The sequence below is a fragment of the Eulemur rufifrons genome, chromosome 2, assembly GCF_041146395.1.
Source record: "Eulemur rufifrons isolate Redbay chromosome 2, OSU_ERuf_1, whole genome shotgun sequence".
NCBI lineage: Eukaryota > Metazoa > Chordata > Mammalia > Primates > Lemuridae > Eulemur > Eulemur rufifrons.
This window is the reverse complement of record NC_090984.1, coordinates 65,333,680-65,910,395: the sequence shown is the minus strand read 5'-3', so window position 1 is coordinate 65,910,395 and position 576,716 is coordinate 65,333,680. Positions and strand designations below refer to the sequence as shown.

Genomic DNA, 576,716 nt, shown 5'->3' with positions numbered 1-576,716 from the left:
AGGGCTGTGGTTTCACCTGAAGTCTTGACTGGGTGAGAATCTGCTTCCTAGCTCACATGGTTCTTAGCAGGATTCAGTTCTTCATGGACTATTGCACTGAGGAACTCAGTTCCTCTCTGGTAGTTGGCCAGAAGCCTCTTTCAGTTCTTTGCCACGTGAGCCTCTCTATAACACAATTCATGACATGGCAGCTGGCTTCTCTCAAGCAAATAAAGGGGAAGCACAAGATGGAAGCCACATCTCTTTATAACCAAACCGCAAATGTGACATCCCTTTACTTTTGCCGTATTGTATTCACTAGAAGCAAGTTCCTGTGTTCAGCCCACACTCAAGAAGAGGTAATTATAGGTAGATGTGAACCAAGAGGCAGGAATCATTGCAGATTATCTTAGACAGTGCTTACCACACCTATCTCATAGGTTTGTTGTTTGGGTCGAGTTAATATATGTAAGAGATCTTAGAACAATGCCTGAGAGATATTAATAATTAGTCCTATGTAAGTGTTAGCTGTAACTAATACCATATTCAGTTTATTGTAATGCTTAGTAAGCATGTAATGTAAGTCTTAGTAAATAAGACTGAATATTTACTTTCAAGAAAATGGAAGTCTAAGATAGTATATGTCAGGAAGTGAAATGTATCATGATGAAGGCAAAAATAAACAGCTATGGATATCGCCAGGAAAAGAATGATTACAAAGATCATTGATCAGAAGTGATCAGTGATTATTGAAAGATCAGAAAAGGTTTGATTAATGACATGATATTTGAGTTGAGGCCCCAAAATATGGGTAAAGCTTTGACAAGACTGAGTGAGGGGTGGAAGGTTGGGGGGAGAGTATACAGGGAGCTGTTGTTGAAGGCAGCAAAGCAGGGCACTGCTCAGCCTGTCTAAGGTAGCTGGTATTATCCAGGAGATCTTGAGTAATCCAGGTTAACTGGAGTATCCAAAATGCAGGACTAAACTGGAAAATAAGAATGAAAGGAAGGATTGACACCTGGTTATTGAGAATATTGAAGAAAAGTCTGATGTATTTGGACTTAATTCAGTCAGGACTGGGAATCATTGAAGGTTATGAGTGCATGTGAAGCTGAACTGCAAGAAGTTTGGCAGGTAAAAGTAAGAATGGATTGGAGAAAGGAAATCCTGGAGAAGAGCCCAGTTAAATCATCATTATAACAGTTAAGGTGATGAGACATGAAGATCTCTGTGAACTAGGGCAGTATCAGATGGGATGATGAAGAGGGGAATGAATTTGAAGGAGGAACAACCTCAGTAAAAGTTTTGACATCTCTAATTAAAATTTAGTGTTAGGCTTATTGGCTTTGAGGATAGACATAGGGACAAATTCCGGCTCTAACAACTGTTAGCTGCATCACCTCAGACAAATTCTTATTACACAAACTCTCTGAACCTTAATTTCTTTGTGCCAAGAGAATTAAATGAGCTTATGTATATAAATATATGTAAAGGGACTAGCGTAGTAATGCTATAAAATAAATTACTAAAATAAATTCTTGTTTCCTTACTCTGAAATGATTATTATTCATAAATAGAATTGTGAATAGAATTCTAGGTCATTATTTTATAATTAGCCCTATTTGTAATGGGTTTGACTTTATATAATACACTAGAAACAACAGCTAACTTTTAATTATTAATTTATGCCCAGCACTGCACTGAGTACTATGCATGCATCACCTCATTTAGTCCTACCATCAACCAGATGAAATATGTGTTTTTATCATCCACATTTTATAGTTCAGAAAACTGAAGCTTAGAGAAATTAACTTTCTTAAAGCCCAATTACTGGTAAGTGGCAAAGCCCATGTTTGAACAGGTTCTTGCTGATCCCAAAGCCTTGCTCTTCATTGTTTAACTGCCTTTTTAAAATATAAATGAGTACACATAAATATTCCTCTTTCTATATATATCTCACCTGTTATGCCATTTGTATAGCAGGAGTTGGTAAATCAATACATGCTCGTTGATGAAGACTCATCACTCATGTTCCAATTGAGATGATGTGGCTGCCATTTTTCTGGCTTCAGACTCGCCTGGCACTTCACCTCTTGAGTGATGAATGTGGTTTTACTCCTTACTATTTTGGCACTGCTCAAGTGTTTTAAAAATGTTCCCTTCCTGACTTCAAGAGGTGATTTACCAAAATGTCAGTCAGAATTAATTTGAGTGATATTCATTGCAGTTCCCCAAGGCCTACAGTTACTGGCATGTTGTTTTTGGATGTCATATTTTGATGGGAGATAACATTTTAACTGGAGTGGGAAGGGCATGATTTTGGATGAGTCAAGCAGTAAGTCACTAGGGACTGTATTCAAAACTGTAATACTGTTCTGCTTTTACAGGAGTTGTCTAATCACAATGATTCCAAGGCATTTAAAAGTTCCAGAATCCAATCTTTTATTTCATCTTGCAAAAATCCTTCTTAAATTACTATATGCCATGATTTTCATAAAGAATTTTGAAATTTAGTTTACTTTGATAACTTTTGCAAAATTATGCTAAAACCAGTGAGATAATTAGAGTCATTCCAGGAGACTGTTATACTAGGATTTGGAATTGTTGGTACCATAATCCCAAATCTCAGCTCTTTTTATTTAGATAAACTTGGAGAATCTGAAGTTCCTTCTTCCTTTTTTTTGTTGGTATTGCAGTGGAGGGGAGATTATTTCTAGGTTCAAAAGCAGGATAACAGTGTTTGCTTTCTTCTGGGCTCATTGAAAGCAAGATCTCAGTCTCATTTAATGTGACAGTTGCAAAAGATTTTAGAAATCATCCAACATGCCTTGTCTTACAGGAACAAGAAAATTAAGATTCAGCATGGAGAGGTAAATCATCCAAGGTCACACAACTGCTTAGTGATGGAAATAGAAGTGGAATTCAGGACACTTGGCACCCAACCCAAAATCAAATTAAATGAGTCTAGCAGGTGCTTTGCTCTTCAGAGGTGCCTTGTCTAGGTTTTAAATAAAAAGATGAAGTAGTTTAGGCATAATCCTTGAGAATCCATTACTGTTTATTAATGAAGATAATATCTACCTCCTTACATATCATCTTATGAATTATTGCTAATTAAATTAACTAGCAACTGTATTTTGACTTTTGCACAAAATGTTGCCATATTTGTTTCCGTAGTGCTTTTTAGAAATACATTGATTAAAAGGATAATTCCATCAAACCAAATGATTTTCCTGAAGTATTTTTGAAATAGAAACAAAATCTGCTAGCACTACCATTGGACAGTATTTACTAGACATCTGTCTCTACTTGATAAAGGTTAGGCATTATATAGAGTAAGACAAACAAATGCATTCTGATTTTTGTACTTCTATAGTATGGCTTTTGAAGGAAATGGAGTTGATAGAATGACATCCTGTAAATTTAATTAAATAAATAACATGAAGACACATGTACAAAGGGGTTATGTTGCAAAGATAACAAAGAAGGGTCAGATCAGTTGTTTATATTGGTGCTTTCTAGACTTTTGAATTTAAAAGACTAGAGAAGTTTCATTTTATTGTTTTATTTTTTTTCTAATTTTCTTCCTCCCGAGACTAGAGAAGTTTCTCCCCCGAATTTTGAAAATGAAATAAGGTGAAGCCCTGCTTGTAAACAAATTTTGAGGATAGCCAAATATTATTTTGACAAATAATGAAAATTCTTAGAGAATGGTAGAGAAATTTTTATCTATCATTGCCATTATTATCTGAGAAACAGGATACTTCAATGTTTTGAAAGTATGAGAGCATAATTTCTAAATAAAGGCTAAGCTTTCCCATGAAAAGCTGGTTATAGCTGGTACCTTTGTACCAGTAGAGGGGGTATGTGTGTGTATGTGCACACCTTATGTTTCCCACTTTGTTACAAATGGTACAAACTCTGTAACAACATTGGTCCAAGGACCATATTTAGGAATGATTAGTTTTTGTTCTATGGAACCAGTAGATGCTTACTTTCTGTCCCAAAGCTATGGAAAGATTAAAGGAAAAGGTAAAAATGCAGGGGTGTTTAAAAAAATAAGATACCAGAAATGAAACACAAGTACATTTTCAAGTATAGGTATATCTTAGAAAAAGTCTTAGACAGAAATGTAATTCAATGAAGAAAGCATTTGGCAACTACATCTGAGAAAAAAATAAAACCTGCATAGAGAATGAGATGGAAAAGAAGAGGTTGAGGAAAACCTTTGGGGAATCTAATTAATTTAAATTTATGGGGTTTATTACTTTCCTTCTAAGTTTTAATCATAGGGTAATAATGAACATTGATTGAGGAAGAGAAGAGAAAAATATTGATAGAATAGCTTTTTTAAATAGGTAACTAGAAATTTTTCTCTTTGAAAATCCTCTCCTTGAAATAAATACATACCTGTCCAGCTTCAGTGTAAATGCAGTAACTCTTTTTTATAGGAGTTTGTCCTTTAAAGATATGTCTTTCCTGCTAAGGAAATGTAATTTAAAAATCCATAATACAGAAAACAGCAAACAGTTGTTACAAACTTATCCTGGAACACCTTGCCTGGGAATAGCAAGGCCATGTTATGCTAGGAACAGAGATCCTCCCTTTAAGATAGCAAAAAAGTATTTCCAAATAACCTTTCTTCCAAAGTATGGCTGTTGGGATCTTAGAAAGGTTTTTCTTCTTTTCACGTGGCTGATAGCTGCTGTAATTTGGAGGATGGGGCTTTGGAAAACTGCAATTGGAGATTGAGTTCCTTCTTGCTGAGCAGCCATCACTTTCTTCAGTGATAACCATGAAACAACGGTGTTACCTGTGATTGGAATCCAAATTAGAATTTGGGAATCCATTTTCCATCAAAAAACAATGTTATTAATGATAGTTATATCCTAGGACAGAATATAAGAATCGTCTAACTCCTTATATAACCTCAGTGCCAGCTCTAATTATTTATTCAGCACCTACCAGGTGCCAATCACAATCTTAATCAATGATGGATCTTCCCTAACTGTATTTTCACTATGTGAATGTGACTTGTGATTATTTGTTCTAATTGGCTATGGCCTGTTTTATATTCTACATTAAGATACCCCTAAGTAGCCTCATTTATACTCATATAAATGAGTGTAACCAGTTAGTCACATTTCTGTTTATAAAATAATAATTACTAATAAAAACAAATATTTCATAGACCATTGTCAGATCATAGGAGACTCCATATTCAACAGAATTTAACTTTTTTCTCTAGTTATGTCTTACAATGTTACCTATAAACAATTAAAGGACCTCTTTTTTCTTTATATCATGTAATGAAACTAGGGACTTACACTAGACCCCAAGACACAGTTCAAAGAAAATAATTATACTGCTACTATTACTATTGTGATAATGCATATGCTCTAATTAATGAATACAGAAAAAGTTGCCCTGGCCAAATATTCCCTCCTTCGCAGTAGAAGGTCTTTTGTAGCATGACTGATTCCTGCTCTAAAGAGATCACTGAAGGGGCAGTTGGGGAACATTTGGGGAGACACAAGGCAGAGGAGAGGCATATACTCTTCTGTTATAGAAGGCACCTTTAACCTCCTCTCTTTTCATAACTTCTTTCCAATTTTAAAGAGATATTTTGTTGTAATTTAGTGTAAAGTAACAAGTAAAGGAGGCAGTGAAGTGAAATGGCAAAGCAAGGGTTGAGAGGTTACAAGTGAGATGTGGAGTGTGGCCAATAAATTGGATCTCTCTGTACAGCATGGAAGTTGAGTCCTCAGACTCTGGGCCATACTTTCTGGCCTTGTATCCCAGCTCTACCACTTCCTAGTTGTGTGACCTTAGCAAATCACTCAACTCTTTCAAGCTTCAGATCCTTTCTTTGTAAACTGGAGATAATAATAATACCCCCTATAGGGTTATAATGAGTATTAAATTAATTAATATATCTAGAACTCTTAGAATGGGACCTGGCACAATAAGTGTTTGCTATTAATATTATTATGGAGCAGTGTTCTCCAAAGTAGAGTGTACTCCTCAGAGACTGGAAAGCCAAACATGTATGTTTATTTTTTATCTTAGCCTTTTAAGTTTCCTATTTTGTTTACATGTTCTAACATACATAATATTTATGAGTATGTATATGTTTATATTTCGTAAATATTATATATACATATATTGGAGGTGCACAGTTTTTTTCTGCTGATATGGTGGTCTCCTAATTTTGCTTTAAAATCTAGTTTTAATTGGCTTTTCTTAGGAATCTTTTTTTTTTTTTTTTTTGTTGAGACAGAGTCTCACTTTGTTGCCCAGGCTAGAGTGAGTGCCATGGCGTCAGCTTAGCTCACAGCAACCTCAGACTCCTCGGCTTAAGCGATCCTACTGCCTCAGCCTCCCGAGTAGCTGGGACTACAGGCATGCGCCACTATGCCCGGCTAATTTTTTCTATATAGATTTTTAGTTGTCCATATAATGTCTTTCTATTTTTAGAATCTTTATGACAAATTATATTTTGTTATGAGGCAAACTCATCAGAGTAGGATATACTGTTTTTGTGACTAAACTAATTAATAACACTGCTAGATTTACTCAATGTTTCCTTGTTTTTTAAAATAATTTCATTGGAATGTTCCCCACTGGGGCATAATTATTAAATTTTTGTGAAAGTTCAAATAGTATATATTGCTGCATTTCTTGAAGACAAGAAATCATTCTAAATTTCATGCATAGATGTAGAGAGACCTCATTTGGGGATTTGTAAACTACTCTTAACTCCTTTCTACCTCCCTTTTATTTACGTTTTCTTCTGTGCATTGATATACTAATTTCCTGAATTATCTCTTAAAAATTTAAGGATAAGAATATAAAAGAATCATTAGCTAGGTGAATGTTTTTCTTTGAAAGTTGGATATCTAAAAAATCTAATTCAAAATGTATATCTCTTTATGGCCCAAACCATTTTATTGCAACTGAAGAACAAACTTATAGCATCAAATTTAGACCCCAAATTAGCAGGAGGCTTTTTGAAAACACTACTATAGCTATACAACAAATATATGAAATAATTATCATCTTCAAAAAGTTCTAGAGAGGCTTGCTTCCACAAGATGTCATTATAAAAACGATCTTTGGAGGGCCTCAGAGCTCATGATAAAATTACCAAATTGCTTATTAGGAGGCAAACAACAGCTCTGCTGAGATAAGTGTAATAGGCTTAGAAAAGCACATCCATGGTGCAGTCCACCTACACAAATTCAGCTCCTACAGGAACACATAAAACACTTTGGAATTCATTAGCATGCAATATTTACTCAAAAGCTGCAAAAAAACATTGTATTTGCATAATTTTATCAATTGTCAATAGCACTGCTTGCCAACATTCATATCTTTATTGAGATGCAAAATTAAGAGCAGGAAGAAAGTTTGTATCAATATTAATACTGAACTCACTTGAAAGGATGACATTTATTAATAATGCATCTGGCTCAACGTTCACAATGGTATTTAAAGGCCAAACACAGTCCTTGTGCAAGAAATATTTTTTAGCAAATCTTGTTCATCAGCCACCTTATAGTTTTGAGATATGTAAACTATTTTTTCCATTTCACAAATGGCTACTTCCCAAAATTTCTGTTGAAATTTGGGATGGGCTGGATGTAGTTAGAACAAGAGCAGTAATAAGACAAAGATTACAATGCATTAAACATTTGATGGAGAATTGTGTTGGTGCAAAGCATATTAGTTTTAAAAACTCTATGTTTAGAGAACAGCTGGTGTGGGCTGAACATGAAAACAACTGTTGTAAAACAAATGTTAAGGAATTGCTGTAAACAAGACTCCATTTATTTACAGTATGTTTCAATTCTCTTTCCTCTTTCTTCTCTTTCTCACTTTTTTATCTGTGTCCATCCTGACCAATACAATAAGAATAATGAAAGATTCTAGGTGTGTAGGGGGTGTGTGTTTGTGTACGTGTGTGTGTGATGAGAATGTAGATATGCATGTGTACATATGTGTATTCTATATGTCATATGAAATATATCAGTGTATTTATGCATATACATATTTCCAGTTTTTATAATTCTTTATATTTGATTTATTGAATTGATCTTTTGTGCTCAAAAACTGTAAAAATGCTATAGTTATGATATTATGGCTATGATATAAGTTGTTAAAGAGAAAAAAGTTACTAGTTTACCCATATTCTTCATGACCAGACATTATCCCTTTTTTTTTTCTGAACTTTGACTTTTAATGTATTATGAATACATAGTCACAGTGATGTTTTGTTGCTCAAAACCAGCTAAATTTCACATGTGACCTAAGGCCATTTTGAACTTTTGAATTGAGGAGGATGTGGAACACTGGAACTTGAATAGGTACCTTGGGCTCCACTATTTTCTTTAGAGTTGCCCCACATGAATTTCTAGCAACATCCAGAACCTAACATCTTGTCCTATTTTCCGTTTGTTTCCAGCGCACTCCTGTTCAGCTATTTGGTGTAAAAGAAACTTGTGTATCAGTCTCATTTTTTTTTTCATTTTTTTATGTTGTTGCCCATGTGGAGTTCCCCAAATGATTATGATTATGCAATTTAATTGAAAGAAAAAGGATTACTGGTAAAATAATTTAACAGAAAGCTTCTTATGCAGTAATTTCTTAGCATATAAACTTCTGGAGCTCAAGAGGATATTTTAAGTGCCATTTATTTTCTCCTTCATAACAGGCTCCAGTAAACTGTTTCCTAAAAGACACTGGCATTACCATGTCTTGATTCTTGTTAACATTCTACGTCTCTCACAAGCATAGGGATTATTTTGGCCTAATGAGCAATGGTTGTCTGGTGTAGACACTTTTTCAAACTTAAATTTTATCAGTCAAGGAACTAGGTGTTTCATATTTGTATGATGTATTTTACCTGAGTTTGAAACAAAATATGAAGTTTTAAAATAATTTATGTCCCCATTCTCTCTTTTAAAACTTAATATGTGTAATTGTAGTTGAGATATCTGTCACAACTGCTACTTTCTTATCTTTTTTTTGTATTCTTAAAAATTTTTAAATTTATGGCCGGGCACAGTGGCTCACACCTTTAATCCTAGCACTCTGGGAGGCCAAGGCGGGTGGATCGTTTGAGCTCAGGAGTTCAAGACCAGCCTGAGCAAGAGTGAGACCCTGTCTCTCCTTTTAAAAAAAAAAAAATAGAAAGAAAGTAGCTGGACAACTAAAAATATACAAAAAAAAAATTAACCAGGCTTGGTGGTGGCACATGCTTGTAGTCCTAGCTACTTGAGAGGCTGAGGCAGTAAGATTGCTTGAGCCCAGGAGCTTGAGGTTGCTGTGAGCTAGGCCTACGCCACGGCACTCTAGCCCGGGCAACAGAGTAAGATTCTGTATCAGAAAAAAAAAATTTTTTTTTAAATTTGCAATACTGGGAAAAATGGAACAATGAGCAAAGAAATAGTACACACCAAATTTACTTCTCTTTTTTTTATTTACACACCAGTTCCAATCCATTGGGAATCCTAAATAGATAATGCCATGTTCAAAGTCCTATAATGGTTTTCTAGTTCTAAAGATTAAGAAAATACTGGTTTTGTTTTAATTTTGATGACAAAATGCTGTTAAGGAGAGAATACTGGTTCTCAGAGAAGTGTGGTTTTTGTTCCACTCATTTCCTTGCTGTATGATTTCAAGGCAGATCATCAGTATTGTTCTTCTTATGAAACGAGAATGACTGATATTTAGGAACTGACTATGTTTCCTGATTTGTAGCCCATTATTTATCAGACTTCCCCATATATATTGTGAAATGTGATGAGTCCTGAATTTTTAATTTTCAATTTTCAGGAAGAAAAAAACAATAAAAACTATGAAGATTACTTTTATTATTATAATAGAAAAAAGCCTATCTATTAACCTATCACATTGACTTTGATTGATGTAATTCATTTATTTTCTCTATTGTTTCAACAAATGACATTGGGTACCTGCTATTTGAAAAGTGATACATGGTTGAATATTCCTGGTCATCAAGGAGCTTATAATTTAATAGGGCAGAAGAAAAGTCTCCCCAAAAGTGTGGAAAATTTTATGTATTTCATAAAAGGAAAAAAAAAGGAAGATAATATTTATTGTGCTACACTACTTGCGTAATAATCTCATTCAGTCATGGCAACCATCTTGGTATGCTGCTAAGGAAACTGAGATTCTGAGAAGATAAACAGTTAACCAAATGTCTTAAGGCCAGGTAGGGGGAATAAGGGAATTTGGTGTCATTCCAAAGGCCCCATTCCTTTTATCATAGTGAAAGTATGTTTAGAATTCAGAAAAACAGGGTTAGGAGAAGGTATCAAAGTGGTGGTGGGGGGGGTGGTAATAGATCAGGAAAGATTTTAGAAGGATTGCTCATTATTGAGAAAATTTTATGTCATAAAAATAAGTATTTTCAAATGATAATTTTTAGCTGGTTAACTTGTCTTGTCTGCTTTTCAATTAAACTAATCCAGAAACTTGCAACAAGTTTGGAAGGGAATTTTTGATTCAATGTTAACTCATTATACTTCTGCATGTGGCTATCCGGTTTTCCCAGAACCATTTATTGAATAGAGCTTCTTTATTCCATATTCCTCACCATACACAAAAATTAATTCAGGATGGATAAAAGACTTAAATGTAAGGCATGAAACCATAAGAATTCAAGAAGAAAATGTAGGAAAAACTCTTCTAGATATTGGCCTATGCAAAGAATTTATGACTAAGACCCCAATGGCAATTACAGCAACAATAAAAGTAAATAAATGGGACTCAATTAGCTTAAAAAACTTCTACACAGCTAAGGAAATAATCAGCAGAGCAAATAGACAACCTACAGAATGGGAGAAAATATTCACAAACTATAAGTCTGATAAAGGGATAATAACCAGAATCTACAAAGAACTCAAGGAAGTCAGCAGGGAAAAACCAAACAACTCCATTAAAAAGTGGACAAAAGATAAGAACAGAAGCTTTTCAAAAGAAGGTAGACAAATATCCAATCAACATGTGAAAAAAATGCTCAATGTCACTAATCATTAGGGAAATGCAAAGTAAACCTCAGTGAGATATCACCTTAGCCCTGTTAGAATGGCTTTTATGAAAAAGTCCAAAACCAATATTGTGGTGTGGATGTAGAGAGAAGGGAACACTTACACACTGTTGGTGGGACTGCCAATTAGTACAACTTCTATGGAAAACAATATGGAGACTCCTCAGAGAACTAAATGTAGACCTACCATTTGATCCAGCAATTCCACTTCTGGGTATTTACCCAAAGGAAAAAAAGACATTCTATAAAAAAGACATCTGCACTCAGATATTCGTAGCAGCACAATTCACAATTGCAAAGATGTGGAATCAACCCAAGTGCCCATCAATTCATTAGTGGATTAACAAAATATGATATATGTATTCTATGGAATACAACTCAACCATAAAAAAAGATAAATGAATGCCTATTGCAGCAATTTGGATGGAACTGGAGACCATTATCTTAAGTGAAGTATATAAAGAATGGAAAAACAAGCTCCACATGTACCTGTTATTAAATTGGAACTAACTAATGAGCACACATGTGCACAGAGGGAAGTAAAACTCAGTGGAAATCAAGCAGGAGGGAGATGCAAAGAGGGGATGGGTAAAAACTTATCTAATGGGTACAATGAATACTATTTGGGTAAGGGGCACATTTATAACCCTGACTCAAGCATTATATAAGTGATCCATGTAATCAAAAACATTTGTACCCCCTTAATAGGTTGAAATAAAAATAACTAAATGAATAAATAAGACTGAAAAAAAGTTAAACCTATAAAATTACCACACAATAAAAACCTATGCTTTGAAAAAAAAGTTAAATCATAAATAACTATTGATATTTCTTATTCTGAATATAAATGTATGCATAAATGTCTTCAAAATTCATAATAAACACCAAGCTACCTATATTACAATGTAGTATGTTAGGGATTTATTTATTACTGCTCGACTGACTGTTGCTCATCTGAGCATCTTGCTTGGGTGCTGTAGAGGGGACCTCAGAGCTCTGATGGAGACCTACAAAGAATTGAAGCCTTCAGAATAGCTCTTGCTCACTGCTTTAATGACTTCTAGCTGTCAACTTGGAAGATTATGCCCAGAAGAATGCAGAAAAAATTTTAAAAGAATAAAGGGGGACCTGCAGAAAACTTCTAACTAGCATGCATAGTGTTTTTGTGACCAATCTACACTCACCAACAAATTTTACAGCAATCAACATACATTTGTCTGGATTGAAAATTTAAAAAGCGGTGTAGAACTACAATTCTCCCAAGTGATGACACATTTCCAATACTCAAGTATATGCAGAGTTGGTGGGGGGGGAGGGGGAGTTTTATTTTAAAGTATGCACAAAAATGAGGAGGAGCCCAAGCAAATGGGTTTGATGGTCTTCAGTGTATCAGAATTTCATATAAAAGTCATAGATAGATGCTTGTTTTTAATTATCAATTTAAAAATAGTTAAAATTTATTTATTAAGGAATTTAAAAATCTTTTAAGTTTGTAATTATGGGTACATAATACTAATGTATCTTTGTAGGGTACATGTGCTGTTTTGATACAGGCATACAAAATGAATTAATCAAATCAGAGTGATTGAAGTATCCAACACTTCAGGCATTTATCATTTATTTGTGTTAGAAACATTCCAATTCCACTCTCTTAGTTATTTTAAAGTATATAATCAACAATAAGAAACTTAAATTATTGAACAGCTCTTTGAAATACTACCACAGAACGCTATTGTTCTAAGATACAGAATTTGTAGAGTGCTGATTTAAAGCATAATTTTAATTTTCCTCCTGGAAATTCTCTAAAACTATTGAATATAGAGGTAAACACTTCATTTTACCCTAAGCAAACAGGGGTCATTCTTGCCTGTTCAACTGCTCTTTCCAAAGAAGGATTCCAAATGAATCCTTCACAGGATTCCTGCTGCTTTTGTTGACATTGTAATAGCTCACTGGGAAAGAAATTTTGTGGAGAGAAATTTTGTGGAGTCAAATATTTCTGTGTAAAAATTGGAAGAAAATGTCCAGAGGGGATTATATGTGAGTAAACAAGGTGCTCTTGAATGATTTAAAATACAAAATTGCATTATTTTTTTTTTTTTTCATTTTTAAACTCAACTACTCCAAAACCGTTTTGGCTATAGCAGAAAGGATTACAATAAAAATGTATTATAATATATTCTAGTACCTCTGATGATATCATTGACAGTCAAAAGTTATTCCATTCATATAGGTGATAATTTAGCCATACACATCTACATTTCTATGAATTTCATTTTAAGATAAAAGAATAAAATTTGGATTATCCTAATGAAAATCCAAAGATAAGAAGCAACAGTTGCTCCAGATGGAAAGGAATCAGCAAAAGAACTCTGGAAGTATGAAGAACCAAACAGAAAGCACACCCCCAAAGGGGGGAGCACTATCTCTCTAGCAATGGATATCAACCAAATTCAGAATACTAAAATGATAGAAGAATTTCTAATGTGGATTGTAAGAAAACTCAATGATATGCAAGAGCAAATGGATACCCAACACAAAGGAACCACAAAAAAATCCAGGACTTGGAAGAAAAATGGACAGAGGTGGAGGGTGGGGGGAGGATGGGTGTATATCTACATGATGAGTGCGATGTGCACTGTCTGGGGAATGGACACGCTGGAAGCTCTGACTTGGGGAGTTGGGGGTGGCATGGGCAATATATATAACCTGAACTTTTGTACCCCCATAATAAGCTGAAATAAAAAAAAATAAATAAAAACAAACAAACGAAAAAAAGAAATTGAAATATTAAAGAAAAATCAAACAGAACTTCTGGAAATGAAGAATTTATTCAAGGAATTACCAAAGACAGTGGAAAGCCTCAAGAATAGGATAGATCAAACAGAAGAAAGTATCTCAGGGATTGAAGATAACAGCTTTCAATTAAACAAGTCAGTCTCAGAGATAGAGAAGAGAAATAAGAGAAAATAGCAAAGCCTACAAGAAATGTAGAATTATGTGAAGAGGCCTAACATGAGATTCAAGGCATCCCTGAGGGTGAAGAAGAAAATACACAAGGGCTGGATAAACTATTTGAGAATATAATGGAGGAAAAGTTCCCTGGCCATGCTAGAAGTCTAGATATTCAGGTACAAGAAGCTCAAAGAATTCCTAGGAGATTCATTGTAAACAGGAAGGCACCATGACACATAGTCATCACAATGGCCAAAATAAACACCAAAGAGGCTCTCCTACGAGCTGTAAGGTGAAAGCAGCAGGTAACCTACAAAGGAAAACCCATAACACTAACTGCAGATTTCTCAACTGAGACCTAACAAGCCAGAAGAGACTAGGGCCCCATTCTCACTCTTCTCAAACAGAATAATGCCCAGCCTAGAATCTTGTATCCTGCAAAACTAAGTTTCTTATATGAAGGAGAAATAAAGACCTTCTCAGACAAGCAAAGACAGGGAATTCATCAGGACAAGAGTGGCCCTCCAGGAAGTACTCAAAACAGTGTTACACATGGATGAGCACAATAAACACTCAGGAATGTAAAATCATCCAAAAGCTGAAGGTCGAAGGCCAGATACCACAATGGCTCAAGAGAGAAAACAAAGCAACAAAGTTCAACTCAACAGGATGAACAGAAAAATCTGTCCCACTTATCAGTTTTTTCAATAAATATGAATGGCTTGACCTACCCACTAAAGAGACACAGGCTGGCCAAATGTATGAATAGACATAAGCCAAGTATCTGCTGTCTCCAGGAAACACATCTAACCCACACGGATGCATTCAGACTCAAGGAGAAGGATTGGAAAACAATATTCCATGCAAATTAAAGCCAAAAGAATGCTGGTGTAGCAGTTCTGCTTTCAGATAACTTAGTCTTCAAATCAACAAAAGTAATGAAAGACAAATATGGTCACTATATAATGATGAAGGGTACAATTCAACAGGAAGACATAACAATTCTAAATATTTATGCACCTAACTCAGGTGCACCCAGATTCATAAAGCAAATCCTACTTGATCTAAACAAAATGATAAACAGTAACACGGTAATAGCCAGGGATTTTAACACCTCTCTGACAGAACAGGACAGATCCTCCAAACAGAAAATAAACAAAGAAACAATGGACTTAAACAGAACTCTAGAACAATGGGCTTGACTGACATTTACAGAACATTCTACCCAAAAACCACTGAATATACATTTTTCTCAACTCAGGGACATTCTCTAAGACTTACCATATCCTAGACCACAAAGCATGCCTCAATAAATTAAAAAAAAATAGATATTATACTGTGCATCTTCTCAGACCACAGTGGAATAAACTTAGAAGTCAACTCCAACAGAAACTCTCATCTCTACACAAAGTAATGGAAACTAAACAACTTTCTGCTGAATAATTATTGGGTTAAGGATAAGTTATCAAAATCTGTAGGACACAGCTAAAACAGTTCTGAGAGGAAAATTTATACCCATAAATGCCTACATCCAAAAGGCAGATCACAAATCAACAATCTAATAAATCCTCTCAAAGAACTAGAAAAGGATGAGAAAACCAATCCCAAATCCAGCAGAAGAAAAGAAATAACAAAGATGAGAGCAGAACTAAATGAAATTGATAACAAAAAAAAAACTATATGGAAGATTAATAAAACAAAGTGTTGGTTCTTTGAAAAAATAAACAAAATTGACACGTCTCTTGCTAGATTAATGAGAAGCAGAAAAGAAAGGGCTCTAATAAGCTCCATCAGGAATGAAAAAGGAGAAATTACAACTGATACCATGGAAATAGAAAATATCATCTATGAATACTATAAAAACCTGTATACATATAAACTTGAAAATATGGAGGATATCAACAAATTCTTAGAAACACACAGCCTCCCTAGGCTCAATCAGGAAGAAATAGAATTTCTGAACAGACCAATATCAAGCACTGAAATTGAAGCAGCACTAAAAAGCCTTCCTAAAAAGAAAAGTCCCAGACCTACAAAGAAGAACTGGTGCCTATCCTGCAGAATTATTCCACAACATGAAGAAGGAAGGAATCCTCCCCAACACGTTTTATGAAGCTAACATCACCCTGATACCAAAACCAGGAAAAGACACAACAACAACAACAAAAAAAAACTACAGATCAATATCCCTTATGAATATGGATGCAAAATTCTCAAAAAAAATCCTAGCATAATGAATTAAGGTGCTTATCAAAAAAAATACTCCATCGTGACCAAGTTAGTTAGTTTCATCCCAGAGATGCAGTCATGGTTCAACATATACAAATCTATAAATGTAATTCAACACATAAATAGAAGTAAAAACAAAGACCATATGATCCTCTCAGTAGATGCAGGAAAAGTATTTGACTAAATTCAGCACCTTTTTATGATAAGATCGCTTCGCAAAATAGTCATAGGCAGAACCTACCTAAAAATGATGAAGGCCATATATGACAAACCCACAGCTAACTTTGTACCAAATGGGGAAAAATTGAAAGCATTCCTGCTTAGAACTGGAACCAGACAAGGTTGCCCTCTATCACCACTTCTATTCAACATTGTTCTGGAAGTCCTAGCCAGAGCAATCAGACAAGAGAAGGAAATCAAGGGGATCCAAATGGGGGAGAAGAGGTCAAACTGTCGCTCTTTCCTGATGATATGATCTTATATCTAGAAAACCCCGAAAATTGATAAGCAAATTCAGCAAAGTCTCAGGTTACAAAATCAATGTACAGAAATCAGTAGCATTCCTATGCACCAACAATAGTCAAACTGAGAACCAAATCAAACCCTCAATACCCTTCACAATAGCAGCAAAGAAAATAAAATACCTAGGAATGTATTTAACTAAGGAGGTAAAAGACTTCTACGGGGAGAACTATGAAACACTGAGGAAGGAAATAGCAGAGAATGTATACAGGTGGAAAACCATACCCTGCTCATGGGTTGGTAGAATCAACATTGCTAAAATGTCTATACTATCCAAAGTGATCTACAGATCCAATGCAATCCCTATAAGAATACCAACATCATTTTTCACAGATCTAGAAAAAATAATTCTCTTCGTATGCAATCAGAGAAGACCCCGTGTAGCAAAAGCAATCGTAAGCAAAAAGAACAAATTGGCAGGCATCAATTTACCAGACTTCAAGGTATACTGCAAGGCTATAGTAACTAAAAGAGCATGATACTGGCATAAGAACAGAGACATGGACCAATGGAACAGAACTGAGAACCCAAATATAAAACCATCCTCGTATAGCCATCTGATCTTTGACAAAGCAGACAAAAAAATACACTGGGGAAAAGAATACTTATTCAATGAATGGTGCTGGGAAAATTGTATATCCACATGTAGAAGACTGAAACCTGATCCGCACCTTTCAACTCTCATAAAAATCAACTCACGGTGGATAACAGACTTAAACCTAAGGCAGGAAACTGTAAGAATTCTAGAAGAAAATGTGGAAAAAACTCTTATAGACATTGGCCTAGGCAAAGAATTTATGAACAATACTCCCAAAGGCAATCACAGCAATAACAAAAATAAATAAGTGGGATCTGATCAAATTAAAATGGTTCTGCACAGCCAAGGAAACTATCATGAGAGCAAACAGACAACCTACAGAATGGGAGAAAATATCCACATGCTACACATCCAATAAAGGGCTGGTAACTAGAATTTATATAGAACTCAGGAAAATGAACAAGAAAAAAATCAAACAACCCCCCAAAAAAGTGGGCAAAGGACATGAACAGAAACTTTTCAATAGAAGACAGAATAATGTTCAACATACATATGAAAAAATGCTCAATATCTCTAATCATCAGGGAAATGCAAATCAAAACCACAATGAGATATCACTTAACCCTAGTGAAAATGGTCTTTATCAAAAAGTCCCCAAACTATAAATGTTTGCATGGATGCAGCATGATAGGAACACTCGTGCACTACTGGGGGAACTGCAAACTAGTACAACCTCCCTGAAAAGTAATATGGAGATACCTCAAAGAGCTACAAGTAGAACTACCATTTGATCCAGCAATCCCATTGCTGGGCATCTACCCAAAGGAAAAAAGGACATTCTATTAAAAAGACATCTGCACTAGAATGTTTATAGCAGCATAATTCACAATTGCAAAGATAAAGTCCTCCCTCCAATCATGGATTTTCTTTCTTTATCCATGGATCACCTCAATTCTGGCAGTTATCCTGGGTCTTAATTATTATCGTCAGGTGTGATTATCATTTGGTGCCATATAGGATTTTTGGCCTGATAATGCCTAGGAGATTTGGACATGAGGTCTCAATGTCTTATTTTATATGTTTGCCTCCCTACTAGTGTTGAATTTTGAAAAATTAATTTTAATTTCAGCGTAATAACACTCTAATTATAGTACATTACCCTTATTTTTAACAATAACTTATGTTTTGAAGATGTCTGACAAAGAAAAAAGCACAAGAACATTTTCTGTTCAAACTCTTACAACAGAGGACCACATGGAAGAGACATTTCTGAAATAATTCCATTGGTCTCTCAGAGTTCCACAAAGACATGCTGACTGGCAGATGCATATCTGAGAACCTCAATTTTAAGTGCTCTTTTGTTCTTATCTTCTTTGTGAGGTATAGGGATACTTATCAGCTTCACAGATGCATCTTAATTTAGAAGTACAGCACAGTCTCTGGATCTTACTGCCTGGCTCTGTTCATTACTATGTGATCTTGACCAAGTCACTTAGCCTCTCTATGTACTTTGCTTATCTGTAAAATGGGAATAATATTACTATTTACCTAATAGGGCTGTTGTGAAAATAAAATGAGTTGATTCTTAGAATAGTGCTTAATATATAGTTAGTGCTAACTGTATATTTTAAAATAAGTTCAATTTAACATTGCCCTCAAACCCTATAACATAATCAATGAGGTTATGTTTTTGGTTGGGCTCATTGTCCTTGCATACCCACCAACCAAACCTATGCCATATGTATGTTAAAGTTTTCTTTTAGTTCCATGACAAACTGCTCTTTTTAATGATATATCTTACTCAATTCTTATAGGCAATAGGAATTGCATTTTTAAGTTGTCCCCTTTTTTTATTCAGTAACTGTTCTATTATAGTTGAGTCCATTTGCTCTGATTGTTCTCCATGACCCTTGCCCCTAGTATCAATTGTTGTTGTTCTCCATCACTCTTCACTTTCTTCTGATCCCAATGTTCTCCTCCCTTGATAACCTTGCCTATCTGATGGGGTGTACCAATTAGAGTGCACCCCTTTTTCACAGGCTGACCTTATTCTAGGACTCCATCATTCTGGCCACTATGACTGGCGTAGTCATGGAGTCACAAGTTGGACCACTCAGAATTCTCCCTTGGGCTTTTTACAAGCTGGCAGGAAATCTCCCTGGCTTCTCTGGTTGGAAAGTGTTTGAGTTCAGAGTAACCAGCAACTATGATCCTTGCCATGAGGATAAGATCCCTATTCAGTAGGAGAGAATGAGGCCAATATACTCTTATAAGCAGAGAAAATCCATGGGGAGATTTCTGTTGCTATTCCAAATTTCTCATTCCAGTTATCACTAAGACCAGTTTCATCTTTGCATATTTTGCTTGCTTAAGCCTCTAAATTCCATACTGTTCTCCCCTTTTTTATTATTTTTGCTTAAGCTAATTCAAATTGATGTTTTTTACAACAGAATATCCCAACTTACATAATACCTCTCTTTCAAGCAGCCACTTTTCTTTATTTGTTTGGAGATTTTAAAATGTTTGTTTATGTTTATAAATGATTGTATAGAAGTCATCCTCACTAATTTCATAAGGACATCAGCCATTTCTGTCTTCTTATTCATTGCATCCAGAATGTTTAGCATAGTGTCTTATGCCATAAGTAAGATAAGGTGGTTGAGCTTCTCCTCCAGTGAACTAGACAGAAGCTGCTTGTCCCAATGCATTAACTGAGGGGTTACCAGTTGGTTTTCTTATGGGTGCAGTAGACAGGACCAAGGTTACAGGTATCTATCAAGTGTGCTAGATACAAGGGGGCCAGTGGTGCTCTAGTGATTAATAATGAATTCTCTCCATTTGGCTGTAAGCTATTGATGATAGGACCCCTCTATAATTATCTATAGTGGAACAGATACACATATTTAGTACTTGGCTATAGGCATTTCTCACCTCACTGAGAAATTTGGAGACAGATAGATTAGGTATCATATTGGTTCTAAAGACCAATAAATATAATTTACAACTGCTAATATCAAAAATATTTTCAGTTGTAAGAAATTTAAATACACTAGGCTATCCCATTCTGCAACTTTCATTTATTATGATTCCTATTGTATGTTTATCTCTTGTATTTTTAATCAATAATCTGTAAAAATCATTAACCTAAATCAAAAATCATTAAACATTAAATATCAGCTAGCTAAAGGAAATGCCATATGTAACATATTATATGTATATATTTACATTCTAAAATTCATCTTTTGTCTTTTTTCAATAGAGAAATAAATGTGAAAAAAATAACTTTTTAAAACAAGAATAGAAATTGAATAACGTGTTTTTGAATTCCTGGTGTTGAATCATATTTTTAAAGCAAGAGTCAGATATTAAACCACCAAATAAGATCCACTTCAAAGATTATTTTCTAATTCTGGATAATGAAGTAATTTTTTTCAAGGAAAGCAACCAAAATAAGAGAAACTCCCCTTTGCATGATTCTGCAGAAGCTGAATTTGTTACTAAATGAAGTCTCCAGGTACTGTATGGCTAACTAAGCTAAGAATGTGTGCACACTCAGTGGAGTGGCTTGACCCTGAAAAACAAGGGTCTCCAGTTAGATCGTAATGAGAAGAGAATTCTTAGACAGAAAAATAAAGAAAACCATAAAGAGACTTGACTGCACTTTCAAACATTTAGGAGAAAAACCCAAGGTTTTGTGCTAGGATGATAATAGCCACAATTGGCATAAAATATGATTGTACCTGTTGTTTCAGACCGGCTAGCAGTTCTCATCCCTGTCTGGCACCTAAATGCAAATTAAAGCTGCCTTCGTTAGAAGTTATGGATACTAGTACTTGTTCTCCAAATTCTTTCTCTTTCAGTCTCAAAATTCAATTCAAACACCATTTATGCTTTCTTTCTATAACCAATCTTTCTGCTTTCACTTCTGCTATCAACTATAGCTTCTTGTGTATTGCAACTTTGGGATTGCATTAAAGCTATCTTTTGATTATACTCAAAGGGAAGGCAAAATATACTGAATAATGAATGGAAAGCATAAAAGAATTTACATAAAAATGGGCTCTTTCAAGAAGTTAAACTGGATCTTCTTCAATAAGACTTGACAGACTTAAGAAATTAGATTTTTTTCAAAAAAATTATATTGGTCATTATCCGGATGTTCTGTGAAAGATAGACATACACTGTGTCTGATTAAATACAAACTCCTGGGCTCTCAGCTGGGCCTGTAGCATAAAAGGGAGTTGAACAATAGCTTATGAATTCATTAGAAATGACAGCAATGTTTCTATCAAACATCTCATCTGTTGTATTGATGAGTCACATCAGTAGAATGAAAACTTTCACCACTTTGTATACAAAACTTAGGAAAGCAACATATAACAGCAATTCATAACATGTACGCACTCATCATCTGGTTTGTAAACCATTAGGTTTGGGCCTGAATATACTGTTTGACAGATGCTTCCAGCCTCTTAGATTTTAAACAACAATTTTCCCTTGCCAAAATTCTCACTTGATTATTATAAACATAAAATGATGTGGTAGCAGCTGCCTCAGGTAAGCTAGCAATTCTCATCCACACTTAGCAAATCCTAAATTACAAGTCATTTTCTCAGAAGGGTAGAAATACTTAGACTGGTGCTTTGAAGTCCTTTTCTGGTTTTGATTTGAAAATATTATTGTAACATCATTCTTAAATTCCCAAACAATCCAACTACAGAAATACCCAGATTCAAGCAACTTACAAATTGTTAATTTTGCTACCCTGTTTTACAGAATCAAAAGATGTCAAAGAATACCCAAAAGAATCTATTTAACTATGATGGTGTGTCTGGAGTTAAGGGCAAAGACAGGAAAACCAAGGACCTAAAACCTATGGAAAGGGGCACACAGTACCAGGAATGGAGTAGAAATCCCACCTGAAATCTGGTATGCTGGGCAGTCTAGGGAATACAAGACAAAAAGGTGTCCTCTGATGTATTGCCTGCCCTTCCCTTAAGCCAAATTATCAAAGAAAACTTGGCTCAGAAAAATAAGAGAAGCATGTACTCCCCCCCCCCCCCCCCAGGATGTTAGAATTGGCCTTGGAGAAAGATAGCTGATCACGGTCTGCTCAAAACAAATTATAAGGCAAAATTATCCAAAAAGTATGCTAAAGAAGATAGACAATTAGAATTGAGGGATTCATAATTGGAATTTCAAATATGATAAGTGTTGGGGCCTGATATTGGTAGGTTTATCTGTTAGACAAGACTCATATTTTTTTCATTTCTACTTTCTCTCCGACAGACTTTCTCTTTTTGCATTGTAGAACAAAATAGAAACAAGACTTATGCTTCATAGTGTATGCAGCTAATTTCATCTGCTAAAGTGTTGATGTTTAGTGTCTTCCTGATGTCTACAATGTTTTATTTACCTCTGAGAAGGACTCATGGGGTCATGAAATAATGTGGAAGCCAGCATATTCATGCTGCCCTGAACTTATGTCCTCATGATGCTACATTTTCCTTATTAGATTAAAACCTTTTTGTCTGTTTGTGTGATTGGTTGTTTTTTCTTTTCACCTGTAGATTTGGTAAAGGACTTATGGGCATGGCAGTGGGTAAATGAATCACAAATGTAATGACAACCTTAAGTCTTCAATATATGAAAAATTACAAATATGGTTGAGGTTCCTTTTAACCATATCTCCCTACATCATACTTTCAAACACAAGAAAAATGCAATTGTTCTTACAGGTATATATGCTTTAGATTTTCCCAGTGTTATTAATGGACCTCTCCCAGTTGAATTACTAACTCAAATTGTGCACATTCATTTTCTAATCTCTTGTTCTTCATCACACCTGTGCAATTTTTGGGGGGCCTGGTTATTTGTAGAATACAGATAGAAAACAGTAGAATACAGTGCTATTTTTCCTACCCCAAAGGTATCCAAGTCCCAATCCATTTAAGGAATTATAAAAATAAATGCTATGCATGAAATATATTCAGATTATGTGAAAAAAATTATTATAACAGTATATGTTTTTATTATCTCCATAGATAATTTGCTTATAGTGTTAGGTTAACTTAATGAACATACTTCTATGATTAAGGCCATTTGTGATGCGCAGGGCAATAAGTCTATAGGTTGTATTTCTTTCTGTTCATCTATATTTATTAATGGGAAATGATCACCTAAGCAGCACCACGAGCAACTGTTTATGATCTAATTTTCATAATCATTCTTTCTCTTGCCTGTGTCTTTCATTACACAGAAAGTTTGTCATCTAGGCCAGAGCATTCAGATTTTTAAGTAATGAGCTATTCAATTAGACATTACATGTACTTAGGTTATAAGGATTTTTAAAATTTATAAAAATATAAATTATAGCCTATTCTTTATTAAAATATCTAGTTTGAAAGTCTTGTAAAAGTGATTTTATCACAGATGACACAAACAAGTGGAAAAACATCCCATGTTCATGGATTGGAAGAATTAATATCATTAAAGTGCCCATACTGCCTAAAGTAATCTACAGATTCAATGCAATTCCCATCAAGATGCCAATGTCATTTTTCGTGGAATTAAAAAAACAAAAAAAACCCATATTTCACATGGAATGAGAAAAGAACCTAAATAGCCAAAGCAATCCTAATTAAAAAGAACAAATCTGAAGGTATCACATTACCTGACTTCAAATTATACTACAAGGCCATAGTAACCAACACAGGATTGTATAAAAGTGGACACGTAGGTGAATGGAATAGAATAGAGAACCCAGAAATAAAACCATATAGCTAAAACCGACTGATTTTTGACAAAGCAGATAATAATATACATTGGGGAAAGGATGCCCTATTCAATAAATGGCACTGGGAAAATTGGATAGCCAGATGAAGGAAAGTGAAACTGGACTCCTGTCTTTCACCGTATATAAAAATTATCTCAAGTGATGTTGAGCATTTTTTCATATGCTTATTGGACATTAGTCTATCTTCTTTTGAAAAGCTTCTGTTCACGTCTTTTACCCACTTTTTAATGGGGTTGTTTGCTTTTTTCCTTGCTGATTTGCTTGAGTTCATTGTAGATTCTGGTTATTAGCCCTTTCTTGGATGTACAGCATGCAAATATTTTCTCTCATTCTGTAGGTTGTCTGTTTGCTCTAATGATTGTTTCCTTGGCTATACAGAAGCTTTTTAATTTAATCAAGTCCTGTTTGTTAATTTCTGTTGTTGTGATTGCCCTTGGGGTCTTCTTTATAGATTGTTTGCCTAGGCTAATATCTACAAGAGTTTTTCCAACATTTTCTTCTAGAATTCTTGTGGTTTCATGTCTTAGATTTAAGTCTGTTATCCATCTTGAATTAATTTTTGTGACTGGTGAGAGATATGGATCCTGTTTCAGTCTTCTACATGTGGCTATCCAATTTTCCCAGCACGATTTTTTGAATAGGGATTCTTTTCCCCAGTGTATATTGTTGTCTACTTTGTCAAAGATCAGATGGCAATATGTGGATGGTTTTATATCTGGGTTCTCTGTTCTGTTCCATTGGTCTATATCTCTGTTTTTGTGCCATTATGAGAAATGTAAATCAAAACCACAATGAGAGATCACCTAACTCCATCAAGAATGGCTTTTATCAAAAAGTCCCAAAGTGATAGATCCTGGCATGGATGCAGAGAGAAAGGAACACTTATACATGGTGAAACTGCAAACTGGTGCAATTTCTATGGAAAATAGTGTGGAGATTCCTCGGAGAACGAGAAGTAGACCTACCATTTGATCCAGCAATCCCACTAATGGGTATTTAGCCATAGGAAAATAAAGTCATTTTTATCAAAAAACCATCTGCACTTGAATGTTTATTGCAGCACAATTCACAATTGCAAAGATGTGGAATCAACCCAAGTGCCCCTCAATTCATGAATGGGTTAATAAAATGTGATATATGTATACCATGGTTTACTACTCAACCATAAAAAAATGAATACCTTTTGCAGCAATCTGGATGGAGACCATGCTCCTAAGTAAAGTATCACAAGAATGGAACAACAAACATCACATGTACTCTGTCAAATTGGAACTGACTGATCAGCACTTATGTCCACAGATAGAAGTAAAAGTAAATGTAAATCATACAGGTGGGAGGGGAGAAGTGGGAATGGGTGAAATCATACCTAACAGGTACAATATACACATCTGGGTGATAGGCACACTTATAACTTTGACTCAAGGAGTACAAAAGCAATCCATGTAACTAAAACATTTTTACCCCCATAATTTCTGAAATAAAAAAAAAATTAAGTCAAGGTGGATTAAAGATTTAAATGTAAGATTTGAAACCATACAAATTCTAGAAGAAAATGTAAGAAAAACTCTTCTGCACATTGGGCTAGGAAAAGAATTTATGGATTTATGGCCAAGACTCCCCAAAGCAAATTATAGCAACAACAAAAATAAATAAATGGGACTTAATTAAACTAAAAAGATTCTGCACAGCAAAGGAAATATTCAATATAGAAAATAGACAACCTACAGAATGGGAGAAAATATTCACAAACTATACATCTGACAAAGTGCTAAACTAATATCCAGAATCTACAAAAGCTCAAATCAGCAAGAAAAAAACAACCCCATCAAAAAGTGGGCAAACGACATGAACAGATTTTTCTCAAAAGAAAAATTCAACAAACAGAAGAAAACAAATGTCCAACAAACATAAGAAAAAATGTGCAACATCACTAATCATCAGGGAAATGCAAATTAAAACCACAGTGAGATAACACTTTACCTCTGTCAGAATGGCCATTATTAAAAGGTCAAAAAACAATAGATGTTGGCACAGATGCAATGAAAAGGGAATGCTTATAGATGGTTGTAACTGTAATTAAATGTAGTTAAATATAATTTAATACAACCACTATGGAAAACAGTATGGAGATTCCTCAAAGAACTAAAAGTAGATGTATCATTTACGCAGAAATCCCACTACTGAGTGTCTACCCAAAGGAAAAGAAATCATTTTATCAAAAAGATACTTGCACCCAAATGTTTATTGCTGCACAATTCACAATTGCAAAGATATGGAATCAACCTAAGTGCCCATAAACTAAGGAGTGGATAAAGGAAAACATCGAATACTACTCAGCCATAAAAAAGAATGCAATAATGTCTTTTGCAAAAACTTGAATGGAACTGGAGACCTTCATCCTAAGTGGAGTATTTCAGGAATGGAAAAACAAATAGCACACGTTCTTATAAGTGAGAGCTAAATGATGGGTATGTATGGCCATAAAGGGGTATAAAGGACATTGGAAACTAAGAAAAGGTGAGGGTAAGAGAGAAGTGAGGGATCAGAAATTACTTATCAGGAACAATGTACAGGATTCTGGTGATGGGTACACTAAAAGCCCTGACTTCACCATTATACAATTCATCTACATAACAAAAAACGATTGTACCCCCTACATCTACTGAAACAAGAAAAAGTGATTTTAAGGTTTTAATTGATTTTTTCATGTAAAAATCACACTATTAAAGGCATATTGCTGGTCATTGATCATTTCTTAGCAAATCAGTGACAATACTGCTTAATAGATTTTCATTTCAACAGCTGTGGGATATTTTTTAGTCAAGACATGTCATACTGATTCCAAATTTTTGTCACTAGTGGTAACTTCCACTTCTGAATTTGTGGTTTCATGAAAAAAAATACACTTTCACAAAGCCAAGTAAAATCAAATAGAAACCATATTTTTGCTATATAGCCAGAAATTAAAGGACAGTTTTGAGACTCATACATTCATTTTCAAATTTTAGGGAAACTGTGTATTTTCTGTAATTCTCTCAGCTCAGTAAGTTCCTTGTCAAAGTTAGCAGCTGCTTTTCTTCAAACTTATTGGGAATTTTTTCCTTTGTGAACCTCCAGTAGAGAAACTGAAATCATGATAAATATTTATCAATCTGTAAATCACTTCTTAAATAGTGATTTCGATTGGCCTCTTGGAAGTTTAGCTACAGGATTAATTTTTCTTCCCTGATGGGTAGTGAGAGAATTACTAGAGAGCTTGGGACAAGATTCAGGGTTCATGTTGTTTATTATCTGTAGCAGAGGTTCATAAGACCGTGAGAAAATGAGAAAGATATTATCTGGAATTGAAGTCCAGGTCAAAGCCAAAAACAACTCATTTAAAACAGGCTGTAAATCCAGATGAATAAAAAGAAGCCATGGAAAGAGAGAAGCCTGGGAAAGGGAGAAAGCTCAAGAGCAACTCAGTGGTACCAATACTTGGGAAAGGCTTGTAGAATATTCCTACATAGATTTGTGTTTACCAGTTGAGTTCTTTAAGAGGTCAAGGTTTCACTTGCCCTTAGCTCAATCTACTTAGGCAATTTGAGTTTCTTCTAACTAACCCATAAATTGGCACAAGCATAAAGAGATAGGTAGTCATAATCTAGTCTTCTGGTCACATTATCCAAAAAACCCTGACTCTGATGTTAACAGTATATGCTTTTCCATGATACAACAACTTCCATTTTGAACTGAATAAATTGCTAAAGCTTTTCTTCTTTTTCATTTTACCTGCCTTATCTGAGATAAGTGAACTCAGTGTTTTCAAGCTTAGATTGAATTTTTCAATTTTTTGAATTTTTCAATTCTTTACTAGCAGGGAGTCAGTTAGGACTTCTGGTTTGTGCTTGCTAACTAAATTAGCCTAATATTTTTAGTTTACTTAGTTAGGTTTAGCTTCAATTTAGTTTTGTTGTCCTATTAAAATTCTTGAGTTTCAGGTAGCTTTTATTTGGCACCTGGGCTAAATGTGGATCTTCTTTAGAGTCAGAAAGAAGTGTAGTACTCAAGAAGCCATTTAAAATGGTCTTAACTAGTTGATGCTGCTGGAATGTAAATCCCCAAAAGTGAAGATTTCAAGTAGCATTTTGCCTAAAAAAGTCATCAAATTACAGTTGACCATTGAACAATGTGGGAGTTAGGGGCACCAGCCTCCCTAACCCCTCCATAGTTGAAAATTTATATATAACTTTGACTTCCCCAAAATGTAACTACTCATAGCCTACTTGTTGACAGAAGCCAATAATAACCAATACCAGTAACATAAACAGTAGATTAATGCATATTTTGTATGTTATATGTATTATATACTGCATTCTTATAATAAAGTAAACTAGAGAAAGGAAAATGTTATTAAGAAAATCATTAAGAGGAGAAAATACATAAACTATCTGTTAAATGGATCATCATAAAGGTCTTCATCCTTGTCTTCACGTAAAATAGGCTGAAGAGGAGAAAAAAGAGGAGGGGTTGGTCTTGCTATCACAGGGGTGGCAGAGAAGGAAGAATATCTGCATATAAGTGTACTCACACAGTTCAAACCTGTGTTGTTCAAGGGTCAACTGTATATGACTTTTGAGGAGAATAATGTTTTAGATGAATTAGAGGTAGTCTTTAAAAAATTAAAAAAAAAATTTAATCTATTCCTGAGTTAGTGATTTGCAGGGAGCTTTTCTGCTCTTGCAGATTCAAGCTTTATTAGTTTAATTTTTTGTTAAATTATTTCCTCCTATCCTGTCTGTTTCTCTCTCATTTGTGGTTTCTATCGTTCTAGTATTTATTACATACAGATTGGATGATTAGAATTCTTCTTTCATAGAATTCATCTTTTCTAAAATAATTTTCATCTTTTATCCTTCACCTCTAGATAAATTCTGAAACTTTTCATCTGTTTCACTAAAGTGAATTTTCTGCAGTATCTAGTCTGCTGTTCATTGCTCCTCTTCAAGTTTTAGTGGAATAATTTTATTTTTTACCTTCATGAAATTTGACTTTTCTTAACTTCTTTCGATATTTGACATATATTTTTGAGAATCCAAATTAGACCCTTTATAAAATGAGCTTTTCTTCTTGCAGTAAATCTATTTTAGGGAAGGCATTTCCTCTGCTTTCTCCAGATGGTCTCCTTTTGACTTACAGTATCTTTTCCATGTCTTTCAGAGGAAGCCCCACTCTGCCAACTCTGTTCGTTGGGGCCATCTGCTTCAGACGAAAGCTCATCCACACACATTTTCTGTTTGCTGTGGTTGTCTGTTCTATATCCTGCCCTCATTCCTCTTAGTTATAGGGTATTAGTGGCTTTTTTTCAAGATATTCTGTATCTACTTCCTAGGTACCTGACAATATGGAAAGTCACAAATTAACCTTCCATCAATACAATAGAAATTCCTAAGTATCTGATATGTGAGAGTCAGTTTTCCTCATTTCCAGTGCTAATACTGGCATATTAGTCTGATATTCTATATTTTCATGGCAGCTGGGAGTGGAAGTGAGGTAATTGTACTCCTGGATTTTCTTTTTCCTCTTCAAACCACTACTTTTAGGTTCCGTGAAGTACTATCTCCAGCTATGGGCACCATTGAGAGTCTAGTCTCTCAAATCTTTTCCTTATTGCTGGCCCCTTCTTACCTCTCCTTCTGATTTTGAACTCTCTGGTGTTCTACCCATACTAAGCAATCCTCTTCTTTCATGCATTCTCTATATTCCTTCCAAACAACAATAGCGCTATTCTTCTGCCGTCAATCTTTATCTCTTTTGTTAAATGCTCAAGATTAATATTATAGTGTTACATCATTGTGAATGTAATCGTCAAGATGTTTGACTGCATCAAACGTGTTAAGAAGGCAATGCAGTGAGGAGGGATCTTCCTTACTCATTGAGAAAACAGGGAGTGCCTGACATGATAAAGAATAGTTCTTCACATGGATATAATCTGATTTTAATCTGTTCTATTTGATTGAATAAACTATGCTGTCAGGACATTTATTCTACTTCCTTTTGTAACTCTAAAGTGACTGAAGGGCTGAGAATCTAAGGACATAGAAATCTTTAGAGTTTGAAGCCATTTTGTTATAAAACCAATTTTTTAAGTCTCTTTTCCTTTTGGTGCTTTATTATTTCACATATGTTTGATGATTCTGGGATTGCATGAAGCATTATTTTAAAAACTTGTTCCTAACAACAACAAAAAAAAAATTCGAGAAGAAATCAGGCTTTAATTTATTCTGTGATTACCCAGTTGCTCTTCTTATGTTTGCATCTTGGCCTCCTGAGAACTTCCTTAGCCTCTTAGATTATTTAAAATTTAGCCCCAAAGGCTAGGAATCTGAGTGTTTAAATATGCTTTGTTGTGGGCATATCTTTCTCTTAAAACAATAACAAAGCTTAGCAAAATCTCAGCCAGTGAAAGGATGCTTGACAAAGAGAAGCAGGTAGCCTAATGAGGACCAAGTGGATGGGATTCTAAATGCAGCACGTTTGAAGGAAAAATGCCTGTGCCAGGTCATGGCCCAGCCTAGTACCCTGATAAGAAAAGTTGATGATGTAGGAAGAAGGTAACTGGACACAGTAAGAATTTCCTGATGTGCTAATAAGGGAGCCTTGAGGGCTGAGGCCCCTTTCAGCCTCTAGCTGAAAGTATTAAGAGGAAGAGAGCCTGAGATTCCAGCTCTTATGGCTGGATGATTTCCTTATGGAATGTCAGAATCAGTGAGGTTACAGGTAAAGCCAATCGTGTTCTATCCTATTTCCTTTATAATCCACTCACTTGCACCTCCACCCCCTTTATAGTTTTTGTCATGCCTGTTTGCTGGTTTAATGGTAAACTAAAGTGAAAAGAACCTTAGCAGAATCTGAATCAGTATTCTCAAAAATCTTTGAACCTGCATGAGCTTGTGTGATCTGGTCTGCCATACAGACAAGGTCAGTTTTTAATGATAGCGTTTCATCTTGATTACTCCACTAGTAATTTTATGAAAAAGGTTTGAGGGCAAAATTAACAACTTTACCAATGTATTAGATTCATCTTTCAAATGTAAACACTATTCATGATCTGAGACTGACAAGCTTACGTCTGTAAAGCCCTAAAGATTGTCATTTTGGAGTAGAAATCTCTCATTAATCAGAATGTTAAACAATCTACAGTACTTATATAATGTGTTATTATTTATCAGTGCTCAGCAGCTCTATTTCCAAAGAGAGAAACAAAATAATTTCAACTAAGTGAACATAATATTAATGACAGCAGCATTATAAATAAATTTAAAATGATGCCAGAAAGCATGTAACAACAAGGAAAAAAAAACCCTAATTCTCTATTATTTTTCCCTTTCAATGTGTGAAACATGCTGCTCTACTTCTATCCACAGACTTTGTTTGAAAATTCCTCAAGACACAAGCCAGCCCCATGTCAACAAAGGATGGGTGTACTTGGTTTGATGTAACTAAAAGATTTTTACTACTTCTATAATGGAAATCTCCAGGAAACTAAGAAAACTGGCAGCACATCAAACAATTCAATTGAAGGGAAGAAACGGGGTATATAGATAAAACATTGAAAAGGGTACTATCATTTTCTGTGATATTAACATAGTAGTGATATTAGGGCCCCATGAACGTGAATTTCAGGCTCCCTTTCATAAGCTTCCTTGGGATTAACAGTTATCCCAATATGATATGAATACCCCTTTACATCTCCCTCTCCCAAATTTTCAGTTGGAGCCTATGTCCCTAAACAGCTATGTTGTCATTCTTCAAATAGGACAAACAGACAGGAACACTACAAGGAACAGTGGCTGTCTTTGTGATACCACTCAATCAGAGAGAATCATGTTTCCAGTTTGAGGTTTGCTATTTTGACACAAGTAAGCAGAGTATGCTGTTAGGATGAGTTACCTTTTTCTACCTAATTATTTTGACTCTGAAGGCCTGTTCAGCTGATTTGCACTCCTGAAAGCTCAGTTGTGATTTATGATGAGACTTGCCATTGGAATGTATTGGGCCAAGACATGGGTTTGTAATCTCAGTATTTTCTTCAATACTTTATCCAATGGGTACTATTTTAAGAGAGATGTTATATAACTATCAATGCCAAGTTCCAAAGGGGCATGTTAGCTCATGTGCATTGATTCTATGATGCTGATTTTTTTTTTTAATGATGCTTCTTGATTTTTAGTTGTGCTTTGCACAAGTTTCTTTATGTCCTAAAAATTATATAGATTTAACACAATTCCAATCAAAATCCCAACAGTATCTTTTTGGAGAAATTAACAAGCTGATTCTAAATTTCATATGGAAAGCCAAAGGAACTAGAATACTGAAACATTTCTTGAAAAAGAACAAGTTGGAGGACTCACAAAATCTGATTTAAGACTTACTATAAAGCCATTGTAACCAAAGCAGTGTGGTATTGGTGAAGGGTTAGATACATAGATCAACAGAACAGAATTGAGAGTCAGAAGTAGACCCACACTTACTTGACCAATTGATTTTTGGAAAAGGTGCAAAGTCAATTTAATGGGGAAAGTATAGCATTTTTGTCAAGTTATGTTAAAAGAATGGAACATCTATATAAAAAAAGAATTTTGACCTATACCTTATACATTATACAAACATTAACTCAAAATGGATCATAGACTTAAATGTAAAATCTAAAACTATCAAATTCCTAAAACAAAAAGATAGGAAAATCATTGTTCTTTGGGCCAGGCAGATTTCTTAGATATAACACCAAATGAACCAAAAAACAACAACAAAAAACTGATTAATTGGATTTCATCAAAATGAAAACCTGCTTTGTAAAAGACACTGCTATGAGAATGAAAAACTGCAGACTTCACAGAAATATTTGCAAAACATATACTTAACAATAAAGTTTTCTCCAGAATATATAAACAACTCTCAAAACTCAGTAAAAACAAAGAATCCAGTTTTTTAATGGGCAAAATAAAAAAAATGTACAAATTAATCACCAAAGAAGATACATAGATCAAAAATAAGCACATGAAATGATGTTTGACATCGTAAGTTGTTAAAGAAATGCAAATTAAAGCCATAAATATTGCTACAGATTATTAGAGTGGATAAAGTAAAAAAAGAAGTGACAATACTAAGTGTGAATGAGCGTACTGAGCACATGGAACACTTGTATGCTGCTTGTGGAATACAGTATGGGATAGCCACCACGGAAGACAGTTTGCCAGTTTCTTTGAAAGTTAAATATAAACTTACCATATGACCCAATGTTCTCACTGCTAGGTATTTACCCAAAAGAAATAAAAGTTTGTGTTACAAAAAAAACCTGTACACAAATATTTTTAATGATTTTATTCATAATCACCAAAAACTGGATTCTACCCAGATGTCCTTCAACTGGTGGAGGGATAAACAAACTGTGGTACACCTATACAATGAATTCTATTTGACAATAAAAAGGAATGCAGTATAAATTCATTTAACAATATGAATAAATCTTAATTGCACTTTGCTAAATGAAAGAAACCAGACCCAAAATACTACATACTGTATGATTCAATTTATATGACATTGTGGGAAAGGCAAAACTCTGGAGACAAAAAACAAATAAGTGGTTGCCAAGGTTTAGGGTTGGGAGCAGGATTTGGCTACAAAGGGACTTGGGGAAATGATTTGGGGATCTATTCCATATCTTGATTGTGGGGGTAGTTACAAAACTATATGCATTTGTCAAACTCACAGAACTATACACAAAAAAGAATGAATTTTACTGTATGTAAATTTTTCTAAACTAAATAAGAAAAAACGATACTTAGGAGTTAAAAGAAATCATATTGCTCCTTGAGGATAAGGACTCCAACTTCTTTTTCATCCTAGTCCTATATAGTGAATGTGTTGTTTAGTTTTTGTTTAAAGTGCATTTTCTCTGTATCAGGTCATAGTAAGAATTCTGTAGTCAGAACACTTCTACATTTCTGAGGACAACTAGATTTATTTTTATCAGAGATTTTTTTTTGGAAATTCATATAGGAAAAGAAATAAATAAAAGAGATCATTCATTAAAGCATCCCCAAGGGATTCCCCAGAATTGTTTTGTCTTAAATTATAAAGGAAGATTTTATTTTATGATGTGTCTGCATAAATAAGAGATTTTGCCCCAAATGAACCAAAGATGTCTTTTTTTCACAAAAGCAGAAATAACAAGAGAAATACATATAAGCCATTAAAATGTTTTTCTTTCCCCCTTCATTTGAAAATGTGACACCCCCTCGCCCTTGCCTGCAGCACCTCAGCTGCACAGCCAGGATGTGGAAGGATTATTAACGAGAGCGCTCTCATTCTGTTTTCAAACCCACATAATACCAGTTGAAAAAATAGCCTTGCTGAAAGAATATTATACATCTTTCACACCATACTTGGAGATTTCTGACAGCCAGATCCAAAAAAGTACAACACTCTGGAGTCTATGTCAACCAGAATGACTCCTCCTTACATAGAATCAAGAAGCAATGCCCCATTTCCCCCAGAGATTCTCCCAGCCTAATATTCCCCCAAGTCAGATGTGTCAGGGGAAACTACATCTTGCTGTGGGATTCAGTTATATTTAATATAAAGAAATGTTACTGTTCTGTTGTTGCTGTACTTACGGTGATGACAATCTAAAAAGTTCTCATGACAGCAGAAATGACACTTTTGACATGCTATATATAGAGACAGAAGTGTACAATTTAGAATCTGCAATGGATCGTGACTCAGTCTGCTTGTTCTCACACTTTGTATTGTTTCTTGGCACCACTGTGTGTCTTAAAGCACACACCAGTTCTGCCAGTAACAGACCTCCTTAGCTGATCCTCATTATCACCATGGCACAGAATCAAACCCCCATTCAGTTCTCTCTGCTTTTAAGAAAAGTATCTTTTAAGCTTTACATCATGTCTTGTCAGAGAACTAGGGAGCTCCTTGCGTGGGGGATTTGCCCTAGGGCAGCACTCTTCAACCTTTTCTACACCAGGGACCAGTTTCATGGAAGACAATTTTTCCACGGACTGGGGTGGGGTGGGGTCATGGGGAGGGGCAGCAGAACTCTGTGGCCCAGTCCCTAACAGGCCACGGACTGGTCTGTGGCCTGGTGGTTGGATACCACAGCCTAGTGAGTAGAAAACAAGTAAACCAATAAGCCAAAGCATGTGCAGCAACAGAGGAAAGCCCCTAACCGTAACATCTATCCCACCAGGTTAACCAACATCAGAGAAAAAAATCTTCTGCCTTTGGGGCAATAACCTTCACTAAATCAGTAACATTGACGTTTTCCATCCTTTTCTAGAACATTTAGTCTCCAACATGAGAGAATGGAAGGAAACTCTTCCAACTTCACTCTCATCTGAAAGGCCATGTATATTCTGTTTGCCATCCTGACTGCTTTTATAATAATGGAAAAGTTTCTGAGTAATGGAAAATATCCTGAGGCCATAATGGTTCCTTAGAGTAAAATAAGCAGAGAATAAGATGGAAGAGAGGGTCAAAAGAAGGACAGAGATGCGGCAGGAAACGAAGAGAAGCTGAGAGGAGCCAGAGAAGAACGGTTCAGTATCTGGGCAGACTGCAGAACACTAACTTTCAGAATTTCATCAGGGCCTCAAAACTTTTATGTAAATGCTATTCTCTGCTCAAGCAGCTATCTTACCTCCAAGGCATTTTCCATAAACAGAACATTTGTTCTTAATTTTCTATCCCACATTATATGGTACCACAACTTCCCTACTGCCACCAAGAATCTTCTTTCACTTGTCTCAGAGTTGCAACATATAAGCACCCACGTACCCCCGCACAAAAACACAGACTGAGCAATCTTATCTGTCCATTCCTGTATCCCATATTTCTAAAAAACTATTAGCTTGTAAAAGAGCTGGTAAAATTTAGGTGTGTCTTGTGTTTTCTATCTGTCCATTAATGAAGCTGGTTTGTATTGAGCATGGTGTATAATTTGTTTTGTTCTAAAGTTTTTTTTTTCTCAAAGAAAGGAAATTTAATTATTAAAGTTAAAAACATGAACATACTCATTTAAAAAATCAGCAGAAACAAAATAAATTTCTGTCATTCTGTTTTATAAAAACAAATTTGTTACCTTTTTGTATATTATATCCCTGAAACTTGTTTCATTTAATATGTCATAAATCTTTTAGAATGTGTATTAGGCTTGGCTAATTTATTCTGTAGCTCAAAAATCTCAAATTCTAAATGGTTTAATATCACAAAAATTTATTTCTTGCTCATGTTACGTATCCTAAACAGGATAATGGAGGCCTCTGTATCACACGTTCTACTCAGAGACCTAGACTGCTGGAAGCTCCATCATCTTGTAACTGCCATGTTTGGAATGCCCTGCTTCCTCAATTTCTAAGGGAGGAGATGGGAAAATCTTTCAATGGCCTTTAATTGCCTCAGTCTGGAAGTGGCACATCTTACTTCTGCATTTCATTGGCCAGAATAAGTTACATATGTTCGCCTAACTGTGAAGGGGACAGGAAATGAAAGGAGCAAGTGAAACATTTAGTGTAGGCATGGTGGTCTCTGCCACATCATGTCAATAAATATAGATTTAACTCACAATTTTTATTGGCTAAAGAATTTTTTAAATGGATATACCATAATATGTTAATCAGCTGTAGTTGAGCATTTAGGATTGTTTTGGTTTTTCACTACTCTGACTATGACAAACATCTTTCTATCTATAGCTTTGAGTACTTTCCCGATTGATTTCTTAGGATAAACCTTTATAAGTTGCATTGCTAGATCAAGACGTTTACACAATTTAAGGTTTTTATAAATAATGTCAAAATACCCTCCAGAATGAATGTCTGAATTTATATTTTCACAGCTATAATGAATATGTTCATTTCTTCATAGCTTCACCAACAATATTATTCATTTTGTACTCTTGCCAGTAAGGTGGGGATAGGGAGTAAAAGGAACTTCAATGTTTTAATTTTTTATTTCTTTGATTCTTTGATCTATGCTTTAAAATGATCCATTGTTCTGGAAGAAATGACTCAGGACAATTTAGGAGTTTAAGTAGGCAAATATAACAATTTATATAAAATGAGAAAATTAAGTAATTTCCATATAAATTGTTATGACAAAAATATTATCATTTAAAAGTATGTATTAAATAATTAATCTACTGAAAGCTAAAAAGCAAATTTGATTTCTTCAAATTCTGAAGCAGCTATTTTATAATCTTGGATGTTTTGCCGGATTTCTTTACAAAAAGAAAGTAAAATACTGCCAATTCAAAGGGTACGAATTTGTAGTTATTTAAGATGAGTAAATGCAGAGAGCTAATGTACAGCATGAGGACTATAGTTAATAATACCGTATTGTATACTAGAAATTTGCTAAGAGAGTAGATTTTACGTGCTTGTACCACACACACACAAAAGATAACTAAGTGAGGTGAGAGATATATTAATTTGCTTGACTGTAGTAATCAATTCACTATATGTATATCAAAGCATCATACTGTACACCTTAAATATATATGATGAAAACATATTAAAAGAAAACATGGAAATCATTCCAAACGATATTATTAGAATTTTAAAAAATGGGTTGGATATAGACGAATTCAGTGTTTTGGAGGCTCCATAATATACTATAGTCCAGAGGTCTGTGAATCAATTGTCTGAATTAAAGTATATTGAAATATTTATAACTCAGGCTTTGATAAAACTAAAAAAGATTATCTGATGAAAGAAAAGTTCAGATGTCTATTGAAACTTCAAAAAATATATGATGTGCAGAAAAAATGATATTGAACACAATGAGCAAAGTAAACACATTGTGTCAGAATCTTCAATAAATGAATCTAAATAAGTGTTACTAAATTAGTAAGCACATTATTTGAAGAGAGAGAGAAGGTTTAGGTCCCATCTCATTTCCCTCTGTTTTCCTTCTTCTCATATTCAATTTTCTTGTTAACTTTATGGGGTGATGTCATCATGATTATAAACTGAGGAGAAGAATCTACTACATTTCATTGTTTCTGTGGTAGTTTTTTATTCACATTTTAACATTTCTGAAATCAGAATGCATTTCGCAGTTGCTGTTAATATTAGCTAGGCAGCAGTCATGACTTACAGTCACTGTCAGCACATGCATGTCAAAGCTTAGAGGGTGGGTGAAGCATTTGGAAGAAAGTCTTAGAGAAAACAGGGGAGCACTTTTAAGAAATGGTATGTCACCAGCACTATTCATATCATAGAGGACAATATTGTGTGGAAAAATAACATTAGCAATCCTGAGTATGTGAGAAATCAGGCTATAAATGCAAAGTTTTAGGAATACCTTACCCAATTTATTTGCTTATATTTTCCTCTACATGCAGGCTCAACAGTGATATGTGATGAAAATCTTTGTATCTGAGTGATAAAATATTCTAGTAGAATGGCAATATTTTTCTTTTTTACAGTTAATAGTATCTTATAGTCAATAAAATAGAGTTATAGGGAATAAAAGAGGATGAAAGATTAAAGACTTGAAAGAGGGGGAAGTTCCTGGAAGAAGTGAAAGTGGGTAAGATAATGGACACAGGTAGAGAAGTCACCTTGGGAAAGAAAGTGAAATTCTTCCTCTGTTGGAAGGAAAGGAAAAGGTAAATTTTTTTCCATTAATATCTCATTATTCTTTACACCCACCTCCCACTCATGCTGGAGCAGACATTCAAGTTAGTCTTCCAAGAGGAAGTGAATTTGAATAATAAAAATAATCTGCATAATAAAAGTTGGCATTTATTGAACACATGCTATATGCTAAGCATTTTACTGGAAACTTTACATATAGATCAGAAGAAAAAATTTGAAAGTACATCCCTTTGAGGGTCTTAACTTATTTGCAAAGTTTAGGTTAAGATGTGAGGTTTCCCAAGAGTGTTTTTAAAGAGGATGAGGAAGACAAAGAGAAGAAGGCAAAGACAAAGTCAAAGGCCTATAGGTAATGAGATGACAATTTAATAGATAATTCGTAGATGCTATGGCTCTTGTATTCTACAGATGATATTGGGGCATACTAATATAAGTTCATCTGTGGGAACATATTCAAGTTTGGAGTAAAGTTGAAAATTTTAGAATAGTCTTTATGGGAAATAAAAATAAATGACATCTATAGAGTATGTCTATCCTGGACAGTAAGTAGGCCAAGTGTTTACATTCATTCTTTCATTTACTTACAAGAAAGAAATTATCGGGAGCCAGTACAGTGAAGTGCTATAGAGCATGGGTTGTGGAAGTGTAAATCCTGGCTCTGCTGTGTGTTAACTATGTGGCCTTGATTAAGTTAGTTATCCTTTTGGTCTCTTAGTTTCCTCATCTGTAAAATGGAGATGAGGAAGATGGAGATAATAATAGTACCTCCTTCATCATGTTGTAAATATGTCTGAGTGCTGCTGACTAAAATAGTTTAGTGAGGATCAAATAAGAGTATAATTAATTTTCATCTTTTTATGCATGAGAAGATCAAGAATGCATAGAGGAATCTGTGTGATACAATAAAAGCCACATTTCAGGTAAGAAAACTGAGGCATGGAGAGGTTATGGTCATATACTTAGTAAGTAGCAGGACCAGCCTTGCACTTAAGTCTCTCTAATGCCAAATGTTATACTGCCTTCTTAATATGGTAGGCAAATTTGAGATGAGAAACAATTGCTAAGCAACAGAGTAGACCCGTTGAATAGCATGGATTTTTGATGCTCAATAGGTTTGGTAACTTAAGCTTCTGTAGACTGTTAGAGAAAGTGACAAATATGTGGGTAATGTTTGTGTGTGTATAAATTTACATATTTTTATATATTTTACAGATGTATGTTCATATATAATTGCAGTATAGTATATTTTAGACAAAGCACAAAAATCATAATTTATTAAGAAAAAATTAATAGATCAGTATTGAAAATGTCTAACAGATTACAACAAAGTTATAAGACAGACAGACATCATACAGAGAGAAGATATTTGCAAACATGAGACATAGTGGTAGTATTCAGAATATATAAAGAACTTCAAATAATTGTGACATAAAGACAAACATCTCAAAAGAAAATTGTATAAAATACATAAAAAGACAATTTACAAAATAGGAAACCAATTATGAAAAGATCTTCAAGCTTGGTAATCATTAAGGAAATCTAAGTCAAAGTAAAGAGATTTTATTTTTTACCCACCAGACTGCAAAAAGGCTGACAATATAAAGTGTTGGTGAGCATACAAAGAGAGAGGAACTGTCAAACATTGCTGATGGCAATGTACATTCATATAATTCCTTTAGAGAACCAATTGGTGCTATGTAGTAAAGATGAAAGTACTCATAACCTACAACCCAGCAATTCTGCTTGGAGATATGAATCACCCATAGAGAGTTCTTGCAAAGATTTGATTGGAACTGGAGAACATTATCCTAAGTGAAGTATCTAAAGAATGGACAAACACCACATGTACTCACTATTAAATTGGAACTAACTGATGAACACATATGTGCATAGAGGGAAGTAAATCTCAAAGGAAATCAAGCAAGGGGGAGGGGGAAGGAGGGGATGGGCAAAAGCCTACCTAACGGGTATAACAAACACTGTCTGGGTGATGGGAACACTTTTAACCTTGACTTGAGCATTACAAAAGTGATCCATGTAACTAAAAACTTTTGTACCCCTATAATACTTTGAAATAAAAAAAGAAATATCAAAAAACCGAAAGATTTATACAGTAGTGCATAAAACAGTGAAAAATTGGAAATATCTAATAGGGAATAGAGAAATAAATTATAGTATTGGCAGTTATATAATGAAATTTTACATAGCAGTTAAAGTGAACAAACTAGTTATATATTTATATGGGCAATCTAAAACACAATGTTGAGTGATAAAAATCAAGTTGAAGAATATGTACAATGTGAGTGTATTAGGAATAATTAAAAGAACACACAAAACAATACCATATATTATTCATAACTAGATGGATATATAAAATGATCAAGAAGGATACAACTCAGATAATGATTGCCTCTGGAGAGTGTGAGAGGAAGGGAAATGGGGTGTGGAAGAGTAACAGTTGCGGTTTCAAATTTACCTGAAATAGATTATTTTAAAAAATAATCTGAACCAGAGTGACAAACCATAAGCATTTGTTAATTATGAAAAGTGAATAAATAGTACATGGATGGTTGGGGGAGGGGGCATGTACTTGTGTTTTTAGAAGTTTCCTCCAAAATATTTAATGGAAGACAGAATTTTTGGAAGATCAGTGCAATGGGGAAGTGGTGGTCAGTGAACAATATGTGCTTCAAAAGGAGAGTGACTTGCTCTCAAATGTTTCCCTCAATTCTGCTAACCTGTTAGACTTGTTAGACTACTGTCTTTTCTTTATAAATTCTTTCACAATGAAATGAAATGTTAATTTGAGACATTAACACCTTGATCCAGTGGCATAATAAAATGGATTAACGTTCCAGATAAGCAGAAACCACTGTCTGTCTTTAAGGAATGGGCTAGGGCACAATTAATTATTTTAGTCATCAGTACTCAGATTGTGATAATCCTCATCAGCTTCTGTGTGGATACTGTTCACAATTTGTAAACTGTAAGATTTAAAAGTAAAAGCCCAGAATTTAGGTTGTTGGGGTTGAGGGTTGGGACCCAGGGTCCCAACATCATCAGGGTAAGTGTGTGAGGAGTGGCTCCAGCAGTGGGATGACTTTGTGTGGGTGGCACAGAGGAGGAGAGAGCTGCAACCTGAAGAAGCTGGTGACAGACCATGCACTTGAACCAGAGCCCATCCTGCTGCCCGACATCTGACCTCCACTAGGCTTCCTGAACCACTTGATTTTCCCGTTGGTTTAAGTGCTGAGTTTTCGATTAGCTAATTAGTCAATATTTATTGATGCCCCCTCATTATTCATGGAACACTGTACTCAGTAGAGTGGACACAAAAGTAGAAATATAAGCCACTTAGAAGAAGCATAGTGTTACTATATTAAAAATCCCTTCTGTAACAGAATTAAGAAAAGATTTCTGATCATCCATATATACTTTTCTAGACCATCACAACTCATAAATCAACAAATAAAATTCCTTTGGAACAGAACATTTCTGGTGAGCTATTCTGGGGCTTAGATTTTGTGGGTAAATCGGATTTTTTCTTTCTTCTTTCTGTTCTTTCTCAACATTGATCTCATTTCTGGTATGTGGTGACTTTTGCCTGAATTCCCCTTGACTTTATATATTTCCCATAAAAATCTGACTAAGAAATACTTCCAGTGTCTGAATTTCCTTTTTTTTTTTTTTTTTAACTTTTATTTTTCCCTCAGAGGAATACATTTCCACAATGACACATAAATGCTACTTGGGCTCATCTGATCCATCGCTCAGAAAACCTTTCTAAACCTTAATAACATTTTCACTTCTGTTTGCTATTGTGGTATATGGTGCTGACACGCTTAGAGAGTTTGTGGTCTTTCCCAGCACCTGCTTTTTTCAGATATGCAATTGAATTTTTCACAGTTGAACTCTAACATTTCTCTCCTAACTGAGTGAAGTTTCACAACACATTTGAAATATTTCTGAGGCTGGGCATATGTTCCTGTTTATCCAACACAAAGCTGAGGCCTCTTTGAACTTTCATCTCCTGATAATGTGCTTCTTGTATTTTAACATCATAACACTCTAAGATTGGAACTGTTTGTAGGCTTTTGTGCTTTCCAAAGTATTTTCTCTCTTTTCTCTCAGTTTTTCTCCTCCCTCATTTTAAACGGCAAAGGGCTTCAATAGAAGAATGTATTGGTGGCCAAGATGGACAATGCTAATAAACCTTTGATATGTGCCCTCTATTTCCTCAGTGGGGACTTTTCTAAAATCGTTATTCTATACATATTAAAAATCCTACAAGACATTCTTATGAGTTCTAATACACCACTGCAGCATCAGCAGCCCAATCTATGTATTTCCAGCCCGCTCTCCCTTCTATTTCTGACTGATGTTGTTTCTCATAGATCATGAGAGGCTAGCATTAGTACAGCCTTATCCCCATTAGGAACTGGAATGATGTGATTATAGGTTGAATGCTCTAAAATATTAAAACTCTTCTGGAATCCTGTCAGGTTTGACTTTATTGTGTGTGTGTGTGTGTGTGTGTGTGTGTGCGCGCGCGCGTGTGTTTCTTTATCTGGCTCAGAGAAACCTGAAAATGACTTATCTTTGGCTCTTTAACACCTTCTTCACACACCACAAGAATATTATCCAGAATGCATTTGGCCCCCTATCTGTCAAGAAATCTTGGTGAGATATTTCTCTGGAGTTCCTCCAAAATGAAAGGAGCCCACATGGCATCCTTTTACACCTCTAGGGAAGAAAGGAGGTATTCAAACTACATCATTTGCTGGCTGTTTTCTTGGTTGGCTCCAAATACCAGCTTTACTTGAGCATTGACATACTAGGAAAATATTACCTTCTCAGTCCCTTTTTTTAGATAGACTTTGATCTACCTTCTTCCCTTCTTTTTGTCTCTTCTTACCTATTCCTATGAAAAACTATAATAAGATTCTCCCATGGGTTCTAACATAATGGATAAAGTGATAAAGTGTTCTAAGATATAGTAATAATTTGGGTCACACAAAAGCAAAACTTTAATATAGTTGTCCAAAAGATCAGAACTTTCAATTTTAACATAATTCACAATTGTAGCACATCACGTAAACTGATTTTCTTTAGATGTAATGTCTACATTATTAATTACTTTTGAGTTCTTCATGAAAAATACAATTTCTAAATTCAAGATGGCATCATAATTATGCTTATCCCTTCCTGGAAATTTACTCAAGTGATTGGGCAAAAATGAACTTTTCAGTGATTTTGTTTCTTTATCTGTGTTTAAAAGTTTAATTTTTTGTATGTCTTTTGTCTATGATTGTTCTTGCAAGCAAGAGAATAATAATTAATTTGTTTAGTGTAGACATATTAACTAAATAATTGAGCCTTCTGGAATCTACTCTGAGGCCTAAAATACATGTCTGAACTGTCTCTACTGGCATCATTACCTGGATTACTAGATAAGCGTTCATGAAAAAATTAGAAAGAAGACATAGTCAATATTTATTTCCCAAGTGTCTTATAAAATTTGGGCTGCTATAAAAAACTACTATAGACTATTTTATAAAAAATAGAAATGTACTTCGCACAGTTCTGGAGACTGGGAAGGCCAAGATCAAGGTGCCAGCAAATTCAGTGTCTGGTGAGGTCTGTTTTCTGGTTCATAGATGGGCATCTTTTCACTGTTCTCACATAGCAGAAGGTGATAGGGAGCTCTCTTAGGCTTCTTTTATAAAGGCATTAATCCCATTCATGAAGACTCCACCCACATGATCTAATCACCTCCCAAAGGCACCCACCTCCTAATACCATCACCTTGGGGGTTAAATTTCAACATACAAATTTTGAGAGGAGACAAATATCCAGTCCATAGCACTGAGAGATCAATTATAGCAGGAAAATATAGTCCTAAGGAAGTTTTGGCTTTAGTTTGGTAGTCTAAAATAATTAAATGTTCCTAATAAAGACTCATTTCAACTCACGTAACTCAAAACCTACAAAAACAATTTCTCCAGATGTGTGGTCAGTGGTCATGTTAGGCAGGGAAATCTGTTTACTTTCTTTAGTTTTCAGTATATCCTGGATTTCTCATAAGTTTTTGATAGAATGAGTTATGTTTTAAATCAAGAATTTTAGAAAGACTTATTAAAAATGGATCAAGGTTCACATTTCCATTATCTGCATTATCATTTATGGACTATTACCTAATTGGTTTCCTTTCTTCGGATTTTTTTTCTAATGCATTTATCACACATTTATCATGAACTTATTTATTCATTGAACTATTAATTATCTCTGATAAGCCTAAAAATTCCAAGATAAAATAGTCTTTTAAATATCTCCCAAGCTCAAAGGACTTGACTAGACATTTCTTAAAAGAAGACAAACAAATGGCCAATAGTTATATGAAAAAATGCTCAACATCATTTAGCATCAGGAAAATGCAAATTAAAACCACAATGAAATATTACCTCACATCTTTTAGAATGGCTGTTATCAAAAACACAAAGGATAACAAGTGTTGGCAAAGATATGGAGAAAAGAGAACCCTTATATACTGATGGTGGGAATGTAAATTAGTATAGTCATTATGGAAAACCTCATGGAGATTCCTCAAAAAATTAAAAATAGAACTACCATGTGATCCAGCCATTCTACTACTGGGTATATATCCAAAGGATATCCAATGGATATGAAATCAGTATGTCAAAGAGATATGTTCATTGCAGCATTATTCATAATATCAAAGATATGGACTCAATCTAAGAGTTCATCAACAGATGAATGGATAAAGGAAATAACCAATGGGATAATATTCAATCTTTAAAAAAAAATTAAAAAGAAATCCTGTCATTTACAACAATCTAGATCAACCTGGAGGACATTATGTTAAGTGAAATAAATCACACACAGACAAATATATCATGATCTCACTTATATGTGGAATTGTAAAAAGTTGAACTCAGAGTTTTAGAAGGAGAAAGGGCAATGATGTTTACCAGAGGCTGCGGGGACCAGTGGTTGGGGAGGTGTTTGTCAAGGGACACAAAATTTTAGTTAGGAGAAATAAGTTCAAGAGATCTATTGTATATCATGTTGACTATAGTTAACAACAATAACAATATATTATGTGCTTGAAAATTGCAAAAAAGTATAGATTTTAAGTCTTCTCATCACAAATAAATAAGTAGATAAGATAATCCATATGTTAAATTAGCTCAATTTATTCATTCCACAGTGTATACATATATCAAACATCATGCTGTATACCATGAATATATACAATTTTAATTTGTCAATTAAAGATAAATTTTATATATAAAATATAAATTCTATTGAATTATTTTGATTCAATAGAAGAATATTTACCCTTACCTTTTCCTGTGAGTCACATAACCTGTGTATCACTGGTATCTTCAAAGAGCTTTTCATTATGGTAAAATAATTGTGCTGTAAAACCACTATTTGTACCATATTGTAGTGCACAAAATTAAGAATTCTTTGGAGGAGGGGTAGAGCAAGATGGTGGAGTAGAACTTTCCAGGGGTCATCTTTCCACAGAAACATCAATTTGAGCACTATCCATGCCTGAAAAAACCTTCATAAGATTTCAGAAAACCAGGTGAGTGATCAAAGTACCTGGTTTTAGCATAACAGTAAGAAAAGATGCATTGAAGAAGTTAGGAAGGACAGTTTTATATTACCTGTGTCACCCCTTCTTCAAACCCAAGCAGCCCAATATGGAGAGAGACACAGTCCGCTTGAGGGAAGGAGAGGGAAGTAAGTATAGGACTATGCCTTGCAACATAGTACTGGACTACCACATTAAAACCCATGGGCATAACCTCTTGGCCCCGACACCAGGCCAATACCCATGGAAAGAGCTTCTAGACCTACCCTGATGCCATGAGGCAACCCACAGCCATGGTGGATGGACTCCTATTCTGGCCCACATCATCGTCGGTTGATTGAAGTAGCCTTAGGCAGCAAATAAACCTCAGTGGCAAACAGGCTGTAGCACCTGCAGGCCTTAGCTGCACCCTGGCTGTGTTGGTCTCAGTGGTAGTGTGCTTTGGGTGCAACCCCATGTTGTGTCAGCCTCAGCAGCCATGGGATTGTTTACATCACTGCCCCACCCCAACCCCATGCAGTACAGTATGGAAGGAGACACTGTTCACTGGTAGAAGGAGAGGGAAGTAAGTGTAGGCCTTTGCCTTGCAATCCAACACAAGGCCCACATCAGTGAAATGTAGCACAAAGCAGAAGCCCTCAGCCCCTGACACAGGTTGGTACCTGGGAGTGGAGCCTCTAGACCTGCTCTGGCATCAGACAGGAACTGGTGGCCCCAGCAAGATGGACTTAATATCTGACCCACCTCACTGCTGGCCAACTATAGTGGCCACAGACCCTGAATAAACCTCAGCAGCAAGCAGGTCCCAGTGTAGGCCCTAGGTGTGCCCCAGCACTGCATCAGTCTCAGGGGACAAAGGATTTTGGATGCAGTAGTCCTGAGTTTAGGGTGCCCCTAGGCACTACAATAGCTGAAGTAGTCATGGGGTTAGAGTCCTCATCAGCCAACATGTGTGGAATCACTAGACAGGCTTACTACTGAAAGAAGCTTCCAAACAAAGCCAGATGGCTTAAGCAGTTACCTCAGTACACAGACATTGATGCACAACTACAAGGATCAAGATCAATCTGGGAAGTATGCCATCACCAGTGGACAAAATTAGGTGCCAGTGGCTGGCCCTAAAGAGATGGAATTGGAAGAACTGCTTGGCAAATAATTAAAAATAACTGTTTTAAGGAAGCTTGGTGATCATTGATCATGGGTATATGGCTTTATTTCTGGGTTCTCTACTCCATTCCAGTGATCTATATGCCTATTTTTATACCAGTACTATGCTGGTTTGGTTTCTATAGCCTTGCAATATAATTTGAAGTGAGGTAATGTGATGCCTTCACCTTTGTTTTTTTTGCTTAGGATTGCTTTGGCTATTTGGGTTCTTTTCTTATTCCATGTGAAATTTAGGGTTTTTTCTAATTCTATGAAAAATGATGTTGGTATTTTGACAGGAATTGTATTGCATCTGTAGATTGCTTTGGGCAATATGGTCATTTTAACAATATTGATTCTTCCAATCCATGAGCATGGGATGTTTTTCCATTTGTGTTATCTACAATTCTTTTGTCAGTGTCTTGCAGTTTTCCTTGTAGAGATCTTTCACATCCTTGGTTAAATGTATTCCTAGGTATTTTACTTTATTTGTAGCTGTTGTACATGGGATTGAGTTCTTGATTTGGTTCCCAGCTTGGTTGTTATTGGTGTATAGTAATGGTACTGATTTTTGTTTCCTGAAACTTTACTGAATTCATTTATCATATCTAGGAGTCTTTTGGAGAAGTCTTTAGGGTTTTCTAGATATAAGATCATGTCATCAGCAAATAGAGATAATTTGACTTTCTCTTTTCCAATTTGGATGCCTTTTATTCCTTTCTCTTGCCTGATTGCTCTAGCTAGGACTTTCACTACTGTGTTGAATAGAAGTGGTGAAAGCAGGAATCCTTGTCTTGTTCCAGTTTTTAAGGGATTGCTTTCAATTTTTCCCTGTTCAGCATGATGTTGACTGTGGGTTTGTATTATATATGGGTTTTATGATTTTGAGATATATTCCTTCTATATTTAGTTTGTTGAGGGTTTTTATTATGAAGGGATGCTAAATTTTATTAAATACTTTTTCTGCATCTATTGAGATGATCATATGGTTTTTGTTTTTAATCATATTTATGTGGTAAAACATATTTATTTATTTATGAATGTTGAATCATCCTTGCATCCCTGGATTAAAATTAACTTGATCATGGTAAATAACAGATTTTCAATGGAGACAAAACAGCCTTATATTGGAAGAAGATGCCATATAGAAATTTGATAGCTAGGGAGGAGAAGTCAATGCCTGGCTTCAAAGCCTCAAATGACAGACTGACACTTTTGTTAGAGGCTAATGCAGCTAGTGACTTTAAGTTGAAGCCAATGCTCATTGACCATTCCAAAATCCTAGGACCCTTAAGAATTATGCTAAATCTGCTTGTGCTCTATAAATGGAACAACAATCCTTTGATAAAATATCTGTTCACAGCATGGTTTACTGAATATTTTAAGCCCACTGTTGAGACCTACCACTCAGAAAAAAAAGATACCTTTCAAATTATTAGTGCTTAGTGACAATGTACCTTGGTCATACAAGAGCTTTAATGGAGATGTACAAGGAGACTGATGTTTGCTTTCATGCCTGCTAACACCACATCCATCCTGCAGCCCATGGATCAAGAAGTAATTTTGACTTTTAAGTGTTATTATTTAAGAAATACATTTTGTAAGGCTATAACTGCCATAGATAGTGATGTCTCTGATGGATCTGGGCAAAATAAATTAAAAACCTTCTGCAAAGGATTCACCATTCTGGATGCCACTAAGAACATTCATGATTCAGAGGAGAAGGTCAAAATATCAACATTAACAGGAGTTTGGAAGAAGTTAATTCCAGCTCTCATGGATAGCTTTGAGGGGTTCACGACTTCAGTGGAGGAAGTAACTGCAGATGTGATGGAAATAGTAAGATAACTAACATTAGAAGTGAAGCCTGAAGATGAGACTGAATTGCTGAAATCTTATGATTAAACTTGAATGATTAAGGAGTTGCTTTTTTGGATGAGCAAGGAAAGTGGTTTCTTGAGATGGAATCTACTCCTGGGGAAGGTGCTGTAAACATTGTTGAAATGGCATATCAAAGGATTTAGAATAGTGTATTAACTTAGTTGATATAGCAATGGTAGGGCTTGAAGGATTAACTCCAATTTTGAAAGAATTTCTACTGTGAGTAAAATGCTACAAAACAGTATTACATGCCACAGAGAAATCTCTTGTGAGAGGAAGAGTCAAATGATGCAGGAAACTTCATTATTGTCTTGTTTTAAGAAATTGCTATAGGCACTCCAACCTTCCGCAACCACTACTCTAATCAGTGAGCAGTCATCAAGCTTGAGGCAAGGCCCTCCACCTACAAAAATATTATGATTTTCTAAAGTCTCATACAATAGTATTTTTAGCAATAAAGTATTTTTTAATTAAGGAAGGTATATTTTTCTGGGAGATAAGGCAATTGCACACTTAATAGACTGCAGTATATTGTAAGCATAACCTTTTTTATGCACTGGTAAACCAAAAAATTTGTGTGATGCAGTTTATTGTGATATTCAGTTTATTGTGGTAATCTGGAATCTAACCCACAATATATCCAAGGTATGCCTCTAAAAGCTACAGTAATGAAAACAGCATGGTACTAGCATAAAAATAGACATGTAAACCAATAGAACAGAATGGAGAACACAGAAATAAATTCATGCACTTATAGCCACCTTTTTACCTAGGTTCCTTGAATACATATTGGGGAAAGAACAGTCTCTTCATTAAACGGTACTGGGAAAACAAGATAGCCATATGTAAAATACTGAAGCTAAACCCTTATCCCTCACTGTATTGAAAAATCAACTCAAAATAGATTAAAGACTTAAGTGTCAGACTCAAAATGATAGAACTACTAGAAGAAAACATAGGGGATATACTTCATGATGTTGGTCTAGGAAAAGATATTTTGGATCAGACCTTAAAAGCACAGGCAAAAAATACAGAGAGAGACAGAAGGGATTATATCCAATTGAAAAGCTTTTACATAGCAAACGAAACAATCAGCAAAGAGACAAGCTACATAATTGGAGAAAATATTGCAAACAATGTATATGACAAGGGATTAATACCCAGTAAATATAAGGAACTCAAACAATTCAATAGCCAAAAAAAAAAAAAAAAACAAAACCAAAACAAACAAACAAAACCCCCAAAACCAAATTATCCATTAAAAATTGCTCAAAAGACCTTAATGTACATTTCTCAAAAGAAGACATACAAATGGCCAAATAGGTATTTGGAAAAAATGCTCAACATTACTAATCATCACAGAAATGCAAATCAAAACCACAATGAGGTATCACCCCACCCAATTAGAATAGCTATTATCAAAAAGGCAAAATATAACAAATGCTGGTGTGAATGTGGAGTAAGTGGAACACTTATACAGTGTTGGTAGGAATATAAATTAGTACAGCCATTATGAAAAGTAGTATGGAAGTACCTCAAAAAATTGAAAGCAGAACTACCATATGATCCAGCAATTCCATTATTGGGTATATATCCAAAGGAAATGAAATCAGTATCTGTACTGCCATAATTATTGCAACATTGTTCACATTAGCCAAGAAGTGGAATCAACTTAAATGTCCATTAATGGATGAATGGATAAAGAAAATGTGGTGTATATATATATATATATATATGTGTGTGTGTGTGTGTGTGTGTGTATACACACACACACACACTGGAATACTTCCCAGCCATAAAAAAATAATAATCTGCTCATTTGTGACAACATGGGTGAACCTGGAGGACATTATGTATATTAAGTGAAATACACCAGGCACAGAAAGATCTCACTCATATGTGGAATCTAAAGAAGTTTATCTCATGGAAGTACATAGAATTGTGTTTACCAGAGTCTGGGTAGAGTAGGAGGGAGGGAGCAGGGAAAGATTGGTCAACAGGGACAAAGTCAGATAGGAGGCATAACTTATGGTACAAATTTGTAGTCAGTAGGAATAAGTTCTGATGTTCTATATTGCACAGTAGGGTGACTATGGTTAACATTATTGCATTATTAACATATATTTCAAAATAGCTAAATGAGGATTTTGAATATTTTCACCACAAAGAAATGATAAATGTATGAGATGATAGATATGCTAAATACCATGATTTGATGATTACACAGTATATACATATATTGAAACATCACACTGTACCCCATAAATATGTACAATTATGTGTGTATATTAAAAAAGAGTATTTGAAAGAGAGAAAGTCTATTCAAATAGTCTTTCTGAAAAAAGTTGCTTGAAAAAGAAATACATAAAAACTGAGAAAGGAATCAAAATTAAGAATTGAGGAACGATGTAGCCCTGTGGTAACTTGGCTTTTGATGATCGTTGTATTCATTTAAACATGGAGTGGTCCAAAAATTTATTGTAATTATAATTATAATGCATAATACAAATGTGAAAGTGATTTTTAGGAGAAAATACTAAAAGTTCAAACTAATATTTTAATATTGAGTAAGTGAAACTAAACATTTAAATTATATAATAAATGTGATGGAGGCAATAGGGTGAGTGTTGAAAGAAGTAAGCATCTGCTAAATTGCATGTCTTAAATAAAGAAGGATTCAAAAGATGAGTTCATTGTTTATTTTTAGTTTTTTTTACTATTATTTTTCAAGTTGTAAGAGTAGTTTTTTATTATAGATCATTTAAAAAAGAGCTTGTATTGACTGGTATAAAATTTTTTCTCTTTATATATTTTTTGTTTTTCTAGTATTTCTGAGATGAGCCAGTTATATACACTGATTTCAGATATTACTTGGATATATTCTGCAAAAGGAAATTCTGATAGTGCTTTCTCTAAGTATATAAAACCTTGGATTTTTATTCAATCGGGATTCAATGTTGAAAACCAAAACCAAAATTTAATTTGTTTTTCTTTCCTAGAGACTCTTTTGTTGAAACTGCTAATTGCAGGTAAAATGGCCAAAAATATTAATAAATCAAGAAGGAAAGAGAAATGGTTTATAGATCAAAGATGATTGTATATGTCAGATTGTATATGTCATAATTCTATGATATTATTGATACTTTAAGAACATGGGGAAATGGATCTCTCTGGGATGCAAAGTTATCATTACATCAGAGGAAGGAGAAAAAAGCCTGACTAATTCCTACAGAAAGATTCAGTCGAGCTATATGTGGGAGGAGAGGTGAAAGAGTGGCAAAGAATGAGTCACCAGCTACCTATATTCCTGTTATAGGCCTACCATGTCTTTTAGAGATTGTCCTAATTCCCCTAGATTCAGTTTATGTGCTTTTAAATTAGTCAGCTTTCTCTTGTCCACATACAGAAATTGTAAATGACTGCTGAGCCAGGCAATAAGCTACAGGAGCTGCTTTTGACTCATTCTCTTACTAATGACAGGAAGGAAATAAATGCTGCCTAGGAAAGTACAAAATGAACATAATGGAAAGCAATAATTGGCCTCTTACTAAAGCAATAACTGCATAAGGATTTGAGAGAATATTACAAAATCCTTGGAGAAAAAACACAGGTTTCAAGAATCTTAAGTAAGCTAGCAATTCCACATGCATATTGCTATATTATCTTCAAAGAGACAAAAAAGGAGAAACTGACTTTTCGGATATGTGAGTCAATTGGATTCTCAGTAAAACTCATGTAAAAACTTACCTTTATTTACAAGTATAATATTGGGAACTATAATGAAATACTTAAAGATGGAGTGTTTTAAAATGGGTTGAGAAATAATCTTCACATATTTGAGGCTGCCTAATCACATTTTTGAAATACTTTGAAATAATAGTGTAGGCAACTTAAAAATGAACATCTTCATTTTTTTGTTGAAAAACTATATCAAAAACATTTTGAAAGAACATTCCTTCCTATTTGAGAATTCCTAGCATTTTATTAGAAGACAAAAATATGGAAGAAAACACATTAGCTCCAATTTATTGACTGATGCCATAATGCAATAATATTTTTTCTTCATTGATTATATTAGATGCTGAGGTTCATAGTCTCTGCCCTCATGAAGCTGGCACAACAACAACTATAATAAAACAATCCCCAAAAGTAAAAAATCCACTGTAATAAGAAATTATCCAAAACATTGCACTCTGCTTGGGTTATCAGGTTATCGGTGATCTTTTCCCTTTCCTCTGTTTTCTCAGTTTCGTATAATATGGATATTACCCTTTAAAGTACTCTTAAATTTCTACTGATTGGGAGCACTGTGCCAAGGGCTTTATAAACATTGTCTCATTAATTTTAATGATTAATAATAATCTCTAGAAACCAAGACTTAAAAAAATTAAAAATCATACCTGAGGCACTTATAAAGTATTATAATTTGAAACCTGGTTAGTTTCACTTTGAATGCTCATGGCCACTATGAAACATTAGCGAATCACAGAACTTTTAAAATTACCTTCATTCCTCAAGAATATGACAGGATATGTCAAAAGACAAAGTAAAATAAAATTTTCCTGGAATTTAACTTTGTATAATACTTTTTGCAAGAAATAATAGCAATTCTTTATTTTTTTTAGAATCAGCTCAGTTTCCAACTGTTCCCCTTTCCACTGGGCTGTGGAGCAACATTATCTGTCATTCTTGAAGCTCTTCCAGTCCAAGGCTGCACTGGGAATCCAGTAATATAAACAAGTTTCAAGGCATTCTGGAAATCCTGTGGACGCTGGTGATCTGCCTCCCCTGGTTATTACTGAAATGTCCATTATCCAAGCCACATAGTCCATTCAGGTCATAGTACCTCTATAACTTTTTTGATCATACTTTAGGGCATGAGCCCTGGAGCTATCTGGTGAGCAGGAAAATTGTGGTAATTCCTCTTTAGAGTCTTAGAATCTCCTTGAAACATTGTCAAAGAATAGGGAGTAGGTCCCATGACCCCCCAAAACAGCTGTAACATTTAAAACCCCTGTTCATGTTTTGTGAGAGTACCATTTCCCCTATACCTTTATTAACCCTTGTAAGAGGTAAAGGTTAACTTGTCCAAGACTAATCCCCTGGCGCCTGGTTTCCTAAAGAGAGAGCTGGATTCCTGTAAACCTCCATGGAAGCTGGCTATGTGATCTATGTTTGGGACAATCAATACTTGTCTCAATGCTTAGACCTCATGCCCTCAGTTCCTCAGCCCATCATGACATTTTAGAGGTCAGTGTTTCCTCATGAAGGTAGATGGGGCAAATTCTTTGCTGACTTGCCATACCATGCAGCTATGAGTGTAAGCCTTAGACCTCACCTACCTAACTCCCAAGAAAGGGGATGACATTCTTCCCATCCATGAACACCAAACTGGGAGCTTAAAGCTGTGACAAAAGTTCTGCATATCATGTTGCTATTGAATACTGGCTTTTAATCCCACCCACCCTGGGAAGAAGTTGGCATTTCTCCAATCCTGCAGCATAAAAGCATTGCAGCCCAAAGATCTGTGTCCCTTTTGCAGACATGGGAGTTAGGTTCTACCAGATTGCTGTGTGGTGCCCCACAGCACCTGCTACTGCTCCTGCCCCCTTACGTATTTCCCAGGAAATGCTACTCAAGCAAGCCTAGCATGAGTGACATATGGCCGCTTGACCTCATTTGCATGGTATTTTGACATTATCAAATTAAATTGTGTTCTGCTAACCTGAAAGATATAAAATGCTTTTGGTATCCATTCTCTTGGCCATTAATGGGCTGAGCATCTTTTCATATGTTTATTGTTTATTTTTGTTTCCATCTCTGTGAAGTTCCTATATAATAGCCTTTGCCTTTTTCTTATTAATTTGTAGAAGTTTACTGAAAACTAATCCTCTGGCTTTTATATGCGCTGTAAACTTTTTTTTCCAGTGTTTATCCTCTAACTTTATTTATGGTATCTGTGTTGAAAAAAATCTACATTTTTATTCCTGCCTTTCACCCAAACTTCAATCTGTATTTTTTTTTCTTTTTAAAAAAGAAAAACATCTGATCTTATTTATTTATTACTCTTAGAAAATCTTATTTTTGACTGGATTCAGACTCAGGGTAGAAACTCTCAGAAAGGATAGCCTCTGTCTCTTGGAAATCTGTTCCTGGCATTTCTCTTTGGTCTCCCATTCTCTTGGTCAAAAGTTTAGCATATTCTGCAGCCTCTTACTAATTTTTCTTAGCAATCTGTTTCTTCAGAGCAATATGCCGATGTTTTATGTTGCAGAGCATATGGAATAACAGGACGCTAAATCTTGGGCAGTTTGGTCATGAATTTCTTACCTTCTTTGTTTAGGGACTTTCTTACAACATATGGTTGCTATCATCTTTTTAGAAAGATTTGAAAACTTTGAAGATTCTGCTAGCTCTTTTGGGCCCTACATGATGAGGCACAATATTATCAGTCAGTCCAAGAATTTTCTTCTTCCCCCACTTTTTTTTTTAACAATAACCAAGTTAAAACCATTCAAATTAACATCCACAATGCAACCCCAAACAGATTTATACTTACTTTCTCTTGTTCTCCTTGGTATATCACAGGAACACCCCTTAGTCAATAACAAGTGAACACGGCCATGGATCAAGACACTGTGCTTCATGGGGAAACCTTGTTTGTGGTTTTCATCACTGTTATAGACCATATGAACTTTATACTCTTGACCCAGAGCATCAGCAGCAACTTCTGTGGCCATATGCTTCTCATAAAAGGTATGATGTTTATGTTCATCATCCATATCAGTGCATTTCTGACAGCTAGTAGCTGAGAAGGAAAAATACATCTTCGTCTTGAAGCAGCGCTTGCCTCTGAGATGCCATGAGAAAAGTGAGCTAATCCTATATTTCTAACTATGTATTGGGCATTTTTACTTGCATATACAAAATAAACACATTTTACCATTCTCTTACAAACCCTTCTTTTACAATATTCCTTTCTTCTTGCTTTGGTCCCAAAGTACTGCTGGACACGTTGACTTTGAAACACTTATGGTCAATTTTGACTTTTTTTTTTTTAATCTTTAGGCTCTTTCCAGAGACAATATAAATTTGATGCCAGATAAATACACTGTGAAATTATTTCTTGGCTTTTTTCAAAGTTGATAGAGAAAATATTACATTGTCATTTTTCTTGCAGAGTACTACCTTGAGTTCTGAGTTTGCAGTTGGAGAAAAGAAAATGTTTATGCAAATAAACTATCAGGTGCCATTGGAAGCTATACTATAAAATGTTTTGACATTTATCTAATATACAAGTCAACTCCTTTATTTACCTTTCCATGAAAAAGTTCTTGGCAAGCCTTTTTCTTGACCTCTTAATAGAACATAAATTTGTGAATATGTAGAAGCTCTGGAGGGGGCCAGCACTTGTAGCTGTTCCTCTCAGCCACCTATTCTCCTACAGGGTCACCTCCAGTCTCATCTATAGGAATTTCTGTACAGGTTTACTACATGTTGTCTTTTTACATGAGCCATATGACCACTGAAATTTTATTTCTCAGCAGCTAGCTAGGTAGAAAAGAAAATGAACTGTGATTGTAATTTTAATGAAGCAGAATTTACATTGTTTCCAGGCTGTCTGCCAATTTGCTATTTAGGAAAGTTAACCCAGATGCAGCTTAATCAGCCTTTTTTTTTAATCACCAAAAATTCTCTTGTCAAGATGAGATGAAGGGTAATATTATACTCTTAATGGTTTTGCACACCAGACAAGTCAGTCCCTAACTTCAGTGAACAGGAACTAACCGGCATTTCCCAAAGACCTTAAAAGTCCCTTCCCTACTCTTGTCCACCATCTGCTCTAGTTATACACTCTCTTTTCTCCTGTTCAACTTGTTTCTGTTGGCTTCAGCAAATACATTAGTGGCTAAGGTGCGGCCTCTTGACTGAAATAGCTTACAAAGCAAATTGTAATAAGTCTTTCATCCAGCCATGAAGATTTGCATGATATTAAAAGTGTCTTGATAAATAGGTTTGAATTTTACACTCTCATAGAATATTGGATTGCAATTTATGTTTTACAATTTTCATAGTTGATTCCTGTAGCTATCATATTTTATTTTCTATCATGTTTCTATTATTTGAAGTGCGTGTGTGTGTGTGTGTGTGTGTGTATACACACCATTAGAACTTTGTGATATACCAGGATAACAAAAGCTTGTGATAAAACAGATTGATTGTGGCCCCTGCCCCCAGGTGTCCACCTAAAAGTAACATTATAGTAGCATTGATAAATCTACTATGTAATATAAAACCAAGAGGCAGAATAGCTCATCTCAGTCCCAAATATGTTGATTATTCTCTTGTAAAAGAATAAATGAAACTTAAGGGTTTATTTCTTTTTTTTTTTTTCCGATATATTTTATTTTATTTTTTTGTTTTTCAGCTCATTATGGGGGTACAAAAGTTCAGGCTATATACATTGCCCATGCCTCCCCATCCCCCCGAGTCTGAGCTTCAATTGTGTCCCTTCCCTAGACAGTGCACATCACACTCATCATGTAGGTGTGCACTTAAGGGTTTATTTCAAGTCTTCTACCAACATGTAAATGGCTAGACTCATTCCATGTTCCCTTTCTTCAGCACCAGCCCGCCCCTACTCCCTTGTACCTTCTCTATTGTAGTAGATGATTACCTGATAAGAGCCTCCTGGACCTCTTTGCTCTTGCATACTTTCCCTGCCTTTCCCTGCTCTGCTTTGTATCAAGGGGCACTAATCATTGCAACTGTGGTTCCCATGCTTAGTGGCTTTAGACTGGATTGTGGAAGAGGTGGTGGGGAGGAAGAAGCTAGGGCATGTCTCTTCTTCCCTCCCTGCCAGCAGCTTCATAAATCCAGTTCTTGGCAGGCAGGCCAGCTATGGTTCCAGCTTCCACTAGTGCTGGTAACACTCCCTTCGCTCCTTATTCTTCCGTCATGGCTGGAGTGGCTTCCTGCTGTTACGAATCTTTGGTCTGGCCTGCTGTCCAATGTTTGGTTTCTCAGCTCTTTCATCACCCAGGGACTTAATTTTCTGTATTAAAGACTTTTTAATTACTCAGATGGTTTCTGTTTCTTGGCTAGACTCTTATGATACATAATTTCCTCAATACATATGAAATAAACTTTTACACTTTTGTGTTTTTTTTTAAGAGAAACCAGTATATTCATTTTAATTTTTAGATAGATTTCTTTACAAATCAAGAGATTGGATTAAAAATGAAATGACCAGCCAGGTGGAAAGTATGTTTTCTGGAACTGAATGTGAAATTACTTGTGAGCAATTGCTTTGGTTTTTTTTTATTCTTTTTTTTTTAATTCTTATTTCAGCATATTGTGGGGTATAAAAGTTTAGGTTACGTACATTGCCCTTGCCCCCCATCCCCCTGAGTCAGAGCTTCAAACATGTCCATCTCCTAGACAGTGTGCATCGCACTCATTATGTATGTATACACCCATCCCCTCCCCCCCACATCTGCCCGACACCCGATCAATGTTATTCCTAAATGTGCTCTTAGGTGATGATCAGTGAAACCAATTTGATGGTGAGTACATGTGGTGCTTATTTTTCCATTCGTGAGATACTTCACTTAGTAGAATGGGTTCCAACTCTTTCCAGGAAAATACAAGAGGTGCTATATCACCATTGTTTCTTATAACTGAGTAGTACTCCATGGTATATAAATGCCACATTTTATTAATCCACTCATGTATTGATGGGCACTTGGGTTGTTTCCACATCTTCGCAATTGTGAATTGTGCTGCTATAAACATTCGGGTGCAGGTATCTTTGTGTTTTTTTAAAAAAAATCTCTGTAAAGACTAGAAATTATTCCATCACTCACAGAGGACAAAGCCAAAAAATATAACTGCCAGAGGGGAAGCCCAAGAATGCGCAACTTTTTAATTCACTCTGATATATCTGTTATCTTCCTCTATGTAAGATGTAATATATTTATTTAAAATAGGTATTTCCCCATCAAAGATGGTTGTAATTAAAGAAACTGTGCTTTAATAAAGCTCAAGAAGATGAAATGCTGCTTTTTGCTTAATCCTTTCTCTGGTTAGACTTAACTAATTGTTAAAATTTTTAAAAATATTTTTTAAAAACTTTTACAAAGAATTATTTTAGTAATTTGTGCAGAAGGAAAAATCAAGCAACATAAACATTTCACAATATTTTTCTCTGGTTAACTAATACAAAATATGAAACTAGTAACAATAAAAGTAGCTCCCAAGGTTTCACACTTCATTTTAAATGAATCAATGTCTTAGGGTAGAGCCCTTTGAACTTTGCTTTATTTGACATTAAATATTGACTTTCAATACATTGTCTTTTGATGTTCTTCATCTGTCTGTTTTACAATGCAAGGTGTCAGAAATTTTAGAAAGTAATGAAGAAAATGGGGAGGGGTGTCATACTTTCTCTTTCATGCTCTATATTCTCCCTGAAATAAATGGTGAAGAGTTCCAAGGAGAAACACTGATGAGGAAGGCTTAGATACTGATGAGGAAGCCTTAGATATGACATTGAAATAATATGCAGAATTTGAAATAGCTTTTATAACTATTAAAATTTACATTTCCTTTCCTTTGTTTATTTCTAAATGGAAAACTCTAAGCTTAGTTGTTGTTGTTTTTTATTGCCACATTGCTCTTATCAGTAATGAATGTATATTCCATTTACCAAATGCCTATCATGGGCTATATATTTTACCTGCCTATTTCTAATCTTTAATTTGTCAAATTAGACATTGGTATTCTTCTTCTACAGATGGGAAAACTGAAATTGAGATATAAATTAATTGTTCAACATTATACAGCATTTAAGAGGTAAAGCCAGGGTTCAAGACAAGGCAGTGCTCTTTTTATCTCACTGAATTACTTCTCTATTAAAAAGAAAAGCAAATGAAAAACATATATTGAGTCATTTTTTTGTGCTTAGGACTCTGTTAGGATTTTTTTGAAGAACTTAAAGTAGAAAACACTGACCCTACTCAAAGGAGCTTAAAATTTAATATGAGCAATAAAGTATCCCAGATCATAAACAGTAACAGGATAAATGACAATTCAAACTATGATTATGGATGTGTCAGAATGGCATGGATTATAGAAATAAGCTCTGGAGTAGTGGATTATTGTTAATTAAGGATGTTTTCTTTGAATAATTAAATTATGAAAGATCCAAAAGATAACAGGAGACAGGGGATGCTGAAAGAGAGAGAGGTCATTGGTTGATTGAACTAGAGAAATAGATAATGAGTAAAAGAGAAATGGGTAGAATATAGATATTAATAGGTTTTTAAAACTAAGCAGACCTAGCCAGGGCAATTAGGTAAAAATAAATAAATAAATAAAGTAAATGGTATCCAGATTAAAAAGAATAAAATACTTTGGAACGAAATTACTTAAAGAAGTACAAAACTTACCTTTGAAAACTATAAAACATTATTGAAAGAAATTTAAATGGAAAGACATCTCATGTTCATGGATCAGAAGACAATATTGTTAGGATAGCAATACTCCTAAAATTCATGTACAAACTCAATGCAATCCCTATCAAAATTTAGCTGGCTTCTTTACAGAAATTGACATACTGATCAAAAATTTATGAGAAATTCAAGTTACCCAGAATAAGCAAAATAATCTCGATAAAAAAAAAAAGGTGGAGGATGCACATTTACTGATTTCAAAACTTACTATGAAGCTATAATACAAGACAGTGTGGTACTAACATAAAGATAGATATATAGATCAATGGGAGAGAACTGGTACATCAGAAATAAACCTTCACATTTATTGTCAATTGATTTTGTGTGTGTATGTGTGTGCACACACGACAGAGAGAGAGTGTGTCACACACTGTGGAGAGAGAGAGAGAGAAGGAGCGAGGGAGAAAGAGAGAGAGAGAGTCAGTCAGTCACATACTGTCACCCAGGCTGGAGTGTAGTGCCATCATCACAGCTCACTGCAACCTCCAATTCCCAAGCTTAAGTGATATTCCTGGCTCAGCCTCCCAAGTAGCTAGGACTCCAGGCACATGCCACCATGCCTAGCTAATTATTTTTATTTTTTGTAGAGCTGCATTGCCCAGGCTGGTCTTGAACTCCTGGGTTCAAACCATTCTCTAGCCTTGGGCTCCCAAAATACTGAGATTACAGGTGTGGGCCACTGCACCAGGACTTAGCTGATTTTTAATAAGGCACCAAGACAACTCAATGAGAGAAGAGTAATCTTTCAACAAATGGTACTGGGTCAGCTGGACACAAACCACATGACTCTTTTCCTCGTAGTTGGGTTCGCACATTTCTTATACCTACCTTGTGCCTGAAAGCATTTATTTTTCAAATTTGATCTAGTCCAACCCATCACTCAATACTTGAATTCGTCCTACCATTTCCCTGCTAAAAAGGTTTGAGCATATGCTTGCATATGTCTTATGGCAGGGATCTCCCTTGCATTGAACATGATTACTTAAACCAGCAATTAGTCCTTTACAGAAAGAATTTTTTTTATATCAATTGAAGGATGATGTTGTTATTAATATTTAGAAAGTGAGGATGTGCACAGATGCTAGATGTCCTGTGATACATGTGTCAGTTTTGCACAATACAGAATTATGGTGCATGACTTTCAAATATTCCATCAACATTCGTATAGGGAAAAAAACGGTTTACAATTATTTGAGAGTCTAGAAAATAATTTTACATATCACAACAAAGATTTTTCTTTCCTTCATAGTTATAAATTACAATTTTCAGAAATTCAATACTGTTTAAATCAAAGAAATACTGCATTATGTTTTCTGAGAGTTGTTCACCATTTCAGAAAATCACATAAGTAAAACAATGCCATTCATTACAATTAAGTCACCAATATAACATAACAGTGCTAGTTGGCACATTAAGCTGCCACATGCAGGTAGATAACAAAGGAAATCTGAGACATTTTTAACAGACTTAGAAATAATATTATTAAATTAGTGAAGATATATATACAAGATACAGGGATCTTATTGAATTTTATTAATTAAGATTGTTTTTATATTTCATATTCTTGCCATCACACATATTTTAAAATTTTTGTGAATAAGAAACCTGGATTATATAAGTTACATATTGAAACTACCTATTTATTTTGGGGGTTGTTTTTTTTTTTTCCAGTGTTACATAGATCCTGCCTCTGTCACAGTTTTACTGTGGTTTCTTGTATTACTGCTTCTGCTGGCAGTACAACCTCCAAAGCCCCATAGCTTATCAAAAGATATGGTCTCCTGGGTCTTTCTAAGTGCCAGAGACTGATCGTGAGCCTCAACATGTGGAGGAATTTTAAAGCAAGAGATATGTTTTCAGATATATTTTGTCACTATCCCGTCATAACACTGGAAATTATTTTGACACTGCACTTATAAATAAGGCCCAGCTCGTTTGTGCTAATATCATACTTCATCATTTTCTCTGTTTCCAAAGTCTGTAATTTGTCTTGGCATGTTATCCTTATTTCAATTAAGATTTTTTTCTTCTTTTTCTTATAGTCAAATAAGTCTGGTCGGTTAGGACTTATTTTAATTTAGTGACCACCTATATATCTACTCTTTCATATTCATGAATTTCTTGTATTGAAGGGTTTCTGATCTTAACTCTCTTCAAGGCAGATGTATTAATCATCAGTAGGTACAGGTATCTGTCTACATCATCAAGTCTCCTTGGATAGCCTTGCCTGAGCATTTACATATGGAAATGCATATTTTATTATAAACTACTCTTTTTATTCCAGTAATAGTGTGGTGCTGAACCATGGTGGAGCTGAGGGTTCTTTTCATTACGTATTATCAGCTTCTAAACTGAGCAGATATATAGCACAAGCATTCTAGAGCTCTATCCATGTCTTCCTTCTATTCCACCTTGAAGCCCCGAGCAGCCTCTGAAATCTGGCCTAGCTCAATGGCCACGAGGGTCTGCTCCTTGGTTTTCTCTTCAGCATGGTAAAATTCTCAGTTCCTTTGACCATTACTTTACATGACGTAGTCTCAATATCAGATGTTTTCAACTCTATCTCCACAATGATTTTGGAATAAACCCCCTAATACTCTCTGTTATTATCCTAATGTTTCACTGGAGTTATTTCAATAACTTGAGTTATTTCAATAATGCTCTAATTCGTGTTTTCACCTTCTGTTTCTCCTCCTTCCAGTTCTTCTTCCACAGAAGCCAAGTTAACCCCTGAAGCACATATGTGATCATGTGACCCTCCTACTGAAAGACCTGTAATATTAATATATAAGTCCAAATTCCTTAGCCTTTTGTTCATGACTTTCTTAACACTGATCTCAAATAACTTCCTCAATATCTTTTCCTTCAGTCTGGGCCAATATTCTCCTGCCATAATCACACCAGGGCCAGTTACCAGGCAACTCAGGACAGCCCCCACACCCCAGAGCCTAATGAAATTATTCTAACTAGCCAACCCTAAGTCTGCTTATCCTGCCTCATTTGTTTCTTCCCAATGTAATCACAATAAACTCTCTTGCCCACATTTTCCTCCCACTGTCTTTGCCTCCTGACTAACCCTGGTGCCGCCCCCCCTCCCCGCCCCGCCCCCGGCCCCGCATTGCATAGCATATTCTCTCCTCTTGAGAACTGTGAATAACAAACTATCTTTTCAATGGCAGCAGTCTTCTGATCTCTTGCCCTTACTATACCTGTATAATCATAAAACCTAAACATTAAAACATAGGGCATATTGGGAAGGTCAAGTGGGTTAACATTTGTAAGGCACATAGGTCAATGTCTGGCACATAATGTTACATGAACTTTAGCCATTATTGGGGGCAGTGGTAATGCATAAAGCATCTTTGTGTTTTTCCACAATGTCTTATCTATAGTAAATTCTCAATAAATATTTGACTAATGAATGCAGCTCTTCAAATAACTGCTATTTTCTCCAAGAAATCATTCATAAAGAGTAGAAGTTTAAGTTCATAAAGGAATTAGAAAATAGGATAATTAAGAGGAAAACAAGACAATAACTGAAGGGAAACATTAGCATTGATAATTTGAAGGGAAATCTGAGAGAGAGTAGTGGAGCTAAATAAAGCTAAAATCAGAGAAGTTGACTGCTGTAAAGAAAAGAGATGAGTTAACAGAATATTATGATCTAAGGGGATGTGGAACATTAGAGGGGGACTCAAAGGGGGAAATTCAAGGACTAGGCAAATCAAATCCAATGCTCGTATTATAATTAAAAACTCTCTACTCAGGATGTTCAGGTGTGACTTACCCATCTATAGACTTTGATACTGACAGAAGCAAAGAGTAAAGAGGAGAGCTACTCAGTGCATGTGTTTAGGGCCAAAGTAAGAACTGCATGAAATGATTCCATTTTCACTACATGAATTTTCACTTATGAAAAATAAGACTTTTGCAGAAACTATGAATTTGATGAGGGCTAAAACTGTGTCATTTCTACCACAGAACAGTAGGTTGTCATAGCACAGAAAATAAATACAAGTGGCAAAATTCCATGTCAATAATGCATCCAGAAATCACTAATAGTGCCCCTGGCAAAAAATGTGCTGAGCTATTTAATGTTAAAAGAAAAAGAACTCTTTAGGAAAAATGTCAGACTTTCACCTGTGAGAAGTCACTTGTCATGGCAGAGGGAAAGAACAATTTAGAAACTTCCAGAAAAAAAAAAAATGCAAGTTGATTTTGTTAGGCAAATATCACATCTTTCTCACCCATAGTGAGATTTTTTTTTTTTCTCACAGTTCTAGAAGAGAAAGCAAAGCTGAACTCAGCCAAAGTGTCCTGTATGAACAGCAACAACAAAAAAATTGTGTCCATAAGCCTGGAAAAGCATGATGTTTCATTTTTAATTTTTTTAGGAACTATGACAAATACAAAAACAGAACAGATGTTATGTCTCCAAGCAACATCATCTTTGACACATCTTGAAATTTTGTGAAACCTGCTCTATTTTATTTCTAACTTTTTATATCATAAAGGAAGAAAGACCAAAATGTTTAGTTTTTATGTTCCCTTGGGTTGTTAGTTAATGCTTTGCTCTTTTTCTACGCTACCACAAGCAAATACTTGCTCTTAGGCTTTCTCAATCTATAATCAAAGGACATATAAGTGTAGTTACTCATTTTATTTAATTTAACTATGTAGCATAATTATTATTTACAGATTGTGAAGAAATATCTAAAGAAAACTACACCAGTACTAAGAGTATTATGGTACATTGTAAATGTATCATTTTGTCACCTCTGCAACCCTTTAGGCAAAATTACTGTTTATTTTCAAAAATAAATTTATGAATCACAAAAAGAAAATATACACAGGAAATTTGAGTCCGTTACCTGGCACAACAAATCAATGCTACAGTAAATAGCTTTGTTCTTTATTTATTAAGATCTAACATACACCAATGAAATTATTAGACAAAGTAATGAGTCTCCATCAATCTGTCTTTTGTTTTATAAAACTGGGTTTTACTCTGTCAGCCTTGTCAGTGCTATTGAATATTAATGGGAATAAAGTTAATTGCTGGGTGGAAAAAGGTCTTACTCGAAGTGAAAAGGAAGCACCTAGCTGAAGTCTGTCATTTTTGACAAGCCATAATTTATTTCTACTTAGTGATATGTACTGACAAGTTTCAAATCTCACTCCTATCTTTACCACAAATTCGAATTACTTTCATTTGAGATGTTGGTGGATCCTAAGCCTCTGACCACTTTCATCATTTGCAAATAAATTATTTCATAAAATGAGGTTACACATTCTGAATGGAAGGGATTTTGCTTAGAGTATAGAGAAGCAACTGCCTTCTGTGACTTCTAAAACATATACAAATGTATTTATTGTATCTCGATAGCCAAGGAGAGAAAAGCAATGACTTTCAGAGAAAGAAAGGATTATATGTGAGCATAATAACTTTCTAGCTTCTAGTTAAACAATTTCATTCAAAAAAAACTAATAATCACTTAAGGCTCATTCTGATTATTGTCACCCAATTGGAAATACGGCAGTCAGTTTTATTAAGAATTTTAAGAAGTTTCCATTAAACTTTAAGCAGTTTTAACTTTAAAACCATATATTTGTACTTTGAGCTAGTAGCTTATCAAATACAGTACCATTCTTCACTAGGTAGTGTTTAGGAAATAAATTAAGCCTGAAAATAATCACTGGCCAGTTTATAAGGTTCTTTTTACAAAGGACCGAATTAAGGTAAGGTAGTAAGATTAAAATACATTCAGTATTTTAATTTTCCCCTTCATATATCCTTATAGTTAATTTTTTTATGAGAATCTGCATTTGTTGTTGGAGACTTTGAATGGCATATTATTAGTGAAAGGTTCATTGTTGTCCTTAAGCAAACAATAGGGAAAGCACTAGAAAGAAAAGTGATAGCTAGGAGGAAGAGGGATTTCTTAATGGGATCAACACAGGATTTTGTTTTTAGAAATTAGAATTTGTGGCCTAATGATTTGATGATGCCTTAATAAATGGAATCTACCTGTCCTCACACCCTGGTCTCTGATAGTTGGCTACAGATTATTCATTATATTCAGCACCTACTTCTAATAACATTTCAGGAGCCTGCTTTTTCCCCTTGGCTGAAAGTAAGTGCCACATGTGACCGGCCAGCAGATTGGGTGGCGTTTATGTTGTGGTTCTTAGTCATCCCAATTTCTCTCCACCACATCCCAGTCACAATGGGGAAAAATGAAAAGCAGCTGCTAACAGCCTCACAACAGTTCTGTAATTACTTTCCTGGGCTGGCATTATATGATTTGACAATGGCCTGGGGATGTAACAAATAAGAAAAACCTTGTCATTCAATTTAAAAGGCTTCCTACCAGGGCAACACACTCCCCACTTCATCAGAATGACAGTACTCAACTCTGACACAGCCAGCATGTTTAGTGCTGAGTGATGTAACTGCAGCCGGGTGGTGCCAAGCACAAACACCCAACTTGCTTTCCTATTGACACTGCTATTGAAAGATGAATCCTACCTTTGGCCAGAGATTCACATCTCAGGTACAAAAAGCACTAACCTATTTAGTTCAAAGAAGAAATGCTAATATATTGGGGTATTTTTGTTAAAAAAAATTTTTAGAGATGGCAATCCACTGAGCCAAAGATTTCAAGTCTCCTTAATACCTAATATATGCCATTTCCATAGTTTTGCATAATCAGCCTCCATTCTACTCTTCCAAGATGATATTAGGAACTGGCTTTATTTGTTAAGGTAAGCTAGCTATCATAACAGTCAACCTAAATCATCAATGAATTAAAACTGTAAAGATTTTGGTCTTCATTCATTTCATTGTCCAATAAGTGTTTGGTGAGTGATCTTCCAACTTGTGACTCAGAGACCCAGCCTCCTTGCATCTAGAGACTGCAGCATCTTCTAGGACCTCTGAATCCTCCGCTTTATTCTCGCCATCCAATCAAGGGACAGGGGAAGAAAGCAAAATCAGAAGGGGAATTTAATGAATCACCCTAGGAAGTGTATCACATTGTTTCTACCCACATTCTACTGTCCAGAACTACTCTCATATCCTTACCTAAGATGCAAGGGGCTGAGAAATTGGGTCCAACACTATATCAAGGAAGAAATAGTATCAGTCTCTGCCATGTTACCTTCCACAATAAAGTTAAGGGCCATTAATGATTGCAGATTACCACCACTTAAAAGTAACCTACCTAAGACTATTAAATTATCATGTCCCCTAGCATACTGAACAGCTCTTCCAAATTAGTATCAGTGATGAGGTACCTTTTTTGAAGGCAGTTTTTAGTGTTATACTAGTTGCAATATATTTCAATAAGTGATGTTATTAGAGGAAAAAAGAAAAACTTTAAAAACCTAAACAAAGCATTCATTTACTCAACAAATATTTGTTAACTGCTATGTATCAGGCATTGTTCTTGGTGCCTGAAATGCATCAGTGAACAGACAGACAAAAATCCCTGCCTTCAAGAACCATGCATTCTGGAGGAGAAAGACAGTAAGAAGTAGACATAATAAATAAGGACATTATATGATATAAATAAGATGTTAGGCACAAAATAATAAGTACTTAGAAGAGGTATTGGTGATGGTTAGGTAAGCCTCATTGAGAAAGTAATTATTACTCAGATTTGAAGGGGGTGAAAAATTAAAAATGAACCTATCTGGGTGAAAAGTATTTTAAGCAGAAGGAAAAGCCATTGCAAGTGTCTTAAGGCACAGGAAAATCTGCCATGTTTTTGATGAATGGCAAGGGGCCAATGTAGCTGGTGTGGAGTGCTATAGCGCTAGAATAAATAGAGTAAGAGAAGGTCAATGATTGTATGGGGCCAGTTTATGTAGGGCCTTATGAGCTACTGCAAAGACTTTGGTTTTTACTCTGCATGAAGTGGGAAGCCATTGAAGGGTTTTGAGAAGAAGAGAGATGTTATATGAATTAAGTTTTTAAAACTTCACTCTGGCTGCTATGATGAGAATAGAAAGTTAGGGATAGGATTTAGATAAGAGCATATATAATATATCTATGATAGCTGTCAAAAATTGGAAAATGTGGGAGAATGTGGGAAAGTGTGGAAATTCTCAGCAAAGTAGGCAGAAGAAACAAAAGCATCAAAGAATGAGCAAGCAAAACTCAACATCATTGAAGAGTTCTAGAGAAGATGCCATCGTTGGAGAGTTCTAGAAGAGATACTTCTAATACTAAGTATTTCTATAGGCTATTTGGGAAAGATGCCTTTGGAATTGATTAATATGGTGTTGCATCTGCACTTTGAATATTTTTGACCCAGGTCTCATGAACCCCATTCTCATGCTCACCCTTATTTTTCCATAGTACATGTCCTCTATTCCTGTCAGGCTGATTTCCTAATAAGATTGTTGTGGATTGAGTTGTGTCTCTCAGGAAGATTTGTTGAAGTCCTAATGCTTGGTACCTGTGAATATGACCTTATTTGGAAATAGCATCTTTACAAATGTGTGCATGAAGTCATAATGGATTAGGGTGAGCCTTAAATTCATTGACTAGTATCCTTACAAGAAGAAAGATATTTGAACAGATACACAGACACGCAGAGGGAAGACAGCATGTGAAGATAGAGGCAGACATTGGAGTGATACAGCTTCAAGCCAAGGAATGCCAAGGATTGCTGACAACCACCAAAAGCTAGGAAAGGGCAAGGAATGATTCTTCTATAGAGCCTTCCAAAAGAGCATGGCCCTGCCAACACTTTACTTTTTGACTTTTAGCCTCCAGAACTGTGAGACAATAAATTTCTATTCTTTTAAGCCATCCAGTTTATGGTCATTTATTATAGCAGCCAGAGAAAACTAATACATCAACCATGATCATTTCAGCCCCCATAATTTTACTGTGCTCTTTCCCTCACATGAAATATCTTCTTTTCTCTATTTAATTTTTCACATGTATTTGTAGACATTAATTAAAAATTATATATTGCAAGCACTTAACGTTAAATGGCTTGTAACCAAAAATTGAGATCCATAACAAAGTAGAGAATAAAAAGTAAGCTATGACAAGTTGAAAATAAAATAATGCATAGTATTTGCTATAAAAATAATTTTTAGAACTAATTCCAGGAAAATTCTGCTTGAATGGATCGACCTCAGAAGAAATCCAACAAAGTTTTTAATTTTAGAGAAAATCAATTTGAATAAACTAATTATGGTATAGATATCAGTAATTATTCTCATTCCTAGTCTATTCCCCTTCCTAAGAAAATCTTCTCCACCCAAAGTCCCTGCTAAAAGGATGACCATAGAAAATCATATTTGCTCCAGTAACCCCCAACCCATTGGCTATAGATGATTGAACCAAAATGGATGAATCAGATTCTGTCTTTTGAGAATTGTAAAGCAAGCACTGAGTGACCAAGTCAGTTGTGTGAGAAGAGCTGGTGTGTCTCTAAAAACAGATAAAAATCAGTTCATGTCAAGCCACAGCCACATGACATTTGATGGGAACAAAGACAATGGGCAAACGAAAACTGGCTTATAAAGAAAAGTAGGAGACCAAATACGATAAGCTGTGAGAAGCAGAAATCTACTAGCATGAACCACCATTAAAGCCAGAGTGAATAGCCTTGGTCCTAACCTTTCAGATTCTATCCCATTTGTCCTGGTGTTATTTTGTTTTCCATTCTGGGATTCTTATGAGATTATCTATTGAACCCTTAAACCAAACTCCTCTATTAAGCCTACTTTAAGTCAAACACCTAAACATTCCTGCAGAAAACAGGCATGCTGCATTTATGAAGGAGATTTGTTTCTAGAGGTAGACATGAAACTGAATTAAAACTGTACTGGGATGAAGATGTGTTCCCAACATTGAGCACTAGCAATAATTCTTCCTTTCTCTTAAAATCTTTGAAATCAAGAGATTTTTCTGTTTATTATATCTTTTACCTACAATGTCATAAAATTATTGGTCAGTGCTTCTAGGTTGCCATAATGTTATGGTGCCTTTCCTAATATTCATAATAAGGTTATTGCTGAATTTCAATTAGTAATAACCTGACTGCTTTCTAAGATTTGCCCTCCTTTCTAGACCATTTATTAGTGTCATAGACCACTAGTAAGGTGCTTAAACAATTATAAAACTTGCATTTTAAAATCTAGCATGATTTTCTTCCTTTGTTACTTGGGACAGGTTCAACTCTGTCTCTTCTACCACCTTAGACATTATGGGTCAAAATTGTTCCCAGAACACAAACTAAATGGCAAAAAAAGAGGCCACCATAGAATAAGGAATGTATGATCAGGAGTTAGGACATTGGATGATGGTCGAAGGAAGGGATACACAAATCCTATGCTCAAAAACCAACTACAACACTGGACAAAATTGTCAAAGAAAATCTCCAAGCATTTCAGAGCTCTAGAAATCAAACAACGGCAAACAATAAAGACAGTTCCATTTATTTATGAAAAGCTGATATAATTTTGGATAAAAATAGTGGGAGACAGTGGCCTTTTTGCCTTGGGCTGCTTCCATCTCTTCTACCCCCAGCTTGATTAGCACAATAATTAGAGAAGGTAGAGCTGGCTGTGAAAACCATCAGCTTTGCTACTAGAGGAAGTAGACTTGTTTTGGAACTAAGAGCAAAAGCCCATGCCTGGCAGTGTTTTCAGTAAAAGTAGTAAACTCAGTAAGAAATGAATGAGGCTTTGTGGCTTTCCTAGCCTAAAGTTGCAGTCCTGATTGGGATGAGTAGCAGGCTGACAAACCAATCAGAAATTTAACAGGGAGATCTTGGAAATGAGAGAGCCATAGAGGGGCTGTGTAAGTTCTCCACACATCCCAACTGACTGGGGACTGTGTGCACACACAGAGTAACCTACAAGGGCTGAGAAGAAAATAAAAATCTAAGCACATATGAAAACTGTCTAAGTTTTGAATGTTCTCTTTATTTTTTTTATTTTATTTTATCTTGTTATGGGGGATACAGAATTGCAGGTTACATATGTTGCTCCTGTACGCCTTTCCCCCCAAGTCAGAGCTCCAGGCGTGTCTGTTCCCCAGGTCGTGTGCATTACACCCATCATGAGGTTCTCTTTAAATCACACACAGATCCATTGGCAGAATTAGGTTCAAGGTGTTTAAGCACAATCCCTGAACAGTCATTGGCCGATCACTATGCTATCAGGTGATCCCTAGGAAGCTGAGCTAAAAAATAAAAATAAGAATTTTAAAAATCTTAACAGAGACATTAGTGGCAGCACATTGCAGAGGAGTCAACTTCTACAAAATAAGTCCAATTGAGTTATAACAAGAGAAAGGAAGAAGAAAAGGAAGAAAGAAAAAGAGAGAAAAGGGAGGGAGGAAGGAAAGAAGGAAAGAGACAAAATAGAAGGAGAAAAAGACAGAGGGAGATAGAAAGGAAGGCTGGGAGAAGAAAATTCTCAACTGGGAAAGTCAGAAAAACCAGAGTCCAGAGTTGCTGCAGTATAACATCTAAAATACCCAGTGTTTAACAAAAGTGGAAGACATGCAAAGGAACAGGAAAATGTTACCCAGACTTGAGGGGATAAAAGCAGTAAATAGAAACTGACTTTTAGAGGACTTATACTTTGGTTTTATTAAATAAAGACTTCAAAGAAGCTATTCTAAATATAATTAAAGATTGAAGGAAACTGTGCACATATAATGTAAATATAAGTGGTTAAAAGAAAATATAATAACAGTGGCAATCAGGAATCTCAATAAAGAAACAGAAACCATAAGAAAGAAATAAGCAGAAATTCTAGAGTTGGAAAGTATAATAATCAAAATAAAAAATACTAACGGGGCTCATTAGCAGATTTCTGATGGCAGAAGAAATAATCAGTGAACATAAGATACATCTATAGAAAATAACTATTCTGAAGAACAGAATCTTGAAAAAGATTCAAGAAAAATGGACAGAGCCTGAGGGATGTTTGGGACAACACAAAGCATACCAACATATGTGTAATGATAGTCCCAACAGAAGAGAGAAAGAAAGGGAGAAAAAAACACTTGAAGTAGTGGCCAAAATATCCCACATTTGATGAAAAATTGAATTAGTCTACAGATCTAAGAAGCTCAAAAACTCCCCAAATAGGACAAAAACAAAGAGATGTGCACGTAGGCACATCATAGGCAAACTGCTGAAAGCCAAATAAACAGAGAAATGTTTTGAAATAAGCAAAAGAAAAAAAATGATTTTTTTTTTTTTTTTTGAGACAGAGTTTCACTCTGTTGCCCAGGCTAGCGTGCCGTGGCATCAGCCTCGCTCACAGCAACCTCAAACTCCTGGGCTCAAGCAATTCTCCTGCCTCAGCCTCCCGAGTAGCTGGGACTACAGGCATGTGCCACCATGCCTGACTAATTTTTTCTATATTTTTAGTTGTCCTGTTAATTTCTTTCTATTTTTTAGTAGAGACGGGGTCTTGCTCTTACTCAGGCTGGTCTCGAACTCCTGACCTCGAGCGATCCTTCCGCCTTGGCCTCCCAGAGTGCTAGGATTACAGGCATGAACCACCATGCCTGGCCATGATTCTTTATATACTAGAGAACAATATGACTAATGGCTGACTTACCAGAAACATAGAGGACAGAAGATAAAGGACTGACATACTCAAAGTGCTGAAAGAAATAAACTAATGTCGCCCAAGAATTCTATGTCCAAAAATGTTCTAAAATTGATTGTGATGATGGCTGCATAACTCCGACTACACTAAAAATCATTCAAATGTAGACTTTAAATGGATGAAGTATCACAATAAAGCTGTTAAAAACAAATGAAAATTCTACATACAGCAAAATTATACTTCAAAAATGAAAGCAAAATATCATATATATTAGGAAATACCTGATAAACAAAGACTGGAAGAATTTATTGCTAGCGTATCTTTCTTAGAGGAAATAGTAAAGGTAGTCATTCAGGCTGAAAGGAAATGACACCAGACAGTAACTTGAATCGTAGGAAGAAATGAAGAGCACTAGAAATGGTAAATATGTGGTTAAATATAAAAGACTATATCAATATTTCTTCTTTTTTTCCTCTTATTTTCCTTAAAAGACATAAAATTGCATATAAAGCAAAAACAAATGATTCCAAACACAGTTTCAAAGAGCACAGACAGAAAGCAGTCGAAGCATAGTGTGCTGTATGCCCATTGCCTGAAAGCTTACATTACAGCTTGCCTCATAACACTCAATAACTAAGAAAAAACAACACTCAGAAAATAGGAAAACATATGTATTACCAATGTTCTATCATTGTTTATATCTGTATGTATGTATTTGATATGTATATAATTGTTTTATATGTTTATATGTATATATGTTTACAAAAAAATTTCAGGGATAAATAGATTTAAAATAATCAGCTTCACTTGTTGCTCAACACTCTTAGAAGCACTAGGAATTACAATTACATTATTTTTCACCTAGAGTTTGATAGAAATGATGATGAAAACCTGCAAAGATGGTTAAGTTTTCACATCTAAGTCCTTTGCAGTGCTGTAAATGTAGCTCCATTTTGCTATTGATGCCACTTCTCACGCCTCTGGGATTTGAAACAATGTCATGAGTACATGGCAGATTGAGTTTGAGATAGTCCCCTAGTAGTCAAAGTGAATGTGTTTTTTTTTTTTTTTTACCTTAATCATCTTTGTTAGTTTCTACTTTCAAAATGGTACCTGCTTCAAAATCTTTTAGCCCATTGTTAAACCAAGATACAGCAACATTTTTCATCAGTTATCTCTTCAGTTCAAACAACCTCAATGACCCTTTACTGAGATTTTTTAGTGAAGATACTCTATGATCTGAATTTAACTGTGTTTTCATTTCACTCTTCAGACATACTTACAAATGAGTCTGTTTAAAGTAGAGTGCTATAAGCAAGAAAATTATAGTCAAAGACAGAGGAAAAGCAGGCAAGAAAGGCAAGAAGAGGCAAAGACACAAAGAAGGTTGAAATAGGCAAAAACAAATAACAACAGAAAAAAAACAGAAACACAGAAAGAAATATAGTGTTGATGGGAAGAAGAACTGATAAATTTTGATATTCTTGGGCACTTTATTCTTTGAAACCTTTTATTATAATGACAGTAAGACAAACACAGCAACCAGAACAAACAGAGGCTTGAATGCTAAGAATTGGAGAACCCCACCAAAAATATCTCTCCTACTGCCCTAATTTGTGTTCAAGAAATACATCTTAGTCCAGTTAAAGATTATATCATTTTAGAAAATATCAGCAAAAGACTTGGTTTGGAATATGTTTCATTAGGGAAAATGTGATGTAATTAATTAAACTCTCCTGAATTCCTGATATATGTTAGGATCGAAGGGACATAATTAGTACTTTTCCTGACATTGGGTGACATGGTCAGAGGAGAAGATAGATATATGCCACTGTCCATTTATTGTGATCCTTTCCACTGTTTGCTATGGAGTTATGAATGATTCAGTGGGGAGGAGACTCAACCCTTTTTATTAGAAGTCTTAAGAGGAAGCCTTCTTTCTGGATTATTCTCATTCTTTTGGCTTTAAACATTTAAAGCTGCTTAAATCTGTAGGACCAATTTTACAGTGTGGCATTACCTCATCTCTCAAACTCATGGATGGGCCTTGCTTTATTTTCACTCTCTAAAACTGACAACTAATGCTACTATATCTATACCTATATCTATGTATCTGTATCTATCTGTCTATATATATGTATATATATCACTACTAGTTGGCAACTGGATAGCTATAACATTTTCTACTTATTATCTTTTAATCTTGACTTTATTATAGAAGTATTTGTACTAAAGATTCTGGGTCCAAATTCTTAGTTCTTAGCCTGAAAGCACAGAGGAAATATCTTACTTGCTTTTATAAATATAGCTAGCCAACCCACCTTCAGGAATTGGCTTATCTGATTGATTTATCATCAGTCATTATCACACAGCATGGTTATGAGGGAATGGGAACCCAGAGGGGAAAATGTTGATGGCAGAAAGAAGTGGGAAGTTACTGAGTTACTGCCAGAGCCCTCAAAATCTTATGTATGATGATGGAAATGTTCAAGGTAATGATGATGGTGGTGATGGTAGTAGAGGCTAGGGTGTAGCAGAATATAATGAGATGGGGGCCATAAAAGCTGTAGGAGTCTTCTGAAAGAAGGATAAGTCAAAGAAAAACTTGTCATATTTTATAGTTTTCCCAAGAGATGACCTTATCTATAAAGTTTGATAACTATAATGGTAGTAGGCAGGTGAGTAAACAGTAATTGTAAGCTCAGGTGGGGAGTTGCAATACCTTTTGCCCCTCATGAAAAGGTTCTTGTGCTTTTTTTCCCCCTCTGTGAAGTCAGTAAAATTGACCTATTCAGGGCTTTTCTAATTTTAACAAGTATGATTTAGTCACACTGTTCTGAATTCTTATTCCTTTCCATACATCACACACCTCCTTGGGGTGAAGAAAAGAATGGAACAGTTAAATGGGAAAGGGTTTATCCTTAACTACTGCTTCTATTCTTCTCTCATCATCAAAGAACTACATACCTTCCTGCCAAACACCAGGAACAAAATGAAGCAAATATGTACCTCTCTGAGCCTTTCTGTATACTGAGAGATGGATTGAGCAGATAATTTTGTAGCAGTTATTTGCCTTTGTTTCTGGGTTTATGTGTTTGTTTACATAAAAGCTTTGTTTTCCCCTCTGCAAGGAGAGTATCCTACTAGCAGACATTAAAAATATCTCCATACTAAACAAATACCTCACTAATGGGTCCTTTCCTTGTACCACACTTTACTTTCCTATCCCTAAGGCAGATATGAAGTGACCTACCAAAGGGGAGAAGACTGGAAGACTGCCCTGGTGAGGAGCAGTACTTTATCACCAACATAATTTAGAATTGCATGGTAATAAGAAAAAGTAAGCTGATTTTCATTGGTTTTATTATTGTTTTTAAATTCTCTAACAGTGTGCCTCCTTGCAACCTATATCTGGGACAAACCATACCCCTGCACCACCCTCACCTTGGTATGCCACTGGCACTTAGGGAAATTGACAAGACATGCATATTGAGCCCTAAGAAAATAAGACACTTAATATGTTCCTAAGTATGAATGAATACACATGCAAACATAAAAAGGTAGTTTTATTAATATGGGAGCTAGAGCTGTATGTCTATATAAATGAATTTTTATATAATTATGACTTTCTAGTTCTGCATCTGAGAAAACATATAATGGGTAAACAAGAAGAATAATTGTTAACTGTGGACTAAACCATGAATGTGTATAGGGTTACAAACATAAGGTATATATTTATCTATAGCTATATATAAATTAAGAAGATAAGTAGAAAGATATCAGTCAGATCAACAAATCCCAGTTCTTCATATAGAAACAGTGTGATTTTAACCTCTCTGTGTTTCGTTGTCCTCAATGGTAAGCTGAGGATTATAATAGTGCCTACTCATGGAGCTACTGTGGAGATTGAGGGAAATGATGCACAGAAGGTGCTTATTCTAGTATAAGCCCATATCCAGTTATCATTAGCTATTATTAATATTTGAAATATCCTTGTACTACTCTGAATTGGTTATGTTTTTATGTGGTCCATCTATCTTTTGCCAAATTTCATCACACTTGCAAGTTCATAAGGCAGAGTGGAAATACAGGTACAAATGTCCCTTAATACCATCAAACTTAAATAGATATGTACTTGCCAACCCAGGGCATACTTTAATAGTATGGTACAACACTGCTACTGATATAAGATGATCTTTCTGTAGGCCACACACTGTTCTAAGTGTTTCACAAATACCAACTAATTCCGTTCTCTCGACAAGCTTATGAGGATGAGGAAACAGATAAGGAAACTAAAATATAGGCAGAAGCATTTTACTGAAAAGCACCCAAGTAAGTGCCAGAGGAGGGAAGTTTGGCCACAGCACTGGAAGTTTTAACCAGCTTTCTACACTGCCTCTTACACTCCCAAGCATACACATGTAGCACATGGGGACCTGGCTGTTCTCCTGGAATGTGGATGCTTACTCCAAGACACTAATTAAGTCAAGCTAGATAGTTTTGAAGATAAGTTGGTTTCATAAAGTGGGTATCTCTGTCCTGTTGTCACTTGTGTTATAAGTTCCTACTTCTGGTTGTGAGGACTGCTGATTCCTTATCTACCAGTAGAGGGGGGAAAAAAAAAAACAATTCACATTTCATCATTCCCAGGTATAAGAAGCACCATTATTGTATCAGAAATATGAGACATTATTTCATTGACTAGATTCTCCCCTCTTTGTCTTAAAACAGGCTGTCATTTTTCTAGTCATCACTAGGCCTTTTTCTGAGCCTTTCTTTGGCAAGAATTCCTCCAGATTATATCCCTCTCCTCCACTCCCCTAGGGAGAAAAACAAAATAAGAACAAAACCCTCTTTAGTATTATAAAATAAACTTCAAAAGAAAATCCATCCCCAGAGAGTACAGTAATACAGTAATATCTTACTTTGGGGATCTATTTTCCCTCTGTAGGACAGAGCTCTCCTAACATTTCAGTTCAGAGTACATTGCTCCCCTTTATATTACCACCTGCACAGCTCCCTGCACTTTTAGTGCCAAGAAGCATGAGACGATTTTATAACAAGAGTAATTGTAATAAGATTTAATCATGTTGTCGGCAGCAAAGGGCCAGCAACCTTAATGATAATGTTACAATAGAGAGCCCTGGAAATGGTATAAGTAGGTAAAAACTGTAAATTGAAGGTGCCCTATGCCTGTAATACACACTTTAATAGCCATTCAAAGCCAGGCACCATAAAAATACATCCAGCATCTGTAAGGCACTAAACATTAAGTAAGCCTCTGAAAAAAATCCAAAACCTTAAAGGATGCCATCATTTTACAATCCGGTCTGTTAGAAAATTGAATTATGCTACATCGGGATCATTTTAAGAAATCAACAATGAAACATAAGAAAGGATAACAATTTATAATTAACTAGATGTAAATTTTGAACAGATGAAACTTCACAATACATTATTTCCCCTTTCTAAATGGTATTGGTAGAATGGAACCCAGAGTTTGGATGGTAAAATAGATAAAGGTGCATAATCTTTTGCCAAATGCTTAGGGTGACTAAGAGTCTGGTATGAGCCTAGTATCAAATTGATCAGGAAGCTATCATTTGTTTGTAGATTTTCTGCATGTTCTTCAGGGATGAATCTGTGCATTAAATAATATTGACCCTGTTTATTCTAAGCCATTCTAAAGAATATTGCAAATGTTAATTCACCAGCTTCCATAATACTCTTTTAGAATAACATGAAAAATAATATTAATAACACTTTGGGCTTATATAATGTTTTTTATTTGAAAATCCCTGAAGGCATCATAAACATTAATAACATGAACAAAAGTCCTAATAATAATACTAGCTGGCTCTCAAATAGAAAAGATTACTAACCTCATTTTGTAGATGCCAAAATTTAGTCACAAATAGGCTAGGAAAATTGCCTCAGACTACAGAAGCAGTCACCAGCCGAGCCAGCAACAGAAATCAATGCTTTTTGATTCTCACATCCCCATTCCAGACACTATACTATATTTTATAGAAGCAAGAGGCATTCAATCTTTACTTTTGAACGCAGTATTTTGCCTTCACAAAACTATCTAAAACTATCTAGAACTCTCCTCTTTACATACATCAGTTATCTTCAGCACCTTTTTTTTTTGCCTTTTATCTAAAAACAGTTGAAAGAATTAACTTTATTAGAACAAGAAAAAAAAAAGCCTGCCTTAAAATGGAGTGCGATCTTCAGCAGCTTTCCAAACTTAGAATCAGATACAAAAGTCACATTTCAGCCTGTTGCGGTGGCTCATGCCTGTAATGCTAGCACTCTAGGAGGCTAAGGTGTGAGGATTGCTTGAGGTAAATAAGGAGTTCAAGACCAGCCTAGCAAGGGCAAGACTCCATCTCTACCAAAACCAGAAAAATTAGCCAGGAACAGTGGTGTGCACCTGTAGTCCCAGCTACTCTGGGAGTCTGAGGCAGGAGGATTGCTTGAGCCCAGGAGTTTGACGTTGCAGTGAGCTGTGATGATGCCACCGCACTCCAGCCTGGTGCGACAGAGTGAGACTGTCTCAATAAAAAAAAGGTGTATTTCACTTCATGTTAGGGTCTTTCTGTTAATCTAGACTGACAACATATATTTTTAGAAATTTTATTCAATTTAGAACAGTCATATAGATACTCAAAATCTGCTTTGGAGATATCATTTTATTACCCTACATCTACAGTCTCCAACTCCCAGTCTTATGGGCTGGTACCTGTCTGGGGCCTGTTAGGAACCAGGCCCAACAGCAGGAGGTAAGCGCCAGGGTGAGCCAACAAAGCTTCACCTATGTTTACAGCCACACCCTATCGCTTGCATCACCACACAAGCTCTGCCTCCTGTCAGATCAGCGATGGCGTTAAGAGTCTCACAGGAGCACAAACCCTACTGTAGACTGTGCATGCAAGGGATTTAGGTCGCACTCCTTATGAGAATCTAATTCCTGATGATCTGATATGGAGCTGAGGTGGTGATGCTAGCACCGGGAAGAGGCTGCAGATACAGGTTATCATTAGCAGAGAGGTTTGAGGGCACAATAAATGTAATGTGCTTGAATTATCCCAAAGCCATCCTCTCCCTGCCTCATGGAAAATTTGTCTTCCATGAAACCAGTCTCTGGTGCCCAAAAGGTTGGGGACCGCTGCCCTACATGAAGTATAAAATTCCATTCTGGGCTTAAGTATCAGGAACTGCTCAGAGATTCATTTCAGGTATCTATTTTAGGTATAGATACAAATTTATTAATGGCTACATTTTGTGTTCCCAAAGCTACAGTGTGCCTGTGCTAGATCATCTAAACACTCTATCAAGACTACACCTAGACTTGGAGATTTATTGAATTTAAAACTTGCTAAACTAACTGACAAGAAATAAGTTCAATTCATTAGATGATGTCATTAAATAAAAATTTTTTTCCTACAAACTGTCAGTAAATATTTACCTTAAGCTTAATTTGTGTTAAATTCAACATGTACTGAGTATCTAATCTTTTTAAAGCAGATAAAAAATCTCAAAGCCAACTAACTAGTTTCTCTTCAGTTATAGATCTTGAAGATTTTTAGTATTTCTCCCTTGGAACTGCTTTTATGAAATGATGGGGATCTTTTCAGCTTTACCTTTGAAGGAAGGTGATGCTTTGCTTCCCTTTCATATTTGTCTAAAAGGACTTTCACTAGCCAGCCAGCATCTGTGCCTCATGTGGACTTTTCTACAGAATCTCTTAAACAAGGTGAAAAAAAAAATCATTAGTAGTCCAGATTTCAATCTTCTGCACAGCTCAGGTAACAATAAATGAGTAATTTGCCGCCCTTCGCTTTGGCAAGCTGATGCCTAATGATTACTCAGGGATAGGATAATGGTACCATAGTGATTACACTATGTTTTTCTAACCACTTTCAAGGCCTTTGCTTTCAGACCTGCCCTAATGAAAAGAAAGCTCTGAAATTGGGTCAGGTCTTTATTAAAAATGTTCTGACAGGCTCTGCTTAGATAAAATGTATTCACTTCTCAGATTTGAATCTTCTTCAGAATTAGAAGGCCTGGGCTCGAGAGTAGATCTGATTGCCTGAACATTTTCCTAATGAGGAAATGAGGTGTTGGTTAATTCCATGAGGGACTGGAAAGATTTATTTAAAGATGTGATGATGAGCCAGCATGGTGGCTCATACCTGTAATCCCAGAGACTGGCGGGGCTGAGATGGGAGGATCGCTTGAGGCCAGGAGTTCAAGACCAGCTTAGGCAACATAGCGAGACCCTCTCTCAAAATTTTTTTAAAAACTTAGCTGGGCATGGTGGTGCATGCCTGTAGTCCTGGGTCCTCCAGAGGCTGAGGCAGGAGGATTTCTTAAGCCCACTGTACTCTAGCTGGGTAACAAAGTGAGACCCTGTCCCAAAAAAAAAAAAAAAAAAAAAAAAAGATAGATATAGATATGATAATCTATCTCTAGACAGTGAGCTGGCTCAGGGAGAACTAGGCAAGGCAAGGAAACAGAAAATCTTAAGAATCTGATCTTCACTGATGTTGCTGAGTTACTATGTGACCTTATGAAAGTCAGGTAATATTCCCGAGTTTCTAGGTCACTGCAGGCAGAGTCACACAGATGTCAGTCATTTTTTAGGTAGAAGAGATGATGGGTGATAATGATAGATAAATAGGAATATAAATAGAGTTACTATTGATAGGAGCCACTATCTGTACACACAGTTGTGGCTGTAACTACTGCCTTTTAAAATTTTAAATGCAAGAAAACATGTTGGCAGCATTTAATCAGTCTCTAGTCCATTCTGTACAGTGCTGCCAGAGCTATCTTTTTGAAACATAATATTATACAACATCACTATTGTAACGCTTCCCCAATATCCAGTGTTTATCTGGGGATGATATTCTTGATAGTCACCTGGGAAGCTTTAAAAATTCAGGTTATTCCCTCTCCCCTTCTGATTCTATGTGTGGTGGGTGGAGTATGAGATAGGTGCATAGATAACAAATTTATATTTTTCAGTAATCTTCCTCAGGCTATCTGAGTCCAATCAGGTTTGGAAACCACTGACAATAGCGTACATCCCACACTCTTCGGAGAAATAAAGATCCTTTACTGGAGGAAGGTAGAAAACTGTGGTAAGAGACCAGACTGTGGTAGAAAAATACAGAGATGTGAAAATGCAGGGGATAAAGCAGATGGGGGGGGGGTCTGGATAGTACAACCAAGATAGGGGATATGAAATGAAGTAGAGATATATTTGAGGAGTAAAGTGAAAGGTACATATATGGGAAAAGTGATGAATTTAACGTGTTCTGAGTTTGGGGTACATACAAAAGAAGAAGATGGTAATAACTAGTAGGCAGTTGGAATTAGAGATCTGGAGCTCAGAGAAAGGCTCTGGATAAGAGAGATTGTGTTGAGAGTTGGCAATCATAGATATGGGTAAGAACAAGTAAGGAGCGTACTCGAAACCTGAACCTTGGGGAACGCCAACATTAAGAGTGAGCAGGAGGTGGGAAGCAGAGGAAGAGATGACTGAAAAGAAGTGGTCAGAGAGTTAAAAAACTAAAAAAAAATTGAATGGGGGGTTGACAATGTCCCATCTTCCAGGGGGCTCAAGGAGGGTAAGAACTGAAAGACAACGGTAGGTTTGATAGAAGCCAATTTATTAACGTGCATTGATGGATGTGTTGTTGCAGTGCACTGGGAGAGAATGTGGATGCAGGGTATTTACATTTGAATCTATTCTTTAAAGCAGCTTTTTCACGAGGCAAAGAAAAGAGATAATAGGAGTAGATACAATACAAAATACAATAGGAATAGATTCAGCATTGTTGTTTTCAAGGAGTATGGTAGAACAATAAGATAGGACTAGAAGGATGGTAAGGAGGCACTTGGAGATTATGATTCTGAGCATTAGACTGGGAGTGTAAGGCTTATTGAGGTAGAACACAAGCGAAAGACCTCCGAGTTTAAGAGTTAAAGGAATTGAGAAGAGTTGGTATGGTATAAGGCCATATTAAGGTCAATATTATGTGCTGACTTAACATGGCAAAATCAGGAGGGCCTCAAATGTCCTAACCGCTCCCCTACCCACTCTGCTCTCTCATAAAAAAGATCCCCTAGCCAAAACGCCCTCCTCATGGGGACAAGGCAGAGTTCCTATTTATTACTGAATAGTGGGTTTCAGTTCCCTTCAGCCAATCACGTCCTCCCATAAGAACCAGGAGACGGACACCTTACCTTCTTTATACTAAAAAGTCTACCCCTAATGGCTTTGGTGGTTTACTCTGTTCCCAAGTGCAACTTCATGTGACCCTACATGGTGTTTGGTGCTCTCTTCCCCTGAGCTAAGAGTGTATGTGATTAATGAACTGCTTTCTCTCTCGTTTTTTCAGTATTGGTTGTCATGTGTTTAGCTATCCTCATAACCTTAGAGTGGGAGTCCTCCCAGCCCACTGACAAGGTGAACAAGAGGTGATTAAAACAGATGAATGTGTTGGTCACTTGGACATTGGTGTTGCCTAGCATGATATCATGACTTGGGTAAGAGGGAGATTGAGAATCAAGGGCTAAAGTTTTAATATGGGAAGTAGTTTTCTGGCTGGTAGAGTCTTAAAGATAAGAGCAGGTAGAAGGCAAATAGCCAGGTGACGTGAGCCATGTGCCCAGGGTCTAAGATTATCAGAAACTGCTGACCTTTAAAATATTCAAACTGAGACATATGGGAGAGTTGTAGGAAGCTAGGGAAAAAAGGACCCATGTCTTGAGTGATAAATCTATGTCAGATGTTATACTGGACACTAGTCATGATACTTCATTTAATTATTCTCAAACAAAACAAGATAGGTATTATTATCTCCTTTTTTCAGATGTAGGAGCCAAGGCTCGAAGAGATAAAGAAACAACAGAAGCTAGATTAGAATGCACATCTCCTAAATTCCACTTCTATACCACTATGATTCCTTGATTTCTGTAACTAAACATTTTATTTTGAGATTATTTATGTTCAGAACTCCATTTTAGATATTGAAGATACTGGACATCAGTGGATACAAGAGGTCCTTGCCCTCAGAGAGCCTACAATATCATGGGATATATTATCTTAGTCATTCCTCCAGGAGAAGCAATAACTTATGCTGAAAGAAATTTTAAAAATCGGTGATGTGGGGTCTGTCTTTACTGTTTACTGGGTTATAAGTTATTTTCAAGCCTAGTGTAATCCTTTTGCCAAACATGAGAAGAGGGATCACTTTTACCAGTGAACACAGAAGCATCTATATTTAGTCACCCTTTTGTTTTTAGATCTTCTACCAGCCCATACAACTTAAAGCTGTGTGTTTTTCTGTAATAAGCAGTCTAGCTACAGGCATTGTATGTGGTTCTTTAAGAGCCTTATGATTTTTTATTATCCCTTTGTGACAGCTTTCTCAGAGTTATGCAAATGGTATGCCAAGTGTAGTAGACTGAAATTTCTTCCATTTTATCTCTGTCCAAATAGAAGTTGCCTCATCTGCATATAACAGTTCCCTTTGCAACTCGGTTGTAGTAGAAAATTGGAAGTCGTTTGTATTTGCATTTCCTGGGGATACAGACAAGAGCAGATGCCAATAATGGATGTCATAATTTGCTGCCTTCTCTTTGCTGCCTATAAATCTTTGAATATTTTTCCTACAATAGCAAGTAAAGAGATTCAGCAAGCATAATGGGAAGAGAGGAGATGTAAATCTCAGCAGTGGTGGTGGATTCCAGCTATGAATATTTCAGAAACAAGACACTCCCTTTAAATGAAACACTAATGGTTGTTAAGATGCTGCTAGGCCTGATGTGCTTTTGATTTCATTTAATAACCCATAACTCCTGACTGCACAACACTAGATCCTGGTTGGTAGATTCTAAAGAAAGTCTTTTCTTCTCTTCTAATTTCAAATGCTGGCCTTATTGTGGTGTCAATTCTTGATTACCTACACACTACACCAGAGATACACAGACATGCACAATTTAAAATTTAAATAATTTATATTTTGTTTTGAAATGAACACATTCAGATACAAAAAATCTCCCTCCCTCCCTCTCTCTTTCTCTCTCTCTTTCACACACACACACAAACACACACGTGTACATACATGTGCATACAGTGCACACACATGCACACATGCATGCATATAAATATGCACAGTCACCCAAACTCACCCTCAAATACCCAGCCTTGAGTCCTTCCTTCCCTGAACATATTTTAGTAGGTTGTGATTCAACTCAGCAAGGATGATCTGAACATCAGTATGAAAACATTTTTACTAAAATTATAAGAGTCTTCAATATAGAGGTTTCAAAATGGAATGCTATAGGTCAAGTGTCATTTTACATTTTTTCTCATATCTTATCTCCTACAAATAATAAATTGGGTAAATTCAAAATTATCCAGATTTCTCTTTTTCTAACTGACTTTGACCATTTTCTATTTTACTTTAAACTTAAACATTTCTGTGCCACATTGTTTCAGAAATTTTTGAGCCCATAGCAAGACTACCTTGCTTACACAGTTTTGTTGTTGTTTTTAATCTACCAAAATATACAGCCTTTCTATAAGGTGTCTATTATTATTATTCTAGTGAGATGTGTAAATATCTCAATTGATATAAATGTTGTAAACTAACCCCAGTATACCTCATTAACTAGCTATATTCAGTGATACTACTGCCAGGAAGAATTGGCAGGCTATTAGCTTAAAGAAAATAATCCAAAAAGGAAAAAAAAAAAAGAAAGAAAAGAAAAGAAACTAAATAAAAACACTTAGTAGATGAGCTTGCATTGCACTGAGAATTCTAAAGTCAGGTGTATTTGATTCTGAATACAAATCCCCTCCAAATTTGAACTCAATGAACTTGTTGCCTGAATACCTTGGCTACCCCATTCTCAACCTAATTACTCTTTTTCTCTTCCTTACAAGACAAGTGTCATCTTTATGACAAAATCTTTTCTAATTATTCTACGAAGAGTTTCTCATTCTTCCTGTAGTAGAGTTGTTGGTGCCCTGCCCAGATCCCTTTTAGCATGCCAGAGTACCTAATCCTCAGCTGTTGCAAGTGTTGGCTGCTAACAGCTCACATACAGCTGCACTATTTACCTGAGGATTGCTCCTGACCAACAAAAGCCCAGGAGCCCCTTCACCAGAAATAGCTGAAATGTTTTCTCTTCTGGGAGCTGGCTGATACAGGGATACAAAAAGTCACCCTCTTGCCTCAAGGTGGGACAACTCAGTGCACCATCTATATTTTTGAGCTCAACATGGGATCAGGCTGAAACTAGACTTCTGCTACATTTTTGCAGGAGATGCTCTATCCCCTGCCCTATCCTGCTTTCCTCACTAACTTAAGAGAACTCCCTCATTAAATCATTTGCACAAGAATCCCTCTTTCTAGCTCTGCTTTTGGGAAACCCGACCTAAGACAGTTGGTACCGGGAATGATTCTAGAAAGTAGTCTTTACTAATGAGATTCTGGAGTTAGATCATTCACCAGCCAGACAGTGATAGAGACTCCATTATGGGTAGTGGATAGAGTATTGATCACTCCTGACATGCTGTAGTAATACAAATGCTGAGACTTTCACCTCTAGAGATCTTGGATGGGCTGTAGATGAATGCAGGTTGTGTAATGTTCCTGATGCTTAAGAGTTTCAGGGTAAATAACATGGACTGTGGAATTTGGTAGCTGTCACTAGATGCCATTAATGGATTTAAGAGAGAAAACGACAGGTTCAGACTCAGTCACTAATCTAAAGTAAACCATGCTGCTTTGGCCACAATTAAAGCAACCCACAATTCTTGTTGCCAAAATATAAACACAGCAGACAAATGGGCACAGATTCACTGAGGCTATGAATTCGGCTTCCTGCGAATTCCTGCCACTGTTACAATTAAGTGCCAGGCCTGGTTGTTTATCAAAACTGGGATAGACTATGCTTTAATTATTTTTACCTTAATTAGGAAAAAAGTTTAAGAGGGTTGAAAGGAAAGATGGCAGACTAGAAGCAGCCTGCATATGCTGCTCTTAAGGAGAGGACTGAAAGTTGCAGGTGGATGCCCACCTACAAATGGATGGACCTTCTTGGAGAGAGCATTGTGACTCATTGGAGAGTGAAGGAGAAGGTGATAGGGTAATCCACTCAGCCAGATAGGAAGGTACCTGGGGGAAGTATCCACATATGGGGAAGGACGGGAGGAGAGAACCCTGGGACTCCATGCTTCCCCTGTAGACACTGCAGCTCAAGCCATGAGGGGGCACCCACCATGACTGCAGACCTTTGGACTGATCAGACAGCTGCTTGGAGTTTTTGTGCAGTAACATTGCACCAGAGAATGGGCACAGCAAGTATCCAGTGACCTCCATTCCCAGGTCACTGCAGCTGACACCATTCTGAGCTCTCAGGTCCAGAGTGCCTTGTCTACACAGGGCTTGCTTTTGCTGCAGCCACCTCTGTATCACCCCAGCCAGGCTGGAGGGAGACCAGAGGGAGTGGATGCTCTCATGCATCCATGACTGGGAGCCAAGCACCCCTCCCTTTTATGGGGAAGTCAAGCAGAATGGACACCACAGACGCCACCTGAAAAACCCTGTAGCAACTGCCTTGGTGGGTTCTGGGCAGAGGGTGAGCCCTGGCCAGCCAGCAGCCTGGTCCCATGCCTCTGCCTCTGAGGATCCTGTTGCTGCAGGCCCCATGGCCCTGTCCCCAAGTCTCCCACCCACTGCCTGGTGGGAACTGACCTCACGGTCTAACATTCTGCCAGGTACCTACTAGCTGCAAGCCATCATCACACCCAGACCCCGGTGGAGCGAATGCCTGCAGCCTTGATACCCACAACCACTGCCTAGATAGCTCTACCCAGCTGCCACTGCCACTGTCAAGGGAAGACCCAAGCAGAGCAATCTCCTACAAGGCTAGCCTCTGTGAAGAGGGACTTGCCCAGCTCCCTGCCCAGGTTTTCAACAGCAGCCTGGGGAACAATCCACCACTCACTCCTCATGGAGATCATCCAGCAACAGCTTGGACTGTGACAATCAAAGGGGATTGGGACCACACACAACAGCTGCATCATAGGCTCTCAGTACATCTGCCTGTCTCCTGCCAAGTCAATGTTCCAGAATAGATCACAAAAGCACCTTTTAGGTACCTCTCCTTGTTCTCAATGAATAGGAGAGTTCCTAGCAAGGGAGAACAGGTGCACTGCAAACCTATCTGTCCTGAGCTGGGAAAAGAGGTTTCAGATGAGAAAAAATCAGCAAACGAACTCTGGTAACATGAAAAAACAAGCTAGTTCAACACCCCCAAAGCATCATAATAGATCTACAGCAATGGACTCAAACTAAAATGAAATTGTTGAAATGTCAAAAATGGAATCCAGAATATTGATGGCAAATAAGACAAATGACATTGAAGAGAAAATTGAAAACAACACAATAGACAAACTACTACGGCTATAACAGAAATTTAAAATTAATACTCCCCATATTCCTTATATAAAATAATAGGTAAAAGAATGAGGGAAAATTTTGTTGATATATAGTATATGTTAAAACAAGCAAAGAGTAACATACCTTTAGATGCACAGTGCTCTTTCTGCAATTGGCCATAAGACCATAGATGATATTTACAACTTCCTTCTTCTTCTACCTGTTCCATGTTCCCTTTGTCCTGAGCTAGCATTTCAGTTGGTTGGGGGTTCTTTATCTGTTTGGCTGACCCAAACTTTCATTCCTGAAAAACCAAGGGTTTTTTCTCACCCTCTATTTACCATGTTTTTCTACACATCATTCTCTTTCTCCTTTTCCACTTCCTTCTTGTCGATTGAGGTTTTGTTATTCCCCGGCCATTCTCTACTTGCAGGATGTTATATGTTCTCTTTCTATTCTTTAAGTAGCTATTTCAAAATTTTTAACATGTCGCTTGACATAATGATGTCTAAATGAAATTAATATTTTTACTAGACTCTCCCTAAATAAAATGCCTTAGAATCACTTATAGCAATCACCGTTACCCCAACTTACTTAAATGTTATTTTTGTTCAATATTTAAGTTTCCACATTTTCTCCTTTCCAATTAATCATTGTTATCACTGTTGTTTTATGCAGTCAGTGTTTGTATAGATTTATCTACTATTTATCAATTTATTTGCTCACCAATCTTTTATCTCAATCATTCTTCACTGAATGATTCTTCTTCACAAAGAGTATTCATTAGAAATTCCTTCAGTGAGGGCCTATTGATGGTAAATGCAATCCATTTGTATTTGTACAAATGTCTATATTTTGATTCCATTCTTAAATGATATTAAATGAGCACAAAATACTTGTTTTATGAGAATTTGATTTTTTTCTCAGCTCATTAAGGAGGATAATTCACTGTCTTCCCTTTTTAAATTACTGCTACTGAGAAATCAGCCATGTGTCTAACTGTTGATGGTAGTCTGTCTCTTTTCTTGTCTTGCTTTTAAGGTTATTTATATGCTTTGGCTGCTCTACTGGCTAATTGGGATTTATGGAACTTTTTGAAACAGACTGTTTTATCACTTCTAGAAAATTCTCAGCCATTATTTTAACAGGGTCTCCACCATTTTCTATTTTCCTGAAACTTCTTTAGGATGTATGTAGTACTTTCTCATTTTACCTCCAAGTCTTTTAACCTCTTTTTCATATTTTTCTATTTTCTGGTCTCTCTCTGTTTCTGTGAAGTTTCTTCAATCTTCAAACTTATCTTTCTGTTTACTAATTCTCTCTTCATCCATATCTATTATTTTTTTAACTTCAATGACTGGATTTTTTATTTCTACAAGTTATTTTTATTCTTTTTTCAAATTTGCCTGCTCCAATTTTTTTCACTAGTAATCAGATGATGCTTTTGTACCTAGCTTTTTTTAAAATAACAATAAATTTTGAAGATCTTTACCTATCAGATATATAGATCTAACTCAACTTTTTTTAATTGCTGCAAAGTATTATGTGCATTTCAATAGTATTGTATTATTAATAATTTCTTAGACTTGGTTTCTTCCTCTATTTATTTTAATCAGTTTAAACTGTTTTAAAAGTATGTTTTAATCCTATTATTTGAAGCTCCTAGAGTCTAATTTTGCTGTTTGCTGTTTCTGTGGATGCAAATTTTTGGTGTATGTAGCCTTTTCTTTCCAATTCAGATCCCAGGTCAAGTTAACAAAGTTCCTCTCGTTTCACTTTGCCAGTAGCAGATTTTTTTCCCTATTTACCCTTTCACCAAGTCCATATCCTTTTTTATGTCCTGGCTTTTTGAGTATGTCTGTATGGTGACAGTTTGCCAGTCCAATTCCCCAACTGAAGCAATTCCAAGGCCTTGTCTTTTGGTCCATCAGATTCATTAAATTCCCTTAAATAGCAAGACTCATTAATATCTCCTCCTTCCTCAAGCTGTGAAAATGTCAGCATCAGTTCACTACCCTTTTTTGTTTTTCAATTTTTTCCTTGCCTTTAGCTTCTGGGAATTTTGCATATTTCTTTAGGAGTTTGGCTATGCATTTTAAATGATGTTTTTGTCCTATACATACAGGTGTTTTGAGGTGAAGGATTTTCCAGTTCTGTAATCTGTCATGTTGCCAGACACAGAAGTCCTACTTTTTCATCACTTAGCCTTAGAAGTGTCTGGGGTGCCACTGGTCTTTGTAACTATCTCCCTATCCTCTGACATTCTTTGTCTCCATGTGTTCTCTTTGGTATGCTTAAGTAATGAGAGGGCTAATTTAAGTCTAAAATTTTGACATGCGAGTGATCTCCTTGTTTGAATTTCAAAGAATGCTAAGGACACTTCCGGCAAATATCTTTATACTTCCTCACCTAGCTTATCTTTTCTTACATGACAGTAGCTCAAGGGCATTCTTATTTTAATTTCAAACCCAATGTATATTTTACAATTACATTTGAGGCAAGCAAAGTAGTAGAAATAGTAGTGACTAGAGTAAAACAATCTGAATTATAGTTCAAGCCCTACTATAAAATTGTATGACCTTGAGTTAAATTATTCTACTTCTTATTGACATCTTTATCTTTATGAAACCCTCAAGCTCTGTGTATGATCGTGTAATTCTAGAACTTGTTACTTCTAAGAATTTTGTCCAACCACCAAAAGTACAGAATGATTAAAAGCTGGAAGGTTTTATATTTTTAAATCATTATTTTTAAAGACATTCATAAAAACTGAATTAAATAGTAACTCTCAATATTTTTTTTTTGGCCTTAACACAGGGGAAAAGAGAGTCATTAGATAAACATATTAAAATTACTTCAGGTAGGAAAATGGACTGACATGATTTGAATAGGAAAAGTTTAGGAAACTGGACATGTATGTGTCTAGGTTACATGAAGTTCTGGAGCTAACTATTCTGACCCAGAGCATAGATGAAGGAATTAAATATAGTCACAAAGCATGTAATTAAAGAACTAACTATGGTGTTTCATCCTTTGCAGTACTTCAACATTTCAGCTAGTCTCTGCTTATCCTGTCTTCTCCCACATTTACACTTACCCTTATTTGCACGACCCAGATAAGCTCAGAAATGTTAAACAGAAATCACTAAAGAAGATCTCAGAATCCTGGCTGCCCTAGATACTAAGAGCTACTTGCAATAGTTACGATTTACACACATGTATTTCCATGGCTAGAGCACTTCCTTTAATACAAATGCTGGAAAGGACATTTGTTGGTCTTTTTGCTCGTAGCCTTTTAGTAACTTCAACATTTCAAAGGTGAATCACTCCTTCTATTTTGCCTACTCAAATTCAAATGGATCCATTTTGTACTTTCACCAGTGATTAATGAGATTATTTTATCTTTAATTTTCTGTAACAGCAGTGAAGGACCTCAAAGCCTATAATATAATTTCTTCCAAAAGCACTGATAGGGTTTTCTAGGCTCACTCTCTGGAGGACTTGAATTGCTAGGAGGGAAATGTACCTCCCATAGACTTCCAGTAGATGGCAGGTACAGCACTTCAAACCTCTTATAACATGAAAAAAATGCAACAGCTCAATATGTAAAAATAGATTGTTACCATGTTTTAAATCTCAGGTGCAATGGAAAAGAGGGAGTAAAATTTTTGTTTATGGATTTAGCATCATATTACCATATAAGTATCTTCTTATTTTTGTCTTCTATTAAAAATACAAATGCAACAAATGAAAATATGTCTTTCTCAGGGAATGCCTGCAATTCTAGGTTGCAAATTAAGCATTTAAATGTTGAATAATATAATCACCATGTTATAGATGTTAATTAAAGTGCTTAGTGAACAAAGATACATTTAGCAATTTTTAAATATAAATTTTGGAGTCTGAGAAACTATTGTTTTATAGCAATTATTGTTTAATAGACTACAATTTACATTTTATATATTCTTTTTTTACAGATTCATAGAGGGCAGAAGTACAAATATAGATATATAGATATATACATGCATACAATGATAATTTTCTCAATCCATTCTTTTGTTTTCTTGGAATAATTAATCCCATAATTGTTTCTTACAATTTGCCATAGAAATAAATTTTTACAGTGGATTTGGAAAGAAACTTCCCTCTGTGATCTATGGTAAGAAACAAAGAGGAATGTGTGGGCAGACCTCTTACAGATAACAAATAAGCTCTCAGTCAGACTGTACATCTCTTGAATAGTAAGACAGATGTTTATTCTGAGATGAATGACTATAAAAGCTGTAAAATATTCCATTACACATTCTTATGCACACACTCATTAAAAATATATCCAGTTGTGATGACACATCTAAGGTATCTAGGACTTTTAGAAATATCTTTATTAACTCAGTGAAATACTTTTGAGAATTTAAAAATAGTTTTAAATTCAATATATATTTTGCCTTGTAAATTTGTTATATTTGTGTTATGCAGAAGATGTTCAATGTGGCTTGTATGACTGAAACTCAGCCAAAATTGTAGCTATGTGACTTTGGTCTATTTACTTAGTTTTCCCAAGTTTAATATTATACATTTGACTTATTTTGTTTATTATCTGTCGTTTCCCTTAAATTATGAGCAGAGTTTTTTTTTATAACGATTTTATTCATTACTAAATCCACAATACTTAGAATAATGTCTGGCACTTAGTGTTGACTCACTAAGTGTTGACTAAGTGAATGAATGAATTTACTTTATAAGGCTGAGTCTCATGATAAAATATAATAAGGAACAGTAATCACTGAATAAATGTTTGTTTGATTCAGTTCCCCTTTCTTCTCTCTTATGTCCACTCTAACACACTAGAAACCTTAGGGCCATCTTTGACTTATTTTTCTTCATTATGCCTGATTAGATCATCATTTTCAAATCTTGGCTCTTCAAAGTGTAGGCCACAGACTGGCAGCATAGTTATTACCTGGGAGATTGTTAGAAATTCAGAATTGCTGGCCTCAGCCCAGAACTACTGAATAAGAATTTGCATTTGGAGAAAATTCTCAGGTGACTCATGCATACAGTAAATTTTGAGAAGCACTGATCTAAGTTACTATGTTTCTCCATCTACCTCACTCTAATCACTGTAAGAGATAATTAGTCTACTTGCCCCTAAACTATACAGCATACCATAACTAGATTTAACTTTTTAAACAATGATTTGGTCACTTTACATTGTTGCTTAAGTATGTACAACTCTTCTTTTTACCTGGTTACAGAAAGTGCAAATAACACCTCATTCTGGAATTCAAGCCTCTTTATCATCTGACTCAACCCTCCTAACCCAATCTCATCTTTTATCTCAAAATTATTCATTAGTTGGATTCTTGCAAATTCGACTTCATTCTTGGCTACTTTGTCTCTTAATCTGGAACACATTTCACTTTTTATTTAACTAAATCCTACTCATCATTCAATGTTTAGCACAAAAGATTATTCCTCCAAACTCTTCCCTCACTGCCAGAGCCCACATGGATTTTTCCATTTTCTACTGCACATAATTTCAAAACACTCATTATGGAGCATTCTGCATTGTTTTACAGAGTTTTGTTATAAGTAAAGGTCTTGTTTTCCCAATAAGATTTTAAGTTAATCAAAAGCAGAATTTTATCTTTTTATTTCTTTGGTATCTCTCATAAGTCATTCAGAAATTTAAGTAAATACTTAGGTTTCATTTTGAACTAATCTACTTTTAGGACTCTGTAGGTTTCCAGCAACATAAAACAAAGTTAGCTACCTTAAGTATAAAGGAATGTCTTGTAGAATTAAAGATCAGAAGTATGGTGGGACTTCAGAGGTACAAGATCTACAGCATGGAAGCTGTCTGGAATTATTGCATACTCAGACTGTTATACTTTTTGACTGGCCTGTTAATTTTCATGTATTTGTTTCATTCTTTTCTCTTTCTCTCTGCATATTAGCTGTTTGCTTCCCTGATCCACACGAAAGGCAGACCATACATGCTCAACAGAGTCTTTGAGCCTACGTATTTGAGGACTAGCTTCTCAGAGAAATTGAGTCAGGCTCTTCTCACCCTGATTTCAAATTCCTGATCAGTACAGCTTAGATCCATCAAGTCAACTGCTGACAGAGAGAGAAATGATCTGCCAGGGTTTCTGTGTTTTTGTGATAAACGGTTAATAATGGGGAGAGGGAAATCATAGGTTAGGGAATTATTTCCAAGTATGTACATTATAACCAGCTAAAATACAATCTTAGCCCATGTATATTTAGGTAAGTAGGGATTAAATCTTCCCCCCACCTCAGCAAGTACAGAAAGTATAATTAATCTAACAGTTTCGCTTCTTTTCTTTCTTAAATCTTCAATTATGGCTTTAGTCACATGATCAGTAAGAAGTTTCACTCTCCACTTCATCATGGCCCTGTCAAGAGTTCTGGGAATCATCTTGTCACCTTGCTTTCATTTAGGAAAGGTTGCATTTTCAAAAAGCTTTCTAGCCATAAAAACCCTTCAGCTTCAGTTAAGAATCTGTAATACAATTCCAGTAACGCTAAATATATACTTTTGCTACTTAAAAGAACAAGGGTGACAGAAGTAGTTTATTAATAAAACTGCTGTAGGAGGATTTTTATATTGATTAGGACTTTGAAATAAGTGCACTCTGTTCTTTCTGTCTGTTAACACAAACACAATCATACAGAGAAACTGAGAACATTGCATCCATGTGAAAAAGAAATGGGGTAAACCTTAAAATGCAGAGTTCCTCATTAATTAAAAAATATAATTATTATTTGAAACTGGGGTCAAAATAAATGATAAAGGATATTAAAAACCAAATTTAAAGAAATGTAAAGCAATAAGCACAATGTTGTTTGTATCAATATTTGCACACCAAAGCATCACTTAGTCTGTGCAACTCATAATTTTGATAATGTTTTAGAATTATAAGTAAAATTGTTTAGTTTGTTTTAGGTTATTAAATATTTGAGTATAAGGTGAATTACTAAAGTCCAATGATGTAGGAAAGTTATAGCTGTGTCATGATGAATGGTATACATGAAGCAATATTTCCAGCAAATGTTTGGTAGTTTTCATTAAGGTTGGATAAAGCCAACCTTAAGGTGGAGGAGCAGTAGGCTCTTACCATTAGGATACTCACTTAAAGGTTGAATATCAGGGAACATTGAGCTAATTACAAAAATAAGCTTTTGAGGAAGAATCTTATGTAGGGCTTTTTTGTGTGACTTATCTGGGATAAGCAGCTGCCTTGAGTACTGTTGATTGATTATTCAATTCTTCATCTCGCTTTTCTTACACAGTCTCAACTTTCAGGAATCAGTGCTCGTAGACTAAGCTAAAAAGACCTTAACATTGCCACTTGCTTAATGCTTCAGCGAAGCTCTAACAAGACTGTTACACTGGGTCTCTCTCTGGATCATTAAACAAATCATACAACCTCTAATTCCAGTTATCAGTGTAGGCAAATGAAAAATCTTGCACATAAATGTAAAAGCGGGAAAAAATGTCACTCACTGTCTTGCAAAGTGCCTTTTTAGGCTACAGTATAGTTGTGCCTTGTTCTTATACCATCTTCTTCAACTCTGTAAACTGTTTTCCTATTTTCCCATTGTCCATTAGAGACAATCCTGGTTTTAGTAATTTCATAGTCTGTCTAATAGCATAACCCCAAATTGTCACCCACTCCTGCTTTCTCAATATGTTCCTCTACATTTTTCTTCCTTCCTCCATCTTCTGTGGAGCAAATCATATTTACTGTATGCCACAACTTATATTTCTACTTTATCAATGATTTCTATGATCCATGATATCTGTCTTGATTTATTCTTGCGCTCGCCAACCCCCATCCCTGCTTACTATAAGAGCAAAATTCCTCTGTGATCAGGGAAAAATGTGATGCTTATAATCACTTATTCAAATACTGTATTTATTGAGCTCTTACTATGTGTCTAGACTAGTGCTTAAGATACAAAGGTAAATTGCATAATCCTTAACCTCAAGAGTTCACAGTTTAATAGGATAGATATAATCAGATAAATAAAATATAATGAAAATATGTGCTAGGCATTATAGGAGCTCAAAGAAAGAGGAATTAACTAGCTTATGCCAGAATAGAGGTGGGGCTGAGGGTCAGAAAAGATATATCAAAGGAACTAATGCCTGAGTTGAGTCTTTTCTCCCCCAATTTTTTATTATGAAAATTTTCAAACATACAGGAAAATTGAAAAACTTTAGCAAAGTTAAAAGATAGCTTCTACCATGAACACGTTACTATACTTGCTTTTTCATGTCTATCCATACGTTCACCCCTCTATACATCATCAATTCATTTTATTTTATTTATTTATTTTTATTTCAGGATATTATGAGGGTACAAATGTTTTGGTTACATTTTATGTCTTTGCCTCACCCAAGCGAGGATTAGAGGCATGCCCTTCCCCTCTATAATGCTCACTGTGTCCATTAGTTGTGAGTTTGCCCCCCCCAAACCCCCTAATCCCTGGAGAATATTACTGCCGTGTGAGCACCATAGTGAAAGTATGTTTCAACATGCATATCATTAATCAGAGTTTAATATTTGTATCTAATGTGTTTTATATAAAATACATATACAATAAAACACACTGTGACATTTGCTCAGTTTTGACCAATATATGCACAACTATGTAAATAATTCCCTGTCAAGATATAGAACATTACCATCACTTCAGAGAGATCCCTTATGTCACTTTTGTCAATCCTCACCCATATCCACTGTCCCCAGAGACAACCATTGTTTTGATTTTCTTCACCAAAGATTAATTTTTCTCTAAAAGCTTGTAGAAATAAAATCATACAATATATTCTCTTTTGTGAAGGAAGAGTTGTGTCTTAAAAGATGAAAAAGGGCAAGTGAGGGATTTCTGTGAGGAAGAGGAAAAGTTTGGTCTGATTGTATCACTCACTGCAGCTAATTTATAATCACCTTGGTTAATTGCACAGACTCTAGACCCTGCTTTCCTATGAAACCCTGACTTTCCTAGATATGAAGAATCAGTAGTTACAATTTTTTGATTTACGATGATTTTTAAATTTTACCTCTTCCGACCCACAGGATAATTTTGCCACTAGAGTCTTGATGTAACAATCTGGAATCAAACTGCTTTAGTGTGAGTCTGTTTGAGTGTGAGTTGATATGAGTATTGATAGTGTATCCTAGAATGGGAGTCCGAAGCTCATGTCTGTTCAACCACCTACCAAGAACACTATTCATGCATTGCGGCTCCTGGCTCCCAATGCCATGATTCTCTATATTCTCCTTATGCTTTTAAGTGAAAAATTACAGCTAAATACTTCTTGTCCTTATGTACTGCTTGTGAAAAAGCATACAATCCCAAAAGATGGGAATGTTACCATGTAAGAAAATTCCTTAATCAGCTAAAAGAGCTTAGCATTCACACCTATCCAAAGCAACTAATTAGACATTTTATTCTTTGAAAAAACAAGTGGTAAAAAGTCAAAACACTACTTCCAAGAACTGTATAAGAATTAAAATATTAACAAATATCCTTCCAAATTTGGAATAAATGATTACTATAGTGCAAATACATAATGGTGTTTAAGTAATAGTAAAACAGTTTTTAATTCAATTGTATGGGTTTTGGGTATACAAAAATCACATACATGTAGTTGTATAGGCATTTAAGTAATCTCTTTTATCTGTCCTTGTTATCATTTGCAAATGCATTCCTCGTACTAGCCCGTTCAAGACTTTATTGCCCATCACAATATTCAATGATCTTCAAAAGTATAAGCATGATATTCAGGTAATTTGGGGGAGATTCTCCTTTTTCATTCAGGTAACTATTCTAGGCTTCCAACCTGGTAGCAAGATTCCCTCACCCTCTGACTACTCATCTTTAATACTACAACCCAGCAGCCAAGATTGCCCCAGACAGACTTACTCTATCATTGTGAAAAGGAAAATGCCCAAGGCTGCAGGAATCACTGCAATTATAACAACCATCAAAGAAATCAAGCTGTATTTCTGCTGTTACAAGCTGTGTGATGTTGGATATTCCAATACATTTCTTTGGGCCTATGGTTTCTTCTAAAATGAAGAACAAAGTGGCTCAACCATAAATAAAAATGTCAACTAAAAAAATAATCAGAGGGGAGGCCAAGATGGTGTACTAGAAGCAGCCTACACAAGCTGCTGTCATGGAGAAGATTGAAAGTGGCAAGTGGATATTCACCTTCAGATCGATCACCTAGGGGAGAGCATTGGGAATCAACAGAGAGGTGACAGGGGGCTCCCAGATTGAAGGAGAGAGAGGAGGGGTGACCTCCTTGGCAGGAGGTACATGGGGAAGTTGCCCACATATGGGGAAGGGACAAAGGAGAGAACCCTGGCTCCACACTTCCCCCATGGACACTGCAATCAGAGTTTGGGGGGCCCCTCCACCACAGCAGGGTACTGGACTTACACAAGGAGCTGACTGGAGACTGTGCAGAGGCATTGCTCCAGAGAAAAGGCACAGCAGGGTCTCACTGGCTTATGAACTCTCGGCACTTCAGCTGGTGCCACTTTGAAATCCTAGCCCCAGAGTGCTGCATCTACCTAGGGTACAGAGCCATTGTTGCCACCTCCCTATCAGCCCTGCTGGACCAGGGAGGGAGCAGGGAGGCTGGCACTGTCACACATCCCTTAGATTGAGTGCTGCACTCCCTCATTGCTGCTAGGGGACCTGGGTGGGGTGACACTTGGGCCACTGTGCACAGATTCCTGCCACTGCCACCTGGGCAGGGCAGCTCTAAAGGTGCTGTGGGATGACAAATGCTGTTGCCACCATCCTATAGGCATGTACCACACTCCCTCACTGCTACCGGGGGATCTGGGAGGGGCGATTGCTCATGCTGCAGCATGCCGACTGCCTGAGAACCACAGAGGAATGGGGAAACACAGGAGAGCAGCAGTGTTAAAGGCTCACAGTGCATCTGCCCCTCTCCTGCCCATCAACCTTCTGGAGTAGTACGCAAGTGTGCCACCTAGGGACCTCTCCCTCTCTTCACTGAGCAACAGCTTTCCTGGAAGAGAACAGGTGTAGTGCAAAGCTATCTGTCTTCAGCTGAAAGAAGAGGTATCAGATGAGAAGGAACCAGCATAAGAGGTCTGGTGGCATGAAAAGAGGGTCTATTTTGAAATCCCCAAAAGATCACAATAGTTCTCCAGCACAGACTCCAACCAAAAGGAAATTGTTGAAATGACAGATAGGAAATTCAGAATATGGATGGCAAGTAAGATCAATGGGATTGATGAAAAAGTTGAAAACCAAAGCAAAGAAACCAAAAAAAATAATTCAGGACTTGAATGAAAAACTCACTAAAGAGAGAGATAACATAAGAAAAGATACGACAGAACTCAACAAAATTAAGGAATCATTTAGGGAATTTCAGTATATAGTGGAAAGTTTTTTTTTTTTTTTTCAATTTAATTTTACAGAATCAAAGAGTCTAACAGTATATCTTGTTAGATACAGTATGTCCTCATAATGTATACATTATTTCTTGTACAATGATATGAAATAATATGGGAAATATTCATGATGAATTATTAAGTGAACAGTGCAAGTTAAAAACAACAGTTTCATATTTTTTTCCCCACCCCCCCTTTCCCGAGTCAGCACCTTCAAGTGTTACCACTCCCCAAACGGTGCGCAATGCACTCATTGTGTAGGTAGTGGAAAGTTTTAACAACAAACTAGACCAAGTAGAAGAAAGAATTTCAGAGATTAAAGACAAGGCTTTCAAATTAACCTAGTCAGTCAAAAATGTAGAAAAGAGAATCAAGAAGAATGAATGAGCTCTCCAAGAAATATGGAACAATGTAAAAATGAACAAATATAAGAATCATAGGTATCCTTGAGGGAGAAGAAGAAAAATAAAAAACCAATTTGAAGGAATAATAGAGGGAAAGTTCCCTAGTATCACTAGTGATTTTGACATCCAGATACAAAAAGGCCATGGAACACCTGGAAAATTCATTGCAAATAGGATATCACCAAGGCACAGAGTTATCAGTCTGGCCATAGTCAAAGTGAAGAAGAAAATCCTATAAGCTGTGAGATGAAAGCAACAAGTAACTTCCAAAGGAAAACCCATCAGACTAATGGCAGACTTCTCAGCAGAAATCCTATAAGCCAGAAGGGATTGGGGACCTGTTTTTAGTCATCTTAGGCAAAATAACTGCCAGCCAAGAATTTTGTATCCTGCAAAACTAAATTTCATAAATGAAGGAGAAAGAAAGTTTTTCCCAGACAAGCAAATATTAAGGAAATTTGTCACCACTAGACCTACCTGTCAGGAAATGCTTAAAAGTGCTCTATACATGTAATAGAACAATAAATAACCACCACTGTAAAAACATCTGAAAGTTAAAACTCAAAGTTCTTATAAAACCATAACACAGGAAGAGAACAAAACAACTGGCTAACAATGAACTTAATGAACAGAAGAGTATTTCACATATCAATACTAACATCGAATGTAAAGAGTCTTGCTGCTCCACTTAAAAGATATAGATTGACTGAATGAATGGAAAAAAATACGACCTTAATATATGCTGTCTCCAAGAAACTCATTTAACTCACGGGAATACTCAGAGACTCAAGGTAAAGGAGTGGAAAAAATACATCAAGCAAATGGAAACTGAAAGCGAGTAGGAGTAGCTATTCTTATATCCGATAAAATAGACTTTAAATCAGCAATGCTTAAATTAGCAATGCTAAAAAAGGGCAAAGATGGTCATTTTATAACAATAAGGGGAACAAGTCACAAAAAGATATAACACTCCTACATAGACATGGACCTAACGCAGGAGCTCCCAGATTTATAAAACAAGTTTTACTAGATTTAAGTGAAGCACTTTAACACTCCATTGACAGAACTAGATAGATCATCAAGGCAGAAAATAAAACAAAGAAACTCTAGACTTAAATGGGACTCTAGAACAAATGGACCTAACAGACAATGGAACACTCAACCCTAAAACTGCAGAATATACATTCTTTTCATCAGCACATGCATGGAACATTTTCTATGATAGATTATATGTTAGGCCATTTAAAAAAAGCCTCAGCAAATTCAGAAATATCAAAATTATACCATGTGTCTTCTCAGGCCACAGTAGAATAAAACTGGAAATCAATTCCAAGAGGAACTCTCAAAACTACACAAAAACATGGAAATTAAACAACCTGATGTTGAATGATATTAAGATGGAAATAAAAGGTTTTTCAAATTGTATGACAGAGATGACACAAGCTTCCAAAATATCTGAGCTACAGAAAAAGCAGTGCTAAGAGGGAAGTTTATAGCCTTAAATGCATACATCAAAACTACAGAAAGATCACTAATTAACAACTGAATGTCACACCTCAAGGAACTAGAGAAAGAAGAATAAACCAAACCCAACGCTAGCAGAAAAAATAAATAACAAAGCTCAGAGCAGAACTAAGAGAAATGGAAACAAACAAACAAAAAATAATACAAAAGGTCAGCAAAACAAAAACTTGGTTCTTTGAAAAGATAAACAAAATCAATAGACCTTTAGCTAGGATAATCAGAAATAGCACAGAAAGGACTCAGTTAAGTTTTATCAGAAATGAAAAAGGAAACATTATGACTAATATCACAAAAATACAAAATATCATCTGTGAATACTACGTAAACCTCTTTGCACACAAACTAGAAAATCTAGAGGAAATAGATTTTTGGACACACATAACCTCCCAAGCTTGAATCAGGAAGAAATAGAAATCCTGAATAACATCATTAAAATGTCCATACTGCCCAAAGTGATTTAAAGAGTCAATACAATTCCCATCAGAATACCAGCATCATTTTTCACAAACGTAGAAAAAATAATTCTAAACTTCATATGGGACCAAATAAGAGCCGGAAAGCCAAAGCAGTCCTAGGCAAAAGAACAAATCAGAAGGTAGTATATTACCTGGCATCAAATTATACTACAAAGCTGTAGTAACCAAAACAGCATGGTTCTGGTATAAAAGTAGAGATATAGACCAATGGAACAAAATAGAGAACCCAGAAATAAAGCCATATGGCTATGACCAACTGATTTTCAACAAAGCAGACAAAAACATACACTAGGGAAAAGATGCCATATTCAGTAAATAGTGCTGAGAAAAACAAGATAGCCACATGCAGAAGAATAAAACTGGATCTCTATCTCTCACCATATACAAAAATTAAATCAAGATGGATTAAAGACTTAAATGTAAGACCTGAAACCATAAAAATTCTGAAAGAAATCATACGAAAAAATCTTCTGGACATTGGCCTAGGCAAAGAATTTATGGCTAAGACCTCAATGGGAAATATAGCAACAACAAAAATGCATACATGGTACTTAATTAAATTAAAAATCTTCTGCACAGCAAAGGAAATAATCAACCGAGTAAACAGGCAACCTACAGAATGGGAGAAAATATTCACAAACTATACATATGTTCAACCTTAGTAATAGTGTGAAGCAGTTTTCCAAAATGGTTACACCAATTTATAATACTATCTACAGTGTAATGAGAATTTTTATGGCTTTACATTCTTAGAGACACTTGATATATTCAGTCTTTTAGTCATTTTAGCAGTATATAGTATTCTCTCATTGGTTTTTAAAATATTGTTATTTTGAGATAATTGTAGATATACATGCAGTCATAAGAAATGATCCAGAGAGAGATCCTGTGTATCCTTTGTCTGGTTTCTCTTGATGGTAACATCTTCCAAAACTATTAATACAATGCAGTATCACAATCAGGGTATTGACATTGATACAGTCAAGAGAAAGAACATCTTCATCACCACAAACATCCCTCATTTTGCCCTTTGATAGCCACATCTACTTCCTTCCTACCTCATTCCTCCTTAATCCCTTATAACCACTAATCTCTTCTCTATTTCTATAATTTCATCATTTCAGGAATGTTCTATAAATAGAATCACACAATATGTAATCTTTGGGGATTGGCTTTTTTTACTCAACGTAAGTCTCTGGAGATTCATCCAGATTGCTGCGTGTATCAATAGTTTTCTTCTTATTATTGATAAGTAGTATTTCAGGGTGTGAATGTAAAACAATTTGTTTAACCTTTTACCTAGTGAAGGACATTTAGATTGTTCTCCATTTTTTTTCTATTATAAATAAACCTGCTGTAAACATTCATGTACAGGTTTTTGTGTGAGCATAATTTTTTTTTTTTATTTCTCTGGGATAAATGCCTAGGAGTGCAACTGTGTGGCCCTATAATAGTTACATGTTTAGTTTTTTAAGAAATTGCCAAATTTTTATCTAGAGTAGCTATACCATTTTACATTCCCAAGAGCAATGTATGAGTGACTCAGTTTCTCCACTCCTTCACCAGCATTTCTTGTTACTATGTCACTATTTTTTAAAATTTTAGTCATTCTGATTAGTGTGTAGTGATATCTCATTGTGGTTTTAATTTGCATATCCTCAATGTTTAATGATGTTGAACATCTTTTTATGTGCTCGTTTACCATCTGAATATCCTCTTCAGTGACATATCTCTTCAAATCTTTTGCCTGTTTTCTAATTGGATTGTTTGTTTTTTATGGTTGAGATTTTAATATATTCTAGATTCTATCCCTTTGTCAGATATGTAGTTTGCAAATATATTTCCCCAGTCTGTTGCTTGTCTTTTTATATTTTAATGGGGTCTTTGGCAAAGAAGAAGTTTTAAATTTTGATGAAGTCCAATTTATTGTGGATTGCACATTTGGTGTCAAGTCTAAGAGCTCTTTGCCTATCCTTAGAAAATCTTTGTGGGTTTTTCTTGTATAAGTTTTATAGTTTACACTTTTAATTTAAGTCCATGATCAATTATGAGTATATTTTTGTGTAAGATATGAGATTTATGTCAACGTTCTTTTTTTTTTTAATCTATGAAAGTCCAATTACTCCAGTATTATTTGTTGAAAAGTCTTCCTTTCCCCCATTGAATTGCTTTTGTACTGTTGTCAAAAATCACCTGGGAAAATTGGTATTTCTGAGTTCTTCATTCTGTTCCAGTGATCTATGTTTTTATTTCTGCTAGTAGCATGCAGTCTTGATTATTATAGCTATATATTAAATTTTGAAATTGAGTAAACTGATTTCTCCTACTATATTCTTCATTTTTATATTGTTTTAGCTATTCTAAGTTGTTTGTCTTTTCATATAAATTTCGGAATAATTTTGTTCATACCTACAAAAAATATTTCTGGAATTTTGATATCTGTTGTGTGAAACCAAAGTGTGTATATGAATTTGGAAAAAGAAAAATATATTAGCAAATAGAATCCAGAAATATATAGAAATGACTATACACAGTATATAAACACTAAGTAGGTATAAAAGTATATATATACTAAGTAGGATTTCTCTCATTGTGGTTTTAATGTGTATTATTCTGAAGACTAAGATTTAAGAGGCTTCTCATATATTTATATGTCCTTTTTTGTAAAATGTCTGTTCAAATATTTTGCCCATTTTTCTATTGTAGTGTCTTTCATTTGCTTACTGATTTGTAGGAATTCCTTGTATGCTCTAGATACAGCTCTTTACCAGTTATTAATACAAGTGTTACAAATATTTTCTTTTTTGTGGCCCACCATATCCCTCTCTTAATGGTTTATTTTGTAGAACAGAAGTGCTTGATTTTAGTGTTGCATAGTTTGTTAATCATTTCCTTTGTGGCCTGTGTTTTGTTGTTGTTCTATTTAAGAACCGTTCCCTATTATGAAGATATGCTCTTTTAGTACCTTCTAGAAATTTTATCACTTTACTTTTCATATTCAATTTGCAATTCCTTGATCTTTTACATGGTTTGAAATAGAAATTATTTCATTATTTTTTTCCAAACGAATGTCTTATTGATCTAGCACAATGTATTGAGTAGACTATACCATGTGTGCATCCATTTCTAGATTCTCTACTGTATTGCACTAGTCTGTTAGTCTATCCTTGTAGTAACACCACCAAGTCCTCTATTTTTTTTCCTTTTTCTTAAAAATGGTTTATTATCTTTAGTTCTTGGCATTACCATATGAATTATAGGATTATCCTGTCAACTTCCACAAAAACCAAAATGAGCTGTTAGTTGGAGTTGCATTTAATCTATGGATCAGTTTTTAATATAATCCATTAACATGTTCTATCTCTTCATTTATTTAGGTCTCTTAATTTTCCTAACAGAACTTTATAATTTTATGTGTCTGAAGGTTTTTCATGTCATTCAATTTATTCCTCAGTTGAGTCAGGTTGGAGAACTGCTCTTCACCTCCAGTCCTTTGCTTCACTTCCCTATCAATTATGTGAAGCCTGCCAAAGGTTTATCACAATCAAGGACCATTCCACCTGCAACTATAGCTGAGCTGGCGGGGGAGCAGAACTGAGGCCCTCCTGAGGGAACATGTAATGACCCACAGACAAAGGAGATAAGATATTTATCCTATAGTGAGGCTTCCCTACTTCACACTTGGTGAAAGTTCACCACACAGCCAGCCACTGCTATTAGAGTAGGAGTTATAGTCCACAAAAATCCTTTTTGGGACAGGGGCACATGTCTCATACTCTTGAGATGGGAGTAGAGAGTATCATCTGGGTGAAAAGTAAAAGTTCTTTGCAGAAAAACAAAGAATTTCTACAAGAATATGTCAAGATAATATTTTTTCTGATATTAACTTATACTTCCTGCCCTAGTAATTCCTCCTTTCCATCCACCACCCCCCGATTAAGACAAATAAAAGATAGTCTTTATAATCTCAGGGAAGGGATGTTAAAAGATTTAGAGAGTAGATGAATTATCTAGAACAGAAACACAGGGGAGAAAAATGCCCAGAGAGTAGAAAAAGTTCTGTTGGATTGGAGGAATGGGAGGAGAAAATGGGGCTGCTTTGAGCAACTTTCTAAGATTATGACTGAAGACAGATAAGACCTTGAGTAGCATCCACCAGATTCTAAGAGTGGCATAGAAGCTAAAGGGTTTCCTTGGAACTTACAGGCCTTGCTGACTGAATCAATGAACATCTCAGCAGTAGCCTGTGTGTCCCTCTTCTCTGCCTTGTTACCAGGTCATCTCTCTGGTACATAACACAACCCTGGAAGGGATTGATGCTAGGATTTCCAAACAAAGCCCAGTGTGACAGAACTTGCAGAGAAAGAGTAGTTTTATTTTTTTGATTTCTGAGTTTATTGTCTGAGGTACATAACTAGTATATTTTATCCTACCATACCTCGTATGACTAAATATAGTATTTCCCAAAATGTTTTTAGGGTGAAAATGGGGGTTCCTCAGTTAAACAGCTCTGTAGTCCAAACTGTTAACAGTGATTAATTTTTATGGTTCACGAAGCAAGGTATTGTTAGGTGATCAGTGCTGGAATTGGTCTGCGGTCCACAGCAGAAAAACAAAGGCACTAAAAGCCGACACTCTTGAGTTGGGGCCAGCCATCTTTCTGAAAGGCATACTGAGAGGTGGCATTCAGCAGAACCAGGTGAATTGGGCTAGGACTTCCTCTTCTCCAAATTACCAATTCCCATAGAAAATTTAAACTCAAGAGTTGGCCTTAGGAGGTAGATGGGATTAGGGCTTTAGCCTTGCAGGGAATTGTCACAACAGCACGAGAAGCATATGCTTTAAAGGAATGCAATGTGATATTGCCAGCTACCAGGCAGCAAAAAGATCTAGCTGAGTTTCTCATGGCCCACCCAAACCAGGGGCTGCTAGAAGTGAATCTCTGAACAAAGTTGATCCAAATATACTAAAAAAAAAAAGCTCTAGCCACTTGGCAAGGCAGTCTCTTAAATAGACATTAGTATTTTCCTTCTCTCTTCTGCCCCATCAGCAGAGGAACAAACATTGTGATGAGGAATAAAAATAGAAAGTGTATAAAGACAGACTCTATCTCTCTTTTATTTTTTAAATTTCATGGTTAAAGACATTTTGGAGACATATTAAACAAAGCTAAATACATTTCTTTACAGTACTGCTTCTTGGAACATTTATTAATAATAATATGAAATCCTGAGAAAGGGAGTATTATGTACTGTGTATCCCAAACTCACTTAAGCTACATAATCCTTTTTTTAAAGAACATGGTATAAAGGTCTAGTGTACTGCTGAATATCTTTTGAGACATGCTAGACTATTTGTCTGTATACAGTCAGCAACAGGGGTGGGGTTCTCAGAATACAAGGGAAATATCCAAGTTCATTCCAACCTAGTGGTTAAACAACATGCATATTTCTTTTAAAAATATAATTAGGCAAGTATTCTTCTCTTCACAGCTGAAATGGTAGTAAATATCAAAAGGTTGAAAGTCCTTTCATCTGTGTATAGGCTACAAATGTTTTGAGGCTTCAGCAGGTTATCAAGTGTTTTAATGACCCTGTTTTCCAGAACAAAACATCCTGGAGAAGATATTTCTTTCTGAGCCTTTGGCTGCTGTAGAACAAGATAAACAGGTTTTATTGAAAGAGAAAAAAGGTAACTTTCACTTCAAGGAAGTAAACATGTTATTCAAAAAAATAAGTACATTTATCATCAAAAATGTCTAATTGTATTCTGAACTTCAACTTTACAAATGTATTCACATTTCTATTTATTTCCCATTGGCTTCTCCACTTTCTCCCTGAAACATATTCCATTTTTAAAGATTAAATTTTTTCTTGCATACTCAGCCATCCCCCAGTACACACACACACACACACACACATACTCTTTTTATCTTTTGCTAAAATACATACAAGGTCATTTCTTACCATCAAATACTTCCCTCATAGAAATCAGTTGTGTTCAGTTTTGTTCTAGATTGGGCAAACATGGAATTAAAAATGAGTATTTATTACTGATTGAATTCCTGACAGGGAAGAGTTAAACTGTGTAAAGCCTTCTTTTATTATGTCTTTGTTTAATTTACATAAACTAGAATTAAGACACGCCAGGTACAACCTTGTTGAAAAAAACCTGAAATCAAGCTACAACAATTAATTTGTTCTCATTTGAATTTCAGCAATTGAATGAAAATGAAATTCTGTATGTAAAGCACACTTTTCAATTATTTGCGTTTATCTCCTTGTCCCAACAAAATACACAAAACTCTTCTCAAAGAAAGGAATTATTGTTGGCTGGACAAATATGATGGTACCTAAAGTCAAATTAGTTTTTATCAGTGAGTGACATGTAACTAAAAAATATCAGGATAATTTTAGTAAGTAGGATTAAGAATCTTAACAGTTGCCAAGAATAATAGACCATAAGACATACTGAGCATGTTCACCTCTGATTTTCAGGTAAAAACGTAAGAGAATAAGGTGAAAGAATGTGCAATGCAATGTATAATTGTCAAGTTTCTCATTTTGTCTTGTGACAGCCTTCAACTCCTTCCCTGTTTAGAACCTCTATGCCTCCAGATAGTCTCAGCGTCTAAGCCATCCTCCTGCATTCAACACACGGGAAAGGGCAGGATTTCGCACCTGGGGACTGCCTTCCCACTGTCCGTCACACCACAAACACACACAAGGCCTGATCCAGGGATGTGAATAAAGATGGAAATATGTTTTACATCTCGTTTATCAAACTTGTTGTTTCTTGTGCTTTTTAAAATTTGTCCTCTGATCTTTATAATTTCTTATAATAACTACTCAACTTATTTTGATGGTCAAAAAAATAAGACACCGAGTGGGCTCTGCGGCGGGCTGTGGGCTCCTGGCTGCCCCTGGGAGGAGCTGTGGGCCTGCGGCCCCAGCACTGCAAGGCGACGGGAAATTCTGAAAGAATGCAAGCAGGGAACAGAAATTAAACCAGGCCCGAGGAGTGATACGACAGGCATGATGGCAGTCAAGTCCCCCTACTCAGACTTCATCTCCTGTTACCGGATAGCCCATCTGAACGCTGTCCTTGACGTCCAGGGAGACTCGTAGGCTGTGAGCGTGAGGAACCTGCCCGGAGACATGGGCGAGCTGGCACTGGATGGGGCAGAAGGACAATCTGGCAACCAGCCCCAGAGCAGCGATGGCACCACCTCGTCTTGAGTTGGGCCTTGTCCTAGGAAGCTGGAAGAAAGACATGCTGTCCTCTCCTGGAAGGGGAACCCTGGCACTAGGCTGGCAGCCTCTTCTCTGAACTCCACATCCCAGGCAAGCCAGGCCCGTCTGAGATGATCCCTCCCCGGAGATGCCTCTGTGGCCCCTGCTCTGGGAAAGCCCTCTGCCCACACCCACAGTCTCCACATTCCCATCACCTTCTCGCCATGCCCAGGTACACTTTCAAGACACTGTAACACGGGATGTTATTCATTCAGCTGGTGCAGGGACTCAAGGGCTGGGCCCTGCCAACCAGGATAAGCAGCCCATGCAGGAACACACCTCTTGGAGGTGGCCCGGACAGGGACTATGTCCCAACACTGACCCCTGGTCTCCAGCCCCAACATTGTGGGTCAAGACGTTCTTATCCCTTTTTTAAAAATCATTGTTAAACTTTTTAAATTTTTAGTCCTTTTTTTTTTAAGCAGAGAGGGAGAGAGTTGACAATCAATTTACATTTTTTAAGTCATTTTAAGCTAAATTCTCCCCGTCTATATGGCAGCTCTGAGGTTCTCTCATGGAGCTTTATAGATCCCTTTTTAGGAAAGGGATTTTGGCTCAAAACTATCTGACCATCTCTTTGCCCTTTCTACCAAGATAAGTCATACCAAGGGCCCAGGAAATAAATGCTGATGATCTGTGAAAAAATAAATTAATAAGACAGCATTGGAAAGATGAAACACTAAAAAAAAATTATTATCCAAACTGGCTTGTTTTCCCAGCAATGCTGGATTTTTATGATATTTTTAAAGAGCAATAATGAAAAAAGCAAAATGGCATGTAACAACCTGGCATATTGAACAAGTCCAATAATATGCTGACCATATGAAATTGTAGAGATTTGACCATTTTGGGCACACAAACTGGCTGTTTCATATGGTTTAATCTAGTAACAAAGCACACAAACCTTATCTACACTGACTTGCTGCTGCGTCTCCAGACCCTGAAGGTGAAGATCCCACGTGTAAACTAAGGAGTTCCTCTAATCCTGTGGTCCCCAACTCCTGACCAGACTGGTACCAGTCCATGGCCTGTTAGGAACTAGGCACAGCAGGAGGTGAGCGGCGGAACTAGACAACAAAGCTTCATCTGTATTTACACCCACACCCCATAGCTGGCATCACCACACAAGGTCTGCCTCCTGTCAGATCAGCGGGGGCATTACATTCTCATAGGAGCACAAACCCTACTGTAAACTGCACATGGATTGGAACTAGGTTGCACGCTCCTTATGAGAATCTAATGCCTGATAATCCAAGGTGGATCTGAGGTGGTGATGCTAACACTGGGGAGCAGCTGCAAATACAGGTTATCATTAGCAGAGAGGTTTGACTGCACGATAAATGTAATGTGTTTGAATCATCTCGAAACCATCCCTTTTTGCCCCCGTGGAAAAATTGTCTTCCATGAAACTGGTCCCTGGTGCCAAAAAGGTTGGGGACCGCTGGCCTTATCTATGTGAGTCTGACATGGTAATAATGGTAGCTGCTATTAATGCTTATGAAGTGCCTATTATATACAAGGAATTTTATATTATTTATCTTATTTAATCATTACAAACAAAATATTAGTAAAAGACAAAAGATTTATGGGATCTGAAGAAGAATGGTAAAAATGGTAAATTATATATGTATATTTTGCCTAAATAAAAAAATTTTACAAAGCATGCTTACATTTGCCTTTTTAAAAAAAATATATATATATGTTGATATATCCATTTTGCAAATAAAGACATGGAAACTCAAGGAGGTTAAGTAACTTGCCAAATTCATGCAATGAAGAGATAGTAATGCTATCCTTTGAACTTAGTTTTGTCTTACTCTGAAGTAGGCACATCACATCCACTCCCACTAATTATATAAGTTCATTATTGTTTAATTCAGTTTTGCTTGAAACCATTTGTTTTATTATGTTTTCAAGGTGTCAACTGGAATTAAAATAATTACTTTTTCATTCACTGCTATTAATATTACTAGGAAAAACAAACCATAGTTGAAATACATAAGTTCAAAATGAGACTAATAGTTGTAAAACTTAGTTAATCTAACTAAAAAGTAATAAAAAGTACAGAACAGTTTAAATTTCCTCTTCACTGCCTGGTTTCCTCTAACCCTGGTTAGACTGTCACTTGCAGTTCTTCAAATGGCAGGTAATGGAGACCAGCCTAAATAACCTTCATTTTTTAAAAAGTACTTTTTGTACAGACTCTGACAAATCTAACAGAGCTTAATGGTTTTTTAAAAATGAAAACCTTCTAGGTGTCAAGTGTAGCCAGGTGAATGTACCTTTGAGGTTTGCCCTTTTTTTAGATCCAATATTTTATAGAAGCAGCCAGGGTGCTTCCATGCATCCTGCTGCCTGGCCCAAGTGTGATCTGTCAAAGAAAGTACATATCACACTCCTGTGAGAGCACCTAAAGAGGGAAATACAGATAGCCTTGGTACACATTTCTGTCAAATGTACATACATTTTACTAACAAATTTACATAAGGAATCTTACTAAAATATTATAGCACATAGTTGAAGAAGCATATGTTTGAAATGTTCATTATCAGTGGTTGCTTTATAATTTTTTTTTTTCCTAGTTCTTGGCACACCAAACTATCTTTATTTTTTTTTATCATTAATAACAATTTAATTTTACAGAATCAAAGAGTCTAACAGTATATCTTGTTAGATACAGTATGTCCTCATAATGTATACATTATTTCTTGTACAATGATATGAAATAATATGGGAAATATTCATGATAAAATATTAAGTGAACAATGCAAGTTAAAAACAACAGTTTCATATTTTTTTCCCCACTCCCCCTTTCCCGAGTCAGCACCTTCAAGTGTTACCACTCCCCAAACGGTGCGCAATGCACTCATTGTGTAGGCATACCCCCATCCCCTCCCCCACCCCCCACCTCAGTCTGATGTCCAATTGGTGTCGTTCCCAGATTTGTATTTAGGTGATGATCAGGGAAACCAATTTTCTGGTGAGTACATGTGATGCTTGTTTTTCCATTCTTGGGATACTTCACTTAATATAATGGGTTCCAACTCTCTCCAGGAGAACCATAGAGATGTCGTATCTTCATCATTCCTTATAGCTGAGTAATATTCCATGGTATACATATACCACAGCTTACTAATCCAATCATGTATTGATGGGCATTTGGGTTGTTTCCACATCTTTGCTATTGTGAATTGTGCTGCTATAAACATTCGGGTACATGTGTCTTTGTTACAGAATGACCTTTTTTCCTTTGGGTATATGCCCAGTAATGGGATTGCTGGGTCAAATGGCAGGTCTACTTGAATCTGTTTAAGATACCTCCATAATGCTTTCCACAGGGGTTGCACTAGTTTGCAGTCCCACCAGCAGTGTATGAGTGTTCCTGTCTCTCCACACCCACGCCAACATGTGTTGTTTTGTGTTTTTTTGATAAAGGCCATTCTCATGCAGGACATATCTGTTTCCTGTGAAATGACAATGAAACTTAATTTAATTTGAATCTTTACCATCCCTGTGCTGCCTATTATTTTTAAAGTCATCATTCCCATAGTTTATCAATTCTACAGCACACTTTTCCTCTCATTTTAGCATCTCTGAAATCAGGATATATCTTACAACTGATGGTATCTTGCAATTGTTTTTGGCCCAGAACACAGTTGTAATATAGTTTTCATTGCAGCTACATGTATGAATGTCTTAATTAATCCTGTTTGATATAGCTAGACAATGGCAATTCCTTGATATTTCAGTCAGGAAAAATTTTAAGACTAACTTGAAGTCATATAAATCCCAGCCATTGTCTAAAAGCCTTCCTTTGACACCTTCTTGTAAGTCAACAAAGTGCCAACATCAAAGCATACAGAGTCAAAGAAAGTATCAGAAACAATAGTTGAGAATTCTTGTTGGCACTGAGAACAATAATATATAGAACAATATGTATTTTGATAATTCTGAGTATAAGAATTAGATTTATAAGAATTTGATTTTGAATGTGAAAATGTTTTAGAAATGCTTTGATTTATTTTGCTTACAGTTTCCTTTTCACAGAAGTGAAATATGATTTCTACAACCTCTGCCTAAATAAATCTAAAATGACTCTTTTAGTTGGTTCAAAATAAAAATTCTAAGTGATAAAATATTATGTCATAGTTTAATAGAGTTTTTTTTCTTTCTTGGTGATACATAAAATGATGGTACATTTTACAATCATGGGTATCTTAGATTGGTAATAACCTAAGCTAAAAATAATCAGAGGCTTCTACAACATCTTCTTTACTCTCTGTACTCAATTAATTACAAGGTCTTGTCAATTTTACTTCCAGAATATAATTTTAATCTGACCATCTTTCTCCATTACCACTGTTTCTTCTCTAATTATAGTCCTCATAATTTCTTCCCAGATTGTTACAATAGTCTTTTGTAGATCTCTTTGCCATTGGTCTCTTCGCAGCCCAGTACATCCTTCTCAGTGATTGAGTGAACTCCATGAAATGTGGTTACATTCAGGTCACTACTGGTTAAAAGCCCTCAATAGCTTCCCATTTCTTAAAGTATAGTTGGTGCATGAATTATAAGCATGTCCTCTCCCTACATGCCAATGGCTAATCAATTAAAGTTCTTTCTCTCCTTTCATTTGTATGCTCAATCAGAGCAGAATTTGTGTCTACCTTGTCATTCTAAGTCCTTTTCATAGTACTGGCACATAATGTGGTTTCAAAAAAGTTTGGTGAATGGACAAATGAGTCCAATATGCACAATCCATATAAACACCAAACTCCAGGCAACAACTACCTATCTTTCAGAGTAGTCATTCAAGATTAAGCATGCCTAACCTACAGGATGAAGCCCTAAACTTTTTTTTTATTTCATCTTATTGTTATGGGGGCTACAGAATTGCAGGTTACATACGTTGCCCATGTACCGCCTTTCCCCCCAAGTCAGAGCTCCAGGCGTGTCTGTTCCCCAGGTAGTGCACGTTGCACCCATCATGTAGGTATATATCCCTCCCTTCCCCACCCCCCCTTCCCGAGTCAGCACCTTCAAGTGTTACCATTCCCCAAACGGTGCGCAATGCACTCATTGTGTAGGCATACCCCCATCCCCTCCCCCACCCCCCACCTCAGTCTGATATCCAATTGGTGTCATTCCCAGATGTGTATTTAGGTGATGTTCAGGGAAACCAATTTTCTGGTGAGTACATGTGATGCTTGTTTTTCCATTCTTGGGATACTTCACTTAATATAATGGGTTCCAACTCTCTCCAGGAGAACCATAGAGATGTCGTATCTTCATCATTCCTTATAGCTGAGTAATATTCCATGGTATACATATACCACAGCTTACTAATCCAATCATGTATTGATGGGCATTTGGGTTGTTTCCACATCTTTGCTATTGTGAATTGTGCTGCTATAAACATTCGGGTACATGTGTCTTTGTTACAGAATGACCTTTTTTCCTTTGGGTATATGCCCAATAATGGGATTGCTGGGTCAAATGGCAGGTCTACTTGAATCTGTTTAAGATACCTCCATAATGCTTTCCACAGGGGTTGCACTAGTTTGCAGTCCCACCAGCATTGTATGAGTGTTCCTGTCTCTCCACATCCACGCCAACATGTGTTGTTTTGGGTTTTTTTGATAAAGGCCATTATCACTGGGGTTAAGTGATATCTCATTGTGGTTTTGATTTGCATTTCTCTGATAATTAGGGATGTTGAGCATTTTTTCATATGTTAGCCATTCTTATATCTTCTTTCGAGAAGTTTCTATTCATGTCATTTGCCCACTTTTTGATAGGGTTTCTTGATTTTTTCTTGCTGACTTTCCTGAGTTCTAAATAGATTCTTGTTATCAGTCCTTTATCTGATGTGTAGTATGCAAATATTTTTTCCCATTCTGTAGGTGGTCTGTTTATTCTCGTGACTGTTTCTTTGGCTGTGCAGAAGCTTTTTAATTTAATCATGTCCCATTCATTTATTTTTGTTGCTGCTGTGATTGCCTTGGGGGTCTTCTTCATAAATTCTTTGCCTAGGCCAATGTCTGTAAGAGTCTTTCCTACATTTTCTTCTAGAATTCTGATTGTATCACGCCTAAGGTTTCAGTCTGTTATCCACCGTGATTTGATTTTTGTGAGAGGTGAAAGCTGTGGGTCCTGTTTCAGTCTTCTACAAGTGGCTAACCAATTCTCCCAGCACCATTTATTGAATAGGGATTCTTGTCCCCAGAGTATATTCTTTCCTGCTTTGTCAAAAATTAGGTGACTATATGAGGATGGTTTTATATTTGGATTTTCTGTTGTGTTCCACTGGTCTGTGTCCCTGTACTTGTGCCAATACCAGGCTGTTTTAAGAACCACGCCCTATAGTATAGTTTGAGGTCTGGCAAATTAATACCTCCCATTTTGTTTTTGTTGCTTAAAATTGCTTTTGCTATACGGGGTCTTCTCTGATTCCATACAAAGTGTATAATTATTTTCTCTACATCTGTAAAGAATGATGTTGGTAATTTAATAGGGATTGCATTGAATCTGTAGATCACTTTGGGTAGTATAGACATTTTAACAATGTTGTTTCTTCCAATCCACGAGCATGGTATATTTTTCCATCTATTTGCAAGTTCTGCTATTTCTTTTCTCAGTGTTTCATAGTTTTCCTTATAGAGGTCCTTTACCTCTTTCATTAGGTATATACCTAGATATTTTATTTTCTTTGTTGCTATTTTGAAGGGTATTGAGTCTTTAATTTTGTTTTCCAATTGACTGTTATTAGCATATATAAATGCCTCTGATTTGTGTATATTAATTTTGTAGCCTGAGACTTTGCTATATTCGTTAATCAATTCCAAGGGTCTCATGGTTGAATCCTGGGGGTTTTCCAGATATAACATCATATCATCAGCAAAAAGTGAGAGTTTGATCTCTTCCTTCCCTATTTGGACTCCCTTGATTTTGCTCTCTTGCCTGATAGCTCTCGCAAAGACTTCCAATACTATGTTGAAAAGTAATGAGCACAGTGGGCAGCCCTGTCTGGTTCCAGTTCTAAGTGATGCTACAGAATACAAGATATCATCTATGAATTCTACAAAAATCTTTATGCACACAAACTGGAGAATGCGGAGGAAATGGACAAATTTTTAGAAACACATAGTCTTCCCAGGCTCAACCAGGAAGAAATAGAGTACCTGAACAGACCAATATCAAGAACTGAAATCGAAACAGCAATAAAAAACCTTCCCAGAAAGAAAAGCCCTGGTCCAGATGGGTTCACACCTGAATTTTACCATACATACAAAGAAGAACTGGTGCCCATCCTACATAAACTATTCTCCAATATTGAGAAGGATGGAATTCTCCCCAACACGTTCTAACAAGCCAATATAACATTGATACCAAAACCAGGAAAGGACGCAACAAAAATAGAGAACTACAGAGCAATTTCTCTCATGAATATAGTTGCAAAATTTTTCAATAAAATACTAGCAAATCGAATCCAAGTACTTATCAAAAAAATAATCCACCATGACCAAGTGGGCTTCATCCCAGAGATGCAGGGGTGGTTCAACATACGTAAATCTATAAATGTAATTCGCCACATAAATAGAAGCAAAAACAAAAACCATATGATACTCTCATTAGATGCAGAAAAAGCATTTGACAAAATTCAACACCCTTTTGTGATAAAAACGCTTAACAAAATAGGCGTCGATGGAACCTACCTAAAAATGATACAAGCCATATATGACAAACCCACAGCCAACATCATTCTGAATGGGGAAAAATTGAAAGCACTCCCTAAACTTTTTGAATAGTAATCAGTGTCATTCAAAGTCTTTCCCCTGCATTCTTTTACAGTCTCATCTCTTATCCCTCTCTGTCGTGTCCCCTTGTACTCCAACTACATCAGACCACTTGACATTTCCTGAATAATCTTGCCAAAATTCCTCACTTCTTTCTCTGTGCTCTCCTTACACTTAGTTAATTGTATATGTCTGTTTGCCCTCTAGAAAGTGAGCTCTTGGTACAATTATGCCATAGTCATTTCTTATGCCCTGAATGCCTCTAGCACAGAAAATGTGTTGAAGTAAAATGTTTATGGATGATTGTATTAGTTTCCCAGAGCTACCATAATAAATTACCACAAACTTGGCAGCTTAAAACAACAGACATTTATTCTCTCACAGTTCTGGAGGCCAGAAATCTGAAATCAATGTGTCATTAGGACTGCTCTCCCTCCAAAGGGTAAGGAGAGAATCATCTCTTGTCGTTTCCAGCTTCTCTTAGCTCCAGGTATTTCTTGATGTCCATCTTCACATAGCTTTCTCCATTTCTCTGTATGTGTCCTTCCTCTTTGTGTCTCTTATAAGGACACTTGTCATTGCATTTAGGGCCCACTTGAATAATCCAAGATAATCTTATATTGAGATCATTAGCTTAACTAAACATGCAAAAAAAACCCATCTACCAAATAAGTTCACATTCACGGATTCTGGGATTTGGACATATCCTTTTTGGGACCCACCATTCAACACACTAAATAACTTTCTAGCACACACATTTTCCTCACAAATAACTGTATGAGTATAAAAGCTGTAAAATGTAAAAGTAGATCTCAGAGACCCCCCACACACACACCCCCCCCACACAAAACCTACACATTTTAAATAAAGCGAATACACACTCATGTTGCTTTAACTTCAGGCTAATGTTGCCATTTTGCATTACTGCATTTTTACTGATGTTAGAATTATGACCTTTCTATGGCATATCATTAAAATGCAAATAAGTAATTCTATTACAGAATATAAAATATGATCTCATCTCTCTACATTCAAAGTAAGCATGTATTTTATTCATATACTTTCCAAAGGCAAGTCAACTATATATATATATATATATATATATATATATATATATAAATAAAAGATTATAGGAGCTACTATCAACTTCCTGCTGTTGCTAGCCCAAAAGAGCTTTGCCTTCCTTTATTGGTTCCTCTTAACCCTGTCCACAAATTTGTAAATAGTCCCTTCCTTAATTTCCCTTTAATCTCCTATGTCTACTGTAACATGTTTCCTTCTGTGATCATGAAAACAGTAATCATCATCAGGAGTGACCCCAGGGAAGAAATCTTTAAAATGGGATTCTGTAATTGAGTTGCTAACACATTTGAGGACAATGCAGATAAGCTCCTTGCCATAGGGAAATATGACAAGTAATCTGTGGCATGTAGTGGCATCACTATTACTTTATCATCTATGGTGGCATGGAATAGAGAGTAGGTGGAATGTAAAATATTGGAAGATCAAATGACTGTAATACTTGGGCACTTTGGGGACAATGGTGATTAAAAGATTGTGACTTGGACTAGTTATTTCTGACTATTCTAGAGAGTGCATAAAGAGAAGAGGACAAATTGAAAACCTTGAATGCCAAAGTCAATGCTTCAGGGAAAAAAGAAAGTCTTTATGGTTGTTCCAAAGCAATCCTTTATCCCTTATAGATGTAGAGTAGATATGGTTGATAACCAAGCCAGGCCTGACTCTTACTGTTGGAAAGCTATAGTAATAAGTAAATGTGCAGCCTTGTCAGGTTTCTTAGGTTAATTTGATCTGATAACAGAAGTAGCGAGCACCCCAAATGCCTTCCTAAAACACATGAATACCAAAGGATAGGAGGTAAACATCACAAAAGTAATGGGGCCTTCAGTGAAGATTCTAGGCATTTGTATAGTCTGGAGCTTGTGGTGATACCCCTTCTAAAACGAGAGACACATTTATTTGCCACAAAGAAAGAGGCATAATTTGGTGGGTTTCTTTGGATATTGGAAGCTGTGTATATCAAGGTTGGGCATGTTGCTCCAATTTATTTGTTGGTAATCCATAGAGCAGTTTTGAATGGTGTCAAGAGCATTGAAGCATTCTATAGCAGGTACAGCTGCAGAGTAAATTGCCTTGCCACCTAGGCCTTAGGACCCAGAAGACCCATTTTTATTTAGAGTCTGTGGCAGAAAGAGAGGATTTATGGAATATCTGGCAAACCTCTAGGGTTTTAGAGTAAGATTATGTCCTCCTGGCTTAACCAATTTCCACTTGAAAATGAGCTCCTGTCTTGCTTCAATAGAGAGACTGAAGCTCTGACCAATGGACTTTGAGTGCAATCTGAACTTCCCACGTAATGATCCACTGAATTATTAAATCGTATATGCACAGTGACGTTTCAATGTTAAATGAAAACGGAATGTATGAGATTGAGATTTAGCAGATCCCAAAGGTCTACTGAATTGAATGGACAGGTGCACCTGCTCAGAATCCCATGGTGTCTGCTCCCACTGCTTTGCCACTTCTTTCTTAACTTGTATCCATGGCTCAGCACTGTACGCTGACCCATGCCAGAAAGTGGATAACTCCTGCATTCCAACTCCACTCACACGTGGCCTTGAAAGACAGTGGCTGAGGAAAATCCCCCCCCAGAAACAAAACATATAGGTGTCTACTTAGTAGGGACATGTACAAATCTATGTTGATTCATGAGAACCACTAACAATTTTATTAGTTGGTCAGGGACATGGAAAGTATAATATTGGAAGAATGGTAACAAGGAGGAATGGGGAGGGACGTGTGGATGAATTTGAGATGGACATATGTTCCATGTAATTGTCCACCAGAGGGCATCCGCTGTGGAGAAAGATTTTAATAAATCCATAAGTAAGATGATCTGACCCATGGATATTGTCATTTTTAATTCCAGCTACTCTTAATGCTTATTGAATGGGCCAATGAACAAAGTGCCGCTAGGGCAGGGATGAGGGCCTTGCATGGGCTCAACAATATGGACTTTGCCTCTAGAGCTGAACACTGGCTACCCCATTCCTACCCACTCCCACACAGTCTCTTCAGTTTGCCCCTGAACTTCACATCATCCCTGGGAGAAAGACACTACAGGTAGGAAAAGGTGAAGCAATGAAGACTGGTGCTTGAAAGACAGATTTTACCCACTTTACATTTGTGCCCAGCATCTTTCCCCTTTCACAGCTACTTCCTTAAGGTGATGTACAGATTATTGCTATTTGGGATTGGTTTTCTACTCATTTCACACTTTACATAGATGAGAATTTAAGTCTTTTTTAGAAGAGAGGCATTATAGAGGAAACTACAACTTTCTGCCAATTTATTTTTAAAATTTTATTTGACTTGCTGCTATAAATACCTGAAAAATTCATCAAGTTGCTGAATGCAAATCTCTACTGATTTGGGCCTTGAAGGTGCTCCAAGTATTCCTCTTAGCTTTCCAAAGCCCATACTCTGACCCATCATTTATGTAAATTTGAATACGTTTATTAGGAAAATTTAGAAAAGTTTAGACTTGGAAACACCCCTTTGAAGTAGGTTTCATTTACAAACAGGGAACTTGAATCTCAGTCAGATACACTGTTTGATGAAGGTCACACAGACTTCAGAATTGGGTCTTAGACCCATTCGTCTGACTCAGGGTACTCAGGGTAATTTAGGGAGGAATGTTTCCCTGGCATCCCTAGAACATACTCCCCTATCTTTGTAAACAGACCAACAAATGCAGTTAGTTAATAAAGAAAATAATAATGAGCAGGAAGCACCAGACCCTCATTTGGAGATGTGAGAATCCAGTTTCACATGGTCACTGAACACATCAGAGGATCTTTGTTCTTTCCATTAGCATATAGTGTGTGTTGATGTTAGAGTCTGCTGTGACATCTGCCAGCAACTTGGTCCCTTCAGAATTCAATTTTTCTCAAATCAACAGAGCTATCCTTGAAATATACTGATAGATGGCAGTTCATTCATTCCTTTACAAGGAAAGAGAGTTTGACGGGAGGTGGGTGAGACAAGTAATCACTGTCATTTTTGTCTGAGTTCAAAATATATGGTTATGCTAGCATTGCATATTTTCTTTGGTCTTCTGGTTAAAATTCAAAGTCTTATAAACCAACAAAAGAAGAAGAAAATTTACGTGTATTTATTTATTTATATAGATGTATATGTATATATGTGTACATACCTATGTGTGTATATATGTTTTTTATTTATATATAATTTTTTAATCCAGCAGCAAAAATTGTAGACCAATTTCCTCTCTTTGAGCCATAATTCATTGGTCCCATAACTTCTTCAGTTTCAATTTCCTTATTTAGGTTTCTACAAATTAGTCATCATTTAGAGTCTGCATTTTCATTTTGTAAGAAAGTCCTATGATCCCTTTAAATTTAGGCTGTTTGAGCTGTGAAAATGCTTGTAAAAATAAACATGCTTTGTCTAATCTGTTCTGGTTGTCAAAAAACTGCACCTGATTCATGCTTTTGTTCATTGTCTTTGCCTTTGTTTATTTTTCTGATAGATTAAAGCTTAAGAATTTCAGGTCTAAATTTTTTATAATAATTATATAATCATTTTAACTTATTTCCTTTGTAATCTGTGTCTCTCTTATGTACCTCACAAAGGATCTTTTAGGATATTTAGGGACGAAAAGCTAAAGATTAAGTAGGGATTTAATTTTGGTTCTTGAATTTATTGACAAAATATCATATCTGTAGCTATATTATTCTCTATTTCACTATGTCCCAGTCAAATAATTTTAAAGTTTAAAGTTGTTAGTTATGTCCACTTGAACAATAAAACTTATTTTGTATACCTTTTAATAAATCTATTTATCTTAATTCCTGGTTAAAGTGAATATATTGAATGAATTCATCAAATCACATTTGTTTATTTTTTCACATTAGCATCAGTAATACAAACCAGTTTCCAGGACTGCTACTACCTGGTAGTGCCAGATAACCTCTTAAATACTGTTAAATTTAGTCTAAAGCTGCCTTCTTACATGTTTTAAGTTCAGCTTAGAAGTTTCTGTGTACATAATGAATTGTAACCTAACTGGATATGTGAACAGCCTGTAACCTACTTTTGTGCCAATCACTGAGTTGAGGCCAACTGCCCAAACCATGTTCAAGTAAGGCAAATGCTGAGCTATAACCAGTCTGGCTGTTTCTGTACCTCGCTTCTGTTTTCTATACTTCACTTTCCTTTCTCTGTTCATAAATCTTGTTCTTTGCTCAATTAAACTTTGTTAAATTTAATTTGCCTAAGATTTTTCTTTTAACAATACAAATGGAAAAGCTCTCCTGATTTGGTCAGAAAATTTGCTTTTAATGATTTTATGTCCATTTAAATTGAAAACTCAGTACTATTTATGGTTTTGGAAGTAATTGAGAATGATTTCCTCTAAGACCATAATGGCTTCAATTCCATCTTCTATTTCAAATGCACTAAACTATTAACACTTATTTAAAACAATTGTTAAAAGAGTAATTTCTTTTAACTTAGCTTTCAAATCAATTATTAAAAATGCATAATAATTCGAATATTAGCATATGCAAATTTGAAAATGTTGCAGTATTTAAAAAGTTATTTAATCCAACATTTGGGGGTGATGCAGGTAAGACAGGTGCTTCATTCTAATTTGACTGATATCAGGCTCATAGTCTATGCATTTTTATTTTTAATATTGACATGTATAAACAACAGGTGCTCAGCCTATACACATTCAATAAATGTTTTTTCATTACACTATTATGTTCATTATAGGAAAAGAGTTGTATCTGCCTACATAAACACATGCACATACACCAACAGTTAAAGAAAGTTATTTTAAGCCACCTAAAACACACAGATGAAGAAATGCTTTAGTTTAAAAGGACCTGAGATTAACAAAAAATAAGCATATTAAAGGAAAAGTATTCTACTAATCTGCTGTGGCACAATTGTTCATTTGAATTTTTCCTTTCTTTTTTTTTTACAAATAAATATACAACTATGAATAAAAAATGCTTTTTTAGTCTTTGTTAGTATAATCGTAATTTTCTTTAATTATCTTTAAAACTCAGAGGCCAAAGTATGTGCCATAGAATATGTCAGGATCAGCCCTTATGTTTATGGTTAAAAACCAGTAAAATTATTAAACTACTCAAAAATTAGTGGGCAAACAGCATATTTATCCTCATTATCAAATTTTAGGCTTTTTAAAAATCCCTTTGGGAAAGACTGAGTAAAAAAATGTAGAACCTACTCTGAATTTAGAAATTCTGAGAGATGGTGTTTGTCTGTTGACTTTTGCGGAAAAAAAATCTCAGCATCTCAAAGCATATATTTGGAAATTGTATACTGCCCCTGTTGTAGACTGAATGTTCATGTCCCCACAAAATTCTTATGTTGAAATCTTAACCGCAAGTTGGCAGTATTAGGAGATGGGGAATTTGGTAGGTGATTAAGGCATGAGTGCAAAGCCCTCATGAATGGGATTAGTGTCCTTATCAGAGAGACTCTAGAGAGATCTGTCACCCCTTCCACCATGTGAGGACACAGTGAGAAGATGGTTGTCTATGAACCAGGAAGCGGGCATTCAACAGACACTAAATCTGCCAGTGCCCTGATCTTGGACTTTCCAGCCTCCAAAACTGTGAGAAATAAATTTCAATTGTTTATAAGCCACCGAGTATTCTGTTATAGCAGCCCAGATGTACTAAGACAGATCCTAAACTCTTTGGTGCTCTCTGGGATATTACCTCATACATTAATCCCCATTCTTGGACATTTTCAACATATTCTGCTCCACAAGCTCCTTTCTCACATCCTTCAGCCATGCACAGGTCTCCCCCATTAAGACGATACCATCTCTCAACAAGTGTCCTCCTGTAAGTTACCACTGCTCCTCTCTCATTCCCTTCACTGCCAGCCATCTTGAAACAGTAGTCTATATTGGTTGAATTCATTTGCTCAAGAATTTATTCTCTCCTAGTCCCTTTATAATCTGGGTTCTGCTTCTAGCACTGTACTGAAAACTGCTCTAAGGTCATCAGTAAGATGCTTCAAGGGGTTGGGAGGGCTCACAGTGTTAAATGCTGTCAGATAGGACAGCAATTCAATCTAGACCTCTACGTGGGGCAGTTAGGGGAAAGGCATCCTAGGCTTCCCTGATGTGTATCTAGATGTCATGAGTCTGTATTTCCAAAAATGTGGAGATACTTAATAATATCCCCAAATATATGCCCTCTGATTGAGAGAGGTTAAAACTTAAGAATATTACCCAGTCCAATTAAGACAGCACCAGGACATTCTGAGATAATCAAGAAATCTAAAAATATAAAAATAACATTTTTAAAGGGAAAAGCTACCCAAAAATGTACATAGTTCAATTGAGAAATGAAGCAAAATTAATAGCTCTAGAATAAGGGACTTGTAAGATGATAAGTGATGAAATAAGACAAAATTATATCTAAATAATTCAAAATTTCAATATAAAACTAACACCAAAGAAGCATTTTGCAAAAGGAACTATACAATATAAAAATCGTATTTTAGGTTTGGTGTGGTGGCACCTGTAATCCCAGTGCATTGACCAGGAGTTCAAGATAAGGCTGGGTAACATAGCAAGACCCCATCTCAGGAAAAAAAATTTAAATTATCAACGTTTGGAGGGTGCCAACTGCACAAGCAGTGGAAAAATCTGTGTATAACTTTTGACTCCCCCAAAACTTAACTACTAACTGCATACTGTTGACCAATAGCCTACCAATAATATAAACAGTCTATTAACACATATTGTATATGTGTATCATATACTGTATTACAATAAGCTACAAAAGTTATTTAAAAAATTATAAGGAAAATATATTTATTATTTAATTAAGTGGAAATGGATTATCACAAAGGCCTTCATCCTTATCATCTTCACATTAAGTAGGCTGAGGAAGAGGAAGATAGGTTGGTCTTGCTATCTCAGGGCTGGCAGAGGCAGAAGAAAATTCATTGTTAGGTTGACTCAGACAGTTCAAAGCTATGTTGTTCAAGGGTCAACCGTACATAAGAAAGGGCACATGATCTAATCCTGTACTTGCTCTGGTAAATAATGAACAAACGAAATTTACTAAATAAGAGTATTACTAAAACATTTAAAGTAGTAAAATGTCTCTTAAATGTTTATTATTTAAGTCTTTGTTGTTCAAGAGCAAGTAGAAATGATAAAAATAATCTTTTAAATAATTTGATCATTTATTAACAATTGTACTTCCTTTATATTATTTAACTTTGTTCTAAGTTAGCACATTCTAAAACAGCTGCAAGATTCTGTGTTCTCAGAGATTTTGTTAGAGTCTTTGGTAAGCTTTTTAAAGTAGAAAGAAAGCTGACCTTGAAGTGTAGTAATTTGTTACTAAGGGTTCTCTGTAGAATAAGCTTTAAAATGAAGACTTATCTTCAGACACCTGTCAGGAGATAAGTTAATATTTCTGCCTAAAGACTTCAGAAGAGAAAGCATTGACCTTATTCTGGTTGCTTTTATATGGTATTTAATTTACAGAAGGACTAAGTGAAATATGATGCTTGTCATATCGGAGTTTATTTTGCAACCTCAAACACTGCAGGTGGAGCATGACTTTTTAAATTTTTTATAAGATTAAAAGATGATCATGGGGCTGGGTGCAGTGGCTCCTGCCTTTAATCCTAGCACTTTGGGAGGCTGAGGCAGGAGGATAGCTTGAAACCAGGAGTTCAAGACCAGCCTGAGCAGGGACGAGACCCTCTCTCTACAAAAAATACAAAAATTAGTCAGGCATGGTGGTATGCACCTGTAGTCCCAACTGCATGGGAGGCTGAGGCAGGAAGATCACTTGAGCCCAGGAGCTTGAGGTTGCAGTGAACTATGATGACACCACTGCACTCTAGCCTGGGCGACAGAGTGAGAACTTGTCTTAAAACGAAACCAAAAAAAGACGACTATAAGGTTTATTCTTCCTCTCTATCCTTCCAGAGGCTGTTCTGGTCAGAAAAATTATTCTAATGGAAACTCTAATCTGCTAAATCCCTGTTTCTCAATGTTCTTCTTTAAACATCTCCAGAGACAATAATCCCCCAAATAAGTCCTTTGACTTCCCTGGTCATGTTTCAAAGACTTCACTGGAGGCAGGATAGGGCACCATGGACAGAGGCCCAGCCAGATGAAAAGGAAATTGATTTTGATAATGGTGGGTTGTATACCTTTGTACAAGTTTACTTCTTTATCTGAAAAGGGAAGAGGAGGCTGTCTTTGGCCAATAGCTTAACATGCTGGCTCTTGATTTTGTTCATTTAACATTTATCTACATAATGCCCCCATAACATTATCTAATTGTTTCAGCATATTAAGAACTAGGGTTGGCCGGGTGCGGTGGCTCATGCCTGTAATCCTAGCACTCTGGGAGGCTGAGGCAGGTGGATCGCTCAAGGTCAGGAGTTCGAGACCAGCCTGAGCAAGAGCGAGACCCCATCTCTACTAAAAATAGAAAGAAATTATCTAAAATATATATAGAAAAAATTAGCCGGGCATGGTGGCGCATGCCTGTAGTCCCAGCTACTCGGGAGGCTGAGGCTGTAGGATCGCTTAAGCCCAGGAGTTTGAGGTTGCTGTGAGCTAGGCTGATGCCACGGCACTCACTCTAGCCCAGGCAACAAAGCGAGACTCTGTCTCAAAAAAAAAAAAAAAAGAACTAGGGTCCATGACATATATTTGTTTTGTATTTCTCACAGTTCTATCATGGGCCTAAGAACTATGGTATGGTACTGTGATGGGTGATCGGACGTGTTAACTTGACTGTGCCACAGGATGCCCAGATATCTGCGTAAACATTTCTGGGTGTGCCATTGGGAGTATTTCCTGAAGAAATTAACATTTGAATTGGTGAAAAGAATAAAGAATATTGCCCTCCCCAATGTAGGTGGGCATCATTCAATCTGATGAGGGCTGGAATAGAACAAAAAGGCAGAGGAAGGCAGAGGAACTTTGAATTGAGTTGAAACATCTGTCTTCTCGTGCCCCTGGACTGGGACTTACTCCATTGCCATGCCCGGTTCTCAGGCTTTTGAGTTTGAACTGAAATGTATGCTGCCAGTTTTCCTGGGTCTCTAACTTGCAGACAGCAAATCATGGGACTTCTTACCTTCCATAATTGTGTGACCCAATTCCTTATAATAAATTTCATATACAAATGCATATATTTATATAATTTATATTCCATTTGTTCTATTTATCTATGTATCTATTGTGTGTGTGTGTGTTTTCTATTTCTCTGGAGAATGCCGACAAATACAGTACCTCATACTTCTGCGAAGTGTCACAAATTTGGAATAGAATGAGAATCATCACTCCACATTACCATGTTTTAATACTTTTAAAAGTCTGAGTTGATAAGCAAATATAAGATTCATTACTATTTTTACTCTTATAAGAATGGTCAGAAATTTACCATATCTTATGTCTTTCTCTGTTCTTTTGTTGATCTTATATAGTCCAAAGGTATGAGAGTTCAATCCCATCATAGTAAACTCTTAGGGGCAATCTAAATTATATTCTTGCCTTAAATTTTTTGTTGTATTTCGTAACGCTTCAAAGTCAGCTAGAGGCTGTAAATAATTGTTATATATGTAATTTTAGAAATTTTTGATAGAAATAATTTTAGATTTTTTTCAAAATAATAATTATCAGTCACTAAATTAATCCTCAGCTTATTTTTAAAATTGTCAAAAATATTTTTTGTTAACTTAGATCTTAAGTTCAATAGGTTTTTTTCCCCCAGGTGAAAGTATATTCTCTTATAGACATCAGATATCTTGAGCCACAATCAGTTTATTACAGATCAATAATCCTTTGTGAACATTTGTAAAATTTAAGAAGCTCTTTAAACTGAAAACTTTTCATGACTCACTTAGTGCTAGAATCAGAGCCACTTTGAACATTTTGCCCAGATGGAGTTGTTAAGAAATACATAGTATATATTACTTTCTGAATTTCAAAAATATATTTAATTCCCAAACACATCTGGAATTGTTGGCCAGCATTTGTATTTTCATTCACAGTAAGATTTTTATCAGGTCAGGAAAGATCACAGTGCTTAATTTTAGGGTTAGCCTTTCCAGGAAACTCTTTACCTCTTGATGTCTGGTTGTTTATTTTTTTGCTTTAAGTCCTCTGGTTGTGAACCTCATGATTCATTCTACCATTACCACCATCCTCTGCTCAGTGCTCTCTTGGACTAAATGCCATGCTTGCTATGCCTCTGAATCATCACTGGCACTCTTCCTTGGTTGACCCTCTGGAAAAACAGTCTACAAATCACTTAAAGTAACCCTTTGACTTGTTCTTTTCCTAACTTTCTCCTTTTCCAAATTCTAAATTTCTCTCCGTATTCACCTTTTTTCATTATAACTTATTATCAACTTCTGTGGCTTTTAAAACATTTTTGGCCATTGTAAAATGGGAAATTGCAACCTAGTCTAAGAGAAACTTATTCCAGTATGCTTTAAGCCCAGAAACTGTTATACAAAATACTATTCAACATATATAAATTAAAGAAGATGGTATGGTGTTCAGATTATCTACTGCTGGCAACAAACTACTCCAAAACTTGGTGGCTGAAAAACAACAACAATTTATCATCATTTTATGTCATGATGCCGTGGATCAGGATTTTGGACAGGCACAGAGGGGATGGCTTCCCTCTCTTCCACAACATCTAAGGCCTAATCTTAGATGACTCTAAAGGCTGGGGCTAGAATAGAATCTCTTGTCTCTCTCTCCTCCTCTCTCTTCCCTCCTTCTTTCCCTCCCTCCCTCTCTCTCTCTCTTCCTCTCTATCAATCTCCCACCTCTTTGTGTGACTATTTTGGTCTTCCTCATAGCATGATGGCCTCAGGTAGTCATATTTCTTACATAGTAGTAGCTCAAGGCTCCAAAAGATAGGGGACTGGAAATAAAGGGTCCTCTTAAAGGCTCAGCTCAGATCTGGCATAGCATCACTTCCATCATATTTATTGGTGAAAGCAATGAGAGGATTATCAAAGGATTTGTGGCTACTTTTAATCTGCCATGGTGGGTCAGTCATCATTCTCTGTTCTCTAAAGCACTTCTCTTTCCATTTATTTTTTATATTCTATAATATTCTGACCTGATCAACTTCCAGAAGTTTTCATAAGTTGTTATTTTAAAAATCCAATTTGTTTACATTTTCTGCACTGTTTTGGCTTGTATTCTTTTTACCTAATGCTCCAAGAAGGCTAAAGGAGGTGATGATTGCCCTAATGATGCCTTCAAATTACAGTCTAATATTTATTTGGAAATACAAGCAAAGGTCAAGAAGAGCAAGAATATTCTCATCTTATTTTTCCTTCAAAAAAAGCTCATAGTCAGAAAGTTGTAGACATCTCTGAAATCTCATTATTGTTCTTTTATATAAGTTTAGCAATTAGAGATATGAATTTAGAGAGTGTTATAGAAATATAAAACAAAGGAAATGTTTCAGAAGTCCTTGATTTCTCCACTGTAGTACATTATCATATTGGCTCACTGTGTATAGTACCATATTTTTCTGAGTGATTGTTCATTCTTCTTTGTTATTTTTTCTGGATCTTTGACTGATTGGGTTAGCTTGAAAGCCTTGTCTTCAAGCTCTGAGATTCTTTCTTCTGCTTGGTTTAGCCTGTTGTTGAAGCTTTTTGCTTTATTTTGAAATTCCAATTCCTTAAATGATTGTTTCATTTCTTTAAGTTATAGCTTTTCTTATGTTTTCTCTTTAGTGACGTTTTCGTTTTCTTTAAGTGATGTCCTGAAATTTTTTTTTGTTTCTAATTTTATTTATTTATTTATTTATCTTATTGCAGCATATTGTGGGGGTACAAAAGTTTAGGTTACATATATTGCCCTTGTCCCCCCACCCCCCTGAGTCAGAGCTTCAAACGTGTCCATCCCCTATACAGTGCGCATCACACTCATTGTGTATATATACACCCATCCCCTCCCCCACCCACATCTGCCCGACACCTGATCAATGTTATTCCTAAATGTGCTCTTAGGTGATGATCAGTGAAACCAATTTGATGGTGAGTACATGTGGTGCTTATTTTTCCATTCTTGGGATACTTCACTTAGTAGAATGGGTTCCAACTCTTTCCGGGAAAATACAAGAGGTGCTATATCACCATTGTTTCTTATAGCTGAATAGGACTCCATGGTATACGTATACCACATTTTATTAATCCACTCATGTATTGATGGACACTTGGCTTGTTTCCACATCTTCGCAATTGTGAATTGTGCTGCTGTAAACATTCAGGTGCAGGTATCTTTGTCATAGAATGTCTTTTGTTCTTTTGGGTAGATGCCCAATAATGGGATTGCTGAATCAAATGGTAGGTCTACTTGTATCTGTTTAAGGTATCTCCATATTGCTTTCCACAGAGGTTGGACTAGTTTGCAGTCCCACCAGCAGTGTATGAGTGTTCTTGTCTCTCTGCATCCACGCCAACATTTGTTGTTATGGGACTTTTTGATAAAGCCCATTCTCACAGGAGTTAAGTGATAGCTCACTGTGGTTTTGATTTGCATTTCCCTGATGGTTAGAGATGTTGAGCATTTTTTCATATGTTTGTTGGCCATTCTTCTGTCTTCTTTTGAAACATTTCTGTTGATGTCCTTTGCCCACTTTTTCATAGGGTTGTTTGATTTTTTCTTGCTGATTTTCCTGAGTTCTAAGTAGATTCTAGTTATCAGTCCTTTATTGGATGTGTAGCATGCAAAACTTTTTTCCCATTCTGTGGGTTGTCTATTTACTCTCATGACAGTTTCTTTGGCTGTGCAGAAGCTTTTTAATTTAATCATGTCCCATTCATTTATTTTTGTTGTTGCTGTGATTGCCTTTGGGGTCTTCTTCATAAATTCTTTGCCTAGGCCAATATCTATAAGAGTCTTTCCCACATTTTCTTCTAGAATTCTAATAGTTTCACTCCTAAGGTTTAAGTCTGTTATCCACCATGATTTGATTTTTGTGAGAGGTGAAAGAAGCATTCATATATGCCAATAACAGTCAAACTGAGAACCAAATCAAAGACTCAATACCCTTCATGATAGCAACAAAGAAAATAAAGTACCTAGGAATACATTTAACTAAGGAGGTAAAAGACCTCTACAGGAAGAACTATGAAACACTGAGGAAGGAAATCGCACAAACATGTAAACAGGTGGAAGAATCAATATTGTTAAAATGTCTATACTACCCAAAGTGATCTACAGATTCAATGCAATCCCTATTAAATTACCAACATCATTTTTCACAGATATAGAAAAAATAATTCTCACTTCATATGGAACCAGAGAAGACCCCGTTTAGCAAAAGCAATTTTAAGCAATAAGAATAAAATGGGAGGTATTAATTTACCAGACTTCAAACTATACTACAAGGCTGTGGTTATTAAAACAGCTTGGTATTGGCACAAGAACAGGGACACAGACCAGTGGAACGGAATTGAGTATCCAGATATAAAACCATCCTCATATAGCCATCCTGAAATATTTTATTGGTTTTTTTGTGTTGGTTTCAACTGTTTCTTCAATCCCATTCATCTTATTTCCCATCCATTTTCTGAATTCTGTTTCTTACATTTCAACAATTTCCTTTAGATTGAGGTCCACTGCTGGAGACCTATTGTGATCCTTTAGGGGTATGGAAACAGCTTGTTTTTTTCATGTTGCCAGAGTTCTTATGCTGTTTTTTCCTCATCTGAAACCTCTTCTCTCAGTTCAAGAGAGAGAAGTTTGCAGTGCGCCTGTTCTCCTGTGCTAGAAACTGTCCTACACAGTGAAAAGAAGGAGAGGTCCCTGGATGGCACACTTGTGTCCTACTCTAGAGGATTGACCTGATGGGAAGTGTACTGAGAGCCTGTAACACAGCTGTCTTCCTGCATCATCTTGTTTTTCTGTGGTAGTCATAGTCTGAACGGGTCAGTACTAGGGGATATTTATATGGAGTGGTGGTGGGTTGGTCCCCATGCCACTGCTGTAAGCTTGGGCAGACAGCTGGGTGAGTTCCTCTCCACAGAGAAAGGTTGACATAGGAGTTTGCTCTGCTTGGGCCTCCCTGCAGTGGTGGTAGTGGCAGCTGTGTGAGGCTATTTATGCAGTGGCCCCAGTTATCAGGGCTGTGTCCAATATAATATTATGTGACTATCAGTTACAATTGAAAGACTCTTACTGTTTTCCTAATAGAAATACCCAAATTCTCTTCAATTACTTTAGCAAGCTCTATATCTGATATCTGAATTATGTTCATTTCTCCTCTGATGTATTCACAATTCTGTCTTGATATTTTTCTAACCTATGGACTAAAATATAATAAATATTAGAAAAGATAGGCATACAAAATGTTAATATATAAATATATACATGATCACAAAGTAATAAAAAGATGGTGTTTATAGGTGTTATGGTTTGAATGTCCCCTCCAAAACTCATGTTGAAATTTAATTACTATTGTGACAGTATTAAAAGGTGGTACCTTAAGAGGTGATCAGGTAATGACAGCTCTGTGTTTGTAAGTGGATTAATGCCATTATCATGGGAGTGGGCTAGTTATTGTGGGAGTGCTTCCTAATAAAAAGGATGAGTTCAGTCCAATTTCTTCTCCCTGTCTTGTGCACATGCTTGTTCACTATATCATGCCTTCTGCCATATTATGATGGAGCGAGAAGGCCCTGACAAGATGTAGCCTCCTGATTTTGAACTTCCTAGCCTCCAGAACCATGAGCCTAAATTTCTATTATTTATAAATTGTCCAGTCTTTTGTACTTTGCTATCCGGCAGAAAATAAATTAAGACAATAGGTGTCCTCCTTTTTTGCAATTAATCATATAATTGTAGTAGGTATTTACAACTTTTTCCCTTCAATACACATTCCCAAGTTCCCTTTGCCCTCAGCCAAAATCTTAATTGGGTATGATTATTCACCTTGTAGGTGACCCAAACCTTGTTTTTGAGGAGCTCTACCTTTTGTAGTCTTGCTTGTGTAGGATTAATGTAATCTCCCATTAACTTTTACTCCTGGACAAAGTTGTCTTATAGGGGCCCTAAGTCTTCTCTAGATTTCTGAAATAGTTCCCCCATCTTCTCTGCAAAGAAGCAAACTGTTTTCTACCCAATTGTAAGATCAATTACCCATGGCCAACATGTTATGTTCTTTTATGTCTCATTGACACAGAAAGTCCAAAATTTCTCATACCAACTTCCAAAGTAATGGAATAATTTTTGTGTTCCCTTGTAGAAGCATTTATTCATTAGATATAAGGTCTTGATACAGCAGAATCCACTGTTGCAAGGATAGGAAACAAACATTTTATAAGTGCATGGGTCGGTATAATAGTGAAAGGTACCAATGCCACTTATACCCTGTTGTTCCTAAACACATGTATCCTGGCTATAGGAGAAATACAACCATTTATCGGTAGCTATTCCAAGCATATAAAAACCTATAGAACAGCATTTCAACCTAGCAAGATGTTGATACCCAACTGAACCTATAAATAAATCTTCAGGAGGCTAGTCTACCATTTTACAAGGCCCATGAATTCTGAGTCAAACAGTACATCATGACACTAGTGCATCACATAAATGGGTTTCTTTGTTAGAAACAACCTAGTATGGGTCCCTAAAATATAAATGTGGGATACTGTGAAAGTGAACAAGGCATTCAGTGAGTTCACAGATGATGTTGCTGCAGAAACATGATGGGCAGGGAATGCAATTCCAGTGCAGAATAAGTATTCCAGTGAGGATAAATCACTGCTTCCTTTACAATAAAACTAATCTGGCTGGCTCCCTGTGTATCCAATTTTGTTAATTTATCAGAGGCTAAATGTTGAGTCTTTCAGCAAGTTGAGTACACAGAAGTGGCATTAAATAAGTCAATCTTGGTAAGGATATCTATTGCCCAGGCTATACATAATCTCCATAACTTCCAGCATTGATTTTGGGAAAAAGGCACTTAACATCCCCAAAACAGGTCAGCTTGACCATTTAATTATTAAAAACCTTTCTTAGAGTATGTTAGTAAGTATTCACCTGAGGTGGAATTATTTTCCCCCCAACAATCTGGATTCCTTCTGAGAGGTCTTCCACGTACATATTCCCCACACTTCTGTGCTGTTTATTCTTTAACCTTCTTCTTTGTTAACTTCCTAAAATTCTGTCCAGCTACTCACTGTCCATAAATCAATATAGAGCCATAACTCAGGCCTTCTCTTCTTTCAGGGAAAGTGGATCACAAAGCATTCCATTTGAAATTTTGCCCATTTGGAAGATATGCCTTTTCTGCTGCTTTTCAAATCACCCTTGAGTAGCTATAGAATACACTTTTACCTGTGCCAATACTTACTGTAAAGTCAAAGTATACCAGGCTCAATTTTTACCCTTATCAGTCAACTGGCCAAAAGGAATTCCATATTTGCAGGTTGATAGATAAAGAGCAATGTGGCAGGATAAGCACCATGTATACATGAAACTTACTTGTGCCTGCAGTTTCATGTACACATGGTATATCACTTTGAATTATCCATCAATTCCATTTGGGGTAGAAGTGCTCCTATATATGCCTCAATTACTAAGCTGGTGTTTCATGTAACACCCATGGGCATCTCAGTTGGCATGGATAAAAACTATAGAGTCCAGACATCAGCAAGATGGAGGAATAGGACTTTACAGCACTTCTCTCTCCATAGAAACATCAATTTGAACAACTACACACACAGATACCTTCACGAGAGCTAAGAGAACAAAGTGAGAAATTACAGTTTCTGGGTATAGCACAGAAATAAGCAAAGATGCATTGAAGAGGGTAGAAAGTGCAGATTTACAATACCCATGCCACTCCTCTCCCAACTCCAGGCAGCACAGTGTGGAGAGAGCCATCTTCCGCTTAGAGGAAGGAGAGGGAAGTGAGCACCAGACTTTGCTTCAGACCTAAACATTGAGTCTTTCCCAGTAAAACCCAGCGTTGAGCAGGCCCCCAATCCCCCAGACTCCATGTCAGTACCCACAGACTGAGCCTCCATGGTTCACCCCAGCACCAGGCCAGCCTCCACAGAATCAAGCTCCAGGCCCGCCCTAAAGACTCAATCTCTAAGCCCACCCCAAGGCCAGATTATCCCCAGCAGCCATGAGCTCCAGACCACTCCAGCACTGGGTTGGCCTCCACAGTCCCAGGCTTCAGGCCCACCCAGCACCATAGCCCCCATAGCCCTAGTCATCAAGCTGGCACCAACAAATTGGATAATCTAGAATAAATGGATAAATTCCTAAACACAGACAACTATCAAGACTGAATCATGAAAGACTAGAAAATCTGACCTGAGCAATAATAAGTAAGAAGATTATTAACTCAGTAATAAAAATTCTCCCATTAAGTAAAAGCACAGGACCTGATGGCTTCAGTGCTAAATTCTACGAAACAATTGAAGAACTATAGCAGTTCTTCTTAAACTCTTCTGAAAGACTGAAGAAGAGGGACTATTTCCAAACTCATTTTATGAGGCCATTGTTACCCTGATACCAAAGCTGGGTAGGAACACCACAATAAAATAAAATCACAAGCCAATATACCTGCTGAACACAGACGCAAACACCACATTAGCAGAATGAAGAATAAAAAACATAAGATCATCTCAATAGATGCAGGAAAAGCATTGGATAAAATTCAACATCCTCTCATTATAGAAACTCTTAATAAATTAGGTGTAGAAGGAATGTATTTCACATGATAAAGGCCATGTATGACAAACTCACAGCTAATGTTATACTCAATGGTAAAATGTTAAAAGCTTTTCCTCTAACCAGAAACAAGACAAAGAAGCCCACTCTCTCCACTTCTAGTCAAATAGTACTGAAAGTCCTAGCCAGAGCAATTAGGCAAGAGAAAGAAATAAAAGGCATACAAATTGGAAAGGAGGAAGTTAAACGGCCCATTTGCAGATAGTATAATCTTATATATAGAAAATCTTAAGGACTCCACTAAAAAACTGTTAGAACTAATTAATGAATCTAGTTAAGTTGTAGGTTATAAAATGAACAAAAAAAAAAAAATCAGCACCATTTCTAGGTTCTAACAATGAACTCTCCAAAGAAGAAATCAAGAAAACAACCCCATTTACAATAACTACAAAAATGAAAATAATATACTTAGGAATAAATTTAAAAAAGGAGTTGAAAGTACCTGTACACTGAAAACTATAAAACACTGGTGAAAGAAATTGAAGAAGACACAAATGAAATGATATTATATGTTTATGGACCGAAAGAATTAATATTGTTAAAATGTCTATACCACCTAAAGTGATCTATAGATTCAATGCAATCCTTATTAAAATTTCCATGACATTTTTTAACAGAAATAGAAAAAATTTCTAAATTTGTATGGAAACACAAAAGACGCCAAATAACCAAAGCAATCTTAAGAAAAACACAAAGAAACAAAAACCCAAAGCTGAAGGCATCATACTACCTGATTTCAAAATATACTACAAATCTATGGTAATCAAAAAAGCAAAGCACTGGCATAAAAACAGAGATATAGACCAATGGAACAGAGTAAAGATCCCCAAAATAAATCCAGACAATTATAGTCGATTGATTTTTGACAGAAGTGCCAAAACACATAATAAGAAAAGGACAATCTCTTTAACAAATGGTGTTGAGAAAACTGGATAACCACCAACTGTAAACTCTGAAGGATGAAAGAAATATAACTAAACTTCAATTACTTTTGTTGAATCTATACATGTGGGGATATTCTTTACAATACATCTTGAATCTAGATATTTGTAGTAAAACTGTGGCTATGGTTACTTTGCTAAAAGTATGATCCTACTTTTTAAAGAACCATTTCTATGTTACTAATATATGAGATAAAAGCAGGTATGGCTATTGAAATATTTTCACAAAAAGTTTTATGAAATATTTAAAGCACAGTAGCCACATATAGTATACATTTGTCATTTTTGACTGCACATCTTGTGAAAACCCACCTGCATTTTGGTATTTACTACAAGATGACTTCTGTTTTCCCAAGATATAATTTAGAAACTGCATTTTCCAGCTTTCTTTGTGCCTAGAATTACAGGCAGGGAATGAGATTCTAACAATCATTTCCATCCACATGTGTCTTCAATTTGAAAATGATCAAGTAAGGAAAGGCTCTGGCAGAGCATGCATTTTCTTCTGGCGGCTGTGGAGTTGGCAGTGCCGCAGGTAGCTTCTCCCTGGAGACTGTTTTTGAAGCAATTCGGTAGTGGGCAATAGATTATGGGTATTGTTCTGGTAAGCTTAGCCTGTTTCTTCCCCTAGCACTCTCAATGAATATATAAACTTTCTAGTATCTTTAATAAATACCTTTCTCTGCTTAATATAGGCAGAATGAATGTTGCTACTAGCAACTAAGGTTCTTAACAATAAAATAATTTGTATCAGAAGTGCAAGGAACTCTCAAGAAAATGGGTTTCTGGGAGTCATGGTTTTTGGCAGGTTGAGTTTGAAAGCTCTGAGGGTATAGTCTTACAGAAAAGAGCACTGGTACCCAGAGCATAATGAAATGAAACAGTTGTTTATTTTTATCATCTGTATTCTTAGTCACCTGGAATAAAGTGACCATTGAAGGCAAGAACGTGAGGGAGTGCATGGTTGCTGCCTCAGAACAGTATAATAGGCATGAAGAATGTAAGAGCTATTGGGTGACTTGGCTACTTCTGACTGTGCTGAAGCTTTGAAAGAAAGGAAACAAGAGGCTTAAAGTTTTAAAGTCTCAGCTTAAGATCGTAAAAAAGCCAGGGTGATAAAATGATTACCCTAAAATTAGCTCTCCTCTCTACAGGGCTGATGAAACTGAAAATTAAATGCACAGTCTAATCCTGTGGTTTCTGAATTACGTCAGTTGAATTCAAATGGTATCATGACTCTTATTGAAAGTTAAGACGTTTGAATGGAATTGTAATTGAGACAAATGGGAAAACCCTGAAAACTTAGAATATTTTGAACACTCAAATCCACTAAATATCCCTTTACTAGAAGAAATAGCTTTTTCTCCAGTGTTTGATGAGCTGTTCCTGCCTTCCTTGAAAACTGTGTAAGCAAATTGCCTGAGGCAATTACCTCATGAGGTGGTATAATTTTCCTCCCAACCTATTCCTCACAGCCTTCAATGCCTTAGACTCATAACTAGTGTCAAAGTCCAGCATGCTCCAAGAAGCTATTACAAAATTAAACCCAGAAAGAAAAGGCTAACCTACAAAAAAAAAAAAAAAAAAAAAAAAAGCAATATTTTGCCAAGTTATATTGGCAAAAACCTGCAGGAATATATGTGGAAAGTATTCTGAGGTCCTAAATCAGAACAAATGAAATATCTATACTGAAGTAAACTTTTAAATATAGGTCCTGAAAAAGGAAAATATGTGATTTTAAAAACTCATAAAACAGATGCAAGCATCTTTGAAAAGTATGCAACGTCTACTCTGCAGGCTGAAAACAAAGGTGGGAAATGCCGTCATTAATATAAGCCTCATTAGCAGCACTTAGCCCACATAGCGATAATCAGAGTGGTTTGACACACAACACCTTGACTTGCTGATTGATTAGGGAGCCCCTGGGTCTGAAAAGGTTGTGTACCCGCTAAGGTCCCACTTGATCTATATAAGCAACACAAAACAAATAAACAAACAAACAAACAAACAAACAATAGCAGCAACCACAACTCAGCCTGGAAAACAGATTCCAGCATTGTGCCTCCATGCAGTGGTTCTCTGAAATTCACAGTGCTGAGTTTCTTGAATGAAGAGTAGGCTGAGAATTCTTGAGGAAGAACCTTATGATAATATTGTCTTAGATTGGGTTTCTTCAGAAGTGGATGCTAATGTGAGGATTCCTATGCAAGTGACATATTTGAAAAGGGCTCCCAAGAGTAACCGATGATGGAGTGGAGAAACTGGATGGGAAAGAGGAAAAAGCCAAACTGAAGTGCAATTTTAGGCAAAGTCCTAGTCTCAGGCTGACTCTTTAAGGATTTCTGGAGCATAAACTGGACCTCAGAGTTTGTCCCAACTCAAGGAAAGGGGGCAATGAAATAGGGCTTTCGTAGTTTTGCATCCACAAATATTGGCTAAAGGCCACCCTAAGGCATCAAGTATATCCTGCCAGGTACTTGGAGCTACAGAGCGATATGGGCTGCAGGTTTTGTGGCAAAGGACACAGAGTGATGGTGGTGGCACCATTGGAGGTGGATGCAAAGGACACAGCCAGTCTTGCTGGGAGATTGGTTATATTGAAAAGAAAAGTAAACTAATTGAGCAAATAATTTAAAATATGGAGGATTATGGGAACCAAGTTTCTCATGTTGAAGAATATATTAACAAACTCAGAAAAAGGGAAGTCTAGAAAACCCTGACATGTTGGATTATGATTGGAAATTATCAATATAAACTACTTGTTTTATGTTTTTACAATTGTATATAAAAATAGAAGTATGGATGTGTGTATGTTTATGTATAAGTGTGTTATGTACATATATTGCTTAGCTTTGTCTTCTGAGAGGGACTAGAAGGAATGACTAGCAATAACAATGAGCACTACCAGGCAAAGCCCTGATCTTGGGTTCTGGTAACTACCTTTCACTGCAAGGAGTTAGAGTCTTTTGGGGGAAATGGCTGATTCCAATGCTGGGGCTAGAGGACAGAATGAGCCTAGAATATCTTTTTGTGTCAGAAAGTGAAGATACTCAATGATTACAACACATCAAAAGAACAGAGGAATCAGCTGGAAAGAGCTCACTGGCCAAATACAGAAAAATTTGAGCATCCAAAGAAATAAAAACAACACAAGGTTTCAATACATTAAATAAATATATGAAACCACACATAAATTTTTAAAACAAACAAATAAATAAATAAAGCATCTTCTCCAAAAGGAGAACATAACAGCTAAGAGCGAGCTTTATTAACCCGTAGGGGAAACCTCCATGTCCATAAGAGGACATGGGCCCATAAAAACTTGTGAAAAATGATGTCCTGATGTCTCCAAATCTGAGATAAACCAGAATAATGTGACAAATACCTTCATTTTTTTATTCTTTGATATAAAGTAATTACTAATATTTTGGATCAAAAGTTTCAGCAAGTTAATTTCTGGGTTTCCTTAGATTGTTGACATTGACCAGACTGCCTGCTCTAACTCATAACCCATCCCCTGCCCTCTTTCCCCATTATGACCAATGCCAAAGCTAACAGATAATTATCTACATCTCTGATCTTTCTGCATTCCTTAAGAGCTATCACTACTCTTTCCATTTACCAAAGGTTTTAGACAAAAGGAGATCAGCTTCAGACATAGACCCATTCACTGTAGTTTATTAATAGATACCAAGTCCTCTTACATTTGAAACTACTTCTCATAAATCCTGGAGACATGCCATCATTCTACATTTATACCCAAATTATAAGATAATATTTAATAAAAGAAACTCTGAAAGTTATCAACTCTATCAGGAAGGAAAGAAATAGTGAAAAATCTATAGAGACCATTAATGTTATTTTTGTTTTGTTTTGTGTTGTTGGCGAGGCCCCTCTTATGTCCTAGCCTCATACAGATATGCTTCCAGAGATTTTTTTTTTACTATACTCTTATCTACTATAAAGAAGTTCCTTCTTTAACTTATTACTTCTATAGCTTCCAAGAAACAGCTTTTGAAGCTTAAGTCAATTTCTGCCATTGCAACCCACTGTCTCGGCAAGTAATATGAGGAGAGGGCTTAGAAAATTACTGTCAATCCTTTTAGCATTTCTTATATCCTAGGGATTCACACAAAACATATGTAAGATTCAAGCACTAGTTTTTCAGTGAGTATATGCACAAGGGAATGAGAAAGACAATAAAAATAAAAAAGAAATTATCAAAATATCTATTTTAATCAATTTTAAATAGATTTATTTATTGCAAGTTTTTATTTTGAAATAATTATAGATTCACAGAGAATTGCAAAAATTGTACAGAGATGTCCCATATACCTTTCATACAGTTTTCCTCAAAGGTTATATCTTATGTAACTATAGTACACTATCAAAACCAGGAAGTGATATTGAAACAATGTGTGTATATAGTTTTGAGCCATTTTATCACGACTGTAAATTGGTGTAACCACCACTGCAGTCAAGATACAAATGTGTTGTGCCACAACAAAGATCTCCCTTACTTATTCCACCCTTTTATAGTTACACACCATTTCTAACCCTGGAAACTACTAATCTGTTCTCAATTGCTATAGTTTTATCATTTTGAGAATTCACATTCTCAATTATAAATGGAGTCATACCGTTTGTGACCTTTTGATACTAGCTTTTTTTCATTCAGCACAATGTCCCTGAGATCTATCCAATTTATTGCATATATCAATAGCTTGCTCCTTTTTATTAATGAATAGTGTTCCATAATATGGATTTACCAGAGTTTGTTTCACTATCCACTTATTGAAGGAAGTTTGGGTTGTTTTCAATTTTTGACTATTGCAAATAAAGTTGCTATGGACATTCACATACAGGTTTTAATTTGGGGGAGATAAGTGTCCAGGCATCAGGTTATTAGGTTGTATGATAAATGTATATTGAGTTTTTTAAGATACTACCAAATTATTTTCCAGAGTGGTGTGCCATTTTACATTCCCACCAACACCATATGAAAGATCCAGTTTCTCTGCATCCTCACCAACATTTAATATTGTCACTATTTTTTTTTTTCATTATGGCTATTCTGATAGGCATGCAGTGATATCTCACTGTGTTCTTTTTTGCATTTTCTAATGGCTAGTGATGTTGAAACATCTTTCATGTGTTTATTTGCCTCTTGTATATTCTCTTTTGTAAAATGTTTCTTAATATCTTTTGCCCATTTTCTTATTGGATTTATTATTTACTGTTGAGTTTGAGCGTTTTTATCATACAAAAATTATATTGTAGATTTGAATGTTTTATAACATATGTGGTTTGTGAATATTTTCTCCCAGTCTCTAGTTTGTCTTTTCATCCTCTTAAGAGGGTTTTTTTCTTTAATAGCACTTTTAATTTTGATGAAGTTGTATTTAATGATTTTTTCTATTATGGATCATACTTTTGGTGTCATGTCTAAAATCTTTTTAAAACTGTGGATTTTATTTCCTTAGAGTTATTCAATTATCTATTTCATATTGGATGAGTTGTAGTAATTTGTGCTTTTTAAGATATTGCTCATTTCACCTATGTTGTCAAATTTATGTGTGTAGAGTTCTTTATGGTATTTCCTTATTATTTTGATATCTCCAGAGTCTGTAGTGATATCCTTGGCCTCATTCCTGATGTCAAAAATTTATATCTTTTCTCTTTTTCTTTGTTACTCTTGCTAGAGTCACAAACAAAGGTCAATTTTATTGACCTTCTTAAAGAAGCAACTTTTTATTTCATTGATTTTCTCTATTTATTTGTTTTCAACTTCATTAATTTCTGCTCTTTGTTATTTCCTTCCTTTTGCTTGCTTTGGGTTTATTTTCTTCTTCTTTTTCTAGCTTTTTGAGCTGGGAGTTTAGATTTGAGATTTTCCTCTTCTCTACTGTATGCCTTTAGTGCTATAAATTTCCCTCTCAGCATTGCTTTAGGTGCATTCTATAATTTTTATATGTTGCATTTTATTTTCATTTAGTTGGATATAATATATTTTTGATTTCCTTCAAGACTTCCTCTTTGGCAGGAGTGTGTTGTTTAGCTTCTAAGTGTTTTAAGATTTTCCTTTTATTGTTCTGTAATTGATTTGCAGTTTAATTTCCTTGTGTCAGAGAACACATGGTCTGACAAAACTCAGCTCATAATAACCACATTCATCATTCTGCCATTAAAAAATAAATTCTGTGTTTTTGAGATTAGGCTCAGAGGGCTGTTTTATAAAGCCCCTAGCTTTAGTTTTACCATACAAGTATGTAAGTGTGTATATGTTAGACATATTTGTTCGAAAGAAGCTATCCTGCAGGTCGTTTTAAGGCTGTGGGCTGCCAAAGTGCTCCATAGATATGCAATTTAATAGTACCTAAGAACATGGATTGGTTAGATATCATACTGACATAATTTGGAGATTAAGCAAATTTTATAGGCCAAATAGAATTGTGTTGCTTAACTACTTTTTAAAACTACATTTATTTAGAAAACTAGTTTATTTTATCAATTTTGTTATTACTCAATAATCTATGACTTTATAAGTTTGAAAACCAGGTTCGGTTTGTTAAAATGGAAATTTTTGTTTTAACATAATTTTACTAGGTTTTGAGAATCAATTTTAAACATCCTTTATCCATCTGCTTTTGAACCATATAATTTTTAAAGTACTATACTTTAGCATTAAAAGATGAGATTGGCACTTACATTTCTAGCTAATTAATAAAGGATTAGAAAAATGTATGACTAGTAGGAAAATGGAAAGCAGCAAAGCAAATACTTTACAATTTCACTTGACAGTGATATTTCATCAAGTTAATTAATTTCTGTCATAATAAAATACAGTAAAAATATATATATAATATATTCCATCACTTACTTTCCAGATATAGCATACATCACTGTTTTGATTTCTGACAGCGGAACTGATGTTCTCCTGAGGTGTCAAATTAGATTTGAATATTCAATTTTTAAAAATCTACAAAATGTCTTGCTAATTAAAAAATAATTTTTAAGATTTTTGTCATTTTAATGTTTTTCACCATTATGTATTCTTTGAAACTTCTCATATCTTTAAATGATTCTATTTTGAAAGCCTTGAGATAGAATCCTTGCCAGCAGAGCCAATCCCTTCCACAATTTATCAGTCTTAAGTTATATTTTTTCCTGCAACTGATTTCCTGAATCTGTATTTCAATTTATGAGTATATTTTCTGACCAAGTAATAGTGCCATCACTGACATTTTTTAAAGTGTGCTAGCAAAAACAGAATAATAAAGTACATGTTCAACCATAGGGAGTCACAAACTATATTCTAGAACCCTCTGCAGTCAGCCCAAATGATGTTTTTCTGAAGAATATGTAATGACTTTGGAAAATGTTTTGTTACATTAAGTTTAAAAATCATATTACAAAATAATGCTTTCAATATGATCCAACATATACATGCACATAGAAAAAAGAGACAGTTAATATTAATGCTGAGTTAGGAGATAATAGGTAATTTTCATTTTTTAATTTAGACTTGATTTTCTTCAAATTGCCTAAATTAACATGTATTAGTTTTATAAGCAGAAAGAGAACAATACATGTTACTCCAAAAGTAAAACGACAGCAGAAACAATTGATTTTTTTTGGAAGCTAGCCCTTTAAGTGAAGTTGTCCATTGTGTGGAGGCATTTTTGAGCCCAAATCATTAACTCATTCACTAAAGAATTATTGAACTATTACCTATGGTGGATATAATACTTGGTTCTGGACACAGAAGGGGTAAACCGGGGTATGAGATGATTACAAAATGGTCCCCTCAGGTATAGAATACAAGTAAAATCAATACTATATGATAGGTGTTGGAGCAATAGCCCTAAGAAAGTGCTGTAAGCATATCAGGACAGGGAAGCTAATGATGTCAGCCAGGCATCCTGAGTCAGACTAAATCACAATAATAGAACTTACTGGAACCTCATCAACTTAGTCCCAACTGTCTGATTTACAGTTGGTTTCTCTGGCCTGAGCTTTTGAGCAGGATGGATGTGAAAGACTGCCATCTTGAAAAAAAGGCAAATTATTAATCTTTGCATTTTATTCAGTTTTATTCAAAAAGCACATTAATGAACATTTGCTTTATTCTGGTGCCAAAGGATACAAAGGTGAGTAAAATAAGAGTCTCGTTCTTAGGAAGCCCAGAGTCTAAGTAAAATGTTTGTCTGTATCTTGTGTAGTATGAATACCTGTGATGATTTAATGTACATTTTTTGTTTAAAATCAGACAATGAGAAATAGAAAACAATTGTTTCTTTCTCTTGTTTTGGCTGTGAGGAAGCTGAGAACTAAATGTTACATCAGTAATCATGCATATTATTCCAGATATTTGTGCTACTTATTTATTTTGATAAAAAAATTTCTATTCAAGAAAGTGGCTTTATTGTCTTGAAAAGAACACAGATAATAAATCATAAATTTAAACCACATAAATGCATTTATCATTTAATTATGAAGTATTTATAATTCTGTATAAAAGCAAAGAAAATATGTTTGGTAGAAGAAATAAATGTTAAAATGAATCTTATTCATTGGTAACTTAAATTGTTTTATTTGTCCTAAGCAAGTAAAACTTATTTCAATATGTGATTTTTTTAAAAGTTTAATTTGGAAGGTCAGATCCAGATGAACATGTATTGTAAAAAAATAATGAAAAGGCAAAAATGTGCTGAGCATTGATAGAACTGTTATTGCATAGATAAACTAAAAAGCACTCAAATCCCATTATCTATACTTGTCGACTGGCATTCAACCAGGGCAGCAAAGTGCAAAGGTTAAGGTACCCTAGAATGTTCTTCTTCATTTAAAACAGTAAGAAAAGTACATAGTCCTTTTCTTGAATACATTCTGAAACAAATCTAAAATTTAATGCTTTTTTCTTTTTTCAATTTATGAGGTCTTAAGTTTTCCTGGATACTCTGGATGACTAATTAAACAAAACAATATGTTTATAAAAATGTATTATATTAAATAAATATAGAAAGACTTTATGTAGTTGAAATAAATATAAAATTAATATTTAATTTCATAAGTAAATATTCTACTTATTGGGTAGAGATTTTTAGCTTAAATGTATATGAGAACAAATATGTAAACAGTTAGATTTTGAAATAGTAAAGTATTACAAAGGTTTACTGCACTTACAACCTTATTCTTTTTTAGGGTTGTATGTTTGAAAATAAGAATTAGTAAAGAAAATGCAGATGATGATTAAATAAAATATGGTTTCAATTCCATGTGAATGACCTCATTATAATTATAGAGGCTTTTATCCCAGTGGAATATGCATTTTACAGTAATAAGTGAGTTTTGGAAATAATTCCATTTCAAATTCTTCTAAGCCAAGAAAAGCAAATTATTTTTTCTTAAGCCATTAAAAATTATTTTTCCTGGTTATGTCACTAAGAAATAAATCTGCCAGATTCTTTCCCCTCAAAAATTTCATTTTCCAAATCAAGCATCAGAAACCACACACAAAAAATTTTAGTTCACGAATTTATTTTTCCAGGAAGGAACCCAAAAAGTAACCTTGGATTAATTGTATCTCTTTCATTATTTCTTTTTAATTTTTCAAAACTTACTCATTGTTTTATACAATGTACTGCAAAAATGCATGTAAAGTCTAACCAAATGACAGGTATTAAAGAGAATAAATGAGGTTACAGAATATTATCAACTAATGGGATGTGTTAATATTCATAATGGAAAATATTTGGCTTTGACACTGACCCGATGAGAATGGAGGAAACATTTGCATCCCTAGAACCAGTGGACTTTGAAAATAGAATTAGAAGAATTGTATCTTTATAAAAAATAAATGTCCTGCTGTTAATGGTTTTTGAATTTAAATGTTGGATTGACTTAATAAAAGCCAATGCGCACAATTAGAGTTGGCTACTCTAAGCAATAGCCTTTTGAGTATACTGAAGTTGAAGGAAAAAAATGTAAAAGTAGTGATTTCATTCTGTTTTCTACAGGGAACCTGAGCAACTTTTATGATACCTTGGAGGCAGCAAATTTTAGTTCTTACAATAACAGCAGAGTTTTTACTGTCCAGGATGGAATTCTGTTTAGGGAATCATGTCTAACAAAAAAACATGATATAATATAGAAATATAAATGTAGGTATTTTGCATGTGAGCAAAAAGTATACAGTTAAAATCTTCAACATTTTGGATGAAAAATTTTAAAGTTTATTCATGCTTTTAAAAATTAGAGAAATATAGGTTAACGAATGCTTGTAGGAACCTAAAGCTAAACACTACTAGCTGGATATACTCCTTCATCCTATTGATGAATATAAAAGCAAATCAAATGTCTTCCAATAGCAGAGACAATCAGTTCAATTTTGGTTGAAATCCAGATAAACCAAATGTCTATTATGTTTTCCTCCAATCTGAAGTTAAGAAAGCAAAAAGTATAGCAATATTTGTTTTAGTGAACTCATGCCTCCTTTTAAAAATTACCCCTTTTAATTCATAATTCTTCATAAACCATTTGTTTAATAATTCTATCTAGAATTTTGATGATTATTGATGCTAAACTCACTGGTCTGTATATTTAGGAATCTTTTTGAAAACTGGGGCATTTGTCTTTCTCCAGTTGTCTAGTATCTCTGTTGTTCTCCAAGAGTACTTTAAGATATTAGTAATATATTCAACAGTGTAGTCTTGGAAACTAATTATCTGAACGCACATCCCTTATTTAGATAGTTTCTCAAAATATTCTCATTCATTTTGAGATTCAATTTCCTTTTAACCATCTTTTTACATCCTTTTTCCTTGCTGGAGAAACCAAGCAAAATGGAGTTAGGCTTGATTTCTCTGTGAACTTCACAGTAAGTGGTGTGGCTGGCAGATATGATGTCTGGTCTAATATGGTTTATGATAGCTATTATTTTGGGGATGATTAATGTGTGGCAGGCACTGTATTATGTATTTTTATACACACTAAATCATTTAATGCTCACAATAACTCTTGAGTACTGTAATTTTTGATTTTACAAATGGGGTGACTGAGGCTACAGCCACAGTTAGTGGAAATGCCAATGTGTGACTCCGGCCATCTCTCCTCAGAGCCACAACATTAATATTAAAATAAGTGGCAGATCCAGCTTCAAACCTAGATCAGCCTTTTCCCCAAAGCTCATTTGCATTCTACCACACTAAAGGATTTCAGATTTGTCAGCAATGGGCACTTTTATTTTTAAACAAATCTGTGGGACCCTGATATATCAGCAAATGAAAGAAGAGCTACTTGGTTGAAAGTGAGGCAGGATGTCTGGAATCCTACCCATTAGGACCTAGGGGGAACCCTAAATTCTTCATAAAAAGCAGTTCATAAACCCTTGTGTATAACATGCCATGTCCCAAGGGCACCATTAATATATAAAATAGACCTATAAAAGCCAGTTGATTGTCTGTAGCTTACAATAACCTTTATTTTTATTTACTCTTGCTCATATACCTCTGTCTGTTTCCGTTCATTTTCTTTGCATATCTGTACTTATCTAAAACTGGAAGTACAGTCACACTAGTTTATGAGTGTATTCCTCACCTGGCTCATTTGTGATTTTATAATTGAAAGCTTTTCTTCAAGGGCCTCCTGTCCTTTTGGGGGGACTCTGACTATAGGATCATACTTGTCTTTTCTTTGACTTTTATGGAATCTGCTTTCCTAAAGAACATATCAGTTTTTCTTCTGGTGAAAATTAAGTTTACAAGTTTACTTTTTCCTTATTATTTTCCATGAAATTGTCAGCAAGATAAGGCAGCATTTTGTCACATGATAAGGTTTTAGCAGAAGATTTTTGGCAGATGTCTATGGTTGATGTCTGCATTTGAATCTTATTTTTCTTTTGTGTCAGTTTTGTGCCATTATCCTTATTTAATCTGGTCTGACAATTATATGTGAACACCCTGAAACAAGCAAACAATAACAATGTTCAACATATATATTAATCTTATCTATCCATTCATCCATCCATCCATCTTTATCCTCATGCATGTAACTTTCAGTGCTCAACAGTATAAAAAGAAGAGATATCCTGGAATCATACTTTCTCCTTCAAATTTCTGATTTCCACACTGGTATATAATTTCTCTAATCCTCAGTTTCTTAAGCTGCGAAATGTTTGGACTAGGGAATATGATCCTTTCAGCCATCGAATTGCATGTTTTTCACTCCCTTTCCTTTCTTTGCTGTCCATTTCATTTGGACAAAGCATATACTGACTCCCGTTCAAATCAGGTTATTCTCAACCCCTCTTTCTGATTATTTATTGTGAATTACTGGTACTTGCAAAATTACTGGCACATACACCCCTCTTTTGAAGAACACCTGACAGGATTAGCATTCATCTTTGATCATAAAGGATAAGTACCTCAGCATACCCTTGCATACACAAATCACTTTCATATGAAGTCTTGGTTAGGGCATGGAATCTTCTTTATAAAATGGTGTTCCCAGTCATTGCCAGAAGTCCATTATTCCTGTTATGTTAGCCATGATTAAGAAAATGAAAGCACATTTCATGAATATAATTTATATGAGCAGATATTCACTTTCTATATCTTCTTTCCTTTTCCAAAGTTAACATTCAGATAGTCTCCCAAATCCTTCAAGTTTTTTAGGTACAATTTTGAAGTCACCAGAGGTATATACTAGGTTTCTTTCAGGTATTATCCATTTGTTCATTCCTTTGTCATTTAGCAAAAATGGTTAGCAGTGGGCAAACTGTTAGATCTCAGGTGCCTACTCTAGAAATTACAATGACCAACTTCATGGAATTTTCTGCTTGCTATGGGGAGCTCCAGTGGATATAAAATTTTTTTTTTATTCTGTTTCACTCTTGCATTCAGTAATATTTCAGCTTCTTCAAAGTAATTTTAATTCGCCAGGCTTCTTAAGAATTCCTTTCTCTGCTTCCTTCTTAAATTATTTTCAATACCCTACAAGAATCATTCATACTATTGATAAATCACAGTATAAGAAGGAGCTACTCACATAGGTTTTTTTTCTAAGAAGGACATTTAAGTTTTTGTAAGTCTCATATAACTAACTGATGTATGCCTTAAGCTCTCTCGCTCTAGAAGTCTCATCTAATCTCACTTTGAAATGCCTTCTCTACACCTATGATTTCCAAATGTATTTCTGGTCCTCTTCTCTTTCCTGAACGCTGGACTCAAATGTCCAGCTCGAGATGTTATTTCTACCTGAATACCTAGTGTCATATCAAACTCAACATGGTCAAAGCAGAAATCTTATTTCTCCCTAAACCTGCTTTCTCTCTGTCTCTGTCTCAATTATTAGCACCACCATCAGGCCAATTGTTGAGTCTTTCATGACACCCCTGTTCTTTCATTTCTTGTAAATCTCTGATTTATCAGCAAGACTTTTAGTTATTCTGCCAACTAAAATGCATCGTTCCATGCATCCTCTACTACTGCCATAGTAGTCTCACCCATGTCTCTAGACTGGACAACAAGAAGTCTCTGACCTACTGTCTCTTTTCTCTTATAATCTACACAGCAGCCAGAGAGTAATCTTTAAAAGATGTTAATTAAAGCTTATTGCTCCCTGGTTTAAAACCCTCCAATGGTTTGGCAGTGCACTGAGATAAAATAAAAACTCTTTACCATGGCTTTGAAGACCCTTGGTGTTCTGGCTTCTATCAGATCTCTGACTTTATTTCATGCACTTGCCCCTCTTTCCTGTACTTTGAAAGCCAAGTACATTTCTCTGTTAGGGTCTTTGCACTACCTGTTACCTATACCTAGAATGTTATTCCCCTAGATCTTAAGGCTGCCCCATTTCTATCATCCAGGCTTTGGCTCAAATGTAAACTTCTCAGTGAAATCTTCTCTCATCCCCAGTCCAAAGTAGTACCCCTTTCTTAACTCCTTCCCCTCAAGTCACTCTCTTTACCATTGCATTTTTAAAATCCACTGTAATTATGAATATAGAGATAATCTTATTTATTGTTTTGCTTCCCACCCTACCCCACCCCCTTTTCAGTGTGATCTGTTAGGGTAAGGACCTTGCCTTTGCAACTGCACAACTAGTGCCAGTACAGTGCCTGGAACAGAGAAGTCCTCAACATATAGTTGTGATACCTATAAAACATGCCATCTCCAGTCTCCTGAATTTCAAGTGAAATTAGCTTTCTGTAAGTCTCTTGTAAGGTGACCAGCAAATGTCTTTTTCTGGAAATAGGAAATTGTGGAATGTTGCGTTTATTCCAATTTTGAAAGAAAAGGAAATATATTTTCTGACATGTAAAAGAAAAAACCTCCTAGGTAATTCAGAAGGACATTTCATCAAGGAAAACACCATTCTCCTAGCTTAGCTGAATCTGTCCACCTCACAAGTATCTAAGCAGGGAAAACATAAACACCTATGTATACCTTATCAAGTCATTAAATCCAGAAAGTAAATTTGCATCTCTTCTAAAGCAGTGACACAATGTAGTTGTGGAGCCTTGTAGTGTCAGGCTCCACTACTGATCCTGGGAACATGGCTCTAAAGGAAACTACCTTGCAATTTTCTGGGCCAGAACCAAAGTCAAGACAACAACAACAAACAACCCAAAACCAACAAAACAAAACAAAAAATATATTGACAAAGGAAAACATACCCAACGGTTTGTTTAGGTATGTTTGTGTATGTGCTTGTGCAGGGTAAGGGGAGGAACTGCAGAAGTGAAATGAGAGGCAGACTGGCTACATACCCTGCTTGGCCTATTGTAAAATGAAAATGTGAGGATCCTAGCTCAAAAATTATTAAGAATTGCAAAGCAGTGACAGCAGATTATTGTTGCATAGCATTAAACTGAACAAGGCCCTTCTGAGTTGCGGGAGTCTCTGCAACTGGACAGTCACACACCCTTGAAAACCACCCTGGTGGGAGGGGAGGATTAGAATTCTCCTCCAAGGACTGGGAAGCAACCACAGCCTCCCCTCCCCCGCGGAAACAACAATAGCAAAAAGAAACAACTATCAACGTTAGAGCAGGTTGTGCCCAATCTTGATGGTGGTGCTTGTGGTGGAATCGAGCTGGGAGCAGCACTCACATAAAGGGGACTTTGGATTGATAGAGGAGGTAAGAAAACAGTTTCTGAGGCTCCAAAGTAGAAGCTCCAGGGGCAAAAAGAATAAGGTAAAAGGAAAGAGGCCGAATCAGACTTTCCTTCTGCCCTTATGCAGACAATGCCTTTTCTTTCAAAAGAGCCCATCTCCTGAATTCAACTACTGTTGTGTATTTGGTGCTTTAGAAGCCGTGGTGAAATAGGTGGGGTTGGTTACAAGGGTGTGTCAGACAAAAAAAGGGTAGAGACAGGTTTAAATCCATTTTTGTGGACTGGCTTCTGACCCTCTTTGGCAACAAACCCGAGGGCTCCCGGAGGGAGCCTGGATGTTGATGGGTTCCGGACAACCGCTATTTTATCCTCCCTTGACGTTTCAAAGGTAAGACCCAAGGGGAACCGCTGTGAGCCACATTCTTGGGTTCATCAAAAGTCACCTCACTTGTATAAGTGCGTAGTCCTGGAGCATTTGGAAGAAGTGGCAGGGACTGTGGTGACCAGGAAGCTCGCGGCCCTGGGAAGCCGGTCGGAGGAGGTGCGTCCAGTCCCCTCTGTCCGCAGTCGGGGCAGCGGGTCCAGCGGGAGTCCCCGCGGGAGGAACAGACGGGCTCTGAGCCCCGCCACTCGGTCCTATCCCGGCTCGAGGAGACTCAGGCCCCCGGAACCGCGGGCAGAGGGGGCGGCGACCGGGCACCCTGCGGCCACTGCGGCCGCGGCTCCAGCTGCTCCGGCGCCCGCCGGGTGGTGGCTCTGCAGTGCCCGCCCCCTGCTCCCCTTCCCCGCCCCTCGCGCCCCCTTCCCCGCCCCCCGCCCGGCGGCCGGGCCGCACTGACCCGCCGTCCCGTCCCTCAGAGAGCGCCGCGGCGGCAGCTTCTCGGCGGCGGCGCCTCCCCTGCGCGGCGGCCGCTCTCCCAGCGGCTGAGTCCTCCCGCCTCGGCCATTTTCCCTCCTTCCCCTCCCCTCCCGTTCCTCATCCCCTCGCCCTCCCCCCGCGGGGACTTTTCCGGAAAGTTTTTATTTTCCATCTCGGCTCTCGGAGAAAGAAGCTCCCGGTTCGGCAGCTGCAAAACTTTTCGGCTGCCGCGCCGCCGGCCCCCGCCCTCGGCTGCCGGGCCCGCGGCCCGCGGCGCGCCCCGCCGAGCGATGAGCGCCCCTCCGGTCCTGCGGCCGCCCAGCCCGCTGCTGCCCGTGGCGGCGGCTGCGGCGGCGGCTGCCGCCGCGCTGGTCCCGGGGTCGGGGCCCGGGCCCACGCCGTTCCTAGCTCCCGTCGCGGCCCCTGCCGGGGGCATCTCGTTCCATCTGCAGATCGGCCTGAGCCGCGAGCCGGTGCTGCTGCTGCAGGACTCGTCCGGGGACTACAGCCTGGCGCACGTCCGCGAGATGGCTTGCTCCATCGTCGACCAGAAGGTAAGGCGCCGCACGGCTGCAAGCCCGGCGCCTCCCGGCCGCGCAAGGGGCGCTGCCCGCCCGGCCAGCCCTCGCCGCGCCAACTTTCCGGCTCCGGGGGCTCGGCCCGGACCCAGCCTCGCCAGCCCTCTGGAAGGGTTTGGCACCGGCGGGGGTTGGACCCCGGCACCCCGAGGCACTGCGCTCGCTGTGGCTCAGTACTCCCCTCGCCCCCTATTATAGTCAGCGGTTTCTCTCTAGTCTGCATGCTCTTCACCCATTTCCATCCTTCTCATGGCATTTCCAGGTATCTTGCCCTTTTCTCGTCGCGCCCCTCCTCATCCTTGAGACTTCCCGGCCTTTCCCCAGTCTTCCCTCCGGCCCCTGGACCGGCTCATTCCTGGCGCCGGAATCCTCCTTCCTGCAGCAGAGTTTCCCCCGGGACACGCTCAGCACGATTTCAGCACCACTCCCTTCCCCTCCGGACCCCTCTCCCAGCGCAGGTTGTAGTGAAGTCCCTGCAATGACCGGGAGATGAGGAATTTCTCACCTGTCAAATACGCTTTTAAGAGAGGGTGATTGACTTGGCCAGCTGTGAAAACAACTGACCAGACCACAACTACTCAAGTCCGTCCCGTCCTTTAGTCCCATCTCTTTATGAGCGTGGAAACAAATTTTCCAACGGTAAAACCTGAAAGTTGCAGCCTTCCTGTTTTTCATTACCGGGACACTGATAATGGGACACTGAAGTGATGGGGGTGATGTCCAGAAACATTCTGAGGCTTGTTGTGCCCTCAAGTTTGAGGCTCTGGGACTCTGGACAGCGGCCACCAAAGGCAGGTTGGAAAATGGGCCATTATTCTGGGCCAAACTACCCCGGAAGGAGAGTCAGCTCGCCCACCACAGTCTCCAGTGCAATTTTGATTTTCAGGTTGTCTCAGTAGCCGTCCAGAGGGATGTTGCATGGAAGGGGGCGCTAAGGGTGTAAGGGAGGGGGCCATGGCGCCAGTCTTCTTAGTATAAACAGCCAAGAGTTTGGGGTGGAGACAGGGGTTTCTAAAGGTGCTGAATTTCAGACCTGGAGGCCTAGCTAGTACTCGCCTTGCCTTATGATGGTCACTTGAATAATCATGAATTGCATTGCGTTCTTTAAACAATTCCTAACAGAGTTCACTACACCTTGAGGGTTGTGAATTGTGGCACTGAGCACAGGGACATTAGGAAAAAGCCCCAGGGAAAAATCACTAATCTGGGAAGTTGTAAAAGTTCTAGACTAAAGCAACAATGAGTGCCAGAAATTTTTGTTTATTGAAAGAAGTGACATTTTCTATTACCTGTAGCTCTCAATTGTTTGCAACTTCCATGAAAATAACAAATTTTGTCTAATGCCAATATCAGTCATACCATGCCCCTCCTCCTCATCCATATTATGGAACTACTATTGTGGCTGGACAGAAGCACTATCCTGGCACTGAAAGCCTTACAGTGATGGAGACTGTAGTTTACAACAGTCTCCATTAGAATGCAAACCAGTCAATTAACAAGAAGTGTTGCATAAGCATATACATAAGGTAAAATAAAATTTCTCAAAAAGCTAATGCAATTCTGTAGAATTTTAACTTACCTAAATTTCAAAACAAGTGATACAGTGACAGAGAATATTAAAATTGGGTGAAATTAATATGGACAGACTTTGTTTCGACCATCTTTAACACACACACACACACACACAAACACACACCCTCCCTGATATAAGTTAGGATGGGGAGAAACATGCATGGTTTGGGATTTCGATATTGAATGGACAGTGAATTCTAGTTGTCTCAGAAGCTACCAAGAGGGGTGTTATACGGAGAGTGATGCGAGTGCAGAGGGGCCGGGGCAAGAAGCATCTGTGGAACACAGCAGGCCTGAGGGTAGTGACTAGGATATTTAAGGAAAGTACAATTATGAAAAGGCCTTGAAATTAAAATAAACTCAAATTACTAGAAGCTTCAGTAATTTTTTCATAGAGATATCATACCAAGGACATCTGAAAGATGGATTTGCTATGTGAAGGATGTTTTAGAATGCCAAAAAATGTTATGGCAGAAAGAACACTGGAGTTCAGTCATGAGCTCCTTAGAACCTGAGCCAAGACTCTGGGGGAGAGACCTGGAGAAATACTGGAAAGGGAAAATCATCAGCCCTGGTGACTGATTTATAAAGGGAGTCCTTCTCTTTTGTATTTATTCTAGTAGTTCTTCTGTCACTCAAAGAAAAGTTTGAAAAGTTTCTGTTTGGAATAGTCATAGGGTAATGATCTTGCTTACTTTGATTTTTTTAAAAGATTATAACAAAGATGGGGTTAGATTTAGAGATGAGAGTCAGGGAATTATCTTTGTATAGAATACTGTGAATAAATAGATAGTAGATAGTGAATCTAGACAGAGGACCTTTTATTTCTATCAATTTATCTTCTGTAATCCATTTCAGAATACATTATTACCCCAGGCAAAAACAAGATTAAGAGGGCTGAAGTTCCCTCATTGGGTAATAGGAATCTGCTTGCTTTGTGGCAGTAGGTATGGCATAGAGTGTTATTGTGGAGTTAAGGAAGTAGGAGGTGGTTCTTTTGTCCTTTATTTCAGATTTTCTTGAAGTACCTTGTGATGACATCAACTGTGAGGGAGGATGACAGAGGTGGGAGTGGCGGATGGATGTTTCAGGAGAAGGCTGAGAATTTGAAATCGTTTACAATTTACTATGTAGGCTGGAGACGTGCATGTGGAGTTTACAGCAGGAGGTTCTCCTGATTTTCTGAGTCCTCCGTAGTTATTGTTTTAAAATGTGTTAAGGGGTTTTTCATCTACGTTGTTCAAGAGCTCCCTAAATATTAACACAGATTATGCTAGCTTAAATCTTTAGAAATATTAGCTGACAAGTTCAGTTGATTTCAGCAACATTCATGGGACATTTTCTGTGGGGTGAGCAATGGAGGTATACAGGGCTGAATTAAGAAAACTGCTATCCTTGAGAAACGCTTCTTTAAATCATTATCATTTAGAATTTAGAATATAGTTTTTGTTTAATTATACAGCTTTAAAAAGTAACAGATGTGATTATACTTAAAAATTTGATAAGTCAACAAAAATACTTTTATTTTAAGATAATGTACCCTAAATGTTACTGAATTATATAACTAAAGAATTATTTCGTCCATCTTTTAGTTTAGATCTTGCTTTTTTTGTAACAATGTATGAATATAGGAGACGTTATTAATTGCATTTTTTGAAGTATTGATCTAAGATTTTATTTATATTATGTTTATTTAATTTTCAAGCATGTAACATTGAAGGCTGGTTGTATGTAAACATATATGTTCTGTTAGTATACATGATTATTGTTTTCGGGAGGGTAAAAACATAACAATATTTGACTTCAGTTTGAAACACTGTTACTTTCTACTATCAAAGGAACCTTGAATGTATAGACTGAGAAGGAATTCCAAAGGAAGAATTAGTTTGGTTTCATAGTACATTATCTGTCTATTAACACACACACACATACACACCCACACCCCCCACACATACACACTTTTTTTTAAACAAGCAATATTAATTTAGGGATGTGTGATGCAGTTAATACGACTATCTGTCTATTCATTCTTTGCTGTTATCTTATTGGAAAGACAACTACTATTTTACTATTGAATTTACTTAATTGGAGTAGAGCATCTGTAGACTGCTGGCATATAATTTCACTTTGCACAATCATCTTTCTGGCCAAAGAAATTGAAGAGTGAGACATTATATAGAAGATAGCTCCCTTAAAGGAGTAACAAAGGTTAGTGCCTTGGTTTGAAAGTAGCATTACTTTGCTTGTATTTGTTTCACTGTCTTAATTGTACATTGTTTTCTTAACAGTAGTGGTGTCATTTTCCTTTTAATTGTTAATTTTAGCTACTCTACTTCTATATAGATTGAGAAAGCTAGAAGTAATTAGGTGCTCCGAAACAACAAACTTCTTTAAGCTAATGACGGTCTTTGGGTCTTAGTTGTATATTTTTTATTCTAGTTTTATATTTGGCCATCTTTGTGTGTCTACTGATTTCTGATTTACTGATGAAGGACGGGATTTGTCATTTCATTATGTGATTCTTAAGTAATATAATTTTAATACTGCATTTTTAAAATTGAAAGTTCCTTTCAAGTTTAATAGTGTAATATTTTGGCGTTAAATACTATATACAAATATATGTACTATATGTGTAATATATACATATATGTAATATATTATCTGTGTCTAAGTGTTGTTTTAAATGTATTTTTAAGAGCCTCGGCCGGGCGCGGTGGCTCACGCCTGTAATCCTAGCACTCTGGGAGGCCGAGGCGGGTGGATCGCTCGAGGTCAGGAGTTCGAGACCAGCCTGAGCAAGAGTGAGACCCCGTCTCTACTAAAAATAGAAAGAAATTATATGGACAACTAAAATATATATATACAAAAAATTAGCTGGGCATGATGGTGCATGCCTGTAGTCCCAGCTACTCGGGAGGCTGAGGCAGGAGGATCGCTTGAGCCCAGGAGTTTGAGGTTGCTGTGAGCTAGGCTGACGCCACGGCACTCACTCTAGCCCGGGCAACAGAGTGAGACTCTGTCTCAAAAAAAAAAAAAAAAAAAAAAATAAGAGCCTCATTGTCCACATATGGCCTCTAGATGCCGAAGTATTGGTTTATATTTTGTACTGCAGGCTGCAAAAAGTGTGGCCTCATTGTATATCTCAAAACCCAAAAGAGAAACTCTGCTTTGTATTTTTCTATCAATGCACAGATTTGAAAACCTATTTTTATAGGTATATATTACTTAATAATTTTTGCAAGCATGTCCTTTGACATTTTGAAGTTAAAGGCATTAAGCCTTACAATCCTTGGGCTGGTAGTAGTTGGATGATTGGATGTTTTGACAAATACATGAATAAATTTGGGGTTTTAGATTCAGAATTGAGATAAATTTGAAAGAATGAAACTGCAATGTGTATCGTGGTGGTGGTAGTGAGGACTGGAACATTATTAATAAAGTTTAAAAACTTCCTCCGTAAGACCATACTTGATGACTGTGCTGTTCAGTTTCACCAGACTCCTGTCATAACTATTAAGGGAGATTTATAACTTGATTTTGCCAATTATTATTATTATTTTTGTGAGATGATTGTATATAGGTCTTCATCAATTTATGCATGAATGGCTATTAATGATTTTACTAGAGAATACAAAAAATTTTATTATAAGTCTATGAATGTATGGTTGTGACTAATTTAAGATTACTTTGAGGTTTAAGGATAATATATGTGAAGTACTAAACATACCATCTGGTAAATATGTACATACTAAATGATATTATTGATCATCTAAAGCTCTATAGACTAGCATACTGTCCTGTTAACAAAAGAAATATACATTTATTATCTTATCTCAATATATAATTAAAATTATAATATTAAAAATCAATATAGCTGTAAGACCCAGGTGACATTATCTTTTTTCTGCCCTCATTTCAGGGCATATCTTAGAAGTGGTTATGTTTTAAAATGGCCTCTGAAATCTCAGCCTCTCACAATTCCTTAAGAACTAATCTGATTATTACTAAGTCAAAAACCATTTGCTGATAAAAGTAAAGCATATTTTCATTGCTTGTTATTTTTGACAGGAAATTGATTTAACTTTTTTCAATTGCAAGTAGCAAGTGCAATTCCAATGATATTTCATTTGATTTTAAAAAAAGAGAAATTAAGTAGATAATAGTGCAATGTTTGGTAACATAATGATTCTAAATTCTGGTCCTTAAGACCAAAATTAAAAGTTCATTTGCAAATCAGCCCTTGATATGAGGAGGAGGGCACTTGGAACTGACTTATGGAAATCACATTTTGCTGTCATTCTAGAATCTAGAGGTTGTTTGCTAAATTGTTACATCTGATGGGTAACGAATATATCATAGTTGGTTGTGCTTAGGCTGAAGTGTTATATTGGGATGAGAAGGCACATGTACTGGGAAACAATTGAGTTATCAGTTTGGCTAAGCCAAACACAAGTTTCTTCCAGATCTTTCTACCAACGACCATTTATCTCTCATGGCAGCACCTGTCCCGTTATAAAACCTTTAGAAAACATGGCCGGGCGCGGTGGCTCACGCCTGTAATCCTAGCACTCTGGGAGGCCGAGGTGGGCGGATCCTTTGAGCTCAGGAGTTCGAGACCAGCCTGAGCAAGAGCGAGACCCCACCTCTACTAAAAATAGAAAGAAATTGTATGGACAGCTAAAAATATATATAGAAAAAATTAGCCGGGCATGGTGGCACATGCCTGTAGTCCCAGCTACTCGGGAGGCTGAGACAGGAGGATCACTTGAGCTCAGGAGTTTGAGGTTGCTGTGAGCTAGGCTGACGCCACGGCACTCACTCTAGCCTGGGCAACAGAGTGAGACTCTGTCTCAAAAAAAAAAAAAAAAAAAAAAAAAAAAACAAAACCTTTAGAAAACAGCAATCAGTAATTGTTTATCTCTTAAAGAAGAGGGTAATGGATAATTATATGAAACTTTTGTGTGTCTACGTGTGTGTGTGTGTGTGTGTGTGTGTGTGTGTATTGGACTGTAATCATTGAATAAGCTCTCAAACTATACCAAGGAGCCAGTATAATGATCAAGATAGCAACGCTGGACTGGATTAGAAGTGGGTAAAATGCAGTCCTATAGCAGTTGATAGTATGAGGTTTCTTTGTTTTGTTTTTATGTTTGTTTACTTTGGTTTTATGTGTTTGGGATAATTAATCTTTTTGACCTCTGACCTTTCACTGTCACCTTGGTTAATGTGAAAGATCTAAGCCCAAATGTGAAAATAGAGGTAAAAATATATGATGCTTTTAAAGATAGTACTCACCTGTCAGTTTCCCCAGTATTACTCTAGAGCGGTTTTGAAAATGAGATTTCAGTCTCTTGAATCTTTCCTTAATGTTGGAATACGTTGGAACAAAGCAAAACAAAAAGAAAAGAGTGCATCATTTTCCTTTTTTGTTGATAAAATTAGATACAAAGAAAGTGATTATTTTGATCACATATATTCAAAATGCTTCTTATCTATAAGAATATCAGAAATTCCCCCAGGAATTCTGATACTGTCAACCAAATAGTTTTGTACCATTAAAAACCAATAATGATAGTACCTCTTGAAGTTATTTGGCAGCAGAGAAAACCACGTTATTCTGTTGCTTACTTTCTGGTCTCATACAGAAAACATATAATTAAATATATGAAGTATTTAATTATATGGCCACTGTGGCCATTATGGAATATCCTGTATTTAGATAGTTATAAAGGTGAGAATTGGTGTAAAAACTTGACATATTCAGGCTACTGTGCCTGTCCAAATTTACAATTTCCTGTACAGAAGTTTCTTCCAAAGTTGCAAAAGGTTTTATTTGTCTTAAGCCAGATGGTTGATACAGCAGTTTAGCAATGTTGGCAAATATGAAACTTAGATTTATAAATATGCAATCATACAGGAATTTTGTTCAACTTATTTTGAATAGGAAAAAAAAATTATGTACCTTCCACTGGTTCATTGGCATGTATTCTGACTAAGCCACTGATTGATGGGGAACCAAGGGGATTTGATTTACTGCTTATATTTAGGCACAATTTCAAGAATGCTTCTCTCCTTAATTGTTAGCAGTCACTTTTTTCACATGTCTTAAAATGAATGAAAAATATTAATGTGGTAATGAAAATATGAGCAAAAAGTATGAATGTGCATAATAAATGGTGTTGTTGATAATCTCAAGCTCTGTAGATTAGTACATTATATTGTTTACAAAGAAATATATACTTTATTAGCTGGAATTTTGTCTAATTTATTTTGTAAAAAAAGAAAATTTTTATGTATACCCTTCCCTGGTTCAGATAGTTGGAGGGACTATGGCATATGTATGATGTGTTAAACCTGGAGACCATTGAGGCTTGCTTCAATATGTAAAGTTATTAAAGTTTAGTTTGATTTTTTTTTTCCTGTACTCAGTGTCCCTACAATCAGGTGATTCTCTCAACTTGAGAAATTTCTCAGTTTATTGTGAACAGAGTAAAGAGATTGCCTGTTTGCAGTGATGTAAATATCTGTAGTCATCATGGACTTTTAAATTTTTCAGTTGTATTTGTTTGGTACCATATCAATTCTGCTTAGGAATGGCATGTTATACAGGTTTTTGAGACATTATTTCACATGATACCTTCACACAGTCAGTGAGATGGGGGAGGGGCAGGACTGAAGGGACAATTAAAAAGTAGAAATAAAGAGTCCAGTCATAAATTGAAAAGGCCAGAAAAATGGAACGTTAGGGAACGAAGGGTCACCACTTCTTATTAAAGCAAGTATTTCAGCCACTGTGAGCAGCTGAGCATTAGGACGTAATGGTTAGCACCATCTGAAAAGACATTTAGTGGCTTCTTAATCAAATTGTACATATGGTACATATTCTTGGATTCATTGGGATTATACTAAGTGGTTTTGTACACATCTGTAAATTAGCATTTGATATTTACATACCTCTGACTTTGAAATAACCTTTCTTACATTGAGTTCCCTATTTATCACCATAGTAACAGGTGATCCTATAAGGTTCTTCTGCCCTCCCAGCTTTATTAAGGTAAAATCGACAAATAAAAATTATATATATTATGGTGTACAATGTGATGTTTTGATCTATGTATACATTATGAAATGATTAATGAAAGCTAATTAACATATTTGTCACTTCACATACCATTTTTCTTTTTGTGGGAGAACATTTTAAGTTCTCTCTTAGCAATTTTCAAATATACAATACATTATTATTAATTGTAGTGACCATGCTGGATACCCAGAACTTACTCATCTTGTCTCACTGAAACTTTGTACCCTTTGGTCAACCTCTACCCATTCCCATGCCTCCCCCACCTCTAGCCTCTGGCAACCACCATTCTACCTTCTGCTTCTAGGAGTTCAACTTTTGTAGATTCTACATGTAAGTGAGATCATGTTATCTTTCTGTGCCTGGCTTATTTCACTTAGCATAATGTCCTCCAGGTGTATCCATGCTGTCGAAAATGACAGGATTACCTTCTTTTTTAAGAATGAATAGTATTCTGTTGTATATATGCATGTAACACATTTCTTTATCCTTTCATCCGTTGATGGACACTTAGGTAGATTCCATATCTTGGCTGTTGTGAATAATGCTGCGGTGGACAGGGGAGTATAGCTATCTCTTTGACATGCTGATTTCATTTCCTTTGTGTATATATGCCCAAAAGTGGAATTGCTGGATCATATGGTAGTTCTATTTTTAATTTTTTGAGGAACCTCTATACTTTTTTCCATAATGGCTATACTAATTTACATTCCCACCAACAGTGTACAAGGTTTCCCTTTTCTCTACCTCCTTGCCAACACTTACTATCTTTTGTCTTTTTATAATAGCTATTCTAACAAGTGTGTGTTTCCGTAATGCTTAATGATATTGAGTATTTTTTCTTATACCTGTTGGTCATTTGTTTGTCTTCTTTTGAGAAATGTCTATTCAGGTCTTTTGCCCATTTTTTAATCAGGTAATTTGTTTTCTTGCTATTGAGTCATCTGAATTCCTTGTATGTTTTGTATATTAACCCATTATCGGGGGAGTCCACTGTGATAAATTATTAGATATTTGACTTATTTTTTCAGCCATGTGATCTGGCTCTCAGTAACCTCATTATCCTCTGGCTCAATTTTTCAGTATCACTCTTAAAAATATAGGGAGAAACTATCATTTAAATTGCTATCTCAGTTGTACCACAGTAGGACTAATCCATGTAAAAGTCTTAAAATCACAGGATTTGGGAAGGAAGCTATCTTAGGTTTCATTGTTGGCTTTGCCTCTTTCTTTTTGTTAACTTAGCTTCCTATCCAGCCTTCAGGTTCCCTTTCCATAAAATGAGGACAGAATCTATTTCAAAAGGCTACTAGCACTTGTCTCAAAAAGGATGAAATAATATGTGAATACAAAGCACTTAACATTTATCGAGAGTTTAGTATGTCAGGCAGTATATTCTTTCTTTAAAAAAATCCCATTTTTTTACATTAAAAAATAATTATAGGTGTGTAGTTTGCTATAATCATGCTCTTCAGTTCATGACACACTTTTCCATCAGTGTATGTAAGGTCTCTGTTGTGTTTTGTTTTATTATTTCGTTTAACTGGGTATTGGAGGAACTGTGGTATATGTATGAAGTGCCATACCTTAACAATTGAAACTTGCTTCAGTATACAAAGATGAACACAAAATAATAGATGGTTAAGATCCAATTAAACAAGTATGCACCATTTTAAGTAAAAATCTTTGTCTCTTTCCTTTCATATTTTATCTGTTTCCTTTTTCATAAACAATGGAATAAAAAGAATCTGAATATGATCAAAGCCCGATTTACTAGGATATATCACAAACAAAAACATATTTGTACTTCAAATAATATAGCAATTTGTTCAAATATGAAATCCATGCACCACCAAATGAGCTTGCTTCTTTTTTGTAAATGGTTTAAGTCAACTTTAGAGGAAGAATTTTTTTTGCTTGAAATTTATTCAGCTACATTTATGTTGATATAAATTTCAAATATTCTTAAGAATCAAAACATTTTTCATTAATCATTAAGAAAGTTTAATCCATTAGGTTACAGTATTAATGAAGATTTTTAAAGTGTCAGTGTTGGACATGCCAAAACATCAAAGCCTTTTTCTAGGTCATCTGAGTCAGTCATATTATGATATAGTAACTACTGGATGATTATGAAACTATTTATTTGCTTTGAGCGGATACCTATAGCCAGAGAGAGACCAGAGATTCAGTTCTATTTCAGGTTCTCAAGTTCCAGAGAACTTGATTGATTGAATTAGGTCATCTATTTGGTCAGATATTTATTTAAGATACTTTTTCTGAAGCTTTTTATCAACCAAAGGTGAACATTCTCCTCCCTTCTTTTAACTCCTCACAGAGATTATTGAGAAATGATAGGTTTGTGGTCTGGGAGTACCTCTTGAGTGGGACCGGGGAGTAATTATCATAACTAAATGTGGCTACGTTCTTCTCGGAGTGCTAGAAGATCATGGATACACTTCAGGGAGGGACAAATGTAAAGGAGCATTTGGCATGGGGACTAGGAGGAATTTGGAAACACCCAAGTGTGATTTCTTTGCCACAGAAAGCAAATTATTAGGGTAGGATATGAGAATATTCCTCAATTTACAGAAAGGTGAAGTCTGTTGTCCATTCTGAGCCATCTATATAGTTCTGTGGTGCAGAATTGGTAGAGTCTTTGTATTTGTAATAGTGTCCTTGAAAGGTTTGGTCTATGTCCCTGACGTGGAAAGCTGCAACTAAGAACATGTGTGACCAACAGAGCTATAATTATTTAGAGATTGGTTAGTCCAGTTAGACCCTCAGAACAGACCACTTGACCAAACAGGTGTAGCTTTTCCATGTTCCTGAAAAGCAGGAAAGAGCTGGGGAATGATGTCAGTTAAGCTTTTGTGATAACTTTGAATCAGTGGTGGTGAATAGACTTGAGCAGGCTACAACAGGCAAAGCCTATGGGATTATGAGATTAGTGGCATCTGAGGGCAGAAAGGAACAGTGACAGCAAAGCTCTGACCTTCCTGTGAATTGAGTCAGAAAGAATAGTTCCACTACATAACTTAAGCATAGCAGCAGGAGAGATCTCAGAGGTGGCTTTTTACAAGCAGAGTAGTCCTTTTTGGAACTTTCATGAGTGTCACAGATGAGAGCTGTAATGAGCAACTTCATGATGACTGCCTGTGAAAGTTTTAGAAAGAGCTTCTCCCAGGAGCATTGGGTCATGGTGGACAAGGTTCCAGGGCCTTTTCTGGAATATTCCATGAGTGGCAAAGGACCTTAAGCTGGCAGCTTTTCTTATGGTACAATGGCCAGCAGAGGGAAGCCTCTAGGAACAAAACCTTCCTGACATTTACTATGTGTACTAGTCTTTATCTCAGCTTTTCATTTGTCATTTCTGATTCTCACAGCAGTCCATTGCAGTAGTCATCTTATTTCCATCTTAAGGAAGAGGAAACTAAAGGTCAGGGAGGTTAAATCATTTACCCCAGATCACATAACTACTGAGTAAAAAGCACCCCCCCATACTTTATTCACTTGCTAGAATGGCCATAGATTTGTACAAAGAGTTTGGAATTATCAGATTGTGTGTGTGTGTGTGGGGGGGGGGGCGGATTTTAATCTTCCTATTATTTGGGCTGAAATTTACTTAAAAACACTTCAGCCTTGACAGTGTGGTATTATTCACTTGTTAGTTTAAATAATTCCTTAGTCTGGAAGGCTTCCCTCATCTGGAATTCACAGTACCAGTTAGTGGACAGCTAGAATTCTAGTCACTTTGGAAACCACCTCTACAAGGATTCTCTTATTTGTGGCAAGATTCCTCCCTCCCCCCATCAATTCTGGCATTGATAATTAATGTAATGAACCTTAGAAATGAACTCTCATTGGTGATACTAGGGCTACTAGACAGATATGACACTCACTTCTCACCCTTGAGGAGTCATATGATCCATAATATGTCTAATTGTTAATATAGTTTTAAAAAATTTAAAAAAGTTAATTACGTTGTGTAATTCAATTGGGCCTGAGTTGGCTCAAAATAGTTCCTTCTGTCAAGATGTAGACACAAGTGTTTTGGAAGAAGAGGTTATGATAAGACCATATATAGATCATTGTGGCTCAAAATTAGTGGATATCGAGAATTTTAGCTACCAGTGTAAATCAATATATCATTCTTGAATAGTATACTGATTCTGAGCAGATTCTGAGAAACTTAACTAAGGGTCCTTAAGAAAAGTACCTTTCAGTGGTTGCTTTCATTTGAGAAGAAGTTGTCCTTTTGCTAAGGATCAAGCTTCGCAAATACATATGTGTATTCTTTTTATAAATTTTATTTGTGTGATTATTTTTTGTCGGTTATGAATGAACCCACCCTAAGGTAAATTTACTCCCACTTGCTGTCCATGTGATCACAAGCCAGGTTGAGGCTTTCTTTCCACCCTGTTAGTGCTAGTCAGTTTGAATTGTGAATTGCCTTGCATTACTTTGTATTGTCTGTGTGCAGGGCTTAGGACAACACTTCCCTGGTAGACTAATTATGCTGTCCTCAGGCTACATAAAAATGTAGTTATGTAGAAGAAAATATTTGCAAACTATCCATTGGACAGGTGATTAATAACCAGAATACATAAGGAGCTCAAACAACTCAAAAGCAAAGAAATAAATAATCTGATTAAAAAATGGACAAAAAATCTGAAGAGACATTTCACAAAAGAAGACATACAAATGGCTAACAGGTGTATGAAAAAATACTCAACATCACTAATCAGCAGAGAAATGCCACTCAGAACCACAGTGTGATATCATTTCACCCTAGTTAAAATGGCTTGTATCAAAATGACAGGTAATAACAGGTGCTGGCGAGGATGTGGAGAAAGAAGAACTCTCATACTGTGTTGATGGGAATGTAAATTACTACAGCCACTGCCATGGAACAGTATTGAGGTTCCTCAAAAAACTAAAAATAGAATTTCCCTATGATTCAGTGATTCCACTACCTGGTATATATCCAAAAGAAAGGAAATCAGGATATCAAAGAGTTATCTGCATTCCCATGTTTACTGAAGCACTGTTCACAATAGCCAAATATGGAATCAATCTAAGTGCCCATCAATGAATAAAGAAAATGTGGTATATATAAGCAATGGAATATTATCTGTCCATAAAACCAATGAAATTCTGTCATTTGCAGTAACATGGGTGGAACTGGAAGACATTATGTTGAGTGAAATAAGGCAAGCACAGAAAGACAAATAATGCGTTATCTCACTCACACGTGGAAGCTAGAAGTGGATCTCAGGAAAATGGAGACTAGATTGATGGTTACCAGGAAGTTGGGGAGGAAGGGAGATAGGAAGGGCCCAAACAACAAAAAAAAAGTATGTATTTAACATATTATCATTGATCTGTACTCTTAAAAAGGTAAAGGTGGTAAGTTATACATGCATGTTTTACCTCAATAAAAAGTGTAGTTTTATATATATAGGTAGACATGCTTTGACATAAGGTACATCCATAATTCAGTTCAATTCTAAGGATTCCTGCCCTGAATGTCTGCCACACAGCATATAATAAAGTACTTATTCCTAATGGACTAGAAAGGTACCTGAAATATTGACTTTCTCTGATATATTTGGAACTTTTGAAGCTTTATTGTGTAGAGAATTATCTTTTGACATGACTTACTGGTAGTCTTTTGCTAACAAAAAGACAGCAGACTTGTCCAGCTATACTAGAAATCTAAATTTACTGGATGTCTACTAGTCAAGTACTTTGCCCTTCTAAGCCTTACCTTGAGATAACATTTTTAGCTAGTAGGACGCAGGAGCTTTTCTTTAACAAATTATCAGTGCTGATAAATAATTGATTAGCTTCAGAACAGCCTTTGTGACATGTTATTTTCATCTACTAATGTGGAATGTCACCCAGGATGTGGATCTTTAGAATATTTACATAAATCCAACAGCTTGCATAGATTTTCAAAGAATGAAAAGCTGGATCTCGCATGATCTTTGCTTTTTCTCATTTCTTTGGGAAGAACAGGGAGCAAAAGTGAACATAGAGTCAGGATGGACTAATAGAGATGACTTGATATAATACACTGAGTCACGTTGGGTGACCATGTGCCCAGCTTATCCAGGACAGTATCAGTTTATGCCTATTGTCCTGAAATTCTTTTAAATTGTATGTTCACTGATAAAAACTATGGAGTTTTAAGGTAAAAATAAACAATGCACAAAACAAGAAGGAAAAACCTTACTTAGGGCAGACATTTTATTACCTTTTGGCCAACAGTTCTGTACATTTAAAGATAAAAGTAAAAGTTACAGAATTTATTTCATAGAAATAGTCATCAGATTTCATATATTAACCATGTTATTTTGAGTAACATTTCTAAATGGTTTAAGCTAAAAACAAAAACAGATAAAAACCTTACTTAGCTTAGAATGTTATCCTCTTTGACCACAAGTTTCTGTATAACTTAAAGATGAAAAGACAACCAACATTTAGAATAGATTTCATAAACCAGTTGGTTAGCTCTCGCTTTAAATGTAGTATCTAAAGTAATTTTAGCTCTGTTTTCTAACCAATCAATGTAAATCAAGATACCACAATAGGTGTGTACATGTTTGTATCAAAAAGCAAATAACTGACTATTCTGATAGTTCATACTACCTTTATTAATTCAAGTAAGTAAACAGAATGGCATGCCTTGAAGCTTCAGCACCCCTGGGAACTATCATAAAGGCAAAATACTCTCACTTAGATGCAGAAGGATAACACTATCATAGTTTCAAGTTGTACTTTATTGTATTCTCTGGAGAAAATATGGTTAGCAAAAAAAGAGAGCAACTATAAACAAATGCCCTTCATTATTTAGACAACCTGTTTTTTATTTAAAAAAATAAGTAGGCAAACAAGAGAAAATTTTGCAAATTATATTGTCCCAAAATAGTAGTGTATATGCTGTAGCTCATATTTTCTTGGCATAGCCTGGATGAAGCAAATAAATGTTATACTTATTATTCTATACTTGGTTTCTGTTGATGAATACACTGTCAAAGTAATGTTAAGAAATAGGTTTGGAAATCATAATATTGCGTGTTCTGGCTCCTGAAAAATAATGTAAGTCAGTGGTCTAAAGCCATTTGAAAAGGAACTTGATTTTGTGTAATCATTTCTGTGTAGAATTTTCCATGTATGGAAAATTATAATTTTTATACTTCAATTAATTGTTTTTCTATTGTGAAAATTACAAAATTGCACTATGTGGTAGGATGAATAATGACGCTCAAAGATGTCCACATCCTAATTCCTGGAACCTGTGAATGCTGCCCTGTAGGACAAAAGGGACTTTGCAGATGTGATTAAATTCACAATTTTGAGATAGGGAGATTGTCCTGGAATTATCAGGGCAGGCCTAAGCCAATGGCATGAGTCCTTAGAAGTGGACAGTCTTCCCAGCTAAGCCAGACAGATGAGATTGGAAAGCAGATAAGATTTGAAGAATGAGAGGGAGTCCATTCCCTACTTTGCAGGTGGAGGAAACATTATATGCTGAAGTCCTCGTAAGAGGAAAAATAGGAGTTAGAGCCCTAGTAGTAAGAGATGTGACAACAGAAATAAAAGGTTGGAGTGTCTGGAGAATAGGGTCATGAGCCAAAACTAGTAGCTGACAAAGGCTAGGAAAGGTTTCTTCCGTAGAATTTCTAGAAGGAACTATGCCTTGACTTTAGCTTAGACAACTGATTTTAGACTTCTGAGCTCCATAACTGTAGGGGAATAAATTTTTGTTTTTTAAATCCATTAAGTTTGTAGTAATTTGTTATAGCAACAATGGGAAACTAAGATGTTACATTCACTGCAGAAAAGGTGAGAAAGTCAGATAAGCCCCCAAATGGATCATAACATTCAGACTTAAACACAGATAACATTTTGGTGAATATCTTATCAGATTTTTTTTCTTTACGTAAATATGCTCATCCTAACTGCAATATGCTTCTATTTATTCTTTTCATGTGAGACTATGCCATTCCACGTCAGTTTTTAAATATAAAATGTTCAGTGCCTATGGGGATAGTTTTACTGTGAAGAAGAGACTTCAGAGATTTATTTTGGTTCTAGATTTAATATTCAAGTTATTAAAGTTTAGATGTTCTTAATTTTTCTAGTAGAACTTAAAAATATATATTTTTAATAAGTCTGGCAGATTTTAACAACCACATTTAAGAGCCTTTGAAGAATTATGGTATCCTTTACAAACTCAGCTATTTAAATGCTTTCAAACATCTTATTTTATTTTATTTTTTTTTTCAGCTCATTATGGGGATACAAAAGCTCAGGTTATATATATTGCCCATGCCTCCCCATCCCCCCCGAGTCTGAGCTTCAATTGTGTACATTCCCTAGACAGTGCACATCGCACTGATTATGTAGGTATGCATTGCATTTCAAAATTTAAGATACTTTTTCTATTTTTATTATTTTTTATTTCAGCAAATGACAGATGTACAGATGTTTAGGTTACATATATTGCCGTTGTCCCACCCGAGTCAGAGCTTCAAGCCTGTCCATCCCCCAGATGATGTACACCACACCCATTAGTTCTGACTATTGCTTGATAAACCTTTAGATGTTCGTAATTATACATCCAATAAATTAAACATATAAATATGGTAAAGTTCTTCACTATATCAATATACAAACAAGCCAAATCAATTAATTATATATACCTAATAAATACAAAAGTACTAAGTTATGGTTTTGATTTTCTGAAACTTTTCTATATTTCATTTCAAACCTTCCCATGTTTGAAAGATATTTCTTCTCCCATAAAATAATCATGTGATTTTTACATAACTTCTGGAGTTCCCTTCCCACATAAATTTTGCAGTTGTGTTTTTGGGTTGGTTAAGGTTGCATAAACACTAATGCTTTTAACTGGGACAAAGTTGGATTTTTGTCACAAGTGTAGATAAATTCTGTGGAACCGTGTTTCTTTCAGTGATTCCATCACTTCAAGAAAGGAGGTAATTATGTATTCCACATCCTTGGATTCCGTTTATATATTACCTCTTTGTGCTGACTAGTCTCAAGTTTCTTCCTTGATAGATAATTTGCTTGGATTTTGAATTTTTTTGGTTCTTAAGATAGGTAAATCTTTTTTCTGTCTACACTACAGACTTAAACTCAATGGAATTCTGCAGTTTCATATTTTTTCTCTTAGGGCTACATAATTCTTACATATGTTAAGCTTATGACTGAATGTTGGCAGTCTTCAGGGGCTTTATCCAACCTAGTCACAACTCATAAGATCATTCTTCTGACTTGACATCTCTCCCTATAAATAAAAGAACACTCATGGCACCACTCTCTAAGGTCTAAATACAATTGGTACATGGATTTATCACAGTATGTTTAACTTGTCCCCTACTATTAGAAATCTAGAATTCTTTCTCTTTTTGTTTTACTTTAAAATGTCCTCCACATATGGTGTGGCACATTTTTTTTCTACTTGTATTTATAAGATCTATTTGAACTTCTTTGATATTGTCTATTAATATTCCTAAAATGAATTCCTAAGATTAATTTAGATTGCAGTTTTTATTTCAGAATTATAATGATAGTTTTCTCTTTTCAGTTTGAAAAGTACAAGTAAATAGGATTTTTTTTTGCTTTGTCTTTACACAGAAAAATCAAGTGACATAAGTAGCAAAATGCAAGGAAAAAAAAGACTGTTAGGTTTAATAGCCAACACTTAAATGGATTTTTGAATAGACTATATATGAAATATATCTAGCAAATTCACAACAGTTTCATAATGAATAATAAACTTTAAAAGCATGATCTTATACTTTCAGTTTTCATGCTTTTCTTTCATAAGAACTGGCCTGATATTTTTTCTATATATCACAATTCACTTTGATCTTTAAAAATCAGTTTGAAAAACATACATTCCTATAAATGTTTAAGAAAAGTCCATAAGATAATTTCTTAAAAGTCAAATTCACACCATTTTGTTCCTACCCAGTTTGTTCTACTTTATAGTATTCTTTAGAAATCTGAAGTACAAAAAACTGAGGTTTTTAGAGATACAAGTATGATATGTCCATGTTCCATCCAAAGTCCTTTTTTTTGCAAAAATAACAGTTCCTTTGCTTATTAAATACTGTAGAACTACCTTTAGTAATTTGAAATATGTTTTGACTGAGAAAACTTTATACAGAAAGATTCAGAATCATCTTTATTGGGTAAATTAAAAAAGTTTGTGTAAGTCACATGAAAGTATAAACACCATACGGGTAGGGATCTTTGCCTATTTTTGCGCTGTTATATCTCATGTATCCAGAGTAGTGCCTGGTGCTGAATGATTGAAGGAATGATTTGTCTCATTATTTTCTGGTTATGTTCCTAGAAACAGAATTGTGCTGTTCATGTGTATACAAATTAACTCTTTTGTTTTATGTATGCTATTTGATTTCTAATAAGTGCTCATTTCTACCTTTGATCCATAATTGTTATTTAAATAACTGTTTTTAAAAGTGAATTAAAAGTGTTTTGGGAGATAAGTTGTACTTAGGGAGAATGTTGGACCGTTATTTGAGGAACAACAGACAAACAAAAAACCCTGGGATTTGGGTCTCTTCTGAGGCATTCGTATTCCTCTCATCTAATTAGGCCAAGGATTTAAAGCTAGTGAAAGCCTTCCTTCCTGAACACATTTTATGGTAGAGCCTGAATAAATATTTGTTGAATTGATTTGAATCTTCGAAACATAAGGAGTCTTTTATGGTTGTTAGTGGATACCTAGTTGAAATATTATGAAAGACACTTCAATGTTTTACTTGTCAAATCTCAGCCTAATTTACCTGCAGATTTTAAGAACATAATTATGCAAATAATAAAAAGCTTGACATATAAAATAGGAGAGACAGTGATGCAGAGGAAAGAATAATGTCTTTGGAGGAAAAAAAAACATCAGAAAATAACGTAAACTCACTCAATGTTAGATGGAAGTTTCTTTGCAGCTTTTTTTTTTTTTTTTTGCTTCCCACTCACCTGTGAAGTGAATTTGAGAAACTCGGGTGGGCTGACAGGGAACATTCAGCTGAGTGGCCTCCAGTGAGGAACTTTTTGAATAATTAATAGTCACTATTTTGCCTGCTTTGATATGAGTCAGTGGGATTACAGTTTAAAAACATTTACCTTTTCTTTGTTTCCTGCCAATTCTTAACCCTAGTTACTTTAATTTTTTACTTTTTACATCTCAATTACTACGCTTTGGGTTTCTTATTAAGTCCGATCTCAGCTTTTTAAATAACTTAAAATTATGATTTTTTTAAAAATCATTTTTATTCATACTTTCAATATTTATTGTATACTAGAAGGCAGATGTTAAATTATGTGTGTCTATATCCATTTCTACATGTGTGCATTTCTTATTTTCTGGGATTTTTAAAATTCTTTTTCTAATTTTTTTAATTTTCTCCTCATTGATTTTAGGCTTGACAATCCAGATTTACACCTCATGTGTTTTAAATTTTCTACCTTGCTGTTTTAGTCTGTTTTTCTTCATAATTTACTTTCTCATGCAGTGTTAAGCCTTCTCACACATTCTTAAATGTCTCATGGATACTCATGAGTTGATTTTCTCCAGAGTTATAAGCTCCTCTGGGTGGATATCATATTTGGTTTTCTGGAACCCTGTTGCTCGTTAACATAACATTCAGTTCTTGGATGAGGAATCTGTGGTCTCCCAAAATACATAACCACTGTATTTTGGGCAAACAGTTGTGTGCTGCAAACCTGAAATGAGTGTAACTTCTACAGTTACTTCTGAGGGAGGGCTTCTCCCAGCCTTTGGTGCTAGCCCAGGGATGATACCTTCATGCTCATTCATGGGAGGTGGAACAGTAGTGATTTTAGTATTGTTCCAAAACTGGCTTCTAACATACTTATTACAAGGATGGCCAGTTTTCTTTCCTGGCAAGAATTTACAAAGAACTGAGAAGCTGATGAGAAGAGGGGTTATTCCAAATTGGATTTTCACAAAGGAATCTGTTTTGCCCACTGGCAAATGGTTATAAAAGTCATCAAGTGTATCTTTTATCCAGGCATTTCGTCTTGATAGACGAAAAGCATTCCTCCTGTTCATTTTTGGATCATTGCCCATAGGTCCCTCACATTCTTTGGGGTGCAAGGACATGGAAGACTCGAGTCCCTGGAGGGATACTTGGTCAAATTTTAGGAATCAGGTTAAGTTGCAAAACTCTTAATGGTGTAGTGTGACTTTCCCATGTTTCTCCTTCAGAAGTTTTGTCTCTGACTTCCCTGAAGGTGGACTTTTTCATCTTCGAGTGGGGGGTGGATACATCTCACAGCTAGTAATCCCTGTGGTTGTACACCTGAAAGTCAGTTTAGAAAGCGCCATCACTCCTATAGCAGATCCAGAGTACAATCATACTGTCTTCAAGAAAATTGGCCAGGAGTTCCCCACGGATTATTGATTCGTTGGCTTTTTGTCCAAACTGATTTCCAACTGAAAATCTAAATCTGGGTATTTTAGGCCAGTGGTTTTACACTAGGAATGTCAGGATTTAGTTACCATTTTTTAACCGGGGATAATATTAGATTGCTTTCAGGTTTTATTATTATAATCTACCCTTGGCCTTTGAATCTATGGGTAATAATTAGTTGTGAGCAAAGCAATTTAAACTCAGCGTGTAGCCCTGATTATTTCAGCCCCATCAGAACCTGCCCAGTAGGGGGACCATTGTCATAGACATCAGTAGGAATCAATTTCTGATAGGTCAGTTAAAATCACGCATTGCTATTGATAATTATTAATTATTAGTTAATAATTATAGAAATTTGATTGCCATTATTATCCATAATATGCCTAACATTTTTCAGCTGTTAGTATACTAGATACTCCTTTAAGGATCTTACCTAGATATTTATCACATTTAATATGCAAAAGAACCCAAGAGGCAGATTACCCTCATAAAAAGTGGAGAAATTGGGGCACAGAAAGAATTTCCCAGGATTACATAGTCAGTGGCAGAATTGTGATTTAAATTTAAGCATCTGGAACCAAAGTTTATGTACTTAACTATCAGACTATATATATGGAACTTCTTAAACATTTCCACGTGCATTAATAAATCTGAAAATACAATACTGCTTCTTTCCTTTAACTTTTTCTTTAATCATCTGATAATACTTTTTAATGAGCTGGATGCCTGTTATAAAGAACAAAAAGAAAATGTTCTTTTATGGGTGGATATGTTATTTGGAATTATGAGACCCAGCCTAGAGGCTGACCCTGATAATTTTATCATTGCCATAAAGACGGCTACACATAAACTTTTTAAAATCTAAATTTATTATGTTGGCAAATGTTTCCAAGTGTATAATTAATTGGTTTAAAGGAAGCAAACATTCTATATGTGTGTATTTGTATATGTAAAAATTATATAAGTAAATATATGTATATATAAAATACAAATAGTTATATGCAATATATGTATATTTATTTTAGGTTTCTTGGTAGCTTTATTTTTAAGATAAATTTATCTTAAGGAGTACATTAAGACTAGTACTGTGTAGAGTTAGGTTATTTTTGGATACTTTACTAGATTTTTATTTTCATTTTTTAATTATGGACTTCATATATCCATCTTCAATACTCAGCTTCAAAATTATCAAAATACAGACACTCTTGTTTCATCAATAATTAATTTCTTATTTCTCAATTGTCACTCCATTTGTCTCTTTCCTCTTGATTATTTTAAAGCTAAATGTTAGGATTAACTTTTAATCTAGGGTGTGGAGAGTCTTCAGAATGAGTTTTGGAGAAATTCCAGGTATTGCAATAGTACTCTTTCTGCCAGGGGATGCCTTGTATTTAGGTGCTTGGCTTTGGGAGGCTTCTTACATTTTACAATTTTATTATCTGTGGGACATGTGGTTCTCTATTTAACTGGCAACAAAGAAAAACTAAATTCCAGGCAATATGCCGTTAGTTGTTACTTAGTAGTATCTTATTATGTGAGAAAAACTTCCTGTAAGACGAATTGCTTGAAGGACATACATTCTGCCCATTCTCCCAGATCTTTTAAAATATTTTCCTGAATCAAGTTTTTTGAAGGGTTGCGTGCCAAAAGCATTACATTAGTGAACTGCAGAATTACTTGTGGTGATGCCATCAGTCCATTTCTAGGTTGGTTAGACCAGCGGTGGTCCCCAACCTTTTTGGCACCAGGGACTGGTTTCATAGAAGACAATTTTTCCATGGACAGTGCAGGGAGGATGGTTTTGGGACGATTCAAGTGCATTTTATTTATTGTGCAGTCAAACCTCTCTGCTAATGATAATCTATATTTGCAGCCACTGCCCAGCACTAGCATCACCGCCTCAGCTCCACCTCAGATCATCAGGCATTAGATTCTCACACAACCTAGATGCCTCATATGCACAGTTTACAGTAGGGTTTGTGCTCCTGTGAGAATATATTGCCCCTGCTGATCTGACAGGAAGTGGAGCTTATGCAGTGATGCCAGCAAGGTGGAGCAGCTGTAAATACAGATGAAGCTTTGCTGGCTCACCTGCTGCTCACCTCCTGCTGTTTGGCCTGGTTCCTGACAGGCCATGGACCAGCACCAGTGGCCCTGGGGTTGGGGACTGTAGGATTCGACAGTATGATCCTATGAAACTATGATTGTTTTTTATTATATGAGGAACCTGGGGGAAAATTTCCTGTTGAATTTTAATTCCAAGAATAGTTGTCTCTCTCTTCAGCTATTCCTTATGCTTTTAATCTCATTGACAGTGTGAAGTGTGTAACTAAAATTTTTGGATCTTGTGTTGACTACCCTAATGGTTCAATCCAAATTTGGGACCCAGATAGGTGTATAGGATATTATAGCATGGATTTTAAATTCTGTCTTATTTGTCCTTACCCTTGTATTTCTTTTTCTTTTTTTAGTTAAGATAAAATATGAACAAATTAACAAAAATCCTAACAGTAGTTACATCTGGTTTGGGGTAAGACAAATGATTTTATTTTTTTCCCTGAATTTCTTATAGTATGCATGTTAATAAAAGTAATCAGGAAAAGATGGCAGCACTTTTAAAAATTAAATTTAAATAACAGACCACTAATATAAAATTGTGGTTGAAAAGCCAGGATCATATGAGAATTAAAGGAATCTATGTGTATAAGTTTTATTTTGTCATTTTAAATCAGACTTATTTGAAATGATTAAATGAACATTTATTAAGCAGGACTCTATGCTGAGCACATTCAGAGCAGTATCTCATTCAATCTTTGGAGCAGCCATGTAGGAAAGAAATTTTCATTTCCTCCTCTGTGGCCCAGTACAAAACTCTGAAAAATAATGAATGACTCATCCTCAAAAATACCTTCTGAAGGAAATTACAACTTCAGCTAAACAATTCTTAATTTGATGCTTTATCTTTCCTATATTGACCTCCTTTTTAGAAGGCATTGCATACTTTTCATAAGTCATATTATTGATAAATGTATTTTTACCTATTTCTTTCAGGAGACATAATGTACGGTGTTTTGAATCAGAGTTTCTCACAATGAAAATTGATAAATCACAATTACCATGCATCTTGCTCTAAGACATGCTTTGAGCCTTGTGAGAAGAGTGATAATATGATAGTGTAGAAAGAGAACACTGGCATACAGGTAGAAGATCTAGGTTATGGTCCTAAATAGATGTACATTGAGTAGCTACTATGTGCCAAGCTCCGTTCTAAGCTTTGGAGGTATAAAATCAAACAGCCTTGGGATCCCCAGCAGTTTCCTAACTTCTGGATACTGAGTTTCCTCATCTTTGCACTATCTCATTGAGCACAAATAGCAATACTTGTTTTTCTTACAGTCAAAGTTTGTTACAAGTATCAAAAGAAATATGGCTTGAGTGAACATTTTTGAAAAGGGCCCAGCAGCGTTATAAAAAGAAAGTGACAGTATTGATTGATAAAGTTTGACATTTTCTACTATTACTCTTGATATTGTGCTATTGATTGTTACTGCTCAAATGCAACTGTAAGTTGATTAAAGTATAAATTTGGATTTGAAGACATAGAATTAATGGACTTTTTATGCTTTACTTTTTAAACTGCTTTATAGTAGGTTTATTATAAAGATTTTTTTTTTCTTTTTTCCTTAGCAAAGCCAAGGGTTTTTAATTAATACTGGTTCTCACTGTGAACCCTGTAAGGGAATAGGTAAGAGGAGAAGCCTGCCTTGATTCCTGATTCTGCCACTTGCTTTCTGAGTAACCTTGGACAGTTTATTTCATTTCTCAATTGCCTTTCTGTAAAATGGGGATAATAAATATCTGTGCATCATAATAACTATCTTAAAGGATTATCATGGGAGTTAACATCTAAAGAATATTTACACAGTGCTTTGTACACTAAGCAGTCAGTCCATGTAAGCTATGATGACAGATTCATTCATAAAACATTATTAAGGTTACAGGTTAAGGCTGGTATGAGCAAAATCCTAAATGATAAATTCTTTTACATAAACAACCTCCCCACGTATAAAGTGTATTATACAAAAGAAATTGCTCATAAATTTTTTTGACAGGGTTTGAAAGCTAGTAAATTAATTTATATAATAATGAATGAATTCTGGAACTTTCTCATGAAGAAATGTTGCTACTTTATTTACAAATGTATCTAAATTTGGTGTTACTAAAATATTGTATTTATTTGATGTAAACTGTATTCTGTTGGTGTGTGTATTGATTCTTAGTAAGTTGTAGATTGAACTCAATATAGCAAATGCTAACCTTGATATAAATATTTTCATATTTACATCATAAATATGAGAATTAGCACTTTGAACATTTTATAAATATTAATCAATTGAACCAGAACACTCCAGTGATTGAGATATTATAAATCAACCTTCTGGATGAGTATTAATATTTGCCAGCCCACAGAGAAATTCTCTGCCTTCTGTATTTTAAATAGCATCCAGATAGAAGTCTTTAATATTGATTGATTCTTTAAAATTTATCTCACTTTCATTTTGTTTATAAAGAAATATTTTTAAATGTCTGTACTTTTAAAAAGCAAAGGAAGGCTCAGGCAGTTTGTATCTGTGGACACAACTGATGTAATCCTCAGAACGGAATCAGAGCCAATTTAATCAAATTCTCAGCCAGCTCAATTAAAAACAAAATGAACATGAGCAGCAATAACAGTGGCTTCTATTTTGGTTAGAATTATCAATCTAGTTGTGTTGGAAGATGTAATGATAAGGATAACTGATGATTTTTTTTTTGTCTCGAGAAGTCTAATAGCCAAATGAAGTCACAAAATGTGATATATGTTATATCTTATTCATCAAAAGCAAAAATATTTGAATAATGTGGGATTTATTTATTCAGTGAGAATTTTGCAATGTATCTTTGTTGCCCCAGGCACAAATAGACCTGTTGATATACGAAGAGGAAAAAAAGACCATGCCCGTTCATTCCTGAGGTGCTCCATAGACCACTCCACTTACTGCTTCCCTAGGATTATTGGCTAAAATGTACTGAAATTCTTTCAGTCCTTTAAAAAAGTAGACTGTTCCTCTTGCTAACTCCAGCTTAGATGATTATTATATTTAGTGACCATCATAACCATTATACATACAGTCCCTCAGTTTCTTGTCTTAACGTGGAAAAACATACATAAGTGTAGAAGTGCACAACGTGGAATTGAAAAACTGGATGTACCACTGCCTTCAGAAATAAAAACATTTTCCTTTACATTTCAAGAAACATAGAGAGCTTTGTATTAGTATAACAAGATTATTTTTGAGAAGCACCACAATATAAGAAAATGCTAACTGCTATTTCTTAAACATTAGTATTCCAAATTTATTTTTTACCGAAAGGTATTGAGTACCACTGAAGAACTTACCAATCTGTCAAAAAGCCCTATATTTTTTCCCCAGATTTTAAAGTATTATATATAGATTAGCCTTTAGTGATACAGCGTATGTGACCCATGTATGTTCTATTACTTTAACATTTAAATTCGTCTATTGGAAGTAAGGAAAGCATTATTAGTTTTCTGTTTTTGTATGAAGTGCCTTCCAAAACAAACTTGATACATAGTTTGAGTATTGCAAGGTCTTTTTTTTCCTGAGAATCATACATCACAAACTCTTTAGTGATAACGCAACTTTTCTTGAATGGTTTAATAGAGTTTTTGTTGGGATCCTATTTTGTATGATTGCTTACTATAGCTATTATGTCCTAAACAGTTAGGTAAATTTTCAAAATTCTATGAGATCATATGGAAGCAACCAATTTCTTCCAAATGAGTAAGTCAGTCTTTCAGAAATGCAACTCTAATTCTTAATCATATCTTTTTTTAAAAAAACAATAACCACTTTATCTATTTTGTTTCTTTTTTTCTTTTTATCTTTATAAAAATTCTATCAGGCTGGAATTGTTCTCATTTTACAGATTAGGAGACTGTAACACAAAGATTTAATAACAAAGCTGCATAGTTAATGACAAAGGTCTATTTGTCATTAACTGTTAAGTGTTCAGAACACTTTTCCACTGGATCATAGTTCCACACCGGATACCACTGCACTGCAATATACAGGATTGTCTAAGTGTGGCATTTGTGGTCTGGTCATGGAGAATGCTCCCCTTTTCAAAATGCAAGCACGATTTGTGGGGTTCTGTCAATGTAGAAAGTGGATGCTTTTGACCACAACTTCCTACCTAATACATACTCTGTTTTCTCTATGGGAGTGTTTGTTTGTTTGTTTGTTTGTTTCTTTCTTTCTTTCTAGAATGGGTTTATTTATTTATCTATTCACAGCTAGGAAGAATTGCTTTTTTTTTTTTTTTTTAATTTTGAGACAGGGTTTCACTCTGCTGCCCAGGCTGGGGTGCAGTGGCACACTTGTAGCTCACTGCAGCTGCGAACTCCTGGGCTCAAGCCATCCTCTTGCCTTCTGAGTAGTTAGGACTACAGGCATGCACCACCACACTCGCTTAATAGAAGTATTTCTTTTTAATTTCTTTTTAAAAACATCAGTTTGAAACATAGAAAAGTTGTATAATGTTTGTCTACCTGTTAAGTTTTAATCCTAAGGTTAACTATGACCTGCCTGAGTCACATAGGTTTCTACCAGATATTCTCCAACTTAAGATGCACAATTGTTCACATCTTACCATTTTTGAAACTGGAGTATCTTTTATCTCTGTTTTGTAGCATTATGAGAGGAGTTCTTTCTCTTGTTAGCTGTGTGATCTTTGGCAAGTTACTATGCCTCTCTGAGTCTTTTTCTTTTTAATTTTCTGGAAGTATCTGCTGATCTTCCTGCTCTACCTGCTTATTGTGTAGATCTGTTGAGACAATGTAAGCCAAAATTTGTTGTAAGCTGTTCAGCAATGTAAACATTTAGTATATGGGTTAGCTGTTCTCACATTTGAGTGTTCATGAGAATCATCTGTGCAGTATGTTAAAAATTCAGATTCATGGGACTCACTCCTAGTGATTTTAATTCTGTGCATTTGGGGAACAGAAGCAGGCCATTATATATAAAAAGATGATCATGCCAATAAGCATGTAAAATTTTGTAATAAAAAGGCACAGAAAACGTCTTTAGAGATCAGTTTTCACCTGGCAGATCAGCAAAGTTGAAAACAATAATACTTGCTGTGGGGGAAATGACTATTCTTGTGTCTCATTCATATGAGTATAAACTTGAAATCATCTTTGAGAATGGTCTTGGAATATGAATTAAAAGACATGGAAATTTGCTTGCCTTTTGATCCAGGAGTTCCATTTTTTGAACTTTTTGAAATGAAAATGTCACATGTACAAAATCATATGTACAGAAATATCAATTGCATAGTTGTTTATGAAAGGAAGCAAATTGCAAACAACTCATATCTCACAATAAGGAAGTAGGTAAATGAAACATATCCACATAATTAAGATTATGCAGACATTAAAATGTGGATATGAAAAAATATTTTTATTTACATGAAAGATGTCTCTGATATATGCTTCAGTAAAAAAGGTTTTTAAAACATGTATAAAATGAGCCAATTAAAAATTTGTATACATACATAGAAGTCTAGATAGATAGCTTATCTAAAATTGTAAGTGGTTTTCTCTACCATGGCTGATAGGATTATAAGTGTTTTTAATTTTTTATATATAATTTTTTATAAAATATGAAAATTGATGAATTTTTATAAGTAGAGATGAGAAAATTTTTTACTTTTAAAAGAAAAAAATAGGAAATTTACATTATTGATTAATATTATTCTCCTTATTTTCTCTCATACTTTGTATCCATATCTCTCCCTCACCCCATTCTTGTGCTAAAGGTAACAGTTTATTTGGTTTGTTTTCTTCCAAGGCTCTTATAAGAAGATTCATTTGCATGTCACTTGTGGTGACAGAAAGCAAAGAGGTCCCTGCCCCCTCCCTGATTTACCTGTTTAATTCTCATGAAAAATTGGAACATCTTGAAGCTCAGCCATTTTAAACCATTTGTGTAATTAAGTCCTGGCCATCATAATGTTATGTACTTTTACTTGGTTGCCACGTCTTGTTTGCTCTGAATTGTGTTTTCCCAGCTTTATAACCACATCTGAAGTTTTTGCTGATAGAGTTAGAAACCAGCTCTTTCTCTTTATTTTCCTGATAGCTCGCTGATTATCAGGGAGAGAAAACTACTGAAGTCCACTTCCTCTCCTGTCACCCAAGCCAATACTATTTGTAGTAGGGGAAAATGAACCTCTGTTTAGGCTAACAGTCTTGATGGGGAATGTGTGTGGGTGTGCATGTGTGCATATAGAAACTTTAAAAACCTGACAATTGGGAAACAATGAAAAATGGGATTTACTGAAGGTAAGAGTCAATAAATCTGGAGTTACGCTCTGGTTTAGTATACTAACTACTTAGGAAAATCATCTAAATTCTTGCAGGTGCTGTTTTCTCATCTACATAATGGTGATAATTATTTGAATATTACCCTACAGGGTTTGTAGGCATGATTCAATCGGATAATGCTTTGTGCTTCATTTATTCATTCATTTGTTCCACAAATAAATATATGGAGCACCTACTGTATACTGGATACTAATCTAGGCACTTGGGTATATCAGTGAACAAAACAGACAAAATCCCTGCTCCCTTGCAGCTTACATTCTCGTGGGTAGAGATAAACAATGAAAAATAAGCATAGTAAATAAACAAATTACATGAAATATAATTAACGCGATGGGTAAAAGTAAAAAAAAAATATGAGTAAGGACAACTGGGGCTGCCGTAGGTGGGGCAGGGTAGAGTTGGGAGTGGGGTGCAATTTTAAATAGGGTGGTCAGGATGGGCATCCTTGGAAGGTGACATTTGAGTAAAGGGTCAAATTAGGTGAAGGAAAAGCCATGTGGATATGTAGACATCTGTGAGAAGAGTGCCAGGCAGAGAAAACAGCCAGCGCAAAAGTCCTAAAGTGTCCAAGGGGCAGTGACAGGCTGCTAGGCTGGAGTGGAGTGAGTGAGGGGATGAGGTGAGAGGTGAGGGTCAGATTGCGCATAAGGGCTTGTGGGCCGCTTAAGGACTGTGGCCTTCCCTCTAAGTGAGACTGCAGCTGGTGTAGGGTTTTGAGAGGAGGAGTGGTGTGATCTGATTTAAGATTTTAAAGGGTCACTCATGGCTGCTGTGTAGAGCCTAGACTGGAGGTGAGAGTGAAAACAGGGAGGCTGATTAGGGGCTTTTATAGGAATTCAAATGAGAGATGATGGTGGCTTGTAGGAAAGCGAGCAGTCGAGGTGGAGAGAGAAATCCATGAAGCACAATATAAATGAAGGTTTTTATTTTGTATATATGGTGTTGAGCTAGAGGATATCCATTTCTCAGAGTTACCAAAGCTCTTCTTTGGGGCTTAGAATTTAAATATATTATTTGAATGTACATGTTTTAGCATCGTATGTGTAGAAATTGGATAGGATTTCTTAGTTAGCTATTTTTACCAAAGACTTGTGAAGAAATTAAGTTTTGAACTCAGTGAAGAATGCTTTTGTGCTTCCTCTGACAGTACATACAGCGCATGATCCAGGGGTGATTCAGTATTGTCCTTGCTTATTTCAGAAGTTGAGATGTCATTCTCAACACCACCTTCTCTTTTTCCTTTTCACCATATCACCAAGTCTTTTCCACTGTGTTTTCAAATTGTATCTCAAATCTGTTTACTTCTGTTCATCTGCACTGTTAACCCCATGGTCCTAGAAATCATGATTTTGCTATAATGCAAGTATCCTCATCCATCCTTTACTTAGCAGAGAATTTTGTATAAATGTAAATCTTCTTATTGCTTCTCGGCCTTTTGGCTAAGATCAAGTGTAGTATCTGTTCTTATCAGTTTAATAAATGTAGGTCTTATCAAAGCACACCGCTGTGTAAAACCATTCAGTGAAGTCCTCTAGGATATCCTCCACGGTGCCCTCCCTCCATCCATTACCTGCCATTCTCTACCCTGCTCTGTACCCCTGGAGGCTGCAGACTGCATCCCCAGAACTCCGTTGGCTTCTAGCTTTCCATTGAGGATGATGTGCTTCCCTTTGCACCTAGGATGAAGGCCACAAGCCAGGACATGGACAATAATCTGTAAGGAAGGCTGTGTATATCTGACGGCTCCGCCCAGGAGACTCATCTCACCTCTTTTCCCACCCTTGGCTCTGATGGTTGGTTCCCGAGCCCTTCCTATCTCCCTGGGTTCATACTCTGATTCCCCCTGACTGGATGACTTTTCTTCCACTTCCCTTTTGCTTCATGTGGCTCATGCTTGCTCATCCTGAATGTCTCAATTTGAATGTCACTTCCTTAGAGAGACCTTCCCTGGTTATGCACTCCCGTTTCTCACTCAGTGTTTCTTTTTTAGCAGGTGGTGTGACTATGTATAAATATTCATGTAACTATTTGCATAATGTTTCTCTTCTCTGCTAGATTCTAGGCTCTATGAGGTCAAAGATATAAAAATTTGTGTTTATCTTTTAAATCTCTGCCTTAGAAGCAATGTTTGGTACGGGCAGAGCACTCACTAGCTGCGTGGCGAATGCATTCAGAAAGTGAAGATAGCTTCACGGGTAGTTTTCAGTAATTACCAAGGAAATTTTAACATGTTAGTTTAGAGTCATATCGAGGAGCAAAACTAGAACTCAAAGTTAGAACTAGAACTGGAACCCAGGTGTCTGCATTCTTTCCTACTGATACTCAAGCCCAGCAATACTGTGCAAGGCCCTGAGAACCACATGCTAACGAAAATAATATCCACGAAATATTTCTTATCTTTTTATTTTAAGGTTGAAAATGTTTTTATATATATATGTTTTTGATTATATATGCTTATTAAACCTTTGGTGACTGGTATTATTGACTTTTTCCCCTAACTTTAATTATGAACAAAGTTATATTTAACAAAAGGAATAAGGGAGGAAAGCTTTGACACCAAATATGTGGGTGAAGACAAAAAGTGATGTTAATAAGATCTGAAAACAAAAAAACCCTCCTGCATTATAATAATTCTAGTTATTTTAGAAATGAAGAATATTCTTTTATTTTAGAAAGAATAACTTTGGTTATTAACACCCTCATTAAAGTATAAGTTTTAAACAAGAAAATTTGGTTTGGTCAGTAATGAACTACTCCTATATGCATTAAATATTTTGAAATCTGATCTTTTAGATTTTTGTTGTGAAAAATTTTACTTTTCTACCATTTCTCCTAAAAAATGAAATTCTGCTAATCTCTCAGAGTATTATAACCCAGTTTTATCTTATCGATTCATTTAAAAAAGTTTGACTTGTATCCTGAGGGGGTCCATCACTGGCCATTTCAGAAACAAGTAAACAGATACATTATTGAAATACATATGGTATTCTGACTGAGTATTTCAAATTCATAGAGCTAAGTGAAATTTATTTTTAACTTTATGAAGAAATAGCCTTTGTTGGATATTTTTAATGGGGCTTCTATTCCAACATAAGTTTTGAAGCTGTAACATTCTAGAAATAGATGTGTTTAATGGAAATGTTGACAGATTCTTATTTGTAAGCAATGAACGAAGCCACCTAGAATTTTAGTGACCTCCCTTTCAATGAATGGCTATTCATATTTATTCTTATTGATTCTAATAATAATCAGCTTTAGATTTCCAACAGGCCACTGTATAACTTCTCATTCTGATAGGTACACTTCTAAAGGTATCAAGTCTAAAGGTACTATGTTTTGGCACACTGAAGCAAGTGCATACCTGAAAAAATGATTCTGCCTCTAGCCACTACCTTCTCCACAAGTTAATGTAAGATAGAAGGCTGGGGCATGTATGTAATAGAGCTTGTAGCATTAAGTTATTCTTGGCACTGAAAGGAAGGTAATTTGTGTAAGAATTTTATTGTGAGGTCTGTCAACATGGAAACTGCAAAACAAACTCCAGAAAAAGATTATGCCTGATACTCTTTTGTCTTTCTTTTTTTTTATATGGGTGGCCCTGAAATAATTCCACATTTAGTGGAAAAAGCACAGAAGATTGTTCTTGATACAAAGAGGAACTTCCTCAGCAGTTTGGCTAAGGTGTTTGGAAAACTTGAATCCTTAAAAGAAAAATGAAAATTCAATTAATAATTACTTATTTAATACCCACTCTGTAGTTGTGCAAGTAGTACACTCAATACGTGGATGTGCTTTTAAATGAAAGGATGAATGGTCGTGTGTACAGACATGGATGCTCAAATGAAAGAATTAAGGTGCTGAAGAGCTATGTGTAGGAAAAACATCTGGATAATTTGTGATTGTAATAAATGTGTGATATAACATCCCCCATTTATTAAGAGGGCATACAGTTTGATGAAACTAAGTAAATCTTAATTTATGCCAGTGGAGTCACTACAGTTAATACCAAGACATGGAATTAAGGGACGTATTCATCAGCATTGGTAGGCCTTTAAACATTTGATGAAAGTCTTTTGGAAATGTTAAGAGGTGAATAGGGAAATCATTTAGAACTGTGGTCCCCAACCCCGGCCGTAGAGATCTGCTGCACCCCCCCACCCCTGCGCCCACATGCGTCCATGGAAAAATTGTCTTCCATGAAACTTGGCGGGGTGCACAGCAGAAGGTGAACAGTGGGCGAGCTAGCAAAGTTTCATCTTCTCTATTTACAGCCGCTCCCTGATCCCCCCCCATCACTTACATCACCACCTGAGCTCTGACTCCCCCCTGCCCCCTGGAAAAAATTGTCTTCCATGTCCCTGGTGCAAAAAAGGTTGGGGATTGCTGGAAGTTTTTAGAAAAAAAAAATTTATATTAGATTATTTTGGTATGTTTATGTATGCATATATGTTTGTAAATAGCTAGCTACATATAAATTTTGTTTTGGAATTAAATTCCACAAATGTGTCTAGAGTACCAGTTTTTAAGGCAGTGCATATTTTCTAAGGGATAAAAGAAGAGTAAAGTACGTGTATTGTTTAAAAATTTACCACAAATATGGCAAACAAAGAAAACCCAAAAGTTTACCATCCAGTAGTGAAGGCAGATTGTGAGAGATCATGCCTTGAAGAGTCATAGAAGAGTGAGATGCTACTCATTTAGAGTGGTCTATCTGGAAAGGCTTCACTGGAGAGGAAGCATTGGAATAGACCTTGAAGGGAGTAGATTATTTGTAATGTGAAGATGAAGGAGGAGGAGGCATCATGACTTTGGAAGATGGCCTGCAATAGTGAAATAGTGCATGTTTGCATGCTTGAGAAAGAGAGAGAGAGGAGAGGGAAAACTGGTATCTAACCAAATATTTCAGCTGTTTTTGCTTTGTGCTGCTGAATTGGACAGAGGTTGTCACCATCCATGGTAGTTCTGCTTTATATGAAAAACAAAAAGGGCGCTCCATTTCTGATTATTGCTCTAACTAGGCTGTTGTTGCCATCCTTTGAGTTTTTGCGAAGCATGTGCCTCTGCCTTTGTTTCAGTGTGTGCAGTTTCGCGTATCATATGCTATGCAGGCAATTTTTCCCTTTAGAAGAGTTTTTGTATTGGAAGATTCCATTTCCTTGGAATATACCTGGAATATATTATCTTTAATAATTTTATTGGGAAAAAAGAGAAAAGTCAAGACACTTGTTTCAGTTCTGTTATAGTCCTGAAAGTATTTACGAATGTTCTAAGCTTATTGCCTAACTCACCTTCATTTTGTACAAGTCAGGAGTTTTTTCATCTATCTATCAATCTATCAATGTATCATCTACTTATTTGTTTTTGGATAACATTTATTATGTCAGGTACTGTGCTACTTTTTTTTATTCCTCCTAGAAGATTGGCTTTGTAGATGAAGCACTGAGGATTAGTGGCCTTAGCTCACTTATTCAAGAATAAACAATTAGTATGTGATGGATAGGAATTGAATCTAGAAATTCTTTATTTGATTAGTCTTTCACTTTCCAAAGATGCCATCCAGAGATTTATTGCTTTAATTTTAACAGGTTGGGAGGATTAATAAAATTTCTCAACATTGAAAAAAAGACAAAACACTTGAAAAAACTGAGCATGCCAGAAACTAGCAGCTCTTTGCTTTATCTTAGGAGAGCAGAATGGTTCTGGAGAAAACTATATTTGATAAAATATTGGCAAAAGTATTAAAAGACTACTATGGTAGTTTCAACAATATAATCATCTAGGGATTTAAGAAATGCATATGTGTAATGAAATGACACAAGTAATTTGAGAACTTCATTAAAGAATTACCAAGGAAAGATTGTTAACTTAAGTGATTTCCTATATTTTCAGGGCTAAAATTTGTTCAAAAATTTGTCTTTTGAAGAGTCAATGAGAATAGATAGGATTGAAGTATATCTGTGAGCATCTTGGTGGTTGACTCCCTAAATACCTGGAGTGTTGCCAGCTATTATTGTTAGTTTGCAGGGTATACTTCTGCACTTCTGATAATTTGGGGGATGGGTGACGATGGCATATTATTTCCATTCCAAAACGAGTTGTTTTTGTAGTGAAATGATCTTAGTTATTTTATGCTAGAGTACTGTAGACCTTTGACTTTTTATATACAGGCATACCTCAGAGATATTGCAGATTTGGTTCTAGACCTCTGCAGTAAAGTGATTATTACGATGAAGCATGGCACACAAATTATTTGATTTCCTAATGCATATAAAGTTAGATTTACACTATACTGTAGTCTATTAAGTATACAATAGCATTATGTCAGACAATGCCAATGTACATGCCTTAATTGAAAAATACTTTATTGCTAAAAAATTCTAATGATCATCGGAGCCTTCAGCCTGTTGTAATCTTTTTGCTGGTGGAAAGCCTTGTCTTGATGTTAATGGCTGCTGATTGATCAAGGTGGTGATTGGTGCTGGTTAGGGTGGCTGTAGCAGTTTCTTAAAGACAACAATGAATGAATCAATACCGCATCAATTGACTTCCTTTCACAAAAGATTTCTCTGTAGCATGGCATTTTAACTGTAGTAGAACTTTATTCATAACTGGAGTCAGTCTTCTCAAACCCTGCCAATGCTTTATCAACTAAGTTCATATAACATTCTAAATACTTTGTTGTCATTTCAACATTGTTCACAGCGTCTTCATCTGGATTAGATTACATCTCAGAAAACAACTTTCTTTGCTCATTCATAAGAAACTATGCTCATTTGTTTAAGTTTTATCATGAGATTGCAGTGATTCAGTCCCATCTTCAGGCTCCACTTCTAATTCTAGTTCTCTTCCTCTTTCCACCACATCTACAGTTACTTCCTCCACTGAAGTCTTGAATCCTTTAAAGTCATTGATGAGGGTTGGTATCAATTTCTTCCAAACTGCTGTTAATGTTGATATTTTGACCTCCTCCCATGAATCATGAATGTTCTTAATGGTGTCTAGAATGGCTAATTGTTTCCAGAAGGTTTTCCATTGGATTTGCCCAGAGATCCCTCAGAGGAATCACTATCTGTGGCAACTGTAGCCTTACAAAATGTATTTCTTAAATGTGAGACTTGAAAGTCAAAATTACTCTTTATTTCATAGGCTTCAGAATGGATATTGTGTTAGCAGGCATGAAAACAACGCTAACCTCCTTGTGTATCTCCATCAGAGTCTTTGGGTCACCAGGTACATTGGCACTGAGCAGTAATATTTTGAATGGATTTTTTTTTTTTTCCCTGAGCAGTAGGTCTTAAAGTGGGCTTGAAATACCCAGTAAACCATGCTGTAGACAGACTGCTGTCATCCAGGCTTTGTTGTTTCATTTGTAGAGCACAGGCAGAGTAGATTTTATCATAATTCTTAAGGGCCCCAGGAGTTTTTGGATGGTAAATGAGCATTGGCTCCAACTGAAAGTCACCAGCTGCATTAGCCTCTAACAAAAATGTCAGCTTGTCCTTTGAAGCTTTGAAGCCAGGCATTGACTTCTCCTCTTTAGCTATGAAAGTTGTAGATCGCATTTTCTTCCAATATAAGACTGTTTCATCTGTGTGGAAAATCTGTAGTTTAGTGTAGCCACCTTCTTCAATCACCTTAAATGGATCTCCAGGTTAACTTTCTGTGACTTCTGTATTAGCGCTTGTTGCTTCGCCTTGCACTTTTATGTCATGGAGATAGCTTTTTTCCCTTGAACCTCGTGAACCAGCCTTTACTAGCTTCCAGCTTTTCTTCTGCAGCTTTCTCACTTCTCTCAGCCTTTATAGAAATGAAGAGAGTTAGGGCGTTGAAACTGGATTAGGCTTTGGCTTCAGGGAATATTGTGGCTAGTTTGATATTCTATCAAGATCACTAAAACTTTCTCCCTGTCAGCACTAATGCTGTTTCACTTTCTTATTGGTGTGTTCACTGGGGTAGCACTTTTAATTTCTTTCTAGAGGAAAAGAACTTTTCCTTTGTATTCACATCTTGGCTAAGTGTTTGGTGCAAGAGGCCTAGCTTTTGGTCTGTCTTGGCTTTTGACATGCCTTCCTCACTAAGTTTAGTCATTTCTTGCTTTTGACTTAAAGTGACGGACATGTGATTCTTCCTTTCACAGGTCATTATAGGGCTATTAATTGGCCTAATTGCAACATTGTCGTGTCTCAGAAAGATTATTTATCTTTTTTTTTGGCAAAGAAGAAAATAATCACTTATGTAGTAGTCTTTCAGAGGCTTTACTTTCCATTTAAAGATGCAATTATACAGCAAATAATGAGACTATATATATTTTTTCAATACATAACTCCTTTATTTTTTTCTTGTCTATAGCTTTGGTCAAAACTTTAGGAAAAAAGTTAAAAATGTGAAAACAGTAGTTCTTGAAGAATACTCACTCCCTGTTCATTATTAAGTAATGATATTAGCTGTTGTTTCATGTAGATTTTTTTTCATGAACAACATTCTATCCCTAATACTAATAGTTGTTAAGTATTACCTGAAGCAGCACTGGTAGAGACTATTGAAACTACAAATCTTAATCAAAATTTTAGTTTGGGAATAATGTTTCTTCTAATTTAGATCAGAAACATAATTGCCTTTGAAAATGATCATTTTAATCTTATTAGCTAATGGTATTTATATTTTTAAATTCCATTAAACTTAAAATGAGTTTTTGAAATATTATCAAGGACTCAAGGACTAGAGGAACCATAGACGCTAATTTTCATAATCTAAGGAGAACCCAAACATGGAACACTTGGCTGTTTGTACAGGTTAGGAATACAGCTTAGGGGTTAGGAGGGGACAGGTGCTTGAAAGGTTTAGGTCATCATCACTTCTTACGTAATAAACAGCTGGCTTTGCCCAGCTTTACTGAGTAAGTTATTTTTACCTTGTTAAAAGTTGTATGCTTTTCTGTGAATTACTTTTGAATCATTTTAGAAACAAGATCGAGTAGGTATAAATAAATACTAGGGCCTTTGGAACTAGGTGAGCTATAAATAACTTAGTGTTGCAATAATAAATTATGCATTAACTAGGAGCTGAATTTCTGATTTGTGTGGTGTATCTGTTCTTTCGAATACTCCTCTACTTTTTCTGTGTCATTACCATGTGGAGTTTTATTTCCATTACTCACCTATGTCAACAGTGTTGGTCAATATGGATGTCACAAACTTCCTCAAATACCACTTGTGACTTGCTGTTTTATTAACCTTGAATTATACCATTTAGGTCTGAATTTTCTTTTCTTGAACATATTTGCTTACTAAGATGCAACCTATGCTCCAGGTCTCAAGCATGTAGTGCTTCCCTTCATGGTGCCTTTCCAGCCATTCCATGGAAAAGATACGTATTTCTGTAGGCCGCCTTGCATTACTATGTTTTTCCAGTCATATGGCATTTGTACATTGTTTCAAGTCTTTTACAGATTGGGGCTCATGTTAATAATGACATATCACATTATATAGTCCTGTGTTTCTTAGTGATGAGGGTACATGCTGAGAAGTGTGTCATTAGGTGATTTTGTCAACTTGTGACCATGATAGAGTATACTTACACAAACTATACATCTAGGCTATATATGTGGCATAGCCTATTGCTCCTGGGCTATAAACCTGTACAGCATGTTGCTGTTATGAATACCGTAGGCAGTTGTAACACAATTGTAAGTATGTGTGTATCTAAACATATTTAAACAGAAAAGGTACAATAAAAATATAGTATTGTAATCTCAAGGGATCATTGTCATATATATGATCTGTCTGACTGAAACGTCATTATGCAGTGCATGACTGTGTATTAATAACATGAATTCTTTATTCTTCTTGATTTTAAATTAGTTGAGGAACCTATACCTTAGATATCATTGTATCTGTCATAGAGCCTAGTGCTGTTCCTTCTACAGATTGGATGTAAGTTTTTCCTTAGTATTCTTGTCCTCACACTGCAGGTAGATTGTAAATGCTTATTTGAAAGATGTATTGCTTCTGTTGTATCAGTAACATGGACAGACTGAATACACATACACATATGATAGAGATCAAATCCTTATGCAGTATAAAGGGCACGCATGGTGTTGACTCTCCGTTCTATACTTGTTGCACCCTGTTGCAGTAGTCTTGACTATCTTTGTGCAAGAGGAAGGGAGAGCAATAGTGACAGTGGGCTGCCTGCAGGTTAATTCACTGATACCTTCAGGGAAGTCAGGATTGCTTTCTGAGTTTTTTCCTGAAATTTGAGCTGAAAGAAAGGCTTAGAACCATCTATAGAAGATTTTATTAATGTACTAATGTTTGCAAGAACAAACAATTGACATCAGGCATAAGTCTTATTTTGCATTATACTTTGATACATTATTAATAGAAAAGTTATGCTAATCCACACCATCTGCAGCTACCAGATGTGCCATTGAGAGGTACACAAGTTCCTTTCTGGAAAACTGCTTGATGTCAAATCTCAATCATTTGTGTTAAAATGACAGCACCAACCATCAAAGGAGGAAGACCTACCATAATTCTTGTTTTCTTTACCATCACATACCAATCTGGATGATAAACACTGTGATAAATTAAATATAAATGATGAGGAGAAACTAACAAAAGTTAATTGTTCAGTCCACCTTTTGTTTTGGTGCAAAATAGCTATAGAATCTGTTGAAGACTATCTCATTGAGTGCACATTTATAAACAGATGTGGTTACATCCTGCTGACTACCTTGTATTTCTTGGCTTGTATGTTTTATTATATTAAGAGAATTGGCTGCAAGGGTGTCAGCAGATGGTGGTAAGCAGAGTAAGTTTTTTCATTACATGGTTGAGCATGCTTCTAGGAACTCTATCCCAAACGTGATCTTTGAAAATAAACTTGTTCATTTAAACACATTAAGTTCTTCATCTGGATTATTATATCATAAAAGACATTGCCGCTAATTTAGTGGAACTGGTTTTGTTTCTTTTGGCTCGGGGAGAAAGGGCAAGAGAGTGGGAAACACTTACTTTCATCTGAATTTTTTCATGTTCTACCTGCATCTGGATGTATCTATGTTTAGAGATAATGGAAATCCTTTATGTTCCACTTTCGTATTTCAATTTTGGCAGCTACTGCTAAACATAAAAAAAAGCCTGAGCATGGAAGCCTTTTGAACTGTTGAACATACCAGGTACACCCTAAAATTCCATTGACTTCTAGAATAGTAATGAATAACAGTGTTTACCAACAGCTAGAACTTATTGTAAGATTTTCGTTGTGCAAGAATATGTCCAAGTGGAGAGCATATCTCTTCCTCTCCTTTCCTCATTTAATTCCTGTTCTAAAGTTCCTGCTGGCTACACTGCACTGTTGCTTGATGGTGCTTTTTATGGACACCAGAAAGTATTTTCTCATAGCTCAAATATTCTATAAACACACTGCAACCGTTGTAACAGAAAAAAGTATATTTTAATTTGAATTCCTCTCCTTAGAGAATGAGGAATTCCCCTTAACCTTGCTAAATGCTGTTATTATTCAAGTTTTGCCAGGAGATGAAAAATTTTTTTAGTTATAATTATTTTTATAAACTATCTTGGATAAATATCTGAGATTGCTCTTTGATCCTATAATTGGTGCATGCTGTAGTTCTAAGTACTGAGTAATTGAGACTTTATAAAAGAACATGAATGAAGAGCCAGCTGTTTTGTTTTTTTTAAATGGTATTCTCTGGATGAGTAGGAGACCATAAATGTCAAAAGAATTACATTGTTTTGCCTTTTTGAATAACAGTACCCATTGAAATCTCATCTCATAGAAACAAATAAAGCTACATGTTTTAATTTCTCAGGACAGAAGAACAGAGCCTACCGTGAATAACATTTTTAACAATTTTTCCTCTATGCCTTTGCCTAGCTCATTCCCTTTGCATAGAAAATTATCAAGTCACCCATGCCACCCCTGGGCTCAACCCCAGGTGACTTTTTACTATTCTCAAGATTTAGCTTACTCACCTCTTTTGGGCATGCCTTTCTTGACTTCTCAGGGAAGAATTCTATGCTTGCTCACTCCACCCCTGGCCTCTTCCCTTCTACTCTCAGTGAACTACTTTTATGCTCTAGTAATATCCTCACATTTGGATTTGTCACTTGACTGAAGTCCATGATGTGATGAGATTGGCCTTCTTATCTCCTTTTCTTAAAGATATATTTTTGAATCTGTCTTTGGGGCAAGTGGGTGTCTATTAAATGTTTGTTGAATGAATGGATGAATAATTTATATTATTTTTATATGTAAAATTTGTATGCATGGAAAATCATCTTTGCTGTCTTTATCTTCAAGGTTCATCAGGGTATAAAATTGTAGAGCACAAGTTGCCAATGAAATAATTTGTTTTCCTTTTAATTTTGAGAAATATAGTAACATAATGTGTTGTGATCATTGGTATTGCTAATATTGAACGTGAAATATTAACATATTAGTATACATTTGTGTGTTTTTGTAAAGTGTTATTAACTTTCTTTTCTATGTTTTAGTACAGTTTTAAATTTGAGATATTAATTATTATATATATTTTACATTAGAAAACTTAACAGATTTAAAATCTTACTGGCAAAAGTTATTTTGAAAATTGTGTTCATTAGATAAGCATAACATTGCATATAGTTTGAAAACATGCTTTTAATCCCATTGTCAGTAAATTACTCTTTTTTTTTTTTTTTTTTGAGACAGAGTCTCGCTTTGTTGCCTGGGCTAGAGTGAGTGCCGTGGCATCAGCCTAGCTCACAGCAACCTCAAACTCCTGGGCTTAAGGGATCCTACCGCCTCAGCCTCCCGAGTAGCTGGGACTACAGGCATGCGCCTCCATGCCCGGCTAATTTTTTCTATGTATATTTTAGTTGGCCAGATAATTTCTTTCTACTTTTAGTAGAGATGGGGTCTTGCTCTTGCTCAGGCTGGTCTCGAACTCCTGACCTTGAGCGACCACCCGCCTTGGCCTCCCAGAGTGCTAGGATTACAGGCGTGAGCCACCGCGCCCGGCGTAGTAAATTACTCTTGATATTTTTGTCTGTAGCCTTGCAGACCTTTTAAAATACATTTATGTACAAACTTTTAAGTAAAAAGGAAATTACACTGCACATATTGTTCTTTAACTGAGCATCACTTTTGAGTTGACCAAATTACTCAAAACATTTTAGGGTAGGAGTTACCATTTGATGATCATCTCTGCAGATGATGCTCGCATTGAAATGAGAAGGTCAACCATATGGGGAGGTTAAAAATAAAATCTGCTGGCCTTCAAAATCCTCTTATCAGCCACCTAACGGGGTCAGATGCTGACAATGATGCATCTGAGAGCAGCGAGTAAAGACAGATTGCAGAAGTTTCATAATTGTGAATTGTGTTCTCAATTTATTCATTTTTACTTGTCTTTGTTCCTAATCTTGGGAGTCTCTGGACTGTATAAATTTAGATGGGAAATCTCAGGTACATCCCAAAGGACTAGTCCTAGTTTATATATTCATGCATGAAATAAAGTATTTTTGGTATGTCTATAAAATATAACTCAGAAATAAGTAAACAAGTCTTTTTCCCAAAGTAAGCTCCTTCTAAATGTAGCTAAAAAGAGCTACTTTGTCATTAAAGTGAATGAATATTCGTTTTTAGAGCAGACATGATGTTTGGACTGTGTTAAACATATGCCTGTTAGTGAAAGTGTGAGTCACAAAGGTAAAATTTCATCTAAAAATAATATATAGAGAAAAAAGTAATAAATATATACATGGTAAAATACTTCTCTTTTCTGCAAACTTTTTGTTCATTATTTTTAATGGTTATGATATCATTTTAAAATTTCTGTTACTAAAAGAAACTAAAGATGATGTTCATAGTAGCTAAGAGGTGGAAGCAACCCAAGTTCCATTGATGGATGAATGGATAACAAACTGTGGTACACATGCACACACACGCAGACACTGGAATATTATTTAACCTTAAGAAAGAAGGAAATTCTGACACGTTACACATCATGGATGAACCTTGAGGACATTATGCTAAATTTAAAAAAGCCAGTCACAAAGAGACAAATACTGTCTGATTCCACTTATGTGAGGGTATTTAGTGTGGTGAAATTCAGAGAAACAAAGTAGAATGATGGTTAGCAGGAGCTGGGGAGAGAGAAAATGGGGAGTTGTTGTTTAAAGGGTATAGAGCTTCAGTTTCGCAGTTCTGGAGATTGGCTGCACAACAATGTGAATGCTCTTCTTACTGAACTATATACTTAAAAATGGTTAAGATGGTAGGTTTAATATTATATGTATTTTACTACAACTAAAAAAAAGGGAAAGAAACTGGAGAGAAAACAAATTGTTAGAGTAAATTTGACTGGACCTAATGTACTTTTAGCCATAATTGTTCCTACAGAATAAATACCTAAGATTGTTCTTTGGGCCTTTAACAGAGTTGTGATATAATATTAATACATGATTATGAATCAATTGAAAATACATATTAGGCCATTAAATATGAAATGTCCAATTTCGAATCAAAAGTTTATCATATCTCAAATGAGAAGCAGTACAATTAATCCAAGTATGCACCTAAACTATCAACACAGTTTTTCCATCTTAACAGTAGCTTGCTTATGCCAGCAGCGAAGAAGCCTGGAGAGCAAGTGGCCATGAAATCTCAAAAGGTGAATATTTTTCCTTACAAGAAGTGGTCCAAAGCCTGGAAGAAGTGGTAGTCAATTGGGCAAGATCTGGTGAATACAGTGAGTGACAGAGAATTTCCAAGTCCAGCTTCTGTAGCTTGAGCAGCATTGGTTGTTTGCAGGATGTGGTCTTGCAGGAGGATTGGCCTGTCTTTATTGACCGCTCTTTGCTGCTTAATCACAAGCACCCTTATCGTTTTGTCCAGTTGGTTGCAGTAGACATCCGCGTTAGTTGATTGACCAGGTTTTGTGAAGTTGTAGTGGGTAATACTAGCACTGGACCACCAAACAGACATCATTAGCTTTTTTTGATGAGTATTCGGTTTTGGACTGTGTTTCAGCACTTCATCTTTATCCAGCCATTGTGCTGGGTGCTTGCAATTGTTAGAAAGAATCCATTTTTCTTAACACATAACAACACAGTGTAGAAATGGTTCGCCTTTATGTTGTGACAGCAAAGAAAGGCAAGCTTCCAGATGATTTCTCTTCTGATCTGATGCTCATTTGACTTATGCAGTACCCATCTATCCAGCTTCTTTACCTTGCTGTTTCAAATGGTCCAGTATTGTTGGAATAGTAATGTCAAACCTTGCTGTTAATTCGTGTGTAGGTTGAGATGGATTTGCTTCCACTACAGCTTTCAGCTCATCATTACCTTGGTCTCAGGTCACCCACGTGGCTTATTTTCAAGAGTAAATCTCCAGAAGGGAACTTCTCAAACCATCAATATACTGTGCGTTCATTAGCCACATCCTTCCCAAGCACTTTGTTGATACTTCTAGCTGGCTACTATGCATTGGTTCCACGACAGGACTCATGTTCCAAAGTAACACTAATTTTTGATTTATCTGTGGTCTCACAGAAATTACTCTAAAAATTTTGAAAGATAATCACAAGCCAAAACATGAGTTTGAAAGAATGAGGATGTACCTTCACAATAATAATAAAAAAGAAGTGTCCAAGTGAAATGTCAGAGATATCAACTGTCAAACTTAGTACTTAATGAAATTGGATATTCTGTACTTAATAACCTTAATAAGAAAACAAATATATAAAAAACCAAATTTATCCAAACCAAACCACTCCCAAAACAGAAAAAAAATTGAAGTAAAAAAAACTAAAAAGCAAAACTGAGCAGTAGTGGATCAGAAAGGACGGAAGAAAACCTAGAGTGTCATTTCAAGAAACCAAGGGAATGGGATATTTTTGGAATGAGGCGGTAGTCAGTGGGCATAACAGAAGTTTCAGTGGCAGGTTACTTGTCCCTAAATTGTGCTATTTTATTTATTTTTGGTGGAAAACATTGGTTGTCATAATTTATTATTTGTAGAATAATTAAAAGCTAACTAATATGCTGAAATCACCAGGTCCAAATATGTGTTTAAGAGAGATCCTTTGCTTTTATGGTTATCTATTCATAATTCAAAGATAGGTATTATTCACATATTTATTGATTGCTTATTGTTGTGTGAAGGACTGAGCTGAGTTCTGATGTATAATGATGAATGAGTGAAATCTTGTCCTTACAGAGCCTAAAATCGTTTGCATTTGCAGATGGGGGTGAATAACAGGGAAACAGAAAATTATAATAAAGGATCATAAAAACTCTGAAAGGAGCATATAAAGAGTGCCCGATGGGTAAAGATAGAAAATTTTGGGAATACAAGATTTCTGTTCTGGGGAAGACTTAATGGAAGAAGTAATAATTTCTTAGGAGGGAGAAGAGGGAAAAATAAAAGATGATATATGGCTTTGATTGAGTGAATGATGGAGCAGTTCACCTAGATAAGAACAATAAAAGAAGAGGTGGTTTTGGGAAACACATTCATTTTAATTGAAGTTTTGGAAGAGGGAATGGGTAAGTCTAATGAGAGAGCATGGGATGAGACCAAAAGAGGTCCAAAAAATTGAACATTAGGAAAACAATTAAAGAAGTAACAGAGAATGAACAGCCCACAACGAAACCTAGCCAAACCCCAAAACAGAAAAAACAAAATAAAATAAAACTAAAAAGCAAAACTGAGCAGTAGTGGATCAGAAAGGGAGGAGGAAAACGTAGAGTGTCATTTCAAGAAACTAAGGGAACTGGATATTTTTGGAGTGAGTCAGTAGTCCATGGGCATAACAGGAAAAGCTGGATGGTGTTCTTTGTGGAGAGCCAGTGAGGAGAGCTGAGGGACTGGGCTGGGCTAAAGAGGGCTGCTGAGTTAGCAGAAGTGGAGGCTATGAGTGAAGACAGCCTTTTTAAGAATTTTTGCTATAAAGAGGAGAGTAGAGTAGAAAGAATTATACTGGAGAGGAATCTGAGTTTAAGGAGGTTTTTAATATTTATGTATTTTATTAAAATTTTTATTGTATTTTAATCATTTTTAAGTGTACAGTTCAGTGGTATTAAGTGTATTCCTAGTGTTGTGTAACCATCACCATTATCTAGTTTCAGAACCCTTTCATCACTCCAGTCAGAAATTCTATCATCCATTAAGCAATAACTCATTCCTCCCTCCTTCCTCCAGGCCCTGGTAACCTCTGATCTTTCTATTTCCACAGATTAACCTATTCTAGTTATTTCATACAATCATACAATATTTGTCCTTTTGTGTCTGGTTTGTTTTACTTAGCATAATGTTTTCAAGGCTCATCCATGTTGTGGAACATATCAAGGCTTATTCTTTTTTATGGTTGAATAATGTTCCCTTGTCTGTATATACTGCAGTTGGTTTATACATTTATGTATGGACACTTCAGTTGTTTCTCCCTTTTGGTTATTATGAATACTGCTGCTATGAACATTGTTGTACAAGTATTTGCTTGAATCCAAATTTTCAATCCTTTTCAGCATATACCTGAGTGGAATTGCTGGATCGTATGGTAATTCTATGTTTAACTTTTTGAGGAACTGCTAAACTGTTTTCCATAGAGGCTGCAACATTTTACATTCCACCAGCAGTGTACTAGGGTTCCAATCTCCATATTCTTGCCAACACTTGTTTTTCTCCATTGTTTTTTATATAGTAGCCATCCTAGTGTGTGTGAACTGGTACCTCCTTGTGGTTTTAGTTGGCATTTCCCTAATGACTGATGATGTTGAGCATCTTTTCATGTGTTTTGTGTTCATTTGTACATCTTCTATGGAAAAATGTCTGTTCAAGTCCTTTGCTCAGTTTTTGATTGTGTTTGTCTTTTGTTGTTGTGTTGGAGTTTTAAAAAAAATATTTTGGATACTAGAGCCTGACCTTATATATGATTTGCTAATATTTTCTTTACAAACCCATTCTATGGTTTGTCTTTCACTCTGTTGATAATGTCCTTTGTTGCATAAAAGTTTTGAACTTTGATGAAGTTCCATTTGTCCATTGTTTCTTGTTTTCTGTGCTATTTTTACATTAAAAGTGAATTTACAGTAAAATTTACTGTTTTTTGACTGTACAGTTATATGAGTTTTAATACTTGCATAGATTTGTGTACCTACCACAAAAATCAGGGTATAGAAAAGTTCTATCACCACCTCCTGATCCCCCACATTCTCTCATATTGTTCCTTTGTAGTCAAACCCCCCTTTCACTCTTGACCTTTGGTTAGCACTGACTTGTTCTTTATCCCCATGGTTTTGCCTTTCCAAAAATGACATATAAATGGAACCATATGTAGGGAGACAATTCTCTCTGGGTCTTTTGTATTTCTGTATGTCTTGCAAGCAGAGGCACTGATTGCCTTTGTTGAAGACTATTGTTTCAAGGACGTTTGAATAGTGACACTACTCTTGGAAGATAGAGATACTGTGTGTCTCCCTCTGGAACAAAGGGCAGGTGTACTCCTGGTTATAAAAGTTTTCTTTTCTGAGTCAGGGTTCTTCCCCTGTAACAAGTCATTGTGTATACTGGTGTCACTTGGCCCTCTTCACCTTGCCCTTTTGAAACTGGGGTTCAGGGAATTAGCCCACACGCAAATGTTCTGATAATTTGACCACTACTGTTGCTATAGGAGAATGGTAGAAAGAGATAGATGGATTTGGAAGTTGAGGAGCTTGGAGAAGATTTAATATAGCTGTTGTAGGAAATGAGAGCAAGTGTTAAGTAGGGAAATATGAAATTATATATTATTAATAATTGAAGCAAGTTTATTATAGCAGTAACTAGTTACTATTTTTATGGATAAGCAAAGAAAAAAAAAAACCCAAATAGCAAACCAACGAGGCTTTTTAATACCTCCCCTTATGATACTATAAACTCTATAACATTGTTTAAATGGACATCAGCAGTGCATAAATGAAATCAGCCTAAGTTGTTATTTGCCTTTGGTGAATAGATAAATTGCTTATCTTCAAACATATGATTTGAACATTTAACATAATCATTAATTCTTATAATTCTTTTGTCAGGGCTGTCATAACTTTCATTTAAAATGCATAGCACAAACAATATTATACCACAATAACAGAAATGAGAAAAGAAAAATATGCACAGTTTTGTCATCTGATAAATTATATGTTTTCATATGTTTATACACATTACTAGACTTTGTCCATATACATACACAATATGAAATCACCTGTTAATTGTGTCATAGGCACAATTTAGTTTACTCCTTTTTTATTAACATCATTTTGTAAGCATTTTTTAAAACATATTATTCCTGGACCTTAATAATGGTAAGAATTCTTACCCTCTGTCCTCTTGTGGACTTTATCCCTCCAATTTATGTATCTCTGGGAAAGGCATTATTATCTCCATTTTACAGTTGTAAAAACCAGGGCTTAGGAAAGTTTAGAGGTTTGCCTAAGTGCATTACATCTATCAGAGTAAAATCTTTACAAGTATAAAGAATTAATATACTTACCATGTTCATCATTGGTTTTCATTTTTTTCTTTGTGAACATCCCCTAAGGCTCAAAGCTGAAATGTGTGAGATTACAAAAGTCTGATTATTCAAGACACATGCAACTTTTACTAAGCAATGGAAATATATATTAATACGTAGGACAGTCACATTTGCTAAAAATTTAGAACTGTAGCAAATTAATCTTAATGATATATAGAATAACTACATGGATTTGATCTATGAATGAAGAATTTTCCATTTTGTGTAATCTTCATACTCTTAAACACATACTGTTGGTGAAAACAAATTCGATCACATATTCCTGTGTGTAGTTGTAATTATATACCCATGCTACTTTATTAATAGAATTTATATATTATACAATATATAATATGTATTTTATAAGGTAAGATTAAAATTAATATGAACATAATCTCTAGTATTTTCTTTCCTTTTATAGTGGCTTTTCTTGCTGATTTCTGGGATGTATGCATCCCTACTTGTGTAAACTACTGATGAAAAAATGGCCAAAAGGAATCTTATATGTTAAGGTACTTTTAAAAGGAATACTTAAAACAAATGTCCTTCGTACTGAAGGTTATTTATTCAAGTCAATTCACAAATGCCTGTTGAATATCTGTTGTGTAAAAAGCATTTTGTATAGGTAGTGATCTTGCTTTGCTCTCTGCAAAACATGCAATATGACTGTTTTTCTGACTCAGTAACCTCTTGCAAAATCTAGTTTTGACTTAATAACTAGCTAAACTTCCAAAAGTTTGTTCTTGAGGGAGTGCCTGTAATTATAAGGGAATAGTAGTGTAAGCAGCATCAAAATTACTTGTAAAGCAGTGTTTTCTGAGAGTTTGCAGCCCTCACCTAGGACTTATATTTAAATTGTCTTTGAAAAAGTGAATATGGTGATAGGTTATCTCAGAAGTTGTTTGTGCTGATGTTTTGGCATTTTGAAGAAAAACACAAATACATAAAATCTAATCATGTGTCAAAGGGAAACTTGGAAATGACTGTGTGATCTCCGGAAAACAACTTCTGAATACATATGTATATTTTAATAGCCTGAATTCACTTGAATATATTTCTGTTTTGACTGCTTTTTTACATTCATTTGCTCCATAGCAAGTGCCAAATAGAAATATTCTAAAGGGAAAGAAAGAAAAGAAGATATTTGGTGTGGAGATTGTAAATAACTTGTGAGTCAGAGCAGTCAACTCTTTTCTTTTTGGCTCTAGGAATTAAGATTTGAAATGTATTTTTGTCATTATATTTTAAGTATATTAATAAGTTTTTCCTGAATTGTGTTTCTGTTTTTTAGTTGGGTGATGAAAATGAGTTTCCGCTCCTAAAACAACATCAAATTCAGTTTGCTAGGGTTAAAACATACAAACTTTTTCCTCAGCGGCTTCTGAAAAATCTAATGGCTGAGCAGCAGTGATTATATTGCTCAGTTCCAGAGAATAAATAGGTGAAGAGAATAAGATGATGGAAATGGTTTTTCAATGAATCCAGCTGCTGCTGTATTATTAATAGGTCTGGAATAAACAGAAGATGACAATTTTTCTTTTGTGTAGGAGAGTCAAGAACACACCACATTCTGTGGGTGTTTTATATCTTTCATACCTTTTCGTCCCTGTCTTAACAGGATGAGTAGATGGTAGCTCTGGGCCAAGTGGTTTATGGTTTACCATCTCATGCAGAGCTGACTTCACTTCCAAACATGTTATCATCTCTTTTGGAAAGTAAATTAATATATGTGACACAAGACCTAGAAACAAGCACTCGCTGGACAAGTCCCATGAAGCAGGATAAGAATACTTCCTACTATACTCATTGTGTAGTTCTAGAACGGCTCTTTCCAATGATGATGATGGCTTACCAGCTAACTTATTTTGCATTGACTAGAACCTGCTTTGCTAAGAGCTTTGCACATATTATCTCATTTAATCCTCAGAGTAATCCTGAGTTAGTTATGCTTATAATTCCCTTTTCCTATAGATGGAGAAACTGAGACATGAGGACAGCAAGTCACTTGTTCAAGGTCACACACTAAATGGCAGATTCAATGTAAGAACTCAGGCATTCTGACTGCAGAGCCTGTGTCTACTGCACTCTCCTGCCTCTGATTTTGGCAATAAATTTTTGGCAGATGGTGATCACAGAAGTTGCTTAAAGTCACAACTTTTAAGTACTCTTTTTTTCTAAAGTCAAATTGTGTAGTTTTTATCCTAAAAAAATTATATTATCACTTTTGTAGTTTAGAAGAGGAAGGTGTGAAAATTTGAAATGTTATCTATTCTCATTTAATTTCCTACTTTCCATAGAGAGCATTTCATATCCAGATCTGAATGTCATTACCGATTGTTGCTCACACTTACAAAAGGGAAAATCTATGTTCAGTTTTGAGCAGAGGCTCCTTGTGTAGGAGTATGACAGTCCTCAGCGAAGTTTTGGCACTTGTGTTTGGCAAAACATCCCAGGCAGATGAGTGATTCATATGGCAAGAGCACTACTAATTGAAAAGGTGCACTAATATGAATATTAGCACCTCTAAGTGTTTATGAAGTAACAGCAATGGAAGGACTGGGATATTGACAAAGTATTTTCAAAAAATTATGCTATATTTAAAGATTAAACACGTAGACAGAGAAAGTCATTTATGGTGGAAGTCTGTGATGATTCAATTCCAAATTTTTAAATTATATTTTAAAGTCTATAATTTATTTTAGAGGAATATTGAATACTATAGATACGATCTCCAATTCCTAAATGTCATTATTATAATGAGTTCTAAATATAATTGATCTATAGCCATACTTATAATAGATATGTAATACTACTATGTGACAACCAATACTCTTAGATGTAACAAGAAAAAAACGGATATTTCAAACATATGTGATTTAAAAATAATTCTTAACATTTCTTCAGGGGCTATTACAAGGCAAATGAAAGGAATTTTTACAAGGTATAGTTCAGTTGCAGTTTCCCTCCTCTGAATTCACATTATTGCCACAGCTTACGAATGACAAACATTTGTGGACTATGGCAGCAATCTGTTGGGTGTTTCAATCTATTTTGAGCTGAAATTGATTAGCACTTTATGAAAAGTGTACAGAAAATTGCCATGCTTATCAAGGCAAATCAAGCCATAATTCTGCCTTTTTTTTTGTACACCTGCAGCTATGAATATTTTTTGGTGGATACATTGAGATGTGCTCAAGAATATACATATTGGACTGCATATCATGCAATTTATTCTGATCTTACTGACAGTTTGCAAACAAAAACTCAAAACAAGATGCAACTGTGTGCAGCTCCCGAACTGTAGGTTCTGATTTTGGCATCCATGAATGCATGAGGAAAGGGGCTACAGCTGAAGAGGTGTGCTTTTGCTCATCTTACTGTGAAATATAATCTGGGCATTTGTTTGATGGATTTCATGAAATATGGAGGAAATCTGAACCCAGGGTTTCACCTGATTGCTTTTATTTTTGCCCCACCTTGGTAATAATAAGGCAAAGTGATAATCAGTTGGAGGTGATGATTGTAATGCCATAAGTTAACCATATTCAAGGAGGATCATTAAGAATGAGGAAATGAGCAATGATGGTGAACTTCATTTTTTGAGAGGAAGAGCCATCCCTGTGGCAACTCTTAAAGGAAATAACAAATATTGTAGTTCAAAAGGAAAAGAGGAAGATTATGGACCATTTGGGAATCATTATTCGGTAGGGTTTGACAGGGTTTTAAAAACAGAAAATTGGTGTAGAAACTGGCTGATTTTCATGGTGTCACTCTAGGATGCTGTTGAGAATAAATATCATGAGATTAAAAAAACAAAGAAAGAAAATCATTGAAAATTTGCATATGCTTTGGAATAAGCTATTCACCTAAAGCCCATTTTAATTCTAGCAAATGTTTTAAATTGCCACTTAAAAGTAGCATATTGTGTACAAATCTGTTATCTTATGCCTGGCTCTATCTAGAAAAATATCATGAATCATATTGCTCAGTTCTATTATTGGCAATGAGTCTATACTGAATAAAATTCCCTATTTTATATGAAAACACATTTCTAATAAAAATTATCTTGAAAATAACTTTTTAAATATTTGTTATAAAAAATAAGGTAGAGGAGGAAAATGTAAATCACTCATGATCCTAACACTCAAGAGGTAACAATTTTTTAACATTTTAGGCTACATAATTCCAGTCTTTTTAAATTATAGATTCAATATGGTAAATTGTTTTGGGATTTGCTTTTTTATGCAATATGCATGAATCTTTTCCTATGTCATTAAATACTCCCTTATATTATTATATTTAGAGAATGTTCAGCTTTTATCATATGGAGTTTCCAACATTATCTAATCTCTCCATGGTTGAAAGTTTAGATGTTTCCAGTATTTTGCAGTTAACAGTAATAATAATTATCATCATCATCTACATTAAGAAAATTAACTGAGGTGAAATTCACATAACATGACAGTCACAGTGTTTTGCAACCACCAACTCTTTCTAGTTCCATTTTCAGACCTCCAGAGTAAAACCCTTACCCTGTAAGAGACATTTCTCTTCGTGGCCACAGCCCATCTCTCAGTGTTTCCACTCTCCTTAAAATTAAACTCTCAGCCTATCAGGGCCCAAACTGGCTTTATAAATTCCTATTTCCTTTGTCAATCGCATTCACCATTGTCAATTGCATTTACTTCTCCATTTCTCTCCATCTATTATTCAAGCCCAAGTCAATTTCCAACTCTTTTGTGAAAACTTCTCTTACCAACTAAGCCAGAATGTTCTCTTTCTTCTGAAAAGTGTCTGTGCTGTTCATTTGGCCCATTTTTCATCTTATCTAGTAATAGTTCAGTAGCATGTGTTGCCTGTAAATTATATTGCAAAGAGTTTCTGTTTTGTTATAGAAGGATATTATCTATTTTATGTCCCCTGATGATTGTTGTAGTACCTGGTACAACATAAATGCACAACAAATATTTGTCAAAATAAATTAATTCATTTTTTCCCCTTACAGATCCTAGCATAGTGCTTAGCATGTAGTAGAGTCCCAACAAATATTTGCTGATTGATTTTAATATATTTATACTTTTATCTAATTCTTTGTAGCTAACAGCCTTATAAAAGGTACTATGTACTCTTATTTATATGACCTTATTTATGAGATTCCTATTCATTTTTGGATACTGAGATATATTGAACAAGGCAATGTTCAGCATAAGTAAGTGTTTCTTTCTTTTTTTTTTAAAATAAGAGTTTGATCTAGTTTGTTTTCAGCCTTCATCTTTCTGTGTTTGATGTTTGTTTGCACACACCAAATTCCAAGTGTAGAATTCTGAAATGTAGGATTATGTTTTGCTTTATGTTTTCAGAATGGTACTAGTGGCTAGTAACTGCAGAGGACATTCCACAGTGACTTAAAAGTTTTTTTTTTTTTTCCTTGCTATTATTTCTGATAGCTGTGAGCACAGTATGTACTAGATATAAATTATATGATTTCTTCTGAGTATATTTGCCTTGCACTTGTGTCCATATCGATTGGCCTCAGTAAATGGAATGCTTGTTTCCATAGGAACAAGAATAATAAATTGATATTACTGTGTCTAGAGTTTCATTGTTCCATGAAAACATTTGCAAAGCAAAAGAATGTGAATTTATGTGCTATCAATTTTTACTTTTTAAAAAATATGTATTTTTGGAAAACTACACTTTACTCCAGGAAAACCTTTCTCTTCATTATTTCTGAGGAAAAATTCTTGCTAGGAATTAGTGTATTTTTCACGCCCCATTTCTCTATTATGTAACTCCATGAAAACTAAATAAAAAATGCAGTAAAGATAGGACTCAAGGGTAAATCCCTCTAAGTGTATGTACCTCTGTATATTTCTGATAGACTTCTCCTTATAGCATAAAGACCACTATTTATTTTTATTGTTCTTAAAATCAGTGAATGGATTGAGCTTAATTTTATTGACACTCCTTTTTAAAACAATTCAGACTGATTTCAGAAGAGACATCTTTTGCATCAGAGAGGACTAAACTATGCAAAGTGGCATCCTTTGAGGAATGCTCATTACCAGAGTGGCAACAAGGAATTTTGCTCAAGCAGTTCCTATAGTGATTGCAAACTGGCTCACTTCCCAGCTCTTAACAATTTCAGCATGGGTTTTTCTTGATTGACCATCAGTCTTCAGCATCTTCGGAACACATGCATTACACACACACACACACACACACACACAGAACACACACGCATAAACACACTTGGCCAGACATAAGATAAACAAACAAAAGACTCTTATTAAACTTGAGGAACAGCTTACACAGACCAATTTAATCTTTTTTGCATAAGGATCCTTATTCTGTTTTGCTGTTTTGGAATGGGGAAAGCCTATAAATGCTGAGTTTAAATTTTCAGAAAGCATAGTCAACTGTAGAATGTTTTTTAGTGATTCAAAAAGTCAGGGCCTATGACTAGCACCACCCCCAATCGTTTATAGTCTAAAACACATTGCCAGGCTAATCATTCTAAAACTACTTTTTGGCTGACTCTTCCAGGTTCAAGAGTTGTTGGATCATTTATTCATTAATTCTATTATCTGCTTTTGGGACATTTGCCATGTGCCAGAATCTATACTAAGCGAAGTCTCAGAAACCTTCCTGCAGATACCCCCCTGCTCAATCTGCCTTCTGTACCACTCCTTTGTGCCACAGCCTTGGTCATCTTTTAACAACACAAATTTGGCCATATTATCGTCCTGCTTAAAACCTTTCAGTGAAGTCCCATTACGGTTTTCATGAATTCCAAAGTCCTTATCTTAGCTCACAGAGTCTTGTGTGATGTGGCCCCTGCCACCCTCTCCAACCTCATTTCATTCTCTTTCTTCCCTTGCCCACTGAATTCCAGCCACACTGGCTGCCTTTCTGTGTATAGATAAGCCAGGATCTTTCTCGTTTGATGCCTTCCACTGTGAGCTTTTGCTATTCCCTGTGGCTGAGACACTCTATTCCCTGATTCTTTCCAATGTCAGTTCCTTATCCTTCTTTATGTCTTAAATGACATTCAAATGTCACACCTCAGAGAGTTTTTCCTCAACCACACTATGAAAATAGGCCTTCCCTATTAACTCTCTTCTTTTAGACTGTTTTCCTTATAGCACATTCACAGTTCCAAGTATATATTTATATGCTTACTTTATTATTTTCTGTCTTTCCCACTAGAGAATGATGTCAGGAGGGAATTGAAGACAATGCCAAATTCATGGGATTGAAGTTTCTATCCCATTGAGGAGAAGGTATAGTAGGAATGAGGGTTTGAGAGAGGCAGAAGGGTGAAAGATTGCAGCCAGATTAGATTTGAAGATTTTAAGTGTCCAGCATTCTCAGGACAATTTTGGGGGTAAGACTGTGGATGTAAGAGGCCAAGGTCAACTAGAGGTGAAGTGAGGGTTGCTAGATTTGTCTACCATGTGTTGGGCTTCATTGGGAACTTGGTATATAAGCCTCAATGCATGTCCTCAAGTGCCCCAGACTTGTCTGTAAAACAAAGTCCACAGGGCAAAACCCTCCACAATATTTTTCTTTTTCTAACTTCATTCCCTAATGATGTCATTTAGTAATTTCCTACCTCTGCCACATTCTGCTTTCTAAACACTGTTTAGTCCTACTCTATGCCTTTGCTTTGTGTTTGTCTAAATCCTGTTCAGCTTGTAAGCCTCAACTCCTGGAATTAATTTGTAATCACTTCCTTCTGCACTGCCCTCATTCCCTACTGATTTATGTCATCTGTCTCTCTCCTAAACCTGTGGAGTTGTGTGTGCCTCTTTTTGTCTGTACTTCCATTGTATTTTATCCTTTCTCCTGCACATCTTATTTTCTCAACTGGACTTGAGCACCTAGGGTGCATAATAGTTACTCATATGTCTTTGTAATATCCTGTCCCAATGGAGTGTGTTAGACAAGTAAGACATAGGAAAAACATATGATGATGTAAAATTAAGTGAGAATTTTTTCTCATGTATAGCTGCTAAGTAAAAACCAACCACATGGTATGAAATGGTGTGTGGTGCTAATACACAGCCAATTAAGAAATTAACCATTTGACTACTTTGCATATAAAATGATTATGTTACCTGTTATTTCAGGAAAAAAACTGATGAAGAGAGATGTGTTAAACCTCTAAATGACATAGTTGAGGTATTCAAGGCTATTTTTTTTTTTTTGGTCTAAAATATCAGCAATATATTAATAGTTTCTAAATTTCTATGTCCAGTTTTCTGTATCATTTTATCTTCCCATGTGAACATTCAGTATGATTGTATAATAAACATCATCATTTAACATCACTGAATAACAGTGCTTTTTGTTCATTTTAATTTTTGGATAATGCAAAATTATTGGTTTTTTAAAAATTAAATTATGCTCAAAGAGTACTGAGCACAAGATAACCTTTGTAGGTTAAAAAAACCTTTAACTTCTTATGTCTTAATATCAACGGTTATTATTGTATCCCAGATACATAGACATTAAAGATAGTTCTGGTCAATAAAATTCAGGACTAGCAGAGGGTTTGCTGTAATAGGTAATCTGGAGATAGCCAGGTAAGTGGAATTTGGGATTTTTCTGCTGTTGCCAGAAACATGGCGACACAGAGACATGGCAAATGTCAAGACACAGATAACCAAAGCAACCATGTCTTAGTCCTTTTATGCTGCTATCACAGAAGACCACAGACTGGGGAATTTATCATGAACAGAAATTTATTTGGCTCATAGTTCTGGAGACTGGGAAGCCCAAGAGCGTGGTGCTGATATCCTGTGAGAGTTTTCCTGCCTCATCCCCCCTTGGTAGAAGGCAGAAGTGCAAGAGTTCAAGAGTAAGAGAACAAGAGGGTGTGGAACTTGCTTTAACAACCTACTCTTGTGTTAACTAACCTATTCCTGTGACAATAACATTAATGGATATATGCCTTCATGGCCTAATCACCTCTTAGTGGTCCCCCTTCTTAATAGCATCACAATAGCAAACAAATTTCAACATGAGTTTTGGAGAGGATATTCAAACCATAGAAAACTATAACCATATTTCCTATCATTTTTAAAAACTTATTCATTTAGCAGGTGTTTGTTCAGGACCTATTCTGTTGGGTTGGGAGCTAGAGATAATTACAAAGGGACCATGAATAAGACAAACACAGTCATCTGCCCTCACGATGCTTACTTTATCTTCATTATGCAATTGAGCCTGCCATTCTTTGTTACTTAGCTCCCCTGCATTTTGCCTATTACTATCATGTGCCCAGTAAATCTTTTTCTGACGGATAATATCATAGATATAAATTGGTAGCAGTTTTATATATATTTTTATAGTTTTAGATGTTTGCACATGTGACTTGTGACCTAGAAAAATACAGAAAATGGTTCAAGATATGAAGAGACTATCCTGATTTCTCAGTTCTTTAAAGATAGAGCTATTTGAGGAAAAAATATAATTATTTGACCATGTAGCTTGTTAACTCTATTCCTTCTCTATTTCCTTTATTTCCCTGCCCTTTCTATCTCAATCCCAGGGTCTTGGGATTTTAACTAGATTGCCTCTTTTCAAAGCCATCTTCAAAATGAGTAACTTTGGGTACCAAACTATTCCTCAACTTACCTACATACTCACACTTTCACTCTCCCTTTGGCTTTTCTGTGTGGTAAAATTACTTTTTCTAGATCTCAAAAAAAATGACATTGATATTTTAATGGGGATTGCATTGAATCTGTAAATCACTCAGGGTAGTATAGACATTTTAACAGTGTTGATTCTGCTGATCCATGAGCATGATATGTTTTTCCATTTATTTACATCTCTGTGATTTCCTTACTCAGTGTTTCATAGTTCTCCCTGTAGAAGTTTTTCACCTCCTTGGTTAAATATATTCCTGAGTATTTTATTTTCATTGTTGTTATTGTGAAAAGTATTGCGTCTTTGATTTGATTCTCTGCTTGACTAGTTGTCGGTGTATAGGGATGCAACTGATTTGTGTCCATTGATTTTGTTACCTGAGACTTTGATGAATTTATTTATCAATTCCAGGAAACTCTTGGCAGAATCTTTGGGGTTTTCTAGATACAAGATCATATCATCAACAAAGAGTGATACATTGACTTCGTCTTTCTCCATTTGGATACCCTTGCTCCTTCTCTTGCCTGATTGCTCTGGCTAGGACTACCAGCACTATATTGAATAGAACTGGTGACAGCAGGCAACCTTGTCTGGTGCCAGTTCTAAACAGGAATACTTTCAATTCTTCCCCATTCAGTGTGATGTTGACTGTGGGTTAGTCATATATGGCTTTTATAATTTTGAGGTATATTCCATCTGTGCTTATTTTGTTGAGAATTCTTATCATAAAAGGGTGCTGAATTTTGTCAAATGCTTTTTCTGTGTCTATTGAGAGATTCATATGGTCTTTGTTTTTGCTTCTATTTATGCGGTAAATCACATTTATAGATTTCTGTATGTTGAACCATCCTTACATATCTGGAATGAAGCCCACTTGGTCATGGTGGATTATTTTTTGATGTGCTGTTGAATTTGGTTTTCTAGGATTTTATTGATAATTTTTTCATCTATATTTATAAGGGATATTGGTCTGTAGTTTTCTTTTTTTATTGTGTCCTTTCCTGTCTTTGGTTTCAAGGTGGTATTGGCCTCGTAGAATGAGATGGGGAGGATTCCTTCCTTCTCAATGTTATGAAACAATTTCTGCAGTATAGGTACCAGTTCTTCTTTGTAGGTCTGATAAAATTAGGCTGTGAAACCATCTGGTCCTGGACTTTGTTTTGTTGGGAGATTTTTTTTTTTTTGCATTTTTTTTATTTCAGCATATTATGGGGGTACAAAAGTTTAGGTTACATATATTGGCCTTGCCCCCCCACCCCCGAGTCAGAGCTTCAAGCGTGTCCATTCCTCAGACAGTGTGCATCGCACTCATTATGTAGGTATACACCCCTTCCCTCCCCCCCACATCTGCCGTTCACCCAATTAGTGTTATTCTCAAATGTGCTCTTAAGTGATGATCAGTGAAACCAATTTGATGGTGAGTACATGTGGTGCTTATTTTTCCATTCTTGGGATACTTCACTTAATAGAATGGGTTCTGTTGGGAGATTTTTTATTGCTGCTTCAATGTCATTACTCGATATTGGTCTGTTCAGGAATTCTATTTCTTCCTGATTAAGTCTAGGGAGATTGTGTTTTTCCAAGAATTTGTCCATTTCCTGAACATTTTCAAATTTATGTGCATAGAGATTTTTATAGTATTCAGAGGTGATATTTTATACATCCATGGCATCAGTTGTAATATCTCCTTTTTCATATCTGATTGAACTTGTTAGGGTCCTTTCTTTTCTGTTTCTGGTTAATCTAACAAGAGGCCTGTCAATTTTGTTTATCTTGTCAAAGAACCAACTTTTTGTTTCATTAATCTTCTATATAATTATTTTGTTATTGATTTCATTTAGTTCTGCTCTGACCTCAGTTATTTCTTTTCTTCTGGGTTGGGAGGGGTTTGTTCTTCCTTTTTCAATTCCTTGAGATGATTTATTAGTTTGTTGATTTGTGATCTTTCTGACTTTTGGATGTAGGCATTTAAGGCTATGAATTTCCCTCTTAGGACTTAAGCTGAATCACACAGATTATGATAAATTGTGTCCCCTTTATTACTCAGTTAGAAGAATCTTTTGATTTCCACCTTAATTTCATCCCTGACTAATAATCATTCAGCAGTAGGTTGTTTAATTTCCATGATTTTGTGTAGAGTTGAATGTTTCTGTTGGAATTGATTTCTAATTTTATTCCACTGTGATCTGAGAAGATACATGGCATAATTTCTATTTTTTTTAATTTGTTGAGACATGTTTTGTGCCAAATGATGTGATCAGTCTTAGAGCATGTTCCATCAGCTGATGAGAAGAAGGTATATTCAATAATTTTGGGGTAGGATGTTCTGTAAATATCTGTTAGGACCATTTGTTCTAGAGTCCCATTTAATTCCTTTGTGTCTTTGTTTATTTTCTGCCCTGACAATCTGTCTTGTTCTGTCAGTGGGGTGTTGAAGTCCCTGGCTACTATGATGCTGCTGTTAATCATTTTGTTTAGATTAAGGAGGGTTGGCTTTATGAATCGGGGCATACCTGTGTTAGGTACACAGATATTTCGGAATGTTATCTCTTCTTGTTAAATTGTTCCCTTCACCATTATATAATGGACATTTTTTTCTTTGCTTTTGTTAATTTGAAGTCTATGTTATCTGATAAAAGAATCGCTATACCTGCTTTCTTTTGATTTCTATTTGCATAGAATATTTTTTTTTTTATCCCTTCACCTTGAGTCTGAATAAGTCCTTGTGGGTTAGATGTGTTTCCTGGAAATAGCAGATACTTGGCTTGTATTCTTTTATCCATTCAGCCATCCTATGTCTCTTGAGTGGGAAGTTGAAGCCATTCACATTTATTGAAAGAATTGATAAGTGGGGTGGATTTCTGTTCATACTGCTGAGTAGAAATGTATTGCTTTGTTTTACCTGTTCAGCCCTTGTGATATCTGGGCTCTGACCTTTAGCTTGTGGGTGATTTTATACTGGTGGGTGTCTATTGTGCTGATCCATGTATAATGCAGTTCTGAGTACTTCATGCAGGGCAGGTCTGGTTTTGACAAGTTCCCTCAGTGTTTGCTTGTCTGAGAAAGTCTTTATTTCTCCCTTATATAAGAAACTTAGTTTTTGCAGGATACAAAACTCTAGGCTGGCCATTAATCTGTTTGAGAAGTCTGAGAATGGCGCCCCAGTCCCTTCTGGCTTGTAAAATTTCAGTTGAGAAGTCTGCAGTTAGTCTGATGGGTTTTCCTTTGTAAGTTACCTGATGCTTTCACCTTACTGTTCGTAGGAGTGCCTTTATCGTGTTTACTTTGGCCAGTCTGATGACTATGTGTCATTTTGATCGCCTCTTCACAATAAATCTCCCAGGGGTCCTTTGAGCTTCTCATATCTGGATATCTAGATTTCTAGCAAGGCCAAGGAAATTTTCCTCCATTATTCCCTCCAATAGGTTTTTCAACCCTTGTGTATTTTCTTCTTCACCCTCAGAGATGCCTGTGAATCTTGATAGGCTTCTTTACAAAATCCCATATTTTTTGTAAGCTTTGTTCCTCTAATTTCTCAGTTCTTTCTCTTTAACTGACTACTTAAACTCAGGTGTTGTCTTCAAACTCTGATATTCTTACTTCTGCCTAATCTAGCCTATTCTTAAGGCTTTCCACTGTGTTTTGTATTTCCTTGAATGAATTTTTCATTTCCAGAAGTTGTTTGATTTTTTTTCCTTAATAATTCGATTTCTTTAGTGAATTTTTCATTCATTTCCTGCATTATTTTTGTGGTTTCTTTGTGTTGGGTTTCTATTTTGTCTTGTATTTCATTGAGCTTCTTTACAGTCCATATTTGAAATTCTTCATCTGTCATTTCAATCTTTTTGTTTTGGTTGGTATCCATTGGTAAGGAGTTATTGTTTTCTTTTGGAGTGTCTTTTCACTCTGATTTTTCATATTTCTGGAGTTTTTTTGCTGATTCCTTCTTATTTGGCCTCTCAGTCAAGGCCTGGGGGTGCTAGGCCTGGCTTATGGGCCTGTCTCTGGGTCCCTGAAGATTGATCCCTGAGCATGCCAGGGAGAGGAGTGCTCGTCCTGAGTTGCCTATGGGGTGTTCTAGAAGGTTTGATGAACCTCTCGGGTCATATCTGACCTGCTGTCTTCAGGCCTCTTCCCAACAGTGTGTTGTGAGTTAGGTCCCCCAGCTTAATCTCCAGGCTGGGGGGTGATACTTGTGAGTGTGGATCAGCTACTCCCTGTTTGCTTGAGATGGTAGGTGCTGTGCTTAGCCGTGAGGTTGTTCTCCCTGTCATTGAAGTTCCCATGGAAGAGCCAGCTGCTGAGATGGTCTTTTGTGCCACTGGTAAGCTCTGGTCCCCCAGGTGGGGCACACAAATGTCCCAAGCTTTAGGAGGGACCCTGTAGCTCCCAGGTGGTTGCTTGATCTCTGTTCCTTCTGAGGTGGGAGGAGGAGCAAGAGAAATCATGGCTGGATGGCAAGAGCCTGAGAGGCTTTGCCTATTGTAAATTTTTTAAACATTAAGTCTGAAATCATAGCAGCGAACTAGGAAAATTAATATAACTGAGGTAGAATGGAACCTGGGGAGTTTATTACAAAGTTATGGGCTTAAAAAGTCACTGGTATTGAGGAACTTGGTGTTCAACCATGTTGTAGGTGTAGTGCTCCTCAAGAACAATGGCAAGCGACAGGTAAAGAGAGCTATAAGCCCGTGCTGGCAACCTTTGGTGCTGAAACAATGTCTTAAGAGTCCATCAGACCACATTAACAAAGTGAGTAGCTACTTTGAGCAGGCAGTGGGAACTACAACTGCTGAGAAATCACACAACCAAAGTCTGGGCCCAGCCCTTGGAAACAGAGGTTTCCCAACACCTCCTTACCATTAGTCAGAGGCAGCGAGAAAAGCAGCCTCCACTGGAGAGGGTTCTGAGAAAAAGATCAGTCACATCAGAGGATCCAAATTTCAAGTCAGTGGAGCAGGTGGGAGTCATGAAGGTCCTATAGGGTGAGCAATGGAACATGCATGCCTGAGGGCCAATGGAAAGACTGAGAGGTAGGAAGTCCAGAGCTGAGTGAACTAGACAGGGTTCAGATTAAGGGAAGTTGGAAGGAAGTTAGTGGAAGAAATGGCAGGCCACATGATTCCACAAAGTATTCCTAAAACTGATAATAAAGTCACAACCCTAGACCTGTCCCCAGGATAGTTAGCTTAGATTCTGGCTTAGCTTCTGGTAAGTGTAGTTAAAACAGTTCCACCTAGTTCCTTGCACAATAAAAGATCTTTATATCTTTCTTCATATGCATACTGGATTAAGACCTTAACTGGCCCTAAAAACTGATAAAAAGGGATCATGAACCATAAATAATTCCAATAAGTATACTAACTGTAAAAGAAATGAAAGGCAACTAAGTACCCTTCTTTTTCATAGAGTGTTCCTTTCTAAAGAATTCAAAATTAAACTATTTCCAAAACTAATAGAAAAACATACAAACAAAATCCACTAGTTTTAGGTCTCCCTGCTTTGCTGCAGCATGAAGTACACAGTTGGTATACCTCAAAAAAATTAATTCAGTTCATAATATGCAAACCATTATACTTTCAACCAGCTATTTTTTAATAAATATTAGCCATTAGCACTAAGGATGCTTATTCAGCTTTCTTATGTGTATTCAGAGAATATTCATTTGTATAAACCTTTGAGTAACTAAAAATCTATTTTCCAAAAAGATAAATTATGATGAAATATAGTAGCACAAAAGATTTATTTTAAATGGGCACTTATAATCAATGGCTTTTCAGGGATAAATTCAGTAGAGGTCTACATTTTATACCTTAAGCTTATATAAGTAAAATCAGATGTAAAGTATTGTCATTAATTATAGTAATATATACAACAATAGTAATTCATATGAATAATCATCACTAAAACATTGATTCTCAATCATCAGTAAGATTCATTAAGGTTTCCTAATTGTACTTATTGTGACATAAACACATATAAAATACTGTACACTTATATTTTAGAAAGATTTGACTGAATTTGAAGCATTGCCGTAAAAAGCTTTTTAGTTCAGGATATGCCAGATTTACTTCATCAGTCCTGATTTTTCAAACACTCTTGACTAGTCAGTGTTGTACTACATTAGAAAATACTGTTCCTTCATTGCTGTGGGCTTTTGGAAGCTATGTGTGTTTCTCAGCAGAGCACAGAACCGCAGAGCACAAAACTCCATTTGCATGCACATACTAGTTTTCATAGGAGAAGACCCAAGAATGCTTTGTGAAATGAAATGGATTCTAAAGCTTTTCTGGTTTTATAACTCTTTCAGATAGGTTCTGTGAGTGGTGAATTTTCTGGGCCCTTAAATATAGGAAAATGCCTCTATTTTGGCCTCCCACATAAAGTTCACATACATGGGTATAACTTTTTTTTTAATTAAAAATATTTTAGGCCGGGCACGGTGGCTCACGCCTGTAATCCTAGCACTCTGGGAGGCCGAGGCGGGTGGATTGCTCAAGGTCAGGAGTTCGAGACCAGCCTGAGCGAGACCCCGTCTCTACTAAAAATAGAAAGACATTATATGGACACCTAAAAATCTATATCGAAAAAATTAGCCGGGCATGGTGGCGCATGCCTGTAGTCCCAGCTACTCGGGAGGCTGAGGCAGTAGGATCGCTTAAGCCCAGGAGTTTGAGGTTGCTGTGAGCTAAGCTGACGCCACGGTACTCACTCTAGCCTGGGCAACAAAGTGAGACTCTGTCTCAACAAAAAAAAAAAAAAAAAAAAAAAAAAAAAAAAAATATTTTAAACAGAAAACTGCAGAGTAGAATAAAATAAACATCAGTGGACCCGCCATCCCAATTTGTGCTTTCTTATCATTGTTCCATATATGCTTCAGATCTCTTGTGTATTAAGGAATTAAAATTATAGGCAGATTTGAGGACCCCTATATAAACCTGCCAAGAAATTATATAGAAGAATACGGCTTTATAAAAATAATTTTTAGACATATAAAAGGTTTTTTATTTAGATTTTTGTTATTGGTTTTTAATTTAACTGCACAATGATAAAAAAATGGTGTCTTTATGCATATATCAACATTTGGTACTTATTGAATTGGCTTTATGCCATAGTACTTGGTCCACCTCATAAATATTCACTGTATGATTGAAAATATGGTTTATTATCTAATTACTCGGTGCAGGGATCTATGTATATCCATTAGATCATGTTTGCTAATTGTTGTTATGATATTCTATCTCCTTACCAATTTCTAACTTTTTGCTGTTTGATCCAGTGCTTCTCAAAAGTGTGATCTCCAGACCAGCAGCATAAGAACCACCAGGGAAATTGTTGGAAATGCAAATCCTCAGGCCCTAATCCAGACCTACTGAATCAGAAACGCTAGGGTGGGGAGTGGGCCCAGAAACTTGTTTTAACAAGCTTCCAAGTGATTGTAATCTATGCTAAAGTGTGGAAAAGCTGGCTTGATCTACCAATTACTGAGCAAAGCACAGTTATGGGTTGTATGTAATGGGGATACATTCTGAGAAATGTGTTCTTAGGCGATTTTGCTGTTATGTGAACATCCTAGAGTGTACTTACACAAACCTAGATAGCATAGCCCACATACAATAGGCTGTATGTTATAGCCTATTGCTCCTAGGCCACAAACCTGTGCTGCATGTTACTGTACTGGATACTGTAGGCAACTGTAGAACTATATTAAGTATTTGTGTATCTAAACATATCTCAACATAGAAAAGGTACCGTAAAAATATGGTATAAAAGACTAAAAAGGGTACACCCTTACAGGGCACTTACCATGAAGGGAGCTTGCAGGTCTGGAAGTCGTTGTGGGTGATTCAGTGAGTGAGTGGTGACTGAATGTGAAGAAGGCCTAGGACATTACTACACTACTATAGATTTTATAAACACTGTAAACTTAGGCTGCACTAAATTTATTAAACAATTTTTCTTTCTTCAGTAATAAAGTAATCTTAGCTTACTATAACTTTATAAACTTCTCAATTTTTTAAACTTTGACTCTTGTAATGACACTTGCGTAAAACACAAACACATTGTATAGCTGTATAAAATATTTTCTTTTTTTATATCATGATTCTATAAGCTTTTTATTTTTAATTTTTTTGGGTTTTTTTAAGATTTTTGTTAAAAACTAAGGCACAAACACAAATTATCCTAGGCCTACACAGGTTCAGGATCATCAGTATCACTGTCTTCTACCTCCGTATCTTGTCCCACTGAAGGTTTTCAAGGGCAGGAACACACATGGAGCTGTCATCGCCGATGATAACAATGCCTTCTTCTAGAATAACTCCTGAAAGACCTGCCTGAGGCTGTTTTACAGTTAACTTTTTTTAATAAATAGAAGTCCACTTTAAAATAAAAATAAAATATAGTGTCATAAATACCTAAACCAGTAACATAATCATTTATTGTCATTATCAATTATTATATATTGTATATAATTGAATGTGCTATACTTTTATATGACTGGGCAGCACAGTTATGCCAGCATCACCACAAACACATGAGTAATACATTACACCACATCTTCAAAACCACTGTGACATCATTAGGCAACAGGAATTATCCTTATCAGCTCCATTATAATCTCATGGGACCACCATGGTACATGCAGTTCATCTCTGGCCAAAATATTATGTGGTGCATGACTGTATGTTAAAAACTCATCTATTCCCATTGTAGATTTGTCAGTTTCTCCTTGTAATTCTATTTGTTTTGTTTAGATATGTAAAGGCTATGTTATCTGGGCATGTACAACATCCAAATTGTTACGTCATCCTGATGAATTGCTCCTTCAACATGGTATAAAATAATCCCTTTCTGTATACTAATTGTCTATCTTTGACCCACGTTGTCCTCAAAAACTAATCCAAACTGACATGTCCACAGGATTGTGAGCAGACCAGCCATGAAAACAGCCTTTCCTTCAAACCTCTTTTTCTGAGAGACTCCTGCAAGTATGCACTAGGCAGAGGGTTAGATAAGGGAAGGGGATCTAACAAGGAGGAAGGAATGACGCCAACTCAAAATGTTCAGCAAGAGGTTATCAAAAAGACACTGTCAAAGGTGAAATGGGAATAGTCAGACAGATTGTTCCGCAGAGCAGCTCACAGGAAGGGCAAGACAGTGAAATAGAAGATGTTACTGACTGAATTCTGAATCCTCAGATTTCGTATATTGAAGTCCTAACCTCCCAGCCTCACAATGTGACTGTATTTAAAGACAGGGCCTTTAAAGAGGCCATTATGGTAAATGTATAGGCCCTAATCCAGTATGGCTGGCGTCTTTGTAAGAAGAGGTTATGCATCAGAAGCACAGAGGAAAGACCATGTGATGATACAGAGAGAAGACCGCCAAAGAGGGAGGCCCTTGGAAGAAACCAACTCTGCTGACACCCTGATCTTTGACTTGTAGCCTCCAGAATTATGAGAAAATAAACTTCTATTGTTTAAGCCATGAAGTCTGTGGTACTTTTTTATGGCAGCCCTGGAAAACTAACATGGAAGGTAACTGCAAGGTGGAAATCAGAGGCTCCAGACCAAAGGAGCAGCAGATGTTGACAATGGACAGGCTTTAGAGCCTGAAAAATGTCCTCTGAAGCCTGGAGAAGTTATAGATAGATGGTTTTCATAGAGTTTCTAAAGCTACAGAGTGAAAATTGTAAATTGTGACTCAAACATTTTTATCCATTCAAAATATTTTTTTATTTAAAATATATTACTTTATTTTTTTATTTGAGAATATTATGGGGGTACAAACATTTTGGTTACATACATTGCCAACACTTTTGTGCACATATGGAAGTAACAAAATATCTTTTTTTTTTTTTTTTTTTTGAGACAGAGTCTCGCTCTGTTGCCCGGGCTAGAGTGAGTACCATGGCATCAGCCTAGCTCACAGCAACCTCAAACTTGTGGGCTTAAGCAATCCTACTGCCTCAGCCTCCCGAGTAGCTGGGACTACAGGCATGCGCCACCATGCCCGGCTAATTTTTTCTATATATATTTTTAGTTGGCCAGATAATTTCTTTCTATTTTTAGTACAGACGATGTCTCGCTCTTGCTCAGGCTGGTCTCGAACTCCTGAGCTCCAGTGATCCGCCCGCCTCGGCCTCCCAGAGTGCTAGGATTACAGGCGTGAGCCACTGCGCCCGGCCCAGGAAAATATCTTAAATGAACACATTTATTCAACAAATACTAAATGCTCACTGTGTGTCAAGTACTGTTCTATGAACTTGGCTTCAGTAAGAAAAACCAGATAAACATTCCTGCCTTCAGTGGAGTTTCCACTCTGGTGGGGAGTAACAGACAATGAATAGACCTAATAATAAATAAATGGATTATATAGTATGTTAGAAAGTGACAAATGTTTTAGGGGAAAGAGAGTAAGAGTGATGGGTGAGGGTTGTTTGCAACTTAAACATAGCTGATGGATGGGCAGGCTTCATTGAAAAGATGATATTTGAGCAAAGACTTGAAGGCAACAGATTATTTATTAAGGACCAATCTTGGGTCTTCTACTGAATGAACCAATGTATAAGCATAATCTCATTTATCATCAAGATAGTTACAGTGAGAAAAATAAACCTATCTTACATATAAAGAATCTCAAGCTTAGAAAAGCTGTGGAGCTACTGTGTGGAGGGGCTGGGATAACTGAGTGAACCAAGTGTTCAGCCAGTAACCGAACTCAGCTCTAGACCTTTCTCAAGGGTGAGTGATGGAAACATGTTAGAAAATAAATAATTATAGCAGAAATGCCACTGTTATACCAGAGGCAAATGCAAGGAATGAGAGGGGAATGAAGGTATAGCAAAGCTAGGACCTCTCTCTTACAGGAAAGAGCTTTTAGAGAAGTGAAAGTTGCTTGTGCTGTGTTTAAATAGAGCTTTTGGCACGACATACACCCCAGTAAATTAAAATATGATTTAAAGTAGTCCTAGGATAAATTTTCAAAAAGACTGCTATATAATAAAACAAAATAATTATTCAAAAATAGTGGACCGATTAAATAAATTATGGTATATATACATGTTAAGTATATATAAAATGTTTAAAATAATTTTAGTAATATGGGAAAATAATGAGTATATACTCTGAGCCACAAATATATAAATATAGTAAAGTGCACTATAAACAGTTTAGCTTAAATTTTGTGTGAGTTTGTGGATAGGTACAGTATCCACATGTGTGTATGTCAGATACATAGACATAGTCAAAGACTGGAAGAAGGAAAGTAATTTTTACCCTTGTATAACAGGATAACAGATAATCACCTGCAAAAAATAGTAGTTTAAGTAAGACAGAAGTTTATTTTTCTTCTTCATTGAAAAAGAAAAAAAATCTGCAAGGTGGCAGCCTAGAACTGGAATCAAGGTTTTGCAAAGCCATCAATGACCCAGGCTCATTCTAGTACAGCACTCTACCATCATGGTTCAGTATGGCTGTGGAGCTTTAGTCCATTCTGGTCACCATGATGGAGTAAAAGGGGAAGAAGAAAGGCACCCCATTGCTATTAAGCTGATTTTCCGTAGAGACCACACAATACTTCTGGCTAGGACATAGCCCCTTGTAGCACGGAAATACAGTCTTTACGTGGATGCAGCATGTCAATCTAACTGCTGTTGTTGCTGCATTTCCTAGTTAATGGAGAAAGGGAGAATTGATGAGGAAGACACCTAATAGTTGGTGCCACAAGATTCTTCTGTGTTATTTAAATTTTCTACAATGCTGAGTAATATTTATAATTCTAAAAATTAGATGTTTTCTTGTTGAAGATATGCAGAGTTGTTAACTGATACAAAACAACATAAGTGGTCTGTAAAGAAAAAGCTTAAAGTTAAAAGAAAAAACTAAGTGATTCAGAAGTTAACCAAATGTCTATTTGTCAATAAATATTAAGGAACTATACTGTCTTAGTATCTTTAATGTATTTCCCACCTATAAGCACACTACCAAAATAACTATTCTTCTATAGCTTATTGGGTTATAAAATATACTTTTTAAAGGAGTTGCAAAATTACATTTTTTTTCATGGAAGTTCAACATTTGGAAAATACTCAGGGAAACTCTGAACAAAAGATAATGTGATCAAAATTAACATAGAATTCCAAAAATATGAGTAAGTAGAAGACAACATATCATTTTGATTTAGAAAATTTGTCACATTTTATATACCAGCATATTTTGCTAAATTGATAAAACCAATACAATTGAAAAAAAAACAAAAACAAAATCATCACCCATATAGCATTTGTAGGGTGATTTAGTTTACAGGACAATGGAATTAATGTCTAAGAATGTGTTAATGACTATAGAATAATGTAGAATAATCAGCCAAAACCTCAACCCAGCTGAAGAAAAAAATGCTTCAACAAACTATGCATCTGTTGTAATTATATATTTGATAATGAACAGAAATGTGTTGGTTACCCTACTAACTGCAGGCCCAATGTCTTGCTTAAAATTTACAATCTATAGTGGGATATTGATGAATCTACTTAATAACATCTTGGGAGGGTACCCTACCATATTAAATATAGGTATTGATTATAAGATACAACTTGATTTCAAATAATAAATTGAGAAAAAAATCATCTAAAAATTAAGAAAATATGCTACACATATAAGCATTATACCTAACAAAGTTTTATATTTTTCAACATCTAAGTGGTGATAGTTCTTGGTTGTATTTATTAATTCTTTATCAAACTAATGTGAATATTTATTGATGTGAAGCATTCTTCTAGGCACTGAGGATACAGGTATACACAAGACAAATTCCTGATTTATGGAGCTTAGATTTTATTTAGGGAGAAAATTAACAAATAAATATGAAATATAATTGGAGATGGTGATAAATGGTACAAGGAAAAATAAAACTGGTAAGGAAAAAATAGAACATGAGGAGAAGAAGGGAGTATTTTTGATTTGGTCAGGGCAGGTCTCTCTGAAGAGGTGGCATTTAGTCAGAGTTCTGACTGAAGGGAGGGCGGGCACCATGTGAATATCCAGGGGAAGGACACTCTACACAGACGGCTCATTGAGTGCAAAAGCCCTGAAACATACATGGTTGAACAGCAAGGTGCAGGAATGGAAGGAGCAAAGAGGAAGTCACACGTGACAGAGAGGCAATAAGGGGCTAGATCATGCAGGGCCTCATTGCCCAGGGTTAAGGGTGTTTGGTTTTACTCAGAGTGAGATGGAAAGCAATTGGGAAGGTTTATAGTAAATAGAGCAGAGTCATAAAAGGGTACACTTTCCAAGGATTGTTCTGATTGCTGTGAAGAAAAGAGACTATTGACATTCAAAGACAGAAGCAGAGAGACCAGCTAGCTGGTAGACTGGCAGGTTAGAGTGGCAGTGGCAAGGACGAGAAGAGAGAGATAAAGGGGCGAGAGCATATTTGAAGAAATAATGACTGCAGACTTTTCCAGATTTGATGAAAGAAAGTAACGTAAACATGCAAAAAGCTCAATGAACTCAAAAGAGACCAAGACACATTATAATCAAACTTTCAAAAACTAAAGACAGAGGGAATCTTGAAGGTAGCAAGAGGGAAGCTACTTATTACATACAAGGGATACTCAATAAGATTATCAGCAGATTTTTCATTAGAAGTTTTGGAGTCCAGAAGTCCAATATATTCAAGTGCTAAAAGAAAAAAAAATTGTTGGCCGGGCGCGGTGGCTCACGCCTGTAATCCTAGCACTCTGGGAGGCCGAGGCGGGTGGATCGCTCGAGGTCAGGAGTTCGAGACCAGCCTGAGCAAGAGTGAGACCCCGTCTCTACTAAAAAAATAGAAAGACATTATATGGACAACTAAAAATCTATATAGAAAAAATTAGCCGGGCATGGTGGCGCATGCCTGTAGTCCCAGCTACTCGGGAGGCTGAGACAGGAGGATCGCTTGAGCTCAGGAGTCTGAGGTTGCTGTGAGCTAGGCTGATGCCACGGCACTCACTCTAGCCTGGGCAACAGAGTGAGACTCTGTCTCATAAAAAAAGAAAAAAAAATTGTCAACTAAGAAGCCTATAGTAGCAAAACTATCCTTCAAAGTGAGGGGAACATTAAAACATTCCCAGATAAACAAATCTGAGAGAGTTTGTTACCATTAGATCTGCCCTACAAGAGATGCTCAAGGAAGTCTTGAAGGGTGGAATGAAAGGACAGTTCAAAATAACTCAAAGCCATGTGAAGAAATAAAGATCTCAATGAAGGTAAATACACATGCAATGATAAAAGCTGGTATTATCGCAAGAACTGTGTGTAACTACACTTTTTGTTTTCGACGTGGTTTAAGAGACTAATACATTTTCTAAAAATTAGTCTAAAAGCTAGTATTGTAACTTTGGTTTGTAACTCTGCATTTTGTTTTCTACATAATTTAAGAAACTAATCATTTAAAAAAATTATAAGTTTGTGTTTTGAGGCATATAATGTATAAAGATGTAATTTCGTGACATCAGCAAGAGAAAGAGGTGGGGACAGAGCTGTTAAAGGAGCATAATTTTTGTGTATTACTGAAGTTAAGCTGATACAAATTCAAATTAGAGTGTTAGGACTTTAGAATGTTAAATGTAACCCCCATGGTAACTACAAACAAAATAGCTACAGAATATCACAAAAGGGAATGAGAAAAGAAATTAAGTGTTTCGCTACAAAAAATCAACCAAACTCAAAGGAAGACTAATGCAGGAAATGAGAGAGGTAAAGCTATAAGACATATAGAAAACAAATAGCAAAAGAAATAAAGACCCTCATTATCAGTAATTACTTTTTTAAATTAAATTTAAATATTTTTTAGATTTCAGCATATTAAGGGAGTACAAATGTTTAGGTTGCATATATTGCCTTTGCCCCACCTGAGTCAGAGCTTCAAGCATGTCCATCCCCCAGACGGTGCTGCGCACCACACCCATTAGGTGTGAATATACCCATCCCCTCCTCCCCCTCCCACCTACCCGACACCCGATGATTGATAAGTGGTGATCAGTTAAAACCAATTTGATGGTCAGTACGTGTGGTGCTTGTTTTTCCGTTCTTGTGATACTTCACTTAATAGAATGGGCTCCAGCTGTATCCAGGATAATACAAGAGGTGCCAGATCACCATTGTTTTTTATGGCTGAGTAGAATTCCATGGTACACATATACCACATTTTATTAATCCACTCATGTATTGATGGGCACTTGGGTCGTTTCCACATCTTTGCAATTGTGAATTGTGCTACTACAAACATTCTAGTGCAGGTGTCTTTTTGTATAGAATGTCTTTTTTTTTTCCATTGGGTAGATGCCCAGTAATGGGATTGCTGGATCAAATGTTAGTTCTACTTGTGGCTCTTTGAGGTACATCCATATTACTTTCCACAGAGGTTGTACTAGTTTACAGTTCCACCAGCAGTGTATGAGTGTTCCTATCTCTCCACATCCACACCAACATTTATTGTTTTGGGACTTTTTGATAAAGGCCATTCTCACTAGAGTTAAGTGATATTTCATTGTGGTTTTGATTTGTATTTCCCTGATGATTAGAGATGTTGAGCATTTTTCATATGTTTATTGGCCTTAGTCTGTCTTCTTTTGAAAAGTTTATGTTCATGTTATTTGACCACTTTTTAATAGGGTTGTTTGATTTTTTTCTTGCTGATTTTCCTGAGTTCTATATAGATTCTAGTTATAAGCCCTTTTTTGGATGTGCAGCATACAAATATTTTCTTCTGTTCTGTTAGGTTGTCTGTTTGCTCCTGTGATAGTTTCCTTGGTTGTGCAGAAGCTTTTTAATCTGATCAGGCCCCATGTATTTATTTTTGTTGTTGCTGTGATTGCCTTTGGGGTCCTCTTCATAAATTGTTTCCCTAGGCCAATATCTGTAAGAATAATTACTTTGAATGTAAATAGATTAAACTCTCTAGTCAGAAATACAGAGACTGGCAGAATGGTTAGAAACATATGATCCAAATAAATGCTCTCTATAAGCCTCCCTTTAGATGCAAAGACACAGTAGAGTGACAGTGGAAGGATGGGAAAAAATAGTCCATGTAAATAGTAACCAGAAGAGAGCAGAGATGGCTATACTAATATCAGACAAAGTAGACTTTAAATCAAAAAAGATTAAAAGAGACAAAGACATCACCTATTAATAAACAGTTCAATTCCGCAAGAAGATAAAGCAGTTATAAACATTTATGCACCTATTAACAGACCATCAAATATATGAAGCAAAAACTGACAGAATTGAAGGGAGAGACAGACTTATTTCTTCAGTCCTATAATGTACTTCTCTGCACCCTGTTTTATTTTAGCCCTGGATTACAGAATGTAAGACCTGAACAATAGACTTAAAGGCCATCTTAATAGCTTTAATTTATAAACTAGAAAACAAGGGCCTACAAACTGAAGGAACTTATCAAAATTACATTTCTAGACAGTGGCAGATATGTAATTGTGCATGGGCCATCTAGATTGCTGTACTGGAGTTCTTTCCATTATATTCCATTGCCTTCACTGGTGATGAAGTTTAAGATACAAAACTACACTTCTGAAAGGAGCATCTTTGATAATAGAGGATATATCATAAACTGTATACAAATCCATTATAGTGGAATCATTCTATTCCTTCAGCTTTGGCTTCACTAAAACACGTACATCTGGATAAAGGGTGGCACCATATAAAGAATTCAGCCTCCAATACCTCACATCACAGAGGGAATAAAGGCCATTTGGAAAATACTAGAAAACCAAAAAGTAGCTGTCAGCCTATACTATAAAATCAAAGGCAAACAAACCCTTTTGCCAAGTCTACAAGGAGTTTTTCACATAAGACAAGCAGATCATTCTACATTCCAAATATAGCAACCCGGCCCATTCCTTAACCCGCTCAAAAAAAGAAAAAAAAAATGCATTCAATAGTTGAAATACCTGAATAACTGGTTATACAGCTACAACTAAAGATCTGTCAGGGTCCCTGAGTAGAAGAACAAAGGCACTAAAATTACAGATTTCTCATTAGGTGTTTTTTTTATAAGGAATAAAAGTAAACAGTGAAAGTGTCCCCATGGAGAAGGAAATATAAATAGCTAAAGGATGTGAATAATAGATAAAACTTTTTCCAAAATCTGCAGCAATAGGCTCTGTTAATCCTGATCATGAGAAGGACCAACAGAGTTGTCAGCTCCATGTACTAATTGACTGTTCACATTTCTGTTTTAAATACTCAAGAGAGGAAAGGAGCCCAGGTACTTGCAAGTCTAGGACAGAGTTCCAGCACACAGGGCCCAAAAGGCCTGCTGCAGTTCAGGTATCTGAGACAGGAAGAGACCCCTGAGCACCTCTTTGAGCCTGGTGAGCTACCATGGGAAAAATCATTCAACCAGAACTTCCACTGCCAGTCCTCTCTGTGGTCTAGTCCATTTGCCTGGGCGTACAGAACATCAAGAGTCACTTGGTGATCGTGGTTAACAAAGTTCAAGTCTAACAAGGGGATAATTCCTCTGTAATCGTTATTTCTGGGAATAGTAAGGAAGAGAAAAGAGACTTCAGTATCAAACAAACCCATGTTTGTATCTGAACTCCACTTGCTAGCTGTGTAACCTTGGGCAGATACCTTAACCTCTCAGTACCCTGCCTTCTGTATCTGTGAATGGTGTTATTGTGCACCCTGTAGGACTGTAGTAAACACTGAATGATAACATGAATGAACATGAAATGTCTAGCACAGTTAGTCAGAAAACAAAGTCATTAATATTATCATTGTTTCATTGTTCCTGGCTCCACACCTACACATGGTGGCAGGCCAGACTGCCACCCTGAGTAGCATGAACTCTATCACACTACCCCTCACTTAGGAACACCCAACTTACAAAAGGCAGAAAATAAAAATGCCTTCTGTCCCTGTTCTGTCTCTCTTCCCTTACTGGCATGAGAGCCATCAGAGAAGAAAACTCCAGTGTTTCCACAGGAGGAAGAGCACGAGGTGAAAAGCAAGGCTGTGTTACCTGGACGGAGACTGAAAGGCAATGTGGGCCTTCCTGCCCCAGCAGCCTCTTGCCTGCAGCAGTTGCTCCACACTCTGAGTAGTTTCTCTTAGCTTTGTTAGGCAGTTGAAAGCCCCAGCATTTAGTGATTCAAGTATCCTCTTTAGAAGATGCAGACTCCTTTGTTTTGGTTAGGGTTATGTTAACGTTATACACCATTCATACACTTATGAGAAGTAATTCAATCAAACCGCTCCCCTCAGTTACAAGAGAAGGAAAGCACTGGAATGCCACAGAGCATTTTCTAATAGTAGAGCAGGCTGGTGGAGGGCAGGGGAGGGGAGAACTAAAACAAACAAACAAAAGGGTAATGAGGGAAATAAGGAAAGTCTAGGGTGTTGAAAGTCTGCCAAAAGAATGTGAAACCAAAACCAGATTACTTAGAAATCTGCCCACAAGATGGCTGCCAGGTATCCAGGAAAGCGTCCTCTCTCCGTTCTCCCTCTTATGCCTTGGTTTCTTCCTCCTCCCAAGAACCAGAATGTAATCTTGTATCATTAGTATCACAGTGAAATTTTAAGATGGCTTAAAAGAGATTTTTGTGAGCCAGCTAGGAATCTTAACTTCATTTGTTTGACTTTTTTTGTATATGAAAATGAGTTCTAAGTTCATACAACTCACGTACATGATCCACTGAAAGGAAAAACTAAATCTGTCTAAAGATTGATAATTATTTCATTAAACTAATAAATGAACAGATGCATAGATGAATGAATAAATGAAGGGGAGGCCTTCTGACCAGCCAGTATAAGGCAGCCACCTGATTAAGCTCTCTCCCTTGATCTCAGTTTGGTTTTCTTCTAAGCACAAATCACCATGTGACCTTATAATTCATTATCGGTCTTCCCCTCTAGAAAATAAACTCCATGAGAGTACTGACAGGTTTTTACGCTCCTGTAGTCCTCACCTAAAACAGTGTCTGGCCAGTTGTAGATGCTCAGTAAATATTTGTTGATTGAGTGGATGACTGAACTGAATAGACAATGCCTCCAGTCTCCATAAGACCTTTGGGATTAAATGCTAGGCCTTTAAGAGCATTGCTCCAGTTCCCTCCCTCACTCAGTTCTCCACTTCTTGTTTCACACCACTGGTACATGACTACTTTTGAAGCTTGTGATCATTTCCTTTTAATTAATGATCCACTCATCACTTTGAAACACTAGACATCACTTGTCATGATATTGGTTGCTGTCCTAACTTCCCCCTTGGGAATTTTTTTTTAAATGGCACACCTTCAAAGAGTTTCTACCTGCACCAAAAGCAGAAAATTCCACATGTATAATGGCTTTCTCTGATATTATTTCCAGTACCCTAAACTCTTTTTTCCCCCTCTTCAAAAGACCTCTGAACTAAGTCATGTAGACAGAACTGTAAGATCTTCCCATTTCTTTTTCTGTAGGAAAAAATATTGGTATTTAGAAAAATGCATTTATACTGCTCATATAAATGTCTGGAGGTCACTTCACTGGAACCATCTGCTTCCAATATTAGAGAAGTCTCCTCTATTTGAATAATGGCACAATACCATTTTTTCCCTAGTTGACTATTATCATTTTAATTACAGAAAGGCCATGCCTATCAAACTAGTGACAAAAGCCAGGTCAAATCCACCTCTCAGGCCATTAGAGGTCATTGTTTATACTATCTGTTATAAAATAACAAATCATTTCTCTACTTGGAAAGACTCACACATTAAATGTTTGATAATTTGCAAAATAAATCATACCATCAATAGTCAAAGCGCAGCTGCTTATAAACCACATTTAAAAGCCTGATAGTAATAACTCTTTTATATTCAGATATCCAACTTCCTAACATAGGTAAATGAGTAAAATAAAATAAGCTTTGTTTTATAACCCTGATATCATGGTAAGAATTAAAAGATGGAAAAAGGAATTTAGTGACTAATTACTAAAAACCATAAAGTTACATGACTTGGTAGTAAACATTCAAGGCCTACAAAGAGACTTACAATTTTTCAGTTGGAGAATATGCTCAGAAAATAATATGGTTTTTATAATTAATATTTTTCATATATATCTAAATGGGTAAACCAACTTTGAATTGAATCAAATGTATTGAAGGGTACTTGTAGGTTTTTAGAAAATTTTCTTTACAATTCAGCACTAGTCAAATCAACTCTTCATTCCTAGAAACATAAGGGCAAAAGGGTGTAGGGGCAAGAAGTAGTTTTAAAGCTCAGAAGGGGACATGAAGATACTTTTCTTAACATAAGGCAGGATAGATGATCTATCTCCTAATAGGGACAACTGCAAGAGAAAAAGTCAAACCAGGGTACTCAGATTTGCTACAACCAACCCAAGAAACAATACATTGAGATATCATGTTAATTTAAACTTGAACTCATTGATCTCAAATGTCATCTGAGAAATTGTTACCTAGAGCTGACACAGAGAGATACTACTTTTATAGCTACAACTCTAGAAATTAAATTTAGGTTACTGATATAATTCTAAGATATGCGTGTATTACAAATGCCTTTTCACTTAATAGTCACATCTTATTTATATTAAAACACTTACAGTTTAGAAAGTGCTTTTTAAAATACTGCCTCTTGCCCTTTGAAGTAGATCTTTTTATTCTCTCTTTATAGATAAGGAAACTGAGGCTTAAATAATTTAAATGACATTCCTAAGGTCATCTGATAAGAAGTTGAACTCAGATTTAGGTCATTTGACTCCAGGAGCAATAGCCTGTCCACTATACCAACTTCCTACCTTTTCTGGGATCTTTATCTCACCCAATTGTGTGTTAATTCTATAATTAGGTAACAATTCTACATTTACTAAAAGAATAAACAGTCAATTTTCAAACCTAGATGAAACAGGCTTTCTGTTCCATTATTTACATTTTAATATTTTTATTAAAAATTATTTGAAAATACACTAAACAAGCCAAATTAAATGCATTTGTCAGCCAGAATAAGCTATAAATGACAAAAGATAGTCTAATATACTATAACTAGCACCTCCTAAACTGAGTATCGCTTTTACCAAGTGATACCTTTGGGAAAAAAATGGAAAGGAGAAAAGTGGGCTTTAAGTTTGATTGGAGCCACTTCTCATGGACTGAGTTGGTTTTAGCTGGTAATCTCTAATATGAGGTGCCCTGACTTACAAACTGTATCCTGACGCGCCATTTCTAGAAGATTTTATTACCATATGTAACCCTAACTTAACTCTTCAAGCATTTTCTTTTGGCAGCTTTGCAGAGCAAAATCAGCTTTGACTTTGATAAAGACAGCAACATTTTAATAGTTTGAATTATTTTGCCACTCTTCATTGAGAATTTCTTACTAAATGGCTATAGCATAGGTCAAGGGTTTTCTTTCAGTTACCTCTCAAAAACACATATATTAAGTAAATTGACAAAAGAAAGTCAGTTTGGGAGTCAGAAATTAAAAAGCTTATTTTATTTCATACTATGGACGTGCAAATGGTTTCTCTTAGTATCTTTTCAGTATCATTCTTTTTATGTTTTAATTAACAAGGCAGGTATAAATTCTTACTCATATTTCCTTAACAGTAGAATAAGATATTAATAAAAACAAGACATCAGATATAAAAGTATTTTAAAAACAGTGAAATTAAAAATGAAATGTTTTTAGCTGACTGCTTCATTAATATGAAGAAAATATACTACTTCTCTGGAGCTGAAAACAGATAATCTTATTCTTCAGTTCTATTGTCTGTTTTTCACCTGGGGAAGCATAACAAAAGTTGTATTTTTTTTTGCTCTCACATAATAATGTGAATGCCATTTGTTTTTCATACTTCTAATGGTCTGTCTTTCCAGCTTTTTAATTTTGTATTATTTTTAATGCATTGAGCTCTTCTATCTGCCATGATACATGATGTTTGTTGGGAATATTAGTGAATAAAAGTATAATAGGAGAGATAGGCTGTCATTAAATAATTACATTTACTATTGCAGTAGCTGCCATGAAGGAAAAGTTACCTCATGCTATGAGAAAGTAGAAGAGTATGATTGACCTCATCCAAGAGGATAGGGAAGGTTCCCTCGAGGAAATAATATTTAAGCACACAAGTTTTTTTCCTCCAGAATTTTGCTCCTAAGTATAAAATCCATGGTGTCTATTCCTAGTGCTCTTAACTATGATCTTACCATCCTATCTCTCAATCCTAACTTTGTGCTATTTAAATCATTTTCATTTTTCCGAAATCTTTAATTCATTTTAGAAGATTAGTTTTCCTTTCTCTGCATATCTCACTCTACACTGTTTACAAGAAATAAACAGAGATTTTAGGTCACAAAACCATAAAAGACCCCGAATAGTAAAGCAACCTTTAGCAAAAAAACAAAAAAAGAAAAACAAGAAAAAACAAATTGGGAGGCATCGCTTTACCATACTTAGAGCTATACTGCAGGGCTACAGTAACCAAAACAACATGGTATTGGCACAAGAACAGAGGCATAGACCAATGGAACAGGACTGAGAACCCAGATATAAAACCATCCTCATGGCTATATGAGCAGACAAAAACATGCACTGGGAAAAAGAATCTCCATTCAATAAGTGGTGCTGGGAAAACTGGATAGCCACATTTAGAAGACCGAAACAGGATCCGCACCTTTCACCTCTCACAAAAATCAACTCACAGTGGATAATAGACTTAAACCTAAAGCACGAAACTATAAGAATTCCAGAAGAAAATGTTGGAAAAACTCTTCTAGACATCAGCCTGGGCAAAGAGTTTATGAACAAGATCCCCTAGGCAATCACAGCAACAACAGAAATAAATAAATGAGACCTGATTAAATTAAAAGGCTTCTGCACAGCCAAGGAAACAATCAGTAGAGGGAATAGAGGACCTCTTACAGAATGGGAGAAAATATTTGCATGCCATACATCTGATAAAGGGCCAAGAACTAGAATCTACAAACAACTCAAGCAAATCAGCAAGAAAAAAATCAACTCCATTAAAAAGTGGGCAAAAGACAAGAACAGAAGTGTTTCAAAAGAAGACTAATGGCCAATAAGCATATGAAAAAATGCTCAATGTCTCTAATCACCAGGGGGATGCAAATCAAAACCACAATGAGGTATCACCTAACTCCATTGAGAATGGCTTTTCTCTAAAAGTCCCTAAACAACAGATGCTGGCGTGGTTGCGGTGAGAAAGGAACCCTTATACATTGTTGGTGGGACTGCAAACTAGTATAACCTCTGTGGAAAGTACTATGGAGATACCTCAAAGAACTGAAAGTAGACCTACCATTTGATCCAGCAATCCCACTACTGGGTATTTTCCCAAAGGAAAAAAAGTCATTTTATCAAAAAGGCAGCTGCACATGAATGTTTATTGCAGCACAATTCACAGTTGCAAAGATGGGGAATTAACCCAGGTGCCTATCAATACATGAGTGGATTGATAAAATGTTATATATAATCCATGGAGTATTACTAAGCCATAAAAAATGGTGAACCTATTGGTTACCTTTTGTAATAATCTGGATGGAAATGGAGACCATTCTTCTAAGTGAAATATTGCAAGGATGGAAAAACAAACACCACATGTACTAACTACTAAATTGAAATTAACTGATCAACACTCATGTGCACATATGGTAGTAAAACTCAACATAAATCAAGCAGGTGGGACGGGGGAAGAAAGGATGGGTAAATTCACACCTATGGGTACAACACTCACTATCTGGGTGATGAACACATTTATAAGTTTGACTCAAACTTTACAAAAGCAATTCATGTAACCAAAATGTTTGTACCCCCATAATATTCTAAAATTTAATGAAATTAAAAAAAAAATCAAACATTAAAAAAAAAACCCACAACGGGCATGATCTAATGTAATAAACTGCGGTGGGACCTGTTTGTTTGGATTCTTCTTGGTGTCTCTGTGTCTTGTTTCCTTTCCTTTGTGTTTAAGGAGGAGAAAAAAACCTTCAGTACCTCCTCAAGATTTACCAAATAGAGTACCAAAACCTTGTTCTGACCTCAGCCCCCAAATCACCTCCAGTTAACTTTGCAAACATTTTCGTTTTCCAGCTGGCTATGTGTATTTGACATTTCCAATCAGTCTCGTGTTTGCCCTCTTTCCTCCAGTCTGTTTCAATTTAGTCATGTTCCCATGGAAGCCTGGCATACTTCCCTCTTCCTCAATGAAGCTTGTCTTGACGGTGTTATCTGGGGAGTCCTCTTTTTCTTCTCATCTCCTGTGGTACTTAGTTCATGCTTTTTAAATATTATTTCTTATAAATTTTTATTTTTAATATGTTTTATTGGATTTTATGATGACATGAACCATGAAAAGGAGTCCTGGGCCACAAGAAGGATATATTATTGATTATACCTGCATTTTAAAATAATTTGTTCAATAGTAAAGCCCAGAAATGACAAGCTTTCAGAGAAATTGGTGACACGATTCCTTGAATGAGAAGTGGTAAATTTTTAAGCAGAATTTGTTTAAAATACCTAATTTCTTTAGATCTACATTGTTAAGCCTGTTGAGGTAAAGGGTACTTTGCACTTAAAAGGTTTTTTAAATTTTTAATTATTATAGATACATAGTGGTTGTACATGTTTGGGGATACATATGAAATTTTGATACAAGTATACAATGTGTAATGATCAAACCAGGGTAATTGGGGTTTTTCACTTAATGAAAAAGCAAAAAGTGTACTCGACATGCAGTTTTTAATTATTCAAGCCAATAAAGGAGGAAAATAGAATATAAAATGGAAATTAATATTAGTGTTCATGAGCACAACCAAGTTATTAGAGTAAAAGCAATGAAGTGATTTGAGGTTGTTTTATTTAACTGCTTTACTATTTCTATAAGTTAAATTTATTTTTTTCAGTGCACTGGACCAGCATTCACAGCCTAAGTACATGACACATTTTTAATCAAATTTACTTGTTGATCAGTGTTCCTACCTTTGTTTGTATTTCTTTGTAGGTTTATTTTAATGTATGAGATTGTAAACTCACGTATATGGAAGGATGACACTAGTTCCTCAGAGAATAAACAGTTCTCAATACTGTGTAACTCAGATCTCTTCAGCTATGTAATAGAAGGTAGTAATTCATAGCATTTAAAAACATTGACTCAGGAGTTCACTGCCTGAATACAAATATTAGCTCCGGCACCTTTATCTATGGGACCTTTGGCTAATTACTTAACATGTATGAATCAGTTTCCTTCTTCCCCAAATGAGGATAATAATATTTACTTCATAGGATATATAAATATGAAATGAGATTATCCTTGTTCAATGCTTTGTGCAGTGCCTAACACATAATAATTGTTCTATAAATGTTAGTAGTTTATTATTGTGATTGCCATTTAAATAAATATTTTTTAAGATAGTGCCACTAATACTTAGTGAAATGGAACAAAAAGCAGTGAGGGAAAAATTGACTATATGTAAATTATCTATAAACTGGAAAATCAATCATTAAATAATTAAATGATTGTCTTTGTTAATTCACTTTGTTCTAAATTTTGGGGCTAGCTAAACCCAGAATTTAGTTATATGTGAGGACTTATGCTAATAAAAAAGAAATATTTTATTGAAATATCAGTGATGTTTGTGCTATATGAAGGAAACTAGACTGAATGATTTTAGAGGGGAAAAATCAGTTTTAAAAAAATCAGGACTATTTTAAACAAATAAGAAAAGATGGAAGTTAGATAATAGTATGTCAACAGTAACAACTAGATCAATGACACAGCTATATTTCTTCCCAAATCAAAACCTGGATTAATGAGTTCTTCTACCAGAACAATGAACAGCTGACAGCTTCTGTAGCAGAGCCAGTTTGATAAAAGTCATTAACAGTGTTTTTACTGAGAAACCCTGCTTGAAAATATTTGTGTAGTTTAAAACAAATTAAAGTTTTATGAATGCATATAATTTAATATTAAAATCCATATAATTATTTTTTAAAGGAAGAATAGGCCTATTGCCATAGAAAATCTATAGAGAGGATCTCCATTAGGGGAAGATTGAGAAGGATGCTCTTTAGGAAGTGAGCTGTCTTCCTTTGCTCTGTATTTTGCCTTGAGAGGTTTGAATAGCTGCTCTCTTGAGAGTTTTCCTTTTTCTTTTCAAACCCACGACTATCTAGTCAGTAATGGGTATGATGGGTAGAAAATAGAGGAGTAAAAGGGATTACTTTTTATATATGAAATTGAAATTGGTTGAATTCAACAAATAGCAATTTCAATGTATAGAAAGATAAATCACCCAAAGTAAAGTTCTTTGGACATCACTTAGAAAATGGATATGGAGTCAATTGTAAAGTGAAATTCTACATTATAAATATTCTTATACTGAAATGTTTCCTACTTGATGGGAAAGGAAAGGTTGTTCAATTCTGTCTCTTCTGGAAGCAACAATAAATATCCGTGTGATATCATCAGAATCCATTTCCTCTGAGGCATACTGCCATTGGTTTGTGAGTAATGGTTTTTATTTCAGTAGCTATATTAAAGAAAGGAAGTTGTCCATACCATTTTGAGTAGCTAAATGTTAAATAGAAATATTAGTTTCATAGCTCCTGCAAATGCTCTTTTGGCCCTTGAGAGTAGATTGTGTGTGAGTAGTTTAACAAATTTATTATAAAGGAATAGAATTTTGATGATTATTTTGCTTTAATTATATTATCTTACACAGAAGGAAAATGAGGTTGAGTAACTTACCTGTGGGTACACAACTAATGGCAAGTTTTTAGATGTGAAGAACTACTTAAAGTACTATTTGCTCATTCACATGATTTCCAAAAGAATAATTGGGGACAGGAGAAACATTCATTAGGTGCCACCTTTCAAAAATTACATAGGTTTTTACCCTTATACTTTCGAGATAGCATATATTTTTAAAGAAATATTTTATAATTAATAAATTATAGGAAAAATTGAACTTGTCCCCATAGTCTCTTTTCCTTCCTTCTTTCTTTTTTTTTTTTTCCCCCCTTTTAAGACAAGGTCTCTCTCTGTCACCCTGGCTAGAGTGTAGTGGTGTCATCATAGCTCACTGCAACCTCAAACTTTTGGGCTTCAGTGATCCTCCTGCCTCAGCCTCCCGAGTAGCTGGGACTACAGGTGCGCACCACCACACCAGGCTAATTTTTTCTAGTTTTAGTAGAGACAGGGTCTTTTTTTTTTTTTTTTGAGACAGAGTGTCGCTTTGTCGCCCTGGCTAGAGTGAGTGCCGTGGCGTCAGCCTAGCTCACAGCAACCTCAAACTCCTGGGCTTAAGTGATCCTACTGCCTCAGCCTCTCGAGTAGCTGGGACTACAGGCATGCGCCACCATGCCTGGCTAATTTTTTTTCTATATATATTTTAGTTAGCCAGATAATTTCTTTCTATTTTTTTAGTAGAGACGGGGTCTCGCTCTTGCTCAGGCTGGTCTCGAACTCCCAACCTCGAGCAATCCACCCGCCTAGGCCTCCCAGAGTGCTAGGATTACAGGCGTGAGCCACCGTGCCCGGCCCGAGACAGGGTCTTGCTCTTGGTCAGGCTGGTCTTGAGCTCCTGGTTTCAAGCAATCCTTTCGCCTTGACCTTCCAAAATGCCTCATGCCTGGCCATAATCTCCTTTCTTGTGTACTATTCTTCAATTGCACATACAGCTTGTATTTTTAATTTCTCTGAAAGCTTAAAAATATGAAGGTTACCTGAGTAATAAAAAATGGACTTCAAAAAAGAAGGATGCATATGCAAAGTGTGATACCCAAGTGCAAAAGGAGTAAAATAAACTACCACAAATGTGCCAATTGATAACATTTATAATCATATAATAAGTTACAGGGAGCCTTATTAAGATGGATAATGTTATTTTAATACAAAAAATATAAATAAATAAATATAAATAAAATAAAAGAATATAAAATGAAAGGAAAATTCACTTAAAACAAAATGGATTCTGAATTTTATTGATGATATCCAAGGATTTAAGTGGTCACTTTGAGGTATTTGACCCACTGCAAAGAAGGAATTAGTCCAATTCTTTTTCTTCTCTCAATTTTCTCTGAGGAAGTGATAAATAAGGGTGCATATTTCTAAACAATTTGGATGAAAAACATACATGCTGTTATGAATTTGATTATATTGTGCTGAACAAGAAGAAAAAGTGGATACATTTTACTGTCTCAAAATTAAAGTTCCTATATAATAAAGGATACTATGTACGAAGCTAAAGGCCAAGTTAATCTGAAAGAAAATATTTAACAGACAAATAGAAAGAAATCTTATAAATCAATAAGAAAAATACAAACATGCCAATGGAAAAATGGGTGAATGATAAATGAATTTAAAGAAGAGAAAATATAAACCATTAAAATTAATGCCCTAATGTTACTCAGGAGAGTGCATGAAATAAGAATGAGAGTAACCTTTCATTTATTCACAAACAAAAATTTGAGAATTTTGACGACATCATGCATTAGAGAAGGTAAGGTGATAGTGGTGGGGTGGGAACTATCTATATAGTGGATGAAAGTGTAAGTTAGTACAATCACTTTGGAAAAGTAATACACCTATACAAATACACACATACATAGAGTCAGACACATCTGCAAATAAACCCAAGGAGATATGTGTAAATATATTCATTGTAGCATTGTTATAAGGAAAAACAAAAACAACTTAAACAGACAATATTATGGTATATTAGTAGGATAGATATAACTAAAAACTAAAAATAATGACCTGGATATATATGCATATATTAACATGGACAGGTCCCCCAAGCATAATTTTGAGTGATAAAGTAACATTCTTATAGGATATAACATATTGTTATAAACAAAATAATCCTATATATATTGGTTATGGAACCTGTAATAAATTATTAATGATTGAATGATTAAAGCATGAGCTAGAAGAATATACAGCAAATTTAGGAAGGGATGAATATAAATGGGGATAATAAAAGTCAAAAATTGAAAACCGATATGCAGAATGATAAATAAAAAACATTTTAATAACTACTGGACTGAGAGTGAGAAGAACTGGGTTCAGGTCTTGTTCTGCTACTAACTTTGACCTTAAACTGTCCTCACCTCAGTTCCCCATTTATAAAATGAGATAGTTCTATTAGGCCATCCTAAATGTTTCTTCCAAACTTAAAAATTCTTTAAGTTTTGTAGCTGTATGATAATTGACCTATCTTGTAAATAAGCTTTGCCTCAGTTTCCTCATCTGAAAAATAGGGATTAAGTAGTGCCTACTTAATGGGGTTGTATTAAGGCATATATAACATAATCCATGTAGAGCACTTAGCTTTGTGCCTGACAGGTGTTATCATTTAATAAATTTTAGCTACTAAGGGCATGACTTTAAAGTTTAAAATCATGGAACAGGTAAATTATGGGACACTTTAATCATAAAGAATATTTTCCTTCTTAGAATCTTATTTTAGATAATGAGTTTCTACAGGGTATTACAATATGCTTGGTATATTTATGACTCCCAGCTGTGCTATATGTGATTTTTTTCTAAGTATTGAGTAGAAGATAGACTCTGTCTACTTGAACCACACCCTTTATTAAGTCTGCTGATTGTTTTGATGAAATACACACACACACACACACACACACACACACGCACACATAGACACACGCACATATAAATACATGCACATATGTTTGAGAAATCACAATGTACCTCCAGAGTAGACCTGCCTTAATTCTTAGATATAATTCAGTAAAATATAGATTTCTTAAATGAGAAGATTTGACAATGTGCATAATTTAATTGTACAAAGACAAACTCCACTCTGAATGTCTTCTTGGCAAACCAAGGCCCATTAAGCTATGTTTCAATACACACTCTGGGGTGGAGAGTGGGGAGGGAGGGAGGGACAATTTGTAGTACACTGTATCTACTTTATGGCTACTGATTTTAAACAAATTTCAGATTACCCTTATTGTCTAATCATATGTTTGGGAGGATGGGCTATTTATGAGATGTTAGCTTTCCAGATGCTCGAACAATGTGCTTTAAATGCTATATTCATAAACCAGCCCCCAAAATGCAGCAGATTAGCTGTTTCTAATCTTTGAATTCAGAACAAATGTTAGAAAAAGGAACACTTGCAGAGCTGTGTAGTCTCTATTACCTCATTAAAATGTATTTATAAATGAAGTAGACAGAGGAGCAAATGTCTGCACAAAACATTGCTACTTCATTAATATTTTTTTATTACAAAAGCACTTTCTATGAAATCTGTCAGCCTAGAGGAAATAAGTGAATCAGTTGTCTTTCATTTTTGTGTTTTGTTTATTTTCCCTGATGTGCAAATGAAAGTTTAAAAGAAATATTTTAGCAGCAAATATGAACTTAGTGAAATAAAAAAAAAGAAGTAGGACGTGACTAGGAACAGCTGGTTCAAAGTATGCATAATGCTAGGATTTAAGTGGGGAAGTTCAACTTGAACAGGTTCTATTTTTCTTAAATGTGAGGTTTCTGTGTTAGTGGAAAATATTATGTTATGATGGCTTCATGCCTAGGGGCACTTCCTTATAAAAAGGTCTCCTATTATATCAAGAGTAGTTATAAACAAACAAACATGCAAACAAAACAAACCTTTTTATTTCCTCCACATTACAAATTTTGTTGTAAATACTTATGGTTTAAAAAGCACATCATTAAAAAGAAGGTTAAAAAGGTAAAAATTAAAAGCACACTATGACACTCTTCTCTATTAAGTTTGTATAAGGCAGTTTATTTTATATCCTTAAGGAACTTAAGGAAGTTCTGGTGCTGAAATACACAAAAGATGTAATGGATTTTACTTCTTTTAACGATGGACCTAGTCCAATATCTATTGTTGTTTAACAGATCACCCTAAAACTTATTGACATAAAACAGCTTATTTTTAAATTATGCTCATGGATTTTGTAGGTCAGGAATTAGGGTACAGAGTGCTTTTTAGTCTCTATTCCATGATACCTGGGATCTCAGCTAGAAGACTTGAGTGGGTGGGGTGGAATCATCTGAAGGCTTTTTCACTGCCACATCCGGCTTGTGGGCAGGGATGGTTGAAGACTGGGGTCTGCTGGGACCGTCGACTGGACTGCCCATCTGTGTCCACACTGTGTGGCCTGGGCTTCTCACAACACGGCAGCCGGTTCCAAGAGGGGTCCGCTAAAAGAAAGCTTCTCAAGAGAGAGTTGCCAGAGATCCAAATTTCCGTTGTTTCTTAAGGAGTAGCCTAGGAAGTTAAATACTGTTATTTCTACTACATTCTATTGGTTCATGCAATTACAAGCCTGTCCAGATTTCAGGGAAAGCTATACACACCTCACCTCTCGATGAGGGAGCATTAAAAAATGTGTGACCACTTTTAAAACCTCCACAGATGGTTTCAAGGTGTTTATATCTAATTTAGTACATTTTTGTTTGGTCGTATCTCTGATTAAGATTTATATGATGTATGAGCGCATGTGTGTGTGTTTTAAACATCTGGGGTCAGTATTACTCTTTTATCTATTGAATTTCTTTAAGGGTATGTAAATTCAGAGATAGAGAACTTTTTTGTTCCCCCTAAAGATCCAGGGACTAGCAAGGCCACGTGTTAGTCAAGGAGAATGAAATCATAAATGTAACTTGTTACTATTAGGTAAGATAATTGCAAGGATGAAACTGGAGTGAGAGAAAAAGAGAGAGAGTACAATAAATGGAGGAATAGAAGGGTATCAAATCATAATGAGAAGAAAAGGGGAAAACAAAAGGAAGCCAAGTAAATGCAGTGGCAAAGACATGAAAGGAGGAGATAGCCTGGGAGGAAGATAGAGAACAGAGAAGGAGGTGTCAGAGGAAGAACTCTGTGGATAATTAGGTGAGTGTCGAACCAAATGGTAGCACCACTGTTTGGAATGTAAGAGTTAGGTCTTTAAATCTAGTTTTTTCCCCAAAGCATCCTATTGCTCCACTCGATAATATTTTAATAATTCCACCTTGGAATAGGAAATCGGGGAAATTACACCAGTGTGGAATTTTTTTTTTTTTATAGTAGTTTGGCTATATTCTAAGGTAGTGCCTCCCAAACTTTAATGTGCAAATGAATCACCATGGGATCTTATTAAAATCTGAATTTTGATTCAGTAGGCCTGAGGAGGAGCCTTTGATTCTGTCTATCTAGGTATTCCCAGGTGAAGTGACTGTTGTTGGTCTTTGACCCATGCTTTGAGTAGTGTGGTTCGCAGGGCATCACGAAGGGGAAGAGAAGGCTGCCTGTAAGGAAGCGTGGCCGGGTGAAGGAGCACCAGTGAAAGGCCTTACCGTCTGTATTCAGAGTCCTGAGAACACATCCAAGTTTTTGTCTTTCTGTTGTCTATCCATAACTCCCACATGCCCCAGTTGCTGTGTTTGCAAAAGAGTAGATAGTAATGTTTACCTTGATGGATTGGAAGGATTTCATGAGCTAGCATTTGTGGCATAAATAATGTTTGATGACTGTTACGAATCCCCTGTTTCTAAGAAGACCTAGCATAATGTTAAGAGAGCAAAACCCAAGCATAAGTGTTACCTTTCACTTTGGTGGGGAAAAATAAAAACCCAAAAAGCAAGAGAAAGCAAAGACTCGCTTACCTTCCTGGTGGAGGGGAAGGAAATGAACAACATAACCATGTTTCTCATAATTAACACAATTGGATGGGAAAGAATATCTTTCACACACCACCACCATGTTGACAAAATATTGTTGGGCTGGAAAGTTACAGCTGATAAACAGTCCAGTTTTAAAAATTCTACTCTATGTATCATGATTAAAACCATGTCACTATCCTCTTTAAATTCTTTTAATAACTGCCTCTTTAGGGATTAGGTCCCTGCCATGGTATAAACTTGTTATAAACAATCTTGGATGATCTAGCAAGTATCTACTTCTCATCTTCATCCTCACCACTGAAATTTATGCTGCTTTTATTAGAGTGAACTTCTCCTGTATCATGGTAGTGATCCCAAACAAAAACACGCACACACGAATGCATACGTGTACACACACTTTCAAAGCTATGACTCTCTGCCTGACCAATGACTACTTCTTATTGTCTCTCAAATATCAGCTCAAGTATTATTTTTTCAGACTTTATATCTGCTACATAGTCCCCTTTTGGTACATACTTCTATCATAGTACTCACGACACTATAAAGAAACAATCTTTTTATACATTATTTTGCCCTTTGGTCTGTGTTGAGTCTTTATTTCCCTAGGAAGTACCTAACACATTTCCTGGCACATGTAACCTGAGAAAAATCTCTCTTTGGAAACCAGAAAATATTACATATCTTTGAATTGAGGAAAACTGGCAGTCTACTAGATTTTGAACCAAAAGTCTTATATCTCTTTGGAAAATTCTCATACTCAATAAAAAGCCTGGATATTCTAGTCCTTTCATAGAATACATCATTAATCTGAAAGAATTCCCTGTTGAGGTGATAGTTCTCTGGCTTTTTCAGTATGTACTGACAAGTGGATGTCTACTAGGTTAATGTCCAATTGGACTAAATAATGTGATGTCATCATTACTAACAAATGCTGGAATATCTGCAATAACAAGACTCTCTAACTTTTTAAAAAAAATACAAGCAAGACACATTCTCAGGAATCTACCTAGAGATTTCATATGGCTGATTGCATAACTCTCCAAATCACTGGTCTGTACTGGCAACCAGTAAAGAATATCCTAACAGGATATCTGGTAGAATACTTTCATCAGTATAGTGCATAAATTTCATGCATATATATATGTTCTGTTGATGTCAGTCAGGTTGTTTTTCAAGTAATATTTTTGACAGATCATTTGATACATTTGATTAATATTTTTGACAAATTATTTTTTATAATTGTAAAGCCTAAAATTTTTTTTCCTGAGTATTGGTATGGGGCCCTGAACAGAAAATGATATTGACTCTAAATTGACCTCCAGTTGATAGATTTCATTTAGCAGATAAGGAAAGGTGGCACGAAGCTGCCACTGCTGCTACTTAAAAAATGGTGACTAGGGGGCTTTGAAGGGGGATGGGAGAGTTAAAAATCAAGTTTAGTTTTTAAATCATTGTGGTTGTTCAAAATGTTAAAGCATAGTTCTTACCTTTCATTTTCATAAATGGAAAATTGTGAAAACTTGTTTTGGAAACTTGGACAAACATTATTTAGCTTAGTTGGCTACCACTAAGTTTTATTCTTGTAGACTTTGGCAGAAGGTAGTAAGTGTGGCAGAGTCTGTTTCTCTGAAATGAATAAAGGAACATTAGAACATTTGGGTCCTATTATTTCCATTTAAGAACTTTCCAAATACACAATCGCTATATCCTCACCATAGCTGATAACTCACTTAAAATTCACACAAACTGATTAAAAAATGCAAGGGCCTCAAGCATTGCATTCCAACTGTGCATATTCTGATTATACTGAACCCATGCAGTGTCCCAAGAATGTGTCAGCTTATGGAGAACAGGGGGAGTTTCTAAGGCTTAGCCTCAGAGTTCTCAAAGTGAACATTTGGAGAGCCAAAATACACAATGGAAAATACACACAATCTTGCTGTTTCCAATTAGGAGTGGGCTCCTGTTTCTTTGACTTCAGCAGGTGGCTATTCATCATTAAGTTGAAAAATGTTTATTAATGTGAATATGATATTTTGGAATCTTTACAATTGGGAATCAAAGATTAAAAACCTTTTTTGTGCTTTTCTATTAACAACTTTTAATTGTCTCATTCTAATGTTTCTGTCTTCTTCTTTGTTTTTTTTTTTTTTTTTTCTTTTGAGACAGTCTCCCTCTGTGGCCCGGGCTAGAGTGTCGTGGTGTCAGCCTCAGCCTAGCTCACAGCAACCTCAAACTCCTGGGCTCAAGCAATCCTCCTGCCTCAGCCTCCGGAGTAGCTGGGACTATAGGTGCTCACACCACCACGCCAGGCTAATTTTTTCTATTTTTAGTAGACATGGGATCTTGCTCTTGCTCAAGCTGGTCTCAAACTTTTGAGCTCAAGCAATCCTCCCACCTTGGCCTCCTAGAGTGCTAGGATTACAGGTGTGAGCCACCGCACCTAGCCTTTTTCTGTCTTGTGACCTGTTACTTAAGAGCTATACAAAAGGGCACTTGACCTTCTTCCCTGTTATGTTAGCTGTTGGGTTATGTAATGAGGACAGCACCCCATTAAAGAGTGTTGTGTATTTGATCCAGTTTGCTAGGTAGTACAAAGGAAAAGGTAATGTGGCACTCATTTGGTGCTTTTGTCATTTGGAACAATCAATCCAATGGGGTTAGGACCCAGTATATTTTTAAATTATGAGCCTTGTTTATATCTATTAATCAAATATATACTTTAACATGTCTGCATTTGAATTGGCTTTTCTTTTGCATTATTCTATGAACACATAGGCTCTACAAATAACAAACATTAAAAATAACAGCTTGTGAATTCACTTGTGATGGTTATTTAGCATGTATCAAAATGGAATATTTTATGATATTCTTCATTTACAGACTGGCATGTAATCATTGAAATACAAACCACTCACACATAATGGAAAATAATAGAATTCCTTAATCATGTTGTTATTTACAGTATCAACTGGAAAGCCAAGGAGAAAAGTGATATTTAGTGTGTGCCTATGCATACCAAGTGCTAGGCTTCATTGATTCATATAGTGTATTGAATTATTTTCGTCTGGAGTCTCAACAAAGGCAAATAATTTGTCTAAAGTTACCTTGCCTGTAAAAGTTGGAGTTTAGGTCTGTTTAATTCAAAATGTGACTTTTAAACCTACTGCACTGTTTCCAGTTCTGAATTAGTCTTTTGTATAGTTGACTGACTTTTGGCTTAACTTTAAAATTTCCCTGTAGAACTTTTTTTTTTTAATTTGATGCTTCATAGAAATGTCTAGCTCTTCTTTAGTCAGATGTCCCTTTAGGAATGTTGTGGGACTCAACCAAGAACTGTAGGAGTATTTTCTTTGTAGAAGGAATCAGTAAAGATTGCATCCTAGCTGCTTGTGGGATATTCCCTAAACCGAATAGTTTCCAGATATGCATGAACAAAACCCAGGATTCTGTACTTAGAGCAACATTTTAAAAAATGTTGATGAAAATCTAGATATTATGTACCTAAAATAAAGGGCAGAACATTAACTGCTTGCAAACAGTGTGATTGCTTTCTTCCTTTGGAAGCTAAGGATCTCTCGGCATGAGATTTTATTTATAAACAGTACTGTTTCTCTTACAGGAGGTTCATCATAAGGTCACATTTTTGACTGTCCAAATTGAAGCACTAAAATAATTATTCCTCTGTTAACATGCTAGACAAACAGCAAAGCCATTTTGAATCTGAGCTTTTATTTGCTGAATTAGAAAGGCATAAAGTGAATATTGACCCAAGCGAAATATTCACAAAATGGAAAAAGAAAATTGTGCGGTGCACATAGGATGAAATTCAGATAATTTCTGGAGAAAAGAAACCACTTGAAGGATTCTGTATAAATCATACCTACGTCATTTTTTGAAGCTACTAAACTTGATCTGTGAGTGATTATTTTCTGTAGCTCGTGTATAATGAATACTTTCAGTCAGATAACTGAGTATTATTTATTCAAATGATTGTATAAGAAAAACAGATTGCTTTCCATAGTGACCTGGGAGGCCAAAAGCATTGAAGATCTGGGCAGTAAATTAATCATAAAATTTAAAAAGAAAAAGATTAAATACAGAATAAATTGGTTCATGGAGTTAGTTGCAAAACCTGGTTGCTATGCTGAATTACTGATTACAGGTATCACAGGCTCTGTGAGAGGAGAGATGATTGCACTAGACTGGTGGTCGCTGTGGGTGATAAAGGCAAAGTGTTTAAAAGGTTGCTCTGACTGTGAGGTCTGTTTGCGGAGGTTGTGTGTGGGTGTGTGTGTGGGCACACATGCTCTCAGCTGTGCATCTGTAGGCATTCTACGTGCAGGATGCTATTGTTTAACCGAGAATCGCCTGGTATTGCTATATTCTAATCAGAATGTTTGTATTATTTTAACAATGGTTTATTATATTTTGCCCATCAATAATTTTTAAAAGAGGGGCACACTAAAAACCCCGACTTTAACATTATACAATTCATGCATGTAATGAACACACTTGTACCTCCTTAGTATTTTGAAATAAAAATTATTTAAAAAAAAACAGTTTGTGAACCTTTTTTCCTTTGTGTTGCTTTAGAAGCCCTAAGTGTCTATAAAGGCTCTAGTGTGCCCATGATTATGCTTCCTTCTAAAATAAAGTCCTTTGTTTAATTTTGCAGAGTTCAGTGTGTAAGGAGAGAGTGAATAGAATGAGAATTTAACTTGCACTCTGCCTCTGTTCAAACTTAAAAAGTCATTGTGTCATTCAGAAAGGGCAGAAAACTGGGCTAGTGTAATAGCCGGGTTCTAGCAACGTGTCTGGTGCCTGATAGGCCTTAGTGGATTGAATGCTGGTGGGACTGTGGTCACTGGGTACGCAACCCATATACAAGGTACCGTGTACTGTAGGTTACCACATAACTGTGGCTGCTGCTCATTCTCCTTCCTTCATCTGGTTTCTTTTCTTTCTGATAATCTTAAAATACCTATTTTGGCAGTCTCCTCAATCTACATAATCTTCCTTACAGAATACAAGAAAACAATGTTATATTTAATCATCAGTGTAACCCTAGCATTTTTGTATTTACCCTTATTTCTCTTCTGAACCTCACTATATTTCTCATAACCTAAATTCTGTATTGAGCATCTCTAAGCATGCTACACTGGAATTTCAAACTCCATATGTTTAAAGCTGACTTCATCTTTCCCCCTTTCCCCCTATCACTATTAATGACCCCAAAGTGTAAGCCAGGAAGCCTCATCACCTTACCCTCCGCCCCTGCCATACCTCATCGTGCACGGTCGGGTGGTTGCTGAGTCTTACTCATTCAACCTCCTCTGTCTCTTTCCTTGTTGATGTTGTTGATGTTGTCTCAGTTCAAGCTCTGATCACAACATTTGAGGACTGTTGGAATTACACATGAATTGTTATTTCTAATTCCCATCTTTTCTTGATGATTTGTGCTTGACATTTCAATCAGAATGGTCTTTCTAAAAGAAAAATTTTATAACGTAAATTTTCCTGCTCAGCTGGGCACAGGGGTGCTTGCCTTTAGTCCCAGCTACTCAGGAGGGTAAGCCACATGTGGGATTTCTAGGCCAACCTGGGCAATGTAGGAGATGCTGTCTCCTATAAAAAAAAAAAAAAAGTCCTGCTGACACTAGTCTACCATTCCCTCCACAGAATTATCTTATGGTTCCTTAGCATGTTATACAAGGCCACTGAGGATCTGACTCCGATTGGTTTTACCTTCCCCATTATCCACATGCCCAGGAGATGCTGTGCTCCCAGCCACACTGATCACCTTACTTTTCAATGAAAGCACCTTACACTTGTGTGACTCTCTGCCATTGTCTTGTGTTATTAGTTGCTTTTACCTGGAATTCCTTTCACTTCTTTTTCTGTCAGCCAGGGGAACACTAATTCATCCTTAAGGTTCCTTTCCCTGACAGAGTGAATGTTTATCAAATAACAGATAAATATGTCTTATCTTTTCACTGAAGCTTTCTCAGGACACTTGGAACACACCTTCATTACAGCAGCATTTCATGGATTCTACTGTAATTACAGAATTATATGCTTTTTTTCTCCTTAGGCTGTGAATTCCTTAAGATTAGTGCCAAAGATTCATCTTTTCTCTTGCTAGCACAGAGCCCAGTGCCTGCACATGGTAGGCACTAAATAAATATTCACTGAGTCAAACCACTAGAATTGTAGGTGGAAGTGTTGCCTCTGGCTTGCTGGTGTGGATTAACCTTATTTCCAGGGCTGCTGTAGGGTGGCCTTATGATTCTGCAGCCATTGTGTTTAGGGTGATTGTGCCTCACTTTCTTGTGGAGGCTAAAGTTATAGTGGCTGAGGAACTGGGACATACCTAGTAGGGCCTTTGTGGAGAGACCTTAGTGTTAGAAATAACTGGCATTCCATGTGGACCAGCATCTTTTGAGACTTGAATGTCCGTGATAGTCTATAACATAATATCAGTTTCTTGAGGGCAGGTGTCAGGGACTCTGTGCTTCTGTCCTGTAGAGAATGAGGTCAATCCATGGGGTTGAATTCATGCTGCAGGTTCAGATCAATAGTTTTTCATTGTTGTTGTTTTTACATTTTATTTGAAAATAATTTCAAATTTACATAAAATTTGCCAACAATGAAAATAATACAAAGAACATTCTTCTAGTTTTTTTCCCAGATTCACTAAACGTTTTACGCCATTGCTTTATCATTTGTGTTCTCTCTCTGTCTCTCTTTCTCAGACTTTTTCTTCTAGAACCATCTGAGGATATTATGTACCATGGCCCTTTGCTGTCTCCTTCAATGTGCATTTCCTAAGGATTGGACATTTTTTTTTATATAACCAGAGTGTAGTTATCAATCTCAATAAATTTATCATTGATGAAATACTTTAACTTAACCATTTGTATTTCAGTATTATCAACTGAGCCAATAATTTTGTTTAAAGCATTTTTCCCCTTCCAGTATAAGATACAGCCTAGGGTCAGGTATTGCATTTTGTTGTTTTGTCTTCTTCTCTTCCCTTCTGTTAATGTAGACATTTCCACAATCTTTCTTTGTATTTTATGACACTGACTTTTTGAAGAATACAGTGTACTCCACCTCCCTTTGTAACAGAATATTTGTAATTTTGGGATTTGATGGGTCAGTAGATTTTGCCTAATCATTTGTTTTTCTTAAAGTAACAGGTAGCTGGATTTGAAGTGCTAATAGGCTATTACCATTATCTAACACAAATAATTAGCACATTAAATTTATTAATTTTCTTTGAGTAAATTGATACTATTTGTGAAACTTCACATGGAAATAAAACAGATTCTTTAAAAAAAAAGTTCATATACAAAACAAGCAGATTGAATATGCTGATACTTGGTAAATAAATAGGCTTTTTCTAGTACTGCAAGAAGAAATAAAATACCTTTTACTGCATTTCCATTGATACTAAAACCAAACAAAATAGTTGTACTAAAGAATAGGTGAAAGTTTTTTTTTTTTCTTCAAGTGAAATATTCTTTTCAGTTTTGAAATCTTAAATGCCAAGAAGACTGAATTCTCTTTCAGGCCCATATTTTGACCAATTAATTGATATGAAGTCTTTGAATAAAAGCTTTTGTTGTTATTTTGAGGAAAGTATGCTATTTCGACTATAGGTATTTATAAATTAATTCCTCGGAGAATAAAACCCTGAAGGTATTAAAACACAATACATGAATATTTAATAGATAGCAAATATTTAGACTGGTTAAACAAGAAAGTAAATTAGCATCAGATTAAATTAAACTGCTATGGATATTTATCGCCACTATTGGAGAGAATTGTGTGGTATGGTGTTTCTGTTTGTTGTTGTTTGTCATCTGTTCTGCCATCTCAGCTAAACTCATGAATTGAGAAGCAGCCTGGGCTTATTTCCACAACATTCAGACCTTACTGTGCATTTACACTTGCTTACAATATGCTTCTCTTTCCTTTCCAAGCATGGTCATCTTTCATTTTCACACCTTAGGGTGCTCAGTCCAGCCACTGAACACAGTGCCTTCGAATTGTCATAGGCAACAAGGTAAAAGAAATACTGCCAAATGCCATTTTTTAAAAACTTTAATTTGTTTTTCTCTCTTCATTGTTTATGATAACCTCCTAGAAACTTGAAAATAGCATTTCCTTCCCTGCTGTTTTTGTCATTTGTGTTTGGAAGACAATCTTTTTCAATAAAATAATAGTTGCCTTTAACTGAGAAGGAAAAAATGCCAAAGTGAAACGCTTTTATTTTCTTTTGTAATCACAATGTTTTCTTTTCTTTTTTTTTTTTTTCTTTATTGGATTTTTGGGTGGAATTTGTGAGAAGAATTAGGGAATTCCATTCCTACAGTGCCTGGCAGAAGCAGAGTAGGGCAGTTGTTGCCAGCATGGACTCTGGAGTCCTGCTACTTGGGTTCAGATTGTGGCCCAGGAGTTGACAAGCTGAGTGATCTCACGCAGGTTACTCCCTGTCTCTGTCCTCTATAGTCTCATCTGTAAAATGGTGATTGCACAATGGTATCTATGCATAAAGTTGTTATGAGGACTTATTGCACCAATATTTGTAGAGTACTTAGAACAGCACCTATAATGTCGTACGTGGTATGTGTTGGCAAATAAAAGTAAATCTCCCTCTTCCTCCCAATCTTACTACACTCATCCTTTTTCCTCATGGTTTGACTGAGTGGAAACCAGAGTTCACAGCTCTTCAGAGAGACAGGAGACTCTTCCCTGAAGAAATGTGGATCTTTTTTGAAATTTAATCTTTTCTAAAATCAAAATGTATCAGTTTGCCACTCATGCTTGTGCGTTGACTTGGTAGAGAGAAGGCATTATTAAAAGGTTAAGTACATTTATGTGCCCCTGGACCCTCTGAGCACTCACAGCATGCCTTCATTTTGATTGGGCAGAAGCCCACTCTATAGTTCTTATAAAGAACGTTTATGTTAAAGTTTCACAGGTGTCAGGTATATAAATTAAAAGAAAACATATTTCCACGGATGACCTAAGGAAGTATGTCATCACCCTTAAAAAAATGCTCCAGCTAGCATAAAAGTAGAGTATATAAATATATATTTAGAAAATTTGTTGTCCTTGAGGCCTTAATGTCTTTTTTATCTAAGTGTAATTAAAGTGAATCATTTTTGAAGCCTAGTAGGTCAGTGATAGTTTATTTTATACTGAAGGCAGCAACAGAGAAAACATGATCTCTTGGACTTCAAGGAATTTGGGGCCTTTCATATGTGGAGACTATAATTTTTAGTAATCATAAGGTTACATGGAATGGATTATTTATGTTATTGAGGAAATAATATCCTGGATGACAACTTTTACAATCCATTGAAATATAAAACTGTCAGCAAAGCTAAAGAAGCCCTAAATCAGCATCTTCATAGAGGGCAAAGTCAGCAAATGTAAACTTCTGATGATTATTAATGATGTGACTGAGGATATATTTTAAGAGAAAAAAAATCACCTACCACTTAAGGTTAGTGGACAACTAAAAGAAGTTCATATGTTGGACTTCATATGATGAGAACTTAAAAAGCAAATAACTTTCCAGATAATTTAAATGTTGCATTTGTGGGTAACAGTTTTTCTCTTAATTATGTTATATAAATTTCATAACAATAGTTTTAAGTAACCATAAAACATATTTTTAAAAACAATGAAAATCGACACCCTACCACCCCGTTTCTGTTGTCCTCCCTGAGTGTGCAGCACATAGTTAGTTCCTCTATTAAGCAGGGGTGGTAGCTCCAGAAGCCTGGTTTCCTCTCTGTACTGATTTCTATAAACTGCTGATAAAAACTTTCTGAGAGGAATTCTGATTAACTTTTGACATGACTATACTCTGTTTATTAAAATTCTCCCTTTGCTTATACCTACACTGAAGGTAGAAATAAGTTAATGAAGAAATGATATTTTTAATACGTAGAAAAGAGGCACCACATTTAAACTGATAGTCATAAGTGAGATTATAATTTCTGAGGCTTACTAGAAAATAAAAATGGGGCTGGAGTTGTGCTGTGTGAGGAGCACAGTTGGAAGTGTTTAGTGAACTCTGAGTCTGCTTAGACTTGTAAAGCCCATACATTCTTAATGGTCCCTTAGGAAGAACCCTGAGACAAGGAGACACGTTCCATTATCCAGGCAGGGTGGATGTTATAAGATGTGTTAAGCTGAATTCTTAGTGAATGTTCCATTGCATAGTTCTGTAAATTGTTTCAGGATCTCTTAATGGTTAGATTGTTGTTAATAAATTTCTTCCACATTTTCTATTTTTTTTTTCATATTCAGACCTGAGTTTGTGCCAAAGGCATGTATTTTATACTTGGATTTTTTTCTCTCATTGTCATGTTTAACATCTTATTCTCAACAGTTTCCCTCTGGGTACATCCTGAATTTCTGGAATGGAGAGGTGAGAAATATGTTGGAAGTGTATAAATCATGAGACTATGGTATTCATGTTAACTATATGTACAAGTGGATTAGAAAGAAATAACTCATTATCGTATGCTTGATTTATCTTAAATAATTTAGATATTTCTAATGGCAGTTTTCCCATGTCAAGATTAATTATTTAATGTTATAGTGTGTAGTCAACTGCGGTAATTTTTGTTTGCTAATTAAGAAGTGCACGTTTTTTAGTAGCTTTTTAGTTTTAAAGTTAGTGAGAAATCTCTCAGATAGAGCTTGAATTAACCAGAGAACTTGGAGCTGCAGTTAATTTTAATGGCACAATTTAGAAAACTAGTTTTGAAGGATCAACACAAAACACTTTGTATTGTTCATTTATATTAAGCCAGGTATTTTGTCATCTCCTTTTAAATTACAACTTATTTAAATATTAAACCATCCTTTACACTATTTGTATGGTGACACAGTTCAAGTTGGCTCGTGCCTGTATTTTGCTTAGTCATTAAAAATTTTGCATATAGCTAATTAAATTGCATGAAATATAATTAGCTTAGTTTCGAGTGCTAAGGAATCAATGAGAGAAAAGAACAGATTCAAGGTTTCTGTGGTGAGTAGATACAAAGCTGCATTTGTGTCGGTGCCAACAATGGAGGCAGCAGGGAGTCCTCTAGACAGGGCAAGCAGCCAGCCTGGGATCCGAGCCTAAGCTGTGTGGAGAGGCTTTTGAATATGCCTTTGAGAAAGTGTGTCGAAGTCAGGTGTGCAGACTGCGGTTAGGGCACATACGGACATAAGAGGTGAGCTGTTCAGAACTCGTAAGTCTCCAGATGGGGCAGGACAAAGCCCCCTTCCTTCGAACACTGGCACAGTCAGGAGCGCAGGAATCCATAGGAACTTGAGACTGTCAGAACAGAACTAGGGCACCACTAGCAAGGAGACGTTGATAGTCAGCCAACACTGCTCTCCTGTGCCTCGGGAGGTTCTTAAGTGCTTTCTGTTAGACTCCCAGGCTCAAAGCTTGTGTAAAGAAAGATGCAGTAATTTGCCACACCTGGCAAACTGTGACATAGAGTTGTTGGCACACCCACACCCAAATGGTACCAGCAATGATTAATTATGTACTGGGACAGAACAATACAGTGAAGCGAAGAAGTCGTGAGCAAAGTGCTGTTTTATTTGTGGTTCCTTCCCTTCTACTTTGATATTTTAACTTTAAAATGAAGCTGCAAGGGAATTTAGCTAGTAAAGAGGGAGGAAAAAAAAAAGCCAGGTGGGAGAGAAGTCTGCACATATCCATTCATTAATTCAGTCTTTCATTCAACAAATGTATTTTGAATGCCTTAGTATGTAATTACCCAAAATGAATGAATATTCATTCATCTTTGAAATTCAAATTCCGTTTTGCTAATGAGCAGCCCAGTGTTTACCCAGAAGTACAGAGTTAGCAGTGGCAAAATTAATTTGGATCCCAACTTCTTTCTTTGTTTACACAGTTCAGGTCTCTGCAAAGTCCTGGCTAGAACCAAAGGTGGGCTGATCTTGGCTGTGAGCATCTTCTGACAGAGCAAGAAATGGTAGATAAAGTAATTGGATACGTTATTTACATTGAGAGCTGGTGCTAAGCACTTGAGAGATCAGAGTGGGAGCATGCTGCTGTTGTTGATGTTAACTGCTAAGATCTGTTGAGTGTTTCCAATGTGCTGGGCTGTGTGGTGTTAAGCGAGTTTCTTCCATTACCTCATTTGACACAGTTTAAGTAGAAATAGGTGCTCTTTGTATAGTCTCTGTCTCCAGGCCCCACAGACTTGGCCACACCCTTTCCCTAGGACGGTGACAAGAAAGATCTCCTTTGGGCATTCGCTCACATACACAGTCCTAAAAAGCAACGTGAAATTCTCAGCCGGCTGAGGTCCTCTGGGAACTCAGCCTGGAGAATTCATTATCCCTATTATGCTTTCAATGTTTCAGTATCTGACAGACAAGATATTTTGTCTTTTGTATATAAAAATTAAGTAACTGTACTAGTATCAGATATGTACTTCCAGTTTTAAATGGCATATAGATTAATTTTCCATATGCAAGAATTTAATTTTAATGTTGATTCAGGCTTTTCTACATATAGTTATCTCCCCCTTTAATGAATAAAGGCATGGCTTTGCCTAGACCACTTCAGTTTCTACAGTATTTTTGTAGTTTCTAGAATACATGTTTTCATTTTATCTGTAATAGGTGAGAGAAGTTTCAACAAGAAATATAGCTGAACACATCGGAGGAGGAATTAACATGGTTCACATGGTGTTTGTAGAATTTGTATTCGAGTAAGTTATTTTAAGGATTGCTTTCTATATCATGAAAGTCAAATTATATTCAATTTAATATTCTGAATATATCCAGATATAGGTAGTTTTGTTAATGATTTCCTGTATGTTGTATGTGTCCATTTAATAGGCCTTGGATCTTTTTTTAATGGAGATAATTACAATTTGTGGTTGTTAGAGACAATACAGAGAAATCATTGGTAACTTTTACACATTTTCTCCCAATGACATTTTGCAAAACTACAATAGAGTATCACAACTAAGTTATTGACATGGTTACAATCCATCTTTCCCCAAGTTTACTTAATTTTTTTCAGTTTTATGTGTTTTCTGTTGTGTGCCTGTGTATTTAGTTATATAAAATAAAAATAAGGAACACATAAATTTGTGTGTCATCCTTGTGTAGGGGCTGTGCTAATAATCTCTCTATTGTCCAATTTTACTGTATCTGCTGAAGTAAGCACAGGCCTTGGATTTTTATGTGCATCAGCCTGGCTTCATCACTCATCAAAGACAATAGTCACTTGGGGTTTAATGCTCTGAGCTTGCTGTCTGGAAAGTCTTAATTTTATGTTTGTATTCATGTTTTGTAAGTGAAGCCCAGTGGGATATGGAGCACGCCCCACGACTTGAAGCCTTGGTTCAGGTGACCACCTCCTTGGAATGGTTTCTCTGCTGCTGTCCTCTGCGCGCTTCTCCACCTCCTAGGACCTGATGTCTTACCTGGCCTCTTGCTCCCTGCCCCTGCCCAGCAACTGCTGGTATCCACAGCCCCTGGCAGGGAGGATCGAAATCTGGAGCAAGAGCCTTACAGGTCTCACAACAGGGCATGGATGTGGCTGCCCCATCCAGGAATGCCACAGTGGATGCCTCAGTGGAGCAAGCCTCTCACCCACGCCTGATCTAGATGCCTACTGCATCCCTGTGTAGGGATGCTCCTGGGGGGCATCCATTTGCCTGTGCATTGGGGCCGTAGGTCTGTGTGTGGGAAGGGAGATGCCTGGCTTGACTTCCCTAGTTGGTGCACAGAGCGTTGTTCTGGCGGCTGGTGGGAGGGAGAACTCAGCCCTTAGCTGAGTGGGCAGTTTGTGTGCACTGTGGGTGTGCACATGGGGGAGGAGTCCAGAAAGTCTGTACTCACTGCAAGAGTACCCCAGTGCGTGAGGGATCACGTTAAATAACAAACAACACTATGGCAGATTGAGAAAGAAGCTGCAGAAGATAGGAAAACGCTCGATATTTTAGTACCTTTAATGGCACTTTCCCTCTGCTTTTTGAACAAGGGGCCCTGCAAATTATGTAGCCCTTTCTGATAAGGCATAGTGTTATCTTCAGCAATCATTTACTATACACAGTGCCCACTTGTTTTCATGCATCATCCTATATTTGCTGCAAATCTCAGTGACATAATAAGAAGATATTCAGTGAGACTGTGTGGGGACTAGAGCAGCACAAAACCCATAATGATATAAATATGTGGTAGAAAATTACAATAAAACCCTTGCATCTTCCACTTTAATTTTGCCTCAAGGAAATGGCAAAATGCCCAGCTGGCAATAACCAGTTCCAAATGAGCTGCCAAAAGTACTAGGTGCTGAAATATATAGTTTATTGCATTTCCCCATTTTGGTGCCTGACCATAGGTTTTGGGGTTAGTGTTTCAAAGCTAGAGCAGGTGCCTGCCACCTGGAAACATTTTCTTAAGTGCCATGTTAGTATCAAGACACTAAGACCTATTGAAGTGTATTTTTAGGTAACATTGAAACTGCTTTACATGTGTATACACGTCTATTGAAATCCAGTCATAAATAGGCCTAAAATGTTTTCATCTGGAATTCAAAGCAATATGATTTGTGTCTTGGAACAATGAAGGATTCTTATAAAAAAGAACATGCTGATGGAAAACATTTAGATAAAATTAAAATATTTGAAAAGTTTGTAAATGTAGACTGAAGTACTAGCATAACAAAATTACATTACTTCACCTTAGAACCTAACAAACAGAGGTGCTGAAGTGATTGCGAAGAATAAGTACAGGTATACCTCCTGTACCTCCTTTTATCACACTTAAAAGATAGTGCGTTCAAGGTTTGTGGCAACTTTCCCTTGAGAAAGTCTGTCTAAGCCATTTCTCCAGTGGTATGTGCTCACTTCCTGTCTCTGTGTCACATTTTGATAATTCTCACAAGATTTCAAACTTTTTCATTATTATATCTTTATGGTGATCTGTGGTCAATGACCCTTGATGTTACTTTTGAAATTGTTTGGCGGGGAGCACATCAAGAACCATGCTCATATGAGACTACAAACTTAATTGATAAATGCTGTATGTGTTCCGACTGCTCCACCCACCGTTTCCTTGTCGATTTCCCTCTCCTAAGCCCTCCCTATTCTCTGAGACATAACAACATTGAAATTGGGCCCCAATTAATAACCTTACGATGCCCTCTAAGTGTTCAGGACAACGGAATCGTTCCAAGACTCTCACATTAAACCAAAAGCAAGAAATGATTAAACTGTGTGAGAAAAGCATGTCAAAAGCCAAAATAGACCAAAGTTTGGCCTCTTGCACCAATCACTTAAGCTAAGTTGTGAATGCATAGGAAAAGTTCTTGAAAAAAATTAAAAGTGCTACTCCAGTGAACACTCACATGATAAGTAAGCAAAACAGCCACATTACTGATAGGGAGAAAGTTTGAGTGGTCTGGATAGAACATCAAATCAGCCACAACATTCTTAAAGCCAAAGCTTAATCCAGAGCAAGACCTTAACTCTCTTCGTTTTTATGAAGACTGAGAGAGTGACAAAGCTGCAGGAAAAAAGCTGGAAACTAGCAGAGATTGGTTTATGAGGTTGAAGGAAAAAGCCATCTCCATAGCATAAAAGTGCAAGGTGAAACAAGTGCTGATGTAGAAGCTGCAGCAAGTTATCCAGGAGATCTAGCTCAGATAATTGATGAAGGTGGCTACACTAGACAACAGATTTTCCATGTAGATGAAACAGCCTTTTATTGGAAAAAGATGCCATCTAGTACTTTCATAGCTAGAGAGGAGAAGTCAATACCTGGCTTCAAAGCTTCAAAGGACAAGGTGATACTCTTGTTAGGGGCTAATTCAACTGGTGACTTTAAATTGAAGCCAGTGCTAACTTGCCTTTCTGAAAGTCCTAGAACCTTTAAGAATTACGCAAAATCTACTCTGCCTGTGTTCTATAAATGGAACAATAAAGCCTACATGACAGCCCACCTGTTTATAGCATGGTTTACTGAATATCTTAAGTCTACTGTTGAAACCTACAATTCAGAAAAAAAATTCTTTCAAAATATTATTCATAAAATATTTCAAAATATTATTGCTCATTGACAATGTACCTGGTCACTCAAGAGCTCTGATGGAGATGTACAAGGGGAGATTAATGTTTTCATGCCTGCTAACATAACATCCCTTCTCCAGTCCATGGATCAAGGAGTAATTTTGACTTTCAGGTTTTATTATCTAAGAAATAACATTTCATAAGGCTGCCACTGCCATAGATAGTGATTTCTCTGATGAATCTGGGAAAAGTGAATTGAAAACCTTCTGGAAATGATTCACCATTCTAGATGCTAAGAACATCCATGATTCATAGGAGGAAGTTAAAATAGCAACATTTACAGGAGTTTGAAAGAAGTTGGTTCCAACCTTCATGGTTGATTTTGAAGGATTCAAGACTTCAGTGGAAGAAGTAACTGTAGTTGTGGTGGAAAGAGCAAGAGAACTAGAGTTAGAAGTAGAGCCTGAAGATGGGACTGAATAGCTGTAATCTCATGATAAAACTTGAATGGAGGAGGAGTGGCTTCTTGTGGATGAGCAAAGAAACTGGTTTCTTGAGATGGAATACTCCTGGTGAAGTTGTTGGGAGCCTTGTTGAAATGACAATAAATAATTTAGAATATTATATAAATTTAGTTGATAACATAGTGACAGGGTTTGAGCCCAATTTTGTGTGGGTTTTTTGAAACAGAGTCTCGCTCTGTTGCCCGGGCTAGAGTGAGTGCCGTGGTGTCAGCCTAGCTCACAGCAACCTCAAACTCCTGGACTTAAGCGATCCTTCTGCCTCAGCCTCCCGAGTAGCTGGGACTACAGGCATGCGCCACCATGCCCGGCTAATTTTTTGTATATATATTTTTAGTTGGCCAGATAATTTCTTTCTATTTTTAGTAGAGACGAGGTCTCACTCTTGCTCAGGCTGTGTGTGTGTGTGTCTGTGTTTTTTTTTTTAATTTTTTTTTATTTCAGCATATTACTGGGGTACAAATGTTTAGGTTACGTGTATTGCCCTTGCCCCACCCAAGTCAGAGCTTCAAGCGTGTCCATTCCCCTTCAAATGCACTGCACCCATAAGTGTGTATATACCCATCCCCTCCTCCCCCCTCCCACCTGCCCAACACTCGATGAATGTTACTACTATATGTGCACTTAAGTGTTGATCAGTTGATACCAATTTGATGGTGAGTACATGTGGTGCTTGTTTTCCGTTCTTGGGATACTTCACTTAGTAGAATGGGTTCCAGCTCTATCCAGGAGATAATACAAGAGGTGCTATATCACCATAGTTTTTTTCTGGCTGAGTAGAACTCCATGGTATACTACTGCGGGCAAAATGCTATCAAATAGCATCACATACTGCGAGAAATCTTTTGTGAAAGGAAGAGTCAATTGATGTGGCAAACGTCATTGTCATATTTTAAGAAATTGCCATAACCACCCTGACCTTCAGCAACCACCAACCACCTTGATCAGTCAGCAGCCATCAACATCAAGGCAAGACTGTCCACCTGCAAAAAGCTGACCATTTGTTGAAGGCTCAGATAATTGTTAACATTTTATAGCAATAGAGTATTTTTCCATTAAGGCACATGCATTGGCATTTTTAGACATAATGCTATTGCAAACTTAATAGATTACAGTATAGTATAAACATAACTTTTGTATGCACTGGGAAACAAAAAAATTTGTGTTTCTTGCTTTTTGTGATACTGGCTTTTATTTCGGTAGTCTGGAACTCAACCCGCAGTATCTCCAAGGTATGCCTGGCACAGTTGCATGACGTGTTTCAATTTTGGAGACCAAAGGACCTCTCTTGTTTCATTTGAAAGAAGTATGCCTATTTTGGTGTTTGTAAATACCTTTACACATCTGATCATTTCAGGATACTTAAAGCCAGTCCCTTGTCTTCAGTTAAGGTTTTTCTTTTCAAGTTAGCACTAGAGTTTTCTAGGTACATCTCTGCATATATATTGGCATTAGGGATCAGTGAACTTTAGATGTTTCCAAGGTCAATTTTTGTTTTAATGCTTGTCTGAACAATCTGAACCATTTCCCAGTGCTCATCTAACAAAACAACTACTTTGTTTATCGTTCTGCCTGACCTGAAATACACTCTGTACAATGTGCTGCCTGTTTTCTAATTCAGACTGCATATTTAAGATCAGACCCACTCAATGTATTTTTTTCTCCAGCAATCTGAAGGCCAGGCAAAGAAGGTTCGGTGAAATCTAGGATTAATAAGAATGTATTTTCATCATTAGTTTCACATCCTAACCTCCTTCTCCTAAACCTATTGCCAAATCCCAGAATGAGAGAGAAATAAACTGACTGGGCTTTCCCTACTTGCTTTCACAGAGTTGCTAATTAGAAGCAAAATGTCCAGTCCATCCTGTAGGAAGAAGAAAGAGATCCAGCAAGGGCACTAGACAATCTGTAAATTAGGTAATTAATGTAAGAATAATCATGGCTTTGTTGTCTTGGTGAGCTTTTTTAGTATATTAGGTGGAAAGAAACTGTTTGTGTCCTCCAGTAGTTAGTGAGATCTGTGACTTGACTTGCTTTCTTCTGAGCATTTATTTGCTGAGATTACTCTTAATTCTGTCCATGTGTGTCTGGGTGGATGATGTCTCCCCTACTACAGTACACTGTTCTAAATCTATTATTTCACCAAGAATTACTTCCACTTGCTAATTTTTCCCTTCTCTAGCTTGTCCTTGTGCTCTGTCTTGCCCTAACTTTTAAAGTTTCCTCTCTGCTCTTCATTGGCAACTTACAACTTCTTACATCACCTTGTGGTGATTCACACTTTCCATCAATACTGAAATGTGTTCATGTTCCAGAGGGCAGAGCCGGTGCTCTGGAGGCAGCCTGCCGGGGCATGGGTCCCGCCTCTACCACTCACCAGCTCACTAGCGTGGTGACCTTGGACAAGTGACTTAACGTCTCCTTGCTCTCTTTCCATATCTGAAAAATAGGGATAACACAGTTCCTACCTCATAGAGTTGCTGTGAAGATTAAATGAGTTATTCCACATTATGTATTTAGAACAATGCCTGGCCCATAGTGAGTGCTTAACAACTGTTAGCCATTATTGTTACTTAATTTTGTCTAACTCAGTTATATGACCATTTGACCTCTTCTTAACATCTTATTTTTCTGGCAAGACCTATTTGTATCTCAGATAACTAGGGTTCCTTATAATACACTTAGGAAATGCTATTCTTCGAGGTAAGTTCAGTATTGTCATTTTTCTCTGTTACTTTGCAAGAAGGGTAGCTTGAGGTGGAACATCTAGAAGTAAAATCTCTCTCTTATGGTCAAATCCCTCTTTTGTAAGTTTCCCTCAACCAATGTGTATGACTTTTACTCTTTCTGACCAATCTGATGGAGCCCAGCGTTTTGCTACTTCGGCTGTGGTCTGCTTACTAGCAGCTTGAACATTACCTAGGAGTTTGTAGACATTCAGATCTCAGGCCACACTGCAGACCAACTGAATGGGAATCTGCATTTTAACAAGACAACTAGGTGATTCTTAAGCACATTAAAGTTTGAGAAGCACTATGCTAACATTTCTGGGCCTGAAGCACCATAATTCTGCTCTAGGGAAATAGGAAGAAACCAACCTGAATTCTATTTTATAACACATAATATTGACTGTTTCTACAAGTACAGCACTTTTTAAGCCCTATGAGATTTCCTGGAAAACCTATGTTGGCATTCTCTTGGGTGTAATTGTTATCGATTAATGTCATGATTAAAAGTGCAGCTTAGGTCTACTGGGAGCTTTAGCTCATTGAAAGGAAAAAAAAAAACACCTCATTGATCTGAAGGCTTCAGTCAGTCATTCTTATCTTTTCAGAAAATACTTCAGATAAATAGCAATAATCTTAGCAGTGAGAGATTTGTCTCAAGGGATAATCTTTCCAACAATGACTTGCATTGATTAAGTTCATTGCTTTTTAACTGTTCACTTTGTTGCTGTGGTAACTCTGTTTTAAACATTAGAATGCTTTTTTTTTTTTTTTTTTAGTTGGGATTGTGTATGAGTAAGGTAGCATAAAGAAGCACATTTGTGCTTCTTGTACTAGTAAATTACTTGCTGAGAGTCCACTGCTCTTATTGTTTTCTAAGTATTGCTTTGTTGAAACAAGGTTCTGGAAAGGGAAGGTGTTGGATATGTTTATGGAGTAGACAGCATACAGAAAAGTCAGGCCAGTATTAAGATTCTTGGTATCTATGTTAGCTGTCAAGAAAGTACTAAAAGTGCCATATTTATTAGTGGAAGAACTTTGCTTTTTGTAGTAGTGTACTCTTGTAAATCTTGCACAACAATATTGTTAGATTATCCTCTTGCCTTTTGCATACATCTGTTTTAATGGTTCAAGCAGTTGGAAAATCTTCAGCTCACTGTGGTTGTAGGGTGGCAAGAAAGATAAACAGATTGGGCTTTAAGGCCAAATTTTGAATCTGGCCTTAAATAGTGAACCCAAATTTTGAATTTGACCTTAAATAATGAGCCCAGTTGCAGATGTTAAATAATGATATTAAGAAGTTCAAACCATTAATGTAAAATGATGTTATATAACAGTTATATAACAGCATATGGATAATTAAAAAACAAAAGGGCATTATTGTTCTCTGAATTACCACCCTTAGAGTATGCATCAACCTTTCCACACCCCTCACCTTTCATAGCAGATTAGATGCTCAGTGAATCCCAACAATTATCCTTCCCTTAGGGTCTCACATTGCCCTCCTCCGTTTTTATTATAGCAACTGTCTTTCTAGCTTGGATTGTTATTACCTCCTACTTAAGCTGTTGCAATAAAATTCATGGGTCAGTCAGTCACTCCCTCAAAGTTATCCACTATGTTTGTAACAAGTTAATTATGCTAATATTCACTGACTTAAGAAAACAATCAAAACTTGATGGCTTCCCCTTGCTAGTAAACAAAAATATTTTCCAATCCAGTGACTTAAAATTCTCCAAAATGGCCACAGTTTACCTTACAATCTTCTTACTCAGTCTTTCTGTGAATGAACCAATTGTGCTATCAAAATCACGCTATTTATTCTAGTCTATATGTACATTGTATTTCTCAATCTTTGGACCTTACCTGTGCTTTTCTCTCCATCTGGAATGGTCTATTCATAATTTCTGCCCACTGACATACTTAATATTTTTTATCTTTTTCCTGAAGCCTCTGGGTCCTTTTAGCCTTTAAAGCTCAGGTAAGTGCAAAGGCCAGCATTTGGGAGACACGAGGAGAGGAAAATTGTGCATACCTCTTTAGCTGGCCTATCTCATGACTGGTTCATTGAGGTACAGTTTCTAGTTCTCAAATTTTAAGCTCCAGAAATTTTATTTTTTCCACCTAGCCAGAGCTGCTATAGTTTCTAAAACATAAATGTAGGCTAATAAACCTCACAAAAATATTCTTATGGACTAGAATGCCTATTTACTAATTCACAGTGAATGATATACTTTTCTAGGGTATTGCCTCTCCACAGCAAGATGCCTGCAAAGCAGACTGAGAAACTGGGAAGTTGCAAAATTGGCTCAGAGTTGAAACATAAGGAATTGGTTGATCTTGAAGGATATTCCATCTGGGTTATGAGAAAACCTCATTGCTTTATTGGGTCACCTGATAAGATTCTTTTCCTTGGATAATTTGATGTAAGCGCTGATGGATACCTCAGGTTCCAATCTCTTATCCATCGCACCAACTGACTGAATTACAGTTCTCCTTTACAATGTTTTCCATTCTAACAGTGTCATTCTGGAGATGCCACTTTATTACTTTGTTTTAAATTTAGCAACTCTCTATCCTTATCAATTAATTTGTAAAGTAATCCAGGTCTATAAAACCACATTTAGAGACATCTATTATGGTGCCTAAATCTTTGGATGGTTGATCTCATACATCACATGTTTGTTTTTGATCCTTTATAGTCCCAGAATATGCCATTTGTTTGAACTTACACCAGAAATCTTAAGTTGTTAAATGCATTAGATGTATTCACTTCCTGCTGTATTTCTTTCTTAATATATTTGTATTATGGTTATTTGCAAAGTGGCCTTATTTAGTAGTCAGAGCTAAATTGCTTAAAAGCAGGGACTATTTTTTAGTCTTGTTTATTTTTTCTGTAATCTCAAGGACAGTGAATTTGTTTTTTCCAGAAATGTAGTTTGGCATTCATTTCTTCATTTACTTATTTATTTGTTTATTTCCTTCCTTCGAACAACCAACCAACCTTCCTTCCCTCTCTCCCTTCCTTCCTTCCTTCCCAGACATTTATGAAATACTACTACTTGCCAGGGAATACGATTATAAAAGACATAGACCCTAATAACACAGTTAGTGCCCCTCATTGACTTTCTGAAGCTCTTTATGTAATCCATACGATATCACCAAAAGGTAAGTGTTAAAACCCTCCACTTTTCTTTTAAAGAAGCATTCTGAGGTAAAGAGAAGAAAAGTGACCTTTTAAATACTATACAGTTAATAAAACAGCTAGGATTTGAGACTAGGACTGTTGCCTCAATTGGTTAGTTTCCCCTTTTGCTTATTGGTGTTTATTGGAGGCAGCTGTATAGTTTAAGGTACTGTGATGGTTAATTGTATGTGCCAACTCAGGTATGCTGTGGTGACCACTTATTGGTTAAACACTAATCTGTGTTTTGCTGTTAAGATATTTTGTACATCTACTGTCAGTAAGCTTTAGGTAAAGTCATTAGCCTCGATAGTGTGGATGGGCCTCATCCAATCAGTTGAAGATCCCAAGAGCAAAAAACTGAGAAGAAATTTTGCTTCAAGCTTGCAGCATCCACTCCTGCCTGAGCTTCTAGCTTGTTTGCCTATACTATGATTGTAGACTTGCCAGCCCTCACAATGGCATGAGGCATATAAATATACACACACACACATACACACACAGGCACATACACACACACAAACTCATACATACACTATCAGGTCCTCTTTATCAGAATTCCAACTGATTGACTAATACAGGTTCTGACAATTAGACAAAATATTATACCAAAAATTATTTATTGCATTATCTTAAACTCTCAAATTAGAAGTATTTTAAAGTTTAAAATACATACAGCATATTTTGATTTTTTTTTATAGGGAGATTCCAAGGGTCTTTATGAGGTAGGGAGCAAGCGTGGAGAGGGAAGGGAAGGGATGAGAGATTGGATTGTTTTTGAAAGTGACTGAAAAAATAGAGGATTGCAACAACCTGAAGGTGTTCATTTTATAGCTGTCCAGGGAAAGTCTTTAGCAATTTCTAAAATTGCTAAAGGTTTTTATTTCAAGAAAATTAAATAACTACGACAACCAACCCATTTTTTCCCTCTAATTTAATGTTAGCATGTGTCTATGTGTAGAGACTGTGGTGTTCACAATTTTACTTTTGGGTTTTATAAGGTAGACCAAGTCAGATATTTTCGTGAATATGGTCTTACTACATATGAAGACATTGAAAACAAAAAAGAGTAGTGATTTTAGGAATTTGGATTTCAGTAGAAAATTTCACTGTTAAGCCAGAAGTCATAATGGTCAATCCATAGAAGTTTTTTGTTTGCTATAAGTAAGAGTTAACCTTCTAACAAACCCTAAAGTCTAAAATATAGATTTTTATTAAATAGAAATGTTCAAATGGGAGAACAGAATTTTAAGCAAATGTGAGTGCCCTGCTTTATGTCCAATGCTGCCTCTCCTTGGGATGGTATATCACAGCCAAACTGATTGGAAATATACAGTCTGTCCTCATTATTTGAAATAGTTTTGTTCTGTAACATTACCTTGAAACTTGATTAGCAAATACTAAACCATTTCTCCAAGGAGAAATACAGGGTAGTTCCTGTGAGCCTCTTGTCACATTCACATTTTTCTGAATTAATCAATACATAATTTTTATTATGTGTTTTTGCTTAAAGATACCTTATTTATTATACTCATGGCCAACAGTATTATAACTCGTGGCTGAACTAAGTTCATCTAACACTTGTATTTTCTCTGTAAGGCACATCACAGCCTTCTTGCTCTTAGGAACACTAGACAGCACTTTTGCACTATGCTTGGGGGTCCTTTTCAGCAGCAAAATCACCAACAAGAAGCACAAAATGTGAAAAACGTGGCATTAAATAGACCATGAAAAGAACATTTCCTCTGTTGAGAGTATGAGAACTGAATGAAACAAGACGGCAGAGTGTCAGCTGGGAATGTGCACACTGGGCAGCTGAGAACACTGGAAGATAAATATATTTGCTGTTAAATAGCTCCCCCAAAGACACTCTGTACAGTGCCGCCAGAGACAGTTGTTTGGCTTCAAAATATTTTTTGTTCATTGGCAAGATTAGTTAATAAACATTTTTAATTCTTGCTAATGCAGCCTTTTAGAAGAAGAAAATATGTGCTATAAATAACAAAACTTCAACTATGGCTATATGCTTTCCTCAGGAAACCCCGAGCAATTTCAGGTGCCTGTTTTGAACTACTGGTATGATAAATAAAATCAACTCAAATGAACAACAAAAACAAAAAAATCCAAGCAAAGTAATTTGTCATTTTTCCCCAAAATATTAGTGGAGAAAAATTTGTTTTCTTTCACCAAGATTTACGAAGTCAGTTCATTAAAATATCACTTGTTTAACCATGTTAAAACAATTACTTGTTTAACTGAGGTTTTCACCTTTTAATGATTTTTGTCATATTGAAATTTGCCAAGAAATTAGCAAGTCTACAACTTTGATTCTGCATACTATTTTTGTACTTTCAGGTTGATGCCAGTCCTTTAATTCTTTATTTGTCCAACACTTAGTATGTGCAAATTTCTTTACTTAAGAATCCTGAATTAGCAAACCAGGGCTTTTCTTGACTTAAGGAGCTGCCAAATCACGGAGGTACTCCCACCCAAGAAGGAGGAGTAAAAGTGAAATCTGCTTTTTTATCCTACTGTGGCAAAATTATAACTCAAGGGCAGAGTAGGGAGTAGATAAGCTCAACTACTGGTGAGATTATTATATAAAAAAGAAAAGAAAGTCTGTGATGTGAAAGATTATTTGAATTTTTTATTGTCAAAGTTTCCACCAATAGACCATTGTATACTAAGAAAAAAAAAGGTTAGGTTATTTCTTTATTTTGGAAAAATATTGCAAGCCATTTTTCTTGGCCATTTCATAAATTACAATAGAAGAAAATAGATTTATAGCAAGTACAATTTAGTTTACACTTGTGGAAGGGGGGCACTATTTACTTTGATTATGAATATTTATAACCTGAAATAGATGTAAGAAGAAAATTAGAGAAATTAGCATGGGCAGTAATCATATTCATATGGTGACACTGACTTGGAGAGAATTATATTAGGTAGTCAGAAGACTTTAGCCTATTGCTGCTTGAAATTATGTATACATGGATCCTTAATGTTCTGGGCTTGAATTTGAAAGGCTCACTCATCAAGATTTTTAGACACATTATATTTGCTTTTGCAAATTAGAAGCTCCAACCACAGATGCAAGTATACATTGCCATGTGTGGAATTAATGCTTCAGACAGCTTATGAATATGTATGTGTATTTTGGTGGCGCTTCTGCCACATAAGTCTGAAAAGCAGTGGGAAGTGGGTGGAACTGCGTGGAACTGCATATTGCTGTCAGAAAAGTGCAATTCTCAAAGAAAAAAAAAATACAGGGGCAAATTTTCATTTCAGACATGTCTTCAAAAACATAAAGTTTTCCCAAAGAGGAAAGCTGTTTGGGGGCAGGTTGAGGTGGAGGAACAGGAAAGCTAAGCTGGATGAGTGGCTACTCCTCCGGTGTGTGTCTCTCCACTTCCAGGAGTGGAAGTACTTCAAAGGTCCTTGGGCTCAAGAGAACGGAGGGTCTGCACCAACCGATTGTAGCGCCCATGGGTAGTTTGAATTAATTATTTATCTTGATCAATTCAAAGTAGCCCCTTTTAAAAAGTTTTAGGGTGTTCTGGGAAACCTTTTCACTTAGTGACAAGTTGTTGTAAGGGTCTGGCTAGAGCAGAATCAGATCATATTTACATATTTCATATGTTCTAACAGTATAATTATGATACTTCAGACAGACATTTAAACCATTCCATCCAGAGCACATTTTAAATATCAAGTTGAACCAGTGATAGACAATAACATCATTCTACAGGTCTATTTTATTGAATTAAGCTTACTACATTTGACCAATCAAATAATTATCACCACAGAGGTTTTAATCCATCACTTACATACACTTTGTTTAGGAGGCATACTAATATCCTCCTTAAAAAACACCTGATACAGCTTTGCGTTTTCACCTGTTCTTGGAGTCATTTCCTTCCCCCTACCCCAGTATCATTTAGGGAAGGGAAAAGAGCACTTGGCTGTTGCTTTTGATATGTAGCTGGAGTCCCTGTAAATTTTAATCACTTTGATAACGGGTCTGGCTTAATTGATAATCAAAAGTTTTCTAGGTAAATTATTTTCCTCCTTTTAGCGCAAGTCATTTCTTAATGGCCTTCCTCATTGGAGCTCTAAATTGGATTAAGGGAATATGTTGTCTGGGAACTTTATAAAGAATTAATTGTTACAATTTTTCGTTTGTCTTAAAAAACAAATAACAGCAACCAAAACCTTCTCACTTCTTGACCTCTCTTGCCCCTCTAGCTTCTTTGCCATTCTTTGTTTCCCTTTGCAGTGGAACTCAACAGGTCTATACATGTTGTCTCTAATTCTCCTTTAATTGTCTCTTAAACCTACTTTAGTCAAGCTTTTGTCCCCACCATTCCACTAGGATGCTGGTCAGGTTCAACAGTGACCTCCAAGTTGCTATATCCATGGTCAGTGTTTAGTCTTCGTCATACTTGACTACCCCAGAGCATGAGAGACAGGTGCATCTTCCACCAAAAAGAAAGAGCAGTCTATAAGGTGATAAATAACTAAAGAACACATTTAAGAACTTTGATATTGCTATAATAAAACATTCATACTAATTTCCATATTCAGGAGTTGGGAAATTTAACTTAAGATAGACAAGCTAGAATCACTCAATTCAGGAAAGCACATCATACACATTTAAATAATTTTATGCATACTTGTTGATTGCTATTTCATATTTAAGGTTATCTACCTAACAAACTAATTCATGCCAATATAATATGTCATGTAATCCTATTGGGAGATACCATTTAGTCAAAGAAATCATTTGCTCGTTTGGAAGAGTGTAACAAATATGCATTTGTCACTGTTACTTACATATCAGTAGATGAAAAGAAGAGTATAGCATTTATAATTAAGGAATAAACACATATACTAATATGACCAGCTAACGCAATTAAAGTGATCATAGGAAATTATGTTTGCTTTGCTTGCCTTCCTTTGTAAACTTTGTCCTTTATGCCTACATACCAATAAGCAGTTAACTAAACTGCTTAAATAAGTTGAAAGTTGAATTTATAACTAAAGTATGTAGTCCATGGAATACTTCTGGTATTTTTGGATTCAAAAATATCCAAAATTTTCATAATGATGAGCATCCTAGAACATTTTGTGTTCTGTTAAGTGCCATACGTGATTGCTTTAATATCTGGAGTTTGGAATATTCCAAATTATTGTATTTATCATTATGCCTTAGTTGGTCAATTTTGCTATAATTTCACACTGGAAAAGAACTCTGATTTGAAAACAATTTCAGACTGATTCATTTCAACCTTTGAGTCACCAAAATCTTTATTTATCCTCTAAGTTACGCTAATAGTACTCACATTAAAGAAAAGACAATATTTAATTAAAGATTTCATAAATGTTTATTAGTATTTATTATGTGAAAATGAGGTGAGTATATAGTAGGAACATCAATTATTTAACATACATTGTTGCAAAATTGAGGTAAGAATACAGAGGAAGATAAACTTTCCCTACAACTTATTAGATTCAATAACAGGATGACATTCGATACATAAAATAGATTGAATGCAATTAAATATATGTATATAAATAAATATATAAAAATAAAGAAATATGTAAAAAGAGACAAAAGCAAAATGGTTTGGGTATGACATTTTTTGGCTTTCACTATATTTAGAATCTCAAAAAATTTAGCAGTTTGATGAACTATTGATACATTTAATGACAAGACAATTGATATGGATGTCATTTAGAGAATTAATGAAAACATATAAGATTGGTATTCAAAGGACAGATGTTCAGAGAATGAAAACAAATGCTGGTATAAATGAAAACACAGATATAAAAGTTGAAAGGAAAAATGTTCAACTTAGCAATATTATAGAAATGTAAATTAAAACCTGTGTGTGTACTACTGTCCATCTACTAAATTATTAAATCACTAAAAATTACAAAGCTGATTTTTGGTGAGTCTGGAAGGACATGCATGAACTCACACATTTCTGCTAGTATTATAAATTAGAAGAATTTATTATGATATTGAGAGGATTACAAACTGTGATCATACCTATCATTCTACCTTTTGGCTTCTATTTTTGAGATTTTTCCTTATGAAAATAATTCCAAAATAAAATATAGCAGCAAAGACAGACAGATGGACAGGTACACATATGCAGGGAGAGAGAAAGAAAGATGGGGGGCGGGGCGGGGAGAAAGAGAGAGAGAGATCTGCCTATACAAATATGTATTCCATAATATCAAGAAGTCAGAATTTTGACATATGTTCCTTCTGTGCCTAGTTTGTTGAGGGTTTTTATCATGAAAGGGTGCTCAATTTTGTCAAGTGCTTTTTCTGCATCCATTGAGATGATCACGCAGTCTTCAGCCATGAAGAAGTGTGAATTAAGGTCTTTTGCAATGATTTGGATAGAACTGGAGACCATTGTCCTAAGGGAAGTGTCTGAAGAGTGGATAAACAAATTCCACATGTACTTGCTATAAATTGGAACTAACCAATGAGCACACATGTGCACAGATGGAAGTAAAAGTCAGTGGAAATCAAACAGGGGGCGGGGGTAGAAGGGAATGGGCAAAAACCTACCTAATGGGTACAGTGAACACTATCTGGGTGAGGGGCACACTTATAACCCTGCCTCAAGCATAACAAAAGTGATCCATGTAACCAAAAACATTTATACCCCTGTAATATTTTGAAATTTTTAAAAAAAGAAGTCAAATAGAAACCCAGTTCTATATTTAAATTTTTTATATCAATTATGAAGATAAGAGTATAGACGTGAAAGACTGTGTTTGAACTAAGTAAATCTGTGTACAACATTTTATCTACATAATTATTATAAATATCTAAGAGTCTATATGTAGAAGGGGAACGAAAGGCTAAAAAAAAACCACTAATAATTTATAGGTATTATTTAGTGACAGGGGTACTTTACATTTCTATTTGTCTTTACTTCAGCAAATGACATTTTTAGTTGCATAATTGTTGCATATTTTATACTTTAAAAAGAATATAATAATTTTATATACTAAAGTATACTCTACTATAATATATACTCTAATGTACATTATAAACCATTGCCCTTATTTTATATGCTTAAAATAAAAACTTGAAAATAGTCTAAAATAACTTTTTGAAATTCTGAGCCTCTTTCATAAAACTAGCATGTTAACTTTAAATTACAGGTGGGATTCAAACCAAAAATATCTATTAATGTGTCTGCATTTTATGGCAACAAAACAAACTTAATCACTATGCACAGCACAAATTTGCGCTCTGCTAATACGCTTTATTTGAAATGGCCACAGTGAAGATCTGCTTGTGTTGGAAGAAACACTGGGATGTTAGTAAATTCGTAGCCCCTGAATTGCTGCATTCAGAAATGGTACTCTCCTAGCTTGCTTGTTTCATTGTCTCTCCTTAGTTCTACCGTCAGTGCAAAAATACACCTATACATGGGATAAAAATAATACTACGTGTTAGAGAAGAAAATTCTAGTCAAATTGTACATCTCATTTTCTGTGGGTAGACAGCAGCTGTGGATGATTTAAAATCCACTGCTTCAATAGAATTATATAGAAGGGTTTTAGAGACCTGCTTAAGAAATTAAAAAAGAAAAAGGGAAGACCAAACTTGTGCTTGTCTCTTCCTACTTGAATCAGAAATAATCACTGTTCATGCATATGATTATTTTGAACATTGCTCCTATTTAAATGTAAGAAACCAAATAGTGCAAACCAAATAGTGTGTTTACCTCCCAACATCTCATAGAACACACATTGAAAAGATAGCTGTGATATTCTTTATAGAATGTAGGATTTAAGTACACAATATCTTAGAACAAATCAATTCTCGATAGAGGCTTTTGTTTTCTTTAAGGAAAATGTATCTCACATTTACCTGAAGAAGGAAAAAACGGGAACAGATGATGTATTTCTGTGATTATTATACTTTGGATGATTTTAAAATAATTTTCCACTTTTATTTTTTCCTGTGGACATTTTTTCTTGCCAACAGTTTAAAGATGACTACTACATATGAAGTATAGAATTGGATGACTTTTTAAGAGAAGTTCCATTCTCTGTTCTGCAGAAACACCTACCATTTAAATAAAATTACAGTGCTCCTACGAGTAAAAAATAGTCTTTTGTTATCCTTGTATATTTATGCATATTTTGCTTTTATTTTAACCATAAGAACTTTCTCCAAGTTTAGCAGCACTAATAATCTTCAGATTGTCATTTTTTTTCATGATGTGAGCGTGAAGTTTTAAAAAAAGAATCTGATTTGTAGTTATCTCTATATCGCCATTACATTTCCTCGTATGTTTTTGAATGCATTTTATTTTGTGATCAGATCACTTTGATCCAGTGAACATTAGGGGAATGTTTGGCTTTTTAAAGCAATAGCCTCAAATTGGCAGTACTTTAATATTGGCTATTTTACTAAAACCTTGCTAAGTGAATTTGAACTATTTTTCCTGTCTAGTTTCCATCATGTTACTGCTTTTTCTCAAGTATTGCTATGCCCAGGTATTTGTGAGTTGCAAGTTTCCATATAGATAATAAACCTTGTCTTTTTGGCTGAGTTCTCCAACAATGCCATGTTCTGGCACTTATGACATTTTAGCAATCTTCTTGGCTGCTGCTGTCATTAAGATGGCAAAATTATTTCCTCCTCATTTTTGTTGACTTATTTATAATATTCACCAAACTTCAGCATCCTAGGTTAAATTTCACAAGCACAAACTGTGCCAAGTGTTGGCCTTGGAAACTTTAAATATTGAATAAAATTCTTCTCTGCAAATGAATCATTCATAACATTTGAGATAAATTGGTATGTAAAATATTTATGATGTTACTAATATTTGGTGATTTTAGTAAGGTGATATCTCATCCTGCCTAACTCTAGAGGATTGTAGTACACAATTTGGACCTTCTGATTTTATAAAAGATATTTTGTTTTAATATTTCATGTTCAAATCTGTGCTTGGGATTAAAACTCACTCATGTGCTAATTTTACTGTGATATAAATCTATATAAGAATGTTCAATTAGAGTATTACATATCAAAAAATTTAACTTTTGTAAGTTTTATATTTTTATATTAGAATACAATTTTGTGTACTTCGAAGAGATTTTTTATAACTTATCTCATGGGAAGGATAGCATTGGTAGAGCTTCACTTTTCTGATCTATGACATGGGGATCATATATCTTTTTCATAGAGTTAGAATTAAACAAGGTTCACCTTGAAAATGGCTAATATTAAAATGATTTACCATACCCAGTGTTGGTGAGGATGTGAAGGAACTAGAATTTACATACGTTGCTTTTGGGTATATACATGCTACAACCACGTTGGAAAATGGTGTGGCAGTTTCTTAAAAAGTTAAATAAATGCCTGTCATATATTTTAGCTGTTCTATTCCTGAGTATGTATTTACCCAAGAGAAATTTACCATACCTTGGTATGGTTTGTCTGTACCATGAATTGTATACAAATGTTTAAAATAGCTTTATTTGTAATAGCCTAAAACTGAAAAAACACCCAAACGTCCATTAACAGGTAAATAAATTGCTGTATATTTGTATAAGGGAATATTATTTGGTAATGAAAGGAATGAAATATTGATATCAGCGTGGATGAAAGACATTATACACAACAATGTACGTATGATTCCATTTATAGAAAATTCTAGAAAGTGCAGTGTAATCTGTACTGAAGGAAAGGAGATCAGTGTTTGCCTGGAACTGGGGTGTAGGGAGGTGCTAAGGGAAGGAGTATAAAGGAATATGAGTGATCATGCATATGTTTCTTTAGGATTAAGCATATGTCTTTTACCTGGTAATTTTAATGGTATGGTCGTATGCCACAGTTTATCAAATTGTCTACTTTAAATGTGTATACTTTATGTCAGCTATAACTTGGTTAAGTGGTTAAAAAATTAAACAAGGTAACACATAGGAAAACATCTACAGCATTGCTTGGTAATTGATTATGTCCCAATCCATGTTATTAAACTGAAATGCCAAAACGATGAGGTGGGGGAAAATCAGAGACAGTCTACCTTCCACTACAAGGGAAAAAAATGGTCAAACAATAGTTTCTCTTTTAGTGCAAACATTGCTGTGTATATTTAAGAATTGGTTATACACTAGTTCATATTTATTTTTGCGTATGCATTGAAGCCACTGTTTCCCTGTTTTAGTCACCTGGTTGTCCACCCATGTAAATGAATACAATAACAGATTGTAGATTCTCCAAGTGACTGGTGAGACTAGGCCTCACTGAGATGGCCCAGACTAAAGAGGAGCTAGGACTGAGGAATGTGGAGAGATGGAGGAGGGCAGAACTGCACAGCTGAATGATGCCAAGTTTCTCAATGGATTCATGCAGACTGGAAGAATGAGAGACATAATTTCAGCTGGAGCTGTCTGTACTCATCCCCAGCCCTTCTGTTCCCTGGCAAATAGAATGACAACTCCCATTTGTATCTCAAATAACGTATGTGGAGTAGGGGAGCTAGAAATAGTCTGGGGAGGCACACATTATTAAGCCTCTGATGAGCGGATTCTGTGATAAAGTTGAGGACAATGAAACAGTTACCGATTCTAATGGCCTTTGTTGTTATTCTCAAAAAAAAAAAAAAAAAAAGCATATAGTTGTTCCTGAAACATCTGATCCTATTCATAACATATTCTAAACATGCCTGGTCTAGAGGACTAGAAAAGATCTTGTGCTGAATAGTTTTAACTGTGAAATCGTTGTCATAGTCGTCGTCATCATCATCATCATCATCACTTCATTGATTGGCTGCTATATATGCAAGGCTCCAGGCTGAGTGCTTTTAAAGCATTTAATTTTCACAGTAACTCTTAGAGAAGCCTTTCTTGAAGCCCTTTCTTCCATCCCTCTTCCTCAGATTAAGTTAAACTTCATTTTATATGGTCTCATAGCATCTTGTTCACCTCTTTATAACACTTGTGACTATTGCAGTCATATAATGGATTGCATAATTAGTACATTAATATCTATCTTCCCTTTAAAATTCAGAACTAAATATGTCATGTTCATAGGACCTTGCATATACTTAAAGCTTAATACAATTTATTGAGTGAGGGAATGAATAATGTATCATCATAACAATAGTTTTATGATATGGGCAATAAAGCCCCTATTATATAGTGGTTTGAAGTTCTCAGTAAGGATATTTAGTGTAGGGATCATTTTAATTTAAATAAGAAAACTGAACAGAAATATGACAGGAGATTGAAAACTAGCATGGAGATTGGGAAATTGTGATGTTGTATATAGGTTAAAACAGATTAAAAAATCTTTTGGGATGGATAATTCCAGGGATTGTTAAACTCAGTCAATTGATGAATGCTTTTATCAATAAGAGGCATCAACTTTTTTTTTTTTTTGAATCAGAAGTAAAGACTTGGTGGTATTTGTGGCATATGGTCAGTATGTTGTTGAATAATTTATGAATCTTCTTTTATAGCTGGCTTTATAAAAACCAAATAATAATTAGACTGTATATCCATATATACCTCTTTTTGTAATAAGTTATTCAGCCAAGCATATATCATTAGCTATATATTAACAACTCTTACGATATTCTTCTTTAAATGCAGTTTATTTAGGTAATGCTTCTAAGTAGTTTGCATCTTTACTATTAAATAAACAGTGAAGGTGCGTCTTCTGGGATCTTGGAGATCAATCTATCCTGCCCACTGCCTCTTGTGCCTGCAAGTACCATTGGGGAAACTGAGGACAGGCCTGCCCCATCTGCTACTGCTGGTACTCATGCACATTGTTTGGGGGCCTGAGAATCTACTTGCCTTGCCTACTGGCACCAGCACTCAAGCTTACTATCTGAAGGCCTGACCATAGACCTGCTCTGCTTTCCGCCACTGGCACGCATGCTGTCCAGGTGCATAAGAACAGGCCTACCCTGCCAACCACTGGTGCCCTCACATGCCTCCCGGGGACCTGGAGACTGTCCTGTGCAGCCTGCCTCAACTCCACTGGTGCCCATCTAAACACACCACCCAGGGGCCTTTAGACCAGCCCGCCCACCCTGCCTGCACTGGTGCCCCCCCCAACATGCACCACCCAGGGGCCTGTGGACCAGCTTGCCTAGCTTGATACCAGTAAAGCCTCTCCACAGCTTCTACTAACAACCACAGCTTAAGCCACCGAGGAACTCACAGACACAGCTAACACTGATTACAGCCAAAGAAATCATATAGAAACTACACTACTGCACTCACTCAGAATCAAAGCTAAAGTACCCTACCCAACCAATGTTATAGATAAATCTATAGGATAAAGTCTTTCCCAACAAAAGGCAATCCATAAAATTGGAAGAAGCAACTGTTACACCAAATGTGCAGATATCAATGTAAGGACACAGAGACATGAAAAAGAAAGGAAACATGACACTTCCAAAGGCACACAATTCTCTAGTAACAGAGTCCAAAGAAAAGAAAATCCATGAAGTGCCTGAAAGAGAATTCAAAATAATGATATTAAAGAAACTTAGCAAGATACAGGAGAACACAGATAAATAATACAAAGAAATCAGGAAAAGAATTCTTGATCTGAATGAAAAATTCAACAAAGAGTTAGATGTCATAAAAAAGAACTAAACAGACATCCTGGAACTGAAGAATTTGATGAATGAAATGAAAATACCTTTGATAGCATCAGCAATAGACTAGATCAAGCAGAAGAAAATCTCTGAACTTGCAGACAGTTCTTTTGAAATATCCCAATCAGATTAAAAAAAAATAAAGAATAAGAAGGAGTGAAGAAAGCCTACATGACATATAGGACACCATAAAGCAGCCAAATATTAAGATTTTGGGATTCCAGAAAGAGAAGAGGTGGGCAAAGGCATAGAAAATCTATTAAATGAAATAAAAACTAAAAATTCCCATCTTACAAGATATATAGATGTTCAGATACAGAAAGCTCAAAAATCCCGTAACAGATTCAACCCAAAAAGATCTTCTCCAAGATATATAAGAGTCAAACTATCAAACAAACAGAGAATTGTCAAAGACAAAGAGAGAATTCTAAAAACAGCAAGAGAAAAGCGTCATTACATATAAAGGAATTCGCATCAGAATAACAGCAGATATCTCACCAGAAGTCTTCACAGGCCAAAAGAGAATGAGATGATATAGTCATAGTATTGAAAGAAAAAAATGCCAGGCAATACTATACCCAGCAAAGCTATCCTTCAAAAGTCAAGGAGAAATAACGTGTTTCTGAGACAAATAAAAACTGAGGGAATTCAAATTAGACCAGCTCTATAAAAAATGTTTAAAGGAGTCCTACATCTGGAAGCAAAAGGATGATATTTACCATTATGAAAACACATGGAATTATAAAAGTCACCAGTAGAGAAGATACACAAAAGAGAAAGAGAAAGGAGTCAAATGTTATCAATACAAAACCCCACCAAATTGTAAAGGTAAATAATAAAAGAGGAAGAAAGGAACAAAGGATATAGAAAATAATCAGACAACAATTAACAAAATGACAGGAATAAATCCTCACCTATCAGTAACAACCTTAAATGTAAATGGTTTAAATTCACCAATTAAAAGATACAGACTAAATGAATTAAAAAAGACCCAACTATAAACTGTTTATAAGAAACTCACTTTACTTGTAAGGACACACATAGACTGAAAGTGAAGAGATGGAAAAACTATTCCAAGTAAACAGAAACCAAAAGCATGCAGGAGTAGCTGTGCTTATGTCAGACAAAATAGACTAAGTCAAATACATAAAAAGAGACAAGGAAAGGCCATCATAAAATGATTAAGGGATCAATTCTGTAAGAGGATGTTACAACTGTAAATATATATGTACCCAGTACCAGAGCACCTATGTGTATATAGCAAATATTATTAGAGCTAAAGAGTTATACCCCTAATACAATAATAGTTGGGAATTTCATCACCCCAGTTTCAACACTGGACAGATCTTACAGATCATACAGACATAAAAACAAAGTAACATCCAATGTAATCTGCACTATAGGCCAAATGGGCCTAATAGACATTTACAGAACATTTCATCCAATAGCTGCAGAATACACATTCTTCTCCTCAGCACAGGGAACATTCTCCAGTATCAACCAGATATTAGGCCCCAACACAAGTCTCAACATATTATAAAAAGTAGAAATCATATCAAGAATCCTCTCAGACCACAGTGGAACAAAACTAAAAATCAGTAACAAGAGGAGTTTTGGAAACTGTACAAATACTTGGAAATTAAACAACATGCTCCTGACTGGCCACTGGATCAATGAAGATAAGAATGAATTCAAAAAATTTCTTGAAACAAATGAAAATGGAAAGATAACTTACCAAAACCTGTGGTATAGAGCCAAATCAGTGCTTAGAGAGAATGTTATAATGCTTTGGTTTTGTCTTGCTGGTGATACGGAAAGCTCCCATGACCTGTATTTCTATCTTTTTTTTTTTTTTTTTTTTTGGTCTTTTATCTGTTGATGCTTCTGTCATTTCCTGGTATTTGTATAAGCTGCTACAACACTTTTAGTTTCTGTCTTACTAGCTGATATTTGTTTCAGTTTCAGAATATTTGGGTGGTGGTGGTGATGGGTGAAGGAAATGTAGAGTTCAGGGATTACAAGTGACTTGGGGTCCGAGGTGCTGGACAGTCCACATCATGCTGGCCCTGACAAGTACGTAACCAGGGATGATTATTACAGGGAAGAGAATGTCTTTAAAACTGGTTTCAGAAAGGTTAATGCATAGAGTAATGTGAAATATATAACATCTGCCAAAAAAAGGCATTTGAAACTAGTTTCAGAGTAAAAAGACCATGGAAAAGGTAGGCTTATGTTTGAAGTCTGTTGTATAGTGTTTCTAGATGGCAAAGAAAAAGCAAATACTCAACAATTTTTTAAAAAAAATATTTTTAATCAAGGAGAGAGAGCTTTAAAATCTAGAAGTAAAACAAATCCAGCTAAGAGGAATTTTATGCCTTAAGAGATGTGAAAATAATGAGTGAACCCACAGGCAATCAAGTAGTTCAGTCCTGAGTTCAGATTTACATGTGGGAATCTTGGCAGCATTATTAGTCATCTTTACAAGTTCAAAGAGCTGAATAGTTCCTAAGAAATTAAAGATTTTCCAGAAGGGGTAATAGAAGTATATTTAAATTACCAATTAGTAAATTTAATCTTAAACTTTAGCAAAATTTCAAAAGAGATTATAAAACTGTATGAGCACTTAGAAAAGTAGCAGTAATTAATAGAAGATGACCTTGCTTCTAAGTACATTTAATTAAGTTCTAGAATGAAGGTAGAGAGAATCTATATTTGCTTCTGCTAGGCATCTGGACACACTTTGAGGCTAGCACCAACTAAGTTCAAAGCTTGAATTTTTTTTTTTTTTTTTTTTTTTTGGGAGGATTCTGATAATGAGAATCTGGGCTGCAAATCCATTCTATTTCATTCTATTTCCAAAAAGAATCTATGTTTGCTTCTGCCAGGGTGATCTTCTAATAGACCTCTCCTACCCTTTGCCAGCTTGGGACTTTGGTCTCAGTCACCCTTCACTAATAAGGCCATGAGGACAAAAGTTCAAATTTGCAGGAATTTTTGAAATTTGTCAGAATTGGCAAATGCAATTGCTATGGCTTGAGTTTGTCTCCTTTAAAATCCATGTTGACACTTAATCTCCAGTACAAAAGTATTAAGAAGTATGACCTTTAGGAGGTTATTGATTATGAGGGCTCTACCCCCATGGGTGGGATTAGGTGGCCTTATACAAGGTCTTGACAGAGGAAGTTAGTTCCTCTTTTCTCCTCTTCTGTCCCTTCTTCCAGTGAGCATGCAAAACATGGTTCCATGTTTGAAGGAGAGTGCAGCCCTCACCAGATAGCAAATCTGCAGTCACCTTAGTCTGGGACTTCTCAGCCTCCAGAACTGTTATTCTGTTATTTGTGAACTCCCCTGTCTCAGGTATTTTGTTATAGTGGCACAAAGGGACTTATGGAAAGGTGTCTTCTATGCTAGATAACCTCTATGGATTCCAATTTTTCCTTCAGAATTGACTTGATAATTTTGTATTATCTTGTAAATTCTTTGATGCTTTTAAAGAGACTTATTTTTAAAATAACTATCTAGCATTTTTTTAGATTTTTTTTTTTTCCGAGTGGAAGGAGATTTGTCTGAAAACCTAGTTTTTCATTCCTGGAAATTGGCAGTTCTTCAGTGGTTGTTCACCAAGGGTGTAAATTAGAACCAAGTAGAGACTCCCACTCCCCTTCCAAAATACACATGCTTGAGCGCCCCTGCAGGGATTTTGATTCAGTATATCTGTGGGATAAAACAAGTTTATTTTTAAAAGTCTCCCCAGGTGATTCCATTCTGAAGAATGATTGAAATAACGTTGTAAAAAATAATCTCTCTCTTTTTATATAGACAAACATATATGCATGTATGTATGTGTGTATACATACGCAAGGAAATAATACAGACTGCTCTAATTTACAAATTTAGAGCAGATTAGAACCAACAAATTAGAGGAGGGAGGGGTAATTTAGGCTGCCTGGATTGCATTTGGATCCAAAATGAGCCAAAATCAAACAGACAATATATCCTAACTAGAGTAGGAGCTGCTGCATCCAATTCTTTGCTCTGTGCAGATTCACAGACTAAGAGAGAAGAGGAAGGAAAGAGGGAGGCAAAAGCAGCCAGCAGAATGAATGACACCAGTGAAAAGGAGAGTCTTAGGCGATCAGTTGTAAGTCCAATGTCCTTTCCGTGGCTCCTGTGAGACCCCGGCCAACTCCTTGGTTCAGTGAACATCTATGAAGTCCCAGGAACAACACTCTAGACTACAGGAGCTGCCTCTCATTCTCTGTGCTTCATCTACCACCAGGAACACAAAATTAACAGTAATCCCAAACCTCTGTCTTCCTTCCTATTACTAAGCTGTCATTTACTTTTAAAATACTTAAGTATAGATAGTAATATATACATATATATATATGCACAAACTTACTTTCCACCATAGGCATAGTCAGCGACATAAGAAGAACCTTAGTGAGAGTCTGCAGTCTCAAAGTGGTCACTAAGAATACCTCAAATATTGCCATATAAGGCTGGGTATGATGGCTCATGCCTGTAATCCCAGCACTTTGGGAGGCCTAGCCAGGAGAATTGCTTGAGGTCAGGAGTTTAGTACCATCCTAAACAACATAGTGAGACTCCATCTCTACAAAAAATAAAAAAAAAAAAAATTATCTATGTGTGGTACCCATGCCTGTAGTCCCAGCTACTAGGGAAGCTGAGGTAGGAAGATCACTTGTGCCCAGGAGTTTTAGACTGCAGTGAGCTATGATCACACCACTGCACTCCAGCCTGAGTGACAGAGTGAGACCTTGTCTCTTGAAAAAAAAAAAAAGCCATATAAGTACAAAGTACAAAATTCATTAATTAGTGACATACATATTAGAAATCATTCTCAATGTTGAGATGAATGTGTTTTTTTAGGAATAATGCAGGTCTCTTCATCCTCTCTCTGCATGAGAGGCATATAAGAATCTTTCAAGTAGAACAGCTAACACCTTCAGAGTAGAGCACCTAAGTCAAGAATTCCAATGGGTCCACTCAAAGGAACATTCTGTCTTCTGATGTGATCAGAAGATTAGCTGATCCTTTTGGAATGGTGACTCTTTGATGCAGAGTTGTGACTGGAGTGCCTAAAAAGACAAAGAGAAGGGAGTTGGAAAGTCTGTAGTAACAGGTGGCATGGCAGTGTATTTATGCCTGCTTTCTAATACACATTTGAGTTTGTGGCTGAGTTTAATCTAGGGCTTGATTTCATTATGAACATGTTTTTCTGATTATCTGAGGCTAGCGATATGTTTATCAAAATAATTGGACAGTTATGATTGGCCAAATTAGCTTAGATCAGTTTGTAGCACCTCTGCTTCCCTAGTCTTCATTCCGGAATCTTACTGTTTTAGGGAAATGCTCTTCTCTTGTTACAGCAGGAAGAGGGAGAACTCTTTCTCTTTTACACAGGAAGGATCCTTTTGAAAAATCGTATCCTGTGCTCTCTTTTTCTTTGTTAGGCCACTGGCTAACATAATGATATCAGTGATAGCATCAGCTTATAGCACAGGAAAATAGACAATAAAATCAGACACGAGAACTCTGCGCAGTAGTTCAGAGCTATTTGGAGTAGAGGTGGAAGTCTCATCTCTCTCAGCAGATTCTGAGAACACTCCAGCCTCCCAGATGAATCACACAGACTTACGGTGTTGGAGGGCTGTTAATAACCTAACTCAATCATTCCAACAACCATACAAGAAATGTGTTCTTATTCCTATTTTGTGGGTAAGGTAATCCAAGGCTCAGACAGTCCCAAGTAACTTGGTGAATTTGGCCCTTGAGCCCAGGGCTTTATAAAATGCTGTACTTTTGATGTTCCATGGTGTTGCTTTGGTAATTATTGATGTTCATTATGATGACCTTGAGCCAATGTTCGAAATCTTAATTATGTTTAACAAAATATACTTAAGATGTCAAGGAAGCATGTTTTCTATGTTAGAAAAATTTTAATACTGGTTGCTTAACATAAGAAATTCAAATGGTAATTAAAAGTAAAGCATTATGAAATCTAGCCAACAAAGGTATGCCTAGGACCACCGATTCTATAACAGTTTTGTTTAGGATAAACTTTTACTACATAACTGTATAAATATAAACTACTCAAACATAAACAGATGAGAAACTAGTTATTATCGAGGTCAATATATGTGTTTAAAAGGATCTGGAAAGACTGAAGAACAAAGTAGAATGACTTGTGTCATAAGGCCTGGCAGAATGATGCTACTAGGTAGAAATCTATAAGTAATTCACCAATATGCATTTTAACTGACATATTTAAGAAGGTGAGAGAATTTCAAGTGGTGAGACTTAAGTATCACCTGACAGTGAATTTGAAATCTTGAAGCTGTTCTAATGAACCACTGGTGCGAGCAGAACTGACCTATGTGCAGTCTTTTACTGGCATAACTCAGTGACTATGCAAACTAGAATGCAGAACAATTTCTCCAATATAAGTAAAGAGGGAATTTGGGGTAGGCTGAATGGAATGCTGTCTATTGAGAGGAAAAATAAGAGAGCTATTGAAAACTGCCATCATACAAAAATAGTAAACAGTGATTTTTGCCCATTAACTGGATACAATGGCCTCCTATTTAATAACTTTGGGGAGGTCTGTATTTCTAAAGACTTTGCATGTGTTTAAAGTTAAGGGTATGGTTGGCCAGACTATTTTAACTTTTGACCATAACCTCTAAATGTGAAAAAGTTGACATTAATTGTGTAAATAGAAAATATTTTGCCAATGACTATTATGCAGTTTTCTTTAGTCATAAGGAAAGTATATGTACAGAATTTTCTGTAGGAGTGCTCTCTTTAAAAAGCATTTTCAGTTGATGAATTTTGCCACAGCGCACCAGCTTTTCACTTAGATGAGGTTGGTGCCTTTCAGCACACACTGCCAATTTCTACCACCATGCTGCGGCTCTTACATGTTCTATGTGCTTGGTGAGCTCTCATATTTCTTGCTTCAAAGTACAGTATTACACATTTTAATAGAAGCCCTCTCATTGTGCTAAAATGACTCCCAAACTTATTCCAGGTATCAATCCCGACATTGCACAACCTTTAAACTACTGCCAGAATATGGAGGGCCAGTCATGCAGTTGCTACCCAGGCTGTGGTAGCTTCTGGAACATGTACATTTTATATTAATGTTATGGCAGTGTTGAAAGTTATCTAAAGTGTGAAGATACCTAACACATTTATGAATATGACCAGCTTAATGACTGAGCTTACTTTCATACTAATAAAAAGATTGCTGTTTTTAAATTAATTAGTATTTATTGCATGGGCCCCATACTTTCTCCATACCAGGTGATTCACATGCTCTTTTCAGTTGAATTCCATGTGTACTTGGAACATTCCCAATTACTCTATTTTTGTTTTCTTTTGCATTTTTTTCTTTTTTATTTCAGCATATTACAGGGGTACAAATGTTTAGGTTACATATATTGCCTTTGCACCACCTGAGTCAGAGCTTCAAGCGTGTCCATCCCCAGACGGTGCGCACTGCACCCATTAGGTGTGTATATACCCATCCCCTCCTCCCACTCCCATCTGCCCAACACCTGATGAATGTTATTACTATATGTGCACTTAAGTGTTGATCAGTTAAAACCAATTTGATGGTGAGTACATGTGGTGCTTGTTTTTCCATTCTTGGAATACTTCACTTAGTAGAATGGGCTCCAGCTCTATCCAGGGTAATACAAGAAGTGCCATATCATGATTGTTTTTTGTGGCTGAGTAGAACTCCGTGATATACATATACTACATTTTATCTTTGGCATTTTTTCTGTTCTTTGGTTTGAATCCCAATAGTATACCCCTTCTTACTACATTTTCCACACTCACTGCCTTTGCACCTACTTTCAATATCATGTGTCAACTGTGATTGTGCAAACGCAGCAGAACCCAGCAGTTTGCTTATACTAGGGAATCCTGTGATGCTTAGGACCAAAATCAGCACGAGAGTAATTAACACCATTTGTAAAATGCTGAGACACTAGCTCTGGAGGACAGCTTTATTGTTACATATGAAACTTTATAAACTGGGAGTTCTCAGTATAGAAACTCTTATATTTAAAAATTTATTTCTACTGGAAGTGAATGTGCTTATATCCAATGAATATAATTTCAGTACAGAAAATAATTGATGCGACAAGAGGATTCTTTTCTTCAAGAGTGATAGTCAGAGGCTCCAAAATTCTCATGTTCTCGGTCTGAAGAGGGAGGCTTCCCTGAATTCCAGCTTTGGATGCCATGGAGGAAGATGGGCTTTATGTGGCCAGATTTTTTTAATTTTTGAAAAGGAATCAGCAATTATGTGAAAGTTTAAAATATTTAAAACATAAAGTATGGACTAAACCTAACACCTGTGTGGAGTTTACCTCTTGTGCTCTAAAGTTCAATTGAAGAATTGACTTTTTATAAATAAGATGTAAGTCTTGATATTTCAGTTAAACTTCTCTAGTTATATATTTGCCAACTGTCTGCATCTGTGAAAAGGCAAGTGCGATATGCCCTGCTCTTCCTCCTACTTGGCTCCCTCAGGGAGAGAGAACAGGCATTTTCTACAAGAGGTGCCTGAGGTCTCTGACTTCATGCTGAACTGTCAGCCACTACTGGAAGTTTTACTTTCAGGGTTTTTTGGATCAAAAGGTTTTGGAAACTCTTGCTGTAGCTGCCTTGAGGTCACGTCTGTGGAGTTGCTAAGGTTTGGCTGCTGCTGCTAATTATTCTCTCTCCACTTTCTGTGGTTATTGCTTCCCTCTTTTTCTTCCACATTGCGCACTCCACTCACTTTTCTATTTTTTAATCCATCTCTCTTGGTAGAGAGGGATTTTTATTTACCCCATAGGAAACTATAATTTTGGCAGAAAATTACTGGCTTCTGAGCAGTGCAATCAGAAAGAGAGGCACACCCAGGAAACCTCGCATGCCGGCATTTCACAGCTCCTTAGAACAGCTCCTCATCTTCTCCCCTAAGTCTGCTCTTCCTGTAGTCCCAGTTTTAGAGACTGTCAACATGAACTCTCTGGTGGGTCAAGCCCCAGATCTGAATGTTGTCCTCTCTGTCATTTCCCTTTGCATACTCCACCCTCCGTATTAAATTTGTTGCCCTCAACACTTCCTATTTGGACTGCTGCCTCTCGCCCTCACTGTCATTACCTTGAAGCTGGTCTTTGGAAAACCTCATTTGTGATCAGGCCATGTTTCTATTAAAAAAAACAAATCAATAATTTTTGTGTCCACAATAAAATGAAAAGTCCTTGTTGTGGTAATCAAGAACTATTCCATTTTTCTGAAATATGGTTTGTTCTAGCCATACTCAACTGGCAGTCATTCACACGGAATGCTATATTTTTGCACATGTCCTATTACACCTCATGATTCAAACCTCAGGTTAGATGAACATTCCCCATGTAACCTTTAAGTAGGGCTAGGTACCCCTTATCTGAGTTTCCTTTGCACCTTGCATCAAGCTTTATCATTGTGCAGATACCGCGTGGTTCTCCAGCTCTCTCACTAGACTGAACTCCTTCAAAGCTGGAAATATCTTTCATACTAGATCCTGAAGATTTAGCATGATGCTTGTCGTTTTGCCCAGGCACTGTGCAAGGCCGTGAGAATGGTGAAACAGCTAACAGACTTCAGTTATTCATTCCTTCAGGATATGGAGCTGCTCCATTTACTAGCAACATGGTGTGTTAACTCTACTAATACTTATTAAGAATCATTCACATAGGATTGATTCATTTAGCATATGTATTACAATTATTATTTTTTATATAATTGAAAACTTTGGGTTACAATTAAATGATTTTTAGTCTTTTAACTACTTACAAATAAATCTAAAATTAAAAACACGGAGTTTATCTGGTATAGGTGATTTTAAAGACAAATAGTCTATTTTACTAGAGGACATTAGAGTAACAGAGACATGGTCCCTATGCACGCTGCCCTTTTCATAAAACTTATGAATAGCTAATTCAAAGGACAATCCCTATGAGGAGTCCTGGGCTTTTCAGATAATTTCTGAAACACCACATCCCCCAAGTCTGCGGCTACCACTGTGGTTTTGCACCTGTGCAGGCTCACGCAGTTTTGTCTACAGGACCTCAAACTTTCTGAGTGTGCGGTAAAGACCCTGACCTACACTGAAGCACAGGAGGGACCAATGTCACAGTTCCTGAAAACACTTGAGTACCCAGTATTCACACAGGTTGTTTCCATCAGGAGGTATTAAGGATAGACATGGGGCAGGTTTGGGTAGAAGTTTTGGCTTGATTTTTATTTTAGTATTTCAAAGAGCTAGCTATGTGATTAGTATTTTGTAAACATTATTTTCATTCTTAAAAATTAAATTGTAGAAATGAACTACCACATGCATATTTTAAAATTTTACACACACACACAAATCCTGAAAATCTTGAATATACCTTCATCACTGAATAAAATTTTGATTTAAGAACATAGAAAGCTTTATACATAGTATGGAGAAAGAACACTTCAAACAGACTTTGGCAGCATGTGTCATTGTTTCTAAATGTAAAGTTTTTAAACATAGCTTGGTACAACAGTTTGTTACAGTTAAAATTCAGTTTGTGTCACTTTTGGAAATCTAAACATTGTTTTTCTGTCATATGTCTTTGAAATGATATCATATGTTCTGGGAACTCAATGGGGTATTGAGAGTGCCAGAACTTACTAGAGGAAAAATGCCTATGTATAATAGATATAGTTATAGATATTACTATATTCAAACATGTTATATTTTTTTCTTGTTCTTTCACATTAGGCTTATGAAACAGGTGTGTCACAACTGGGGTATGACTATAGACATTAAGTGACACATGTGTGTGATAATAGGTAAATCTCTATTGTATCTGTAAATCAATGACTCTGTGACCTGGGCAGTTTGGGTTATGCTGATTGTGTGGAGAGCTAAAGAGAAAGCCAGTTGTTCCCAAGTTCCAAAGAAAGTCAAGGTCTGAAAGTGAGACCAAAGCTACTGCTTAAGATGCTCTGTCTCAGCATATGTGAAAACAAGTAGAAAATGGGGACTCAAGATATCAAGGAAAGGGCCATGGAGTCAACAATTTCCCTCAAGCTAGAAGAAGGGCAGCATTTTAGGGAACAAGAGATCAGTGACCCACAAAGAGCCAAGGAGGACCCATTTTACAGGCCAAGTTGAGGAACAAAGTTTTAGAAATCCTATGATTACAAATGACAGAAACCAGCTATAAAATGTTTCTTGAGGGACTCTCGTGGTATACAAAACCTACCAGAGGTAGAATTTATTTTCTTCCAGGACTCAGTGTCACCAGGGTTCATCTCTTGGTTTTATTGACTTGGCATTTGGCTCAAAGTTTTGGCACCTGCTTATGAAAAATATACTTTGGGAAAAAAGGAATAGAAAGGTACACAATTAATTTGGGAAATGTGATGTACAAGAAACATGTAGAAATTATTGTATTTTATGGAGAAAGTTAGTACATATTTTTAAAGGTATGGAAGAAAAAGGAAAAAGGCAAAATAGATAAAGGAAAATACTTTAAAAAAAGAAAAAGAAAATAAATGGAAGGATGAGAATTGGGGAGATAAAACTCTTATTATTTGAAGAAGAAATGACCACCTAAATTTAAAGAACACACAGAACTCATAGACAAACTATTAAAATAATGAAAAGAGTTAAGCAAGGTCTTGGATACAAGATCAACTTTTATAAATCACTAATATTTCTCTATACCGGGAATAGTCAACTATAAATTATAATGGAAAAAACAAACACCACCACAAAGTATAAAGTATTGTGAAATTAACATAATTTAGTTTATGCAAGATGTCCATGTAGGACAGTAAAGCTCTAAAAAACAATAGATGATGTATATAGGAAGAAACAGTCCATGCTTTTGGGATGATACAATGTAATATCATAAAAAATAGGTAATCTCCCTAAATTTACCTTGATCTCAATTTCAGTTGGATAAAAATATACTAAACTTATTACACAATTTTTATGGAAGAATAAAAATCTACAAATAATTGAATCAACCTCAAGAAGAGAAAAGCAGAGGGTTTTGGCCATCAAGTACTAAGGCATAATACCAAGTCATAGTAAATTTTTTAAAAAGTGTTTTATTGGCACAAGAACAGAAAAATAGGCTGAAGCGAATTAATGAAGTACTCAGAAATAAACTTATATATACAGGAAAATTTTATATATGATAAGGAGTTGCACCACAATCAATGGGGAACAGATGGATTGATCAGTAGATGATTTTAGAAAAAAATAAAACTGATGCCTAGTTAATACAGTAAACAAAAGTGTACTCCAAGTAGATGAAAGACCTAAATATGAAAGCTAAAATTAAAAATTGAATTGAAGAAAATTTAGGAAACTATCTTTGTAATGGAGAGGAAAGAAGGCCATCTTAAAGTTTTGAAAGCAAAATCATAAAATGAAAAGTTGATGAACCAGTGACATCACTTATAAGATTTCTGCTCATCAAAGGACACTATGGGCAACGTTAATGAATATGTGACTAAATGGCTGAAGATATTTGTAACATTTAAAATCTGACAAGGGACAAATATGTAAAACACAAATTAACAAGAGAAAGAAAACAACCCAATAGAAAATTAGGCAAGGACTATGAACGGCTAATTTATAGAGGAAGAAATCTCTAATGCCCACAACTTAAAATTATTTTGTAATTAGATAAATGCAAACTAAAGGAATTATGACATATCTCTCACCGATTAAGTTGAAATTAGAAAGTTGGATAATACCGAATGTTGACGAAGATTTTTGTATTGAGGAAGCCTAAGCACTGCTGGTGAAAATGTAGACTGTTTCAGTCATCCTAGAGAATAATCTGGCACTATTTAGTTAAACTAAATGTACAAATATTGTAATTCAGCACTTTGGAGTACATATGACCCCTAAAAATTTCTCACACAGGTCGATGAGGAAGCCTACATGAGGATATCCATTGCCGCAGTGTTTGTAGGGGCAGCGAGTTGGTAGAGATCTGGTTATGATGACATCACTGGAAAAGTAGATAAGTAAAATATAGTAGACATGGAGAAATATTATGCAGTAGGTAGAAGCTGTGTATTTGATGTGCATATAGCAACATGGATACTTCTCAAAAGCCAAAAGGAACAAAGTGGTATGTTGCATAATGCTATTTATATAAATCAAAATATATGCATACCCATACAGAGATACAAATGAAACATGTTATGACATCTTCTTGGAGAGGAGAAAGAATATGAACTGTAGGAATAAAGGAGAGGGGAAAAAAAGCGTATGTCAAGAGAAGTAGGAAGCATAGACATCATTTCCAAAAGAAAGCAGAATGGCCTCCGTCTGGCCAGAAATGGCCAAGTTGTGCATTGTCTCAGTAATGTGCAAGAAAACCAGAACATCAAAAGTAGACTCTAATAGGCAGAATATATAAGAATACTGTGTGAAAAACCACCTAAGGCACATGATGTTGACTTTTTTATAGTTATTATTAAATTTACAGCCACCCAAGGACTGGGGCCCCCAAAATGTGGAGAAAATGGCTACATACTTGAGTTTAAGAGAAAGGTTTGGCAAGCATTTGTAGAGAGTGGATACTTACGTACTTATCGTGGCACAATAAGCCAGACATTCTCGTTGTGTTTCAAGCAGAAATTTCTACCTCTGGTAAAATTTGTTTCATTGTGATTGTTTCTCTCCCTTTGTCTCTTTTTCTCTTCCTGTTTCTTTGCCTCTTAATTGTTCTGTGCCCTCAGTCACATCTCTTTGTTCTGTCCTTGTCCCTTTTTTTTTTTTACTGTATTGACTTGCATTTTCCATTGTCTTTTTTCTCTTTCTGTCTATATATTTAAAAAACTCTATTGTCTTGTTATTTATGTTTTTCCTGTCTCAAACAGTCACGCAGCCTCTGCCCCCATTTCTTTTTACTAAGAGCTTGATTTTCCTCAGCCTATAGGCCAACCCTGCACACCTCCCACACTCTGTTCCTAATATGACTTGGGGAGGAAAATGGTAGGAGTGAATAAACTACTAGGTTCCTTGGTCTTATTTTCATGCACATATTTTAGCAATAAAAAGTAAAGGTTATGAAAAATCCAGGAAATCAGAAACATTTGTTTCTAAATATAGTGTTTTACTTTTTTTTTTGTACTTGTAGGTTGTTCTTTGGTGATTTCACATAAATGGAAACATTAATTTTAATCATATGTCAACTAACATTTTTTGGCCTTTGACTTTATCATATTAAGTTGGTGATGTCCTCATGGATTCTCAAAAATGAGGCTCGTATAAGAAAGTGTTACCTGATTTCTATTTCTAGTTGGTACAAATATTTCAGAGAGCATGGATATCTTAAGCAATATTTGTCCACTCATGGGAAGGATTGCAAATAAAAAGTGCTTGTATTTGGAAATCTACCTCCTGACTCCATCTCCAACCATTACTTTAGCTTTCCTTGCTGGGTTGGTACCTCCATTATTCCCTTGGCTTTATCTTCTTGGTCACAAGATTACTGCCAACATCTAGACTTCAGATCCTTATAACCTGAATAAAGGCAGAGGCATCTGAGGGGCAGGGCAGGGAGAGTGCTTAATTTGCATGCCGTATCCTTTTATCAGGAAGGAAAAAGCTTTCTAGAAGCCAGCAGTAAACTACCCCTTGTGTCTCATTGGCCAGAACGAGATCTCATTGCTTCCCCTAGTTTGGGAGGCTGGAATAGCAATTTTCAGGCTTTTTCAAAGAAGGGATTGGAATAGCTTATGCATAGTCAATTAACAGTGTTTGGAAAGGACTCAAAAATATCCTGTGATCCTGTAGTTGATCAAAAGTCAAGTCAGTGTCCTGTCTCATGCATTTGTGTCACTTACCTCAGGATTAGAGGCACGACAGAGTCTAGAGTGCATAGCTTGGGTCATGTTGTTGCCCCTTTAGCATAGGAGAACAAATTTTTTTTCTTCTTCTTTTTTTTTTTTTTAACATTCAATGGATCAAAGATGGAATAGTAATTCTTTCCACCAAAAAGTGAAATGCCAGTCCTGAAAGAGAAATGGATATAGAAAGACAACAATAAGTATCCACCATCATGGTGGGGCAGGGTATGCATATCTTTTGAATGGGAAGGTAAACTTTTCTGACTAATTGCTAGTATCTCCTGTGCTACATTGCTTACTCTCCTGACACAAAAGTACAACAGGTCCTCAAATAATGTTGTTTATTCAATGTCATTTCATTATAACTTTGATGGGGGAAAAAATGGATTTCCAGCCAGGGGCCACTGTTTGTGTTCTCCATGTCTGCAGGGGTGTTCTCTGGGTACCCCAGTTTCCTCCCATATCCCAAAGATGTGCCCGTTGGGTGAATTGGTTTGTCTAAATGGCCCCAGTCAGAGAGAACGTGGGTGTGTGTGTGAGTGTGTCGTGCGATGGGATGGCATAGCTGGTGGGGGTTGGGGGGGTGAGGGGGTACGGGCTCCAGGCACCCAAAACCCTGAACTGGAAAAATTGGATGAATAATTATCTTACTTATTTTTATTAATCTTTCTTAAGTATATATATATAGCTCACATTTATTTGAATGTTTAATGCTAGAAGTGTTTTGGGTCTTTATTTAGAAGTTTGGTGATGTTTTTGTGACCAAAAATATGGTATAGGAACTTAACTCTGTATCAATTAGCCTATGGTAGATTTGATTTTGTTATATGTCATTTCACATAAAGTCACAGTTTCCAAGAATCTGTACATGACATTAAGTGAGGGCTTACTGTATATGATTGGAGTTATGGTAGACTTATAATTTTTAAAAACTTACAATTTTAAAAATCCATAGATGATTTTTTAGAAATTTGCTTTACTGGAATAAATGGATTCTCTTATGGGGCTTCCCTTGTTCTGCATTTGTTAAAATATTGATCACACCTCTGAAGGAGCCTTATAATGAACTGTGATGGAGTTCCAGACAGTGAGTGGAGGAAATATTTCCTTTGGCTATTCATCAGACTCTGCCTTGTGATATTTCTTTTACACTTCTTTTATCATAATCTTGAGCACATTCTTCTAATTTCTTTTCTTTCTTTTTTTTTTTTTGCTGTTTAAATGTTCGTGTTTGTATGGCATATGTCTCCAGCTAATTCTGCTAGCAAGTTGTATTTTGTTAAAGCAGCCTTACACATGGTAGGAGGAAAATAAATACTGGATGTGAGATTAAGTAAGGGTTTAGAAGTACAGAGTTTCATCTGTCAGTCACTGATTTTATACCATCTCCTTATCTTTAATAATAATTATGATAAAGTTACTTATTAAACTCTACTGTATGCTAGGCCCTGTATTAACAACTTTATAGACAGCCACATGATTTATACATACAGGTAAGGAAGGTGACACCCAGTGTGGGCCGTAATGACCCATTAAGTCAGTAGTTGAGCTAAGTGTGTCCGACCTGCTCTGCCTGGCCTTGGACATGTTCTTCCCATGATTGCATCTTGGTGCTGGTGACTGTGCTGGGTGGAGGAAGCACTCCAAAAATGCTAGTAGGAAATGAGTTACTGGAAGAGTGACCCCGATGTACCATCCCCAACACAGACACACATACACATCTGGCATATCTTCCAACCTGAACAAGTTATAAAAATTCTGTCCCAGAAGACAGAGCACAACTCATAGCCTGGTTCTTGCATGTCTCTATAACTACCTGCCTGCCAGCCCTCCATGTTTTTCTGCTTCATGGTTGTTTGAAGAATGGGGCATGTAAGACTGTAGGAGCTGGCTGGCTAGAGAGTGGGAGAGGTGATAGCATAGTACTTCTTAAGAGGAGAGAACTAATTCCTTCTGGTGAATGATAGCTTTTCCCTATCTTTAATTACAAAGAGATTACATATAAGTAGTGGAAAGTTTGAAATATGCAGAAAAGCATAAAAGATAATACTATCTTTTATAATCCCAAACTTAGATATATTTATAGTTAATATTTTTTATTTCTCAAGTCCTTTTTCTGTGAATGCATTTTTTTAACAAAATAAGGACTCCATTATCTATTATTTTATAATCTTCTTTTTCACTTATTGGAACCTCATGACAAATTTCTCACAACAGTAAGCATTTCATGTTTCACTATTCATTGATTTGTTCTTTCATTCAGAGTGTATTAATTGAGAACTTACTATGTGATAGGCACTGGATTTAAAGGTGGTATAGTACATTAAAATGATTCATCTTAATGTATTTTTAAAATTTTCTATTGCTAGCTATTTAAATATGTATTGAATATTTATTGTGTGCCAGGCATGTCTTAGGTGCTGGGGGGACAGCAGTGAATGATGCAGACAAGGTCCCTGCTTCCTGGACGCTTACACGGAGGGAAATGGTAGACAAGGTCTTCAGGTAAACCTGGGCACAGGAGAGCTGAGGGCCTCTGTGAGATCTGTTTCCATCTTTTTGATAGTTGTCAAAAGTTTTGGTCCATTGGTGGCTCTCTCCACTCCCATGTTCAGTGATGATATGGATTAAATTCCCTTTGTACTTTACTGTTGTGTCAGTGGTGGAGATGAAATATTAATGTTTATGCTTTATCTGCCTTCTTGAACCAAAAGGCTTCTTGCTTATAGATTCAAAAGGACTTTCCCTAATCAGATAAATATACTCACATTTTGTTCTGATTCATTTATTTAACCATATTTAATTCATTTAGCACACATTTTTGTTGGTTGTAGAGATTTAAATTTATTTTCCCCAAATATTTTGAAATTCAAAATCATAGCAAATTATATATTTAATAAATTATAGCTGTATCTCTAAGTATTATTAGAATCAGAATATTTTCTATTGATTTTCCTATGGAGAAAATATTGTAAATAATAATTCTTTAATGACATTTCACACTGCCCAAAGACATGTTACATAAAATACATGGAGTGCATTTGATATATGTGTTTAACAAGAATTGTAATTTTTATAAATGTAATTTGTTTTAAGAGATGAGGTCTCACTATGTTACCCAAGGTGGGCTCAAACTTCTGTGCCCAAGCGATCCTCCTGCGTCAGCCTCCTGAGTAGCTGAGACTATTGGTGTATGCCACCATATCCAGCTTAAAAATGTAATTCTTTAAAGCTACTTACATTGAAAATATTCATAGCATAATGGCAATTCGTGTAGAAAAAAATTAGGAAATTATTCTAGAGAAGTAAAGAAACAAAATCATGGATGCCTAAAGTATGTCAATTCACAAATTAGTGAAATATATTATTATTTGTTAGTTGTAATATTTGTTTACGTTCCAGTCATATTCTCTAAATCAATAAAGTGAATAATTTCATTACTAAGAAAGGAAATCATATTCTAAAATAGGTGTCAAAATAGTCTGCTCTTAATAGAGTCTGAATTAAATAAAAATTCATTCAGTGAGTAATGTGCAGAATTGGGAGGGGATGATGAAAATCTGCTAGCATTTACTGAGCATTTGTTTGATGACTGTTTATTAAGTGTCTGCTCTGATCCTGGCCTTGTCCTGGGTACTAGGTATACAGCAATGAACCAAACACACACAGTCACTGCTCACATGTGCTTGCATTTTAGTGAGTACAGAAATAATATACATATACACAGTGAGATAAATAATATAATGTTTGGGCAGAGACCTGAATCAAGTGAAGGTGTATGCCAGTGGACTGGTAGGTGGAAGAACATTCCAAGCAATGGGAACAGTAAGAATGAAGGCCGAGGGGGCAGCTGTGCTTGCTGGTTGAAGGTTCTTGAGAAGAGTGTATGGGAGTGGGTGGATTGTGGCAGTTGGTAACTTAGGGAGGTGAACTGCACCAGGAGCGTGTGGTTATCTATTGATTCTGTGAATAAGCATATCAGGTTTCCTTGCTTAACTAAAGTTTTCTAGTGGTGATAAGGTCAAGACACTCTGCTAAGGCAACAGAGGAAATTCCCACAGTGGCACAGAAGACGAGAATTAGGTCCTCAGAGACCTGGAGGCTCTACACAGGGGAAACGTGCTTCTTTGGTGTGAGCAGTCTGCCAAAGTCATTGTAAACATTTGGGTGTTCAAATGTGTCTGGGCTGTAACCTCTGCAGGGAAAGGAAATCCTGATTTCTAAAAATAAAGACTGTTTTTATTTTAAGAGCCAAAGGGGAACAGACAGTCCCAGTAAATACAGGTCATTAAAATCTTTTAATTGTGGAATTGAAATAGGAAGAGGCGTCATGTCTTCAAACCCATAGATAGCTAGATACCATTTTCTTAAAATGTCTTCAGGTAGAGAGAGTCTAAAACCTCCACTGAGAAATCATGAGTTTGTTTTCAGTATTGTTTGGGTTGGTAATGTTAAAAAAAATAATTGACTAATTTCTCTACTGCTTTGTGATGTAAAATAGCTCACTTCTTTTGACTTATTTATTCAATCATTCAGCATTACATTATATATTGATCACATACTGTATACCAGGCACTGGTCCAGGCTCTTGAGATATAATAGTAAATTTGGTGGGGAAAAAATCCCTGTTTTAATGGATCTTATATTCTAGTTGTGAGATAGATAGTTTTTGAATAAGATAGATATATCATAGAACTGTAGGTAGTGATGATTTCTCTGGAGTAAAAGGAAGCAGGGCAACAGAAATGAATAAGAGGAGCTGCTTTTCTACTTGTGCATGGTCAGGGAAAGCCTCTCTAAGAAGGTGACACTTGAACAAAAAGGAAAATTAGCCACGTGAACATCTCAAGGAAAAGCATATTGTAAGACTGGGGTAGGGGAGGAGCCACAGATGCAAAGGTCATGAGGCAGAAATGTTTATGATTTATTTGGAAAACAGGAATGAGGCTACAGTAGAGAAAGATGAGGGAGAGAGAGCTTGGGTGAAAGCCTTATGGGCTCTGGCTATGACTTTGGGATGATTCCGTGTGTGAAGGGAAGCCATTATAAGACTTTGATCTGATGTACGTTTAAAAGCGTAACTCCAATTCCTTTGTGTAGAATGGATTGTGGGGGGCCAAGAGTAGGGGCTTGTGCAGGTCTTCGGGCTTTGCTGAGAGATTGTGGCTTGGACTAGGGAGATAGCAGTTGAGATGGTGACATATTTCAGATTTAGGGTATATTTGCTTTTAATGTAGAGCCAACAGGATTTGTGGATGGATTAGATATGAAGTGAGAGGGAAAGAGAAAATTCAAAGGTGATTCCATATCTTTGAATTGAACATCCAACCTGAACAACTGGATGTCAGTGCCATTTCTTGAGATGAGGAGCCAGCAGGGAGGGGGAGTGAGGGACAGGAAATTAAGAGTTCTGAGATATATGTATATATATATATATATGCAGGGATGTTGAACATCAGTTAGGTAAAAGAATCTGTGTTTTAGAAGGAAACTCAATGATAAAGACAGAAATTTGTGTCATCTGCATATATGGGTATTTAAAGCCAAGGGACTGGATGAGGTCCCCTGGGGAAATGATAAACAGAGAAAGTGAACTACTTTCTGAAGAAGGAGTCCTGAACACTCCAGCATCTATTCAGAGGTTGGAGGAAACAGGAAGAGTAAGTAAAGGTAACTGAAAAGTTACAGCCAGTCAAGTAAGAATGAAACCAAAAGAATGGACTGTTCTGGAATCTGGAGAAGAAAGTGTGTTGTTGGAGGGAGGGAGTGATCATCTGGGTGAAATGCTGCTGAGGTGAGTCTGTGGGGGTTGAGAGTTACCTATAGAATCCGCCATGTGAAGGCCATTGACTGGCAGCCTGGAGAGAGGGATTTGAGAGCAGAGGCTGGGCAGACAGCCGCCTGAAGTCCATTCGAGTGAGAGTGGGTGCAGGGAGCTTGGATACTCCTTGTGAGGAGTATTCCTGTGAATGGGGTGAAATTTGGAATACAGCATACCTTGAATATTTTGTCAGCAACCTGAAGGTTGATTGCTGTGTTTGAAGTTTTGTGAGGCACGATATTTTGATTCTTAATATGTTCTGGTCTCAACTAATGAATTTTATTTTCTATGAATTTAGAGTGAGACAATTTTTTTGGTTCTTGTGAGGTTGGGAAGCTAAGTAGGTGCTTACAGCACAGGTGGACAAAGATTTCTCACACAGAGATTAAGATATGAAAGTAAAACAAGTTTATTTTATCCTTTAGAAGGACAGAGAGGATGCGCGTGAGAGACAGAGAAAGGGAGAAGGGGGTGGGGGTGGGGGTGAGGGAAAGAGAGCAGGGAGGTGGCGAGGCATCCCAAAGAGAGAGAAGGGGATACCAGCAGTGAGGCCAAGCAACTTGCTGATTTTAAGGGGGATGAAGAGAAAAAAATAGTGATGGCTGTCCAGTTGATAACAAAAGCAGGTGGATAACACAAACTGCAAGGATGTCAAACTCTAAGTGTTGGGTCTTGCCTTTCCTTGGAGAAGGGATTATCACAGGAGATGTGATCCTGCCTTTGAGATATGGTTGAGGCTGTAGCTCCTTCTGCTGTTTACTCAGGAACTCTATACAAGCAGATTCTCAAAAAAAAAAAAATTTTGAAAGAGAAAGATTTACATCTCTTTTCCATTCATTCAGCTCTTTTCAGAAGTTGTGCAAAACAGGGTACTCCTGCAGGGTACCTGTTAGTGAGAGAACTCATAGGATTGATCTTTAACTGTTACTGGGGAAATTGTGGGATTTGGGATTTGCCTGTTATTTATGCAAGGCCGCCTCTTTCAGTTCTCAACTTTTGGTTCTCTGTGTTCAAGCTACAGTTGATTCTGTGTGTGTGTGTGAATAAAATACCATGTTTAATTCAAATTAGTGCAATGACTGAGTCTAGATGAAATGACATAGTCATGCAGCAAACTTCTAAACTCCCAGTTGTTTCTAGAATATACTAAAGATTTTTGACAACTTCCAGTTACTGACCTACTCACATGGTCTAGATTTCTCAGCTATCTCAGTTGTAAACCGGATTTATCTCAAGATTTAGTTCTGCTCTCTTTTAAAGGCAAATGGAACTTCTCTCAAAATGTCTTGCTGAAAACATTTCCCACGCTAACTCCTTTACTGTTTTGTGATTATAAGCAAATAGGATTACAAAAATAACAAAGGGAGCAGGATAAAAAATGTCAAGAAGTTAGCTTTTTGGGGATTGCCTGTGGCAACTCCACAAAACTCATGAATTTTAGGCAGAGAAAACAATGAGCATATCTTATATCTTCATGAAGGTGGGGGCTCTTTATCTATATTACTTACTGCTGTGTCCCCAGAAACCCAGTAAAATAAAAATACAAACTTGTACTGGAGTAATTTATGTCACAAGGTATTAGTATAGCTATTGGCAGATAAGCTACCATTGTATTTCTTCTAAAAAAATTGAAGTTATTTCATATTAGCATACATATATATTTATAAATTATGTGTATGAAAAATGAAAGAATTAGCTATTTTATACAAAGTCACAGTATAATGTTGCACTTTTATATCAATTTTACTGTACATTCAATCAGAAAATATGAAGATCTGTAGATTTTGTTTCTCAATATTTCATCCTTTATTTCAGCCTCTCATTGTTAAATGTACTTGCTCTTTCTCATCATTCTTTAAATTTAGTCTTTGTAAGTTATATCTGCCTTTAAGAGAGATGGCAACAGACCATTGGTCAGTTTTGCTGGAAATACAATACATTTCATTGTGACCTACTAACCTGAATCAAGATCCCAAGTCATCGCAGATGTCCATAGAACCTTTGCAGATAATTCTTTTAAGACCAGCTCAGAAGGTCTTTGTAGGTGGGGCCAAAGCCTGGCCTCAGTTGGCTGTCAGTTCAGCTAAGGACATTTGGCCACTTGGAAGTGAACTGAAAGGGCAAAATGTTAAACATTACTTCTGGTGGTGTGGCAGGTGGTTTTATTTTCTTTGGCTTCCCCTGACCCTCCTACATACTACAGCATTTTTTCCAGAAGCTGTATAGCATTTTACATGGGGAAGAGAAATTCTTTCCTATCTTGAGGAACATCAAAGTAAATGAGAGAAATTGTTTTCATTTTGATCCTTTAAATCAGATGCGCTGCCTGCTTATCAGTACAAAGAAGAAAGAAATACACCAGCTCCTTGGGGATTTGGCTTTCGGGAAATGAGATTTTTATCCATGGAACCAACGGATCATTAACAGCACAGTCAGAACAATGGAATTCCACTGTTTTAATGCCAACATCCAACTCTATGGCCCTTGCTTGGTCCTAAAACAGTACTTTAAATTAATGCAAAAATGTCTTAATGTTAATAAATATAAGGAAGAGAGTTTTGAAAATCAGTTAACTATTGTTCTTCACCAAATATAGGTTAGTTTTGAAGAAAAATAAGTTATACAGATATAATGAGTATATGTATCAGAAAATTCATAAAATGGAAGTTAAGAAAACCTTAGGTTTTAGCCTTTTTTGGGGGGGGGGACCTGAGTAGAGCCGATTAAAAATCACGTGAGATGTATTGAAGCTATGAGAGCCAAGAAATAGCAAACCACTGAGTGTGTCTGTTGTAGGTGGCTGAGTCGTTCCTTATGAAGTTTTTTAACAAGCACAGAGTAAAGATGGTGGTTACCTATAGTAACAACAGCAAACACATATAAAGCATTTACTATGGGTCTGGCCCTATTGTAATTACTTTATATGCGTTTGTTTATTTAATCTCTGCCATGGTCCTAAGAGGCAATCAATCAATTAATAAACAAACAAGAAAATATAAGTATATATGTGTATGAATGCACACATGCATATATACACATATGATATATAATACACATCTATACAAACATATGTGAAAAATATGGAAATATTGGGAGGTACATTTCTCATAAGCATTAATTATGATAACATACATGGTGAATTTTCAAGAGGGTTATGGTATAATATAATGCCACATTTTCCAGACTTATTTCAAATTCTTAAATGAATGATTACTTTGTGCAGTTTCATGTGGTGTCAAAGCTACAAAGCAGATCCTGGCTCAGGCCTTGGACCCAGTGTGGAATACAATGAGATGTGAAGGGATGGTGATGTGAGAGCCAGTAATACTGTCTTTTACACTGAATCAAAGGAGAAATAGCACCATTATTTATAAGGGTAACAAAGAACACATAAGATTTTGAACAAGTGCTTGTTCTACCTGGCACTTCTACCACCCTCCATCTGAAATTACTGCTTTTGAGCACTGGATCTAAGCTGAAATGTCATTTCGTTGAGAGGTGTTTCCTAATTCCCTGTCTAGGTCATATTCCTTTGTTATATGCTCTTTTATAATAACATGATACTCCATTTCTTTATAACACTTTTCACACTGTTATGATACCCTCATTTGTGTGATTACCTGTGTAACATCTGTCTCCCTTGCCTGTATCCCACTGCTTAGACAATCTCCGCTTACTTATACCCTAAGTCTCATGAGAACAAGGGGCTTTGTCTGGTTTTGTTTATCATTATATCTCTAGCTAGAGATGCAGTGCCTGAGTATTTGCTCAGTATTTATTGAGTGAATGAATGACTGTGAGTACGTGTGTTATGCCACAATGTATAGATACCTCTCTCTCCTGAGAGCAAGAGTGTGTGTTAGTGTGCTGTGATGATGCAGGTGAGTGAGTTCTCATCATGATTGTTGGATTTATAGTTCAGCTTTTCAACTTCCTTTGGAAGGGTACTGTCTAACCTAATTCATTGTTCCCCTGTGATATATCATTCAGGTAGCTTTGGTAAGGAAAAAAAGTGCTTTACCTCGAAACTCTTCTCTGTAATTTCCATTTCTGTGTTTCTGAACTAGGGTGTAATCCAGGCAATTCTCCTTTCTTCTGTACACTTCTCCACTGTTGTTATGTTCTTGGTGATTACTCGTACTTAGATCTATCAAATTATTCTTTTTATTTTTGTTATTTATTTTTAAAACAATTTTTATTGATGCATAAAATGTGTGCGTTGTTTTGGAGTACCTGTGTTAAATATATTCACATAATTTGTAAAGATCCAATCAGTGCGCTTGGGATAGCCATTACCTTAAATACTTGTTTTTTCTTTATGCTAGAAACATTCAAATTATTCTCTTCTAGCTATTTTGAAATGTACAATAGATTATTGTAAGTTATAGTCATCCTACTGATCTATCAAACACTAGATATTTCTTCTATTAAACCATATATTTGTACCCATTAATCAACTTCTCTTTGTCACCTCCTATCCCTTACGCTTCTGAGCCTCTGGTAACCATCATTCTTCTATTTCCATGAGTTCAATTATTTAGCTCCCTCATGTGAGTGAGAACAGGCAATATTTGTTTTTCTATGCTTGGCTTATTTCACTTAATATAATGACCTTCATTTCCAGCCATGTTGCTGCAAATGACAGAATTTTGTTCTTTTTTGTGGCTGCATAGTATTCCATTATGTATATGTACCACATTTCCTTTATGTTGATGGACACATAGGTTGATCCATATCTTGACTATTGTGAATAGTGCTACAGTAAATAAACATGAGAGTGCAGATATTTCTTTGACATACTGATTTCCTTTCTTTTGGATATATACACAGCAGTGGAACTGATGGGTCAGATAATACTATCTTTAGTTTTTTGAGAAACCTCCATAGTCTTCTCCATAGTGTCTGTACTAATTTACATTCCTGCCAAAAGTGATGAGGGGTCCCCTTTCTCCACATCTTCACCAGCATTCATTATTGCCTGTATTGTTGTTGATAAAAGCCATTTTAACTGGAGTGAGATGGTATCTCTTGATTTGCATTTCTGATGATTAGTGATGTTGAGCATTTTTTCATATATTGTTGGCCATCAAATTATTATTTTTGAAGAAAATTACCTAGAATAAAATAAATTTAATAAAAATCAGACATTTTAGAATTTCATGGTAACAAGAAGAAGATGGTTTTTATTTTACTGAAGATTGATATTTTTTAGCAGATCTTCATCAAACTGTTTACGTAGTCCCATAACTACTTGAAGTAGTGCCATCTTTAAGGATTATGTACTTTGCTGCAAATCTGTGCTATTAGTATTAGCATTTTCTGGTCATTGGTATAAATATGTTAATGTTAAAATTGACTTGAAAATTATACTTCATGCATTTGAAATACGAAAACAAACTATAGTGCATTAATACCCTTCATTTATCTTCATTAATGATAGTGAAGATGATAGTCAGTTGTATAAATTTTCCAAATGAAAGAAGAATGCATTTTCCAATTTTATTTTAGAAAATTTAATGGAAATTTTTTAAAATGTGTTACTGAAGACTATGTAAATGTTTATTTTATCTATAGGACCAATAATTCTGTAAATATTAATGATAGTTCTTTTATAATGTAATAATCTTTGGAGTGTGGGATGTGTAAGACTGGTCTTTGCCTTAATGACACTAACCAGTTTTTCTATTGCTGTTAGCTGTCCATTTTGTTGTCAGCAAGCATTTAGTGGGCCACCCCACTGCCACCACTCTTTTAAGGACTTTTCTATCTAGTCAAAGCTAAAGATTGCCAGGGACAGCTGCTACAAAGCTCATTAAGTCATTTACCTTGGCTTTATTCAAAATCTAAAACCTGTAAACCTGGGTTCAGAGCTTTCTGGCAAAGAAAAATGCTCAGGGATTTCAGTTCTGAATCACTGTTTGCTAGACATTTGGCCATTCTCTGTATTTCCTTTCCAGGAGAAGCAGAACTGAGGGGAAATTCCAAGAAGTATGATCCAGGAGACTAGCTACTAGCACTTGGCCTGACACCACCTAGCATTGCTCCCTTGAATATATTCCTTAATATGTTCTGGATATTGATTTATTCATCTCTAAAATGAGAAAACAAAATATATAATCTCTGGAAGTTTTTCTTCTTTAAAGTTAATGACTCTTGACTTTTGGTTGAACCTTTCTAGTTTCTGTTATATTCTTCATTTTATCCAGTATATGCATCCATTATTTTTAATTTATTAAGTAATAAACATGTAGCCTATGAAATATAAAAAAAATCTACTATATGCTATAGTGACAGTTTTATTCAGAGTGAGACAAAGAGTGTGAAGTACATTTTTTTTTCTTTCCAAGCTGCACATCCACATACCTAATTACTGTTGTGGGAATAATTTCAGTGTGTCTACTAAGACTTCTAATAGCTATCACAAACTAGTAATCTGTCAAGGTATAATGCAGGATAATATGTTTTTACACAACAATAGTGAGGCTCTCATTAATTATTACCACCTGTGATTGCTTGATATGAACATTTATTTTAAAACTTAAATTATATACAACAAAATAATGATTTAAACTACCTCTTCTATACACAGAAGTTGCTGTGTTAGAGCTAATGATTTATTAAGGCATCTCTTATTGTTTTTGTCTTTTTAATAGATGACATGTTATACAAATTAAAATAGAAGAAAATATTCTGCCAACAATTAAGCATCACACTGAGTCACATCTGCTATCTGTTGCCTTAAAGACACGCATATAATTTATTAGACTTCTTTAGTAATATTTGATACAAAACATCAATGTATTTATATACTCAAGGAAGAAGAAATCGTGGGAATAGTCTAGCTTTATTCCAAAAAGGTTAAGGAAGGTCAGTTTATATGATGTCTATGTCTTGCAATATAACCAACTTTAGAATCTGATAGCCACTTCACATTTAATATAAACTCTATTTTCTAAAAATTCCAAGCAGACTTCTCTTTGATAGGATATATTCCTTTTTTTCTCAGATACCTTTTTGTATTTTTTGTTTCTGGTGTAATTAAAATAGAGGGTAAAATTAAGGTCCAGATATAAAATTATGAATGAAAATGATATTTTAAACAATGAAATTTTGAACTTAATATAAAGGAGAGTGGCTAAAAAAGAGAGAGAGATCAATCTAAGCAGAAGAGAGTCCATGGGTCAGATTCTAGGTCTGCCTGTGGGAAAGCAAGGGTGGAATAAGTTAAAGTCTTGTCTTGAATGAGAAAAGGAAGTCTTTTTGTCAATACAGTGGGGAGAGGAGGACTAACTAGAGTGACTTGTGTTTCTAAATTTGGACTTGAAGATTTCTGAAATTGATAGACACTGGTGTCAGGCATTCCTTTTCAAAGGAAGCATTGGATTTGTGGAGCAGAAAGTCATGTGATTGCAGGTGCTGGTGTGATAGAAAAGACTAAGAGGGAGCAAGGTAAGGGGTGTGATTGTTTGCCAGTTATCCGCATTTGGACAGCATTCCGTTGGCCCAGAAGATAGAGAAGCAAAATGAAAAATGAGCATGTTACTGGCTCCACAGTGGACAGTGTTGCTCTTTTGCATGACTTGGGAATGTAATGAGTCTTTTTATTTCAATACTGTAATTATCATTTGATCTTCATCATTTCAGAAGCTGGAATTTTTTAAAGATTTTAAAAAATATTTCATGAAAATAGGTATTACAAATTTATCTTTATGAATCAGATCTTTTGGAGGGAGAGCTCAGTAAGTCAACCAGGAATCTATAATAAAAGTTGCCACTAGGAGAGATAGCAAAGCCCTGACTTTGGTGGTGGTTTTGGTTGTTGTATAATGGGACACCATTTATTTTCTGCCTAGCTTGGCAGGGGGTGGGGGGTGGTGGTGGTGGTGGTGGGGAGTTGGCATAGTGTGGATGGGGGGAGGGAGAGAGGAGGAAGAGCATGAGTAAAAAGGAAAGATTTTTATTTTTTCTGGTTTCTGTTTCCTAATATTACATTCAGAAACTAGACACAGAGCTATGTGGTCATAGTATGGAATTCTTTTCATGTGCCTCCCTTTGAGGACATGAAATCAACAAATAAAAGCCTGTGCCCAAATTTGGACAAACTTCAGAAATATGCCTTCAAATAATATAAATTATTCACTTTTTCTTTTCCCCTTTCATGTATACTTTATAACTTGTGCTTCTAAATGAACCTCTAGTGTTCATGCTTTTGGTGGGCTTGAGCCATCCCAATAAATCTTTGTTATTATAGCTGCTATGTACATGATAATCACTCAATTCACTAATGTATTTATTGTTTCTTCATTGCTATACTTAAATTTTCTTAGTATGTTAGAGGGTTTTTAAAAATTGTGAGGGTGATTAAAAAGGAGATGGTTTTATTTCCTTGACAAAAGTTAATAATAGAAGTTTATGACTGCTGTCTTGGCTCTGTTGCACGATCCAGTCAACCTAAGGATCTGCTGCTTTTGGAACAATTTTCAACTGTCCAGCCTTTCCTGCTGTTTACAGCAGGAGGCTAGAACCACTCAGGTGTAACTCCGCCAAGGGAATCGGGAGACATTTTCACCCAGATTTTGGGTAGTCTTGTTAAAACAGTTGATCACACTGTGACCTTGTCGTCTCTCTACTCCTGGATCAACACTTAAGGGGTATTTTGGCCAAGTAAGGAAGTGATAGCACCTTTTTAATTTCTTTGCTCATTAAGGGTGACCAGTCATGGCACTAATTATTGTGAACAGGAAGAGTTCTTGGAAAATGACTTGGGAATCATCTTTGATGAGAAGAGTGCAATATTCAACTGCCTGATATATTCTGTTATTGATCAGAATAGTTTAATGTCAGGATTTTCATTGAATCCTCACCTTTTAGCAACAGTAAACTGGCAGAGTATTTTCATTTCCTAATTGGGCCATGTCTCTCTCTTTCTCTTTTTTTCCACTTGACTGAGTCATGGATTAATTTGTTTTTAGTATTGCTTGTTCCTCGCCTTTTGTGATTGGCTCCAACTATGGAAAAGCACCCTTTGTTCCTTAGATTTCCCGTTGGCCAGGTCGCATTTCAGCTACTCATTAAAACATGTATTTATTCTACTCTGGAGCACATTGTCTGGCCAGCCATGAATTTATAGTGAAATGTAACAGTAAATTGTGCTCTGTGGTCAAAAATGCCAAATGATACACACAGCGGCACAGAGGTTTCCAGCATCGGGTAGAATTAAAGAGTTTAGGACCAGTGCCGGGATTGTTGGCCATATTTTCACAGTGGCCAGTTTTGTTAGACTCAAACTTGGAGAGAGCTTCAAATCACTTATCTGAGATGTTTGCACTCACAACCACAAAGCCCCTGAGAAACACAGAACTGATCTTGTAATAAGCTCCAGCTGAGTTTACAAGCCTCTGAGCCTTTCTGAAAGCCTGTTTAGTTTAATGAGGGTTTTCAGATTTCAAAGCTCACACACCTTCACATAAAAACAGATGATTATGACCAAATTAGGAAATGTTGTTTCATGAGTGTTTTCTCCCAATATGTTCTCTTTTCCGATGTCAGGCATTGTTTCACTACACTTTTCACCTCCAGGAATCATATTAAAATATGATTTAGATAAATCTTATTGTATATAGTTTCTATTCAAGCAGAATATTATGTTATATAAAAGAAAAGATTTTTCTCTTAGCAGTCATAGACAAATATATTTTTTTCTTTCTAATAATAAAATGAACAATCCGGAAAAAAAAATTGAACCTTCAGCTTCTGCTACCATGACAACTGTCCTGAGAGGCTAGACCTCTGTGCTCACATCTGTGACCTACTTCGTAGGGCTCCACTACCTGTTTCTAAATGGCTTGAAGAGAAAAGAGCCTTGTCTATGAAACAGTAAGAATGAATGTGGGAGACAAGAGATCCATACTTTAGTGATTTATATATCGTACATATTATCTTAATGAAAATTTATAACACTTACTTTAAAATTTTAGTCTTTAAATGATAGCTTTAATGTGTGTAGCATATTATTGATACTATTTTGCCTATCCTTGTTTTTCATAGTGTTTCCTAAGTCACCCTTCAAAGCTAATATAATAATAATTAGAATGTGAGACAAGCATACCTTACTTGAACACCAAATTATTGCATTATATCCATGTTTTTACAAAGAGGCACAACATAGAATGTGATGTCAAATGTCAGCAATACAGGACCAGAGAGAAATGGAATATAGAGATGTCCTTAAAGAAAGCAAGAGACATGGATGAGGCCAGACTGCACCGAAATTGTGATGAGCTGGCAGAATCCTTGTCCCCTAAGCCCCTTCTTCAGCTTTCCTGACTGACTTTTGTACTACACAAGTCAGGAGGACATTGACAAAGCATTAGTTAGAAATCTCTATAAAGTTTTGCTATTCTTTAGGGAAACAATTTGCTGTTTTATCTCCTTCTCTTTTTACCCCAGTCGAAGAACTAAATTCCTTGAATTTTTTCACTACTCTCTTAAATCATTTTAAAATTTATTGTAGTGTATGTGCTGTTGAAGCAAACACATGATTTTAAAATTTATTTTAAAGGTAGTTAATTGTTTAAGGCAAAAAATAACATTATATTTTGGTTGTGCTATCAGGATATGAAATATGCAGTTTTTAATCTTCCAGAAAAGAAAAATCCAGGCTCACATAGCTTCACTGGAGAATTGAACTGAACATTTAAGGAAGAAATAATCTGTACAAATCTTCTAGAATATGCAAAAAATGAACCTCGATCCATATTTTTTATCCTATTCAAAAATGGCTTCAAAGTGAATCATAGACCAAAATGTAACAGTCCAAACAATAATATTTGTAAAATAAAACATGGGAGAAAATTTGTACTGCATTAGATTATGCAAAGACTTACTGGACACTAACCTAAAAATGTGATCTATAAAGAAATTCTTGATAGATTGAGCTTTATATAAATTGCAAATTTCAGAAAACAATGTCAGGGGAATGAAAAGACAAGACATAGACTGGAAAAAAATATCTATCAAACATATAGCTGATAAACCACTTGTATCCAGAATATATATATAACTCTTAAAACTTAATAAGAAAACCAACAACTCAATTTAAAAGATTGGCAAAACAGTTGATCAGATACTTTACTTGTATGTGTGTGTGTTTGTGGCAAATAAGTACATGAAAAGATGCTGAACATTATTAGTTATTAGGGAAATGCAAATTAAAACTATGAGATATCATGATACCTGTTTAGGATGTCTAAAACAAAAACAACTGACATTACCAAGTGCTGTCAAGAATGAAGAGCAACTGAAACTCTCATACATTGCTGGGGGGAATGCAAAATGGCATGGTCAGTTTGAAAATAATTTGGCAGTTTCTTATAAATTTATCCAGATACCTGCCACACACCTTGCGAAAATAATAGGTTCACATAAAAACCTGTATGTGAACATTTATAGCAGTTTTATTTGTCATAGTCAAAAACTGGTACTAATTCAAATGTCCCTAAGGGGAGGGATGCATACATATACTGTAGTACATTTGCACAGTGTAATGAAACATTTCCCAACAATAAGAAGGAAAGGACCAAGGATACATGCAAAAAATGTAGATAAATCTCAAATTCATTATCTAAGTGAAAGAAGCTAGACTCAAGATTATGTACTGTATAATCCTACTTATATGACATTCTTGAAAGACCAAATTATAGGGACAGAAACAGATCAGTGGTAGCCAGGGGCAAGGGCTGGTCAGAGGACAGCTCGACTACAAATGGGCATAGAGAAAGTTTGGGGGGTGATGAAACTGTTCCACCTTGGCTATGGTGGTGTGTGTACTGCATATATGGCATATGGTTATGGTATACATTTTCCAAAAGTTAAAGAATTACACACTAAAAAATGAATTTTATTGTATGTTAGGTACACCTTAGCTAACCATTTACAATAGCATAAAAATATCAAATATGTAGAGAAAAATTTAACAAATATGTCTAAGGCCTGTACACTGTATTTCATTCAGTTACCTTGTAATCCAAATTTGGAATTGTTTATCCGTCATTTTGTTATCTTCATTTTGGTTGATATCTATTGATAAAGAGTTGTTTCCTTTCAGGGGTGACCCTTCACTCTGATTTTTCATACTTCTGGAGTTCTTTCGCTGATTCCTTCTCATCTGGCCTCTCAATCCAGTCCTGGGGGTACTGGGCCTAGCTTGCAGGCCTGTCCCGGAGTCCCAAAGATCAATTCCTCACTGTGCCAGGGAGAGGAGTGTTGGTCCCGAGTTGACTATGGGGTGTTCAAGCAAGTTTGGTGACCCTCTCAGGTTGCCTCTGTCATGCTGTCTTCACCTCTTCCCAGCAGTGTGAATTGTGTTGGGTACCCCACCTTAATCTCCAATATAGGGGGTAGTACTTGTGAGTATGAATCAGCTACACCCTGTTTTCTTGAGTTGGTTGATGCTATGATGAGCCATAGAGTTGTTCTCCTTGTCATTGGTTGATGTTTATGTGACAGAGCCAGCTGCTGAGACGTTCTTTTGTGCCTGTGGTAGAGTCTGGTCCCACTGGTGGAGTACTTGAGTGCTCACACTTTAGGAGAGACCCTGTACTTCCCAGGGGGTTGCTTGATCTCTGCCACCACTGAGGTGGGGGAAGGAGCAGGGCAGTTTGTGGCTTGGTTGCAGGACCGTGAGAAACTTTGCAAAGCCTCAGTGGGGGTCAGAAGTTGCTTTTCTGGACACTAGGGAAAGCCACTGGTACGATGATCAGGATAAACTCTCCAAACTGGGAGGCCTGTTCACGGGGGAAGGGCCTAAACACTTGAGCGCTAAGGTCCTGGCCTGGGATCTTAATGCCTTTATGCAGTAGCCGAGTTTTCTGTGGGGAGAGGTGGACAGTCCGCCAAATAGCCAGTACTTGGACCCCCACAGCACACTGCCATCAATTCAGTTCATGTGTGCTCCCTCATTACCCAAGTCCAGCTCTCAAACCTCCCCCTAGTCTATGTGTCTGACACGCTAGCATGCATCTCCATGAAACGCTGGTGGGTAGGGCATTCCAATATTATGCACTTCTGTTCCAGTGCAAATCTTCAGAGGGAGAAGAGTGGGTCCCACTATTTGTGAGGACCTGAGCCTGTAGCACATGCCCACCAAAGAGAAATGACCCCTTGCAAAATTCTTGGCTCAAATCACACTCCCTATTGTAATGAATAGGGGGAGGGGCTGCAGCACTCAGTCTGCCAGTGCGCCTGGGTAGGAGCTGTTTGATTGTTATGGAACCAGGGGCTAGGCTATTCCTTTTGGAATGCCACTCCTTTATCCAATATGGTGGTTCTCTATGGGAGGGATTGTACGCTCCCATATTCCCATTCCTTGGCACCCCACTACACTCTCCCGTGGGATATATCCATGTGGGCTCCCTTACCACCCGAGTCCTGCTCCCTGACTTCTCCCCTGCATCTCCCTGCTCCTCTCTCAAGTCCAGGGTGCACCGAGACCAGCTTGCTTATCGGAGCCACTGGCCTGCGACCCCGCAAAATGCCAATGGGCAGGAAGTTCCCAAATTGTACACCCCTGTTCCACCACAAGTCCTCAAGGGGAAGAGGTGTGGGTGTCACTCTCTGCAGACACCTCAGACTGGGATGCACACCCACCAGAGAGAAATGGCCGTTGGCGAATTCTCTGCTCAAACTACACTTGCAGTTGTAAGGGGTCGGGCACAGCTCCCGGTCAGCTGAGCTCAATTTGCTTTTTAGGTTGCATTGGGTAGGGGAGGTGCAACGGAGGAAGCGTCTGGATGGGAGAAAGCCGGCACTCCAGCCTCTCATGGCACTCTTCCAGGTGGTACCCCTCATGGACTGCCCACACTCCTGGGGCTTGCTAGATCACCCCACTATTCTGTATTTGCTGCTGCCTCTGCTCATGGAGGGGTGGAAAAGCCTTCAGTAAAGTTGGTGTCCTGCTGTTCAGCGAAGGTATATGAGGGGGAGGGGAATCCTCTCTTACCCTTTCACTGGGCTCCCAGCCTCTCTGGGTTTGATCCTTGCCAATATCTTCTCTTTATATTCTTCCTTCTCAGCTTCACAGTTTTTTCGTGGGGTCCCAAGCCATCTCTGACATTGCTCTCTATGATCCGCACCTGAGCTGTGAATCTTTTCCCCTCTCCTTTATCTGATATCCTGCCTTCCCTCCAGGACAGTCCAACAAATGATGACTCTAGTCGGTTATCTAGCCAGAATCTCCTGATTTTAAAAATAGTACATAAGCTATGCATTGGCATTGTTTGTAAGGTGGGGAAGTGTTATTTCAGTTTTCCCTTTGTTTCCTTGTACTCTAATAATATTATTGGAGATACTTCAAAAAAAATGAACTAAGTTTTTTTTTCTTGTTAATTAGTACTGTGGAAGCAGTGACATCATTTTAGCTGTTGTGTTTAATTTAAGGAAGTCAAGTTTACTAAGTGACATACAGAAGTGGTTTTAAGCCTGGTCATCAGCACAGACTTTTAAGAGAAAGAGGATGTTCTGATTATATTTATTTTTAATTCATACAAAATGACACATGGATGTAGCCCATAATTTTATGAACAAAAGAAGGAAAGAGAAATTTACAGTTTATTGTATTTATTTTCAGAAGGTGTCAGATTATGGACATTTCTCCCTGACAATAGCACCTTAAAGACTACATATATTGACATAAGTATCATACCCTTCACCAGTTCCAGAATCAATAAAGATAATTTTCTCTTTCCATGACTTAGAATATTTTCCACTACATTATAAAAATCAACTTATATTATTAAAAAATAACAATCTTTAATAATTATATGAAAAAAATCATATACAAAAAAAGAGCTCCTTTTCACATACCGAATTAGCCTAAGATGTTTGTTTTAATGAAAATCCTTCATGCTGGTGCAGATGGACCTTCTCTTACACTGCTCGTGAGACTGTGGATTGACAGATTGCATGAAAACTAAAAGGGATGTAGTAGGGACAGCAGCAGAAGGGAGAGTTGGTTGCCTCCTCTGGTGCTTTCCTAAGTCAGAGGATCTCTAGATAATGGTGCTGCCCACACACAGAGCACATTTAGATTTATTGAGTCATCTCTTACTTTTGAATATGCTCAAACAGACAGACCTCTTTTTTTGCAAACAAATCGCCACAGTTATGTGAAATAGAATTGTAATTAAGTGACTCCCATTTTTATGTTATTGGGTAGCTACAAAGATCGTGTGAAAATGCACACTTCTTCCCACCTATTTTATTTCTTAACCGCCTTACTGCCAGGACCTTCTTTGAATCTTATCTCATATTCTCTTGTTTTCTTACTCTCTAATTAGAAAGCCACTTGGTTATTATTACCCTTATGATATGTGATTTCTTTCCTCCTGATTTGTAGTTTTGTCAGTGTCAACTTGGCCATTCATTTAAGAAAAGTTTTTGATGTTCTAGATACGTTGAACTTTTCTAATGAACTTATATTTGTGGCCTGACATTTACATATTTTGTTCTTAATTTAAAACAAAATATTTAGGAAGATCTTGACATTTAAACTATTGTGTTATTTGTATTTGCAGTTCCCTGAATGTGGTTTCTATGGAATGTATGATAAGATTCTGCTTTTTCGCCATGATCCTACCTCCGAAAACATCCTTCAGCTGGTGAAAACGGCGGGTGATATCCAGGAAGGTGATCTTATTGAAGTGGTCTTGTCAGGTAGGATACATTTGTTTTTTTTTGCTTATTCATAGATTAATAAATTGTATTTAGAGAATTTTAGGCATATGTTTTAAAGGCAACATAAAAAGCATATGTCAAACTGAGCCCCAATAGGAGATTTTGGAGCTCTGTATACGTGAGGAAGGGAAACAAAAGGTTTCCCTTGAATTGGCTATTTCCGCACCAAGCACTGTCCCAATTACATCTCCTGACTTCACCCTACCTCTCCACCCCCTCCCAGCCCCCAACAACACACACACACACACACACACACACACACACACACATCCAGGGCTTCGAAGATTCAGCACTTTGAATCAGCTGGACAGCAGCAAAAGCAAACGAAAACCTCAACAGTGCAGCTAAGGCAGCTGTCAGGGCCCCAAAGTGCTGAATGTATAGAAGTCAAGAAATAATAGCAGGACTAAGAAGACATTACTTATTACAGTCAGAAATCCAGTAGCTATGAGGTAAGCCAAGATCAAAGAGGAAGACCGGGCTCAGGAGTTAGAGCAGGTCAGGTCATGCCATGTGATACTAGTTAACTCAATGGATGCATTTCCATCTGCTTACATTTAAGTTTCTTGTTTAGAATTTAGGAGTTAGTGATAGGATTATGCCTAACCATACAGAAAGAAAAAATGGATGTATTTAACTTAAAAAAAAAAAAAAAAACTGCTAGAGAACAGCTGCAGCAGGAATCCTTACAATTATGGTCAATGCAGTGATCATGAAGATGTCCAGATTTTTATTGTTTATTATTGTGAAAAATAAAGTCATTATAGAGAAACTCAGCTTTCATTGTTCCTTTCTCCTCTCTAGCCTTCTTTGCTTGCTATGTCTTTGACTAAAGGAAATACAGTAGCATTGATTCTAGAGTTCACTTCCTCAAGTTGCACAACTTGTTCAGAGCCCAGTACTTGGCTATACTGATTATAATTCAGTTTATTTTTGTTTTATTTACTTTTCTTTGGTTCAGCCTAATTCACTTTGTGTCTTTATTGAATGCCTACCATTGTGTGAGGTCCTGGGATTGCCACATTTTCATGGTGTAGATGGATCCTATAAAATAACTATCATGCTAGATAAAAGTAATACTTTTCCTATTGTTTATAGGGTTGTCTATTGCTAAATAAATAAACCTAAAGAGCAAAAGCTTTAATGGTTTCTTAATTAAATTTTTTGAAGGAACCACTTGCTTTGCCTGGTTTCTCCTTTTTTCTTTTCTTTGGCTCTTTTGGCATTTGCTTACTGCTCCTGGCCTCTCAAAACTAGAGACTAGGTGTATCGTTTTCTAAGTTTCCTATTTCTGAACACTAGGGGCTCCCTGAAGTAATTTATTCAAGGAAGTCATGCACTGGATCAGTGCGCACTATAATTCATATTAGACTCATAGCCAGGCTGCTTTGCAAATAATGCAATGTGTTTTATGTGTCCTTTTTCCCTGTGGCAATATCCAGAAATATATGAGGACTTTTAAAATTGCATCTCTAAATTTAATTTTTTCCCATTTTACTTTTGTTATCAAGCATTTTATAGTAGTAGACAAATTGGATGCAACCTGTGTGTGGGTGTGATTGTGTAGGTGATGGCTGCCTATTTTCATGTTATCACAGCATCAGTGAACTGGACCTGCTCTTCCCCCATGTTGACCTGATACAGCCCTTTACAGTTCCCTTGCTTCATGAGGAACAGCATTCTGCTTTTCCTCATCCCATCTTTGCAAACTGAGAACGTCATTGTGCTTTTGCCTCACTTCTCTCACCATCCACCCTTTATGTCCCATCTCTCCTATCTCCCTGGCCACAATTGCTGGGAGAGCATTTAAAAGCAGCCCTTTTCCTCACCTGCTTTCCCAGCACCAGGCTCAGGAGGGGCCTTATTCTCCTCGTTACTTCTTTTTGTAGTCAGTCACTTGTAGTACCATTCCTGGCTTCACCAATAAGGCAAGGCTCCAGCTGCAACATCTCCACTTGGTGCCACTCTTCCTTTCTAACTCTTGCCTGTCCATCTTGCCCATTTCTACCAAATGCATAAACCTGTTCCCTGACTTTTTAACCATATTTCAATCACTAACTACATGTCATTTTTGACTGTATTTTCCCTTTCTCTTTCTGTTCCAATAGAATGTGGCCCATTATATGCATATCTTACACTACCTTGTTGCAGTCTCAATGACTTGTATGCACTAGCAGGGTTCACTCTACCTGTTAATAATCTGAATTACTTTACTGTCCATTTTTGCCATTCCTGTTCTTAAGCCACATGTGACTACCAAACACACAGCCTACTGCCTGCCTACCTGGCTAAATGCAGATCCAACTTTTATCTGACCTTACCATTGTTCAGAAATCTTCTTCTTCCCTCACCCCCATACTTTTGTGGTCATAGATATGAGGTTCTCAATGAACATGTATGAATTCATTGAGTGACTGCTCGCTATCAGAACAGAAGTTACCATGTATGCGATATTTTGTAAAAATATCGATTTGTTATAAAAATATTATTTCTAGATGAATCCCCATAAGTAAACTAAAGTTCAGGTTTTCTTGAAGTAAGAAAGATTGTGCTATGTTACAATTTGAAGCAAGACAAATGATAGCTATTAGGGCACTTTAGGCCATGGGTACAGGGGAGCTTGGATGACATACTCATGTCTGACCCAGTCCCTGAAGAGGATGGGTGCTGTGATTGACCTGGGATACGTGCTGTTTCCTGGAGGTGTGGTTAAGGATCAGTTTCATCCAAACTGCAGTGGGTCAGGAGGGTAGGAGAGCAAAAAATGGGACATTCCCTCTAGTGTATTTTGACAAGTTTTACAACATAAACAAACTGTGGAAATCTTCCTTATGAAGACTATAGTTTTAATGTTAAATTTTATTTATCCAAATTTTCTCTTTTTCCCTATCACAAATTAATTTTTTTTTAAATTTCAAAATATTCACAGGGTATAAATGTTTTAGATTACATGGATCACTTTTGTAATACTGAAGTCCCAGCTATAGGTGTGCCTGTCACCCAAATAGTGTTCATTGTACCCATGAGTTAGGTTTTTCTCACTCCCTTCCTCCCCCTTCCCCCCAGTTGATTTCCACTGAGAGCACATGTGTGCTCATCAGTTTCTTCCAATTTAATAGTTAGTACATGTGGTATTTGTTTCTCCATTCTTGAGATGCTTCACTTAGGATAATGGTCTCTAGTTCCATCCAGATTGTTGCAAAAGTATTAATTCATCTTTTTTATGGCTGAGTAGTACTCTGTGGTGTACATATACCACATTTTATTAATCCACTCATGAATTGATGGGAATTTGGGTTGATTCCACATGTTTGCAATCGTGAATTGTGCTGCAATAAACATTCAAGTGCAGGTGTCTTTTTGATGAAAAGTCTTCTTTTTCTATGGGTAGATACCCAATAGTAGGATTTCTGTATCAAATGGTAGGTCTACTTTTAGTTACTTGAGGAATCTCCATACTGTTTTTCCTAAGGGTTGCACTAATTTGCAGTCCCACCAAGAATGTATAAGCATTTCTTTCTCTCTGCATCCACATCAGCATCTATTGTTGTTGGACTTTTTAATATAAGCCATTCTAACTGGAGTAAGGTGATATCTCATTATAGTTTTAATTTGCATTTCCCTGATGATTGATGATTTTGAACATTTTTTTCATATATTTATTGGCCATTTGTTTTTCTTCTTTTGAGAAGCTTCTGTTCATGTCTTTTGCCCACTTTTAAATGGGATTGTTTGTTTTTTACTTGTTGACTTGTTTGAGTTCTTTGTATATTCAAGATATTAGCCCTTTACCAAATGTGTAGCTTACAAATATTTTCTCCCATTCTGTAGGTTGTCTGTGTGCTTTGTTGATTATTTTCTTAGCTGTGCAAAAGCTTTTTAATATAATCAAATCCCATTTATTAATTTTTGTTGTTGCCATGATTGCCATTGAGATTTTAGTCATAAATTTTTTGCATAAGCTGATATCTAGAGGAGTGCACCTAATGTACCATATCAAGGAACTAGAAAAGGAAAAAAAACCAAATCCAAAGCCAGCAGAAGAAAAGAAATAACAAAGATCAGAGAAGAACTAAAAGAATTGGAAAACAAACGAACAAAAAATACAAAGGATTAATGAAACAAAAGTTGATTCTTTGAAAAGTTAAACAAAATTGACAGACCTCTTGCTAGATTAACCAAGAACAGAAGAGAAAGGACCCAGATAAGCTTAATCAGAAATGAAAAAGGTGACATTACAACTGATACCATGGAAATACATAACATCATCCATGAATAATACTATGTAACTCTCTATATGTATAAACTAAAGAACGTAGAGGAAATGGACAAGTTCCTGGAAACACACGATTTCTAAGACTCAACCACAAAGAAATGGAACTCCCAAACAGATCAATAATGAACAGTGAGATTGAAACAGTAATAAAAAACTTCCCCCCAAAATAAAGCCCTGGACTAGATGGATTCACAGCTGAATTCTATCAGACCTACAAAGAATACCTGGTAACCATAGCACAGAAATTATTCCACAATATCGAGAAGGAAGGAATCCTCCCAACTCATTCTATGAAGCCAGTATCACCTTGATAGCAAATCCAAGAAAGGGCACACACACAAAAAGAAAACTACAGACCAGTATCCCTTATGAATGTAGATACAAAAATCCTCAATAAAATACTAGTAGGCTAGATTCAATAGCACATCAGAAAAATAATCCACCATGACTGAGTGGACTTCATCCCAGGGATTCAAGGATTGTTCAACATATGTAAATCAATAAATATGATTCATCACATAAACAGAAGCAAAAACAAAGACCATATGATCATCTCAGTAGATGCAGAAAAAGCATTCAACAAAATCCAGCACCCTTTCATGATGAAAACCCTCAAAAAAGTAGGCATAAAAGTAATATATCTCAGAATTATAAAAGCCATATATGACAAACCCACAACCAAAATCCTCCTAAGAAATGGAACAAGACAAGGATTCCCACTGTCACCACTTCTATTCAACATAGTGCTCTCTAGCCAGAGCAATCAGGCAAGACAAAGACATAAAGGGTATCCAAATCAGGAAAGAAGAGGTCAATCTGTTGCTTTTTGCTGATGATATGATCTTGTATCTAGAAAACCTCAAAGATTCTACCAAGAGACTCCTGGAATTGATAAATAAATTCAGCAAAGTTTCAGCATATAAAATCAATGTACATAAATCAGTAGCACTTCTATATACCAGTGACAGTCAAACTAAGAGTAAAATCAAAGATTCAATACCATTCATAATAGCTACAAACAAAATAAAATACTTAGGAATATATTTAACCAAGGAAGTTAACGATCTCTACAAGGAAAACTACCGTGTAAAGAAATTGCACAGGATACAAATAAATGCAAAAACATATCATGCTCATGGATAGGTAGAATCAACATTGTTAAAATGTCCATACTACCCAAAGTGATTTACAAATTCAATGCAATCCCCATCATATTACCAATGTCATACTTCACAGATCTAGAAAAAATAATTCTATGCTTCATTTGGAACCAGAAAAGAGCCCGAATAGCAAAAGCAATCTTAAGCAAAAAGAACAAATCTGGAGGCATCACATTACCAGACTTCAAACTATACTACAAGGCTATAGTAACCAACATAGCATAGTATTGGTACAAAAATAGAGACATAGATCAAGGAATAGAACAGAGAATCCAAATATAAAACCATCTACCTACAACCAACTTATCTTGGACAAAGCAGACAAGAACGTACCCTGGGGAAAAGAAGCCCTATTTAATAAGTGGTGCCGGGAAAATTGGATCGCCACATGCCGAAGAATGAAACAGGACCTCTACTTCTCACCACTCACAAAAATTAATTCAAAATGGATAAAAGAGTTAAATGTAAGGCATTAAACCTTAAGAATCTAGAGGAACATGTAGGAAAAAGTCTTCACTCTGTAGTTTGACGTAAGCATAATTTGGTTCTTTTTATATTTAACTAACATTCCACCCACGGGAATATTTTCTGACATAGGATTGCAGTAAAAAAGAGAAAAAAACTGGAAAAAAATAATTTTAATGAAAGTGAAATACTTTTGTCTCTTCAGACAACATTAAGAATTTTCTTCTGCTTATGTCATTTTTCTCCTAAAACCTTTCATCATCTCTTAACCACTTTGGAAGTTAAAAACTACCAGGCTGCTCTTGGCTAATTTGCTGAATTTTTTTCTCCCACCCTTTCTTTTTGAAAAATGCCACTTGTGTGAGCTAGTACATTTAGACCCAGGAAGCCAGGAAATGATTGCTCATGAGTGGATGAATTGGGTTTTGGAGGAAAAAAATTAATAACTTCATGAAAATTCCCCACCACACATATCCTCACCACTGGGAAATTCTTTGTTCAGCTAAGAATTGGCATTATTACTATTGTTATAAAGTAGGAAAACACAGCAAATGGAAATTTTTCTTACCAAAGCCAAAGTCAAGTTCAAGTGTTTGGTACTGAACTGTAAAATAAGGGTCATAGAGTGTATCTGAAGCCTTCCTCATGATGGATCTCTATCAGATTTTGATAATTCAGCCTTAGCAAAGCAAATTAATAACAGGACTACATTTGCAGGGTTTACTTTTTGTTTGTTTTTGGCGTGATCTCTAATAATTACCAATGTGTATATATGTATGTGTGTTTGTGTATGTGTGAGTGTGTGTCTTATAGGTGCTTAAATGGAGAATTGATTAGGACTACAAGAATGCTCAGATAAAGTCACAACTCTGAAGTCTGAGAGATAAATGTTGAATCTTTCATTTATAGTAAACATTTATGTTTTTTCTGAGAATTTTTTCATTATATTTTTACAATAGATTATATTGCACTATATTGTAACTTTTGCAAAAAGCTATTTCCACAGGTAATTGTTCTTCACTATCAAGACACGGGAGCCTTGTTAGAAAGCTAGTGCTGTGGCCCAGGCAGAGGAATTGTGGGCCTATTCTCAGGCAGTGACAGAAGAGCTGAAAATGAGGCAGAGAGCTCATGAAATATTTTAGAGGTAAAATTAAAGAGACATAATAATCATTTGGGTATAGTTGAGGAAGGAGAATGAAAAAATGAAAAGAACTCTAAGGAGAGCTATAGCCACCTGAGAATGATGACATTTCTTTTGCCCCCCATCATCAGTCTTGCCTTCATACATTGTTCCATGTGTTTGCAGAATGGTTCAGAGACTTCTTTGAGGGGCGAAGGAACTAATGTCTTGGGCATGTAGTACCATCAGTTTCTTTTGTGATTTTTGTACACGTTGCAAAACCTCTGAGCTTCAGAGTTTTTTAATCAAACTAGCTGAAAATATTGTACTGTGCTAAGATTATTAGTACATGGATTCCATGTAGTTTTTTAGTCTGCAATTAAAGTGGTATGCATAATGATTGAGTATGGTTTTCAGGGCCAGACCATCTGAGTTCATATCCTCTATCTGTTTTACACTGGTTACATCTTGGCCAAGACATTTATCATTCTGTGCCCCAGTTTTCTCATCTGTAAAATGGGGGTAACACTAGCACCTATGTTGTCAATTTGTTGCAAAAATTAAAATAAATTAATACATGTAAAGCATGTCAGAGAGTCTCTACACATAGGAACTGCATGATAATAAATGCTAGCTGTTAAGATTGCTTCTCCTCCTTGTACTCTAAAAAGCCTTTAACTGTCATGTTAACAGTTACTAAACATACCACAAAAGAGAATCCCAGTCCAATAACTTTGAGAAATGTTGGGTTAAACAACTTTAAAGGAATTCTTTATTGCAGGAGTCTTCAGAACTTTGGGGCATGCTAATAGAAGAATAACTCTCCAAGATCACTTCCCAAGTTCACTTTATCAAAGAATACTTTCTTTTTCCTCTGAACATCTGATGAGTCATGGTTGAGTGGTCCATACTGTAAATACTGCTTTGTGTCATGCCCATGGACCAAATGGTCTGAGAAGGCCGTCCAGTCTCTCAGAAACCACTTCTCTCTCATGGAGGGGAAGATTGAGCTGTAGAAAAGTAGGAGTTAGAAAGGATGAAATCTTTGTTTACATAATATCACAGCTTTTGAAGCAGTTTACGTAAGTAATTTTGTTTCCTTCACAGTGACTCTGGGAAGTAGAGAAGTAAGATATTTGACAAGCCACAGAATATAAATTTCAACTTGCCTACATCCTACAGAGAATAGGGGTAGTATCAGAGCTCAAATCTAAGTATTCAGTCGCTGTTCACACCATTTCACCTATTATTTAGCCCTTTGAACTTGAACCAGTAAGCGGAAATACTTGAGGACTTGTCCAAAGAATTCCTACTACAGTAAGATAGTTTATATTGCAGGGAACCATTGATGGTATTTGTGACAACAAAAACAATGAGCTTCAGGATCCACTGACATAACTTTTATCACAGACCATTATCCTCTTCTGCCTCATAAATACATCAATATTTAATCCATGTACTCAAACTGTAATGAGGTTAAGAAAACCCTGAAGGCTCTTCTCTATAGAGTTGTAATGCAAAATGTGGAACAAAGTAACAGTGCCACTGCTTAACCAAGATCCCATCATAATCTTATGATTCTGTTTAAAATTGAAATAGTGTCTTAGGGTCACTCTTCTTATGACCATGTTTTTCTCTTACTAAGATTTGGTGCCTAAAACACAAACCAGAAAAAAATATATGATAACAACATTCTATTACAGCCCTCCTTTCTTTTACATACAGTGTAAATTATTGATTTTATATGGCATCATGCCAGTTATATCTATTTCTCTTAGATACAGTACATTGCTTAGCAAATGTAACAATGTTTATGAAATGTAGGTGGAAGAGAAAAACCCCAATAATGATATGTTAAATAACTGCATAATTATTTCCCTAAGAGTACCTTATATAGACATGGTTTTGTTTGTTAGCTTTTAAGAAAGAATTAATTATGGGCAGCACCTCCTCAGCCGTAATACTGCTTGGGTAATTAAGGTTGTAAAAGACCTGGGCTTTAATAGTCAATTTATATTTTTTTTTGTGGTTTTACTTGGGCATCTAAACGTCCCTGGCTGACTAGTGCCAATTCCTATCCAACTGCAGTTGCAATTATCTGTGCAAGTGGTTTTATAACAATGGAAAATTTAAATGTAAGATTACCGGTCATTGCTCTTTTCTCCTAAGTATGACTTATGTTAAGTGTGTCTCCAGCATTTCCTTTTTATTGTTAATATTAATTCTCTTTCCAATCTTATTGTTCAAGTAAATTTGGTTTAGTTTCTTTGTGCCACACTAAACCATTTTCACAGAGAAGAGAATGCAGACAGCAGGTAGATTGGAATGTTTCCATGGACTTCCCACATTTCCCTACTTGTGACTTAAATTGTGATATGGGGCTTGGAGCACGTCTTTCTCATTTTAATAGTTTTCTTGGTTACTTGTCGCTTTGTGAAGTAGATCCTCCAGGAAGATATGACACAGTAGGGCATTGCTTCTGTATCTTCTTTGCCCCAAGCACTCCTAAGCATAAAGGCAGAGGGAAGACATTCTCTCCAGGTCAGATGGAGAATAAGACAAACCTAAGTGTTCTTTGAAGACTCTTATTTCCATGTGAAAATTTTATGCACATTTTGCATTCTGCTGCATTATATTTCTCTTGATACTTAGTTTTGAATAAATAATATCTCTTCTCCCATGTTGTTTGCTCTGAAATAATAATGCCAGTAGTGATGGTGACATAAGGATATATAGCATTTATGAAGTGTTAGGAACTGTTCTAAGAGCTTCACATATATAAACTCAGAAATATGCATCATATTTACATTATGTCATATCTCCACATAGCTTTAATTTAATAAATAGTTTATTTCCAAAGACTTTGGTTGGAGTTTCAGAGCTGCCATTTATTTCTTATAAAATGTTTGGCAAGTTACCTGATTTCCCTGGGTCTTGATCCATCATCTGTAAAATAACAATAACAACATCGCCAATATAGGGTTGGACTGTAGATTTCATGAGAGTAAATAGAAAGCATTTCACAAGGTGCCTGCCAAATGTGAAGTAGTCAGCTCTCCCACCTCACCTCCACCCCTCTGGATTTCATATTTCTTTTATTTTTATATTTTTATGTTTGAATCCCTAGGATCTGGTATATCACATGCAATGAATGTCTCTTTGTTGACTGAGTGAATGAGTACTTAAACTAATGAAATGAACAAACCAACCAACAAACAAATGATTAAATTGATGTTCTATATATGATATCCAAATATTGCGGTTGTTCTGTAGGAATTGAATTTCAATGTCTAACATTGACTCTCTTTGGCCTAATCTATAAATAAAATTAATATTATCAGCTGATTAATCCTTTTTTTCTGGACTCTTCCAAAATATTATTGAAAAACAATTGTTTTTTAGAAATTATTTATTTATGGAAAGCCAGTCCTGCTTTTAAAAGATTGCCGTTTCTTTCACAACATTTCTCTTGTAAAATGAGGCTTAATTCATAGAATCGCAGTTGTTTTCCTATCTAATTTCTACAAGTCCTGGATTGTGCTCTTCATCATGATCAAGTAACCCCATTTGCTATTGGACTCAATCCACTCTTCCTTGAATCAGTTTTCCTGAACCTTGGTCTTTTCTTCCTAAGTATTCTTGCTTTCTTTCTAAAATGTATTCAGTAGTCACTCCTTTTTGATTCCTCCTCCAATACTAATCTCACTTGATTTCATCAACGTATTGATTGTCTCTTTCTCACTGGACCCTCTGTTTCATATCTGCATTAAAGCTCCTAAGAGGTGGCCCTGAAGCTGGCGTTGGGCTCTGGCTTTTCTGTTTCAGAGTCTGGAAGGAATGAGGGTTGACATCCTGAGGTTCTGGCTAACTTTTCCTGCTGCTTTCCCGTCCCCTCCTGCTCCTGACATCGGAGCTCTGTAGCTTTATTCATCTAGCAGAACAGCTGTTCCTGCCTAAGGGTCAGCTGGCAAGACCTATAGGAAAATCTGAGTCATGTGCTCCAGAGCTAGAGTCTAAATCTCCATAGATCTCTGTTGGTGTTCATACCGTGGTTTTCAGGGAAGGACATATCAAACTCTTCTGTTCACACAGAATTAGCCTAAGGCCCTAGTTTTTCACCATCTGGTTAGTGGATATCTAGCCAGAAATCATAGTTTCTCCTTCCCTTCTCTTTTCATCTATTACTGTGCTAATTGAGGACAGTATTATAACTGTCATCCAGATAAACAGGAAAAGAACAGTAAGGCAATGAAAATTGCACAAAGGAGATTTTCATCTGTACTCTCTGGTTGTTTTATAATCAAAAATTCCTTATATTTGCTTCTTAGGGTGAAATTTTACCAGTCTCATGTTTGTAAGTATTACCATGTTAAGGCCTCTATGTTACAACAGGAACTCAGAGGATGTTGCATATTAAGAATCCTTGGAGAAAATATACTAATACATTAGCTTGTTCTCTTTACTTTTTTATATGAATTGACTTATAAACTACATGCAAAAAGTCTTACTAATCTACCTTATTTACCAGATTTGACTATGAATTGTTTGGGGCTTATTTCCAAAAAAATCACATTCCATGTCAGAAATGAAGGCTTGAGACATAGGAGATACTGAAATAGATGAGTTACAGAATCTGACCGTAATATGAAAAATGTTTTAGGCAATAATAGTGCCTTGTAAATAGGTATTCCCACGGCTCACTTCTGTGAAGAGGTGATAGGCCTTTTTTTCAGGTTAGAATCTTTGAAGAAATTATTAGTTTTCTGGTGAGTTGGACGATACAAAATTCTTGTGCTCTAGGCTTAAACTAGAGAACAAAAATATTTGGTTTTTATTTTTTTCATTTGTGATAAAAATATGAAATTATATTGATGAGAATTGGTTGAGATACGCAGTCCAGCCATCCATCTAGATCTGCACTGTTCAGTGTGATAGCCACTAAATACATGTGGCTGTTTACATTTCATTAAGTAAAATTAAATTAAATTAAAATTCAGTTCCTAATTCACACTGTGTATATTTCAAGTGTTTCGTAGACACATATGGCTGATAGCTGCTGTATTGATATAGACCATTTTCACAATCAAAAAAAATTCTATTAAACAGAACAACTAGATAAAGCAAATTTTACCCAAAAAGAAGTCACGAACTTGGATCACAGGTGTGCACACACATGTCCTGCAGAAATGCTTTTACTGAAAGGATCTTTGATGTGACATATTGAGTGATATTAATAACACACTTGTAAATTTTGATAGCATATTTATTGGAGAAATCTCATGGAAAAAATTGTCCACTAAATCACCCTGTGATTTCCCTATCAGATAAATTCCTCAGGCCTTAGTACCCAAAGCAGCTCCATTTTATGAGTAATGTTACTCTTAATGACATCTAATTTTTGTTCTTGCTTTGGCCTTGGACTCTCAAATCTTAATTTGTGGGCCACTTTTAATAATGGTACACGTCAATACTGCACCTCTTTTACTATACTAGCAGTATGCAGTTTCTCTAGGGTTTTAAAATTTCTGTATCTTATTTCATTGTGTGCTACATAGAATACTCAAGAGATTGAAAGCACAGGCCTGGAACTAAACTGACTGAGTTTAATTCTCAGCTGTACCACTTACTAGCTGTGTGGTGTTGGGAAAGTTATTTAGTGGGTGGGTGCCAGAGTTTCCTCATCTTCAAAGTGAGGATTGACCATAATAATAATGTAAAGCATGTGGCATGTCGCCTAGGACAAAAAGATGTTATAAAATCATCTTAGAAAGAAAAGAGATAGGGAAAGTAGATAGGAGAAAAAGAAGGAAATGGGTCAGGAGGAGCAATACAGCATTATGGTCTGATATATAGACTATTTATACAATTTATGAATGGCTTTGTTTTTTTGTTTTATCTCACGTTTTTCCAAAATATATGGTATAAGTTATGGTCACTTACAGAAACATACAATATATAATAAAATGTCAGTGAATAGCAATAGATGTTTTCTAAGTTTAAAAAGGCAATGTTTAGTTAAGTATGTAAATTCTAGAATATTCATTTTAAAAGTCACAAAACTTTACACTTATACTTCATAAGTTACTTTGAATCAGATGAAAACCTGCTTTTGAAGGCCAGATCTTTCTTTGGTAAATTCCCTGATGCTTATTCACAAAAGAATCATCTGTCTGGGTTTGGGAGAAATTTACATAGTAGCATTTTGAATGCAATTTTTAAAATCTATTGGTCACAATTGATCAATTAAGGTCATTATTGATCTAGAATATTTCATTATCTTATATGGATAGATTCTCTTTTTTACTATGAGGGCATATTGGAATACCTTTTTGACTTCTTCTTACTCAGTGATAATCTCCCTTATTAATGGGAAAAATTATAACACATACTTTGTTTCCATATTTAGTTCTCTCTCTCTGCCTTTCTTGGTACACACACACATGATGTAAGATCCTAGATGAGGAAAGGAAGGAAAGGCAGAGTTGTATTTACCATCAAAATCAATAAGAAAAGTCACTGAAGTCTGCTTGCATTAACAAAGCCATTTGGAGAATGCCTACTGAATGGCTATCTGAAGACTTCATGGGCATGAATAATTTTTGTTTGGGGTAAAAGATTGGGCTTCACTTGAAAAGCTGCCAAATATCCCTTTTTGATGTTTCATGATTGGTGGCACATAGCACTTCAGTTCAGTAACTCAGCCTTGACACCATCTGCCCAGAACTCTCTTTCTGCTGGTTGGCATGTCATTTATTTGCTTTTAACATGCAACCCATATAAAAATCCCTCATAATCTGCCAAAATTAGCAATGCAGCTGTTTTAAGTCTTAAACAGCAATAGCACTATTCATTATGCCAGTATGGAGGAATAAAATAGAAAGATGTATTTGAAAAGAGCAATACTACACCAGAATGTATTTGTACCTTCATTTTTTTAACATTTAAGACATCTACAGTCTATTACTCTTGACTTTAGGCTTAAAGTCAAGTCGACACATAAATATACCAATATCTCCTTCACTACATATGGTTTAATACAAAAATTGGGATTCGAATCATCTCTGAATTATGTTTCATATTATAAAGCAATTTCAGCCTTTCAGTTTCTAGAAGATGAAAATTTCTGGCTAACCCTGAGTCTCATCTTATTCTATTTTTATTTTCCTTAGCAGGTTTTTGAGGTTCTGATTATTATAACTTGCTAATTCTGAGAACATTTACCATGTAGAGCTGTGTGGAGAATTCTCAATGAGACCAAACCATTGGTCCCCTATTTAGAAAAAAAAATGAAGAGAAAGAAAGATTTTTTTCCCCACATATAATCCTGTGACGCTGAAAAACAAAAAATAAAACTAAAGCAAAAATCCACCCTTGGTATGCTGTCCACTGTCAGAGATTATTTAGGAATGATAGATGTTAGGAAACAATAAAGATCTGGTATGGATCACTTCCCAAAGATACCTTTCTTCACAGTGGTTAAATATATTTGTTCTGAAATAAAATTTGAATAGTCTGAAATTGCTTTGCTTCATCTTTTACTCTTTGATAGCTATATAAGTATAAAGGTCTAAGTTGAATTCATTTGGCTGTGTGTGAAGGTTGATCCCACATGGGCTCTTTCACTATGTGACTTTTATGCACTTATATTTATATTTGTGACACTTGACTTGTAAGAAATTATTTGCTTCCTGTGATGTCAGGGCATGAAAAGTAATGATTGAGCATAACACAAACTTGCTAAAATAGATTTACTTGATATGTGTTTATTTATCTTAAATTTCCATCAAATTAACCATACTAAAGAAGGGGGACTGTAAGCTATGGTTCTTAAAAATATTGATGTAACAATTAGGTCAGTACCAGATATATGGTAGTCATTCTAAAAATATTTGTTCATGATCAATGTGCTTAGCTTGGAAATTTAAGATTTCATAATTGAATATCAATTTGAAAGAAAAAAATTTAATTTTGATTTTAAGGAATTAATATATTTGGAAAATTCCCTAGATAAAATATTACAAATCTAGTTGTTTGCTTTTGCATGCAATGGTTTCTAAACACTAATAAAGAAAAAAACCGCATCACTCTACTCTTTTACTTATTTTTTTCATTGTGTTGTGTTGGATCTAGTTTTATACCTGTGTGACTGTCAATTACTATCTCAATTACCTAACATTGCAGTGTAGCTTTAAGTTCATGTGATCTTAGGTTTATAAAGTTAAAATACTGTTCCTTTCCTTTATGCTAATTGGCATAAATCCTAGCCTCTCTTACTCATTAGAACACATTAGACTTTATGGCATGTTATTATAACAATTATTATAAAATTTTCATGAAAAATATTTAATTATACAGACTTTATATATTACCTTTTCCACCTAGAACAAATGTGTAATGTTTATATATTGAGCCAAATATATTCATCTTGTTGCCCTTCAAGGTCAACAGCAATCTTGGTATCTCGTGTGTAAATCTCTATTCTTGCTGGTTTTATGCTTTTAAAAACATTTAGTGCTGAGCAGAGGTCTTGGTTTGCCATGCCTAATGACTGAAATCTATTTTTGGTCTCCCGGAGTACTTAACATGCAGAACTAGGGAGACAAGCACAAATGCCTCTTTCTAGCTTTGAAATCAGACTGCCCATTATAGATGATACAACCCTAGCAAGGGTGTCAGTAGTCAAAATCCAATATTTTTTAAAACAAACTATTTTGCTTTGGAATAGTTTTAGATTTATAGAAAAGTAGCGAAGATCATACAGTGATTTAGTTTTCTCTAGTGTTATCATTTTGCATTGTCATGGTACATTTGTCAAAACTAAGAAATCAACATTGATGTATGATTTGAATTTGCCAGTTTTTCCCATTAATATCCTATTTCTGTTCCAGGGCCCAATCTAGAGTACCACATTACATTTGCTTGTGATCTTTCCCCAGTCTCATCTGGTCTGTAACAGTGTCTCCGACTTGCCTTCCTTTTCATAAATGTAACCATCTTATGGAATGCAGGCCTGGCATCCTATAGAATGTCCCCCAGTCTGGGTTTATCTGATGTTTTTCTCATGGTTAAACTGGGGTTATGGATTTGGGGGAAGAATACCATAGGAGTGAAGTTCCCTTCTGGTCACGTCACATCAGGGATACATGATATCCACACAACATCACTGATGATGTTAACCTTTATCACTTGCTTAAGGTTGTGTTTGCCAGGTTTCTCCCCTGTACGGTTACTGTTTTTCCCTTTCCCTATTCAGTCACTAAGTCTAGCCCACCCTGGATGCAGGGAGTATAAGTTCCACCCTGTGGCGGGGGCAGTGTGTCTGCATATATTACATGGAATACTTCTTCTGTAAGGAAGATTTGTCTCTTCTTCATTTATTTGTTCAAAACCCAATTTTAGGTCTTTATTATTATTTTTACTACACTTTATAACACTAATTCTAGTGCCACTTACCATGTAACGTTTTTGAGTTTAGCTTTTCTTCTTAAACATATAGAGAGAATACGCATACACACACACAGTTTAAAGAAGTAATTGTGAACATTGATGAATATCAGTATAGCCAACTGTGATGTTTAATTTTATGTATCAAGTTGACTGGACCACGAGGTGCCCAGATATTTGGTTAAATATTATTCGGGGAGTATCTGTTGAGGATGTTCCTGAATGAGATGAACATTTCCATTGGTTGACTGAATAAAGTAGATTGCACTACCTAGTGTGGGTGGGCATGATCCAGTCCATCGAATACCTGAATAGAACAAAAGCAATGAGTAGGGGAAACGTTGTTCTCTCTGCCTGACTGTCATCAGGATGGGATATCAGCCTTCTCCTGCCTATGAACTCAGATTTGGACTGAAACTGTACTGTTGGCTCTCCTGGGTCTCTAGCCTGCCAACCGCAGATCTTGGGATTTCTCAGCCTTCATAACAGTATGAGCCAATTCCTTATAATAAATCTCTTTTGACATCTATAGCTACATCTATATCTGTATCTATATCTTTATCTATCTGTCCCATTGGTTCTGTTTCTGTGGAGACTCCTAATATACCCACTGTCCCATTGAAGATTGAAAGCAATACTATAAGGTAACCCTAAAAAACCTTTGTGAGCCCCTCCACTGACTCTGTTCCTTTCTTCTGTCTTGAAATTGTATTAATCGTCTTCTCACATTTATTTTTTATATGGTGAGGTTCAAAAACTTATAAATTGGAATTCTTCTGGGATGGTTAAATAGGTCTGGTTCTTAAGGCAGCAAAAACTGTAAAATAATTCTTTTACAGTTTTAGATTTTTCCCTTTTATTTAGGGAAATAAACTGTATATCTTCCTTAATTCTTTTACTAGTAACAATAATAAAACATACTCTGTTTACTGACTAAACTAACTTGTATTAAACAACTTCACTCCACAACTAACCTGCTTCTGAAACAGGTGCTAATTAATGGGTATAGGAAGCTCTTCTCTTTAGATCTGAATTTGCCAAAAATGAAGGGAATTTGCTTAATAACAATTTGCAAGCATTGTAGTACAAATTGAAGAAACTTGGCACATTAATGCTACAGTAAAATTTTATAAGTTGCAGTAAAGTTTTATAATTTTGTAAGACATATTTATAAAAATATGTCTTACAATAAATATAAAACAGTTTACTATCTTGCTGTAAAAGGAGTGATTGTAGCTCTGTCTGCATTTAATGACCTAAAGATTTTTCTGAAAACTAAATACTCTAACTCATAAGGATGCTTGGTCTTTTTACCTTACTGAGACTAAAATGTAAGAACAAAATATTTAGGCAAACCTCTTATTTAGTATCATAGCTACTATATAAATTTTGAAATTAATTTTTCAAAAACTTCAAATGTTTAGGCACTTTAAATAGTTATGCAGTCACTAAAATGAAAACTTGTAGGGGTAAGGTAAAAATCCTAATAATTATCACAATTCTCTATTATATTTGTTTTCCCTTTTAAGATATATAAATAACCCTAATCCCACTTCATTATGTCTCCTTTAAATGTTCAATCTCATCTTTTCTAGGATATCCTTTCTTAGTTCTTTCAACTACCCATTTCCCTGATCTGGTCATTTTATTAAATTGTCCTTCCTAATGCTATCTTATTGGCTTGATGTGGACATCATTATATGTTAATCCATTAGATAGGAATGATAAACATACCAGAATGACTGACAACACATTTTTTGTTGTGGCAATGGTCATATAGTGTCCTTTTTTTAATTTTTATTAATTATGGGTACAGAATACTTGTATATCTTTATAGGGTACATGTGATGTTTTGCTACAGGCATACAATGTGAATTAATCAAATCAGGGTAATTGAGGTATCCATCACCTCAGGCATTTATCAGTTCTTTGTGTTAGGAACATTCCAATTTCGCTCTTTTAGCTATTTTAAAGTATACTCTAACTTATTTTTGATTATAGTCACTTTGTTGTGCTATCAAATATTGTTCATTTTAACTATATTTTTGCACCTATTAACCACCCCCACTTTATCCTCCCCCTTCTGCTATCCCTCCCAGCCGCTAATAACCATCATTCTACTCTTTGTCTCCATAAGATAAATTAGCAACACTTATTAAGTGACATTTGTGTCTTGGATAAAAGGTGAGCCACTAAATGTAAGGGTGACAAATTTACCTTTAGTGGTCAAGGAACTGCAGTCAGAAGAGATGGGCAGTTAGTGAAAATTAAGATATCAGAAGCCATATAGTTTTGAGAGGTCTTGACAGGGTAATCTATTAGTCTGAAAGATGTATCCCAGGGGTCATCTTATGATCGTAAATAAGCAATGACTCAGGACAGTACATCAACATTCAGAAAGCCAATAGACATAGGCTGGAGTCAGGAGTCCAGAGAACGTTACTGATATCATGAAGTAGTCAGGCAATGAGCTTAATATACAATCAGGGAGTAGAGCCTCAGAATCACAAAAAACTACTGAAATAGAAGACATGATCTAATTTGGAGGTGAAAGTTGTTAGCAGTTTTTTGGTTGCATCTGGGAAGATACTGATGGGAGTGGTGGGTGATACTGAACTTATAGATATGTACCATAAATTATCTCTTTAACTATTGTTTATTTTTCTTCCCCATGAGTGTATAAAGGCAGGTGCATTCTGTTTCTTCTTTATGGCTATATCCTTGGTGCCTAGAACATAGCTTCACACTTAGTAAGTGCAATAAATGTAAATTAAATGAATGAATGAATCTAATGAACCAGCAAGTTCTATTGATATTAACTTCTATTAAATATCTACATCCCTTACTATTTGCTAGTTCTAGTACCATATTCTCCCACCTGTATCACTGGAATATCTTCCTAATTGGTTTCCTTGCCTCTTGTCTTGTTCCTGCTCATCTATTCTCTTCCACTGTGCAATCACAGTAACTTGTCAAGCCTAAATCGGATAATGGCATTCTTCTGTATAAAGCCCTTCAATACTTGAGGATAAATCCTTGTACATGATGTATGCAACAGTTTGTGATTTGGCTACCACTTATTTCTCCAGCCATATGGCTTCCAATTCTACTCCCTATCCTACACAACTCTAGTATTTGGGCATATGGAACTTCTTTCATTCTGTCCAATATATTATAATATCTGTGTTGCCCCCAGTGTCCTTTTACACCTGCTAGCCCTTCAACCTGTACTACTCATATATATTTCCATGCTCTTTTTATTTGCATGATTAACTTCTATTCATGACTCATCACATATATCCTCCAAGAAGTCTTACCTGAAACAAGTTTGGATGAGGAAAATCTTCCTACCAGATATTCTTCTCATTAACATTTATCACACAGATAGTTTCACGGCCGAATTTTATCAGACCTACAAGGAAGAATTGGTACCCATACTGCAGAAATTATTTTATAACATCAAGTACGAAGGAATCCTCCCCAATTCATTCTACAAAGCCAGTATCACCTTAATACCAAAGCCAGTAAAGGACACAACAACAACAAAAAAAAACTACAGACCAGTGTCCATTATGAATATAGATGCAAAAATCCTCAGTAAAATTCTACCAAAGTGAATTCAGTAGCACATCAAGAAAGTAATCCACCATGACCAAGTGGGCTTCATCCCAGGGATACAAGGATGGTTCAACATACATAAATCCATAAATGTGATTCACCACGTAAACAGAAGCAAAAAGAAAGATCATGTGATCATCTCAATAGATGCAGAAAAATCATTTGACAAATTCAGCACCGTTTTATTATAAAAACTCTTAACAAAATAGGCATATATGTACATATTTCAAAATTTAAAAAGCCATATAGGACAAACCCACAGCCAACATAATACTTAAAGGGGAAAGTTGAAAGCATTCCCACTCAGAACTGGAACAAGGATGCCCACTGTCACCACTTTTATTCAACATAGTGCTGGAAGTCCTAGCTAGATCAATCAGGCAAGAGAAGGAAATTAAGGATATCCAAAAGGAGAGAGAGATCAAACTATCGCTTTGCTGATGATATGATCTTATATCTAGAAAACCCCAAAGATTCCACCAAGAGACTCCTGGAATTGATAATTTATTCAGCAAAGCCTCAGGGTACAAAGTCAATGTGCACAAATCAGTAGCCTTCCTATACACCAACAACAGTCAAGCTGAGAACCAAATCAAAGACTCAATAGCTTTCACAATAGCTACAAAGAAAATAAAATACCTAGGAATATATTTAACTAAGGAGGTGAAAGAGCTCTACAAAGAGAACTACAAATCACTGAGGAAGGAAATTGCAGATTATATAAACAAATGGAAAAACATACCATGCTCATGGAATAGCAGAATCAACATTGTTAAAATGTCCATACTACCCAAAGTGATTTACAAATTAAATGCAATCCCCATAAAAATACCAACCTCATTTTTAGCAGATCTAGAAAAAATAATTCTACGCTTCATTTGGAATCAGAAAAGAGCCTGAATAGCCAAAGCAACCTTAAGCAAAAGGAACAAATCAGGAGGCATCACTTTACTACCAGACTTTAAACTCTACTACAGGGCCATAATAGGCAAAACAGCAGTGTACTGGCACAAAAAGAGAGACGTAGACTAATGAGACAGAACAGAGAACCCAGATATAAAACCATTCACATACTGCCATATAATCTTTGACAAAGTAGACACTGGGGAATATTGCTGGGAAAACTGGATAGCCACGTTTGCTGGTTTTAGGTGATACTCTGTAAGGGAAAGGGCCATGGTTACCTAATTTGTATGTGTAATAATAATATCATAAGATTTTTTGTGAAGATTACATACTATAAACCACTTACATGTTTTAATTTTTTTCTTCTTATCCCCACTGTTTTGTGCAACATTTGGCAATAAGTGTTGCCAAATAATTATTGTTCAATATATTAAACCACATTGATTGTCATCATGGGCACTTAAGCTAGATTTGACTTTAAATGTGACATAGATGATAATCAGTTTAGAACATTACCATTACTACTTGTAAATCCAAACGGAAAATTCTTTAAATCTATGTTTGTGTAATTTTTTAAAACTCATAACTATAACAGCATCTAACAACAAGATTTCCTGGAAAACACTCATCACTAAACAAGAATAAAGAACATATGGATTGAATTTTCACTGAAGTTCAAAAGCTTAAAAAGAAATGGGGAAATAAATTTTAAAAATGAGCAAATAATTTAAATAAAAAATTCTCCAAAACAGATACACAAATGACCAATAAACAAATGAAAAGATGCTCAACATCGTTAGCCAGTAGGGAAATGCAAGTCAAAAACCACAATGAGATACCATTTCGTAACCAGTAGGATGACAATAATCAAATAGATAATAACAGGTTTTACCAAGAATGTTTAAAAAATTGGAACCCTCATAAATTGCTGATGAGAATGTGAATGGTGCGGCTGTTTTGGAAAACAGTTTGGCAGTTCCTCAAAAAGATTCCAGGAATTCTACTCTAGGTTTATACTCAAGAGAATTGAAAGCATACGTTCACACAAAAATTTGTGCACAAATTTTCATAGTGGTATTATTTATTATAGCCACAAAATAGAAAAAATGAATGTCCACTAACTAATGAATGGTTAAACAAAATGCTTTATATACCTATTCAATGGAATATTATTTAGCTATAAAAATGAATGAAGTACTGATACATGCTATGCCATGGATGAACCTTGAAAACATTATGCTAAATGAAAGAAACCAGTCACAAATTACGTATTGTGTGGTGCCATTTATATGAAATGTCTGGAATGGGTACAACCAAAGAATCAGAAAATAGATTAGTGGTTGTCATGAGCTTGGGGGAGGGAAGAATGGAAAGTGGCTGCTAATGGTATAGGGTTTCTTTTTGGAATGATGAAATGTTTTGGAGTTAGTGGTAATGGTTCAAAAACTTTATGAATATTTAAAAACCACTGAGTTATACATTTTAAATGGGTGAATTGTATAGGATGTGAATTATAGCTCACTAAAAATAAAAGAAAATATAAATAGGGAGAATTTGGCTTTTCTTTTCACCTAGAGCATAAAAGTGTGGTGAAGTATTAATATAAGGGAGGATTTTATATTAAAAGTAATATGGAGATCATGCATATACAATCACAAATTTCAGTTGCTTAAGAGCTATAAAGTCAAGAAGCTGAAAATAAACTTTGTTTCTTGGGACCTGCTTAAGGAAGATGGTTTGTCAAATTATCCTCTTTTGAAGATAACGTGTCCATGTGAGTAATTCAAAGGATTTAGCTATAGTATCTTGCAGTACTGAAGTGCAATTTTGCTTTGACCCTTTGGAGGGGAGATTTTTTCCATTCCTACCAGTGCAGAGCTATCTCTGCTTAACATGTTTATGCAGTAGTATTCTTGATGAGACAATACCGCATCTTTAACCTTGATAAGACAAATATTGCATGGAATCATTTAAAATATAATTCATTTAAAATACCTGACTAAATGTGCATAAATGTAAAACCATTGGATGTAATAGAAGTTTGGGGTCTCATTGAAATGAAAACAAAACAAAATAAACCAGTTACTGTTGAGGGGACATACAGGCTCCTATGTGAACGCCCTTGAGATTTGTATTAATGCAGCATTAAGAAATTGGGTGGAGGGCATTATTGTATTGTAGTGATTGCTTTGTAGTCAGATGTACTTTGGGTTGATTCTCTCTGCCTTCCTTGAAGGCTCCTTGAAGGATTCGTTAGTGTAGTTCTCCAGTCAGAAAAGTAGCATAGTCATGTGCTGTAAATTCGAGTGTTACTTTGAAAAGAACAGTTAAGGAGATTCATTGAACACAACACCTGATTCTGTTTGTCTAGGTATAAAGTATAGAGTCTGGTTAGTAGTACCAAGGTGAGAGACCATTCCATAGAAGTTGAATAGCCCTTACTTTTATACATTTCTGATGGTGAGTCCTTTTGTGGTTATGCCATAATTATGTGTTTTATTTTTGTATCATGGGTCATCTTTTATAAACAGATCTTTCCCCTTGATCTCTGTCAAATATAGAAAGGAAGATGACTTCCTCTTCACTTAGACACCCCTCCTTGGCCACAGCTTTCACTCCCAGTCCCTTACTGGAAGGTCTTCTCACATATTCTATTGTGTATTTTTGCTGTAGAGATATTCATTACTACTCATCATAAAGAACATTCAAATAGAATATTTGTGTTTTTCTAAATATTTTGATACTCAGAATCTAGTTCTCAGTGAAAATAGTAGCTTGCCCACTCTGATATTGTCACTTCAGAATATGAACAACTCTGTGAGTGTTTTAGAGCTTGGGAATGGCCAAGAGGACTATGGCCATAAATATTGAAATCTTGATTCATAGAAGAGTTTGAGGGTGGCCCTTGAGCTTGTACCTTTGCTCTGAAGCATCCCTGGAGGTATTTATTCCCACTATCTCATTTATGTTTGCCTGACTGGTTAGCTGTCACCCCCAAAATGCATTCATTAACATATACTTATTTGAGTACATAGGCTCTAATACAAAATGGGAAAAAATCATAAACATAAACCATGTCATATTCCTTCCTTTATACCTGCATCTCCTCTTTCTACTATTCTCTGGTGTATCATTTTTAATTTCTCATTTTCTATTGATGATGTGATATTAATTTTCAAAACTCTTTCAAATTGCTATCTCTTTTCCTAAGAAACTGAAAGTTATGATCAATGTCTCATTTTTTGACATAACGCATAACATCAAATCTTATAATCATTTGAGTTAAGAGCACTAGAAATAATCCTCAAACCCAGTGGAGTATGATGATTCATATATAGCAACATGCATGGTCTGCGTACCAAACAGCAGCCTCAGAATTTAATTGCCTTGCCTAGTGCAATGTGAGGCTTAGTAGAGTTGAAGTAGATTTCTTGAAGGATGAAAGGCAGAAAGTAGAAAGGAGGCATTAGCTTTAATACAAAGTCTAGTAGGTATAGTTATAGATGTTACCACAGTTTCTGCATGGAAGGGACTGGGAGACTCTTGGATTTGAATAGGAAAGCTTCTTGAGCTGAGTATCAGTAAATGTAGTTGAAGTAACTGAAGGGAAAGCATAGAATGATCAAAAACCCATGCACAAAAAAATCACAGATTTGACTACATTGCAAAGAAAATCTTAATACCTTCCTCAAAGTAGAAACCTCCCAGGCTATGTTCCTTAACGTCAGTGCAGTAAAATAAGCTAAAATCTAAAGGACAGAGAAAATCTGTTAACTTGGAAATTTTAAAATATCCTTCTAAAAATTCAGGTTACTGAGAATGAACAAATGATAAAATTATAGCCAATTTAAAAGAAATGATAATGAGAGCACTGTATGTTATGTACTTTTAGGATATTGCCAAAGCAACCTGAAGAAGAAAGTGTGTATTCTTAAAAATGTGTGCATTTATTAGAAAGTGTGCATTTATTAGAATACAAGAATGTTTGGAAATAATGAATTAATTATTTCCATACTAAACATGTAAAGAGAATAATATAACAAAGGAATTCAAAAAGATTTTAAAAATTACAAAAGATGAAAGTGAATACTATACATGATTTACCAGTACCTTTGAAAATCTAAATAAGATTTATTCTAGAAATGAAAGATGGTACAGTTTCTAAAAATTTACTTTTACAGTTTCTTATATTAATAGATTGAAAGAGAAAAATGATAAAATCATCTCAATAGGTACTGGAAAAGTTTTGCATCCATTTCTGAGATAAATCTGTAGCAAGTTAAGAATAAAGATAAATTTTATTAACTCGATAAAGCATATTTTAAGAAATCTGTGTCAGGCATATCATATAATAGTGAACTGACAATCATTTTCATAAAAGTCTAGAATAAAACAAAGTAGAATGATCTAATATGGCCATTATTGAATATTATATAGGCAGTCATAGCTAATGGCATAAGAAAAAGAAATTGTATATAAGCACTAGAAAGAAAACCAACTACTATTTTTTCTAAACAATTCAGTTAACAGTTAAACCTAAGTAATACAACTGAAAAGCTCTTACAAGCAACTAAAGGGTTTAAAATGGGGTTGATAATAAATCATAAATCATCAAAGAAATCCATAATACATAGAATACTTAAGTATAAACTTAGAGATACCAATACCTCTAAAGGAAAACTATAACACATTTCTGGAAGACATTAGAAAAAGAGCGAAGGAGATAAATCTATATTTCTAGATAGGAAGGTTCAATAAAATAAACATTTTAGTTCTTCATAGATCAATTATGAATTTATTGCAAACCTAATACATTTCAAAAGGAAGTTTATTTTATGTGAAAAGCTGATCTGGAAGGGGAATGTGCCAAGAGTAAGAATATCTTGGCTATCCCAATTGTGGTTTCTTGTGATTCATAGAAGATTGGAGGATTTAAGTCTGTGACCAGAAATATATAAGATGAGCTCACAATAGCATTATGTTAGGAAGCAAAGAAATTATAAAAAACTGAGTCTCATCAAAAAGATATAGGAGCCAAGATGAAGGGTCTCCCATTGAGTAAATGTGGAGCAACTTAAGCATCAAAAAGGATAATAATTTCAATTGATGGAAATGTATTGGATATATAAAATTCTGTGGGCTCATGATATAAAAAAGAAAAAATAATTATCGAACACCACTGGAAATAATTATAACATCAGCTAATTATTGGAAAATACTAACAAGTAAAAGGAAATAATTAAGATTTATTTTGCCTTTCACATGCTAATTAAATTGCAAAGTAACCAAATAGAACTAGTTTATGGGGAAAAGACATTTGTTGTAGAAAAATTCTGACTAGGAATGTGGAATGAATGAGAGACTTAGGAAATCACTATTTTGCAGCCTCTAATGAAATTATTGTTTCAGGCAATGTTCATCAACGAATAAAATCATCAGAACATTGGTTCTCAAATTTAGAGTGCATCAGAATCTCCTGGAGGACTTGTTAAAACATAGATTGTTGGACCTCACCCCCAGGGTTTCTGATTCAGTATGTTTGGGGTGTAGCCAAGAATATGTATTTCGAACAAATTTCCAAATGACGCTGATGGTCCAAGGACCATACTTTGAGAGCCTCTGCATTAGATGAAATTTTAATGAGGAAGTTCAGAATGAAAAATATCAGGATGTCACCACCTGAATGTACCCATCAATCAGTATTACTAAAGTGGGATAAGCAGACATTGTGGGCCTCTATATGTTATACAAAATGAAGTACACAGTTCTGAGTTGTATTAGGCAGAGTTCTCCAGAGAAACAGAACCACCAGGAGGGTGTGTGTGTGTGTGTGTGTGTGTGTGTGTGTGTGTATACACAGAGAGAGAAAGAGGAAAAGAGAGAGAGAAACTGGCACATGTGATTGTGGAGGCTGGCAAGTCCAAAATCTGTAGAGTAGGCCAGCCTCCATAAGGGAAGGCTTGATCTTGCAGCTGGAGTCCCAAGGCTGTCTACTAGCAGGTAGAATTCCCTGTTTCTCTGGGAAGGTCAGTCTTTTTTTTGTTTTGTTAAAGCCTTCAATTGAGTGGATGAGGCCCTCCCACACTATGGAGGGTAATATGCTTCACTCAAAGTCTACTATAATCTCACCTTAAAAATACCTTCACAGAAACATCTAGAATAATGTTTAACCAAATATCTGGATACCGTGGTTTAGTCAAGTTGACATATAAAATTAACCATCACACGAACATTCTTGCCAAAAGAGTTGAACCTGAATTTAATCAAGCCTCTAGAGATAACTTTCTTTTATAAGAAATACAGAAGGAGGAACAAGTTAAATGAAAAAGCAAGGAGCAGAAGTAATTAGGCTTCTTCTAAAGGTCAGAGGCATTTAAGAAAGAAAGAGAGAAAAAGGAGGGGGACTGCTCTAGACCAAAAGAGATTTAGGAGACATAACCACCAACTGTGCTGTATTGTTCATACCTTATTCAGACAAATCAATTGTAAAAACAAGATTTGAAACTATGTGGGACATTTGTTTATGGAGTAGAAATTAGATGATGCCAAAAAATGAATTTATTAGTATCGTTAGATGTGATAATAACATTTGTAATTATGTATGAAAATATTTGTTTTTTAAGAAATGTACTTTGAAATATGTAGGAGTATAGTGACAAAATGTCTGTAATTTACTTTAAAATGTTTCAGGAAAGGGAAAAAAAGAATTAAAGAGGACAAATGAAACAAATGTGGAAAAATCTTGACAATTTTTCAATCTGGTGCTGGGAGTAGGAGTTCACTATATTATTCTTTCTTTAGGTTTGAAAATTTTTATAATAAAATTTAAAAATACCAAAAAGAATACCTTCCAAAAGAAGAATGATAGAGGAACACTTACTCTTCCAGATATCAAAACATACCATATATCTACATAATGAAAACAATGTGGTTTTGTGTTAGAGATAGATCGATAGAAAAATAGTCAAGTAAGAGGTGTGTGTGTGTGTGTGTGTGTGTGTGTAAAAATCTAGTTTCATTTTGAAGCAGTAGAAAAAAGGATGGATTATACAATAGATGATGTTGGAACAAATAGATATCCATTTAGAAAATAAATTCTAAATAGTCAAGAGCTAAGGAACAAATCTCAAATCTCTAAAACCATAAGGGAAATTATTAACAGATTTGGACTTACTAAAATATTTAAACTCCTGAACAATAAAAAATATCATAAATATAAAACACTAGCACAAGAATTGGAGACAATTTTGCCATAAAAGACAAAGGATTAAGAATTAAAATATATGTGGAACCTCCTGTAGAAATAAAAATAAGTCAAATTAATCAAAGAGAAAATTTCCAAAGGTCTGGACAGACAGTGCACAAAAGAAGAACTAAAAATATATGAGGACAAATGGAAAATGAATAAACATTTTAAAAATTGGTCAACCTCGTACATGTAACGGGTACAGTGGGCACTATCTAGGGGATGGACACACTTGAAGCTCTGACCCGGGTCTGGTGAGGACAATATACGTAACCTAAACATTTGTACCCCAGTAATATTCTGAAATAAAAAAACTGGTCAACCTCATTTGTAGTCTGGGAAGTGCAAATTAATCTCATGTAGTTTTCGACTGGCAGGTTGTCAAAAATTAAAAGGACAGTACTAGATATGAGGGTGCAAGGAAATGTGTAGCCTCGCATACAGTTGGTTGGAAAGTAAATGGATAAAGCTCTTTTGTTAGGCAACTTCATAGTACCTTTCCAAAATTTTAAAATGAAAAAGTCTTTGACCAAGCAATTCTACTTCTACCCTTTAAAATTATTCTCACATGTAGAAATACTCTCTTAAAGGATACTAACAACAAATTAGAAATCAACTACAGCAAGTGCCCATCAGTGATCAAATTTTGATACTTCATTGCCATGGAGATATTATATAATAGTTAGGAGGAAGAATGAAGAATGACATGGAAATATTCATGACATTGAATTAAGTGAAAAAAAAAAAAAAGTAAGGCGGTTGTATTCTGTGGTATGCACTTTGTCAAAGGCTGCAGGCATAGGGTGATGTTCTTCCAATGAGGAGGGCTGACCCTCACCCTATTTCAAGAGTAATAAGAGGTTTCATTATTAGAAAGCAAGAAAAGAATTGGACAAGCTAGGATTTTCTGTAGCATTTAAATTCTTTTATTTAATTTCAAAATATTAAGGGGTACAAATGTTTTCATTACATGGATATACTGTATAAGTAGCATTTAAATTTAAGTGACAACCTGGAAGGCAGAAATTAATTCAGAAGGCCAAACTGTGCCTACCATGTAGGGTTTTTCTTTAATAAGTCATTTTTAATATCTCATTTCTACCCTGTCAAGCTTGATAGAGCTTGTTAAAGCTTGCTTTATGAAATTTCAAAACTGGAAAAAAGCTTTCCTTTTAAATAATACAGTTACACTTGTTACTTTGCTCTCTTCATTAAAAAATGACATCCTGGAGAACCATCCTTACTTCACTTAATTTTAGTAATTTAAAAAGTTTTATATCATATGTAATTATCTAGATAATAATAATTAGCAACATTTGTTTATGTTTCAAATGTCATTTTTCAATTTTTACAAAACTTATTTCAAATACCCAAATCTTTGAAGCAGGGAAATGCCAGGTTAGTTCTGTAAATATCTATGCGTTGACAGATCCCATATGATTACTGATAACAGTTTTTAGAAAAATTTGAAATATAAGATGTAATCAGACAAACACATTTCAGTAAAGTTTATTTGAGCATCTCTTGTTTTCTGGTGAATTTTGACCTCAAGTTACTTTAGAAATACATTGTACATCTTCAGATATTGCTCTACAAGTTTGAATAGGCATTTATTCTCAGGTGCTCTGTCTTCTCTGGCATATAAAATTACAGGGTTCTTATATAATATCAAAAAGCAGAAAGCTGTGGGAGTCATACAATTTCATTATGTCAAACAGGAATACATTAAAGCTTACTGTTTGTTAAAGTTAAAAATACATTTGCTGAAATTGCTGGAGAAAGCCAAGTACAATCATGTCAAAAAAAAATGAAAAAGAACTGAAGTATGATTACCTAAAATTTCTTTAGTCCAATTCATGAAACACAATTTTATATTATAACATTATTGCTTTTCCCCAGAAGTTATTTTGCACATAGATTTTAATAAAATAGATGTTTGTAATGGGTTAACATCCTGCTAATCAGTGGCTGTCATGAAGCAGCTTCATGAAATTTAAAATGTTAGTAAAAGCAAATCTGCATACATGATGCACACAATCCTGATTTTAGAAAATGGTAATTCAAATGAAATTTTAACTTTTAATTAAATGTTTAATCTTGTGTACATATATTCATTTATGCTATAGAAATGCTAGGAGTTATGTTGATACTATTATTTACCATCTGAGTATAAGAGGCCATCTGCCTTGGAGCATGGTGTAAGAATAGTTTTCAGAAGATGCAGCCATATGCATTAGCTGCTGATACTGAGATTTTAAATTATATGATCAGAGTAGGAATGGCTTTAAATGCAGGTACATTAATTTTTTTTTCCTTGACTATGTGACAAATTATGGCTACAAACTATCAGTACATGGGCCAGATTGGTTTGCAGATGTGTTTTATTAGGCCAACAAAACTTTCTCCCTAGAATTTTAGGGGAGACATTTAAAAATACAGAGATACCAAATAAAAATCTGAATTCCAGGGTTTTCTTGAAAATTCAGAGGAACTGGCACTAAGGCTCTGCATGCCATGGTGGCCACCACCTGAAGTAGGTGGCCTCTCTTCTAATGGATCTTGAACTCTTCTGTTCACTACAGTCACCTCCAATGAGGCTCAGTATCAGTTCCCACTCCTTTTTGTAATTTTAAATTATGTCTCTCATAATCCAGAAATATTTAGCAGAAACTGTATCTTTAGCAAATGACAGAAAACAAAAAAACTGAGATGGCTAAATGTTTGTTTCAAGCAGAATGTGTTGAAATAATATGAAGTAATTCACTTCATTCACTTTGGTTTGTTTTCTGCCAGCTCTTAGAGACATTTTTAAAAGATCTTTACTGAGATATAATTCATAAACTATAAAAATTATCCATATAAAATTTACAATTCAGTGGTTTTTAGTATATTTACGAAGTTGTGAAGCTGTCACTATCTATTTGAGAAATTTCCAACACCCCAAAAAGAAACCCCATAACCATTAACATTCTTTATAGGCATTTTGAAGTATTAACCTGGTAGAAAATGTGAAACAAAGTAATTGGCTTTGGTCTATAATCCAAATTTTATTTCGAAATTTGGGAAACTTGATTTTCATGGGTTATAAACAACTGTTCTTTTGTAGCTTCTTGTATACTTCATATTTTATAGTAAACTTCTTTTCTCTTCATCCAAGATACTGACTTGAAAGAAAGGAAAAAGAACGCCCAAAAAACTTTTTACATATGTATGTATATGGGCCTAGTGCATGATTCTACAGAGTATTACTACATACTTTCTTGGTGATGGACATGAACCCATTAATCAGCAATCTATATGTGTAATGTTCAGCTCATATTTTTTTTTTTTTAACTTATTATTGTGAGTCACTGTGGCATGTGATTTGCTGAAAACAAGATGCTTTATTTGCTGGTCATTGCCTTATCTTTCAGTAAATACCAAAGAACACTGATGGAAGACTCACTCCTGAAATAAAGTGACTTCCTCCTGCATCTGGCTCAAACTGATCAGCAAATCAGTATTCTTTCTCCCAAATGCTCTCAACCTCTTTGATAATCCAATCAGAGATTAATATTTTATGTTTATTGGTCTATCATTTTCTCCCTTTCTTTCTCCTTTTGAAAATAGCATTTACCAGTTTCCATTGTCTGGCACTCTTCCTCTTTTCTGATGTTTCCCTAAAGATTAACTGTGAACTCTTTCCAGTTGGAAAATGTGTCTTCTTAACTTCAGACTCTCAATTCCAGCTGCCTCTAGACTCAACATCTCCATTTGGAATGTCTGATAAGCTTTGCAAAGGCAACATGTCTACAACTGAATTCCTCATAGTTTTTTCCAGACCTGCTGTTACCAGACTCTTCTCATCTCAATAAATGGTACCTCCATGCTTCTGTTGCTCAGAATACAAATTTGGAGTTATCTTTGTTATCTCTTTCTTATATTCTACATGTATTCTTTTATCACATCATATCTACGCTCAACATATATCCAGATGTGGATCACTTCTCCGTTTCTCTGCTGCTTTCACCTAATCCTGGCTAACATCATCTCTCATCTGCCTCTGTTCTTATCCTTATGCAGTCCACTCACAATACAGCTGCTAGAGTATCTGATTAAATTCTAAGTTGGATCATATCACTCTTTTGTTCGAATGTCTTCAGTAACTTTCCATTCTCATTTACTCAGGGCTATACCCATCCATAGTCCCTGTCAACTGTGGCTTGTAAGGCTCCATGTGCTCTCATCAGCCTTTCTGCTATCCCTTGATCACACCAAGTCCATTCCCACCTCTGCATCTCTGTGCCTGCTGTTCCCTTTACCTGGAATGCTCTTGCCCAAGATGTCTGCCTGGTTCATACCTTCATTTTCTCACTCTGACTCGAATGGTACCTTCTCAGTGAATCCTTTCCTAGCCACCCTTTCTAAAATGTTTCTGTCTAAAGGTCCATGATACTTCACATCCCCCCTTCTTGCTTTATATTTTCTCCTTCATACTTATCATTACCTTATATGTTGTATGATTTATTAATCTGTTTTGTTCATTATCTGTCTCCTGCAGTAGAATGCAGTCTCCACAAGGGGAGGAATTTTTATATGTTATTTTTCACTGCATTATCTTTAATCTCTCACAGATTTTGGAACATAGTAGGTGATCAGTAAATATTTATTGCCTCAAAGAATGCAACCTTTTCATCCTTTAATGTCACAACATTGAGAAATGGTCCACGGGAAATTTCATCTTTCACATTTCACCTTTGGGGCTATTAAGCAAGGTCTATTCTATCTTATAATTGGGTAAGTTGACTTTTTAGCTGAAAAGCTTGACAAATAAATAGTGGGTTTAATTGATACGTACTCCATGTGAATTGGCCATGTTATGTCCACCTAGAAAATTAAAATGGTCTTTGGTTAGCATAGAACAAAGGGGATAATAATATTATTGTATTCTGCGTAGTTGGAACCTAACCTGTATCATTTTCAGTTCTGGGCACCATATTTTTAACATAATTTCAATAAAGTATGGTCTTTCCGAAAGGGATGCTTGGATGGCGAAAGCCTAGTAACGGGGTTATAAGAAGAACTGTTGGAGAATCTAGAGTCTCCTCCTGGCAAAGGTAGAGATTCAAGTGGTAGAGAGCAGGGGGTTCCTGTGAAAGTTGATGTATATTTTCAAATATTTGAAAGATTGTTTAAATGGAGTAAGAATGTGATTTATCTTCTAGAACTACAGCAAGAACAATAGGAGGCATATTTTAGCTCAGCCTAAGGAAAATCTTACTGAAAAGATTGTCCAAAGTGGAGTAAGTTCAGTTCTGAGCAAATAAATTGCCCACTGTGGAAAACTATCTGAGTAACTATCTGTAAGTGATAATGCAGAGGTTGGATGACCTCTAAAATCTTCATCCTCTAAACCATAATTTCATCTTAAAAACTAATACTGATTTGAAACATACTTGTCCTTTTTGTAACAGTATCGGGATTTTTAACTATGGAGTTAAATTTTTATTTTTGTCAGGTGTCACATAGCTCTTGTGGTCTATGGAAGACTTAAATTCCTGCTTCAAATTCAGAAGTAATTATATAAAAACATCTTCCTTATTTATAAAGCTTTATAAAGCCATTTGCTCTCAATAGCAACTTCTTTGTCATGGTTTGCATTGCTATTTTTTTTTTTTTGGCATGGATTTCTGGGATCTCTGGGATTGACATTAGCTATAATGTGTAACTTTACATGTGTTACACCTCTGGGAAAATAAATGGATTGATTTGACTCAAACTTGCAGCAAAAAATATATTTAATTGAGTCCTTGACAACCCTTGGCCACCAGAATCCAGCTTGTTAGCTTTTAGAACACAAAGCACTTGGGAGTTCCAAATTTCTGACTTAGAAGAGGTATTTTATGGATATCAGCATTAAACTGTGACCACATAAATTACAACATGTTTAGAGTTTAACCAATTAGCAAGGGCACCAGAACTGTACTGCTTGTTTAGCTCAAATGCATTCTAGGCATTGTTTCTAAGTAAATGACAGATGTTTCTCATTTGCAGTGAAAAAAATGCACAGGTTCATTGCCAAATAAAAAATTTCAAAATATATCATGCAGTAGTTTAGGAAATAACAAGGCTATAGGATAATGGCTTTATCACATATGGCCTGTACTTCGCCTCTTTATATGAGGATATTTAGTGTCCTATACAATTTAGTTACTGTGGAATGAATCAGTATTAACAAATACAAGAAAGACCACTACAGTTATTTAACAAAATTATATCTCAAATAACCTCCAAAGTCATAAAAATTTTCTATTTATCAGGCTTCCTATAAGGATATGGTGACATTTGTTTCTTGAAAGAGCAAAGGCGAAGGAAGGGGGTAAATTAAGTGTCTCTGGAGTAGCATTCAGAGTAATCTGAATTTGGGAATATGAGGATGGTGAATAAATGTTATATCAGGTTCCTGCCATCCTTATAAAAAAACTGTCCATAATATTTCTAGTAATTTACAGTTAAACTAAACTTTAATTACAAAAGGAAAATATTCAGGTTGTCTCCTCTTACCAACATTTTAAAATCTTTTATTTTGGTAGCTACCAAATTTTGCAATTCTTAGGGAAGAGAAATGAAAATAATCTCTTCCCTAAAAGCAACACTGAGAATGGCCATGCTTTGAGGTACTCCTCATAGACGTTTAAGACGATGAATATACTAATTATCCTGATCTTATCACCATATACTATATGTATCAAAACATCACTATGTGCCCCATGAATATGTGCAGTTATTATTTGCCAAATAAAAAGTTAAATTAAATTAAAATTAAAATAACTAGTGCATTCAAAATTACAACTGCGGTCAAGTACTGAGACAATCTGAAGCTCTAGGGACAATTAATTTTGTATTTCACTATGTATACAGAAAGATTTTAAGGCAGGAGTGTAATCATCCAACAAGTACACTTGGACTAATGGCTACTGAAACTCTCTACTTTTTCTTTTGAGCAGAAATTTTTAAAAATGAGTGGGAAGTCTGTTGTGAAATTTTACATTTATAGAAATTGTATATTTCTAAAATGGCCCACCCTTAAGTGTAGAGGAGGAGGCACAAGAAAGAGAACCAGAGTGATGTCAGTGTGAAAGCTTGCCCTGACATTATTGGCCCCAGTTTTGTGTCTGTGGCTGAACCTCTGGAAGGAAAACTGACAGTATCAAAATGGGGCAACAGTTATAAAGGGGTTTACTTAGACATGGATCTTAGTACAGACAATGGGAAAATAATGGAGCCATCAGAATTGGATGCATGGAGCACCCTAAGTGTAGAGAAGAAGGCCAAAGGAGCACAGTTGTCACAGTTGACTAACAAGTGTAGCTGGATGACATGCAGAATGTAGAGCAACAGCTTAAGGCCCCTGACCACACTGCCAGTAGTCATCCCCCTAAATGCCTCTGCCCCAGACCGTGTGTGAGGATCCTGGTGCTTGCGAGTTCACCTAATCAGAGTTGGACTCATAAAGTGACTGTGTCACAAGCTGAATTGTGGAGCACACTCTTCATTCAAACAAGAAACCAAAAATTCAAATTAAGAGCAGGCAGGCAAAGAGGGTAGGTTTCCAGCTATCAGAGGGACAGGACCTCTGTCTCCTGTGTCACAAAACTATCAAAGAAAGTAAGAAGACATTTCTAAGGATTGTGCAAATCAAATTCAAAGCTTCATCGTGTCTTCCCCCTTATAATACTGTTACTATGGAAAGATATTATATGTGCATTTTTGAAGACTTTAAAATGGAAATAAACATTTCCCCAAATCAGCTGTCATCATCAAAATGAGAATCTGTCTTACTGTTAGAAATTCTGAGTTAAAAATTTCTATTTCTAAAACTAAATGCTGATGAGAGCTATACAGTCCAAAATAGAAATGTTTTTTTTTCCCTAAGCGTAAACATCTGAACTTGAGTTATAGTTAGCTGGTCCAGTATTGCACAGAAAAGACTGTTCACACATCACACAACACACACACACACACACACACACAAACACACATACACAGGTGAGGGTTAAGATACATGTTTTGCTCATTCTTTGAGTTATAATTACTGATCTTTCTAAAATATTAAACTAAAGATCCATAAAGGATGCTATTTGCCTCCAAAAATATATCACCTTTACTGGAAAATACGTTAGAATGTATATCACAGGATTCAGAGTTTTAACTGTCCACATTTTTGTTCAGTTTAATCAAAGAGTCTTGCACAAGGTGAAGCCAAAATTGAATAAAAAGCTCCCCAGGCCGGGCGTGGTGGCTCACGCCTGTAATCCTAGCACTCTGGGAGGCCGAGGTGGGCGGATCGTTTGAGCTCAGGAGTTCGAGACCAGCCTGAGCAAGAGCGAGACCCCATCTCTACTAAAAATAGAAAGAAATTATATGGACAGCTAAAAATATATATATAGAAAAAAATTAGCCGGGCATGGTGGCGCATGCCTGTAGTCCCAGCTACTCGGGAGGCTGAGACAGGAGGATCGCTTGAGCTCAGGAGTTTGAGGTTTCTGTGAGCTAGGCTAACGCCACGGCACTCACTCTAGCCTGGGCAACAGAGTGAGACTCTGTCTCAAAAAAAAAAAAAAAAAAAGCTCCCCTTGCACTAAGGGAGTTTGGGACATCATCTTCCATTGCTGTGGTATTTTTTTCACCAAAATGAAACTTTTCAGATATTTGGATGCACTATCCTATCACTTCTATCAGAGTGACATTCCACTGCAGATGATGAAAGCAACAGCACTTTTACATGCATTTAATTTGGCATTCACTTTCTCAAATACATTTGGAATAACATTGTGGAGCATATTTAAGCAAGCTGAAAACAAGCACTGAAGCAGGGGAAAGAAGTACATCTAGCAGTCATCAAGTTAGATGTTCTATATACAAGTAAGGTGTCTCTAACTTGAAGGGTAGTCAAGCTTCTACCAAGTAGACTGCTCTTTACACTTTGAATGGGAAATGGCAAGAAGTCACATTGGCCCTGCAACCTGAGAAATGCCCCCAAATGGATATGCACCAGGGAATCTGAGGGGCTTGCATTTTGGGGTTTATCTAAATCTTACATCAAAGAAAGACTCCATCTTTTTTTTTTAACCAAGAAAAATAAAGCTTTCTTGGAGAGGTACTTTTTGCAGACTACTCCCTATGAAGGGAGAAAAAAGTTCTTGTGGAATTCAGAAATGAAAGCTTCAAGAAACCTTCTAAAATAAGCCTAAACTGCTAGTCCACTGGAAAAGTTGTGTGCTTTAATTTGCTAACATTCTCGGGGGTGTGATAACTGCAGGAGAAGCCAAGTGTATTTTCAGAACTTTTAGCGAGGAAGAGCCAGCCTTAGCACCACCCAGTGAGCAGTGTCTTCCTTCCCACTCATTGTCCATTCAGGCCTCACATTTTAGCAGGCTGAAAATGTCCTTCTGCTGTCTTAGAATCATCTTGGTGAACACAGATAACTGGGGCCATTTCTGCCTGCTTAACCTCCGTCCAATTTTGATTTCTTTTAGAATCTGGAGCATGGGTTGATTCATAACAAATTATTTCCACACTGGGCATATCACTGCCTTTACTGACAACAAGTTGCCACGTAGGATACAGAAGAGATATAAAAGATGATAATTCTCCACACAGCATTGGGATATGTGGGCACAGGCGTTTGCTACTTGTGAAAAAATGGCCAGTGCATTCAGATAACCCTGGGTACATCCCTGCTCTATTCATACTAACTAGCAATATGTCATTAGACAAAGTCCTTAAATTCCAAAACCCTTTGTTTTCTCATTTTTAATTGATGATACCATTAGAATTTACCTTGCTGTGGTTTGAAGTCAGGATTAAATGGGATCAAACATATAAAGTATTTAACATAGTGCCCAATATATGTACATGCAGAATAAATGTTAGTTTTTATTGTTCCTCAGTCCATACTCAGTAGTCTCATCTGTTCAGCATTTAATAGTATTTTGAAAGCCCTTCTATCTATTTGGACTTTGCTTCTCCCTTTTCTTCCCTTCAATCTTTGCCTCTTCTTTGTCTATGCTCGTTCATTCCTCAGAAGAACTCCACTTGGCCTCTTTCCTTAGGGGAAACCTTCTGAATCACATTTCTAACCATCTGCTGGACTTTTCCATTTGGATATCCCAGTGGCACTCTAGCTCAACATAATCTAGAACAGATACCACCATTCCTCTGCTCAACTCACACCGCCTGCTGGTGATCTGTCACCATTAATGGTACCAGCTGGTTTCCAGTCAATTGTTAGGGCTCATTGTCACCAGTGACTGCTTTTCTCAATTACTTCTTACTGCATTAGTTGTCAGGTCTATAGCTTGCATTTATTTTTTTCTCCTTTGTTTCCATTGTGACAACCTCATATGGAAACCCCATAATTCTTTCTAACTAGTGTCCTCACTCCTCTGAAGTCCTTGCTCTCCTCAGTTCATCCTCTCTGCAGTCCATCCTACACAGCAGTCTTCTAATAACCTGGCATGATCTGATACCAGCTCTGCTCAGAAGCCTCCAATGTCTTCTGCTGATAGTTTCCCTAAGCAGGCATCCAAGCCTGTCTGCACAAGCCCTGGCTCAACTTCCAGCTTTTCCCTGGCACACTTCTGCACATATCCTTTGGGTATTCAATCATCCAGCACTGCATAGCTGCCACTCCTTGAACTGCCCTTTGCTTTTCAATTCTGGATATGTCTCTTGGTCTAGAATGCCTGCCTCCTCCCATCTTTGCCTTTTACACTTCACTTTTACCCTTACAGACCCAGCTGAGATCTCACATTCTGCATGAAGTTCCCCCACCACTCTTATATTTGTCCTATTCTACATATAATTGTGTTTATACATCTTTTGTATCTTCTATTACACCATAAGCACCATGAGCACGTGTACCATATCTTAACTTTTCTTAGCATCCCTAATCCTCTTCTCTGCCACCTCCTAAGACTTTCCAGTAATTGCTGTTCAAAAAATGTTTCTCAAATGAATAATGCTTTGGGAAACATAAAGCCATTTAGTAAAGAAGGGGGATATTGATGAAAGTGGGATTTCAGGAAGATCTGTCTGTTACTAATTACATGAAGGATATAAGCCAATTTTTAAGAATATTTGAAAGTTACAAAGGGAAGTGAAATTATTTTAATGAGACTCTGAACCCAGTTTATCCTTTTAGGCATATGGAGGCTTTAGAAAAAGCCTTTGAGGTAGAAGTTAAAGGAAATTCTTCTAATTTGTATTTCCTCTCCTACCAATGTGTGTAGTTCAGTATCCTCACTTTAACTGATGCTAAATAAATAAATGCATAATAATCAACAATAGGTTGACATTCCCAGATGTTTACATTTCTAGATGATCTGGCGCAATAGAAAATAAGTCAAACTGCATACCTAAATTCTTAAGTATATGAATACTAGTACACACAGATACATACTTTATGATGTAGTGGATATCAAATTACGTACAGTCATTCATGGCCATTTTTCCAGTTCTCACTTTCCACTTGTTCAATATCTTTAGGTGCAGTTTAGTGTTTTTGCTAGGGAAAATGTCATTGGTAGTGTAATTGAGAATTACCGTCTATACTCAGCAATTTTGAAAGCTTAACTGTTCATTTTCTCAGCATACCGTTAGTGTTATTGGCTTATACTAATCCTTTTAAAAGCATTTCGCCATTAAGTATGTGAATTCTTGAGTACAAATTGCATATTTGAATCAAAAGTACAGAATTAAAACTATGATCCACAAGAGCAAATTTGGTTTTTACATAGGACAATGTAACTATGATAAGAGGGAAGCATTTCTCAGTGATAATATTTTTTTCCTTATTTCATTTGAAGATATTTAACTGTGTAATTACATAATATATCTAAGTGCCCTCCTAATAATTTCAACATAATAAATATCTCTGCTTGGTTCATGTTCCTCAGAATGCAATGGAGAATAATGCTGATTATAACGTCATTTCAAATATGCCTTGGCTGGTGACATGAGTCAAAAGGCAGATTGGTCCCATATGGACATTCTTTATAACAGTGACACAGACAGCTTATTCATCTTTCCCTTCACCCAGTGTGACAATATTGTTCATCTCTGTTATGGACACACAGAAATGTAACAAACTTTGATTACTTAGAAGCAGAATAAATTTTCCAGGAATCTGGCTTTTCCTCTCTTTCTTTTCTTTCTTGATCTTTTTATCTTACTACATATATATTCTCATTTTCATGAGCAGACATAAAGAGTCAAGAGGCCAACTTCAATGTAACACAAGAAAACCTTTAATTTTTACTGTGGGAAAAATTGAGAGTGGTAGGTAAATAAGGTTTGGGGATTTTAAAAAATGTTTTAGCCTCCCAATTTCTGAAAACAAGAAAATCTGAAAGGGAGCAGGCACACAAGAAGTAAGTAACACTTTATTTGCAGCAGGAAATTTGTCCCAAAATATCAGTTTAGAAGTCTGCAGAGCTAAGCTGAAATAAATAGAACAGTACTTCTCTGTATTAGCATTCTTTTGTTGTTTTAACAAATTATGACCAATTTATTGGCTTAAAACAAGGCAAACTTACCTTAAAGTTCTAAATGAGAGAAAAATTTCCTGCACCGGCACTGTTTTCCTTTCTCTCTCTCTCTCTCTTTTTCTCAATTCTAGTAGGCTGGATTCTGCCCCTAAACTCCCTTTTACAAAGGTCTATAACTGACCAAATGTTAAAAGATACGGAGGTGTTTTTCAGGCCACACAATTCTGCCCTCTCCAAAGGCTTTTCTTTTCCCTCATCTGTGGTGCTGAGTGCTCCTTGTTCTCTTCTTCCCTGTGTTTCACATCTTAAAATCAGTTCCTCCATCTACTTTTTTCTTTGCCCTCAAGCCTCAAATCTGAACTTTTTCCTCTGCTTCTTACATCTCAGAAATCTCATGTTGTGTCAAATTCATCAACAAACATTTTTTGGAAATCACTTCTTGAACTATTCTTCACCTGAGCTTCATTTTTTGATACATTTTCTTCTAGTGATTCAGTTTTCACACTCACATGTCTTATTACCTCAACTATGGGTCTAAAACATAAGCTTTCCCTTCAAACTGTCCTCTCTTTTTTATTTTTATTAGTGGTACCAATATTTTGTTTCATCCATGCAAAAATCAAGCAAACTAAAACAACTCCAAAAATGAACAAGCAAGACAAACAACAAATGGAGAATAATTGTCTTTCTATACTTTCATAAGAGTGTTTTGTAGGGTTTTTTTTTTCTTTCTTTTATACTTCCCCTGCTGCTTTCTTAGTTTAAGGTGCCCAGGATTCTTATTGGTCTCCACAGTGTCTCTTTTCTTTCTGTGCCTCTCTCTCTATATTCCCTAAACACTGCTTGACTAATCTCACTAAAACACTGATACTTCTCTATTTAATCCACCCAACTGGGAGGGGATCACAGGGCAGCTTCAGAGATAACAGTGTGCCTTTTTCTTCAGTTGGATGGAAAGCGCAATGGGTGTTTATTATTATTCTTTAAACTACACATATGCTATATGTGCTCTTTTGCATATGTGATACTTTTAACAAAAAATAGTATTTTTCAAAAGACTCCAAACTCTGTTTTACTGCATTCTAGAGCCTCACCTTGCAATACCACAGTGGGCCATCAGTTAATTTCAGATGAATTATCCACTGTCTTTCCCACTGCTCAGCTATATTAACCTTGCCTTGCAATGCCGTTGATTCCTTCAGTTCCCCTCACTGCCCACATTTGTTTCTTCTTCTGAGCTTTATTCCCACTGTGTTTCTATTTAAGAAATTCTATTTCTTTTTCAGTCCAAGATTTATACTTTCCTTCATTTTTTTCAGCAAATCTTTCTATATACCCTCCCTTTTCTTTGCCTGCATCTCTTTCTGATCTTTATAATCTCCAAATCCATGTTCAGTTACATACTGTTACAGTCTACTTGACCTATTTTGTTTATCATCAGTATATTTATCATCTCTCTTCAATTAGAGGGTTGGCCATGAGTCTTCTGCTAGTTTGTTTTAAATGTGCTGTAGGATACTGTATTTGTTTGGTTTAATCATGCTGAGTGTAGAAATAATCCAGACAATGTTACTGTAAGTGTGAAGGGAGCCAAAAAATGTTGAAGGCCAGATACAATCTTGGAATGCTGAGAACAATGGCTTTTGAAAATGACTTCAAAGCTCTACCAAATGTAATAATCCTGCAGGCAAAATCACCTTTTGGAACATTTTGCTCAGAATCACTTGTGCTAATGTTATGTTTACAGCACACTTTAAGAAGATGGGCTAAAATTGCCATATGGTACATGTTTAATCTGTTCTCCACTTATCATCAAATAAATCTTTCTCCTTCTCAAATTTCCATTTTTAGGTTCATTTTTATAACTTTTAAAAATAAATGCAGCTCATGGCTACATTTCAGAGATTTATACTCTTTTTTTCTTTTTCGCTGTTATCTAGGACAATTACTAAAAAGAATCTAGGAAAGTGATTGCATTCTCTCCTGCCATGTGGCCTTCTGATTAACAGGCAGTTTTTAATAGTGGCTGAAACTTTTAACTCAGCCTAAAGCTGGAAGTTAGTATACAAATTATCCTCTGTTTTTGGTATTTAATACTTACTTATTATCATTTCAAATAATGTTTCTGATTTAAAGAGAGGATTATCATGTTAAATGTATGCTAATTACATTGTGACTCAAATATTCACAGCTTATTAATTTAAATCTGCATATTTATGTTAAAATCCATTATTTCCATCATAGATACAATTAATTCAGTTAAGTATGGAAATATAATTTAATAGGAACATTTACCTACTTCATTTAATTTGGATTGTAAAAATTTATTAGAATGTCCTTTTTACCCTCTGATACATACAATGCACACACACACACACACTTTTTGAAATTTGCATTTTGAGACTTTAAGACATTTTGAAATTGAAATGTGTTTAAGATGTACCAAGTCCCCAACTCTCCCACCCCCCAAAAAGAACATTGAGTCAGGCCATTTTAGGTGAAATTTCTGTCAAACACTATAGCAGAAACTGTTCTAGAACACATAAAATTTGAAAATCTTCTCCAATAAATTATCCAAATCTAGCTGAATTTTAATCCCAAAATCTGAAAAGATAGTATAAGAAAAAAAGGAAGGAAAACTGTAGACTTTGTCCATTTGTGGAATGGCTAATGTTTTTGAGCACTTACTGTTTACTAGGTATGGTGGTAAACTTTTTATCAAGAAGTACAGACATTAAATAATTTGCTCCTGATCACCAAGTTAGTAATAAATTATACACAAACCCCAGGAATATCTGAATTGATAGCCTACAGGCAATTAATGATATATTATTTTTGCTTTCTGGATGCAAAAATAAAATCTTTGGAAAAATAGAATCCATAGGTTTACATAAGAATAGTACAAAATAACCAAGTAAGTTATTCTAGGAATAAGAAGATGATTTGACATTATTAATAAATCAGTTTTATAATATGTCATGACTGTAACAATCATTCATAAATTCAAAATCCACTCCTAATAAAAATCATTAGAAATAAAGATATCCTCTTTTAAAATAATAAGGAATAGCTGATTCCAATCAACAGCATCATATTTAACTAGAATATGTAAGGCACAGTTCAATCAAGGTTAGGAAAAAAAGAACTGTATTTATTAGTATTTAACATTCAGGAAGTTCTTAGCAAATGCAATAACACCACAAAAAGAAATGAATTTGAAATATTCTAAAAAAAAAACAGACAAAGTGATACTTATTTGTAGTTGATATGATTACTTAGAAAATCCATATGTAGTTCTGGATTCAAATTGATCTAAATCATTCTCCACAATTTCCCTCTTACTACTTTGTAGCCTAATCTGTCCACAGTCAAAGATTTAGTTTCATCATCTATAAAAGGAGGATAATAATAGCATTCGTTTTGTGAGTTTTGGAGATTAAATAAAATAAATAATATATTGCATTTAGCATAGTACCTGACTAAAAGTAACTGCATAAATGTTAGCCTATTATAGTAAGTACAGTAATAATAAAAAGAATAAAAATGAAACTTGAGCTTAATAGATAAATACAGAAAAATCAGTATCAGTCTTATCTACCAGCTACATAGTCCACTTTTCTTCATTAATTCTCTCTCTAAAGCAGTGTTGTTCAATTGCACTTTCTGCAATCATGAAACTGTTCTGTGTTCGCCAGTATGGTAATCGCTGGTCACATGTGGCCATAGATAACTTGAATGTAGCTAGTGTGACTAAGGAACTGAATTATTAATTATATTAAGTTTTAATAAATTTAAATTAGGTAGCAACATGTGGCTAGTGGCTACCATATTAGAAATTAAAGCTCTAGAACATATCATAAATTCTCTTGGCTTTACTATTATTATGTTGATGATTCCCAAATTAAGTCTCCAGTCCATACGCTACTCTAAATCTAAACTTTATTGTGTATCCTGTGTATTCATTTGTCTACTCCTCATCCACATACTTGAATGTCTCAGTTTTCTCAGCTGCACCTTGCACTTAGCAGTTCTAAAACGGAACTCATGAATTGGCCCCATTGCTGTTCAAGGCAATGAAAAACATAAAAATAATTCACGGTGAAACAGTCTATTTGCTTCCCAATATTCATCCTCTCTGCCTTCTTTAGTGATTTCAGCTACTCGTTTTTCTTATCCTACTGCCTAGAATTGATAGCTATTTTTGGAGCTGGAGAAAAAAAACAAACTGAGGGGATATCAGAATGGTCAGCTGAAAGAAGCCTGGGTCCACAGGGTAGCCATAAGCAGCATGGAGCTGCATACCTCTTTACGTGAGAGCGTAGAACATTTCTGCTAGGTTATTAAGTATGAAATGTACAATTTCCTTAAGTACTAAGTTTGACAGTTGATATCTCTGACATTTCATTTTGACACTTCTCGTTTTATTTTTATTGTGAAGGTACATGTTCATTCTTTCAAACGCATGTTTTGGCTTGTGATTCTCTTTCAATTTTTTTAGGTGAATTTTTGTGAAACCATGGGTAAGTCAAAAATTCAAGTTATTTCCAAATGTGAGTTCTGTCATGGAACCAGTGCAGCACAGACAGTTCGAAATATCAACAAAGTGTTTGGGAAGGATATGGCTAATGAACGCACAGTACCTTGATTGTTTGAGAAGTTCTGTTCTGGTGATTTTAATCTTGAAAATGAGACACATCAGCCACCTGAGAATAAGGTGGATAATGATGAGCTAAAAGCTGTAGTGGAAGCGAATCCATCTCTACCTACACATGAATTAGCTGCAAGGTTTGATGTTACTACTCCAACAATATTGGACCCTTTGAAATAATTCGGCAAGATAATGAAGCTGAACAGATAGGTTCCACATGAATTAAACGAGCATCAGAAGAGAAATCCTCTGGAAGCTTGCCCTTTTTTGCTGTCATGACATAAAGGCGAACCATTTCTATACCATATTGTTAACATTGTTGAAAAATGAATTCTTTTTGACAATCGCAAGCATTCGACATAATGGTTGGATAAAGATGAAGGGCAGAAACAGTCCAAAACTGAATATTCATCAAAAAAAGCTAATGGTGTCTAGTGGTCCAGCACTAGTATCCACTACAACTTCATGAAACCTGGTCAGTCAATTACAGCGGCTGTCTACTGCAACTAACTGGACAAAATGATGAGGATGCTTGTGATTAAGCAGCCGAGATTGGTCGATAGAGACAGGCCAATCCTTCTTGCAAGGCAATGCTCAACAACATGAATGCTGTTCAAACTACAGAAGCTGGACTTGGAAATTCTCTGTCACCCACTGTATTCACCAGACCTTGCACCAAATGACTACCACTTCTTCCAGGATTTGAACCACTTCTTGCAAGGAAAAGTATTCATTTCTCAGAAAGCTGTGGAAAACGCCTTTCGCGATTTCATGGTCACTCACTCTCCAGGCTTCTTCACTGCTGGCATAAACAAGCTACCATTAAGATGGCAAAACTGTATCGATAGTTTAGGCACATACTTTGATTAATTGAACTGGTTATTGCTTGAGATATAATAAACTACACTTTTGATTTGAAGTTGGACATTTCATAATTAAAGACCTAATGCCTTCTTTGTGCCACTGTTACTTGGAGTTCTTTGAAATAAACGTGAATATAATCTCACCCTAAAACAAGTACAGGAAAATTATGAAAACGTTAAGGACATTAAAAAAATTGAGTAAATGGAAAGTAATCCCAAAGAATGACAATAATGATCATGCTAATGTTTGAGTAGTCCTTTACCTGGAATATACAGTAAATGCCAAGTAAATTTTGCGTATCACAGCAGAAATAAATACTTGTTGAATGAATAAATGTTCCTTTGAGAAAGATAGAGATAACACATTCATTCAACAAATATCCAGTCTACAGAATAAAAACAAAACAAAATAAAATAAAACAAACAAACGAAAGCAAAAGCAAAGAATTAAGATCCAGTACCTAGATTATATACTTTTGGAACAGGACTGAGAACCCAGATATAAAACCATCCTCATGTTGTCATCTATTCTTTGACAAAGCAGACAAAAATATACATTGGGGAAAGAATCCCTATTCAATAAATGGTGCTGGGAAAACTGGATAGCCACATGCAGAAGATTGAAACTGGATCCCCACCTCTCACCTCTCACAAAAATTGACTCACGGTGGATAACAGACTTAAACCTTAGGTGTGAAACTATAAGAATTCTAGAAGAAAATCTTGGGAAAACTCTTATAGACATCAGCCTAGGCAAAGAATTTATGAAGAAGACCCACAAAGGAATCACAGCAGCAAAGAAAATAAATAAATGGGACCTGATTAAATTAAAAAGCTTTTGCACAGTCAAGGAAACTATCATTAGGGTGAATAGACAACCTAGAGAATGGGAGAAAATATTCACGTGCTACACATCCGATAGAGGGCTGATTACAAGAATCTATATAGAAGTCAAGAAAATTAACAAGAAAAAATCAAACAACACCATGAAAAAGTGGGCAAAGGACATGAACCAAAACTTTTCAAAAGAAGACAGAATAATTGCCAGCAAACATATAAAAAAGTGTTCAACATCTCTAATCATTAGGGAAATGCAAATCAAAACCACAATGAGATATCAATGAAAATGGCCTTTATCAAAAAGTCCCAAAACAACAAATGCTGGCATGGATGGGGAGACATAGGAACATTCTTACACTGCTGGTGGGACTGCAAATTAGTGCTACCTCTGTGGAAAGTAATATGGAGATATCTCAAAGAGCTAAAAATAGAAATATCGTTTGATCCAGCAATCCAACTACTAGGCATCTACCCAGAGGGAAAAAAGACATTCTATAATAAAGACATCTGCACTCGAATTTTTATGGCAGCACAATTCACAATTGCAAAGATGAGGAAACAACGCAAATGCCCATCAATCCATGAGTGGATTAATAAAATGTGGTATATGTATGCCAGAGAATACTACTCAACTACAGAAAACAATGGTGAACTAGCACCTCTTATGTTATCCTGGATAGAGCTTGAGCCCATCCTTCGAAATGAGGTATCACAAGAATGGAAAAACAAGCACCACATGTACTTGGCCATCAAATTGGTACTAACGGCAATGCTAAGGTGCTCACATGGAAGTAATATTCACTGGGTGCCAGTCAGGTGGGAGGGGAGTGATGGGGATGGGTAAAATCACAACTAATGGATGTGGTGTGCACTATATGGGAGAAGGGCAAGCTTATAGCCCTGGCTTGGGTGAGGCAAAGGCATTATACGTAACCAAAATGTTTGTACCACCATAATATCCTGAAATAAAAAAAAAAAAAAAAAAAATCCGGTACCTAGGTTTAATTCTTTTCACTGATGACTTGCAAATGTTGATTAGAGAGTTAGCTGAGATGAACTTTCACTTTAGAAATAGCATTTTAAAAATTATTCTCTGTGGAAGCTAAATAAAAAATAAAGTCACACTGTCCCAGCCCTGCAATATCTTCACATAACTTCAAAACAATTGAACTATATGATAGATATGAACAGAATAAGCAAGACAGAACAAGCATATCGCAAATATCATAGTGTGTCAACAATAACTGTAAAGTGAGGATAGAGAAATGTAAGAAAATTTATTAAACGTTAGCAAATGTTTATGATGACAAAGTTATTATATTCCAGGTACTTGTTTAAATGCTTTATACATATTTAATACTTCAGCAACCCTGAGAGAATTACTTTTATATTTTTCACCTTCATTTTACAGATGAGGTAACTAAGACATACAGAGTTGAGAAACATGGTCAGGCTCAGACAGCTCGTAAGTAGTTCTAAGTAGAATAAGCTGGGTTTCAATCTCAAGCACTCTGACTCCAGAACTGGCAATCCTAACCCGTTACGGTATATTGAATATCATTATCCTTTCTGCCTCCATGTAATCTACATCCATGCCTTCCATCATATGGAGAATGCTCCTCCCGACTAGGAAGGGGGCTATCATCAGAATTTCAAGGAATACATCAATAATTTGAAAACTACTTCATCACCACCCCCTTCCCACATTCTAGTATATCCTACTATTAACACAGTAACACTGTTTTGGAAACACTTAAACAAAACGTGAGAGGATCATCCAATTTAGATTAAAATTTATATCTATCTTCTTTTAAACATTTTTTCCTGTACTTTTTGTCCTTTTATTGTCCTGAAATTACTAGATGATTGGTTCAGAATTTATATAATAAAATTAGCCATTGTTTCTTCTAATGATAAAAACATGACTTAAAAAAGGAGAAGGAATGGAATTAAAATAAATGCCCAAATAAAGTATGACTATAATAATATTATGTGAAAATAAAATGTATATTAAATGAGTAAATGAATAAAGTTTAAAATGATAATTTACTTGCCATATGTGTACAGAGCATTTTGATAATCAAAAAATTATTTCATTGCAGAACAAGGTGACTATAGTTAACAATAATATATTGTGTATTTCAAAGTAGCTAGAGGAGAGGATTTTCTTCCTACCATGAAGAAATGATAAATGTTTGAGGTGCTAGGTATGCTAATTACTCTGATTTGATTATTATAAATTATATACATGTATCAAAATATCACACCATACCTCATAAATATGTACTATTATTTACCAATTAAAAATAAATGTAAAAAATTTAAAAGTGAATATTATTGTACAAAATGAATTAAAGGCTTCCCCAAAATAGTTAATTTTAGATTAAAAAATCATAATCTGCAATTGCTTGCAATGTTTTCTAAAAATTGGTAATGAAGACCTGACCTTCCAAAGATTCCCTTAAGTGGGACCAGTTTGTGATTTCAGTTACAAAGATGGAATGTGATGTAAGATACTAAAAGAATACAGATAGCCCTGCATATGATTGAACTATATCCCAAAACACATTAATTTGTAAGTTAAACATTTAGAACACAGAATAATTTTGTGATTTAAAGAATATCATAAATGGTGATTACAATCCCAAACTAGTTTACCGAAGCCAGCTAAACCACAATGTACTGCAATTAGCTATATTTCATGTGCTTATTTGCCACCCATGTAGCTTCTTTAGTCTTTCTTTTTAAATCTTTAGCCCATTTTTTATTTGCTTGTTTGCTTCTTTAATATTGTTGAGTTTGTTAACATATTTTGGATAAAAGTTCTTTAGCAAAAATATGTTTTGCAAATATTTTCCCCCAGATTGTGGCTTTTCTCTTCATTTTCTTAACAGGTCTTTCAAAGACCAGAAATTTTTAATTTTGATGGTCTATCAATTTTTAAAAATGAATTACCACTTTTGATGTTGTATCTAAGAAATCTTTGCTTAAACCAAGTTCATAAGCATTCTCCCTTAGGTTTTCTTCCAGAAGTTTTATAGTTTGGTTTTGTATTTAAATCTATGATCTATTTGAGTTAATTTTTGAAAATCATATAAAAATATGATTATTATAAATCTGCATATGCACATTTGAAAATATGCCCATCCTATTTTATCATATTTTGTGTACTACCACAGTATAGTGCCAAGTACCATAACATACTTTGTTTCCTTATTTAAATGATTATGGCAGCTATTCTTTGAATTAATAATGATACTTATTTCAAAGGTAAAAAAAATGAGGTACAGAGGGTTCCTAAAGCTTTTAAAAAGTAGTAGGTGAAAACAGCAATGAAGCTATGTTATCTGACACTAACATTCATATGCTGTCCAGTGTTGTAAAGTTATTTTCAACAATAGAGGTCTCATATTATGAATGACCTGTACAAATTACAAATAAACGTACCTTTCAATCTCCATCTCTCGGGAGCCTGCTGCTCTGGACTCTTCACCCCCACCTTCCTCAACTGCCAGCTGACCCTTGGCCCTCATTCCCTGGTGAAAGGATAAACTGATGCTGTAGACAAAATTCAACTGGTGAATGGATGAAGACACTGTGGCATATCAACAAAATGAAATACAACTCATCAGTAAACAGGAATAAACCATGGATACACAGAATGTGGATGACTTTCAAATGCATTATACTGGAAGAAGCTAGACTCAAAAGGCTACATTTATATAATATACTGGAAAAGGGACAGAAAATAAATCAGTGGTTGCCAAGAAAAGGATGATAGGGAAGGGATTATCTACAAAGGGGAATAGGAAAATGTAGTGGGGCTGGGGAGAGGATGGTGATACCATTGTTCTATATCTTGATTGTGATCTTGGCTACACAGTTGTATGTGTTTGTCGACACTGTACACAAAAAGGAATGAATTTTACTTTTATAAATTATATCTCAATAAACTGACTAAAGAGCATAAAGTCAGATTTTCAGTTAATAAACCTCTTTTTTTCTAATGGGCCAGAGTGAATCAACTGAATCAGCCAGCTTCATTTTTCACAAAGAATATGGGGAGTCTCTCAGTACCGAGTTCCTTTCTCTCATGGTCTCTGAGCCATAGTCAGGACAATTCCTGCACACAGCAGGTGCCTGGTCAGCAAGCACTGAATTGGGTTCAGCAGTTGTTGAACTGTTGCTTCTGCTAAAGTGGGAATACCCAGCAGATTTCACAGCTCGTATAGGTTTTGTTGTTTATGAATCAAAAATAAGCATCTGTTCTCATGAAAAGTACAGTGAGACTTAAAGAAACTTGAAGCAAAGCATATAGGACCTCAGCCTGGTGTCTCTAAGTGCAAATGTATTTGACAACAGTGATGCTATTTGTCCCGAGAAACCCTGCTGCCTATCCGAACATTTCTGTATAATACTGTACCTAGCCTTTGTCTACCATCCTTTTATAAGAAGTCTAAAGGGTAATTTGTATGCTGGTGTTCTTCATGTAAATTAGGTCATTATCCTTTTAAGGGTATAAAGTCTCTCGTATGTGATGGAGTTTTCTAAGCAACAGACTTGACCTTTCTTTCCCTCTATTCAGGGTGCCTGCAGAGCTTACACTCATTAGCTAGAATTTGACTCCATGACATTTTTACTTAATTTTCTTTTTCCTCTATGTTGGACACATGGGGCAACCATTTATATTCTTTCTTGACCTGAGATCCTCTCTAATCTCTTTCCAGCTGTGGCATTTGTCATTCAGTCACATCAGGATATGGTGACCCTTCTTTCCCCACTGCAATTCCCAACTGTTAATTGATTCATTTTAGGGAAGGAACTAGACACAGCCCTGTGGACTTAGCTCCATTTAATTAGTGTTAACCAGAACAGGGGATAGAAAAGCAATTTCCTCTGGAGTGGAAACATATTCTGCATGAAATGGTAGAAGGAACAAATAATAATAGTTTTTATAGCCCTCAGTTTTTAAGTGCCCTGGGTTAGGAATAGACTTATAAGCAATATTCCCCTTCATTAGTTTTGATGATTATAACAATAATATAATTATTATAAATAATATTAATAACTGGGATTCAAAACCAAGTCTTCTGACTACAAAGCCCATACTTTTTATGTTTATGCTGAGAACTTTTTGTGACAACTGCCACTGGTATGCCAAGGACTGTGCTAATCACTTTGTGTTCCAACTGTGTCACTTTTATAACATAACAAGGTGAGTCTCATTAAGCCAATTTTATAGAAAGGGATGCTGAGGTTCAGAGAGGTGAAGTGACTTCCCCCAGGTCACCAGTTGCTGTAACCAAGAATAGAGCACAGGTCTGCCCTAGCACTCTGTCCATGCTTTCATCACTACCGACGCCATACTGCCTCTAGAATGAAAAGGTACTAGCAAGGACATCTCTGGAAAGCTTTGCTAGACACTTTTTAAAATGCGATCCAAACTATGATTCTGATGGGGTTAGCTTTTGAACTTGAAATACTATGTTTACAGAGTATTAGGACTTAATAAAATGTAGAACTTTAGAATTGCAACCAACATGAGTTTTAAAGGCATTGATTTATTTATTCAACCATGAGCATTAATTGATCATTTTTTTAATAAGTGCATATACACTAAGAGAAGTTGCGGTCTCTGCCCTCCAGCAATCTGTTATATCCAATGTGAACAGATAAACGAATAAGGGGTGGCAGTATTGAGTGATACATTTTGTGACAGAAGTGTGCTCAGGAGGCTATAGAACAGATAAGAGGGCAGTCTACTGCAGGTGGGTGTGTGGTATATCCCAGAGGCTTACCAGGGCAGGTGACACTGAGCTGAGATGTGGTTGAATAGGAGTTAGCTACATGAGGCGTAGCTGCATGTGAAACAGAAGGAAAGATTGGTGTGAAAGGTAAGCTGGCATCAGAAATGGCTGAAGCAAAAAGTACATTGAGGGGAGAGTGTTCTCGATCAACTCAGTATGGAGGTAGATGGCATAAAATAATTCCATTTTACAGCCCTCTTCCTTTAATTACATAAGATTCCATTTTGTAGCTATTTTTTAAATGAATTTATTTTGGGGTTAACAAGTAATTATTGTGTATATTTTGTAGCTCTTTTATCGTAGCATCATCTTCCTGGCAGAGGAATTACTCCTTCTAAAACAAATGTTCTTCAACAGCCATAGAGCTTAGTTGCCTGGGAAAGAAATAAAGGATCCTTCATGTGTTAACTGTAACTCTCTGGGTTCATGAGTAGTAAGTACTAAGCTACTTCTTGAGTAGAGTTTTAGGCACACCATCAAACACTCTTACTGTCCTATTGCTACCTTCTGGTTTTAAAAAAAAAAGAACAAAAAAGAATTTCTTTCTTTATGAGAAGGAATGCAAGAAAAAATCAAACAACCCATTATAGAGTGGGCAGAAGACATGAACATAAGCTCTTCAAAAGAGGATAGACAAATGACCAATAAACATATGAAAAAATGCTCAGTTTACTAATCATCAGGGAAATACAAAACAAAATCACAATGAGGTGTCACCTAACCACAGTGAGAATGACTTTTATCAAAAAGTCCCAAAACAATAGATGCTGGCCTGGATGTGGAGAGAAAGTAAAGCTTATACACTGTTGGTGGGAATGCAAGCTAGTACAATCTCTATGGAAAATAGTATGGAGAGTCCTCAAATAACTAAAAGTAGACCTACCATTTGATCCAGGAAACCCACTACTGGGTATTTACCCAAAGGAAAAGAAGTCGTTTTTTCAAAAAGACACCTGCACTCAAATGTTTATTGCAGCACAATTCACAATTGCAAAGATGTCAAATCAACCCAAGTGCCCATCAATCCATGAGTGGATTAATAAAAAATGCTACATTTATACCATGGAATACTACTCAGCCATAAAAATGAAGTAATACCTTTCGTAACAATATGGATGGAACTGGAGACCATTATCCTAAGTAAAGTATCACAGAATGGAAAAACAAATATCATATGTACTCACTATTAAATTGGAACTTACTGAACAACATTCATGTGCACAATAGGAAGTAAAACTCAACGGGAATCCAACAGGTAGGAAGGGGGAGGAGGAGGATGGGTGAAATCATATCTAACAGTTACAATGTACACTATCTGGGTGATGGGCACACTTATAACTTTGACTCAAGCATTACAAAAGCAGTCATGTAACCAAAATATTTGTACCCCAGTAATATTCTGAATTTTTTTTTTTAAAAATGAGAAGGAATGAATACATATGAACTTTCTTAATTTTCATAATAGAACAGAGGCCATATTATCTGCCTACCTGATATTTAAAAATGCCTAGGGATTTCTCCTTGAATGTTAGTAATTATGGTTCTATATACCTGAAAGTATTAAATGTAATTAGCTTTCTGTGGTCTAGGAATATATAATTATTATAAGTAAACCTATTGTAATTATACTAAGTAAAAGAGACTATTATATGACTCTTTGGCAATCAACCAATAGTACCTGCTACATGATCATGCTAATGAATCTCTCGTTTGATTTCTTCCATCACTTTGCAGATTTATGAACTCCTCTAACTTTCCAAGTTATTTTCTTTCCAAAGATTTGATAAGTATTACTCTGTTCCCTTCTAGTTCTTCTATAGTTTTGTATGTGTGTATAACTTTGTGCTCATCAGGTAATTATTTTAGTGTAAGATGTGAGAAAAGTTTCTACATTGTATTTTCCCCCAAGTTACTAATTGCTACTGTTAATTATTTTTAAAATAATGTCTCCCTTTTGTATTACATTGTGTCTCTATCTTCACATTTTAAATTTATACATAGGAGAAATTTCTGGGTTTCAATTCTATCCTATTGGTCTCTCTCTTTTGTCTTACACACCCACCACATATTTTTAATTATCATTATTTTATAGAATAGTTTGATATCAAGTAAGGCTAAATGTCCTCATTACTTTCCTACTAAACTTTTCCATTCTTGTTAGAATATTAAAATCAATATTTTCTTAAGATTAAAAATAAACTTTTGAATCCTCATATATGATTCATTTGGGCCTATTGAAAATAATTCATTAAAGCCTTTAGATAACCTTTGTTCATCCACCCTAGACTTTATTTTCTTCTTGAGTATGTTTCTTCTTACCGTTTTTTTTCTTTTAGCTTAAAGATGCTCCACTTTTCTAGAAAAGATACAAACAAAATTACAATAAAATAGTTCAGCTTTTTCTCTTTTGTCTGTTACCATTAAATTATTGTTTTCCCCGTGTTTCAGGCCTATCTCTGCATTCTTTCCACATAAAACATAGCTGAAAGACCTTTGTTCTGTTTTAGCTTTTTAAAAGCTTCAACTTTTTTCTTCTTTTGGCCTTCCTTGGGTGATTTTCTGGCCAGAGCCATGTATTTGCGTTCAGCCTCTGTGCTGCTCTTTCTGTCTTTGATGCATTCCCTTTCTGAATATGAGGTTATCAGACAGTTCCCTGGGCAGTCTCATCAGTTTATCTATTAATAGTTTCCACCCCCCATTTCTCCCTAATTAGGATAACTTGATATTGTGTTATCAATCTGGTTTATAAGATCTTACTCCTCTTGTAGCCACATTTTTTTTTTTTTTTTTTAGTTTCTGACTGTGGACTTATAAAATCATTTCCCAGAAACTGCTGAGCTCCCTAATCAACATATATAAATCAAGTTTATGTTTTTTCTGTTGGCTACTATGATCTTTGGGATGAAATACTCACAGCCTCCCAAGTTCCCATCACTGAACCTCACTTAACGATTTTTTTTTTGTCAGATGTTATATAAAAAATGGAGATTCTCTTCTTTGTCTCTTCAGCCATCTGAAAGATGCTATTGTAAGTGTCTCAACAAGAATTTATTGAATGTTCCTGTCGGAGAGCTGTGGAGTCTTTCCAACTCTAGATGTTTCCAGGTGTTAAAAAAAAGGTGAAATTTGAGATTAATTTGAAAAATGGTTGCATGAAGGGAGAATCTGGTATAAAAGTGGCTTGGGGAGACAGGGATCAACAGGACAGGAAAAAATGACCAGTCTCAGGGTGTAGGTATGTGTGTACTGGATGGTATAGGTATATGTGTAGTGGATGGTGTACATATATGTATACTGGCTGGTAGGGAGGGGAGTATGGACATGTGCAGGGTTAATTTTACAAGCACTGTCACAATAGTGTGGAAATGATCTGGTGTCATCTCTCAGTTACTTGCCTCATGGACAATTTGGAGTCACTTTGCTGACCACCCTGGCAGTACACCAAAGATGATGAAGTATCAAGAACACACAATAAATGTAAAGAAATATGTAGATAATCCTACAAATTATTTATAATTAAATAAAATCAGACTATATAAAATGCTTCCTCTTTTCTTTATCCCATTCTCTGCTCTTCAAAATATTCTTCATCTTTCAAGATTCTGCAGTGCTCCTTCTTGATGAGGCTTTCCCTGACAGACCTAGGCAGACTTAACCATTCTCTCTTCTGTGTTTCCATCTTGCATTTTGTGTTGTAGTTATTTATGAGACTGTAATCCTCACTTTGACTTTGTACTCTGAACAGATAGTCATTTTTCTATTTCCAACAACTGCTATATTCCCTAGTAGGTTCTACCTATATTAATAAAACATGACATAAATCAGCTGTATGCTTCAAGTTATTAGGATGGTTTGGCCTATATGAGCTGACTTAAGTATATAAAACTGTCTTAGTTTTAAAGGCTTGCTTTTAGAACTGTGACCACTATGTAGACGTTACAGAGGAATATTGGTGACTCAATATAAAGAACATTCTAATAATTTGAGATATTCACAAATACAATATACTAATTGTGAGTAGTAATCATTTAATGAGTGAAAGCCCTCAAGCAACAGAGGGTAATTTATGTATGTCTATTATGTGTGTGTATGGATGAATAACAGGAGGTTAAAGTAGATATTTCTTTTTAATCCAAAGAATATCTTTTATATTTAACTGGTACTGTGTGAATTTGTGGGGATGATGGAGGGGGTAAGTGATATCTAGAAGCTATTTTCAATATTACAGAGGCGAAGGAAAAATTAAGTTTTCCCAACCAAGCTTCATAGCTTTTAAAAACTTCAAAATATTTTGCTTTAGACCAGATGAATCAATTCAATATGGTGACATGGTTATCATATGGAAACAAAGAGCCAGTTGGCTGTTAGCTATGCACTACCTTTGATTTTTGTAAAAAATTAAAAAACCAATTGTTGTTCCTAACTCCAATTTGTTTGGAGGGCAGGGAGTTCTAAATGTGGAGTCCATGCAGAAAGCATATTAAAAAAATTTTTAATCTTGAGACTTGAATTAATTTCATTCTATACTTTATTTAGTGGACTCATACTTCCCTAAGTTTTTTAATATCTCTTAGATAAGGATGCATGTTACGATGGGCTATGTGTTATATATATTTAATTGCAGTGTTTAAAAAAATATTTTCCAGTGATATATAAAGTAAAAGGTGCAGCATATAATCAATAGTGTTTTTATGGTCAAAGAAATGTGGTAAGTTGAGTCATAGTGGCTGAGAGAGTATGGTTTTGGTGTCAGGACTGCCTGAGTATAGATCCTATGCTAACTAGTGTAGCTCCTTAATTTCTGAATATCAGTTTTCTCATCTGTAAAATGGAGATAATAATATCTACATCATAGATTGCTTGCCAAAAATGAAAGGAAATGATGCTTGCAATGCATTAAGCAATTCTTCTTATTATATCAGTTCCAACTTGTCATAGCCAGAAAGAGTTAATGCTTTTCCCAAATTGCCAAAATTACCAGAAAAAAAATTACTGAAAATTTTTGAAGATCTGACATTATTTCATTTTATTATGCAAATAATTTTGACCTCCAAAGATTATTTATTTTGCTTCAGAAGCCTCATTTCTTCTGTACTGCTAACCAAACAGTTTATTCCATTTTGTGCAACAATTTATAATGAACGTTAAAAGAACTACTGATTATCTTAGGGTTTTTTGGCTCAATTACCTGTTTCAAATGCTCAATGACTAAGAAAAGCATGTCATTTTCTCTTCTCTTGCACACTGGAGTATAACAATAGACAGTGAATAGAGCAAATCAAAGAGACAAAAATACCAATATAAGGGGCCCATTGTGTTTAGTTTGTTGCCCTGTCATATGGTTTTAATTTAGGTTGGCTGATTGATTATGACAAATTGACAGATAGCACATTGTTCCTCTCTTGGAATCGCTAGACACTTTAATATTCCTATTCTTATCTGTCCATTTTGATTCCTAAACTCAAATGAAATGGAATTACAGTATTCACTTTGTTTTCCTGTGCTAAGTGATTATCTCTGAAGTGCAATTTTGTGATTAGGCGAGACGGCATGCATACACTCAACTAATGCTGATTTCCCCCAGGGTGCAGAACAGGTAAATTCATAATGAATGGATGTTGTGCTTTGATTTCAAATGGATGTAAAACCTTACCACACTTGGTAGTTTTATTTTAAAAATGTATTTAATTATTCTAAAATTAACAGGAGAATATTAAAATTGAACTTTAGAAATATGGCATTTAAACATAAGTCAAGGGTGCTAACTGCTTGTGAATGTTAATCTCCTTCAAAAAATTAGAAAACAAATTTACCTGACATAAATTGGGGGATGGGGTGTCATTGAAAATCTTTAGTTTAATTATTTATATTCTTCCTGATTAATTCCAAAAATGTCTGAACACAGATTGGTATTTGTATTGTCAAATTCCAGTGTTCCTTATTTTGAAAACTACAGTAATTATTCAACTAATTGCTGCCATAGTATTGTCATAGTTGTTTGGTCCTGAGGGATAACTTTGGGGATGAGGTAAGAAACTAGGAGTTAATGGTTGGCATGAAGTATTTACTTTAACTATTTCCATTGATATTTTAAAAGCATATTTTGTATTTGAGCATGAGAGACCAATTTTAAAGAGAATTTAGCGTTCTCCAAAATAGAGGCATTTTGACCAAACCATCAAAGTAGATGATTGATACCCAAACCATACCTTTTTACTGATTACTTAGAATAAGCATGGACCATAATATTGTGAATCTTGAAGTGGGAAACATAATATGCAATTTCCTAAACTTATTTCAATTGAGAAAGGAGGGAAAGGAAGGCAGAATACAAGGATATATCTAAGGCCTAGGTTTTCCCCCAAATTCTCTTTTAATAAAACCTACAAAATCAGGTGCATGTGGTTCTAATCTAACATTAATGGAAGTTTAAACTTTAGGGGACTGGAGAAGTCATCGTCAGAGAGACCTTCTCTTCTTAGGTATGAGGAACTGAGGCTCATGATTATTAAGTGAGATGTCACTCCAGTAATGGCAAAGGCTCACTCAGCGCATCCAGCTGCCAGGATGGCACTCTGAGTACTGTGCAGCCTCCACATCAAGCTTGTGGATACACAGAGGTCTGTAAATATCCGCAACTTTCCATTAGAACTTTCAAAGAAGGGCTGATCTCTTAGTTTTAATTCTCTATACCTTTCTACTTCTTGATTTGAGCAACAACAACAACAAAACCACTTTTATAATATAAAAATATCATATGGAAAGTGTAATTTAAAAAATGGATTTCAATATTCTGAACAATTACCATATACAGTAAGCAATTATGAAAAATACCCTACAGCACAAATATGGTTTGCTAAAGTATATTTCTCAAAGAGTGGACCCCAATTCACCAGTGTATGTATTAAATCCCTCTGTCTGGCAGTTGGTGAAGAGGCTGCTTAGTTATGACTCGATTATATTGCCCAAGAGTTCAAACAGCTCTCTTTCCAAGAAGAGGCTGCTCAGATTTCTATCTTTCTTTCAACTGGATTCTGCACTTCTGGTGTACCTCTTCATGGTCATACTCCAGTAGACTATTTTCAGATCTGTCTGAATTCATTAACTTTATTTTCATTAGTATTTTTAATGCCTTTCCAGTTCATGTAAGGAAGAAAAAAAGCAAAATATTTTAAGTAACATAAGGTATTTGTAAATCGGGTTGACAACCTTTCATTCATGTATTCTTCCAGCAATTCAGCTATTTTCAAAGTGGTCTGAAACTTGGCCATGCAGGAGGAGGAGAAGAGAGAGGGTTGCTGTGCCATCACTTCCAAAACTATGGCTGGAAAGAATAAAGGCTTACTGGCTAACAGTGCAAGCGGTGTTGCATCTTATCTTCCCTAACTTTGCCTGCAGAGTTATATCCATACTTGCATATTTATTATCTTGAATACTTATTATATACAGATCAGGGCATCCTTTCAACTTATTTTTCAACGTTACTATTTTTACAGCGTCCGCCACCTTTGAAGACTTTCAGATTCGTCCGCACGCTCTCTTTGTTCATTCCTACAGAGCTCCGGCGTTCTGTGATCACTGTGGAGAGATGCTGTGGGGCCTGGTGCGTCAAGGCCTTAAATGTGAAGGTAAGTTGATTTCTTCCCCTGCCAAGTCGAATGCATGCTGGAACGATCTGCTTATGATGTGCCTCCCATTACCGAGTCTTTCCCTCAGAATTATCTTCCAGGCGTTTTGGGGTGCATGCATTCTGTTCTGTTCATTTCTTTAAACTTCCTATATTTAATATACTTGGTCTAATCTGGGAATCCCTGATTTTCACATCTTTTCCCCTTTATCATGTGGATGTGTTTCTCCCCTGTATTGTGTTAGATGTTTTAGTAACAGACTAAAAATAAAATTTGCATCTTAAGTAAACCAGAAATTGGTATTGTAGGCATTCAACACGTTTGTTGAAATGAGCATAGATTCAAGAGGTTAATCAAACCATCTAAGGTCATTTAGCTATTGAGTGGCAAACTTGAAATTTACCTGCATTTCTACACCAATACCTGTGGGAAGAACTCCTTGAACTGCACAATTCAAGGTGCTAGAACAACATGATATAATCTTAAAATCTTACCCAATCATACCCTGTTCTCTTTGGATTGGTGGATAGAGCTCTTTGAACTTTGACCAATGTGACTGAGCATTTATGATGCAACCTATGAATAAGCTAACTACAATTTTTGAATTTCTGTGTTTGAGGAGGGAAGTTAAGAGTCGGTTATGTAGAAGAAACTCTGCCTAAAGTTTCTTCTAAAACTAATTCATAGTTTTATGAATTTGTCTGGCCTACTGTGTGACGCATGAGGAAATTCTAAGTAGTGAACTCCAGCTGCTTGGGGAATATGAATATTAGAAATATTGAAAGGAAGATGATACTTCCCTAAGTGGGAAGTGTGCTTCCAATTATTGATCACCTACCATGTGAAAACCGGCATGTAAGGTATTTTACATATCTTCTTAATAATTCTACAAGGTAATTATTAATATCCCTATTTTACAGACAGGGAAACTGAAGTGAAATAATTTGTTCAAGACCACGTAGACACATAAGTTGTAGGGCCAGGATTCAAACCTGGGAGTTTTGTTGCTAGATGCTGCAAAGCCCAAGTCCATTATATCACAGACGTTTTAAAAAATGATAATCAGTGTAGTCGCTGAGCTTGTCCAATTAAGATTAGAATTCAAAATACATTTACAAATTGTAAAAAAAAAAATCAGAGAAAGGTCAAAAGAAAATTGGAATTTCCAAATAACCTCAAGAAAAATGTGAGTAGTACTATTTTTAAAAATTTATACTTTACAACTAATATTGGAATAGCTTTTTAATTTCTGGTTGAACAAAAGTTATTTGTATTTTCCCCTTCCAGGTTGTGGTCTGAATTACCATAAGAGATGTGCATTTAAAATCCCCAACAATTGCAGTGGCGTGAGGCGGAGAAGGCTCTCAAATGTTTCCCTCACTGGACTCAGCACCGTCCGCACATCATCTGCTGAGCTCTCCACCAGTGCCCCTGACGAGCCCCTTCTGGTATGGCCTCCTGTTTATCCATTTCCACGTTTACATGAGAAATCTGTGGGATGATGTGATAACAGTGTCAATCCAAGACAGTGTGCTGGGAGGGAGGACACAGCTGGGGTGTTAATGACAGTGTTTCTTTGGGGCTTGTGCTGTAGATTGGTCACTGCTTCATCAAATATCCAACAGCTTTGAGTTTGCTTTTTATCACGGAGCTTAGTGAAATTATAAAATATGTGAGGTTTTATCATGGTCATAGGGCCAGAGCAGCACCGACTAATGTGTTAATGTTGCAAAACATAGTTTGTCAAAATTTAGAAACCAGAGATAAAAAATGTTCTCTGAAGATTATTAGAGGAATTTGTGGCATGACTGAGTGTTTATTTTGGGAGAAAATTTGAAATTTGCTCTTATGAAACTATGAAAGTCTTTATGCTTCATTACTGGCATACATGCAGGTTTATTGTCAGACATTGATAAATCCTTTGGGAAACATAGCACTTAATATGTCAAATATTTCCATTAGCTCTAAAATATATATCTTAGGGATATGGTTTAAATATTCTAAGAAAGTTAAATTTGGATTTTCCAAACAAAATAAAAATTTTGGTAATTATGTGTTTTTTTTAAATAAAAACTTTATTTTGGAATAGGCTAATGGCTTGAAGCTTTAAATTCCCCATATTTACTCCTCACATCTCCCAGTGGATATTATGAGGATTCTTTATAATCTAGCTGTTGTAAAAATGAACTAGAGAGAAAAAAGTTTTAAAAAAATTAAAACATTTAGATTAAATAAATCCCTCTTGGAATGGAAAGGGGCAATAAATTTTGAAGACATCTGTAAGAAGTTACATTAATTACTTCATTGTTTGGAAAATATTTTATTGTGATCTTTATAGCACTAAATTTTGCTACAGCATAAACCAGGCATATAACTCACATGAATACTCATTTTGATAAATAGGAAAATGCCATATTCTGTTCTTACAGAACTTTCTTTTGGAGCTTTCTTGTGTTTTCAGTATATCATTAAGTGAACTCATTGGGGGAAAGAGATTGTAAATTCCACCAATAACTTGGAGAATATATTATATTTTTATAACTACTCAGAAAGTATATGTGTGATTATACATTATTCCATAAAGTTCTATTAATTGAAATTAGTGATATTCTTATGGAAAGGTGCTTAAATAAAATCTATTATTTTTTAAAAATAATTGTTATGTCATCTTCTCAGATCAGGAGTTCTTTGATTGAGTGAATTTTTGCAAGTAGTGATTTTATAAGTTATAGCAGTTATCCTTGCTTTTAAGCGTAGTTACTGGGAGTCATGTTTATAAGATAGACATTTAAAAATGAGTTTAAGAAACAAATTATAAGTTAATTATGTGTGTTTTCAATTTTACCAGGAAACGCTTTTGACAAATTAACACCTCACAAAAAATCAAAAGCTCTAAAGTCATTCATAATTAGAATATATTTAATCTAGATAATTAATGTCCAAGATTACTTCTTTTTACCCTACCTCAATTTTATATAATATATATAAACACATAGGTGGGTGTATATATCTATATATATATGCATACACATTTGTGTATATCATATATGCACACATATGTATCTATACTTCAAAACATCACATATACAATTTAGGTTTGATATGTATAGATTAACTTATATATTCAAATTATATCTATGCATATATGTATAAATCTATATGATTTATATATAAATATAACTTAGCTTATATAACTATAACACAGATTTTTGTGTTTTTAAACAAAATTATTTAATGCTTTATTTAACCAAATTAAAAAACTATTTCAATACTTGAATTACTTGATTATAAGCTGTATTTTCAATAAAATGTTGAAATTTATTAGTTCTTTATTGAATGAAAATTTTTTGTAGAATTCTTAAAGTCTATTTTACAAATATATTTTTAAAATTCAAATTTTAACCATGTCTGTGAAGAAGACTTGTAAAATTGTGATCAAATCAGATATTTTTGATGTGAGAGAAAATATTGGGGCCATATGATACTGTGAAAAATATTGCCATCATAAGCTTTCATAACCTTATATAAAATGCCCTTCAGGTAAATTTAAATAAGAAATGCCTTTGTAAATAATGTTGTTGACACTATTTGACGCACTGGCTGTCAATATCGTATTTTACATGAATCAAAGCTCTTTGTGTCCTTATGGGGTGCCTGCTTCTCTCTTTTTATCCAATCCCTGAGAAAGAAGGATATATTCATCTACCCTGAGGACACATATTTCCCTGTTGCTTTTGTTCCCTTTCATGTCTTGGCTACTTCAAGTAGGGACAAAACCACCCAACTCTATGCAGGCATGCTTGGAGTACAGTGCATATTTCAACCCTGGACAAGACAGAAAAAGCCAGTAAGTATAGTCTAAAAATTATATGAATGCCTAGTAAGAGGTGATATTATGGCAATAATCATAAAAACCTTTTGATTCTATATGCAGTAAAGAATGTTTTCCATTTCTGAAAAGGATGGTAGCCTATGTAAAAATGGCATTACTGATTAATGACATTAGACCATCATTTTGTAAGTCAGCCATGATAAGTGTATAGATTTTCTTTCAAATATGAAAAAATTATATTTCGTCTTTCATAATTGACTGTTTATTTTGACTGTAAAAGCCCTGTTTCAGATACAGATTAAGACATTGGTAATTCTATTAATTTATTCATTTTGGACACAGAAATTGAATCTCAGATTTCTATAATGCTTTTAAGGTAGAAAAAAGTTATAACAGCATAGATGATATGGCAAACTTTATCTGTCATCAACTTTATCAGTAAACTATATCCATTATGCTAACAATAAAAATCTATCTTTAAAAAAATTCCAAAATTCTAAATATAGTCAATTTATGGTACAACATTTCTGTAAGAATTTATTTCTTTTTGTAAACCAACACCAGTATTAGAAGGAAATAAAAGAAGAATTCTGTAGATACTTAAGCATGCTAATGTAGTATATCATTATATATAAGTATACTTATCAATATTATATCAATTTTATAGACCTTTGGACAATTGAAGAAGTCAGGATTAAATGATTCTATTATTTGTCTATTCTTTGCTCATCTTTTAATTTTATTTGCATGTGTTCTTGTGAGATTTGGGAAAAGTCAAAGCCAATTGGGACCACACTAGGTGAGACTTTGTCTTAAGCAAAAAGTTAATAATAATCTGTTCTAGAACTTATGCTCCTAGGTATGAAAGAGGAGCTTTTATCAGATCAACTCTCCTGTGTGGGACAATTATAAAAGCTGAATAAAATATGAAAGGACAGAACAAAACCCTGTTTGAAGGCATCTAAGAGCAACGAAGGCAATCAGGATTTGAGGGGCCAATCACAGAGAGGTCAGTGCATAGGGCAGCCTCCCACAATGAAGACACGTCCAGCCCCAAATGTCAATAGTGCTGAGGCTGAGAAACTGTGATGTAGAGCAAAACTGGAGAATTTCCAAACATATTATAAAGCCATGGTTAAGACAAGATAGTATTACAAAAAGTCAAGTGTAAAGAATTAAGTGTTAAGACAATGTGGTATTACACAAGGACAGAAAAATAAACCATTGAAATAGAATAGAATCCAGAAACTGTGTATATATGAAGGCCAACTGATTTAAGACAAAGGTAAAACTGCTGGGAGAAAAGGATAGTCTTTTCAACAAATACTTCTGACACCAATTGGATATCTATATGGAAAATATGAATCTTGTCCCTGCCATACACTATGTGCAAAATCAGTTCTCGGTAGATTGGGAGCTTCTAGGAGATAACATTGAAGAATATCTACAAGAATTTTGGGTAGGAAAAGCTTTTGTAAACACACCTCAAATCACTGATGACAAAGGAAGCATATTGATAAATTGAATATCATTAAAATTAAGAAATTTTCACCAAGATTTATCATTAAGAGAGTAAAAAGTAACAGAGTAGAAGACATTTTCAATACAATGTATTGTATAAAAAATTCATATCCAGAGTGTATAAAGAACATTTACAAAAAAGTTAGAAAACAGACAACCCATTGAAAATATAGCAAAATACTTGAACAGCACTTTACCAAAGAAGATAGCCAATTAACATAAAAATGTGCTTAACATCTTTAGTTATCAAGGAGTTTAAAGTGAAGTCTATAATGAGCTATGCCGACACCAAAATGTCTGACATTGAAAGAAAACCTGACAATAGCAAGTGTTGGTGAAGATACTGAGCAACTAATACATATTATACACTACAACTGGGAGTATATATTGGCTCAACAACTTTGGAAAACTGGTTGGCAGTTATCTTCTAAAGCTGAACATATGCATGTCATGTGACTCAACAGTTGACTGAGCAGCTCTACTTGTAGCTATTTATTCAACAGAAATGTATAGAGACAGGCATAGAAAGATATGTTTTTGCACAGACAAGCTTGTTTTTGATGTCTTTATTTGTAATAGCTTAAAAATGAAGCAAACAGTGATGTAGTCATACAGCGGGATGTATGAATGGTACAGCAATGGAATTAAGGAACTATTTATTCACTCAACAACGTGGATGAATATCACAAAATAATATTTAGAGAAACAAGTCAGACACAAAAGAGTATATACTTCTGAATCCAGTGTGTGAAGTTCAAGTCAAGCAAAACCAATTTATGGTGAGATACTTCAGAATAATGGTTTCTCTTAGTGGGATGCCAACTGGGAGGGAACAGAAAGGAGCTTCCTATGATCCTGGAAATATTCCATATCTTGATCTGGGTAGAGGTTACATGTGTGTATGCACATGCAAAACCTCATCAGGCTGTACACTTAGAACGTTGTATACTTTACTCCATATAAATTATACCTCAGTAAAAATGTTTTAAAATAGCAATGGCTATCCAAATAAGAAGTTATATAGTCATTGGAGTTCTTCAACATAGGTCATGTGAGAAAAGAATAAAATATTATATCAGAATAATAAATAAAGTTCTGAGATTCTTATAAGTCAATTAAAAGAAAATGGTATTATTAAACTTACATTATTCAATAATAGGAAACAAATTTTGGGGGTGCTAAATTAAGAGTAATGTGCCACATCATCCTGGGAAACATAGTATTCATTTGCATAAGAAACATTGTTTCCTACAGTAGTTTTCATCACAGATGCAAAACTGTAATTCATAGGATCTTCGTTAAAGAAGAAACAACAAAAACAAACCGTGGCATAATACAACTAACTACAAATGGAATCAGTGGCTCTCTTTTTTCTTGGTGATCTATGGACATTTCTGGTGATTTTAAATTAAGAGCAAGATAAAAAAATAGAGCCGTCTATGTGTTTCTCAAAATTTTTTGTGAAAATAATGACCCCACAAAATATTCTGCCAAAAATAAGATTGGGAGATGGTTCTTGGTTCATCCAAAAATTGGACAGTAGTTATTAAGCATAATTGAAAAGTCTTGCAATAATGAAATTAGTATTCCCAAATTAATTCAAATACGGAATTCCTTTTTCTCATAAAACCCATGAAAATCTTGTGGGATGCACTTTGGGAAATGATAACTTACAGGAATCAGTGAATGAATGCATGTTGCATAAACCATCCTCATATATGCACTAAACAGCACTCAGCTGAAGTTGAATTTTGATGAGATCCCAGAATAAAGGTATTCAAAGCTACTAATTGGAGGAAAAGTATGAGCTTTGGATATCAGATATATAGATGGAAAGGATATTATCTTACTTTGAAAACTGAAAAACTTGATTTCCTCTCCCAAAGAGACAGCTTTGCCACCCCTGCATGCGTATGTCTCATAAGAGTACCTGCAAACAGGGTTATTGTAATTTTTCATCGAAAGTCAGGTTTGGATCTGTTCAAACGAGTAGTTGTTGTCCCTGAGTTCTGCACGTTTCCTGTCAATCCAGAAATGTAACAGGTATTACTGGATAGTAATTAATCTTGGCAGAACCTCAATCTAAATGTACACGACTTCCCATATTTCTTACAAAATTTGCTGTAGATGGCAAATGAGGATAAGGGGATTCCGAAAATGTAATAGGATTTTTCTCAATGTGCAGTAAGTAGTTCATTCAACACTGGAAAAAATAACATTTCAAAACATAGTCATGCATTTTTGTTATGAAAAAGAGTGAAATATATTTTAGTTTTGATTTGGTTTCTAGTTATCAGATAGAGCTACCTGGAAAGCTTGAAAGAACAGGGATAAAAAACAACATATTATATTCAATATAAATTACCAGGTAAGTGTTGTCTACTTAATCAAGCTCTATCTTACATTTTTCATTGATACTGCTTCTCCTCTTTAAATAAATTGAGAATAATCTTTCTACTTTTGAATTGTATTTCAACCTTGAATGAAATCAGATAGAAAACAATGACATGCAACAAAGACTCTTAAATGAGCAAAGAATGCACTGTAGGCATATTTCTCTCATTAAAACTCTACTCCACTATTGAACTTTCCAGGTTTGAAAACCACTGACTGATACTGATTATTCATCAGCTTATTCTTGCCTGTAGGCAGATAACAACTATGTAACGTTTGATTACTTTGATGACCTTTTTCTTTCTTTTCCCATTGAGAGGATGAATTATTGTGAAGAAAATCTAATCTTTTACTTAAAGGTCAAAAATGCTTCATTTTGACTATAATTTATTTTCAACAAGATGAAAGAACTATCTTTCATCACTGAGACTATGACAAATGGAATTTTTTTCTTTTTTACTTCTACCAGCTAACACTGTAAACTGCATTATTTCAATCTTGACTTAGTGTCTATAATTCCAATTACATGTTAGAAGTAGTTTCTAACTCAGATGTCTCTATGGCCACAAAGACTGACTAGTATAACATTTTGTTTTTTCTTGAAAACATACCTATATGAAACATTATTAAGTAATATGCATTACTTTCCTCTAATAACATTGGTTTCCTGTCTTTTTCTCCTTTTATTCTGCACCTTTGCCTGCTTTTTGCTCTTACAACTTCATGTTTCAGTCTCCTGTGAGTCCTGGCTTTGAGGTAGGTACTAACACTAACTGGCACTAGGAATGTGGTTTACCATCTTTTTCAAGCCAACATTGTAATATTAGATTGATATCAGCCAATTATCTGTATTGACTCTATGAGAATGATCAGGTCAGAGTTTAGCTTAGAATTCAACTCATTGAACTGCAGAAAGCCCAGAAATTTTTTTTTTTTTTGTCTTGTTTAGCTATTCACAGTCCTCAATAAGACAAAGAGCAATGAAGTCATTAGAGTAATAGAATTAGATTTGTTAGGTCAAATTTTGCCCTTTGATTCCTTGATTTCATAACACTGGTATGTTTTCTATGAAACTGAGCAGACAGGTTGAGAATAAAACAGAATGCCATCAGCCTTCACCCCGGACCAGGTTAACTGAAACTCATCCATATTGGAACAATGTCCTAATCCCAAGTATCACAGAACCGCACAAAGTGAGGACGCCATCCCAATGTGCATGGGCTTCAGTTGGCACAGTAAAGACCAAAACAAGTACTGCCTGAAGAGGACTGTAACTGCTTGTTACAGTTCCTGAACTTACTTTTTTAAGAATGGATCTTTTGATCTTCATGTATTACACACCCTCTTGATTATTTTTAAAAAGATGAAATGCAAGTAGAAATATCAAGCACATAATCCAAGTAGAAATTATATACAGGAAAGAAACAAATGTCCTTCAAAAAGGTTTTGATCAAGCCCCCCATCCAAAACTGTCCTTTTTTCTCTTAAGCAACTACTAACCTGAATGTGGATGAGAGGTATTTAGATCAAGTATAAAAGCAGAATATACAATAGTGCTCTTCTTATAATGACTTGTTTTGACCAGTTTACTTGTTAATGTTTAGTTTCCTGTATTTCTGTACCTCAGTCCCATTGAGAATTGACATACTGTTATTTTCCCTTGTGAGAATATAAATTTCCAATACCATTATTAGTGTCCATTCTAAGATGGTCTTATTAAAGTAATTCTAACAAAGGAAGCTAATGAAAACACAACCAGAACATGCTCTGAGTTAATAAAAATTGATGAGTCAAGATTTCTGATTCATGAGATATAAAATAAATCTGCTTCTATAATAGTAAATTCCTGTTTCTGGAAAATCATCCTTGTTAAAAAAAAAAAAAATGCTCTACTTACCAAAAAAGTTCAGTGTGAAAGCTAGGTAAATTTAATCTTTTATATGCTTGTAAATTTGGTTTGTGATTTAAAATGCCTTCTAGACATAATTTTAAATGTGAATTAGTATCTTTCCCTTCAAATAATCCTTTGGGCATGACGCCAAAGGAGGATGGGAAGCATTTTTCACTTTGTTCTCCCACATTGCAATCGGGAACAGATTGTGTAAAGGAGGAGGATTGAAGAGTAGCCTGATTTTCTGTGGAAGTTGTGCAAACTAAAGGCAGCCAGGCCTTCACATCATAGCTCCTGATGGAAATGAGATGCATTTTCTGCCTAAGCTATTTTTCTTGAACTTTGATTATATCTACTTTGTAAAGAAGATAACAGACTTTTGTCTTTATAAATGTCTTGAAAGAAAATGATGTATAAAATTTGACCAAAATTTCTTCAAAGAAATATTTTAGAGACAGTTGTGTAAGTAGCAGAATTGTTACAGAAAACTGGTCATTGCTTCACATTCAGCATATGCTGGTCAATTGACACTTTCTGGTTTGTAACCCTAGGGTGCAAAAGTATACAAAAGTAGATAAATTCTCTGCACTCATAAAACTTGCGTAGACAATATGCCAACAACAAAAAAATATATGTCTTTGTAAAACCTTCCTGGTATGACTTCAAAAGGATACATATTAATTTTTGTAATCAATCTCTCCTATTGATTAGATTGTTTCTATTTTTAAATTTTCAACAATGCTGAAATAAGTATCCTTATGTTTTTTTTGCACATTTGTAAAAGTACTAGTAGGTTCTCAATAAACATTTGTTGATTGGGTTAGTAGGTTATATTCTTAGAAGCCAAATGGGTTTTATACCTATTTTGGCAAATAGTTCTTCAAAAAGTTATTTCTGAGGTTAAGAGGCTCTCCACCAGAACTTATTTTTGGTGAAATTAAATGCTTCTAGCCTAATATTATTCTTAACATTCAGACTGCCTTACTAAAATTACTAGGAAATAAATTGCTCATTCTAAAATCTATTCCTGTGTTTGACCACTTTATATTCTCATATTTTGCATTCTTTATTTTTTATGAAATTTGGACAGTATTCAGTTTAAATTTCTATGTGGGGTGTAGCATATTTTCTAAATAACAATTTTCCGTAAACTGCTATTAATTTCATCAAGGTTTATGGACATATTTAATTAAGACAAGTATTGCACTAAAAGGAGCTTTTGACTGCATGCTTTCCTAGAAAATCTCCCCACCCCCAAATGATTCATTTAGTTACTGTTTTCATTTATTAAAATATGAAAATGAGAGAATACCAGAACTGCATTATCTATCTATAATTGGATATGATCCTGATACACTTTATAATAGTCAAAAATAAATTCTTTTCAGATGAGCAAATAATGAACAAAAAAAAGCTATTACCTTGAATGGAATTATGATGATATTTTCTGCCCAGATGAATATTTTCCAGGATATTTTGCAATGTAGCCAAAGTCTGTCTAGAAGTGAGACTTTGTTAACTCTTGTGTTCTGGAGTTCCAGGAATCCGAGTGATTTATCTGAATTTAACAGTCATTTTTTCCATTTAAATATGCACCATGGCACCCATGTAGTATTTTGCCAGATATTGCAAGATTTCCTTTGATGATTGTATAAACTAGTTCTCCAAATTCAAACCTGGGCAGTGTACACTTTCAGTGAGGAAAAATGTCAAAGAATTTTTTAACCAGTACTTCCTTGCCTCCTCAGAGTCAGGAGAGTTTTGTAGTGGTGGGTTTGTGAGGAAGGAGCCCTTCAGTAAAATTAACAAGATTGGGAGGCCTACTTTGATGTACTGTTACCTGATTTCATTCAACAGGCTTGGCTTATCATATGTGTACATCATTATGAATAATTCATGCTCTAAACAAAAACTTGTATAATTATAAATATGAACACTATAGGAGAGTTCTCCATGAACCCCAGTGGAGGAGGCGGACATCATGTACCACTTGCCCACGCTCACAAATACATAGAGCTTAGGAACAATTAGACTTTTAATAAAGGCTCTGAAGGGCCTGTGCATCCCTCAGGCAAGGTGCCACGTCCCCCGTAACACTCCCACAAAACACAAAACAGAGACCTCCACTGTTACCAAAACAGTCAGGGCCATCTGTGTCCATCCTACGTTGTGCCAGCCAGGGCAAGATTCAAGTCTCTTTCCAGTTAATTCCTGACCTCTCATAACTACTGAGCTCCTAGCTGAATAATATGAAAAAAAAGAGAGAGAGAGAGAGAGAAATTGCTGATACTCACTTTGAGAGCTTAGGTATCCTCATGAATGTGCCTACTCAGAAAAACAAGATTGGTGAAGAAGAAATAATGAGAAGGAGAGAGGAGAGTGGAAGATTGGAATTGGTACTATAAATTAGACCTCTAGAAACTAGAAGTAATTCAGCCTCTAAAATATTAATCTATGTTTTCGGAAATATTTAGTTACATTATTTTACTTGATCCATTGGACATAGTTTTCTGATATTTGGTTCAATTCAATTAGATGAATTCCTCCCTCCTTTCTCAAAAAGAGTGAGGGTGTTGCCATTTTGAGAATAAATACAGTAAAATGCAAGATGAGACAATGTTCAGAAATTATGAACAAACATGTCTCTTTCTCTAACTAGCCTAATTTGTGGTGGTATCTATTTTTCTGTATCCAGGCACTGAAAATACCACTTGAATGATGTAATTTTGTTGAGTTAGTGTTTTCCTGTATTTTTAAAACCCAAGGATAGGTAAAGGAAAAAGTCCCATATCTTTTTTATCTTTGTCTTTTTTAAACGAATTGCATTAAAATCTAGTCTCTGGTCCTGCTACATTGTTTCGGAAGCACATGTACATGCACACACACACACAGCACTACATGTTTACCATTGACTGTTACAGGCTAAACTTCTATAAAATACTATAATGTGATCCTTGTGGACCATGTTTGAAGGGAGAAGTTCTAACCTTTGTAGGCTTTAATTGTGTTTATGGCATGCTTTCCCAGCGTCTCCTTGGTGTCTCCAAGGTGATAATCAATTGGCCAGTCTCTTTCCAGACTATTTTGATCATCTTTCCAGTGAGCTCATAAACCCAGGCAGGGTCCCTGTCTGTTCAGGCAAGGTCAGATACTGTGGGAATGCTTGTCCCTAAAATCACTGTCCTTGATTTTCTCACATAATCTGTTTACCTTCCAGTTCACTTTCTATGTGTAGATCAAGTCTAACACTCAAAGCCTCAGAGCAGAAGTTTCTGACATGCAGTTGTTTTCTTCCTCAGTGGAAATGCCCCTTTTTATTTCATAAATTTAGAGTGCATGGCATTAAGTTTTCATTGCCTTCAGTAAAAAGAGAGGTAATCCTACTTATATTATGTCTCCCCTTTCCTCCAGGAACCCACAGATGTGTAGGATGTTGGAAACTGACATTTTGAAAGAACAGTGCATGTAATTTGCAACCATTCTTGAACAGTTCTGATGCTTTCCCTGAAAAGGGTGGATCACTTAAGAAAATAGTAAGGTTACTTTACCCTTCATTTCTGTTTACTCAAAAACATGAAGCAATACAAAAGTTAATGTAACTTCCAAGACTACTTCAGCACTCAGCAAATCTAGATCACCTTACATTTTTAATGAGAGATTATATGTGTTATTACTTTGAATGCTTTCACAAATTCTGCAAACATTAAGAAATGGATTCTCCACTATAAAATGCAGCATCTGTCAACCACTAAGCAGTGGGCACACTTTTTTTTTGGCCTGCCCACTGTTTTGAAAAAGTATTAATTAGCTTTTATTTATGCTATATATTTAGGGCTTTTGGCAGGTTGTTCAAAGGATGTAGAATCAGAATAGCACCAAACAATTTGAAACTGACCAAACAGGCTACCCTCTACTCACTGAATTACAGGGCCTGGAAACGTGTGTTCCTATGTGAACTCCATTTCTTAGGGGTTTTCGTTATTTGTTGCCAAAGAGCTTCTCTATGCTGAGAAATCCCTGACTCCCTTGTGAGAGGTAATATGTTCATGTAAGTATTGTTGGAAGATGATTGGTTTTTGTTTTGATTCAGTAGTCAGTCTCAGACTGAGCAAACACAGCGATGTTTTACTAGCAGCAACTATGGGAGAGTTAGATAATTATTCCTAAGACTGATAAACAAGTTTCAGAGTATATAAGAGAAATCTGTAGGAAGTTTGAGGATTGGGAGGACTGAGTTGTCCTGAACAAAAGTTTAATTGTTAATAATACCCAACATAGTAATTGCATGGCAAGATGTACTTTGGGGTCACACACTGTGTTTTCATGAGGAAACCCTCTTTCTGAATGACCCCTGGCCTCTACCATGGATATGGTTTGTCTTTTCTTCACACCTTCATATATATTGGCACTTACTCTGTGTGAGAAAGTATTCAGAAGTTGGTGACACCGTGATGAACAAAATGGAACTTATATTTTATTGAAGGGAAATAAAAAACCATTAATCAAATAGGTAAATAAGACAGTTGCAGGGTGCAGTAATGGCTCTGGAGGAAACAGGAAATAATATGATGGAGAGTAACAGAGTATAGAGGAGGATAGGCAATAAGTTAGGTGGTCTTAAGGCCTCTTTGAGAAGGTGATCTGAGGAATAAGAAAAAACCATCTATGCAAAAAGAGGGGAAGAGCAAATATAAAGGTCAATGATACGGTTATGTTGTGTCTCGAATTCTACTGAATAGCAAACTCATGGGGCACAGAGAATGCTATTTACTGGTTTTTATGTCCTGTAGCATCTGAATTGGGCCTTCAGGTAGGATATGCCCCAGGAGACGCTTGTTAAATTAGAGACCCATCCTGATGTCATTAGGAGAGAACAGTCTTAAGGTGTTATTCTGTACTGTTCTTTGCATGATAGTCCAAAATGCTAGATCTTAAAACTTCTGGAATAAAGGGTTAATATTTTGTTGATTCTGTCTGTGCACAGCTGTGCTATTATCTTTTAAGCATAATAGCACCTAGAATAGGAAAATAGGCAGCCAACCAAGTGATGCTTATGCAATAGAAACTGTTTATTCAGCTAGTTACTATGTTCTGGAAAACGTGCATGACTCAGATGCTGTCTTCTGAGCACAGGCAAGCTGGTTAAAAGTATCTTCTCTAGATCAAGGTTAAGAGGTTCATGGTATTTTTCATTGCATTTGGGCATGTAGAACACACTACTATTTGATTATTCTCAATGTCTCCTATGTCTTCCTTATTGACTAAATGGTGAGGGGCAGAGGGGAAGAAAATACTTGCTATTTTCTATATTAGCATGAAAGTAAAGAATGTGAAAGCTGGGGAGGGTCTAAAGAGAGAGGAATTATTATGTGGAGAAAGACTTCCTGAGTTCAAAGTTCTGCTACTTCCAAGCTGTGTGATCTCGGGCAAATAATTTAACCTATCTGTGATGCAGTTTCTACATGTGTAAAATGGGGATCATACTAGTGGTCATAATGTACAAATGGATTAATGCATGTAAACTGCTATGAATTGAGTTTGGCACATATAAACGTAAAAATTGTTTTCTATCATTATCTAGTGCAAAGATCTCAGACTCCCCATGGACCAGATTTAGTCCCCATATAAGTTGACTGGCACAATGCTTCTTTTTTTTTTCAAGTTGCCAACATCTAGATAGAGTTGTTTCCTAACACACCTGGATTTACTGCTTCTTTTGAAAAACTAAAAGGTCTAGCAATACTGCACTTACATACTCACATGGCAGCTATTAGCGGTATTTGTGCAGTGGCCATCCTTTTTACACTGAGTTCACCCCGCCCCCCAATTTACTATATCTCCACCATTCCCTATTGCATCCCTGATGCTGAGGGCCACTTAATATTTACAGCCTATAGGTTTTGAGCTTGCTGCCACTCTCTTTCTAGAGTAGAAGAGTTTTGCATAGATTTTGTATTCAGGTTGGGGTAAGGAGCAGGCAGACAAGTACAAAGAAATGGTTGCAATGGGAAAAATTCCTTAGTCAGTTGTCCTCTCTTAAATTGAAATCCGGTAAAGGGAATATTTCAAAGTTATAACTCATGTAGCATTAAATTTTAAAAACTTATATTATGGTCTGTATTTTGAATAACTATTGGAATGTCTCATCCATTATTCTTACGCATTTACTTCTTGCAAACATACAATTCTGTTCAGGTCAAACAATGCTTACTGTTGTCATGTACCAGGCACTTCATTCCATTAGTAGAACACAAATGTGATTAAGACACTGTCCTTCCCTTAGCAGCTTATTGTCTAGTGATGCAGACAGATATGTAAAGAGATGTCTATATATATATATATATACACATTTATATATGTATGGTAAAGTATTCCCTACTTTTCTGTCTCTCTTTAACTTAAGGGGAGTTTGTCTCCCCAAACCCAGATACTAATATGGGGCTTCAAAATGAATTTTAGTTGATAAACATCAATATTTTAATACTGAAGTTTTCATTTGAACCATGTTTTTTGTAAGTGTCTTTTATCTCAGGAAATTTTATGTTTGATTTTTACATGAGTGACAATAAACAAGCCCCAATGAAGGAAACATTTCTCCTCTGTTTTCTAGGTTAACTAATGAAGAGAGTTCATTTTGAGCTGCTAACTCGAATATACCCTGTTAGGAAATTGTTTGTCCTGTTAAATGTTTAAAGACATGCTGGCAGTTGAGTTTCCATAATGTAATCTAAGCCATCATTTCCTGGGAAGGTTCCAATTTGCCAAGTCATTAATTTAACATACCAGGTTAAAAAACAAATTCAATCTCTAACAGAATATCCACATTGTCTCTCTAAGTAGGTGTTCGGGGCATGGAGTTCTAACTTTGACAGTAATTTCAAATGAAACACTATCTGTATGAGAATGTTACAGATGCTTCTAAAACTACAGACTTTAAATAAAAATTTGATCTAGTCTTTATTCTATTTAATCTCTATTCCTGGCTTTAAAATTCAACTTTCATCATTGTTCTGTTCTCATATTCTGTCTCATCCATGATATGGTATGTTTTATACTGAGAACAGAAAAAAACAGACCTTTATATATTTCATCATCTATGATTTGCCAAATCAAATCATTTACATGTATCTATCTGAATAGCATATTTTATAGCTATATCAAATCTTACAAAAGTTCCACACCTATAATTTGATACAAACTCCTCCAGTGAGGAAAAGGACAATTCATAAGGCCTATGGCTAATATAAAAATGTAATTTAGAAGTTTATTCTTCTGCATGTGCTTCCGGAGAAGGGAATTTTAAATATATTACTCAAATTTTGAGCCAGTTTTTGCTATGAACATATTAATGAAGCAGAATAAAACAAAGGTAGCTGTTCTTTCCAATCATTTCAACTTTCCTCCTATTCCCATAAAAAAACAAAACAATCTTTCTGCAGATTGCTCTGGTTCACCAAATATGTGGAACCAAACTGGAACAGCAAGTAACAGTGGAAATTGATATAAACACCATTTAGTTAACCTAATAAACCTAGTATAACCTCCACTAGTGTTGATGGGTATGGAAGAATTTCTCTTTACCAGAGTTAACTTTAAAGAAAGGTCTTACTTAAAACTGTAAAGTACTGTACAAATTATAATTAAATGTATAATAAGCAAAAAAGGAAGTAAGTTAATGAAGAATTTAAACTTGTTTATATATAATAAACATATAAAGTTTATATAATACATAAAATTTACATATAATGAAATGTCTTTACTTTGTATAATAATGTATTATGTACAAAAATGTCTGGTTATTTCTGTCAATATTATCCTTTGAATTACTATCTAGTTTTATGTTGAAATTATCTTAAAGTTCAAAGATCAAAGAAATTTTTTAAAGTGTCAATTTCCTTTAAAATTATTAATACCAATTTCTGAATTTTTGCCTACTCTGTAACTTGATACATAAAACAAAAATAGTATAATTATGCATTATGGTGTATGTGCCTTCAAACAAAATTTCACATAATTGAATTTTTTGCTTAAAATAATAACTGAATATTAATTGTTGTTAAAAGTGTCACTCATTCTGGAAATCCTTAGTTTTTGGTTTGTGCTCACGTCATTAGAAATATCTTTAAAGGAATGATTGCAGGATTACAGAAATGATGGTTCTTAAACATTTATGTAAACAATGATAAATATATATTTACAGGGTAATGGCCCTATTCTGTAAGGCCATTTGTTTTACATTTTGTTATCCATCAATAAAATCCTTGTTTTACATTTAGATTGAAGAATGAATAAATACCCCATAAGCACTTAGTAAATCATTAGTTGGTGACCCAGTCTTCCCTTTTTGTCTTGGCTTTTTAGTTTGCTTCATGACAGGGAAAGCACATGCAAATACATGTGTGTACACTCTCAGAAATATACAATTAAATACTGCAAACAAAACTTCAGACAGCTTCTTCACTCTTCCTTTCCCAAGGTGTTTGTTATCTAGTTAAATTAAAACACTCAATCTCCTTCCAGCAGTAAATCAATTTCTGCATGAGACGTTACCATATGTGTACCCTTTCTCAAGATTTTAAATTTAATTTTTAATTTAGATATATGGGCCATATTGAAAATGATTAATTATATTTGGGACTATAAGAAAAGATTATGATAATTATTTCTAGTCAGGTTACTAGATGATTTTAAATTTTAAAATGTCATTAATGGCAGGAGGGCATTCTTTATTAATGTTATTAAAGTCTTAATTTCTTACAGTATAAATTTTGTTATTCTGTGCCAAGTACAGTCTTTGGGCCACAGAGTGACAGCCAATACCATTTTCCTTAACTTGTAATATTTTAAAATTTTTTATGTAATCCTGACTTGAGGGTAATAAATGAAATGGTTTCTCAAGAAAAATTCTGGTTCTTGTAGTTTATGGCAGTATTTATGTGAATGTAACCATGCTTGATGAGAAGAAAAAGTTCAGTTTACCAGATTTCCTATTGCCCTTCTGATAAATTTGCCCTGTGGTATAGTAAATACTCCTGTGTCAAACTGGCTCTGTTAGCACAACCTAGAATCAATTATCTTAAATTAAGGAAAATAACTGAACAGCGATTTGGCCAGTTTTCATAGGATTTTCCAAATCTGAGAACATTTTAAGTCTGCTAAGAAAGTGTGACATCAGGTCATCTTTTATTCTGAGTGTTGAAACTTTCCAACTATGGAAAAATATCACTTTCATTTTAGTCTATGCTTAAAACTGGCTCATTGGATATAGTTATTAAAGGACACTGAACAGGAACCTAATCCTGTGGATTTAATTATCTTTCAATTCCATTAAAGATATTTATTTGATATATTCATGATTCTGGTTTAGCAAACCTTTGATCTATCTTTATAAGCTTCCTGGACTTCTCTGCAAGAGTTGAGCCTTTCCAGAATAATTATGCTTTATATTTTTTCTTTATAGAATTGGAATTGTGATTATAACTTTAGACATAATATCCCTATGTAGAACCTCATCTCAAATTTCTTTTTACTGCAGCTAGTGAAACTGCAAATGAAAGTTTCACCCTCTGATAATAAGTATTATTATTATCTTTTGGTGCAGATAGGGAATGAAAGGGATGGAAATTGTATGCAAATATGATTTATTTCTTGTCTTATCAGTAATCATTTCAAATTAAAAATTAACTGAATAAGGTGATAATACAAGGATTCTGTAGGCAAACAAACATAGGTTCATGTTTTGGCTCCATTATTTCCTAGCACTTGAGCCAAAGAAATATATTTAAATTTTATGAGCTTAGATGATTCAACTGTAGATAACAAGGCCTATCTTTTAAGGTATCTAACATAGTTATTACTACAGAGTGAGAGCTTAACAAATGAGATATATAATTATAACAACTATTAAAAAATAATTTGATTTATTTTTTATTCTTATGATCCCACAATACATTTATTCTGATGATTCCCTACACATTTCCACAATATGAAGAGGTACTGTGAAATTATCCAAAACCATTGAAAATACAGTTAAATAATTACAAAATGAGAGAGAAGAGTGCACAGAGATACAATTATAACCAAAACACCAATATTGGTATGTCTTGTATAGTTCATTAGTTGTTGTGTTTTTCAATAATAAAAATGATAGTATAATTTTAATACTTAATTTTTATATGGTTGAGGAATAATTTAAAACCATAATTTTTTAGGGAATTTAAAGGAACTATAGGCATTTTTCAGATGAAGTACTATATAAGGCAAACAGGGTGCATTTACTTTTCATTTTCTGTCTTTCTGAGGTGCTTGCATTTTCTAACCATGTGAGTGTAATACTCTAGAAAATGCCAGTGAAGTAATATGTGCAGTGGGATTAAGGACCATTACCATTTTTTGTTTACTCTCAACTTTCTATTTCTGGATTAAAATTAATTAATTTTTAAAAGCAAAATTTATTTGAAAGACCTGGAAATCAAGTTCAAATATTCATATCTCCAGTTCTCGTCTTTTCAGATTATACAAACAAGATAACACAAATAAGAAATTGGAGAGAGAGATAAATTATATTTATTAACAGAAACACATCATTTCACTCACATTCTTTAGGACAAAACCACCAAATACAGTCGTAAAATGAGATTTAGGAATATATAAATATACAGACCAAGTGGTCTCTTACGTCTTATTGTCCTTTATTGTTTTTCAAACATGTAGCAAAAGTCACCATCAGAGTCATTCATTGGTCGAGAGAAGAGGTCGAATTCTCAGTCATACATTGGACGACCAATTCAGCTGGACAAGATTTTGATGTCTAAAGTTAAAGTACCGCACACGTTCGTCATCCACTCCTACACGCGGCCCACGGTGTGCCAGTACTGCAAGAAGCTTCTCAAGGGGCTTTTCAGGCAGGGCTTGCAGTGCAAAGGTAAGGATGATCCTGTCACCAAATATTTGTCACCAGCCCAACTTTGACCCTTCAATTAATCCTCATCCATCTGAAGTTACTATTGTTTTGTTTTGCAACTTTTCTTTCTAATGAATTCTTGGGTTTTGTTTTGTTTTGTTTTAAAATCATCGAGACTAGATTGCAGATTCAACTGTCATAAACGCTGTGCACCAAAAGTACCAAACAACTGCCTTGGTGAAGTGACCATTAATGGAGGTGGGTAAAAGATCAGCAATTATGTCTATGCTTCCTCCCTATTACAGAGGGTGGCAGTTATGATTTAGCAGGGTTTTTTAGTTGGGTTTTTTTGGTTTTTTTTTTTTTTTGGTTGGGATACTTTAGACGCAGCCCAAAGTGAACTATGGCCAGAGTTTGTTCTTTACTCTCAAAAAGTAGAAAAGCAACCATTCCAGCCCAAAGTTAATTGTGGCCAGAGTTTGTTCTACTTTACTGTAGAAAAGCACCCACTGAATTTTGATTTAAAAAAACAGAGAGACTTTCTTGATCTTTACATGGTAAACAGCTAGTACTGAAAAGTTGAATATCCATAATTTCTTTCTCAGCTTTCTCATTTTATATTCCTATCCTAGTTTTTTTAAAAATGTGGAAGTTGTTGATATGCCTAAAAGTTATAGCTCCCAGTCTCTTTTCCTCTGTCCTCATTCCAAGCATCTTTAATAAAAGGAACATTAAGTTTGCCAATTAAAAAAAAAACATTTTTTTTAATATTTGGGAATATCCCGTTGGGAAAACTCCAACTGCATAAATTAACTTTGAAGGACTCCTAAGAAGAATGCCGTATCTTAAGGGAACTGCTCACTTTTTCTTCCCAGGTAGTATTCTAACGGGTTGCTACCAAAATATTTCACTTAGAATTCCAGGCTAACTTTTTCCATGGATAGTGGACTACTTTATACCTTCAGTCTGATATCAGTTATCCCATTCCTCTGGAAAGGAAAATGGCTATAGACGACCAGAGAAACAAATTGAGTTTTTATGTTACTAAAAAGCTGAAGAACAAATGATTGTCTTTGTTTTAGAACATTCTTTTCTAGGAGAAATATATATTATACCTAGAAGAAGGAGAAAAGAAAGCTCTCCAGGAAAACATTCTAATACTGGTTTCTGGCTTGGAGAATCATGAACTAGCTACCAAATGGAAAGCTTGGCAATCTTCCCACTTTCTGTGGCATGTAGTATTCAAGTCCAGGGAATGTCACTGTATACTTGATAACTATAACTAAGGGGAAACAGAGCAGTTTTGATGTTGTTGATTACTTTGAAATTGCATTTTCCCATACAGTCAGAAAAATCTGGTAAAATGTGAATTTTCCAAGCTTGGCAGGCTAGGATCTGTGATCAGTCTATTTTCTAATTTTAAAATGAGTGCTTTGCATTAGTAATTATAATTTTTTTTTCATTACCATCAACTGCATAATGCCAGGGTTCAATGTAACTTCAACTATCAAGTGTCTTAAGTATTTAAAAGCTGTAGGTATGTGAACAATTTAATATATTGGGATCTGTGATTTTAAAACTTACTGTAAGAATCAGTGACCTTGAATCTTCTTTCATGTGAAAGTTTCTTTCATCCTCATATATTTCTTTTTCCCACTAGAGCTTTGCTACTAAAATATGATCAGTTTTCGGGTGACTTGTACTTGGTATCGTTTTACCTCCTACCACTTTGCTTCTATCCTAGACTTGGTTTCCTCCCAAGGCTTTTCATGTTTTTAGGCTTAGGGACATGAGACACAAGCATCTACCTATAAAGTGTATTCATTTTCTCATAAATTCAGATACTTCTGAACTGAAATAAAAAGGGTAAGTGAAAGGAAAGATACATTCTTCACAGGACTGCTATTTTTAGGGTTTCCAATTGATTTGGTTTGGATTGCCTAACTTTCCCTTAAGCCTTGGCTTCAGGATTTCAGGCTTATCTTCATGGTTCAAAATAATTTTCTAGATTTGCTTAGCCCTGGAGCAGAGTCTGATGTGGTCATGGAAGAAGGGAGTGATGACAATGACAGTGAAAGAAACAGTGGGCTCATGGATGATATGGAAGAGGCAATGGTCCAAGATGCTGAGATGGCGATGGCAGAATGCCAGAATGACAGTGGGGAAATGCAGGATCCAGACCCAGACCACGAGGACTCCAACAGGACCATCAGGTGAGAGCAGCACTCCCAGCGTCAGTCAAACAATGAAACCTCGTGGTCCTTATTCTCTAAAGCTCTTTGATGTTTTAGTTTTAATCTATTGTAACAGAAATTTAAAGTGCACATTTAATATCTTTATGAGTAAGCTACGTACTGTAGATGAGAGCCTTTGGAGTTAGGAGTTCAGGATTCCCTGGGAGACGTGTCATTTGCATCCTTTCCTAGAATTGCCTCATTCATTGATTCATTTTCTTTTGCATGAGAAGGAAACTCATATTTGCTATCTACAGGCTTACTGCGAAGTTCATATTAATTCATAACTCATTGCATGGAACTACAAAGATCAAAGATCGACCTAAGCAGACACCATCTATTTATCACTGGCCCCTATTTTAAATATCACAGTCTGTCTACACTTCACTGTTCTTGATTTTATTTTAGTAGTATGCATAATTTTATATCTATTATCTAATTATCTACATTTTTAGATACTTTCACTACTAGATAATCCCCACTTTTCATATCAGGACCAGGCTGAATTGGACCGTTGCCTGTTCTGTAAAGTTTTATTGGAACATGGCCATGCCCATTCACGTTGCCTATGGCTGCTTTTGCACCACTATGATAGAGTTCGGTATTCTGCAAAGCCCAAAATATTTATTACCTGGCCCTTTACAGGAAATGTTTCCCAGTCTCTGATTCATGTTATAAAACATATTGAAAGTTTTGTGTCCATTTTACAAATGCCATTTTTATTGACAAACTGAAATTATTCATTAAAGTAGGGCAATAAAATGATTGAGTTCTTTTCTACTTAGTGGCATAATAAACATTTTTAAAATACTGGAAAATATTAGTCGTATGACCCAGATGTCTTTTGAAGATATATATTTCTTTAGTACCAAAAGGTTTGCATGGGGAAGGTTCTTGCATATATACATGGGGGGTGTCTGGGAAGGACAGAAGAAGGGAGGAAGAGACAGACATGGAAAGAGACAAAGTGGGAAGCGAGGAAGGGATAAAGAGGAGAAAGATCAGCATAACTGCATAAGCAATAGTTATAAAAAGATAGTTTAAACAGCAGATTCTAATTTTTATGAAATTATGCAGATACTAAAATTCGTGTTGAATAATACAATTTATAAATGATTGATATTGTGCCTGTAACATGTAATAAATAAGCAAATAAGATTTCACGTGTGATTCTGCATACTGTGACCTCAATACACAAAGACAGTAATCTGCCTGCTGTTTACCTGAAAACTGAACACTGTATAGTTCAACCTGAACACTAAGGTGCTTTTTACACAGCCTTGAGATTTTTTAAAGTGTACAAATAAAGTGCCTGTAACTCTTCAGAGTAACCCACTTTCTGAGCCATGGTGCTCTGACAATACATTTCACTAACATGGGATGTGAATTTTTTTGACTTTCACTTTGGAGTAGCTGAAATAAGATTTTATGCATGAAAAGAAGATCTATACCTGAAAACATTTCTTCTAAAATATTTTGACTTTTCAAGTCCATCAACAAGCAACAATATTCCACTCATGAGGGTAGTGCAGTCTGTCAAACACACGAAGAGGAAAAGCAGCACAGTCATGAAAGAAGGATGGATGGTCCACTACACCAGCAAGGACACTCTGGTAAGACCTGCAGCCAGCGGTTTCCTCTTGCCTTGCTAGCTTTAATTAGGGGAGTTGCTGACTCCCTGTGGGGACGGTGGGATGCCTGAGCTACTGGGAGTGAAGCTCAGCGCAGGCCTGGTGCAGGCCCAGGTGGAGCCCATCACAGTCTCTGGGTGTCTGAGCAGTAGAGTTAGAAAAAAATGTAGAGAGCAATTTTAGGCAAACAGAGTCATTTACCACGATTACTTGAGATGATCTTCAAACAACTTGAATGTCTGTCTATCATTTTATAGCAGACAGGAAAGCCTCAGTATGTGTTTTCACAGTGCTCCTCAGTTATTTAGAATTTTAGAATAAACTACCTTTTAGGGAGAGAAAAAAACAGTGATAACTATTGTGTACGTCTTCACTCCTTAGTTAAGTGTTCACCTAAGAACTGACCCATTCAGGAATGTAGTAATCCTGTACTTTATGTGAGTCTGTTCATTTCTCCAGATTTTCCTAATAGTTGATGAATGAGGTTAGGTATGTACATAAGAGAGAGAAAAACTTGATGCATGTTTCAAAGTTAAACTAATTAACAACTGGTGTTAGTCTGATTTCTCAGTTACTGGTAGTGCTTTCCTCATCTTTTCCTATCTATAGGATCTCTGTCATTTCTTTAGATAAATAGAGCCTGTAACATAATTAATCTATCTATAATCTCAGCCTTCTCTGCTGGAGAGAAAAGACTTACATGACTTAATGTAGGACTCAGTTGAACACCACCTAGTTCTTCCTAAATATGGTATAAAGTATTTAAAGTGAATTTAATATGTTTCATCTATGATTGGCTGTGGAAGAAACCAAGAACAATAGGGCTTTGGGCCTAAAAAGATCAAAATACACACAGACTTACCCTAGAATCATGAAAGATATACCTAGAGTGAAGAAGAACCTGATCATCAAATCAGAGTAGTTAGATCTATAGTGAGATAGAGAGAAGGTGAAGTTAGTGGTTTGATACATCCCCCTGACTTTGTTAAGTTGTTGTCTTGGAGTCAACCTTTTCATCCAACAAAATATTTTTTAGTTCTATTGTAACATTCAGAATTCTTCCATCTCTAATGGAAGCCAGCATACCTGGGTGGATCAGCATGGCATTGCTTATGTCCTAAAATAGCAAAACATGTATAAACATTATATCTCCTAGTAAGTAAGTCTTGTTTTATTATGGACTACAAATCCACCTTTAGCTCTTCAAGTACTCAAATAAATTTTAAAATGGTGTTTTCTATTAATACTTAACTATGTACATACTAAGTGTCAGGCACTTCAGAGGGTTTATTGCTCATAACCCTCTGGTGTAGATGCAGAAACGTATCTCACTACATTTGCCAAATAGTTAAGTGATACTGAGTGTATACAGAGTCGAAAATTGAGCATAAATCTGCCTAGTCCAAAGCCCATGCACTTTCCACCATCAGATCCTATGTCCTCACCGGTAAAATGTGTTTATTTTATCAATCTTTGGTATTTTTAATGTTTTTTAAAGATTCTGAATCTAACTTCTGTTTCAGCGGAAACGGCACTATTGGAGATTGGATAGCAAGTGCATTACCCTCTTCCAAAATGACACGGGAAGCAGGTACTACAAGGTAAGGGTTGCTCTTTCTTTGTAGTCTCATTCCCTCTTGCTTTCTTATGACAGTATACAGTACCAAAAATACAAAACACATCCAACAGACATAACTGTTTTTGTGCTTCCTCCAAGAGTGATTTTTTTCTTCTCTATAGCTCACAAATTTCTTTAGAATCAGGTTGTGACCTCTTGATTCATCTGTGAATTTCACACTTCCCTGGGGAATGCTTCTGGTCCCATGGGATGGTGGGGAGGGGGAGAGAGAGAATGATTAATTGTCTTCTTTAGCAGAGATGTGTGATTTAATGAGAAAATTCACACTCACAGAAGATCAGCTAAAAGTAAATTCTTGAGATATAGAACTCACTGCATAGAACATTGCTGAGGGTTAAGAAACATTGTATGATTTCTGCATGCTTGCCAACATTCATAAGGAGCACTTTCCTCTAGAGAAAAATTTGGCAGCAAGTTTTATTCTGTCCTTCTACATTAAATAATACAGATGTGGCATAATATAACAACCAGTAAAATGCAACTTCAAAAAAAGTTCATGGTGAAAACAGTAGATACTTGCTCCTTTAAAACACATGCAGATTTAGGCATAGTTGATCCCATGGCCACTTTACTCAGCTGTCACAGCAAAAGAAAACCTCACTAATTCTAAAATTAAAACTTTTTTTTTTAAAAGTCATTATTTCTTAGTCCAGACTTCCTGGAAAACAATCCAGCGATTAATTTTTTAATATCAAAATTGTCTTAAAAACAACTATTTTTAAAACCAATCTCTGTGGTTTTCTTCACTTAAACTATTCACTTAGAAGTATTATTATATTAACATGTATTGAATCCAATTACATGATTCATTTCAATTTCTTAAAGAATAGTTAAAATTTAAAAGCAGCCATATCTACTTAAATGCCTTTCAAAAGTACTGTGATTTTACCTCACAGTTATAAAAGCTATCATTTATACCCTAAGTCTGGTATTTTGATGAAGATTCAAAATCATTATTCTTAATCATACTTATTTCTGCCACAAGAACATAGTGAAAAAAGTCACCTACATTTTCTAGAAAAAAGAAATAAGATCTTCCATAGTAAAGGTATTTTTGAATTTTGTTTAGTAATAGTCTGCATTATATAGTTTAAAACTATTTTAAATAAGAGATGGGTATTTGTAATGTCATTTCTTACATATTCCTGGCATGAACTTTATTTGAAAGTTTATATACTTTTGATAAACTACACTTAGCACACTCTCTTTTCCACAGGAAATCCCTTTATCAGAAATTTTATCTCTGGAACCGGCAAAAACTTCAGCTTTAATTCCTAATGGGGCCAATCCTCATTGTTTTGAAATCACTACAGCGAATGTAGTGTATTATGTGGGAGAAAATGTGGTCAATCCGTCCAGCCCACCACCAAATAACAGTGTCCTCACCAGTGGCGCTGGTGCAGATGTGGCCAGGATGTGGGAGATGGCCATCCAGCATGCCCTTATGCCCGTCATTCCCAAGGGCTCGTCCGTGGGTTCAGGAACCAGCTTGCACAGTGAGTCTGGCAGTTTTCTAACTGGAACAAAGCTCATTCACCTGCCTTCCCCCTGGCTTAGGAAACATCTCCCCTGCCTTTCCCAAGAACAGAATCAAGAAAGACTCCTTAGGGATGATTTAGTTTATTGGAAAACATAGGGTCTCTAAATAAAAGCTGCTGCAAATCCTAAGATATTTTATATGTTAAATTACCCTATTATATTATCTTTATTGTAGATTAAAATTTTAATAAATTTATATAAACACTGTCTATTAAGCAATTACAAAACTCTATAGCTATTGCGTATAAAAGAAGTAATCTAATCAGCTTGAGCTTAACATGGAATGCCAGTCTTGCTACTTGCTAATCTGAATTAATGTGTTTTCCCAAAACCACTTAACCTGGTATTCTATGCAGTGTTTGATGTGCAGAGTGCGTGGTAACTCTTGACTATCTTATCCCTGGAAAAAAATCTCTGTTCATTAGTAGAATGAGATAGATTTGCCAAAACGCAACCAGAATCAGATATTAAGGATGAATTTTTAAAAAGAAATTTTAGAGGAATATCTGTATAAAAATGTGATTTTAAATTTCATAGTGGTTATTAATAATGAAACTTGTGAATTAACCTGCTTTTTACATTATACTGTATTATCTATCGATCTAGCACAATTTTGTTATTTGTCTCTACAATCAACATACATATTAATAGAATGTATATGCATATTTTGCTGTTAAGCATTTTATATGAGATCAATATTTTAATGCCTAAAACAATACCAACAGGTAGATATTAATGATTTGCCCGTTTTACAGATGAGGAATTCATTCTCTCTAAAGAGATTAAGTTATCTAAGCTTATACCAGAGCTGCAAAATAGCCAAGCCTGTATTTGAATCCAAGTGCTCCTGACTCTAAACTCTAAACTGACAAAATATTATTTTTCAAAAGCAAGTACAGAGTGAATCTGTAATTTTAAAAGGAAAGAAATATTCTAATAGACATTTTCCTAGAAAATTCTAATTGCTATGATTTATTTAAAACCAGTCCTGCTTGATGATTTGTAAGCATATATTTACTTGTTTTGCTATTACCTCTCTTACTGACTTCTTGTGTGTGTATTTTTAAACATGCATTTCCAGGAGATATTTCTGTGAGTATTTCGGTATCAAATTGCCAGATTCAAGAAAATGTGGTAAGTATGCACCTACTAATATAAACATTGGTGATGTGATTATTGGGAAATAAGAGATTCAGAAAATAGGATCTATTTGGGTATTTTTTCCATAAGATTTTGGAAACATTGCATTATATTGATTTGTTTAGTGATTTTTCTATAGTTTGTAATGTAGAGCCAAAAGATACTCATCTCAGGTAATTATAATGAGATGCCTGATTTTTCATGTTTTCCCTTCTTGGCACTGGAATTTTAATGTTTGATGTTACATAGTAAAATAAATAGACAAAATAAATTCCTTGATTTGTGTGAATAGCTTAAACATGCCATTGGTTGCTACCTAGGAGTGCTGTCATATGACAAGGAGTCGCAAACGCTCTTACAGTCACTTGTACGTGTCAAGGAAACTTCAAGAAAGTTGCATGAATCAGAGTTTATGGGTCCACATTCTAGTATCCTAGTCTCCTATGCCACATAACTCCATACTTTCAGCTCAGTTTTTGAAAATCATAGATCAGACATATTATGAAATATATTACATTCTTCATATACTTGCTTTATCTGTTATACATTGTCACTGTGACAAGTAGCCAAAAAGTAATAGGGCCTTTCCTTCCGACCTCCTCCTTGTGACCCAGACCTTTGCTCTATTTTGCCTGGTATAATTATGATCGAAAGAAAGCATTTTATAGCCTTATTTACACTTTTTAAAAAGATTTTTTAAAAAATAAACTTTATGAATCTCTATTCATCACTACTATATCTTTACAACCTTTGCCTGAGTGGCATAATTTAAACAGAAAGCCAAAGATGAATTAGAAAGAATTAGGCAAACTTCATAGTGAAGCTTAGATAAATTCTTGTGCTGGCAATCATAAGATTTCTAAACATCTGCAGGTTCCTGTTGCTCTTGCTCAGCCAGACAAGACTTCGGAAAATATAGGTTATTCTTTAAGCCTTTTGGGAAATTCCAGGTAGCTATGGGCTAGTTCCATCCAGTTCAGCCATTGTTGTCCACTGAAAGTTCTGAGTGGGCCATTGAGTTATCAAAGAAAGTTTAGAGAACACTACTGTTTTCAGAGGAAGTAGCTTGGACTCAGGATACTAGAATGGTATTGATATGTTTTCTTGTCACCAAGCAGCCTTGTACTCACCCTATGGGTACTCTGAAGTAATCACAGAATGGAGACAACTTGTAGTTGTTTTCCAGGGGGAAAGAAAAAAGAAAAGACCAGGGGTATATGTAAGATATACAGAGGGTAGACTTTAATATAAAAGGACTTAAAAAAAATAAAGTCAGAGTGTAAGAATGAAGGATAGGTAGAAAATACAATAGAATGTAAAAGGAATACATTGAGTAAAAAAGTACTATGCTGTGTTTTCATGAGCATTGTCATCAGATCATGCTTGTTCAGCAATTATTATTTCAAATAGAAAAGATTAGACATTTGAAGCTTGTTGCCTCCCCCGAGAAGTGATAGAAACGGAAGAGTTTAGCTAGTTCCCAGATAAGAATTTCATATTGGGTTGTCATTCTTCTGCAGTGTCTCCAGCTCCCTCACAGTAGTTCAGCCTCCTCGTGCTGCAGTCTAGATTCATCTGCATGTGGGTGGCTAATAAGGGAGCCGCCTCTCCATTCCGGCCCTAGGGGTTGAAGTCGTGGGAATCAGGACTCACACAGATATGTGATTGGGAACCATGATTATTTAATTACATTTTTAAATAGCCATCTCAATAAGCAAATCCCTTTTTGAATACTTTTTGGTAAATTGCATCGTATGGTTTTAAGTATTATTTCTCTCTATTGAAACTTACGTGAAAGGCCATTAGGAAACCTCTGCCACTTAAGATCAGAACAGTTTTCAAAATACTACAATATTAAATTAATTAAAGATAATGTCTTGAATATTATAGTCATGTTGCAAATTTCATCTATCATTTACAGTTTGTTTAAATGTTTAATAATATTATAATATATTTGATAAAATTATGTAATTTATTAGGACTAATGTTTTCTTCCATGTCGTGTTTGTTTTTCATTGGATTTGCACCTCTAGGACATCAGCACAGTATATCAGATTTTTCCTGATGAAGTACTGGGTTCTGGACAGTTTGGAATTGTTTATGGAGGTAGGTTAATTCACTAAGCATTTTTATTAACTTGAAATTTTAGCTACTATTTTTACCAAAGTAACATTTCCAGGAAAAACATAAAAGACAAGACCTGCATGTATATGTGTCTGTGTGTGTGTGTGTGTGTGTGTGTGTGTATCTCTATGTTTTGCCTTTTTAAAAATTTCTCTTGAGATAGTCACTATTTGGAAAATGGCTATATTTCCATTTTGAAAGAGAAAGTTTTCTACTCCTGAAAAATTTCTTTTGTTTAAATATAGAAAAACTATACACAATACTAAATCATTTTTATTTAGACAACATACTGGGAAAACAAGGAAGTAGTATGCATAAACAAATTAGTTCCATTTTCTTTTAGTATATTTGATCACAAATCTGTAGAAGTCCATTCACATTACTAAGCAAAAAATCCTTTAACTTTCTAATGCCTTTAACAGTGTATCTGTTTCATTAAGGTTTGGATTTTTTAATTTTTGAAGTGCTATACTAAGTTTCTTTGTCAAGTCTTTGAGAAACATTTAATATTAATGTTATACCTCTCCTATAAAATGACATCATAACTTTCAGTTCCTTAATATGATTAGTAACAAATTGTCTTTTGCTCTGAAATAATCACAGTGTCCTACTCAATTTTATTTACTATCATATAATATTATACTTTTTAATTTAAAGTTAATTAAGTTCTCTATTTTACAAAGTAATTTTGATTCTTATAAGATGCTCTGATGATTTTTTTGATGGAAAACCTATCAGTGAGCCAGCAACCATCGTACTGTTCATTAATGCATAACAGTGTAATAGGGGAAACAGAGTGTTAGATAGATTATTGTTCTACAGTGTGATAATTGCATGGGAAAAAATCATGATAGATAGAGCATGGTAAATATACATAAGTGTGGGGTGAGGCAAGGGTGACAAGGGAGAGCAGAGAGACCAGCAGGTGCTAGATAATTTGGAGCATCCAACATTGCAGGACCAGGCAAAGGAGGAGCCTCCACAAGGAAAACTGAAACATAAGGCTAGACACAGATGGGATAAAGTAGAGGAGAACAGAGTCTCAGAAGAGAGGTCAAGCAATGCAGTGACAGAGTAGAGGCAAAAGAAGCTGTGGCCTCGAAGAGAGTAGTTGCAGTAAAATGGCTGAGTTGAAATAGAGATTTCAGTGAGTTAAAGAGTAAGGGGTGATGTTGAGGAAGTAGAGAACGTGAACACAAGGCAATTTGGTAGTGAAGGGAAGCCATCTGGAAGGAGTCAGAAGGAACAGTGAGAGTGGGATATAGGATGAATGAACACTAGATTTATTATAAGTGTTGAAAGAATGGAATTTCAAGTTAGTTTGTATGTGACCAAAAAATGTAATTAGATGCATTTTCCATTTTCATTTTCAGATTCATTTTTATTTTACATTTTCAGATTTAATGAACGCTATTATATTCTGTACCTACTACAATATAGTAGTGTAGAAGTTAAGAGCTTCTGGGTGTCCCACAGATTCCCTAAAAGGTTTAAGAATTGGACCTGTAAGCATTAAATGGGGTAAATGTATGTAAAGGGACTGTTATGTGATGATGATGATGATAACCAACATTTTTTTTAAGTGTGCATAGTTACCTTGGCACTTTGTGCATTTTACATGTCTTCCTTCATCTAATCTTTACAACAACGCTGCCATTGAAGACGGGGAACCTAAAATTCAGAAAGATTAAGTCCTTTGCTCAAAATCACACAGCTAATAAGTATGAGAGCCAAAACTTTAATTTTTTCCTCTATGACATACATTAGTTTATCAGGACTTTAAAATTTTTGTTTTGAGACAGAGTGTCGCTTTGTTGCCCGTGCTAGAGTGAGTGCCATGGTGTCAGCCTAGCTCACAGCAACCTCAAACTCCTGGGCTTAAGCGATCCTACTGCCTCAGCCTCCTGAGTAGCTGGGACTACAGGCATGCGCCACCATGTCCGGCTAATTTTTTCTATATATATTTTTAGTTGGCCAGATAATTTCTTTCTCTTTTTAGTAGAGACGGGGTCTTGCTCTTGCTCAGGCTGGTCTCGAACTCCTGACCTCGAGCGATCCACCCGCCTCCCTTGGACTCCCAGAGTGCTAGGATTACAGGCGTGAGCCACCGCGCCTGGCCGAGGACTTTAAAATTATACTTTTCTTAAAGGAGCATTTTTGCTGGTGATATGAATATTTTCTATATTAAATAGTTCAATATTCTGTCTCTAAAACATATTTTTATAAGAAAATATCAGGCTCTTGATACATACAGCTTTTAATGCCCCAATTCTTTTGTGTTTTAGTGGCTAATTTTAAAGTACATATTTTATTTAGAATAATGAAACTATGAAATGAAATCTTTCTAGATATGAGTCAGTACTCTTTAGCACTTTCACTGTATAAATGTTGATTTAACCAGTGAAACATTTTTATCATTCCTGTAAATGTTCTTGTAAATTTTGGTGTTAATATGCCTGATATTTAATAACATTATACTAATGTTTCGCTTTTTTATTTTAAAGGAAAACATCGTAAAACCGGAAGAGATGTAGCTATTAAAATCATTGACAAATTAAGATTTCCAACAAAACAAGAAAGCCAGCTTCGTAATGAGGTTGCCATTCTACAGGTAATTGTTTGGTTCTCATTTGAGGGCAATAAAATCCCCTCCTTCCCTTTTCCAAAACAAAGTTATCCAAATATCTGTGGCATAGAGATTTAAGAATGCTTTAAAATAACTGAAATGGCAGATCAAACTACTGCCTGAGTGGTATCTTTCCAGAGTCTAGGTAGCAATTGTTCGTTTTATGTACTTAATTATAGGTATTAATATATAATTAATATTCATTAAATGGGTGATGTTTCAGCACTTATTCATAGTGGACATGCTGAGACCATTTTATTTTACATTACAAATGACCTTACCTTCATAAACATGCCCCCTTTGTGCTGTGATAATTATATGAATTGGGTATGTAACTGTCAGCATATCAGGTGGGTGAGTGAGATATGTCTGAGAATCAGATCATGATTTTACTAATGTCCTCTTTGTCTCTCACCATAAGCTTTTCATTTGATGTTGAACGTGTCACTTAACTCCTCTCATTAATAACAGTCCCTTTTTAAAACCAGAATTTGTTAATAAAAGATATCCCTACCATCAGAAATTGCTCCTGGCACATATTAGGTGTTTAATAAGTATTTGTTGAATGAATTAATTAAAATTGTTCAGAAACACCATGCTGTCACGTAAGATGACGTACATAGTGCCCAACCAGGTACCAAAAGGCTAGACTGCATTTGCTATTAATGGTTCATTGGTTGGCTAGTTAAAAAGGATTAGGTGTGGTTTGCTCTGCAAAAGCCCTCATTGCTTTTTATATTTCTTATTAAAAGAACAACTCATCTTTTTGGACCTGAAAAGACAGGTAATGAAGATGGGATTGGGGATTGGACTTCTGACTCTGATATGTTCAGAATAATTACCATGATAGGAGTCAATTGAATAGAGAGGATGGTTTTCTTTTACCAATCTTGAGAAACAAAATTCCATTCCTCTGGATACAAAAGCAATACCCAGAAGCATTTGGTATCCTCTACCTTGTGGTCCTCTAGCTTATGGAAACTAGGCTTTTCTTTAAGTATAGTATATTTTACAACATTCTTTGTTTTCCTTGAACCTATTCCACTTTCGCCACATAAATTGTACTCCAGTGTAATGTGTTTTTATACTTGAAAGTCTTTTGTTGGTTCCCCTTTCATAATTCTTTACAATAAAAATAAGTATATATTTTTAAATTTGTTGAGTATAATATTTTAAATGTTTAAAACATTTTACTGGATTAATTTATCATTACAGTATTATTAGTAAAAGCTTTATTCAGCAAGATAAATATTCTATAAATTTTTATCTATGCTTGTATAACATAAAAATAAAATGTTACTGGAAATATATTATTTAATGAGATTGATGTTTTTAATTTAATTTATAGATTGGTGGGTGAATATTACTTATTGCTTGAATGAGGCAGAGTTCAGTAACAATTTATTTCTTTTTTTAAACGTGGGAGCTGGGTCATAAGCAAAAACAAAAAACCTCAGTGATTTATCTTCAGAAATTTATTTTAATCCTCTGTTTATAAACTCATTAAATCCTTCATTAATTTTGTTGAAAGCATGAATTAGAAACTAAGTTACAAAAGAATTGATTTCTAATTCCTTAGGGTCGTTCATTTCATATCAACACAGTATTTCAAATTTTCTCATTATTTTTCTACCAGAGCATATTCTTCCCCATAACAAAGCACCCTAGTAATATTTGGAATGTATGACATGCATGCCCTCCTTTGGAAAGCAGTAAAAAAAATTAGTTATGAAAAGAAACTTGGGGATTCAAAATTTTCAGACCATAGGGATATTCTTAGACAGATCTGTATTAGAAGAGTATGGGCTGTTATGATGCATTCATTCATTTGAAGTATAATTATTAAGTGCCCGTCATGTTCTAGGCTGTAGGGATACAGATTTAAATAAAGCAGATTTTCTTAAAACCATCCCTGTGCTCACATATCTCTTAAAAATTTTCTGTGCCCCAAAAGTATACCCACCTTAATTTGGACACTGCTGTGGTGAGACAAGGTGTGCAATAAGACCAGGAAATGAGTTTAGGCTGAGTTCATGGAGAACATTAGATAGTATGCCAAGTCAGTTGGATTTTATTATGCCTGTGCAACTGAATTACTGGAATGTTTTGAAAAAGAAATTGTTATGATCAAATCAGTGTTTGGGGATTACACATTACAGAGAAGAAAGGTTAAGGCAAGAAAACTTTTTAAGAGGCTATTTTCAGCTAGTAGTGCCAATCAAAATGTCCTATTTCTCTTCTTTCCTTCTCCAAGTCCATCTTGGCTTTAGCCTTAACATTTCCATTGCCACTAATCTAGACCAGGCTTTCAAATTCATACCTTGATTACTGCAACAGGTGATATTCCTGACAGATATGTGTCGTCCCCCCCCCACCCCCATGACCATCTTCCCAACTCTAATTTTCCCTCCTCTGTCCTAAAGCACACAACTAGATAAATCTTTTGTGGGCTTCCATCGATCTCTTTCTAGCTTAGTGGTTTTCTTTTTCTTGCTTCATCAAACCTGTCTACTTTTCCTGGCTTTTAGCATGGTGAGTGATCTCTCTGCACTCTGCCTCTCATATTTGACTGAGTCTTTCATTTTTCCCCAACACAGATCCTCTTCTTAAGGTCATTGTTCTCATCATGGTTATCTCTCAATAACAATTAACCCTCAGCCATTGCTCAGCTTTTAATTCCAAGCCTGGATGCACATTTTGGTTTATTTGGACTTACTCATGTTTGATTAAGCTTCAACGTTCACCAACCTGACTGTCCTGTGCTATTTTCCATATCGTCTGTTTATTTGTGGTTTCTAGTCTTAGTATAAAATGGCACTTTAATATTTACTGAATACTTCTTATGTAATAATTAAATTTATAAGCAATTGGAAAGTCAGCAATGCCTTTTTTTTCCAACTTCCGCAATGCCTAGCATAGTAGTAAAGACATTACAGGTACTCTGTTAACACTTGACAACATTGTCTTAAATTGCATACTATGTTTCCTTAAATTCTTTCAAGAGCCCCTGTTATGATACCTTTTGTATAAATAAATCATTACTCTTAAATTTTACTCATAATAAAGTTGTATTATTTGATGTGGAAGAAGAGCTTGTAGAATAGCTCCTCACTGTGTTGCAGGCTATCTCAAAAGCTGAGCCCTAAAGGAAAAAATTAGGCATTGTGTTCAAAGGAAATCAGAGAACATGTCAGAGTGACACCTTAAAAGGCAGTAAAACCTCAAGATCAGGAGAGGGTTTAGTAACACGCAGCGCTGTGGTGGTACGTGGGCTTAGAAAGAGAATGAATTGTAGGGAGGAAGTCCCACCAGTCCGGAAGATAAGAAATTCAAGTCATCAAGGCAAAATGTCAAGGTGGATGTCCTAGCAGGTAGAAGGGACGCTGTGGTAAACACCTGACAAACAGGCAGTGTGCAGAAACCCCCACAATATGCCTAGGCAGGTTGTGAGATCAGGGTGAGGAGGTTTGAGTAGCACGGCTCCTGAGGCATACTAGTTAGGACAGGCAGGACCCTGGTCCTAAATGGATTTGAGTCCAAGGAAAGAATCAAAGCAATGTATAATATATTGTTTAAAGAACATGAGTTCTAGAGTTAAACTGACTAGATTCAAATCTGAGGCTTGTTATTTAAAAGTTCTTAAGAGCTTGAATAAGGTACTTAAGCTGTCTGAGCTTCAGTTTCCTTATCTAGGAAACCTCACAGAGATGTGATGAGAATCAAATATGACAGTTTTGTGAACCTCTTAACAGTTCCGGGCATATAGTAAAGCTTCCATACTTATTAGATGTTGTCATTGCCAACACTGAGGTGTAAGTCTAGCTCCTACGAACAAGTTTAGAAGACCAGGTAACTTGATGTTGAAGTATGGGGTAGGGCTGAACATGCCTTAGCATAATGCCTGGCCCCTGGTAGGCACTCAGTAAATATTTGCTGAATGGATTATGTAGCTATGCTGAAGGAACCAGGGGTTACAGATTGGAAGAGCATGACAATAAGAGAATAAGGTGTTCCTTACAAAAGCTTCATTCCTTTTTGTATAAAAACCATGATAATTTATCTTCATGGAGCAAGATTATGTAATCAGCAGTAAGTGAAAAGATGATAATCATGATAGAAAGCCAGCAAATAACATTGCTAAGTGTGCTTGGGAAAATGAAAATTTTTGCAAACTGGTGACTTTTTAAGAATCATAAATAAATCAGTTCTTTCTCTGGAGAAAACATGCTAAATGTGGATACTTTCTCTTTTAATGTGAATTGGGAGGTTAGTTTATATTCCTGTTGTTTCATCTAATATGTTTATTATATTTCTTCAAATATTTCTTTGTATTTTATTGCAAGAAGAATTTTCATGAAATTGTTTCTTTAGGCAAGACATGTTTTGGAGCTCTAAGATAATCTTGTCTTCTACATGTTACAAAAAAATAATAAAGCTCATAGATTATAAGTATATCTGTTTAAAATAGAGAAAAATGTAAAACAATGATCTACCTTAAGAAAAAGAAAATGAATTTAGAAAATTTTCCAAGTAGATATTGTATTAGGTCAGAAGTTAAGTCATAGTGAAAACTTAGTGTCAAGAGGCAGGTTCCAAATCAAAATTTTCCAGGTTTTAGTAAGTCTCTTTCAACCTTGGTTCCCTTAATTATGGATTGAAAATCATGCTGACTTGGTTCTGCTTGCTTCATAGAAATGTTTTGGGGGCTAAATTAAATAATATATTTTAATATAAAGTATTTTTAAAATCAGTATTTCTCAATACTACTCTTTTGAGCTCCTTCATGGAAGGAAAAAACAAATAGCTTCCCTCATAAAAGGGTTAGGAAAATGTCGTATACTACATCTGGGTCATCCACATCTTAAAATTAAACATAGCTTTTCATTTATTAAAGATTCTGAGAATTCCTATAATTAAGAACTTGTTTAATTTTGAGAATATTCCAGTTAAGCTCATTTTGCCACAGAATCCTATACAAATATGAGATATTATAATACCATTGGACTGGCGATAGAGTTTGCAAATAATGTTCTGTCTTCTAAACTTGTCCAGTAGACCCTGTACACTCACTCTAGTTCCCATTGTCTGGTATATAATACATCCAAAGGATTATGTGTCTACCCAGATTAATTTAACATCATTATATTATAGAATGTTCTGCTTTCTGGAGTGCTGACATCTAAATATAGAAGCTGGGCTATAGTGATATGGTTTGTTAAAAATTACACTTTAAATCTAATGCCAAGACTAGATTAGATTCATGTGTTCATGTTTCCAGTCAGGTAGATTAAGAGGAAATAAAAAAATTTTCCAGATGTGTTTCCACTCCTATGCATTTGATACCAAATAGAAAAAAAAAATCCTGATATTCGATGCATTTTTCAATTTTTATATACAATCAGACAGCTTGATATACAGATTTCTTTATTATAATAAGTCACACTTTTAATTTTTGCCTTTCTCGTAAACACAAACTCAGTAATGGCATGAAGGGAAGGAGGGTCATACTTAATGGGTGGAATGTTTTCTAACACTGATTTTTTAAAAAGGTATTGGTCAGTTCTCTTAATAGAAATTGTCCCCCTCCGAAATTACAGTATCAAATTCAGCCTTATACAAACCTAATGCCAATGATACCCCAGTGTATGAGCCCAGATGATGGGCTTAGTGCATCTAGATTTTATTGGGGATTTTTTAAGGAATTTTTTTAATATTTAATTTTTTGCCTTTTAGATTCATGGCAAAATTAAGTGAAAGGTACAGAGATTTCTGATATATCCCCTGCCTCCACACATGCATAGCCTGCCTCCTCATCAATACCCCTCATTACAATAGTACATATATCATAATTGATAAACCAACTTTAGCACATCGTAATCACCTAAAGCCCATAGTTTATGTTATGGTTTACTCTTGGTGTTGTACATTCCATGGGTTTAGACAAACTTATAATTATGTGTATCCATCATTGTAGTATCATACAGAGTATTTTCATTACTCTAAAAATCCTCTGTGCTCTGCATATTCAGCCCTCCTTCCACCCAACCCCTGGCAACCACTGACCTTTTATTTCTCCATAGTTTTGTCTTTTCCAGAATGTCATCTAGTTGTAATCACACTGTAGGTTTCTTCAGGTTGTCTTCTTTCACTTAGTAATATACATTTAAGTTTCCTCCATGTTTTTTCATGACTTGATAGCTCATTTCTTGTTCGTGCTGAATAATATTCCCTTGTCTGGATGTACCACAGTTTGTCCATTCACCTACTAGAAGAGTATCTTGGTTACTTCCAAGTTGATAATTATAAATAAAGCTTCTGTAAACATTCTTGTGCAGATTTTGTGGGGACATGAGTTTTTTACTCCTTTGGGTAAATACCAAGAGGTGCAATCACATATTAAGTATATGTTTAGTTTTGTAAGAAACTGCTAAACTGTCTTCCAAGGTGGCCATACCATTTTTGCATTCCCACCAGCAATGAGTAAAATTTCCTGTTACTTCACATCCTCACCAGCATTTGGCCTTGTCAGTGCTCCAGATTTCGGTGAGTCTAATAGCTGTGTAGTGGTATCTTATTGTTTTAATTTGCGTTCCCCTGATGACATCTGATGTTGAGTATCTTTTCATATGCTTATTTGCCATCTGTATATCTTCTTTGGTGAGATGTCTGTTAAGATCTCTGGCCCATTTTTTAATCTTGTTGTTTGTTTTCTTTTTGTTCAATTTTAGTTCTTTGTATATAGTAGATAACAGTCCTATATGGGATGTGCCTTTTGCAAATATTTTCTCCCAGTCTATGGCTTGTTTTCTCATTCTTTTGATAGATTTGATAGATTTTGTTTTTAAAATTTACCATTCATACCTCTTTTCTGAAAGATTCCTGGTGATGGGTAGAAAATGTTACATATTTTTATACTATATCTATGTTGAAAAGTCAAAAATGGCTAGAAAAAATGAGCGATGATAATAGAGGTTTTATAAGTGATGCTTTCTGCATACTTCTCTCACTCCTCTGCCTTTCGCTACTTTTCCCTTTATAGGGAAAAAAGAGGACACATTATATTTATCGTGTGTCTTCAGCAACGCCGGAATCTAAGTCTAGGTTGAATCATTCCCAGAACTGATGAAGTGAAGAATGACTGAGAGATGTGTGGATAGGTTCATGAATATACATGAACACAGTCCTCGAGTGATTTTTTTGCTATGCAAACATTGAATTGGTTTTCCCCCTCCCCTGCCCTTGGGCCAATTTTATTTAATGGAATGCACAGGACCTATAGCTAATTTAAGATGAAAAAATGTAATCATAAATTATGCATTATAAGCTAACCACTTAAAAGTTGACTCCCTTTCTTGATATCGAGGCACAATATATCTATTATCATTAGCAGTTAATAGAGATGCTTCAGCTTATTATTCTATAAAATTTTGAACTGTATTAAACCAGGGTCAATCTGTGCTGTTAGTGGCACAACTAAAATATAATTGCATTCTAGTTCTAATGGATAGTATGAGCAAACAATTCTTACCAGGAATGATCTGAGCATTTCTGAGTTCTCAGAATCCAATGGGTTAAATTTGATTGTGGCTTCATTGATATAAGTGTCGGCCAGGAATACCTATTCACAGGAGTACATATTGTTACATGTGGTCTTGTTGAAGTAATATTATGTGCATTTATTCTCCTGACAATATATGTTTATGTTATTTTGTTCCAAGTTAATAGCAATGTAAATTTCTAAAATTTTGCAGATAAAATTTTCAAAACTATGCTATCCCTTAAAATGTAAAATGCTGAAATATGAACCTACTTAAATGGTAGACTTTTTGCCAACTGGACATAAAAGTGGAACATGTTCACATGCAACAACCAAATGATCTCTGTCCACTCTTTAGACCAGGAGAGCTTTCAGGTGATGCAACACCACAGCCTTTGCCTTGTTGACCTCAGAATAGAAGCACTTCTGTCATCATTGAGGTCTAAAAATACAGCAAGAGTGTCCAATAATTGCAAATAATTATATTATTATGGTAAAATATCTTTTTAAGTAAGTTATATAACTTACCTGCAAGTACCCACGGCTTGGCATCAAGAGAAAAAAGAGTAAAATAAGCATCCTTGAGGGAAATATTGTGTAATTTGGGCTTTGTTTCTTAAATTCTCTGAGAAAAAGCAGCCTACTTCTCTTATTCTCTTTCATTCAGCTTTCCCTTATGTATCAGCACAAGAATGAATAAAAGACTGTCATGTTTTGAGACCTTTAATATGCGATGTCAGTGAGTGATGGTGGTAATTATGTTAAGTCCAGCAATATTTTAATACCCCAAAGTTATTTTCCATCCACTAAAAGAGAGGAAAGCACTGGTATTCTTTTTATTTACCCTTTTGTTCTTTAATTTGTATTATTTGAAACTGTAACCATTTCCAATAAAATATGAAGCTTTATTATTAGCCTTCACAAATAAAAACATTTTCTTCCATCTGAAGATACATCAAAAGAAAAAATAAGGGTGTGAAAAAAAAATCTATCAAGATTGGCAAAATACTGATAATTATTGAAGTTCAGTGATGGTACATGGACTTCTTTATACTGTTCACTTTAAGTATATTTGAATATATTTATTTTTAAATAAATAAGTAGTAAATAATTTTATTACAGATGTTCATGAACTCTTTTCCTCAGTCCCAAAAGGCAAAGACTTCATATTCTTGCTGTAGAATTAAGGAATGTGGTAAACAGACCACACAGTGGAGATTTGTGTGGTGTGGGAGGCAGAGTAGCTTCCCCTTCCCCTGAGATATCCACACCCTAAGCCCTGGCACCAATAAATACATAAATACGTTATCTTAGGTGGCAAAAAGGACCTTGCAGATGTAATTAAGATCGTAGACCTTAAAATAGGAAGAGTAGCTTGGATTTCCCCTGTGGGCCTATTCTAATCACATGAGTCCTTACTAGCAGAGAACTTTCTCCAGCTGGAGGCAGAAAAGGTGCTGCAGAAGGAGAAGTCATGGAGACTCGAAGTATAAGGACCCCACACACAGTAGCTGGTTGGAAGATGGAGGGAGCAACATGATGAGGAATTCAGGCCTCCTGAACAAGCTGAAAGGCTCTTGGCTCACAGCCAGCAAGGAAACAGGGACCACACCTCTGCAGCCCAAATAACTGGACTGTGTCAACAACCTGAATGAGCTTGGACGCAGGTTCTCCCTCAGTCTCAGATAACTGAACAGCTTGCCAGCAAGTTGATTTCTGCCTGTGAAACCCAGACCAGAGAAAACAGCTGAGCTCACCAGACTTTTGCCCTACAGAGCTGTGAGATAATAAATTTGTGTTGTTTAAGAAACACACACTTACACACACACACACAGCAAGGGGAAAGATGGGGATTGACAAACCAGAAGGTACAAGTTTGTGGAAGTTCATACTGATATAGCCTCTGTTAGGTAAAAGGCAAAAGGAAGTTTTCTTTACTGTGGCTTACTATAAACTTTCAGTTACCAAACTAAAGAGGGAAATTTGGCCCAAATCTTTCTAAAATACCATAAAATTTACCCAATAATAATAAGTAACTCTTACTGTGTACCTGGCCCAATTCCAAGTATTTTGTATACATTACATAATAAGTCCTTGTGTTACAAGATTAGACACATTATTATTTTCCCATTATACATATAAAGAAACAGAGGCACCTCACAGAGTTTAAATAACTCACCAAAAGTCAGCAGCTGGGAAGAGGCAGAGCTGGAATTCAAACTCAAGCGGTCGTCTCCAGAGGACTTGCTCCTGAAATTATGCTCCAGCCTGGAGGCTTTGCTTGCAGTCGTACCTGTTCTGGGCTAAATAAAAAACCACGAAAGAGAAGGGAGTTGAAAGAGCTTTTCTAAGTAAGGGGGAGAGGAAGACAGAGATCATCAACATCTGAACAGCCCAATTTCAATTCTTTGTTTCTCGTCATTAGGACAATGATGGAACCTTTAGAAGGTTTTCATAAATCGTGTAAGGGAGGGGTGGCATGGAGGGAAGCAGGTAATTTAGAGGGAGTATCCTGACTCTGTCCTTTAGCAGCGCTAATTGGCTTAATTCTTGCTGATGACTGTTTGCTAGTGGCCTTTGAGAATGATCTGAAACCAGAAGTTTCTCCTTATTAAGAGCCAGGTATAAATACCGATCACATAGATATTAATAGTAGGAAAATCATGTGTTTCTTCCTATAAAAGATGTTGAAATCTTTACAGAAACAGTGGTCAATACTGGTATATTTAATATTTTGAGGGGGCTGTATGGGAAAGTGAAGGGGACTGCCTTTGCCATACCCTTGAGACTAGGGAACATCATTTTGCCACTCATATCAATGGTGGCATCTCTGATAGTCATGTTCATATCATTGGTATTTATCACAAAAATTATTCCTTATGATCAGATCATTCATCATCAGAATTCTGAGATTGCTTACTAATCAGATTTAAGTGACCTCAAAGAAAAAGTCACGTACTTTATGTTTCTGGAGAGGCTATCACTATATATTAATGTAATATTTGATGCAGATGTCAGACATGTATTAATATTAAAAGCATATCTAAGACAAAGTCATTTAAATCTTAAAGAGTATTATTCACTTAATGAAAATTAAGGTGAAATGGGATTCTTTATCTTTCAAATTTTACAAACTTGTGTTGAGCATTTACTATGTACCAGGCACTAGACTTATATTGACTGGGAATACAACTGATAAAATATAGGCCTTTAGGAGCTTGCAGTTTTGTAGGTAAGATAAATAGGTTCACCAATAACTAAATGTGATATAAGTGTTATGAAAAAGGATCACACCAAAGACTGAGAATAGAGAAGCATCCAAGTCAGACTGCAAGAGTCAGTGAAAGCTGCCTAACAGCGGAATCTTCATACCAGGCAAATGGTCTGGTTCAAGCTGAGGGAACAGTGTCCATGAAAGGATGGAAAGGAGAGAGATTGTGTCTTTTTACAAACGTGGTTAAGGATGGCAACAGAGAAGGGTGAATGTGTGGGAGAAGAAGCTGAAGAAATACTTGAGTAGGAGAAGGAGCTGATCATGAAGGGTTTCGTGTGCCTTGCTAAGGAGAGGTCCTGAAGTCAGTAGTGATTCACTTGTGGGCTTGAAGCAATGTGGTAGGATCAGAATCACCTTTGGGACGATCCCAGTGGCAGTCCGAATGGGTTGTAGGAAAACAAGACCTAAGACAAGCAGATCAGTTGGGGTGCTGTGGCAGAGCCCCAGGAGAGAGCTAAGGGCTCACACTAAGGCAGTAATGCTGAGGGTGAAGACAAGGGGTCAGTGTGAGGGGGTGAGGGAGGCAGATTTAGATTTAGAGACCAGCTAGTTACTGGAAGTGAGGGAGAAGTAAACATTTAGATGACTCCCGAGTTTCTGACCCAGGTGGTTCACCATTTACCAAGAGAAGCAGCACCAGAAGAGAAAGGTTGGATGGGAGAGACACTGATTTTTTTTTGTTGGACATCTTTCATTTAAATGAACATACCCAAAAGAAACGGATATAAGATTTTGCAATTCAGGAGAGCTTGCCGTATCGATTTGGGTATTATCTTTAACAAGTATTTTTATAATCATCTGTTCTCTACAAGATGACTTTTTAGCATCTATCAGGGAATTACAGTCTATTTTCCTTTGATAAGTCATTAGGTGATTGTGATTTCCAGGACCGTTAAATGGAGCATAAGTTGTAGGAGACTGTAATCAGAAAATGGGTAAGATGGTGTGCTCGTCTCTCGACCCTGGCAAACTGACAGCAATGAGCATCAACAAAGCCATTGCTACAGTACTATGCCTCTGAGAAAGCCGCCTCCCACCCCCTCCTAGACTGCTGTGCAGTGGAGAATTCTTCCTTCTGCTCTGCATACCATTTAGAATTTAGATCCTGGCCTCATCATTTTTAAATTTATTTTCCCTAGCTCGGTATGAACTCAATCATGTAGTTCCTTGATAGAAAAGTAGTCAGAAGTTCCCTTATAAAGCCTGCATTGCTCCTAAAAACCTGTTGAAAGGGTATGTTTAATCTAATTCTCCTCTTCCCCACCTCTCATATGTTTGAGTAGAATAATCCTAAAGCAAGAAGGTGGAAGAAAGAAGGGGAAAATATGACAACTTTAATTTATCACAACTATGTATATGGAATAAATTCTTCACTCCGGATTTACAATAAAGCAGCACTATTAGAATTAGCAGATATAAGTAATTATGTATCAATATTAAATATCATTTAACATAAATACAAAAATATATGAGGGCTGTCCAGAAAGTATCCAGCCAGTGTTAATATATAATTTTCATATTACATGGCTGGACACTTTCTGGACAACCCTCATAAACCAGAATGCACATATAAATAAAAATTAATTATTTTCTTAGTAAAATATTATTACTTTTATAAATACTTTGGTTCTAGTGACTAGTTTACATTAATCAATGGAAATAAATTTTCTAGGCAGCTTGGGTCAGGAAAGTTTTTGTCTTTAATCTCCAAATGATATTTCCTCCCGGGCTTCGAAACAACTTCTTTTCACCCCACGGATATGTCATCAATCTGTTATGTGTGAATGGACACTATTTTTTCCTTTACTTGGCCAAATGTTTCATTTCCTGAAAATGAAATTACTTAAATGCAACAAACAGATGGCCAGAGAGTCCTGTAGTAGCTTGCTCTGCTATGAAATTTATCTGAATTTCTGAGGAAAGCCTAAGAAGTTAGCAAAAATTATTTTTGCCCACACTATGCCATAGTTAATATTGTAGTGTTCTTGCTATTTTTTAATTAATTCTGTTACTTTGGACATTAGGAGAGAAAGGTTAAAAAGTTATTTCATATTTTATATGAAAAATTAAAAGTTTATATGAAAAGTCACATGGACCACCTTGGTTGAAACTAATCTTAAAGTTGTTCTTAAGGTATTAAAATGATCATATAAGTTATATTATGCATGAAAATAGAAAAATAATAGTTTAAACTTTTTTAAAATTTTTCATTCTTCAAATATATTCTCTAGGCTAAAGTCATACTTCTCATCAGTATAATATAGGGAGTTTAGATAAATAAGGCATGATTCTCTATATTCTGTTTTATTTTTTTTTGTTACTGTCAAATGTAAGAAAAGCTTGATCATTTGGTTCAATGCAAAAAAATACAGCTCCTGAGTAAGCATCTATGATGGCCTTGTCTCAAGCATATATAATTTATCAGCTGTCACCCAATGTAGGAAAATTATAAAACATAAAGATTTTCATAAAGAGCAAGGGCCAAGTGCAAAGAATGTATGAGTTTAAACTTTTCTAAAACATTTTTTATCAGTTGTTTATACTAGCCTTGAGTCTGATGCTTTTATTGATATGTATTTTTTAAATTTCACATCTCAACCATACACAAAGTCATTTACTGTGAAATACCAGAAATTTCCCTCAGCCTTTTTGTAAAGGTGCTGTTAGAGGACATTTGTAAAGTCCTTCAGAACGTACAATGAACATGGCACAAAACAGTTGACTGTGAACATTCTCGTTAATCTGTCCCATACTTTTGGCCTAGAACATTCTGGGGAATACACCAATTAAATAAACAAATATTAAAGTTCTGCCTTTTGTATAGGGGCTCCTCAAGACCTGTTGTGGAATAGGGAAAAGGAAAAAGGAATATATTGAGTGAAATACTTTAGTAACTCTAAGAACTTATGTACCTAGAGGTACAGGTAGAGGCATGTGAGAACTGACATTGCATATATATGCAGATAGTTTAGGTAGGAGAGCTTCCTGATCATCTGCCGATTCTCTCCTGTCCTCCCACCTGCAGAGACTAAGATGAGGTTGGCAGAAACAGCAGGCTAAACAACTACAACACCACACCTGTCCTCCCCTTCCCTCCCTGGGCTCCCCTCCCTTAATCTTTATCTCCTCCTTACACTAATTTTCCTTCTGCCTACATAAAGGGGACCCCCTAACCTTGCTGTCTACTTCTGTTGGTCTGTTCCTCTCCTGTTCACTGTTTTTTGCTCCCCCTCCAGACAACCAGGACTTGGCCATTTAAGGAAGCCAAACTCCCCAGAACACTATTTAAGTGATTAAAGTTAGATTAAATGGAAAAAAAGAATCAGTTAAGAAGATGCTCAAAGAAGAAGGTACACTTAGCACATCTCATAGTAGACTTGTCTCAGGAGAATGAGACAATCAGAACTCCAGCAGGACACTCTCACTTAATCCCTAAAGCTTCTGCCATGATTTTTGATTTGAAAGAGGACAACTGAGACCTTTGGACACCCACAGGCCAGTAGTATGTCCAGTCAGTGTGACTCTCCTATAAGGTAAAGAGATATATATTTTAAAAAAATGAGATATCCTGGGAAAAGTTCAGGTATAAACAATGCTATCACTTATATCCCATGGTGCATATCAAACAGGTATATGTAGTCATATTAGTCTCCCACCTAGGAATCTGGCATTCCCATAATGTAACAGTCAAAGCCAAGTGGCTATCTGGTCTTATTTGTAGGTAGTCATGACAAATAAAATAAGAGTAGTGATAGTGCGAGCTTTGTTAACTCCACCCTCTCTCCATGTTCTTCAGATCTGACCAAGAGAGAACAACTTTGGAGGCCAAGTCTATCTGAAGTAGCCAGACTTGACCAGTTAACAGTGCAACAGTTTCAGGGAAAGATGATTCTAGCCATCTAGAGTTGAAAAGCTATTGGGTGGATGTGCAGGCATCTGCTCAGATCTCATTCCTAAACTTGCCATTCCATGACCACATAACACTGCATGATGGGACCCCGTGTCAGAATGAAAGACCCATCAGATGTCTGAGTCAGAGATCCAAATGGATGAAGTAGTGAACAGACACTCTAAGAGACGGTATCACGGGAGCTACTGCCAACCATAGCGTGGCTCTGTATCAGTTCATGCCAGGCTGTCCTTGCAAATGGGTAGTGCAGAGGACAATGACAACAGTGTGGGTTCATTCACAACCCTTTCTGCTGCTCACCACCCAGCATCCATCTGTGAAGTTGATGCACAGTGAGCCATTTCAGGTTTTAAATTTCAATTTACAGACAGTTTTATCACTCATTGGGATTTCTTTTCTAAAATAAAAAAAACATTTAATTTTTTTTCTCTATTCAACTGTTAGCACATTTAAGTTCGTCCTTGCTTCTTTTGTTTAGGTAGTTTTTGTTCATGATGACTTTTTTTCTGTTTCTCATTGAAATGTAAGTGGAATATATAATTCTTTTTCTAATGTTAGGATTTGTTGTTGTACAGAGAAAAAAAAAAAAAAGGCCAAATGATCAAAGGCTTTTGTTGATGACCCAGAACAACACTCAGATTTAGGATTATTACAAGGGACCATCTACTGCTAAGAGTAATTTTATTTGACATTTGTGACAATTAACATATCAAGCAAAATGCAGCCTACCATTACTAGCCATTACTTTATTGTGGAAATATAGTTGTCCCTTGGTATCCATGGGGGATTGGTTCCAGGACCCCCACAAATACCAAAATCCATGCATGCTGCCCAAGTCCCATGGCTGGCCCTGCAGAAACATTTATGAAAAGTTGGCCTTCATTGTCCTCGGGTTTTCACATCTCACAAATACAGTTATTTTCTGTTCGTGTTGGGTTGAAGATACCAGTACCAATGGCCAACTATATTGAATAACATCCATGTATAAGTGGACCCACACAGTTCAAACCCATGTTCAGGGGCCAGCTGTATTTATGGAGTGCTTGAGAACCATGCAGGATGACCATGTAGCATGGTGTCCTGGATAAAACAGGGGCTCAGTGATTCTTTCCTGCTGTTTTCATGATGATCTTCACTAGTGTTAAGTGCTTCTGAACAAACTACTACAGCCTGCAGTAGCAGAGCAGTTCTAAAATGTTTTGACTAAGGTGCTTCTTCAGTGCAGTCAGGTGTACTACATGTATGAATTTCATCTTTACTACATTAGATTTCCACCAACTGTGTAGAAATAGCCTAGTATGCGTATTTAGGGCAGTATGTTTAATATTGGGGATGATCCTAAGAAATTACAGATTTTCTTAATATGGTAATCTAATTAAGACCTGATTAGCAATTCACTGCACTGGAACTTGAATTTTTAGCATAGAAATAATTTCACTATGCATGGAAAGTAAAGATGTATTTTTTTGGAGACATTAGAAGTTCAAAAATATAAGTCAGCACATGTGGAATGTAGAGGTGTTAAAAATCTTAAATGTGGGTTTCTCCATAGCTTTAAGCTTGAACAGTTTTGTATAATCAGCAAGCTTGCCAAACAGTATCAAAAAACTCATTTTCTTCAAGTGCTTTATTTATCTTTAATAGAACCTTCATCACCCTGGTGTTGTAAATTTGGAGTGTATGTTTGAGACGCCTGAAAGAGTGTTTGTTGTTATGGAAAAACTCCATGGAGACATGCTGGAGATGATCTTGTCAAGTGAAAAGGGCAGGTTGCCAGAGCACATAACGAAGTTTTTAATTACTCAGGTAAGAAATCAATTAGAGACAGAAAAAAGATAATATTTAATATCAAATGTTATCACTGTTTAACTACAGCTTTCTACCCTTGTTGTTTAGTCCCTGCTTCCCGTCTCAACTATACTAGAAAAGGTTGCAGTGGCTCATTGTGTCTTCTCATTTATGTCTGTGTTATTCAGAGTCCAGTATACCAAAGTAGTAATTGGTATGCAGGCCCATGTATTAAAACTACTCATGAAATTTTAAAAGGTACGTTGGTTTAGTACTGGTTCTTTGAAATTAAGAATGGGTATCCATGTTAGATACTGTAGGTCCCTTGTCTACACCTGTCCTGGTTCCTGTATAAATACCCTAATATGCTACTTTTTCCATTGTCTATACCTGTCTTGGTTCCTGTATGAATATCATAATATGCTACTTTTTCTATTGAAGTTTCCTTCGAAGCCTGCTATATTAATTTAGCTTATTTCAGTGGCTTGAACATAAGAAACTTGACTATTCTTTGTGGGTTTACTCTTGGCCTTTTAAATTTATGTCCTGGTATAAAACATTGAGAAATAAACCAATAGACTGCACTGAAATTATTTTGGTGATTTTCTTCTTTATAGATACTTGTGGCTTTGCGGCATCTTCATTTTAAAAATATCGTTCACTGTGACCTCAAACCAGAAAACGTGTTGCTAGCCTCAGCTGATCCTTTTCCTCAGGCAAGTACAAAAGCCTCTCTCAGCAAAAAGCCAGCTGACACGCCACTGGCTCCCATGCAGCCTCCTGTCACCTTCCCTTTTCCCTTAAAACCTTCATTTGTTTCAAGGTTTTCCTACTTGTTTTCATCCGTTTGTTACCTTCTTATATTTTCAGGACTGTGACTTTGTCACTCTGGCTTCTCAGTTCAGCCTGACCTCATTATATACAAACGTCCCTTCTCATTCTGCTTTTTGGCTTCTTTAGCCTGGCGGCCCTAGGCCAGCGTTGGAATCACTGGCCTCAGAGTAACAGCACTTAAGAGTTTCAGAGATGCTATTGGTTCTCTAGTGTTGGTCATGACATTCAACTTCACCGTTGATTTCAAGGACAAGGGCAAAACTTTCTTCCTCTCCTCAACTCAGAGGGTGGAAAATAACCAGGTCTCTCCCCAGAGTATTATAGATTTGAAGTGACCTGACCGAGTTGGCTGTCCTGCCTTGCTTCCCGCACACCTTCAGGTCCTGCCTGTGTGCCAGTGCGCAGCTGATTTTGAGGATTATTGTGAAGGACATGACACATCTCTGTACTTATCCTTCATCACTCTCTTCCCTGATTTGCATAATGTTTTCCTGCCTCATAAACAATGTTACCTACTTCTAAGTACACTTATTTTTACATTTGTCTCTTGGTTTTGGGGGGGAAGAAAAGGGAATTTAGATGATATTTTTATGAATTAAAACAAACTTTTGTATTAGTACATAAACCACTGCCTTCAAGTACATAAAATAGAAAATAGCTATTACTTCTATCATGAGCAATCCATATCATTTTCTGTAAAGCATTATGATTGTCTCGGGTAGACCTAAACTAAGAGCTTATTATTTCCTACAAATCCTTGCTGTCAACAGGTGAAACTTTGTGATTTTGGTTTTGCCCGGATCATTGGAGAGAAGTCTTTCCGGAGGTCGGTGGTGGGCACCCCCGCTTACCTAGCTCCTGAGGTTCTACGGAACAAGGGCTATAATCGCTCCCTAGACATGTGGTCTGTTGGGGTCATCATCTATGTAAGCCTAAGCGGCACGTTCCCATTTAACGAAGATGAAGACATCCACGACCAAATCCAGAATGCAGCTTTCATGTATCCACCGAATCCCTGGAAGGAAATCTCTCATGAAGGTAATATCTTCCATTCAAAAATGATAATGGTTTAATCCTTAAGTGTTATGATATTAATTTAATTGAAAATTATTAAATTGATAAGTGCTCATTGTAAAGTGCTCACCAAAGTGGAGGAACGAAGGCACAAATTGATCGGGGTGGGATATATACATGTAATAGAGAAATGGGGACATTGGGAAATATATATTAAGAGGTAAATGAAACAACCAGAAATAAGGTGTTCATATTTTGGTGTATTTCCTTACAACTCATAAATATTTACACATTGATATCATGGTAATAATGAATCTTTAGTAAGGGTTTACTTACCATGTGCCTGGTGCTGTGTTAAACACTCTTCAACTATTAACACAAGAACTTTATGACAGTGATATTTTAATTATCATATTACATATATTAGTATGCCAAGTTCTTTGTCTATTGATTTCCTCTGTGTGATATTAAAGTGTATATAATATTTTATTTGGCCATGTCCCTGAAATTTTTATGTTGTTTCTATTTGTTTAGTATTAGAACATCCTTATATAAAATTCCTATATGTATTAATATCTCTGATGAGTTCTTTAAGAGAGATTACCTTGGCAATTTTGTTTAGAGTTACATTCTTCTTAACAAATATTAATATTATCTTTAAAAAAAAAAGAAGTAGTTTTAAAAGAAATGGCAGGAGCTGATGGGGGAGAGAAAATGACTCATTCAATGCTTCAGAAAGAAGTTCCTCAGTGAATATACTTTGGAGTTTATCTAATTCTCATAAAAATCCCACAAGATAGGTTTTACTGTTATAACTATATTTTAAGTGACAAAACCCAAGCGTAAGTGACACCACCAGTCAAAATCACAGAACTAGTAAGTGGCAGGGCCAGAATCCATACTCAGTCTGAGCAGACATCCTTTTACCAGTAGTCCTATGTCTTTTCTAGTTTACACGCAATGCCTAGTTCTAAATTCATTGTTTGTTCATATTTTCACCACTTAAAAAGGCTAATCCATTTGTAGATAAACATCTCTTATTTGATACCTGCTATTGCTGTTCTTATTAAATAGCAAGAGCTATGCATTATCAGACGTGTAAGTTACCATTAGCAACAACATTTAACATCCTCTAGTTGTAAATCACAGCTAGATGGATACATCTTAAAGGAATCTGTGGCCTACAAAAGAACTATCAGGTATGCCAAAGGAATGATTAAATATTTATGATAATTTGACAAAGACAAAAAATAAAGTGTAATTATTTTTCTTTTCCAGAAGACAGAAAAAAGAGAATTATCAAATAACCTTGGGACCAGTATCAATTAGGAAACATTGCTTCTAAAGAGTTAGCCATTATGATTGATATTTCTTATCCAGAAATTCAGTAAAATAACTTCATTCTGTTATCAGACCACAAATCTGGACTGTCACTGAAGCCAATCAGATACTTTCCTGTTATACAGGAATAGGGCATTGGGGAAATAATATTAATGCTTTAAATTTTTGCAGGGGGAAGGGAGAGTAGTGGAACAAATGATGCCCTCTCTGCTATCAGGGAAATTTCCCCCGCTATGTGGCTATAACCTATTTAGATATAACATGTTTATGCCAGAAATAAACAGCCATAGATTGCAAACTTTTAATTATCACTGGTAACAAAGACCAGAGGCATAGATATCAAAGGCTAATGAAACAGTTGTTGGGAAATCACAATATATATACATCATAGGTAATACGAAAGTAGAGGACAGAACATAATATGCGTCAAGGAACTTGACAACTAGTTGGGGAGGTGAGTTATATAAATTTGTAAAAATAATGATTTATTTCCTTGAATTGTTAGCTAGGTATAAAACCAAGGTCTCCAAGTTCAGCGGAGGGTAAATCACTGTGGACTTAACTAATCAGAATTGTATTTTCAGTGGAGACAGAACTTAGGCCAGTCACTGAAAAATGAGAAGGAAGAGCTATAGCATTTCAGCAAGAAGGAATTACACAGGATAATTCAAAAGAAATTTATATTTGAATAGGAATTAGACATTTTACTTGGCTATAGAAATGCTGAAGCACTAAAAATTTCCTAGCAGTCAAACAAAATGGTGGAAGCTCGGAAGATAGAATCCTCACTTTTTCAGATGACTGAGTATCAGTTTGGAAATTAACTGGCCTCTCTCCTAGTATCTCCTTCTGGCATGTCATTGCCTTTAAGGCACAGGAATTATAGTGTTTGCTAGCTGAACCTCTAGATAGCAAATGAGTTTTCTAACTGCTGGTATGTGAACAGAACTTACGTTTGAATATAGAAAAAACTTAAAGTATGTCATAATGTCAGCTGAAGTATTACGAAAAAAAGCAGTTACTGGCCCAGGTTCTATCCCATTATCTTGCTGAGAACAAAGAATTCCTTCATTACAAGTTATAATGGAATTGTTGCCAATAATTTTAAGCATGTAGGATATGACAAATACACAAGCAAAACTAGTATCTGGCAAAAGGTCACAACTGGTATTAGATCAGTTTTTAGTATCAAGATACTTTATACCACACCAGAAACACTAAGAATCCAGATATAGGGAAATAAAAATCTAGGCACCTCCATGGTGCTAAAGTCAAAGATCAAGGTCAATGGTCAAGCAGTTTGAGATATAGTCCTCTCTGTCATTCTAGTTGGTCATCACTTACCTTCCTTGGGCTTCACTTCCTCATCTGTAAAATGTGGTAATGATTCCTGTCTACATAGTAAAGTTGTAATAAAGACTGAATGAGATAAATGATGTGAGAGACATCTATAAAGGCAAATGTGGGGTGAGCCAAAGATTTGCATTAGAATGAGGACAGCAGAACACAAGGCTAAGCATTTGCCCTGTCTAGTAACCAATATTGATTGTGTAATTTTAGAAATTATGTGCATTTTTCCCCACAGTTCTTTGGACAGATTGCTTGTTGTATTTTTTTTCTTGGCATGAAAAAGCAAAAGTAAATATTATAAAGTCTTTATAACATGCCATGGATGTGTCAGCATGAAAACTTCCTTTATCATGTATTATTTCTGTTAGTATAGATATGGACTTGATACAATATAATAGTTATATTTTGGAGTGCTTGAGTAGTCATTGGGCTGCTTGATCCTCACAACAATCCTCTGATGAGTAATTTGCTTAGGTTAGTGTTTTGCCTAAAGTTGCACAATGACCTTGAAATCAAGGGCTTGGACTTGAAATCATTTGTTTGTCTCCATTCTTTATACTATACATTGTTGTATACTCAAGGGTGATTATTTCTTATGGCTTGATAGTTAGGAACCTCTAGAAATATTTTATACTCATTAATTATTCTTGCTATGATAATATAATGAATACCGGCATTCTGGAGGTATGCTTACTAATAATTTATTAATATCAGTGAATTAATCAGGATTCTTATGTTTAAATAATAGGCACCTATCTCTAACTAACTTAGGCAAACAGGATAATATACTGACTCACAGAACTAAGCAGTACAAAAGGTAAACCTCAGATTCAGCTGGATCTTAAAGAGCAAGTATGGTTTCTCCATCTCTCAGCTCCCTTTTACTTTAGGATGACTTCCTTCTCGGCAGACTCTTCATGTGGTAAAAAGTGATCTCCCAGCGGCTCCTGGCTTATGTGCTGCTTATGGTGCATGATACACAATGGAGGAGGGATCAGCTCTCAGTAGCTGTAGAGTCTCTGAAAGGGGCACTGATTGGCTATGTTTACATCCCATAATACCCTGGGAACAATCAAGCAATCACCCCAGGAGCCTGGTGGGGGTGGGGAACCTGCAACCTTAAGGTGAAATGTGGCCTTCTAGGTCCTTAAGTGCGGCCTTTTGACTGAATCCAAATTTTGCAGAACAAATCCTTTTATTAAAAGGGGTGCAGCAGAGAAAGATGAAGCTTTTCTTGCCTCCTTTGGTGCTTAAAAAAGAACAATCAGAAGGCCGTAGGTTCCCCACCCCATCCGATGTGCCCCTCCAAGTGGGAGAGGGGAAGTTCCTGCAGGGAAAAGATGCTAGGCTAAAAACAAACACAAAAGCATTAACAGATGCCCATCATAAAAATAGATTTTTTTTGTGCGAAACAAGGTATGATGTGAAAAATGAGAGACAGTTCGAGGAAAACTTAATGTAACAAATAATATTTTCAGTAAAATGGCGATGGTAAAATTAATTAAATTTTAAAAGAAAAACATATTAATAGCTAACACTTTGACTGCATTTGCTCTGTAGCCAGGTACTACTCTAAACACTACATATATGAATTCATTTAATCTTCCCCAACTTTTGAGTGGATACTCTTGTTTCCATTTTAAAGATGAGGTAATGCAGGCATAGAGGGTTAAGTGGCTTGTCTGGGTGGGGCCAGGGTGCAAATGCTGTCAGCTGGCTCCATGTAGATGCTTTTATTCAGGACAGTTACAGCCTCTTGATTGTTCTTCTAATGGATTTAGCCATCCTGTCACATTAAATATTTTAAGTGTTTTCACTAGCATAGAGAGAGAGTAGCAGCACAACTTTTAATAATCTCTAAAAGTACTGGGAGACAGGACCGTGTTGTAATAAGGAACTGAGTGGAGAGCTGTGCCACTCAGTATCTTAGTGGCCTCATCCAAGTTCCTCATCCTCTTAGGTCTCAGTTTCAATTTTCTTTTATGAAATAATGGTGACACTAATTCCTACCTCACTGGGTTATTGTAAGAATTAAGTGAGATGGCACAAGAAAGTGCTTAGCACAGTGATTGGCACAACTATATTAGCTCAAATATATTGATCATTTTCTGTTTCCCAGTTACTTTGCAAAGTCTGTCTATCTGTATGTATTATTTAGTTTTTTATCTATGTATGTACACATGTGTAACTGCAATTGTGTATAAGGTTGTATAACTATGTTTACATATTTAACTGTAGTTAATAGTTACTAAAAATACATAAATTATTATAAAATAAAACTAAATATATATAATGATATATAACTCAATACATATATACACTTATAAATTATAACTGTATAAGAATGCATGTATACAAATAAAACACTCCAGCGTGAATTGTATGATTACAATCAATTGCACAAGCGGAGGTTCTAGGATAGAGTTTGGGAACATTTCAGTTTATTCTAAGGCAGTGTTGTATGTTCTGCCCTGTTTCATTTCATCATTGTGACTTTCTGGATGGTCACTTGTCATCATCCAGTATATCCCTCATTACCCACCAGTAATTAGACATGGCCTCTCTCATCTCCAACTTTATCTTATACCAGGTTAGCCTGCAGCATTCAGCACATGCACTCTATTCCCTTTCTCAGTTTCTTGAACGGACTTGTGTACCTATTTTCAAATATTCACTTAATTAGGCGAATTTACTTTATCTTATGGAAAGGGCAGCCCGGTATCACTTAAACATTTTTATAGATGACCAGGTGAAACTAAGGAAAATTGAGCCTTACTTACTTGATCATTTACCAGTATGCCTCTCCTTTCATTGCATTCTTTAAAGCAAAAACAAGAGATAGATGAGGATATCCTCCATGTCTGTTGCATGTGGTTACGTCATAGGGGTGAATCCCAGACATTGCCAAAAACCCCAGAAAACTACAAGGAAGACTCAGTCTGTGACTTAAGAAGTAGATGCTGGAGGTGTAGAGCTTAAGAATGAGAATGGAGAAACTACCTAATAGTCAAAACAGGAATATTTATAAGGCAGGGGATTCCTAATAATTTTGCAAAAGAATCTCTTTGATAATGGCTTATTTTAAACAACTTATTATGGTCTAGCTATAGATCTGTAGTAGGCATTTTTTTAACGTTGGCATGCCAACAGTTTAATCAGGGGAGCTTGTTAAAAATGGAGGTTCACAAGCTCCACCCCCCTGCCATCCTGCACTGGGAATGTAAGTCCATGGGTTACCCTTTCGAAAATGTTGCTTTAGAGTCCAGATTCCCTGAAGGACCTGAAAGCTGACAATACTCTAAAATATTTTAAGTCCCTGATTTTCAAATTTAGATAAATTATAAAATTCCTCTCTCATTCCTACCACCTTTTTGCATCGACATCATCTTCATGAACAGATATATAATATTACCAAGACATGTAATTTATTCAAAATGTCAGGTGCATTTTAATGCAGATTGCCATGAAAATAGTAAGGGTAGAAAAAAAAGCACACGCATCTTTTGTCAAGAAGAAAGAAGAAAAAAATATATAAACTCCAGGGAAATACAGAAAGTTGTATAATAAAGTTATGCATAATAAAGAAGCAACTAACATATGCCTCATGATTTTGAGCAATGAAAGCAATGTAGGAAAAGAGAATCCCTTTAACACTTAAATTCTCCTTTGAGTGAGCATAGGCTTAGAGATTTGTTAAAAGTTATAGGATCATAACTAGAGTTATAACTAGAGTTCATGAGTTAATAATATTAATAATTATATATGAATTCAAAATATTGCTTATTTTAAATTTTGTATAACCTTTCAACCAAGCATGTCTGATTTAATTATAATTATGCAAAATAATGTAAATAATGAAACCTCCAAAACACTAGGAATAAGGAGGACAAAGAAGAGGTGAGAGCAGTAAGAGCCTTAACTCCCATGGGGTTGATCATGGGATTCTGCCCAAGTAAACAGGTGGCGTTATATATGTTTATGTGTATTATTTAATATATAATTTAATCATAAAAGGTAAGAATTTTAAATAAATGTCACATTAATATATTATCCATATATTATCTATTGATATACATATAGATATATAAATATATATCTTCTATATTTTGTGCCAGGTACTGTTTTAAGTTACAAAAGTGACCAGTACAATAATTATATATCTAAATTAATTCAGAGAAGCAGGAAGACAAGGTAGAGAAAACTGAAGAGAAATGATTTACCATCTTTAAAGGAAGGGATCACATTTTTCCAAAGTGGTTCTTCTCAAAACTATCTGTGATAAAGAACCAGTTTGTCTTAATTTTTAAACATATGGACAAGTACTTTTTAAAATATAAAAAAAATGTTAAATAGCTATAAAAGTTTCCAAAGACTTAGTCTTACTGTGTATACTTATCTCATCATAGACCAATAATAAAACAGTCCACAAACTGGCATGGATCCATAGAACACTTTGAGTAGCACTAGTTTAGAGTTAATGAACCTAGCATAAAAGATAATTCATTTATTATTTAGAAGTATAGAGGTCATCAGAACAAAATTTTTAAATAGTTAAAATAGGTATTCTCTGTATAGCAGTTCTTACAATGACATGAGAGGTTTCTATTTTCCCTTTTCAACTCCTCTTACTAATTTGGAGCTTTCATCATGTACATATGATAACTTTTGTAAAAAAGAAAACAAAAGTGCATGGAGTGAGAGAAGGATCCAGGAATAAATAGAGTACAACTTTTTGTATAACTATAATTCTTCCCTGCATGGTCTAAAATTGTCTAAGATTTGAAGTAAACAACATATATATTTATATATAAATATTCACTGAGCAGCTATAGGATCATAGCTCCTTCTCTATAACACCAATCACTGTGGTGTGACTAAGCAGATGAAGAAGATGTAATCGTCAGCCTCTAAAGCTATCATGTCTACACAAAGGAGAATTTTCAAGTGTGAAAGTCAAATGAATTATCTTTTCCTACATTCCTTTATCTGCTCAGAATCATAACACACATCTTAAATGATTCTTTTCTGTATATACTTGATTATACAGCTTTTGTTTTCCCCAGAGTTTATGCTTCAAGGAAAAGAAGTGACACAGGTAACTGAGTGATGTGGATTGTGTGGTTGGTGAAGGGAGATATAATTTGCCTCAGTGCAAGTCGTTTCACCAGGAGAATGATGACAAATCTGCAGTGATGGATCGGAAAGCATTTGTAGGAGTAACAGTACATTTCCATTATCAAATTGAACTGATGTGTTCAATTAGAGATATACAGTAAATTGGAGGAAGGTTAGTAATGGGCCATGAAGATCACAAGAGAAACTGCTATTTTTTTCTTGCTGAATTTTGATATTCCTTTATATGCCATTAGGGAAGCAAGCAGGCAGTAATCAACACAGAGGCAGCCTCGCAAATTGTCTCACAACCAGCCCCCGACCCCTGCAGACAGAAGATCATTTTCTGTGTTCACAGGTGAAGTCTGAAGAAGCACCTATTCCCAAGTCACCTGCTGTGTTGTTACTGCTCAGATTCAGAGTCACATGGTTAGTTGGTATTACCAAGAATTAAAATCAGACAGGAAGCTTTGGCATACCACCTATATATAAAGAAATGCCTTTGCATTAATTCTAAAGCTTGTCTTTAGTGCAAAATTATCAAATTATGATGGTAAAACTGGTGATGTCAGTTTCTTCCACTTATATTCTCTGACAGCCTCAATGGTAGTATTTATGCCTCTTCTTTTCCCTGATAAGTACAGCTGTAATTTATTCCAGTTGGTCTCAATCTTCAGCTGTACAGTACAGAATATATGGTATCTCAAAGCATAGAATGGCTAGAATAATACACCACTAAATTTATCAAAGCATCTAAATTTTATTTTAAAAGAATTTTTTGCCATTCAACTTGGTAAATTCAAATAAAATTGGTCACAAGTGTGTTTTTTCCCCAGAAATTGGAGATTGGAAAATACAGCCAGTACAAACACAAAGCAAAGCTAAATAAAAGCCTAGCACCATTACCACATGGTATGTTTTCAAAATCCAACAGTGTTCCAGAACGCTAAACACTTAAGCTGGAAGTAGCACTTTGCCATGAAAAGGAACCAGCTGTAGGTCCCTCTTTCACTACATATTGTTCAAAACAAAAAATAACCCTATTGAAAATAAGCCTCGGGTAGATGAGACCCAGAAATCCAATGGTCTGAGAAACAAAGGAAAGACAATTGTCATTTTAATAATTAAACTGTGTTTGTAACAGTTTATGAGGCTTGCAGATCCAGCAAGCCTGCTGAATATTAATGAATAGATTGATTTGTCAACACATTAACATGACTGTCAGACAGAACAGCACAGAAGAGAGGTGAGGGGCTAACCAGGGAGCTGCTTAAAGATGCTGACTGGGTGCCAGGAAATTTAATCACAATTGATAAAGTGAATTGTGCAAGTCAGAACCTCCACTGGGTTTAACGTTTTAAACAATCGCAACTTAAGATTCTGCAATAAATTGTGTTTAACTTCTTTAAAAAAAAGAATATTCATTTTATTTAATGATAAACTTTCCGATCATGAGCCAAAGGAACACAATGATTTGAAAAATATCTACCAATAGAGTGAATCTTTAAAAAAATATACATATTTCAAACTCCAAATAGGATAATATCAGAAAAACATATCCCACTAGAAAATGAATCATTTATTTTGACATCAAGTAAAATATAATTAATGAGACTTTCTCTAACAAATGTTAATTTATAGAGAGAAACTGCCCAGAACTTTTAGCAAAAACATTAATGGTGTAAATGCTCAAAATTGGCTGTTTATTTTCTACCCAAAATGAAATATTTCCTATACATTCCAATTATAAAGTTAAAGTTTCACTTCTGTATGTACATCATAGTTGAGTTAAAATATAACATCTGAATATATGTGGAGATGTCTGAATAGAGGATCAACAAATGCTAAATATTCTATAAGTTTGCTTTCTTCCATAATAACAAAACATAATAATATTTCAAAATACAGGTTGTTGAAAATCTTATCTAACCCTGTACTGCTCCACAGTACCAATCCACTGAGCAATTATCTAGAGTATTCTTAAATTGTTCTAGTGATGGAAAATACACAATTTCATGAGGAGCCCAGCTTCTTTTTAATCTGATCCTAACACAATGAGCAAAAATATCTCTTGTGTTTATACCCACTGATAGAACAAGCCCAATTCCTTTCCAAATAAAGAAGTTTGAAAGCAGCCATCGTGTCTCCCCTAGCCCTGTCTTCTCCCGGGCACTCAATTTTTCCTTCACTTCCTGTTCACGCTGGTACAAGCACTCTCCTCTTTGTTGATGTTCTTTTTAAATCAAACCTCAGGACTGATCTGACTCAAGGTTCAATGAGTCTAATTAAGAGCGAAGTGAAGCCATCACTTCCCTTCATTATAGAGAACACATTTCTTTTACCATGACATAAAATAATACTTGATTTGGGAACATAAGTAGACTCATACTGAGTTTACTGTGGATTTAAAACCCAGAATTTTTTTTTTTTTTTTTGAGAGAAAGTCTTGCTCTGTTGCGTGGTAGAGTGCTGTGGCATCAGCTTAGCTCACAGCAATCTCAAACTCCTGGGTTCAAGCGGTCCTCCTGCCTCCCAACTAGCTGGGACTACAGGCATGCACCACTACACCCGGCTAATTTTTTTTACATATATTTTTAGTTTCCCAGCCAAATTTCTTTCTATGTTTTAGTAGAGACGAGGTCCTGAGCTCAAGCAATCCTCCCACCCCGGCCTCCTAAAGTGCTAGGATTACAGGTGTGAGCCACCACGCGTGGCCCCAGAATTCTTTCTTATGCATGTTGTGATAAGCCAGATTTTCCAATTCTGTACTTAGAGCTTTTGGGAGGATTGAGAGAGTGGTTTCTAAATAGAGGACTTAATTTTGTTTGTCTCTGTTAAATGGTAATTTACCAACATGATCCATTGCTCCAACCTGTAGTTGTTTCGGAAAGTATAAATATTTGTGTAATCCAATTGGTTTGCTCTTCCTGTTATCATCTGAGCAGAAGTTATCCTGAAAACCTTTTATATCTTCATTCCAGATACTGAACAAGGTGGGGCTGAGGACAGATACCTTTTTGTGTGTTTAGATACCTTTCTCTATACTTAGATTCATCTATTCAGGGGCCCTTTGGGCAATATTAAACCAATTACTAACCACTTTCAATGTTCTCATTCCTCTAACTTCTTAATACTCAAAATGTGGCCTAAACTTCAGCAGTATTGGCATTGTTTGGGAGCGATTAAAATACAGACCATCAGGCCTCACCTCAGACCTGCTGAATCAGAATCTTCAGTTTAAGATCCTTAACTATTTTTCATATGTCTGTAAAAGTCTAAGAAGCACTACTTAGTAAAGTCCTGCTCAACTCTAGCCGCACGTATTAGAGACACCTGAGGCATTTATACACGTACTGGTACCTGGCAGCTTCTCCCCTAAAGATTTTCACTTGACCTTTGGTTTGAGTTTCAGTGTTTCAAAACAAAACTCTCCACAGGATTTTAATGTGCAGTGAAAATGAAAAAAAAAAAAAGTCTACCCTAAGCATCATCAGAATAATACAAATATATTTTGATTTCTACTTTAAATTTTGAAACAGTTGGGCATCAGTTTGGAGGCTGCTGTATGCTTGTGTTTAAACAATTTCATGATTTCCAAGATTGCACTGCTAGTCTTCAGGAGGAAATGAAATTGAATGTAAGGCAAAGGGGTAACCATTGCTAGATAGAATAACTTTCTACAGAGGAAAGAACTGGAAAAGGAAAGACACCGACTTGAGTCTCTAAAGGTCTTGCACTTCATTGGATTCCGGTAATTGACTCAGGGACCAGTGAGATGATGATTTCCAGCGGCCTTGTTTGCTGCTGGCAGCTTCTGGTTTCAGCCCCTGAGAGGAGCGTCCCAGTTAGTGTTGCCGAGCAACAGCATGCTGGGTTGAGAGCTGGAATGTGAAGGGTTGCAAAACGATTTTTAAAATAAACACACAACTTACCATCAGCATGAAGCAAACCAAAGGGAGAGAAGAACTAAGCAGTATACCGCGACAGGCAGTGAGGCAGAACTGAAAGGGAAAAAAAGAGAAAGCACTTGCTTGAGGGCAAGGAGCTGAAGGTTGATTTGATTGGTGATGACTCCATCACCAGAATGATAGTTCTGATCTGGTTTCTAATTTGAAAATACATACCTGAATAATTTGAGGTGGAGAGAAGATAGGAGGGAAAAAAATAAAAAGTGCTGTGTCTGGACAAAAGAGATCAGCCCTGAGGTTTCTCAGGTAATTTCCCTTCTGTAAAATAAACACTGTAAAATCAACGTGATCTGTATTGCAGTTAGTCTCAGCATCATTCCGATTTTCGAATAGAAGTCAGCGATCCTGTGCTCTCTTACATTTTGTACAGTTGTGATGCCCTGCCACCCAGAAATATTTTTAGACAAAATATACAAACCATATGCACACAATATGGGTATTAAAACTTCGAGCTGAGAAAATGGCCATTTACATTTCTAGTTAATGTATTCAATCTACTAAATGCTGCTTAGCAAGCATTTTTCTAATGCATTAAAATTTAGATGTTTTATTTTAAAGACTTATGAAACCTATGTGCAAAAATGAATACCCAGTCTGTGTCACCTTCAAGAGGCTAAAATGTAATAAAAAGGGTGGGGAGAAACAGCCATGTACTGAGATAATAAAAGGAAATAAGAAAAGATGGGAAATGAAATATGACTGAGAAGTGTGCCCTGGGAGGCCTATTAAGAATTCAAATATGTCCAGTTACAATCTTTTTTTTTTTTTTTTTGAGACAGAGTCTCACTCTGTTGCCCAGGCTAGAGTGAGTGCCGTGGCGTCAGCCTAGCTCACAGCAACCTCAAACTCCTGAGTTCAAGCGATCCTCCTGTCTCAGCCTCCCGAGTAGCTGGGACTACAGGCATGCACCACCATGCCCGGCTAATTTTTTTTTTTTATATATATTTTTAGCTGTCCATATCATTTCTTTCTATTTTTGTTTTAGTAGAGATGGGGTCTCGCTCTTGCTCAGGCTGGTCTCGAACTCCTGAGCTCAAACGATCCGCCCACCTCGGCCTCCCAGAGTGCGAGGATTACAGGCGTGAGCCACCGCGCCCGGCCAGTTACAATCTTTTTGTAGGATTTTCTCCAAGCTTTGGGTGCCCTTCAGTTTTGCCACAGCAATGGCATACGCAAATGTACCTTCCACATACACATCATCTGTTGTGTCCATACACTGGTATTTGCTTTGAAATAGAGGATAACTGCAATATAGTTTGCACTATTTGAAAGATAATTCTGTATTTTTATGCCAGATGAGAATGAATCTATATAGTTATACTGAGATGGAATATTTCTTTTCATATCAAACCATGAAGCCCTCAGCACCTGCACATACCATTTAATTTTGTCTTTGTTGAGGTATCCTTGTGCAACTAGCAAATAGGCTACACAGAACTTCAGCTATGCTAACATCTGCTGGAGGGCCCATTCTGCTAAAGATAAAATTTTCTCTTTGCTTTCCTGACATTTTAGTCTCAACTGATGGGGCAAGGAGAAAAATTGCTGTACAGGAAGTTAGGGTGAACGTTTTACTGTGTCAGCCAAGAATTTATTGTTGTCAAAAAGAAGAAACATTAGACTTCAAAAAGATTTTCTTTTGTTGTTGTTGTTGTTTTTAACTTTATAGGAAACGGTGTGAATCCTTGGCTAGAGACATTTTAGAAAGCACAAATTCTTTGCTCATCAGGAGAAAAATTTAAAATGAAAATATGCACCATGTAACTGTTTAAAACTTTCCAATAAGAAAGAAGGAAGAGCTTTTTACACTGCCCTGATGTGGTTGTTTAAGAGAACTTGGATTTAGGACAGTTTATTGAAAAGATGGAAGGAAGGTATTGAGTTTAGGAATGAATAAAGAGAACAAAATTCTGAGAATAATACTAGAAAGACTGACTCCCAGAATAAATAGGCAGGTCCAATCAGAAAGTAACCATACATACTGCTCTTTAAAAAAAGTGGTGTCGTATTTACTGCGAAGAGAAGGAGGAACTAGCCATTACCTGTTTTGCTCCTGTGTCTTCAGGAACAGAAAGAGGAAAAAAAGTCTTCAAACTGAGAGAATAAGGGGAGAAGGGTGTGAAACCAAAAGGGTAACCTGAAATAATAGGGGACATCTTATTTCCTGCCCTGCTTTGGACCTTCCTCAAACCCTCCTGTTTAAATAGCATCTGATTATTGCCCGAAACTGCTGAAGGACCTGCACTATGTTGCAATATGCCTTACTGCAAGAAATCTAGGTATTTGGATGTAGTCTTTTTACTATTTTTATGAAAGAAGGTGTATGGTACCAAGAATTTCTAAGGCATTCTTCACTTTCCCAAATATCCCTTTCTCGTGTGGCCGGGGAGTCCTCATGGACCCAGATCCTTGTAGAGCGTCAGGTATTCCTCTACCCTTCCCTCTTTGGGCACTAGCATTCTGTTCTGCTGCAGTCCTCTTCTTTCCTTCCTGTTTCCCACACCCAGACCATGTTCCCTTTCTCCTTTGCCTTATTCTTGAGAGGAATTCACACAATGGCCCAATTTTATATCAGTCTCCCTATTGTCATTCCCCCCTAGTTCCTAAGTCATGCCCTACCACATTCTCTTTAGATCAGAATTCTGAATTCTGATTTCAGTTTTGGAACTAGAGTTGAGACCCCATTTGAACTTTTTTTCTGGTTGTTGGCTGTCTTCTGGGATTGCTGTGGCTGTTCCAGTATTTCTAGTCTTACTGCTCCTTACTGGATTCCCCTTCCTCTTGTCTTGCATCCTTTAAGCTTGATGAATTAGATAGACGTATCCCTCATAGCCATCTCTGCTGAGAGCTGGCACCTAGGGGGAAATGGAAGTATCACAAGAGGGCACTCAGTGGCTGCTATAAGATGGGTAAATGTTCAGATTTGGACATACTGCATATTGAAGTTCACAGATGTGCACTTAGAGCCATTGTAATTAGTAAATATTAGTTTACTTAGTGTATACTATTCCAGAATAACTGCAGTTTCTTTTCAAGTAGGATTGCGAAATTGGTAGAATGAGTAATACCAAGGACTGATGTGTCTTAATAAAGCATTTGAAAAAAATCTTCTGTAATAGTCTTTGGAGAAGATGATAAAATATGGACTGGGTGGAAATACTCCTAGGAGGAAACATTACTTGTTTATAATAAGGCTTTCTTAAAGAATAATTAATAGGCTTGGCAGTTGGGAACATGATCTATGATAGAGTCAGTAAGCTCTACAGTTGAGCATTGTCCTGAAAAAAGGTTCTAATAATTTGATTAATACATAACAGATGGGCTTATTCAGTGTGGACATGGCAGAAATCTAGAAGAATTAACCCCTCTGATAGGAGGGAATCATCTCACATTCAGAATAGTCTTTCAGTGCTAAAATGTGAAGCTGTAGTCACAAAGATACACACATGTGCACACACACACCCGTTTACATTCAAGTACACAAAAGTGTGGTGGAAACATTACTAAGAAGTTGATGTTCATGACTAGAAAAAATTATTTAATTATTAACATTTTCATCAGTTGATCATAATGAGTTAATGGCATAATATGGCTGCCATCTGCCTGAGTGTTTAACACATTAACTGCCATGTGAGTTGTACTTAACTCATGCTAGTTTTGAGCCCGGGGCCTCATGAAGCATATGTAACTCACATGTCTCTTCACATTGGTAGCTGCATGAACTGTTTTTCAAGTTGCATGTAACTCACATACAGAAAACAATAAAAAATAAACTTTTCATTAAATTAGAAAAGAATTTTTTGTTTTCAAAGTTTTTAAAAATTTTTTTCATTTCAGAATATTACAGGAGTACAAATGTTTAGGTTACATGTATTGCCTTTGCCCTGCCCAAGTCAGAGCTACAAGCATTCTCATCCCCCAGACAGTGCGCACCACATCCATTAGGTGTGAATGTAACCATTCCCTTCTCCTCCCCTCCCACCTGCATCTACCTAGAGAAAAAAAGCATTCTATAAAAAAGACATCTGCACATAAATGTTTACAGCAGCACAATTCACAATTACAAAGATGTGGAAATAACCCAAGTGCCCATCAATACATGAGTGGATTAATAAAATGTGGTATATATATACCATGGAGTACTACTTAGCCACAAAAAAACAATGGTGATCTAGCACCTCTTGTATTATCCTGGATGGAGCTGGAGCCCATCCTACGAAGTGAAGTATCACAAGAATAGAAAAACAAGCACCATATGTTTTCAAAGTTTTTATTCTACTTGATAATAAAACACCATGGCCTCAAGAAAAAAAATTTTTTTCCTAGTGTGGCAATCAATGTGTTAAGAGCACAGGCTTTGAAGCCTGTACCCCCTGGGTTTCAACCTCAGCTCTATTGCTTAGGAGCTGACTTTGACCAAGTTACATGGCCTTTTGAAGCTTTAATTTTTCCTTTTAAATAAAATGGGGATTAAAAGAATGACTTTCATAGGGTTGTTATAAGGACTAAATAAGAATATGAATGTAAAATCTTTAAAAAAGAATGAAAAACCCCCAATTCTAGGCTATACGAATAATATCTCTGTGTATAAATCAAATTGGTAATTAATAATGAGGAAAATTCTGGTCAATAATAATCACTGAATTTTAAGAGGGACATTGAAAAAAAGCCAGTGAACATTAAAACCAGGGTGTATAGGAAGACTGAGGAGTCTGAAAGACAACTGAAGGGTCTGTAGAGGTGAGGTTAAGGGGAATCACTGCATCCGAAGACATAAAGAACTGTAATGTAGAATAGAGTCAAGTTCTCCGTTGCATCTAGAACAGAAACAGGACTAATGGTAGTAAATTATAAAAAGAAAACACTTTTTTCTTTGAGTAGAATATTAATTACAAGTCCAAGATTCAGAATGGTGCCTTTTGTCACTATGTAATGTGAGGGGGCGGGGCGGCAGGCATGTGCAAGTTTTGCCTTTGCAACTAGATTGGGAGCTTTTCAGGGCCAGGGTTGTATCATTAACTTTCTATTCCCTAAACAATTGCCCATAGTAATTAATAGGAAAGATTTGGCAAATGAACAGATAAATGAATGATGGATACATACATGATACATGTGAGGAAATTTTATTACATTGAGTATTATAGCAATTTTAGACATGGTCAGTCAAGAGAATGTTGAAAAAAAAAAAAAAACCTCTTGAAGTTCTTAAAAAATGGGTTTAGTGACTAAACCATTCCAAGTCATGGATTGTATGAGACTTGATTAATAAAAAAGGATGTTTTAAGAGCTCCAGAAAAGTGACAAGTAGAATGGAGCTCTCAAGTACTAATGATGGACCTATTTTCTCAGTAATACCATGGTCCCAACATTTAAATATAGTTTCCAACATTTAATAGTTAATTATTTCTGCTTTCTGCTTTCTGCTGCCAAGAGCCCCCAAATATATTTTCTCTCTCTCTCCCTCCCCCCACCCCCTTTCTCTTGTTTACACACACACACACACACACACATATCCCCTCTGATCCTCTCCTTATATCCTAAACTGTTTCCTTTCGGAGGTGCGTTTTTGCCTGGCTGTGCTTATTCAGGTCACTGGAGTCCTGTGGCATAGCCAGACTTATGATTGTATGCTTCATTCAGGAGAACAATTTTTTCATCTTCACATATTCCATTCCCTTCAGACGCTTCTAGTTTCCCCTCTGGCAGTACTTCCCTCCCCATTAGGCAGTGCGGTTGGGGCCCATTTGGGCTTAAACCAGACCTTTTGTTGAGTTACTGTACTCCTAGTTTCCTAATTATAGAATTCAAAGCAGAATGAGTGAATTAATAACATGTATTTATTCCCTGCAGTGTCTGGGGAAGCGTAATGCTGCAGCGTGCTTATAGTAGCGCGTAAGCTCTCCTTTCACTCCTCATCCTCCATTTTTGCTGTGCGACTTCACAGCGGCAAGAATGGAAGGTGCACTTTACTCACCAGTGAGTAAATCATGGGAATGGATATTTTAAAGCACATGCCCAATACACAGTTCACTGAGAGAACTATTCTTTCAAAAGCTCTCTGAGAACACATACTTGGAATTTGAAATTGTACTAAGTACTGTGTTTCCACAGGTATTCTAGCTAAGGCAAGAGTGTATAGGCATAGACATTTAAATGTGTGCTGTTGCATTTAATTTCTCTAATCAAAGAATTCTGCATTGTTTGGTTCTATAGCCCTTCAGTGCAGGCAAATACTTGGAATATTAGCACCAGAGATATGCAAATTCTTAATTAACAGAAGACTGTAGAAATAGCTTCTCTTTGCTCGATAATGAGGAGGATTCTGATTTATTCTGATTGAAGGAAGCAGTCTTTGTTCCTCTGGACTCATGTGGCAGTCTGTATCTGCAGATCCATAGAGGTTGATGCAGACCAAACGATGGAGTCAAAGCTGCCTGATTCGGGATGTGGCGGTTGGGAAAGATGGGAGTTAATTCTCATTTTTTGATCAGCTACCTTTTGATAAAGATTTTAGATAGAAAGAGCCATCTCTCAGACATAATGCCCAGGGAAGGTTAAGGGTGAGAATTAACTTTCTGAAATGTAAATGCTTCCACTAGGTGGACAGATTTCACTAAGCTCTTTTTGGGGAGAAAATGCTAAAACAAGAAAAGGATTATGGAAGTTATTACAAGAATGAGTGGGAAGTGTAATGACTTCAATAAATAATGAACTATTAATCATGTAGACTGAATATATAATTTCCAGAAAAGGAGAGCGAGAACTTCATCACATGGTACTATGAGTAACTAGGATGATTTGTAGATAAGATAACTAAAAGATTACTTTTTCTCCCTAAATTACTCTCATAGGAGCCCCAGTTGGAGGCATAGTGCTGGGCTGGATGGACTATGATTCTATGTTTTCCCTCAGAAAACAATTCCTATTAGATTTCTTTCCTGTCTTCCCCTAGGAATTCAGTGAAGGCTGATATAGTTCCAATACACTGATTATTTTTAAAATCAAAAGCAAAGTGAAAGAGATAAAAATGTTTTCCTCTTGGTCCATTGGTTTTTTAGGCTCCAAATTTATCATGAGACATGACCCATGTTATACTGTAGTTTTTTCATATAAATATGATGTGGAGATGTCTGTCACTTAATTCAATACTATGAATCACGTTATGTGCATTCAAACATTAAACACATTTTATAACAAAATTAGCAAATGCTTTCTCTGTAATATTAGTTTTATCTTACCATTAATTTAGATATTATATAAATGATACATATAAAGAAAATTCCTATACTAAAAAAAGTCTTAAAGCGTAGACCAATGAAGAGTAGACCTATTGTGAGGAGACCACATCATACTCACAATAGACTCTAATACTTCTTCCTGCATAATTACTTTAATTAGCATCAGAAATAAAATGAAAGCTAAGGTTTTAGAATTATCAAAAGGGAATTTTTTACAGGTTCTAGTGCCTTGTTACTATGCTGCATTTAATCATGTAAAATAAATTGTAAATGAATTATGCATATATTGCAGGTTTGTCATCTAATTTTACTAACAGTTAAAATTTTTTTCAGCCATCGATCTTATCAATAATTTGCTGCAAGTGAAAATGAGAAAGCGCTATAGCGTTGATAAAACCTTGAGTCACCCTTGGCTACAGGTAAAAATCAATCCTTTTTTTTTTTGTCAGTTGGATGAGCTTCTAAATATTTTTAGAATTTTGATATTATATGTAGAAATCTTCTGTCATATTTTTAAAAGTATAATTATTCTAATATCAATTTGCTGAAATGCATGCAACTTCCTAGCATTTAGTAACAGTTTAGTGTTTCTAAACCTCTCTCTCTCTCTACCAGAAAAATTTGACAGGGGAGACACACATAAATACATAGATACCAAAACCAAAAAACAATACCAAAAATAAGTAAATAAATCAGGGATCATAACAGAAATCAGAGGACCAGATTTCAAAAGTATCTGTATGTGTAATCCTGATAAATGTCTAAATAGACGCCCATCTGGTCATGCACTACACTCATTTGGAAGCTACATTTTTAAATCCTAGGATATTGTGTGTGGAACAAATGCATGGCATCTATAAAGTATGTGCATGTGCTTGTGTTCTCTTAAATATTTATTATTTTCACATTGAATTAAAATTTTAGAAAAATAATACTCTGAAATGCTGAAAGATTATTTGTAGGCATTACATTTCAAAGGAAAACCAATGTTCCCAACTGCTTGACTGCAAGCATTAATTGCCCACATTTTGATCCATGGTATCATATAAACAGTATGTATTTGCAAAGGTCAGGCAGATAGGATGTCTTTGGTGCTGATGCCGTCACTTGAGGATGCATGATAAATGATGCAGCACTATTAGAGTGGAAGGAGAATGGGTGACTCATAGACAACAGATGAAATAGCATGTTGAGTGGTAATGATCTCTATGGTAATGGTTTGGAATTTCTTCTTCAGGACTATCAGACGTGGTTAGATTTACGAGAGCTGGAATGCAAAATTGGAGAACGCTACATCACCCATGAAAGCGATGACTTGAGGTGGGAGCAGTATGCGGGCAAGCAGGGGCTACAGTACCCCGCACACCTGATCAATCCAAGTGCTAGCCACAGTGACAGTCCTGAGACCGAAGAAACAGAGATGAGAGCCCTCAGTGAGCGTGTCAGCATCCTCTGAGTTCTGTCTCCTATAATCTGTCAAAACACTGTGGAATTAATAAATACATACGGTCAGGTTTAACATTTGCCTTGCAGAACTGCCATTATTTTCTGTCAGATGAGAACAAAGCTGTTAAACTGTTAGCACTGTTGATGTATCTGAGTTGCCAAGACAAATCAACAGAAGCATTTGTATTTTGTGTGACCAACTGTGTTGTATTAACAAAAGTTCCCTGAAACACTAAACTTGTTATTGTGAATGATTCATGTTATATTTAATGCATTAAACCTATCTCCACTGTGCCTTTGAAAATCAGTGTTTTTCTTACTGGAGCCTCATTTTGGTAAGAGACAGAACCTCTCCATGAAGCAGTTCTGTTCCGTGTATCCCTTTGGTGTTGTTATTGTAAACAGACTCTTGAAGAGTAGATTATTACCAGTGTTCTATGAACAACTCCAAAACTCATGTGGATGGAAACAAATGATGAGGGGGTGGGGAATGAAATCCTACAACACAAATGCATGAAAGAGTTTTTCCATATAGTCCACATCTTTTGCCTGCCTGGTGTGCCTCAGTATATCTGAACTCGAGTCAACACACCCAAGTGTGCAGGCCCTACCGCTCTTAAGCCTAAATGCCTTAGAAATGTAAACTGCCATTTATAACAGATATATTTCCCCCTTTCTTACAATGCCCTGTTGTACTATGGAAAATCAGCAGCTAAGCAACCTTTGGCTTTTGTGTATTTTTCGATAAAAGCAAATAAATATTCTTGTCAAGATATGTGTCTATCTGATTGAATTATTTTCTTGTATAGTCCACACTAGTGTTTTCAGGCCAGTGAGAAGCAGAGATATCTGCTCAAAAAGCAGAAAAAAGTCCCATGGTCTAGAATTTAGCCTTATCTACCCTGAAGTGGTAGAAGTTTGTTTCAAAGTGTAGTGAAGGCTTTCTGTCTTCATGTCACCTAGTTTAATAGAAAAGAAGGCTTCCGAGGGGAAAAGTGACCAAAGCCAAACAGGATACTTGGAGGCATAAGTGGAAATATTGCAAATAGTGATCTCAATGTAGCTTCCTGATTTAGTCAATATTAGCCAGGAATTTATTAGAATTCTGGTTCTAGTTTCTTTTCATATTACCCAAACAAGATGGATCTGAGGTGATCTACAAAAACACATAAAGACTGGAAGATACAAGGTGAATTAGTCAAATCAGCATATCCGTCACCTCAGGCATTCATCATTTCTTTGTGTTAGGAACATTCCAATACCACTATTTTAGTTATTTCAAGTATTATGTACCCATAAACATTTCAAATTGAAAATTATGTTTAAAAAACACTAGAAAATAATCCCTAAAAAGAAGTTACCTTAAGTGAGCTTCTACAACCTGGAGAAGAGAAAGCTAACATTGGACTTAACAGATTTTAGGCATATGGAAGGAGTAATGTGGGCAGTTTTCCTTTGTAGCAGGATGGCAATGGTATACTATGTAACAGAAAAAAATTGTAATTAATGTTTGAAAGAATGTCATAAGCATTGTGAGACACTTGAATATATTAGGTAAGTATTTTAAGACTGTGGTCTCTCTTTCCACTTGGAGGGATGGAGGGAGAATAGTGGATCTTTACAATGGTAGTCTCTGTTTTGTGTTACTACTGAATTTTAAACAAATACATCTGAAAATTCAAAAGTTCCTCAATCTATTGTTTGTTTCTATGGGTAGGGTATGTGTATGTGTGTGTGGTGTGTGTGCCCAAGTGAATATTCATACACAAGCAAACAGATGCATATCATCAAATTGACAGAGTAGAATATGTTAATCAGTAGGACAATGACTCTGTTGCCAACGCAGGAATATAACTGGCATCTTTTCTATGAGAAGAGACTAAGTAAGCAATTTCAGAAAGGTGGAAAAAAAGTGAGAGTGTATTAAGCTTTTCTCTCTTAGTATGTATATAATATAAATCAGAGGATCATAATTTAAATTATAATAAATTTATATTTACATGCCTACTTTTTATCAACTGCAATATAAAATATAATCAATAATTTTTCTTAACTTGTTATGGAATCCTAAAAGGATTATCGGATAAGAAACTATGATAATATCCATATGTTATAAAAGATCCTAAAGTTCTTAATGATTAGGAAGAGGAACCTAATATAAGTTACTGTACATTATAAAACCACACAAAAATCAATTATTCATGCAGCAAAAGATTACTGAACTTCTGTTCCACACAGCTCTCTGCTAGACTCTGATTTTAAAATGTGTGTAAGCAAAGAAAGACAAATCTCACATGTTCTCACTCATATGGGAGCTAAATATTAAAAACAATTGATCTTATGGAGACAGAGTAGAATGATGGTTCCCAGGGGCTGGGAAGGGTAGTGGGAATGGGGGTACAAAGTGGAGATGATCAATGGGCATAAAAATATAGTTAGATAGAATGAATAATATTTGATAACACAACAAAGTGACTAATCAACAATAAGTTAGGGTATACTTTAAAATAACTAAAATAATGGAATGGGATGTTCCTAACACAAATGATAAATGCCCAAAGTGATGGATACAAAAAAAAAAAAAAGTAAATAAGGAACGGTCCCTGCCTAAAAGACCATAGTGTCTATTAGATAGAAATGAATAAACATAATAAATTGGTGGTGCTTTTAGAAAATAATATATAAATATATGAGACATCACCTAGAACAGTCAGCTCAATAATGCAGAAAGGAAAGCTACATGGTGATGTTGAGCAGAGCTTGAAACACTAGTAGGTATACAACTGGCTAAAAGTAAAGGAAAGCAACATGAACAAAGACATAAAGATCAAAAGAGCACTGGTATAAAGATAAAAAGTAGTTCTTTATAGCAGAAGAATAAAGGTAAGAAAGAACTCAGAAAGTACACCCTCCCGAGATGGGTAATGGTCTAGGTCTGGAGGCCCTTGTATTAATATATTACTCTAGGGATTTGGAATTTATTCTCTTGTAAATCTCAGGAAACCAATCAAACTTTTTAAGCTGAAGAGTAAACAACATCCACAAGTTCACTCTACCAGCAACACAGAGAATGGATTAAAGCCAAGGCAAGGTACGGAGCCAACAGACCAGCAAAACTACTGCAATAACACATATGATGAGGGCCTGGACTAAAGCAGTAGGAAATAGGAAGGTAGCTGAAGAGGTGTACATAGAGATGTAAGTAGCAGGAATCAGTGGGACTTTGTTCCTGATAGAACATGAAATTTAAAGAATTCAGAACAAATCTTAGGTTTTGGCTCGGATGCTTGATGGAACTATTAATCAGAATAAGTTAGAGATTTACAAAGGGTGAGTTCATAGTTGAGCATTTGAATATGAAATTCCTCTAGGACACCAAGTAGTTAAATGAGTCTGGAATTCATGGGAAGAATTCTGGAGTTGAAGGCAGAGATTTGAAAGTCAACAGCTCACAATATGTTGATGAAAATGACTCCAATTCCTGGGGTGAAATGAATATAACAAGAAGGAAAGTGATTTTAGGGCACAAACCTTGAAATATCAATATGGAAAGATCAGTCAGTAAGAGAAATCTGAAAAGGAATGTTCAGAGATAGAATCAAATAATATTATGAAAATCAAGAGAAGAAATAATTCAAGGATGAAGTGGATAACAGTAGAAAATGCTATGGAGAGATAATGGTTTCAACCTCTTGGGGGACACCCTTACCAACTGCTTCAGCAGTTTGTAGTGACAGGACTCTCCTCCTGCTACGTTCAGAGTAACCATATCAAAAGGACCTCTGTGTGGCTGGCAATGATATTGACACAACCTATTCTGCAGTGTCACCAACGAGAAGAAAGAGCAAGTAACTGCCAATGTCCAGGAAAACACGGGTCACTAAAAGTCATGCCACTTTCTTCTACCCAGAATATTAGCGAGGGTGCGAAGACTCCAGTTTAAGTAAATCAGCACCTACTTTTTATGCTAAATATCATCAATACATTTGTCCAGACTTCACTTCAGTGGTATAATATTAACTGACATGAGCAGGTCAGTAGTTTGCATTTAATACAAGAGACAGATGAACATTGTTGATACTTAAAAACTATCTTCTATCATTCTGACAGAAGTAAGAGAAATGATAGAAGCCTGTTTTGGGAAGAATATGTCCTCTATCTTTGTCACAGAGCCAATATTTCTTAAATAATGGCATCAGCCCACCCAAGATGCCATAAAAATTACTGGTTTCTATGTATCCTGAACCATCAGAGCAAACTACTATTATATTTGCTTTCAGCCTGAGCATGAGGACAGTGCTGAGAGAAATTTTGAGCAGTGTTGCTTTTGATATGTCCATTATCCCTAATAAAGAAATAATCTTTGAGTTTAGTGAATGTCCACTCTGATGAAGACTATTTTGAGAAATATATGGTTGGTGATTTTGTTGATTTTATTGAATAAGTACAGCAATGAAAATAAGAAAGCCATCTGTCCCCTTCTCGCTTCATCCATTATCCAGTCAGTATTTATTAAGTTTGACCACCTCCATAAAGTTATTATGCTTTGCATACCCTTTGTTTAGACTATTTTAAGGAACCAAATCCTGGTTCATCTGAAGACACACTGAGGCCCATGGAGAAGGTCCTGCTGCTTTTGGTTGCCAAAAAGTAACAAGCTCTTTCATCTCTGAACTTTTCACATTGCTTGAGACATTGTCCTCTCCACACCATTCATTTTTATGTGTTGACGCCTAGTCATCCTTTTTTTATTTGTTTGCCTACGTCTCCTGTCTTTTTTGTTACTCTGCTCCTCTTTAACTGTCTCTTTTGTGCTAGATACATATTTTTAGTATAATATTTTAATTCTTTTGTTGTATTTTTACTATTGGTTTTAGTTATTAATGGTTGTGCTAAGGGTTATAATAAGCATCTTTACTTATAAGTATCTGCTTCGAATTAATACTGACAATTCCAGTGAAACATATGAAATTTCCTTCAGTGTAGCTCTATTCTCTCCATCCTTCTTTGTGGTATTATTGTCATATATATTACAGCTTTTCATGTTATAAGCCCAATAATACTGTTTTGTCATATTGTTTTATACATTATTCCTTCAATCATTTGAGAGAAGAAAGGAGAAAATACACTGTCTTTTATACTTACCTACATTTCCCATTGTTCTCTATGACATGACATCTGGTACTATCCAGTATCATTTCTGTTCTGCCTGAATGACCTTTCTTATTGTTTCCTTAAGGCAGGTCTGCTAGCACCAAATTCTCTCAGTCTTTGTACATCTAAGAATGTCTTTATTTCACCTTTGCTTCTTGAAGGTAAGTTTTGCTGTATATAAAATTCTTGGTTGATGGGGTTGTTGTTTTTTTTTTTCTTTTAATATTTTGACTATGTCATCCCATTGCTTGTAAGCTGCTATTATCTTTGTTAAGAAATGACCTTTGATCTTACTGTGGTTTTCTTGTGCATAATGAATAGTTTTTCTCTTCCTTCCTTCAAATTTTTCTCTTTGTCTTGCAACAGTTTGAATATAATATATGTAGGTGAGTTTTGTTTTTTTTTTTTTGATTAGCCTGTTTGAGTTTGTTGAGCTTCTTGGATGTGTAGATAAATATTTTCCATCCAATTTGGGAAATTTTAGGCCATTGTTTCTTCAAATACCTTTTTGTCCCTTTATTTCTTTCCTCTCTGGGACTCCCATTACTTACAAGCTGGTATGCATTGGTGAGTGCCAGAGGTTTCTGAGGCTCTGTTTATTTTTCTGCATTTTTTTTCTTTCTCTTCTCTGGATGGAATAATCTATATTGATGAATCTTCAAGATCATTGGTTCTTTCTTTTGTCAGATCAAATCTGCTGTTGAGCTCCTCTGTTGAATTTTTCATTTTTCTTCATTCTTTTTATTGTACTTTTTAAAAAATATATTTTCTATTGAATAAGTCACTATTAATTATACTTTCCTTTAATTCTTTAAATGTCATTCTCCCAAGTTCTTTGGACATATTTACAAGAGATGCTTTGAAATCTTTGTCTATTAAGTCCAACATTTGGGCCATCTCCCTCTCTTTCTACCTCAGCAGAGACAATTTTCATTGAAATCCTTTTTTTCTCCTGCATATACATCACACTTTGCTGTTTCTTTTCATATCTTATAAATTTTTGTTGATAACTGGATTTTTTAACTAATATATTTTACCAACTCTGCATTATGACCCCTCTTCCTTCTAGTGGTGGTTATTGTTCCTGTTTGTTTGTTTAGTAACTTTCCAAAATTAACTGTCTAGAATCTGTCTCCCCTGTATATGTAGTTGGTAATATCTCTGCTCAATTTTTTTTATTGCAGTTTTTATTTCTAAGTCTGGCAGTCTAGGGGCCATCTCTGTGACAGCATAGCTTTGTGGTCAGCCAATGATAGTTCAGACATCTTGTTTAAGTACCTTGAGCCGCTAAGGCTTCTACCTTTTGCTGATGTATCTGAGTGTGGGTTGAGTTCCCCTCAGCACCTTTTACTTTCTGTATGTTCAAGGCTTTATATTCATCCAGGGAACAGCATATATCTAAGGCCTTCTGCAGTCTCTTCTGAGTGTGTATGCAGCCTTGCACATACACGTACCCTTTAAGCCACCAGGAATATGTAGAAACTTTCTCTGTCTCCCTATTACATTTCTGATTGTTCTACTAGTCCTTTTCATTGCCCCAACCTCAGAAGAGCTGCAACATTGGCCTTCCACAATTATTTGCTACTGACATTTCCATTGTCAGTCTCTTCTATCAGTGAGGTACCCCGTTTTTCCCAGCCTGCTCCACCCTAGCAGAACTACCTTGCCAGTGAGGAGAGGATAGGGGAGGATGGGAGCAAGGTAAAGGCCACAGACTTCCATTATTCTTCCTGAGGTTTAATCATTTCTCTTGAATAAATGCTTTTCAATTCAATGTATGCCCTTGGCCAATTTCCAAAGTCCTGAAATTGTTGTTTTGGACAACTCTGCCAGTTATATCATTGCTCTTTGGGGAAGAATTTGCTAAGCTTCTCATGCTGCTATTCTGGAAGTCCCCAGAGATGATAATATTAACCTCACTTTAAATATATACATAGGACATTAAACAAAACTTACATAATCTATTATAAATAAAAAGACAAAGATTGACGAGGAGAAAATATTCAGAGAATTCCAAGTTTTCTCGTGTCTTCAGATTTCTCATGATAAGTACTAAACTATCAGGTAGTTAAATTTTAATTCTCTTGTGAGAGTGTAATGTGATTTAAAAGTTGCATTTAATACATGTCTGTCTCTTTTGAGTTCTAAGTATCTGAACAATATGATGCCCTATACCCGAGTGGGTAATAGCATTCCCTCACTCATAACAAGGTATGAGTGGAGGTGGGTGTAGCCCACATAAGCCTTCAAACCCTTAGAGCTAATCTCAGCTAACAGCAGCATGCTGCTTGAGGAGAATCTGCCAAATTGTTTTTCCGTATACAAAAGTTTGGCCACAGGCATGACTATTCTGCATGATTTCCTTAGCATTTTAAGCCTCTTTGTTCTTTTGTCTCTCTGGTCTCAGTTGTTTCTCTAAATTTTTCTTGCAGGTCCAGAGAAAGAACTGTGTATTTTGTTTTGTTTTGTTTTGTGTTAATTTGAATAACCCTTCTATCTGACTCTTTTCCTGATTCTTTCCTACTTCCATTGAGACAGATTCCACCACCACAGACCCCAATTTTTCTTGCTTTGTTTGGTATCTACCAACAAATTACTCTTTGACTTAAAATAAGCTCAGTTTTCCACCTCTGACAAAACACAGCTAAACAATATATAAAGATCAACTTGGATCTTGCTTATCCTTCTAGCAAATATCTTCTATCTTTTCTTTCTCTACCAAATTTCTCACATTTTTCCCCCTTTAGTTTCTTTGTTTATATCTCATAGAATAACATCCTCATTTTTATTACCAATGAATCTCTTCTCAGAAGAACCATCAGTGGCCTCTAAAATATTGATGGATTTTCTCAATTTCGTGTAGAGATTAAAAACCCAAAGTGGAGACAGATGAAACTTGGCTTCAAGTCTGGGTGACTATGAAAGCTTTCATATCTCTTGAGGGTGTTTAAGAGATTACTAGAATAATGCATATAAAACTGTTAGCATATACTTGGCCCAAGTCATCAATAAAGCCTTCAATAGGTGATATTTATTATTATTTAGTCATTCAAAACTATTTTTGACTATATTTATGTGCTGGGAGTACAGTAGATGAAAAGACAGATGTGGTTTCCTTCTCTGCTGTCCTGCCTCTGTCTGTCTTTATGGGGAACTGCAAAGGGCATGAAATTTGAAGCTTGACAGGCATGGGTCCAAATCCCAGCTCCAAGCCTTGATGTGTGAACTTAGACAAACTACTCTAAAGTCTCTGAGCCTTAGTCTATTCAGGAGTAGAACTGCAATGATACATGTTTTAGGGTATGGTTGTGATAACTTAGTAGACAAGTATTTAAATTTCTTAGCCAAATTGCTGGTATATCTTGCAGCTCAACAAATATTGATTTACTCCTCACTCTATATCTGTATGCATTTCCCAAGGTTTTCTTTCTTTATCTCTCAATATTTTCTCCCTCTGATATGATTTATTTCTATGAACTCAACTATTACCTTCAGTAGCACTCCCAAATCTGTAAGGGGCACCCCAAACTTTCTACAATCCAGTTTAATCTCCCCATAAATTTATAGAATATTTTTATTTAGAGATCCCACCATGACTTTAAATTCAATATTTCTAAAATAACTTTCACTATTTTAGCCCTCAAATCAGCTATACTAAGTAGAATTTTTCTTTCGGGTCTTCCCCCTCTAATGTACTCTATACTCCACTGCCATATTTCTCTTACCCAAATTGCTGTCACTATTCTGCTCACATGTTCTGAAATCTTCAAAGACTCTGTTCACAGTTACCTATGAGAAATATTTAAATTTATTAGTTCTACAAAATCCGTGGCATCCAAAAATTAATAAATTACAATGTCAATAAAAATTCCAGGTATCCCATGGATTTCTGGACCACGGATATGAACGTCAGGGCTTAGGAAAAATGTTCACCTCTTTGAAGTTCATTTCTGGCTTCTAGGTCAAGATAAGAAGCCGGAGAAAATGATTTCTAACATATATTCCAATTCATAGATTTTGTAAAGGCCATAGTTTAATTTGAATGTCTACAAGCTATCAATGATGCATATTTTTGTCACCTCTCTTCTATTTTTTACTACATTTATTTTTAACTGACAATTATATATATTTATGGAGTACAATCTCATGTTTTTAGCTATGTGTACATTGTACATAGAGTAAATTAAGCTAATTAACATATCCATCATCTCACCAACTTATCAATTTTTTTAGTGGTTAAAACATTAAAATCTGTTCTTTTAGCAATATTGAAATATATAATCTTAATAAATTATTATTAACTGTGATCACTAAAATGTATTTCTCCAGTCTAACTGAAACTTCCTAACCTTCCATCAACATCTTTACTTTCCCCATCCTTCTACTCCCTTATGTTAGCCTCTGATAACTACCTCTCTATGCAGTTTCTGTGAAATTGACTTTTTTAGATTTCATATATAAGTGAGATCATACAGTATTTGTCTTTTGGTGCCTGACTTATTTCACTTAGCATAATGTCCTCCAGGTCCATCCATTTTGTCACAATTGACAGAAATGTCTTCTTTTTTAAGGCTATATAGTATTCCAGTGTGTGTGTGTGCATGTGTACACACGCACACACACACACCACATTTCCTTTGCTCATTTATCTGTTGCTTCTGTATCTTGGCTATTGTGAACAATTCAGATATGAACATGGAAGTGTAGATATCTCTTTAACACACTGATTTTAATTCCTTTGGATATATACCTAGAAGTGGAATTGTTGGATCATATTTTCAATTCTCTGTGTGTTTCTTAATTCTCTAGGAAAATGGCTATTGTGAAAAAGGAAAAGTCACATCCTTTTGTGGACCTCTTTTGTGAAATAAATTGGTTTCAGAACTTTTGCAAATAGATGGTTTCTACCAGAGAATTTGGACTACCAGCTACTCTCTGCTGAAGAGTGTGAAAATTTTTTTGTGAATTTCTTTCTGTACCTTAAGTGAAATGGTAAGATATTGAATTTAGATGCTTTTTCCTGGGAACGGAAGAATTTTCATGTCTTATGCTGTTATTTTTAATTTACTTAAAACGCTTAGATCTTTTCTTTTTGAGATACTGAGCCTGACTTGCTCTAAGAACTGAGGTTGAGCTTTACTTTAGTTTTGAATACTGAATGATTTAAGTTATCAAGGACATTCAAATTGATTATTTCTATTTGCTCCTCATAATTTTGCCTCCATACTTGAAGGTAGATGACTATCTAGCACTGGTTGACTACTGGACTTCACCAGCTTCTGCAAACAAGGATTGTTAGAGGCAAATACCTGAGTGCGACCTGTATACAGAGGTCTCACGTGAAATCTCTAACAAACTGGATTTTCTTGCAGGAGTTTTTGCCCCTGTAGATTAAGACAAGGAGCAGGAGGAATTACCTGAATGAAGATACAGAAGGAAGAATGACAAGGAAGTAGTGGTTAATATGGAGATAGACTCGGATATAACATTGTCCAGGTTACATAGAGCTAGATGATCAAAAGTCTCAAAAACCAGAAAGAAGAGTTCACATTTTGTCCCAAAATAAGTATGGGAGATTTTTTATAAGAAGAAATGTGGAATTCTTCACTTTGCATTGTACAAAAAGAGTAGAAAATTTTTGTGTAGGGTCTGAGAATTTAAATATCTTTAAGTCATGCTTATATTCATACATAGATTAAATGGCTTTTAAAAAGTAACATGAGCAGAGTCCAAATTAAATTGGTCATACTTTTATTACTTTCTTTTAAAGGCAGTGTACTCTTTCATTATTAGATATGAATATGTTCCCTATACTTGATTTCCTCTATTCAGATTTCCAGATAAGCTAAGAACATCTCAGAGGAGATAGCAACTTGAAGTATGCTCTGTAGACAAAACTGTGCAGAATAAGCCATACTTGGACTTCATAAAATTTTAGCTTGTGTACATGGAAAAACAATCATTAGAGCCAATTATCTTAGACAGACTGATATTTCAAATTCTAATTACAAAGTTTTAGGCTCATTAACACGTGTTTCATTTTATATCTTGGATACCATATTTTATTGTTACAATTCATTAAATATGTGAAAAATGAAGATGATCATAAACTTCATCAGATAAGCAAAAGAAAGAAATAGTGCCTGGGTAATAACAACACTTTATATTTGCATAGCAACTTCCTTTTAAGGAGCTCAAAACATTTCACAAACATTATCTCATTAATCTTATGAGTACCACCATAAAAAATAATTTCTTAGATCTCTTAGAGTGGGAAATTGATGCATTAAATGGCTCCAATTTCTTTCCTGTGTTGCACATTGAATTATGAACGCATGAAGTAAAATATTCCTATTCATTTATTATTTTAAAATTTATATGCAGTAAAATTGATCTCTTCTGGTATACATTTCTATGAGTTTAACAATGTAGATTAGTATAACTACCACCACATTCAGGATACAAAACAGTCCTGTCACTGCAAGAACTTCTTTGTGCTATTCCTTTGGCATCAAACTCTCTCCCACATTTACCTCTGGAAAACACTGATATGCTCTCCATCCCTACTATTTTGCCTTTTTCAGAATTTCATATAAATGGAATCATAGCGTATGTAACATTTTGAAGTTTGCTACTTTCTCTCAGCATGGTGCCTTTGAGATCCATCTGTGTTGCGTGTGAATCAATAGTACATTTCTTTTCATTGCTAGGAAGTATTCCATTGTATGGATATATCCAGTTTATGTTTATCCTTTAACCTATCACAGGATATTTAGGTTATTTCCAGTTTAGGTTGATTATTAATAGAGTGTGTTTGTATGTGTGTACAAATTTCTGTGTGAAAATAGTTTCATTTCTCTAGGTTAAATACTCATGAATGAGATTGCTGGGTTATTATATGGTCAGTGCATTTTAACTTTATAAGAAACTGATGAACTGTTTTCCAGAGTGTCAGTACCATTTTGAATTCCCCTCAGCAATGTATGAAAGTCCTAATTCCTTTATATTCTCACCAGCATTTGGTATTGCCACTTGAAAAATTGTTATTTTAACTGTTCTAATTCATTGTGTGTGGTATGTCATTGCGGTTTTCATTTACATTTTTATAATGGCTAATGATGCTAAGTATCTTTCATGTGTTTATTTTTCATCCATATATCTCCTTTTGTAGTGTCTGTCCAATAATTTTGAACTCATAAGTTCTTGGAGATTTTTGTAAATTCTTTGAGATTTTCTACACAGATAGTCATGTGCTTGAAGAGATAATTTTATTTATTCTTTTCCAATCTAATGCATTTATTTCTTGGCCCATAGTATCTAAATTGTTAAATTAATGCACATGAATTTATTTGTATTATTCCCTTGTTATGCTTTTAATATGAGGAGTCTGTAATGATATTCTGTTTTCACTCCTGATTTTGGCAATTTGTGTCTTCCCTCTTTTTTCTTCATTAGTCTAACTAAAGGTTTATCAATTTCATTGATCTTTTCAAATTTAAAATTTAAAAACAACTGTAAAATTAATTGATTTTTCTACTGCTTTTGTTTAAATTTTACAGATCCATGTTTATTATTTCTTTCCTTCTGCTTGCTTCGGGATTATTTTTATTCTTTTTCTAATTTCTTAAGATGGATGTTGATTTGAGACTTTTATTTTTAATATAGCATTTTAGTGCTATAAATTTCCCCCAAGCACAGCTTTAACTATATCGCTCAAAGTTTGGTATGTTGCATTTTAATTTTTATTATATTCAAAATATTTTCTGTTTTCTAGTCTTCCTCTTTGAGCTATGAATTATTAAAAGTATATTCTTTAATTTCCAAGTATTTGGAGATTTTTCAGTTACTCTTCTAACATTGATTTCTAGTTTAATTCCATTATAATTACACAATATACTTTGTGTGATTTCAATTCTCTTGAATTTTTTAAGAAATTTTTATGACTGAGAATATGAAAGACTTTGAAAAGGTTCCATGTGTCATAGAAAGTATATTTATTCCGCTGCTGTTGGGTGGAGTGTTCAAATGTCAACTAAATCTAGTTCATTGATAGTATTTTTCCGTTCTTTTATGTTCTTGCTGGTTAGTGTCTGCATGGTATATGTTTTTCCATCCTTCCATTTTATACCTATATAAATAATTTTGTAAAGTGAATTTCTTAAAGATAGTTGGGTCTTGGCTTTTTAAAAATCTGCTATGAAGGTATTTGTTTTTTAATTCTTATGTACAGAAAATTTAACATATTAATTGAAATTTTTGGATTTTGATCTACCATATTATAGTTTCTTTGTGTTAGTCCCTCTGTTTTTTTATTTTTATTTTTATTATTTATTTATTTATTTTTATTTTTTTATAAGAGGGATTCACCTCCTTTTTGTTGTTGGTTTTTTTGTTTTTGTTTTTATTTTTTGAGACAGAGTCTCACTCTGTTGCTCAGGCTAGAGTGTTGTGGTGTCAGCCTAGCTCTATGTTTGCATTTCATATGTTAGCTAAAATTTAACCAAGACAGATACTTGTTTATCTTTAACTAATAATCTTTTTATTTATTCATTTATTTATTTATTTTGAGACAGGGTCTTGCTCTGTTGCCTGGGCTAGAGGGCCGTGGCATCATCATAACTCACAGCAACCTCCAACTCCTGGGCTCAAGCAATCCTCCTGCCTCAGCCTCCCAAGTAGCTGGGACTACAGGCATGTACCACCATGCCCGGCTAATTTTTATATATATATATTTTTAGTTGTCCATATAATTTATTTCTATTTTTAGTAGAGACAGGGTCTCACTCTTGCTCAGGCTGGTCTCGAACTCCTGAGCTCAAACTATCCACCCTCCTCAGCCTCCCAGAGCACTAGGATTACAGGCATGAGCCACTGTGCCCGGCCAGTCCCTCTGTTTTTAATTCTCTTCATTTCCCTTTTCTACCTTTTATTGAATTATTAGAATATTTTTAGCATTCTGTTTTAGTTTATCTATTGAGCATTTTACTATTTTTTGTATTTTTTATTAGTGGTTAATCTAATGATTACAAAATACATACTTAATATTTCACTATTCACTTTTCTTTAGAGACAGGGTCTTGCTCTGTCTGTCACTCAGACTGGAGTGCAGTGATGTAATCATAGTACCCTGTAACTTTAAACTCCTGGGCTCAACTGATTCTCCCACCACAGCTTCCCAAGAAGCTAGGACAAAAGGAGCACATCACCACATCAGGCTAATTTTTTAAATTTTTTGTAGACAGAGGGTCTCTCTATGTTTCCCAGGCTGGTCTCAAACTCCTGGACTCAAGTAATCTTCCTGTCTCAGCCTGCCAATGCACTGGGATTCCAGGTGTGAGCCTGGCCTCACTATTAATTTAGAATGAGTATTTTCCCATTCAAGTAGAATGTAGAAACTTTACCACATATTAGGTCCTTTTATCCTCCCCTCTTTACATTGTAGTTGTAATAGGTATTACATCTACAGATATTGAAAACCACATTAGATTGTTATAATATTTGCTTCTAACCATCATACATATTTTAAGAGTTTAAGAGGGAACTCTGTCTACTACATTTACCATGATATTTACTGTTTCTGTTCCTCTCATTGCTGACATTCCCAGTTTTCCTCTGGTGCCAGATTGAATAAAAAATTCAATCTGAAGAACTTCCTTTTGCATTTTTAAGAGCATTTCTCCTGCCAACAAATTCTCTAGGTTTTGTTTGTTTGTTTGTTTGTTTGTTTTTTAATCTGAGAATATCTTTGTTTCACCTCCATTCCTGAAGAACATTTTCACTGGATATAGAATTCTGGGTTAACAGTTCTTTCTTTTAGTATTTTAAAAATGTTGTCCCACTGCCTTCTGATCACTGCTTTCTGGATTCTGCTAAGAAATCTGCTTTCAGTTCTATATTGTTTCCCTATATGTGATGTTTCATTGTCCTCTGGCAGCTTTTAAGATTTTTTGCTTGTCATTAGTTTTTAGAAGTTTGATTATGATATTTCTGGTCATGGATTTGTTTGCATTTATCCTGTTTGGGTTTCACTGAGATTCATGAATCTCTAAGTTTATGTCTTTGGCCAAATTTGCATTTTTTTTCATAAAATTATTTATCTGAACCATATTCTCTTTATTGTCCTTATGTGATGCCAATAACATGAAATTCAACCTTTTGGTTTTGCCCCACACATCTCTCAGGCAGGGTGTTTTTTTGTTTGTTTGTTTCTTTCTTTCAGTCTTTTTTCAGATTGAATACTTTCTATTGATCTGTGTTCAAGGTGACTGACTCATTCCTGTGGCATCTCCATTCTGTTTTTGAATCCACCCAGTGAGTTTTAAATTTTTATTATTTCATTTTTCAGTTCTAACTTTGAACTTTAATTCTGTTTTTATATCTTCTATTGCTCTGCTGAAATTTTCTATCTTTCCATTTGTTTCAAGAGTATTTGGCATTAGCTCTTAGAGTACAGTTAAAATAGCTGCTTTAAAGTCATTGTCTGATAATTCCTACATCTGTGCCATCTCAGGATTGACATCTGCTAATTGTCATTTTTCTTGTGTGATGTTGATACTTTTTCTTATTGCTCTGTATGTTGAATAATTTTTGGATTTTAACCTAAATATTTCAAGTATTATGTTTTTCACCTTATTTAAATCATATGGAGAATATTGATTTTTTTTATTTATTTCTTGATTTTAGCAGTAATTGATCCTGCTAAATTCAGGGTGTGAATTCCTGCTTGTCTTCTGTGGGCTTTAATTCCAAAGTCAATTCCGTTTTTAAAGCCTTTGCAATGCAATTTGGATCTGTCTTTTGTGTGCACCACCCAGTGGCAGTCTAGGACTTAGGAAATGTTCTACCCCATAATCTAGTTCTCAAAGCCTTTTATATGCTGTTTAGAGTCATATCTAAGTGTAACAAATTATGACTGAGCCCAGAAGTTTATATACAACTTTCTGGAATTATTTCCTTGAGCTCTGAGATCTCCCTGATAACTTCTGTTTCCCAAGAACCGCTTTCATGGTTCTTTGGCCAGAAAGCCAGGGCTTCAGATTCCCTGCTCTGCTGCATAATTATGTTCATATGACTGTGCATTCCTCCAGGGCCAAGCAGCAGGAGGATATATGGAGAAAAAGAAACAATGGGGCACCCCCTATACTCTTGGGCACACAGTTCTGGTTAAAGAGAAAGGTTTCCTTATTTGGACCTGTGGGTGCCTGTCTCACTGTCACTGCCATTGTTGTCACTGCTGCTTCAGGGTTGCCTGGGGGTTGGGGTGAGAAACAACAGGAAAGGGGGAAAAATAACAAACAAGGATTCCCCTCACTCTCTCCGACCCTAGTGGGCCCCTTTCATGATCCTTAGTTAAGAAATAGTGTTTCTCTTGGACCTTTTTCTGTTCATATTCAAAGCACAGCCCTAGAATTTAGGCTGCCTTTGAGTTCATTGCCAGGAGATGTCAGAGAATTAAAAATGGAAAATTCACTGCTGATTTGGTGGTAATTCAATTTATGGTTTCTTTCCCGATCTTTCTGCTACCATTTACTTTTCAGTGTCCTCAGATCTCTGCCCTATGCATTATGTGTAGGGCTTTTATTTGCACTTGTGGGAAGAGAGAGGGTGGAATGTGTTTATTCCATCTTGATTAGAACCAGAAACCAAGGTTTGGATTTCTTAAGTCCTGGTCATCAAACAAATCTTGAAAGTATGCTTCAGTCTAGAGCCAAAAATAAATGTCAAGAAAATAATAATATGTAAGATTTAGGTAACTAAATTGCCAAAAACTCAAGTATTTCTTTTAACTCTTGTCATAGTTCTATGACGTTTATATAGCAGGTGTTCTAGAGATAAGGGGACTGAGATACAAAAATATCAAATAAATTATCCAAGGTCATGCAGCCAGTACCTAGTGGAATCAGGATTTGAATCCAGGTAGTCTTCCTCCAGAGTCCAAACTCTTCATCACTACACATGTGCTAAGTTCCTTAATTCTATTTTCTCTTTTTCACTTTGTTTCCTTAAACATGATATTGTGCATTTCTAGGAGAACTCTGAATATAATTGCTATCGCTACAAGCTTAATTATTTTACCCTAAGTACAGGGAGGATTAAAGATTAGTTGACAAAGAGGTGATATTACTACTTCTGAGATGGGCCAAGGAAATATTTTGGGAATCAAAACAATTTTAAGGGCCAGGTACAGTAGCTCACGCCTGTGATCCTAGCACTCTGGGAGGCCGAGGCGGAAGGATCACTCAAGGTCAGGAGTTTGAGACCAGCCTGAGCAAGAGCGAGGCCCCATTGCTACTAAAAATAGAGAGAAATTATCTGGCCAACTAAAAATATATATAGAAAGAATTAGCCAGGTGTGGTGGCACATGCCTGTAGTCCCAGCTACTTGGGAGGCTGAGGCAGTAGGATCACTTGAGCCCAGGAGTTTGAGGTTGCTGTGAGCTAGGCTGACGCCACGGCACTCACTCTAGCCCAGGCAACAGAGCGAGACTCTGTCTCAAAAAAATAATAATAATAATTTTAAGTCCCATTGATCCTTTAAAAATATGTGTGTGTCAGATAGATTTATCTACACAGTTCTCCTCCCCTTCCCCACCCCTGATTTTTAACCTCCTATATTAAGTGGAAGGGCATATGGAAGGTGGGAGGTTTCTGTAAGAATGACCCCCTGTGGGTTGGTGGGGGGGAATGTTTCTTAATCAAAACCATCAGTAGCTTTCACTTATTCATAAAATTAATATTCTGATTAATGCACTGAAGTAGTCCTATACAACATGAAATCTTTGGAGTAGAGCTGGTCCTGAGACACCACAAGATAAGTACAGAAATTGAAAGTAAATGTTTAAGGATTGTTATAGCAATTTTATAGAGTAACTTTATGTTGAATACAATAATAAAAACTGGATTTGTATTTTATTGTTCTTTTTATTTTGTTCTTATAGTAATTCATTTTTACTATATTTTCCAAAAGTATACATATGCAATGGATTAGACATTTAAAAAATAAAACAAAAACAAAAGTGGTTCTTTACCACAACCAATTTGAGACATGCGACACTTAAGTATAGTGACTGCCTCCTAATTTTAAGAGATTCAATGGCAAAATTAATTAAAACACAGGATCTCTGACATGATTTTCTTTCTTCAATGATTGTTAACATTTCTAAAAAGTGTGTCTGGAATTTTAAATAAGGTTGTGTTTATTTGTAACAGAAAAAGACCTCGAGAAAGATCACAAGAGTTGATTTTGAATCGGTTTTAAAGTTGGTGTTCATGCTTATCATTTCTTTTCCTTCAAATTTTAGGCTTGGAGGATAAGTCCAAGTGGTGTGTGAATAGCCTGATAGCTGCTGTAGCAGGGGAGACCACTGAGGCCCGGTAAGGTCCCCGCCTGCCATGTGTGGGAGATCAGAATATGCCACTCCAAAACATACGGTATTGTTGAGCTGAAGACAATTAAGAAGCAGCAGATGCAGGACAGCTCTCCGTTCTCCCTGTATTTGCCTAAAAGCAGGGCATAGATTTACCAAGACAAAAGATATTTACCAGAAAGAACAAAAAGTTAAGCACTGAAGACAATTTTGGATCTGGAGATGGCACCAGAAGAATCTAGGTTAACAAGCTTTACTAACTAGCTTTTACCTGCCATTTATTTGCCTTCCCACAAGTTGCTTTTCCTAGAAACTCAAAGTCTTTTCCTTTGTCTTATCACTTCTCTAAAATTTTACTGTTCTTTGTTGAAGATACTGTATAAGCTGGAATTCAAAGCTAAGTCTTTGAGAACTACTCATTCTCTGGGTGTCTCCCACGTGTCTTTTGTAACAGGGGTCCATTTCAACTAAGAATATATGGGGGTTATTTCCCCCCTACAGGTTTCTCAGGGGGTTGGAGGACCTTTTGGAGCATATAGCACTACCGAACTCTCGACCCTGCACAAGATAAAAGGGAAGGAAAACAAAAGAGAGGAAGAGGAGGCACATCCAGCACATGTTCACTACTTTCCTTTTACTCAGCCCAGTCAGTAACAAACAGCTCATTCCTTTCATGTAATAACCTCAGCTAATACCTACTGACACCACATGACTGGGGTCTGGTTAAACATGACAATCAACCAACTCCTCTGAAGGTTCTCTTAAATATCCCAAATTAGATCTCAGTGTAAAATAATATATTGCAACAAACATGAAATGTGTTCTTAGAGAAAGAACTTTCTTATAGTATGGAGATTGTGTTCTTTGTAGTAAAGTTTTAACAACAATGCTTAATCAGAAAACCCCTATTTAAGTTGTTTAAGACTTTTTTTTCCTACTAATTGATCCAAATCTCAGTACTGTAAAAAAGAAAAATCCTTAGAGAGTTGGAAAAAAAAAATGAGGTATCTCAATTTGCTCCAGCCAAAATACTAATAAGAGTCCCAAAATACAGAAAAGAAAAATAGGTCATTCATTTTACATATCATGGTCTATGAACTAGCCCATTGATGCTGGTTTGCAGCTTTCAGATATCAGTTTCAAATATCGGGTCTTTCAGTTTACTTGAGCTAATCTGTCCTGTAAAAACTAAATATGTGTTCTTTGTAAGGTAGGAAACACAATGTTTCATCCAGGATTTCCTGGAGATTCGTGGGATAGTCTGATATTTCTCCCAGTGTGACATCTCTTCCTGCTTGTTTTATATATATATATATATATACACATATATATATGTATTTGATCTTCCCTGTGTTTTTTCCTAGTCTACATTGACCCAAATGTGGAACATAGCCCTTCATTTCCCAAAGTATCGCTTCCACAAGGCATCTGCATGTTGTAAATTCCTGAAGATTGGCATTCATAATGGTTCCTACCTCATAGAACTGTTAAGAGGATAAAGTGAAATTATGCACATAAACTGCCTGATATATAGTAGACATCTGATAAGTGTTGATTGTTATTATTTGCTCAGGGAAAATGATAAGGGATTATGTCACAGCAAATAAAATGAAATGACATATTGGACATCTTGGTCTCTTTTGAAATTTCCTCAATCATGGGAATTTCTCATGGGCTCAAACTTGCTTCTATAACCTTCTTTTTTTCCTTTTCTTTCTGTTTTTTTTTTTTTTTTGAGACAGAGTCTCGCTCTTTTGGCCAGGCTAGAGTGAGTGCCGTGGCGTCAGCCTAGCTCACAGCAACCTCAAACTCCTGGGCTTAAGCGATCCTCCTGCCTTAGCCTTCCGAGTAGCTGGGACTACAGGCATGCGCCACCATGCCCAGCTAATTTTTTCTATATATATTTTTAGTTGGCCAGATAATTTGTTTCTATTTTTTAGTAGAGACGGGGTCTCGCTCTTACTCAGGCTGGTCTCAAACTCCTGACCTCGAGTGATCCACCCGCCTCGGCCTCCCAGAGTGCTAGGATTACAGGCGTGAGCCAGCGCGCCCGGCCTCTATAACCTTCTTATTCCTGTTTTTGTCTAGCTTTCCACATCTCAATTCCTGTCACTTTTCTTAGATAGAGAAACTCAGTGAGTTCCCTCTGCCTCTCCTTGCCCTCTCCCTCTCCTTTTCTCCCTTGACTCGTGGCAACCTATCTTTTATAATGTGGTGAGGAGGAGAGAAAGGATTGGGGTCAGACATGGGCACAGGAATCTCTAGATGGACCCTCTCTTCTTCTAAAACCATCTCCTCTTCCAAAACAATGTGATCTATCAAGGAGGAATTGTTCCACTATCCTAACAGATAGAGTCAGCTAGGGCAATCAATTGTGAGATTAAAGATTAAAATGATTCCCAAATTATAACTTGATTTCACCCAAAACTGGTTTTAGAAATGAAACATCATTAAAGAGAAAGAATTGGATAGTGCCAAAAAATCACTCTTTGAAAACTAACATCAAATATTACTCCACATTCAATTATCTAAGAAGCTATATGCAGCAAATGTGAATATGAAAAAAACATTTTGAAATTACTTATAATCAATTCAGTTAGGATTTTATTGAAAATATTTTTTCTAAACAAAAAATCTGATATTAACAGACCTCTAAGACAAAAAGCAAACTTCAAAATATTTAACCAAATGAATTCTTCTAGTTCATGAATTTTTAGAGATCACTCATGTATTCGTTTCCTAGGTTGCCTTAGCAAATTACCACAAACTTGATGGTTTAAAACGACAGAGATGCATTCTCTCACAGTTCCAGAGGCCAGAAGTTCAAAACTAAAATGCCAGCAGGGTTGTGCTTCCTCTGAAGGCTCTAGGAGAAAATTCTTCCTTTCTTCTTCCAGCTTCTGGTGGCTTCAGAAGTTCCTTGGCTTGTGGTTGCATAACTCTAATCTCTGCTTCAGTCTTCACATGGCCTTCTTCTCTGTTTCTCTTCTGTGTCTCTCATAAGGACATGTGTCATTAAATATAGGGCCCACCCTAATCCAGGGTGCCTTCATCTTGAGACCCTTAATTACATCTGCAAAAACTGTTTTTCCAAATAAAGTCACATTCACAGATTCAGGGGGTTAGGATATGGGTACGTCTTTTTTGAGACACAAATCAATCCACTACAGCTCAGAAAATGGATAATGAATTGAATTAGAAAAACAAAATTTTCTAACAAAATTTCATCAATTTGGTAGAATTAGGGTAAGTAGGAAATAATAGAAAATATCTGAAAATCTTATTATATTTTAGTCTATATAATAATTTTAACAAAGTTAATCTAGTAAATGAATTATAATGGTAAAGCTAGAGTGATACCCTATAAGTTTGAAAGCAACTTCTTTTTTCCCTTAAGAGTATTCTTTATGGCATTATGTAAGATTGCTGATATGGTTGGCAGATACTTTCAACACAGGTAAAATCAACTGGATTTGAGCCCTTTTGAATGATCACAAATTAGTTGAGTTTTAATAATAAAATCTAATGCATAAATTTTAAAATTGAATGAGAAATTCCATGGTTGAAGAATTAAAACTTATCCAAATTCACTTGGAGAATTGCATATTTCAACACATATTCCTGTAGGTTAATATTATTTCATATACTGGAAGAACTTCCCAATTTGATGAGCTTAAAAGGGGATAAGAGGATATTAAGTTCTTAAATCTTGACCTATAATATCACATCAGAATATCAGTAATTTCTAAATAACTGCTAATCAAACTAAAATTAATTATCCTTTATATCAGAAGATAATTCACACAAGAAACATGAAGTCTTTCATATCTAAGTGTCTAAGTTAAGTTTTGGTCTAAAGAATTCTCAGCCACCCTCAGAGTAAATCAGTAGACTATTATAATGTGCCTTTAATTATATTCATTAATATTCATTTGGAAAAAGTGTATCATGGTTTCTATTTCAAGAATAAAAGTTGGAACATTAAGTCTTGCTTTTGTCTAGAATGTTCAGTTTGAGATTAATCTTTTCAAGACTTTTCTCTGAGGATATCATTGTGCTTTAACAGTTCAGTTACTAAAATGTAACAAATTTGTTTTATTGAATTATAAACAATTTCTCTAGGGAATGTCCTATTTAGACCAAAGGTGAATGATTCCAACTCAGTTTAATAGTTTGCCTCATCATTTTCCTGAGACTACATCGGCATGAGGAATTAACCAAGAAATATGATCAAAACAATAATCAACACAGGGTATTCATGGTTTAATAGCCACAGGCAAAATCATGGGAACCCTAGTCATGACTTCCACCCAACAATATTACTAGCATACTTTTATTGAACACTTACTATGTGACAGCCACTATCAGCACTTTACATGCATTACCTGTCATAATACTCATAACAGCTCTATCATTAATTACCATCTCCACTTTATACCTGGAAAAAATGAGGAGTACAGGTAATAAATAAATACTTATAGTGAGAAAGTGACAAAGCCAAGGTGGCCTGGCTCCAGGGTCCTCTCAATCCATTCATGAACTCACACATATGTCCTCAAAAGTCAGACTTGCGCCTTAGATCCCCCTGAAGTCCTTCTCTGGACACTTCCCTCATGGATACTAGAAGGCTGCACTTTGTCAATTTTCCTGGCATGGCTTCTCCTTCTGATGTCTTGAGATGCACGGAGTCAAGGTAGGATCTCTGCTTCACCTCAGTGGCGGTGGCCATTAGCAGAATACCTTCTCCTCATTCCAGTTCCATTCACTTACTGAGACACAATACATGTGTAGCTTGTGCCCTGGTTTCTACCTTGCATTTACCGCATAACTTCTTCATTAACTGGCCCCATATGTGCACTTAGACCCAACACTCTAGGAATAAATACAGTCATGAGGGACATAACAAGGAGCAGTAAGTAATGTAGTAAATGGTGGCTGGGGGGTGGAGGAGATAGGCAGTGAAGAGGATGAGGTGGGATATTGAGAAGTTGGGGGGTAAGCGTAACTACAATGTACTAAGTGTGCTAGCCACTTCATATGGACAACTAATTTGACCCTAACAATCTGTGAAGTAGCTATGCTAAATCAGTGGGTACAAGTGACATGGCTAAGATCACCTAATTAAGCTAGAAAAGGACATAGCAAAATTTCTGATCTTAATTTTATAGGTCTGGCTGGATTCTATAAATCTGTAATTTCAATATACAAAAACAATGATTCTGATAAAGTGGTCCATAGACTCTATGTTTAGGAAGAATGGTAGTATTACAAACAGATTAAGTGAAAGTGAAGATAATTAGAATACTATATGCCCAAGTGCTATCATGCTATTGGGTTAGATCTAGATGTAAAGGTTGAACTGGGCTTTTTTATTTTTAGGGGAGAGGAAGCAGATCATATTTTACAATCCTATTCTAACTTCGTTTTTTGCTTAATACTATATCACATTTTTTCTAAGCCATTAAATTATTTGAAAATGCCATTTACATAGGTCTACATTCTTAGAGTTTAAGTTTTTTGCTATTTTCTATTATAAATAATATTTATACTTATATGAATATTAGATAAATTTTTTCATGATTACTTTTTAGAAGTGCAATGGACAAATACAGAAGTATGAATTTTCTAAGGTATTTAATATTTTGCCAAAAGCTTCCAGAAAGCTTATGTCAATTACAACCCCAGGAGTACTAGCTGGATAACAAAAAGTAATATGGACAATGGCACAGAAGGGTGAGAGAACATGGTAAGTTTGGGGAAAGGGCATGGACCAAAGAAGTGGGCAGGATCCAGATGATGAAGGGTACAGAGAAACAAAAGAATGGATATAATGCAGTCCCAGGTTTCAGAGCTGGATGTCATAGTCCAATGTGTTACCAGAAGAGAAATCAGAGGAAGAGAGTAGGTGTTATGGGCTAAAGATAATGAGCTCAGTTTTAAATATATTAAATATAAATTATGTGTGACACAACTAGATAGATATTTTAGATTTTCTGATCTAGAATCCAGGAGGTCAGGATTTCAGATATAGATTTGATTGTTATTATTTATTATATGTTAGATTGCTGGAAAAAAAAACAGGTTGATCACTCAAAGTACATTACAGGGAAATGAAAACGAGACTGGAGTTTTGGGAACAACAATATTAAGAAAAAGTCACATAATCTAGCTTCTCTAAACCAAAAATTTTGGAAATATAAATGACTGTAATTTTGTGATAACTAGCACTAATCATATAATCACATGATGGTTGTGAATTTGTGTAGCAATAACACCCACTTTCTGACTGACTCATGTATACATAGCAAATGGATTTAAAATGCTGTAAGAGAGGGACTCAATAATTTTGCCTTTAAAATATACATTTGGGAGTTAAGAAATTCAATTTTGCTCTAAAACCGAAAAATTTATAATAAATTAGAATAGTAACATGATACATACACTCATCTCAAGAACCAGGAATTTGGGGTAATTACCAAAGTTAAGAAATTAGTATAATTTTGCTATTCTCTAGCCAACAGACAATCATTAAAAAAAAAAAAACCCTCCACCCCCACCCCCATTCCCCATGCTGAAAGACACTTTCTTCAGGAAGAGCCCATCCAAAAGATGTAGATTTGTATACTTTGCCACCTTGTGGTCATTGTCGTTATTTGCATGATTTAATCTGTGCTGTGGCTTGAAGATTTCCCTGTTAAAATGGCTATGTATTCTTATACACAGTATTTGATTAACAACAATGCCAGCAAAAAATATATTAGAATAAACTTGAACAACCTCAACAAAAAGATAAGCATGCCCAGGATGAATGCCTATCTGATGACTTTATTATGGGCTAATAGGTCTGCTTGATAAGCTTTTATCAACCTTTCTTAAATATTTTTTCCAGATATTGTTACAGTAATTATTTTGACATATAATAAATATTAATGAAAATAAGAAAAGGTCATAATCATTTTTGAATTTCACTACAAGTGTTTAAACAGAAAGTAAAACTCATGACTTCATATATATGAAGCATGAATGAATGAATAAATAAGAGAATTTTTTGCGAAGCTCAAACCAAAGTATCGAACACTTAGGATAATCTCTAGTTTCTGTATTTTCTAATTCAATCTATAAGAAACAAATGTGCTGCAAAAATGAATTTTTAGAATATCTTCAGAGATGCAGTAGCCATTGCCAGATGACGAATACGGTACAGACGCATTTTAAAGATGTTTTGGTTACTTGCAAGATAATGACTAACGCACATTTTTTTATACTTTTTGTTTCATCTTCTGATCCTTTTCACACAAGATTTAATATTTTCTGTGCTTGTAAGTGTACAAATTATTCAAGCATTTGTCTTAAAAGCTGCTCAGAGAACATCATCTTGGTTTTATTGGTCTTTCTTAAGCATAAACAGAGAGGTTTTTGCCACTCCTAGTCACTAGTTCCTTGTATTTTGAGGCAACAAACTGGGTTGGGAATAAGAATTTCATAGGCATAGTCATTCTTAAGCTGAATTTTGTTTCTCACAATACAGGAGAGACTATTAAAATTTAGCAAGATGAACAGCTGGACTTAATTTCCTGAATTTTTTGTTTATTAAAAAAATGGCCTTTGTTCATTTAAGCTTTGGTGATAGGGTTGAAAGAGAACATACTTACTGATGTTATTTGGCTCAAGGAACTTACCTTAAAATTATACCAGTAGTAAGGATCCATTTATAAAACTCTTGAAAACACACAGAGGCTGACTACAAAAGATAAATATGGGGAGAGATTATTGTCATTCTATCTCTACTACTAGAAAACCAACCCAAATCACAGGTGCTACCAATGTTAGGTCCATAGTGCCTATTCTGAAGGATGGGCTTTCAACATTGTCCTGGTTCATGTGCCCCGTAAAGGACCGACTCCCATCGGGATTATCAAGTAGCCATGCCATACAGGCTTCTGCCGCTTATTTGTTCCCAGTTGCCCATCAGCTTTACTTGGAATAGGGAGAGAGATTCCTTAGAGGATAGGTTATCCTGTGCTCTATATTGGAAACAAATTTTAGTAACTTGTTTAACTTTGACTGCATTGGGGAGGAAAAGTTTTCCTCATAGAATGAAGAGGCTTTACTTATATACAAGGATAGTCATAGCAAGAATACACTGAAAAACATAAGGATCAAAAGAGATAAAAAGGAGTCAGTTTTATTCACAAACTGGGGAGATTTGATGCAAAAATAGTAGCTTCATTCACATGTAAGTCACATTGTATGTGACATAATAAGGGAATAGTTTAATTCAAAAAATACATGAGTTCAAATGAAAATTGAATTTAAATCCCAGCTGGACTATTTCCTATCCAGGCGAGTTATTGAACATCTCCAAGTCTCAGCTTCCTCATATGTAATATAAAAATAATAATAAATTACCTCAAGTGAACTCATGAACATTAAATGGAAAATATTAAAAATCACACAAATGTATCAGGACAGGATAGACTATGCCATGGTAACAAATAAATCCCAGCCTCAGTGGCTTAACACAAAAAAGCATTATTCCATTATCCTTTCTAAATTTCAATATCCTCTCAAACTTTTCACATGCATGTATTCACATAAATGTAAATGACTACACAGGTTTTCAATAAATGCTATTTTCTTCTTTTGCTAGACTCTACCCATGTCTCTTCTACCCAAGAAAAGCATGCAAATTGGGAACAAAAGTGACATTGTAGGAATAAACTTGTCTACTGTAATTTCCTTAAAATGTATATCATTTACCCACTTAAGTAATTGTTGGCAACGTATTATTTGTGATACAACTTTGACCCAAGGCCCCGAGCCTTGTGAGTTCTGATTCAGAGAATGGGAACCCCTACTTTGCAGACCTTGTCAGAAGAGATAGGTGGTAATAGAAAAAGTCATTTAATTTGGAACAGATTTCCCCAGCCACGTGTGTTGCCACCTTGATGTTACATGACAAAGTAGTGTGTATGTTTTCATTGTTTCCTAATGATATTTGTATATGCAGTAAGTCAAATTGCAGCATTCAATAAATCCTATGTTCTTGTTCAAAATAAATTACAGAGCACACAAGTTTATTTTTCTTTCTCTGGTCTCACTTCAAATCAGGTAGCTATTATAAAAATTACAAAACAAACACTTTATTTTTGAAAATTACAGAAAATAGCATCACCCCTTACAATGTTACATAAATATGTGGCTATTTGGAAACCCTAAGTCAAAACTCCTATGAATTAATATCCAATGGACATAGGAGGAGTAAGACTGGTTTTTAATCACCTTTTCTGATTTTTTAATGCTAGGGTAGATGTTTCATTGTATATTAAGCATGACTATAGAAATATATAGACAAACAAGACCACACATTACTGCCATCAGGACATTAAAGACAATTGTTAAATGGCTGTAACAGTTTATTTTTTAATAAAAAATATCCAAGTCCTGAGTGACAGATAGACTCAGAGCTGGTAAAGCACACTGTTGGCTGTCTCATGAATACACTCATCAGGATTTACTTAAACATTCTTCATTGATTTAATTCCAACTAATAATAGCAATAGATGCCGTTGGTTATCTGTGTACTACATACCACATACTCTGCTGGGAGCTGCTCTGTTCACAACAAACCTGTAATATAGCTGTTAGCTTCATTTCATAAATGAAGAAACTGAAGTTCAAAGAAGTAAAGATAGAATGTGATAGAACCAAGCTTAAAATTCAGGTCTTTTTGCTTCCAAAATTCCTCTTTTCCACACATTTTCTCAGTAAGCATTTTCAGGTCCCTATTCCAGGCTCATGGCAATTCTTAGCATTTTTATATAAGTTCCCCTAAAATTATCTAATGCAAGCCTCTTGTTCTACAGATATGGAAACTGAGGCCATGTGAGGTTTCATCAATAGAACACAACCACGTATCAATAGAGCCAAACTTAGATTCTGAAGTTACAGATTCCCCATACGATGCTCCCTTATGATTACTCTGAATTATGGGCATCAAGCAACTGAAGATTAGAAAATTGGGAGCGAGAATTCAGGACCAAGCCATTTCTAAGCATAGTTAGAGAAAAAGATAGGGGTTTGTAAAATTCTTGGAAGATGTAGAAAAGGCAGATAAAGAGAGAATGAGGTACAGGCACAAATTATCTGACTGTGGAGACTCTGAAATGATGCTGAAGGGAGAGCAGATGCTCACAGTCTGAAAACAGGAAGACAAAGAGCACTCCTCCATTCCCGACGTGAGGGGCTGTGAGAAGATTGTGACTGAGCAGATCAACCTGATAAGCTTACCCAGAATTCTCTGGGTTTTTTGGTCAGTCACCAGCAGTAGTAAGATCAACCTACTTCCCACTCGTCTTCCTCTTCTCCTTTCTTTCCGTTTTCCTGAATTTGTGCTCTTCTCGTCTTCACTGGGCTATTGTTCAGGACCACGGGATTCCTGACCTATATGCCAGCCTGGCCACAACTTCTTTCCCCCATTGCTGTTGGAATGACCTTTCTAAATGCAACTGGGATCATAAAGAGTCACCTCAGTTTTCCCTAGGATGTCACATGGAGACATCCATAATCTGGATTTTGCCTATTTCTATAATTTCTCTTGTGCCATATCTGTTTATCTTCAAGCCTTGATATAAATATTACCTCCCCTTTGAAACCTATTAAAACTTTCATTCCCCCGGAAGGAAATGGACATTCCTGCATTTTAGTCTTCTCTCCCTTTTGTATCTTCTGCAGCACTGCGACCATTGGTAGTGTGTTGTCCTTGGGTATTTAGCTTCCTGTCTCCCTCTGCTGGTCTCTAAGTTCACAGGGCAGGGACTTTGTCCTACTCATCTTTGCCTTGTCATCCCCAGTGGGTGGTCTGATGGATGCATAGGCTCAGAGGGAAGCAGAACAGTTAGGATGGAAAGAGAGGAAGATATTTACAGATGAGAGAGATTGTGTGCAAAGAGGGGAGAGTAACTTCAGATTGATTTCATTCTCCCATGAGTCTCATCTGTATAACAACTCTTATCCTGGTTTCCTGAGAGCCTTTCTCTAATTTTATTATTTTTTCTTTATTAACACTCTACCATGACCACCTTTTTTTTTTTCTTTTGACTTACCTTGATTAGGGGTCTCTGTTACTTGAAATAAAATGGCCTTGGTTATATAGTGAGGAGCCTTTGAGAGGTGACCATCTAGTCTAAAAATATTCATAGTTATTGGTCTCTGAACACTCCGTGAGGCAGGACACTGTACTTGGGAACCTGATATATGTTTCAAAACTTTTGAAAGTTGATTATCTACCCATTTAAAGAGGCATTTATTATTTCTTATCTAGCATAAGTGATTTATTATTCCACTTGCATTCTACATGCTTTAGGTAACCAGAGGAGAGGAGCTGGAAGAACAGTGCCTACTTAACCTGGCATTATTTTATTACTGTGTTAATGAAAATATTTCAACTTTTAGTGGTCTATAAAAGGATAGGATACTAAGCCTGAAGGTTAAGCGTTTCCAGTTCCAGATATTAAGTTCTTGCATTGCTAGAAGGAACTTAGGAATGTAAGAGGTTCCCTAGTTCTACTTATGTAGATGGGATGATCCCAGAGGCTGGGCTGGAGGCATCAACCTTTCCTGCAAAGGGTTGATGTGAATCAGGTCTGAAATTAAGGCTAAAATTTTTTAGTAAAAGAATTAAGATTTCTGGGAACTGGCAAAATTTGTGTCCTGCTACAATAGTATTAGAATTATAAATATATTTTAGGAGGTTTGGAATAAATCAATGATAAAACATTTGCAAACCTTGGGAAAAAATAACATATCTGTAGGAAGCTTAGCATTTAACTTAAGCTGCTGGAATTATCAGGGAAATACAGAGGAGAGAGGGAGTACGATAGAGAAAGTAGGTAGAAAAGGAGGAAGGAGAGTTAGACAGAGGCAAATGAATATGAAAAGCCAAGACAGGCCAGTCACGGTAGCTCATGTCTGTAATCCTAGCACTCTGGGAGGATCAATTGAGGTCAGGAGTTTGAGACCAGCCTGAACAAGAGTGAGACCCCGTCTCTACTAAAAATCGGAAAAATTAGCGGGGCGTAGTGGTGCACTCCTGTAGTCCCAGCTACTCGAGAGGCTGAGGCAGAAGGATCACTTGAGCCCAGGAGTTTGAGGTTGCTGTGAGCTAGGCTGATGCCATGGCACTTTTGCCTGGGCGACAGAGTAAAACTCTATCTAAAAAACAAAAACGAAGATGAATGGGCAATTAGCTTCTTCAGTTCATACAGAGGTTTCTGTCCTAGTTCCAGATCACATATGACTCAGTTGTCCTTCATTTCCATGAGCCCATTGTATCTTGACAATAAGCACATTTTTTCCTTGAACTAGTTCAACTGGATTTCTCATCTTTGCAACACATACACATATATACAAAGGCCTTGATACCTGCATTCGTTTTCTCAGTGTTTCAAAAAAATCTATTATGTATAAGAAAGGTCCTGTACTCTCTGTAGAGGTTCTGAAGATAAACAAAATAGGAGTTGAATTCTGCCTAGTGTGATTTGATACAACCAAGATAATACCAAAGGGTATATTTATTCTTTTCTTTTCATTTTTTTAAAGATGAATTTGTAGAGAGCTCACGTTCTCTGGGGATTTTTCGAGAAGCAGTAAGAAGACGTAATTCCCAATGTGGATAAGTTTGAGTCCAGCAATAGAGGTTGATGGTCTGGCCAACCCTGAAAGGTTCTGTCTTGGTTTGGAAATATCTCTGTCATTGGATAAATCCATAAAGCTTGTGGGTTGCCTAGAGTTGGTCATTTCTGCTCTTGGTGTCAATATTCCATGTGCCTACAGGCCTCTCCCATCCAATCATTCTAGTGGTAGATTTCTTACTCATTAAATACTTTTAAAAAAGAATCCATTATCAACTCTAAATTCTTTATCAGAAGATTCTGTTTTGTTTGTGAAGAGAGCAAATTCCCTTGCAAAGGGTCACTTTTAAAAAAGGTTATTAAGGCCCAGCATGGAAGCTCATGTCTATAATCCCAGCGTTTTGGGAGGCTGCAGTGGGAGAATTGCTTGAGGCCATGAGTTTGAGACCACCCAGGCAACATAGCTAAACCCTGTCCCTACAAAAAAAAAAAAAAAGAAAAAAGAATAGAAAATAGAAATGTCAGCTGAGCTGTTGTATGTGCCATGTCCCAGCTGCTTGGGAGGCTGAGGCAGGAGGACTGCTTGAGCCCAGGAGTTGGAGGTTGCTGTGAGCTATGATGATGCCACGGCACTCTAGCCCAGGCAACAGAGCCAGACCCTGTCTCAAAAATAAATAAATAAATGAATAAATAAAAAGATTATTAAAGATAACCAAGTATCTGTCTTGGTTAAATTGTAGCTAAAATATGAAATGCAAACATGTTCTTTTGGCCAATTGAGATAAACATACTTGAATCCTCTTTCCAGAAATCTAATCAAATGGAGAGTTCTAACCTTGGCCAAGTTTTCTAAAACACTCAAAATACTCCATTGACCTGCATCTTCATACATTGTTAGCAGCTGAAAACATAACACCGTGGAGTGCTAAAGCTAGAGTTACAAAACATTTTGAAATAATTCTAGAGACTTAGCTATGCTTAAATAGCCCTGCAAAATATTCAGCCCTGCACATATTTATGGATTTCCTACTATGTATTTTGCAGGCATTGTGCTAGATAGTGAGGATTCAGCCCTCAAGCAGATTTTAATCTAAAAGATTAGAAATGCATAGGAACAGTATGTCAAAACTGAGAGATAATGGCCTATGGCATTCTGCAGAAATCTGACTCTGGAAGGGAATTGGGGGCCCCAGCCCTTCAGTGTATGGAAGAGGGAGCTGAGGTTCAGAGAAAGTCACTCATTGTGGAATCACTAGTACTAGAACCCAGGGCTTCTGAAACAAGCATTTTTTTTTTATTTGTCACATAGTGGGTGCATGCCATAGACCCTCAATTAACATGTTGATTTGTTCTGGGGACTCATTTAAGTTCTTGGTTTTCTTATTTTTTAAGGGCTTCAGGATTTCACTACAACGACTATTGTGAGAATCCGATTTAAGAAATGAACAAGACAATGCTATGAAAAATTTACAATATCAAATTTATAAGGTATTCTTTTTTGTTCTCAACATTTTTATATTTTAACTCTTAGAAGGAAGGGAGTCATACAAGCTTGTATTCCCACAACGTGAAACATGGTGTTAAGTACCAAACTATTAGATTAACTAATTAGCATTTAAATTGGGGACAGGGGAGTGCAAATGTGAGGTTTCAGTAAAAAGCACCTGAGTAAGTTGTTCTGCAAATAAGTTTACCTAACAGCAAGTGTGTCTACCTGAGTTAGAAATGACTGAAAACAGCACTTCCTGTGAAAGCTAAATCTTATGTATAGTAACCTTGCCAAGCAAAGTTCTAATAAGATTTTCAGGGAAAATGATATAACAAATGACAGAAAAATGGGTGGTATGATACAGAGGTTAATGCAATGTCCTTGCTTTTTGTGCCTTTGGATTTGAGACATATTCAGATTGAACCTCAACCATTAAAATGACACCTTGGTCTCCTAAAAGGTACCATGGGACCTCAGTAACCCTTTTTCTATTTGCGTGTAACTTTCACCTGGCCTATTTCTCGGGCCGTGAGCCGCTGCACAAAGCAATGACTGCTTCTGCAGCAGTGCTGGCAGAGGCCCAGAAATGAAGGGACTCACTGGCATCATCACTAGGTCTTCCACGTCACAGGATTGCAAATCCTTTTTTTTTTTGTCTTTCTTTTAAAAGTTCTGAAATGAGCCTTCAAGGCACAATCTAGAACAAGCCTGTTCATTCATATTAGATCGCCTAAATCTTTCCTTTTGATTAAAAAAGCCCTCCAAATATACAGAACATTAATATTTGTTTAAAAGGCCTGGGTGTACAGAAATAAGCCCTAATTTCCAACAGGCGGTACCCACTGTGTAGCACAAAAACTGCCAAATATTTGAAAGAACACTGTACATTTAGAAAAAAATTCAGAGACTAAAAAATAATAATTTAAAAGTTCTTGATCAGGGTTAGTGCTGGAAATTTTCCATTTGTCCTTCCAGATCCACTCGGTTGCCCCTGACCCCTACACCGCCCTACAGGAGGCTGAGAAACATGGACTGCTTTACCTGGGTTTCTGGCTCTAGATGGCTTCAACCTATGGAGGGAGACAGCAGGCAAGGGAAGGAGGGAGGAGTGAAAGGTCTCCAGCTGATTTCCTGCGTTTCTGTTCTCAAAGGGACACTGCATACTGGCTGAAGCCCCTTAATGAAGGTCACAGCTTCCACCAAGCAGCCTTCCCTAGACAAACACCTGACTACTCCTTCCCTTGGCCTCGAGAGGCAGAGGAAGTAACAGCTCCCCTTACTGTGAGCCCCAGGGTGCTGCACTATCTCTTTCTGGTTTCCCTTTTGGGGCCTTGAACAGATACAGGAAAACTTAGGCAAAAACACAGCACTAATTAAACTCAATGGAGTCAGGAATTTCTGTTTTGCTCAGGTCCTAGAAGAGTACCTGGCAGAGAGCTTGCACCCAATCCATATTTGTGAATAAATTATAATGCATATACATTTTTGTTAAATTACAATTGAGTAGATAAAGATAATATTTATAATTTGCCAACACAGAAATTAAAAATAAATGCCTACATGCACATAAAAAAAATCCCAGTCATGTTCATTTTTATTATATGTACTTGATTGTTGATACCAATATATGAATAAAAAAGATACTAATGAGAGTGACACTAACAGTGTCCTAAAGAAAATAACTGGAGAAAAGATGTTCACTACTTAAAGACAAACTTTAACCTTGTAGGCCGGAGATAGATCATGCTTTCTCTTTCAACTCCCCCAAAATAAACATGCCCACTTGTACAATCCCTTATTTAATAAATATTTACCCAGTTCCAACTGGGTGCCTGCATTGACCTAGAAGCTGAGAGTATAATGGTGTTGTAGCTAGACCCTCCCCCCACCTTATGGGAATGTTAGGTAAGGATGGAGTAGATGTACTGAATAGCCCAGCCTTGAAAGGATTATCTGATCTGTATCTTAAGGCTCTCAACGGGGAGAGCTGACTGATAAGAAGGTGTCAGCTGTGACAGGGCAGGCAGAGAGGGAAGAGAAGGGTGCTGTAGGCAGAGGAAACAAGGGAGTGCACAAAGATCTGGAGAGTGAAAGCATGCTTCACTCAGGCAACAGGAAAGTTAATTATGGCTCGAACACAGCATTTGAAAAAGAGACTATTGAGATAGAAGGAAGGAGAAGTGAGAAGTCAGACCTTGAAAGGCTTTATATAGGCTTTTAGGGAGTTGAGATTCCAAGACAGTTAAGTACTCGTAGAATGGGGTAGGGGAAGGTAAAGAAAATAATTATTCTGCTCCTTTCCCTCAAAATATAAACACACATACTCATTTTATATCTCTCAATTGAGAAGAAGTTAAGGATCCCAAGAGTTACTGTAATGTTATGATTCTCTAGTTGATATGCTTAAATAACAACTATGACATGCTTAAATAACAACTATGACAAAACAGTTAACAATTATTGTGCATTTATTATGTTACAAGCACTGTTCTAAGAACTTTATGCCTATGAGTTCCTTTAACACTCAGGATAACCACATAATCCTATGAGGTGATTACTATTATTATCTGCAATTTACAGGTAAGGAAAAAAGAGTCACAGCGAAGTTAAGTGACTTGCTCAAGGTCACACAACTAGTAAGTGGGTAAAGATCAAAAAAGGGGAGGAGGTAGTTGCTTTTCCTCCCCTCCAATAGAAAAGGTAGGTTGGGAAAAGACCAGGAAACAGTATTGATATTCAATTTAAATGATAAAGGCTCTGCTGATAAGCTTGCTTTACAGAGAGGCAAGGTATGGTGCACGCACCTTATACTATGGCATAGAGAACAAGTCTAGCAAGTGGATAAATAAAATGTGTTGAAATCGTAATCTCAAGCACAGCAATTGCTTTTCCAAAGGGAAAATTTAACAGTACTTTTTTTTAAAGTCAGGGGAGCCATGGAAAATGAAAAATGAACCTTGAATCCAAACAGGTCAGGAACTGGTAAGTCAAAATAGTGCCTTGTGCCATAGGGGTGGGGAACCTGGGGCTTCAAGGCCACCGTGTGGCCCTCCAGATCTCCAAGTGCGGCCCCTCAACTGAATCCAAGCTTAACGGAACAAATTAAAAGGATTTGTTCTGTAAAATTTGGATTCAGTCAAAAGGAAGCACTCAAGGATCCAGAAGACCACATGTGGCCCGAAGGCCACAGGGTCCCCACCCCCACCAGATGAGCCAAATTTCTTAAGTTTAGTTTTAATAGAAGTATACCATTAATCTTTAAGAAAAATAAGTTCTTGGTTGCTTGACACCAGCAGATGGCACCCTAACAAAATAATTTGTGTGCCATATGTGAACTTTTTACAGCCCTCTGTGCATTCAAATGCAAGGCAAGCTCACTGTGTCCAGACAGGCAGGGTAGAATAGAGAAAAATCCTAACACAAGAATTGCTCCTTAAAAGAAATAAAATGGACTGATCCATGTATTTTCCAGACCCTAACCTCCAAAACAGGACTTTAGAGAAATAAATATTCTTTCTAATGCTTCAACTGTCAGAGATGACATGATGCTGGAGATTTTTAAAAACAAGTTTAACTGAGAAAAACTTAATGCTACTTGCCACAATACCCATTTCAATTTCAGGCCTATTCAGTTTGAATTTGTCAAATTAGGTAACTGGTGTTTGAATGCTACCCCCCTTGTGTTAACCGTTATTTTTAAAGCAAATACAGGATACTATGTTAAGATCGTGAATAAATGGGTCTACAGGGGATGAGTGTATTCCTGTTTTGGAGAGAGTCAGGGTTACCATTCTTTCTTCTTCCTTTTGTCATCCTCTTGCTTAATTCCAGGTACAGTCATGTGCTACATAATGATGTCTCAGTCAAGAGCTGACTGCACATACATAAGATGGTAGTCATATATAAGATTATATTATATAGATTATAAGATTATATTTTATTGTATCTTTTCTCTATTTAGCTATGTTTAGATATACAAATACTTACCATTGTGTTACAATTGGTTTCAGTATTCAGTACAGTAACATGCTGTACAGGTTTGTAGCTGGGGAGCAATAATAAGCTACTCCATATAACCTAGGTGTGCGGTAGGCTATTTACCATGTAGGTTTGAGTAAGTGCAGGCTATGATGTCCGTGCAATGATGAAATTGCTGGCTGATGCATTTCTCAGAACATATCTTTGTCATTAAACAACACATGACTGTATTCGATTTAAGAAATCAGCCAGATTTTCAGTTTATCATTTTCTTATCTCTGAAAAGAATAATGGTCCAAGTTACTAGACTATTTTACTAAGCCTTCTCATCTGCCTCAGTCTCTTAATAAATAATTCTTACCTCTTATAAAGATATCAGTTTATAATTAACTTCACAAGGAACTGTAATAAATGAATCAAACTTTGGTATAAAAACTACTTAGGATCCAAGATGAGGCTTCTCTCTAAGATGGAAACTCCAGGTATGAGGAACAGCAAAAAGCAATGTTTGGGACCGAAGCACATTTGTGGCACACTAGCTGCAAAGAAAGAAGAAAGATATGAAGGGTTGAGAATGGCTGATTTCCAGTGCAGGCAAGAAGATGTGGCCAAGTCGTAAAGACCATGGGGCTGCAGAAGGAAACTGCAGCTTCCTTACCATCTTCTCTGCCTTCTAGGCCTGTGCTTCTAGGATAAATTCTTCTGGTCTTCTAGAAAAGGACCAACACTAAATATTTAATCCCATCTTCTTTAAGACCTTGAATGAGAAAAGAGAAAGACCGAACAGCCCAATTAGTTATTTTAGGGATAAAAGTGTGGAGGGGAGAAATCAGGGTGACTCTCTTGCTGAAAAGACAGAATAGTTACTGGAGGCAAAGCCGTCTCTCACGAAGAAAGAAGCCCATTCCCCAAAGCTTTGGAAAACAAGTAAAGCCAGTGCTTGGAAGATGAAATACATGATGAAGGAAATGAAGGTTAGTGAATCAACAGCCTGCCTTGAGAAGATGATCCAGTTTGCAAATAATAATGGTTAACATTTATTGAGCACAAATGATGACTTAGAGAGCCTTCTGAACATTCCATATTAATTAATTAAATGTATATAACAATCCTATGATCTTGTGATGCTTATACATACATTTAAAAATTTAGGAATCTGCAGCACAAACAGCTTTACCCCAAATCACTTAAGTGGTCTGGGCCCACCTTGAGTGACTAACCCATACCACCTCTCTAATAATTTTCTGGGAAATTTTTTTAAGTACAAAATTTTTCTCTGGGAGACGTCCATACCCTATTCCTATCACCATGGTCTAAACAAATGTGGACAAAGACTGGGATTTTATAAAGCAAAAAGAGAAGATACTTTTTCTTTCCTTAATTTTGGAGCAGTGGAACTTTCTGGGTTGACGACAAATCTCAAAAGTATCACATTTTTTCACCAGTTGGAAATGGGGTTCACCTGTCCTTACCTCAACGTGCCTGATCGCAAGACAGCCATCAGTGTCTGCAGAAGGGGAACGTTCCCACACTCAACAATGATGTCAAGGAAAGAGTGCTTAGGGAGAGGGTGGGAGGCTCAGAGAGAAATATAACAGCAGGTGGAGATTGAATAAAGGATAAGGATACCAGTGGTTTAAATAAGTGCAAGAAGGCCATTTTGGAATCACTGCAAAGGAGTAGTCAGCAAAGGAACACACCATGATGGTTTCAGGCCAATCAAACTTAAACTCAAGGCTTATCTCTCTACCCAAAGAGACCCTTTTGTGGGGATAAGAGAGAGGTGCTATCAGTTTGAAGTCGCCCATCCAACTAGTCTGGCATTCTAAAGTGAGAATCATGTCTGGAGGCTCCTTGGTCAACTGCCAAGTTATAGGTGCCACTTGTGAGTCTATTCTATTCTTCCACCAGATAAGGCTTAAGGGTGCTGGCCCTGTTCACTAACTCCTTGATCAAGAAGGAAGTCTCAGGCCTATTCACCTGTCTTTCCTTCCTAGGATTCCAAGATGGGGATGGTACCTGGGTCTTCTCTTTAACTGCTATCTTTTCACATCACTTCCTATCAGCCCAATTTGTTTTCCTACTTTATATTAAAGAACTCCAAGGAGGGAAGCTAATAAAACCCAATAAAGGCAGAAGTTGGGTAACTGCAGTCATTAGCTTCTCTGAAGTTTTTTCCCCCCTTCTGTTATTATCACCATCAAGGCTAGGCTGATGTTTAGCAAAGAGCACCTGTCAAAACAAAAGAAGAGTTTCACACCTCACAATTTTAAGCCCCAGGTAAGAAACTCAGCCTGGTGGATCGGCAAAGAGGAAGACAAGAAACCTGAAACTCCAAGACTTAGAGTAGAGTTAAATGAGTTTCCTCTGGGTACCAACAGGCTTTTGTTTAACATGATTAAATCCTCTTTGTTTCATTACAGACATCAATGCGAAAACAAACAGTGTGATCGAGATAAAGGCCTGGAGGAGCATTCTGTTTCTCTTGCTCTTTCTTTTTGTTAGAGAGCTATCACCACCTCTCAGTGGACAGGCTTAAAGGAACTTAACTGGCTCCCAGAAAATTGATGAGCTGAGCAGAGCAGGTGTACAGGAAAGCTCTGGGCAGCAGGGTTAGGGAATGGAAAATGTGTGAAGCACTTATGTCCATGACCAGATCCAGTGATAAGAGGACTGGCTTCCTTTGCTATGTAATTAATTGTCTTTCTTTTCAAAACACAGCCTTTGATTTCAAGAAGCACCTGAAGAAGATAAGACTGAGTTCTAGTGAAATACAACAACAACCAAAAAGCCCATCTTGGGTTTGGGATGGAGAGTGGGAGAGTAGCATGGAGAGACAGGGAGGATGGAGAGGGAGGAGGGAGAAGTTACAGTCAGGAGTCAAAACAATGAAATATCAACCAGTCAAGAGACAGCAGTCAGCTGAACTCTAACAGGGATGCAACAAAACTGAAACTAGTGTGCATTTCTAAGGCTATCCTTTCTATGTTATTGAATTGCTTATTTCATTGTTGTTAGACAACACTAACTCCCCTTCCTAAACAAAACATGGACGTTGTCAGCATAACAGCTATACTGAACCAACAGAAGTTAGGGTCATCCATATACACATTTTAATTACCCCTTTTCAGTCAGGAACATCATTAGAAGTTTATTATTACCAGCCACTATCTTGTGATCTTAATTGGCTTCCTTCACAGACTACACCCTGAAGCCAATGCAGAAGCTCTGGCAGCCTCCCAGAGATAGTGACCAGATCGGTGGCACTTTACACTGATACTGTCTTCAACTGAATAACAACCATCAGTTTAAGTTTTAATGTTAGACATGAGGTGGAAGCTTCTTTTAACACCTGTATGTAGAGATGTTTCTGATTCGGTGGTGTGGAAAAACACATGGAGAGGCAGCCACTTTTCACTCACCTTTGTTAGGGTTATAGAGGAATTACCTGTGTCTACAGAAAGGATATGCCAAGCAGCCAGTTATTCCCTATGGCTCTCTTGGGCTCTGGTGAAATAAAAAAAAAAAAAAATAGTTTGCTTACCAAATCTCGATCCATTGATACTCAAATCTGCAGCATGGGCCATTTTTATCTGGCCTCTTGCTACTCAGAAAGTATGAAAACACCCTTAAATTAATAGCTTGCATTAATAACATTGGGCCTGAATCAATAATAGTTATTAACTTAGTTTCCAAAGCATTTGCAATCATGTTGGGGATAATGGCAAATTTTGTGGCAAGGAAAAAAGAGAATGATTTTGAAATAAACATGCTGTCATCTTATGGTAGATAGAAAAGAGAAAAGTCTTTTCGTGAATAGAATTAATATCTTTCTCTTTGTAAGAGGAAAATAAATAAGTTCCAAAATTTTAAACACTGCGGTTCGATTCCTAGATGATCAGGCTGATGAGACCTCTGGGAAGATTTTTGATTCCTAGCTCTTTATCTTCAGGCAATTGGAGAAAATGAGCTAAGTCACAAACATTCTAACATTGGCGAGGCATCAAAATTCAGTAATATTTTGAACTCCCCTAAAGAGAAAAAATAATTTTAAGAAGCTATACATGTATATATATCAATGGATTACTTATTCAGGATAATCATGATTAGAAAGTTTGTTTATATTTTTCTGGTTAAGAGTCAAATAATATTTGTATTATTAATATATTCCTGACTTACTCTTTTAGAAGATGTCATTCACCATTATCTGCAGATCTAAGCGATAAGTTTATAAACATGATTACAGAAAAAACATAGTAAATGACTAGACTCTTAGAAATAACATTTCCATTCAGTGATTTGAACCAGTATAGAAGACATTAAAGTCTTTGGAAAGAATGATCAATTCACTTTGTTAGCTACCAAGATTTTTGGCTATCAGAGGATTAATATATCTGCTTTCTTTCTGGCAGTTACTCTACAGTAACCTTGAAACATAGATCACTTTTCCAGAATTTTATATTTTACTTTTATAGCACTCAAAATTATAAGTAAATGTTATAAAAATTAAAAATATATAAATGTAAAATCTACTTCAGTTTATGGAATTCCTGGAATGTGAGGTTATATAGCGTGTCACGCTATATATCTTATCTATATGTAAGTATAATTTCTGCGCCATATGTATAGGTTTAACTTTTAAAATGTGTTTCTTCCGACATGACATTGATATATTTCTTCCGCAAATACAGCTGATTTCTCAGTGAGAAAGAGCTTGAAATAAAGAAAAAAAAATTGGATGGAAAATTCAAATCACCGTAATTATTATGAGACAGCTAAATATGGTTTGAGGTGAAGTAGGGATTAAATAAAATAATTCTTCTCTTCCCTACACTACCAATCGAAGCCTCTTGGCGGCTCCACTTCTGTGATTGGAATGGTCAGCCTTAGCCTTCAGAAAATAAATGGTTTCCTTCTCATCCTCAGTTTTTGTTTACCTGGTGGATTTCCTCTTTTAGGAAGACAAGAAAATTAGCTTTATATTTCAACTGCGTCACTGTATTGAAACAGGATGATGAAAATGCAGCTGTTTAAAACATACTGTGAGCAAAAAGGCAGAAATATTATTTTTAAGAAGAGTTATCAAAATCAGAGTGTCAATCACTCTTAGAAGCAGGGTAAAAATTACTTGCACTTCAATATTTATATTTATATTTATTATAAGAAAAAAGTTTTTTTGTGGAAAGAAGGTGCAGAAAAGGGCACAGTATTAGCTAAATATTGTACCTTAGAACATCAGTCATTTCCTTCTCAATAGTACTGAAAGGGTCTAATTTATAAGTTTTTCCATCTCCCTGTTATGCTGGTTTGTAAGTTCTGACACTGCTACTGGTATGTTAATGAGAAGCTAGCGTTCCATTAAGAGAAAACCATATGCTCTGCTGCCTACTGTGAAAGAGAAAGCATGTAATGTGGCTGTTGCCTTAGTAACACATTAATTCATTTTGTCAGTGTTGGCACAGATCATTTCATTTATAAGAAAACAAGTATAATAGTTTACCACATCTATAATATTTACAGTGTTTCTGTTACAAAACAGTGACAAAATGAGTTTAAAAAATAGAGTTGGTATAATATCATTAAAATATGGAATTTGTGGTAAAATTTTCCCTGTAAAAATGAAAAAAAATAAAGATTGGTGTAAAATTTCTTTTCACAATCCTACTTAAAACATTTTAACACCAAACTGTTTGCTTTTTAGCATATTTGTATTATACTAATAATGTGCGTCTGCTGCAAAAAATTTAGTCCATGAAAAACACAAGTGCATTAACAGTTTTTAATGAATGCTAAACAAAATATTTCATACAACAGTTTTGTTAAATTACAACCATTATAAACCTAATCGTATGCTAGTGTGTTACTCATAACAAGGCTAAACATTTATCTAGTTTTATCTGTTCTTCCAGATGTTTATTAGTATTCTAGCACTCCTAAAACATTTAAATTAAACCACTCCATTTTCTCATGTGAATGCATTTTGGGGTTTATTCACGGAAGATCTAGTCACATGTATACCTAAATAAATATAGTACACTGTATATGCTTAATGCACAAGTGATACTTAATGTGAATTGAGATAATCCAAAAGCATGATAAAGGAGAGAAATGATTAGAGGAAAGACAAGTTCCTGTTTATTAAAGTCTGCACCTGCAGCAGGGTATCAGTTCTACCCATCCTTAGGGTATTCCACACCTGTAAACACACATTCTTAACAACAAATATTTTGCATCTGTGATGTTCACCTACATTTTTTTAACCAATAAAAAGGGAACTGTGTACAAGATAGCGAGCAACTATCATTTACTAGTTTATGCAGTGATTTAGGTTTTATGTCATTTCAAAGGAAGCATTTATGCATTTACATAAGTTATACGAATGGGTGGAAACCACTGTGGAGCTGGCCATCTAAGTAATGAATGGCCAATTATACTTTCAACAGTAAGAAATATCTTCCTAAAATATCAGTGTTCAATGGGTTCAATCCAAAGCCTCATGAACCAAATGTGAGTGTTTTTGTTTTTGCTCTCCCGACTATCATTACAGAAATGCTCCCAAGTTTGATGGGATTCTTTCTAATTAGAACCCAAGACCCGAGAGTACTTTTAAGAGTCTCCTTTACAGACCTGCAATGTGAATACTCTGGGAAACACTTAAGAAAATAAAATTTATGATTAGCTTTGATGAAAATGACTTTAGTTTTAACTTCATAATATCTCTGCTTTGAGATGAGTAAAATACTTTGAATGGCTACATCACCAGAAGAGAAAATATAACCAAACATCAATGTGATTTTATATGACGGGGAATTAAATGTCTCTGAAATGTAATCATATCACATTGACTTACCCAATAAAAGTAACTTAATGAAGTATTTTATCTAATTCATATGTTTTTGCTTATTAGTTTGTGGTGCTTGAAAAAATAAAGCTGTAAACTTTTCAAGATCCTTCTTTCAACTCAAGCTATTTCTATCAATAAAACTGGTTTGTCAGCAGTTAAATGACACCACATTTATGTTTTAAGTACACTAAATTATGGGTAGCTTTATAATGAGATTCACTGATTAGACTTACTATAAATAATATGATACATATAACTGTGACTTTGGTTAAATCAAAAATTATCTTGAGGTATATGACACCTCAAATTTTAAATCATTTTGATTTTAACAGTTTTACTGTTACCCATTCTGCCTCAAAAAGCCTTCAATATGTTCAAAGTTCTTAGACTCAATCTCTTTCTCTACCAAAATTAATGATAAAAATAAGGTTATAAACTGGGAAATATACATATATGCACATATAAACACATATCTGTATATATTTTTTCTACTACTTAATATATTATTATTTTATCTTGATAAATAAAACCACACATTTTATCTTTAATATTACCCCAGTGAATTTTCTTATTTCCTCATGGTAATTACCAAAATCCACATTTAATATAAAAAGCAAAGAAAACTATTGTTGTACCTACATGACCATGAACAAAAGATGAAATACAAATTCAGAGAAAAAACGATTTATTATATTTAGATATATTATATCTTGTAGCCAGGTTAGCTATTCCTCCCCTCCTGGTAGCATTGGTTGTGTTTACTTTATTTGCATACAGAAACGTGATCAATACAGAATGAAGGTCATGAAGGCAAATTATGCTCATGATCAGCTACAAATATTCATAGATTTTATTATTTAAATCATGTTAGTGTCCTCAAAAGGTATTTTAGCCTGAGATATAATTTGTTATTGTTATTATCTATTTAACACAAATTATGTAATGTGAATTTGCTAAGTGGTGGGAGATGAAGGACAGAATTAAATGGCCTATCAAAGAGTTTAGACTTTTAAAATTAAAGAGATTAAAGAGTATTGGGAGAAGGACTAAATAACTTTAGCTTCACATTTATGCCTATTTTATATTTATTGTCACTTCTGTTTAAGGACATATAACTCAACAAAAAACTTGGCCAATATTTCAGGTAAAAAATTAGCTATGTGGTAAAAATTCAATTTCCCCAAGAGACTAATCATTTTAAGTAAATGTCCAAATATTACAATTCCTGAATTAAATGGAGTAGCACATTTATATATTTCATATAAAGTATGAAAATCTTATACATTATATATTTTAACATAAAATTATATTAAAATGGTTGTACAATAAAGGTGCAAATTTTCATGGATTTTATTTAAATCATATTAGTGTCCTCAAAAGATATTTTAACTTGAGATATAATTTGTTATTGTTGTAATTTACTTAATACAGATTATGTAATGTGGTACAAGTAATATGCTTTGAATAGTTAAAATAAGGAAAAAGTTGATCTAATATATTATGGAAATAGAGACAAAAATATGTCAGTTCTAAGGAAAGTGATATCATTTGGGTTCTGTTGTTTTCTGGGAAAATACAGATCCTTGTCTTAAGTTTTTCTTATTTTCTCCTTTGTGAATAATATTTCCTAACTGAGGAAGATAGTGAATTAATAAACATGCTGTAATGTTTTAGAAGGTGTATGCACTATTATTTAATTTTTCCATTAATAAATGCACACAAATTACTGGTTATGAACTTATTTCCTTTTTAAATTCATAAATAAAAATTATATATATTTATTGTGCACAATCTGCTTTGAAATAGGTAAACATAATGAAATGGCTCAGTTGAGCGAATTACTATATGCATTATCCCACATATTTTTTGTGGTGAGAACCCTTAAAATCTATTCTCTTAGTAAGTTTCAACAAAACACTGCATAATACATCATTATTAACTATAGTCACCATATTGTACAATACAACTCTTGAACTTCTTCCTTCTATCTAACTGAAATTCTGTGTGTTTTGACCAACATCTCCCCAAACCCTCCCCTCCAACCCCTGATAACCACCATTCTACCCTCTGTTTCTATGAATTAACATTTTCAGATTCTACGTATATGTGAGATCATACATTGTCTTTCTGTGCTTGGCTTATTTCATTTGACATAATGTCCTCCAGGTTCATCCATGTAGCAAATGACAGGATTTCCTTTTTTTTTTTTAATGCTGCATAGTATTCCATTTGTGTGTGTGTGTGTGTATACACATACATCACATTTTCTTTATCCTTTTAGATTCATTCATTGATGGACACTTAGGTTGATTAGGGCATTCTGAAGGATCTACTCTTGGGCTATTGTTTTCTAACCTTAACTCATATGGCACAGGAGAATATGTTAGCAGCAGTATCTGGGGATGGGTAGGGGTTGGGGGGTGGGGTTGAGGTTGGGGGGAAGCTAGAGCTCAGGCAGTGATGTGAGCCATAAGGAGCGGCTGTAAATACCAATGAAGCTTTGCTCACTTGCTTGCCCATTGCTCACCTCTGGCTGTGAGGCCCGGTTTCATGGAAGACAATTTTTCCATGGATGGTGTTGTGGGTAGGGGAGCTCAGGCAGTGATGCATGGCCTGGTTACTAACAAACCTCAGACTGGTACTGGGAGTTCGTAAAAAATGCTTTATTTAGAAATATTTGTTCTCTAGATAGTTATGTATTTCTCTTGTATGAGTTGAAAATAATATGTTGGAGATAGGAATTTTCCCAAGTTGATGCTGACATGGTTCAAATATGTTCTATGAATTTTTTGCCTTGTCTCTTTTTTAACTTTTGTTCAAATTAATAAGCAGCCTAGCTTCATAGCAGACTAATATGGAGGCATTAATCATATCTGCAGACTAGACCTTTTGCTTATGGGATCTGATGTTCCAGCTCGTCCAACAAGGTTTTTCTCTTGTTTGTTTTGCCTTTACCTCCCAGACACAGAAAAAGAATCTTATGCCTGAAAAACATTCTTGTGGAGAACAAAAAAAATGCAGTAAAATGCACAATATCAAATTTGAATTTTTCTATAGAAAAACAATACTTAAGCATATGAATAAAGTATTTTAATCAAGAACTCTGTCTTTATAGACTGCTTCCTATTTTGAAAAAGTCAAAGAATATTCTCATAAACAAAGAGTATACACTCTAAGACACTCATGTCAGAACTGGACCTTTTGATCTTTAAATATAAAAATGCTATTTGCAAAAAGTTTACCATGGTAATGTTTTATTATTTGTTAATAAATAATAAAACCAATAATGGGTTATAAATTTTCTATAAATCCACTCTGTTCAATTACCCTCATGACTACTGCGCTGGTCATTTTTACAAACTTACTTATAACGCTTAGGCTAAAGCATTTTTAAAAGAATTATGGTGATAGCATTCAGAGTCATAAATATTATTTCAGATTTGGCATATGAGGAATGGACTCACTAAAGAGTTTGACACCTTGAAAGGTGAGCCTTCTTATTTGTGCAAGATTAATATTTGTAAAACAATTCACTTTTTTCTTCATTTCATTTTTGTTCAAAAATAGATATCCAATTTTCCTGCCTGGCTCTTGCATGCTCCAGGAGAGTGGGAACTTTGTCTTCCTCATCTGTGTATTATTTGCAGTATTAAGTCATTGCTCATTAAATATTTGGTGACTTGAATGGAATTCAATGATAGATGAGTTTGTCCTTACTTTTAGAGGTGACGGTGCACTTTGTGTTCAAATATTTATGGAGTTTATAAAAATGATTAAATAATTAACTTTGTAGTATAAACCTAGAGAAAATGTAATTTCTCTTCTTAGCTTTCATGTTTGAAATGTAGAAGTAATTTTGGTCATAGTTGCTTTGTTGAACTGTCAGCCTATGTAAAAATTTAAATAATGTCCAATTGATTGCGTATGAAAGGTTTCAAGAATGACATCATATCTCACGCTAAAGTAGCCAAGTAATCAATACTTATATGAATTAAGTTTAATAAAATTAATTTTGACATTTAATAATTAGTTAATATACATTTTCATTATTATCCGTATTCCTCAATGTACGTGTAAAATATCCAGATCATATAGAGAAGTTTCCACTCAAATGAGCATCTAGCTTGTTGAGTTTTATATGTAATTACAGAAATATTAGATTATTTATTCAAGATTATAATTTAAGTGTTTCAGAATTCAAAATTGTCTGCTAATTTAGATTATTTTTGGATTTAGTTAATTATTTTCTTTTATAATTATGAACTTGCAACATTAAGTACAGTGTGGTTAGGATGAGAAAGTAATAAATGTACATTGAAAATTATAAAATGAATGTATTTTCCTTTTATCTTTTTAATATTTATTTCATTTTCCTGTTATTAAACCCTCAATAAATTATTTCACTGAATATAATGGCATATATGAACAATAGTCATTACTTAATAACAGAGTAATTCATTGAGATTTTATAAATTTGCTCACGTTATGCAACTAAATTTATCCCCAAAACAGATGTAGAACACAGTGTTACCATAAAATAAGCATCAAATGCTAGAATTTTAAGCTTTATCAGGAATGCTAATGGGGCAAATAGGTGCCATCTTGGTTTTGTAAGCCAAATGTCTTTTAGAAAGTTCTACCTAATTAATAATTCCAAGCCAAAATTTGAAAAGTAAATTTCTGAAGATTTGGATATATTTTTCTACATAAATGATGTTATAGTGAAAAAGAAGAAGGAAGAGGAAGAAGTTTAGAGAGAGGAAGAGGAGGAGGAAGGAGGAAGAAGGAGAAAGAAAAAAGGAGGTGGGGGAAATTTTCCTAAGTGACTGAACACAAGTTGAAATAGAATAGGATACGAAGTTTAGAAAGATGTGTGTGCACCCGTGAGAAAGAGGTTGACTAAAGGTAAAATGTATATGTTAAACTAAATAAGGGAGAAGGAGTGTGCATAAGGGGCCTAATTTCCCTTCAAAGAAGGAGATGGAGAGAATATTGAGGCAGAAAAGGGCCAACAGGTGGCACCGTTGCATTAAGACAGTCTAGTTGTTTGGAGAGTATAGCTGATCAGTTTGGAATACACAGTATTTTCATTCTTTCCCTGCTCTTGTTCCTAATTCCAAGCTCAAAGGATAAAGTGCTCAGTCCTAGCTGCCTAAATCTTCTGCCTGATCTTCGGTGTCTGCTTCTCCAGTCTTGTGTCTATCTACTCTTCCCAGCAGATTGTGGATCATCCTGGCCTTTGTCTAGACCTCCAAACACCTTAAATTCTTTTCTGTTTCAGGGCTTTCCCACACTTTTTTTATTCTACCACCTTTTGCCCAATTAATGTCTGTTCATCTGATCCCAGCTCAAACATCACTTCCACAGAATATCTTGCCACCCTCAGGACAAGTATAGCATGTGTGTTATAAATTTATACACCCTAGTTCATCTCCTCCAAACAACTTACCACAGTTTATAGTTCAATGTTTATTTGATGATATATTGATGAGTACCTGCTGTGGGCCTCATTAGACTATGAGCTCCTTGAGCCTGTGTCTATTTTTTCACCAATATGATTCCAGGGACTATAATAATACTTGGCACATAGTCGATGCTTAAAATTATTTGTTGAATAAATTAATTGCTTATTTTTCTTTCCACTACAGAAAGGTTTATCCTATGAATGATAGAAAAAAAATTGAAGGTTACAAACTAATGTGTTATTTCATCATGTTTGTGTTTTCAAAAGATTACCCTGACTGGAGCTTGGAGACAGAATTCAGTGTGTATGCTTAGTGGTAGGGAAATGGTGGTTGTTGGAAATAGACTAGGTTCAGAAATGCCAATTTAGAGGCTATTGTAGTAACCCAGATGGAAGATGATGCAATCTGTACATAGGGTTGTATTGGTAAAGGTGGAGAGAAATGGGAAGGTTCAATATACATTTAGGAAGTAAATAGATTGAGTATGGAAGGTCAGGGAAAGGAGGATGTCAAAGACCACTCTTGAGATAAAGGAAACTTTTCAAATATCATAACTAACATTCATTTTTTTTAACACCATTCTGCACTCTGGTTTGAAATTTGTATGTGATTGTGAAATTAAATGACATGATTATTTTCAAGGGCTCCCAAAATATAAACTCTCATTCCATTGGTGGCTATCCAAAATGTATTGTTTCTATTTCCAAAATGGTGTGAGATTCAAGTTCCATTGTTCTCAAGGTTTCCCTCCCGGAGGGAAGAACACTAAGTTCCCCTGTTCCATGATTTCTCTGAAGACTTTCCTTTTGTCCAGGATGTCTCTGAGTTCCATCATAGGTCCCTGATTTGTATTCTCTACACCCCTTTCACTCTCTGTTAGTTATGGTAAGACTTTGTAAGCTCAAGATTTTATCAGCCTTAGGAAAAAATTGTGGATTTCTGTTACCTGTTGGCAGGTTTTACAATCAAGATAATTTGGTTCAAAGGAATTATTTAAGTTAATAATAAAAGTATGAATAAGATTCACATTATTGAATTTTCTTAACATTTTCATGTGCTATAAACATTAAGTATATCTATATAATTATACTATTTTAAAATTTGAGGAATAAGAAAGCAATAAAGTAATGAATATTTTGTGGCCATCTTAGACACAAAATAAACTTAGATTGTGTTTTGTTTCAAGTCTACATCAGAAGTTTAAACTTTTTTCTAATAATAACAGCTATAATATTTAAAGCCCTACTAAGGGAAAGGGATATATCAATCTCATGTAAATCTCACTAAAATCCTATGAATTAGGTTACTATTATTCCCATTTTTCAGAACAACAAACTGATAATAAAATATCAAGTAACTTGCTCAAACACAGCCCTGCCTAATTTCAAAGTTCTATGTTACATTATCTTCTTAAGAAGAAATTTCATGATTTCTTTATGAAAATCTGTTCTAGACTAAATCTTGAAAAGAAAACAATTTTCAACATTTGTTTTAAAACTAGAGTTAGGTTTTCTTGGCCTAAAGCAAAGTTTTAAAAACTAATTTTAAGTAATACACTTTAAGTGCCCTTTGAAAAATTTTGTAGTCACCTGACTTTTGAATATAGGTATGTTTAAAGCCCAAGAAAGTCTGTGTGTTGGCCCAGGGGTCATGCAGTGATGTACTCACTTATAACTCTGGGCAAGTCATTTAATTGCTTTAATAATTAATTGTTTTATTTAAAATGTAAGTAATAACATTTGCTTCTAGGAACTCCAAAGATGATCATAGAATATAAATGAGATAATTGATTAAAATTATCAATATTTTATGAAGGAGTGGCTAGAGTAAATTCATGTGTTTACTATCGTTTAACTATCTCATTGGGAAATGTTGTTCTATGACCCTGGTAATTCTCAAGAAAAGGTTTAAAATAAAAGATCTTTTCACATCCAGGATTCCCTCACCATGTACACCAAGGTGGCCTAAGGTGACAATAGAAGAATCTTTCCTAGGGCTTTCCAGTAATTACCCTGCACAGGGAGCAGTGTTGTCACAAGTTTTCTGCCTAAATTTCAAAATTCCACAGAGCTTATTAAAAAATAGGTAAGTTAATTTGATCAGATAAAATATAAAACAGTTACGGTTTGGTTATATAAAGTTGTTTTAGGAAGGAAAATAAAAGCATAGTAAATAAAGGAAAAGGCAGTTGCATTTTTGGAGACTGTCACAAGAGGGCATTTATGGATTAACTCTACATTTTTTCTATATTTGAAAATACTGAAAAGCATTTCCAATTCTCACAAGCAAACTAAGAATAATTAATTAATAAAAATGGAAGGATAAAAAAGACAATCTTTAGAATTTTTATTTTATATTAATTCTGCCCCAGGAAATTGGCTGTTTGTTTCAGGAGTTTCTGTCAAATGAAAAGTGGTGCATATTTATAAATTTTAGACATCGGTAACTCATTTCTCCAAAATATTGAGGTCCTAAGAAATATTACCAGCTAAAAAACCCACCCATATTTTGTTTCTAGCACTTGTTTGTATACTATTGCAAAACAAATATGTAAAATAAATCTTATTACTTCAACTGATAAAAAAGGTAATTGCATTTTTAAAGCATGATTTTATCTTTTGTGCTGAAAACCAAGCTAATTAATATTCCTAAGTATTTTGAAAACAGGTGCCATTTAGACAATACAAGCACAAATGCCTTAATAAAATAATGAAAAGCTTAGTTATATTAGGAAATAGATAAAGTAAATTACTAGAAAGAGAGTGGTTTGGAGCCCAGTTAAGGGGAAAGAAACTGAAATAAATGTTAAAATATTTTTACTCATGATATCTTAGGCCCTTTAAAGGCAAGGCCTCTGATGTATTCATCTTTGAAACCCCAATCCTAGCATGGTACTAGGCATACAGTAGGTACTCAATTAATGTAGCTAAATGAATAAATGAAACCACCTGTTTGATAATAAATTTAGAGGTGGGAGGGCAAGGGAGAAATTTCAATGATTACTAATTAAATCAATGACTTTCTTATTGCATTAATTGATGTCAGACCTTCAAATGCAAAGGGAAAAATTCATTAAATCACCTGGGGTTTCCAAATAGCTGCAGAGTTGGTGCCATGTAAACAAAATATGAAGAGAACTAATGCGATCATATCTATATATCAATCCATAGGAACAAAGAAGTTACAAAAATGGGACCAACAGTGTGTGTAATGCAATCTGGGAATCTTAGAGCTCTGAATATTTTCATGATCATTGAGTCTATCTCAGTAACACTCAACTTATATAATGAAGGATTCCTATAATTTTACTCAATTGATCTAATATTTTGTAATTTTTTTCATCAAAAACCTGCAATGGGCTATCAGATACTTTAGTAAGCATTAAATAATCATTGTCATCATATAATTTTATATAATTCAATCAAAAGTAAAAAACAGTGACATTTAGATAACCTGCAATCTTATTACAGAAAAACATACAATTTCCTTTAGGTATTTTAACATAATTAAAACACATTTCAGATTTGTTTTCCTACTTACGCTAAAGAACAAGCTTTTTTTTTTTTTTTTTGAGACAGAGTCTCACTCTGTTGTCCGGGCTAGAGTGCCGTGGCATCAGGGTAGCTCACAGCAACCTCAAACTCCTGGGCTCAAGTGATCCTCCCGCCTCAGCCTCCCAAGTAGCTGGGAATACAGGTATGTTTCACCATGCCAAGCTAATTTTTTCTATATATTTTTAGTTGTCCAGATAATTTCTTTCTATTTTTTTAGTAGAGATGGGGTCTCGCTCTTGCTCAGGCTGGTCTCGAACTCCTGAGCTCAAAAGATCCACCTGCCTTGGCCTCCCAGAGTGCTTGGATTACAGGTGTGAGCCACCGCGCCCTGCCTAAAGCATAAGCTTTTGAAAGCCTTTTTCATTATACTCATGGAAGACAGTGGCACACGGAGAAACAAAGTCATTTGGGTTAAACAGCCCTGGATTCAGAGGCCAACTTCAATACTTACTAGAAACATAGTTTTCTCTAAACCTGTTTCTCATCAATAAAATTGGGATAACATTGCCTATTTTAGTGGATTATTCTAAGTAGTAAGTTTTAATATTGCCTGAAGAAGATGGTAAGTAAATGCCAGCCTTTATAATTAAAAAAATAATAAATTTTAGGATTCCTGTTGAGAAATTTGAGATTATGGCAGATATAGAAATGATTATAAAATATTATACATGCTCCTTTAAATTTCTTGTATGTCCTTGCAATTCATTTGGATCATGAGAATAGTTCTGACCAATTGGCTGTGGTAGGAGTAATATGTGTCACTTTCTGGCTGAGGCAATTGAAAGCTGTAAGGTCCCTTTATAAATATCTTTCCTTACCATGGTTTCTCTTGAAGCATGGCACCGAGATGGTGGTATCTCAATATAATAAGATCTTCCTCAGCTGAGTCACTGAGTGATTAAATATTTGGTGCAGAATCTTTGCAGAGCAGTATTGGACATGTACAAGATATAAATATGTTATGTTAGGCCACTGATACTCAGGCGTTAAATGGTTAAATAAAATGTGCTACATATACAAAATGGAATATTATTAAGCCATAAGAAAGAATGAGCTGGGCACAGTGGCTCACACCTATAATTCCAGTGACTGGGGAGGCTGAGGCAGGAGGATTGCTTGAGGCCAAGAGTTCAAGACCAGCAACAAAGGTAGACTCAGTCTCTAAAAAAAAAAAAGAAAAGAAAAAGTTAGCTAGATGCTGTGGTGCATGCCTGTAGTTCCAGCTACTCAGGAGGCCAAGGCAGGAGAATTGCTTGAGCCCAAGGTTAGAGGCGGCAGTAAGTTATACTTGTGCCACTGAACTGCAGCCTCGGTGACAAGGTAAGACCCTATCTCTAAAAAAAAGGAAGGAAGGAAGGAAGGAAGGGAGGGAGGGGGGAAGGAGAGAGAAAGAAAAAGAAAGAAAGAAAAAGAAAGAAAGAAAGAAAGAGAAAGAAAAGAAAAGTAAAGAAAAGAAAAGAAAAAAATAAATCCTGTCATTTGAAACAACATGAATGGAACTGGAGAAAATCATGTTATGTGAAATAAGCCAGACACAGAAAGACACATATTGCACATATAGCATGTTCTCACTCATATGTGGGAGCTAAAAAATTATATCTCATGGAGGTAGAGAGTAGAATGATGATTACCAGAGGCTGGGAAGGGTAGTAGTGGAGGGGATAAAGAAGGGTTGGTTACTAGGTACCAAAATACAGTTAGTAGGAATAAGATCTAGTATTCAGTAGCACAATAGGCCTACTACAGTTAACATTAATTTATTGCATATTTCAAAGTAACTAGAGAGGTGAATTTAGAATGTTCCCAGCACAAAGAAATAATAAACAAGGTGATGGATGTCCCAATTACCCCAATTTGACCATTACACATCATATCCTTGTATCAAAATGTCACACGTACTTTGTAAATATGCACAACTATTATGTACCCATAAAATTTTTTTTAAAAAGCCAAGACTAGAATTCAAAAACTAAATTAATACAGAGGTATCATACGACCTTTCTCATGTGATATTTATCTCTTATGAATCATAGGGCACTTCCTTAAATTCTTCTATATAAATATACCCGAGTTATATATTCCTAAATTCTTCAAGGGAAACTGAAATCTCAAGTCTTTTAAAATCATTTTTTTCCTTCCTTCTATCTATGTTCAATACAAAGACTTCTTGATCAGGCCAGGAAATATTTTTGGAAATGATCTTCCTGTCTATCTATTCTTGTCTTCGTCACTATCCAAATCTCATCATGTGTGTGTATGGGGGGGTGGCTGGGGTGATTGGGTGTGTTTTAGGCTATGGCCCAGATACCAAATCCTATTCATTAAGAACGTATTTGAAACCAGAAGTTCTTTTTCCAGATACTTTTCTCTAACTATTGGTTTAATTTTTTTTAATTACTTTAACATATTTTAAGTTCTATGTTGAGTTAATTAGGTACTGCTTTCTATGAAGTTTTATGCCGTTTGCCTCTAGTGGAACTTTCCATTGTGGTAAGATGGGTGTGGACTGAAATTTCTGGTTATAATTTGAATTTGTTTCCAATATTTTGCCACTTCTTGAAAGGGTTGACTCATTTTTGTAATCATAGCACAGTGATGAGAAGTGAGAGTATTTAAATTCATATTGATATACTCATTTACTTAATGCTCTATCCTTTTTATTTTTTTGCCTAATAATTTGAGGTATTAAAAGCAGTATCCTGAATATTTTATGGAAATGCGAACAGCTGTTAAGAATGACAGTCTAGAAAAGGAAGATAACTTTGCAGAACACATACATTTAAGGACAAGGAAGATGAAAAGGAGCCGGTGGTAAGGAAAGATTAAGAGCAGTCACGTAAGTGGAAGATGAGTTCTCAACAATCCTAGGGAAGAAAGAGTTTTAAGAAAGATTGTAAACATCACATAGCTCTGAGAGGTAAAGGAGTACAACTGAGGAAAAGCATCTTATTTTGATGTTTAAAGCATCTTTGGTAGTTTTTTAAACATGGTGATTTTTAAACTCATTTTTCTCTTTGTAACATAAGATACAGAACCACTCCCATCACCAACAGTGCATTACCATAGCTGAAATTCTCAAAAGCAGTATTCTGTATCAGAATCTCATGGCAGGACTTGTGTAGTTGGAAAAGGCTTCAGATTATTCTGATCCACTTCCATAGGGCGGCCAAGCATCTCTTTCCTCCGCTCCAATAAGAACCATTATTCTAAAGTTGTTTTCTTAAACTGCCTTCTGTACAATACTGGGGTTCAGAGATATAGACTTGGGGTGGAGAGTTCAAAATGAAAAAAATTTAAAGTCCTGTGTTTTCATTTTAATTGAAAAACCTAAAAAAAAAAACATAAATCATATAATTGAATGTTTACCTGCTACACGATTAGTGCTCATGTTAGTACCTACTATATGTGTGTGTGTGTGTGTGTGTGTGTGTGTGTGTGTATTTATTTATTTATTTATTTTTAGGAACTGAAGAACAGATGTCATCCCCATTGGTATATGCTGTGCTCGTGATGGTTTCATAGTACCTGATGGGGAAGCTGTGCAGAGTTGCAGAATGACCTGGCACTTTAGAGTATAGGCACCTGGACTCAAAAGAAGCAGGGCAGTGGCAGGTCGTTCCACATTCACTTTGTGAGCTCTATTGCAGATTCTGTCTTTGGCACAGCAGTCATTAACAGTAATACTAAGTCTAAATATCTCATGAAGAACTTTTCTTTTTCTTCTTGTGGCACTAATTGGGTTATATACACATTTAACATAGATTTCAACAATGTAGTAGAGCTAAATTTATCTTTAAGCAAAGAAGACAAATTTAAAGACTTCTCAAAGGACATCTAATTAAAATTGACATTTTAAGATTGTTCCCCCTAAGAGTTTAGGTTAAGTATGAGGTCGGATTATTACGAACCAGAATTCAAAGGCTTGATACTATTCATATATTTTCTAAAATTGGATTATATAGATACAGGCATAAGTATTATTGATAACAAAATAGAGAAGCAAATTAGACATGGAAGCATATATTATGCTACATTATCAATAAACACAACTAAATATTTCTAAAATATAATATCTAGAATACTAAATTTATATTATTAATGTATAATTTATTGGTTTTCTATTTTTATTTAATTTATAATTTTATGGCTAGAATTGATGACAGTTATAAGGAGTTTAAATTAAATTTGTATTTACACATATTTAAATAACATGACAACAAATAATTTAATACTGCCAATATGTTAGAAGAGTATTCTGTTACAAGGGATATATACCTCACATATCAGAAAAAAATTAGTCAGTTTTTACTTTGTAAACTTATGAGGAAGCAAGATTTCTTTCATCTAAGGAAAGTCTACAGGGAGAAAATAGTGATTGTGGTGATATTAAACGTCCATTAGAAAAATGTGATGCAGAAAGGAAGCAAAAAACCCAAAAACCAGAAAAACCCAGGGCTATTGGTAGAGAAATTAGTTGCATCAGACAGGCTGGGTCAAGATAGAGAAGATGCAGGCTTGAATGGAAACCAAAGTGGTTAGAAAGTTACAAGAGGCAGAGGCCAGAGAGAGCAGATTATCGTGACCAAGATCTCTCCTGACTCTTGGCATATGGGAAGAACTGGTAACACATGATAACTTGCCACTTGGCTTCAGTTCATGAAGCAGCACTATGCAAAAAACTGAGATACCATCCCCACTGTCCTTCTCCACTTTCTGCTAGAAGTCTCTTGATGGTGGAGATTCCCAAACTTGCCGTGTGAGAAGAATCATGGATGATAATTGTAAAAATAAAAATTCTCTGATTTCATGCCAAACATGGAATTAAAATTTTCATGACACTAGGCTGGGTAGCTATGTTATTAATAGGTTTCTAAGGTGTGAGTACCATCTGATACTTTTTTGTGACATTATTTAATATTGTATTTCTCAAAATGTGGTCCCCAGATGAGCGGGTATCAGCAACACTTGTAAATTCTCAGACTCCACCCCACACTACTGAAACAGAAATTCTGGAGGTGGGCCCTGGAAATCTGTATTTTAACAAGACGTCCAGGTAAGTTTGAAGCATGCAAAACTTTGAGAACTACTGCATTAATGGGGGAACCAACTGGAATGGGATCTATGGATGTGGGGCCCAGGTGTGGATGTATTTTAAAGGTTCCCTAAGTGGTATTAATATGTAGCTGTGGTTGAGAAACACTGAAATAAATCACAGAATAGACTGTGAAGGACATTTGGTTGATAAGGGTTGAGAAATTAATTTACAGCACCAGAGGAAAGCTTGGGTCTCCCTGCAAGACTCCTTGCTATGTATAATTAGGCTATTCAGAGCACTTTATTATTCCAGAGCTCTCTCTCACATCCTCACATTGACCATCTCCTTCCTTCTATTCACCATACTCAGATTTCCACCTCAATGGTTGTTTGTTGATGGAATGAATCATTTAATGCATTAGTCATCAACACCATCTTTCTTATAACAGATACAGAGGATGTTGTTTACATGCAGAACCAATGATTAATTTTCTATATATTCTTGCTCTAATTTCATATTTCTCATTCCACAAAAAATTGGGATACAAGTTGGTGAAAGTGATATTGTAGATAGAAGTAACCATGAGTCTGCCCTAATTTATTTAAAAACATAATTATTTGTAAAATTTGGTAATTTACTATTAGTAACAAATAAAGTATACCTCATAATTAATTAAGGCACACTACAATATTTAGCTATTTCAAGATTGACAGGAACAAATTACATGTATGAAAACTGGTCTCTTTTGGCTCCAGCTTAGACCCCTTTAGCCTGAGAGACACAAAATTACTGAGTCCACCAAAGAGTGTGTACAGATGGGTTAGTTCTTGGTTTGCCTCTGGTACTCTTTCCTTGTAGAATCACAATAGTTCCTAAGGTGAGAAACTGAAGGCTCCATTCATTACCCCGATTCCCATAATCTGTTCCTTCTAAAAATAAACCTCTACTTCCTTGAGACCTTTTAGAAGGGCTTGGAAAAAGAGTTATGCAAAAGAGAGAACTGTCAATTTTCCAGATATTTAGCATAGAACTAAAATGAGCTGGTACGAAGTGTTTCTTTATGGGATCATAGATAAGCTGTTGTCAGGATAATCATATCTGAGGCCTCCATGTTACATGTAAAGACTGAGGCTAAGAGACTTTGTCCCTTCCCTCCCTCCTCATGTGTATCATTCTCCCCTAGGTATGAGTCAGCTCAAGTGTAGGTGACGGTGAGTAGGCTGATCTCTTTTCTCTCTGTGAGTCATTTCCTGGGATTCTAACTCATTATCCAGAATTCTGGAAAGCTGAACTCTTATTTCTGTTTAGAAGACAAGAGGAACACTTGTCACTGAGAAAAAGAAAAATCATGAAATGAGTGAAAAAGGAAGGAAAGGACTGGGACAGTTTGGTGAATGGTAGAAAGGGAATAGAGCAGAAAAAGAAATAAACATGAATCCTATGTCACTTAATAAAAGGAATTTATTTTTAGGCAATACATCAAGCATTACTTCCAGATTATATAGAATGTTTTATAAAACAATTTATTATGTCGTATATTGTCATAAAGCTTCTTTTTTTTTTTTTTTTTTTTTTTTTCCGAGACAGAGTCTCGCTCTGTTGCCCGGGCTAGAGTGAGTGCCGTGGCGTCAGTCTAGCTCACAGCAACCTCAAACTCCTGGACTTAAGGGATCCTACTGCCTCAGCCTCCCGAGTAGCTGGGACTACAGGCATGTGCCATCATGCCCGGCTAATTTTTTCTATATATATTTTAGTTGGCCAGATAATTTCTTTCTATTTTTAGTAGAGACGGGGGTCTCGCTCTTGCTCAGGCTGGTCTCGAACTCCTGACCTCAAGCGATCCACCCGCCTCGGCCTCCCAGAGTGCTAGGATTACAGGCGTGAGCCACCGCGCCCGGCCCATAAAGCTTCTTAAATCAGAAATTCTGTACTCAGGTAGGACGTGGTACTTACCCTTTATAAAGATAGCAATTGCTTCAGATATTATGCTCAGATTTTTTGATACAATGGTCAAAATTCTATATATTTTGGTGGATTGGTTCCCTAAAGATGAACCTACTGGTGTAAAAATTATTTACCACAATCAGACAACATTGTTGATTTTGATAATTTTCATCTAAAATCACTACCTATTCTGTGTTTAGCTTGCTACATCAATTGCAAACTCTATTTTTTTCATACATTATTCAGAATATTTTACAATGATTTTCCTGTCATGCTATTTGTTCTTAAACCTCATATATGATGATAATTTTAATGTCTCCCATTTTTTCCCAAGTGACCCATTTCAGATTTGTTAATTCTTATAGCTTGTTTTGGCTACAAGCCTACATGTAGCTATAAAGAATGGTTCATTACTAATACGCTGTCTGACCCCTCTGTGTTACTTTAGAACTCTGTGGATATCTCTATTTCATTTTAATTTTCTATCTATGAGTATTCCTATCTATGTGTACATATGCCCCACTATTACATCATGAGATCCTTGTGGGAAGGTGCTATATATTAATTATTTCTTATTGCACAACATAAAAAATATTTTCTAGGGTTTTTTGAATTAATTATTGAAGCACATCTTACCCCTTTGATTCCAGTTGCCTATTCAAAGTGCTCTCTGACAATATATAATACAAGCTCCTTGAGGGCAGACATGAGTTTTGCCTGTTTTGTTAACTATCCCAGCACCTAGAACAATGTGGAAACATTGTTATAATATAGATATACATATTAAATATTTTTAAGAGACTATTTCAGTTATTCTCCTGTCCTTGACTAAATTATAGCAGCTATTCTTCCTAAATGTAATAATGCCATAGTTAATCCCATCCACAATTTGAAAGTGTCCCTGACTAAAAGTGACTTCAATTGCTATGTTAGCACTTTTTTGATAAAGAAATTCTTATTAGTAATTACATCATGAACTAAAAGGTGGTGTAATATATATTACTGATTTTAAGCTGGAGGGCTCCCAGTTAAGTTTATCCATAAACAGTGCATTCTGAATAAATGTAATACATTTGAAGTAATCTGATCCTTAGAACTTTGGAAAATGGCAGTGCTATGCAAATGCGTTTTAACTTTCCTTCATTTATGCAGGCCTCAGATGGTTATAGGGCAAGTATATATGAGCTTAGGACACAGAAATAAATATGGTGGTGTCCCTGCTTTCAAGGAGTTCTTACTGTACTAAAAAGATGAAGGGCAAACACACAATTGTGATAACTGCTACCATAGAGATAAGTGCTGCACGCACAGGTAGCACAGGGACAAAGGAGGGAAAAGTTTGTTATCTTTGGGGGCTTGGGAAAGCCTTCTCAGAGAAGTCTTTTTTTTTTTTTTTTTTTCCTTTTTGAGACAGAGTCTTGCTTTGTTGCCCGGGCTAGAGTGAGTGCCGTGGCATCAGCCTAGCTCACAGCAACCTCAAACTCCTGGGCTTAAGCGATCCTACTGCCTCAGCCTCCCGAGTAGCTGGGACTAGAGGCATGCGCCACCATGCCTGGCTATTTTTTTTTTTTTCTATATATATTTTAGTTGGCCAGATAATTTCTTTGTATTTTTTTTTTTTAGTAGAGACGGGGGTCTCGCTCTTGCTCAGGCTGGTCTCGAACTCCTGACCTCGAGCGATCCACCTGCCTCTGCCTCCCAGAGTGCTAGGATTACAGGCGTGAGCCACCGCGCCCGGCCTCAGAGAAGTCTTGAACAGTGGGTGTAGGAGTTTGCCAGGCTGATGGGGATAAATAAAAATCTTAATTATACTTCTAAACACACACACAGAGTAAGAGAAAATTTACAGTATTAGAGATGAGAAAATGGATATAATTATGATAAATATATTTTATCAACGTTATGTAAAAATATTTGTATACACATGTCTATAAATTTGAACAGAATAATAACTGTGGAAGAAATTTAAAATGTTATAAAAAATCTACCACTAGAAAAGGCTGCAGACCAATATAATTTTATGTGTGCATTGTATTTAATCTCTAAGGAACTAATATTCCTATGTTGTTTCAACCATTTCTGAGCATTGAAAAAGATGGAGAGCTTCCCAATTCATTTTATTAAAAAGTAAGTTATTAATAGTAAAATCTCACTTTTTACACAAAATTCTGTAGACTAATCTCATTTATTTATGTAGAACTGACAATGTGAATTATAAGGTTATTTCTGTACTATATTAAAAGATTAATACATAATGATAAAGTATAGTTTATTCCAGGAATCCAAGGATTGCTAAACTCTGGAAATAAGTTAATGTGATACAGGCAGTATTTATGGTGGTTCTTAGTGTAGGCTCTGGAACTGGATTGCTGGCTGGGAAGCTGCATTGTGTCACTCAAAGCAATGTGACCTCTGTAGGACCAGTTTTCTCTTTTCCAAATTGAGGATGATGATATGAAAAACCTCAGTGAGTTCATAAACATAAAGTGTTTAATTATGTCTGGCATGAAGCAAGAAATGCATAAGCATTAGCTATTATTAATATCAGTCAACTGATGGAAAACACATGATTATATAAAAATGATACCCCAAACACTTGACAAAATCCAGTCATTCCTTATAAATCAGGATAAATGATGTCCTATGACAATTCTGACAGACTAAATCCTGATAAATTTTGCCTTATAGACAAAATAGGAATAATAAACATACCCTAAATGTTATAAAATATTTATCAGAAACATTAAACATGTGAAATTATATTAAACTCTGAAATACTAAATACGTTACTTTTAAGTTAATATCAAGACAAGATATTCACTACTATCACTATTATTTAACATCCCTAGAGGTGCCTGCTAATGCAATAAGATTAAAACAAAACAAAAAAAAGTGGAATAATTATCAGGAAACAATAAAATATACTATTTTTTCAGTTGATATGAAAGATATAAAGTTTACTCAGAGCATATAGACTGCACAGAAGCAAATTCTGTAAAGTTGAAAGATACAAAATAAATTTATAAAACTCAATACCTTTTTTTATAACAGTGAAAACTAGCTAGAAAATAATGGGCAAAGATTCCAACGACACTTGCATCAAAAACTATAAAATGCATGGGAATAAATTTTGTAAGAATGATAATATAAAAAAATTTATTTGTATACATATACATAAATACATACATAGATATGTGTGTGCTTGTATATTACAACAAAACTTTACAAAGGACATATTGATTGGTCTAAGTAAATGGGTAAGTAGGATTTCAAATCTGTAGTGAATATAAAGCTTTTTTAATAAACTGAGAGGAATTAGCAACCATTGGGGAAGAAAATGAACCTGGATCTCTATTTTACTACATATATAAATTAAACTTGTGGGTGAATTAAGTGTGTGAATATGTTTGTGTATATGAATATGTTTGCATATTTGAAATAAATGTAAACATTTTCTTTAAGATTACAGAGCATGGAGGGAAGATTTTAAATTTTTTTCAAAATGGAGTTTATTTTATAGGTTTACAGGAAGGAACTAAAAAAGAGGCTTTGGAAGGCAGGCAGGTAAGAGAATAGTAAGAGGTGTGAAGTCCCTAAGTAGGCATGAAGGGAGGTGATACAACTGTTCTAGTGGAGGTGATCATACCAGAGTTATGATAATTCTTCATCTGCAGCACATGTAGTTATGTTTTAGGTTGTGAAGAAAAGAAAAAGAGCTTGAGATATATTTTTCTCTATGTAAACTAGAGATATAGATGAAAAATTATTGCTTGTGAGGATTTCTCCAGAAAGGTACTTGAGAGAGTGGTCTTTAACCATAGGAGGAGTAAGAGAAGTCAGAAAAGTTGAAACATCTATGTAAGAACACTGGTGTCAATGACCTAAGGCTATAAATAGTCTTTCTCTCATTCTCTCTCTCTTTCTGTGTGTGTGTGCCTGTATTCCAAGGAAGCAAATAACTAGATGTAATAATGTTCTCTGCTCCTATCCATAATAACCCTTTTGAGATTTATCTGATCATTTTCCAAACACTTTCTTATTTCTCCATCGTACTTCTGGCATATATGGACTGAGGAAAACTTATATGCCAGGAGTTACTTTGGAAAGGAATGTTTATTGTTCCCCAAATATTTCAGGAGTCTCTTGTGGAGATGGGACTGTAGGGCCAAAAATACCTTAGCACCCATGAGGTTAGATACAACCCTTTATAAATTAACTACTAATTTGGAACTCATTTTTCTGTAATTTACGAACACAGATTCTTCTTTTTCTTCTTTTCTTTATAAGCCAGAGAGATGGCCAGCTGACTTCTTTTGGGACAAAATAGCTGGAAGAAAAATAGGAGCTGTTAAGCTAAAACCTTCTATGCCAAGTTATAAACTACAGCAAATTTTCATGGTTGAGTGGAAAAAGATCCTGAAAGACCAGGCTTATAATGGAAGTGCTGACAAAACCAGCCCTAGCAGCACAAACGGCAGGACTATTACCAGGCCCTTAGGGTGGACTAGTTGATATCATTTGCACTTTAAGCAGTTTAGGTGTTAAATTGCATGCAATTGCACAGTGTGATAAAACACCCTTCAAAGATATGAAATAATCCCTCTTTTTTCCTACACTATTTTCTTACAGGAAATCTTAACTCATAAATGGTGGTATTGGGTAATTTGTTTCTAGTAAAATGCGGCATAATCCATTTAGTTACAATGCTTATCCCATTCCAGTGGCAAAATGTAACAGGTGTAGGGTGTATTCAATAGACAGTGAACCTAATTTTACAGATCTAGGTTTAGATTTATGTTTTCATTCTCATTATTCTTTTACTGATTTTAATGGCAATTTAAAACTATTTGATCAAAAGAAAATATGAAAGAAGCCTGTAGTGGATTTTTTTATGTGAAAATTTTAATGTAACAATTCTTCTATTGTGTCTCTTTTTCTAAGATTGAGAACACAATGAAAATAATCTCTTCAATTCTGGGATATATATGGTTTGCTTGCTCAATTTTGCTCACTAATGTCATTTTGGTTTAATTCAGTGAGCACCAGTTGCCATTGGCTGATCAACCTGCATTTGGGCTGTTGATGTAGAAGTAAAGTAAAAGTTATTTTAGGTTTTGGGTAAAGATTTCTGGAGAGTGACAGGATTTTGGTAGAGATTGTCAACCTTTACTGGGCAAATAAAGACACGTATAATAAATGTTGGCTAAAGGAGTTTTTAAGAAATATATTTTTAAAACATTTTTAAAAATAAAATTCTAGAATTATTTGATGACTCTTACTAGGAAGAAATAGAAAAATAATCTTTTGGAGAATAGAAAAGAGAGACATTGTAAGAACCAATGAAAATGGTTGACCAGAAAAAAATACACCGTATTTTTCATAATGGATGTTGTGTGTTCTCACTTGGATTAACGTTTATTGGGGCGGGGGAGAGTTAAAATTATATTCTTACTATAACATATCAATACAGTAAAGTGCGGACAATGCCTAATATTTATCAAAGGCCATACGTCCGTGGCCTGTTAGGAACTGGGCTACAAAGCGAGAGATGAGTGGCTGGCGAGCCAGAAAGCTTCATTTGTATTTACAGCCACGCCCCATCGTGCCCATCACCGCATAAGCTCCGCCTCCTGTCAGATGAGCAGGTGGCATTAGACTCTCCTAAGAGCACGAACCCTACTGTAAACTGCACATGCAAGGGATCTAGGTTGCCTGCTCCTTATGAGAATGGAATGCCTGATGTTCTGAGGTGGAGTTGAGGCAGTGATGCTAGCTAGCGCTAGGGAGCGGCTGCAAATGTAATAAATGCAATGAGCTTGATTCATCCCAAAACCATCCCCCGCCCCACTCCCCTTCCGTGGAAAAATTGTCTTCCATGAAACCGGTCCCTGGTGTCAAAATTGTTGGGAACTGCTGCATACACAATCAGTTTTTTTTTTCCTGAGGTAATAAAGCTGAAAGTTGTTTCAATAATAGTAAAATGCAGCATAATCCATTTACTGAATTTGTCTAATCCATCCATCATTCCATTCACCCATAAAATATTAATTTTCTATCTCCCTATGCCACACATAGGTAAATAGATGTTAGGTACTAAGGATATATCAATGAATAAAATTTCATCTCTATTCTCAAGAAATTTATAGAACAAATGAGCGAGACTACAGTGCAATAATGGCAAACACATTGATAGCAAAATTGAAAAATAAAACTTTTGAAAACGCTATGTAACAGGCAAATGCTGTTTTTATGAATGGATTTAAAGTGAATACTATGTGATTGTTTACATGTATCACTTTCTAGGTAGCTATGTGAACTGCAGGAACTCAGAAATAACAACTCTCTCAACTCAGTGGGCTGCCTTAAGGAACCACAGGGAATCAGAACAATTGCTACTGCTGATTGAATCACAAATACATGGACATTGCAAGAATATTGCGACCAAATTTTTAAAAATTTTAATAAGACGTTTGTGTATCACTGAAAGTACTGTAGTGAACTTCAGCTAAGAAACACAGCTGGTGAATATGGCGATCTTTTAAATTATATTTTCTACTTAATTGATCTATGCAATGAATCTGCCTCAGACAAAGTTACCCTGGCTTGAATGAGGTGCCTGCACTTTTCATGTGAGCATAATTACGTTGCTTGATTGTGGAGCATGGATGTCTGTGCCTATTGTCTTAGATGAGGCTGGGACTATTCTTTAGCTCAGTAGTTTGAGTCATGAAGTTTTGACTACCTCCTTCAGGTAGCCACTCTTCATTGCATACATGTGTCCCTCCAGTTTCATTCTGTTTATTTACATACATGTGCTCACTTGCGTGCATGCATACACACAAACAAATGCATAGGGGTTTTTCAGCACAAACATTTTCCAGCACAATTCATTGTCCTGCAATTTGTTTCCAAAGATAAAAATTTCAAGAGAGTATGCAAGTCATCAGTTGCAGTGTTAATGCATTTTGAAGATACCTAATAAAAATACAGAGCAGGGTTGTGATAGATCTCAAGTGATTCTGTCTATAGTCCTTGAAGGTGCTTGAAAGTGATTGATTGGGAATCTCAAGAAAGTCATGATTGATCACGATGTTTGAGTGGGTTTGCCCAGAAGAGACAATGCCCCAGAGAATGGGCAGAAGGGACTGTTTAAGTTTTCTTCCCAGCTGAGATCTTTCCTATTCTGCTTAAATGTTGGATAGATTTTTGATGATTATTAGGATTTTATAGCTTCATACTTGTGATTATTAAGGTGAGCAATATTTGAAATAAAAAAAAAAGTTTTCACAAGATGTTTGGTCATATTTCTCCTTTCATTTTGCCTGGTACCATGTGGGTTCTTTCAATTTGAATAATTGAGTCTTTAGAGAAATTCCTTTTTATTTGATTCTTCCTTCTCTATTTCATATTTCTAGAGAAATATGTGTGCATATATATAATTTATATGTATATTACATATATAATCTTCTGACACTATCTTCTTTTTTCCCTGTATCTTTGTCACTTCATTTTGCTGTAAGAATATATATAGCAGATATGTGATTTTCTTTACTATTTCCTCACCATTTTAAAATTCAGTATATTTTTCCTTTGGTTTTAGAGTTTCATTATTTCTGAAATGAAGGTAACATCTTCCTTATATTTAATAGCAGTATGTGAATTAAATTAGAATGCAAAATTAGTGCTTAGTAAATTCTCATTACTGAATTGTGGTAAGAGAATGTGTTCTGTAAATGTTCTATCTTTGAAAATTATTGAGGCTTGTTTTGTTTCTTAGCAAATGATTTTTTTCTGAGTCTTTAGAATAAAAAATATTTTTCTCAATTAGGTACATAGCTCTCTATATATATTTACGAAGCATCTTTGTCAATTGTTCTTTCAGTTCTAGTCATGTCAAATTTTAAGCTATGTCACTCCACCATTTGAGTTTCATCAAATTATTCTTATGTTGCTGATGTTTTTTCTTTATATATTTCAGTAACACATTTATTGGTGCATAAAAGCTCCTGACTATGTATCTCTGAAATTTTAACATTACAAGACATTTCTCTTTCCTTTTTTTTTCATTTAATGATTTTAAGTGGAATTCTATTTTACCTTTTATTACTATTTGTGCAGTAATCTTATGTTTTCCCCCCAGATCCACTCTCTATGTTTTTTCTCAATCCCACTGTACTTCTGGATGCTGATTTGTATGGTCTACACCAAGAGGTGCACTTGTCCTCTAGCGTCTAGTTGTGTTAGACTAAGGGGGAGTACTGGCAGGACATCCTCGGGAGGGAGGAGAATGAAATTGGGTTATCTATTCCACAGCCTCCTTCCTTCTGGAATAGCCATGTAACTGTAGGTTTTGACCAAAGGTCACAGCTCCTGTCAAATGACTCTCCAAATGGTCTCGAGGTTCCAATAATATAGCTCCCTCCCTTTATCTGCTAAGACCTAGAGGTGCTAATAATTTCCTGCTATAATTAGTGCTACTTTTCCTACACCAATGCCCATTCTTTGTAAATAGCTCCTTTATAGTTTTGTTTGTTCATTTGTTTAGAGATGAGGTTTCCCTATGTTGCCCAGGCTGGAGTGCAGCAGCTATTCAGGGGTGTATTCATAGTGCACGACAGCCTCAAACTCCTGGGCTCAAGTGATCTTCCTGCTTTAGCCTCCCGAGTAGCTGGGACTACAGGGCACATAACCATGCCCGCTGGTTCCTTTATTAAACGCTCTTCAAATTATCTAGTTTGAATATTTTCAGCCAGAACACTTACTGCTTGGTTTCTCTTTATTTTTATTTGCCTGATATATTTTTAAATTTTTCTTTATTTTAAACCATTCTGTGTCATTTTAAGTATGTCTCTAGAAAATAACATTCATAGATTTTCCTTTTTTATTTACTCTAATTGAATGTTTGGTCTTTTTAAAGGGGCTTTTAGTCTATTTATATTTATTCTGGACTCCGATACATCTTATTCTTAACATTTTATGTTTTGCTTTCTTCTTATTATTTCCATTTATTTAATTTTGACTATTATGAAATGATCATGTTGATGTTGCTCCTGTTTAAAAAAAAAATCTTTAAGGTAGACACACACCCACAAAATACAAACAGTAACTTAATTCCACTTACATAAACTTCAGAAATAGACAAAACTAAACTGTTCTTTAGAGATGCTTACTTAGGTAGCAAAACTATGAAAAATAAAAACAAAGTTATGATGAACAATAAGCTTCAAGTTTGGCAGTGGGAATGGTTTTGTTGAGAAGAACAATGGAGGCTTTCAAGGAGGTAGCAATGAAAGTGGTTACACAAATGAACACTTTATAATTACCCATTAAACTCTACATTTATGTTTCAAAAAAAGTCTTTAGCGGGTTGGTAGTTTTACATCCTATTTCTGTAAAATATTTGACCTTGTGTTTCATTATTATCATGAAGAATATGGATAACCTAATCCTCAAACACATTACTTTAGCATAATATTATTCTCTACTACTCAGAACTTCCACTTTTTTAAAAAGTCTGAAATTTTAATTCCAAATTGTCATAAAAGTTTGTTTTACCCAGTTTTTTTATTACACAACTTAAATGGAATACAATTGCTTAATTATAAACCATGATTGGTATAGCAGACTTTTATTTGTTATAAGGCAATCTTAGTGGAGAATATGCTCTACTCAATAAATCTTGCAAGGGGAAGCAAGGATACTTTATTTTGTTATCAAAAACAGGCCACAGGCTGGGCATGGTGGCATGTGCCTATAGTCCCAGCTATTCAGGAGGCTGAGGAGGAGGACCACTTGATTCCAGAAGTTCAAGACCAGCCTGGGCAACATATGGAGACCTTCATCTTAAAAAAAATAATACAGTGTCACACATAGGAAAACAACCCCAGAATGAGTAGCAAGGGTGAGAAAAATGTTTAAGATGTTGACAGTTAGTCTTAAAGGTGCTATAAAAGATAGTCAATCCAATTGATAAAAAGCTGAACATAGTTAATGCTGGACTTACTTGGTGATATTTATTATTGGATTTTTTTTCTTGGAAAAAAATTGTTGCTAGTTTGAAATTCTGTAGCCCTAGTTCTCTATTTTTCCCAGTGAAAATTAGTATTGTAAAGTAATTTTAACAACTACTTTCTTAGTAGTGCAACAATTGCATTATAATATAGACTATTTTAAAAATGATTGCCCTGGTTCAAGAATTATTTTACTTATAAATTCAACATATATTATTGAATGCCTATTGTGTACTAGTCACTAGCTTACATCAATGAGCAAATTAGACAAGAATCCACCATGGGCAGCTTATATTCAAGGAGCAGAAGATGTTTAAAAATAGTATGCATGATGAATCAAAACATTCTTCTTTGGCTTCTCCCTTCATTATGCTATTTTGAACTATTTGCTTCAGGCCATGAGTGACTCCCCTAGCTTTTCTTAGACCTCATTTTATTTGATACCTGAAGTGTTCAACAAGGATGACACCTGCCACTGCCCTTGTTATAAATTTTTATTCTCTTACCTTCTGAGACTACAATAGCCTGGTTATTTCTTCTTTCCTATTTCTTTCTTTCTTCTTGTTCTTTCATGTGTTTCCTACCTTTTCCTACCCTTTACTGAAGTTATTGTTTTAAGGCTAAGATCTTGGCTCTCTTCTTTTCTTTCTCATTGATTCTCATGATTTAAATGATCACTTACACATAAAGTTTTCCAATCTCCTATTGTCAAATCTCAGCTAGATATTTGTCTTTATCAATCATTTTCTCTTTCAAAATTTCTGTTTTTTCCTCCATTTTGTCAATACTATCCTTACTCTCTCTTTCAAAAAGACTCAATATAATAATAATGCAATGATGATAAAAATAGTAATAAATAATACTTATTAAACTCTTTCTATATGCCAAGCAGTTTTCTAAGCATTTTACATTTATTTTTATTTTTTTTTTTGAGACAGAGTCTCACTCTGTTGCCCAGGCTAGAGTGAGTGCCGTGGCGTCTGCCTAGCTCACAGCAACCTCAAACTCCTGAGCTCAAGCGATCCTCCTGTCTCAGCCTCCCGAGTAGCTGGGACTACAGGCATGTGCCACCATGCCCGGCTAATTTTTTCTATATATATTTTTAGCTGTCCATATAATTTCTTTCTATTTTTAGTAGAGGTGGGGTCTCGCTCTTGCTCAGGCTGGTCTCGAACTCCTGAGCTCAAACGATCCGCCCACCTCGGCCTCCCAGAGTGCTAGGATTACAGGCGTGAGCCACCGCGCCCGGCCAACATTTTACATTTAATAACTCATTCACTCCTAACAATGAGTACCTCCTATCTATGAGGTAGATAAACTTAGCTTCATCATTATAGTTGTGGAAACCTGAATAAAGAGAGGTGAGAAGTTTTCTAAATGGTCTCTCAAAATCTGTAGGTCAACCACCAATCACTAAATCAATATTTCTGAAACTTTCCATTATGTCAACCTCTTAAACTCAAATGTATGTACATTTAACTTTTACTAATAATATTTGTCATTCATTGATGGTTTATTGATATGCTAAGAACTGTTCTAAAAATGTAAGACAAAACCTGAAATTTGCACATACTAACAAGTGTTTTTTACATTTTCTTCTTTTCTTTCTTTGTTTTAGATAAATTTTTTATTTTAGAATAGTTTGAGATTTACAGAGAAGTTGCAAAAACACCACAAAGAGTACCTGTATACCCCACACCCATTTTCCTGTGTTGTCAACATCTTACATTACTATGGTACAATTGTCATAACTAATGAACCAACTTTGGTATAATACTATTAACTAGAGTCCATATATTGTTATTAGGATTGACTAAACTCCATCAGATTTTATTAATTCTCTTCTAAAGCCCCCTTTTTGTTCCAAGTGGTCTAAGTGGAAAAAATAAATATGGAAAGTACACTTTTTTCTAATGCCTAATAACTCACACTAATTTACTGTAGGAAATCTAGTCTTTTATCAGGTTCCCCCTCCTCCCAAGTATTTCTGTAATCCCAAGAGACATTTAAGTGCTGCACATTTATCTTCTTGCTTTCAAATGTCTTCTCATTGAGCCACATCCTCATGTGTCCTTCTCTGGCTGTCCCCTTGCCATGCGGTAGCATCAGCCACGCCTCCCACAGCATCTCATTAGATTCTTATTTACCAGCTATTGCAGTAGCCAGTTCATCTGCCCCAGTCCCAGTTGGAAAATAAAGAATCTTAAAAGTTGTTCCTTGTCAATGTCTTGTTTCTGTTTTGGCCATGTAGTGCAAAATAACTGCTTTACTAATGGAATAAAACTTAAATATTAAACGATCTTCAGATCTTCAATTCACCTTTGATATCACCCTCTTTCTACCTATCCATTTACCAGATCACCAAATCTTGTCTATTCTTCCTTTGCAACATCTTTGGGTTTATCCATCCTCTTTTCATTCTGTTGTGATAATAGGGCAAAATTTCTTTATTTCTTCTATTTCTTCCTCTCTCTTTCTCTCCCTCCCTTCTTCCTTCTTTTCTTTCATTCTGTCTGTATGTCCTGTGCTGAATGTATGTCATGTGTGAATGGTGGTTTGTGTTCTAATTAGACACAAGTTTCACATTTAAAGATACACATACTCACTAGGGAGCCTCATGGTAATTAGACATACATTTTAAGTAGTAGACAAAAATGACTAGAATTGTTAGTATCTTTTTAAAAAACAACTTCCAAGAACTATCCCATTGATTTAAAAACAATCCCTCTCCCATTTTCAAGATTTAGCATGGTATTTTCTTCACTTATAAAATAACTTACACAACCAAGATTTATTATCAATTAGCTAAATTGGCTACCTGTGAAGTGATGAGACTTCAACCATGAGCAGCATTGCCACATGTTATGCTTGTGGCTTCCTTTGAAAGAATTTGGATGTAAAAGACTAAAGCAAGTTTATGCTCACAGTTTTGGAATAATAGCCATTTGTAGAATATTATAATGTAAAGAAATTTAAAGAGTCTTTCTATTTAGGTATTATAATTCAAGGTTTGTTTCAGTGTATATAAAATGAGCTTGGAGTAAAAATTCTTTGCACATCAACAGTGCCCTTTGTTATTTCTTTAATCTGGGTTCTGTATAACATGAGATAGATCCATGTTCATTCAGATGTAAAAGAATTCCTTTGAAATATACATTTTTAGTGAATGAACATGTAAGGTAAGAGTGTGAAGTCTTGTCAGTTGTCTTCTCTGCCCTCTTGCCATTAAGGCAAGTTTATTTCTAGTTTAACCAGAGTGACGAGAATCAGCTTTGGTCTGTTTGAGTGGTCCCAGTGGTCACGTCACATATCTGTCCTAGGGCACATCTGAGTACTAGCTCTGTCCTTCAAACATCTATTGTGGTTGCACTGATTTTTAGAGGGAATGACCTGGGGTCTAATTAGACATCTCTGATTATTTTAAAACACACTGAAGAAGGAAATCACAGAGGATGTAAACAAAAGGAAAAACATATCATGCTCATGGATCAGCAGAATCAACATAGTTAAAATGTCCATACTACCCAAAGTGATCTACAGACTCAATGCATTCCCCATCAAAATAACAATGTCATTTTTTGCAGATCTCGAAAAAATAATTCTATGCTTCACATGGAACCAGAGAACAGCCCAAATAGCCACCTTAAGCACCTTAAGCAAAAGGAACAAATTGGGAGGCATCACTTTACCAGACTTCATGCTATATGACAAGGCCATAATAACCCAAACAGCATGATACTGACACAAAAATAGAGACATAGACCAATGGAACAGAAGAGAGAACCCAGATATAAAACCATCCGCATATAGCCATCTGATCTTTGACAAAGCAGACAACAATATACACTGGGGAAAAGAATCCCTATTCAATAAATTGTGCTGGGAAAATTGGGTAGCCACATGTAGAAGACTGAAACAGGACCCTTATCTCTCACCTCTCATAAAAATTAATTCAAGATTGATAACAGACTTAAATCTAAGACATGAACCTATAAGAATTCTAGAAGAAAATGTTGGAAAAACTCCTCTAGATATTGGCCTAAGCAAGGAATTTATGAAGAAGGCCCCAAGGGTAATCACAGCAACAATAAAAATTAATGGAACTTGATTAAATTAAAAAGCTTCCACACAGCCAAGGAAACAATCAACAGACCAAATAGATAACCCACAGAATGAGAGAAAATATTTGCATGCTCTACATTTGATAAATGGCTAATAACCAGAATCTACAAAAACTCAAGCAAAGCATCAAGAAAAAAATCCAACAACTAATTCCATTAAAAAATGGGCAAAAGACATGAACAGAAGCTTTTCAAAGGAAGATAGACTAATGGCCAATAAACATGTAAAAGAAATGCTCAATATCTCTAATTGTAAGGGGAATGACAATCAAAAGCACAATGAGGTATCACCTAACACCAGTGAGAATGGCTTTTATCAAAAAGTCCCAAAACAACAGATGCTGACATGGAGGCAGAGAGAAAGGAACACTTATACACTGTTGGTGGGACTGCAAATTAGTACAACCTCTATGAAAAACAATGTGAAGACTCCTTAAAGAACTAAAAGTAGGCCTACCATTTGATCCAGCAATCCCACCACTTGGTATTTACCCAAAGGAGAAAAATCATTTTATAAAAGACACTTGCACTAGAATGTTTATTGCAGCACGATTCACAATCACAAAGATGTGAAATCAACCCAAGTACCCATCAATTCATGAGTGGATTAATAAAATGTGGTATTATGTATACCATGAAGTACTATTCATCCATAAGAAAAAATGATGAATTAATACCTTTTGTAACAACCTGGATGGAACTGGAGACCATTCTCCTAAGTGAAGTATCACAAGAATGAAAAAAACATACACCATATGTGCTCACTATTAAACTGGAACTAACCAATCAGCACTCATGAGCACATACGGAAGTAAAACTCAACGGAAATCAAGCACGTGGGAGCGGGGAGGAAGGGATGGGTGAAATCGCACTTAATGAGTGCACTGTATACTACTTGGGTGATAGACACACTTTGACTCAAGCTGTACAAACATAATCTATGAACCAAAACATTTGTACCCCCGTACTATTCTGAAATAAAACACAACAAACAAACAAAACCAATGGTTTGGCAGGAAGGAGAAGATTATAATACATATTCTTGTTTCTCTGACCAACTCTATGTCCATTTCTTTTCTCGTTTCCTCTATCAGAGAAGTATTGCTACAGTCTCTGTCAGATTGCAGACTTTGATTGAGACATTTGCTAGTGAGGGGGGCATTGAAGGGTAAGAAACATGCATTCTTTCCTATCTTTTTCCTTTTCTTCTCCCCCTTCCCCTCCCCTGCCTTTCTCTGCTCTCTTGTCTTCTCATTTCTCTCTCCTGTTTTAGTTTCCCCGTGCCCCACTCCCTAATTGCTCCAATGTTGTTCATTCACTAAACTGGTTTAGGGCTTTCCTTGAGGCCAGATTATTCCTCTTTCCTTCCCTCTTTTCACCTTAGTTTACTGGAAACTGCTTTGAATTCTCACAACTTTGGACAGAATGGTCCTGCTGAGATTCAGGCGGATAGATGGAGCTGGTTGAAAGTTAGAAGGCTCTTCTCACACATGTTTCAACACAGATTTTCCACAGTTCCATCACTGGAAAATTGAGTGCTGATTTATTATAAAAGTGGTCCTTTCATTCTCATTTTGAAATTATTTCTTGCCTTTAACTCCACAGGTGGTACACTGTGAGAACAACAAGTAATTGGTAGTTCAGGGTTCTGGCATTCCTGAACATAATCCCATCAAATTCTTGCAAAATCTTACCTCAGTTCTTACCAGTGGGATGGTTCAACTTGGTTCCAAGAATCCCAGAGGGAGGATGGGGGCAGGCCAGCCTGGAGGTGTTGAGAGAAGCACTTCGCTATGTTCTGATTCCATATTATCCTTCAAACTTATACTTAGTGTCTCTGCCTTGTGGGGAAAGCCCAGGTGGAGACTGAGAACAGACTTGTCATGGCACCTCCCTCTCTTATTTTGTTACCCTGAGAATGCCATTCCTCCCACCATGGAGAAGTGTGATTGCTTGCATATGCCATCTGCTTACAAACCCCTGTGAGCTGAAATTCTCCCCCAAAAGGTTTATGTAAGCCCCCTGTGAACTCAAACTACTATGTTTTGCTCAGCTGAAATAAACATAGAAAAAGTATCTAAGCATTTGAACTTATAATAACATATTTATCCCAACACATGAGGCTACTCATCATTGGTGTATGTGTAATGTATAATTGCAGCATGCAGAAAACAAACAGCTCTCGATCAGAGAAGCCTCTGGATCCCACGGGGCACTAATCATCTACCAAAAATAGAGATGGTTGGGGAAAATAACTTATAATTGCATTGGCAATCCACTATTAAAGTATAATTTCATGTTGTTTTCATTTCCAGCAAATAAATAATATGAAAACCGATTTGAAAAAATTGCTCATTGCACTTAGTGGCAGACTCAAACATGAAATCTAAAAATTGAGTATGTATACATATTTTACTAAATGTGCATTTAAAAAATCTAGGAAAAAATATGCACATGCATATATGTATATGAACTTCTTTTAATTTATAAATAACATTTGATTTATATTCCTTATAAAAGTTATATTCTTTACAATAGAAATTTATGCTCTTAATTTAGAAATAAAATTATGAATAGATATGTGTATATAATTTTCTTTAATGACTTTAAAATATTTATACTTATAAAGACCTAATTTGTTCTCAAGATGGAGGAATTACACTTTAACTATATTTGTATATATGATGCATGAGATTGCAGGTCATTCAGCAAGCTGAGCCTGAAATTACACAACAGTAATTGAACCTGGAATTATTTGAACCAAAGAATTTATGTTAATGAAAATTATATAGACTTAAAGAAGAATAAAAAACGATATTATAAGGCAGATAAAATAAAAAGAGCTTAAGATAATGGGTGACCAAATGCTTATTTGTGAATGTTTTGTCCATGTTTCCCCTTGTTGCTATTTCACTAAAATTTGTTCATGAAATGGGTCAGGGATGTAGTATGATAATTTCTCATCTCTAAAATACTATCCATGTAAATCTCATTAAAAACTATCTACCTAATGGCTAGTTGTAAAGATGAACAAAAAAATATAAAGTAAGACATTTTTTGTACACAACAGAATAAAGGCATCATGCAAAATTAAAATAGTAGCTATAGTAATAAATAATTTGGAATAAAACCTTATTTGCCACCTTGTAAAAAAGAGACAACAGGGCTCTCCAAGGGGTTTCATGGAAGTAAGACATTGAGTCTAGACATAGCTAGCAGTAAGTCTCCTCACTCCAATACATCACTGCAAAGGTTTATTGTGCCTTTTGGTGCTAGGATGTACTGAATGGAAGGAGTTCTTACCTTTAAAAATGTATAAGGCAGACTTTCTAGTTGCCGAGATGCACTATTAAGAAAACATATTCTGCTGAAGCATCCACCTGTAGCAGGGGGTTAAAACTAGTTGGCCCATTAGTTAAGGGACAGATTCAACGATGACTCCAAGAGTTTTCTATCAGTAAAAAAAAGCAACAGTTTTGGGTGTAAATTACACAGTATATTGGTGTGATTTACTAGTCAAAAGAAAAATAGACTCCCAAGAGTGTTGCTTTTTGAATTTATAGTTAGCTTGTCAACTGGCAATGGCGGTGACTACTAAGCAGTAGCTTTTATTGATGAACTGAGCAAGACTTCCAATGGCTGGTACCTTTGGAAGGTGGGTTACTAAAATGAACATTGCTTTATGGGTGATAATAAACCAGTTAGTCTATAGTTAAATATGGAAAATATAGAGGAAATCCCACGGAAGTTCAATAGGAGTAGAGAAAAATCTAAGACAGCTAGTTGTGTGGGTTTTATATAAGATGTAACCTTTTAAAATAAAGTGATCTGCATTGGCTCATGTAGACTGTGGGAAGACTTGGCGAGGAACACTTTTGGGTATATTCAAGTCTGTATAAATGACTCCCAATGTGTCATCTGAAAGCTGTTAGGATTGAAAAAGGCACTGGAACCAATTCTTTCTTTTGTCTCCAGGAGGATTCGAACAGCCCACTCTCCTGGACTCAGAGAGAAGTCTTTTTTCACACCTCTCCCAAAGACACTGATGCCGGAAGCGTGCTCTGGGCCATATGTAAGAAGCAGCTAGTGCAAAGACAGATTTGCCAGTGTATTCCCACTGGCTTTTAAAGGGCAGAGGTAAATGTCATTCTTATACCTGCTCACACTTTATAGATTTCTGCTGCTCACTGTGCTACATTTGGGGATTATGCTAACAAAGGTTAAGGAAATTTTATGAAGCAAAGCCTCATTACTACATAAAGAATGCTGTCCTTGAATTTTAATTTCTCAACACTATTTTAAATGGGGATAAGATTACACTAAAGCTTAAATGAAATAATAAAAAATATTTCAAACTTGTAAAGTGCTAAATATAAGCTATTATGTAGCTGATGTAAAAACTCAGTTTTGAGAAGAAATTATAACCACACTGCATTGTGAAATGAGTCCTATATCTAGCCACGAAAAGTCTGCATATTCTGGCTTTATAGGATCAGCAGTGATCCCCATCATAGCAGAATTATCAAATTCCAAGGCACTGACACTTCAAAAACCTAGAGGTTTGTAGAATTCTTTCATCTTTTATTTAAAATGTCAGCTTGGGGGTGTATCTCAGGGCCACCAAATTTTACACAAAATTATTTGGTACATAGGCAGCCCAGATTTGAACCACACTGCTCTGAGAACAGGGCTGCAAAAAGGGAACAAGGGACTATTGGGGGAAAGAGGTGCCAAACCATTAAATATTTTGAAGAATATTTCCATTCACCTACAACTATTTCAGAAAACAGGGAAAACAAGCAAAATCAACCCAGAGACTAACAATCAGGTGTTTGTGTTCCTAAAAGTTCACTCCACTAAGAAGATGAGCAATTGCATTCCTAATTGCAGGAAACTCTGAGTGTTCTTGTATATATTTCTAGTTTCTTTTTTTAAATGTTAGAGTTTTGTGTTACTTTAGCTTTACAATTTATCTCCCATTAAGTATCATATAAGGAGATTTAGAAAAAAAATTAAAAACTAAAAGCAAACACATTTTGAAGGCCTTTGTTGCATATGAAATTACTTCTCAGAAAGATTATATTCCTATAAAGTCAGTTTAGGATTAATTTTTTTGCACGTTTATCAGCATTGCATATAATGCTGAAAAAAACCCACAAATTTAATATGTTAAAAATGCTACCTAAATTTTGTTTGTATTTGCATTTCTTCTATTGTTGAATTAAGTATTTTTATGTTTATTTTTGATTAATATTTATTCACTTGTAAATTCACTACTTATGTGTTTGAATTAATTTTATGACTTTCAGTGGATAATCTATCTCTTGGGCTCATTGTCAGTAAAAGATTATTTAATCCAAACTATTAGAATTAAATGTCACTTATCATCAATAATGATGTGTAGTAGTTACTGAATGGTAACTATGTGCCATATACTCTGGTAAGGACTCGCATACATCACATAAAGTGTAAGCCCCACACAGGGAAGGATTTTTATCTGAAATTTTTTCAATGTTGTATGCCTAACACCTAGAACAGTACCTGGTTTATATTAGGTGTTCAATAAATATTTGTTGAACAAATAAATGAATGAGTCTAAGCTCAAAGCATAAATATCATCTATATGTTGATGCCTTTCAAATGATAATCTGTTGCTGAACTTCTTCAGCTCTGAATTCCAGACCTGTGTTTCTGATCTCCTCCCACACCTCTACAAGGATGGTTAAAATGTATCTTCAACTTATTATGTCTGAAGCACAGCTTTCCATAAATCTTACTTGTTTGTGTTCCAGTCTTCCTCACCACATGACACATTTTCTTAAGTGAAAAACCTAGTATTTATCCTTGATTCCTTACCCTACTGCCTCCAATTTGCTCCATTAGAAAGTCCCATTAGCACTGTTTCCAACATATCCTACCTAAATCGTTTCACCTTTCACCGTCTTGATTGTTACCACCTTTGGTGAAGCTACCGTCATCTCTCATCTGGACTAAAACAGAGTCCTCACTTCCCACTCTCACACTTCTCTCTTCAACCTAGTAGACATAGGACCCTGACAGGGTGTCTTAAAAATGTCATCTCACTCCCCTGCTTAGTAATTCCTAATGGCCTCTCACTGTCTCAAGAATACAATCTAAACTCCTTACCAAGATCTATAAGATCTGAATCATTCTTAGTATCAAGTCAGAATGAAGTGGATCACAGGGTAGGTCAATGTCTGCAAAAGTTGGAAGTTTGCTATGTTTTCAAGCAGAAGGTAGCAATCCTCCTCCACAATAGCCAATGATTAGTTAATTAGATGTTTCACTTTCACGTTTTATTTCCTGAAAGCTGTTGCTTTGTGAGGAGAAGAGTGTGGATAGAGAACATGTCACTGCTATTAGAACAGGTACTAAAGTGATACTTATTGTAGATGAATACATTAGTACTTTAATACTTAGAGCAAATGCTGAAAGTAAATATATTTCATACACAAAATAAGTAAATAAATAGGAAAACCCCAGCATTAGAAGTGACCACAGGCTGTTGCTATTTACCCCACAATTTGGGGATTAGGTAGCAATTTTTATTATGCAAGATTTATTTATTTATTTTTGAGACTGTCATTTCATTGGTGTGTGTTGACTAATTTAGATATATATTATATTTTATGTATATGATGATGCATATTTAATGTATATACAAACACTCATGTCTCAAGTTTGGTTCTATTTTATGTTTTTGTTCTTTTTAGTTTATCTGTGGAAATAATGAAATTTTCCTTTTTTAATGTGGAAATATTTTGGAAGAAAATAGTGTAAAATAATTTTTACTTCTTTCATTGTTGGTAGAGTATTTTAAAATGTGTTCTATGGAAAGAATTTATGAAGAAGACCCCAAAGGCAATCATAGCAACAACAAAAATAAACAAATGGGACCTGATCAAATTAAAAAGCTTCTGCACAACCAAGGAAACTATCACGAAAGCAAACAGACAATCTACAGAATGGGAGAAAATATTCCCATGCTACATATCCGATAAAGGGCCGATGACTAGACTTTATATAGAACTCAGGAAAATCAGCAAGAAAAAATCAAACAACCCCATTAAAAAGTGGGCAAAGGACATAAAAAAAAACTTTTCAAAAGAAGACAGACTAATGGCCAACAATCATATGAAAAAATGCTCAACATCTCTAATCATCAGGGAAATGTAAATCAAAACCACAATCAGATATAACTTATCTCCAGTGAGAATGGCCTTTATCAAAAAGTCCCAAAACAATAAATGTTGGTGTGGTTGTGGAGAGACAGGAACACTCATACGCTGCTGGTGGGACTGCAAACTAGTACACAGTCTGTGGAAAGTAATATGGAGATACCTCAAAGAGCTACAAGTAGAACTACCATTTGATCCAGCAATCCCATTACTGGGCATCTACCCAAAGGAAAGAAAGACATTAAAAAAAAAAGACATCTGCACTAGAATGTTTATAGCAGCACAATTCACAATTGCAAAGATGTGGAAACAGCCCAAGTGCCCATCAATCCATGAGTGGATTAATAAAATGTGGTATATGTATACCACGTAGCTTTACTCAGCCACAAAAACAATGGTGATCTAGCACCTCTTGTATTATCCTGGATAGAGCTGAAGGCCATTCTACTAAGTGAAGTATCCCAAGAATGGAAAAACAAGCACTGCATGTACTCACCATCAAATTGGTATTAATTGATCAATACTTGTGTGAACATATAGTAGTAATATTCATCGAGTATCAGCAGGCGAGGGGGGGAGGAGGGGATGGGTATATTCATACCTAATGGACGTGGTGTGCACTGTCTGAGGGATGGCCACACTTCAAGTCTGACTTGGGTGGGACAAAGGCTATATACGTAACCTAAATGTTTGTACCCCCACAATATGCTGAAATAAAAAATAAATAAAATGTAGTCTAATACTTTCTCTCAAACTTTCACAATTTGACATGTATTTTATACAACCTTAATTACTTTTGTAAAAATATAGCCATATTATTTTCATAGGTGTATATGTCCACATTTGTACATATCTCTATGGTATATTTTTAAGGTATCTCATCCTAGCATTTTAGTTCTATTTCTTACTGTTATCTATTTTGTTGTTAAATGATGGACCCTTATTCACATTGAAATTGTCACTCCTCAAACATTTCTAGCTTATTGTCTCCAGACTTCTTTAGATTTTAACATATTTGTGAGAAAGAATTGAGGATTTAAAGGAATTAACTAATCATTTCATTAATCAAACCTGTCCACTTCACATTTTATACAGATAAATTAGCATGCTGTTTTAGAATTCAAATCATGTTTTTAATCTCCAATATTGATATGAAAAGTAATCTTTCCTTTGTGTTTGGTATTTTTTATCCAGCTATACACAGACATTTAAAAGGTTTTAAATGAAAATTTTCTATTTGTTGTTAATATAAATGTATTTTGAAATCATTGTATTAATTTCCTTTTATATCTGACAATCTTCTAGTCTTTTGAAATCTTTGGTTATGAAGTGCACATTAAAATAGCCTGTCATTAATTCTACATCAACTCATAAATTTGCATCTTTCACAATCACTGTAAAGAAATTACAACTTTATTACTTTTAGAAAAATATAAAAACATCTACTGCCAATATATAATATACAGCTTATATTTCAAAAGCATATTTGACTGTTGGGACAATTACTAAAGCTCCATATTAAATGTGATAGAATCCAATGGAGGATTCTGCAGAAGGCTGGTAAGGTGGTATGCAGTGAATACCAAGATTTTACATGCCCTGGTATGAAGTAAAACACTAAAAGAAAAATCTATCATTGATATGGATTTTTAAGTTGTCATCAAGTTATTTCTCTTCCTAACCATTTTAGTGCTCAGTTACCAAATATTAACTAAAATGAATAATAATGATATATGCTAAAGAAAAATATCTCCTCACAATCTTTTATTTAAATTCTTTTATTTCAGCATATTACAGGGGTACAAATGTTTATGTTATGTATATTGCCTTTGCCCACCGGAGTCAGAGCTCCAAGCGTGTCCATCCCCAGATGGTGCGTACCGCAACCATTAGGTGTGTATATACCCATCCCCTCCTCCCTCCTCCCATCTGCCCGACACCTGATGAATGTTACTACTATATGTGCACTTAAGTGTTGAGCAGTTAATACCAGTTTGATGGTGAGTACATGTGGTGCTTGTTTTTCCATTCTTGGGATACTTCACTTAGTATAATGGGTTCCAGCTCTATCCAGGATAATACAAGAGGTGCTAGATCACCGTTGCTTTTGTGGCTGAGTAGAACTCCATGGTATACATATACCACATTTTATAAATCCACTCATGGATTGATGGACACTTGGGCTGTTTCCACATCTTTGCAACTGTGAATTGTGCTGCTATAAACATTCTAGTGCAGATGTCTTTTTTATAGAATGTCTTTTTTTCCTTTGGGTAGATGCCCAGTAATGGGATTGCTGGATCAAATGGTAGTTCTACTTGTAGCTCTTTGAGGTATCTCCATATTACTTTCCACAGACTGTGTACTAGTTTGCAGTCCCACCAGCACCATATGAGTGTTTCTATCTCTCCCCATCCATGCCAACACTTATTGTTTTGGGACTTTTTGATAAAGGCCATTCTCACTGGAGATAAAGTTATATCTGATTGTGGTTTTGATTTACATTTCCCTGATGATTAGAGATGTTGAGCATTTTTTCATATGTTTGTTGGCCATTAGTCTGTCTTCTTTTGAAAAGTTTCTGTTCATGTCTTTTGCCCACTTTTTGATAGGGTTGTTTGATTTTTTCTTGCTGATTTTCCTGAGTTCTATATAGATTCTTGTTATCAGCCCTTTATTGGGTATGTAGCATGGGAATATTTTCTCCCATTCTGTAGGTTGTCTGTTTGCTCTTGTGATAGTTTCCTTGGTGGTGCAGAAGCTTTTTAATTTGATCAGGTCCCATTTGTTTATTTTTGTTGTTGCTGTGATTGCCTTTGGGGTCTTCTTCATAAATTCTTTACGTAGGCCAATGTCTATAAGAGTTTTTTCATCATTTTCTTCTATAATTCTTATTGTTTCATACCTTAGGTTTAAGTCTGTGTATTTAACTAGATAAATGCTGTTTAAGAATTTCTCTTTTTTTCCTAACAAATATATTTGCTACATCTTTATTGAGGTATAGCTGACAAAATATATATTTATATTTATATGTATTTATGGTGTACAACATGATGTTTTGATATGTGGTAGGTGTATGTTGTAAAATGATTACCGCAATCAAACTAATTAACATATCCATCACCTCATACAGTTATTTTTTTGTGGTGAGAATAATTAAGATCTATTCTCAGCAAATTTCAAGAATGTAAAAATAGTACTAAATTGGCTTTCCTTCAAAAGTTTAAAAAACTTAAATTATGAATACGTTAACAAACACAAAGATATAATTATAAAGCAAAACGTTATATTACCAGTACGAAGATTTATATTGACTTTTTAACTGATAGGATGAGTAAGTATGGTAGAAATTAAATTTAAAAATTCTGTTTTTCAGATGATGGACAATTATTTTTACTTTCCAAAGGCTACATAAAAAAGTTAATGATACAAAAATTACTAATGTTTGGTTAATCAGAAAAGCTTGAGCAACTAATAAAGTATAGAGCATATAAAGAAGAATCAAAGGGATACTTTGGAGAAGAAATTTTGGGAATAAATGCTTGCTTATTCTCAATTTTCAAAATTTTGATTTAGGTTTACTTTTAACTAGAAAATATAAGTATCCAAATATAGACATAAAGACAGAAGGGTTAAATGCTTGAATTTTAAGTTATGACTGATCTTGACATAGACTAAAATCTTACTTATTACAATTTCTTTTAGCCTTTCTCTTAAGAGGAAGGCTGCTCTTCCTTTAAGGTTGTTATCAGAATGTACTAAAAAAGTGACGGATGAGTGCTTGTGTGTAAAAAATACATATTTCGTTTTGTTTTATAAAAGAGTGACAAATATTTTATTCAACCCTAGACGTTGGAAGCTAAGTGATTTGTTATTAAAATAGTTGATTACTAGAGAATCTAAATTTTTGCCCAAAGCTATGTTCTCACAAAGGTTTTTAAAAATAAGTGTTTTCTAGGCTAAATTTCGCAAGACAGAAAAAAACATGCAAAAGTTATTTTGTTCTATATTGTTATAAAATAATATTTTTAAAATTATATAAATTAATGAAATGAGAATAATTTTTCTGATAACATTATTAGACAAGAGGTTTTCAATATTGGTAACATCTCATGTAGTAATAATTATTTCTGAAAAGCTATTATAAAATCCATATTGAGGTATCACAATAGCTCATTGAGCTATGAAGTATTAATGAAATTGCATATATCAAATTCTAGCTTATGAATTACTGGAACTTCAAAAAATTTCAAGATTCTAAGTTAGTAGTTCTGTCTTTCTTGTCCATTTGCATTGCTTGAGTTTAATTTGTGCCAAGGACTAAATACTTTGCATGTATTAACTAATTTATAGTTTTGATATCCTGTAAGTTATGTCCAATTATTATTCCCTTTTAAAGATGAGGATATTGTGAACAGTTGAATAACTCACCTGGAGAGACCCAGACAGTCTAGCTCTAGCACCGACACTCTTAACTGCTCTACCACACAACTGCTAGTATATTACTTCCTAGTTTAAAGACAAACCAACAACACCATTTGTATTAAGTACGATATTGCATAATCTACTCACCAAATCCTTCTAACAGTAGTCCTAATATAGTAACAGCTATCCTGAATTTACTGAAGGGTCACTGTGTATAAGGTTCAGAGTCGGGTTCTGGAAGGATGCCAAGATAAATGACCTTTGTCCTTAAAGAAATCTAGAAATATAGAGAGGAAGATAGATGTGCTCACAAATAGAGGTACAAGTAAAATATTGTGATAACACAAAGAAAATCAGGAAAATTTCAATCTTAGTTAAAGACAATAGGGAAAGAAAAAAAGCAATCAATATTAAGAGGGTCTGTCGTAAAAATTGAGATAACATGCATATTTGACATCAATAAGAGTATTTTTTAAAAGCAAGAACAAGTATAACAACAATGAGAAATATAAAAATTCAAGTTAATTAAATTCTTATTTATTTTCCAAAGGGCAATAGTCAATTAGACTACAGATAGTTCCCAACCCTGTCCTTGAATACACCCACATAAATATGCAAAGGGAAAGAAAAATGACTATTACTAAGATGAGCTATGGCATACACCTCTTTAGGTTAATTCACAAGACTGGGACAATCTCCATACCGTCAGGTAGGGTGGGTGAGGCATTCCTGGTACTCCAGTCAAGACTTGTCAAGACCCTGCAGCCTGTGGAACACTCAGATGTCAAACTGAACGGGACAACATTACTTGAGGCCCAACGGAAGACTAATATGAGGAGCAGACCATAGTTGCTACTTCTTTGTGAGGTTGAGGGAGGCAGTTTGCTGAAGTAATAAGTCTAGAGTTCGTTAGTCTCATTTCTTCCAGTTTTGTTCATATGATGAGAGTAAATGAAATTAAAAAGTTATTACTAACAATCCTCTTTGACATAATGTTTGCGGTTTTTAAAGAACTTCAGTGTTAGCCTATGTGAAACCAAATACAACAGTTTTTTTAGCCTTAATTTTAAGAAAGCTGCTTTCTCAATATGCCATTTTAAAAAAATCACCTGCTTGCTTTCTGAATAAATTTAGGAAAACTTATAAAAAAGATGTGTGGATCAAAAAGCTTTTAGACTAGAGAAAGAAAGGTGTTTTTTTTTTTTTTTTTTGAGATAGGCAATATACTATCATGGAGCAAACACATTAACTGTGATTAAGCCCTACATTTAGAGATTCATGGCAGCCAATAACAAGGAAATGAAGACGGATTTCATAACTCTTATAATCTTGTAAAAAATACAGATTACTTTTTCAAAAATCTTTTTATATTACTAAACTTTAAAAAAGTTATATACATATATGACAGTGAACAAAATGTGTAGATGGTATCCAATGATAGTTTTATATGGTTTTTTCCTATATAAACTCTTGATAAAAATCAAAGGCATCAAAATCTTAGTACTTTCAAATTGTTTGCAATAATATTTTACTTGTCTTCTTTGTAAATAATTTATAAATCATTTACTTAACAAATCTATTATTATTTGGTACTTAGCTAATGTGGTCCAAGATTACAGCTTTCTGGTATAATTTGCTCTGAGGTAGTTCTCAGTCTATCAAACTATCCATACACTCCTGTAAATATTCCCTTTTCTTTGGATATATAACACTTCTTTGAACTTTTGAATGGAAACTCGTTAGGGAAATGTGTCTTCTCTTCCTCTCTACTAAGAATTATGCCAGCAATAAAACACATTTTGAATATCAGTTCTGTGTTAAGAATTAAAAATGTTTAGCTCTCAGAGGTTTAGTGTAGCAAAATAAAGTGCAGCTCTAGAGACAAAATGCCAAGGTTCAAATGCAAGATTCACCTTCTTTTTAGTTGCAGGACTTTAGTGCTTAAGCATCCTCTTATATAAAATGGAACTGATAATAGAGACAACCATAGGGTTTAGGCAAAGATTAAATGCATACATGATACATAATTAGTCCTCTAGTTGAGTACTCTTATTGTCTCATATGAGAGGCTCTAGTTTCACATGCTTTTACAAACTTTGGAGAGTCAATCTGGATTCTGTTTGTAGGGAGACGCTTCTTCCTGCACAGTGGTAAGTTGGAAGATGCCAAACCTAAGGGCTGATCTTTTCCTTTAAGAAGCAGCTTATGAACTACTCAAATTCCTTGAAGATGTATTTGAATGAAAATTTACACGCCTGTAATCCCAGTGACTTGGGAGGCTGAGGAAGGAGGATTGCTTGAGCCCAGCAGTTTGAGGCTTCTTGGTAATTATATTAAATATAAATGAATTAAATTCTCCTATCAAAAGGCAGACATTGGCAGAATGAATTAAAAAACATGATCCAATTATGCTTTCTATAAAGATACATTTTAGATCTGAAGCCACAAATAGCTTAGAAGTGAAAAGGATGGGAAAAAACTGACAGAATTGAAAGGAAAAATAGTCAATTCATCAATACTTGAATTGGAGACTTGATTACCTCAATTTTAATAATGGATAGAACATCTAAACATAAATTCAACAAGGAAATAGAATACTTACACAAAATTGTAAACCAACTAGATCTAACAGATTTCTATAAAACACCCCACCCAACAATGGCAGAATATACATTCTTTTCAAATGCCCGTAACACCTTCTCCAAGATAGTCTATATATTAGGCCAATTTTCAATAAATCTGAAAATACTAAAATCATACAAAGTTATGTTCTGTGACCACAATGGGATGACATTTGAAATCAATAATAGAGAAAAATATGGGAAATTTACAAATATGTAAAATTAAACTTCTAAACAATCGATGGGTCAAATAAGAAATCACAAGGGAAACTGTGAAATACTTTGAGATAAAAGGAAATAAAAACACAATACACCATAACTTGTGGAACGCTGCTAAGGCAGTGCTTAAAGGGAAATTCATAACCATAAAAAAATGAACAAAACTGGCAAATCTTTAGGAAGACTGATGAAGAAAATAGATAGAAGACTCAAATTACTAAAATCAGGAATGGAAGATGGGTCATGCTACTGATAATATGGAGATAAAAAAGATTATAAAGGAATACTAGGAACAATCAACTGTCAAAACATTAGATAACCTACATTTAATAGGTAAATTTCTGGAAAGTCATGAACTACCTAAACTGAATAGAGAAGAAATAGAAAATATGAATAGACCAATAATTAATGATATTGAATTCCTTCAAAGAGAGGTACAGGACCAGATAGGTTCACTGTGAAATCTACCAAACATTTAAAGAATTAATAACAATCCTTCACAAACTCTTTTAAAAATAGAAACGGAGGGGGTGCTTTTCAATTCATTCTGTGAGGGCAGTATTACACTGACACCAAAACTAGACAATGACATCATAACAGGAGAATATGACCAATATTCCTTATGTATATAAAGACAAAAATCCTCAGCAAAATATTAACAAACCTAATTCAGCAACATATGAAAAGGATTTACACTATGACCAATCAGGATTTATTCCAGGAATAGGAGATTTGTTCAACATTCAAAAAATAATCAACGTAATACTCCATGTTAATTTAATAAATGACAAAACCCATATGATCACTTCAGTAGATACAGGGAAAGCATTTGGCAAAATCCAATATCTTTTATGATAAAACAGTTAACATACTAAGAATAGAAAGGAACTTTTTCATCTATTAAAATGTAATTATGGAAAGGACATCTCTGGTAAACCACAGTTAGCATAACACTTAATGTTGAAATACTGAATGCCTCTAAGATCAGGCACAAGGTTAGGATTCACTCTCATCACTACTATTCAATTTTCCCCTTGAGGTTCTAGCCAAGGAAATTAGACAAGGAAAATAAATAACAGACATGAAGATCAAAAAGCATGAAATAAAATTATCTGTATTCATAGATGACACAATCTTCTATATAGAAAATCCAAAGGAATTCACACACACACAAAAACTATTAAGTTCAACAAGGTTGCAGAATGCAAGAACAATATACAAAAAAATTAATTGTATTTCTCTATATTTGCAGTTAACATTCCAAATGAAATTAAGAAAATGATTGCATTTATAATAGCATCAAAAAGAATAAAATTCTTAGAAATAAATTTAAGAGAGAAGTGCAAGACATACACTAAAAAATACAAAACATTTTTTTAAAGAAATTAAAGACCCAAATAAATGGAAAGATATTCTGTGTTCATAGATTTGAAGACAATGTTGTTAAGATAGCATTACTCCCAAATTATTCTACAGATTTAATGCAATTTCTATCAAATCATAGCATTCTTTTTGCAGGAAATGAAAAGCTGACTTCAAAATTCATACAATAGAATTTTGTCAATTTTGTCAATTCTATTGTATGAATTTTGAAGTCAGCTTTTCATTTCCTGCAAAAAAAAAGACTGCTATGATTTGATAGAAATTGCATTAAATCTGTAGAATAATTTGGGAGTAATGCTATCTTAACAACATTGTCTTCAAATCTATGAACACAGAATATCTTTCCATTTATTTGGGTCTTTAATTTCTTTAAAAAAATGTTTTGTATTTTTTTACTGTATGTCCAAATAGGGAAGGAAGAGATCAAACTCTCACTTTTTGCTGATGATATGATGTTATATCTGGAAAACCCCCAGGATTCAACCAAGAGACTCCTGGAATTGATTAACGAATACAGCAAAGTCTCAGGCTACAAAATTAATATACACAAATCAGAGGCATTTATATATGCCAATAACAGTCAATCGGAAAACCAAATTAAAGACTCAATGCCCTTCAAAATAGCAACAAAGAAAATAAAATATCTAGGTATATATCTAACTAAAGAGGTAAAGGACCTCTATAAGGAAAACTATGAAACACTGAGAAAAGAAATAGCAGAACTTGCAAATAGATGGAAAAATATACCATGCTCGTGGATCGGAAGAATCAACATTGTTAAAATGTCTATACTACCCAAAGTGATCTACAAATTCAATGCAATCCCTATTAAATTACCAACATCATTCTTTACAGACATAGAGAAAATAATTATACAATTTGTATGGAATCAAAGAAGACCCCGTATAGCAAAAGCAATTTTAAGCAATAAAAACAAAATGGGAGGTATTAATTTGCCAGACCTCAAACTATACTACAAGGCCGTGGTTCTTAAAACAGCCTGGTATTGGCACAAGTGCAGGGACACAGACCAGTGGAACACAACAGAAAATCCAAATATAGAACCATCCTCATATAGTCACCTAATTTTTGACAAAGCGGGAAAGAATATACTCCGGGGACAAGAATCCCTATTCAACAAATGGTGCTGGGAGAATTGGTTAGCCACTTGCAGAAGACTGAAACAGGACCCACAGCTTTCACCTCTCACAAAAATCAAATCACGGTGGATAACAGACTTAAACCTTAGGCGTGATACAATCAGAATTCTAGAAGAAAATGTAGGAAAGACTCTTACAGACATTGGCCTAGGCAGAGAATTTATGAAGAAGACCCCCAAGGCAATCACAGCAGCAACAAAAATAAATGAATGGGACATGATTAAACTAAAAAGCTTCTGCACAGCCAAAGAAACAGTCCAGAGAATAAACAGATCACCTACAGAATGGGAAAAAATTTTTGCATACTACACATCAGATAAAGGACTGATAACAAGAATCTATTTAGAACTCAGGAAAATCAGCAAGAAAAAATCAAGCAACCCTATCAAAAAGTGGGAAAAGGACATGAATAGAAATTTTCAAAAGAAGATATAAAAATGGCTAACAAACATATGAAAAAGTGTTCAACATCTCTAATTATCAGGGAAATGCAAATCAAAACCACAATGAGATATCACTTAACCCCAGTGAGAATGGCCTTTATCAAAAAAACCCAAAACAACACATGTTGGCGTGGGTGTGGAGAGACAGGAACACTAATACACTGCTGGTGGGACTGCAAACTAGTGCAACCCCTGTGGAAAGCATTATGGAGGTATCTTAAACAGATTCAAGTAGACCTGCCATTTGACCCAGCAATCCCATTACTGGGCATATACCCAAAGGAAAAAAGGTCATTCTGTAACAAAGGCACGTGTACCCAAATGTTTATAGCAGCACAATTCACAATAGCAAAGATGTGGAAACAACCCAAATGCCCATCAATACATGATTGGATTAGTAAACTGTGGTATATGTATACCATGGAATATTACTCAGCTATAAGGAATGATGAAGATACGACATCTCTATGGTTCTCCTGGAGAGAGTTGGAACCCATTATATTAAGTGAAGTATCCCAAGAATGGAAAAACAAGCATCACATGTACTCACCAGAAAATTGGTTTCCCTGATCATCACCTAAACACAAATCTGGGAATGACACCAATTGGACATCAGACTGAGGTGGGGGGTGGGGGAGGGGATGGGGGTATGCCTACACAATGAGTGCATTGCACACCGTTTGGGGAGTGGTAACACTTGAAGGTGCTGACTCGGGAAAGGGGGGGTGGGGAAAAAAATATGAAACTATTGTTTTTAACTTGCACTGTTCACTTAATAATTTATCATGAATATTTCCCATATTATTTCATATCATTGTACAAGAAATAATGTATACATTATGAGGACATACTGCATCTAACAAGATATACTGTTAGACTCTTTGATTCTGTAAAACTAAATTGAAAAAAAAAAAAATAAAAAAAATAAAAAAAAAACAAAAAAAAAAACAAAACAAAATTCATACAATAGAATATTATTCAGCAATAAAAAGAAATGAAGTTCTGATACATGCCATAACATAGATGAACTTTGAAAACATTACGCCAAGTAAAAGAAACCAGATGTAAAAAGCCATATATTATATGATTACACCCATATGAAATGTCAAAAATAGACAAATCCTATTAGTGGTTGCCAGGTATTGGGAGAAATGGGGAATGGGAAATAACTTCTAATGGGTAAAGTGTATCTTTGGGAAATATCTGGAATGAGATAGTCATAATGATTGTATAAATCTGTACATACACTAAAATCTACTGAATTGTAAAGTTTTAAAGAGTGAATTTTATGGAATGTGAATTATATCTCAATTTAAATGAATGAGTTGAATCACACTAAAAAATTTCCACCAACTTTCAACTGGAGATTTCCTGCCACATCAAATCTGTTTTCTCACAGCTACTAAGCAATGATAAAATACAATTCCTTGAGTCATACTTGCTTACAAATGTCAATTTACACTACTTCTAATATGTGTTGGACCAAATACTGTATTTAGTTTCATTGGAAATTGACATGGTATAATTGTGAGAAAAATATTTTGTGCTTAATTAGTATTTTGTTGTTTTATATCCTTGAATTGTTAAAACTTTTATTTCCATTTATAAATTTGGGGAACTTGATTTTATTGGTAACCACTTTTTTCACTAGTCCAATTACTCTCAGATTTGAGCATCCTCAGGGCTACTGTGGACTGAATGACAGAAAAAAAGTATATTTCCATATAAAACAATACTCACCTCATTAATAAACTTTAAGCTAGATTCAAATGTCGTAATTATGACAGATGAATAATGCATTGTCTTTTTATAGCAGTGAGTGGGTAGCCGTGAACTATTTTATGTCAGCTGGGAACTCAATTATTATGACCAATAATTTGCCAAATGTTAATGACCCTTCTGGGTGTATACAGGAGGAAGTATCATGATGTATTTAGAGTTAAAATGCCTTTTTCTAGTCAAACGATAGTGTATTGCAGTAAGCATTTATGGACTTTTTTTGGTAGATTAATGCAGAATACACTAACATAATCCATCTATATGACACACATTTCTAAATGAAACAAGCACTTCAGTTGATTTTTGTGAGTGGTATCTTGTCTTACAGCTGATAAATCAAACGAAATGTTCTCCCAATCTGGACAATTTCTAGCAATGCTGAATCAAAGCAGTTGAAATGAATTTTCTTATTTTGTGCTCCTAATTGAGTCAAAGCTTTTGATTAACAAACCTGAAGATTTTCCTCTATTTTATTTTAATCTTTGTTTATGTACACAGTGATCAGTTAGTGGATGTAATAGATATTCATAACCATAGCGAATATTAATGTTAATTAATCAGAAAGAGTATATATATTCTTTTGGTTAAAATATATGTCTAAATATAATTTAAATAATAATAATAAATTCAAAGTGCTTTACATGCATAACATCTTAAAGGTGAAGGTACTAAGACACAGAGAGAATAAGTACCCTGAGGTCACCCAGACCACCTAGTTACAGCTAGTAAGTAGTTGAGCTGAGAGTCAAATCTAGGCAGTTTGTTTTTAGAGGTTATTCTCTTTACTACGTTGCAATGCTTTTTCTTAATTAAAAAAAAAAAGAAACTAGGACACATTACTACTTCCTAGTTACTTCAGTGAAAGAACAGGGGAGGTATTAGGCTGGAAGGATTAATAAAAGTGCAGTTCTGAGGTTGTTAATTTCTGTAATTATCAGCTGTTAGTATGACAGCCATTCCCTACCTTCAGGGATAGGAGATAAATATTTAGAAGTCATATCAGGTATGTCAGACATTTAGTCAACCACAGATTCAAGTATTAGCTGACATTACCTGATATAAGTATTAGTAAGAACAGATTTCCCCCTGCTTTACAAATGTATTCTACCCAAGTACCCCAATGAAGAGAGGAGTGAGAGGAAGATGATAGCTGACCACAGACACCAATTGCTGAATTTCCTCAGAAAGAAGCAAAAGTTTTAGATGAAAAGTAACATGGATCGGGTATAATTTTGAAGGAACAGTACCAGAACCTACCAGAGATTCCATGGAAAGAAGTTGCAGAGCAGAACAAGAAGGAGCAAGATATGGGCAGAAATGAACCCCCGAGAACCCTGGGGCCTCATGGGAAGGGTAAGTGGGGGTTTTGTTTCTCCTTCTCTCATCCCTCTGGAAGTCAGAAGGCTTCTGAGCTACTGGAGAGGTTTTTGACCCCCACAAGCTCAAAGGCTGCTGTTGCCAGTGAACTGGGAACAGGCTGCCATCCCCCTCAGGGTCACTTCCTGTTACGACAGACCTAAGCTGAGATAGTGGATGCCATACTGCTTCTCCTTCCATTGTGTGCCTTTGTCCTCCCCAGGAAACTTCAGGCCTTCAGTTTTCATATCACTTGTTCTCACACAAACATTTTTCTACTCTGAGCCAGACTACAGTGGCCACAGGGGCCAGTGGGTCTCAGGAGATCTGTGTGATCCCAGAGCTGGGACATTCAAGGTGGGCTGCCTTTTGAGGAGAGGGACAAAGATAACCAGAGTGCCTGCTCTCCTCCATTCAGACTCATTTTCTCCTCCTCCCCTCCCCTGCCTACAGCTGCATGGGTGCCCCAAGGGATAATTGAGCTGGGACTCTCAGGAATGGCTGCTCCCCCTCTGTTGGCATATTCCACAGAGTGTTGAGGCTCCCACAGAGAATGGGGCTTACCTTTCTTCTTAAACACCTTCAGTAGAGAAGGGGTATTTGGACTATGACCTCCCTGCCTGTTGGACCTCCCAGGTGCTGCTTGCCTGACTGCTCCAGCAGAGCAGGAAATACTCTGAAGTGGAAGGACATTAAACCTGTTTGAGCATTCTGTGGGCAACTCAGGACCAGCATGCTTTTCTCTGGCATGATCAGGGATCGAACTTGGGGTAGTAGGAGACAGGCGTACAGGCTAGATCCCATACCTTCAGGACTTGATCTTGTTGCTTGGGGGCACAGAGGGGAGGAGATTTTTGAGCTAATCTCAGGAGGACAGGGAGCCCTGTGGGCAGAACTGAAAGAAGAGTGTAATGTGGGTTCAAACCATAGTGCACTCATGAAGCACCACTCGTGCCCACAGGAAAGCCACACTTTCAATCTGGGGAAGAATCCTGGACAGGGAAACTCCCAGCCCACAGTGCCATTGCTGGTAAGCTCAGCTAGTTTTAACTCCTGCCTTCAGCCAGATGCTGGAAGGAGACTTTGGGTCAGGGGAGGAGGGAGAAGAGCAAAATCCACTCCTAACAGCCAGACTGTGAATCCCAGACAGTCCCTCCCCAATGAGCAGATTTTCTGGCTTGGTGGGGCCACTTCAGACCTCCCTGGTGGTTTTCCCCAGTGGCCTGGGAGCAGGTCCTCAACCCCTATTGAGACAGCTCTTGTGCCTGACTTTATGGAGCCAGAAGGCATGCTCCCCCAACCCAGACTTACCAAGTCTCACTCCCCTACCTCCTTCTGCTGTGGTGGAGAATAAGGAGTCTCCTGGGAGCTTCAGGGCCTCATCCACTACTTGGGGCATTTGAGTGCTTCTCCTGAAGGACTAGAGCCAGTCACAGGTCCCAAAAAATAATATTACAGCTGTCTCTTCCTGGCAAGTGCCACCTACTGGCAGAGAGGACAACTTGTACAATCTATTACAACATTTACTGATTCAGTCATACAGGGTGTGGTTAATTCCTACCCACAGCACCTCCTACTGTCTCTGAGATTAAACTGGGTACCCCAATATAATTCACACTGTTAAGAAGACCACAGGGCTGAGGAAAGACTAAGGGTTTCAAAGACCTCCATCTTCATGCATCAACAAAAGATGGAATCTGCCCACATACATAGCTCACCACTGCTACAGCATACAAATAACTAGCAATTGAGAAAACCATCACACTAAGGATATCTACAACCAAGGTATCCATCTAGGACCTAGATCATCAGCAAAACACCCATGCTACAGGCACACCCTTAAGAGTGAGGGAGAGGGGGAAAAAAAAAACACATCTAAATAAAAGGAAAGCCAAAAGCAAGAAGCAACAGCTGGTCTAGATGAAAAGGAATCAGCTCAAGAACTTTGGAAGTAGGAAAAATCAGAGTAAGTACACCCCCAAAGGAGCAGACCAGTTCTCTAGCAATGGATCCCAATGAAAAAGAAAATATTGAAATGACAGATAAAAAATTCCAAATGTGGCTTGTAAGGAAGTTCAATGAAGTCAAAAGAATATGGAAAACCAATTCAAAGAAAACAGAAAAACAATTGAGGAAATGAATCAAAAATTTACTAAAGAGATAGACATATTTTAAAAAACACGTAGAACTTCTGGAAATGAAAAAATTCATTTAAGGAAATGCAAACACAGGAGAAAGATTTAAGAATAGATTTGGCCAGGGAGAAGAAAGTTTCAGAGCCTGAAGACAACGCTTTCAAAATAGTGTAGTCACTAAAAAATAAAGGACAAAGAATCAGAAGGAAAGAACAAAGTCTATGGGAAATGTGGAATTATGTAAAGTGGCTAAATATAAGAACCATAGGCATCCCTGATGGTGAAGAAGAAAAAGCACAAGGGCTAAAAAACCTATTTAAGAGAATAATTGAGGAAAACTTCCTGGCCTTGCTAGAGATTTAGACATCCAGATACAAGAAGCTCAATAAACACCTGGGAAATTCATTGCAAAGAGGGACTTACCAAGACGTATAGTCATCAGACTGGCCAAGTCATCACGAAGGAGGAACTCCTAGGAGCTCTGAGGCAAAAATATCAAGTAACTCACAAAGGAAAACCCATCAGGCAAACTGTAGACTTCTCAGCAGAGACCTTACAAACCAGAAGGGACTGGGGGCCCATCTTCAGCCTTCTTAAACAGAACAACTGCCAGCCTAGAATTTTGTAGCCTGAAAAACTAAGTTTCATATATGAAAGAGAAATAAAGATGTTTCTAGACAAGAAAACACTGAGGGAATTTGTCACAACCAGACCTGCCCTACAGGAAATACTCAGAACTGCATTATACATACATCAGCACAATAGATACCCACCAGTGCGGTCACTCAGCTCATGTAAAACAATAGAATAAGAGGGTAAACAAAGCAATAAGATACTACCCAACATGATAAACAGAACGGTATCCCACATATTAATTCTATCACTGAAGGTTAACGGTCTGAATGCCCCCTCCAAAGACATATGCTGGCTGAAAGAATAAAAAAACACATCACAAGTATCTGCTGTCTTCAGGAAAGACATCCAACCCACAATGACTCACAGAGACTAAAGGGGAAGGGATGGAAAAAATAGTCCATGCAAACAGAAAGCAAAATAGAGCAGGTGTAGCCATTCTCATATCAGATAAAATTGACTTCAAATCAACATTGGTAAAGAAAGACAAGGATGGTCATTATATAATGGTAAAGGGACCAATTCAACAGCTGGAATAACAATCCTAACTATATATGCACCTAACACAGGAGCTCCCAGATTCATCAAGCAAGTTCTATTAGATCTAAGCAAAGAGACAAATAGTAGTATCATAATTGCTGGTGACTTCAACACTCCACTGACAGAGCTGGACAGATCATTGAAACAGAAAATAAATAAAGAAACACTGGACTTAAACAGGACTCTAGAACAAATGGGCCTAACAGACATTTACAGGATATTCCATCCAAAAACTACTGAATATACATTCTTCTCATTAGCACATGGGACATTCTCCAAGATTCATCATATCTTAGGCCACAAACATGTCTCAACAAATTAAAAAAAATTGAAATCATACCATGTGTCTTCTCAGACCACAGTGGAATAAAACTAGAAATCAATTCCAAGAGAAACACTCAAATCTACACAAAGTCATGGAAATTAAATAATCTGCTGTTGAATAAATATGGTGTCAATAATGCAGTTAAGATGGAAATCAAAAGATCCTTTGAATTCAATAACAAAGGGGGAGCAAGTTATCAAAATCTATGGGATTCAGCAAAAACATTCCTAAGGGGAAAATTCATAGCCTTAAATGCATACATCAAAGAATCATAAAGATAACAAATTAACAACCTAATGTCACATCTCAAGAAACCAGAAAAGGAAGAGCAAACCAAACCTGAAGTCAGCAGAAGAAAATAAATTAAAAATTCAGAGCAGAGCTAAATGAAATGGAAAACAAAACAAAAATACAAAGGATCAATGAAACAAAAAGTTGTTTCTTTGAAAAGATAAATGAAATCAATAGACCTCTTACTCTATTAACAAGGAATAGAAAAGCAAGGACCCAAATAAGCTCAATCTGAAATGTAAAAGGAGATATTACAACAGATGCCACAGAAATATCATACAAAATATCATGTAGGAATATTACAAAAATCTCTATGCACATAAATTAGCAAACGTAGAGGAAATGTACAAATTCCTGGAAACAGACAACCTCCTAAGAATCAGGAAGAAATATAACTCCTGAACATATCAATAAGGAACAGTGACATTGAAGCAGTAATAATATTCACAGCAGAATTCTACCAGACCTACAAAGAAGAGCTGGTACCTATTCTGCAGATATTACTCTATAAAATCAAGAAGGAGGAAATCCTCCCCAACTCATTGTATGTAACAAGTATCACCTTGATACCAAAGCCAGGAAAGGACACAACAAAAAAAGAAAACTACAGACCAATATCTCTCATGAATATAGATGCAAAAATTCTCAATAAAATTCTAGCAAACCAAATTCAACAGCACATCAAAAAATAATACACCATGAGCAAGTGGGCTTCATCTGAGGGATGTAAGGATGATTCAACATGTATATAAATCAATAAATGTAATTCACCACATAAACAGAAGCAAAAACAAAGACCATAGTATCATCTCAATAGATACAGAAAAAGCATTCAACAAAATTCAGCACCATTTCATGATAAAAAAAACCTCAAGAATCTAGGCATAGAAGGAACATAGCTCAAAATTATAAAGGCCATAATGACAAACCTACAGTCAACATCATATTGAATGGGAAAAAGTTGAAAGCATTCCCCCTAAGAACTGGAAGAAGACAAGGGTGCCCACTATAATACACCATGGAGTACTACTCAGTCATAAAAAGAAATGAATTAATGTCTTTTGCAGATATTTGTATGGAACTGGAGATCACTATCCTAAGTGGAGTGTTTCAAGAATGGAAAAACAAACACTACTTGTACTCTCTAATAATTTGGAACTAATCAATGGGCACATATGGGCACAGAAAGAAGTAAAAGTCATTGGAAATCAAGCAGCGGTGGGGGGAGGAGAAGAGGGATAAAAATCTACCTAACACTTACAAGGAACACTATTTGGGTGATGGGCACACTAATAGCCTTGACATAAGCATTATGAAAGCAATCTGTGTGACAAAAACTTTTGGTCCCCCTTAATATTTCAAAATAAGAAAAAGAGAGAGAGAAGAGTGACCTGGCACTCCATGAAGACCTAGGGGGATGGGCTGTGCTACTGATGTACCATGCTGAAACTTTTATCTTGCAAATATATATCTGACATTCTTTTGTAGCAAGTATTCAATTCAAAAAAGTCTGTTCTAATACAAAAATAGGTTTTAGCCAACATTTTGCAACAATTTCCCAACCTAGGAATATGCACCATGTTAAATCTGGAGATGGAAATTGTAGTTTAAGAAACACAGGATTCTACCTCACACCCATTAGGGTGGCTACTATCAAACAGAAAATAACAATTTGGTGACATTGTGGAGAAATTGGAACACTTATGCACTGTTTCTGTGACTGTAAAATGGTGCAGCAGCTCTGGAAAACAGAAGGGTGGTTCCTCACAAAATTAAAAATAGAATTACTATGTGATCCAGCAGTTCCACTGCTGAGTATATACGTAAAAGAATCGAAAGCAGGTGTCAAAGAGAGAGGTGTACACCCATGCTCAAAGCAGCATTACTCAAAATAGCCAAAAGGTAGAAGTAACCCATTTGCCCATTGATGGATAAATGGATAAACAAAAGGTGGTAACATACACAATGGAATATTATTGAGCCTTGAGAGAAAATTCTGACACATTCTACAACATGGCTGAAACTTGAGGATATTATGCCAAGTGACTGAAATAAGCCAGTCACCAAGAGACAAATACTGTATGATTCCATTTATAAGAGAAACCTAAAGTAGTGAAATTCATAGAGACAGACAGTAGAATGGTGGTTGTCAGGGCTGCGGCGACAGAGAATTGTTGTTTAATGAGTATAGATTTTCAGTTTTTCAGGAGGAAAAGAATTCTTGGAGATGGATGGTAATGAAGGTTGCACAACAATGTGAATATACTTAATGCCACTAAACTGCAGACCTAAAAATGGTTAAAATGATATATTTTGTTATCTGTATTTTACCATAACTAAAAATAAAAAAGAAATAAAAAGTAAAGAAATGTAGGGCTATGTAGTAACTATTATTTCCTGTACAGAATATGCTTTATTTCACTGCTACCACCCTTATCCAAGCTCCTGGATCTATCTCTTACTGAATTATCTCCATAGTCTAGTATTTAATACTTTAAGGTGACCATATATTTGTGATCCAAACCAGGGTAACTTTGAGAGTGAAGAGGGCACTATTAATAATTATTCTAAGACAATTGGCATAAACCAGGATTGTTCTATTCTCTACAGAGAAGCCATAGTGACCTTTGAAAGATATCAGATCATTTTCTACTGAAAACCTCTAACAGCCTCCAATTTCCACACATGGCTAACAACTACCATATTGGACAGTGCTGATCTAGATGGTTTAGATACACAAGCTTTCTACTTTTCCTCAAAAATTGGGCTTCCCCCCCACTTAAAAGTTTAATAGTTTTCATAATTTATAGCCAATATGTAGTAAGCTCTTTGAGAGAAGGGACTATATTGTTTATTCACTGCTTTATCCCAGGCATTTAGCCCAGTTCCTTGTATGGGGTAAGGACTTTATATTTGTTGAAGTAAAGAATGATTATTTTAGCAGTATTCAAACAAACTATGATTTTTATTTAAAGACTAGAACAATATTTAGAAATACAGCACAGAATTTGAGGAATTATATTCTGGAACTATATTTTTCTCATTTCCAATTTCCCTGATAAATATTGTGATAGGTAATATAGAAATGTTTGAACCAAAAGATAAATAAGTAGACATCAAAGCATCGAGATTATGTCAATGTAATTGATGCATCATGTTGGGAAAGTGAACAAAATATTTGAACTTTTTCTTTCCTTATCCACTAGTAAGTTTTTTATTTTTTCCTCGTATTTCTTTGATGAAACAAAATGTCCATTATATTGGCTTCTACTTGAAATATATCTATCAACTGGGTCATATTTTACCATTTACCACCCATTTTTACTTTCAGTCTTTGGGATGTGGGTGAAGTGAGAAAAGAATATCAGTGGCATTCAGGGCTCACAAACTGGTACAAAGAAATAGCTTGTGAAGTCCTGCTGCTTGGTTATGTGAGGAAAATGTAAAGCTTCGTGTGTGTGTGTGTGTATGTGTGTTTGTGTGTGTGTGAAAGAGAGAAACAGAGAGCTCACAAGAAACTGCTTACTTGTGAAAGTCAGAACAGAAACTTCCAACATTATGTGTTCTGGATATAGCTCTATTATAACTCGATCGATTTTTCAATTTAATTATAAGAAAATTATGAGTAGTGTCTGAATTTTATTTACTTCTGCATACTTTGTAGAGCTAAGCTCTCAGTAGGCTCTCGGAAAATTTATTTTAAAAAAGAATAGATTCCAAATTAGTATTTATTATCAATCAATAGCAACTAAAATTATATTTTGATAGCAATAGATATTTGGATATTGCCCATATATCCGATATTGGATATCCAATATCCAATAATAAATATATAAAGATTTACTGAATGAATGTTATTACAACCAGACAACATTTTTAGTAGCTCAGCATTTTATGTATGCAATGCAAACATCTTCTGAATATATTGAATTATTATAATAAAAGTTTAATTACTTCAGAACAAATGAATAGGGAGGCAAGAATAAATATTGAAGAATATTCTTGTTAGATGGATTAACAAAGTGTCCAAAAAGATTTGAGAAAAGAATTTACTAAACATTTATCTGCATATGGCTTCAAGTAATTTAAGATGAAATATGTGTGTGTGGGTGTATGCACGTGTATGTATGTGTAGGAAGTAAAGACCAATGGCAGAGATATTTTTCTGTTTGGTTTTTTTTAAATTCATGGCATTAAATTTGTAGTTAGCTCATAGGCACAGAGAACTTAATCTCTTTCCTCTCTGTCATTCTCTTCTTTTATAATTTGTTTTACCATAAAGAGGTTGGAGAAGCCTGTGAAAGTACAATGGCAGGAGAACAGGAGATCACAGAAGAAATCCAATAATTAAACCACTTTGCCTGGCAAGTAACCCGTTGGAAGGTAATGGCTCTGGAAAATAAGTTGGTAGGAGCACTTAATTATTGCAGCCTTTAATTCAATGTAAGCTCCCTGAATACCAAGAGTTTGATCTCTGTGTTAATGTAGTTAAAATAGGCACTTTTTCTCAAAATAAACTGGGTGCATAATGTACTCATTTCAAGATCAACTCCATACTTTAGAGATAAAGATTTAGGTAAAGTTGCATTTAAAACAAACTACTTGCCATTATCTGTAAAAATGTGGTTATTCTAACTTCAGGATTTAGTCTTTCCGAAGTTTTTCCCCTTTATATACACATGTACTCACACGTATATGTAATGAATGATGATGGCATATAATGAAATAATACTGCATCCTCAAAGCCACTTACTTTTTAACCCGCTCGAAACAATACCCCAGCAGACTGATTATGTGGCAGTTGGGACCAGCTGCCCTATGACTTCTTTTCTATTGAAGTTGCACTCTATAAATGACAGAAGCCTTAACCTTTATTTAGCAGGAGAAGCCATTAATCTGTCTTCAGACTTTCCCCTACCTCCCACAGAAAAAACAATTTGCTCTTCAAAAGTTTGTTTGGAAATGAAACCAAATTCTGTGTTTCCTCTACAGATGGCTGACCTCTTTCAGTTGGTGACTGCATTACTCATTTAAACAATTATACAGGTCAATATAGTGTAATCTAAATTATTTAGTCTCTTGGTGTTTTTCAGACACTACTGACAGTTGGAGAGGCTCCAGCTGCTGGCTGTACCTGGATTTGAACTCCACACAATGATAACAGAATTTTAGTCTGAATTCCAGAGCCTGTCCACTGATGGTGCTAACTCACTTGATAATCTTGCACACTGGTCCTGAGGGAGTTATAATTTAAGTATCAATATGTCAACATATGATGATTTATTATTTTCAGATGAAAAGTTTCAAATATGTGTCCAGAAATTTAAAAGAATCATTACTACCTGGTTGGTCTTTCTTCTGAAGTCTAACCTTAAAACACCTTTCTTTTTTGTTTGTCCCCCACAGGGAGCAATTCAAATCTACCAAATAGACTAGCAAAATATTATGATAACCTTTTCCATCCTAATTTGTACTGGAGGCTGAGTGTGTACTAGGATCAACATTAATTACTGTAAAACATTTCAGCGGTGTAGTTCATGGAAATGTCACAGAGTTAGCTAAAGGGGACTTGGGGTCTTGGAAACATCAGGGGGGAAATAGCAAAAGAACTTGTGCTCCACAGGACAATGGAGATTTATAAACACAAAATTTAAGACGGAGGTGGAAATAAAGCCCAGGACTAAGGTGCTAACACCAAAAAATCCAATAAAAGTTAGGTTTCCCTAGGTAGAGAGAAGGCACAATGCAATATAATCTGGTGGTCTTTCTACCACTTTTAAATAATTTAAAAATCAGTAAAATTTAGGTTTCAGCAGTTAATACAACAATTTGTAAAAATGATGCTTTATAATAAGGGATCTAGTATGTTAAAGTTAATATATCAGTTTGAATTAATGAATTTTTAATTCAGATTCCTTTTGCAGCTTGAATTCAGACTAATTACAGGTTTTAAATTGTCACTAGTCGGAACTCAGCCAAGGCATATTTCCTCTCTTCTTTACTTGCACCCTGAGAATTCATGAATCAATTTTTTTTCTGGGTCATGACTTTGCCCCACCAGGAGCAGATAAAACCCTTCAGTGAGAAGAAAATGCAATGGCAGGGATCCCAGTCAGTCAGAATTTGTACGCAAAATGCAAGGAAGTAAATGACAGAGGAAATTTCCCAGCTTTGAGGGAAAAAAAGGCTTAAAAAATCACATATATAATCGAAACAGTAATGAATTTAGTAAATACTTTTAAGCACAGCAGTATCCAATTTTATCCTTGTAATTTAGAATTACTGGATATTTTAGGAGAGGGACCGCTTTTTGCAAACCTTATTTTTAAACAGCAGAGGTCACCTTAGTACAAACCCTTTGGGGGGGAAAATGCTTTCTGTTCAGTGGTGATAAATGAAGTACTTGTACTTTTAAACCATCAGCAATCCTTCTCTTGTTTCATTAAAACTCAAAATCAAACACACATGGTCAGTTGGAATTTCTGAAAAATTGAACAAAATGAAATTGTTTTAAAAATAAATTACTTTTGGTTTTTGAATATATGAAATAACTTAAGTAATCATAGGATTAGTTATATTTCCAATTTGCTCAGAAATATTTCTTTTCATATTTACTATTTAAAAACATTCATTAAATCATTGTGGCTCAGCTACTATGGCTCATTTTTAAACCAAGTCAGTCTATAAAATATACCTATTAACAAGAAATAGGTAATAAATAGCTCAACAAATTTAAAATCTTGTAAAAGGTAAAAAAATTTTAAAAAGGTGTTCAGTAAAGCTCTGTTTAATAAAAGATGTATTCATTTAGATAAATTATTAATAATCTCAATTTTTGTTTTGTGACTGTTGTAACGCTAACTATAGTTCATCTAACATTGCATTATAAGATAGTATGGGTATGTTTTTCAGATGTTTAACGACCAGAATGTGTAGAATGGAATGTTTCTGTTTTATAAGATTCTATGTAAAATATTCTTCTTTTAGTACTCACAGGTTCATTAGAATACACTTTTAATTAATAGTTATGTCTGGTTATATTATATGATTTTAAAATATTTAATCCATATTCTCTAATGAACTCATCTATATGATATAGTCAATTTTAAACAAGTACTTCCAATAATCCTTTTATTGAATATGTTAACATATTTTCATACTATAATGAACAATAACTATTTTGACAATAAAAATAAAATTTGTTAATACACCCAGCTTCTTATGCTTTTTCCTTGTCTTCCAGCAGATGACAAAGTTGCTATAACTTTTACACAAAAACTGCTAAAACAATTGCCATCTCACAGAGAATGGGAGGGAAATTCAAAGAAATAAAATTCTTAGGAAATTCTTAAATGCTATTTTAGATTTTAATCACTTTATTAGATTTCTTGCTTGAGTGATTTGTGCAGAAAACATTTTATCTATTTTGTTTTCCTCTGATTACCGAACTGTGTTAGACACAAAAGTCTACTTGAAACTAGCTTACAGTTTAAAGACAGGTTTAATAACAGGTGAACACTGGAAAATATGCAAACAAAATGGCAGACATGAATGACTTCATTTAAGGCATAATTGCTTCTCATCAACCCAAGAAATCATGCAGAAACAGTCTCTGTTTTACTCAGCCAGGAAGAGACCAGAGAAATCACTCAGGCAGAGATACTAAAAGGAAGGTCCATTCTTGGGTCTCAGCCAGACAACCACTCCACACACAGATCCAAGCTTAAAGACAATAGTCCTTAGAATCACAGTTCATCATAACAGATAATTATACAGCAAGGAAGACAATAAGGTTTTTTGGCCTCTGACTATATAGACTAATTGCTGGCTATGGAGCTCTGCCTGGAAGGCATACAGCACAGCCTTTGCGATGTCTTCTTACTATGTGGGGACTGGTGTAATTTGGGTGGACAAGAGGTTTAGTGTCTAGTGAATTCCATATGGTGGCTCTTTCTCCTTTGTGAAATATTTTTTTGCCCCTAACAGACATACAGTACTATTCCAAGTGGTTCCTGACATACCTACCTGGAAGGAGTTTTAAAAGAAAATAATCCTGCCTAGTATTCCAAGGAAGTTTCCAGTTGATTAAAACACAAAAGCGATTTGAAAAAAGGATGCAAAAACATCTGGCCACTTAACTATACTGTTGCCATTACACATTTCAAAATACTAAAATTAAGATATGATATCAAGTATTACTTAAATGCATATGGGTGTTAGCACAACCCAGAGTTAAACAGTATTGCTTTCAGATACACAATTGGCAGGAATAAAGTCCCACCTTCATTTTTGCTTTGTTTTGTTTCTTTTACTCTCTAACATGATATATCATGATTGCATTTGTTTTAATTTATTTATTATCAGGAAAGATGAAAGGTGTCTGCTTTGAAGGTATTTATTTACCAGAGTGAGCTCCTGACAAGATAGCAAGGAGGTGCAGAGACTCAAGAATAGTGATCCTGCCTCTCTCCATCAGAAACAAATATATCTCTCTGCAATTTGTGTAGCACTAAACACTAGCCAATTAACTCGAAGTTGAGTTTTGACTCAAACTCACGACCCTTCAAGCCATAGAGCCCTGTTCTACATCTGGTGTCACTGAACCAAGTTAGGGTAAAAATAATCTCTGCTATTGTTTTTTGTGTTTTACTTCTTTTTTCTTGCTCTTAAAAATAATTAATGCTTTTAGGATTACTGAGATCTTTAGGATACCGAAAGCTTTCTACATGATATTTGTATGTTTCCCCCTCTTTGGGAAGAAAAAAAAAGCTGGAACACAATCATTTTTATTGAATAAAGTTTGCAGTTCATTAAAGGCTTTCTGGCTCCCATGTGCAAATGCTGACCATTACATCACGCGCCCTGAGGGTTGTGCTAGAAAAGAGAAAAGAAGGCGAAATCAGCAAAAATAAAAGAGTCTTCCTGACTTGAATTGAAAAATGTGCTTGTTTTTTGTTAAACACCATAAATTTGCAGGAAGGCTGGCAAGTGTAATAGCGTTCTGAGCATATGCTACCTCGGAGGCACAAAGCCCTCACTTAAAGAAATACACTTGAAATGTACACTTTGATCCCCAAGATTTGTTCCAATGAAACAATAGTTTCCAAGCTGTGTCATCTATTTTGAAGTTAGCTGAAAATTTCTATTAAACAGGACTGAATATGCACTACCTAAACCAATTTAATTTCATTCACTTTTTTCATTAATTAATTTTAAAAAATTCCAATGAAAGAAGATGGAAATTTTTTTAAATAAGGTGAGCTGGAATGTAAAGTAAACAAAAAGGAGGATCCTGAGCATAGCGCATTTGCTCTTTTTTTCCTGTTTTACTCCTATTCTTTAAGGATTCAGCAACATTTGGCTATTGGGCATGTCTGGTACGTAAGACTATGTATAAAATATATACTCAGACATTATAAGTAATATTACAGTAGAGGTTCCAGAATTGTAATCGGTTGCATGTGTCAAAAAGGGCTTCAAGTAGTGTCTACAGTCTAGTGGCTATTAAATACTCGTCTAATTTTGACCCCACGTAGTATCTATTTTTTAATTGAAAATAACGTGAATTCACTGTTTATTTCTGATTTGATTTTCAAAAGAAAATAAAAGCAAAACTAAGCCCAACAAGGCCAATAACTTTGCTATTGAGGCCATATTTTAATGTATTCTTTTATTGTGTGAATTTTTTTTGAAAGTACACAGATCTTAAATATCATAGCTAGAAAGTTGATATGGTTTGGATTTCAGATGATAAACACTACCAAACGGTGTCATATTAAGATGTAAAAACTATGTATGCATGCCACAGCCTCTGCCTGCTATGAGTTTGGTTGTACGAATGTTTTTTTGACTTCTAAATCACACATTTGCTAAAATGAGCTCTGCTAGATATCAGTTTGCGCACATGCACAATGTGTCTCAGTCAGATTCATAAAACAGATAGCTGAACTATACTTTGACTTTTGACATCAACAATCTGACTTCAATATTTCTCCACAAAGAGAGACTCCTGACTCTGTGCTGTTTCAATGTGATGGATAGCTTTTCAGCTGCTGACAGCACTGAACATAATAAATGTATTCATCAGCATTGGGGGCTGCATATCCCCATGTCTTAAGTTTTACAGCTAGTGGTTTTGAAATGCCACCCAGAAACACCTGCAGCTCTGCCTTGTCTCTGCAGAACTGCAAAGCCACTGTGAAAAAATATTATTATAAAGTTGTCTGTATATCAGCATTTCTGTGCTAAACAACCTTTTAATTGCCTACCCTCTAATTTTTCTTTGCCTGGAAACACTTGCAGACACATATTTTAATTTAAGCTTCTCTGTTTGACTCCTCTGATCATCTGGGTTTTCATTGTCATTGCTTCACAATAATTTAATGTCATATATAATGGCATCAAATTGGGGAAAGCCCTAAAAGCTGCCAATCCAAAGTGATCTGAATGTTCCTGAGTACAAGTCTAGATAAGCTTGACTTGTTTGTGCCAACATTATTCATCACATTCTGTGTCTAAGTGGGCCAGTGTTCCCTTGCTCTTGCATTTTCAAATCCTCTTTCAACCTACCCTGAAGCTTCTTAATCAGTGTGTTTTCTACACCACAGTTAACAAAATGGTTGCAAGCATGCACTTGCACCAAAAATTTAAAAAAAGAGTATTATGATGATGTTTACCATGCTACTATCTAAACATTTTACCATACTATTCTTTAACTTGGTTCTTGTTAAACAAATCTCATTTTGTTTGCTGCTAGAACAGGAGAGTTGGACCACATGTGCAATTCAACACTTGTTTTCAGATTTTCATTTAATAATATTGCACAGAGCTAACTACTGTTAATGAAAACTTATTTGTGAGGCTACTCCAAAGTTGATCATATACATCTTCTTGGGAGGAGAATAATTTTATTTTATAGCTAATTAAAAGTTTCTAAAGATGCCGTGGATTTTTTTTGTGCAAATTAAAATTAATTAGAGTTATTAAGGAGCCATGAAAAGAAGGATTTGAGAAATAGTGAGAAATATTATTTAAACCCTAATGGAATTCAGTGAAACCCACAGGTCTATTACAGGCCCCTGATTTGCCAGGATCACTGCAGGGAATCTAACATTAATAAGCACACTGGTAATTAAATCATTTGTTACTTTGTCTGTAATGTTGTAATGTTTCACTGATACTCTGTCAGAGCTCTTTGTGCAGATCAGAGCTAATCAAAGGTAATCAATTTTCAGCATTTGAGAAATCTGTAAATGATTATACATTCATCAGATCATTTAGTGGAGTGCAAGGAAAGTGCAATGCAATTAATCTTCCTGCATGAGGAGGAATTACCACCACAGAATTCAACAGTTATAATTAATTTCATTGTCTTGCTGTGAATTTTGATTGCTTTTCTTTGGACTGTATAGTACAAATGATGATTCATTGCAAAGTATTTGCAAAGCAAACACACCAGTGTGCTATGCAAATTAAAGTAGCTGTATAACAGATAGGTTTCAAACTTCCTATTTACTCAGGGTTGTTGAGTACTAATTTGGCAAATAATAATTGCTTGTTAACTTTATACACTCTTCCCTTGAATATCAAGAATGGTAACCAACATAAATAGAAAGCACGTGCTATTTTGTATCTTATGGTATGTATGAAAAATACTAGTTAGCACTTAACTTGTTAGCTTTACCAAATAACTTAAGCATTAAAATGGTTATTTACATCTGAAATCATTTGCTATTTATTTTACTTACACAAAATAGCAGCAATAGATTATGCATAGAAATATCCTTATAAGTGGGTGTTGCCTTTTCCATTATTGTAGCTAGAAACAGTAAGAGACTTTTACTTGAAACATTTGATTCTTAGAATCTATTTGTAATCTAGAATGTCATTGTTTAAAAAAATATGTAATTTTCGGTACACAGTAGGGTGTTGCTAAAACCAACCCTCCATCATTTACAGGTTTCCTATATAATCCCTTTCAGTTTCCCAATATTCTGCTCATTTAAAAATGTGTGTGTGTGTGTGTGTGTGAGAGAGAGAAACAATTTAGAAATGACCTAAAGGTTCGTCTCACATTTTGTCATAAAGTGAAATGATTTTTTTAAATGAAATGAAGGTTAAAGACAAACAATGAAAAAATGTGCATAAATTTAATGTTAACTGTTTGCCAAATGATGCAATTCCTGTAATAATTAAAATGTGAAGCATGAGTTTTTTTCTTTAATTACCTTGTGAGATCCAAGTCTCTAATGTTTTTCCCCAAATTAAACTTCTCTAAATGTTAAAATCAGCTCAAATACTTTCCATACACATAGCTCCAAGAACATGAGAACTCATTTTAATATTTCTTAATCAAGAAGTTAAGCTATGTATTTGAATCTCAATTGAAAATCAATACAAGATGCTATATTTACCTCATATATATTCTGCGTGTGATACTACTGAGACTTTTGTTGAATGAGCATTGAGGAATAAGTAACTTTTTCCGTATGTAATCTTTTTAACCTGTGAATCAGTTTGAATTAGTTCAAACGATCACCTGCTAAAACCAGAAGGGTTACTATGTCTTTTCTATTCTGAAAAGAAAAAGCATGGAAAAAAAAATTCCAACTCAAGTGGGTTAACTGACTAAATTAACACATTTCAAATAATGTGAGATTTAAAAGTCAATATACCATTATTTAAAATTCACAGTAAGGCAAATAAGAGTAGGACATAGACTAAAATAATGCATACAAAATAGTAAATTAATGCTATTTTTTCCTGACAGAATAAATCAAACTATATAGAAATCCAAAGAAATAATCCAATAATAAATAAGGCCCCAAACTACTATTTTGTTGTCAAAATCAATAGAGAAACTATGGGAAAACTCTTTATAGCATCAAATCTGTTATGTGCTTTAAAATATTTATCTAATGTAGAGATGCATCAAATCATTCAAGATTTTGATAAAAGACAAATATTAAACAAGACAAATAGTATATAGTGCAAAACTTTCTTGCTTGTTAACGTTAAATGTACCTATAGTATCTATATCTATTTTTTCATAAGAATTGTTTCTTTTTAATTTACTCAAGTTGTCCCATCTTTATTTTTGCCAGTACCTTCTCTTTTAATGATTTTCTAATGTTGCTAGGATCATAGCAATCCTGATTTACAATTCTTTCCAGTTTTCAAGTTTGATACATCATGCTGATTTCAGGTATTGCAGTTGATTCAAGCAATATTATGTGCTAAATACAGTTCAGTTAATTTAAAATTATTTGAACTTCCAGGCTTAGAAAATTCACCAAGCAAAATTAGTTTTTTCAATTGATGCATTGCCTAATTCCTTTTTAAGATTGAATCAATATGTACTAATCCATGTGATTGTTTTGACTAAGTTTACTGGTTAAATCAGAGAGACAAAGATAGTCTCCTTGAATTAATAGAAGAAATAGAGATACCAGCATAAGATAAACCAAAGATACAAGAAAAAGTTAAACATATGATGTAGCATTCTTTGTATGAGGATCATGGGCTTTGGAATGAAAAAGACTAGGTTCAAATCCTGGGTGAACTTCTTTCAGGTGGTGTGACCTTGTAAAATTTTTCTTACGTAAACTTTCTAAGTCTCATCCATAAAATGGGAATAGTAATCTATTTTGCAGGATGTTGTTTAATTGGAAATGTATGTTAAAATGAGGGGCACATAGTAGGTACTCAAAGATGAAAGCTGTTATTATGACCCACAGAATGAATAAAAGGAAATGTGTAAGGTGATGGTGGCAATAGTAGAAGCAAACTTTGAAGTTTTGTGTATGAAAGTAATTTTTTTCTACCATATTGGCCTCAAATCAGACAAATAAACATACTGTTATTGATTTAAGAATTCGAAATATATGGTTTGGGTTGGTGATATAGATGTTATGGACTTCTCCAGTTATTATTTCTGAAAAGGTTTTCTTTTCTTTTCAAGTAATACACTTGAATTACTCCAAACTTCTATTTCTGTGAGTTTATCATCTTTGATCTCTTGCATATGTATTTTTTTTAAGTTTCTATAAGGCTCCTGAATTATTACTTCCTTCTTCATTTGCATTGGAACAGAGAAGTTTGAAATGGTAAAAATATTTCAATATTTTAAAATTAATAATAATTAAGAAAATTATTTAGTAGATGTTATATTAATTTAGTGAAGCAAAGATTTTTCTAGATAGGATTATAGAATATGGGACATTCAGACATTTTTGGCTTACCATAAGTCAATTTGAAAAATTTAGTCAAGGGTCAATATCAAGTCATCAAAATACAACTTAAATATTTTTAAAAGTAAAAATATCTCTGGAATGATAGATTTTCATGATATAAGTTTTTACCTGGATCTTTTCTAAATTTATTGTAAAATTTTCTCATTTGAATATAAATGAAAATTTTTGTAAACGATAAAGTCAGGGCTAGTTTTATAAGATTGGTAAAACCTAAGTTTTATTTTGATTTTAGTAATTATAAATCCAGGAAAAGTCCTTTATCTGTCACTTAATTAAAAATTTGGTGAGATTTGAGATTTCACCTAGTACAAAATTCAGGAAACTTTTATAACTCAGTGAGCATCTTAAAAAACAAAATATGTTTGCTGAATATTTGCTTCTGCTGGTAATTTTCATGATCCATCCACTAATTAACAATACCTTTTCCCCATTTCTTATTTTTCAAATTCAAAAATTCTAATTTTATTTTCTTGGACATCTAAGTGGCTTTAAGGGATTCCCAATTATAATAATTAATAAAATGCAATTGATGAATGAGCCACATAAATTTTGGGTAGATTTTGCAAGTGGTATTCGGTTCTTTCAAATCACTGGTTCTTGAAATTTTCCTTTGACACAAGATAGAGAGCAATATAAATAATACATCTGACTTAAAACATATTAAAAAAAAGAAACTAAACTTGATAGGTTCTTGCAATATCATAATTTATGTGAAACATGCAAAAAAATGCATACATAACACCTTTCTTGTCTGGCTTCATCTGTATTCATTTGTTGTCAAAACAGGTTTCCATATTTAACTTCTTTTTTTTGATTATGCCTTTTCCTTTATTTCATGGAATGATATGTTATTATCTCTGAAGTGTAGATTTCTGCCAAGTTCTATGCACTTCAGTGTTAAGAGTATGGCCCACAACTCTGGGAATCTTTGTTGAAGCTGTAGAAATAAAATGAATAGTATAAAAGCTTGATGGCATCTGTGGATAGGAAACTCATTAAAGGCCCCAGCCCTCTGTTTTATTTCTAACCACATTTTCCCTGTGGGATTTCAATGTCTTGCAGGATGAAACCAGCAGGACTCATTACTTACAAAACAATGTTTAGAGTCCTTTCGTGGTGCTGGAATGCTTCTGCCAGTCAGGTAAAGAACCTAGGCCTTTATCCTTTTGGGGACAATGCGGGCCAGCTCACAAACTGCTTGGAAAAGTCATGCCTTTGAATGTAACTGCAGGTGTTGCTCCCCAAAGGCTGTTGGTTGGTACCCTCCTTTGCAATGTACAATGGGATAATAGAAAATTCACTTTGGAATTCAAACAAAGTCTTAGAGAAATGGAAATAATAGGAACACAATTTTGAGACTTCCTTAGTTTTTCCCACGAACTATGGACCATGACTAATACCCTCAGGGCAAAAAACGTCCCTTTGCCTTTAAGGAATGTATACAATTCAGTGTTTCAAATAAGTAAGTTTCATGACCTCACCAATTTTGTGGCTTTCATTCATTTACTAGAAAATAAATTTGGGTAAGAGAAGAGAGCTATGTTATGGGATAGAACTTTAAGACACCAAATCTAATAAAAGATCAATGCATTTGAATATAAAGTACAACAAATAGCTTTTTTTTCCTTCTAAAAGAAATCATTGCTTTAACTAGATTCACTAAATCAAATTAGTATAGTTCTGAGTGAATTGCCTGTCTCTCTTTGGCAATGTGGCTAGTGGCATTTTGGAAATATTCTTAGAACTTGTAAAATTCCTGCAAGAATAATAAGGACCTTGCCATTGTGGAATCAAAGAGATTCAATCACTTAAAGTAGTACTATAGGCTTGTCAAGTGGAATTGCTTTTACAGATTTGCTGAATAACTCATCCATAATGGCTGAAAATTTCAGCCATTTTGTTAAAACATCCAAGGCAGAAGAGATTAGCACACACTATAGAATGGCATATGTATAATCACGAAGAAATTTAGACCACGTCTGCACTGTGAAGTACCATTTAAACATCCCAAGCTCTAGTCGTTGCATTATGGAAAACAATGTGAGCTATCTAAAAAAAATGAAGTGTGGCTTGTCCTTCGCTAGCTGATGAGACTTCAATAGCATTTGAAGCTTGGTAAAAATGTATTTCTAAACAAAGTTGCTATCTTCACAGCTTATCTTTACAGATGAGACGATCATAAAGAATTTGAATGGAAGGAATTGAAAGAGCAGTTAAATGTAGCAACCATAGAGAAGAAGTTAAACAGTGAGAAAGTGCTAACATAGTTGTTGAAGAATTAATACCAATTAGATTCCAATTAATAATAATAGGATGAGCTGACAACAAACATCTGGGTTGCTAAAATGAGAAACCATTAAGCTTTTCTCTTTTAAACATATTTTTTGACAATGGAGACATATATCTTATTTATCAATGGATCAGTTTCAGCTTTCAGACTTTGGGCATTTATTTTCACAACTTTATCCTAATTCTGAAAATGAAATCAGGACAAAAGTGCCATTTTAAAGATGGTCCCTCAGGCCTGACGTGCTTTGCAGAAGCTATCATAAAAGTACCTTCTGGGAGTGAGGATAGGGAGAGAGAAGCATAATTTTAAAGGTCAAATTCACCTCTCATTATTTATTCAGAAAATGTCAAGAATATTACAGTTGATTTTGTACAGTTCAAGGTGCAAATAAACTTCATGGAGAATGAATATTTTTCCCCACCTATACTTTGAGTTTTAAATTTTGAGGATTGTATTTGGCTTGAGTTGTATGTGGCATTCAACAGAATAAAAACATGTCTATAAAGTCATCTTCAGCTTGAATTTAAATTCATCTGATTGTTACCTTGTTTAAACAATAAAAAGGGAAAATATTCACCAGGAATGATGTTTAAACACCATAATGTAAATAATTATGTCACCTTGTCATTTGAATGAAATATTAACGGGAAAAAGAGCAGATGAATATCAGAATATGTTGTGAATAGAATACATGTGACAGAAGGGTACTTTCTAGCAAAAGAAAGTGGTAAGAAATTTAATAGGTATAATTTACAGTCCCAGTAAAACTAATGCATTTGGAATAGGATATATAGAAATCATTTAGCTTCTCTGTTCCAAGAATCTCAAGAGTCTATATACATGCAGATTATAAAATTGAGTCAGGAAGATGACAACTCAAGCAACAATACCTTTTGGTTTCACTATTTACATAGCTTTTGCCAGAGGTCAGGCAATAGGTCAGCTGCACTACCAGGAATCAAAACTAATTTTGGTATTTTTTCTACAACACTCCTACATTCTCCAAAGCAAAGTTGCTTACATAGAAAAGATTAGAAAATTCCTCTTAAAAACACACAAAGCTATTTGGAAAAAAAATCAACTAATTAACCCATCTAATGAGTCATTCAATAGTAAAAGCAGGATTTATTTGACATGTTCCAAATATGCCAGCGATTACTGCCTCCTCTTCCAAATCATACTGAATCTTTCTTTACTAAGCTTTCCCATCCCAGTTGGCTGAGTTTAGGGATTTAGAGGAGGCCAATAAATAACATCCTTTCTTTCCCTCCCAAGTTTAGGATCAATTAAAAGATAGGTATTGGAAGTAGCAGAATGGAGCTCAAAATGTTAGCTTTATTACTGGTAAATGGTGGGAAACAGGACCAGACTAGCAGGTGGACCACCCAAAACCTCAATCTCTAAATAAACCTCCCACACGGCCACAGTTCCGTGCCTGCAGACCTCACTAGCAGGGCCAGAGCCCCTTTACTAGCAGGAAAATGGACCTTGATACACTCTGCCCATTGGCAAAGAGATGTGAAGGAGGAAAATTCTGAGTTGTCTTTCTCCCGAATGCACCTACACAGAAGTTGCTCCCCTTCCCCTGGGACCTCAGAGTAAAGGCTGCATGGGTTCCCTTGGACCTTTGTGCTCCTAGGAAATAGAGGGAATGTTCTCTCTTCTAAGGAAACAGGAAGGGTAGAGAGTAAGTGTGCCCTCAACAGCTATTACATGAATCTTTGAGTTATGCTACTGAATTTAAAATCTCATTTGTTTTGTGTACTGATTTTCTCTTCCTTGCCCTACCCCAACTTTCTTATATGCCTGCTTCTTTTCTCCACATGTATATATTTTTAAAAAAATGTTGCCCAGGGTGTTCTGGTATGCAGCTAAAGAGGAATGTTTTATTGTTTTTATCTATATTATAGCTTCCTATCCCTCATCCCATAGTATGGCATTTTGTAAGAGAATGTCCAAGCCAGATGCTACAGTTGAAAGAGGAGTGATAACAGTAAGATTAATGAATTTTCTTTTGAAGGAGCTAAAGTATTTAGGTACCCATATTTATATCTTAGTAAATCCTCATATTTTTGCAGGCTCTTCCTAGTTTCTATTCCCACTGGTGAGTGGCCCTATTGCACCAACCAAATAAATCAGGCGATTTAGAAAACTAAACTTATTGGAGAAGGATGTGGATCCATACTACTCTGAAAAAAGTGGTATCATTAGATCCAACCATTGCATGCCATTATAAACAGGTACCGAATAAAACTGATTTCTGTTTTTCACACATAGAGAACCTGTTATTGCTACTCAGAGCGTGGTCTCAGAGCCAGCAGCACCAGGATCCTGGAGATCTGTTAGAAACTTGGAATCTTGTGGCCATTCCAGTTCCCTGAACCAGAAGCTGTACTTTCACAACCCCTTTGCATCACCCGCCCCCCCCCCCCCATGGTTATCTGTGGGCACATTAACCTTAGAGAAGCACTATTTAGGTAATTATTATCTTATTCCAAGAGGCTCTTGTCACTCAAGCTATTTTTGGCTGTGGATTAGAGAGGTGATAGGGACTCACTGTTCTGTTCTCATGGTTGTCCTAGTGCAGTAGCTGGGACAGTGGGTGGGCAGACAAGGCTCTGTAAAAGAGGTCTCTGACCATGAGCTACTCCAAGCATTGTACGTTCAAACTACATGAGCTGTGGACTCCGACCTGGGTGTGAGCCCCAGGTTTGCTATTTACCAGTACTGAAAGCTTGGCAAGTCTTTTGGCCTTTCTCATGCTGGCTAATATTCTTGCATGTGAAATTAGGAAAATGATACTGATCTTTCAGTTTTATTGTAAAGATTACATTAAGAGCTATATGGTATGTACGTGATATACAGTAGGGAAATAATGCATTTTAGTTCCTTTTCCCTTCATTTTCTACAAGTGAAAGATGTCCTTACTTATTTTAATAGACTTGTTGTTTTAACATTTTAATGATCACCAGCCAATGTGAGAGATGAGGAGGAAGGAAGGTTTGCTCCTCCCTGCCTAGGGCCCTTCATGGTTGAGCAATATTCTGTTCTACCAAAAATACCTCCTGTGTATCGATCATTGACTATCCTCACAACCACTTTATTGAGTGGGAACTGCTACTGTATCACCTATTTGAAGGAATATAAAGGCATAACAAAGTTATGTAACCTACCCAAGAACACCCAGACTGTAAGAGTTCAAACTGAGTTTCAAACCCAGTGCCCTTTTCCTAGAGACCACATTATTCACAAATGTTAGGTGCAGAAGTAGAATGATTCAGTCATTTTCTTTCATGTGCTTTCTGTAATGACCAAGGACAAGTATTTTTAGGCTAAGTCCGATATCTGTGAAGAAACTGAAATTAACTGGTACAGGTAGGAGAAGCCAAATCTTACATTTTCACCTCATTTTTCTGGGTAAGAGTCATACCTTTCCGTCCAGCAGCAACAATTCCTCTACAGTGCAAAGTTAAGTCAGTTCATCTTCCCTCTTACCTCGGGAAATAAACAATTCTGTCTTCACATAGCTTCTTTAAAGGACTCTGGCCCCACAATCAATGGTGGTGGAGGAGAGGATGGGCCCAACTGCCTCTCTGGCTTTCTTCTGTGGTTAGCAGAGGGCTGTAACTAATGCCTGTTCACCTCTATGTGAAGAACAAAAATGAATGGGAGCACAACTTACTTTTTTGGCCCCTTCATTAAGACTATTACTCTTTTCAAATTTTACTATAGACAGATATAACATTTATGAATTACAATATTCTTCAAATGTCTTGAAAGTTTTAAAACTGTACTCAAGGTGATATTATTTTAAAGACCACCTAGAAATTCTGAATGCGTTTATTGCTAAGTCATCCATGCATTCATTCAACTCACGTGTATTGTACATCTTCCTAGGTGCTAGGCCTAGCATAGGCCCTGAGAGAACAGCAATCACAAGACAGACAAGATGCCTACTTTCACAGAGTCTATATTCCAGTTGCAGGAGACAGAACTCGTGCTCTAGCAGTATAATTTTGATGTCTCATTTCATCAATCCTGATCATTTTTAGTTAATGATGGGGAAAAAGACATAGAACACTTAATTTAGTGAAATGTGCAAAGTGTTTTTAACTACACAAATAAAATAACTAGTAGTAGCCTTTCCTGGGTGAAACCTAATCCATTTTGATAAGTATATGTCTTACCATAATCAGGTTCTACCTTAGAAACATTGAATGATGGTGGTAATTTAAATTAACAATATCATTAAGGTAAATCAATTAATACCTAAATATAGGAACTTGGGTTTCTAGAAACATATCAAATAATATTCAGAAAATGTGGTATAAAGTAAAAAAAAAAATCTATCAATCCATTCATTTACCTACGTATATTCATATCTAATAAGTTTACTGTTTTTGATGCAACTGAATTCTTTGCCAGGTGCCATTACTTCATGCATCAGATGAACATCTTAATCACCTATATTTCAGTTATAATTTTTGAAGAAAAATGTGCCTGGGAATTTTCCAGATGATTGTTATTCTGTGGAAAAGTAGTATTGCACATTGCCTGAAGAAGGTGCTCATAGTTTTACTTCTCATCTGAGACCCTGAAATGTTCTATTTTAAACATTTCTTTTCCTCCATTCCTGACATTTGAATTCATCATTCACGTCTGTGACATGTTTTCATATTATCATTTAATACCGATGTCAGTACCAAACAGTAATAAGGGTGCAAACATCTGTTGTTTACTCTGAAATGATTAGCTTCCATATATAATAATAAAAATTTACCCTATTGCAATAATGTTTAAAAAAAACTCTGCAAACATTTTGGACTCTGGTGATACCTTTAAAAAGGCAATGGAATTAGTTATATAAAGTTTGCATTCTATTTGCTTAATCCCAGTAAAATCTAGGATGGGTGTAAGTAAAGTTCATTCCCGATGATGTATGCATTAAGAAGGGTCTATTAACGTATTCTTGAGTCTGCCTGGCGTTGTTTAGCTTCACAGAGATTCAGAAACGATGTAACGAAAGTAATAAAATCACCTAGAGTTCTGGTGAGGAAGGTCTATCACTCTAATGCACGTTCCCAAGTTTTCTGGTTGTTTCTTTGGTGACATTTAAGGGCAAGACACAGTTGGTTGATAATACTGCTGACTTTAAGCTGAAACTGAAACATCTGGAAGAATCACATTTCTTTGACTGAATAACCTTTCTCTTTCCTTTGAACTTCTGCTCAGACATCATTTGCTACAACAAGCCTTCCTTAAAGCCATAGGTCAGGTTAAATGTCCCTTTGGGGAACTCATAGCACCTAGTGTGCCCTCCCAATTCAGTTCTCACCATAGTATTATATTAGACTCATATCATGTCTGAAAAACCTTTTCCATTAGAGTATAAGCAGAGGATCAGCCTTCTTCATCACTCACCAGCAAATTGGTTTTAACTGATCAACATCTAAGTGCACATATAGTAATAACATTCATCAGGTGTCAGGTGTCGGGCAGATGGGAGTGGGGAGGAGGTGATGGGTATATACACACCTAATGGGTGCAGTGTGCACCATCTGGGGGATGGACACGCTTGAAGCTCTGACTTGGGTGGGGCAAAGGCAATATATGTAACCTAAACATTTTTATCCCCATAATATGCTGAAATAAAACAAAGAACATTAGTATCTAATATAGCAATTATTGCTTGATTATGGATAAGGGGTCAGCCTTTGGACAAGATGATGAGATTGGAGCATTGCATCACACAATGTGATAGGCCCAGGATGAACAAGATAATTTTTCCCTCAAGATCTAGTTGTCTAATAATCTATATATTAGTAAATACTACCAAGAGGGTGTGCACAGGCCACTATGGGGGTTAAAAATACAAAATTTAATCAGCCTAAGGGAAAGAGAATGCCAAGGAAGTCTTTCAGATGACCTAAGGTGGGAACCAAGTGCTCCTTGATTGCCCCAACTGTAAGAGAGCAAGACAACTTTGGGAAACTGCAAATAGTTAAACATGTCTTGAGTTTAGGATTTTAAGGATAGAAGATGGTGCTGGAAAAGTAGATGGGAGTTAGAGCAAGATGAATGTCATTTGAAATGCCAAGTACTTAGTTTTGTAACCTGCAAAATGAGAAGTCATTTAAAGATTTTAAGCAGAGAAGTAATATGGTAAGATATAAATTAGAGAGTGATAATTTGCAGTATCCTGACGGAAGATGAATATTGGGGTGTACAAACTACAGCAAGGAGACAGTGAAGAGGTATTAATCTAGAGCCAATGTACGGGAGTCCAGGATAGATTAGACATATGTTGAACAAACAAAATTAAGGGGACTTGGTGAATTAAAGGATGAGGTGTCTGGCAAGGTGAATAGAGTTTTCTGGGTTGGCCCATGGTGAGTATAAAGGTGATATTCACTGAGAAAAGCAATACATGAGGAGGGAGGGGGGATAAATACAGTTTTGGACAAGGGGTGTTTGGGTACCTAGTTGGCAAGGATGAGGTCCAAGAAGTGGTCAGGTATATGGGTCTGGAGTTCAAGGGTGAGAACTGGGGTAATGATACAGATTTGGAATTGTCATGTTGGTTGAAGCTGTGGGTGTTATAATGAACTGTGATATTTTTCACACAAATCTCCTGGGATCCATTTTGCACTTTCTATTTCTAGCTGGCATCCCCACCCAGTTCTCTGACAGTTTTGTGTCTAGTATCCTGAACCTGTGGAGGCTGCCCTCAGGTATGGTGTCTGCTTTGTCAGCAGGCTCAGAGAGCTGGAAGTGTCTGCCTATTGCAGTCCCTAGGAGCAGACCTTAGCTAATGACCAACTGGTACAGAAATATGAGAGCTTAGCTCTCTTACCTCTAGTTGGGACAAACTATAAGGTATAATTTTCCCTCCAGGACATTACCCAAAATTGCGTCTTTGCTTGGTTTGTTCCTATACCCTGCCCTGCTTCTTCTTCACTTCCTTACTAACCTCCCTGGGAAGCACTTGCTTAATGAATCGCCTGAACACAAATTCCTAACTCTGGGTCTATTTCTGGGGATATCTACTTAAGACTTGTGAATCAGCCCATCCAAGTAGAGTATTTAAAATGTAAAGGAAAAATATCTAAGAAAGGAACTCAGGGGATATCACCAGTTAAAGGTGAGCTGTGAGAACCATGATCTTGAATGCATGATTATGAGTAGGGCCACCTCAGGTGTTAAAAAACATCCTCTCAGACCAGACCAGATGGTTTCTTCACCCCTTGCTCTATTTCTTGCAGGATAAAATTTTTGTTGCTGGTAAATGTGAAGAAATGAGGGGTTATCTGATGAGGGTCACAATGATACTGCTAGCAAGGATGTTGATAAGCATATCTTGATCATAAAAGGGAATTAACTCTAGACTACAGCCAATAGGATATTGTGGATTTGCTTATTAGGAAAGAATGAAAATTTAATACTTTATATATGAGAAGGAACTGTAACTTTGCCCCCCCTTTTCAAGCATGTAATATGGTGACATCTTTCTCTCTTTCTATATATATATTATACAGATCTGCATAATTATTTTTAATTACTGTATTGCATACTTTGAATTATGATTAAATAAATAACTAGCATTTCCTCAATGGATACCTTCATTTTTCCCATGTTTTTCTTATTATGAATTATACTGTGGTGAACAACCTAGCACACATATTTATTTTGTTATAGTTGTTTAGCATCTCCTCAGGGAAAATGTCTTCAAGTGGGGTTTGTTGGTTAAACGGTGTATGTGTTATACATTTTGACACAGGTAGTTATATGAATTTTTAAATTAAATTGGTACATATATTCAAGTACATAGTTTATAACTTTATTTTCTCACAGTTTTAACATCAGCTCTATTGTAAGCCCCCATTTCCACTTAATAACAGATAGTATTATTTAGCTAATTTTGGTTAAATTAGTCCAATAAAGTAACCTTAAACTTAGATAATGTAGGCTAAAAATTCTATCGTGTGGAAGTTTCAATTTCCTGTTCTGGTTTTCTGTCACCATATTCTCTCTGGGGTCAGTTCTCAGTTCCAGAGGATTTATACAACCATGATCAGGGCCAGGGAGGGGAAGAGTTGATTCTGCACTGGCATTTTCCCCAGATGTGACTCATCAAGACTACCTCTTGGCACTAGTGGGATACCATGTTTCTTCAATGACAACTAGTCTGAGATTTTAATGGAACCCTGCTTAGATATTTGGCCCGGTTAATACACCTGAGATGCAGCCTGTTGTCCCCAAGTTTCTGATTGTTTCTGGTTGGAACAATAACCAAATCTATGGCCTGTCATTCAGGAACCCTGGACAGCCTGTTGGCTTTCTCTCCCAGCAAATCTTCCCATCCCACTCAACACACGGGAACTTTGCAGCCCCTTCCATACCAACTGGGGGGCATGAGCAATTGTGGGAAAAGTAGAAAGTCTAACAATTTCTCCTTCGTAAACCTTTTTGCTTACTCCTCATGAGGAAAGAAAAACAAGGTCATTGGGTAATTCCAAAGAGAGGAAGAAGTGAAGTGCAACTTGAGGAAAGTAGTTAAGCTCTGAAAGAGCAGTTGAGAAGCTGAATAAGGGAAAGATATATTAGGCAGTGTTGAAACACAAGAAAAGTTCCAGACCATTTCTACCATTTCTGGTAGAAAAAAATGGACAAATATGCGACATATTGCCCCTCATTGCTCAGTGATAGTAAGGGAATGAAGACTGGGAGGACATGCCAGGGATGTGGGACTGGAAGCTTGAGGATGTTAACAAAGAGTGGGAGTAAAGCAATAAAATGAGCTGGACAGATGGCAGGCTATGACCAGAGAAGAAAATAATGAGTTTTGTCGTTTGAAGGTAGAAAGTTTTGGGGTGATAAAAAACTTCATAAGGGAGGGATTAAAGTAAAGAACTTCCCAATAAATTAAGGAATTCAAATCACTGTGAGGCTTGGGTTTTGCATGGAAATTGAAGCTAGTTAGGATGAAAGTTGAACTTGGGGTGAAGAGGAAGACACATTTCCAGGTTCTGAAGGGTTCAAAAGTGGGGAGAGAAGTTATTGAGAGTTAAGTGGAATGAAATAAAGATAATGTGAGGTGACAGTAGCAAGGGGTAGTAAAACATATTAGAGGGCAAAAGCCTGAAAGGAGAACAGATTTGTGAATGAATGAAGAAGATAATGGTCTAAAAGTGAAAACCAGGAAACTGGAACGCTAATTAATGTCTCAGTCTCTCTTCCCCAACTCCAGAGCTACAAGACATAGACAGGGATGAGAAGGGCCATTCTCAGGAGAGAGCCAGATTTCAGTTAAGGCAAAGAGATAGAGGCAGTTCATTTGGCAGGCAACTCAGAGAGCAGGGAGAGCAAAGCATCAAGAAAGTGAGAGTACAGAAAGAATGAAAAGCTAGTGGGGCTTGCATTTTAGTTGACAGGCAAAGCAGGAAGAATTAAGAGAAAAATTTAGTTGACTGTTCTGAAACAAAGTTCAGAAGAGAACTTTCATACATAACTGTTTGCTGTCTCTGATTGAGGTCTCTGGAGTTTGTAGGCCTCTACATTCCCTCTCTGTGGACTAGTCAGCAGAGGGAGACTTGGCTTGAGATTCCAAACAGAATACTGATTAACGTACATTTTTGAGGATTAAATCCAGAGTTGTGTGTTGGTATTAAGTGTGAATGTGCTTAATGTTTCAAATAAAAGTAAAATTCACTTCTGGGACAAAGCATTTGAAATTCGAACATGAACCTAGCGAAAATTGATTGAGTTTCTTGGGTTGTGTGGTAATTAGCAAAAATATTATTAAAGACTTTGAAAGTCATCTTTCCCAAAGCAGATGCTAATGGCAGCAAAAGAAGCAGTCTATTTCATCTAGAATGTGAGGATTATAAGAGAGGGTGAGGTGAACAAAAGCCCTGAAAAACATCACAGCTAAATTTGACTAATTCTATTGGTATCTTGTCATCCTTAATTCTTATCTTTTTTAGTTATCATAACAAAACTGAATCCTAACTATCAAGTTAGGAAAGGAATAAAAAAATAATCAGTAGAGTAATTAACAGAAAGATAAATGACGGCAGGCCTGTTATTTTCTTGTTAGCATTCCCTCTTCTCTAAGAAAGCAGAAACAGCACCAAGCAAGTGTAGGTGCTTTTTCATGTTTCTGCCCTTACATCCTAGGGCACAGCTAATGATCTCAGAGTGGAGCTGAATCCTGGCTTTGCATTTCTGTTCTGTCTTTAATCAGTCATTTCCTGTTTGGTGTGAGTTAACAGTTCCTTTGCTGGGTTTTTTTTTTTTTTCCTCTGAGTCATCTAACTTGATAATGTCAGCCATGGACTCACTGGCACATGTTGTATTGTCAATCTGTGATTCTCACTTTGGGCCTTTTCTGTTGCTTGTGTCTCTTCTACTTTCAATTTCCCTTTGGTCGCCATCCTCTATTTTAGGAGAACTCAATCCACGTGCAGAGAAATATTATAGGTTAATCTCAGCATGATGTGTGAGAAAGAGACCTTGGAAACAGGATGAAACTTGGAGTGTCATAATTCTATTTGCAGAGACTTGATCCTTGCTTACATGGACTGATCACAGTTGCTGGAAAAAAAAAATAACTCTGTGATATTTTCATGGATTCAGCCATATGGCACCGCCCCACCTGAACCATCATTCTGTTTTCCCTTGCAGACACTGAGGAATGCAATATGGACATCCCGTCTGACTACACAGTATACAAACTCTTTACCTAATGTTGCAGATGGGTTTCATATATCCAAGGGGCTGTTTATTAATGTGGATATTTTTTCTCTCACTTATTTACATATTGCTCAGAAGCCTGCCTACAACATGGAAATGATTTGCATGCATCTTGTTTCTTAGGAGTAAAGCACGCTCCTACATAATAGGGCATATCATTTCACAAAGAGGCAAGTCATTTTGGGGTCTCCGTTTTGAGAGGGCATTGACATAAAAGCACTCTCTATCCAAAACAATCTCTAGAAATTATGTGGAGTCTTGAGCAAATATAAAGGATGCTTAAATGCTTGGAGACAGTAGAGTATGGTAGAGAAGAAGGACTCCCGTGCACAGGGTTGTAGAGGAGTTAAGGTCTTAAAATAAGACAGACTAAAGAAATATTCCTGACTTTGCTATTGACCACCTGTTCAGTCTTGGAAAATATTTAATCTGAATCAGCCTAGTTCCTTACCTATAAACCAGAAAAAAATAACAGAGATCATGTAAAGCTGTTGTAAAGATTGGACACTATGTGTGCATGATTAAACTTGGGGGGGGGGTTGTTAAAATTATTTAGGAATTATCATTATCTATGTTGTCTCAGGAAATGAGTAGGTCCAGGAAGAAAAGATGATTTTCTTTAATTATTTGTCTTTACTCCACGGGAGTTCTTGAAATGAATATTCCCAGCAGCTATGGAAGTGCCTCGAGAGTAGTAGATGATCAATCCATGTTTGTCCAATTAACTATAAAATGGATTCATTCTTATGAAAAACATTTAATGTACCTAAATAGGTATTCATAAAATAGGTTTTCATTAAAGAGAAAGAATCAAAATTTTATAGATGATTACTGGATAATTTTCTGGCAGGAAAAGAAATCAAACATGAGATGAGATATAGATTTTTTTCACTCTTTACTTGGCTCAAACTCTTTTAATTTAGAAGTGGAAACTTGACACTTGGAGAACAACAAAAGAATAGGAACATCATACAAGTGACTTTCTTGATTTTTATTGCTGCATTCCTGAATCCCTGAACAGGGATTTTTATTTGTTTTATTATCAACTAAAAACCTGTCCAGTGCA

The 576,716-nt window shown here is 35.6% G+C and overlaps 1 protein-coding gene and 3 pseudogenes across 4 annotated transcripts; 3 read left to right on the top strand and 1 right to left on the bottom strand.

The window, feature by feature from the left end:
• The first annotated feature begins 109,875 nt into the window (after positions 1–109,875).
• On the top strand, positions 109,876–110,079 carry LOC138378603 (cAMP-dependent protein kinase inhibitor gamma pseudogene; annotated as a pseudogene).
• Positions 110,080–153,684: 43,605 nt separating this feature from the next.
• On the top strand, positions 153,685–451,025 carry PRKD1 (protein kinase D1). 4 transcript variants are annotated; one of them, XM_069463928.1, is made up of 19 exons: positions 153,685–154,254; positions 317,255–317,393; positions 377,837–377,968; positions 379,256–379,416; positions 386,448–386,471; positions 398,320–398,530; positions 398,690–398,767; positions 400,518–400,722; positions 402,233–402,356; positions 403,898–403,975; positions 405,230–405,509; positions 406,634–406,686; positions 408,726–408,798; positions 411,321–411,427; positions 427,808–427,969; positions 428,569–428,667; positions 429,556–429,823; positions 449,142–449,227; positions 450,046–451,025. In XM_069463928.1, exons 1-19 carry the CDS (start codon positions 153,991–153,993, stop codon positions 450,262–450,264), a joined length of 2,763 nt encoding a protein of 920 aa, XP_069320029.1. In that variant the 5' UTR covers positions 153,685–153,990; the 3' UTR covers positions 450,265–451,025. The 4 variants fall into 4 exon arrangements, with proteins under 4 accessions (XP_069320029.1, XP_069320033.1, XP_069320037.1 ...); XM_069463936.1 differs by lacking the exon at positions 153,685–154,254 and adding an exon at positions 154,412–154,540; XM_069463932.1 differs by lacking the exon at positions 386,448–386,471.
• Positions 185,291–185,390, top strand: LOC138380952 (U2 spliceosomal RNA; annotated as a pseudogene).
• On the bottom strand, positions 258,902–259,001 carry LOC138381075 (U6 spliceosomal RNA; annotated as a pseudogene).
• Positions 451,026–576,716: the final 125,691 nt, after the last annotated feature.

Coding starts and splice junctions, on each gene's coding strand:
- PRKD1 (XM_069463928.1), top strand. CDS start 153,991: ATGAGCGCCCCTCCGGTCCTGCGGCCGCCCAGCCCGCTGCTGCCCGTG. Junction 400,723..402,232: donor GACTCCAACAGGACCATCAG/GTGAGAGCAGCA, acceptor TGACTTTTCAAG/TCCATCAACAAGCAACAATA. Junction 427,970..428,568: donor CGAAGTTTTTAATTACTCAG/GTAAGAAATCAA, acceptor TCTTCTTTATAG/ATACTTGTGGCTTTGCGGCA.